General features: G+C 46.5%; 9 protein-coding genes and 3 pseudogenes across 12 annotated transcripts; 8 read left to right on the forward strand and 4 right to left on the reverse strand.

The window, feature by feature from the left end:
• The first annotated feature begins 34,071 nt into the window (after window positions 1-34,071).
• Window positions 34,072-375,308, forward strand: LOC144120691 (uncharacterized). The gene is made up of 4 exons (XM_077653338.1): window positions 34,072-34,084; window positions 34,127-34,312; window positions 371,104-371,372; window positions 375,129-375,308. Exons 1-4 carry the CDS (start codon window positions 34,072-34,074, stop codon window positions 375,168-375,170), a joined length of 510 nt encoding a protein of 169 aa, XP_077509464.1. The 3' UTR covers window positions 375,171-375,308.
• On the forward strand, window positions 166,351-220,389 carry LOC144115462 (protein argonaute-2-like). 4 transcript variants are annotated; one of them, XR_013311402.1, is made up of 6 exons: window positions 199,896-200,446; window positions 204,957-205,360; window positions 210,380-212,413; window positions 216,696-216,923; window positions 217,900-219,919; window positions 220,240-220,389. XR_013311402.1 is itself a non-coding variant. In XM_077649860.1 (6 exons), the coding sequence occupies exons 1-5, from the start codon at window positions 200,389-200,391 to the stop codon at window positions 218,212-218,214; spliced, it is 3,039 nt and encodes a 1,012-aa protein (XP_077505986.1). In that variant the 5' UTR covers window positions 199,896-200,388; the 3' UTR covers window positions 218,215-218,252; window positions 220,240-220,389. The 4 variants fall into 4 exon arrangements, 3 of the variants coding, with proteins under 3 accessions (XP_077505987.1, XP_077505986.1, XP_077505985.1); XM_077649860.1 differs by having other exon boundaries at window positions 217,900-218,252; XM_077649859.1 differs by having other exon boundaries at window positions 217,900-220,389.
• On the reverse strand, window positions 183,068-199,752 carry LOC144115463 (uncharacterized). The gene is made up of 5 exons (XM_077649862.1): window positions 199,589-199,752; window positions 195,420-195,549; window positions 189,811-189,874; window positions 189,051-189,219; window positions 183,068-183,401 (listed from the first exon to the last, which is right to left on the reverse strand). Exons 2-5 carry the CDS (start codon window positions 195,519-195,521, stop codon window positions 183,260-183,262), a joined length of 477 nt encoding a protein of 158 aa, XP_077505988.1. The 5' UTR covers window positions 195,522-195,549; window positions 199,589-199,752; the 3' UTR covers window positions 183,068-183,259.
• LOC144116818 (U2 spliceosomal RNA) lies at window positions 202,796-202,938 on the forward strand (annotated as a pseudogene).
• On the reverse strand, window positions 236,534-253,255 carry LOC144115464 (uncharacterized). The gene is made up of 5 exons (XM_077649863.1): window positions 253,054-253,255; window positions 248,885-249,014; window positions 243,270-243,333; window positions 242,510-242,678; window positions 236,534-236,860 (listed from the first exon to the last, which is right to left on the reverse strand). Exons 2-5 carry the CDS (start codon window positions 248,984-248,986, stop codon window positions 236,719-236,721), a joined length of 477 nt encoding a protein of 158 aa, XP_077505989.1. The 5' UTR covers window positions 248,987-249,014; window positions 253,054-253,255; the 3' UTR covers window positions 236,534-236,718.
• On the forward strand, window positions 253,712-265,914 carry LOC144116461 (protein argonaute-2-like). The gene is made up of 3 exons (XM_077651190.1): window positions 253,712-253,911; window positions 258,423-258,826; window positions 263,827-265,914. Exons 1-3 carry the CDS (start codon window positions 253,854-253,856, stop codon window positions 265,912-265,914), a joined length of 2,550 nt encoding a protein of 849 aa, XP_077507316.1. The 5' UTR covers window positions 253,712-253,853.
• On the forward strand, window positions 256,262-256,404 carry LOC144116819 (U2 spliceosomal RNA; annotated as a pseudogene).
• Window positions 270,155-273,840, forward strand: LOC144115465 (protein argonaute-1-like). The gene is made up of 3 exons (XM_077649864.1): window positions 270,155-270,374; window positions 271,351-271,703; window positions 273,691-273,840. The coding sequence occupies exons 1-2, from the start codon at window positions 270,177-270,179 to the stop codon at window positions 271,663-271,665; spliced, it is 513 nt and encodes a 170-aa protein (XP_077505990.1). The 5' UTR covers window positions 270,155-270,176; the 3' UTR covers window positions 271,666-271,703; window positions 273,691-273,840.
• On the reverse strand, window positions 290,130-306,712 carry LOC144115467 (uncharacterized). The gene is made up of 5 exons (XM_077649865.1): window positions 306,509-306,712; window positions 302,342-302,471; window positions 296,727-296,790; window positions 295,967-296,135; window positions 290,130-290,317 (listed from the first exon to the last, which is right to left on the reverse strand). Exons 2-5 carry the CDS (start codon window positions 302,441-302,443, stop codon window positions 290,176-290,178), a joined length of 477 nt encoding a protein of 158 aa, XP_077505991.1. The 5' UTR covers window positions 302,444-302,471; window positions 306,509-306,712; the 3' UTR covers window positions 290,130-290,175.
• Window positions 309,716-309,858, forward strand: LOC144116820 (U2 spliceosomal RNA; annotated as a pseudogene).
• Window positions 311,920-327,321, forward strand: LOC144115468 (protein argonaute-2-like). The gene is made up of 4 exons (XM_077649866.1): window positions 311,920-312,290; window positions 317,315-319,348; window positions 323,634-323,861; window positions 324,833-327,321. The coding sequence occupies exons 2-4, from the start codon at window positions 317,945-317,947 to the stop codon at window positions 325,145-325,147; spliced, it is 1,947 nt and encodes a 648-aa protein (XP_077505992.1). The 5' UTR covers window positions 311,920-312,290; window positions 317,315-317,944; the 3' UTR covers window positions 325,148-327,321.
• Window positions 338,886-350,358, reverse strand: LOC144099241 (uncharacterized). Its single transcript, XM_077632417.1, has 3 exons — window positions 350,236-350,358; window positions 349,476-349,644; window positions 338,886-343,826 (listed from the first exon to the last, which is right to left on the reverse strand). The coding sequence occupies exons 1-3, from the start codon at window positions 350,249-350,251 to the stop codon at window positions 343,685-343,687; spliced, it is 327 nt and encodes a 108-aa protein (XP_077488543.1). The 5' UTR covers window positions 350,252-350,358; the 3' UTR covers window positions 338,886-343,684.
• Window positions 375,309-533,704: the final 158,396 nt, after the last annotated feature.

Raw genomic sequence — 533,704 nt, forward strand, 5'->3', positions numbered from 1 at the left:
GTCTTCTCTTTCAGTGGGCAGCTAGTGTAATTTTTTTGCATGTTTTCTTCTGTCAAACGATGCGTTAGACATTAGAATACATGAATTACCGTGTGGTATTTTCCTACAAGCGCTAAATAATTTGATTGAATTTCTTCTCTCGTGCTGTTTCGGTTTCATTGACTGAATGACGACTGTGACGTCAAGTTGACGGTTTGTTCGCGTGATCTACTAGAAAAACTGCAATATAATCGCTGATATGTAGATTTAATTCACCATGACATTTAATCCAGCATCTTCCAAGGCATGGAATGACAAGCCTGTTAGTGATTATATTAAAGTTTTTCCAGTTGATCACGTGGCCAAAACATCAACTTGACGTCACAGTCGTCCTTCGGTCGATGAAACCGAAACACCCTGAAGAAAAAATTCAATTATAAATTATTTAGCGTTCGTACACAAATACCACAGGGTGCTTCATGTATACGAATGTCTAAGATATCGTTTGAAAGAAGAAAACACGCAAGAAAAAAATTTGGTGTCTATAGTCCTTAAAGGGGTGCAGACACAAAATTTTAAACGCAATGAACGGCATGAGAGTGAGAGAGAGAAAGACTTTATTGTGCAGAGGAATTCGGGCCTCCCGGGACCCCTGGGTCCCCGCACGACCACACCGCACTCAACCGTTCAGGCTAAAAGGTCCATGACGCTGGCCGCACAGGTGGCGACGATCTTCTGTCGTGCCTGATCTGTGGAGCGTAGTGAGGTCTCCCAGTCCTCCCATGTTTGGAGTGGCTCCGGCCTGCTGGGTGGAGGGGAAGCCGGACAGATCCCGAAGATATCAGTCAGGTTTGCCTTTTGAGCATTGCACACAGGGCAGGAAGGTGGTATGGGTCGGTAGTGGGAGAGGAGAGAGGGGTTATTTACCGTACGATTTCTTTCATGGGCGTAAGAAGTTGCCATCTTGCAAGTGTCTGGCACATTCTTTGAGGGGAACATAAGTTATTGCTGTTTTTAATGCTGTCCGATGAGCCTCTCGCTATTTCCACCTACATTGGGCTGCCTCCGCGGCTCAGTGGTTATGGCGCTTCACTGCTGACCTGAAAGACGCGAGTTCGATCCCGGTCGCGGTGGTCGAATTTCGATGGAGGTGAAATTCTAGAGGCCCGTGTACCATTCGACGTCAGTGCACATTAAAGAACCCCAGGTGGTGGAAATTTTGCGGAGCCCTTCACTACAACGTCCCTCATAGCCTGAGTCGCTTTCGGACGTTTAACCCCCATAAACGAAACTATTTCCACCCACATCGAGTGATGTCATTGTGCACTTGCTTTAATTATTGTGACGTCGCTGAACTCAGGTGTTGTTCACTTCAGCGCTGGCGCTAACTGAGGCCAAAGGCTTTGTGTACAAAATGGCTTGTAATTAATTATTCACACTGTGCACTGGTGTTTTGCTCTTATTTTCATGATTGCTAGGCCCGTAGGCCTCTTTGAAGGCAAATAAACTGACACCGAAAAACTTTGTGTCTGGACCCCTTTAAAGCATATGCCATGCAGTTACCATCTAACATAGTGCTGGGAAAAGTTGTGCATCCATGACCTCAATGCCAGCTTTGGGAAGTTGTCATACAGGGTGCTACGCCGCTAATCTCCACTTCCTGGCCATTCTGTGCTGGGTGTCGACCACTTCCACCTGCTTACTCTTGCCTCTCCTTCTTTCCATTAAACGCTGTCCATGCACTAACACCAAGCATTTTGCTGACAAATGCACATGTTTTATTCACAGTATGTCCCAAGTCTCTATCTTGCCAGAACTGTAGCAATTAAAGATTGTTTCTCATTGCATTACGAGAAAAAAAACTCCACTTGTTTGCTTCTTAGTCAAGTCCCTTAGGTATACAGCAGACATGTTCAACAAGGAAGATTGTCACCATGCTGGGATCTATGATGAAAGATCAAACGCATTTTACATAGCACCTACTTTGACACAGACGCATGAAAACTATAGCCCATGCTCATTGCATTGGCTGCGCCGCCTGTTGGCCAGGCCGCGAAGCGTGAGCGGGTCGTGTCTGCTGCTCTCCCTGTCCGTTTCAGCGCGCTGTTGTGATAAGCTTGTGTTTTGATATTACATAGTGTGGAGTATTGATTAGTCGCGAATATATTTAAATGTAAGTCTTCAGTGACGTAAAGGGTCGTACTTCTGCGTAGCTGGCTGCTCGAAAACTTTTAAAATTTTCCAGAAACATGTCCTTAGGTCCCCTCCGTGCCTTCTCTCGTCAGCGGTTTTTTCAGCAGCGCAGGGGACAAAGGACGTGACAATTGCACAGACACGGCGCTGAACTTACAACAGGTTTATTGAGGTGATTTTCACTACTTAAATACAGTGGCAACAAATCTCAAATGAAAAGACAGATACACAGAACAGATTGACGAAAATGACAATTCCTGAGCACAGGTCTACAGTGGCACAAGACCAGCTGCGCACGTTTTTCTATTCTCATCAAGGAAACGTAGTACTTTATCAGACAGAGCTATTGAGGCAACGCTTACGCATTCATCTTTGAATTTATGGATTTCATGAGCTTCAATGATTTGACGAGTGATTTTGCCTCTACAGAGAATGGCTCTTCCGGAGAGCACACAGCGGCACATCTTCAGCTCATGGTGCACTTGAATGGCGGCGGTGGACCTCAGACGGCAGACAGGACTACGGAATTCTTATGGCAGTGCGCGCTGCCGCAGCTTCGAGCCATCACTAAGAAGATGCACAGTCCGGTCCACACCTATGGTGAAGTGTCCTTGCCGGAACAAGTACAAGGCGTCCTTAGACGAGGACCAAAGTTCGCCGTGGAACCCAGGCGATCGGCACCGGAACTTCTTGCGATGGTGAGACAAGTTTCCAGCCTAGCAGCGGCTCCTGAAGTGGACCGATGTGTTTCAGATGGAGTGGACATTTTGGCAAAGTGTAAACCTACCAGGTGTAGAATTCCAATCAAATTCACCGTTTCGTTTTTAAAGAACAACTCGCTGACCCTATTACAGGCTGATAAAGAGGGAGGTTTTGCTGTGATGCCAAAAGCGCTCTACTTATCGAAGGCAGAAAATGCTATCAGTTCAACTTTCCGGCAGAGAAGCGATGTCGCTCTAAGTAAAGTGAAAGCCCGAGCACGGAAAATGTGTGCACAAATGAATTTGGAATCCCTAGCCAAGTGTATAGAGAAAAGCAAGGGGTCCTGCTTAAAGATATTCTTCACAGCCAAAACTCACAAGCTGGACTGCCCACTTCGAGCAATAGTCTCCGAGGATGGCACATGGCAAAAGTCTGTCGCGTTATTTTTTGCAAGACAAGCTGAACCTCTTAACCATTGACGACCCTTTTCAGGTGAAGAGTTCTAACCAAGTAATCGCTTTCTTGCAACAAAACACAGGGAAAGGCTTTTCGGCCTGCTCTATCGATATAAAAGATTTATATTATTCCCTTCCGCAAAAGAAACTGCTGGCAAGCGTTGAAGAATGCAATTGATTCCTTTGGTGTGGTAGCTTTCCAGAATTCTGCAGGCATCAGCAATAGCAACTTCTTGGAACTCCTTACTTTTTACCTTAACTCCACATTTTTCACCTGGAATGAATCTGTTTACCTCCAGAGCAATGGCGTCTGCATTGGTTCATGCATAGCTCCGATACTGGGCGACATTTATCTCGCGCACCATGTCAAGCTCCTTGATAGTCATCTCCACGAAAGCGTGGCTCGTGTTTTTAGGTTTGTAGATGATTTTTTAGTTTTGATGACATGTGCAGGTACTGACGCAGGGGCCTCGGTCTCGAAAGTTTTATCAATTTTTCACACCTGTCTTGACCCTCTTGTTTTGACGCATGAAACGCCTTCTGAAGGAAAGTTACGTTTTTTAGATCTTGCCATGTTCCTCAAGAATAGCCATGTGTGCTGGCGTTACGAGCCACGATGCCAGAAGCCCCTCACGCCTTTCGCTTCTGCACATTCTAAGCTTGTAAAGCGCGGCATCGCAAAGTTGCGTTTAAGAAATGCCCTAGAAAAATCATGCCATCATGCGATGCAAGACAGCTATCAAAATCAGGTGGTACGCTTACACGCAGCAGGATACCCTTCCGACCTTCTGATTGCAATATCAGAGAGCCTGCTAAGAGAAATCATTAATTCAGGCCGCAGAGATTCCACTGAAAGGCCCAAGGAAGAAAAAAGAAAGTATGTGGTTATTCCTTATCTACACCGCATTTCACATAATCTGAAAAGGGTGGGAGCGCGTGCCGTTGTAAACGTTGTTTTTTTCCGCGCCCGATAAGCTTTCCAAACTCTGCCATATTGTAAACAGCAGCAATGAAAGGATAGTTGGCTGCGATAAGAAACACCAAAAAGGTTTTGTACCATGTAGCAGCAATGTTGTGTACAGGTTTCCGCTTACATGTGGCAAGCACTACACGGGGCAAACTGGTCGTTGCCTCAACGACCGGCTGCGGGAACACAACAACAACGTGAGCGGCACCGCTTCCCGTCACCTTGGCATTCATTGCAGAAACTGCACACAGGAAAGAAAAAAGAACAAAAAACCGCCGTGTTATCCTGTTTTCACTCAGTGTCGAGTGCTGTCAGATAATAGAACAAAAATCACTCGTGAAATCATTGAAGCTCATGAAATCCATAAATTCAAAGATGAATGTGTAAGCGTTGCCTTAATAGCTGTCTGATAAAGAACTACGTTTCCTTGATGAGAATAGAAAAACGTGCGCAGCTGGTCTTGTGCCACTGTAGACCTGTGCTCAGGAATTGTCATTTTCGTCAATCTGTTTTGTGTATCTGTCTTTTCATTTGAGATTGGTTGCCACTGTACTTAAGTAGTGAAAATCACCTCAATAAACCGGATGTAAGTTCAGCGCCGTGTCTGTGCACTTGTCACGTCCTTTGTCCCCCGCGCTGCTGAAAAAACCATGTCACACCAACTTGCCCAAGCTTCTACAGTATCAGCGTCAGTGGTAGATCGTGGCTGCTCGACGAGAAAAATAAAAATTTGCGTCGTATTGAATTTGTGCGCTAGAGCGTTAAATGCTTTTCTTGTATTTCTATCTTCCCCCACATTCAGTGAACATTTCGATGCGTACTTGCTTCGTCATGGCTAGCAAGGTGCAAAACAGGCGCGCTGTTTGCAAATGTGACAGGTCGCCCACCTTTCGATGTAAGCGCTTTTAAAGGAAAAAGGGTCGATGCAAGAAGCAGAGCCGGGGGACGCGGAGGCAAGTTGTGAGTGGCTCACTGCTACTGTATGCTTCTAACAATGAGTTAGCTGTATCGAGAAGCAGGAGATGGCTGAAAAGAATGCACCACACAAGTAAGTTGTTTTTATCAAAGGCAGTGCCCGTATTGCAGTTTCCCGTTGCTGCCTTGTGTCTGTATGGATGTCGTCATACTCATGTCGGACATTTATAAGAATTGACGTTCCACTCCAAAGTGCGTATAAGCACAAAAACTGATGCATGTGCTTGTATTAAAGGAATGCAGCTGCAGGTGTCCTTTGCCTGCTGACAGCGTGAAGGTTGAGGAGCCTCAGTTGTTTATTCGTTCTCTGCGAAGACAAAACAGCATGCCTAAAGAATTATTAAGCGAATAGTTAAAGCAAGTATTGTATTCTTTAGTGAGACAGGAAAGCAGTCCATAGAAAAAGCAGCTAGATGAAAATTTGGAAGCACCCGCCATATGATTTAGTGGCTTTGGCGTTCGGCTGCTGATCTCAGGGTCGCGGGTTTGAGCCCGATCCTGCTGCAGTGGCAGTATTTCGACGGTGGCAAAACATAAAAACAATGGTGTGCTGTGCGACGTCAATGCACGTTGAAGAACCCCATACGGTCTAAATTAATCCAGAGCCGTCCACTGTGGTGTTCTTCATAGCCCATGTGTTCCTTCAGGAAGTTAAACCTGGCATATCACTTCCAAAGTTTGGAAGCCTGATAACTTGGTGATGTAGAGTCTTAATTTGCAGTGCAAGAGATGTTAGCGCTGGTTTACTATTGTGATGCATCCCAGAGCCGATGTGCTACATAGTTATGTTTTGTGAAACTCGTATGTGTTAATGAATATGAGGGCCGCTGGCAGAGTTTGCTCTGAATTTTTCATCATTATTCATGGCGTGGTGTGCACAATTCCTCCACTTTTCTGCTGAAACCGTTGGTGTCTTGTTTATGACCAGAGCTTCAACCAAAGGAAGCCATAAATCTTTATGCTCATTCTTGGTATCATTATTAACTTGTATCCAGAGAAACTCCATAGGTTAAAGCTTAGGTGGGAGCCAGAGCTTGACGTTGCCAGCCCTCGCCACAGCGACACCTACATGGTATTTGACAACACACAGTTTGGGCAGCTTCATGATTTATGGGAGCCACATTGTTGGCATCATAGCGTTCCATTAGTGTTCTCTCTGTCAGCTACTGCTGAACTGCTTCTTTGTGTAAAACTGTTGTCGGCATTGCTTCGTCCAGATGTGAATGGCACAACTGCTTGTGTTTTGCTACGATGTTTCTCTTGTCTGCCTCTGGAGCACATGAGTGCCAACATCTCAAAATGATTGCCACCCGTATCTTCATAGCAGTCTTCACCCTTTTCGTTTTTTCTGCAGGAAACATACAGGCGGCCGTTGATGGGCCTTTCTCACTGCTGATGTGCATCACAATTATGCGGTGGCCCTTCCCTGGCAGTCTGCTCCAGGCCATGTTTGTCCTGATCTTGGCACAAGCAGCACACGCTCGCCGTTCTGTCCTTCCACCAACGCTGCGCTTGCTGCCGTTGCACATATCTCATCCAGGTAAATAATTTTGGAACCTACCATCTTGTACCTTATGTAGCTTTGCTGCCTTGCGAAAGTGTCTTCTCTTTCAGTGGGCAGCTAGTGTAATTTTTTTGCATGTTTTCTTCTGTCAAACGATGCGTTAGACATTAGAATACATGAATTACCGTGTGGTATTTTCCTACAAGCGCTAAATAATTTGATTGAATTTCTTCTCTCGTGCTGTTTCGGTTTCATTGACTGAATGACGACTGTGACGTCAAGTTGACGGTTTGTTCGCGTGATCTACTAGAAAAACTGCAATATAATCGCTGATATGTAGATTTAACTCACCATGACAGTTAATCCAGCATCTTCCAAGGCATGGAATGACAAGCCTGTTAGTGATTATATTAAAGTTTTTCTAGTTGATCACGTGGCCAAAACATCAACTTGACGTCACAGTCGTCCTTCGGTCGACGAAACCGAAACAGCGTGAAGAAGAAATTCAATTGTAAACTATTTAGCGGTCGTACACAAATACCACAGGGTGCTTCATGTATACGAATGTCTACGATATCGTTTGAAAGAAGAAAACACGCAAGAAAAAATTTGGTGTCTATAGTCCTTAAAGGGGTGCAGGCACAAAATTTTAAACGCAATGAACGGCATGAGAGTGAGAGAGAGAAAGACTTTATTGTGCAGAGGAATTCGGGCCTCCCGGGACCCCTGGGTCCCCGCACGACCACACCGCACTCAACCGTTCAGGCTAAAAGGTCCATGACGCTGGCCGCACAGGTGGCGACGATCTTCTGTCGTGCCTGATCTGTGGAGCGTAGTGAGGTCTCCCAGTACTTCCATGTTTGGAGTGGCTCCGGCCTGCTGGGTGGAGGGGAAGCCGGACAGATCCCGAAGATATCAGTCAGGTTTGCCTTTTGAGCATTGCACACAGGGCAGGAAGGTGGTATGGGTCGGTAGTGGGAGAGGAGAGAGGGGTTAGTTACCGTACGATTTCTTTCATGGGCGTAAGAAGTTGCCATCTTGCAAGTGTCTGGCACATTCTTTGAGGGGAACATAAGTTATTGCTGTTTTTAATGCTGTCCGATGAGCCTCTCGCCATTTCCACCTACATTGGGCTGCCTCCGCTGCTCAGTGGTTATGGCACTTCACTGCTGACCTGAAAGACGCGAGTTCGATCCCGGTCGCGGTGGTCGAATTTCGATGGAGGTGAAATACTAGAGGCCCGTGTACCATTCGACGTCAGTGCACATTAAAGAACCCCAGGTGGTGGAAATTTTGTGGAGCCCTTCACTACAACGTCCCTCATAGCCTGAGTCGCTTTCGGACGTTTAACCCCCATAAACGAAACTATTTCCACCCACATCGAGTGATGTCATTGTGCACTTGCTTTAATTATTGTGACGTCGCTGAACTCAGGTGTTGTTCACTTCAGCGCTGGCGCTAACTGAGACCAAAGGCTTTGTGTACAAAATGGCTTGTAATTAATTATTCACACTGTGCACTGGTGTTTTGCTCTTATTTTCATGATTGCTAGGCCCGTAGGCCTCTTTGAAGGCAAATAAACTGACGCCGAAAAACTTTGTGTCTGGACCCCTTTAAAGCATATGCCATGCAGTTACCATCTAACATAGTGCTGGGAAAAGTTGTGCATCCATGACCTCAATGCCAGCTTTGGGAAGTTGTCATACAGGGTGCTACGCCGCTAATCTCCACTTCCTGGCCATTGTGTGCTGGGTGTCGACCACTTCCACCTGCTTACTCTTGCCTCTCCTTCTTTCCATTAAACGCTGTCCATGCACTAACACCAAGCATTTTGCTGACAAATGCACATGTTTTATTCACAGTATGTCCCAAGTCTCTATCTTGCCAGAACTGTAGCAATTAAAGATTGTTTCTCATTGCATTACGAGAAAAAAAACTCCACTTGTTTGCTTCTTAGTCAAGTCCCTTAGGTGTACAGCAGACATGTTCAACAAAGAAGATTGTCACCATGCTGGGATCTATGATGAAAGATCAAACGCATTTTACATAGCACCTACTTTGACACAGACGCATGAAAACTGTAGCCCATGCTCATTGCATTGGCTGCGCCGCCTGTTGGCCAGGCCGCGAAGCGTGAGCGGGTCGTGTCTGCTGCTCTCCCTGTCCGTTTCAGCGCGCTGTTGTGATAAGCTTGTGTTTTGATATTACATAGTGTGGAGTATTGATTAGTCGCGAATATATTTAAATGTAAGTCTTCAGTGACGTAAAGGGTCGTACTTCTGCGTAGCTGGCTGCTCGAAAACTTTTAAAATTTTCCAGGAACATGTCCTTGTGTCCCCTCCGTGCCTTCGCTCGTCAGCGGTTTTTTCAGCAGCGCAGGGGACAAAGGACGTGACAATTGCACAGACACGGCGCTGAACTTACAACAGGTTTATTGAGGTGATTTTCACTACTTAAATACAGTGGCAACCAATCTCAAATGAAAAGACAGATACACAAAACAGATTGACGAAAATGACAATTCCTGAGCACAGGTCTACAGTGGCACAAGACCAGCTGCGCACGTTTTTCTATTCTCATCAAGGAAACGTAGTACTTTATCAGACAGAGCTATTGAGGCAACGCTTACGCATTCATCTTTGAATTTATGGATTTCATGAGCTTCAATGATTTCACGAGTGATTTTGCCTCTACAGAGAATGGCTCTTCCGGAGAGCACACAGCGGCACATCTTCAGCTCATGGTGCACTTGAATGGCGGCGGTGGACCTCAGACGGCAGACAGGACTACGGAATTCTTATGGCAGTGCACGCTGCCGCAGCTTCGAGCCATCACTAAGAAGATGCACAGTCCGGTCCACACCTATGGTGAAGTGTCCTTGCCGGAACAAGTACAAGGCGTCCTTAGACGAGGACCAAAGTTCGCCGTGGAACCCAGGCAATCGGCATCGGAACTTCTTGCGATGGTGAGACAAGTTTCCAGCCTAGCAGTGGCTCCTGAAGTGGACCGATGTGTTTCAGATGGAGTGGACATTTTGGCAAAGTGTAGACCTACCAGGTGTAGAATTCCAATCAAATTCACCGTTTCGTTTTTAAAGAACAACTCGCTGACCCTATTACAGGCTGGTAAAGAGGGAGGTTTTGCTGTGATGCCAAAAGCGCTCTACTTATCGAAAGCAGAAAATGCTATCAGTTCGACTTTCCGGCAGAGAAGCGATGTCACTCTAAGTAAAGTGAAAGCCCGATCACGGAAAATGTGTGCACAAATGAATTTGGAATCCCTAGCCAAGTGTATAGAGAAAAGCAAGGGGTCCTGCTTAAAGATATTCTTCACAGCCAAAACTCAAAAGCTGGACTGCCCACTTCGAGCAATAGTCTCCGAGGATGGCACATGGCAAAAGTCTGTCGCGTTATTTTTTGCAAGACAAGCTGAACCTCTTAACCATTGACGACCCTTTTCAGGTGAAGAGTTCTAACCAAGTAATCGCTTTCTTGCAACAAAACCCAGCGAAAGGCTTTTCGGCCTGCTCTATCGATATAAAAGATTTATATTATTCCCTTCCGCAAAAGAAACTGCTGGCAAGCGTTGAAGAATGCATTGATTCCTTTGGTGTGGTAGCTTTCCAGAGTTCTGCAGGCATCAGCAATAGCAACTTCTTGGAACTCCTTACTTTTTGCTTTAACTCGACATTTTCCACCTGGAATGAATCTGTTTACCTCCAGAGCAATGGCGTCGGCATTGGTTCATGCATAGCTCCGATACTGGGCGACATTTATCTCGCGCACCATGACAAGCTCCTTGATAGTCATCTCCACGAAAGCGTGGCTCGTGTTTTTAGGTTTGTAGATGATTTTTTAGTTTTGATGACATGTGCAGTTACTGACGCAGGGGCCTCGGTCTCGAAAGTTTTATCAATTTTTCACACCTGTCTTGACCCTCTTGTTTTGACGCATGAAACGCCTTCTGAAGGAAAGTTACGTTTTTTAGATCTTGCCATGTTCCTCAAGAATAGCCATGTGTGCTGGCGTTACGAGCCACGATGCCAGAAGCCCCTCACGCCTTTCGCTTCTGCACATTCTAAGCTTGTAAAGCGCGGCATCGCAAAGTTGCGTTTAAGAAATGCCCTAGAAAAATCATGCCATCATGCGATGCAAGACAGCTATCAAAATCAGGTGGTACGCTTACAAGCAGCAGGATACCCTTCCGACCTTCTGATTGCAATATCACAGAGCCTGCTAAGAGAAATCATTAATTCAGGCCGCAGAGATTCCACTGAAAGGCCCAAGGAAGAAAAAAGAAAGTATGTGGTTATTCCTTATCTACACCGCATTTCACATAATCTGAAAAGGGTGGGAGCGCGTGCCGTTGTAAACGTTGTTTTTTTCCGCGCCCGATAAGCTTTCCAAACTCTGCCATATTGTAAACAGCAGCAATGAAAGGATAGTTGGCTGCGATAAGAAACACCAAAAAGGTTTTGTACCATGTAGCAGCAATGTTGTGTACAGGTTTCCGCTTACGTGTGGCAAGCACTACACGGGGCAAACTGGTCGTTGCCTCAACGACCGGCTGCGGGAACACAACAACAATGTGAGCGGCACCGCTTCCCGTCACCTTGGCATTCATTGCAGAAACTGCACACAGGAAAGAAAAAAGAACAAAAAACCGCCGTGTTATCCTGTTTTCACTCAGTGTCGAGTGCTGTCAGACAATAGAACAAAAATCACTCGTGAAATCATTGAAGCTCATGAAATCCATAAATTCAAAGATGAATGCGTAAGCGTTGCCTCATTAGCTCTGTCTGATAAAGAACTACGTTTCCTTGATGAGAATAAAAAAACGTGCGCAGCTGGTCTTGTGCCACTGTAGACCTGTGCTCAGGAATTGTCATTTTCGTCATCTGTTTTGTGTATCTGTCTTTTCATTTGAGATTGGTTGCCACTGTACTTAAGTAGTGAAAATCACCTCAATAAACCGGATGTAAGTTCAGCGCCGTGTCTGTGCACTTGTCCCGTCCTTTGTCCCCTGCGCTGCTGAAAAAACCATGTCACACCAACTTGCCCAAGCTTCTACAGTATCAGCGTCAGTGGTAGATCGTGGCTGCTCGACGAGAAAAATAAAAATTTGCGTCGTATTGAATTTGTGCGCTAGAGCGTTAAATGCGTTTCTTGTATTTCTGTCTTCCCCCACATTCAGTGAACATTTCGATGCGTACTTGCTTCGTCATGGCTAGCAAGGTGCAAAACAGGCGCGCTGTTTGCAAATGTGACAGGTCGCCCACCTTTCGATGTAAGCGCTTTTAAAGGAAAAAGGGTCGATGCAAGAAGCAGAGCTGGGGGACGCGGAGGCAAGTTGTGAGTGGCGCACTGCTACTGTATGCTTCTAACAATGAGTTAGCTGTATCGAGAAGCAGGAGATGGCTGAAAAGAATGCACCACACAAGTAAGTTGTTTTTATCAAAGGCAGTGCCCGTATTGCAGTCTCCCGTTGCTGCCTTGTGTCTATATGAATGTCGTCATACTCATGTCGGACATTTATAAGAATTGACGTTCCACTCCAAAGTGCGTATAAGCACAAAAACTGATGCATGTGCTTGTATTAAAGGAATGCAGCTGCAGGTGTCCTTTGCCTGCTGACAGCGTGAAGGTTGAGGAGCCTCAGTTGTTTATTCGTTCTCAGCGAAGACAAAACAGCATGACTAAAGAATTATTAAGCGAATAGTTAAAGCAAGTATTGTATTCTTTAGTGAGACAGGAAAGCAGTCCATAGAAAAAGCAGCCTGATGAAAATTTGGAAGCACCCGCCATATGATTTAGTGGCTTTGGCGTTCGGCTGCTGATCTCAGGGTCGCGGGTTTGAGCCCGATCCTGCTGCAGTGGCAGTATTTCGACGGTGGCAAAACATAAAAACAATGGTGTGCTGTGCGACGTCAATGCACGTTGAAGAACCCCATACGGTCTAAATTAATCCATAGCCGTCCACTGTGGTGTTCTTCATAGCCCATGTGTTCCTTCAGGAAGTTAAACCTGGCATATCACTTCCAAAGTTTGGAAGCCTGATAACTTGGTGATGTAAAGTCTTAATTTGCAGTGCAAGAGATGTTAGCGCTGGTTTACTATTGTGATGCATCCCAGAGCCGATGTGCTACATAGTTATGTTTTGTGAAACTCGTATGTGTTAATGAATATGAGGGCCGCTGGCAGAGTTTGCTCTGAATTTTTCATCATTATTCATGGCGTGGTGTGCACAATTCCTCCACTTTTCTGCTGAAACCGTTGGTGTCTTGTTTATGACCAGAGCATCAACCAAAGGAAGCCATAAATCTTTATGCTCATTCTTGGTATCATTATTAACTTGTATCCAGAGAAACTCCATAGGTTAAAGCTTAGGTGGGAGCCAGAGCTTCACGTTGCCAGCCCTCGCCACAGCGACACCTACATGGTATTTGACAACACACAGTTTGGGCAGCTTCATGATTTATGGGAGCCACATTGTTGGCATCATAGCGTTCCATTAGTGTTCTCTCTGTCAGCTACTGCTGAACTGCTTCTTTGTGTAAAACTGTTGTCGGCATTGCTTCGTCCAGATGTGAATGGCACAACTGCTTGTGTTTTGCTACGATGTTTCTCTTGTCTGCCTCTGGAGCACATGAGTGCAAACATCTCAAAATGATTGCCACCCGTATCTTCATAGCAGTCTTCACCCTTTTCGTTTTTTCTGCAGGAAACATACAGGCGGCCGTTGATGGGCCTTTCTCACTGCTGATGTGCATCACAATGATGCGGTGGCCCTTCCCTGGCAGCCTGCTCCAGGCCATGTTTGTCCTGATCTTGGCACAAGCAGCACACGCTCGCCGTTCTGTCCTTCCACCAACACTGCGCTTGCTGCCGTTGCACATATCTCATCCAGGTAAATAATTTTGGAACCTACCATCTTGTACCTTATGTAGCTTTGCTGCCTTGCGAAAGTGTCTTCTCTTTCAGTGGGCAGCTAGTGTAATTTTTTTGCATGTTTTCTTCTGTCAAACGATGCGTTAGACATTAGAATACATGAATTACCGTGTGGTATTTTCCTACAAGCGCTAAATAATTTGATTGAATTTCTTCTCTCGTGCTGTTTCGGTTTCATTGACTGAATGACGACTGTGACGTCAAGTTGACGGTTTGTTCGCGTGATCTACTAGAAAAACTGCAATATAATCGCTGATATGTAGATTTAATTCACCATGACATTTAATCCAGCATCTTCCAAGGCATGGAATGACAAGCCTGTTAGTGATTATATTAAAGTTTTTCCAGTTGATCACGTGGCCAAAACATCAACTTGACGTCACAGTCGTCCTTCGGTTGACGAAACCGAAACAGCGTGAAGAAGAAATTCAATTGTAAACTATTTAGCGGTCGTACACAAATACCACAGGGTGCTTCATGTATACGAATGTCTACGATATCGTTTGAAAGAAGAAAACACGCAAGAAAAAATTTGGTGTCTATAGTCCTTAAAGGGGTGCAGGCACAAAATTTTAAACGCAATGAACGGCATGAGAGTGAGAGAGAGAAAGACTTTATTGTGCAGAGGAATTCGGGCCTCCCGGGACCCCTGGGTCCCCGCACGACCACACCGCACTCAACCGTTCAGGCTAAAAGGTCCATGACGCTGGCCGCACAGGTGGCGACGATCTTCTGTCGTGCCTGATCTGTGGAGCGTAGTGAGGTCTCCCAGTCCTCCCATGTTTGGAGTGGCTCCGGCCTGCTGGGTGGAGGGGAAGCCGGACAGATCCCGAAGATATCAGTCAGGTTTGCCTTTTGAGCATTGCACACAGGGCAGGAAGGTGGTATGGGTCGGTAGTGGGAGAGGAGAGAGGGGTTAGTTACCGTACGATTTCTTTCATGGGCGTAAGAAGTTGCCATCTTGCAAGTGTCTGGCACATTCTTTGAGGGGAACATAAGTTATTGCTGTTTTTAATGCTGTCCGATGAGCCTCTCGCCATTTCCACCTACATTGGGCTGCCTCCGCTGCTCAGTGGTTATGGCACTTCACTGCTGACCTGAAAGACGCGAGTTCGATCCCGGTCGCGGTGGTCGAATTTCGATGGAGGTGAAATACTAGAGGCCCGTGTACCATTCGACGTCAGTGCACATTAAAGAACCCCAGGTGGTGGAAATTTTGCGGAGCCCTTCACTACAATGTCCCTCATAGCCTGAGTCGCTTTCGGACGTTTAACCCCCATAAACGAAACTATTTCCACCCACATCGAGTGATGTCATTGTGCACTTGCTTTAATTATTGTGACGTCGCTGAACTCAGGTGTTGTTCACTTCAGCGCTGGCGCTAACTGAGACCAAAGGCTTTGTGTACAAAATGGCTTGTAATTAATTATTCACACTGTGCACTGGTGTTTTGCTCTTATTTTCATGATTGCTAGGCCCGTAGGCCTCTTTGAAGGCAAATAAACTGACACCGAAAAACTTTGTGTCTGGACCCCTTTAAAGCATATGCCATGCAGTTACCATCTAACATAGTGCTGGCAAAAGTTGTGCATCCATGACCTCAATGCCAGCTTTGGGAAGTTGTCATACAGGGTGCTACGCCGCTAATCTCCACTTCCTGGCCATTCTGTGCTGGGTGTCGACCACTTCCACCTGCTTACTCTTGCCTCTCCTTCTTTCCATTAAACGCTGTCCATGCACTAACACCAAGCATTTTGCTGACAAATGCACATGTTTTATTCACAGTATGTCCCAAGTCTCTATCTTGCCAGAACTGTAGCAATTAAAGATTGTTTCTCATTGCATTACGAGAAAAAAAACTCCACTTGTTTGCTTCTTAGTCAAGTCCCTTAGGTGTACAGCAGACATGTTCAACAAGGAAGATTGTCACCATGCTGGGATCTATGATGAAAGATCAAACGCATTTTACATAGCACCTACTTTGACACAGACGCATGAAAACTATAGCCCATGCTCATTGCATTGGCTGCGCCGCCTGTTGGCCAGGCCGCGAAGCGTGAGCGGGTCGTGTCTGCTGCTCTCCCTGTCCGTTTCAGCGCGCTGTTGTGATAAGCTTGTGTTTTGATATTACATAGTGTGGAGTATTGATTAGTCGCGAATATATTTAAATGTAAGTCTTCAGTGACGTAAAGGGTCGTACTTCTGCGTAGCTGGCTGCTCGAAAACTTTTAAAATTTTCCAGGAACATGTCCTTGTGTCCCCTCCGTGCCTTCGCTCGTCAGCGGTTTTTTCAGCAGCGCAGGGGACAAAGGACGTGACAAGTGCACAGACACGGCGCTGAACTTACAACAGGTTTATTGAGGTGATTTTCACTACTTAAATACAGTGGCAACCAATCTCAAATGAAAAGACAGATACACAAAACAGATTGACGAAAATGACAATTCCTGAGCACAGGTCTACAGTGGCACAAGACCAGCTGCGCACGTTTTTCTATTCTCATCAAGGAAACGTAGTACTTTATCAGACAGAGCTATTGAGGCAACGCTTACGCATTCATCTTTGAATTTATGGATTTCATGAGCTTCAATGATTTGACGAGTGATTTTGCCTCTACAGAGAATGGCTCTACCTGAGAGCACACAGCGGCACATCTTCAGCTCATGGTGCACTTGAATGGCGGCGGTGGACCTCAGACGGCAGACAGGACTACGGAATTCTTATGGCAGTGCGCGCTGCCGCAGCTTCGAGCCATCACTAAGAGGACGCATCAGGAAAGCTTCAGTCCGGTCCACACCTATGGTGAAGTGTCCTTGCCGGAACAAGTACAAGACGTCCTTAGACGAGGACCAAAGTTCGCCGTGGAACCCAGGCGATCGGCACCGGAACTTCTTGCGATGGTGAGACAAGTTTCCAGCCTAGCAGCGGCTCCTGAAGTGGACCGATGTGTTTCAGATGGAGTGGACATTTTGGCAAAGTGTAAACCTACCAGGTGTAGAATTCCAATCAAATTCACCGTTTCGTTTTTAAAGAACAACTCGCTGACCCTATTACAGGCTGATAAAGAGGGAGGTTTTGCTGTGATGCCAAAAGCGCTCTACTTATCGAAGGCAGAAAATGCTATCAGTTCAACTTTCCGGCAGAGAAGCGATGTCGCTCTAAGTAAAGTGAAAACCCGAGCACGGAAAATGTGTGCACAAATGAATTTGGAATCCCTAGCCAAGTGTATAGAGAAAAGCAAGGGGTCCTGCTTAAAGATATTCTTCACAGCCAAAACTCACAAGCTGGACTGCCCACTTCGAGCAATAGTCTCCGAGGATGGCACATGGCAAAAGTCTGTCGCGTTATTTTTTGCAAGACAAGCTGAACCTCTTAACCATTGACGACCCTTTTCAGGTGAAGAGTTCTAACCAAGTAATCGCTTTCTTGCAACAAAACCCAGGGAAAGGCTTTTCGGCCTGCTCTATCGATATAAAAGATTTATATTATTCCCTTCCGCAAAAGAAACTGCTGGCAAGCGTTGAAGAATGCAATTGATTCCTTTGGTGTGGTAGCTTTCCAGAATTCTGCAGGCATCAGCAATAGCAACTTCTTGGAACTCCTTACTTTTTGCTTTAACTCGACATTTTCCACCTGGAATGAATGTGTTTACCTCCAGAGCAATGGCGTCTGCATTGGTTCATGCATAGCTCCGATACTGGGCGACATTTATCTCGCGCACCATGTCAAGCTCCTTGATAGTCATCTCCACGAAAGCGTGGCTCGTGTTTTTAGGTTTGTAGATGATTTTTTAGTTTTGATGACATGTGCAGTTACTGACGCAGGGGCCTCGGACTCGAAAGTTTTATCAATTTTTCACACCTGTCTTGACCCTCTTGTTTTGACGCATGAAACGCCTTCTGAAGGAAAGTTACGTTTTTTAGATCTTGCCATGTTCCTTAAGAATAGCCATGTGTGCTGGCGTTACGAGCCACGATGCCAGAAGCCCCTCACGCCTTTCGCTTCTGCACATTCTAAGCTTGTAAAGCGCGGCATCGCAAAGTTGCGTTTAAGAAATGCCCTAGAAAAATCATGCCATCATGCGATGCAAGACAGCTATCAAAATCAGGTGGTACGCTTACAAGCAGCAGGATACCCTTCCGACCTTCTGATTGCAATATCACAGAGCCTGCTAAGAGAAATCATTAATTCAGGCCGCAGAGATTCCACTGAAAGGCCCAAGGAAGAAAAAAGAAAGTATGTGGTTATTCCTTATCTACACCGCATTTCACATAATCTGAAAAGGGTGGGAGCGCGTGCCGTTGTAAACGTTGTTTTCTTCCGCGCCCGATAAGCTTTCCAAACTCTGCCATATTGTAAACAGCAGCAATGAAAGGATAGTTGGCTGCGATAAGAAACACCAAAAAGGTTTTGTACCATGTAGCAGAAATGTTGTGTACAGGTTTCCGCTTACATGTGGCAAGCACTACATGGGGCAAACTGGTCGTTGCCTCAACGACCGGCTGCGGGAACACAACAACAACGTGAGCGGCACCGCTTCCCGTCACCTTGGCATTCATTGCAGAAACTGCACACAGGAAAGAAAAAAGAACAAAAAACCTCCGTGTTATCCTGTTTTCACTCAGTGTCGAGTGCTGTCAGATAATAGAACAAAAATCACTCGTGAAATCATTGAAGCTCATGAAATCCATAAATTCAAAGATGAATGTGTAAGCGTTGCCTTAATAGCTGTCTGATAAAGAACTACGTTTCCTTGATGAGAATAAAAAAACGTGCGCAGCTGGTCTTGTGCCACTGTAGACCTGTGCTCAGGAATTGTCATTTTCGTCATCTGTTTTGTGTATCTGTCTTTTCATTTGAGATTGGTTGCCACTGTACTTAAGTAGTGAAAATCACCTCAATAAACCGGATGTAAGTTCAGCGCCGTGTCTGTGCACTTGTCCCGTCCTTTGTCCCCTGCGCTGCTGAAAAAACCATGTCACACCAACTTGCCCAAGCTTCTACAGTATCAGCGTCAGTGGTAGATCGTGGCTGCTCGACGAGAAAAATAAAAATTTGCGTCGTATTGAATTTGTGCGCTAGAGCGTTAAATGCGTTTCTTGTATTTCTATCTTCCCCCACATTCAGTGAACATTTCGATGCGTACTTGCTTCGTCATGGCTAGCAAGGTGCAAAACAGGCGCGCTGTTTGCAAATGTGACAGGTCGCCCACCTTTCGATGTAAGCGCTTTTAAAGGAAAAAGGGTCGATGCAAGAAGCAGAGCCGGGGGACGCGGAGGCAAGTTGTGAGTGGCTCACTGCTACTGTATGCTTCTAACAATGAGTTAGCTGTATCGAGAAGCAGGAGATGGCTGAAAAGAATGCACCACACAAGTAAGTTGTTTTTATCAAAGGCAGTGCCCGTATTGCAGTCTCCCGTTGCTGCCTTGTGTCTATATGAATGTCGTCATACTCATGTCGGACATTTATAAGAATTGACGTTCCACTCCAAAGTGCGTATAAGCACAAAAACTGATGCATGTGCTTGTATTAAAGGAATGCAGCTGCAGGTGTCCTTTGCCTGCTGACAGCGTGAAGGTTGAGGAGCCTCAGTTGTTTATTCGTTCTCAGCGAAGACAAAACAGCATGCCTAAAGAATTATTAAGCGAATAGTTAAAGCAAGTATTGTATTCTTTAGTGAGACAGGAAAGCAGTCCATAGAAAAAGCAGCCTGATGAAAATTTGGAAGCACCCGCCATATGATTTAGTGGCTTTGGCGTTCGGCTGCTGATCTCAGGGTCGCGGGTTTGAGCCCGATCCTGCTGCAGTGGCAGTATTTCGACGGTGGCAAAACATAAAAACAATGGTGTGCTGTGCGACGTCAATGCACGTTGAAGAACCCCATACGGTCTAAATTAATCCATAGCCGTCCACTGTGGTGTTCTTCATAGCCCATGTGTTCCTTCAGGAAGTTAAACCTGGCATATCACTTCCAAAGTTTGGAAGCCTGATAACTTGGTGATGTAGAGTCTTAATTTGCAGTGCAAGAGATGATAGCGCTGGTTTACTATTGTGATGCATCCCAGAGCCGATGTGCTACATAGTTATGTTTTGTGAAACTCGTATGTGTTAATGAATATGAGGGCCGCTGGCAGAGTTTGCTCTGAATTTTTCATCATTATTCATGGCGTGGTGTGCACAATTCCTCCACTTTTCTGCTGAAACCGTTGGTGTCTTGTTTATGACCAGAGCATCAACCAAAGGAAGCCATAAATCTTTATGCTCATTCTTGGTATCATTATTAACTTGTATCCAGAGAAACTCCATAGGTTAAAGCTAAGGTGGGAGCCAGAGCTTGACGTTGCCAGCCCTCGCCACAGCGACACCTACATGGTATTTGACAACACACAGTTTGGGCAGCTTCATGATTTATGGGAGCCACATTGTTGGCATCATAGCGTTCCATTAGTGTTCTCTCTGTCAGCTACTGCTGAACTGCTTCTTTGTGTAAAACTGTTGTCGGCATTGCTTCGTCCAGATGTGAATGGCACAACTGCTTGTGTTTTGCTACGATGTTTCTCTTGTCTGCCTCTGGAGCACATGAGTGCAAACATCTCAAAATGATTGCCACCCGTATCTTCATAGCAGTCTTCACCCTTTTCGTTTTTTCTGCAGGAAACATACAGGCGGCCGTTGATGGGCCTTTCTCACTGCTGATGTGCATCACAATGATGCGGTGGCCCTTCCCTGGCAGCCTGCTCCAGGCCATGTTTGTCCTGATCTTGGCACAAGCAGCACACGCTCGCCGTTCTGTCCTTCCACCAACACTGCGCTTGCTGCCGTTGCACATATCTCATCCAGGTAAATAATTTTGGAACCTACCATCTTGTACCTTATGTAGCTTTGCTGCCTTGCGAAAGTGTCTTCTCTTTCAGTGGGCAGCTAGTGTAATTTTTTTGCATGTTTTCTTCTGTCAAACGATGCGTTAGACATTAGAATACATGAATTACCGTGTGGTATTTTCCTACAAGCGCTAAATAATTTGATTGAATTTCTTCTCTCGTGCTGTTTCGGTTTCATTGACTGAATGACGACTGTGACGTCAAGTTGACGGTTTGTTCGCGTGATCTACTAGAAAAACTGCAATATAATCGCTGATATGTAGATTTAATTCACCATGACATTTAATCCAGCATCTTCCAAGGCATGGAATGACAAGCCTGTTAGTGATTATATTAAAGTTTTTCCAGTTGATCACGTGGCCAAAACATCAACTTGACGTCACAGTCGTCCTTCGGTTGACGAAACCGAAACAGCGTGAAGAAGAAATTCAATTGTAAACTATTTAGCGGTCGTACACAAATACCACAGGGTGCTTCATGTATACGAATGTCTACGATATCGTTTGAAAGAAGAAAACACGCAAGAAAAAATTTGGTGTCTATAGTCCTTAAAGGGGTGCAGGCACAAAATTTTAAACGCAATGAACGGCATGAGAGTGAGAGAGAGAAAGACTTTATTGTGCAGAGGAATTCGGGCCTCCCGGGACCCCTGGGTCCCCGCACGACCACACCGCACTCAACCGTTCAGGCTAAAAGGTCCATGACGCTGGCCGCACAGGTGGCGACGATCTTCTGTCGTGCCTGATCTGTGGAGCGTAGTGAGGTCTCCCAGTCCTCCCATGTTTGGAGTGGCTCCGGCCTGCTGGGTGGAGGGGAAGCCGGACAGATCCCGAAGATATCAGTCAGGTTTGCCTTTTGAGCATTGCACACAGGGCAGGAAGGTGGTATGGGTCGGTAGTGGGAGAGGAGAGAGGGGTTAGTTACCGTACGATTTCTTTCATGGGCGTAAGAAGTTGCCATCTTGCAAGTGTCTGGCACATTCTTTGAGGGGAACATAAGTTATTGCTGTTTTTAATGCTGTCCGATGAGCCTCTCGCCATTTCCACCTACATTGGGCTGCCTCCGCTGCTCAGTGGTTATGGCACTTCACTGCTGACCTGAAAGACGCGAGTTCGATCCCGGTCGCGGTGGTCGAATTTCGATGGAGGTGAAATACTAGAGGCCCGTGTACCATTCGACGTCAGTGCACATTAAAGAACCCCAGGTGGTGGAAATTTTGCGGAGCCCTTCACTACAATGTCCCTCATAGCCTGAGTCGCTTTCGGACGTTTAACCCCCATAAACGAAACTATTTCCACCCACATCGAGTGATGTCATTGTGCACTTGCTTTAATTATTGTGACGTCGCTGAACTCAGGTGTTGTTCACTTCAGCGCTGGCGCTAACTGAGACCAAAGGCTTTGTGTACAAAATGGCTTGTAATTAATTATTCACACTGTGCACTGGTGTTTTGCTCTTATTTTCATGATTGCTAGGCCCGTAGGCCTCTTTGAAGGCAAATAAACTGACACCGAAAAACTTTGTGTCTGGACCCCTTTAAAGCATATGCCATGCAGTTACCATCTAACATAGTGCTGGCAAAAGTTGTGCATCCATGACCTCAATGCCAGCTTTGGGAAGTTGTCATACAGGGTGCTACGCCGCTAATCTCCACTTCCTGGCCATTCTGTGCTGGGTGTCGACCACTTCCACCTGCTTACTCTTGCCTCTCCTTCTTTCCATTAAACGCTGTCCATGCACTAACACCAAGCATTTTGCTGACAAATGCACATGTTTTATTCACAGTATGTCCCAAGTCTCTATCTTGCCAGAACTGTAGCAATTAAAGATTGTTTCTCATTGCATTACGAGAAAAAAAACTCCACTTGTTTGCTTCTTAGTCAAGTCCCTTAGGTGTACAGCAGACATGTTCAACAAGGAAGATTGTCACCATGCTGGGATCTATGATGAAAGATCAAACGCATTTTACATAGCACCTACTTTGACACAGACGCATGAAAACTATAGCCCATGCTCATTGCATTGGCTGCGCCGCCTGTTGGCCAGGCCGCGAAGCGTGAGCGGGTCGTGTCTGCTGCTCTCCCTGTCCGTTTCAGCGCGCTGTTGTGATAAGCTTGTGTTTTGATATTACATAGTGTGGAGTATTGATTAGTCGCGAATATATTTAAATGTAAGTCTTCAGTGACGTAAAGGGTCGTACTTCTGCGTAGCTGGCTGCTCGAAAACTTTTAAAATTTTCCAGGAACATGTCCTTGTGTCCCCTCCGTGCCTTCGCTCGTCAGCGGTTTTTTCAGCAGCGCAGGGGACAAAGGACGTGACAAGTGCACAGACACGGCGCTGAACTTACAACAGGTTTATTGAGGTGATTTTCACTACTTAAATACAGTGGCAACCAATCTCAAATGAAAAGACAGATACACAAAACAGATTGACGAAAATGACAATTCCTGAGCACAGGTCTACAGTGGCACAAGACCAGCTGCGCACGTTTTTCTATTCTCATCAAGGAAACGTAGTACTTTATCAGACAGAGCTATTGAGGCAACGCTTACGCATTCATCTTTGAATTTATGGATTTCATGAGCTTCAATGATTTGACGAGTGATTTTGCCTCTACAGAGAATGGCTCTACCTGAGAGCACACAGCGGCACATCTTCAGCTCATGGTGCACTTGAATGGCGGCGGTGGACCTCAGACGGCAGACAGGACTACGGAATTCTTATGGCAGTGCGCGCTGCCGCAGCTTCGAGCCATCACTAAGAGGACGCATCAGGAAAGCTTCAGTCCGGTCCACACCTATGGTGAAGTGTCCTTGCCGGAACAAGTACAAGACGTCCTTAGACGAGGACCAAAGTTCGCCGTGGAACCCAGGCGATCGGCACCGGAACTTCTTGCGATGGTGAGACAAGTTTCCAGCCTAGCAGCGGCTCCTGAAGTGGACCGATGTGTTTCAGATGGAGTGGACATTTTGGCAAAGTGTAAACCTACCAGGTGTAGAATTCCAATCAAATTCACCGTTTCGTTTTTAAAGAACAACTCGCTGACCCTATTACAGGCTGATAAAGAGGGAGGTTTTGCTGTGATGCCAAAAGCGCTCTACTTATCGAAGGCAGAAAATGCTATCAGTTCAACTTTCCGGCAGAGAAGCGATGTCGCTCTAAGTAAAGTGAAAACCCGAGCACGGAAAATGTGTGCACAAATGAATTTGGAATCCCTAGCCAAGTGTATAGAGAAAAGCAAGGGGTCCTGCTTAAAGATATTCTTCACAGCCAAAACTCACAAGCTGGACTGCCCACTTCGAGCAATAGTCTCCGAGGATGGCACATGGCAAAAGTCTGTCGCGTTATTTTTTGCAAGACAAGCTGAACCTCTTAACCATTGACGACCCTTTTCAGGTGAAGAGTTCTAACCAAGTAATCGCTTTCTTGCAACAAAACCCAGGGAAAGGCTTTTCGGCCTGCTCTATCGATATAAAAGATTTATATTATTCCCTTCCGCAAAAGAAACTGCTGGCAAGCGTTGAAGAATGCAATTGATTCCTTTGGTGTGGTAGCTTTCCAGAATTCTGCAGGCATCAGCAATAGCAACTTCTTGGAACTCCTTACTTTTTGCTTTAACTCGACATTTTCCACCTGGAATGAATGTGTTTACCTCCAGAGCAATGGCGTCTGCATTGGTTCATGCATAGCTCCGATACTGGGCGACATTTATCTCGCGCACCATGTCAAGCTCCTTGATAGTCATCTCCACGAAAGCGTGGCTCGTGTTTTTAGGTTTGTAGATGATTTTTTAGTTTTGATGACATGTGCAGTTACTGACGCAGGGGCCTCGGACTCGAAAGTTTTATCAATTTTTCACACCTGTCTTGACCCTCTTGTTTTGACGCATGAAACGCCTTCTGAAGGAAAGTTACGTTTTTTAGATCTTGCCATGTTCCTTAAGAATAGCCATGTGTGCTGGCGTTACGAGCCACGATGCCAGAAGCCCCTCACGCCTTTCGCTTCTGCACATTCTAAGCTTGTAAAGCGCGGCATCGCAAAGTTGCGTTTAAGAAATGCCCTAGAAAAATCATGCCATCATGCGATGCAAGACAGCTATCAAAATCAGGTGGTACGCTTACAAGCAGCAGGATACCCTTCCGACCTTCTGATTGCAATATCACAGAGCCTGCTAAGAGAAATCATTAATTCAGGCCGCAGAGATTCCACTGAAAGGCCCAAGGAAGAAAAAAGAAAGTATGTGGTTATTCCTTATCTACACCGCATTTCACATAATCTGAAAAGGGTGGGAGCGCGTGCCGTTGTAAACGTTGTTTTCTTCCGCGCCCGATAAGCTTTCCAAACTCTGCCATATTGTAAACAGCAGCAATGAAAGGATAGTTGGCTGCGATAAGAAACACCAAAAAGGTTTTGTACCATGTAGCAGAAATGTTGTGTACAGGTTTCCGCTTACATGTGGCAAGCACTACATGGGGCAAACTGGTCGTTGCCTCAACGACCGGCTGCGGGAACACAACAACAACGTGAGCGGCACCGCTTCCCGTCACCTTGGCATTCATTGCAGAAACTGCACACAGGAAAGAAAAAAGAACAAAAAACCTCCGTGTTATCCTGTTTTCACTCAGTGTCGAGTGCTGTCAGATAATAGAACAAAAATCACTCGTGAAATCATTGAAGCTCATGAAATCCATAAATTCAAAGATGAATGTGTAAGCGTTGCCTTAATAGCTGTCTGATAAAGAACTACGTTTCCTTGATGAGAATAAAAAAACGTGCGCAGCTGGTCTTGTGCCACTGTAGACCTGTGCTCAGGAATTGTCATTTTCGTCATCTGTTTTGTGTATCTGTCTTTTCATTTGAGATTGGTTGCCACTGTACTTAAGTAGTGAAAATCACCTCAATAAACCGGATGTAAGTTCAGCGCCGTGTCTGTGCACTTGTCCCGTCCTTTGTCCCCTGCGCTGCTGAAAAAACCATGTCACACCAACTTGCCCAAGCTTCTACAGTATCAGCGTCAGTGGTAGATCGTGGCTGCTCGACGAGAAAAATAAAAATTTGCGTCGTATTGAATTTGTGCGCTAGAGCGTTAAATGCGTTTCTTGTATTTCTATCTTCCCCCACATTCAGTGAACATTTCGATGCGTACTTGCTTCGTCATGGCTAGCAAGGTGCAAAACAGGCGCGCTGTTTGCAAATGTGACAGGTCGCCCACCTTTCGATGTAAGCGCTTTTAAAGGAAAAAGGGTCGATGCAAGAAGCAGAGCCGGGGGACGCGGAGGCAAGTTGTGAGTGGCTCACTGCTACTGTATGCTTCTAACAATGAGTTAGCTGTATCGAGAAGCAGGAGATGGCTGAAAAGAATGCACCACACAAGTAAGTTGTTTTTATCAAAGGCAGTGCCCGTATTGCAGTTTCCCGTTGCTGCCTTGTGTCTGTATGGATGTCGTCATACTCATGTCGGACATTTATAAGAATTGACGTTCCACTCCAACCTGCGTATAAGCACAAAAACTGATGCATGTGCTTGTATTAAAGGAATGCAGCTGCAGGTGTCCTTTGCCTGCTGACAGCGTGAAGGTTGAGGAGCCTCAGTTGTTTATTCGTTCTCAGCGAAGAGAAAACAGCATGCCTAAAGAATTACTAAGCGAATAGTTAAAGCAAGTATTGTATTCTTTAGTGAGACAGGAAAGCAGTCCATAGAAAAAGCAGCTAGATGAAAATTTGGAAGCACCCGCCATATGATTTAGTGGCTTTGGCGTTCGGCTGCTGATCTCAGGGTCGCGGGTTTGAGCCCGATCCTGCTGCAGTGGCAGTATTTCGACGGTGGCAAAACATAAAAACAACGGTGTGCTGTGCGACGTCAATGCACGTTGAAGAACCCCATACGGTATAAATTAATCTGGAGCCGTCCACTGTGGTGTTCTTCATAGCCCATGTGTTCCTTCAGGAAGTTAAACCTGGCATATCACTTCCAAAGTTTGGAAGCCTGATAACTTGGTGATGTAAAGTCTTAATTTGCAGTGCAAGAGATGTTAGCGCTGGTTTACTATTGTGATGCATCCCAGAGCCGATGTGCTACATAGTTATGTTTTGTGAAACTCGTATGTGTTAATGAATATGAGGGCCGCTGGCAGAGTTTGCTCTGAATTTTTCATCATTATTCATGGCGTGGTGTGCACAATTCCTCCACTTTTCTGCTGAAACCGTTGGTGTCTTGTTTATGACCAGAGCTTCAACCAAAGGAAGCCATAAATCTTTATGCTCATTCTTGGTATCATTATTAACTTGTATCCAGAGAAACTCCATAGGTTAAAGCCTAGGTGGGAGCCAGAGCTTGACGTTGCCAGCCCTCGCCACAGCGACACCTACATGGTATTTGACAACACACAGTTTGGGCAGCTTCATGATTTATGGGAGCCACATTGTTGGCATCATAGCGTTCCATTAGTGTTCTCTCTGTCAGCTACTGCTGAACTGCTTCTTTGTGTAAAACTGTTGTCGGCATTGCTTCGTCCAGATGTGAATGGCACAACTGCTTGTGTTTTGCTACGATGTTTCTTTTCTCTGCCTCTGGAGCACATGAGTGCAAACATCTCAAAATGATTGCCACCCGTATCTTCATAGCAGTCTTCACCCTTTTCGTTTTTTCTGCAGGAAACATACAGGCGGCCGTTGATGGGCCTTTCTCACTGCTGATGTGCATCACAATGATGCGGTGGCCCTTCCCTGGCAGTCTGCTCCAGGCCATGTTTGTCCTGATCTTGGCACAAGCAGCACACGCTCGCCGTTCTGTCCTTCCACCAACACTGCGCTTGCTGCCGTTGCACATATCTCATCCAGGTAAATAATTTTGGAACCTACCATCTTGTACCTTATGTAGCTTTGCTGCCTTGCGAAAGTGTCTTCTCTTTCAGTGGGCAGCTAGTGTAATTTTTTTGCATGTTTTCTTCTGTCAAACGATGCGTTAGACATTAGAATACATGAATTACCGTGTGGTATTTTCCTACAAGCGCTAAATAATTTGATTGAATTTCTTCTCTCGTGCTGTTTCGGTTTCATTGACTGAATGACGACTGTGACGTCAAGTTGACGGTTTGTTCGCGTGATCTACTAGAAAAACTGCAATATAATCGCTGATATGTAGATTTAATTCACCATGACATTTAATCCAGCATCTTCCAAGGCATGGAATGACAAGCCTGTTAGTGATTATATTAAAGTTTTTCCAGTTGATCACGTGGCCAAAACATCAACTTGACGTCACAGTCGTCCTTCGGTCGACGAAACCGAAACAGCGTGAAGAAGAAATTCAATTGTAAACTATTTAGCGGTCGTACACAAATACCACAGGGTGCTTCATGTATACGAATGTCTACGATGTCGTTTGAAAGAAGAAAACACGCAAGAAAAAATTTGGTGTCTATAGTCCTTAAAGGGGTGCAGGCACAAAATTTTAAACGCAATGAACGGCATGAGAGTGAGAGAGAGAAAGACTTTATTGTGCAGAGGAATTCGGGCCTCCCGGGACCCCTGGGTCCCCGCACGACCACACCGCACTCAACCGTTCAGGCTAAAAGGTCCATGACGCTGGCCGCACAGGTGGCGACGATCTTCTGTCGTGCCTGATCTGTGGAGCGTAGTGAGGTCTCCCGGTACTTCCATGTTTGGAGTGGCTCCGGCCTGCTGGGTGGAGGGGAAGCCGGACAGATCCCGAAGATATCAGTCAGGTTTGCCTTTTGAGCATTGCACACAGGGCAGGAAGGTGGTATGGGTCGGTAGTGGGAGAGGAGAGAGGGGTTAGTTACCGTACGATTTCTTTCATGGGCGTAAGAAGTTGCCATCTTGCAAGTGTCTGGCACATTCTTTGAGGGGAACATAAGTTATTGCTGTTTTTAATGCTGTCCGATGAGCCTCTCGCCATTTCCACCTACATTGGGCTGCCTCCGCTGCTCAGTGGTTATGGCGCTTCACTGCTGACCTGAAAGACGCGAGTTCGATCCCAGTCGCGGTGGTCGAATTTCGATGGAGGTGAAATACTAGAGGCCCGTGTACCATTCGACGTCAGTGCACATTAAAGAACCCCAGGTGGTGGAAATTTTGTGGAGCCCTTCACTACAACGTCCCTCATAGCCTGAGTCGCTTTCGGACGTTTAACCCCCATAAACGAAACTATTTCCACCCACATCGAGTGATGTCATTGTGCACTTGCTTTAATTATTGTGACGTCGCTGAACTCAGGTGTTGTTCACTTCAGCGCTGGCGCTAACTGAGGCCAAAGGCTTTGTGTACAAAATGGCTTGTAAATAATTATTCACACTGTGCACTGGTGTTTTGCTCTTATTTTCATGATTGCTAGGCCCGTAGGCCTCTTTGAAGGCAAATAAACTGACGCCGAAAAACTTTGTGTCTGGACCCCTTTAAAGCATATGCCATGCAGTTACCATCTAACATAGTGCTGGGAAAAGTTGTGCATCCATGACCTCAATGCCAGCTTTGGGAAGTTGTCATACAGGGTGCTACGCCGCTAATCTCCACTTCCTGGCCATTCTGTGCTGGGTGTCGACCACTTCCACCTGCTTACTCTTGCCTCTCCTTCTTTCCATTAAACGCTGTCCATGCACTAACACCAAGCATTTTGCTGACAAATGCACATGTTTTATTCACAGTATGTCCCAAGTCTCTATCTTGCCAGAACTGTAGCAATTAAAGATTGTTTCTCATTGCATTACGAGAAAAAAAACTCCACTTGTTTGCTTCTTAGTCAAGTCCCTTAGGTGTACAGCAGACATGTTCAACAAGGAAGATTGTCACCATGCTGGGATCTATGATGAAAGATCAAACGCATTTTACATAGCACCTACTTTGACACAGACGCATGAAAACTATAGCCCATGCTCATTGCATTGGCTGCGCCGCCTGTTGGCCAGGCCGCGAAGCGTGAGCGGGTCGTGTCTGCTGCTCTCCCTGTCCGTTTCAGCGCGCTGTTGTGATAAGCTTGTGTTTTGATATTACATAGTGTGGAGTATTGATTAGTCGCGAATATATTTAAATGTAAGTCTTCAGTGACGTAAAGGGTCGTACTTCTGCGTAGCTGGCTGCTCGAAAACTTTTAAAATTTTCCAGGAACATGTCCTTGTGTCCCCTCCGTGCCTTCGCTCGTCAGCGGTTTTTTCAGCAGTGCAGGGGACAAAGGACGTGACAAGTGCACAGACACGGCGCTGAACTTACAACAGGTTTATTGAGGTGATTTTCACTACTTAAATACAGTGGCAACCAATCTCAAATGAAAAGACAGATACACAAAACAGATTGACGAAAATGACAATTCCTGAGCACAGGTCTACAGTGGCACAAGACCAGCTGCGCACGTTTTTCTATTCTCATCAAGGAAACGTAGTACTTTATCAGACAGAGCTATTGAGGCAACGCTTACGCATTCATCTTTGAATTTATGGATTTCATGAGCTTCAATGATTTAACGAGTGATTTTGCCTCTACAGAGAATGGCTCTTCCTGAGAGCACACAGCGGCACATCTTCAGCTCATGGTGCACTTGAATGGCGGCGGTGGACCTCAGACGGCAGACAGGACTACGGAATTCTTATGGCAGTGCGCGCTGCCGCAGCTTCGAGCCATCACTAAGAAGATGCACAGTCCGGTCCACACCTATGGTGAAGTGTCCTTGCCGGAACAAGTACAAGGCGTCCTTAGACGAGGACCAAAGTTCGCCGTGGAACCCAGGCAATCGGCATCGGAACTTCTTGCGATGGTGAGACAAGTTTCCAGCCTAGCAGCGGCTCCTGAAGTGGACCGATGTGTTTCAGATGGAGTGTACATTTTGGCAAAGTGTAGACCTACCAGGTGTAGAATTCCAATCAAATTCACCGTTTCGTTTTTAAAGAACAACTCGCTGACCCTATTACAGGCTGGTAAAGAGGGAGGTTTTGCTGTGATGCCAAAAGCGCTCTACTTATCGAAAGCAGAAAATGCTATCAGTTCGACTTTCCGGCAGAGAAGCGATGTCACTCTAAGTAAAGTGAAAGCCCGATCACGGAAAATGTGTGCACAAATGAATTTGGAATCCCTAGCCAAGTGTATAGAGAAAAGCAAGGGGTCCTGCTTAAAGATATTCTTCACAGCCAAAACTCACAAGCTGGACTGCCCACTTCGAGCAATAGTCTCCGAGGATGGCACATGGCAAAAGTCTGTCGCGTTATTTTTTGCAAGACAAGCTGAACCTCTTAACCATTGACGACCCTTTTCAGGTGAAGAGTTCTAACCAAGTAATCGCTTTCTTGCAACAAAACCCAGCGAAAGGCTTTTCGGCCTGCTCTATCGATATAAAAGATTTATATTATTCCCTTCCGCAAAAGAAACTGCTGGCAAGCGTTGAAGAATGCATTGATTCCTTTGGTGTGGTAGCTTTCCAGAGTTCTGCAGGCATCAGCAATAGCAACTTCTTGGAACTCCTTACTTTTTGCTTTAACTCGACATTTTGCACCTGGAATGAATCTGTTTACCTCCAGAGCAATGGCGTCGGCATTGGTTCATGCATAGCTCCGATACTGGGCGACATTTATCTCGCGCACCATGACAAGCTCCTTGATAGTCAACTCGACGAAAGCGTGGCTCGTGTTTTTAGGTTTGTAGATGATTTTTTAGTTTTGATGACATGTGCAGTTACTGACGCAGGGGCCTCGGTCTCGAAAGTTTTATCAATTTTTCACACCTGTCTTGACCCTGTTGTTTTGACGCATGAAACGCCTTCTGAAGGAAAGTTACGTTTTTTAGATCTTGCCATGTTCCTCAAGAATAGCCATGTGTGCTGGCGTTACGAGCCACGATGCCAGAAGCCCCTCACGCCTTTCGCTTCTGCACATTCTAAGCTTGTAAAGCGCGGCATCGCAAAGTTGCGTTTAAGAAATGCCCTAGAAAAATCATGCCATCATGCGATGCAAGACAGCTATCAAAATCAGGTGGTACGCTTACAAGCAGCAGGATACCCTTCCGACCTTCTGACTGCAATATCACAGAGCCTGCTAAGAGAAATCATTAATTCAGGCCGCAGAGATTCCACTGAAAGGCCCAAGGAAGAAAAAAGAAAGTATGTGGTTATTCCTTATCTACACCGCATTTCACATAATCTGAAAAGGGTGGGAGCGCGTGCCGTTGTAAACGTTGTTTTTTTCCGCGCCCGATAAGCTTTCCAAACTCTGCCATATTGTAAACAGCAGCAATGAAAGGATAGTTGGCTGCGATAAGAAACACCAAAAAGGTTTTGTACCATGTAGCAGCAATGTTGTGTGCAGGTTTCCGCTTACGTGTGGCAAGCACTACACGGGGCAAACTGGTCGTTGCCTCAACGACCGGCTGCGGGAACACAACAACAACGTGAGCGGCACCGCTTCCCGTCACCTTGGCATTCATTGCAGAAACTGCACACAGGAAAGAAAAAAGAACAAAAAACCGCCGTGTTATCCTGTTTTCACTCAGTGTCGAGTGCTGTCAGATAATAGAACAAAAATCACTCGTGAAATCATTGAAGCTCATGAAATCCATAAATTCAAAGATGAATGTGTAAGCGTTGCCTTAATAGCTGTCTGATAAAGAACTACGTTTCCTTGATGAGAATAGAAAAACGTGCGCAGCTGGTCTTGTGCCACTGTAGACCTGTGCTCAGGAATTGTCATTGTCGTCAATCTGTTTTGTGTATCTGTCTTTTCATTTGAGATTGGTTGCCACTGTACTTAAGTAGTGAAAATCACCCCAATAAACCGGATGTAAGTTCAGCGCCGTGTCTGTGCACTTGTCCCGTCCTTTGTCCCCTGCGCTGCTGAAAAAACCATGTCACACCAACTTGCCCAAGCTTCTACAGTATCAGCGTCAGTGGTAGATCGTGGCTGCTCGACGAGAAAAATAAAAATTTGCGTCGTATTGAATTTGTGCGCTAGAGCGTTAAATGCGTTTCTTGTATTTCTATCTTCCCCCACATTCAGTGAACATTTCGATGCGTACTTGCTTCGTCATGGCTAGCAAGGTGCAAAACAGGCGCGCTGTTTGCAAATGTGACAGGTCGCCCACCTTTCGATGTAAGCGCTTTTAAAGGAAAAAGGGTCGATGCAAAAAGCAGAGCTGGGGGACGCGGAGGCAAGTTGTGAGTGGCTCACTGCTACTGTATGCTTCTAACAATGAGTTAGCTGTATCGAGAAGCAGGAGATGGCTGAAAAGAATGCACCACACAAGTAAGTTGTTTTTATCAAAGGCAGTGCCCGTATTGCAGTTTCCCGTTGCTGCCTTGTGTCTGTATGGATGTCGTCATACTCATGTCGGACATTTATAAGAATTGACGTTCCACTCCAAAGTGCGTATAAGCACAAAAACTGATGCATGTGCTTGTATTAAAGGAATGCAGCTGCAGGTGTCCTTTGCCTGCTGACAGCGTGAAGGTTGAGGAGCCTCAGTTGTTTATTCGTTCTCAGCGAAGACAAAACAGCATGCCTAAAGAATTATTAAGCGAATAGTTAAAGCAAGTATTGTATTCTTTAGTGAGACAGGAAAGCAGTCCATAGAAAAAGCAGCTAGATGAAAATTTGGAAGCACCCGCCATATGATTTAGTGGCTTTGGCGTTCGGCTGCTGATCTCAGGGTCGCGGGTTTGAGCCCGATCCTGCTGCAGTGGCAGTATTTCGACGGTGGCAAAACATAAAAACAATGGTGTGCTGTGCGACGTCAATGCACGTTGAAGAACCCCATACGGTCTAAATTAATCCAGAGCCGTCCACTGTGGTGTTCTTCATAGCCCATGTGTTCCTTCAGGAAGTTAAACCTGGCATATCACTTCCAAAGTTTGGAAGCCTGATAACTTGGTGATGTAGAGTCTTAATTTGCAGTGCAAGAGATGTTAGCGCTGGTTTACTATTGTGATGCATCCCAGAGCCGATGTGCTACATAGTTATGTTTTGTGAAACTCGTATGTGTTAATGAATATGAGGGCCGCTGGCAGAGTTTGCTCTGAATTTTTCATCATTATTCATGGCGTGGTGTGCACAATTCCTCCACTTTTCTGCTGAAACCGTTGGTGTCTTGTTTATGACCAGAGCTTCAACCAAAGGAAGCCATAAATCTTTATGCTCATTCTTGGTATCATTATTAACTTGTATCCAGAGAAACTCCATAGGTTAAAGCTTAGGTGGGAGCCAGAGCTTGACGTTGCCAGCCCTCGCCACAGCGACACCTACATGGTATTTGACAACACACAGTTTGGGCAGCTTCATGATTTATGGGAGCCACATTGTTGGCATCATAGCGTTCCATTAGTGTTCTCTCTGTCAGCTACTGCTGAACTGCTTCTTTGTGTAAAACTGTTGTCGGCATTGCTTCGTCCAGATGTGAATGGCACAACTGCTTGTGTTTTGCTACGATGTTTCTTTTGTCTGCCTCTGGAGCACATGAGTGCAAACATCTCAAAATGATTGCCACCCGTATCTTCATAGCAGTCTTCACCCTTTTCGTTTTTTCTGCAGGAAACATACAGGCGGCCGTTGATGGGCCTTTCTCACTGCTGATGTGCATCACAATTATGCGGTGGCCCTTCCCTGGCAGCCTGCTCCAGGCCATGTTTGTCCTGATCTTGGCACAAGCAGCACACGCTCGCCGTTCTGTCCTTCCACCAACACTGCGCTTGCTGCCGTTGCACATATCTCATCCAGGTAAATAATTTTGGAACCTACCATCTTGTACCTTATGTAGCTTTGCTGCCTTGCGAAAGTGTCTTCTCTTTCAGTGGGCAGCTAGTGTAATTTTTTTGCATGTTTTCTTCTGTCAAACGATGCGTTAGACGTTAGAATACATGAATTACCGTGTGGTATTTTCCTACAAGCGCTAAATAATTTGATTGAATTTCTTCTCTCGTGCTGTTTCGGTTTCATTGACTGAATGACGACTGTGACGTCAAGTTGACGGTTTGTTCGCGTGATCTACTAGAAAAACTGCAATATAATCGCTGATATGTAGATTTAATTCACCATGACATTTAATCCAGCATCTTCCAAGGCATGGAATGACAAGCCTGTTAGTGATTATATTAAAGTTTTTCCAGTTGATCACGTGGCCAAAACATCAACTTGACGTCACAGTCGTCCTTCGGTCGACGAAACCGAAACAGCGTGAAGAAGAAATTCAATTGTAAACTATTTAGCGGTCGTACACAAATACCACAGGGTGCTTCATGTATACGAATGTCTACGATATCGTTTGAAAGAAGAAAACACGCAAGAAAAAATTTGGTGTCTATAGTCCTTAAAGGGGTGCAGGCACAAAATTTTAAACGCAATGAACGGCATGAGAGTGAGAGAGAGAAAGACTTTATTGTGCAGAGGAATTCGGGCCTCCCGGGACCCCTGGGTCCCCGCACGACCACACCGCACTCAACCGTTCAGGCTAAAAGGTCCATGACGCTGGCCGCACAGGTGGCGACGATCTTCTGTCGTGCCTGATCTGTGGAGCGTAGTGAGGTCTCCCAGTCCTCCCATGTTTGGAGTGGCTCCGGCCTGCTGGGTGGAGGGGAAGCCGGACAGATCCCGAAGATATCAGTCAGGTTTGCCTTTTGAGCATTGCACACAGGGCAGGAAGGTGGTATGGGTCGGTAGTGGGAGAGGAGAGAGGGGTTAGTTACCGTACGATTTCTTTCATGGGCGTAAGAAGTTGCCATCTTGCAAGTGTCTGGCACATTCTTTGAGGGGAACATAAGTTATTGCTGTTTTTAATGCTGTCCGATGAGCCTCTCGCCATTTCCACCTACATTGGGCTGCCTCCGCTGCTCAGTGGTTATGGCACTTCACTGCTGACCTGAAAGACGCGAGTTCGATCCCGGTCGCGGTGGTCGAATTTCGATGGAGGTGAAATACTAGAGGCCCGTGTACCATTCGACGTCAGTGCACATTAAAGAACCCCAGGTGGTGGAAATTTTGCGGAGCCCTTCACTACAATGTCCCTCATAGCCTGAGTCGCTTTCGGACGTTTAACCCCCATAAACGAAACTATTTCCACCCACATCGAGTGATGTCATTGTGCACTTGCTTTAATTATTGTGACGTCGCTGAACTCAGGTGTTGTTCACTTCAGCGCTGGCGCTAACTGAGACCAAAGGCTTTGTGTACAAAATGGCTTGTAATTAATTATTCACACTGTGCACTGGTGTTTTGCTCTTATTTTCATGATTGCTAGGCCCGTAGGCCTCTTTGAAGGCAAATAAACTGACGCCGAAAAACTTTGTGTCTGGACCCCTTTAAAGCATATGCCATGCAGTTACCATCTAACATAGTGCTGGGAAAAGTTGTGCATCCATGACCTCAATGCCAGCTTTGGGAAGTTGTCATACAGGGTGCTACGCCGCTAATCTCCACTTCCTGGCCATTGTGTGCTGGGTGTCGACCACTTCCACCTGCTTACTCTTGCCTCTCCTTCTTTCCATTAAACGCTGTCCATGCACTAACACCAAGCATTTTGCTGACAAATGCACATGTTTTATTCACAGTATGTCCCAAGTCTCTATCTTGCCAGAACTGTAGCAATTAAAGATTGTTTCTCATTGCATTACGAGAAAAAAAACTCCACTTGTTTGCTTCTTAGTCAAGTCCCTTAGGTGTACAGCAGACATGTTCAACAAAGAAGATTGTCACCATGCTGGGATCTATGATGAAAGATCAAACGCATTTTACATAGCACCTACTTTGACACAGACGCATGAAAACTGTAGCCCATGCTCATTGCATTGGCTGCGCCGCCTGTTGGCCAGGCCGCGAAGCGTGAGCGGGTCGTGTCTGCTGCTCTCCCTGTCCGTTTCAGCGCGCTGTTGTGATAAGCTTGTGTTTTGATATTACATAGTGTGGAGTATTGATTAGTCGCGAATATATTTAAATGTAAGTCTTCAGTGACGTAAAGGGTCGTACTTCTGCGTAGCTGGCTGCTCGAAAACTTTTAAAATTTTCCAGGAACATGTCCTTGTGTCCCCTCCGTGCCTTCGCTCGTCAGCGGTTTTTTCAGCAGTGCAGGGGACAAAGGACGTGACAAGTGCACAGACACGGCGCTGAACTTACAACAGGTTTATTGAGGTGATTTTCACTACTTAAATACAGTGGCAACCAATCTCAAATGAAAAGACAGATACACAAAACAGATTGACGAAAATGACAATTCCTGAGCACAGGTCTACAGTGGCACAAGACCAGCTGCGCACGTTTTTCTATTCTCATCAAGGAAACGTAGTACTTTATCAGACAGAGCTATTGAGGCAACGCTTACGCATTCATCTTTGAATTTATGGATTTCATGAGCTTCAATGATTTCACGAGTGATTTTGCCTCTACAGAGAATGGCTCTTCCTGAGAGCACACAGCGGCACATCTTCAGCTCATGGTGCACTTGAATGGCGGCGGTGGACCTCAGACGGCAGACAGGACTACGGAATTCTTATGGCACTGCGCGCTGCCGCAGCTTCGAGCCATCACTAAGAAGATGCACAGTCCGGTCCACACCTATGGTGAAGTGTCCTTGCCGGAACAAGTACAAGGCGTCCTTAGACGAGGACCAAAGTTCGCCGTGGAACCCAGGCAATCGGCATCGGAACTTCTTGCGATGGTGAGACAAGTTTCCAGCCTAGCAGTGGCTCCTGAAGTGGACCGATGTGTTTCAGATGGAGTGTACATTTTGGCAAAGTGTAGACCTACCAGGTGTAGAATTCCAATCAAATTCACCGTTTCGTTTTTAAAGAACAACTCGCTGACCCTATTACAGGCTGGCAAAGAGGGAGGTTTTGCTGTGATGCCAAAAGCGCTCTACTTATCGAAAGCAGAAAATGCTATCAGTTCGACTTTCCGGCAGAGAAGCGATGTCACTCTAAGTAAAGTGAAAGCCCGATCACGGAAAATGTGTGCACAAATGAATTTGGAATCCCTAGCCAAGTGTATAGAGAAAAGCAAGGGGTCCTGCTTAAAGGTATTCTTCACAGCCAAAACTCACAAGCTGGACTGCCCACTTCGAGCAATAGTCTCCGAGGATGGCACATGGCAAAAGTCTGTCGCGTTATTTTTTGCAAGACAAGCTGAACCTCTTAACCATTGACGACCCTTTTCAGGTGAAGAGTTCTAACCAAGTAATCGCTTTCTTGCAACAAAACCCAGCGAAAGGCTTTTCGGCCTGCTCTATCGATATAAAAGATTTATATTATTCCCTTCCGCAAAAGAAACTGCTGGCAAGCGTTGAAGAATGCATTGATTCCTTTGGTGTGGTAGCTTTCCAGAGTTCTGCAGGCATCAGCAATAGCAACTTCTTGGAACTTCTTACTTTTTGCTTTAATTCGACATTTTCCACCTGGAATGAATCTGTTTACCTCCAGAGCAATGGCGTCGGCATTGGTTCATGCATAGCTCCGATACTGGGCGACATTTATCTCGCGCACCATGACAAGCTCCTTGATAGTCAACTCGACGAAAGCGTGGCTCGTGTTTTTAGGTTTGTAGATGATTTTTTAGTTTTGATGACATGTGCAGTTACTGACGCAGGGGCCTCGGTCTCGAAAGTTTTATCAATTTTTCACACCTGTCTTGACACTCTTGTTTTGACGCATGAAACGCCTTCTGAAGGAAAGTTACGTTTTTTAGATCTTGCCATGTTCTTCAAGAATAGCCATGTGTGCTGGCGTTACGAGCCACGATGCCAGAAGCCCCTCACGCCTTTCGCTTCTGCACATTCTAAGCTTGTAAAGCGCGGCATCGCAAAGTTGCGTTTAAGAAATGCCCTAGAAAAATCATGCCATCATGCGATGCAAGACAGCTATCAAAATCAGGTGGTACGCTTACAAGCAGCAGGATACCCTTCCGACCTTCTGATTGCAATATCACAGAGCCTGCTAAGAGAAATCATTAATTCAGGCCGCAGAGATTCCACTGAAAGGCCCAAGGAAGAAAAAAGAAAGTATGTGGTTATTCCTTATCTACACCGCATTTCACATAATCTGAAAAGGGTGGGAGCGCGTGCCGTTGTAAACGTTGTTTTTTTCCGCGCCCGATAAGCTTTCCAAACTCTGCCATATTGTAAACAGCAGCAATGAAAGGATAGTTGGCTGCGATAAGAAACACCAAAAAGGTTTTGTACCATGTAGCAGAAATGTTGTGTACAGGTTTCCGCTTACATGTGGCAAGCACTACACGGGGCAAACTGGTCGTTGCCTCAACGACCGGCTGCGGGAACACAACAACAACGTGAGCGGCACCGCTTCCCGTCACCTTGGCATTCATTGCAGAAACTGCACACAGGAAAGAAAAAAGAACAAAAAACCGCCGTGTTAACCTGTTTTCACTCAGTGTCGAGTGCTGTCAGATAATAGAACAAAAATCACTCGTGAAATCATTGAAGCTCATGAAATCCATAAATTCAAAGATGAATGTGTAAGCGTTGCCTTAATAGCTGTCTGATAAAGAACTACGTTTCCTTGATGAGAATAAAAAAACGTGCGCAGCTGGTCTTGTGCCACTGTAGACCTGTGCTCAGGAATTGTCATTTTCGTCATCTGTTTTGTGTATCTGTCTTTTCATTTGAGATTGGTTGCCACTGTACTTAAGTAGTGAAAATCACCTCAATAAACCGGATGTAAGTTCAGCGCCGTGTCTGTGCACTTGTCCCGTCCTTTGTCCCCCGCGCTGCTGAAAAAACCATGTCACACCAACTTGCCCAAGCTTCTACAGTATCAGCGTCAGTGGTAGATCGTGGCTGCTCGACGAGAAAAATAAAAATTTGCGTCGTATTGAATTTGTGCGCTAGAGCGTTAAATGCGTTTCTTGTATTTCTATCTTCCCCCACATTCAGTGAACATTTCGATGCGTACTTGCTTCGTCATGGCTAGCAAGGTGCAAAACAGGCGCGCTGTTTGCAAATGTGACAGGTCGCCCACCTTTCGATGTAAGCGCTTTTAAAGGAAAAAGGGTCGATGCAAGAAGCAGAGCCGGGGGACGCGGAGGCAAGTTGTGAGTGGCTCACTGCTACTGTATGCTTCTAACAATGAGTTAGCTGTATCGAGAAGCAGGAGATGGCTGAAAAGAATGCACCACACAAGTAAGTTGTTTTTATCAAAGGCAGTGCCCGTATTGCAGTTTCCCGTTGCTGCCTTGTGTCTGTATGGATGTCGTCATACTCATGTCGGACATTTATAAGAATTGACGTTCCACTCCAACCTGCGTATAAGCACAAAAACTGATGCATGTGCTTGTATTAAAGGAATGCAGCTGCAGGTGTCCTTTGCCTGCTGACAGCGTGAAGGTTGAGGAGCCTCAGTTGTTTATTCGTTCTCAGCGAAGACAAAACAGCATGCCTAAAGAATTACTAAGCGAATAGTTAAAGCAAGTATTGTATTCTTTAGTGAGACAGGAAAGCAGTCCATAGAAAAAGCAGCTAGATGAAAATTTGGAAGCACCCGCCATATGATTTAGTGGCTTTGGCGTTCGGCTGCTGATCTCAGGGTCGCGGGTTTGAGCCCGATCCTGCTGCAGTGGCAGTATTTCGACGGTGGCAAAACATAAAAACAACGGTGTGCTGTGCGACGTCAATGCACGTTGAAGAACCCCATACGGTATAAATTAATCTGGAGCCGTCCACTGTGGTGTTCTTCATAGCCCATGTGTTCCTTCAGGAAGTTAAACCTGGCATATCACTTCCAAAGTTTGGAAGCCTGATAACTTGGTGATGTAAAGTCTTAATTTGCAGTGCAAGAGATGTTAGCGCTGGTTTACTATTGTGATGCATCCCAGAGCCGATGTGCTACATAGTTATGTTTTGTGAAACTCGTATGTGTTAATGAATATGAGGGCCGCTGGCAGAGTTTGCTCTGAATTTTTCATCATTATTCATGGCGTGGTGTGCACAATTCCTCCACTTTTCTGCTGAAACCGTTGGTGTCTTGTTTATGACCAGAGCTTCAACCAAAGGAAGCCATAAATCTTTATGCTCATTCTTGGTATCATTATTAACTTGTATCCAGAGAAACTCCATAGGTTAAAGCCTAGGTGGGAGCCAGAGCTTGACGTTGCCAGCCCTCGCCACAGCGACACCTACATGGTATTTGACAACACACAGTTTGGGCAGCTTCATGATTTATGGGAGCCACATTGTTGGCATCATAGCGTTCCATTAGTGTTCTCTCTGTCAGCTACTGCTGAACTGCTTCTTTGTGTAAAACTGTTGTCGGCATTGCTTCGTCCAGATGTGAATGGCACAACTGCTTGTGTTTTGCTACGATGTTTCTTTTGTCTGCCTCTGGAGCACATGAGTGCAAACATCTCAAAATGATTGCCACCCGTATCTTCATAGCAGTCTTCACCCTCTTCGTTTTTTCTGCAGGAAACATACAGGCGGCCGTTGATGGGCCTTTCTCACTGCTGATGTGCATCACAATGATGCGGTGGCCCTTCCCTGGCAGCCTGCTCCAGGCCATGGTTGTCCTGATCTTGGCACAAGCAGCACACGCTCGCCGTTCTGTCCTTCCACCAACACTGCGCTTGCTGCCGTTGCACATATCTCATCCAGGTAAATAATTTTGGAACCTACCATCTTGTACCTTAGGTAGCTTTGCTGCCTTGCGAAAGTGTCTTCTCTTTCAGTGGGCAGTTAGTGTAATTTTATTGCATGTTTTCTTCTGTCAAACGATGCGTTAGACATTAGAATACATGAATTACCGTGTGGTATTTTCCTACAAGCGCTAAATAATTTGATTGAATTTCTTCTCTCGTGCTGTTTCGGTTTCATTGACTGAATGACGACTGTGACGTCAAGTTGACGGTTTGTTCGCGTGATCTACTAGAAAAACTGCAATATAATCGCTGATATGTAGATTTAATTCACCATGACATTTAATCCAGCATCTTCCAAGGCATGGAATGACAAGCCTGTTAGTGATTATATTAAAGTTTTTCCAGTTGATCACGTGGCCAAAACATCAACTTGACGTCACAGTCGTCCTTCGGTCGACGAAACCGAAACAGCGTGAAGAAGAAATTCAATTGTAAACTATTTAGCGGTCGTACACAAATACCACAGGGTGCTTCATGTATACGAATGTCTACGATATCGTTTGAAAGAAGAAAACACGCAAGAAAAAATTTGGTGTCTATAGTCCTTAAAGGGGTGCAGGCACAAAATTTTAAACGCAATGAACGGCATGAGAGTGAGAGAGAGAAAGACTTTATTGTGCAGAGGAATTCGGGCCTCCCGGGACCCCTGGGTCCCCGCACGACCACACCGCACTCAACCGTTCAGGCTAAAAGGTCCATGACGCTGGCCGCACAGGTGGCGACGATCTTCTGTCGTGCCTGATCTGTGGAGCGTAGTGAGGTCTCCCAGTCCTCCCATGTTTGGAGTGGCTCCGGCCTGCTGGGTGGAGGGGAAGCCGGACAGATCCCGAAGATATCAGTCAGGTTTGCCTTTTGAGCATTGCACACAGGGCAGGAAGGTGGTATGGGTCGGTAGTGGGAGAGGAGAGAGGGGTTAGTTACCGTACGATTTCTTTCATGGGCGTAAGAAGTTGCCATCTTGCAAGTGTCTGGCACATTCTTTGAGGGGAACATAAGTTATTGCTGTTTTTAATGCTGTCCGATGAGCCTCTCGCCATTTCCACCTACATTGGGCTGCCTCCGCGGCTCAGTGGTTATGGCGCTTCACTGCTGACCTGAAAGACGCGAGTTCGATCCCGGTCGCGGTGGTCGAATTTCGATGGAGGTGAAATACTAGAGGCCCGTGTACCATTCGACGTCAGTGCACATTAAAGAACCCCAGGTGGTGGAAATTTTGCGGAGCCCTTCACTACAACGTCCCTCATAGCCTGAGTCGCTTTCGGACGTTTAACCCCCATAAACGAAACTATTTCCACCCACATCGAGTGATGTCATTGTGCACTTGCTTTAATTATTGTGACGTCGCTGAACTCAGGTGTTGTTCACTTCAGCGCTGGCGCTAACTGAGACCAAAGGCTTTGTGTACAAAATGGCTTGTAATTAATTATTCACACTGTGCACTGGTGTTTTGCTCTTATTTTCATGATTGCTAGGCCCGTAGGCCTCTTTGAAGGCAAATAAACTGACGCCGAAAAACTTTGTGTCTGGACCCCTTTAAAGCATATGCCATGCAGTTACCATCTAACATAGTGCTGGGAAAAGTTGTGCATCCATGACCTCAATGCCAGCTTTGGGAAGTTGTCATATAGGGTGCTACGCCGCTAATCTCCACTTCCTGGCCATTCTGTGCTGGGTGTCGACCACTTCCACCTGCTTACTCTTGCCTCTCCTTCTTTCCATTAAACGCTGTCCATGCACTAACACCAAGCATTTTGCTGACAAATACACATGTTTTATTCACAGTATGTCCCAAGTCTCTATCTTGCCAGAACTGTAGCAATTAAAGATTGTTTCTCATTGCATTACGAGAAAAAAAACTCCACTTGTTTGCTTCTTAGTCAAGTCCCTTAGGTGTACAGCAGACATGTTCAACAAGGAAGATTGTCACCATGCTGGGATCTATGATGAAAGATCAAACGCATTTTACATAGCACCTACTTTGACACAGACGCATGAAAACTATAGCCCATGCTCATTGCATTGGCTGCGCCGCCTGTTGGCCAGGCCGCGAAGCGTGAGCGGGTCATGTCTGCTGCTCTCCCTGTCCGTTTCAGCACGCTGTTGTGATAAGCTTGTGTTTTGATATTACATAGTGTGGAGTATTGATTAGTCGCGAATATATTTAAATGTATGTCTTCAGTGACGTAAAGGGTCGTACTTCTGCGTAGCTGGCTGCTCGAAAACTTTTAAAATTTTCCAGGAACATGTCCTTGTGTCCCCTCCGTGCCTTCGCTCGTCAGCGGTTTTTTCAGCAACGCAGGGGACAAAGGACGTGACAAGTGCACAGACACGGCGCTGAACTTACAACAGGTTTATTGAGGTGATTTTCACTACTTAAATACAGTGGCAACCAATCTCAAATGAAAAGACAGATACACAAAACAGATTGACGAAAATGACAATTCCTGAGCACAGGTCTACAGTGGCACAAGACCAGCTGCGCACGTTTTTCTATTCTCATCAAGGAAACGTAGTACTTTATCAGACAGAGCTATTGAGGCAACGCTTACGCATTCATCTTTGAATTTATGGATTTCATGAGCTTCAATGATTTCACGAGTGATTTTGCCTCTACAGAGAATGGCTCTTCCTGAGAGCACACAGCGGCACATCTTCAGCTCATGGTGCACTTGAATGGCGGCGGTGGACCTCAGACGGCAGACAGGACTACGGAATTCTTATGGCAGTGCGCGCTGCCGCAGCTTCGAGCCATCACTAAGAAGATGCACAGTCCGGTCCACACCTATGGTGAAGTGTCCTTGCCGGAACAAGTACAAGGCGTCCTTAGACGTGGACCAAAGTTCGCCGTGGAACCCAGGCAATCGGCATCGGAACTTCTTGCGATGGTGAGACAAGTTTCCAGCCTAGCAGTGGCTCCTGAAGTGGACCGATGTGTTTCAGATGGAGTGTACATTTTGGCAAAGTGTAGACCTACCAGGTGTAGAATTCCAATCAAATTCACCGTTTCGTTTTTAAAGAACAACTCGCTGACCCTATTACAGGCTGGTAAAGAGGGAGGTTTTGCTGTGATGCCAAAAGCGCTCTACTTATCGAAAGCAGAAAATGCTATCAGTTCGACTTTCCGGCAGAGAAGCGATGTCACTCTAAGTAAAGTGAAAGCCCGATCACGGAAAATGTGTGCACAAATGAATTTGGAATCCCTAGCCAAGTGTATAGAGAAAAGCAAGGGGTCCTGCTTAAAGATATTCTTCACAGCCAAAACTCACAAGCTGGACTGCCCACTTCGAGCAATAGTCTCCGAGGATGGCACATGGCAAAAGTCTGTCGCGTTATTTTTTGCAAGACAAGCTGAACCTCTTAACCATTGACGACCCTTTTCAGGTGAAGAGTTCTAACCAAGTAATCGCTTTCTTGCAACAAAACCCAGCGAAAGGCTTTTCGGCCTGCTCTATCGATATAAAAGATTTATATTATTCCCTTCCACAAAAGAAACTGCTGGCAAGCGTTGAAGAATGCATTGATTCCTTTGGTGTGGTAGCTTTCCAGAGTTCTGCAGGCATCAGCAATAGCAACTTCTTGGAACTCCTTACTTTTTGCTTTAACTCGACATTTTCCACCTGGAATGAATCTGTTTACCTCCAGAGCAATGGCGTCGGCATTGGTTCATGCATAGCTCCGATACTGGGCGACATTTATCTCGCGCACCATGACAAGCTCCTTGATAGTCAACTCGACGAAAGCGTGGCTCGTGTTTTTAGGTTTGTAGATGATTTTTTAGTTTTGATGACATGTGCAGTTACTGACGCAGGGGCCTCGGTCTCGAAAGTTTTATCAATTTTTCACACCTGTCTTGACCCTGTTGTTTTGACGCATGAAACGCCTTCTGAAGGAAAGTTACGTTTTTTAGATCTTGCCATGTTCCTCAAGAATAGCCATGTGTGCTGGCGTTACGAGCCACGATGCCAGAAGCCCCTCACGCCTTTCGCTTCTGCACATTCTAAGCTTGTAAAGCGCAGCATCGCAAAGTTGCGTTTAAGAAATGCCCTAGAAAAATCATGCCATCATGCGATGCAAGACAGCTGTCAAAATCAGGTGGTACGCTTACAAGCAGCAGGATACCCTTCCGACCTTCTGATTGCAATATCACAGAGCCTGCTAAGAGAAATCATTAATTCAGGCCGCAGAGATTCCACTGAAAGGCCCAAGGAAGAAAAAAGAAAGTATGTGGTTATTCCTTATCTACACCGCATTTCACATAATCTGAAAAGGGTGGGAGCGCGTGCCGTTGTAAACGTTGTTTTTTTCCGCGCCCGATAAGCTTTCCAAACTCTGCCATATTGTAAACAGCAGCAATGAAAGGATAGTTGGCTGCGATAAGAAACACCAAAAAGGTTTTGTACCATGTAGCAGCAATGTTGTGTACAGGTTTCCGCTTACGTGTGGCAAGCACTACACGGGGCAAACTGGTCGTTGCCTCAACGTCCGGCTGCGGGAACACAACAACAACGTGAGCGGCACCGCTTCCCGTCACCTTGGCATTCATTGCAGAGACTGCACAGAGGAAAGAAAAAAGAACAAAAAACCGCCGTGTCATCCTGTTTTCACTCAGTGTCGAGTGCTGTCAGATAATAGAACAAAAATCACTCGTGAAATCAGTGAAGCTCATGAAATCCATAAATTCAAAGATGAATGCGTAAGCGTTGCCTCATTAGCTCTGTCTGATAAAGAACTACGTTTCCTTGATGAGAATAGAAAAACGTGCGCAGCTGGTCTTGTGCCACTGTAGACCTGTACTCAGGAATTGTCATTTTCGTCAATCTGTTTTGTGTATCTGTCTTTTCATTTGAGATTGGTTGCCACTGTACTTAAGTAGTGAAAACCACCTCAATAAACCGGATGTAAGTTCAGCGCCGTGTCTGTGCACTTGTCCCGTCCTTTGTCCCCTGCGCTGCTGAAAAAACCATGTCACACCAACTTGCCCAAGCTTCTACAGTATCAGCGTCAGTGGTAGATCGTGGCTGCTCGACGAGAAAAATAAAAATTTGCGTCGTATTGAATTTGTGCGCTAGAGCGTTAAATGGTTTTCTTGTATTTCTATCTTCCCCCACATTCAGTGAACATTTCGATGCGTACTTGCTTCGTCATGGCTAGCAAGGTGCAAAACAGGCGCGCTGTTTGCAAATGTGACAGGTCGCCCACCTTTCGATGTAAGCGCTTTTAAAGGAAAAAGGGTCGATGCAAGAAGCAGAGCTGGGGGACGCGGAGGCAAGTTGTGAGTGGCTCACTGCTACTGTATGCTTCTAACAATGAGTTAGCTGTATCGAGAAGCAGGAGATGGCTGAAAAGAATGCACCACACAAGTAAGTTGTTTTTATCAAAGGCAGTGCCCGTATTGCAGTTTCCCGTTGCTGCCTTGTGTCTGTATGGATGTCGTCATACTCATGTCGGACATTTATAAGAATTGACGTTCCACTCCAACCTGCGTATAAGCACAAAAACTGATGCATGTGCTTGTATTAAAGGAATGCAGCTGCAGGTGTCCTTTGCCTGCTGACAGCGTGAAGGTTGAGGAGCCTCAGTTGTTTATTCGTTCTCAGCGAAGACAAAACAGCATGCCTAAAGAATTACTAAGCGAATAGTTAAAGCAAGTATTGTATTCTTTAGTGAGACAGGAAAGCAGTCCATAGAAAAAGCAGCTAGATGAAAATTTGGAAGCACCCGCCATATGATTTAGTGGCTTTGGCGTTCGGCTGCTGATCTAAGGGTCGCGGGTTTGAGCCCGATCCTGCTGCAGTGGCAGTATTTCGACGGTGGCGAAACATAAAAACAACGGTGTGCTGTGCGACGTCAATGCACGTTGAAGAACCCCATACGGTATAAATTAATCTGGAGCCGTCCACTGTGGTGTTCTTCATAGCCCATGTGTTCCTTCAGGAAGTTAAACCTGGCATATCACTTCCAAAGTTTGGAAGCCTGATAACTTGGTGATGTAAAGTCTTAATTTGCAGTGCAAGAGATGTTAGCGCTGGTTTACTATTGTGATGCACCCCAGAGCCGATGTGCTACATAGTTATGTTTTGTGAAACTCGTATGTGTTAATGAATATGAGGGCCGCTGGCAGAGTTTGCTCTGAATTTTTCATCATTATTCATGGCGTGGTGTGCACAATTCCTCCACTTTTCTGCTGAAACCGTTGGTGTCTTGTTTATGAGCAAAGCTTCAAGCAAAGGAAGCCATAAATCTTTATGCTCATTCTTGGTATCATTATTAACTTGTACCCAGAGAAACTCCATAGGTTAAAGCTAAGGTGGGAGCCAGAGCTTGACGTTGCCAGCCCTCGCCACAGCGACACCTACATGGTATTTGACAACACACAGTTTGGGCAGCTTCATGATTTATGGGAGCCACATTGTTGGCATCATAGCGTTCCATTAGTGTTCTCTCTGTCAGCTACTGCTGAACTGCTTCTTTGTGTAAAACTGTTGTCGGCATTGCTTCGTCCAGATGTGAATGGCACAACTGCTTGTGTTTTGCTACGATGTTTCTTTTGTCTGCCTCTGGAGCACATGAGTGCAAACATCTCAAAATGATTGCCACCCGTATCTTCATAGCAGTCTTCACCCTTTTCGTTTTTTCTGCAGGAAACATACAGGCGGCCGTTGATGGGCCTTTCTCACTGCTGATGTGCATCACAATGATGCGGTGGCCCTTCCCTGGCAGCCTGCTCCAGGCCATGGTTGTCCTGATCTTGGCACAAGCAGCACACGCTCGCTGTTCTGTCCTTCCACCAACACTGCGCTTGCTGCCGTTGCACATATCTCATCCAGGTAAATAATTTTGGAACCTACCATCTTGTACCTTATGTAGCTTTGCTGCCTTGCGAAAGTGTCTTCTCTTTCAGTGGGCAGCTAGTGTAATTTTTTTGCATGTTTTCTTCTGTCAAACGATGCGTTAGACATTAGAATACATGAATTACCGTGTGGTATTTTCCTACAAGCGCTAAATAATTTGATTGAATTTCTTCTCTCGTGCTGTTTCGGTTTCATTGACTGAATGACGACTGTGACGTCAAGTTGACGGTTTGTTCGCGTGATCTACTAGAAAAACTGCAATATAATCGCTGATATGTAGATTTAATTCACCATGACATTTAATCCAGCATCTTCCAAGGCATGGAATGACAAGCCTGTTAGTGATTATATTAAAGTTTTTCCAGTTGATCACGTGGCCAAAACATCAACTTGACGTCACAGTCGTCCTTCGGTCGATGAAACCGAAACACCCTGAAGAAAAAATTCAATTATAAATTATTTAGCGTTCGTACACAAATACCACAGGGTGCTTCATGTATACGAATGTCTAAGATATCGTTTGAAAGAAGAAAACACGCAAGAAAAAATTCGGTGTCTATAGTCCTTAAAGGGGTGCAGACACAAAATTTTAAACGCAATGAACGGCATGAGAGTGAGAGAGAGAAAGACTTTATTGTGCAGAGGAATTCGGGTCTCCCAGGACCCCTGGGTCCCCGTACGACCACACCGCACTCAAACGTTCAGGCTAAAAGGTCCATGACGCTGGCCGCACAGGTGGCGACGATCTTCTGTCGTGCCTGATCTGTGGAGCGTAGTGAGGTCTCCCAGTCCTCCCATGTTTGGAGTGGCTCCGGCCTGCTGGGTGGAGGGGAAGCCGGACAGATCCCGAAGATATCAGTCAGGTTTGCCTTTTGAGCATTGCACACAGGGCAGGAAGGTGGTATGGGTCGGTAGTGGGAGAGGAGAGAGGGGTTAGTTACCGTACGATTTCTTTCATGGGCGTAAGAAGTTGCCATCTTGCAAGTGTCTGGCACATTCTTTGAGGGGAACATAAGTTATTGCTGTTTTTAATGCTGTCCGATGAGCCTCTCGCCATTTCCACCTACATTGGGCTGCCTCCGCTGCTCGGTGGTTATGGCGCTTCACTGCTGAACTGAAAGACGCGAGTTCGATCCCGGTCGCGGTGGTCGAATTTCGATGGAGGTGAAATACTAGAGGCCCGTGTACCATTCGACGTCAGTGCACATTAAAGAACCCCAGGTGGTGGAAATTTTGCGGAGCCCTTCACTACAACGTCCCTCATAGCCTGAGTCGCTTTCGGACGTTTAACCCCCATAAACGAAACTATTTCCACCCACATTGAGTGATGTCATTGTGCACTTGCTTTAATTATTGTGACGTCGCTGAACTCAGGTGTTGTTCACTTCAGCGCTGGCGCTAACTGAGACCAAAGGCTTTGTGTACAAAATGGCTTGTAATTAATTATTCACACTGTGCACTGGTGTTTTGCTCTTATTTTCATGATTGCTAGGCCCGTAGGCCTCTTTGAAGGCAAATAAACTGACACCGAAAAACTTTGTGTCTGGACCCCTTTAAAGCATATGCCATGCAGTTACCATCTAACATAGTGCTGGGAAAAGTTGTGCATCCATGACCTCAATGCCAGCTTTGGGAAGTTGTCATACAGGGTGCTACGCCGCTAATCTCCACTTCCTGGCCATTCTGTGCTGGGTGTCGACCACTTCCACCTGCTTACTCTTGCCTCTCCTTCTTTCCATTAAACGCTGTCCATGCACTAACACCAAGCATTTTGCTGACAAATGCACATGTTTTATTCACAGTATGTCCCAAGTCTCTATCTTGCCAGAACTGTAGCAATTAAAGATTGTTTCTCATTGCATTACGAGAAAAAAAACTCCACTTGTTTGCTTCTTAGTCAAGTCCCTTAGGTGTACAGCAGACATGCTCAACAAGGAAGATTGTCACCATGCTGGGATCTATGATGAAAGATCAAACGCATTTTACATAGCACCTACTTTGACACAGACGCATGAAAACTATAGCCCATGCTCATTGTATTGGCTGCGCCGCCTGTTGGCCAGGCCGCGAAGCGTGAGCGGGTCGTGTCTGCTGCTCTCCCTGTCCGTTTCAGCGCGCTGTTGTGATAAGCTTGTGTTTTGATATTACATAGTGTGGAGTATTGATTAGTCGCGAATATATTTAAATGTAAGTCTTCAGTGACGTAAAGGGTCGTACTTCTGCGTAGCTGGCTGCTCGAAAACTTTTAAAATTTTCCAGGAACATGTCCTTGTGTCCCCTCCGTGCCTTCGCTCGTCAGCGGTTTTTTCAGCAGCGCAGGGGACAAAGGACGTGACAAGTGCACAGACACGGCGCTGAACTTACAACAGGTTTATTGAGGTGATTTTCACTACTTAAGTACAGTGGCAACCAATCTCAAATGAAAAGACAGATACACAAAACAGATTGACGAAAATGACAATTCCTGAGCACAGGTCTACAGTGGCACAAGACCAGCTGCGCACGTTTTTCTATTCTCATCAAGGAAACGTAGTACTTTATCAGACAGAGCTATTGAGGCAACGCTTACGCATTCATCTTTGAATTTATGGATTTCATGAGCTTCAATGATTTCACGAGTGATTTTGCCTCTACAGAGAATGGCTCTTCCTGAGAGCACACAGCGGCACATCTTCAGCTCATGGTGCACTTGAATGGCGGCGGTGGACCTCAGACGGCAGACAGGACTACGGAATTCTTATGGCAGTGCGCGCTGCCGCAGCTTCGAGCCATCACTAAGAAGATGCACAGTCCGGTCCACACCTATGGTGAAGTGTCCTTGCCGGAACAAGTACAAGAAGTCCTTAGACGAGGACCAAAGTTCGCCGTGGAACCCAGGCGATCGGCACCGGAACTTCTTGCGATGGTGAGACAAGTTTCCAGCCTAGCAGCGGCTCCTGAAGTGGACCGATGTGTTTCAGATGGAGTGGACATTTTGGCAAAGTGTAAACCTACCAGGTGTAGAATTCCAGTCAAATTCACCGTTTCGTTTTTAAAGAACAACTCGCTGACCCTATTACAGGCTGATAAAGAGGGAGGTTTTGCTGTGATGCCAAAAGCGCTCTACTTATCGAAGGCAGAAAATGCTATCAGTTCGACTTTCCGGCAGAGAAGCGATGTCGCTCTATGTAAAGTGAAAGCCCGAGCACGGAAAATGTGTGCACAAATGAATTTGGAATCCCTAGCCAAGTGTATAGAGAAAAGCAAGGGGTCCTGCTTAAAGATATTCTTCACAGCCAAAACTCACAAGCTGGACTGCCCACTTCGAGCAATAGTCTCCGAGGATGGCACATGGCAAAAGTCTGTCGCGTTATTTTTTGCAAGACAAGCTGAACCTCTTAACCATTGACGACCCTTTTCAGGTGAAGAGTTCTAACCAAGTAATCGCTTTCTTGCAACAAAACCCAGCGAAAGGCTTTTCGGCCTGCTCTATCGATATAAAAGATTTATATTATTCCCTTCCGCAAAAGAAACTGCTGGCAAGCGTTGAAGAATGCAATTGATTCCTTTGGTGTGGTAGCTTTCCAGAATTCTGCAGGCATCAGCAATAGCAACTTCCTCGAACTCCTTACTTTTTACCTTAACTCCACATTTTTCACCTGGAATGAATCTGTTTACCTCCAGAGCAATGGCGTCTGCATTGGTTCATGCATAGCTCCGATACTGGGCGACATTTGTCTCGCGCACCATGACAAGCTCCTTGATAGTCATCTCCACGAAAGCGTGGCTCGTGTTTTTAGGTTTGTAGATGATTTTTTAGTTTTGATGACATGTGCAGTTACTGACGCGGGGGCCTCGGTCTCGAAAGTTTTATCAATTTTTCACACCTGTCTTGACCCTCTTGTTTTGACGCATGAAACGCCTTCTGAAGGAAAGTTACGTTTTTTAGATCTTGCCATGTTCCTCAAGAATAGCCATGTGTGCTGGCGTTACGAGCCACGATGCCAGAAGCCCCTCACGCCTTTCGCTTCTGCACATTCTAAGCTTGTAAAGCGCGGCATCGCAAAGTTGCGTTTAAGAAATGCCCTAGAAAAATCATGCCATCATGCGATGCAAGACAGCTATCAAAATCAGGTGGTACGCTTACAAGCAGCAGGATACCCTTCCGACCTTCTGATTGCAATATCAGAGAGCCTGCTAAGAGAAATCATTAATTCAGGCCGCAGAGATTCCACTGAAAGGCCCAAGGAAGAAAAAAGAAAGTATGTGGTTATTCCTTATCTACACCGCATTTCACATAATCTGAAAAGGGTGGGAGCGCGTGCCGTTGTAAACGTTGTTTTTTTCCGCGCCCGATAAGCTTTCCAAACTCTGCCATATTGTAAACAGCAGCAATGAAAGGATAGTTGGCTGCGATAAGAAACACCAAAAAGGTTTTGTACCATGTAGCAGAAATGTTGTGTACAGGTTTCCGCGTACGTGTGGCAAGCACTACACGGGGCAAACTGGTCGTTGCCTCAACGACCGGCTGCGGGAACACAACAACAACGTGAGCGGCACCGCTTCCCGTCACCTTGGCATTCATTGCAGAAACTGCACACAGGAAAGAAAAAAGAACAAAAAACCGCCGTGTTATCCTGTTTTCACTCAGTGTCGAGTGCTGTCAGATAATAGAACAAAAATCACTCGTGAAATCATTGAAGCTCATGAAATCCATAAATTCAAAGATGAATGTGTAAGCGTTGCCTTAATAGCTGTCTGATAAAGAACTACGTTTCCTTGATGAGAATAGAAAAACGTGCGCAGCTGGTCTTGTGCCACTGTAGACCTGTGCTCAGGAATTGTCATTTTCGTCATCTGTTTTGTGTATCTGTCTTTTCATTTGAGATTGGTTGCCACTGTACTTAAGTAGTGAAAATCACCTCAATAAACCGGATGTAAGTTCAGCGCCGTGTCTGTGCACTTGTCCCGTCCTTTGTCCCCCGCGCTGCTGAAAAAACCATGTCACACCAACTTGCCCAAGCTTCTACAGTATCAGCGTCAGTGGTAGATCGTGGCTGCTCGACGAGAAAATAAAAATTTGCGTCGTATTGAATTTGTGCGCTAGAGCGTTAAATGCTTTTCTTGTATTTCTATCTTCCCCCACATTCAGTGAACATTTCGATGCGTACTTGCTTCGTCATGGCTAGCAAGGTGCAAAACAGGCGCGCTGTTTCCAAATGTGACAGGTCGCCCACCTTTCGATGTAAGCGCTATTAAAGGAAAAAAGGTCGATGCAAGAAGCAGAGCCGGGAGACGCAGAGGCAAGTGTTGAGTGGCTCACTGCTACTGTATGCTTCTAACAATGAGTTAGCTGTATCGAGAAGCAGGAGATGGCTGAAAAGAATGCACCACACAAGTAAGTTGTTTTTATCAAAGGCAGTGCCCGTATTGCAGTTTCCCGTTGCTGCCTTGTGTCTGTATGGATGTCGTCATACTCATGTCGGACATTTATAAGAATTGACGTTCCACTCCAACCTGCGTATAAGCACAAAAACTGATGCATGTGCTTGTATTAAAGGAATGCAGCTGCAGGTGTCCTTTGCCTGCTGACAGCGTGAAGGTTGAGGAGCCTCAGTTGTTTATTCGTTCTCAGCGAAGACAAAACAGCATGCCTAAAGAATTATTAAGCGAATAGTTAAAGCAAGTATTGTATTCTTTAGTGAGACAGGAAAGCAGTCCATAGAAAAAGCAGCTAGATGAAAATTTGGAAGCACCCGCCATATGATTTAGTGGCTTTGTTGTTCGGCTGCTGATCTCAGGGTCGCGGGTTTGAGCCCGATCCTGCTGCAGTGGCAGTATTTCGACGGTGGCAAAACATAAAAACAATGGTGTGCTGTGCGACGTCAATGCACGTTGAAGAACCCCATACGGTCAAAATAATCCAGAGCCGTCCACTGTGGTGTTCTTCATAGCCCATGTGTTCCTTCAGGAAGTTAAACCTGGCATATCACTTCCAAAGTTTGGAAGGCTGATAACTTGGTGATGTAAAGTCTTAATTTGCAGTGCAAGAGATGTTAGCGCTGGTTTACTATTGTGATGCATCCCAGAGCCGATGTGCTACATAGTTATGTTTTGTGAAACTCGTATGTGTTAATGAATATGAGGGCCGCTGGCAGAGTTTGCTCTGAATTTTTCATCATTATTCATGGCGTGGTGTGCACAATTCCTCCACTTTTCTGCTGAAACCGTTGGTGTCTTGTTTATGACCAGAGCTTCAACCAAAGGAAGCCATAAATCTTTATGCTCATTCTTGGTATCATTATTAACTTGTATCCAGAGAAACTCCATAGGTTAAAGCTAAGGTGGGAGCCAGAGCTTGACGTTGCCAGCCCTCGCCACAGCGACACCTACATGGTATTTGACAACACACAGTTTGGGCAGCTTCATGATTTATGGGAGCCACATTGTTGGCATCATAGCGTTCCATTAGTGTTCTCTCTGTCAGCTACTGCTGAACTGCTTCTTTGTGTAACACTGTTGTCGGCATTGCTTCGTCCAGATGTGAATGGCACAACTGCTTGTGTTTTGCTACGATGTTTCTCTTGTCTGCCTCTGGAGCACATGAGTGCAAACATCTCAAAATGATTGCCACCCGTATCTTCATAGCAGTCTTCACCCTTTTCGTTCTTTCTGCAGGAAACATACAGGCGGCCGTTGATGGGCCTTTCTCACTGCTGATGTGCATCACAATGATGCGGTGGCCCTTCCCTGGCAGCCTGCTCCAGGCCATGGTTGTCCTGATCTTGGCACAAGCAGCACACGCTCGCCGTTCTGTCCTTCCACCAACACTGCGCTTGCTGCCGTTGCACATATCTCATCCAGGTAAATAATTTTGGAACCTACCATCTTGTACCTTAGGTAGCTTTGCTGCCTTGCGAAAGTGTCTTCTCTTTCAGTGGGCAGTTAGTGTAATTTTATTGCATGTTTTCTTCTGTCAAACGATGCGTTAGACATTAGAATACATGAATTACCATGTGGTATTTTCCTACAAGCGCTAAATAATTTGATTGAATTTCTTCTCTCGTGCTGTTTCGGTTTCATTGACTGAATGACGACTGTGACGTCAAGTGGACGGTTTGCTCGCGTGATCTACTAGAAAAACTGTAATATAATCGCTGATATGTAGATTTAATTCACCATGACATTTAATCCAGCATCTTCCAAGGCATGGAATGACAAGCCTGTTAGTGATTATATTAAAGTTTTTCCAGTTGATCACGTGGCCAAAACATCAACTTGACGTCACAGTCGTCCTTCGGTCGACGAAACCGACACAGCGTGAAGAAGAAATTCAATTGTAAACTATTTAGCGGTCGTACACAAATACCACAGGGTGCTTCATGTATACGAATGTCTACGATATCGTTTGAAAGAAGAAAACACGCAAGAAAAAATTTGGTGTCTATAGTCCTTAAAGGGGTGCAGGCACAAAATTTTAAACGCAATGAACGGCATGAGAGTGAGAGAGAGAAAGACTTTATTGTGCAGAGGAATTCGGGCCTCCCGGGACCCCTGGGTCCCCGCACGACCACACCGCACTCAACCGTTCAGGCTAAAAGGTCCATGACGCTGGCCGCACAGGTGGCGACGATCTTCTGTCGTGCCTGATCTGTGGAGCGTAGTGAGGTCTCCCAGTCCTCCCATGTTTGGAGTGGCTCCGGCCTGCTGGGTGGAGGGGAAGCCGGACAGATCCCGAAGATATCAGTCAGGTTTGCCTTTTGAGCATTGCACACAGGGCAGGAAGGTGGTATGGGTCGGTAGTGGGAGAGGAGAGAGGGGTTATTTACCGTACGATTTCTTTCATGGGCGTAAGAAGTTGCCATCTTGCAAGTGTCTGGCACATTCTTTGAGGGGAACATAAGTTATTGCTGTTTTTAATGCTGTCCGATGAGCCTCTCGCCATTTCCACCTACATTGGGCTGCCTCCGCTGCTCGGTGGTTATGGCGCTTCACTGCTGACCTGAAAGACGCGAGTTCGATCCCGGTCGCGGTGGTCGAATTTCGATGGAGGTGAAATACTAGAGGCCCGTGTACCATTCGACGTCAGTGCACATTAAAGAACCCCAGGTGGTGGAAATTTTGCGGAGCCCTTCACTACAACGTCCCTCATAGCCTGAGTCGCTTTCGGACGTTTAACCCCCATAAACGAAACTATTTCCACCCACATCGAGTGATGTCATTGTGCACTTGCTTTAATTATTGTGACGTCGCTGAACTCAGGTGTTGTTCACTTCAGCGCTGGCGCTAACTGAGACCAAAGGCTTTGTGTACAAAATGGCTTGTAATTAATTATTCACACTGTGCACTGGTGTTTTGCTCTTATTTTCATGATTGCTAGGCCCGTAGGCCTCTTTGAAGGCAAATAAACTGACACCGAAAAACTTTGTGTCTGGACCCCTTTAAAGCATATGCCATGCAGTTACCATCTAACATAGTGCTGGGAAAAGTTGTGCATCCATGACCTCAATGCCAGCTTTGGGAAGTTGTCATACAGGGTGCTACGCCGCTAATCTCCACTTCCTGGCCATTCTGTGCTGGGTGTCGACCACTTCCACCTGCTTACTCTTGCCTCTCCTTCTTTCCATTAAACGCTGTCCATGCACTAACACCAAGCATTTTGCTGACAAATGCACATGTTTTATTCACAGAATGTCCCAAGTCTCTATCTTGCCAGAACTGTAGCAATTAAAGATTGTTTCTCATTGCATTACGAGAAAAAAAACTCCACTTGTTTGCTTCTTAGTCAAGTCCCTTAGGTGTACAGCAGACATGTTCAACAAGGAAGATTGTCACCATGCTGGGATCTATGATGAAAGATCAAACGCCATTTTACATAGCACCTACTTTGACACAGACGCATGAAAACTGTAGCCCATGCTCATTGCATTGGCTGCGCCGCCTGTTGGCCAGGCCGCGAAGCGTGAGCGGGTCGTGTCTGCTGCTCTCCCTGTCCGTTTCAGCGCGCTGTTGTGATAAGCTTGTGTTTTGATATTACATAGTGTGGAGTATTGATTAGTCGCGAATATATTTAAATGTAAGTCTTCAGTGACGTAAAGGGTCGTACTTCTGCGTAGCTGGCTGCTCGAAAACTTTTAAAATTTTCCAGAAACATGTCCTTAGGTCCCCTCCGTGCCTTCGCTCGTCAGCGGTTTTTTCAGCAGCGCAGGGGGACAAAGGACGTGACAAGTGCACAGACACGGCGCTGAACATACAACTGGTTTATTGAGGTGATTTTCACTACCTAAATACAGTGGCAACCAATCTCAAATGAAAATCCAGATACACAAAACAGATTGACGAAAATGACAATTCCTGAGCACAGGTCTACAGTGGCACAAGACCAGCTGCGCACGTTTTTCTATTCTCATCAAGGAAACGTAGTACTTTATCAGACAGAGCTATTGAGGCAACGCTTACGCATTCATCTTTGAATTTATGGATTTCATGAGCTTCAATGATTTCACGATCGATTTTGCCTCTACAGAGAATGGCTCTTCCTGAGAGCACACAGCGGCACATCTTCAGCTCATGGTGCACTTGAACGGCGGCGGTGGACCTCAGAAGGCAGACAGGACTACGGAATTCGTATGGCAGTGCGCGCTGCCGCAGCTTCGAGCCATCACTAAGAAGATGCACAGTCCGGTCCACACCTATGGTGAAGTGTCCTTGCCGGAACAAGTACAAGAAGTCCTTAGACGAGGACCAAAGTTCGCCGTGGAACCCAGGCGATCGGCACCGGAACTTCTTGCGATGGTGAGACAAGTTTCCAGCCTAGCAGCGGCTCCTGAAGTGGACCGATGTGTTTCAGATGGAGTGGACATTTTGGCAAAGTGTAAACCTACCAGGTGTAGAATTCCAATCAAATTCACCGTTTCGTTTTTAAAGAACAACTCGCTGACCCTATTACAGGCTGATAAAGAGGGAGGTTTTGCTTTGATGCCGAAAGCGCTCTACTTATCGAAGGCAGAAAATGCTATCAGTTCAACTTTCCGGCAGAGAAGCGATGTCGCTCTAAGTAAAGTGAAAGCCCGAGCACGGAAAATGTGTGCTCAAATGAATTTGGAATCCCTAGCCAAGTGTATAGAGAAAAGCAAGGGGTCCTGCTTAAAGATATTCTTCACAGCTCTTCACAGCCAAAACTCACAAGCTGGACTGCCCACTTCGAGCAATAGTCTCCGAGGATGGCACATGGCAAAAGTCTGTCGCGTTATTTTTTGCAAGACAAGCTGAACCTCTTAACCATTGACGACCCTTTTCAGGTGAAGAGTTCTAACCAAGTAATCGCTTTCTTGCAACAAAACCCACGGAAAGGCTTTTCGGCCTGCTCTATCGATATAAAAGATTTATATTATTCCCCTTCCGCAAAAGAAACTGCTGGCAAGCGTTGAAGAATGCAATTGATTCCTTTGGTGTGGTAGCTTTCCAGAATTCTGCAGGCATCAGCAATAGCAACTTCTTGGAGCTCCTTACTTTTTACCTTAACTCCACATTTTTCACCTGGAATGAATCTGTTTACCTCCAGAGCAATGGCGTCGGCATTGGTTCATGCATAGCTCCGATACTGGGCGACATTTATCTCGCGCACCATGACAAGCTCCTTGATAGTCATCTCCACGAAAGCGTGGCTCGTGTTTTTAGGTTTGTAGATGATTTTTTAGTTTTGATGACATGTGCAGTTACTTACGCAGGGGCCCCTCGGTCTCGAAAGTTTTTATCAATTTTTCACACCTGTCTTGACCCTCTTGTTTTGACGCATGAAACGCCTTCTGAAGGAAAGTTACGTTTTTTAGATCTTGCCATGTTTCTCAAGAATAGCCATGTGTGCTGGCGTTACGAGCCACGATGCCAGAAGCCCCTCACGCCTTTCGCTTCTGCACATTCTAAGCTTGTAAAGCGCGGCATCGCAAAGTTGCGTTTAAGAAATGCCCTAGAAAAATCATGCCATCATGCGATGCAAGACAGCTATCAAAATCAGGTGGTACGCTTACAAGCAGCAGGATACCCTTCTGACCTTCTGATTGCAATATCAGAGAGCCTGCTAAGAGAAATCATTAATTCAGGCCGCAGAGATTCCACTGAAAGGCCCAAGGAAGAAAAAAGAAAGTATGTGGTTATTCCTTATCTACACCGCATTTCACATAATCCTGAAAAAGGTGGGAGCGCGTGCCGTTGTAAACGTTGTTTTTTTTCGCGCCCGATAAGCTCTCCAAACTCTGCCATATTGTAAACAGCAGCAATGAAAGGATAGTTGGCTGCGATAAGAAACACCAAAAAGGTTTTGTACCATGTAGCAGCAATGTTGTGTACAGGTTTCCGCTTACATGTGGCAAGCACTACACGGGGGCAAACTGGTCGTTGCCTCAACGACCGGACTGCGGGAACACAACAACAACGTGAGCGGCACCGCTTCCCGTCACCTTGGCATTCATTGCAGAAACTGCACACAGGAAAGAAAAAAGAACAAAAACCACCCGTGTTATCCTGTTTTCACTCAGTGTCGAGTGCTGTCAGATAATAGAACAAAAATCACATCGTGAAATCATTGAAGCTCATGAAATCCATAAATTCAAAGATGAATGCGTAAGCGTTGCCTCATTAGCTCTGTCTGATAAAGAACTACGTTTCCTTGATGAGAATAGAAAAACGTGCGCAGCTGGTCTTGTGCCACTGTAGACCTGTGCTCAGGAATTGTCATTTTCGTCAATCTGTTTTGTGTATCTGTCTTTTCATTTGAGATTGGTTGCCACTGTATTTAAGTAGTGAAAACCACCTCAATAAACCAGTTGTAAGTTCAGCGCCGTGTCTGTGCACTTGTCACGTCCTTTGTCCCCCGCTGGTGCTGAAAAAACCATGTCACACCAACTTGCCCAAGCTTCTACAGTATCAGCGTCAGCGGTAGATCGTGGCTGCTCGACGAGAAAAATAAAAATTTTGCGTCGTATTGAAATTGTGCGCTACAGCGTTAAATGCTTTTCTTGTATTTCTATCTTCCCCCACATTCAGTGATCATTTCGATGCGTACTAGCTTCGTCATGGCTAGCACGGTGCAAAACAGGCGCGCTGTTTGCAAATGTGACAGGTCGCCCACCTTTCGATGTAAGCGCTTTTAATGGAAAAAGGGTCGATGCAAGAAGCAGAGCCGGGGGACGCGGAGGCAAGTTGTGAGTGGCTCACTGCTTCTGTATGCTTCTAACAATGAGTTAGCTGTATCGAGAAGCAGGAGATGGCTAAAAAGAATGCACCACACAAGTAAGTTGTTTTTATCAAAGGCAGTGCCCGTATTGCAGTTTCCCGTTGCTGCCTTGTGTCTGTATGGATGTCGTCATACTCATGTCGGACATTTATAAGAATTGACGTTCCACTCCAACCTGCGTATAACCACAAAAACCGATGCATGGGCTTGTATTAAAGGAATGCAGCTGCAGGTGTCCTTTGCCTGCTGACAGCGTGAAGGTTGAGGAGCCTCAGTTGTTTATTCGTTCTCAGCGAAGACAAAACAGCATGCCTAAAGAATTATTAAGCGAATAGTTAAAGCAAGTATTGTATTCTTTAGTGCGACAGGGAAGCAGTCCATAGAAAAAGCAGCTAGATGAAAATTTGGAAGCACCCACCATATGGCTTAGTGGCTTTGGCGTTCGGCTGCTGATCTCAGGGTCGCGGGTTCGATCCCGATCCTGCTGCAGTGGAGTATTTCGACGATGGCAAAACATAAAAACAATGGTGTGCTGTGTGACGTCAATGCGCGTTGAAGAACCCCATGCGGTCTAAATTAATCTGGAGCCGTCCACTGTGGTTTTCTTCATAGCCCATGTGTTGCTTCAAGATGTTAAACCTGGGATACCACTTCCAAAAGTTTGAATCCTGATACCTTGGTTATGTAAAGTCTTAATTTGCAGTGCAAGAAATGTTAGCGCTGGTTTACTATTGTGATGCATCCCAGAGCCGATGTGCTACATAGTTATGTTTTGTGAAACTCGTATGTGTTAATGAATATGAGGGCCGCTGGCAGAGTTTGCTCTGAATTTTTCATCATTATTCATGGCGTGGTGTGCACAATTCCTCCAGTTTTCTGCTGAAACCGTTGGTGTCTTGTTTATGACCAGAGCTTCAACCAAAGGAAGCCATAAATCTTTATGCTCATTCTTGGTATCATTATTAACTTGTACCCAGAGAAACTCCATAGGTTAAAGCTTAGGTGGGAGCCAGAGCTTGACGTTGCCAGCCCTCGCCACAGCGACACACCTACATGGTATTTGACAACACACAGTTTGGGCAGCTTCATGATTTATGGGAGCCACATTGTTGGCATCATAGCGTTCCATTAGTGTTCTCTCTGTCAGCTACTGCTGAACTGCTTCTTTGTGTAAAACTGTTGTCGGCATTGCTTTCGTCCAGATGTGAATGGCACAACTGCTTGTGTTTTGCTACGATGTTTCTCTTGTCTGCCTCTGGAGCACATGAGTGCAAACATCTCAAAATGATTGCCACCCGTATCTTCATAGCAGTCTTCACCCTTTTCGTTTTTTCTGCAGGAAACATACAGGCGGCCGTTGATGGGCCTTTCTCACTGCTGATGTGCATCACAATGATGCGGTGGCCCTTCCCTGGCAGCCTGCTCCAGGCCATGGTTGTCCTGATCTTGGCACAAGCAGCACACGCTCGCCGTTCTGTCCTTCCACCAACACTGCGCTTGCTGCCGTTGCACATATCTCATCCAAGTAAATAATTTTGGAACCTACCATCTTGTACTTTAGGTAGCTTTGCTGCCTTGCGAAAGTGTCTTCTCTTTCAGTGGGCAGCTAGTGTAATTTTATTGCATGTTTTCTTCTGTCAAACGATGCGTTAGACATTAGAATGCATGAATTACCGTGTGGTATTTTCCTACAAGCGCTAAATAATTTGATTGAATTTCTTCTCTCGTGCTGTTTCGGTTTCATTGACTGAATGACGACTGTGACGTCAAGTTGACGGTTTGCTCGCGTGATCTACTAGAAAAACTGTAATATAATCGCTGATATGTAGATTTAATTCACCATGACATTTAATCCAGCATCTTCCAAGGCATGGAATGACAAGCCTGTTAGTGATTATATTAAAGTTTTTTCCAGTTGATCACGTGGCCAAAACATCAACTTGACGTCACAGTCGTCTCTTACTCGGTCGATGAAACCGAAACACCTGTGAAGAAAAAATTCAATTATAAATTATTTAGCGTTCGTACACATATACCACAGGGTGCTTCATGTATACGAATGTCTAAGATATCGTTTGAAAGAAGAAAACACGCAAGAAAAAATTTGGTGTCTATAGTCCTTAAAGGGGTGCAGGCACAAAATTTTAAACGCAATGAACGGCATGAGAGTGAGAGAGAGAAAGACTTTATTGTGCAGAGGAATTCGGGCCTCCCAGGACCCCTGGGTCCCCGCACGACCACACCGCACTCAAACGTTCAGGCTAAAAGGTCCATGACGCTGGCCGCACAGGTGGCGACGATGTTCTGTCGTGCCTGATCTGTGGAGCGTAGTGAGGTCTCCCAGTCCTCCCATGTTTGGAGTGGCTCCCGGCCTGCTGGGTGGAGGGGAAGCCGCACAGATCCCCGAAGATATCAGTCAGGTTTGCCTTTTGAGCATTGCACACAGGGCAGGAAGGTGGTATGGGTCGGTAGTGGGAGAGGAGAGAGGGGTTAGTTACCGTACGATTTCTTTCGTGGGCGTAAGAAGTTGCCATCTTGCAAGTGTCTGGCACATTCTTTGAGGGGAACATAAGTTATTGCTGTTTTTAATGCTGTCCGATGAGCCTCTCGTCATTTCCACCTACATTGGGCTGCCTCGCGCGCTCAGTGGTTATGGCGCTTCACTGCTGACCTGAAAGAGCGCGAGTTCGATCCCGGTCGCGGTGGTCGAATTTCGATGGAGGTGAAATTCTAGAGGCCCGTGTACCATTCGACGTCAGTGCACATTAAAGAACCCCAGGTGGTGGAAATTTTGCGGAGCCCTTCACTACAAACGTCCCTCATAGCCTGAGTCGCTTTCTGACGTTTAATCCCCATAAACGAAACTATTTCCACCCACATCGAGTGATGTCATGTGTGCACTTGCTTTAATTATTGTGACGTCGCTGAATCTCAGGTGTTGTTCACTTTCAGCGCTGGCGCTGACTGAGACCAAAGGCTTTGTGTACAAAATGGCTCGTAATTAATTATTCACACTGTGCACTGGTGTTTTGCTCTTATTTTCATGATTGCTAGGCCCGTAGGCCTCTTTGAAGGCAAATAAACTGACTCCGAAAAACTTTGTGTCTGGACCCCCTTTAAAGCATATGCCATGCAGTTACCATCTAACATAGTGCTGGGAAAAGTTGTGCATCCATGACCTCAATGCCAGCTTTGGGAAGTTGTCATACAGGGTGCTACGCCGCTAATCTCCACTTCCTGGCCATTCTGTGCTGGGTGTCGACCACTTCCACCTGCTTACTCTTGCCTCTCCTTCTTTCCATTAAACGCTGTCCATGCACTAACACCAAGCATTTTGCTGACAAGTGCACATGTTTTATTCACAGAATGTCCCAAGTCTCTATCTTGCCAGAACTGTAGCAATTAAAGATTGTTTCTCATTGCATACGAGAAAAAAAAAACTCCACTTGTTTGCTTCTTAGTCAAGTCCCTTAGGTGTACAGCAGACATGTTCAACAAAGAAGATTGTCACCATGCTGGGATCTATGATGAAAGATCAAACGCATTTTACATAGCACCTACTTTGACACAGACGCATGAAAACTGTAGCCCATGCTCATTGCATTGGCTGCGCCGCCTGTTGGCCAGGCCCGCAAAGCGTGAGCGGGTCGTGTCTGCTGCTCTCCCTCTCCGTTTCAGCGCGCTGTTGTGATAAGCTTGTGTTTTGATATTACATAGTGTGGAGTATTGATTAGTCGCGAATATATTTAAATGTAAGTCTTCAGTGACGTAAAGGGTCGTACTTCTGCGTAGCTGGCTGCTCGAAAACTTTTAAAATTTTCCAGAAACATGTCCTTAGGTCCCCTCCGTGCCTTCGCTCGTCAGCGGTTTTTTCAGCAGCGCAGGGGACAAAGGACGTGACAAGTGCACAGACACGGCGCTGAACTTACAACAGGTTTATTGAGGTGATTTTCACTACTTAAATACAGTGGCAACCAATCTCAAATGAAAAGACAGATACACAAAACAGATTGACGAAAATGACAATTCCTGAGCACAGGTCTACAGTGGCACAAGACCAGCTGCGCACGTTTTTCTATTCTCATCAAGGAAACGTAGTACTTTATCAGGCAGAGCTATTGAGGCAACGCTTACGCATTCATCTTTGAATTTATGGATTTCATGAGCTTCAATGATTTCACGATCGATTTTGCCTCTACAGAGAATGGCTCTTCCTGAGAGCACACAGCGGCACATCTTCAGCTCATGGTGCACTTGAATGGCGGCGGTGGACCTCAGACGGCAGACAGGACTACGGAATTCTTATGGCAGTGCGCGCTGCCGCAGCTTCGAGCCATCACTAAGAAGATGCACAGTCCGGTCCACACCTATGGTGAAGTGTCCTTGCCGGAACAAGTACAAGGCGTCCTTAGACGAGGACCAAAGTTCGCCGTGGAACCCAGGCAATCGGCATCGGAACTTCTTGCGATGGTGAGACAAGTTTCCAGCCTAGCAGTGGCTCCTGAAGTGGACCGATGTGTTTCAGATGGAGTGTACATTTTGGGAAAGTGTAGACCTACCAGGTGTAGAATTCCAATCAAATTCACCGTTTCGTTTTTAAAGAACAACTCGCTGACCCTATTACAGGCTGATAAAGAGGGAGGTTTTGCTGTGATGCCAAAAGCGCTCTACTTATCGAAGGCAGAAAATGCTATCAGTTCGACTTTCCGGCAGAGAAGCGATGTCACTCTAAGTAAAGTGAAAGCCCGATCACGGAAAATGTGTGCACAAATGAATTTGGAATCCCTAGCCAAGTGTATAGAGAAAAGCAAGGGGTCCTGCTTAAAGATATTCTTCACAGCCAAAACTCACAAGCTGGACTGCCCACTTCGAGCAATAGTCTCCGAGGATGGCACATGGCAAAAGTCTGTCGCGTTATTTTTTGCAAGACAAGCTGAACCTCTTAACCATTGACGACCCTTTTCAGGTGAAGAGTTCTAACCAAGTAATCGCTTTCTTGCAACAAAACCCAGCGAAAGGCTTTTCGGCCTGCTCTATCGATATAAAAGATTTATATTATTCTCTTCCGCAAAAGAAACTGCTGGCAAGCGTTGAAGAATGCATTGATTCCTTTGGTGTGGTAGCTTTCCAGAGTTCTGCAGGCATCAGCAATAGCAACTTCTTGGAACTCCTTACTTTTTACTTTAACTCGACATTTTCCACCTGGAATGAATCTGTTTACCTCCAGAGCAATGGCGTCGGCATTGGTTCATGCATAGCTCCGATACTGAGCGACATTTATCTCGCGCACCATGACAAGCTCCTTGATAGTCAACTCGACGAAAGCGTGGCTCGTGTTTTTAGGTTTGTAGATGATTTTTTAGTTTTGATGACATGTGCAGTTACTGACGCAGGGGCCTCGGTCTCGAACGTTTAATCAATTTTTCACACCTGTCTTGACCCTCTTGTTTTGACGCATGAAACGCCTTCTGAAGGAAAGTTACGTTTTTTAGATCTTGCCATGTTCCTCAAGAATAGCCATGTGTGCTGGCGTTACGAGCCACGATGCCAGAAGCCCCTCACGCCTTTCGCTTCTGCACATTCTAAGCTTGTAAAGCACGGCATCGCAAAGTTGCGTTTAAGAAATGCCCTAGAAAAATCATGCCATCATGCGATGCAAGACAGCTATCAAAATCAGGTGGTACGCTTACACGCAGCAGGATACCCTTCCGACCTTCTGATTGCAATATCAGAGAGCCTGCTAAGAGAAATAATTAATTCAGGCCGCAGAGATTCCACTGAAAGGCCCAAGGAAGAAAAAAGAAAGTATGTGGTTATTCCTTATCTACACCGCATTTCACATAATCTGAAAAGGGTGGGAGCGCGTGCCGTTGTAAACGTTGTTTTTTTCCGCGCCCGATAAGCTCTCCAAACTCTGCCATATTGTAAACAGCAGCAATGAAAGGATAGTTGGCTGCGATAAGAAACACCGAAAAGGTTTTGTACCATGTAGCAGCAATGTTGTGTACAGGTTTCCGCTTACATGTGGCAAGCACTACACGGGGCAAACTGGTCGTTGCCTCAACGACCGGCTGCGGGAACACAACAACAACGTGAGCGGCACCGCTTCCCGTCACCTTGGCATTCATTGCAGAAACTGCACACAGGAAAGAAAAAAGAACAAAAAACCGCCGTGTTATCCTGTTTTCACTCAGTGTCGAGTGCTGTCAGATAATAGAACAAAAATCACTCGTGAAATCATTGAAGCTCATGAAATCCATAAATTCAAAGATGAATGCGTAAGCGTTGCCTCAATAGCTCTGTCTGAAAAAGAATTACGTTTCCTTGATGAGAATAGAAAAACGTGCGCAGCTGGTCTTGTGCCACTGTAGACCTGTGCTCAGGAATTGTCATTTTCGTAAATCTGTTTTGTGTATCTGTCTTTTCATTTTAGATTGGTTGCCACTGTACTTAAGTAGTGAAAATCACCTCAATAAACCGGATGTAAGTTCAGCGCCGTGTCTGTGCACTTGTCCCGTCCTTTGTCCTCTGCACTGCTGAAAAAACCATGTCACACCAACTTGCCCAAGCTTCTACAGTATCAGCGTCAGTGGTAGATCGTGGCTGCTCGACGAGAGAAATAAAAATTTGCGTCGTATTGAATTTGTGCGCTAGAGCGTTAAATGCGTTTCTTGTATTTCTATCTTCCCCCACATTCAGTGAACAATTCGATGCGTACTTGCTTCGTCATGGCTAGCAAGGTGCAAAACAGGCGCGCTGTTTGGAAATGTGACAGGTCGCCCACCTTTCGATGTAAGCGCTTTTAAAGGAAAAAGGGTCGATGCAAGAAGCAGAGCCGGGGGACGCGGAGGCAAGTTGTGAGTGGCTCACTGCTTCTGTATGCTTCTAACAATGAGTTAGCTGTATCGAGAAGCAGGAGATGGCTAAAAAAGAATGCACCACACAAGTAAGTTGTTTTTATCAAAGGCAGTGCCCGTATTGCAGTTTCCCGTTGCTGCCTTGTGTCTGTATGGATGTCGTCATACTCATGTCGGACATTTATAAGAATATACGTTCCACTCCAACCTGCGTATAAGCACAAAAACTGATGCATATGCTTGTATTAAAGGAATGCAGCTGCAGGTGTCCTTTGCCTGATGACAGCGTGAAGGTTGAGGAGCCTCAGTGGTTTATTCGTTCTCAGCGAAGACAAAACAGCATGCCTAAAGAATTATTAAGCGAATAGGTAAAGCAAGTATTGTATTCTTTAGTGAGACAGGAAAGCAGTGCATAGAAAAAGCAGCTAGATGATAATTTGGAAGCACCCGCCATATGATTTAGTGGCTTTGGCGTTCGGCTGCTGATCTCAGGGTCGCGTGTTTGAGCCCGATCCTGCTGCAGTGGCAGTATTTCGACGGTGGCAAAACATAAAAACAATGGTGCGCTGTGCGACGTCAATGCACGTTGAAGAACCCCATACGGTCTAAATTAATCCGGAGCCGTCCACTGTGGTGTTCTTCATAGCCCATGTGTTCCTTCAGGAAGTTAAACCTGGCATATCACTTCCAAAGTTTGGAAGCCTGATAACTTGGTGATGTAAAGTCTTAATTTGCAGTGCAAGAGATGTTAGCGCTGGTTTACTATTGTGATGCATCCCAGAGCCGATGTGCTACATAGTTATGTTTTGTGAAACTCGTATGTGTTAATGAATATGAGGGCCGCTGGCAGAGTTTGCTCTGAATTTTTCATCATTATTCATGGCGTGGTGTGCACAATTCCTCCACTTTTCTGCTGAAACTGTTGGTGTCTTGTTTATGACCAGAGCTTCAACCAAAGGAAGCCATAAATCTTTGTGCTCATTCTTGGTATCATTATTAACTTGTTCCCAGAGAAACTCCATAGGCTAAAGCTTAGGTGGGAGCCAGAGCTTGACGTTGCCAGCCCTCGCCACAGCGACACCTACATGGTATTTGACAACACACAGTTTGGGCAGCTTCATGATTTATGGGAGCCACATTGTTGGCATCATAGCGTTCCATTAGTGTTCTCTCTGTCAGCTACTGCTGAACTGCTTCTTTGTGTAAAACTGTTGTCGGCATTGCTTCGTCCAGATGTGAATGGCACAACTGCTTGTGTTTTGCTACGATGTTTCTCTTGTCTGCCTCTGGAGCACATGAGTGCAAACATCTCAAAATGATTGCCACCCGTATCTTCATAGCAGTCTTCACCCTTTTCGTTTTTTCTGCAGGAAACATACAGGCAGCCGTTGATGGGCCTTTCTCACTGCTGATGTGCATCACAATGATGCGGTGGCCCTTCCCTGGCAGCCTGCTCCAGGCCATGGTTGTCCTGATCTTGGCACAAGCAGCACACGCTCGCTGTTCTGTCCTTCCACCAACACTGCGCTTGCTGCCGTTGCACATATCTCATCCAGGTAAATAATTTTGGAACCTACCATCTTGTACCTTAGGTAGCTTTGCTGCCTTGCGAAAGTGTCTTCTCTTTCAGTGGGCAGCTAGTGTAATTTTATTGCATGTTTTCTTCTGTCAAACGATGCGTTAGACATTAGAATACATGAATTACCGTGTGGTATTTTCCTACAAGCGCTAAATAATTTGATTGAATTTCTTCTCTCGTGCTGTTTCGGTTTCATTGACTGAATGACGACTGTGACGTCAAGTTGACGGTTTGCTCGCGTGATCTACTAGAAAAACTGTAATATAATCGCTGATATGTAGATTTAATTCACCATGACATTTAATCCAGCATCTTCCAAGGCATGGAATGACAAGCCTGTTAGTGATTATATTAAAATTTTTCCAGTTGATCACGTGGCCAAAACATCAACTTGACGTCACAGTCGTCCTTCGGTCGATGAAACCGAAACACCGTGAAGAAAAAATTCAATTATAAATTATTTAGCGTTCGTACACATATACCACAGGGTGCTTCATGTATACGAATGTCTAAGATATCGTTTGAAAGAAGAAAACACGCCAGAAAAAATTTGGTGTCTATAGTCCTTAAAGGGGTGCAGACACAAAATTTTAAACGCAATGAACGGCATGAGAGTGAGAGAGAGAAAGACTTTATTGTGCAGAGGAATTCGGGCCTCCCAGGACCCCTGGGTCCCCGCACGACCACACCGCACTCAAACGTTCAGGCTAAAAGGTCCATGACGCTGGCCGCACAGGTGGCGACGATGTTCTGTCGTGCCTGATCTGTGGAGCGTAGTGAGGTCTCCCAGTCCTCCCATGTTTGGAGTGGCTCCGGCCTGCTGGGTGGAGGGGAAGCCGCACAGATCCCGAAGATATCAGTCAGGTTTGCCTTTTGAGCATTGCACACAGGGCAGGAAGGTGGTATGGGTCGGTAGTGGGAGAGGAGAGAGGGGTTAGTTACCGTACGATTTCTTTCATGGGCTTAAGAAGTTGCCATCTTGCAAGTGTCTGGCACATTCTTTGAGGGGAACATAAGTTATTGCTGTTTTTAATGCTGTCCGATGAGCCTCTCGCCATTTCCATCTACATTGGGCTGCCTCCGCGGCTCAGTGGTTATGGCGCTTCACTGCTGACCTGAAAGACGCGAGTTCGATCCCGGTCGCGGTGGTCGAATTTCGAATGAGGTGAAATTCTAGAGGCCCGTGTACCATTCGACGTCAGTGCACATTAAAGAACCCCAGGTGGTGGAAATTTTGCGGAGCCCTTCACTACAAGGTTCCTCATAGCCTGAGTCGCTTTCGGGCGTTTAACCCCCATAAACGAAACTATTTCCACCCACATCGAGTGATGTCATGGTGCACTTGCTTTAATTATTGTGACGTCGCTGAACTCAGGTGTTGTTCACTTCAGCGCTGGCGCTGACTGAGACCAAAGGCTTTGTGTACAAAATGGCTTGTAATTAATTATTCACACTGTGCACTGGTGTTTTGCTCTTATTTTCATGATTGCTAGGCCCGTAGGCCTCTTTGAAGGCAAATAAACTGACACCGAAAAACTTTGTGTCTGGACCCCTTTAAAGCATATGCCATGCAGTTACCAACTAACATAGTGCTGGGAAAAGTTGTGCATCCATGACCTCAATGCCAGCTTTGGGAAGTTGTCATACAGGGTGCTACGCCGCTAATCTCCACTTCCTGGCCATTCTGTGCTGGGTGTCGACCACTTCCACCTGCTTACTCTTGCCTCTCCTTCTTTCCATTAAACGCTGTCCATGCACTAACACCAAGCATTTTGCTGACAAATGCACATGTTTTATTCACAGTATGTCCCAAGTCTCTATCTTGCCAGAACTGTAGCAATTAAAGATTGTTTCTCATTGCATTACGAGAAAAAAAACTCCACTTGTTTGCTTCTTAGTCAAGTCCCTTAGGTGTACAGCAGACATGTTCAGCAAGGAAGATTGTCACCATGCTGGGATCTATGATGAAAGATCAAACGCATTTTACATAGCACCTACTTTGACACAGACGCATGAAAACTATAGCCCATGCTCATTGCATTGGCTGCGCCGCCTGTTGGCCAGGCCGCGAAGCGTGAGCGGGTCGTGTCTGCTGCTCTTCCTGTCCGTTTCAGCGCGCTGTTGTGATAAGCTTGTGTTTTGATATTACATAGTGTGGAGTATTGATTAGTCGCGAATATTTTTAAATGTAAGTCTTCAGTGACGTAAAGGGTCGTACTTCTGCGTAGCTGGCTGCTCGAAAACTTTTAAAATTTTCCAGGAACATGTCCTTGTGTCCCCTCCGTGCCTTCGCTCGTCAGCGTTTTTTTCAGCAGCGCAGGGGACAAAGGACGTGACAAGTGCACAGACACGGCGCTGAACTTACAACTGGTTTATTGAGGTGATTTTCACTACTTAAATACAGTGGCAACCAATTTCACATGAAAAGCCAGATACACAAAACAGATTGACGAAAATGACAATTCCTGAGCACAGGTCTACAGTGGCACAAGACCAGCTGCGCACGTTTTTCTATTCTCATCAAGGAAACGTAGTACTTTATCAGACAGAGCTATTGAGGCAACGCTTACGCATTCATCTTTGAATTTATGGATTTCATGAGCTTCAATGATTTGACGAGTGATTTTGCCTCTACAGAGAATGGCTCTTCCTGAGAGCACACAGCGGCACATCTTCAGCTCATGGTGCACTTGAATGGCGGCGGTGGACCTCAGACGGCAGACAGGACTACGGAATTCTTATGGCAGTGCGCGCTGCCGCAGCTTCGAGCCATCACTAAGAAGATGCACAGTCCGGTCCACACCTATGGTGAAGTGTCCTTGCCGGAACAAGTACAAGGCGTCCTTAGACGAGGACCAAAGTTCGCCGTGGAACCCAGGCAATCGGCATCGGAACTTCTTGCGATGGTGAGACAAGTTTCCAGCCTAGCAGTGGCTCCTGAAGTGGACCGATGTGTTTCAGATGGAGTGTACATTTTGGCAAAGTGTAGACCTACCAGGTGTAGAATTCCAATCAAATTCACCGTTTCTTTTTTAAAGAACAACTCGCTGACCCTATTGCAGGCTGGTAAAGAGGGAGGTTTTGCTGTGATGCCAAAAGCGCTCTACTTATCGAAAGCAGAAAATGCTATCAGTTCGACTTTCCGGCAGAGAAGCGATGTCCCTCTAAGTAAAGTGAAAGCCCGATCACGGAAAATGTGTGCACAAATGAATTTAGAATCCCTAGCCAAGTGTATAGAGAAAAGCAAGGGGTCCTGCTTAAAGATATTCTTCACAGCCAAAACTCACAAGCTGGACTGCCCACTTCGAGCAATAGTCTCCGAGGATGGCACATGGCAAAAGTCTGTCGCGTTATTTTTTGCAAGACAAGCTGAACCTCTTAACCATTGTCGACCCTTTTCAGGTGAAGAGTTCTAACCATGTAATCGCTTTCTTGCAACAAAACCCAGCGAAAGGCTTTTCGGCCTGCTCTATCGATATAAAAGATTTATATTATTCCCTTCCGCAAAAGAAACTGCTGGCAAGCGTTGAAGAATGCATTGATTCCTTTGGTGTGGTAGCTTTCCAGAGTTCTGCAGGCATCAGCAATAGCAACTTCTTGGAACTCCTTACTTTTTGCTTTAACTCGACATTTTCCACCTGGAATGAATCTGTTTACCTCCAGAGCAATGGCGTCTGCATTGGTTCATGCATAGCTCCGATACTGGGCGACATTTATCTCGCGCACCATGACAAGCTCCTTGATAGTCAACTCGACGAAAGCGTGGCTCGTGTTTTTAGGTTTGTAGATGATTTTTTAGTTTTGATGACATGTGCAGTTACTGACGCAGGGGCCTCGGTCTCGAAAGTTTTATCAATTTTTCACACCTGTCTTGACCCTCTTGTTTTGACGCATGAAACGCCTTCTGAAGGAAAGTTACGTTTTTTAGATTTTGCCATGTTCCTCAAGAATAGCCATGTGTGCTGGCGTTACGAGCCACGATGCCAGAAGCCCCTCACGCCTTTCGCTTCTGCACATTCTAAGCTTGTAAAGCGCGGCATCGCAAAGTTGCGTTTAAGAAATGCCCTAGAAAAATCATGCCATCATGCGATGCAAGACAGCTATCAAAATCAGGTGGTACGCTTACAAGCAGCAGGATACCCTTCCGACCTTCTGATTGCAATATCAGAGAGCCTGCTAAGAGAAATCATTAATTCAGGCCGCAGAGATTCCACTGAAAGGCCCAAGGAAGAAAAAAGAAAGTATGTGGTTATTCCTTATCTACACCGCATTTCACATAATCTGAAAAGGGTGGGAGCGCGTGCCGTTGTAAACGTTGTTTTTTTCCGCGCCCGATAAGCTTTCCAAACTCTGCCATATTGTAAACAGCAGCAATGAAAGGATAGTTGGCTGCGATAAGAAACACCAAAAAGGTTTTGTACCATGTAGCAGCAATGTTGTGTACAGGTTTCCGCTTACATGTGGCAAGCACTACACGGGGCAAACTGGTCGTTGCCTCAACGACCTGCTGCGGGAACACAACAACAACGTGAGCGGCACCGCTTCCCGTCACCTTGGCATTCATTGCAGAGACTGCACAGAGGAAAGAAAAAAGAACAAAAAACCACCGTGTTATCCTGTTTTCACTCAGTGTCGAGTGCTGTCAGATAATAGAACAAAAATCACTCGTGAAATCATTGAAGCTCATGAATTCCATAAATTCAAAGATGAATGCGTAAGCGTTGCCTCATTAGCTCGGTCTGATAAAGAACTACGTTTCCTTGATGAGAATAGAAAAACGTGCGCAGCTGGTCTTGTGCCACTGTAGACCTGTGCTCAGGAATTGTCATTTTCGTCAATCTGTTTTGTGTATCTGTCTTTTCATTTGAGATTGGTTGCCACTGTATTTAAGTAGTGAAAACCACCTCAATAAACCAGTTGTAAGTTCAGCGCCGTGTCTGTGCACTTGTCACGTCCTTTGTCCCCCGCGTTGCTGAAAAAACCATGTCACACCAACTTGCCCAAGCTTCTACAGTATCAGCGTCAGTGGTAGATCGTGGCTGCTCGACGAGAAAAATAAAAATTTGCGTCGTATTGAATTTGTGCGCTAGAGCGTTAAATGCGTTTCTTGTATTTCTGTTTTCCCCCAAATTCAGTGAACATTTCGATGTGTACTTGCTTCGTCATGGCTAGCAAGGTGCAAAACAGGCGCGCTGTTTGCAAATGTGACAGGTCGCCCACCTTTCGATGTAAGCGCTTTTAAAGGAAAAAGGGTCGATGCAAGAAGCAGAGCCGGGGGACGCGGAGGCAAGTTGTGAGTGGCTCACTGCTACTCTATGCTTCTAACAATGAGTTAGCTGTATCGAGAAGCAGGAGATGGCTGAAAAGAATGCACCACACAAGTAAGTTGTTTTTATCAAAGGCAGTGCCCGTATTGCAGTTTCCCGTTGCTGCCTTGTGTCTGTATGGATGTCGTCATACTCATGTCGGACATTTATAAGAATTGACGTTCCACTCCAACCTGCGTATAAGCACAAAAACTGATGCATGTGCTTGTATTAAAGGAATGCAGCTGCAGGTGTCCTTTGCCTGCTGACAGCGTGAAGGTTGAGGAGCCTCAGTTGTTTATTCGTTCTCAGCGAAGACAAAACAGCATGCCTAAAGAATTATTAAGCGAATAGTTAAAGCAAGTATTGTATTCTTTAGTGAGACAGGAAAGCAGTCCATAGAAAAAGCAGCTAGATGAAAATTTGGAAGCACCCGCCTTATGATTTAGTGGCTTTGGCGTTCGGCTGCTGATCTCAGGGTCGCGGGTTTGAGCCCGATCCTGCTGCAGTGGCAGTATTTCGACGGTGGCAAAACATAAAAACAATGGTGTGCTGTGCGACGTCAATGCACGTTGAAGAACCACATACGGTCTAAATTAATCCGGAGCCGTCCACTGTGGTGTTCTTCATAGCCCATGTGTTCCTTCAGGAAGTTAAACCTGGCATATCACTTCCAAAGTTTGGAAGCCTGATAACTTGGTGATGTAAAGTCTTAATTTGCAGTGCAAGAGATGTTAGCGCTGGTTTACTATTGTGATGCATCCCAGAGCCGATGTGCTACATAGTTATGTTTTGTGAAACTCGTATGTGTTAATGAATATGAGGGCCGCTGGCAGAGTTTGCTCTGAATTTTTCATCATTATTCATGGCGTGGTGTGCACAATTCCTCCACTTTTCTGCTGAAACCGTTGGTGTCTTGTTTATGAGCAAAGCTTCAACCAAAGGAAGCCATAAATCTTTATGCTCATTCTTGGTATCATTATTAACTTGTACCCAGAGAAACTCCATAGGTTAAAGCTAAGGTGGGAGCCAGAGCTTGACGTTGCCAGCCCTCGCCACAGCGACACCTACATGGTATTTGACAACACACAGTTTGGGCAGCTTCATGATTTATGGGAGCCACATTGTTGGCATCATAGCGTTCCATTAGTGTTCTCTCTGTCAGCTACTGCTGAACTGCTTCTTTGTGTAAAACTGTTGTCGGCATTGCTTCGTCCAGATGTGAATGGCACAACTGCTTGTGTTTTGCTACGATGTTTCTTTTGTCTGCCTCTGGAGCACATGAGTGCAAACATCTCAAAATGATTGCCACCCGTATCTTCATAGCAGTCTTCACCCTTTTCGTTTTTTCTGCAGGAAACATACAGGCAGCCGTTGATGGGCCTTTCTCACTGCTGATGTGCATCACAATGATGCGGTGGCCCTTCCCTGGCAGCCTGCTCCAGGCCATGGTTGTCCTGATCTTGGCACAAGCAGCACACGCTCGCTGTTCTGTCCTTCCACCAACACTGCGCTTGCTGCCGTTGCACATATCTCATCCAGGTAAATAATTTTGGAACCTACCATCTTGTACCTTAGGTAGCTTTGCTGCCTTGCGAAAGTGTCTTCTCTTTCAGTGGGCAGCTAGTGTAATTTTATTGCATGTTTTCTTCTGTCAAACGATGCGTTAGACATTAGAATACATGAATTACCGTGTGGTATTTTCCTACAAGCGCTAAATAATTTGATTGAATTTCTTCTCTCGTGCTGTTTCGGTTTCATTGACTGAATGACGACTGTGACGTCAAGTTGACGGTTTGTTCGCGTGATCTACTAGAAAAACTGTAATATAATCGCTGATATGTAGATTTAATTCACCATGACATTTAATCCAGCATCTTCCAAGGCATGGAATGACAAGCCTGTTAGTGATTATATTAAAGTTTTTCCAGTTGATCACGTGGCCAAAACATCAACTTGACGTCACAGTCGTCCTTCGGTCGACGAAACCGAAACACCGTGAAGAAGAAATTCAATTATAAACTATTTAGCGGTCGTACACAAATACCACAGGGTGCTTCATGTATACGAATGTCTACGATATCATTTGAAAGAAGAAAACACGCAAGAAAAAATTTGGTGTCTATAGTCCTTAAAGGGGTGCAGACACAAAATTTTAAACGCAATGAACGGCATGAGAGTGAGAGAGAGAAAGACTTTATTGTGCAGAGGAATTCGGGCCTCCCAGGACCCCTGGGTCCCCGCACGACCACACCGCACTCAAACGTTCAGGCTAAAAGGTCCATGACGCTGGCCGCACAGGTGGCGACGATCTTCTGTCGTGCCTGATCTGTGGAGCGTAGTGAGGTCTCCCAGTCCTCCCATGTTTGGAGTGGCTCCGGCCTGCTGGGTGGAGGGGAAGCCGGACAGATCCCGAAGATATCAGTCAGGTTTGCCTTTTGAGCATTGCACACAGGGCAGGAAGGTGGTATGGGTCGGTAGTGGGAGAGGAGAGAGGGGTTAGTTACCGTACGATTTCTTTCATGGGCGTAAGAAGTTGCCATCTTGCAAGTGTCTGGCACATTCTTTGAGGGGAACATAAGTTATTGCTGTTTTTAATGCTGTCCGATGAGCCTCTCGCCATTTCCACCTACATTGGGCTGCCTCCGCTGCTCGGTGGTTATGGCGCTTCACTGCTGACCTGAAAGACGCGAGTTCGATCCCGGTCGCGGTGGTCGAATTTCGATGGAGGTGAAATTCTAGAGGCCCGTGTACCATTCGACGTCAGTGCACATTAAAGAACCCCAGGTGGTGGAAATTTTGCGGAGCCCTTCACTACAACGTCCCTCATAGCCTGAGTCGCTTTCGGACGTTTAACCCCCATAAACGAAACTATTTCCACCCACATCGAGTGATGTCATGGTGCACTTGCTTTAATTATTGTGACGTCGCTGAACTCAGGTGTTCACTTCAGCGCTGGCGCTGACTGAGACCAAAGGCTTTGTGTACAAAATGGCTTGTAATTAATTATTCACACTGTGCACTGGTGTTTTGCTCTTATTTTCATGATTGCTAGGCCCGTAGGCCTCTTTGAAGGCAAATAAACTGACACCGAAAAAATTTGTGTCTGGACCCCTTTAAAGCATATGCCATGCAGTTACCATCTAACATAGTGCTGGGAAAAGTTGTGCATCCATGACCTCAATGCCAGCTTTGGGAAGTTGTCATACAGGGTGCTACGCCGCTAATCTCCACTTCCTGGCCATTCTGTGCTGGGTGTCGACCACTTCCACCTGCTTACTCTTGCCTCTCCTTCTTTCCATTAAACGCTGTCCATGCACTAACACCAAGCATTTTGCTGACAAATGCACATGTTTTATTCACAGTATGTCCCAAGTCTCTATCTTGCCAGAACTGTAGCAATTAAAGATTGTTTCTCATTGCATTACGAGAAAAAAAACTCCACTTGTTTGCTTCTTAGTCAAGTCCCTTAGGTGTACAGCAGACATGTTCAACAAGGAAGATTGTCACCATGCTGGGATCTATGATGAAAGATCAAACGCATTTTACATAGCACCTACTTTGACACAGACGCATGAAAACTATAGCCCATGCTCATTGCATTGGCTGCGCCGCCTGTTGGCCAGACCGCGAAGCGTGAGCGGGTCCTGTCTGCTGCTCTCCCTGTCCGTTTCAGCGCGCTGTTGTGATAAGCTTGTGTTTTGATATTACATAGTGTGGAGTATTGATTAGTCGCGAATATATTTAAATGTAAGTCTTCAGTGACGTAAAGGGTCGTACTTCTGCGTAGCTGGCTGCTCGAAAACTTTTAAAATTTTCCAGGAACATGTCCTTGTGTCCCCTCCGTGCCTTCGCTCGTCAGCGGTTTTTTCAGCAGCGCAGGGGACAAAGGACGTGACAAGTGCACAGACACGGCGCTGAACTTACAACTGGTTTATTGAGGTGATTTTCACTACTTAAATACAGTGGCAACCAATCTCAAATGAAAAGACAGATACACAAAACAGATTGACGAAAATGACAATTCCTGAGCACAGGTCTACAGTGGCACAAGACCAGCTGCGCACGTTTTTCTATTCTCATCAAGGAAACGTAGTACTTTATCAGACAGAGCTATTGAGGCAACGCTTACGCATTCATCTTTGAATTTATGGATTTCATGAGCTTCAATGATTTCACGAGTGATTCTGCCTCTACAGAGAATGGCTCTTCCTGAGAGCACACAGCGGCACATCTTCAGCTCATGGTGCACTTGAATGGCGGCGGTGGACCTCAGAGGGCAGACAGGACTACGGAATTCTTATGGCAGTGCGCGCTGCCGCAGCTTCGAGCCATCACTAAGAAGATGCACAGTCCGGTCCACACCTATGGTGAAGTGTCCTTGCCGGTACAAGTACAAGACGTCCTTAGACGAGGACCAAAGTTCACCGTGGAACTCAGGCAATCGGCATCGGAACTTCTTGCGATGGTGAGACAAGTTTCCAGCCTAGCAGTGGCTCCTGAAGTGGACCGATGTGTTTCAGATGGAGTGGACATTTTGGCAAAGTGTAAACCTACCAGGTGTAGAATTCCAATCAAATTCACCGTTTCGTTTTTAAAGAACAACTCGCTGACCCTATTACAGGCTGATAAAGAGGGAGGTTTTGCTGTGATGCCAAAAGCGCTCTACTTATCGAAGGCAGAAAATGCTATCGGTTCGACTTACCGGCAGAGAAGCGATGTCGCTCTTAGTAAAGTGAAAGCCCGAGCACGGAAAATGTGTGCACAAATGAATTTGGAATCCCTAGCCAAGTGTATAGAGAAAAGCAAGGGGTCCTGCTTAAAGATATTCTTCACAGCCAAAACTCACAAGCTGGACTGCCCACTTCGAGCAATAGTCTCCGAGGATGGCACATGGCAAAAGTCTGTCGCGTTATTTTTTGCAAGACAAGCTGAACCTCTTAACCATTGTCGACCCTTTTCAGGTGAAGAGTTCTAACCAAGTAATCGCTTTCTTGCAACAAAACCCAGCGAAAGGCTTTTCGGCCTGCTCTATCGATATAAAAGATTTATATTATTCCCTTCCGCAAAAGAAACTGCTGGCAAGCGTTGAAGAATGCATTGATTCCTTTGGTGTGGTAGCTTTCCAGAGTTCTGCAGGCATCAGCAATAGCAACTTCTTGGAACTCCTTACTTTTTGCTTTAACTCGACATTTTCCACCTGGAATGAATCTGTTTACCTCCAGAGCAATGGCGTCTGCATTGGTTCATGCATAGCTCCGATACTGGGCGACATTTATCTCGCGCACCATGACAAGCTCCTTGATAGTCAACTCAACGAAAGCGTGGCTCGTGTTTTTAGGTTTGTAGATGATTTTTTAGTTTTGATGACATGTGCAGTTACTGACGCAGGGGCCTCGGTCTCGAAAGTTTTATCAATTTTTCACACCTGTCTTGACCCTCTTGTTTTGACGCATGAAACGCCTTCTGAAGGAAAGTTACGTTTTTTAGATTTTGCCATGTTCCTCAAGAATAGCCATGTGTGCTGGCGTTACGAGCCACGATGCCAGAAGCCCCTCACGCCTTTCGCTTCTGCACATTCTAAGCTTGTAAAGCGCGGCATCGCAAAGTTGCGTTTAAGAAATGCCCTAGAAAAATCATGCCATCATGCGATGCAAGACAGCTATCAAAATCAGGTGGTACGCTTACAAGCAGCAGGATACCCTTCCGACCTTCTGATTGCAATATCAGAGAGCCTGCTAAGAGAAATCATTAATTCAGGCCGCAGAGATTCCACTGAAAGGCCCAAGGAAGAAAAAAGAAAGTATGTGGTTATTCCTTATCTACACCGCATTTCACATAATCTGAAAAGGGTGGGAGCGCGTGCCGTTGTAAACGTTGTTTTTTTCCGCGCCCGATAAGCTTTCCAAACTCTGCCATATTGTAAACAGCAGCAATGAAAGGATAGTTGGCTGCGATAAGAAACACCAAAAAGGTTTTGTACCATGTAGCAGCAATGTTGTGTACAGGTTTCCGCTTACATGTGGCAAGCACTACACGGGGCAAACTGGTCGTTGCCCCAACGACCTGCTGCGGGAACACAACAACAACGTGAGTGGCACCGCTTCCCGTCACCTTGGCATTCATTGCAGAGACTGCACAGAGGAAAGAAAAAAGAACAAAAAACCACCGTGTTATCCTGTTTTCACTCAGTGTCGAGTGCTGTCAGATAATAGAACAAAAATCACTCGTGAAATCATTGAAGCTCATGAATTCCATAAATTCAAAGATGAATGCGTAAGCGTTGCCTCATTAGCTCGGTCTGATAAAGAACTACGTTTCCTTGATGAGAATAGAAAAACGTGCGCAGCTGGTCTTGTGCCACTGTAGACCTGTGCTCAGGAATTGTCATTTTCGTCAATCTGTTTTGTGTATCTGTCTTTTCATTTGAGATTGGTTGCCACTGTATTTAAGTAGTGAAAACCACCTCAATAAACCGGATGTAAGTTCAGCGCAGTGTCTGTGCACTTGTCCCGTCCTTTGTCCCCCGCGTTGCTGAAAAAACCATGTCACACCAACTTGCCCAAGCTTCTACAGTATCAGCGTCAGTGGTAGATCGTGGCTGCTCGACGAGAAAAATAAAAATTTGCGTCGTATTGAATTTGTGCGCTAGAGCGTTAAATGCGTTTCTTGTATTTCTATCTTCCCCCAAATTCAGTGAACATTTCGATGCGTACTTGCTTCGTCGTGGCTAGCAAGGTGCAAAACAGGCGCGCTGTTTGCAAATGTGACAGGTCGCCCACCTTTCGATGTAAGCGCTTTTAAAGGAAAAAGGGTCGATGCAAGAAGCAGAGCCGGGGGACGCGGAGGCAAGTTGTGAGTGGCTCACTGCTACTGTATGCTTCTAACAATGAGTTAGCTGTATCGAGAAGCAGGAGATGGCTGAAAAGAATGCACCACACAAGTAAGTTGTTTTTATCAAAGGCAGTGCCCGTATTGCAGTTTCCCGTTGCTGCCTTGTGTCTGTATGGATGTCGTCATACTCATGTCGGACATTTATAAGAATTGACGTTCCACTCCAACCTGCGTATAAGCACAAAAACTGGTGCATGTGCTTGTATTAAAGGAATGCAGCTGCAGGTGTCCTTTGCCTGCTGACAGTGTGAAGGTTGAGGAGCCTCAGTTGTTTATTCGTTCTCAGCGAAGACAAAACAGCATGCCTAAAGAATTATTAAGCGAATAGTTAAAGCAAGTATTGTATTCTTTAGTGAGACAGGAAAGCAGTCCATAGAAAAAGCAGCTAGATGAAAATTTGGAAGCACCCGCCATATGATTTAGTGGCTTTGTTGTTCGGCTGCTGATCTCAGGGTCGCGGGTTTGAGCCCGATCCTGCTGCAGTGGCAGTATTTCGACGGTGGCAAAACATAAAAACAATGGTGTGCTGTGCGACGTCAATGCACGTTGAAGAACCCCATACGGTCTAAATTAATCCGGAGCCGTCCACTGTGGTGTTCTTCATAGCCCATGTGTTCCTTCAGGAAGTTAAACCTGGCATATCACTTCAAAAGTTTGGAAGCCTGATAACTTGGTGATGTAAAGTCTTAATTTGCAGTGCTAGAGATGTTAGCGCTGGTTTACTATTGTGATGCATCCCAGAGCCGATGTGCTACATAGTTATGTTTTGTGAAACTCGTATGTGTTAATGAATATGAGGGCCGCTGGCAGAGTTTGCTCTGAATTTTTCATCATTATTCATGGCGTGGTGTGCACAATTCCTCCACTTTTCTGCTGAAACCGTTGGTGTCTTGTTTATGAGCAAAGCTTCAACCAAAGGAAGCCATAAATCTTTATGCTCATTCTTGGTATCATTATTAACTTGTACCCAGAGAAACTCCATAGGTTAAAGCTAAGGTGGGAGCCAGAGCTTGACGTTGCCAGCCCTCGCCACAGCGACACCTACATGGTATTTGACAACACACAGTTTGGGCAGCTTCATGATTTATGGGAGCCACATTGTTGGCATCATAGCGTTCCATTAGTGTTCTCTCTGTCAGCTACTGCTGAACTGCTTCTTTGTGTAAAACTGTTGTCGGCATTGCTTCGTCCAGATGTGAATGGCACAACTGCTTGTGTTTTGCTACGATGTTTCTTTTGTCTGCCTCTGGAGCACATGAGTGCAAACATCTCAAAATGATTGCCACCCGTATCTTCATAGCAGTCTTCACCCTCTTCGTTTTTTCTGCAGGAAACATACAGGCGGCCGTTGATGGGCCTTTCTCACTGCTGATGTGCATCACAATGATGCGGTGGCCCTTCCCTGGCAGCCTGCTCCAGGCCATGGTTGTCCTGATCTTGGCACAAGCAGCACACGCTCGCCGTTCTGTCCTTCCACCAACACTGCGCTTGCTGCCGTTGCACATATCTCATCCAGGTAAATAATTTTGGAACCTACCATCTTGTACCTTAGGTAGCTTTGCTGCCTTGCGAAAGTGTCTTCTCATTCAGTGGGCAGCTAGTGTAATTTTATTGCATGTTTTCTTCTGTCAAACGATGCGTTAGACATTAGAATACATGAATTACCGTGTGGTATTTTCCTACAAGCGCTAAATAATTTGATTGAATTTCTTCTCTCGTGCTGTTTCGGTTTCATTGACTGAATGACGACTGTGACGTCATGTTGACGGTTTGTTCGCGTGATCTACTAGAAAAACTGTAATATAATCGCTGATATGTATATTCAATTGACTACGACATTTAATCCAGCATCTTCCAAAACATGGAATGACAAGCCTGTCAGTGATTATATTAAAGTTTGTCAAGGGATGATTTATTACACACGCTCACAGAGTCCCGCGTGCCGGAGTCCCCCAATAGTCATCCGCAGTTCGCGCACCTAATGCAACGCGCACCGAGCTCACACTTGAGCCCACTTCGACCACGCCACTCGGATCACTCCCGCGCTGCCCGCGCACACCTCACGCACATTCCCGCCATAGCCAACCACGCATTCCCTCTCCCTCCAGTGTTGTCAGCCGTCCCTGTGTGTCCCCTGATGGCGCCACCTGCACTGGCCCTTACAAGTTTTTCCAGTTGATCACGTGGCGAAGACATCAACTTGACGTCACAGTCGTCCTTCGGTCGACGAAACCGAAACAGCGTGAAGAAGAAATTCAATTATAAACTATTTAGCGGTCGTACACAAATACCACAGGGTGCTTCATGTATACGAATGTCTACGATATCGTTTGAAAGAAGAAAACACGCAAGAAAAAATTTGGTGTCTATAGTCCTTAAAGGGGTGCAGACACAAAATTTTAAACGCAATGAACGGCATGAGAGTGAGAGAGTGAGGAAGACTTTATTGTGCAGAGGAATTCGGGCCTCCCAGGACCCCTGGGTCCCCGCACGACCACATCGCACTCAAACGTTCAGGCTAAAAGGTCCATAACGCTGGCCGCACAGGTGGCGACGATCTTCTGTCGTGCCTGATCTGTGGAGCGTAGTGAGGTCTCCCAGTCCTCCCATGTTTGGAGTGGCTCCGGCCTGCTGGGTGGAGGGGAAGCCGGACAGATCCCGAAGATATCAGTCAGGTTTGCCTTTTGAGCATTGCATACAGGGCAGGAAGGTGGTATGGGTCGGTAGTGGGAGAGGAGAGAGGGGTTAGTTACCGTACGATTTCTTTCATGGGCGTAAGAAGTTGCCATCTTGCAAGTGTCTGGCACATTCTTTGAGGGGAACATAAGTTATTGCTGTTTTTAATGCTGTCCGATGAGCCTCTCGCCATTTCCACCTACATTGGGCTGCCTCCGCGGCTCAGTGGTTATGGCGCTTCACTGCTGACCTGAAAGACGCGAGTTCGATCCCGGTCGCGGTGGTCGAATTTCGATGGAGGTGAAATTCTAGAGGCCCGTGTACCATTCGACGTCAGTGCACATTAAAGAACCCCAGGTGGTGGAAATTTTGCGGAGCCCTTCACTACAACGTCCCTCATAGCCTGAGTCGCTTTCGGACGTTTAACCCCCATAAACGAAACTATTTCCACCCACATCAAGTGATGTCATGGTGCACTTGCTTTAATTATTGTGACGTCGCTGAACTCAGGTGTTGTTCACTTCAGCGCTGGCGCTGACTGAGACCAAAGGCTTTGTGTACAAAACGGCTTGTAATTAATTATTCACACTGTGCACTGGTGTTTTGCTCTTATTTTCATGATTGCTAGGCCCGTAGGCCTCTTTGAAGGCAAATAAACTGACACCGAAAAACTTTGTGTCTGGACCCCTTTAAAGCATATGCCATGCAGTTACCATCTAACATAGTGCTGGGAAAAGTTGTGCATCCATGACCTCAATGCCAGCTTTGGGAAGTTGTCATACAGGGTGCTACGCCGCTAATCTCCACTTCCTGGCCATTCTGTGCTGGGTGTCGACCACTTCCACCTGCTTACTCTTGCCTCTCCTTCTTTCCATTAAACGCTGTCCATGCACTAACACCAAGCATTTTGCTGACAAATGCACATGTTTTATTCACAGTATGTCCCAAGTCTCTATCTTGCCAGAACTGTAGCATATAAAGATTGTTTCTCATTGCATTACGAGAAAAAAAACTCCACTTGTTTGCTTCTTAGTCAAGTCCCTTAGGTGTACAGCAGACATGTTCAACAAGGAAGATTGTCACCATGCTGGGATCTATGATGAAAGATCAAACGCATTTTACATAGCACCTACTTTGACACAGACGCATGAAAACTATAGCCCATGCTCATTGCATTGGCTGCGCCGCCTGTTGGCCAGGCCGCGAAGCGTGAGCGGGTCGTGTCTGCTGCTCTCCCTGTCCGTTTCAGCGCGCTGTTGTGATAAGCTTGTGTTTTGATATTACATAGTGTGGAGTATTGATTAGTCGCGAATATATTTAAATGTAAGTCTTCAGTGACGTAAAGGGTCGTACTTCTGCGTAGCTGGCTGCTCGAAAACTTTTAAAATTTTCCAGGAACATGTCCTTGTGTCCCCTCCGTGCCTTCGCTCGTCAGCGGTTTTTTCAGCAGCGCAGGGGACAAAGGACGTGACAAGTGCACAGACACGGCGCTGAACTTACAACAGGTTTATTGAGGTGATTTTCACTACTTAAGTACAGTGGCAACCAATCTCAAATGAAAAGACAGATACACAGAACAGATTGACGAAAATGACAATTCCTGAGCACAGGTCTACAGTGGCACAAGACCAGCTGCGCACGTTTTTCTGTTCTCATCAAGGAAACGTAGTACTTTATCAGACAGAGCTATTGAGGCAACGCTTACGCATTCATCTTTGAATTTATGGATTTCATGAGCTTCAATGATTTGACGAGTGATTTTGCCTCTACAGAGAATGGCTCTTCCTGAGAGCACACAGCGGCACATCTTCAGCTCATGGTGCACTTGAATGGCGGCGGTGGACCTCAGACGGCAGACAGGACTACGGAATTCTTATGGCAGTGCGCGCTGCCGCAGCTTCGAGCCATCAATAAGAAGATGCACAGTCCGGTCCACACCTATGGTGAAGTGTCCTTGCCGGAACAAGTACAAGGCGTCCTTAGACGAGGACCAAAGTTCGCCGTGGAACCCAGGCAATCGGCATCGGAACTTCTTGCGATGGTGAGACAAGTTTCCAGCCTAGCAGTGGCTCCTGAAGTGGACCGATGTGTTTCAGATGGAGTGTACATTTTGGCAAAGTGTAGACCTACCAGGTGTAGAATTCCAATCAAATTCACCGTTTCTTTTTTAAAGAACAACTCGCTGACCCTATTGCAGGCTGGTAAAGAGGGAGGTTTTGCTGTGATGCCAAAAGCGCTCTACTTATCGAAAGCAGAAAATGCTATCAGTTCGACTTTCCGGCAGAGAAGCGATGTCACTCTAAGTAAAGTGAAAGCCCGATCACGGAAAATGTGTGCACAAATGAATTTAGAATCCCTAGCCAAGTGTATAGAGAAAAGCAAGGGGTCCTGCTTAAAGATATTCTTCACAGCCAAAACTCACAAGCTGGACTGCCCACTTCGAGCAATAGTCTCCGAGGATGGCACATGGCAAAAGTCTGTCGCGTTATTTTTTGCAAGACAAGCTGAACCTCTTAACCATTGTCGACCCTTTTCAGGTGAAGAGTTCTAACCAAGTAATCGCTTTCTTGCAACAAAACCCAGCGAAAGGCTTTTCGGCCTGCTCTATCGATATAAAAGATTTATATTATTCCCTTCCGCAAAAGAAACTGCTGGCAAGCGTTGAAGAATGCATTGATTCCTTTGGTGTGGTAGCTTTCCAGAGTTCTGCAGGCATCAGCAATAGCAACTTCTTGGAACTCCTTACTTTTTGCTTTAACTCGACATTTTCCACCTGGAATGAATCTGTTTACCTCCAGAGCAATGGCGTCTGCATTGGTTCATGCATAGCTCCGATACTGGGCGACATTTATCTCGCGCACCATGACAAGCTCCTTGATAGTCAACTCGACGAAAGCGTGGCTCGTGTTTTTAGGTTTGTAGATGATTTTTTAGTTTTGATGACATGTGCAGTTACTGACGCAGGGGCCTCGGTCTCGAAAGTTTTATCAATTTTTCACACCTGTCTTGACCCTCTTGTTTTGACGCATGAAACGCCTTCTGAAGGAAAGTTACGTTTTTTAGATTTTGCCATGTTCCTCAAGAATAGCCATGTGTGCTGGCGTTACGAGCCACGATGCCAGAAGCCCCTCACGCCTTTCGCTTCTGCACATTCTAAGCTTGTAAAGCGCGGCATCGCAAAGTTGCGTTTAAGAAATGCCCTAGAAAAATCATGCCATCATGCGATGCAAGACAGCTATCAAAATCAGGTGGTACGCTTACAAGCAGCAGGATACCCTTCCGACCTTCTGATTGCAATATCAGAGAGCCTGCTAAGAGAAATCATTAATTCAGGCCGCAGAGATTCCACTGAAAGGCCCAAGGAAGAAAAAAGAAAGTATGTGGTTATTCCTTATCTACACCGCATTTCACATAATCTGAAAAGGGTGGGAGCGCGTGCCGTTGTAAACGTTGTTTTTTTCCGCGCCCGATAAGCTTTCCAAACTCTGCCATATTGTAAACAGCAGCAATGTAAGGATAGTTGGCTGCGATAAGAAACACCAAAAAGGTTTTGTACCATGTAGCAGCAATGTTGTGTACAGGTTTCCGCTTACATGTGGCAAGCACTACACGGGGCAAACTGGTCGTTGCCTCAACGACCTGCTGCGGGAACACAACAACAACGTGAGCGGCACCGCTTCCCGTCACCTTGGCATTCATTGCAGAGACTGCACAGAGGAAAGAAAAAAGAACAAAAAACCACCGTGTTATCCTGTTTTCACTCAGTGTCGAGTGCTGTCAGATAATAGAACAAAAATCACTCGTGAAATCATTGAAGCTCATGAATTCCATAAATTCAAAGATGAATGCGTAAGCGTTGCCTCAATAGCTGTCTGATAAAGAACTACGTTTCCTTGATGAGAATAGAAAAACGTGCGCAGCTGGTCTTGTGCCACTGTAGACCTGTGCTCAGGAATTGTCATTTTCGTCAATCTGTTCTGTGTATCTGTCTTTTCATTTGAGATTGGTTGCCACTGTACTTAAGTAGTGAAAATCACCTCAATAAACCAGATGTAAGTTCAGCGCCGTGTCTGTGCACTTGTCCCGTCCTTTGTCCCCTGCGCTGCTGAAAAAACCATGTCACACCAACTTGCCCAAGCTTCTACAGTATCAGCGTCAGTGGTAGATCGTGGCTGCTCGACGAGAAAAATAAAAATTTGCGTCGTATTGAATTTGTGCGCTAGAGCGTTAAATGCGTTTCTTGTATTTCTATCTTCCCCCACATTCAGTGAACATTTCGATGCGTACTTGCTTCGTCGTGGCTAGCAAGGTGCAAAACAGGCGCGCTGTTTGCAAATGTGACAGGTCGCCCACCTTTCGATGTAAGCGCTTTTAAAGGAAAAAGGGTCGATGCAGGAAGCAGAGCCGGGGGACGCGGAGGCAAGTTGTGAGTGGCTCACTGCTACTGTATGCTTCTAACAATGAGTTAGCTGTATCGAGAAGCAGGAGATGGCTGAAAAGAATGCACCACACAAGTAAGTTGTTTTTATCAAAGGCAGTGCCCGTATTGCAGTTTCCCGTTGCTGCCTTGTGTCTGTATGGATGTCGTCATACTCATGTCGGACATTTATAAGAATTGACGTTCCACTCCAACCTGCGTATAAGCACAAAAACTGATGCATGTGCTTGTATTAAAGGAATGCAGCTGCAGGTGTCCTTTGCCTGCTGACAGTGTGAAGGTTGAGGAGCCTCAGTTGTTTATTCGTTCTCAGCGAAGACAAAACAGCATGCCTAAAGAATTATTAAGCGAATAGTTAAAGCAAGTATTGTATTCTTTAGTGAGACAGGAAAGCAGTCCATAGAAAAAGCAGCTAGATGAAAATTTGGAAGCACCCGCCATATGATTTAGTGGCTTTGGCGTTCGGCTGCTGATCTCAGGGTCGCGGGTTTGAGCCCGATCCTGCTGCAGTGGCAGTATTTCGACGGTGGCAAAACATAAAAACAATGGTGTGCTGTGCGACGTCAATGCACGTTGAAGAACCCCATACGGTCTAAATTAATCCGGAGCCGTCCACTGTGGTGTTCTCCATAGCCCATGTATTCCTTCAGGAAGTTAAACCTGGCATATCACTTCAAAAGTTTGGAAGCCTGATAACTTGGGGATGTAGAGTCTTAATTTGCAGTGCTAGAGATGTTAGCGCTGGTTTACTATTGTGATGCATCCCAGAGCCGATGTGCTACATAGTTATGTTTTGTGAAACTCGTATGTGTTAATGAATATGAGGGCCGCTGGCAGAGTTTGCTCTGAATTTTTCATCATTATTCATGGCGTGGTGTGCACAATTCCTCCACTTTTCTGCTGAAACCGTTGGTGTCTTGTTTATGACCAGAGCTTCAACCAAAGGAAGCCATAAATCTTTATGCTCATTCTTGGTATCATTATTAACTTGTATCCAGAGAAACTCCATAGGTTAAAGCCTAGGTGGGAGCCAGAGCTTGACGTTGCCAGCCCTCGCCACAGCGACACCTACATGGTATTTGACAACACACAGTTTGGGCAGCTTCATGATTTATGGGAGCCACATTGTTGGCATCATAGCGTTCCATTAGTGTTCTCTCTGTCAGCTACTGCTGAACTGCTTCTTTGTGTAAAACTGTTGTCGGCATTGCTTCGTCCAGATGTGAATGGCACAACTGCTTGTGTTTTGCTACGATGTTTCTTTTGTCTGCCTCTGGAGCACATGAGTGCAAACATCTCAAAATGATTGCCACCCGTATCTTCATAGCAGTCTTCACCCTTTTCGTTTTTTCTGCAGGAAACATACAGGCAGCCGTTGATGGGCCTTTCTCACTGCTGATGTGCATCACAATGATGCGGTGGCCCTTCCCTGGCAGCCTGCTCCAGGCCATGGTTGTCCTGATCTTGGCACAAGCAGCACACGCTCGCCGTTCTGTCCTTCCACCAACACTGCGCTTGCTGCCGTTGCACATATCTCATCCAGGTAAATAATTTTGGAACCTACCATCTTGTACCTTATGTAGCTTTGCTGCCTTGCGAAAGTGTCTTCTCTTTCAGTGGGCAGTTAGCGTAATTTTATTGCATGTTTTCTTCTGTCAAACGATGCGTTAGACATTAGAATACATGAATTACCGTGTGGTATTTTCCTACAAGCGCTAAATAATTTGATTGAATTTCTTCTCTCGTGCTGTTTCGGTTTCATTGACTGAATGACGACTGTGACGTCAAGTTGACGGTTTGTTCGCGTGATCTACTAGAAAAACTGTAATATAATCGCTGATATGTAGATTTAATTCACCATGACATTTAATCCAGCATCTTCCAAGGCATGGAATGACAAGCCTGTTCGTGATTATATTAAAGTTTTTCCAGTTGATCACGTGGCCAAAACATCAACTTGACGTCACAGTCGTCCTTCGGTCGACGAAACCGAAACACCGTGAAGAAGAAATTCAATTATAAACTATTTAGCGGTCGTACACAAATACCACAGGGTGCTTCATGTATATGAATGTCTACGATATCATTTGAAAGAAGAAAACACGCAAGAAAAAATTTGGTGTCTATAGTCCTTAAAGGGATGCAGACACAAAATTTTAAACGCAATGAACGGCATGAGAGTGAGAGAGAGAAAGACTTTATTGTGCAGAGGAATTCGGGCCTCCCAGGACCCCTGGGTCCCCGCACGACCACACCGCACTCAAACGTTCAGGCTAAAAGGTCCATGACGCTGGCCGCACAGGTGGCGACGATCTTCTGTCGTGCCTGATCTGTGGAGCGTAGTGAGGTCTCCCAGTCCGCCCATGTTTGGAGTGGCTCCGGCCTGCTGGGTGGAGGGGAAGCCGGACAGATCCCGAAGATATCAGTCAGGTTTGCCTTTTGAGCATTGCACACAGGGCAGGAAGGTGGTATGGGTCGGTAGTGGGAGAGGAGAGAGGGGTTAGTTACCGTACGATTTCTTTCATGGGCGTAAGAAGTTGCCATCTTGCAAGTGTCTGGCACATTCTTTGAGGGGAACATAAGTTATTGCTGTTTTTAATGCTGTCCGATGAGCCTCTCGCCATTTCCACCTACATTGGGCTGCCTCCGCGGCTCAGTGGTTATGGCGCTTCACTGCTGACCTGAAAGACGCGAGTTCGATCCCGGTCGCGGTGGTCGAATTTCGATGGAGGTGAAATTCTAGAGGCCCGTGTACCATTCGACGTCAGTGCACATTAAAGAACCCCAGGTGGTGGAAATTTTGCGGAGCCCTTCACTACAACGTCCCTCATAGCCTGAGTCGCTTTCGGACGTTTAACCCCCATAAACGAAACTATTTCCACCCACATCGAGTGATGTCATGGTGCACTTGCTTTAATTATTGTGACGTCGCTGAACTCAGGTGTTGTTCACTTCAGCGCTGGCGCTGACTGAGACCAAAGGCTTTGTGTACAAAATGGCTTGTAATTAATTATTCACACTGAGCACTGGTGTTTTGCTCTTATTTTCATGATTGCTAGGCCCGTAGGCCTCTTTGAAGGCAAATAAACTGACACCGAAAAAATTTGTGTCTGGACCCCTTTAAAGCATATGCCATGCAGTTACCATCTAACATAGTGCTGGGAAAAGTTGTGCATCCATGACCTCAATGCCAGCTTTGGGAAGTTGTCATACAGGGTGCTACGCCGCTAATCTCCACTTCCTGGCCATTCTGTGCTGGGTGTCGACCACTTCCACCTGCTTACTCTTGCCTCTCCTTCTTTCCATTAAACGCTGTCCATGCACTAACACCAAGCATTTTGCTGACAAATGCACATGTTTTATTCACAGTATGTCCCAAGTCTCTATCTTGCCAGAACTGTAGCAATTAAAGATTGTTTCTCATTGCATTACGAGAAAAAAAACTCCACTTGTTTGCTTCTTAGTCAAGTCCCTTAGGTGTACAGCAGACATGTTCAACAAGGAAGATTGTCACCATGCTGGGATCTATGATGAAAGATCAAACGCATTTTACATAGCACCTACTTTGACACAGACGCATGAAAACTATAGCCCATGCTCATTGCATTGGCTGCGCCGCCTGTTGGCCAGACCGCGAAGCGTGAGCGGGTCCTGTCTGCTGCTCTCCCTGTCCGTTTCAGCGCGCTGTTGTGATAAGCTTGTGTTTTGATATTACATAGTGTGGAGTATTGATTAGTCGCGAATATATTTAAATGTAAGTCTTCAGTGACGTAAAGGGTCGTACTTCTGCGTAGCTGGCTGCTCGAAAACTTTTAAAATTTTCCAGGAACATGTCCTTGTGTCCCCTCCGTGCCTTCGCTCGTCAGCGGTTTTTTCAGCAGCGCAGGGGACAAAGGACGTGACAAGTGCACAGACACGGCGCTGAACTTACAACTGGTTTATTGAGGTGATTTTCACTACTTAAATACAGTGGCAACCAATCTCAAATGAAAAGACAGATACACAAAACAGATTGACGAAAATGACAATTCCTGAGCACAGGTCTACAGTGGCACAAGACCAGCTGCGCTCGTTTTTCTATTCTCATCAAGGAAACGTAGTACTTTATCAGACAGAGCTATTGAGGCAACGCTTACGCATTCATCTTTGAATTTATGGATTTCATGAGCTTCAATGATTTCACGAGTGATTCTGCCTCTACAGAGAATGGCTCTTCCTGAGAGCACACAGCGGCACATCTTCAGCTCATGGTGCGCTTGAATGGCGGCGGTGGACCTCAGACGGCAGACAGGACTACGGAATTCTTATGGCAGTGCGCGCTGCCGCAGCTTCGAGCCATCACTAAGAAGATGCACAGTCCGGTCCACACCTATGGTGAAGTGTCCTTGCCGGTACAAGTACAAGACGTCCTTAGACGAGGACCAAAGTTCGCCGTGGAACCCAGGCAATCGGCATCGGAACTTCTTGCGATGGTGAGACAAGTTTCCAGCCTAGCAGTGGCTCCTGAAGTGGACCGATGTGTTTCAGATGGAGTGGACATTTTGGCAAAGTGTAAACCTACCAGGTGTAGAATTCCAATCAAATTCACCGTTTCGTTTTTAAAGAACAACTCGCTGACCCTATTACAGGCTGATAAAGAGGGAGGTTTTGCTGTGATGCCAAAAGCGCTCTACTTATCGAAGGCAGAAAATGCTATCGGTTCGACTTACCGGCAGAGAAGCGATGTCGCTCTTAGTAAAGTGAAAGCCCGAGCACGGAAAATGTGTGCACAAATGAATTTGGAATCCCTAGCCAAGTGTATAGAGAAAAGCAAGGGGTCCTGCTTAAAGATATTCTTCACAGCCAAAACTCACAAGCTGGACTGCCCACTTCGAGCAATAGTCTCCGAGGATGGCACATGGCAAAAGTCTGTCGCGTTATTTTTTGCAAGACAAGCTGAACCTCTTAACCATTGTCGACCCTTTTCAGGTGAAGAGTTCTAACCAAGTAATCGCTTTCTTGCAACAAAACCCAGCGAAAGGCTTTTCGGCCTGCTCTATCGATATAAAAGATTTATATTATTCCCTTCCGCAAAAGAAACTGCTGGCAAGCGTTGAAGAATGCATTGATTCCTTTGGTGTGGTAGCTTTCCAGAGTTCTGCAGGCATCAGCAATAGCAACTTCTTGGAACTCCTTACTTTTTGCTTTAACTCGACATTTTCCACCTGGAATGAATCTGTTTACCTCCAGAGCAATGGCGTCTGCATTGGTTCATGCATAGCTCCGATACTGGGCGACATTTATCTCGCGCACCATGACAAGCTCCTTGATAGTCAACTCGACGAAAGCGTGGCTCGTGTTTTTAGGTTTGTAGATGATTTTTTAGTTTTGATGACATGTGCAGTTACTGACGCAGGTGCCTCGGTCTCGAAAGTTTTATCAATTTTTCACACCTGTCTTGACCCTCTTGTTTTGACGCATGAAACGCCTTCTGAAGGAAAGTTACGTTTTTTAGATTTTGCCATGTTCCTCAAGAATAGCCATGTGTGCTGGCGTTACGAGCCACGATGCCAGAAGCCCCTCACGCCTTTCGCTTCTGCACATTCTAAGCTTGTAAAGCGCGGCATCGCAAAGTTGCGTTTAAGAAATGCCCTAGAAAAATCATGCCATCATGCGATGCAAGACAGCTATCAAAATCAGGTGGTACGCTTACAAGCAGCAGGATACCCTTCCGACCTTCTGATTGCAATATCAGAGAGCCTGCTAAGAGAAATCATTAATTCAGGCCGCAGAGATTCCACTGAAAGGCCCAAGGAAGAAAAAAGAAAGTATGTGGTTATTCCTTATCTACACCGCATTTCACATAATCTGAAAAGGGTGGGAGCGCGTGCCGTTGTAAACGTTGTTTTTTTCCGCGCCCGATAAGCTTTCCAAACTCTGCCATATTGTAAACAGCAGCAATGAAAGGATAGTTGGCTGCGATAAGAAACACCAAAAAGGTTTTGTACCATGTAGCAGCAATGTTGTGTACAGGTTTCCGCTTACATGTGGCAAGCACTACACGGGGCAAACTGGTCGTTGCCCCAACGACCTGCTGCGGGAACACAACAACAACGTGAGTGGCACCGCTTCCCGTCACCTTGGCATTCATTGCAGAGACTGCACAGAGGAAAGAAAAAAGAACAAAAAACCACCGTGTTATCCTGTTTTCACTCAGTGTCGAGTGCTGTCAGATAATAGAACAAAAATCACTCGTGAAATCATTGAAGCTCATGAATTCCATAAATTCAAAGATGAATGCGTAAGCGTTGCCTCATTAGCTCGGTCTGATAAAGAACTACGTTTCCTTGATGAGAATAGAAAAACGTGCGCAGCTGGTCTTGTGCCACTGTAGACCTGTGCTCAGGAATTGTCATTTTCGTCAATCTGTTTTGTGTATCTGTCTTTTCATTTGAGATTGGTTGCCACTGTATTTAAGTAGTGAAAACCACCTCAATCAACCGGATGTAAGTTCAGCGCAGTGTCTGTGCACTTGTCCCGTCCTTTGTCCCCCGCGTTGCTGAAAAAACCATGTCACACCAACTTGCCCAAGCTTCTACAGTATCAGCGTCAGTGGTAGATCGTGGCTGCTCGACGAGAAAAATAAAAATTTGCGTCGTATTGAATTTGTGCGCTAGAGCGTTAAATGCGTTTCTTGTATTTCTATCTTCCCCCAAATTCAGTGAACATTTCGATGCGTACTTGCTTCGTCGTGGCTAGCAAGGTGCAAAACAGGCGCGCTGTTTGCAAATGTGACAGGTCGCCCACCTTTCGATGTAAGCGCTTTTAAAGGAAAAAGGGTCGATGCAAGAAGCAGAGCCGGGGGACGCGGAGGCAAGTTGTGAGTGGCTCACTGCTTCTGTATGCTTCTAACAATGAGTTAGCTGTATCGAGAAGCAGGAGATGGCTGAAAAGAATGCACCACACAAGTAAGTTGTTTTTATCAAAGGCAGTGCAGTTTCCCGTTGCTGCCTTGTGTCTGTATGGATGTCGTCATACTCATGTCGGACATTTATAAGAATTGACGTTCGACTCCAACCTGCGTATAAGCACAAAAACTGGTGCATGTGCTTGTATTAAAGGAATGCAGCTGCAGGTGTCCTTTGCCTGCTGACAGTGTGAAGGTTGAGGAGCCTCAGTTGTTTATTCGTTCTCAGCGAAGACAAAACAGCATGCCTAAAGAATTATTAAGCGAATAGTTAAAGCAAGTATTGTATTCCTTAGTGAGACAGGAAAGCAGTCCATAGAAAAAGCAGCTAGATGAAAATTTGGAAGCACCCGCCATATGATTTAGTGGCTTTGTTGTTCGGCTGCTGATCTCAGGGTCGCGGGTTTGAGCCCGATCCTGCTGCAGTGGCAGTATTTCGACGGTGGCAAAACATAAAAACAATGGTGTGCTGTGCGACGTCAATGCACGTTGAAGAACCCCATACGGTCTAAATTAATCCGGAGCCGTCCACTGTGGTGTTCTTCATAGCCCATGTGTTCCTTCAGGAAGTTAAACCTGGCATATCACTTCAAAAGTTTGGAAGCCTGATAACTTGGTGATGTAAAGTCTTAATTTGCAGTGCTAGAGATGTTAGCGCTGGTTTACTATTGTGATGCATCCCAGAGCCGATGTGCTACATAGTTATGTTTTGTGAAACTCGTATGTGTTAATGAATATGAGGGCCGCTGGCAGAGTTTGCTCTGAATTTTTCATCATTATTCATGGCGTGGTGTGCACAATTCCTCCACTTTTCTGCTGAAACTGTTGGTTTTTTTGTTTATGAGCAAAGCTTCAACCAAAGGAAGCCATAAATCTTTATGCTCATTCTTGGTATCATTATTAACTTGTACCCAGAGAAACTCCATAGGTTAAAGCCTAGGTGGGAGCCAGAGCTTGACGTTGCCAGCCCTCGCCACAGCGACACCTACATGGTATTTGACAACACACAGTTTGGGCAGCTTCATGATTTATGGGAGCCACATTGTTGGCATCATAGCGTTCCATTAGTGTTCTCTCTGTCAGCTACTGCTGAACTGCTTCTTTGTGTAAAACTGTTGTCGGCATTGCTTCGTCCAGATGTGAATGGCACAACTGCTTGTGTTTTGCTACGATGTTTCTTTTGTCTGCCTCTGGAGCACATGAGTGCAAACATCTCAAAATGATTGCCACCCGTATCTTCATAGCAGTCTTCACCCTTTCCGTTTTTCTGCAGGAAACATACAGGCAGCCGTTGATGGGCCTTTCTCACTGCTGATGTGCATCACAATGATGCGGTGGCCCTTCCCTGGCAGCCTGCTCCAGGCCATGGTTGTCCTGATCTTGGCACAAGCAGCACACGCTCGCTGTTCTGTCCTTCCACCAACACTGCGCTTGCTGCCGTTGCACATATCTCATCCAGGTAAATAATTTTGGAACCTACCATCGTGTACCTTAGGTAGCTTTGCTGCCTTGCGAAAGTGTCTTCTCATTCAGTGGGCAGCTAGTGTAATTTTATTGCATGTTTTCTTCTGTCAAACGATGCGTTAGACATTAGAATACATGAATTACCGTGTGGTATTTTCCTACAAGCGCTAAATAATTTGATTGAATTTCTTCTCTCGTGCTGTTTCGGTTTCATTGACTGAATGACGACTGTGACGTCATGTTGACGGTTTGTTCGCGTGATCTACTAGAAAAACTGTAATATAATCGCTGATATGTATATTCAATTGACTACGACATTTAATCCAGCATCTTCCAAAACATGGAATGACAAGCCTGTCAGTGATTATATTAAAGTTTGTCAAGGGATGATTTATTACACACGCTCACAGAGTCCCGCGTGCCGGAGTCCCCCAATAGTCATCCGCAGTTCGGGCACCTAATGCAACGCGCACCGAGCTCACACTTGAGCCCACTTCGACCACACCACTCGGATCACTCCCGCGCACACCTCACGCACATTCCCGCCATAGCTAACCACGCATCCCCTCTCCCTCCAGTGTTGTCAGCCGTCCCTGTGTGTCCCCTGATGGCGCCACCCGCACTGGCCCTTACATCCTCCCCCCCTTAATTCGTGCAAGCAGGCCTCCACGGTGGATGGTATGGCATTAGCTGGTCTGCGTTGGCCACACCCCTATACTTTCTTGAGGCAGGGTCTTTGAGTTTAAAGTTGTTCTGACCCACACGGGCAGTGATTAGGTAGGGCCCTGAGCGGCGAGGGGCCAATTTAGCAGTGAAGCCTGTACTTGCATTACTTAGAGTGTGCTTGTCGCGGAGCACGAGGTCGCCAACTTTGTAGGTGGTTGGTTCACGATGCTTGTTGTAATGCCTGGCCTGTTCGACCTTCGCTGATTCTTGGTGTTCCCTGGCCATGGCCAATGCATCCTGCAGGTAAAGGTTTAGCTCTGCAGCGAGTGCATGGGGTGCCGATGCAGAAATTTCAGCACTAATCTGCTGCCTATCTGCCCAAGGTGTACGAAGTTCCCGACCATAGCACAAGAATGCGGGCGTAAACCCTGTGACCACACTCTCTGATGTCCGCATTGCGATGGCCACCTCAGGGAGTCGCTTGTCCCAATTGCAGTGGGAGGAGCAGTAGTTGACAATGGTCTGCTTGACTATAGCATTGTGACGTTCTACAGGCTGTCCAGCAGGTCTGTAGGGGACTGTGTGCCGCTCTTGTATTCCCCAATGTTGCAGCACTCCCTTCCATATCTTGCTGACGAATGGTTTACCGTTATCACTGGAGAGGGAAACAGGTGCACCGTGCCGGCAGAAAACTTCCACCATCCTTTCAACGATGGCTTTTGAAGTTGGTGCCCGCAGGGGAAAAAGATCGATAAACTTAGTGAATGTGTCCAGAGCTACAAGGATATACTTGTGTTGCCGTGGAGTTCTGGGCAATGGGCCTATCAGATCCACACTGAGGTGCTGCATGGGTGAGGACACCCAAGTGCTGTCCATAAGTCCCATTGGTTTCTGGCGACGGGGCTTGAAGACCTGGCACTGCTGACACCCTCGTACATAGCGAGACGTGTCGGAGCGCACCCCCAACCAAGTGAAGCGGCTCTCGATGCGCCTTAAGGTTTTGAAGAAGCCGGCATGTCCACTGAGTGGATGGTCGTGCTTCAGTTTAAGCACCAATTCACGTAGATGGAGGGGGAGCCACGGCACCGCTTTGCCTCCGCGTGTCCAAAGGCGAACCCCATCAGGTGCTATATGGCTCTCCTTGGCCAAGTCGGAGACCATTTTTGCCCTCTTGGGGTCGTCTGGTAGGATCACCGCCTCAAGGTACTGCAGCAGCTGCTGCAGCAACGGGTCTTTCTGTTGCTCGTGCTTCAGTTTTGCACAGTCGGTTAGGGGTGAGGTGTCAACAAGGTCAGCCGAGGCAACATCAGCGAAGCGAATGGTGAGCTGTGGTTCCTCGAGTTCTATCGGAAACCATTCTTCTGCCAAGCTTGAAGGCATTGGTTCTGGATGACCAGTTGGAAATCTGCTCAGAGCATCGGCTGGGATGTTAGCTCGGCCTCGGCGATGCCTAACTGTGCACCTCAGCCCTTGGAATCGCAAAACCCAGCGTCGCACCCGACCCAACGTGTGTTCAGTGTTGAGCATCCGTGCCAGCGATGCGTGATCACAATGAACTTCAAAAGACGTAAGCTCAATGTATGGCCTGAATTTTTCCACAGCCCACACGACTGCCAGACATTCCCATTCTTGCACTGTGTAGTTGCGCTCTGCTGCTGTTAGGGGTTCTGCTAATAAACGAGACTGGCCGAAGCAAGCCATCCACCTCCTGAAGTAGAACCGCCGCAATGCCTGTGCCGCTAGCATCCGTCTCAATGACGAATGGTCGGTTCAGATCCGGTAGGGTGACGGCCACCTCGCCTGCCAGTGTAGTCTTCAGCAGCTCAAATGCTGCTCGCTGCTCAGCCCCCCACAACCAGTCTGTACCTTTCCTCAACAGCAGTGTTAGAGGTTTTGCCTTGTCGGAGAATGAGGGTATAAAATTCCTGTAGTAGCCAACTAGGCCCAAGAACATTTGGAGTTGTTTGACAGTACGGGATGGGGGAAACTGAGAGACAGCTTGCGCCTTGTCTGGGTGCGGTCTGCACTCGCCAGGAGTAATTATGTGCCCAAGGAACTTGAGAGTCTGTTTGCAGAAGGAAACCTTTGCTGGGTTGACTGAGAGGCCGGCCCTGTCGATCCTACGCAACACCTCGGCAATGTGGTCCAGATGTTCTGCCAATGTGTCGGAGTAGATAAGGATATCATCCAAGAAAGCCATGCAGTAGGTATGTTTTATTCCCTCTAGCAGTTTGTCCATTAAAGACTGAAACGTTGCTGGCCCTCCAGCCACTCCAAATGGCATCCTCTTAAACTGAAACATGCCCTTGTGGCATATGAACGCAGTCTTTTGAACGTCCTCCGGTGCTACAGGCACTTGGAAAAAACCTTGTGCAAGGTCCAGACTCGAGAACCATTTGGCACGACCCAACTGTGCAAGGACCCAGTCGGTACGAGGCATTGGGTACCTTGGTACATTTGTCCTGGCATTTAATGGTGTGTAGTCAACTGCTAGGCGGTACCCACCATTCTTTTTCTGCACCAGGACTGGAGCACTGGCCCATGAGCTGGTGCATGGTTCGATAAGGTCTTGCTGCAGCCGTTCTTGTATACATTGGTCCATGACTTCCCGCTTTTTTGCGTTTACTGGGCGCAGTTTGCAACGGACTGGACAGTGGTCGCCTGTATCTATTCTATGCGTAATGAGAGATGTGCAGCCGGGGTATTTTTGGAAAACATGTCTATATTGACTGAGGATGGCTTCCAGTCGATCGCTGTCTGGAGAGGCCCTGCGGTCAGACGTCGCTTGGCTGCAGTTGGCCTCAGGTGGACCATGCTCTTCCAGAGCAAACAGCTGCTGCAAGGAGGTAGCTAGGTCCTCATCCCAGTCTTCCATGTCAGGATGCTGCTGTGCAACTTGTGTGGAGCTGTCTTGAGCAGGCCAGCAGCCGCTGTGTGGTGGCGAGAGGGTGCCTTGCTGAACCTCACCAATGGCTGGGGATCCATCCCGAGTGTCCATCCACCGAGGCCTATATGTACAGAAAAGCCCGCTGTTGCAAGGAAGTCTCGTCCCAGAACTATGTCGTGGCAAAGCTTCTCCAACAAGAGGAAGCGCTGTTTCCGGCTGCTACCCTGCCATCGGATGCGGCAACGTACAGAGGGTGTTGTCTCCGACCATCCCTCTGCAAGCCGGAGAGTCCGTCTTTCTTCTCTGGTACTGGCGCCACTGCGTTTCGCCGCCTCGAAGGCTCGCGCGTTCATCAGGCTAACGCTGGCGCCGGTGTCCAGGAGGGCGTAAAATACACTGTCGCCGATTGATACCTCGAGCAGAGGTTCTTTCCCACCGGTCGTCGCTAGAACTTGCAAGGAAGTTGCGTAGCCGTTGGCCGGCACAACTGCTACGATCGGCCATTTCCCGGACAGTTTGCTTGGAGGTGACCGACCTTATCACAGCGGAAGCAGCGCGGTCTGCTTCGTGACTTGCCTGTAGGGCATGCGCGCGCTCGATGACCTCTACCACCGCACCGGTGGCAGACAACAGCGTCAGGTGGAGGCATGGGCCATGCGATGCCCGGTGCGGAGCGCCCACTTTCGTTCATTGAAGCCGGCGACTGGTACTGTGCACGGGGATCTGGCGGCGCCCACAAAGGGGCCTCAGCTCGCAGCGTCGAGCCCGAAGGACGGACCCCGTGTCGGGACGCGAGCATCGCCGCAGGCCGAAGCGACCAGTCACGTCGTGACGAAGCATCGGTTGAGGCCGCCGCGACAGGGCAGTGACAATGTGGAGCGCCGGCGTCAACAAAGGCGAGGTCGGGCGCGGCCTGCATGCTTCGCAGTGGCGGTGGCACGTAACGCAGGCGGTGCCACGCACGCTGCATAAGGAGGCCCGCTGCCTTTGCCATGTCGCGCAGGTTCGCGAATTCCATGTTATTCGTCAGGTCCTGAAAGGTCGGATGCATTTGCCGCCTCACCCGATCAACTTTTTCCGCGTCGGTGACAGGCTCTCCAATACGGTCATAGTACTCTGCTATGATGTGTATGAACTGTTTTAGATTCTCGGCAGGGTGCTGAGTGCGCTCGGCCAGCTCTGCCTTCAATTTTTCCCTGTAGTCGACGGCCGCGAACTCGCCCTTGAAGTCCTCGGCGAAGGAAGCCCAATCTGAGTGGCCACCGATGAACCGCCACCACTGTTTCGCAGAGCCTTCCAACGCCACAGGGATATGTTGAAGGCGACGATCGTTCGGGATGCCTCCCAAATAGCAGTACTCGACGAATCGATCCAAGAATGTTTGTGGGGGTTGACTGTCTTCATATCCGATGAATTTCGGTAACGGCCTAAGTGCCTCCCTCATCTTCAAAGCCCGCGACCGCTAGGCCTAGCTTCATTGGCCTGCTCCGCTGTCGTACTGCTGGTGTCGATCGATGTCGTGAGCAGAATCTCGCGCACTTGCGCTGCCAGTTGCTCCCGCTCGAGCAGCGTACCTTTCGTCGTAGTGGCCAGGAGTTGCTGCACCAGGGTCGTTGGGACCGTGGCTGTGACGGAGCTTTCATCAGATGCGGACGTTCCGGCATTGGTCTCCATGTTGGTTCCGTCGGACGGGCCCCCACTTGTCAAGGGATGATTTATTACACACGCTCACAGAGTCCCTCGTGCCGGAGTCCCCCAATAGTCATCCGTAGTTTGCGCACCTAATGCAATGCGCACCGAGCTCACACTTGAGCCCACTTCGACCACGCCACTCGGATCACTCCCGCGCTGCCCGCGCACACCTCACGCACATTCCCGCCATAGCCAACCACGCATTCCCTCTCCCTCCAGTGTTGTCAGCCGTCCCTGTGTGTCCCCTGATGGCGCCACCTGTACTGGCCCTTACAAGTTTTTCCAGTTGATCACGTGGCGAAGACATCAACTTGACGTCACAGTCGTCCTTCGGTCGACGAAACCGAAACAGCGTGAAGAAGAAATTCAATTATAAACTATTTAGCGGTCGTACACAAATACCACAGGGTGCTTCATGTATATGAATGTCTACGATATCGTTTGAAAGAAGAAAACACGCAAGAAAAAATTTGGTGTCTATAGTCCTTAAAGGGGTGCAGACACAAAATTTTAAACGCAATGAACGGCATGAGAGTGAGAGAGTGAGAAAGACTTTATTGTGCAGAGGAATTCGGGCCTCCCAGGACCCCTGGGTCCCCGCACGACCACACCGCACTCAAACGTTCAGGCTAAAAGGTCCATAACGCTGGCCGCACAGGTGGCGACGATCTTCTGTCGTGCCTGATCTGTGGAGCGTAGTGAGGTCTCCCAGTCCTCCCATGTTTGGAGTGGCTCCGGCTTGCTGGGTGGAGGGGAAGCCGGACAGATCCCGAAGATATCAGTCAGGTTTGCCTTTTGAGCATTGCATACAGGGCAGGAAGGTGGTATGGGTCGGTAGTGGGAGAGGAGAGAGGGGTTAGTTACCGTACGATTTCTTTCATGGGCGTAAGAAGTTGCCATCTTGCAAGTGTCTGGCACATTCTTTGAGGGGAACATAAGTTATTGCTGTTTTTAATGCTGTCCGATGAGCCTCTCGCCATTTCCACCTACATTGGGCTGCCTCCGCGGCTCAGTGGTTATGGCGCTTCACTGCTGACCTGAAAGACGCGAGTTCGATCCCGGTCGCGGTGGTCGAATTTCGATGGAGGTGAAATTCTAGAGGCCCGTGTACCATTCGACGTCAGTGCACATTAAAGAACCCCAGGTGGTGGAAATTTTGCGGAGCCCTTCACTACAACGTCCCTCATAGCCTGAGTCGCTTTCGGACGTTTAACCCCCATAAACGAAACTATTTCCACCCACATCGAGTGATGTCATGGTGCACTTGCTTTAATTATTGTGACGTCGCTGAACTCAGGTGTTGTTCACTTCAGCGCTGGCGCTGACTGAGACCAAAGGCTTTGTGTACAAAATGGCTTGTAATTAATTATTCACACTGTGCACTGGTGTTTTGCTCTTATTTTCATGATTGCTAGGCCCGTAGGCCTCTTTGAAGGCAAATAAACTGACACCGAAAAACTTTGTGTCTGGACCCCTTTAAAGCATATGCCATGCAGTTACCATCTAACATAGTGCTGGGAAAAGTTGTGCATCCATGACCTCAATGCCAGCTTTGGGAAGTTGTCATACAGGGTGCTACGCCGCTAATCTCCACTTCCTGGCCATTCTGTGCTGGGTGTCGACCACTTCCACCTGCTTACTCTTGCCTCTCCTTCTTTCCATTAAACGCTGTCCATGCACTAACACCAAGCATTTTGCTGACAAATGCACATGTTTTATTCACAGTATGTCCCAAGTCTCTATCTTGCCAGAACTGTAGCAATTAAAGATTGTTTCTCATTGCATTACGAGAAAAAAAACTCCACTTGTTTGCTTCTTAGTCAAGTCCCTTAGGTGTACAGCAGACATGTTCAACAAGGAAGATTGTCACCATGCTGGGATCTATGATGAAAGATCAAACGCATTTTACATAGCACCTACTTTGACACAGACGCATGAAAACTATAGCCCATGCTCATTGCATTGGCTGCGCCGCCTGTTGGCCAGACCGCGAAGCGTGAGCGGGTCCTGTCTGCTGCTCTCCCTGTCCGTTTCAGCGCGCTGTTGTGATAAGCTTGTGTTTTGATATTACATAGTGTGGAGTATTGATTAGTCGCGAATATATTTAAATGTAAGTCTTCAGTGACGTAAAGGGTCGTACTTCTGCGTAGCTGGCTGCTCGAAAACTTTTAAAATTTTCCAGGAACATGTCCTTGTGTCCCCTCCGTGCCTTCGCTCGTCAGCGGTTTTTTCAGCAGCGCAGGGGACAAAGGACGTGACAAGTGCACAGACACGGCGCTGAACTTACAACAGGTTTATTGAGGTGATTTTCACTACTTAAATACAGTGGCAACCAATCTCAAATGAAAAGACAGATTGACGAAACAGATTGACGAAAATGACAATTCCTGAGCACAGGTCTACAGTGGCACAAGACCAGCTGCGCACGTTTTTCTATTCTCATCAAGGAAACGTAGTACTTTATCAGACAGAGCTATTGAGGCAACGCTTACGCATTCATCTTTGAATTTATGGATTTCATGAGCTTCAATGATTTCACGAGTGATTCTGCCTCTACAGAGAATGGCTCTTCCTGAGAGCACACAGCGGCACATCTTCAGCTCATGGTGCACTTGAATGGCGGCGGTGGACCTCAGACGGCAGACAGGACTACGGAATTCTTATGGCAGTGCGCGCTGCCGCAGCTTCGAGCCATCACTAAGAAGATGCACAGTCCGGTCCACACCTATGGTGAAGTGTCCTTGCCGGTACAAGTACAAGACGTCCTTAGACGAGGACCAAAGTTCGCCGTGGAACCCAGGCAATCGGCATCGGAACTTCTTGCGATGGTGAGACAAGTTTCCAGCCTAGCAGTGGCTCCTGAAGTGGACCGATGTGTTTCAGATGGAGTGGACATTTTGGCAAAGTGTAAACCTACCAGGTGTAGAATTCCAATCAAATTCACCGTTTCGTTTTTAAAGAACAACTCGCTGACCCTATTACAGGCTGATAAAGAGGGAGGTTTTGCTGTGATGCCAAAAGCGCTCTACTTATCGAAGGCAGAAAATGCTATCGGTTCGACTTACCGGCAGAGAAGCGATGTCGCTCTTAGTAAAGTGAAAGCCCGAGCACGGAAAATGTGTGCACAAATGAATTTGGAATCCCTAGCCAAGTGTATAGAGAAAAGCAAGGGGTCCTGCTTAAAGATATTCTTCACAGCCAAAACTCACAAGCTGGACTGCCCACTTCGAGCAATAGTCTCCGAGGATGGCACATGGCAAAAGTCTGTCGCGTTATTTTTTGCAAGACAAGCTGAACCTCTTAACCATTGTCGACCCTTTTCAGGTGAAGAGTTCTAACCAAGTAATCGCTTTCTTGCAACAAAACCCAGCGAAAGGCTTTTCGGCCTGATCTATCGATATAAAAGATTTATATTATTCCCTTCCGCAAAAGAAACTGCTGGCAAGCGTTGAAGAATGCATTGATTCCTTTGGTGTGGTAGCTTTCCAGAGTTCTGCAGGCATCAGCAATAGCAACTTCTTGGAACTCCTTACTTTTTGCTTTAACTCGACATTTTCCACCTGGAATGAATCTGTTTACCTCCAGAGCAATGGCGTCTGCATTGGTTCATGCATAGCTCCGATACTGGGCGACATTTATCTCGCGCACCATGACAAGCTCCTTGATAGTCAACTCGACGAAAGCGTGGCTCGTGTTTTTAGGTTTGTAGATGATTTTTTAGTTTTGATGACATGTGCAGTTACTGACGCAGGGGCCTCGGTCTCGAAAGTTTTATCAATTTTTCACACCTGTCTTGACCCTCTTGTTTTGACGCATGAAACGCCTTCTGAAGGAAAGTTACGTTTTTTAGATTTTGCCATGTTCCTCAAGAATAGCCATGTGTGCTGGCGTTACGAGCCACGATGCCAGAAGCCCCTCACGCCTTTCGCTTCTGCACATTCTAAGCTTGTAAAGCGCGGCATCGCAAAGTTGCGTTTAAGAAATGCCCTAGAAAAATCATGCCATCATGCGATGCAAGACAGCTATCAAAATCAGGTGGTACGCTTACAAGCAGCAGGATACCCTTCCGACCTTCTGATTGCAATATCAGAGAGCCTGCTAAGAGAAATCATTAATTCAGGCCGCAGAGATTCCACTGAAAGGCCCAAGGAAGAAAAAAGAAAGTATGTGGTTATTCCTTATCTACACCGCATTTCACATAATCTGAAAAGGGTGGGAGCGCGTGCCGTTGTAAACGTTGTTTTTTTCCGCGCCCGATAAGCTTTCCAAACTCTGCCATATTGTAAACAGCAGCAATGAAAGGATAGTTGGCTGCGATAAGAAACACCAAAAAGGTTTTGTACCATGTAGCAGCAATGTTGTGTACAGGTTTCCGCTTACATGTGGCAAGCACTACACGGGGCAAACTGGTCGTTGCCCCAACGACCTGCTGCGGGAACACAACAACAACGTGAGTGGCACCGCTTCCCGTCACCTTGGCATTCATTGCAGAGACTGCACAGAGGAAAGAAAAAAGAACAAAAAACCACCGTGTTATCCTGTTTTCACTCAGTGTCGAGTGCTGTCAGATAATAGAACAAAAATCACTCGTGAAATCATTGAAGCTCATGAATTCCATAAATTCAAAGATGAATGCGTAAGCGTTGCCTCATTAGCTCGGTCTGATAAAGAACTACGTTTCCTTGATGAGAATAGAAAAACGTGCGCAGCTGGTCTTGTGCCACTGTAGACCTGTGCTCAGGAATTGTCATTTTCGTCAATCTGTTTTGTGTATCTGTCTTTTCATTTGAGATTGGTTGCCACTGTATTTAAGTAGTGAAAACCACCTCAATCAACCGGATGTAAGTTCAGCGCAGTGTCTGTGCACTTGTCCCGTCCTTTGTCCCCCGCGTTGCTGAAAAAACCATGTCACACCAACTTGCCCAAGCTTCTACAGTATCAGCGTCAGTGGTAGATCGTGGCTGCTCGGCGAGAAAAATAAAAATTTGCGTCGTATTGAATTTGTGCGCTAGAGCGTTAAATGCGTTTCTTGTATTTCTATCTTCCCCCAAATTCAGTGAACATTTCGATGCGTACTTGCTTCGTCGTGGCTAGCAAGGTGCAAAACAGGCGCGCTGTTTGCAAATGTGACAGGTCGCCCACCTTTCGATGTAAGCGCTTTTAAAGGAAAAAGGGTCGATGCAAGAAGCAGAGCCGGGGGACGCGGAGGCAAGTTGTGAGTGGCTCACTGCTACTGTATGCTTCTAACAATGAGTTAGCTGTATCGAGAAGCAGGAGATGGCTGAAAAGAATGCACCACACAAGTAAGTTGTTTTTATCAAAGGCAGTGCCCGTATTGCAGTTTCCCGTTGCTGCCTTGTGTCTGTATGGATGTCGTCATACTCATGTCGGACATTTATAAGAATTGACGTTCCACTCCAACCTGCGTATAAGCACAAAAACTGATGCATGTGCTTGTATTAAAGGAATGCAGCTGCAGGTGTCCTTTGCCTGCTGACAGTGTGAAGGTTGAGGAGCCTCAGTTGTTTATTCGTTCTCAGCGAAGACAAAACAGCATGCCTAAAGTATTATTAAGCGAATAGTTAAAGCAAGTATTGTATTCTTTAGTGAGACAGGAAAGCAGTCCATAGAAAAAGCAGCTAGATGAAAATTTGGAAGCACCCGCCATATGATTTAGTGGCTTTGTTGTTCGGCTGCTGATCTCAGGGTCGCGGGTTTGAGCCCGATCCTGCTGCAGTGGCAGTATTTCGACGGTGGCAAAACATAAAAACAATGGTGTGCTGTGCGACGTCAATGCACGTTGAAGAACCCCATACGGTCTAAATTAATCCGGAGCCGTCCACTGTGGTGTTCTCCATAGCCCATGTATTCCTTCAGGAAGTTAAACCTGGCATACCACTTCAAAAGTTTGGAAGCCTGATAACTTGGTGATGTAAAGTCTTAATTTGCAGTGCTAGAGATGTTAGCGCTGGTTTACTATTGTGATGCATCCCAGAGCCGATGTGCTACATAGTTATGTTTTGTGAAACTCGTATGTGTTAATGAATATGAGGGCCGCTGGCAGAGTTTGCTCTGAATTTTTCATCATTATTCATTGCGTGGTGTGCACAATTCCTCCACTTTTCTGCTGAAACCGTTGGTGTCTTGTTTATGACCAGAGCTTCAACCAAAGGAAGCCATAAATCTTTATGCTCATTCTTGGTATCATTATTAACTTGTATCCAGAGAAACTCCATAGGTTAAAGCCTAGGTGGGAGCCAGAGCTTGACGTTGCCAGCCCTCGCCACAGCGACACCTACATGGTATTTGACAACACACAGTTTGGGCAGCTTCATGATTTATGGGAGCCACATTGTTGGCATCATAGCGTTCCATTAGTGTTCTCTCTGTCAGCTACTGCTGAACTGCTTCTTTGTGTAAAACTGTTGTCGGCATTGCTTCGTCCAGATGTGAATGGCACAACTGCTTGTGTTTTGCTACGATGTTTCTCTTGTCTGCCTCTGGAGCACATGAGTGCAAACATCTCAAAATGATTGCCACCCGTATCTTCATAGCAGTCTTCGCCCTTTTCGTTTTTTCTGCAGGAAACATACAGGCGGCCGTTGATGGGCCTTTCTCACTGCTGATGTGCATCACAATGATGCGGTGGCCCTTCCCTGGCAGCCTGCTCCAGGCCATGGTTGTCCTGATCTTGGCACAAGCAGCACACGCTCGCCGTTCTGTCCTTCCACCAACACTGCGCTTGCTGCCGTTGCACATATCTCATCCAGGTAAATAATTTTGGAACCTACCATCTTGTACCTTATGTAGCTTTGCTGCCTTGCGAAAGTGTCTTCTCTTTCAGTGGGCAGTTTGTGTAATTTTATTGCATGTTTTCTTCTGTCAAACGATGCGTTAGACATTAGAATACATGAATTACCGTGTGGTATTTTCCTACAAGCGCTAAATAATTTGATTGAATTTCTTCTCTCGTGCTGTTTCGGTTTCATTGACTGAATGACGACTGTGACGTCAAGTTGACGGTTTGTTCGCGTGATCTACTAGAAAAACTGTACAGTCAAATCTCGTTACAGCGAACCTCAGAATAACGATTTTTTCAGAATTACGAACATTTCGAAAATCCCCTTCCGAAGGCCTATGCTATCAATGTAAAAATTTTTCAGTACTACGAATTTCAAAATACCGAATAATTCAGAATAACGACTGCAATTTTCTCGCTGTCACTCAAGTTAAATACCTCATTACTACGAATTTACATCCACCGCAGAAAGAAAAGCGGCAATTTCGGAACCGATCGCGGGATGCGAGCAATACAAAGCGTGGCCTCAGGGATCCGCTCCGGCAGCGCTGCCGGAGGCAATCGCGGAGGCCGCGTCCGGGGAAACTAGCCAAATCCAAATCCAAACGTGCAAGTGGAATGCGTGACTAGGCCTGCTCTTTCTTACGCACTGAGCCTGCGGAGCGCCCGCGCCGTTCTTTGTTTCGTTGAGGACGTGTTGATATTCGGCTGCCGCGCTATCACTCTGCCGTTCGGACGACGATGAATTCTGCGGAGGCCACCAGAAAGAAGCGGAAGCAGTTTTCGCTGCAGGATAAAGTGGCAATTCTTCGGCACATTGATGCCGGGAAAAGGCAGATCGACATCAGCAAGGAGCTTGGTGTGCAAAGGCGGGAATGAAATGCAAAGGCGGGAAGAAATCGAAGGTTCGGATTTCCGTGCTGTTCGCCTGTAACGCAACTGGCACGAAGAAGCTCATGCCTCTCGTCATTGGGAAATCTTTAAAGCCCCGTTGCTTGAAAAATGTAATGTCGCTGCCGTGTGACTACCGAGCCAACAGCCGTGCTTGGATGACGCGCGATATCTTTTCTGAGTGGCTCCTCAAGGTCGACAGCGACATGGAGAAGGAAGGCAGGAAAATCCTGATGATAGTCGACAACTGCTCAGCGCATCTTGTCAACATTCGCTTGACGAATGTGCGCCTCGAGCTCCTGCCCCCGAATTGTACTTCACTTCTCCAGCCTCTGGATCAGGGGATAATCAGGAGTGTGAAGGCCGAATTTCGAAGGCGCCTAGTTCAGCGGCTGTTGATTAACCTTCGACTGAACCAGCCAACGGCAATAAACGTCAAGCAGGCCGCGGAGATGCTCACCGGGTCGTGGTGGAAGGTCAGTCCCATCACGATTCGAAACTGCTGGAGGAAGGCAGGTTTACTGAAAACGCCAGCCAATCCGCAAGATCGCGAAGGCGAAGACGACGACGACAACGCAAGCGAGTTGTGGGTGGAGGCGCAAGAAAAGCTCTCCATAGACCCCTCGGTGACATTTGACGATTACGTCGAGTGCGACGCGGCTGCGTGGACGGCGGCGGAGCTCACAACCGAGGACATCGTGAGCAGCGCTTGCGAGCCGGAGGATGGCAGTGACGACGACGACGACGTGGAGGCGGAGATCGCTGATCGTCCGGACGACTGCGTCTCGGGTTCCGATGTGTTGAGTGCCATTGCGAAGGTGCGCGCCTTCCTTGGGGCTTCTGCCAGTGTGCCCGAGGTGGTACAGAAGAAAGTCGACGACATCGAGTCGTTTGTTTTGCAACGTTTGGCCTCCACTAAGCAGAAAAAGATCACCGATTTTTTAAAATAAATGCTGTGTGTTCAACCCTGTGTATTTATTGGCCGGAAACGGTTATTTCCCAGCGTACCCGCTGCTGTACAGCTGAGGTAGGTGATCTCAAATGATTGGCGCTACTCTACGCGACTTTCACTTTAACGATATTTCAAAATAACGAATCATTTTCGGTGGTCCCTTGAAATTCGTTGTATCGAGATTTGACTGTAATATAATCGCTGATATGTAGATTTAATTCACCATGACATTTAATCCAGCATCTTCCAAGGCATGGAATGACAAGCCTGTTAGTGATTATATTAAAGTTTTTCCAGTTGATCACGTGGCCAAAACATCAACTTTACGTCACAGTCGTCCTTCGGTCGACGAAACCGAAACAGCGTGAAGAAGAAATTCAATTGTAAACTATTTAGCGGTCGTACACAAATACCACAGGGTGCTTCATGTATACGAATGTCTACGATATCGTTTGAAAGAAGAAAACACGCAAGAAAAAATTTGGTGTCTATAGTCCTTAAAGGGGTGCAGGCACAAAATTTTAAATGCAATGAACGGCTTGAGAGTGAGAGAGAGAAAGACTTTACTGTGCAGAGGAATTCGGGCCTCCCGGGACCCCTGGGTCCCCGCACGACCACACCGCACTCAACCGTTCAGGCTAAAAGGTCCATGACGCTGGCCGCACAGGTGGCGACGATCTTCTGTCGTGCCTGATCTGTGGAGCGTAGTGAGGTCTCCCAGTCCTCCCATGTTTGGAGTGGCTCCGGCCTGCTGGGTGGAGGGGAAGCCGGACAGATCCCGAAGATATCAGTCAGGTTTGCCTTTTGAGCATTGCACACAGGGCAGGAAGGTGGTATGGGTCGGTAGTGGGAGAGGAGAGAGGGGTTAGTTACCGTACGATTTCTTTCATGGGCGTAAGAAGTTGCCATCTTGCAAGTGTCTGGCACATTCTTTGAGGGGAACATAAGTTATTGCTGTTTTTAATGCTGTCCGATGAGCCTCTCGCCATTTCCACCTACATTGGGCTGCCTCCGCTGCTCAGTGGTTATGGCGCTTCACTGCTGACCTGAAAGACGCGAGTTCGATCCCGTTCGCGGTGGTCGAATTTCGATGGAGGTGAAATACTAGAGGCCCGTGTACCATTCGACGTCAGTGCACATTAAAGAACCCCAGGTGGTGGAAATTTTGCGGAGCGCTTCACTACAACGTCCCTCATAGCCTGAGTCGCTTTCGGACGTTTAACCCCCATAAACGAAACTATTTCCACCCACATCGAGTGATGTCATTGTGCACTTGCTTTAATTATTGTGACGTCGCTGAACTCAGGTGTTTTTCACTTCAGCGCTGGCGCTAACTGAGACCAAAGGCTTTGTGTACAAAATGGCTTGTAATTAATTATTCACACTGTGCACTGGTGTTTTGCTCTTATTTTCATGATTGCTAGGCCCGTAGGCCTCTTTGAAGGCAAATAAACTGACGCCGAAAAACTTTGTGTCTGGACCCCTTTAAAGCATATGCCATGCAGTTACCATCTAACATAGTGCTGGGAAAAGTTGTGCATCCATGACCTCAATGCCAGCTTTGGGAAGTTGTCATACAGGGTGCTACGCCGCTAATCTCCACTTCCTGGCCATTCTGTGCTGGGTGTCGACCACTTCCACCTGCTTACTCTTGCCTCTCCTTCTTTCCATTAAACGCTGTCCATGCACTAACACCAAGCATTTTGCTGACAAATGCACATGTTTTATTCACAGTATGTCCCAAGTCTCTATCTTGCCAGAACTGTAGCAATTAAAGATTGTTTCTCATTGCATTACGAGAAAAAAAACTCCACTTGTTTGCTTCTTAGTCAAGTCCCTTAGGTGTACAGCAGACATGTTCAACAAGGAAGATTGTCACCATGCTGGGATCTATGATGAAAGATCAAACGCATTTTACATAGCACCTACTTTGACACAGACGCATGAAAACTATAGCCCATGCTCATTGTATTGGCTGCGCCGCCTGTTGGCCAGGCCGCGAAGCGTGAGCGGGTCGTGTCTGCTGCTCTCCCTGTCCGTTTCAGCGCGCTGTTGTGATAAGCTTGTGTTTTGATATTACATAGTGTGGAGTATTGATTAGTCGCGAATATATTTAAATGTAAGTCTTCAGTGACGTAAAGGGTCGTACTTCTGCGTAGCTGGCTGCTCGAAAACTTTTAAAATTTTCCAGGAACATGTCCTTGTGTCCCCTCCGTGCCTTCGCTCGTCAGCGGTTTTTTCAGCAGCGCAGGGTACAAAGGACGTGACAATTGCACAGACACGGCGCTGAACTTACAACAGGTTTATTGAGGTGATTTTCACTACTTAAATACAGTGGCAACCAATCTCAAATGAAAAGACAGATACACAAAACAGATTGACGAAAATGACAATTCCTGAGCACAGGTCTACAGTGGCACAAGACCAGCTGCGCACGTTTTTCTATTCTCATCAAGGAAACGTAGTACTTTATCAGACAGAGCTATTGAGGCAACGCTTACGCATTCATCTTTGAATTTATGGATTTCATGAGCTTCAATGATTTCACGAGTGATTTTGCCTCTACAGAGAATGGCTCTTCCTGAGAGCACACAGCGGCACACCTTCAGCTCATGGTGCACTTGAATGGCGGCGGTGGACCTCAGACGGCAGACAGGACTACGGAATTCTTATGGCAGTGCGCGCTGCCGCAGCTTCGAGCCATCACTAAGAAGATGCACAGTCCGGTCCACACCTATGGTGAAGTGTCCTTGCCGGAACAAGTACAAGGCGTCCTTAGACGAGGACCAAAGTTCGCCGTGGAACCCAGGCAATCGGCATCGGAACTTCTTGCGATGGTGAGACAAGTTTCCAGCCTAGCAGTGGCTCCTGAAGTGGACCGATGTGTTTCAGATGGAGTGTACATTTTGGCAAAGTGTAGACCTACCAGGTGTAGAATTCCAATCAAATTCACCGTCTCGTTTTTAAAGAACAACTCGCTGACCCTATTACAGGCTGGTAAAGAGGGAGGTTTTGCTGTGATGCCAAAAGCGCTCTACTTATCGAAAGCAGAAAATGCTATCAGTTCGACTTTCCGGCAGAGAAGCGATGTCACTCTAAGTAAAGTGAAAGCCCGATCACGGAAAATGTGTGCACAAATGAATTTGGAATCCCTAGCCAAGTGTATAGAGAAAAGCAAGGGGTCCTGCTTAAAGATATTCTTCACAGCCAAAACTCACAAGCTGGACTGCCCACTTCGAGCAATAGTCTCCGAGGATGGCACATGGCAAAAGTCTGTCGCGTTATTTTTTGCAAGACAAGCTGAACCTCTTAACCATTGACGACCCTTTTCAGGTGAAGAGTTCTAACCAAGTAATCGCTTTCTTGCAACAAAACCCAGCGAAAGGCTTTTCGGCCTGCTCTATCGATATAAAAGATTTATATTATTCCCTTCCGCAAAAGAAACTGCTGGCAAGCGTTGAAGAATGCATTGATTCCTTTGGTGTGGTAGCTTTCCAGAGTTCTGCAGGCATCAGCAATAGCAACTTCTTGGAACTCCTTACTTTTTGCTTTAACTCGACATTTTGCACCTGGAATGAATCTGTTTACCTCCAGAGCAATGGCGTCGGCATTGGTTCATGCATAGCTCCGATACTGGGCGACATTTATCTCGCGCACCATGACAAGCTCCTTGATAGTCAACTCGACGAAAGCGTGGCTCGTGTTTTTAGGTTTGTAGATGATTTTTTAGTTTTGATGACATGTGCAGTTACTGACGCAGGGGCCTCGGTCTCGAAAGTTTTATCAATTTTTCACACCTGTCTTGACCCTGTTGTTTTGACGCATGAAACGCCTTCTGAAGGAAAGTTACGTTTTTTAGATCTTGCCATGTTCCTCAAGAATAGCCATGTGTGCTGGCGTTACGAGCCACGATGCCAGAAGCCCCTCACGCCTTTCGCTTCTGCACATTCTAAGCTTGTAAAGCGCGGCATCGCAAAGTTGCGTTTAAGAAATGCCCTAGAAAAATCATGCCATCATGCGATGCAAGACAGCTATCAAAATCAGGTGGTACGCTTACAAGCAGCAGGATACCCTTCCGACCTTCTGATTGCAATATCACAGAGCCTGCTAAGAGAAATCATTAATTCAGGCCGCAGAGATTCCACTGAAAGGCCCAAGGAAGAAAAAAGAAAGTATGTGGTTATTCCTTATCTACACCGCATTTCACATAATCTGAAAAGGGTGGGAGCGCGTGCCGATGCAAACGTTGTTTTTTCCGCGCCCGATAAGCTCTCCAAACTCTGCCATATTGTAAACAGCAGCAATGAAAGGACGGTTGGCTGCGATAAGAAACACCGAAAAGGTTTTGTACCATGTAGTAGCAATGTTGTGTACAGGTTTCTGCTTACGTGTGACAAGCACTACACGGGGCAAACTGGTCGTTGCCTCAACGACCGGCTGCGGGAACACAACAACAACGTGAGCGGCACCGCTTCTGTCACCTTGGCATTCATTGCAGAGACTGCACAGAGGAAAGAAAAAAGAACAAAAAACCACCGTGTTATCCTGTTTTCACTCAGTGTCGAGTGCTGTCAGATAATAGAACAAAAATCACTCGTGAAATCATTGAAGCTCATGAAATCCATAAATTCAAAGATGAATGCGTAAGCGTTGCCTCATTAGCTCTGTCTGATAAAGAACTACGTTTCCTTGATGAGAATAGAAAAACGTGCGCAGCTGGTCTTGTGCCACTGTAGACCTGTGCTCAGGCATTGTCATTTTCGTCAATCTGTTTTGTGTATCTGTCTTTTCATTTGAGATTGGTTGCCACTGTACTTAAGTAGTGAAAATCACCTCAATAAACCGGATGTAAGTTCAGCGCCGTGTCTGTGCACTTGTCACGTCCCCTGTCCCCCGCGCTGCTGAAAAAACCATGTCACACCAACTTGCCCAAGCTTCTACAGTATCAGCGTCAGCGGTAGATCGTGGCTGCTCGACGAGAAAAATAAAAATTTGCGTCGTATTGAATTTGTGCGCTAGAGCGTTAAATGCGTTTCTTGTATTTCTATCTTCCCCCACATTCAGTGAACATTTCGATGCGTACTTGCTTCGTCATGGCTAGCAAGGTGCAAAACAGGCGCGCTGTTTGCAAATGTGACAGGTCGCCCACCTTTCGATGTAAGCGCTTTTAAAGGAAAAAGGGTCGATGCAAGAAGCAGAGCCGGGGGACGCGGAGGCAAGTTGTGAGTGGCTCACTGCTACTGTATGCTTCTAACAATGAGTTAGCTGTATCGAGAAGCAGGAGATGGCTGAAAAGAATGCACCACACAAATAAGTTGTTTTTATCAAAGGCAGTGCCCGTATTGCAGTTTCCCGTTGCTGCCTTGTGTCTGTATGGATGTCGTCATACTCATGTCGGACATATATAAGAATTGACGTTCCACTCCAAAGTGCGTATAAGCACAAAAACTGATGCATGTGCTTGTATTAAAGGAATGCAGCTGCAGGTGTCCTTTGCCTGCTGACAGCGTGAAGGTTGAGGAGCCTCAGTTGTTTATTCGTTCTCAGCGAAGACAAAACAGCATGCCTAAAGAATTATTAAGCGAATAGTTAAAGCAAGTATTGTATTCTTTAGTGAGACAGGAAAGCAGTCCATAGAAAAAGCAGCTAGATGAAAATTTGGAAGCACCCGCCATATGATTTAGTGGCTTTGGCGTTCGGCTGCTGATCTCAGGGTCGCGGGTTTGAGCCCGATCCTGCTGCAGTGGCAGTATTTCGACGGTGGCAAAACATAAAAACAATGGTGTGCTGTGCGACGTCAATGCACGTTGAAGAACCCCATACGGTCTAAATTAATCCAGAGCCGTCCACTGTGGTGTTCTTCATAGCCCATGTGTTCCTTCAGGAAGTTAAACCTGGCATATCACTTCCAAAGTTTGGAAGCCTGATAACTTGGTGATGTAGAGTCTTAATTTGCAGTGCAAGAGATGTTAGCGCTGGTTTACTATTGTGATGCATCCCAGAGCCGATGTGCTACATAGTTATGTTTTGTGAAACTCGTATGTGTTAATGAATATGAGGGCCGCTGGCAGAGTTTGCTCTGAATTTTTCATCATTATTCATGGCGTGGTGTGCACAATTGCTCCACTTTTCTGCTGAAACCGTTGGTGTCTTGTTTATGACCAGAGCTTCAACCAAAGGAAGCCATAAATCTTTATGCTCATTCTTGGTATCATTATTAACTTGTATCCAGAGAAACTCCATAGGTTAAAGCTTAGGTGGGAGCCAGAGCTTGACGTTGCCAGCCCTCGCCACAGCGACACCTACATGGTATTTGACAACACACAGTTTGGGCAGCTTCATGATTTATGGGAGCCACATTGTTGGCATCATAGCGTTCCATTAGTGTTCTCTCTGTCAGCTACTGCTGAACTGCTTCTTTGTGTAAAACTGTTGTCGGCATTGCTTCGTCCAGATGTGAATGGCACAACTGCTTGTGTTTTGCTACGATGTTTCTTTTGTCTGCCTCTGGAGCACATGAGTGCAAACATCTCAAAATGATTGCCACCCGTATCTTCATAGCAGTCTTCACCCTTTTCGTTCTTTCTGCAGGAAACATACAGGCAGCCGTTGATGGGCCTTTCTCACTGCTGATGTGCATCACAATGATGCGGTGGCCCTTCCCTGGCAGCCTGCTCCAGGCCATGGTTGTCCTGATCTTGGCACAAGCAGCACACGCTCGCTGTTCTGTCCTTCCAGCAACACTGCGCTTGCTGCCGTTGCACATATCTCATCCAGGTAAATAATTTTGGAACCTACCATCTTGTACCTTAGGTAGCTTTGCTGCCTTGCGAAAGTGTCTTCTCTTTCAGTGGGCAGCTAGTGTAATTTTATTGCATGTTTTCTTCTCTCAAACGATGCGTTAGACATTAGAATACATGAATTACCGTGTGGTATTTTCCTACAAGCGCTAAATAATGTGATTGAATTTCTTCTCTCGTGCTGTTTCGGTTTCATTGACTGAATGACGACTGTGACGTCAAGTTGACGGTTTGTTCGCGTGATCTACTAGAAAAACTGTAATATAATCGCTGATATGTATATTCAATTGACTACGACATTTAATCCAGCATCTTCCAAAACATGGAATGACAAGCCGGTCAGTGATTATATTAAAGTTTGTCAAGGGATGATTTATTACACACGCTCACAGAGTCCCGCGTGCCGGAGTCCCCCAATAGTCATCCGCAGCTCGCGCACCTAATGCAACGCGCACCGAGCTCACACTTGAGCCCACTTCGACCACACCACTCGGATCACTCCCGCGCACACCTCACGCACATTCCCGCCATAGCTAACCACGCATCCCCTCTCCCTCCAGTGTTGTCAGCCGTCCCTGTGTGTCCCCTGATGGCGCCACCCGCACTGGCCCTTACATCCTCCCCCCCTTAATTCGTGCAAGCAGGCCTCCACAGTGGATGGTATGGCATTAGCTGGTCTGCGTTGGCCACACCCATATACTTTCTTGAGGCAGGGTCTTTGAGTTTAAAGTTGTTCTGACCCACACGGGCAGTGATTAGGTAGGGCCCTGAGCGGCGAGGGGCCAATTTAGCAGTGAAGCCTGTACTTGCATTACTTAGAGTGTGCTTGTCGCGGAGCACGAGGTCGCCAACTTTGTAGGTGGTTGGTTCACGATGCTTGTTGTAATGCCTGGCCTGTTCGACCTTCGCTGATTCTTGGTGTTCCCTGGCCATGGCCAATGCATCCTGCAGGTAAAGGTTTAGCTCTGCAGCGAGTGCGTGGGGTGCCGATGCAGAAATTTCAGCACTAATCTGCTGCCTATCTGCCCAAGGTGTGCGAAGTTCCCGACCATAGCACAAGAATGCGGGCGTAAACCCTGTGACCACACTCTCTGATGTCCGCATTGCAAAGGCCACCTCAGGGAGTCGCTTGTCCCAATTGCAGTGGGAGGAGCAGTAGTTGACAATGGTCTGCTTGACTGTAGCATTGTGACGTTCTACAGGCTGTCCAGCAGGTCTGTAGGGGACTGTGTGCCGCTCTTGTATTCCCCAATGTTGCAGCACTCCCTTCCATATCTTGCTGACGAATGGTTTACCGTTATCACTGGAGATGGAAAGAGGTGCACCGTGCCGGCAGAAAACTTCCACCATCCTTTCAACGATGGCTTTTGAAGTTGGTGCCCGCAGGGGTAAAAGCTCGATAAACTTAGTGAATGTGTCCGGAACTACAAGGATATACTTGTGTTGCCGTGGAGTTCTGGGCAATGGGCCTATCAGATCCACACTGAGGTGCTGCATGGGTGAGGACGCCCAAGTGCTGTCCATAAGTCCCTTTGGCTTCTGGCGACGGGGCTTGAAGACCTGGCACTGCTGACACCCTCGTACATAGCGAGAGGTGTCGGAGCGCACCCCCAACCAAGTGAAGCGGCTCTCGATGCGCCTTAAGGTTTTGAAGAAGCCGGCGTGTCCACTGAGTGGATGGTCGTGCTTCAGTTTAAGCACCAATTCCCGTAGATGGAGGGGGAGCCACGGCACCGCTTTGCCTCCGCGTGTCCAAAGCAGAACCCCATCAGGTTCTATATGGCTGTCCTTGGCCAAGTCGGAGACCGTTTTTGCCCACTTGGGGTCGTCTGGTAGGATCGCCGCCTCAAGGTACTGCAGCAGCTGCTGCAGCAACGGGTCTTTCTGTTGCTCGTGCTTCAGTTTTGCACAGTCGGTTAGGGGTGAGGTGTCAACAAGGTCAGCCGAGGCAACATCAGCGAAGCGAATGGTGAGCTGTGGTTCCTCGAGTTCTATCGGAAACCATTCTTCTGCCAAGCTTGAAGGCATTGGTTCTGGATGACCAGTTGGAAATCTGCTCAGAGCATCGGCTGGGATGTTAGCTCGGCCTCGGCGATGCCTAACCGTGCACCTCAGCCCTTGGAATCGCAAAACCCAGCGTCGCACCCGACCCAACGTGTGTTCAGTGTTGAGCATCCGTGCCAGCGATGCGTGATCACAATGAACCTCAAAAGACGTAAGCTCAATGTATGGCCTGAATTTTTCCACAGCCCACACGACTGCCAGACATTCCCATTCTTGCACTGTGTAGTTGCGCTCTGCTGCTGTTAGGGGTTCTGCTAATAAACGAGACTGGCCGAAGCAAGCCATCCACCTCCTGAAGTAGAACCGCCGCAATGCCTGTGCCGCTAGCATCCGTCTCAATGACGAATGGTCGGTTCAGATCCGGTAGGGTGACAGCCACCTCGCCTGCCAGTGTAGTCTTCAGCAGCTCAAATGCTGCTCGCTGCTCAGCCCCCCACAACCAGTCTGTACCTTTCCTCAACAGCAGTGTTAGAGGTTTTGCCTTGTCGGAGAATGAGGGTATAAAATTCCTGTAGTAGCCAACTAGGCCCAAGAACATTTGGAGTTGTTTGACAGTACGGGATGGGGGAAACTGAGAGACAGCTTGCGCCTTGTCTGGGTCCGGTCTGCACTCGCCAGGAGTAATTATGTGCCCAAGGAACTTGAGAGTCTGTTTGCAGAAGGAAACCTTTGCTGGGTTGACTGAGAGGCCGGCCCTGTCGATCCTACGCAACACCTCGGCAATGTGGTCCAGATGTTCTGCCAATGTGTCGAAGTAGATAAGGATATCATCCAAGAAAGCCATGCAGTAGGTATGTTTTATTCCGTCTGGCAGTTTGTCCATTAAAGACTGAAACGTTGCTGGCCCTCCAGCCACTCCAAATGGCATCCTCTTAAACTGAAACATGCCCTTGTGGCATATGAACGCAGTCTTTTGAACGTCCTCCGGTGCTACAGGCACTTGGAAAAAACCTTGTGCAAGGTCCAGACTCGAGAACCATTTGGCACGACCCAACTGTGCAAGGACCCAGTCGGTACGAGGCATTGGGTACCTTGGTACATTTGTCCTCGCATTTAATGGTGTGCAGTCAACTGCTAGGCGGTACCCACCATTCTTTTTCTGCACCAGGACTGGAGCACTGGCCCATGAGCTGGTGCATGGTTCGATAAGGTCTTGCTGCAGCCGTTCTTGTATACATTGGTCCATGACTTCCCGCTTTTTTGCGTTTACTGGGCGCAGTTTGCAACGGACTGGACAGTGGTCGCCTGTATCTATTCTATGCGTAATGAGAGATGTGCAGCCGGGGTATTTTTGGAAAACATGTCTATATTGACTGAGGATGGCTTCCAGTCGATCGCTGTCTGGAGAGGCCCTGCGGTCAGACGTCGCTTGGCTGCAGTTGGCCTCAGGTGGACCATGCTCTTCCAGAGCAAACAGTTGCTGCAAGGAGGTAGCTAGGTCCTCATCCCAGTCTTCCATGTCAGGATGCTGCTGTGCAACTTGTGTGGAGCTGTCTTGAGCAGGCCAGCAGCCGCTGTGTGGTGGCGAGAGGGTGCCTTGCTGAACCTCACCAATGGCTGGGGATCCATCCCGAGTGTCCATCCACTGAGGCCTATATGTACAGAAAAGCCCGCTGTGGCAAGGAAGTCTCGTCCCAGAACTATGTCGTGGCAAAGCTTCTCCAACAAGAGGAAGCGCTGTTTCCGGCTGCTACCCTGCCATCGGATGCGGCAACGTACAGAGGGTGTTGTCTCCGACCATCCCTCTGCAAGCCGGAGAGTCCGTCTTTCTTCTCTGGTGCTGGCGCCACTGCGTTTCGCCGCCTCGAAGGCTCGCGCGTTCATCAGGCTAACGCTGGCGCCGGTGTCCAGGAGGGCGTAAAATACACTGTCGCCGATTGATACCTCGAGCAGAGGTTCTTTCCCACCGGTCGTCGCTAGAACTTGCAAGGAAGTTGCGTAGCCGTTGGCCGGCACAACTGCTACGATCGGCCATTTCCCGGACAGTTTGCTTGGAGGTGACCGACCTGATCACAGCGGAAGCAGCGCGGTCTGCTTCGTGACTTGCCTGTAGGGCATGCGCGCGCTCGATGACCTCTACCACCGCACCGGTGGCAGATAACAGCGTCAGGTGCAGGCATGGGCCATGCGATGCCCGCTGCGGAGTGCCCACTTTCGTTCATTGAAGCCGGCGACTGGTACTGTGCACGGGGATCTGGCGGCGCCCACAAAGGGGCCTCAGCTCGCAGCGTCGAGCCCGAAGGACGGACCCCGTGTCGGGACGCGAGCATCGCCGCAGGCCGAAGCGACCAGTCACGTCGTGACGAAGCATCGGTTGAGGCCGCCGCGACAGGGCAGTGACAATGTGGAGCGCCGGCGTCAACAAAGGCGAGGTCGGGCGCGGCCTGCGTGCTTCGCAGTGGCGGTGGCACGTAACGCAGGCGGTGCCACGCACGCTGCATAAGGAGGCCCGCTGCCTTTGCCATGTCGCGCAGGTTCGCGAATTCCATGTTATTCGTCAGGTCCTGAAAGGTCGGATGCATTTGCCGCCTCACCCGATCAACTTTTTCCGCGTCGGTGACAGGCTCTCCAATACGGTCATAGTACTCTGCTATGATGTGTATGAACTGTTTTAGATTCTCGGCAGGGTGCTGAGTGCGCTCGGCCAGCTCTGCCTTCAATTTTTCCCTGTAGTCGACGGCCGCGAACTCGCCCTTGAAGTCCTCGGCGAAGGAAGCCCAATCTGAGTGGCCACCGATGAACCGCCACCACTGTTTCGCAGAGCCTTCCAACGCCACAGGGATATGTTGAAGGCGACGATCGTTCGGGATGCCTCCCAAATAGCAGTACTCGACGAATCGATCCAAGAATGTTTGCGGGGGTTGACTGTCTTCATATCCGATGAATTTCGGTAACGGCCTAAGTGCCTCCCTCATCGTCAAAGCCCGCGACCGCTAGGCCTAGCTTCATTGGCCTGCTCCGCTGTCGTACTGCTGGTGTCGATCGATGTCGTGAGCAGAATCTCGCGCACTTGCGCTGCCAGTTGCTCCCGTTCGAGCAGCGTACCTTTCGTCGTAGTGGCCAGGAGTTGCTGCACCAGGGTCGTTGGGACCGTGGCTGTGACGGAGCTTTCATCAGATGCGGACGTTCCGGCATTGGTCTCCATGTTGGTTCCGTCGGACGGGCCCCCACTTGTCAAGGGATGATTTATTACACACGCTCACAGAGTCCCTCGTGCCGGAGTCCCCCAATAGTCATCCGTAGTTTGCGCACCTAATGCAATGCGCACCGAGCTCACACTTGAGCCCACTTCGACCACGCCACTCGGATCACTCCCGCGCTGCCCGCGCACACCTCACGCACATTCCCGCCATAGCCAACCACGCATTCCCTCTCCCTCCAGTGTTGTCAGCCGTCCCTGTGTGTCCCCTGATGGCGCCACCTGCACTGGCCCTTACAAGTTTTTCCAGTTGATCACGTGGCGAAGACATCAACTTGACGTCACAGTCGTCCTTCGGTCGACGAAACCGAAACAGCGTGAAGAAGAAATTCAATTATAAACTATTTAGCGGTCGTACACAAATACCACAGGGTGCTTCATGTATACGAATGTCTACGATATCGTTTGAAAGAAGAAAACACGCAAGAAAAAATTTGGTGTCTATAGTCCCTAAAGGGGTGCAGACACAAAATTTTAAACGCAATGAACGGCATGAGAGTGAGAGAGTGAGAAAGACTTTATTGTGCAGAGGAATTCGGGCCTCCCAGGACCCCTGGGTCCCCGCACGACCACACCGCACTCAAACGTTCAGGCTAAAAGGTCCATAACGCTGGCCGCACAGGTGGCGACGATCTTCTGTCGTGCCTGATCTGTGGAGCGTAGTGAGGTCTCCCAGTCCTCCCATGTTTGGAGTGGCTCCGGCCTGCTGGGTGGAGGGGAAGCCGGACAGATCCCGAAGATATCAGTCAGGTTTGCCTTTTGAGCATTGCACACAGGGCAGGAAGGTGGTATGGGTCGGTAGTGGGAGAGGAGAGAGGGGTTAGTTACCGTACGATTTCTTTCATGGGCGTAAGAAGTTGCCATCTTGCAAGTGTCTGGCACATTCTTTGAGGGGAACATAAGTTATTGCTGTTTTTAATGCTGTCCGATGAGCCTCTCGCCATTTCCACCTACATTGGGCTGCCTCCGCGGCTCAGTGGTTATGGCGCTTCACTGCTGACCTGAAAGACGAGAGTTCGATCCCGGTCGCGGTGGTCGAATTTCGATGGAGGTGAAATTCTAGAGGCCCGTGTACCATTCGACGTCAGTGCACATTAAAGAACCCCAGGTGGTGGAAATTTTGCGGAGCCCTTCACTACAACGTCCCTCATAGCCTGAGTCGCTTTCGGACGTTTAACCCCCATAAACGAAACTATTTCCACCCACATCGAGTGATGTCATGGTGCACTTGCTTTAATTATTGTGACGTCGCTGAACTCAGGTGTTGTTCACTTCAGCGCTGGCGCTGACTGAGACCAAAGGCTTTGTGTACAAAATGGCTTGTAATTAATTATTCACACTGTGCACTGGTGTTTTGCTCTTATTTTCATGATTGCTAGGCCAGTAGGCCTCTTTGAAGGCAAATAAACTGACACCGAAAAACTTTGTGTCTGGACCCCTTTAAAGCATATGCCATGCAGTTACCATCTAACATAGTGCTGGGAAAAGTTGTGCATCCATGACCTCAATGCCATCTTTGGGAAGTTGTCATACAGGGTGCTACGCCGCTAATCTCCACTTCCTGGCCATTCTGTGCTGGGTGTCGACCACTTCCACCTGCTTACTCTTGCCTCTCCTTCTTTCCATTAAACGCTGTCCATGCACTAACACCAAGCATTTTGCTGACAAATGCACATGTTTTATTCACAGTATGTCCCAAGTCTCTATCTTGCCAGAACTGTAGCAATTAAAGATTGTTTCTCATTGCATTACGAGAAAAAAAACTCCACTTGTTTGCTTCTTAGTCAAGTCCCTTAGGTGTACAGCAGACATGTTCAACAAGGAAGATTGTCACCATGCTGGGATCTATGATGAAAGATCAAACGCATTTTACATAGCTCCTACTTTGACACAGACGCATGAAAACTATAGCTCATGCTCATTGCATTGGCTGCGCCGCCTGTTTGCCAGGCCGCGAAGCGTGAGCGGGTTGTGTCTGCTGCTCTCCCTGTCCGTTTCAGCGCGCTGTTGTGATAAGCTTGTGTTTTGATATTACATAGTGTGGAGTATTGATTAGTCGCGAATATATTTAAATGTAAGTCTTCAGTGACGTAAAGGGTCGTACTTCTGCGTAGCTGGCTGCTCGAAAACTTTTAAAATTTTCCAGGAACATGTCCTTGTGTCCCCTCCGTGCCTTCGCTCGTCAGCGGTTTTTTCAGCAGCGCAGGGGACAAAGGACGTGACAAGTGCACAGACACGGCGCTGAACTTACAACTGGTTTATTGAGGTGATTTTCACTACTTAAATACAGTGGCAACCAATCTCAAATGAAAAGCCAGATACACAAAACAGATTGACGAAAATGACAATTCCTGAGCACAGGTCTACAGTGGCACAAGACCAGCTGCGCACGTTTTTCTATTCTCATCAAGGAAACGTAGTACTTTATCAGACAGAGCTATTGAGGCAACGCTTACGCATTCATCTTTGAATTTATGGATTTCATGAGCTTCAATGATTTCACGAGTGATTTTGCCTCTACAGAGAATGGCTCTACCTGAGAGCACACAGCGGCACATCTTCAGCTCATGGTGCACTTGAATGGCGACGGTGGACCTCAGACGGCAGACAGGACTACGGAATTCGTATGGCAGTGCGCGCTGCCGCAGCTTCGAGCCATCACTAAGAGGACGCATCAGGAAAGCTTCAGTCCGGTCCACACCTATGGTGAAGTGTCCTTGCCGGAACAAGTACAAGACGTCCTTAGACGAGGACCAAAGTTCGCCGTGGAACCCAGGCGATCGGCACCGGAACTTCTTGCGATGGTGAGACAAGTTTCCAGCCTAGCAGCGGCTCCTGAAGTGGACCGATGTGTTTCAGATGGAGTGGACATTTTGGCAAAGTGTAAACCTACCAGGTGTAGAATTCCAATCAAATTCACCGTTTCGTTTTTAAAGAACAACTCGCTGACCCTATTACAGGCTGATAAAGAGGGAGGTTTTGCTGTGATGCCAAAAGCGCTCTACTTATCGAAGGCAGAAAATGCTATCGGTTCAACTTACCGGCAGAGAAGCGATGTCGCTCTTAGTAAAGTGAAAGCCCGAGCACGGAAAATGTGTGCACAAATGAATTTGGAATCCCTAGCCAAGTGTATAGAGAAAAGCAAGGGGTCCTGCTTAAAGATATTCTTCACAGCCAAAACTCACAAGCTGGACTGCCCACTTCGAGCAATAGTCTCCGAGGATGGCACATGGCAAAAGTCTGTCGCGTTATTTTTTGCAAGACAAGCTGAACCTCTTAACCATTGACGACCCTTTTCAGGTGAAGAGTTCTAACCAAGTAATCGCTTTCTTGCAACAAAACCCAGCGAAAGGCTTTTCGGCCTGCTCTATCGATATAAAAGATTTATATTATTCCCTTCCGCAAAAGAAACTGCTGGCAAGCGTTGAAGAATGCATTGATTCCTTTGGTGTGGTAGCTTTCCAGAGTTCTGCAGGCATCAGCAATAGCAACTTCTTGGAACTCCTTACTTTTTGCTTTAACTCGACATTTTGCACCTGGAATGAATCTGTTTACCTCCAGAGCAATGGCGTCGGCATTGGTTCATGCATAGCTCCGATACTGGGCGACATTTATCTCGCGCACCATGACAAGCTCCTTGATAGTCAACTCGACGAAAGCGTGGCTCGTGTTTTTAGGTTTGTAGATGATTTTTTAGTTTTGATGACATGTGCAGTTACTGACGCAGGGGCCTCGGTCTCGAAAGCTTTATCAATTTTTCACACCTGTCTTGACCCTGTTGTTTTGACGCATGAAACGCCTTCTGAAGGAAAGTTACGTTTTTTAGATCTTGCCATGTTCCTCAAGAATAGCCATGTGTGCTGGCGTTACGAGCCACGATGCCAGAAGCCCCTCACGCCTTTCGCTTCTGCACATTCTAAGCTTGTAAAGCGCGGCATCGCAAAGTTGCGTTTAAGAAATGCCCTAGAAAAATCATGCCATCATGCGATGCAAGACAGCTATCAAAATCAGGTGGTACGCTTACAAGCAGCAGGATACCCTTCCGACCTTCTGATTGCAATATCACAGAGCCTGCTAAGAGAAATCATTAATTCAGGCCGCAGAGATTCCACTGAAAGGCCCAAGGAAGAAAAAAGAAAGTATGTGGTTATTCCTTATCTACACTGCATTTCACATAATCTGAAAAGGGTGGGAGCGCGTGCCGATGCAAACGTTGTTTTTTCCGCGCCCGATAAGCTCTCCAAACTCTGCAATATTGTAAACAGCAGCAATGAAAGGACGGTTGGCTGCGATAAGAAACACCGAAAAGGTTTTGTACCATGTAGTAGCAATGTTGTGTACAGGTTTCTGCTTACGTGTGACAAGCACTACACGGGGCAAACTGGTCGTTGCCTCAACGACCGGCTGCGGGAACACAACAACAACGTGAGCGGCACCGCTTCTGTCACCTTGGCATTCATTGCAGAGACTGCACAGAGGAAAGAAAAAAGAACAAAAAACCACCGTGTTATCCTGTTTTCACTCAGTGTCGAGTGCTGTCAGATAATAGAACAAAAATCACTCGTGAAATCATTGAAGCTCATGAAATCCATAAATTCAAAGATGAATGCGTAAGCGTTGCCTCATTAGCTCTGTCTGATAAAGAACTACGTTTCCTTGATGAGAATAGAAAAACGTGCGCAGCTGGTCTTGTGCCACTGTAGACCTGTGCTCAGGCATTGTCATTTTCGTCAATCTGTTTTGTGTATCTGTCTTTTCATTTGAGATTGGTTGCCACTGTACTTAAGTAGTGAAAATCACCTCAATAAACCGGATGTAAGTTCAGCGCCGTGTCTGTGCACTTGTCACGTCCCCTGTCCCCCGCGCTGCTGAAAAAACCATGTCACACCAACTTGCCCAAGCTTCTACAGTATCAGCGTCAGCGGTAGATCGTGGCTGCTCGACGAGAAAAATAAAAATTTGCGTCGTATTGAATTTGTGCGCTAGAGCGTTAAATGCGTTTCTTGTATTTCTATCTTCCCCCACATTCAGTGAACATTTCGATGCGTACTTGCTTCGTCATGGCTAGCAAGGTGCAAAACAGGCGCGCTGTTTGCAAATGTGACAGGTCGCCCACCTTTCGATGTAAGCGCTTTTAAAGGAAAAAGGGTCGATGCAAGAAGCAGAGCCGGGGGACGCGGAGGCAAGTTGTGAGTGGCTCACTGCTACTGTATGCTTCTAACAATGAGTTAGCTGTATCGAGAAGCAGGAGATGGCTGAAAAGAATGCACCACACAAATAAGTTGTTTTTATCAAAGGCAGTGCCCGTATTGCAGTTTCCCGTTGCTGCCTTGTGTCTGTATGGATGTCGTCATACTCATGTCGGACAATTATAAGAATTGACGTTCCACTCCAAAGTGCGTATAAGCACAAAAACTGATGCATGTGCTTGTATTAAAGGAATGCAGCTGCAGGTGTCCTTTGCCTGCTGACAGCGTGAAGGTTGAGGAGCCTCAGTTGTTTATTCGTTCTCAGCGAAGACAAAACAGCATGCCTAAAGAATTATTAAGCGAATAGTTAAAGCAAGTATTGTATTCTTTAGTGAGACAGGAAAGCAGTCCATAGAAAAAGCAGCTAGATGAAAATTTGGAAGCACCCGCCATATGATTTAGTGGCTTTGGCGTTCGGCTGCTGATCTCAGGGTCGCGGGTTTGAGCCCGATCCTGCTGCATTGGCAGTATTTCGACGGTGGCAAAACATAAAAACAATGGTGTGCTGTGCGACGTCAATGCACGTTGAAGAACCCCATACGGTCTAAATTAATCCAGAGCCGTCCACTGTGGTGTTCTTCATAGCCCATGTGTTCCTTCAGGAAGTTAAACCTGGCATATCACTTCCAAAGTTTGGAAGCCTGATAACTTGGTGATGTAGAGTCTTAATTTGCAGTGCAAGAGATGTTAGCGCTGGTTTACTATTGTGATGCATCCCAGAGCCGATGTGCTACATAGTTATGTTTTGTGAAACTCGTATGTGTTAATGAATATGAGGGCCGCTGGCAGAGTTTGCTCTGAATTTTTCATCATTATTCATGGCGTGGTGTGCACAATTCCTCCACTTTTCTGCTGAAACCGTTGGTGTCTTGTTTATGAGCAAAGCTTCAACCAAAGGAAGCCATAAATCTTTATGCTCATTCTTGGTATCATTATTAACTTGTACCCAGAGAAACTCCATAGGTTAAAGCTTAGGTGGGAGCCAGAGCTTGACGTTGCCAGCCCTCGCCACAGCGACACCTACATGGTATTTGACAACACACAGTTTGGGCAGCTTCATGATTTATGGGAGCCACATTGTTGGCATCATAGCGTTCCATTAGTGTTCTCTCTGTCAGCTACTGCTGAACTGCTTCTTTGTGTAAAACTGTTGTCGGCATTGCTTCGTCCAGATGTGAATGGCACAACTGCTTGTGTTTTGCTACGATGTTTCTTTTGTCTGCCTCTGGAGCACATGAGTGCAAACATCTCAAAATGATTGCCACCCGTATCTTCATAGCAGTCTTCACCCTTTTCGTTCTTTCTGCAGGAAACATACAGGGAGCCGTTGATGGGCCTTTCTCACTGCTGATGTGCATCACAATGATGCGGTGGCCCTTCCCTGGCAGCCTGCTCCAGGCCATGGTTGTCCTGATCTTGGCACAAGCAGCACACGCTCGCTGTTCTGTCCTTCCAGCAACACTGCGCTTGCTGCCGTCGCACATATCTCATCCAGGTAAATAATTTTGGAACCTACCATCTTGTACCTTAGGTAGCTTTGCTGCCTTGCGAAAGTGTCTTCTCTTTCAGTGGGCAGCTAGTGTAATTTTATTGCATGTTTTCTTCTGTCAAACGATGCGTTAGACATTAGAATACATGAATTACCGTGTGGTATTTTCCTACAAGCGCTAAATAATGTGATTGAATTTCTTCTCTCGTGCTGTTTCGGTTTCATTGACTGAATGACGACTGTGACGTCAAGTTGGCGGTTTGTTCGCGTGATCTACTAGAAAAACTGTAATATAATCGCTGATATGTATATTCAATTGACTACGACATTTAATCCAGCATCTTCCAAAACATGGAATGACAAGCCGGTCAGTGATTATATTAAAGTTTGTCAAGGGATGATTTATTACACACGCTCACAGAGTCCCGCGTGCCGGAGTCCCCCAATAGTCATCCGCAGCTCGCGCACCTAATGCAACGCGCACCGAGCTCACACTTGAGCCCACTTCGACCACACCACTCGGATCACTCCCGCGCACACCTCACGCACATTCCCGCCATAGCTAACCACGCATCCCCTCTCCCTCCAGTGTTGTCAGCCGTCCCTGTGTGTCCCCTGATGGCGCCACCCGCACTGGCCCTTACATCCTCCCCCCCTTAATTCGTGCAAGCAGGCCTCCACGGTGGATGGTATGGCATTAGCTGGTCTGCGTTGGCCACACCCATATACTTTCTTGAGGCAGGGTCTTTGAGTTTAAAGTTGTTCTGACTCACACGGGCAGTGATTAGGTAGGGCCCTGAGCGGCGAGGGGCCAATTTAGCAGTGAAGCCTGTACTTGCATTACTTAGAGTGTGCTTGTCGCGGAGCACGAGGTCGCCAACTTTGTAGGTGGTTGGTTCACGATGCTTGTTGTAATGCCTGGCCTGTTCGACCTTCGCTGATTCTTGGTGTTCCCTGGCCATGGCCAATGCATCCTGCAGGTAAAGGTTTAGCTCTGCAGCGAGTGCGTGGGGTGCCGATGCAGAAATTTCAGCACTAATCTGCTGCCTATCTGCCCAAGGTGTGCGAAGTTCCCGACCATAGCACAAGAATGCGGGCGTAAACCCTGTGACCACACTCTCTGATGTCCGCATTGCGATGGCCACCTCAGGGAGTCGCTTGTCCCAATTGCAGTGGGAGGAGCAGTAGTTGACAATGGTCTGCTTGACTGTAGCATTGTGACGTTCTACAGGCTGTCCAGCAGGTCTGTAGGGGACTGTGTGCCGCTCTTGTATTCCCCAATGTTGCAGCACTCCCTTCCATATCTTGCTGACGAATGGTTTACCGTTATCACTGGAGAGGGAAACAGGTGCACCGTGCCGGCAGAAAACTTCCACCATCCTTTCAACGATGGCTTTTGAAGTTGGTGCCCGCAGGGGAAAAAGATCGATAAACTTAGTGAATGTGTCCGGAACTACAAGGATATACTTGTGTTGCCGTGGAGTTCTGGGCAATGGGCCTATCAGATCCACACTGAGGTGCTGCATGGGTGAGGACGCCCAAGTGCTGTCCATAAGTCCCTTTGGCTTCTGGCGACGGGGCTTGAAGACCTGGCACTGCTGACACCCTCGTACATAGCGAGAGGTGTCGGAGCGCACCCCCAACCAAGTGAAGCGGCTCTCGATGCGCCTTAAGGTTTTGAAGAAGCCGGCGTGTCCACTGAGTGGATGGTCGTGCTTCAGTTTAAGCACCAATTCCCGTAGATGGAGGGGGAGCCACGGCACCGCTTTGCCTCCGCGTGTCCAAAGCAGAACCCCATCAGGTTCTATATGGCTGTCCTTGGCCAAGTCGGAGACCGTTTTTGCCCACTTGGGGTCGTCTGGTAGGATCGCCGCCTCAAGGTACTGCAGCAGCTGCTGCAGCAACGGGTCTTTCTGTTGCTCGTGCTTCAGTTTTGCACAGTCGGTTAGGGGTGAGGTGTCAACAAGGTCAGCCGAGGCAACATCAGCGAAGCGAATGGTGAGCTGTGGTTCCTCGAGTTCTATCGGAAACCATTCTTCTGCCAAGCTTGAAGGCATTGGTTCTGGATGACCAGTTGGAAATCTGCTCAGAGCATCGGCTGGGATGTTAGCTCGGCCTCGGCGATGCCTAACCGTGCACCTCAGCCCTTGGAATCGCAAAACCCAGCGTCGCACCCGACCCAACGTGTGTTCAGTGTTGAGCATCCGTGCCAGCGATGCGTGATCACAATGAACCTCAAAAGACGTAAGCTCAATGTATGGCCTGAATTTTTCCACAGCCCACACGACTGCCAGACATTCCCATTCTTGCACTGTGTAGTTGCGCTCTGCTGCTGTTAGGGGTTCTGCTAATAAACGAGACTGGCCGAAGCAAGCCATCCACCTCCTGAAGTAGAACCGCCGCAATGCCTGTGCCGCTAGCATCCGTCTCAATGACGAATGGTCGGTTCAGATCCGGTAGGGTGACAGCCACCTCGCCTGCCAGTGTAGTCTTCAGCAGCTCAAATGCTGCTCGCTGCTCAGCCCCCCACAACCAGTCTGTACCTTTCCTCAACAGCAGTGTTAGAGGTTTTGCCTTGTCGGAGAATGAGGGTATAAAATTCCTGTAGTAGCCAACTAGGCCCAAGAACATTTGGAGTTGTTTGACAGTACGGGATGGGGGAAACTGAGAGACAGCTTGCGCCTTGTCTGGGTCCGGTCTGCACTCGCCAGGAGTAATTATGTGCCCAAGGAACTTGAGAGTCTGTTTGCAGAAGGAAACCTTTGCTGGGTTGACTGAGAGGCCGGCCCTGTCGATCCTACGCAACACCTCGGCAATGTGGTCCAGATGTTCTGCCAATGTGTCGAAGTAGATAAGGATATCATCCAAGAAAGCCATGCAGTAGGTATGTTTTATTCCCTCTAGCAGTTTGTCCATTAAAGACTGAAACGTTGCTGGCCCTCCAGCCACTCCAAATGGCATCCTCTTAAACTGAAACATGCCCTTGTGGCATATGAACGCAGTCTTTTGAACGTCCTCCGGTGCTACAGGCACTTGGAAAAAACCTTGTGCAAGGTCCAGACTCGAGAACCATTTGGCACGACCCAACTGTGCAAGGACCCAGTCGGTACGAGGCATTGGGTACCTTGGTACATTTGTCCTGGCATTTAATGGTGTGTAGTCAACTGCTAGGCGGTACCCACCATTCTTTTTCTGCACCAGGACTGGAGCACTGGCCCATGAGCTGGTGCATGGTTCGATAAGGTCTTGCTGCAGCCGTTCTTGTATACATTGGTCCATGACTTCCCGCTTTTTTGCGTTTACTGGGCGCAGTTTGCAACGGACTGGACAGTGGTCGCCTGTATCTATTCTATGCGTAATGAGAGATGTGCAGCCGGGGTATTTTTGGAAAACATGTTTATATTGACTGAGGATGGCTTCCAGTCGATCGCTGTCTGGAGAGGCCCTGCGGTCAGACGTCGCTTGGCTGCAGTTGGCCTCAGGTGGACCATGCTCTTCCAGAGCAAACAGTTGCTGCAAGGAGGTAGCTAGGTCCTCATCCCAGTCTTCCATGTCAGGATGCTGCTGTGCAACTTGTGTGGAGCTGTCTTGAGCAGGCCAGCAGCCGCTGTGTGGTGGCGAGAGGGTGCCTTGCTGAACCTCACCAATGGCTGGGGATCCATCCCGAGTGTCCATCCACTGAGGCCTATATGTACAGAAAAGCCCGCTGTGGCAAGGAAGTCTCGTCCCAGAACTATGTCGTGGCAAAGCTTCTCCAACAAGAGGAAGCGCTGTTTCCGGCTGCTACCCTGCCATCGGATGCGGCAACGTACAGAGGGTGTTGTCTCCGACCATCCCTCTGCAAGCCGGAGAGTCCGTCTTTCTTCTCTGGTACTGGCGCCACTGCGTTTCGCCGCCTCGAAGGCTCGCGCGTTCATCAGGCTAACGCTGGCGCCGGTGTCCAGGAGGGCGTAAAATACACTGTCGCCGATTGATACCTCGAGCAGAGGTTCTTTCCCACCGGTCGTCACTAGAACTTGCAAGGAAGTTGCGTAGCCGTTGGCCGGCACAACTGCTACGATCGGCCATTTCCCGGACAGTTTGCTTGGAGTTGACCGACCTGATCACAGCGGAAGCAGCGCGGTCTGCTTCGTGACTTGCCTGTAGGGCATGCGCGCGCTCGATGACCTCTACCACCGCACCGGTGGCAGATAACAGCGTCAGGTGCAGGCATGGGCCATGCGATGCCCGGTGCGGAGTGCCCACTTTCGTTCATTGAAGCCGGCGACTGGTACTGTGCACGGGGATCTGGCGGCGCCCACAAAGGGGCCTCAGCTCGCAGCGTCGAGCCCGAAGGACGGACCCCGTGTCGGGACGCGAGCATCGCCGCAGGCCGAAGCGACCAGTCACGTCGTGACGAAGCATCGGTTGAGGCCGCCGCGACAGGGCAGTGACAATGTGGAGCGCCGGCGTCAACAAAGGCGAGGTCGGGCGCGGCCTGCGTGCTTCGCAGTGGCGGTGGCACGTAACGCAGGCGGTGCCACGCACGCTGCATAAGGAGGCCCGCTGCCTTTGCCATGTCGCGCAGGTTCGCGAATTCCATGTTATTCGTCAGGTCCTGAAAGGTCGGATGCATTTGCCGCCTCACCCGATCAACTTTTTCCGCGTCGGTGACAGGCTCTCCAATACGGTCATAGTACTCTGCTATGATGTGTATGAACTGTTTTAGATTCTCGGCAGGGTGCTGAGTGCGCTCGGCCAGCTCTGCCTTCAATTTTTCCCTGTAGTCGACGGCCGCGAACTCGCCCTTGAAGTCCTCGGCGAAGGAAGCCCAATCTGAGTGGCCACCGATGAACCGCCACCACTGTTTCGCAGAGCCTTCCAACGCCACAGGGATATGTTGAAGGCGACGATCGTTCGGGATGCCTCCCAAATAGCAGTACTCGACGAATCGATCCAAGAATGTTTGCGGGGGTTGACTGTCTTCATATCCGATGAATTTCGGTAACGGCCTAAGTGCCTCCCTCATCGTCAAAGCCCGCGACCGCTAGGCCTAGCTTCATTGGCCTGCTCCGCTGTCGTACTGCTGGTGTCGATCGATGTCGTGAGCACAATCTCGCGCACTTGCGCTGCCAGTTGCTCCCGTTCGAGCAGCGTACCTTTCGTCGTAGTGGCCAGGAGTTGCTGCACCAGGGTCGTTGGGACCGTGGCTGTGACGGAGCTTTCATCAGATGCGGACGTTCCGGCATTGGTCTCCATGTTGGTTCCGTCGGACGGGCCCCCACTTGTCAAGGGATGATTTATTACACACGCTCACAGAGTCCCTCGTGCCGGAGTCCCCCAATAGTCATCCGTAGTTTGCGCACCTAATGCAATGCGCACCGAGCTCACACTTGAGCCCACTTCGACCACGCCACTCGGATCACTCCCGCGCTGCCCGCGCACACCTCACGCACATTCCCGCCATAGCCAACCACGCATTCCCTCTCCCTCCAGTGTTGTCAGCCGTCCCTGTGTGTCCCCTGATGGCGCCACCTGCACTGGCCCTTACAAGTTTTTCCAGTTGATCACGTGGCGAAGACATCAACTTGACGTCACAGTCGTCCTTCGGTCGACGAAACCGAAACAGCGTGAAGAAGAAATTCAATTATAAACTATTTAGCGGTCGTACACAAATACCACAGGGTGCTTCATGTATACGAATGTCTACGATATCGTTTGAAAGAAGAAAACACGCAAGAAAAAATTTGGTGTCTATAGTCCCTAAAGGGGTGCAGACACAAAATTTTAAACGCAATGAACGGCATGAGAGTGAGAGAGTGAGAAAGACTTTATTGTGCAGAGGAATTCGGGCCTCCCAGGACCCCTGGGTCCCCGCACGACCACACCGCACTCAAACGTTCAGGCTAAAAGGTCCATAACGCTGGCCGCACAGGTGGCGACGATCTTCTGTCGTGCCTGATCTGTGGAGCGTAGTGAGGTCTCCCAGTCCTCCCATGTTTGGAGTGGCTCCGGCCTGCTGGGTGGAGGGGAAGCCGGACAGATCCCGAAGATATCAGTCAGGTTTGCCTTTTGAGCATTGCATACAGGGCAGGAAGGTGGTATGGGTCGGTAGTGGGAGAGGAGAGAGGGGTTAGTTACCGTACGATTTCTTTCATGGGCGTAAGAAGTTGCCATCTTGCAAGTGTCTGGCACATTCTTTGAGGGGAACATAAGTTATTGCTGTTTTTAATGCTGTCCGATGAGCCTCTCGCCATTTCCACCTACATTGGGCTGCCTCCGCGACTCAGTGGTTATGGCGCTTCACTGCTGACCTGAAAGACGCGAGTTCGATCCCGGTCGCGGTGGTCGAATTTCGATGGAGGTGAAATTCTAGAGGCCCGTGTACCATTCGACGTCAGTGCACATTAAAGAACCCCAGGTGGTGGAAATTTTGCGGAGCCCTTCACTACAACGTCCCTCATAGCCTGAGTCGCTTTCGGACGTTTAACCCCCATAAACGAAACTATTTCCACCCACATCGAGTGATGTCATGGTGCACTTGCTTTAATTATTGTGACGTCGCTGAACTCAGGTGTTGTTCACTTCAGCGCTGGCGCTGACTGAGACCAAAGGCTTTGTGTACAAAATGGCTTGTAATTAATTATTCACACTGTGCACTGGTGTTTTGCTCTTATTTTCATGATTGCTAGGCCCGTAGGCCTCTTTGAAGGCAAATAAACTGACACCGAAAAACTTTGTGTCTGGACCCCTTTAAAGCATATGCCATGCAGTTACCATCTAACATAGTGCTGGGAAAAGTTGTGCATCCATGACCTCAATGCCAGCTTTGGGAAGATGTCATACAGGGTGCTACGCCGCTAATCTCCACTTCCTGGCCATTCTGTGCTGGGTGTCGACCACTTCCACCTGCTTACTCTTGCCTCTCCTTCTTTCCATTAAACGCTGTCCATGCACTAACACCAAGCATTTTGCTGACAAATGCACATGTTTTATTCACAGTATGTCCCAAGTCTCTATCTTGCCAGAACTGTAGCAATTAAAGATTGTTTCTCATTGCATTACGAGAAAAAAAACTCCACTTGTTTGCTTCTTAGTCAAGTCCCTTAGGTGTACAGCAGACATGTTCAACAAGGAAGATTGTCACCATGCTGGGATCTATGATGAAAGATCAAACGCATTTTACATAGCTCCTACTTTGACACAGACGCATGAAAACTATAGCTCATGCTCATTGCATTGGCTGCGCCGCCTGTTTGCCAGGCCGCGAAGCGTGAGCGGGTTGTGTCTGCTGCTCTCCCTGTCCGTTTCAGCGCGCTGTTGTGATAAGCTTGTGTTTTGATATTACATAGTGTGGAGTATTGATTAGTCGCGAATATATTTAAATGTAAGTCTTCAGTGACGTAAAGGGTCGTACTTCTGCGTAGCTGGCTGCTCGAAAACTTTTAAAATTTTCCAGGAACATGTCCTTGTGTCCCCTCCGTGCCTTCGCTCGTCAGCGGTTTTTTCAGCAGCGCAGGGGACAAAGGACGTGACAAGTGCACAGACACGGCGCTGAACTTACAACTGGTTTATTGAGGTGATTTTCACTACTTAAATACAGTGGCAACCAATCTCAAATGAAAAGCCAGATACACAAAACAGATTGACGAAAATGACAATTCCTGAGCACAGGTCTACAGTGGCACAAGACCAGCTGCGCACGTTTTTCTATTCTCATCAAGGAAACGTAGTACTTTATCAGACAGAGCTATAGAGGCAACGCTTACGCATTCATCTTTGAATTTATGGATTTCATGAGCTTCAATGATTTCACGAGTGATTTTGCCTCTACAGAGAATGGCTCTACCTGAGAGCACACAGCGGCACATCTTCAGCTCATGGTGCACTTGAATGGCGACGGTGGACCTCAGACGGCAGACAGGACTACGGAATTCGTATGGCAGTGCGCGCTGCCGCAGCTTCGAGCCATCACTAAGAGGACGCATCAGGAAAGCTTCAGTCCGGTCCACACCTATGGTGAAGTGTCCTTGCCGGAACAAGTACAAGACGTCCTTAGACGAGGACCAAAGTTCGCCGTGGAACCCAGGCGATCGGCACCGGAACTTCTTGCGATGGTGAGACAAGTTTCCAGCCTAGCAGCGGCTCCTGAAGTGGACCGATGTGTTTCAGATGGAGTGGACATTTTGGCAAAGTGTAAACCTACCAGGTGTAGAATTCCAATCAAATTCACCGTTTCGTTTTTAAAGAACAACTCGCTGACCCTATTACAGGCTGATAAAGAGGGAGGTTTTGCTGTGATGCCAAAAGCGCTCTACTTATCGAAGGCAGAAAATGCTATCGGTTCAACTTACCGGCAGAGAAGCGATGTCGCTCTTAGTAAAGTGAAAGCCCGAGCACGGAAAATGTGTGCACAAATGAATTTGGAATCCCTAGCCAAGTGTATAGAGAAAAGCAAGGGGTCCTGCTTAAAGATATTCTCCACAGCCAAAACTCACAAGCTGGACTGCCCACTTCGAGCAATAGTCTCCGAGGATGGCACATGGCAAAAGTCTGTCGCGTTATTTTTTGCAAGACAAGCTGAACCTCTTAACCATTGACGACCCTTTTCAGGTGAAGAGTTCTAACCAAGTAATCGCTTTCTTGCAACAAAACCCAGGGAAAGGCTTTTCGGCCTGCTCTATCGATATAAAAGATTTATATTATTCCCTTCCGCAAAAGAAACTGCTGGCAAGCGTTGAAGAATGCAATTGATTCCTTTGGTGTGGTAGCTTTCCAGAATTCTGCAGGCATCAGCAATAGCAACTTCTTGGAACTCCTTACTTTTTACCTTAACTCCACATTTTTCACCTGGAATGAATCTGTTTACCTCCAGAGCAATGGCGTCTGCATTGGTTCATGCATAGCTCCGATACTGGGCGACATTTATCTCGCGCACCATGACAAGCTCCTTGATAGTCAACTCAACGAAAGCGTGGCTCGTGTTTTTAGGTTTGTAGATGATTTTTTAGTTTTGATGACATGTGCAGTTACTGACGCAGGGGCCTCGGTCTCGAAAGTTTTATCAATTTTTCACACCTGTCTTGACCCTCTTGTTTTGACGCATGAAACGCCTTCTGAAGGAAAGTTACGTTTTTTAGATCTTGCCATGTTCCTCAAGAATAGCCATGTGTGCTGGCGTTACGAGCCACGATGCCAGAAGCCCCTCACGCCTTTCGCTTCTGCACATTCTAAGCTTGTAAAGCGCGGCATCGCAAAGTTGCGTTTAAGAAATGCCCTAGAAAAATCATGCCATCATGCGATGCAAGACAGCTATCAAAATCAGGTGGTACGCTTACAAGCAGCAGGATACCCTTCCGACCTTCTGATTGCAATATCAGAGAGCCTGCTAAGAGAAATCATTAATTCAGGCCGCAGAGATTCCACTGAAAGGCCCAAGGAAGAAAAAAGAAAGTATGTGGTTATTCCTTATCTACACCGCATTTCACATAATCTGAAATAGGTGGGAGCGCGTGCCGTTGTAAACGTTGTTTTTTTCCGCGCCCGATAAGCTTTCCAAACTCTGCCATATTGTAAACAGCAGCAATGAAAGGATAGTTGGCTGCGATAAGAAACACCAAAAAGGTTTTGTACCATGTAGCAGCAATGTTGTGTACAGGTTTCCGCTTACATGTGGCAAGCACTACACGGGGCAAACTGGTCGTTGCCTCAACGACCGGCTGCGGGAACACAACAACAACGTGAGCGGCACCGCTTCCCGTCACCTTGGCATTCATTGCAGAAACTGCACACAGGAAAGAAAAAAGAACAAAAAACCGCCGTGTTATCCTGTTTTCACTCAGTGTCGAGTGCCGTCAGATAATAGAACAAAAATCACTCGTGAAATCATTGAAGCTCATGAAATCCATAAATTCAAAGATGAATGCGTAAGCGTTGCCTCAATAGCTGTCTGATAAAGAACTACGTTTCCTTGATGAGAATAGAAAAACGTGCGCAGCTGGTCTTGTGCCACTGTAGACCTGTGCTCAGGAATTGTCATTTTCGTCAATCTGTTTTGTGTATCTGTCTTTTCATTTGAGATTGGTTGCCACTGTACTTAAGTAGTGAAAATCACCTCAATAAACCGGATGTAAGTTCAGCGCCGTGTCTGTGCACTTGTCCCGTCCTTTGTCCCCTGCGCTGCTGAAAAAACCATGTCACACCAACTTGCCCAAGCTTCTACAGTATCAGCGTCAGTGGTAGATCGTGGCTGCTCGACGAGAAAAATAAAAATTTGCGTCGTATTGAATTTGTGCGCTAGAGCGTTAAATGCGTTTCTTGTATTTCTATCTTCCCCCACATTCAGTGAACATTTCGATGCGTACTTGCTTCGTCGTGGCTAGCAAGGTGCAAAACAGGCGCGCTGTTTGCAAATGTGACAGGTCGCCCACCTTTCGATGTAAGCGCTTTTAAAAGAAAAAGGGTCGATGCAAGAAGCAGAGCCGGGGGACGCGGAGGCAAGTTGTGAGTGGCTCACTGCTACTGTATGCTTCTAACAATGAGTTAGCTGTATCGAGAAGCAGGAGATGGCTGAAAAGAATGCACCACACAAGTAAGTTGTTTTTATCAAAGGCAGTGCCCGTATTGCAGTTTCCCGTTGCTGCCTTGTGTCTGTATGGATGTCGTCATACTCATGTCGGACATTTATAAGAATTGACGTTCCACTCCAACCTGCATATAAGCACAAAAACTGATGCATGTGCTTGTATTAAAGGAATGCAGCTGCAGGTGTCCTTTGCCTGCTGACAGCGTGAAGGTTGAGGAGCCTCAGTTGTTTATTCGTTCTCAGCGAAGACAAAACAGCATGCCTAAAGAATTATTAAGCGAATAGTTAAAGCAAGTATTGTATTCTTTAGTGAGACAGGAAAGCAGTCCATAGAAAAAGCAGCTAGATGAAAATTTGGAAGCACCCGCCATATGATTTAGTGGCTTTGGCGTTCGGCTGCTGATCTCAGGGTCGCGGGTTTGAGCTCGATCCTGCTGCAGTGGCAGTATTTCGACGGTGGCAAAACATAAAAACAATGGTGTGCTGTGCGACGTCAATGCACGTTGAAGAACCCCATACGGTCTAAATTAATCCGGAGCCGTCCACTGTGGTGTTCTTCATAGCCCATGTGTTCCTTCAGGAAGTTAAACCTGGCATATCACTTCCAAAGTTTGGAAGCCTGATAACTTGGTGATGTAAAGTCTTAATTTGCAGTGCAAGAGATGTTAGCGCTGGTTTACTATTGTGATGCATCCCAGAGCCGATGTGCTACATAGTTATGTTTTGTGAAACGCGTATGTGTTAATGAATATGAGGGCCGCTGGCAAAGTTTGCTCTGAATTTTTCTTCATTATTCATGGCGTGGTGTGCACAATTCCTCCACTTTTCTGCTGAAACCGTTGGTGTCTTGTTTATGAGCAAAGCTTCAACCAAAGGAAGCCATAAATCTTTATGCTCATTCTTGGTATCATTATTACCTTGTACCCAGAGAAACTCCATAGGTTAAAGCTTAGGTGGGAGCCAGAGCTTGACGTTGCCAGCCCTCGCCACAGCGACACCTACATGGTATTTGACAACACACAGTTTGGGCAGCTTCATGATTTATGGGAGCCACATTGTTGGCATCATAGCGTTCCATTAGTGTTCTCTCTGTCAGCTACTGCTGAACTGCTTCTTTGTGTAAAACTGTTGTCGGCATTGCTTCGTCCAGATGTGAATGGCACAACTGCTTGTGTTTTGCTACGATGTTTCTTTTGTCTGCCTCTGGAGCACATGAGTGCAAACATCTCAAAATGATTGCCACCCGTATCTTCATAGCAGTCTTCACCCTTTTCGTTCTTTCTGCAGGAAACATACAGGGAGCCGTTGATGGGCCTTTCTCACTGCTGATGTGCATCACAATGATGCGGTGGCCCTTCCCTGGCAGCCTGCTCCAGGCCATGGTTGTCCTGATCTTGGCACAAGCAGCACACGCTCGCTGTTCTGTCCTTCCACCAACACTGCGCTTGCTGCCGTTGCACATATCTCATCCAGGTAAATAATTTTGGAACCTACCATCTTGTACCTTAGGTAGCTTTGCTGCCTTGCGAAAGTGTCTTCTCTTTCAGTGGGCAGCTAGTGTAATTTTATTGCATGTTTTCTTCTGTCAAACGATGCGTTAGACATTAGAATACATGAATTACCATGTGGTATTTTCCTACAAGCGCTAAATAATTTGATTGAATTTCTTCTCTCGTGCTGTTTCGGTTTCATTGACTGAATGACGACTGTGACGTCAAGTTGACGGTTTGTTCGCGTGATCTACTAGAAAAACTGTAATATAATCACTGATATGTAGATTTAATTCACCATGACATTTAATCCAGCATCTTCCAAGGCATGGAATGACAAGCCTGTTAGTGATTATATTAAAGTTTTTCCAGTTGATCACGTGGCCAAAACATCAACTTGACGTCACAGTCGTCCTTCGGTCGACGAAACCGAAACACCGTGAAGAAAAAATTCAATTATAAATTATTTAGCGTTCGTACACAAATACCACAGTGTGCTTCATGTATACGAATGTCTAAGATATCGTTTGAAAGAAGAAAACACGCAAGAAAAAATTTGGTGTCTATAGTCCTTAAAGGGGTGCAGACACAAAATTTTAAACGCAATGAACGGCATGAGAGTGAGAGAGAGAAAGACTTTATTGTGCAGAGGAATTCGGGCCTCCCAGGACCCCTGGGTCCCCGCACGACCACACCGCACTCAAACGTTCAGGCTAAAAGGTCCATGACGCTGGCCGCACAGGTGGCGACGATCTTCTGTCGTGCCTGATCTGTGGAGCGTAGTGAGGTCTCCCAGTCCTCCCATGTTTGGAGTGGCTCCGGCCTGCTGGGTGGAGGGGAAGCCGGACAGATCCCGAAGATATCAGTCAGGTTTGCCTTTTGAGCATTGCACACAGGGCAGGAAGGTGGTATGGGTCGGTAGTGGGAGAGGAGAGAGGGGTTAGTTACCGTACGATTTCTTTCATGGGCGTAAGAAGTTGCCATCTTGCAAGTGTCTGGCACATTCTTTGAGGGGAACATAAGTTATTGCTGTTTTTAATGCTGTCCGATGAGCCTCTCGCCATTTCCACCTACATTGGGCTGCCTCCGCGGCTCAGTGGTTATGGCGCTTCACTGCTGACCTGAAAGACGCGAGTTCGATCCCGGTCGCGGTGGTCGAATTTCGATGGAGGTGAAATTCTAGAGGCCCGTGTACCATTCGACGTCAGGGCACATTAAAGAACCCCAGGTGGTGGAAATTTTGCGGAGCCCTTCACTACAACGTCCCTCATAGCCTGAGTCGCTTTCGGACGTTTAACCCCCATAAACGAAACTATTTCCACCCACATCGAGTGATGTCATGGTGCACTTGCTTTAATTATTGTGACGTCGCTGAACTCAGGTGTTGTTCACTTCAGCGCTGGCGCTGACTGAGACCAAAGGCTTTGTGTACAAAATGGCTTGTAATGAATTATTCACACTGTGCACTGGTGTTTTGCTCTTATTTTCATGATTGCTAGGCCCGTAGGCCTCTTTGAAGGCAAATAAACTGACACCGAAAAACTTTGTGTCTGGACCCCTTTAAAGCATATGCCATGCAGTTACCATCTAACATAGTGCTCGGAAAAGTTGTGCATCCATGACCTCAATGCCAGCTTTGGGAAGTTGTCATACAGGGTGCTACGCCGCTAATCTCCACTTCCTGGCCATTCTGTGCTGGGTGTCGACCACTTCCACCTGCTTACTCTTGCCTCTCCTTCTTTCCATTAAACGCTGTCCATGCACTAACACCAAGCATTTTGCTGACAAATGCACATGTTTTATTCACAGTATGTCCCAAGTCTCTATCTTGCCAGAACTGTAGCAATTAAAGATTGTTTCTCATTGCATTACGAGAAAAAAAACTCCACTTGTTTGCTTCTTAGTCAAGTCCCTTAGGTGTACAGCAGACATGTTCAACAAGGAAGATTGTCACCATGCTGGGATCTATGATGAAAGATCAGACGCATTTTACATAGCTCCTACTTTGACACAGACGCATGAAAACTATAGCTCATGCTCATTGCATTGGCTGCGCCGCCTGTTGGCCAGGCCGCGAAGCGTGAGCGGGTCGTGTCTGCTGCTCTCCCTGTCCGTTTCAGCGCGCTGTTGTGATAAGCTTGTGTTTTGATATTACATAGTGTGGAGTATTGATTAGTCGCGAATATATTTAAATGTAAGTCTTCAGTGACGTAAAGGGTCGTACTTCTGCGTAGCTGGCTGCTCGAAAACTTTTAAAATTTTCCAGGAACATGTCCTTGTGTCCCCTCCGTGCCTTCGCTCGTCAGCGGTTTTTTCAGCAGCGCAGGGGACAAAGGACGTGACAAGTGCACAGACACGGCGCTGAACTTACAACTGGTTTATTGAGGTGATTTTCACTACTTAAATACAGTGGCAACCAATCTCAAATGAAAAGCCAGATACACAAAACAGATTGACGAAAATGACAATTCCTGAGCACAGGTCTACAGTGGCACAAGACCAGCTGCGCACGTTTTTCTGTTCTCATCAAGGAAACGTAGTACTTTATCAGACAGAGCTATTGAGGCAACGCTTACGCATTCATCTTTGAATTTATGGATTTCATGAGCTTCAACGATTTCACGAGTGATTTTGCCTCTACAGAGAATGGCTCTTCCTGAGAGCACACAGCGGCACATCTTCAGCTCATGGTGCACTTGAATGGCGACGGTGGACCTCAGACGGCAGACAGGACTACGGAATTCGTATGGCAGTGCGCGCTGCCGCAGCTTCGAGCCATCACTAAGAGGATGCATCAGGAAAGCTTCAGTCCGGTCCACACCTATGGTGAAGTGTCCTTGCCGGAACAAGTACAAGACGTCCTTAGACGAGGACCAAAGTTCGCCGTGGAACCCAGGCGATCGGCACCGGAACTTCTTGCGATGGTGAGACAAGTTTCCAGCCTAGCAGCGGCTCCTGAAGTGGACCGATGTGTTTCAGATGGAGTGGACATTTTGGCAAAGTGTAAACCTACCAGGTGTAGAATTCCAATCAAATTCACCGTTTCGTTTTTAAAGAACAACTCGCTGACCCTATTACAGGCTGATAAAGAGGGAGGTTTTGCTGTGATGCCAAAAGCGCTCTACTTATCGAAGGCAGAAAATGCTATCGGTTCAACTTACCGGCACAGAAGCGATGTCGCTCTTAGTAAAGTGAAAGCCCGAGCACGGAAAATGTGTGCACAAATGAATTTGGAATCCCTAGCCAAGTGTATAGAGAAAAGCAAGGGGTCCTGCTTAAAGATATTCTTCACAGCCAAAACTCACAAGCTGGACTGCCCACTTCGAGCAATAGTCTCCGAGGATGGCACATGGCAAAAGTCTGTCGCGTTATTTTTTGCAAGACAAGCTGAACCTCTTAACCATTGACGACCCTTTTCAGGTGAAGAGTTCTAACCAAGTAATCGCTTTCTTGCAACAAAACCCAGGGAAAGGCTTTTCGGCCTGCTCTATCGATATAAAAGATTTATATTATTCCCTTCCGCAAAAGAAACTGCTGGCAAGCATTGAAGAATGCAATTGATTCCTTTGGTGTGGTAGCTTTCCAGAATTCTGCAGGCATCAGCAATAGCAACTTCTTGGAACTCCTTACTTTTTACCTTAACTCCACATTTTTCACCTGGAATGAATCTGTTTACCTCCAGAGCAATGGCGTCTGCATTGGTTCATGCATAGCTCCGATACTGGGCGACATTTATCTCGCGCACCATGACAAGCTCCTTGATAGTCAACTCAACGAAAGCGTGGCTCGTGTTTTTAGGTTTGTAGATGATTTTTTAGTTTTGATGACATGTGCAGTTACTGACGCAGGGGCCTCGGTCTCGAAAGTTTTATCAATTTTTCACACCTGTCTTGACCCTCTTGTTTTGACGCATGAAACGCCTTCTGAAGGAAAGTTACGTTTTTTAGATTTTGCCATGTTCCTCAAGAATAGCCATGTGTGCTGGCGTTACGAGCCACGATGCCAGAAGCCCCTCACGCCTTTCGCTTCTGCACATTCTAAGCTTGTAAAGCGCGGCATCGCAAAGTTGCGTTTAAGAAATGCCCTAGAAAAATCATGCCATCATGCGATGCAAGACAGCTATCAAAATCAGGTGGTACGCTTACAAGCAGCAGGATACCCTTCCGACCTTCTGATTGCAATATCAGAGAGCCTGCTAAGAGAAATCATTAATTCAGGCCGCAGAGATTCCACTGAAAGGCCCAAGGAAGAAAAAAGAAAGTATGTGGTTATTCCTTATCTACACCGCATTTCACATAATCTGAAAAGGGTGGGAGCGCGTGCCGTTGTAAACGTTGTTTTTTTCCGCGCCCGATAAGCTTTCCAAACTCTGCCATATTGTAAACAGCAGCAATGAAAGGATAGTTGGCTGCGATAAGAAACACCAAAAAGGTTTTGTACCATGTAGCAGCAATGTTGTGTACAGGTTTCCGCTTACATGTGGCAAGCACTACACGGGGCAAACTGGTGGTTGCCTCAACGACCGGCTGCGGGAACACAACAACAACGTGAGCGGCACCGCTTCCCGTCACCTTGGCATTCATTGCAGAAACTGCACACAGGAAAGAAAAAAGAACAAAAAACCGCCGTGTTATCCTGTTTTCACTCAGTGTCGAGTGCTGTCAGATAATAGAACAAAAATCACTCGTGAAATCATTGAAGCTCATGAAATCCATAAATTCAAAGATGAATGCGTAAGCGTTGCCTCAATAGCTGTCTGATAAAGAACTACGTTTCCTTGATGAGAATAGAAAAACGTGCGCAGCTGGTCTTGTGCCACTGTAGACCTGTGCTCAGGAATTGTCATTTTCGTCAATCTGTTTTGTGTATCTGTCTTTTCATTTGAGATTGGTTGCCACTGTACTTAAGTAGTGAAAATCACCTCAATAAACCGGATGTAAGTTCAGCGCAGTGTCTGTGCACTTGTCCCGTCCTTTGTCCCCTGCGCTGCTGAAAAAACCATGTCACACCAACTTGCCCAAGCTTCTACAGTATCAGCGTCAGTGGTAGATCGTGGCTGCTTGACGAGAAAAATAAAAATTTGCGTCGTATTGAATTTGTGCGCTAGAGCGTTAAATGCGTTTCTTGTATTTCTATCTTCCCCCACATTCAGCGAACATTTCGATGCGTACTTGCTTCGTCATGGCTAGCAAGGTGCAAAACAGGCGCGCTGTTTGCAAATGTGACAGGTCGCCCACCTTTCGATGTAAGCGCTTTTAAAGGAAAAAGGGTCGATGCAAGAAGCAGAGCCGGGGGACGCGGAGGCAAGTTGTGAGTGGCTCACTGCTACTGTATGCTTCTAACAATGAGTTAGCTGTATCGAGAAGCAGGAGATGGCTGAAAAGAATGCACCACACAAGTAAGTTGTTTTTATCAAAGGCAGTGCCCGTATTGCAGTTTCCCGTTGCTGCCTTGTGTCTGTATGGATGTCGTCATACTCATGTGGGACATTTATAAGAATTGACGTTCCACTCCAACCTGCATATAAGCACAAAAACTGATGCATGTGCTTGTATTAAAGGAATGCAGCTGCAGGTGTCCTTTGCCTGCTGACAGCGTGAAGGTTGAGGAGCCTCAGTTGTTTATTCGTTCTCAGCGAAGACAAAACAGCATGCCTAAAGAATTATTAAGCGAATAGTTAAGGCAGGTATTGTCTTCTTTAGTGAGACAGGAAAGCAGTCCATAGAAAAAGCAGCTAGATGAAAATTTGGAAGCACCCGCCATATGATTTAGTGGCTTTGGCGTTCGGCTGCTGATCTCAGGGTCGCGGGTTTGAGCCCGATCCTGCTGCAGTGGCAGTATTTCGACGGTGGCAAAACATAAAAACAATGGTGTGCTGTGCGACGTCAATGCACGTTGAAGAACCCCATACGGTCTAAATTAATCCGGAGCCGTCCACTGTGGTGTTCTTCATAGCCCATGTGTTCCTTCAGGAAGTTAAATCTGGCATATTACTTCCAAAGTTTGGAAGCCTGATAACTTGGTGATGTAAAGTCTTAATTTGCAGTGCAAGAGATGTTAGCGCTGGTTTACTATTGTGATGCATCCCAGAGCCGATGTGCTACATAGTTATGTTTTGTGAAACTCGTATGTGTTAATGAATATGAGGGCCGCTGGCAGAGTTTGCTCTGAATTTTTCATCATTATTCATGGCGTGGTGTGCACAATTCCTCCACTTTTCTGCTGAAACCGTTGGTGTCTTGTTTATGAGCAAAGCTTCAACCAAAGGAAGCCATAAATCTTTATGCTCATTCTTGGTATCATTATTAACTTGTACCCAGAGAAACTCCATAGGTTAAAGCTAAGGTGGGAGCCAGAGCTTGACGTTGCCAGCCCTCGCCACAGCGACACCTACATGGTATTTGACAACACACAGTTTGGGCAGCTTCATGATTTATGGGAGCCACATTGTTGGCATCATAGCGTTCCATTAGTGTTCTCTCTGTCAGCTACTGCTGAACTGCTTCTTTGTGTAAAACTGTTGTCGGCATTGCTTCGTCCAGATGTGAATGGCACAACTGCTTGTGTTTTGCTACGATGTTTCTTTTCTCTGCCTCTGGAGCACATGAGTGCAAACATCTCAAAATGATTGCCACCCGTATCTTCATAGCAGTCTTCACCCTTTTCGTTTTTTCTGCAGGAAACATACAGGCGGCCGTTGATGGGCCTTTCTCACTGCTGATGTGCATCACAATGATGCGGTGGCCCTTCCCTGGCAGCCTGCTCCAGGCCATGGTTGTCCTGATCTTGGCACAAGCAGCACACGCTCGCTGTTCTGTCCTTCCACCAACACTGCGCTTGCTGCCGTTGCACATATCTCATCCAGGTAAATAATTTTGGAACCTACCATCTTGTACCTTAGGTAGCTTTGCTGCCTTGCGAAAGCGTCTTCTCTTTCAGTGGGCAGCTAGTGTAATTTTATTGCATGTTTTCTTCTGTCAAACGATGCGTTAGACATTAGAATACATGAATTACCGTGTGGTATTTTCCTACAAGCGCTAAATAATTTGATTGAATTTCTTCTCTCGTGCTGTTTCGGTTTCATTGACTGAATGACGACTGTGACGTCAAGTTGACGGTTTGCTCGCGTGATCTACTAGAAAAACTGTAATATAATCGCTGATATGTAGATTTAATTCACCATGACATTTAATCCAGCATCTTCCAAGGCATGGAATGACAAGCCTGTTAGTGATTATATTAAAGTTTTTCCAGTTGATCACGTGGCCAAAACATCAACTTGACGTCACAGTCGTCCTTCGGTCGATGAAACCGAAACACCGTGAAGAAAAAATTCAATTATAAATTATTTAGCGTTCGTACACATATACCACAGGGTGCTTCATGTATACGAATGTCTAAGATATCGTTTGAAAGAAGAAAACACGCCAGAAAAAAATTTGGTGTCTATACAGTCGAACACGGATATATCGAACCCACATATATCGAATTATTGTCTGTATCGAACTCGTCAATTATCCCCTTGAAAATTCTGTGTAAAAGTATAGAAATTCGTACGTTTATATCGAACGATATTTTTATCCGCCATTGGATATATAGAACGCCGCGCGATCTCGGCACTCGCTGCACCCGCGAGCTCCGCGCCTCCCTTGAAAGGCTCGGAAAATGTGAGAGCGAGGGGGAGGGAGGCTCGGACTGTACTCCCGCTGTGCACGCTCTCCGACTTGCGGAACAGCTTTTTTTTTTCTCTCTCCCAATGTCTCTCATCCTTCCCCCGCGTAACCAAAAGGCAGCCAGGAACGAAGGCGCCGGCGGCCTCCTCCTTTTGCCTTTTTTTTTTCTTGTTGCTTTTTCACGAGTTTTGCTCAGCCAACCACAGCTCGTGCCTTTCGTACGTCGCTGTCGCCTTCGCTGTCGCCATCGCGAGCGCTTTGTTGGCGGAAGCTGCGCACGTGAATTCTTGTGTTTTGTGCGCGTTCTTGTGTTTCGTGTTCAATATTGTTTTGCGTGCGTCTCACGACACGTGTGTGACTGGATCGTGGTGAGCTGACGCGGAAGCAATGGCCGCAGCAAGCACAAGCAGCGTCAAGAAGCGCAAGAACCTGGACTTTGCGACAAAGCTGAAAGCCATTCAGCGTGTTGAGGCAGGCGAGAAAAGTGCGACGGTGGCAGACGACTTCGGGATTCCTCGGAGCACCCTAAGCACCTTTTTAAAAAACAAGGCGGACATAAAGTCGAAAGCGGCGGAGCAACGAACGTCGGGAGCTTGTCGTGTGCGCGCTCCTGCCCACGAGAAAGTTGAAAAGGCTCTCTATGCGTGGTTTTTAGAGGTGCGGGCTAAGAACATTCCGGTGGATGGCCCAATGCTAATGGCTAAAGCCAAATGGTTTGCCGCTGCACTCGGTGATGACAACTTCGCCGACAACACAGGGTGGCTGCAGAGGTTTAAGAACCGCCATAAGATAGTTGGCAAAACCATTTCTGGGGAAAGCGGAGCCGTCATCAGCCAGGATATCCAGCAGTGGATTTCGAAGGAATGGCCGGAAATTTGCGCGAAGTTTTCACCCGCGCAAATCTTCAACGCCGACGAGACCGGGTTGTTTTGGCAGATGCTGCCCAGCAAGACGCTCGACGTCCGGGGCAGCACGTGTCACGGGGGCAAGATGAGCAAAGTCCGCGTGAGCGTTCTGCTCGCTGCCAACATGGATGGCTCTCAAAAGCTCCAGCCCTTTGTGATCGGCAAAGCAAGGGCACCGCGCTGCTTCAAAAACTGTAAGCAGCTCCCCGTTCGCTACGCCTTCAATAAGAAGGCGTGGATGACGCGTCAGCTGTTTACAGAATGGCTGCAAGCGTGGGACGCTGAACTGGGCAAGTCGGGGCGTCACGCTTGCCTTCTCGTCGATAATTGCTCGGCCCATCACACCACCTGCGAGCTCGAAAACATCGCGCTCAAGTTTCTGCCGGCGAACACGACAGCGAAGTTGCAGCCGCTCGACCAGGGCATCATTAAGTCGTTCAAAGTCGGCTACAGGAGGCGACTCATTGATAGGCTTTTGGTGAACCTCCGCATGGGCACCGAGCTTAAGGTTGACCTGCTGGGGGCCATTCAAATGATGACGGGCGCCTGGAGAGACGTGAAGCAGGATACCGTGGCCAACTGCTTCCGGAAGGCAGGCCTCGTGACGGCCAAACTTCCCGAAACCTGCGAAGACGGCGACGGCGACAACGAGCGCATGGACGACGCGTTTCGCGAGTTGTCGTCCCTTTTCCCGGCTGCCGTTCCAGCCGAAGTGTCTGCTGACGATTTTGTGAACGTTGACAGCAATGTTCAGGCTGTTGCGAGCCTCGCCAACGAGGACATTGTAGCTGCAGTCGCAGGGACCCAGGCCGACAGCTCGAGTGGTGACGAAGATCCTGCGGACGAGGGGGCGGCTACACGCTCGTACTCCACCGCTGAAGTGGCGGCCGCGTTCAGCTTGATTCGCCGTTGTTGCGGCGACATGGAAGGAACCGGGCTTTCGCACCTGAACAGCCTCGATAAGATCGAGGTTGGAGTCTTTAATTTCATTTGCAAGGCGAAGAAGCAGACGAACATAAGCGATTTTTTTTCACGCAAATAAAGCATTACGTTGCGTCGTGTGTGCGGAAATAGTTGTCATTCTTGAATGCTCCGATCGGTAGGTCATCGTCCGCCACAGGTAAAGTCTCTGGGCCTGTATTTTTTTATATCGAATTTTTAATATATCGAATTAATTCGCGATCCCCTTCGAGTTCGATATATCCGTGTTCGACTGTAGTCCTTAAAGGGGTGCAGACACAAAATTTTAAACGCAATGAACGGCATGAGAGTGAGAGAGAGAAAGACTTTATTGTGCAGAGGAATTCGGGCCTCCCAGGACCCCTGGGTCCCCGCACGACCACACCGCACTCAAACGTTCAGGCTAAAAGGTCCATGACGCTGGCCGCACAGGTGGCGACGATCTTCTGTCGTGCCTGATCTGTGGAGCGTAGTGAGGTCTCCCAGTCCTCCCATGTTTGGAGTGGCTCCGGCCTGCTGGGTGGAGGGGAAGCCGGACAGATCCCGAAGATATCAGTCAGGTTTGCCTTTTGAGCATTGCACACAGGGCAGGAAGGTGGTATGGGTCGGTAGTGGGAGAGGAGAGAGGGGTTAGTTACCGTACGATTTCTTTCATGGGCGTAAGAAGTTGCCATCTTGCAAGTGTCTGGCACATTCTTTGAGGGGAACCTAAGTTATTGCTGTTTTTAATACTGTCCGATGAGCCTCTCGCCATTTCCACCTACATTGGGCTGCCTCCGCGGCTCGGTGGTTATGGCGCTTCACTGCTGACCTGAAAGACGCGAGTTCGATCCCGGTCGCGGTGGTCGAATTTCGATGGAGGTGAAATTCTAGAGGCCCGTGTACCATTCGACGTCAGTGCACATTAAAGAACCCCAGGTGGTGGAAATTTTGCGGAGCCCTTCACTACAACGTCCCTCATAGCCTGAGTCGCTTTCGGACGTTTAACCCCCATAAACGAAACTATTTCCACCCACATCGAGTGATGTCATGGTGCACTTGCTTTAATTATTGTGACGTCGCTGAACTCAGGTGTTGTTCACTTCAGCGCTGGCGCTGACTGAGACCAAAGGCTTTGTGTACAAAATGGCTTGTAATTAATTATTCACACTGTGCACTGGTGTTTTGCTCTTATTTTCATGATTGCTAGGCCCGTAGGCCTCTTTGAAGGCAAATAAACTGACGCCAAAAAACTTTGTGTCTGGACCCCTTTAAAGCATATGCCATGCAGTTACCATCTAACATAGTGCTGGGAAAAGTTGTGCATCCATGACCTCAATGCCAGCTTTGGGAAGTTGTCATACAGGGTGCTTCGCCACTAATCTCCACTTCCTGGCCATTCTGTGCTGGGTGTCGACCACTTCCACCTGCTTACTCTTGCCTCTCCTTCTTTCCATTAAACGCTGTCCATGCAATAACACCAAGCATTTTGCTGACAAATGCACATGTTTTATTCACAGTATGTCCCAAGTCTCTATCTTGCCAGAACTGTAGCAATTAAAGATTGTTTCTCATTGCATTACGAGAAAAAAAACTCCACTTGTTTGCTTCTTAGTCAAGTCCCTTAGGTGTACAGCAGACATGTTCAACAAGGAAGATTGTCACCATGCTGGGATCTATGATGAAAGATCAAACGCATTTTACATAGCACCTACTTTGACACAGACGCATGAAAACTATAGCCCATGCTCATTGCATTGGCTGCGCCGCCTGTTGGCCAGGCCGCGAAGCGTGAGCGGGTCGTGTCTGCTGCTCTCCCTGTCCGTTTCAGCGCGCTGTTGTGATAAGCTTGTGTTTTGATATTACATAGTGTGGAGTATTGATTAGTCGCGAATATTTTTAAATGTAAGTCTTCAGTGACGTAAAGGGTCGTACTTCTGCATAGCTGGCTGCTCGAAAACTTTTAAAATTTTCCAGGAACATGTCCTTGTGTCCCCTCCGTGCCTTCGCTCGTCAGCGGTTTTTTCAGCAGCGCAGGGGACAAAGGACGTGACAAGTGCACAGACACGGCGCTGAACTTACAACAGGTTTATTGAGGTGATTTTCACTACTTAAATACAGTGGCAACCAATCTCACATGAAAAGCCAGATACACAAAACAGATTGACGAAAATGACAATTCCTGAGCACAGGTCTACAGTGGCACAAGACCAGCTGCGCACGTTTATCTATTCTCATCAAGGAAACGTAGTACTTTATCAGACAGAGCTATTGAGGCAACGCTTACGCATTCATCTTTGAATTTATGGATTTCATGAGCTTCAATGATTTCACGAGTGATTTTGCCTCTACAGAGAATGGCTCTTCCTGAGAGCACACAGCGGCACATCTTCAGCTCATGGTGCACTTGAATGGCGGCGGTGGACCTCAGACGGCAGACAGGACTACGGAATTCGTATGGCAGTGCGCGCTGCCGCAGCTTCGAGCCATCACTAAGAGGACGCATCAGGAAAGCTTCAGTCCGGTCCACACCTATGGTGAAGTGTCCTTGCCGGAACAAGTACAAGACGTCCTTAGACGAGGACCAAAGTTCGCCGTGGAACCCAGGCGATCGGCACCGGAACTTCTTGCGATGGTGAGACAAGTTTCCAGCCTAGCAGCGGCTCCTGAAGTGGACCGATGTGTTTCAGATGGAGTGGACATTTTGGCAAAGTGTAAACCTACCAGGTGTAGAATTCCAATCAAATTCACCATTTCGTTTTTAAAGAACAACTCGCTGATCCTATTACAGGCTGATAAAGAGGGAGGTTTTGCTGTGATGCCAAAAGCGCTCTACTTATCGAAGGCAGAAAATGCTATCGGTTCAACTTACCGGCAGAGAAGCGATGTCGCTCTTAGTAAAGTGAAAGCCCGAGCACGGAAAATGTGTGCACAAATGAATTTGGAATCCCTAGCCAAGTGTATAGAGAAAAGCAAGGGGTCCTGCTTAAAGATATTCTTCACAGCCAAAACTCACAAGCGGGTCGTGTCTGCTGCTCTCCCTGTCCGTTTCAGCGCGCTGTTGTGATAAGCTTGTGTTTTGATATTACATAGTGTGGAGTATTGATTAGTCGCGAATATATTTAAATGTAAGTCTTCAGTGACGTAAAGGGTCGTACTTCTGCGTAGCTGGCTGCTCGAAAACTTTTAAAATTTTCCAGGAACATGTCCTTGTGTCCCCTCCGTGCCTTCGCTCGTCAGCGGTTTTTTCAGCAGCGCAGGGGACAAAGGACGTGACAAGTGCACAGACACGGCGCTGAACTTACAACTGGTTTATTGAGGTGATTTTCACTACTTAAATACAGTGGCAACCAATCTCACATGAAAAGCCAGATACACAAAACAGATTGACGAAAATGACAATTCCTGAGCACAGGTCTACAGTGGCACAAGACCAGCTGCGCACGTTTTTCTATTCTCATCAAGGAAACGTAGTACTTTATCAGACAGAGCTATTGAGGCAACGCTTACGCATTCATCTTTGAATTTATGGATTTCATGAGCTTCAATGATTTCACGAGTGATTTTGCCTCTACAGAGAATGGCTCTACCTGAGAGCACACAGCGGCACATCTTCAGCTCATGGTGCACTTGAATGGCGACGGTGGACCTCAGACGGCAGACAGGACTACGGAATTCGTATGGCAGTGCGCGCTGCCGCAGCTTCGAGCCATCACTAAGAGGACGCATCAGGAAAGCTTCAGTCCGGTCCACACCTATGGTGAAGTGTCCTTGCCGGAACAAGTACAAGACGTCCTTAGACGAGGACCAAAGTTCGCCGTGGAACCCAGGCGATCGGCACCGGAACTTCTTGCGATGGTGAGACAAGTTTCCAGCCTAGCAGCGGCTCCTGAAGTGGACCGATGTGTTTCAGATGGAGTGGACATTTTGGCAAAGTGTAAACCTACCAGGTGTAGAATTCCAATCAAATTCACCGTTTCGTTTTTAAAGAACAACTCGCTGACCCTATTACAGGCTGATAAAGAGGGAGGTTTTGCTGTGATGCCAAAAGCGCTCTACTTATCGAAGGCAGAAAATGCTATCGGTTCAACTTACCGGCAGAGAAGCGATGTCGCTCTTAGTAAAGTGAAAGCCCGAGCACGGAAAATGTGTGCACAAATGAATTTGGAATCCCTAGCCAAGTGTATAGAGAAAAGCAAGGGGTCCTGCTTAAAGATATTCTTCACAGCCAAAACTCACAAGCTGGACTGCCCACTTCGAGCAATAGTCTCCGAGGATGGCACATGGCAAAAGTCTGTCGCGTTATTTTTTGCAAGACAAGCTGAACCTCTTAACCATTGACGACCCTTTTCAGGTGAAGAGTTCTAACCAAGTAATCGCTTTCTTGCAACAAAACCCAGGGAAAGGCTTTTCGGCCTGCTCTATCGATATAAAAGATTTATATTATTCCCTTCCGCAAAAGAAACTGCTGGCAAGCGTTGAAGAATGCAATTGATTCCTTTGGTGTGGTAGCTTTCCAGAATTCTGCAGGCATCAGCAATAGCAACTTCTTGGAACTCCTTACTTTTTACCTTAACTCCACATTTTTCACCTGGAATGAATCTGTTTACCTCCAGAGCAATGGCGTCTGCATTGGTTCATGCATAGCTCCGATACTGGGCGACATTTATCTCGCGCACCATGACAAGCTCCTTGATAGTCAACTCAACGAAAGCGTGGCTCGTGTTTTTAGGTTTGTAGATGATTTTTTAGTTTTGATGACATGTGCAGTTACTGACGCAGGGGCCTCGGTCTCGAAAGTTTTATCAATTTTTCACACCTGTCTTGACCCTCTTGTTTTGACGCATGAAACGCCTTCTGAAGGAAAGTTACGTTTTTTAGATCTTGCCATGTTCCTCAAGAATAGCCATGTGTGCTGGCGTTACGAGCCACGATGCCAGAAGCCCCTCACGCCTTTCGCTTCTGCACATTCTAAGCTTGTAAAGCGCGGCATCGCAAAGTTGCGTTTAAGAAATGCCCTAGAAAAATCATGCCATCATGCGATGCAAGACAGCTATCAAAATCAGGTGGTACGCTTACAAGCAGCAGGATACCCTTCCGACCTTCTGATTGCAATATCAGAGAGCCTGCTAAGAGAAATCATTAATTCAGGCCGCAGAGATTCCACTGAAAGGCCCAAGGAAGAAAAAAGAAAGTATGTGGTTATACCTTATCTACACCGCATTTCACATAATCTGAAATAGGTGGGAGCGCGTGCCGTTGTAAACGTTGTTTTTTTCCGCGCCCGATAAGCTCTCCAAACTCTGCCATATTGTAAACAGCAGCAATGAAAGGATAGTTGGCTGCGATAAGAAACACCAAAAAGGTTTTGTACCATGTAGCAGCAATGTTGTGTACAGGTTTCCGCTTACATGTGGCAAGCACTACACGGGGCAAACTGGTCGTTGCCTCAACGACCGGCTGCGGGAACACAACAACAACGTGAGCGGCACCGCTTCCCGTCACCTTGGCATTCATTGCAGAAACTGCACACAGGAAAGAAAAAAGAACAAAAAACCGCCGTGTTATCCTGTTTTCACTCAGTGTCGAGTGCTGTCAGATAATAGAACAAAAATCACTCGTGAAATCATTGAAGCTCATGAAATCCATAAATTCAAAGATGAATGCGTAAGCGTTGTCTCAATAGCTGTCTGATAAAGAACTACGTTTCCTTGATGAGAATAGAAAAACGTGCGCAGCTGGTCTTGTGCCACTGTAGACCTGTGCTCAGGAATTGTCATTTTCGTCAATCTGTTTTGTGTATCTGTCTTTTCATTTGAGATTGGTTGCCACTGTACTTAAGTAGTGAAAATCACCTCAATAAACCGGATGTAAGTTCAGCGCCGTGTCTGTGCACTTGTCACGTCCTTTGTCCCCCGCGGTGCTGAAAAAACCATGTCACACCAACTTGCCCAAGCTTCTACAGTATCAGCGTCAGTGGTAGATCGTGGCTGCTCGACGAGAAAAATAAAAATTTGCGTCGTATTGAATTTGTGCGCTAGAGCGTTAAATGCGTTTCTTGTATTTCTATCTTCCCCCACATTCAGTGAACATTTCGATGCGTACTTGCTTCGTCGTGGCTAGCAAGGTGCAAAACAGGCGCGCTGTTTGCAAATGTGACAGGTCGCCCACCTTTCGATGTAAGCGCTTTTAAAGGAAAAAGGGTCGATGCAAGAAGCAGAGCCGGGGGACGCGGAGGCAAGTTGTGAGCGGCTCGCTGCTACTGTATGCTTCTAACAATGAGTTAGCTGTATCGAGAAGCAGGAGATGGCTGAAAAGAATGCACCACACAAGTAAGTTGTTTTTATCAAAGGCAGTGCCCGTATTGCAGTTTCCCGTTGCTGCCTTGTGTCTGTATGGATGTCGTCATACTTATGTCGGACATTTATAAGAATTGACGTTCCACTCCAACCTGCGTATAAGCACAAAAACTGATGCATGTGCTTGTATTAAAGGAATGCAGCTGCAGGTGTCCTTTGCCTGCTGACAGCGTGAAGGTTGAGGAGCCTCAGTTGTTTATTCGTTCTCAGCGAAGACAAAACAGCATGCCTAAAGAATTATTAAGCGAATAGTTAAAGCAAGTATTGTATTCTTTAGTGAGACAGGAAAGCAGTCCATAGAAAAAGCAGCTAGATGAAAATTTGGAAGCACCCGCCATATGATTTAGTGGCTTTGGCGTTCAGCTGCTGATCTCAGGGTCGCGGGTTTGAGCCCGATCCTGCTGCAGTGGCAGTATTTCGACGGTGGCAAAACATAAAAACAATGGTGTGCTGTGTGACGTCAATGCACGTTGAAGAACCCCATACGGTCTAAATTAATCCGGAGCCGTCCACTGTGGTGTTCTTCATAGCCCATGTGTTCCTTCAGGAAGTTAAACCTGGCATATCACTTCCAAAGTTTGGAAGCCTGATAACTTGGTGATGTAAAGTCTTAATTTGCAGTGCAAGAGATGTTAGCGCTGGTTTACTATTGTGATGCATCCCAGAGCCGATGTGCTACATAGTTATGTTTTGTGAAACTCGTATGTGTTAATGAATATGAGGGCCGCTGGCAGAGTTTGCTCTGAATTTTTCATCATTATTCATGGCGTGGTGTGCACTATTCCTCCACTTTTCTGCTGAAACCGTTGGTGTCTTGTTTATGACCAGAGCTTCAACCAAAGGAAGCCATAAATCTTTATGCTCATTCTTGGTATCATTATTAACTTGTATCCAGAGAAACTCCATAGGTTAAAGCCTAGGTGGGAGCCAGAGCTTGACGTTGCCAGCCCTCGCCACAGCGACACCTACATGGTATTTGACAACACACAGTTTGGGCAGCTTCATGATTTATGGGAGCCACATTGTTGGCATCATAGCGTTCCATTAGTGTTCTCTCTGTCAGCTACTGCTGAACTGCTTCTTTGTGTAAAACTGTTGTCGGCATTGCTTCGTCCAGATGTGAATGGCACAACTGCTTGTGTTTTGCTACGATGTTTCTCTTGTCTGCCTCTGGAGCACATGAGTGCAAACATCTCAAAATGATTGCCACCCGTATCTTCATAGCAGTCTTCACCCTTTTCGTTTTTTCTGCAGGAAACATACAGGGAGCCGTTGATGGGCCTTTCTCACTGCTGATGTGCATCACAATGATGCGGTGGCCCTTCCCTGGCAGCCTGCTCCAGGCCATGGTTGTCCTGATCTTGGCACAAGCAGCACACGCTCGCTGTTCTGTCCTTACACCAACACTGCGCTTGCTGCCGTTGCACATATCTCATCCAGGTAAATAATTTTGGAACCTACCATCTTGTTCCTTAGGTAGCTTTGCTGCCTTGCGAAAGTGTCTTCTCTTTCAGTGGGCAGCTAGTGTAATTTTATTGCATGTTTTCTTCTGTCAAACGATGCGTTAGACATTAGAATACATGAATTACCGGGTGATATTTTCCTACAACCGCTAAATAATTTGATTGAATTTCTTCTCTCGTGCTGTTTCGGTTTCATTGACTGAATGACGACTGTGACGTCAAGTTGACGGTTTGTTCGCGTGATCTACTAGAAAAACTGTAATATAATCGCTGATATGTATATTCAATTGACTACGACATTTAATGCAGCATCTTCTAAAACATGGAATGACAAGCCGGTCAGTGATTATATTAAAGTTTGTCAAGGGATGATTTATTACACACGCTCACAGAGTCCCGCGTGCCGGAGTCCCCCAATAGTCATCCGCAGTTCGCGCACCTAATGCAACGCGCACCGAGCTCACACTTGAGCCCACTTCGACCACACCACTCGGATCACTCCCGCGCACACCTCACGCACATTCCCGCCATAGCTAACCACGCATCCCCTCTCCCTCCACTGTTGTCAGCCGTCCCCGTGTGTCCCCTGATCGCGCCACCCGCACTGGCCCTTACATCCTCCCCCCCTTAATTCGTGCAAGCAGGCCTCCACGGTGGATGGTATGGCCTTAGCTGGTCTGCGTTGGCCACACCCATATACTTTCTTGAGGCAGGGTCTTTGAGTTTAAAGTTGTTCTGACTCACACGGGCAGTGATTAGGTAGGGCCCTGAGCGGCGAGGGGCCAATTTAGCAGTGAAGCCTGTACTTGCATTACTTAGAGTGTGCTTGTCGCGGAGCACGAGGTCGCCAACTTTGTAGGTGGTTGGTTCACGATGCTTGTTGTAATGCCTGGCCTGTTCGACCTTCGCTGATTCTTGGTGTTCCCTGGCCATGGCCAATGCATCCTGCAGGTAAAGGTTTAGCTCTGCAGCGAGTGCATGGGGTGCCGATGCAGAAATTTCAGCACTAATCTTCTGCCTATCTGCCCAAGGTGTACGAAGTTCCCGACCATAGCACAAGAATGCGGGCGTAAACCCTGTGACCACACTCTCTGATGTCCGCATTGCGTGGGCCACCTCAGGGAGTCGCTTGTCCCAATTGCAGTGGGAGGAGCAGTAGTTGACAATGATCTGCTTGACTCTAGCATTGTGACGTTCTACAGGCTGTCCAGCAGGTCTGTAGGGGACTGTGTGCCGCTCTTGTATTGCCCAATGTTGCAGCACTTCCTTCCATATCTTGCTGACTTGCTGACGAATGGTTTACCGTTATCACTGGAGAGGGAAAGAGGTGCACCGTGCCGGCAGAAAACTTCCACCATCCTTTCAACGATGGCTTTTGAAGTTGGTGCCCACAGGGGAAAAAGATCGATAAACTTAGTGAATGTGTCCAGAGCTACAAGGATATACTTGTGTTGCCGTGGAGTTCTGGGCAATGGGCCTATCAGATCCACACTGAGGTGCTGCATGGGCGAGGACACCCAAGTGCTGTCCATAAGTCCCTTTGGCTTCTGGCGACGGGGCTTGAAGACCTGGCCCTGCTGACACCCTCGTACATAACGAGACGTGTCGGAGCGCAGCCCCAACCAAGGGAAGCGGCTCTCGATGCGCCTTAAGGTTTTGAAGAAGCCGGCATGTCCACTGAGTGGATGGTCGTGCTTCAGTTTAAGCACCAATTCCTGTAGATGGAGGGGGAGCCACGGTACCGCTTTGCCTCCGCGTGTCCAAAGGCAAACCCCATCAGGTGCTATATGGCTCTCCTTGGCCAAGTCGGAGACCATTTTTGCCCTCTTGGGGTCGTCTGGTAGGATTGCCGCCTCAAGGTACTGCAGCAGCTGCTGCAGCAACGGGTCTTTCTGTTGCTCGTGCTTCAGTTTTGCACAGTCGGTTAGGGGTGAGGTGTCAACAAGATCAGCCGAGGCAACATCAGCGAAGCGAATGGTGAGCTGTGGTTCCTCGAGTTCTATCGGAAACCATTCTTCTGCCAAGATTGAAGGCATTGGTTCTGGATGACCAGTTGGAAATCTGCTCAGAGCATCGGCTGGGATGTTAGCTCGGCCTCGGCGATGCCTAACCGTGCACCTCAGCCCTTGCAATCGCAAAACCCAGCGTCGCACCCGGCCCGACGTGTGTTCAGTGTTGAGAATCCGTGCCAGCGATGCGTGATCACAATGAACTTCAAAAGACGTAAGCTCAATGTATGGCCTGAATTTTTCCACAGCCCACACGACTGCCAAACATTCCCATTCTTGCACTGTGTAGTTGCGCTCTGCTGCGGTTAGGGTTCTGCTAAAAAACGAGACTGGCCGAAGCAAGCCATCCACCTCCTGAAGTAGAACTGCCACAATGCCTGTGCCACTAGCATCCGTCTCAATGACGAATGGTCGGTTCAGATCCGGTAGGGTGACGGCCACCTCGCCTGCCAGTGTAGTCTTCAGCAGCTCAAATGCTGCTCGCTGCTCAGCCCCCCACAACCAGTCTGTACCTTTCCTCAACAGCAGTGTTAGAGGTTTTGCCTTGTCGGAGAATGAGGGTATAAAATTCCTGTAGTAGCCAACTAGGCCCAAGAACATTTGGAGTTGTTTGACAGTACGGGATGGGGGAAACTGAGAGACAGTTTGCGCCTTGTCTGGGTCCGGTCTGCACTCGCCAGGAGTAATTATGTGCCCAAGGAACTTGAGAGTCTGTTTGCAGAAGGAAACCTTTGCTGGGTTGACTGAGAGGCCGGCCCTGTCGATCCTACGCAACACCTCGGCAATGTGGTCCGGATGTTCTGCCAATGTGTCGGAGTAGATAAGGATATCATCCAAGAAAGCCATGCAGTAGGTATGTTTTATTCCCTCTAGCAGTTTGTCCATGAAAGACTGAAACGTTGCTGGCCCTCCAGCCACTCCAAATGGCATCCTCTTAAACTGAAACATGCCCTTGTGGCATATGAACGCAGTCTTTTGAACGTCCTCCGGTGCTGCAGGCACTTGGAAAAAACCTTGTGCAAGGTCCAGACTCGAGAACCATTTGGCACGACCCAACTGTGCAAGGACCCAGTCGGTACGAGGCATTGGGTACCTTGGTACATTTGTCCTGGCATTTAATGGTGTGCAGTCAACTGCTAGGCGGTACCCACCATTCTTTTTCTGCACCAGGACTGGAGCACTGGCCCATGAGCTGGTGCATGGTTCGATAAGGTCTTGCTGCAGCCGTTCTTGTATACATTGGTCCATGACTTCTCGCTTTTTTGCGTTTACTGGGCGCAGTTTGCAACGGACTGGACAGTGGTCGCCTGTATCTATTCTATGCGTAATGAGAGATGTGCAGCCGGGGTATTTTTGGAAAACATGTTTATATTGACTGAGGATGGCTTCCAGTCGATCGCTGTCTGGAGAGGCCCTGCGGTCAGACGTCGCTTGGCTGCAGTTGGCCTCAGGTGGACCATGCTCTTCCAGAGCAAACAGCTGCTGCAAGGAGGTAGCTAGGTCCTCATCCCAGTCTTCCATGTCAGGATGCTGCTGTGCAACTTGTGTGGAGCTGTCTTGAGCAGGCCAGCAGCCGCTGTGTGGTGGCGAGAGGGTGCCTTGCTGAACCTCACCAATGGCTGGGGATCCATCCCGAGTGTCCATCCACCGAGGCCTATATGTACAGAAAAGCCCGCTGTTGCAAGGAAGTCTCGTCCCAGAACTATGTCGTGGCAAAGCTTCTCCAACAAGAGGAAGCGCTGTTTCCGGCTGCTACCCTGCCAACGGATGCGGCAACGTACAGAGGGTGTTGTCTCCGACCATCCCTCTGCAAGCCGGAGAGTCCGTCTTTCTTCTCTGGTGCTGGCGCCAATTCGTTTCGCCGCCTCGAAGGCTCGCGCTTTCATCAGGCTAACGCTGGCGCCGGTGTCCAGGAGGGCGTAAAATACACTGTCGCCGATTGATACCTCGAGCAGAGGTTCTTTCCCACCGGTCGTCGCTAGAACTTGCAAGGAAGTTGCGTAGCCGTTGGCCGGCACAGCTGCTACGCTCGGCCATTTCCCGGACAGTTTGCTTGGAGGTGACCGACCTGATCACAGCGGAAGCAGCGCGGTCTGCTTCGTGACTTGCCTGTAGGGCATGCGCGCGCTCGATGACCTCTACCACCGCACCGGTGGCAGACAACAGCGTCAGGTGGAGGCATGGGCCATGCGATGCCCGGTGCGGAGCGGCCGCTTTCGTTCATTGAAGCCGGCGACTGGTACTGTGCACGGGGATCTGGCGGCGCCCACAAAGGGGCCTCAGCTCGCAGCGTCGAGCCCGAAGGACGGACCCCGTGTCGGGACGCGAGCATTGCCGCAGGCCAAAGCGACCAGTCATGTCGTGACGAAGCATCGGTTGAGGCCGCCGCAACAGGGCAGTGACGATGTGGAGCGCCGGCGTCAACAAAGGCGAGGTCGGGCGCGGCCTGCGTGCTTCGCAGTGGCGGTGGCACGTAACGCAGGCGGTGCCACGCACGCTGCATAAGGAGGCCCGCTGCCTTTGCCATGTCGCGCAGGTTCGCGAATTCCATGTTATTCGTCAGGTCCTGAAAGGTCGGATGCATTTGCCGCCTCACCCGATCAACTTTTTCTGCGTCGGTGACAGGCTCTCCAATACGGTCATAGTACTCTGCTATGATGTGTATGAACTGTTTTAGATTCTCGGCAGGGTGCTGAGTGCGCTCGGCCAGCTCTGCCTTCAATTTTTTCCTGTAGTCGACGGCCGCGAACTCGCCCTTGAAGTCCTCGGCGAAGGAAGCCCAATCTGAGTGGCCACCGATGAACCGCCACCACTGTTTCGCAGAGCCTTCCAACGCCACAGGGATATGTTGAAGGCGACGATCGTTCGGGATGCCTCCCAAATAGCAGTACTCGACGAATCGATCCAAGAATGTTTGCGGGGGTTGACTGTCTTCATATCCGATGAATTTCGGTAACGGCCTAAGTGCCTCCCTCATCGTCAAAGCCCGCGACCGCTAGGCCTAGCTTCATTGGCCTGCTCCGCTGTCGTACTGCTGGTGTCGATCGATGTCGTGAGCAGAATCTCGCGCACTTGTGCTGCCAGTTGCTCCCGCTCGAGCAGCGTACCTTTCGTCGTAGTGGCCAGGAGTTGCTGCACCAGGGTCGTTGGGACCGTGGCTGTGACGGAGCTTTCATCAGATGCGGACGTTCCGGCATTGGTCTCCATGTTGGTTCCGTCGGACGGGCCCCCACTTGTCAAGGGATGATTTATTACACACGCTCACAGAGTCCCTCGTGCCGGAGTCCCCCAATAGTCATCCGTAGTTTGCGCACCTAATGCAATGCGCACCGAGCTCACACTTGAGCCCACTTCGACCACGCCACTCGGATCACTCCCGCGCTGCCCGCGCACACCTCACGCACATTCGCGCCATAGCCAACCACGCATTCCCTCTCCCTCCAGTGTTGTCAGCCGTCCCTGTGTGTCCCCTGATGGCGCCACCTGCACTGGCCCTTACAAGTTTTTCCAGTTGATCACGTGGCGAAGACATCAACTTGACGTCACAGTCGTCCTTCGGTCGACGAAACCGAAACAGCGTGAAGAAGAAATTCAATTATAAACTATTTAGCGGTCGTACACAAATACCACAGGGTGCTTCATGTATACGAATGTCTACGATATCGTTTGAAAGAAGAAAACACGCAAGAAAAAATTTGGTGTCTATAGTCCTTAAAGGGGTGCAGGCACAAAATTTTAAATGCAATGAACGGCTTGAGAGTGAGAGAGAGAAAGACTTTACTGTGCAGAGGAATTCGGGCCTCCCGGGACCCCTGGGTCCCCGCACGACCACACCGCACTCAACCGTTCAGGCTAAAAGGTCCATGACGCTGGCCGCACAGGTGGCGACGATCTTCTGTCGTGCCTGATCTGTGGAGCGTAGTGAGGTCTCCCAGTCCTCCCATGTTTGGAGTGGCTCTGGCCTGCTGGGTGGAGGGGAAGCCGGACAGATCCCGAAGATATCAGTCAGGTTTGCCTTTTGAGCATTGCACACAGGGCAGGAAGGTGGTATGGGTCGGTAGTGGGAGAGGAGAGAGGGGTTAGTTACCGTACGATTTCTTTCATGGGCGTAAGAAGTTGCCATCTTGCAAGTGTCTCGCACATTCTTTGAGGGGAACATAAGTTATTGCTGTTTTTAATGCTGTCCGATGAGCCTCTCGCCATTTCCACCTACATTGGGCTGCCTCCGCGGCTCGGTGGTTATGGCGCTTCACTGCTGACCTGAAAGACGCGAGTTCGATCCCGGTCGCGGTGGTCGAATTTCGATGGAGGTGAAATTCTAGAGGCCCGTGTACCATTCGACGTCAGTGCACATTAAAGAACCCCAGGTGGTGGAAATTTTGCGGAGCCCTTCACTACAACGTCCCTCATAGCCTGAGTCGCTTTCGGACGTTTAACCCCCATAAACGAAACTATTTCCACCCACATCGAGTGATGTCATGGTGCACTTGCTTTAATTATTGTGACGTCGCTGAACTCAGGTGTTGTTCACTTCAGCGCTGGCGCTGACTGAGACCAAAGGCTTTGTGTACAAAATGGCTTGTAATTAATTATTCACACTGTGCACTGGTGTTTTGCTCTTATTTTCATGATTGCTAGGCCCGTAGGCCTCTTTGAAGGCAAATAAACTGACACCGAAAAACTTTGTGTCTCGACCCCTTTAAGGCATATGCCATGCAGTTACCATCTAACATAGTGCTGGGAGAAGTTGTGCATCCATGACCTCAATGCCAGCTTTGGGAAGTTGTCATACAGGGTGCTACGCCGCTAATCTCCACTTCCTGGCCATTCTGTGCTGGGTGTCCACCACTTCCACCTGCTTACTCTTGCCTCTCCTTCTTTCCATTAAACGCTGTCCATGCACTAACACCAAGCATTTTGCTGAGAAATGCACATGTTTTATTCACAGTATGTCCCAAGTCTCTATCTTGCCAGAACTGTAGCAATTAAAGATTGTTTCTCATTGCATTACGAGAAAAAAAACTCCACTTGTTTGCTTCTTAGTCAAGTCCCTTAGGTGTAGAGCAGACATGTTCAACAAAGGAAGATTGTCACCATGCTGGGATCTATGATGAAAGATCAAACGCATTTTACATAGCACCTACTTTGACACAGACGCATGAAAACTATAGCCCATGCTCATTGCATTGGCTGCGCCGCCTGATGGCCAGGCCGCGAAGCGTGAGCAGGTCGTGTCTGCTGCTCTCCCTGTCCGTTTCAGCGCGCTGTTGTGATAAGCTTGTGTTTTGATATTACATAGTGTGGAGTATTGATTTGTCGCGAATATATTTAAATGTAAGTCTTCAGTGACGTAAAGGGTCGTACTTCTGCGTAGCTGGCTGCTCGAAAACTTTTAAAATTTTCCAGGAACATGTCCTTGTGTCCCCTCCGTGCCTTCGCTTGTCAGCGGTTTTTTCAGCAGCGCAGGGGACAAAGGACGTGACAAGTGCACAGACACGGCGCTGAACTTACAACAGGTTTATTGAGGTGATTTTCACTACCTAAATACAGTGGCAACCAATCTCAAATGAAAAGACAGATACACAGAACAGATTGACGAAAATGACAATTCCTGAGCACAGGTCTACAGTGGCACAAGACCAGCTGCGCACGTTTTTCTATTCTCATCAAGGAAACGTAGTACTTTATCAGACAGAGCTATTGAGGCAACGCTTACGCATTCATCTTTGAATTTATGGATTTCATGAGCTTCAATGATTTGACGAGTGATTTTGCCTCTACAGAGAATGGCTCTTCCTGAGAGCACACAGCGGCACATCTTCAGCTCATGGTGCACTTGAATGGCGGCGGTGGACCTCAGACGGCAGACAAGACTACGGAATTCTTATGGCAGTGCGCGCTGCCGCAGCTTCGAGCCATCACTAAGAAGATGCACAGTCCGGTCCACACCTATGGTGAAGTGTCCTTGCCGGAACAAGTACAAGACGTCCTTAGACGAGGACCAAAGTTCGCCGTGGAACCCAGGCAATCGGCATCGGAACTTCTTGCGATGGTGAGATAAGTTTCCAGCCTAGCAGCGGCTCCTGAAGTGGACCGATGTGTTTCAGATGGAGTGGACATTTTGGCAAAGTGTAGACCTACCAGGTGTAGAATTCCAATGAAATTCACCGTTTCGTTTTTAAAGAACATCTCGCTGACCCTATTACAGGCTGATAAAGAGGGAGGTTTTGCTGTGATGCCAAAAGCGCTCTACTTATCGAAGGCAGAAAATGCTATCAGTTCAACTTTCCGGCAGAGAAGCGATGTCGCTCTAAGTAAAGTGAAAGCCCGAGCACGGAAAATGTGTGCACAAATGAATTTGGAATCCCTAGCCAAGTGTATAGAGAAAAGCAAGGGGTCCTGCTTAAAGATATTCTTCACAGCCAAAACTCACAAGCTGGACTGCCCACTTCGAGCAATAGTCTCCGAGGATGGCACATGACAAAAGTCTGTCGCGTTATTTCTTGCAAGACAAGCTGAACCTCTTAACCATTGACGACCCTTTTCAGGTGAAGAGTTCTAACCAAGTAATCGCTTTCTTGCAACAAAACCCAGGGAAAGGCTTTTCGGCCTGCTCTATCGATATAAAAGATTTATATTATTCCCTTCCGCAAAAGAAACTGCTGGCAAGCGTTGAAGAATGCAATTGATTCCTTTGGTGTGGTAGCTTTCCAGATTTCTGCAGGCATCAGCAATAGCAACTTCTTGGAACTCCTTACTTTTTACCTTAACTCCACATTTTTCACCTGGAATTAATCTGTTTACCTCCAGAGCAATGGCGTCGGCATTGGTTCATGCATAGCTCCGATACTGGGCGACATTTATCTCGCGCACCATGAGAAGCTCCTTGATAGTCAACTCGACGAAAGCGTGGCTCGTGTTTTTAGGTTTGTAGATGATTTTTTAGTTTTGATGACATGTGCAGTTACTGACGCAGGGGCCTCGGTCTCGAAAGATTTATCAATTTTTCACACCTGTCTTGACCCTCTTGTTTTGACGCATGAAACGCCTTCTGAAGGAAAGTTACGTTTTTTAGATCTTGCCATGTTCCTCAAGAATAGCCATGTGTGCTGGCGTTACGAGCCACGATGCCAGAAGCCCCTCACGCCTTTCGCTTCTGCACATTCTAAGCTTGTAAAGCGCGGCATCGCAAAGTTGCGTTTAAGAAATGCCCTAGAAAAATCATGTCATCATGCGATGCAAGACAGCTATCAAAATCAGGTGGTACGCTTACAAGCAGCAGGATACCCTTCCGACCTTCTGATTGCAATATCAGAGAGCCTGCTAAGAGAAATCATTAATTCAGGCCGCAGAGATTCCACTGAAAGGCCCAAGGAAGAAAAAAGAAAGTATGTGGTTATTCCTTATCTCCGGCGCCAAACATGGCTCACGGGCGGTCGCGGAGACTGCTTTCTCGTCGTAGTCACGTTACTCAAATCGGCGGCCGGACGGCTCGGCGTTGTGTGCCGCTACCGCTGCCCATGCTGGCGATATATACTGATCGATCGCGGGTGCGGTCAGCGCCGTAATGGTTGCCCGCTTCCTTGTGCACATCGAATTTTCCTTTGCAAACATAATCGGCCGCAGCAGCAGCGGACTTACGAATGCCGGATACATATAAATTGAGTTTGGACCCCCCCCCCCCCGGGCACGTACCGGAGTTTCGGTTACGACTTATTATGCCACACACTGCACTTTTACTTAATGGAAAGAAATAATTATTGCTGTTCCTTCTGATAATTTCCAGAAAATTGTAGTTCTACTTTACCACTGTTTCCTCGCATGCTTATGCTTTTTCATTGCGAACTACTGAGAACTTATGGGACAGTCTTCAAAATTTAAAGTAGCAGTGCTTCACATGGCTCCACGATTCCAGGCAGGCAGCCACTTCACCGAACAGAGAATGTAGCACTGCTAGAAAAACAGTTATAAGCTGCTGTCGTACAGTCTATGACTGCTGTTAAACGCGATAAGGAGCACCAACCTAAGATCGAGTTCCGCGCGCGAGTCAGCCCGACGACGACTAGGGTCGGGGTATATTACTGTTGTAAGGCGTGTCAGTTCTGACTTTGAGCAATACGGCACGAGCACGGCGTTGCGGCGGCCGAGCCAAACATTCTTCAACAGCAAAGGGATGTCAGTTAATTCTGATTCGGGCAATGCGGCACGAGCACGGCGTTGTGCTTTTCAGCGCAACTGTCACGAATCTCGCTGCCAGCAATTCGGGTACCCCCGTAAAAGCGGAAAAGAATTGCCACCGCACATCGCTTTATTTACAGATTGCAACGCCAGCAGTAGCTCACGACTGCGCGCCAAGCAGTAGTACGTCCGGCCGCCGATTTTAATCGAGTAGTCGCGGCGGCCGGCGACAGAGCCGAGCATTCTTCGAGCGCGCGCCGCCGCCACCGCCGCTGAGGGCGCTAAGGTCGCGTCGTGTGCATACCTTTTCCAGTTCAAGATCACGACGTCGTGCGCACAGACCGAGTCGTTTGCAAATGTGACAGGTCGCCCACCTTTCGATGTAAGCGCGCTTTTAAAGTATGTCACCACATTTGAAAAGGCGTTTTTTTGTAAAAATGACATTTTTTCTTTTTTAGATTTAGAGAGACCCCAGACATTCAAAAATATTTTGCAGCAAGAATCATGTTCGTATCTTATTTAGTTCAAAAGTTATAGCTACCTTTCGAATAGGTGGTGAACAGTTCCGAAACCGAAACTGATGTGGTTTGGAAACAGTAATTGATAACTCACCGATAATCAACGGCGTATATTGAAACTTTTTTATTATGTTTTAGTCTGATATGTAAAAGATTATTAAAGGCAATTTGTAAGGCTTCGTTTTTTTTAAACTTTTCTTTAAATTTCCGCAAGGGGGATGCATGACGCGACACAAGCGTTTGTGGGTCGGTAGGCTGGAAACGCTGATAGGTCAAAAAAATGTAACGTCACGTTTGCAACGTCATGTTCACGTATTTTTAATGGCGTCATGTCCGGTTGGGGACAGACACATTTTCTTTAGGTTTTTCTCGGAATTCCCCACGTTTCTCCAACGCGCGCGGGATAAAAAAAAAGCGCATCTTGCACGTGTGCACGTGTCTCTAGTTAAGCTAACTGCGCCGCTGATTCCGCATTGAATATTCCTGCCGAAGAGGCTCCAAGGAAGTCTGCCCTGTCTGCGTTTGATTCTGTTTATTTGTTTACTCGTTTTGGCCAGCGGCACGCGAGTACACGCATCTATAATTCTTATCTGTTCCGCGAATCCGCCACCGTCTGTTTCTGTACTACCCGCCACTCTGCCTTGAGGGCGCCTATTCTCCCCTACTGCTCCTCGTTTTCCTTTCTTTTTTATTTCTCTTTTTTTCTGCCCGCTCCCCGCGGCTGCTCGGTGGACAGGGGGCGACAGCGCGTTTTCCTTTTTCTCTTTATTTCTCATTCTCCTTTGAAAAACGCCCTCCTTCGAGCAAACAAACAGATCACACAAGAGACAAACAGCGAGCGACCAGACTCCTCTCTTCGACTGAGGGAAAGGAGGAGGGTGGTCAAAGGAACAGCAAAAAAAAAAGGGGGGGGGGGAATAGAAAGCAGAGGTTAGAGACAGGGGGGTGGAAGGAGTGAATTGTCCGCAAGGAAAATGGGGGGGGGGGGGAGGGGGGGGTCGCCAAGAATTAATATGGGGGAAGCTTCGTTCGGCGGAAGCGAGAGGTTCGAACACGAGGAAAGAAAATATTATAAACAAGAAAACAGCAAGAAAAGAACAAAGGAACGGAAAACAACACTGAGCGCATATGCCTCAGAGCGCGATGCGCTCCCCGCGGGTGCGGCTGTTAACAGTTAAAATGTAAGTTACGGCGGCGGTGCGCCCGGCCAAACGCACCGCAGAAACCCGATCCCGCAGCCCGGCGCCGCAAAGCGCAAATGTCTCCGCGCTGCCTCGCGTCAGAAGGGCGCCTGCGCCCCGCGTTCCGTCGCGGAGACAAAAAGAGGGCTCCTTCCTAGAAACTGAGAGAGAGAGGAGAGTAACAGATTGAAAATGGGGAACGAAGGCGCGAAATCGCCCAAGTGTCCGTTATTGTAATGGGTTACTGTCCTATAGGGAGCATCGGCGCTCTACTATCTGCAAAATAGGAAAAAAGAAATAAAGGAAAATAAATTATATAAAAATATAAAAAGTTGAGGGGCAATAGGCAATATGCTTTGCTCTCAGAACTGTTTTCTCTGGTCATAAGCAAGAAAGATTGGCAGGGGGAGGAGAAGGGCGGCATGTGGAAGCAAGCACGCAAATTGGCATGACCTCAGGCGATGCAGTCGGGGTGCTGTGAATTTCAGTAGGGCTAGGACTATGATCTCTGAAGTGTGGAGGGAGTACCAGGGTTTTCATTTATACCGGCCTGCACAGTATTAAACTGATATATAAAGTATGATTCTCGTTGCTCACGCTCACGGGTATTTTGGAAGCCGCTGTGTAGCAGCGTAACTTTTAGTTTGTGAAACTCGTGACCTTCCTGGGAAAGTTGTTTCGACAAGGGGGAGGAGAGGAAGAGATCTGGTGTTCGCGCGGTGGTTGTTGAATCTAATTCGGAAGGAATTCTCGGTTTGGCCAATGTATTGCATCTGACAATCGCCGCACTCGAGCATACCACGTTACTACTGTTACAATTCAAGTTTTCACGGGCGGAGTGTGTGCTTTGAGCTAGTGTTGTTGTCCGCATATGCTGGCAAACTTGACATTGATGCTTCCTGCAAGGTAGGCAACCAACAGGTTTTCCTTTATAGACAGTAGAGGGAACTACATAATCATGTGTGTTTTTTTGGTAGCCTGTAGGTAACGTGTGGAACTGTTGGAAAAATTTTTGACAGTCTATCGTTTTGTTCGATTATTTTGAAATGTTTTTTTTTAGAATTTTGTTGACATTAGGTGGGTTGCTTGCGAAGGTTAAGACGAGATTAGAGCGGTGTCATTTGCGGTTGCTGATGGGGTATCCCCAAACATTTCGTTACGTCTTTTTGCTTCCGCTTTCCTAATGGCATCATCAAAAATAGAGGCCGCGGATAGCATTGATCCCTCAGAACCTCCCGCATACGGTTAGACTTTTCTTTGAAGTCTTCTGGTCGTGAGCAGATCCGTTAGAATCTGATGGCTTGGGAATATGGAATAGAACTTTTGCAGTGGCGTGGGTGGCAGCTCTTGTAATGAAGGTACTGTTGCCTATCCGTGGGCTTTCTATAGACACTGGTGATTAAGCTACCCTTCTACACTCGAACTGAGACGTCCAAGAAATTAATTTGATCGGTGGAGTAAATGTGTGTGAAACAGAGGTTTGGATGTATGTCGTTAAATGCTGAAATAAACTGGATGAATTGGTCCTCGGTTTTCGTCCATACCATGAATATGTCGTCTAGGAAGCGTTTGTAAAAAGCCGGTTTTGTTGGGTATGAGCGGATAAACTCTGATTCAATGCTATGCATATATATGTTGGCATAGTTTGACGCCATTTTCGTTCCAATAGTGGTACCACTCGTTTTTTAGGTAAAAGGAGTTGTAGAACTTTCGAAAGAGTTGAGTTTGAGGACCAGATTAGTAAGTGCAGCGATGGTACTTTGGCTAGGAGCATCAGCGCTTGTGTGTTTTCCATAGGATGCGACCAGAGCTCGGATGCCATCATCATGCGGTATGCTGGTGTACAGAGACACTACATCAAGGGTAACTAATGTGTGTGTGTGTGTGTGTGTGTGTGTGTGTGTGTGTGTGTGTGTGTGTGTGTGTGTGTGTGTGTGTGTGTGTGTGTGTGTGTGTGTGTGTGTGTGTGTGTGTGTGTGTGTGTGTGTGTGTGTGTGTGTGTGTGTGTGTGTGTGTGTGTGTGTGTGTGTGTGTGTGTGTGTGTGTGTGTGTGTGTGTGTGTGTGTGTGTGTGTGTGTGTGTGTGTGTGTGTGTGTGTGTGTGTGTGTGTGTGTGTGTGTGTGTGTGTGTGTGTGTGTGTGTGTGTGTGTGTGTGTGTGTGTGTGTGTGTGTGTGTGTGTGTGTGTGTGTGTGTGTGTGTGTGTGTGTGTGTGTGTGTGTGTGTGTGTGTGTGTGTGTGTGTGTGTGTGTGTGTGTGTGTGTGTGTGTGTGTGTGTGTGTGTGTGTGTGTGTGTGTGTGTGTGTGTGTGTGTGTGTGTGTGTGTGTGTGTGTGTGTGTGTGTGTGTGTGTGTGTGTGTGTGTGTGTGTGTGTGTGTGTGTGTGTGTGTGTGTGTGTGTGTGTGTGTGTGTGTGTGTGTGTGTGTGTGTGTGTGTGTGTGTGTGTGTGTGTGTGTGTGTGTGTGTGTGTGTGTGTGTGTGTGTGTGTGTGTTAGACAGATTTATTTTGAGCCGACGTTTCGGACAGAGCCTGTCCTTTCTCAAGACTGAAGTTACAGCGATCTTCCTCCCCTTCGTAAGGAGTTGGAATTAGCACACATGTCCGCCACATGAACAGAGCAACAAACAATCAGATGCTGAAAAGAAGATGGGCACAATAGAGAAATACTAGAAAAGGAAGAAAGAGAAATGAAGAGAGAGAGAAAAACGCGCTGTCTCCCCCTGTTCCCCGAGCAGTCGCGGGGAGCGGCAGGAATTGTCGAAGTCGCAATTCTTCGCAAGTTCGCGTAACTGAGCAATATAAACCTCTGACAGGCTCACCAGGGTTCTGTAAACATATCTTTAAACCGCGGTGGCATTCTGTCGTGGCTCAGAACAGACGGTCGCAAGTACTGAGCGCGGTTTGAAACGCATCTTCGCCTTTCGTAACTTCACTTAATTGAGGCCTCCTTCGTTTTAAAATTGCGCTCGTGGTGGAAGGCGTTCCGGAACGGCGCTGACATTCGACGCCGCGCGAATGCAGGAGCATAGCTTTGCGCCGGGATGCAGCAAACTCAGGAGCCAGACGCCTCTAAGTAAGTAGAAAACAGTGCCTTTCACTGGTTCCATAGTATTGGTGGTCGGCCCGGGGTTCCCAGGAATGTACGAGGGGGCGTAAGATCCCGTGAAACACAGTAAAGGTTTACCTTGTCGGCACGTTATTGTAATGTAAATGCAAGATCGAACGACACACCGGAGCGAATGATGTCATGCTGACGCCAAGTTTCCGCCAACCCCCCGCCCCCCTCTCTACTTTTCCTGCGTCACGTGTACGTGGTGTCAAGCAACATGCATGTGACTGAAACTGAAACTCTGAAGAAGAGAAACTGAAAGTAAGAGAACTGAAACTGAAAATAAGAGAAGAGAAACTGAAACTGCCGCACAGTTCATTACCTGATCGACACAACGGTATCACGTATTACTTAACGTCTTCATAAAACCGCTGTTTGTTCTTCTATAGGATTAGCAGCATTAGTATATGTTTGCTATTAATGACACCCAAGTAATGAACATGATTTACCAACTTAAGTAGTGTTGGTTCTGGTGTAACGCACGAATAATTTACAGGCATGCCTTTGTGTATACGTCAGAAATGAAATTGTGAAGCAAGCCTTGAAACTGCCTGTGCATTTCTCATAAAAAAAGGAAAAAAGTGTCTTGCTTTCATAGCATGCGTGTCATCTATATCAGATGTGATTGTAATCTTGAGCTATAACTTGAAATGATCCGATCACTTTTTTAATTGTTCAACAAACCTCATAACTCATTTCTGTCACGAAAGGAATGAAATGCTTCACTTCTGTCTCATTGCTTTGGTACAGTCATGGTTCATTATGCAATGTAAAATCTGATTTAGCAATATTTTTGTTACTTGTTGCACGGTCTGTTCCTGAAATTCAGCACATCCACCAGTGTAGCGTTCCCGCGTCATTTTCATTTTTGTTAATTGAGTACAGATGAATAGCCACCGGATTCTTGGCCGATCGCCCAGTGTGGGTATGTGCCATCTTTTGATAGGCTAACAATATCAACAACATTCGTCTTTCACTTTCAATCATATATGTGCTGCACTATACTTTTTCTTCTACTTTGTATTGATTCCATCTCTAATGATGTCAGAGTTTAAAGGCAAATCCTCAATGCTTGCAGATATTTACTATGTGCCCAATTTTTGTTATTGCGACAATGATGGCACAATATGTAATGAAGAAGTTAATATATATTTCACCACTTAAGTTCGCAAAAAGACTATGAGAGAGAAAGGGCAAATCACTCACAGCCAAAGTACCTTTCACATACTTCTAAGCTGTGCAGATAAAACGACTAAAAAGGTAATTTTCCCTAAAGTCATTCCATACTACGGCCGGCTTTCAGGCTAATTGTGAGAAATGTCTGTATAAGCATGGGGAAAGGGTTGAGCCGGAATGCTGTCATGATTCAAGGAAGAAAAAGACAGTAGGCATGGGAGGCACTGGGGAGAAGAAGAAGAAGAAGAGGCACTGGCCACGCTATCACCTTCCGCAAGTTAGGTTCACGCAAGCTCCGCTGCAGGTTGATCTGATCTCCTTGCAACGAGTTGCTGATACGCAGGCTGACCCCGTCTTCTATTACGGCCATATCTACCCGTCCCATGCGAAACATATGCCCGCAAATATCATAAATGGTCTTCTGTCTGAACACCTACACAATTTTTCTCATCATACTGTTCTCTCCACTGATGCCTCCGGCAGCTGTGAGAAGGCGGCGATTGGGATATATTCGCAGGATCTGGCTTGGAGCTATTGCGTTCGTATCCCTGATTATACTTCTATATTCTTCGTAGAGTTTTTGGCTATTGGTTTGGTTCTTCTCAAAATTCCCAGACATGTAGCACGGGTTCTTATTCTTGCAGACTGCCTTTCAGTTTTAGACTCTCTCCAAAACTCCGGAAAATCTTTATTAAATCGGCCCGCTTAGGCTTTTGTTCCGTGAACAGTGCGTGAGATACGCTTTTTCCGGGTACCTGCAGGCATTCGGGTGTCTATTTAAACGAGGTGGCTGATTTATTGGCAAGGTCAGCTCTCAGCGCTCCTGTAATCTATCCCGTCCCTCACCTCATTCTGTTGGAACCTTCACGTTTCCAGTGGTTCCAACATATTTCAGCCAGCTTGAGTGATCCGTTGCTCAATACCGTGGATTTTCGCCACTTAAAGTAATCATGGGATGCCCGGTAGTGTAAATCAAGGCGTTTTGAGGTGTCAATGACGCTTCTGCGATGCAGAATCCCTCACTTAAATTTGTACTTACGCAGATACGGGTTCCCTGCGATAAACCTTTGTGTCTTATGTGGGCCAGTTGAAACATTAGACCATTTTCTCCCCACTTGCCGGCGGTTGTTCAAGGAAAGCAGTATTTGCAGGTTCAACTTTCAAGGTTAGGACTCCGTCTGTCTCTTACAGTTCTTCTCTCGTTCGGTGCGAGCTCAAAGGGATTCCCGTTAAGTAGTGTTTGTGGCTACCTTCATTACATAAGTGCGACTGATTGGTTACCTTGTTAGCTGTATACAAAATTCTGTCGCATGTCCAAAATGCTTGATTCTATTCTTGGTAATTCATATTTCTTAAATTTAATTGAATTTTCCTATCTTTATCTTGATTCAGTCTTCTACGCCGCCGCCTCACGTCTATTTTTTTCCCGTGCAAATACTTCATTGGCAAATCTTCACTGTACCTTGGCCAATCACCCCGCGTGGGTATGTGCCATATTTACTGAGGTGAAGAAGAAGAAGAAGAGTGTGGACTACAAACACTATCTGTACTTGTGCTTTGTGTGTTCTGTTTTTTTTGTCTGTTTGCATTGTAAGCCATTACTAGGTGGAAAGGCATGCACGTAATGGGCATACCCTGTGCACATGAATGCGGAAAGCTGGCCATGGTTGTCCAAGCATTGCCGACAAAGCAACGGGACCTTCAAGAAACAGGATAGGGTTGTGACCACTCACATGCAATGATTTTCATACAAATTGAAAATGTGGCAAGTTACAGCGGTCCCGTGGTTATATTGTTGCAAAACAAGCCAGCTCATTTAGGTGGAAACATTTTTAGAGGCTGCCAAAAAGGAACATGTCAAAAAGTTACACATAGCATCCTGTTTCATTGATGATGTTTATATGTGTGGTAAACGATATGAACAAACATCTCTGTGTTAACTGCTCTGCAATCAACGCACTCTCATGCAGTACATACACAGTCACAGTCCAGTGATTGCAGAGCGGTCTGCAACCAGTAACTTGCAACTATACTATGCAGCAAGCTTCTTTGCACGGTATTTGTTACATTTATTGAACGATGAGATGGAATTGGTATGGCTATTTCTACACAGTGCATTTTCTAAAGACTCCTTTCTGCCGTACTGTACTTTTTACCCAAAAAGCTTCCTACAGACTCATCTAAATTGCTACGTATAAAGATGTTTGTAGCAGGTGTGTGAGCCCGAACAAAAAAAAATGCTTTAATTTTTCTTAATTCTTCAGTATTCCTGATTATCACGACATGGGCATTTATATGTTGGTACAACTTTTTTCAGGCATCACAACTGATGCACCGATGTGTTTGGTACTAATTCATCTTCAGACCTTTCATGTCTGTTGGGTCAAAAAAAAACAACGAAATAATAGCTGGCGGCATTAGTTTTCACTGAGATAACTAGCATCACACCGCATGGTCTTGAAATTCCTCTAGCTGTCTGTAATTGGCTTCATTGTATAACTTCATACTTGTTTCATTTAAACTCTGCACACTGATCTTTTCACCGCACATGGCGACATGGCACGCGGAGCCCCGTGGGAATGGGCGAGGAGGTTTCAGACGTCGGCTGCTACTTCCCTGGAATCCAAACACAGCTATAGGCACCTGCAAGTCACGGTCAATTTCGGAAAGGCAGCTTTGTCCGCTTCCTTTCGTCGTTTTGTCCATCTTGCGTCGCGTGTCGCGGCGAACCCGACAAAGGGGAGGCCAGCAACCCCCCTTCCATTCCCCCTCCCCTCCTGAAGCAGAGTAAAGATCCCGCATATAGTTTCCTAGAGACGTCCTTTTTTCCCTGGTGTCAACGAGGGGTCAAACGACAGGCCCAAGCAGTGTGAGGCAACATTCTCTGTTCATTCTAGAGAGCAAGCTTACACTGCAAAATAAAGCCTTGTCTTTCTCTTCCAAATGCAATTTCATTTCATTTTTACAGAATGCAAGTTACATCCTAGAGAGATGCAAGGGCTAAAAGCTGCTAAAAAGCAGCTTGACTGCTCCCAAGTGCCTCTGAAATGGCAGTACACAACAAACGCACTTCAAGCAAAAAAAAAAATGTTTACGTGCTCTTAAGGCAGCGCTATCCACGTTCTTTTATTGATGACGCCGTAAGCAGAGCTTCAAATCTGAACCGTAGTCAAATACTCCAGGGGCGCCGAAGAGATAATCGAAATGATTACACTACAAACCTTATTCTCACATTTAACAGTAACGCACCGAACATAAACAGAATTCTTAATAAGCACATTAATATTCTCCAGCAAAGTCAACGACTATCGAAAATATTTACATGCGCACCCCGCGTGATTTACAGGCATGCCAAAAACATTTAGAACCATCTAGTCCACTCCAAGGAACACAAAACCCCAAAATATGGATGCCAGCCCTGTGGTAAAGGTCGCTGCAAGGTTTGCAAACACATGAAGACTACGTGCTCCGCAACTAGTACGAGGTCAGTTTTCCAGCATTCAATCAACGGCAAGTTTGACTGCGACTCATTAAACATTATTTACCTCCTTTAATGCACCGTGTGTAACCAGCAATACATAGAACAGACAAACACTGCATTCCGCATTCGATTTAACAATCACTGCGCACACACCAAGTCTCTCTCAAATTTTCCCCTATCCAAGCATTTAAACTCAGAAGGACACCCATTTGACCAACTAAAAGTAACAATTATTCAAGGGGGCTTCAAAAACAAGCGAGAACGTGAACAACGTGAATTCTATTTTATCCACATGTTTAATACTATTCAAGAATGTCTTAATGAAAAGCCTGGTATCCTTTATTTTATTCACAACCTCCAAACAAAATAATACTACACCTCTCGTTAATTGGCTAACTCTGATATACCCTTTATAACTCCTAGTGTATATCCCAGGCAATCATACCCCTCCTTAGTTACACTATCCTGTCTCGTGCAGTATTGATAAGCTTTGACGTTATTTCCTTACTTTTTTTCGATAATTTCAAATCTTTGTACACAGCTAGCCCAGCCCTCCACCCCTACAAACAAGTATTCCCGACGAAGTAGGTTCAACGAGCCGCCCAGGGAGGGGGGTGCACCGTTCATTGAAACCCAGACCCCCTGAGTAAGTTCTTACACATGTGCTCGTTAACGTAGCCCACTCCTTCCTTAACGTTCTAGCCCTCGGCTCACCGGAAATTAGTGAGACCCCCAAAAGGCGCCTGGTTTGGCCTGTTCGTCGCTGCCAGTGTCATTTGCGCAGCGGCGCCTCTTTGGCCACGCATCTGCAGCGGCGCCCATCTTTGTGTTTGTGCATTTTGTTTGTGTCTTGTTTGCACGTTTTGCTTTCGTACGCCTGTGGTTGCCGCGCTGCCCATGTCCCCCGCACCGCCTTCCTCTCCGTTTCTCTCGTTTCGCCATCTCCTTTTTTTACCCCATCCTTCCTGACTATAATAGTCCCCCCCTTTTTTTTCTTTTCTTTCTATTTTTTTGCTTCCTCCCTCAATTTTGTCCCTGTCTGCTCCCTGCCCCCTATCTTTATTTTTTTTACTTTTTTGTTCAATTTTTTTTAACTGTTGTTGCTATTTGCTTGTTACACTCCTTCTGCCCTCCTCTGCAGCTCACAAACTTAAAACGTCCATTTGTTTTGGGTGGGGGGGGGGGGGGAGGGGAAAGAAAATGGCGCAGTATATGTCTCATATATCGTTGGACACCTGGACCGCGCCGTAAGGGAACGAATAAAGGAGGGACTGAAAGAAGAAAGGAATAGGTGCCGTAGTGAAGGGCTCTGGAATAATTTCGACCACCTGGGGATCTTTAACGTGCACTGACATCGTACAGCACACGGGCGCGTTAGCGTTTTTCCTCCATAAAAACGCAGCCGCCGCGGTCGGGTTCGAACCCGGGAACTCCGGATCAGTAGTCGAGCGCCCTAACCACTGAGCCACCGCGGCGGGTCCCCAACAGCCAATTTTCAATTTTCATGGATTGGATTGTAAAACATTTATTGCGTCGAAAACAGATTGCAGGTGACATACTAGATGGCCGCTAGCCCATGGCTAGCGGCGACTTCATTGGCTCGCTGGAATGTCCATACTTGAATCTTGGGATCCGACCTCACCAGCGCGGCGTCCCACCGCTCGGGAGAAGGGAGCTGTATCAACTCCGCCTGAAGCGTATCATTTGCGCAGTTTCACAGAATGTGGTCGTATTTGGCCCTTTCACCACATTTATGGCAGTTTGGGTCGTACTGGTCGGGGGTCCTTGAGGGGAAGCACTGCCGGATTCAGAAGGGAGCGTGTTTGCAGTCGGCGCCAGGTAACTTCCTGCGCTTTTGTGAACAACTTGTGGGGAGGGGCATAAGCGCGCCTCTCCAATGTAAAGTGATGGGTGATGTCATGAAATGAGATAAAGCTGTCCCTCGTAAAATTCGGGTCGGAGGGCGCGCTCACTGCCCTAATGCGAGAGCCCACCCTCTTCGATGACAATCTTGCCACCTCTCTCGGCGAAGGAATGGGACAAGCTCTTGGCAAGTTCAAGAAAACAGCGCAGCTGGCCACCATCACGCGAGCTCAAGAGGCCGCCCCCGACTGGAGGCCACACTGCCTCGCACCAGCCCCAACTAATCCAGGCTTCCATTTTGTGGCAATAAAGTTGCAACCATCACCTTATTGTAGCAGAACACTACGGCGGTACCAGCGCTCCTATTTTCGAACGGGCGCTGGTTTGAAAGCGGATTGTTCCACCGAGAAGCGAGACAATTACATCGCCGTTTCCTTTTTTCAAAACCAATTTTTCATAGCCCAGCGCTGCGGCATCAGGTCTCAGCGCTTTGCGAACTACACGACATTCGATCAGAAGCGCTCATGAAGAGTGTGGCGGCAGCACAACGCTGCAGTAACGGAGTTCCATTATCATCTAGCGTTCCTAACATCAAAAAAAGGAAGAAAACATTGTTTGGTTTGGTTTGAGGGGTTCAACGTCCCAAAACAACTCAGACAATGAGAGACACCGTAGTGAAGGGCTCCGGAAATTTCGACCACCTGGGGTTATTTAGCGTGCTCTGAGATCGCACAGTACACGGGCATCTAGAATTTCGCCTCCATTGAAATTCGACCGCCGCGGCCGGGATCAAACCCGTGTCTGTCGGGTCAGCAGCCGAGCGCCGTAACCACTGGGCCACCGCGGCGGCTAAACGTTGTCACGTGGCGCTTCCTTTCCTTGATGCTGGCGTTGCTGTGGTAGGCAGCAGTGTTCGACCCAGCATAGCCTCTTTCCCGAACACGAGGTGCCGACAAGCGTTTAAGCTAAATATTTAAACTACACTTGCCGTTCGCGCTCATCAAGCGAAACGTGGCGACTGCATTGCCATTCTACTCGGCGCTTTTGCCTGAATTTGATAGCCAGCATTAAACGCAGGTTCAAGTCAAACGTGGCCATCGTATAGGGGGGTACTGCAGTAACTTCGAACACACAGGGTTCTTTAAATAATTTCGCGTATACATCGAAACGGGGCCGTCGTTGTCAGGCTTTGTTCCCACGTCCTCTGGCTAAGGCACCTAACGCCTAATCACGAAGACACGCTCGGCACCATTCTTACATGAGCGCTGTGACGCGTGCTGTCGCTATCTTGCAAACGCCACACAACTGACTCTACAAACAGCGCCCCACCAGAACCACCGTCGCTCCGATGGTCGCAGTTGATCGAGCGCACCATTTTTCTTTCAGTAGTTCCTCTCACACCTCTGAACTGTCCTTTGTTTGCACGCGGCATTGCTTGGTTACGCATAGCTGGAGCCCGTCGGCAGGCCCGTGCACTTTCCTGTATCGTCCTGTAATCGCAACAACATGGATACCTTAGGGAATGTATAACCTCGGACATGGATGTCTGCGATTATCTTACATTACCATCAAACGCCCGCGGGAGATTGTCAGCGAGACGCGTATCAGATATTCCGGCTGAGCTAAGCCTGGCCTAGCGTCGCCGACTTGAGTTTTTTTTTTCGCCTCGCACAAAGGGAGACGTCAAAGTTTGGCGGCTCCTCTTTGCCGAGCGAGTGCTACGGTTGTGACCGGCGAACCGTGCATCGGGGGCCTCCTTCGGGAGCAATGGCCACCGCAACGACTCGACATAAACTCTGAGATTGGCGCCCGTATGCTGTGCGATGTCAGTGCACGTTAGAGATCCCCAGATGGTCCGAGTTATTCAGGAGCCCTCCACCACGGCACCCGTTTCTTCCTTCATTCTTAGTCCCTGCTTTATCCCTTCTCTTACGGTCCGGTTCAGGGTTCCGCGGATATGTGAGACAGATACTGCGCCATTTCCCTCCAAATCCAATTTTTCAGACTGTCGCCTCACAGGTGGGCAGTAAAACACACTCCTTACTCCGAGACTTAACCACGCTAGCACGTGGGAATAAAATGAATTAAACGGATGCATTAACAAATACATAGAGACATAGGTAAAAGCCATAAATGTTGACAAATCGCTACAGTTCTTTATTCGCCGCTTTCTGGTGGCTCAGTCATGCGGATCTCTGAGCTGAAACCACGGACTTGGACAAAATTGGAAATGAATGCTAGGAGCACTCGTCCCATTTTTTCACTTTGTACGGCCGTGACCCCTGTATGCGCCTCTGTATTTTGCGAACTAGACCCTCTCAGCAAATAGCCTCTAGGACAAGTTGGGTTTCGAAGCGGAGTTACCCTCCACTGTAAGAAAAAATCCCGCATAAATACAGGACATGTGGCCGCTAACCTTTTTGCCGCAACATGTGCTGCACCACTCCGTTGTGCACACACCCCGTGGTAAAGTGGTGCGGTGCATTTTGCGGCAACAAGGTTAGCACACACACGCTACGCACCCTGTTATGATGTCAAATGTTCTGTATGCCACGGTGTATGTGCTGTTATTATGTCAACATAACACCAACCATCACAACAATGTATAGCATGCGTGCTGTAACCAAGTTAACATGACAGGATCTGTGTTATATGACTACATATCACGTTCTGTTCTCATGCTCTCCACTGCAAAGATGCTAACATATGCATGTCCCGTAGCATTTATGAGCAGCCCATGTTCATCTTTGAAAGCTGACTGAGCACATGCTGTTTAATGCTTGATGGCACATGATACGCAATATTACACTCCTGTATTTTCTGATCGGAGCCAGGCCCACGTTCAGGTAAGAGGCATGCTATGCATGGTAAATGTGTCATGTTTGTAGCATGCAAACAAATTTTTCTGCACACAGATTACGTATCAAAATGAACACACTTTGAAAGTAAATAGCTTGCGTGTGGTATTTTGCACCTCCTTCAAACACAATCTAGGAAGTGATAAAATTGCATAGAAGTGAATTAGTTTGAAACAGTTTTAATTATGAACACAAAAAGGTACAAAAATAGCAAAAACAAGCTACACATCAAATGATATACATTATGCATGTACTTGAAAATCGAATCTAATTTCCAATATCTAACTTCCGATATCAGAGTTCGTAATCTGAGCTACGCAATAAATCTGAAATGAAAGTTCAAAGTTCACAAACACACTAAATCCGAGACATGCAATCTTGCCACTTTTTTTTTAATTTGTCAAGCTGCTGAAGGGCACTGTGCACTTTTGGGTGGACTGAGGTGATCCTCCGGTTCAACTGCCGGCTCCCTTCCTCTGGGTTCATGCCCACTAGTTGCCTGAAAAGAATAAGACATATTAAGAAGCTAGATCATCCGAATTAAGACGTGCAGAATTATAGGGCGTCTAAATGTAGATCTGCCTTTGCTCTTCGCGCCACTTCTGTGGAAATAAGGGTTCATGTTAACATCATTTACATGGTTATACTAGCTTTTCAAGAAAAACCACGCATCACAAAACATGGAGGAAGAGATGCTGTGATGCCAAGAAAGCAAATGCCTCCAGCATTAGGCAGGCAACAGCAATAGCAATACTGCAGTTACTCACTGCATTCTGATTTAGCATGCTTTACACAGCAAATTTCTGGTGCCAGAGATATGCCTTGTGCGTGCTGTTGCTGCACAGCAGTACAGTGCTGTTGCTGCCTCATGCCTAAGCTTCTAATTTTAAGAAAAAGTTTTGAATTCTGTGAATTCCATATGAAGAATCTGCAATATTCTCCGCGGCCTTACAGCAGCGGCTCGCATGCCATCGCTTCCTTTTGTCACTGCTTCATGGTCCATGCGGCACAGTTCTGTGCTTGTTAGCAATTTTTTTCCTTCCCTACTACTCAAGGCTCTTTCAGTGCCTTCTATTCTTTCTCAGTAGTCTGCACGGTTTCCTTTCCACGTTCCTGGCCACCAAAAAGTTGGCTTACTCTCGCAGCTCAATAGTCTGTTGGGTGAGCTCGCTATGGGTGTAAAAAAGTTAGAAAAAAAATTGCTCTGTATTCATACCTTGGATCCAATATAACGTGAAGTGATTTCTGAAGCATATGATTTTAAGAATAAACTCGTGCTGCATTTGTGCATATATGGTAGTACTGCTTTTGGCAGGTGCCCGTGCTGTAAACCTCATACAAGAATGTGAGTGAGAGCATTGCTGCCAGTGCTACAGGAATTTTCTACACTTAAAAGCGTTTATGAAATAATCACTTTAAGATGTAATGATGCAGTTGTGGTACTTGTCTACAGACCACCAGCAGGGAAAATACCCTGTTTCATTGAATATTTAGACAATTTTAATGGAATTATCCCAAACTGATGGCAAGGCTATTGTTGGAGACATCAATATTGATTTACAAGTGTCCAGCAATGCTCAGAGTGACTTTTTATCAGTGATGATTTGTCGTGGCTTCAGAAATACTATAGCTTGTCCCAAGCTCATGCAAACTTGTACTAGTTTGCATGAGCAGAACGGTAGCAAATATATCAAAACATCAGCTGAACTTTTTTCATTGCCAGGTTGTACCCTTCATGATAAGTCACGTGACAAACAATAGCATTCGTATAGTTACGTCATCGTACTGATTACTGAAGACACAATATCGTCCAAAAAAGATAATGTGGCTGCTAGCCCACCATTGCACAGAAATGCTAAAATCAGCGGGTTTTTTTTCAAAAACTAGGGATCTTACACATGACTAGCCAATGCAGTTGAGCTCTGATTTTAATACTGAGCCAAATGATTAATGTAGCTTAAGAAAGTTATTAACTGAGCCATAGTCACATAAATGCTAGCCTTCAAGATTTCAGGAAGGCCATGAAGAACTGCCCTAAAGCACGATACACAATAAGCAGACAGGTTGAGCGCACGTGTGTGCATGCCGTCTTTTAGCACAACTCTTGCTGGGTGTGGAGAATAGAAAAAAACAAGCACCTTTCCCAAGACTTACTTTGCAACTACAGCACATTAAATTACAACTCATCTCTCGAGGAGGGCCGGCTCAAGGGCGGTAAGAATATGAAAATAAATATTCTTTCCTAGCTGCCTTGCTAAACTGCAGGCTTACATAAGCCATGCCCAACATGAATTCAAGAACAGCAGATACCAAAATATTGCTTGCATGTTTTCTTTTTTCAAATCATGTATTAGGCATTAGTATATATGAATTACCTTGTAGTATTTCCCTATTGCAGCTAAATTATTTATAATCATATTTTTTCTTGATGCTATTTATACTTCATGAACCGAACAATAGCCTCGACATGTGAGGAGTGAACTGCAGTATAATCACTGATTCCTAGTTATAAATCACTGTACATGTGTTGCACCGTCATAGCAGCTCCATGTTTGAAAACAGTCACTGCGGAAACCTGAGCATTTTTAAATCCATGTGTTACCGCCTGCTCTGACCTGCACTGCAGAAGCTACGCCTTGGACTCAATCATGGCATCTGTGATGTCACATGCAACCCATGTAAGCAGGGAAGCTGGTCTTAGAAAAAAAATTTCCAATCATAGTCACAACTATGAAAATTCCATGGAACGTGTTTCTACGCGGTGATTCCAAATATGCAACTGAATTTTATAGACATCTAGTGCTTGTGCACTTATATGTTAAGTAAGATTTTGGAGAGAAACTAAGAAATTTTGCTGCAGAAAACTTGCTGAAACGCATGCTATTATTTTTGTCTTGACATCAACAAAAGGTAAAATCATCCTGCCTATCATAAAACTTGAGTTATAAGGTTCTTGTGTTGCCATTTTAAAAACAAGAATATGTACACGCTTGCCTTCCCGTTTCTGAAGTGGCAACTTCAAACACCAACAACTTAATTTCTATGATAAGCAAGATGATAATTTTACCCTTATTGCATTCCCTGACATCACTACAAATGAATGGCATGCCTTTTAACAAAATTCCTCCAGCAAAATTTCTTACAATTTCTCTCCAAAATCTTACGTATTACATAACATAATGAAATTGAATGGCATATTTTCAATTAGCATACAAAAACACAGTGGACAGGGTTTTTTACCTTCGGCTTTTTTTTGGCTTTTGGTATATTTTTTGATTTGGTATATTATTGGCCTTTGGTACCTTTGGTATTTTTTTGTCACTTTAATTATTGGAATAAGCCTGTGATACCTATGCTGGGGCACACATTCCCACACATTTACTTTTCCTTTCTTTGCCATGTTCCTTGAACATGAGACACCAACATAAGGAAATGACAGATGTTTGATTCTTACAGAAAAAATCACAACTGTGAAGCATTTCTTTCATTTACGAAAGTCCTGTTATACTTGTTTCAAAGAACAGAAAAGACATCTTGAGGATGATTACAGACAGTTAAGCATCCAGACTGACAGCGAAATGTACCTCCGAACACTTGTGATGAGCTTGAAAATCTAGCTAACGATGACGTTAATCATAAGCAGGGTGCTCAAGTGCAGTTAGGTGAGTGGCTGTTTCCTTATTCTTTTAGTTAATAGAAGAAGCATTCATCGCAAACAAGACACCTATAGAGGGTATAGATTTTTAGTACCGAAGTCAAGGCATTTGCCCATTACACCTTCCTACATAAACTTCAGTTTGTTTTACCAGTCCATTGTCTTTATGCATTTCATCCTGAAAATGGTAGCAAAAATCATGTAATCTGATAGCTAAACATAGAGATGCATATTACAAAAGTACGCACTTCAATATTATACTGAACATTTAGACATTATTATGCAGCTTCAAGAGTTGGCTATCCCGTAGCATTCACACCAGCAGAATATACGTCTCAAGTAGATGATACGAGCCTGAAATTTCATCTTAGATGTAGCACTTCGACTTACGTTATTAAATTGCAATATGGAACGTTATTTCCAATGCACCACATTACTCTTTCAACATAAATGGAAAGCAACGCGTTCTTAAATTTTATTGTGACCTCAAGCACAGCAAATGACAGCTTGGAAAATGCGAAATGAAAATCCTGCACACATTTTCTTTGCAAAAAGTTGATGTAGGGCTACAGAAAAGACTCCGAATAAGGTGCAGCCAACTTGACATTATTCTGTAATTAAACCACATTGCCTGGCAGGTCGTCTTAACACAATGGTGAAACATTGCAATGGCATGCAAACAAAGCAAAGAAAGGGCGTAGCACTCCTGTACATTAGCAAATCAGTGCGTTACATCCACTGGTCTCCACTAAGGGGCTGAATGATGCAAAAGATGCCTGAGCATGAAGTCACTGTAAGTGAATGGGCTTGTGCCAGAAGCCAGCCTTTCACAGTACACTGAATGGGACATCAGCAAAGTTCTGAGGGGTTCCGTTTCGCATCATTCATTACACATTTCGTCTTTCCGTCACTTTTGTCTTTTTTTCACAACAATGCGTGGTTGTTGCACAATCAACTATGCAAGAAGACTAGAAAAGTTTTTGAGAAAGACATTTCAGGAAGAAGGGGCCTTCAGAGTGCAACGGAACAACAAGTAGGAGAGCCGACGACATGACAGCGCTACAGGCAATCTAGAGCCTTGTCTCCTAGGCTCTGTGTTGTCCTGTTGCACTACAAAATACCCGTCTAATAATATGCACCACGAAGCCCAGCATGAAGTTTTGCTTAGTATTCAAGTTCTAATTTGCGTGATACCGCTTATTATGTTGCAGTTACCAGGTTGCAAACGCTGATTTTTATTGTCATGTAGCAAGTGGAAAACTTCCGCAGCTAGCCAACCACTTTGCCAAGTTGTATTCTTTTGAGCGAAGCCGACAGAGGATGTACCTACTACCCAATGTGACGTCAGTGGTGTCCTGGTACAAGAGGGTATCAAGTACTGCTTTGTATTGTAGCAGATAAAGTACTATGCCTGAATGGGCTTTTATTCATGGGGCTTGGTGCAGTTGGCTTAAAGCAGCGCATGTCCTCTACCACTCTCTCCTGTTGGCCATTTCTCTCGCGCTGCACATATCTAAAATGGCACATGCTGCCGTAAATATTCATCGTTCTCACAAGTCGTTCCTTTAGCTCATGACTAGCCCAAAAACTATTTTGCGTGCTTCAGGTAGGTGCCGCTAGATAAACTTGGCTGTGCTATAGGCATGTCCGGTAGTTTAATGAACGCTTAAAGCAATGAACATCTTCATCCACCATCGATGTCAGGAGACATCGGCTGTTTGCAACTTCTAGCGCTGTATATTTGAAGTATCTAAAATCGAGCGGCTGTTCAAAGGACGGGTGCCCTGGTTTCTGTCATGGTTCGCCTATTCTCTGCTATGCGAAAATTCAGTTATAAGATGACCTTAGCCTCATTGTCATTCTACTAGTACTCCATTGCACTCTGAAGAAAAGAACGCAGAGTGCTATGCAAGCACCTCTTTACCGCAGCATTTGCATGGATATTTTCCTGGATTTCCCTGAAACTGGAAGGTATGACAAGCGATGCTCATATTTCTCGTGTTCATATTTCTTATTTCTGTGATACAACAGCAGTTGCCACCAGAGAGTGGCATAAAAACTATGTACGAAAGGATGAAAGCTGTGGTTGCATTCACTGAAAAGCACAGCAGCCTTCCGTCTTCTGACACAAGCCATCCAACTTCCAGTGGCTTCACGTATGCTCAGCTCATATGAGAGAATGTGCCATCCAGCCACCTAGTGAAGATTAGTAGTTACTTTCTTTTTTTGTCCGTGTGCCACTGCACTGTTTCACCATAGTGTTAGACCAACTCGCCCATCAGTTCGTGTTATTAAGGTTGTCAAACTATGCACAAAATGCACATGCACAGTGAATCGGAACAATGTCGAGATGCTGCAGGAGGGATGCCAGGCATATGCAGTTTACATGCTATTTTTTTCCTCACGTCTTACTGAGTATATACTGCAACAGTCATAAAGAGATAGATATGATAAAAACTTGTCTATACACAAGAGAAAAATTTATGTGGTTACCTCTGAATGAATTCCAATGTGGCTTGTACTTCTTGATTGTATTTCATGTTGAGACAAAAGTACGCAGCATACAGGGTCTCCACGGCGGCCAGAAAGCTCAGTCCTTCAAAGCACTTTGCTCCGTCGAGTGTCACAATGCACGTACAATCACAGTCAAAGATGCTTGTGCCTGAAAAGAAAATTATCAACGACTGCATCAAAAACTGAGTTCGGATTAAATATTAGCAATTGTGGAGCAATTCGTTTTTTTTAATGCTACAGCTCAGAAGAATAATTTTTAGCATGATAATATGAACATGAGGCATACAAATCTTTCTCACATAGCTGGTCATGTCAGCACAGCTCACAAAAAAAATATGACGGCACCTCTATGTAGATGCAAATGCTAGACACTGAAGGTATTTATAAAGCAACGGACAAGAGCAGATGGATGAATGGCAATGCATGCGATATTCTCAAGTTAATATTATAGGCCACAAACCTGAATTTTATAGCTACACTAACAAGGTTCTAGCAGCGGGTTATGCTGCCAGGTACAATCTCAAAGAGAAGACTGTGGCATGCGGATGGTTAATTTAGCTTGCTTGGCATGCCTCATCGAATTCTTGAAGCTGCATTGAGTCTGACATACAGGGTAATTCACAACAACCTCCTTCGTTACCACGCTCTAATTCTTTGTGATCAATGAGGTTTCATACTTCCATGCTTTTTAGAAGGTTATACTCTGCTCAAAGCATTCAGAAAATTATTAAAATCTTACCAAGTACAACCACCATTGGTGTAGGAGGCAGGTCACTAATCAGTTCAGAAACACAGGGTGACGTCTGTGGAGGTAAGAAGCCATTATCATAAGCAGATGAATATAAGGAAACTGCATGTTCAACACAAGGGCACACAGGTAACAAGTGTGCTGAAGAATCACAGGAATAATGAACACCTGGCTAATTGCAGCAGCAGGACTACAAAAAGGAAAGTTCACAGCTTTTTGCACTTCGGTAAACTTTGAGGTGGTGCCCATAAAATTCTACTGGAACAATGACGCATGTTAATTGTTAATTTTTCGTTGCCACTGGCTACAATTTCTGTGAACTCAAATGATGGAGCAAGTGCTCTAGAATTTTACAGAGATATGTGAAAGTTTCATCTACGGTCATAAAGCAGAAATTATGTTAATGCTGAGAGGCTACCAAATATCCATCCCCGCAATAATCTCACCTAAAAAACACTAAATAGGAACTCTGTCTTTTCCTTGAAGAAAATGCACAGCAATGGGAACACCCCACTGAGCAGAGCTTTTGGACGGCCCATGTCCTGCCCTGTCTGTCATAAGGAGCCATTGAAGTGCCTCGTCTCCTTTCAGGCTGTGCCGCAGGAATGCATACAAGACCTCGAGGTCTGCAATTTCTTGATTGACAAATAATCCTTCTAGCTGCGTGTCCGTTAGCCTAAAAAAAAATGATGTTTAGCTGTAAAGCCTTCTTGACATTGCTGAAAACAACCATAACAGTGAGTGAAAGGTAATTTGTGTGCTTGCACAATACATTCACCCTTTTCAACCTAACGATCCAGTGCTGACCAATTTATCAACATCTACAGGGTATGCCCTCTCTTCTTTGTGTCATGCATTACCCCTTCATTTTTTGGCCCTGCCATCTTGGTGCGAAATTGATGGTCATATGCAATGTGTTTCAGGGAAGCCTGCCACTAATTTTTAAAAATCGGCTTTTTGAGTTATGAAGACTTTCTGCGGCAGAATAATACCAGTGTAAGCGGGAAATGCAAACAGGTGAATAAAGTCTGCTAGTAAGTTGGTTAAATAATTTCTGATAATTAAATTCATAACTATCGCAGTCAGGCAACTGGCAGTAATTAAAAATTGTAGCCGGTCATTAGTAAGAGCCATATCAGTGTTTGAATTTCGAAAACACGATTACTCTAGATGCTGTGGCCCAGAAAATTTTAGCTAGATCATGCCAAGATACAAGCACTTTTGAAATGCATGCAGACAAACCAATCCCTCTTGTGCACGTAACTATACATTCGAAATAGCCAAACTTTCCATGTCACAGCGCCAAAGGTAATCGTGTTTCAAAATTCTAAAAATTGACATGGCTCTCAGTAATGACCAGCTAGAAATCTCTAATTGCAACCAGGTGCTAACTGTGACAGTTTTATCAGAACTTAGTTATGCACCTAACTAGTTAACATGCGGGCTTCCCTGAAATATCTGGTATACACTTATATGCATGACCACACTAATACCTCATGCCTACTGCGACATACTATCAACAACAAGAATAAATGGACTGCAAAAATTGTTGATCTTGTACTGCAAGGTAAGGCTCTCAGAAGGCAGCACGACAGACTTACAAAGGCAACTGCACCAGGTGCAGTCATCATCATCATCAGCCTGACTACACCCACTGCAGGGCAAAGGCCTCTCCCATGTCTCTACATTTAACCTTGTCCTTTGTCAACTGTGACCACCGTACCCGGCAAACTTCTCATCCGCCCACCTAACTTTCTGCGCCCCCTGCTATGCTTGTCTTCTCTTGGAATCCACTCCGTTACCCATAGGTGCAGTCTACTCCCGACTATATTAACTACTGTTGCACCGAGTTTCAAATTAAGTAAAATTTTAACCCAATTTTTTAATTTTGTTCACTTTTCAGACATGATAATGAATGCTCACAGCCTGTAATTTATGGATTCCTTATTACTTAAACAGTTATTGCACTAATTGTTGGAAGTTATTCTTTGACATTGCATCTGGTAGTAGAAGTGCCCTAATCCAATACGTGGCTTACCCTGCACATTCGGCATCCAGCATTACTTTAACACACACTCAGCAACAGTTACTTTTCCTGAAACCTCAAACAACACTTCAATTTACTGACATGCAGCTTGCAAATACAGTTGCATACATGCCTTCTAATATGGGCCAGGAAGTGCCGTTGCGTGAACAGCAAGGGCCACTCTTTCTGTACATCACAAGCTCGCTTGCCCTTAGTGTTGATGGTCGCTCGAATTGCTGCATAAGCACGCATCAAGAGTTCTTCTTGCAGAGGAATGTTTTGCTCCTCTAGAGCTTTCAGCAAGAAGCATTTTTTTTTGCTTCCTCACAATCATTGAAGTCTATGGCAGTGACTGGTGGCTGCCATTCTGTGCAGCCATAAGTTGTCCTTGCTGTTGCCCTCTTCAGAGGCCCTCCGCACAATTCCTCAGAAAGGCGCTTACATCCGCGCCTTGCGTTTTCAATTCGGCACTTAATTTTGTAAGCAAGTCCATGAAACGTTTTACCCCCTGAAGAGGTGGACAGTGCGTCACAGAGTGCTGACGAATATTTCTGGCCGACACGATTGGCCACTGACCGGATTTGCTTTGCAGTTGGCCTTGAGGCCGCTTTGCACATTGCTGTTGCTATTAGTCTTACTACTTCTTGATATTGACTTCGGTCAAGTGGATTTGGTGCACTCAGGGCTGTTAGAGTTTCATGAGACAGGGAGTTCTATGGAATCGTCAATGACTGAAAAGCTTCCAGTGATGGCTGGGGGGACGACGTTAAAGGCTCCTCTGTAAATTCAAATGAAATCAGACTTGGCAAAGGAGTTGAGTGGCAACAATACCAGTACCTACAGCAGCCGAACAAATTGCAAGATGGAATTTATTGCACAGCATTTAGAATCATTTAAACCTCTGCCCCATATTTTTGATCAAGTCGGATAGTCCAGCGTGATGTATCATCACCATCAGTCTATGTCCACTGCAGGACAAAAACCTCTTCCATATCCCTCCAATTAACCCTGTCTTGTGCCATCTGCGGCCACTTTAACCCTCAAAACTTTCTAATTTCATCTGCCTTCCTGACTTCGTCTCCTGTTATGCTAGCCCTTGTAGCACTACCCTTTAAGGACTATAGACAACTAATTTTATTACGTGTTTTCTTTTTTCAAATGATGCATCAGACATGGAATACATGGATTACCAGATGGTACTAAACCTACAACAGCTAAATAATTTATAATTGAATTTCTTCTCCCATGCTGTTTCGGCTTCATCGACCAAACGATGACTGTGACATCAAGTTGATGTTTTGGTCACGTGATCAACTAGAAAAGCTAACATAATCAGCAGATATGTAGATTTAATTCACTACGACATTTAATCCAGCTTCTTCCAACACCTGAAATGACAAAAATGATTTCTCACTTGACGTCAGAGTCTTCGTTCGGTCAATGAAACCGAAATACATTAGAGAAAAAATTCAGTTATAAATTATTTAGCAGTTGTAGGCAAATACCACCTGTTTCATTCTGTCACCGAATGTTACAGCTATCAGTTTCTTTTCCATAGCTTACTGAATTGCCCTGAATTTAAGTTCACCGAACTTGTTAGCCTCCACACTTCTGCCCCATAGGAGAGTACAGATATGGCTGTTACTTCCCTCAGAAATGCTTGTAAACTGCCATTCATCACCTGAGAGTACCTGCCAAGTGCACTCCACCCCATTCTTATTCTCCTAGTTATTTTACTCTCATAATCCAGGTCTGCAGTCACTAACTGTCCAAAGTAGGTGCATTCCTTACAGCTCCAATCTTAACCACATTTCTGCATATTATTTTTAGATGCACTGCTCTACTTTCCCTGCCTAGGTCATTGACCATGCTTTATGAGAAATGTTGTGGTGGGGAGCTTCAGATGATTTGACCACCTAGGGAACTTTAATGTGTACTGGCATCACACAGTGTACTGGCGGTTTTCTATTTTACCCTTTTTAAATTTGGCTGCAATGGCCAGGAATCAAACCTTTGAACTCGTTGACCTTTGACCACTCACAGAGTTGTGAGTGGCACTCCGTCCCATTATCTTCTCTTGTGTGTGTTTTGGGTGCCTTTAAATAATTACAATGAGCTGCTTTAGCAAGGACATGTGGTTTGCTGTGTCTAACATAGGGGCAGCAGAAGTCAATTATATGAGCAGGATGCAGCTTTGCTTTTTGTAGCTGCCTTTGCTTAATTTACTCTGGCCTTATGTCAAGCAGGTGCAGTCATTTGAAAAAAGCTAATAACAGCAGCCACACCAAAATAATATTGTGATAGTACAAGTTTTGCTTGGCAGAAATTGCTCCAGCTCTCTTTTCAGATTATGACTACACTGGCATTTCTCATTACACTCAACCTGCTTTCCACTCATTTCTGTAGCACTTTCCTTTCTTCGAAATAGAAAAGGATACAATCAAGCTTGGGATGACAGTATGCCAAACTCTAGTGCCTTTCCTTTTTTCACCTTTAATTTTTTCTCTGAGAGACATCTTGGTCCAGAGAAAAGTATAGCAACTATAGCACTATGTTATAATTTTTCTGGTTTTCTTACACAGCTTGTTCACATGTACAGTCATACACAAAAGCCTGTGTGTTGCAGATTCGTGGCAATAAATGTATTCCTGTGTAGCCAGGCAAAGCACGGCAATGAAAAGTACACACGCATGATGACATATGCGTGCTCCATTTGCTGGAATGAATAGCCGACTTTCTAGCGAGGTAATGCTATTTTTTTTTCGGCCAATCTGCATCCTGCAAACTTTTGTCAATGACTGTACAACCATCACATCGGAGCTCTGGTGTCATAGTGCAGTAGCAGGGCTCTTAATCAAAACTCACGGATCTTCTCACTCAATATAACTAGGTGTAGTGGCTACAACAATGCAGACAACAATACAATGCATCCTTGGCATGCAGTTTGCTTGCTTCAAGATTTACCAGTCATGAGAAAAAATTTATTAAAGCAGAACTGTTTGTGCACATAGTTTGGTAAATACAGTTAAACCACTACAGTCCACCACTCTAAACAGATGCTGTTGATCACTTGACCCCATCGTTAGCCTAGAATAAACTTGATGCTCAGGCTAATGCTTGCTTCAAGTTATCACATATACTGATAGCAAATCTAAATTACTTCATAATTAACATGCCTGCCGTTTGTGTACATCAGGGTATAATAAGAATGCATATTAGTCAGGTCAGACCCATAGAGCCGCATAACTCTACTGATGCAAAAGGTGCGCATTCTGTGCGATGCCAGTGCCTGTATATTAAAGAATCCCAGATGGTTGAAATTATTTCGGAGCCCTGCACTAAGACATCCCTCTTAGCCCATGTGCAGCTTCGGGATCACAAGCCATACCAGCCTAATGAATGCAAAGCAATGTGTAACAACACACTTCAATGCACACTCGAGAAATGTTATGTTGTCAGCCTCATCTGTGAATCCTCTGAGTACCAGGGCTTGAAATTTACCTTGGCCAGAAGATAGGTGGTGCATGTGCTTATGAATAGCGACAGAGTGTTGCATGCACTGAAAGCATCATACCTGCATTGAAACGATCTGAAGTGAAAGCACTGGAGCCAAGTATGAATGTGCAGCCCAAATTGCCACCAAAGTTTTCTTGCATGTACTTAAAGCTTTCCTCATCAACTTCTGTGCTGTCTTCAAGAAATACCTAGAACAAAAAAGGAAATTTTAGAATGTGAATTTTTAAAGCAAGGATCCATACGGTCTAGCAGGCTGGTTAACGATCTCGAGGCTAAAGGGAAGATGTGGATCTTAAAAATGAAAATGTTTATTACAAGATATAACGTAAAGAAATTAGCTGTGGATATGTAATACTTCCTTCTATTTTCGAACATGTAATTAGTTTCAGAACATCTAAATCGGTTTTCATATTATGGAAAAATAACTGAAGCCTAATTACGTAATTTATTACAGGTTGTTCAGACACTTTCCCTCAACCATGCAAAGCTATGCTATTTGTATTGTTATTGAGGTACAACATCATACAGAAATGTTCAATTTTGTTAAAGCATCATAATTACGAAATATAATTAGGTGACATTAAAATTTGATATGTTCGACCGAGCTACAAAAATATAGCATAGCTCCATGGTTCAGTTCTTTCTGATCTCGACAGTGTAAGTTTAATTGAAATTGCACCACAAAAGCATAATGAAAACATCTGTAAGGGTAATCAAGTTGGCAAAAACACGAAGTGGAAAAAACTGCATTTGAGATGCGCATGCCAGGCACTCTAGAGGCCCTTGTAGAGGCCGCAGAAAATGGCAGAATGCAGATATTCCTAGAGAACTTCCCCATACTAAGTAATACTTAAATGTAGGGAAGAGCGGCAGTTTTCAAACAAGAGCAAAATGGTGGCCATTGGATATGCGGTTCTGCCGCATTTTGCCCCGAAATCACCATTTCAGTGTGTTGGTGGCATCAAATATGTCATTTTTAATTTGGTAGCTGGAGGTCAAATAATCATGACAATATAGCACAGACAAGGACGACGAAACAATACGATGGCACAAACGCTGTCTTTCAAGAAGGTTTACTGCAAACCATGTCAAATATATACATTGCGCCCCCCCCCCCAAAAAAAAACAATGAACAAGGTATGCCTTACATATTCACACTGGACGCGTTGAAAACAAAACAAAAATTGATTATGGGGCATTTAACCACACGAACTCTTTCTTAGTGAGTGTGAGTGACACAAAAGGTGCGCTACCACAATGATTGTGGTTATTTTAAAATTTTCGTAGCCTTGGTTATCTCAAACATCAACTTTTCTCTGTGTCTGTCTAGCACAATACAGCGCATGAATTCCAGCACACAGCTCTCAGGATCTGGCAAATGATCGTAATCACGACAGTGAATCATCAAATTCTCCCTCACAGCTTTGTTCACATCATAATGGCGCTTTTTTAACCTCTCATTGGCACACCTGCCAGTTTTACCATTGTAAACATAGCCACAATTCAAGGGGATCAAGTACACTATGCCCTCTGTTTCTGAGAATGATAAGAGTTAAACAAGAACAGTACTGAGAGATGCATGTTTAAAACAGTGCAATGCACATATACCTTTAACCAGAACAGCCAGCCATTCCAAACTTGTGATCAAGTTGGACTTTTTTTTTCTGAACTGCACTTTCCGGAACCCAGAGGGTCTCCTTTGTGCAGCATCTGCTCATGTGAGAAGCTGATAAGGTGTCGTGATGTGGCCTTCGTAAGGTAAGACTCTGGTCGCCCGAGGCGATCATATTCGCATTTGTGGATGCCCCCTCGAGCCACCAGATTCCGTCCTCGCACCTCGCAGAGCATGGCTTTTATAAAAACAGCACACCAAAGCATCTCCCAAGTAACAGTGCAGAACACAGACGGGTGCACGAGATGAGAAGGTGACACAACAAGCGCTGACTTGCAATGTTTGTTTTGAGAAATACAGAACTTCATATACCCTTCCATAAAGTCGCCACATGTTCCAAGGACACGTGGCTTGCACACTGTGTGGCACACGCACTCCTGCACAGTCGTGAAAATCAGTGCACGTTTGACAGCTCAAGTTCTTTTTTTGTTAGCAGTAGGGACGGTGTGCTGACGCATTGTTCTCGTAGTCTGAATAATCCTAGCTGCCCCAATAATCTCACAGACCACCTGTTCACTGTGTGTTTTCAGCACTTTGCATCGATGATTGATTGAGGAATTGATTTTGCACCGTTGCATTGAGCACTACAGCATATTTTTGTCTGGATACACAGCACAATGCACTTTTTCGCAACTTTGGAACTTTTTTCCTGAAAGTTATTCAGTTTAATTTTAGTGTAAACAATTTATCCATGTAGTACATGTTTTGGCGAGGCAATGAAAAGTTTTATATAGCTCATAAATGTCGTGTGGACTTTTTAAAAAAAGTTCCGAAATGAAGCATTTTGAGCTAAAAAACAAACTACAAAAAACAAAAACCTTGTGCAGGCATTGTCTTGACACATGATAAAAAATACAACTCATATAAGTTGTCCAAAAAAACTTTGGAGGCCAAAAAGAAAATAAACATTTTATCATGAATTTTGTACGGAGACCTACTTTTGCACTAGTCTGGAAAATTCAAAGGGCTGTCAGATGATGAGAAAAATTTTTTCTCATTCGATATTAAGAGAAATTTCTTTTGTGAGTTCAATAAAAAGACAAATTTTTGGACCAAAATCAAAGAGGGTTATGAGCAAACATTGGTGCGTTTGGCATGAAATGACCCATGTAGTCAGCTGCATAAAATTTAGATGAGCTATATTACATGCACACATCTTTTTTTTTAAACAATGTTACTGCCTCAGGGCATATAAAGGGGGTATGTTTGGGTGGTTTCGCTAGATGCTAAAATAAACTGATGACCACTTGCTTTGAACATGTATAGCAGACCTACTAAAATGACAACTTTGGTCCAATACACAAAATTCAAATGTTATGCTCATTAAATTTTTCTGGTGCTGGCGAGAACGGTGGTAGAAGCCGCGTCAGAACTTGAACATTTATTGTGCCAAACACAAAACAATTGAACACTTGGAAATTCAGAAGTGGAAATATACCAGTATTACAAAAATGGCAACCCTTATCATTCATTTTAATTAATGAAATACAACCAAATTAACCTATTCAGTTCAAATCTGCATTAGCTATTATAATTTACTCAAGTTCTCTCATGGCCCATGCAGAGGCAGTAAGAGAGGGGAGTGAGCGGTTGCAAAGTGATACATAAGAACAATGCTGAACTGCAGGTTTTTCCAGGAAAAATAAATGCACGTATATATTAAAATATTGCAACATCATTATACAGGTTTACGGGGCAAAGGAAATACACATTACACATTGCTATAAAAAATATGTCTTGTACAAAAGATATTAGGGTGAGAAACAAAACAATGCAAGCCGCAGTATCATAATTGGTTCAATATGTTTAGAAACAGGCGCAACAGCAGCAACCAACAACACCACAATGGCAAAACAATGTATAATTAGTATCAAGAACAATAAAAATAATGCTCAAACATGAAAAATCGGCTCAGTGAATTCGGCAGAATATTTCAATTTAATTGTTTCAATTTGCTTGGAGACGAGTATTGCCCTTCACTTAATTAATACATTAATTAATTACTGAAATAATGAATTCGATTCAGCTATTGCAGGCACTTAATGACATGTTCAATTCTAAGAGATTCACTTGTCACATGGTTTCACTTGTATATGGATTCACGAAATTATGCAGACAAATAAAAATGCGTACATGTTGTCCTATAGCTGCCTCATCTGTCGAAGACAGGATAAGGAGCGGATTACCTCCCAGGCGCAAAAAAAAAATGTAATAACGGTATGTATAGCATGTGCCCATCACCTTGTCACTTCAATACGGCGAATCGAAACCATGTGCGCCCGCGCTTCGCATGTATACGGTAACGAGCCACGATACTCGATCATGCTGTATTTCGAGCTGGCCAGGTTTACTGATACGCCGATGCGAGGGCCATTTTGGGGCATGCATATATGTTTTCTTTGCATTTCACGCGACAGTACGCGCTAACTCGTTCGGATGGTTTCTTTTTCTCCTCTCGTTGCAGCTGCCGATCCCTACAGTGAGTTGTTCGCCGCGACAACTGACAGTGCTGTCTTGATAATCGCAGCGCTGATAAAAGCTGAATGTATACATACCTTGAAAACGAGCAGCACTTGCTTTGTCCGGCCAAGAAATGCTGTCTTGTTTGGCACACAGCTGCAGTCGCCGTCAAACGACGTGCTGTTCACGCGCCATTAGTGGCATCAGCAGCCGCGTTTTGTGGCACTCCGCGCTGTGTGCTGCGGCTCCAGGGGTGGTATCACTCCGCAAGACAATCATGTCTCGAAGAATAAAAGACGCTATTTGCGCTTACGAACAGCCTGACAGTGCGTGACGCTTATAATAAGCGTGCAATCGCTCTGTGTAGCGCTGAGCATAATAGCACGAATGTACCAAGTCTTTCGCACTTTAGTTGCACATTTCTGAATTGCGCAGCAGTTCCCGTTTCGAAACCGAAACTACACTTTGGCGATTACGCCGACGTGCGGGACGGGAGCCGTTCAGCTTTTCCCGTAGTTTTACAGAATTTTCTAACAGTGTCCATTTGCAGTCTTCGAGTTCCACAGCGCGCGTGTTCGAGACGCGCCGTGACTGCGTTCCCATAAGGAGCAGTGGTAACGCGGTATCGTACGACGATTTCCTTTGGATCCATTGTTTTTTTTCTTTATGCGTTCTTGGAGGCAGTAGCGCCGGCACGCGCATGACGTCTCCAAGCACAGCCAATGACGACGGAACACGTGCAGCTCGTGGCGAAGCATATGAGCGAATCACGGAGCGGAAAAGGTCACTATAAAAGAGTAACAACGCAGCCTTTTTGCCTTTCTGAAGGGTCTCGGCAAACAGTCAAGACGTCCGTTCCGGTGATTGTCATTTGTGTTTGTGGCCCGCTATCTAAATGGGGAAAGGAGAGCGCAAAGACAAGAAGAAAAACGACTCAGCTGGTGGACCTCCAGGTGCGTAGCGAATTTCCTTTCGGTTCTGTGACCTCCGCCGCTGTCGTTTGGGTGCTCGATCCCTTTGTTCATCTGGCGTCACATGGTGGGCGCTGTAGGCCTAACCTCGTGGGCTAGGATGATTCTGTTCTAAAGCATTAAATTTTTGCGAGAAGGCTGAACGAAATTCACGAGCTTCGTTACCCGTTTGTTTTCGCTATCATTTTTATTTGAGCGTGAGTGACCGTGACTTGAGAGAAAAAAAAAACGCGTTTGGTTGAGCCGAAGCGACCTCGAGAGCCTTTATATCGCGTTAAGGTTGGTTCACGTGCAAGCGACTGAGCGAATACAGCGATTGAGCAGCGCGTTGCAGCGAAAAATGTCGATATTTTTAATAATAATAATAATAATTGGTTTTTTGGGGAAAGGAAATGGCGCAGTATCTGTCTCATATATCGTTGGACCCCTGAACCGCGCCGTAATGGAAGGGATAAGAGAGGGAGTGAAAGAAGAAAGGAAGAATTAGGTGCCGTAGTGGAGGGCTCCGGAGTAATTTCGACCACCTGGGGATCTTTAACGTGCACTGACATCGCACAGCACACGGGCGCCTTAGCGTTTTTCCTCCATAAAAACGCAGCCGCCGCGGTCGGGTTCGAACCCGGGAACTCCGGATCAGTAGTCGAGCGCCCTAACCACTGAGCTACCGCGGCGGGTCAACGATATTTTTGGAACCTCTTCACTCTGGCCGCTTCCCCCGCCGCGATGGCTCGAAACGGCTTTGTGCGCCGCGGCGGCATGCGCTTCTGCACGCGTCGCCCGTGCGCCTGCATGGTCCGGCCATGCTGCTGACCTGACACGGAGCAGGTGCTGTGGAACGCTCTTCCGCTTGATGAGTGCCTTTATCTACGGCATGTTTCCGAGCGCTGCCGTCTCGTTTTAGTCCGTTCTTGATGCATAGCAACACCTCCGCAGCTCCGCACCCTAATCCCCTAAGCGCATTTACGATTTCTTTATGGTTTATTTGGGTTTAACGTCCCAAAGTGACTTAGGCTATGAGAGCCGCCGTAGTGGAGGGCTCCGGAAATTTCGACTACCTTGAGGTTCTTTAACATGCCCTGACAACGCACATAACACGGGCCTCTTCAATTTCGCCTCCATCGAAATTCGACCGCCGCGGCCGGAATCGAACCCGCGCCTTTCGGGTATCGCTTTTGAGCTTCCTTAATCTCTTTGCGCTGCATTTTTTGCTTGGCCTATCCGGATTACCCGCAGCGGTGGCTCAGTGATTAGGGCGCTCGGCTGCTGATCCGGGGTACCCGGGTTCGAACCCGACCGCGGCGGCCTCGTTTCGATGGAGGCGAAACGCAAAGGTTCCCGTGTGCTGTACGATATCGGTGCACGTTAAAGATGCCCAGAAGGCCGAAATTATTCCGGAGCCCTCCACTACGGCACCTCTTTTTTTCCTTTCTGCACCCAGTCCTTCTATCCCTTCCCTTACGGCGTGCTTCAGGTGTGCGCCGCGATATGCGAGACGGTTACTGCGTCTTTTTTTCCTCAAAAACCAATTTTCAATTTTCAGCAAAGGTCTCTCTTTCCCCGGATTGTGGTCGCTGTTTATCGCGACTGCGTCTCTCTTGTTTCTAGGTATGAGTGCGCACTCTATGGGGCTGCCGGATGAAATCAAGCCGGCTTAACAGCTTGGCGTCCCGCTGTGTGGTGCGATGTGTGGCAGAGTTTTGTTGTCGTTGTTGAGACTTAGGGAAGAATGAAAAGTTCACGGACCCGCCCACCGGCTCAAGCTGATCCACAGTAGCTACCACGTGCAGGTAATCACTGACACGTGAAGATAATCGCTGCTACGGGCAGACATTTGGAGAGTTAAACGAGATTTGAGAGAAAAGATTGGCAGAAAGGACTCGCAACAGCCGCCTCATCTGAAGCGACGACGACGGTTTAGCAACAGGTACTTCCGGTGACAAGCAGCCCTCGCCACATGTGCGGCAGCCCCTACATCGCAGCTCAATAGGGCCGGGCAGCCATCTAATCGTCCCCTTCCTGTGAAGGGAATGCTTTACTACTACCTTGCGTAGCTGCTTCGCCGTGTAGGAGAGTTTTACCTTGAACCGAGGAGAAGCCACGTGACAGCTATGACGTCATTCAGCCGCCACCGCCGCGTTCATTGTGATCATTGGCATTGGCGTTGACGATGTTCTGGACTCCGTCGATTTTGAGGAAAGGCAGGGATTTGGGGAAACGTTTCTCACAACCAGCATGTGTTGACATTCTCCGTGACAGCAAGCGTTGTCAGCGGTACGAAAGGTGCATTCTTTACGCCCGATATATAAATTTAAAAAAAATTGACGCCCCATTATAGTTGTCCGGACCCGTGGAGTATCTCTTACGGGTCCAAGTTGGACTTATTTTTGGAAATGTGGCGGGGAGTTTGAAGGATGCTTCTTTCCCGCCACCGGTTGGCCCAGTATTGCACTACCTCCGGGATCGGCCTTGTCTTTAGCGCGTCTTTACTATCCTGTCTTTCTGTCCCATCTTTCAACTCTCCTACTATCTGCACGTGGTAGCGATTGTGGCTCGGCTTGAGCCAGTGAGCAGGCCTGTGCACTTTCCTTTCTTTCTTCCAGGCAGTAACAGACAGACAGACGACCCATTATGACAGACGGTAATTCGGAATTTGAGCGCAGCTCTTCGCAAGCCGCTTGCTACCGCTTGGCAGGTTCCTGTTGCGTTGCTAGCGACCCTCCGGCATCGTCCCGTAGCAGCCGCCTTCCGGCTGTCCATTCCTCTCGTGTGTCAGGTGGCGCTTCGCTCTGGTGCTACCTGCCAACACGTCACCTGTCACACTCCGTAACACGTCACCTGTCAGGTAGCATGTTACAGCGACTACGACGCGGAACGCAGCAACGGGCGAACTGGGCTCTAAAAGGAATGAAACTAAAGAAGTCACGGCAGTTGAACACGAAGCGAAAAGCTTCACCACGTTGGTAAAGAAGTCGCATAGGCCGGAGAATAGCCTTCAATGACTTTCAGCCCAACCATGTTAGCCATGTATGACCGTACGTGGTACAGTTATGGCGTGGAACTCTTGACCTCTGCCCTTGACCCATGACCTTTAGTTGACCTCTGATCTTTGACCTTTGACATTAGGTGACATTTGGGTTCACCTTTGACCCTGAACACATTTGATGGGGGTGTAAGACCATGAGATACGTCTAAGCCACGTGGTCGTGTGTGTATATACTGTAGAACGGCTGTCCATGCAGGCGCTGCCGTGGACGAGCCACAGGTGCTTAGCAAGCGTCCTTGTTTTCGCTGAATTCCAGGATTAGCGAAGTTAAATTTAAAATTGTTTTTTTTTTGTTCTCAAGTATACAACTAGAAGGAAAGCGTGCGCGTGTGTCGCAAATATATTGAATGCGCGGCGGGACATTTGTTGCTTCTTCGTTGCTGTGGGGGAGGGCTGATCGCATTTGTGTGAAAATTAAGACCCTGTGCGACAGCTAGGGCCTCACACTCAGTTCTTCCGTGCAAAGGGTATACGACGCTGTTTGGGGGCGCTGCGTGTTTAGTCGTGTGTAGTTACAGAGCATGCCATTGTCGGCTTGCACAGCTGTCTTAGTTGGGACGGCCATTGCGACGTATGCTCTCGACCACAGTATACTGAATTTTCGGTCACTGACCATGTCAGATATGTTAGCTGAAGTCAGCTGACCATATTCACATGGTCAGTAAACCGAAGATTCATTCTGCTGACCTGACCAGACGGCATTCCGTCAAACCCTCGACTAGGTACTCTATACCATCTGTCTTTTACCGTTGAGCAGACAAGGGAAGGGACAAGTGGTGCTCGTTATGACATACATGATGGAGGCCAACAGTGACCGAACCATGAAGCATAAGGGATGTTTTTTTTAATAATATGTGGTGTTCATCCGTGGGGTCTTAATACGGCAAAAACTTGTTAAAGAGTCTGGGTCCTTGGAGTACGCCTTCATCGCAGAGGACAGCTTTGAAGGCACCTTTAAAGTTCTTGAAGGACTCAGGACTGAGTGCAAGATTGTGAACAATCAGTGTGTGCCCTGTGTACCCTGCAAGTAACGGCCGACGGACACGTGGAAAAGTGATCATATCCCTTTGTTCTCTCCCTTTTCTATCTCTCCCTTCGTTCTACTTCCCACGTGTAGGGTAGCATACCGGGTGTTGCCTAGTTAACCTCCCTGCCTTTCCGTCTTTCTCTGTCTCTCTCTTTGCGACGTTAAACCCCCATGAAGAAAAAACGAAACTTTTTAAATATAATTGATTATAAAGCAGAAGGAAAACAACCACATGCCACCGTTGGTATCCGAAACCCACTACCTCTGAATTTAGCGTCCGGTGCTCTACCAACGGAGCTCCGGCGACGGCTGTCCAGTCTTCAGCTTTCGGCGGTGTATATATGCGTGTCGTAGCGATCGCTATGATCGCAAACGCAGCAGATGTATGAACGCTACGTTAAACGGGCATTTTCGGCTCGCAGCGGTGCCTTCGGCCAGCGGTGGCAATCAAGCCACCGCTCCTGCTCCGTCGCCCGCCGGTACGCCGCGGGATTTGTTCGCGCAAGTACTGCAGCAGGGCGCCGCGCCCAGTCCGCAGCCGCGCGCCGTCAGCCGCGGCCCGGCCCCTGCCGCGGTGCCCAGAGCTCAGCCCACCGCTCAGCCCAGCGCCTCCCGTCCCAGCTACGGGGCCCCCGCCGCCGCAGGTGACGCCAACGTAGCGGCCAGCAGCCCGCGGCCTGCATCCGCAGCAGCCGCCGTGAGTCGCAGTCAGCCGGCAGCAGCTGCCCTACCACCGTCGCCACCATGTACGTCGCCCGTTGCAGTAACAGAGCAGACCCCCGAAGCTGGAGACCAGGCCACTCCAGGCGGCGATGTCAGTATCAAGGTGCGTACTGTTTTCCGAAAAGGGCTTCACCTTGGGCTATGGCATGTAGCTCGCTTAACCTCGTTATAACAAAGTAGAAAGTGTGTTCGCGGCTGTTACTTCGTTATATGCAGTGTTGACCGAGCTTCCACGGGGAATCGTAATTCCTTCGTTATATCCATTATTTCGTTATAAACCATGCTGTGCAGCTTGTTATGCCAGGGGTCCATATAAAGTTGCACCTATTAAAGCGGTTGAACCTCTTTACCACGAAGTTGAAAGTTTCCGGCGATAACTTCTTTGTAAGGGTAGCTTCGTTATAGCTCCTGTTGGCTGAGCTTCCACGTGCAATCATAATTTCTTCGTTATATCAGTTGATTTGTTATAAACCGCTTCGTTACAAAGGGTTTTAACTGTTAGTTTCAAGGCAAGAGGAAACATCACATTTCCAAAATATCGACTTGCACAGACGGTACGAGAACCAAACCCCGGTATAATACAACTCAATAATAATAATAAAATTAATAATTGGTTTTTGGGGAAAGGAAATGGCGCAGTATCTGTCTCATATATCGTTGGACACCTGAACCGCGCCGTAAGGGAAGGGATAAAGGAGGGAGTGAAAGAAGAAAGGAAGAATAGGTACCGTAGTGGAGGGCTCCGGAATAATTTCGACCACCTGGGGATCTTTAACGTGCACTGACATCGCACAGCACACGGGCGCCTTAGCGTTTTTCCTCCATAAAAACGCAGCCGCCGCGGTCGGGTTCGAACCCGGGAACTCCTCCGGATCAGTAGTCGAGCGCCCTAACCACTGAGCCACCGCGGCGGGGCATACAACTCAAGAACGAAACAGCATGTTCCTCTCGAAAGAGGCCCTCCAGCCAAAGGCGTCGACTGGTTCTCATGACTTCATGGTTAGTCAATCCTCTTGGACCTGCGTGACATCTCAGGGAGTGGCATATGAAAGGAGATGAACCACCGTTTAATCAGATTGAGAGCGGCGTCCGGAGAATTGGCCGACGCCGTTGGCTGCAAGGCTTCCTTGGTAGGGCATCCGTCGCTTCTTTCTCGAATTGCAGCCGACTATGCAGGGCTTAGTTTTTACTAACAAAAAGTTCTGTGGGTAGCAAGCATCGTGGTAGTGATTGACGTATAGGGCGCTCTGGAAGTGAAACATCAGATTTAACCGCTGAGAAAGTCAAGATAGAGAACAACGTTTGGGAACCGCAATGAGTTCCTTGGTCAACAATGATATAGACAAGTCGAGTGGGCGAAATTTAAAAGGAAAGTTTGTATTTCGATGAGTGGTTTGAACCCGACCGCGGCGGCTGCGTTTCGATGGAAGCGAAGCGCTGAGGCGCCCGCGTGCTGTGCGATGTCAGTGTATGTTAAAGATCCCCAGGTGGTCTAAATTATTCCGGAGCCCTCCACTACGGCATTTCTTTCTTCCTTTCCTCTTTCACTCTCGCCTTTTGCCTTCCCTTACGGCGCTTCTCAGGTGTCCGCCGATATGTGAGAAAGGTACAGTGCCATTTCCTATCCCCGATAACCAATTTTCAATTCTCACAGTTTCTTCTGTGAGGTTCAGGGCCTCAGTCGTCGCCTGGATAAAGGGTGGCTCGAGGAATTATTGCGTCGTCAGGTTTAGCCTTTGGGTTCACTACTTACGCACCAGCGGCTGAGTGTTGTGTTGCCAGCGTGTGAAATTCTTTTTAAAGCGGAAGCTTTACTGACCGCAGGTTGAGCAGTTTCGCGTGATTCCTGGAGAGCCGTGCTGCGCATGCACGAGGAGCAGTGACGACACATGGCGCATTTCTCTCTCTCTCTCTCGATCCCTACTCACTACTGCGCATGCGCCACTAGTAGCACCGAGCCACAGATGTTCAGCCGCTGCGCACCGCCGCACATTTCCTCAAAATCCAACTTTAAATTTAGTTTCCTCTTTCCCTCCCTCCTTTATCCCTTCCTTAATTCACGGCGCGGTTCGGGTGTCCACCGAGATGTGAGACGGTTACTGTGCCATTTCCTTTCCTCAAAAAACCAAACAAAACAAGTGAGCCGACGGCGTTCATAGAGTTCATTGGCGTGGACAACTTTGCAAAGACCGTTCATTTTCACGAAACGAAAAGCGCACAATCGGCTCCGTGGTTCAGTGGAGACCTCAATCTCGGTTTCGCTTTGTATATCCTGGATTAGCGGGGCTAATCCAACCCGCCGCGGTGGCTAAGTGGTAAGGGCGCTCGGCTACTGATCCGGAGTTCCCGGGTTCGAACCCGTCCGCGGCGGCAGCGTTTTTATGGAGAAAAAACACTAAGTAATAATAATAATTTTGGGGGAAAGGGAATGCGCAGTATCAGTCTCATATATCGTTGGAAACCTGAACCGCGCAATAAGGGAAGGGATATAGGAGGGAGTGAAAGAAGAAAGGAAGAGAGAATTGCCGTAGCGGTGGGCTCCGGAATAATTTCGGCCACCTGGGGATCTTTAACATGCACCGACGTCGCACAGCACACGGGCGCCTTCGCGTTTTTCCTCCATAAAAACGCAGCCGCCGCGGTCGGGTTCGAGCCCGGGAACTCTGGATCAGTAGCCGAGCGCCCTAACCACTGAGCCACTGCGGCGGGTAAACGCTAAGGCGCCGGTGTGCTGTGCGACGTCAGTGCACGCTAAAGATCCCCAAGTTGTCGAAATTATTCCGGAGCCCTCCACTACGGCACTTCTTTCTTCCTTCTTTCACTCCCTCCTTTTCCCCTTCCCTTACGGCGCGGTCAAGGTGCCCAACGGTATATGAGACAGATACGGCGCCATTTCTTTTCCCCCAAAACCGATTATTATTATTATTATTATTATTATTATTATTATTATTATTATTATTATTATTATTATTATTATTATTATTGGGCTACCTTTCTCTCATATCGGCAGACACCCGTACCGCGCGCCGTAAGAGAAAGGACAAAAAGGCGAGGGAGTGAAAGAAGAAAGAAAGAAGCGCCGTATTGGAGGGCCTCGGAATGATTTCGACCACCTGGGGATCTTTAACGTACACTGACATCGAACAGCACACGGGCGCCTTAGCGTTTCGGTTCCATCAAAACGCAGCCGCAGCGGTCGGGTTCGATCCTGGGAACGCCGGATCAGTGATCGAGCACTCTAACCACCGAGCCACCGCGGTGAGTGTATTGTCTTTTTTTAGTCACTCGTTAAATGCTCTTTAACTCGAAGCGAAATGGTGCACCGTCGAGCCCGAACATTCACTCTGGCAAACTGATGTTTCCTTGGACTGCAGCTGTTGATGCTTATAAATTACGCGTCTGCACATTCTCAATTCGCAGAAAAATTCATGTGAATGTTGTTCATCTTTCGCTGTTAATGGGCAGCTGCGACGTCTTCTTTTGGCCTCCACGAATGCCGAAATTTCCAAGGTAGTTCCTTGTGCCGAGCTTCGCCGCCGGGCGTCGGTTTGTTTCAGCACGAATAATTAAATGTTTCCAATTTTGTCGCCCCAATCGGGACGATTTCTGTGGGAGACCTTGCACGTGTGACGTCACCAGCTGCATGCCCTTCCATATTTGCTTGGAGTTTGCGCAAGAAGAAGAAAATGAAGACCTTTGTTTTTGGTCATTTCACACAAACGGTGGTCTGTCGCTTACAGTCTCCAGTTTAGTCAGTCAACGCGCCGAAAGTTTTTGTGACAGTATGCATGACGACAAGCTTCTATCTTGACGTCATTCTTTGGGAGAAACCCAGTTTTAGTTTCGGTGTTCTTTGCTTTTGCTGGTTTAAAGGGCTTCTACTCAGGATTTTGAAAAACGCTTTTAAAGGCACAGAGAATTGACTCCCAAGAAATGTTATGCGAATAGGAACACAATACTACGTCTAAAACATTCAAACTCGCCCACAGTTGCCCTTTGAGTGGTTCTGAAACCTTGGAAGAAATACTTCAGCACTGGCGCTATCATGGGCTGGGTTCCCTGAATAAATAAATTAAGGCACAGAAAGAACTAGTACTGACTGTCTCGCTTTTGATGTACACCACGACCACGCAGTGCGGTTCCTTGATTTTGCAGTCGACCCGATCGCCCCTGTCATATGTGCTCAAGATAGAACAAGGCTTTGAAATACCTTCCGAGGAAAGTACAGGGTAGGTCAAAAGTTCCCAGGCCATAGGGTCTGCTTTTGAGCTGTATAATCAGGCAGACATGACACACCCAAAGACTCAAAATATCCGTAGAGGGCGGAAGAGGTATCGTTCTATACTCTGCGAACCTTGATAGCTTTAATCGCACCTTAAATGCCACGATATACCGATGAAAGAAGCAAGCCCTGTGGCCCCGGAACTTTTGACCAACCGTGTACATAACCTCGCTCAAGTACTACGAGCTTGCGTCATAAACACCTGAACCATATATTCCTACATTGAGCACAGAACCCACAATCCCGAGCGAAGGTTGGCGAGCTCTTTCCAGCGATTTTTTCACGCCCGCGCATTTCTCCGTCTCGTGCTCCTGCGTATTTTTGTTCTGATGTGGCTGTCGGTTAGATTCAGAAGTATGGCAGCTACTGTGGCCGCTGCCAATAATAAGTGTCGTTTCGGCGGTTCAGGAAGCCCTCCTCACCCCCCCCCCCCCCCACCATTACCGGGAAAATTCCCGAACGCGTCTGCAGCCGGCGGTGTGGCCGAGTGGGTAGGGCTGGCTGAAGAGCGCCGACCTGTGAGCATGAAAAGAGTGATGAAAGGAGATAGAAAGGCTAGAAGACGCTGTAATTTAGATATTGACTGCAGATAACTTCGCTTGCACAAAACATTTAAGACATTCTCAGGGGAGCTATATTAATGTTCAAGCGCCGTCCTTTAATAGGCTCGCTACAACACACGGGGTGCAGGAGGCTTTCCCCGTTAAGACTCACCGGTCCTGCACTGTAGTGTAGATCGAAGACCATTCGGCCAAACTTGTGTGACGCTCAACACACGAAACAGTGCGTGCATACTTACTTCTTCATGCCCTGCTCTAATTACCACCAATCACGGCGCAGGAGCTCGAGCGAACCCTGCCCTCCCACTTCCCGCGGAGGCCCGCCCACGGCCAGCTGGGCCGGACCATACAACTTCTTGCCAACCACTTCAGCATTGAGATACCGACCGGCAGCGTCTACCACTACGACGTCGACATCTCCTCGGAGACTGCCAAGGAGACCAAGGTTCCTGAGCAGAAAAACTACCGATGCCTCAGTACAAAGATCAACAGGATAGTCATCGAGCTCCTAGTAAAGAAGTACCGGCAAGACCTAGCCAACTGCATCCCGGCTTTCGATGGCCGCAAGAACCTGTACACGCGCCGCCAGCTCAACTTCCGCGAGCGGACATTCACAGTCGACATCGAGGAAGACCAGAGAAGCCAGAAGTTTATCATCAAGATCCAGTATGCCGCCACCGTGAACCTGGATGCCCTGCATGGCGTCTTCCAAAAGCGCGTACAAACTGTGCCCCAGGAAGTCCTCCAGGCCATCGACATCGTCTTGAGGCACAGCCCCTCGATCAACCTTGCGCCGGTTGGACGCTCGTTCTTCAGACCGCCGGGACCCAACGAGCACAATGACCTCGGAGGAGGCCGGGAGGTGTGGTTTGGCTACTACGCGAGTGTTCGACCCGCCCAATGGAAGCCCATGCTTAACGTCGACATGTCAGCAACAGCATTCTACGAGTCGCTTCCACTGGTAGACTTCATGTGCAGGTTCTTCAGCGACAGCCGGCGTGTGTTGACACCCGCGGACTTACGGTCATTGCGCGACAACCAGTACGCGCGGCTGAATAGGGAGCTCAAAGGACTCCGCGTAAAAGTGACGCACCTTCCGTACCCGCGCAAGTACAAAGTGGTCAAGATCACGAGGGAAGCTGCGAAGGACATCTATTTTGAATCAGAAGGTAGTCAGATCTCCGTCGCCGACTACTTCCAGAGCCGCTACAGGCGCTTGTCGTACCCGAACTTCCCTTGCGTGCAGAGTGGCAGCCCGACGCATCCGGTCTACATTCCTCTGGAGGTGTGCGAGCTGGCCGAAGGCCAGCACTGTCGGAAGAAACTCGAGGAGAGTCAGACCGCCGAGATGATGAAGCGCACGGCCAAGCCGCCAGCCAAGCGCTTCCTGGAGATTCGTCAGTCTGTGCGCGACATGGTCAGCACCTCGGACAAGTACCTGCGAGAGTTCGGCGTCAAGATCAACCCCGAACCCACTCAGGTTGTTGGCAGAATTCTCGACCCGCCGTCTTTGGTTTTTGAGAACAACAGCATGTGCAAGCCGCGCGACGGTACGTGGGATCTCCGAGGGCAGCGCTTCTACAAGGCGATGTCGATGACACAGTGGATTGTTCTCAACGTGAGCCGCTTCGCGCAGAAGGACTGCCTGGACAACTTCATCAAGATGCTGATCCGCATCGGCCAAGAACTGGGCATGCGCATTGCGCAGCCGCTTGCGGTCATCACGTTCGACACAAACCGCAAGCCCATGCGGACCGTTCTCACGGAGCAGCGCAAGCAGCGCCCGCAGTTGGAGATGGTTGTGGCTGTGATCACAAAAGCCACGAACTACGCTGAGATCAAGCAGGTGGCAGAGACTGAGCTCTCCCTGCGCACACAATGCATCTTGGACAACAACGTGGTCCAAAAGTGTAACGCAGCGCTCATCCAAAACCTGTGCCAAAAGATCAACGCCAAGATGGGCGGCATCAACAATAGTCTCCTGATCCAGGAGAAGCCGAAGCTATTACATAGGCCCGTGATCGTCATCGGAGCAGACGTGTCGCACCCATCGCCTGGGGACAAGATCAGGCCATCCATCGCCGCGTGCGTCGGAAGCCTAGACTCTGTACCGTCCAAGTTTCACGCCACCATTCGGGTACAGATTGAAGACTCCAAGGCTAAGGCGCGTGTGGAAATTATCAAGGACCTGAAGGACATGATCAAGGAATTGCTACTGGTTTTCTACCGCACCACCGGGCACAAGCCCCTGCGGATCGTCTTCTACAGGGACGGAGTGAGCGAGGGGCAGTTCTTGGAAGTCCGTAACCATGAGGTAAGCAACTGCGCCTACTACAATACTGTGTCCACTAAACTCTCATCTTGTTAAGACAGCTATACCGCATTCAATGCCGCTAGCGTCATTGGATAACCTTTTGTCTTATGACAAGCGGACTTCCTGTGCATATACGTAACGGCACCGAATAGATCTCCACAGCGCTACAATTTCAGGACATTCGGGACATTCATTTCTGGAGACGTCTTCTCGGTGTTAGTTGACGTCAGCTTGATCGTTTCTCTTCAAAAGGTGGTAAACATCCAAGACTGAGGCTTGTGGTTGGGTTTTGTGCGTGCCCGCTCCGTGTCTCACCCCTTTTACGCACGGGCGATATTAACGGCTGTGCAGTTTACCGTCCGTTGAACTGAACGACAGTTAGAGGTGCTATACCAGTTTCACAAGGTCATGTTTAATGTCATTAATTACTTAGTGATCAAGTTTTAACGCCATCGGAACAGTGTCACGTGCTCGTATTTAATGGCATTAGACAGACTAACTGCTGTTTGCGACCTACTGAGTTCACCAGAACTCATTCGCCACAGCAGTGCATACTCTTGTCCCCATTCCGCATGCAGAAAGATATGCAACTTTTTTTGTGAAAAGTCACTATCCTGTGGATAATGGTTTATTCATAAAGAGCAGCATTTTTACCAGCAATTCTGAAGCACTGTTAGCCTGTGAGCTGGCACGCCAGTTCGACTTTTACGACTAGTCAAGCAAGAACAGTGGCATTTTCTACAAATTTATTTTTATATTATATTTGAATGACATTGCTGAGGTTCTGACTCATTGAAACTGTTTATATTCAGGTGATTTTTTTAGCCCCTTGAAGGCGTTATCATCACCGTGACTTTTTAAAATTTCGTTTTCTTTCTTTCTTTTTTTTTATTTTTTTATGTATTTAAATACACCTCACAGGTCTCCGCAAAGGCATTGTGTAAAAATAAAAAGGGGGGGGGGGTCAAATACAGAACATTGCACAAAATATGTTACAAATAAAAAATAGTAAAAGTGCAGCAAAACACACAAAAAAACAGGTGAGTTCAGATAAGATATCGCAATTCACAAAAAGAGATAAAAGTAAAAACAACTGTGTCATGGAACAAAAACAGGGGAAATGCACGAAGTCGAGTTATACAAAAGCCAAAGAAAACATATCAGGCATAAATGAGCAAAGTTGCACATCCACGGAACCAAAGAGGCAATAGGTCTCAAGCTGCTGAAAACGAAGTTGTACGAATCCGGAGTATATAAATGACGTGCTAACCGTTATCAGCGAAGTGTTTGGGTAGATGTTCGCAAAAGGTGTCATGATTAGCCTGCAGGGCGATGCAGTCCGGAAGATTCTTCCAGAGACAGATGGCACGCGGGAGTGACCAGAAGTTGAAAGCATGTGTGTTGCCATAAATGCGGCATAGCTGTAGTTATTATGTAATCTATGTTATAAGTAGGAAGGACGTTGCAGATGTGCTGGCGGTGAATCAGTGGCATGGACGTATTTGTGAAAGATAGATATAAGGGCAGTCTTGCGACGAATTTGCAACGGATGCATAGAGCGAAAGTTTGATCTTTAGTTGGGTTAGACTAGACTGATAACTGCAATTTTGCGAAATGAGACGACAAGCCCCATTGTGGACAGCTTCCAACTTCTCTCTCAGATATTTCTGATGAGGTGACCAGATGGATGAAGCGTACTCTAGCTGCGGTGTGACAGAAGTAATGTAGGCTTGTTCACACACGTGAGGGGTAGTGCATTGCAGGTTACGGTGAATGAAAACTAGTTACCGGGAAGCATTAGCGAAAGTGATGGTTATGTGTTCAGCCCAAGAAAAGTTTGGTGAAATATGGACGCCTAGATGCTTATACTGCGTAGTCCGAGCCAATGTATCGTTATTATTGTGGTATGGAAAATTCGAAGTGACTGATTTTCGGCTAAAAGTAATTATCTTACACTTAGAAATGTTTAAAGTCATTAGACACGTTTTACACCAGTAGTTTATGCAATCGAGGTCACTTTGAAGTTGAAGGTGGCCATTAGTAAATTTTATTGGTGAATAAATAATGCAGTCGTCAGCAAATATGCGCATATAAGATAAGATTGTTGCTGGCAGGTTATTAATGTAAATTAAGAATAGTAATGGACCGAGGAGGCTTCCTAGTGCCGCGCCCGATGTAACATCGGAAACAGGAAATTAATAATTGTTAACAGCGGTGAACTGCTGGCGATTAGAAAGAAGACTACGGACCCATGACAGAGTTAAAGAATTTAATTTGAGAGCACAAAGCTTAGATATTTGTCGGCAATGTTCTACCCGATAAAATGCTTTGGCAAAGTCCAAAAAGGTGCAAGTCATCAATTTCCGTGCGAGTGTTTGTTAGTACTTCTGAAAACCGGTACAACCTTTCCTATTTTCCAACCGGTGGAAACCTCACCTGTAGATTTTGACTGCTTAAAGATATGACGGAAGATGATGCTGGAGACAGAAATGGCATTTCTTTAGTATTTTCAGTTAATTTCATCAACCCCAGAAGAAGAGGGTGCTAGGCTATTTATCAGGTGTACTAAGCCATAAAGTGTAATGTCAACCGGTGCCATGTACGGGTAACCAAAATCTGGTACTTACGGGATGTTAGGATTATCTTCTTGGTGAAAATATATGCGAAAAACGAATTAAAAGCTTTAGGACATTCAGCATCGAAGTAGGGGGCGCTGTGAATATCATGTATTGATATATCATTACTGACACTGTTCTGATGTATTGCTTTGAAGGGCTTGCTCTTATTGTTCCTAAGTAGCGCCGGAAGGGCTTTTGAAAAAAATATTTATTTTTTTCGACACAAAGGCCATAACAACACAGCTTTAGGTAGGTTTTATATTTACCCCGCGTGCAGGGCGAACATTCGTGCTATGCATTTTTGTACAACCGTTTTTTCTTATTTCTCATTTGTCGATGCTTTTTTCTAAAGCAAAGCTTAGATTTATGATTTGATAGCGTGACAAGCGGGACACGTTTGGCTACATGTTAGGCGAGCTTGTCTCTAAATTGAACCCGCGGTTATCTAATACGACCTATATTGTAAAGAGGGCGTCAGAATATTATCAGAAAACATTTGAATTTCGATCGTCATTGATTGGATTGTAATCTCCTCTGTTATAGTTGCGAATCTGTAATATCAATAAATCTGCCAATAAATTGTAATGTCGTTAAATCTGGACGTGTAGCGCCAGCTCCGAAAATAATGGCATAGGCAAACTTAAGGCTACAAACATCTGCGGTTATTTCTAGTGCGCATGTGGCACGGGTAATAAAAGGCAGCGCCACCTGCAGTTGAGGTCTCAGCTCAGTAGGGGGTCGCAGTTAGACCAGTCTACTGACCCGCTGCATCGGCCGAGTGCTATCCTGGCTCATATAAGTCTCACTCTACAACTTCCATTAAAGTCGGATACAACTCAAGAACCAAGCGTCTTTTCCCCCTGAAAGGACTCTCTTGCAGCCAATGGCGTAGACCATTTCTCATGAGCCTCCTAAGGTAACCATGTAGGAAGTCGCAAAAGGAAGGGGTTAGTCTCCCCCCTCACAGGAGAGACTATTGTCATTGTCACCGCGCTCGCTGCATTGTCCACCTTGCAGGTTCGTGAAAACCAGCCGACGCCATTTACTGGATGGGGGTCCTTTTACGGGGAAAAGCGGCTTCATTATTGAGTTGTATCATTGGAATTAGTTTAGCCACAAAAAAAAATGCCACGAAGTGGCACCAGGAAAACAACGGCTGAGCGGTGAAGCCGGGCGTTCCTCTACTGAATTTTCTTGGCTTTGTGTGGTTGTTCACTGACGGCATACTCAAACGCCACGCTTGCACAGAAACTTTAGTTGAGTGAAGTCAAATAGTAAGTCAATGCCTAGAGTTATGTATATAAACCGATCATGTGATCCAGAATGTGGACCGCGTGAACTCAATTTAGCGGAGTGTGCGAGTAACTGCAGCTGACTGCTGTTCATTTCGGCGTTGGTTGGAAAAGCTGCACTTCCGTTGAGTTGAACATTTGCTGAAACTGCTCGTTTAACCAGATCACAACCGATAATAGCGTTGCTAAAAAAACGCTGCTCTTCGCCATAGAGTTTTTTCCCAAACGACAATTATATAAGATAGGACAGCAGAGTTCGTGTAGGTCCAAAGCGTTTTGTTTACATTCTGTACCAAGTATATATCGTGATTCGTCGAATGGCCTTTAAACCCTGACCAAGTTTTTCTTTGTTTCCGCTCTCGAATCTCTCAGGTGAGCGCCATCCGGCTGGCGTGTGCGGAAATGTGTCCCACCGAGACCTACGAGCCACCGCTGACGTTCATCGTGGTCCAGAAGCGACACCATACGAGGTTCATGCCTGCCAACGACCGCGACGGCGTGGGCAAGTTCCGCAACGTCCCACCAGGCACGACCGTAGACTCGGTGGTCACGCACCCGCTGGACTTCGACTTCTTCCTCTGCAGCCACTTCGGCATCCAGGTAGGCGACCTCTTCTCCGCCCTTGTTGCTATTGTCAGCGGGAAGAAATGGTCCGCGGTGTTTTCGTTTATCAATTTGCGGAGGAAATAGTCCGGGCGCCGGCGTCGCCACAGTCGCGTCGCGTCTTTAGTGCGCTACAAATACCAGGAGCGCCTGCGGTGGAGGCCTTCCGCAGCTTGAGGAAAGGGAAGCATGGCCTCCGAGATCACCTGCAAGCGGTACCGTGGCGGAAGCATTCCGCTTCACATCGAGGCCACCAGGAGCGCTATGAGTGACTGTAACGTCATCGTTCGACCTTGAGGAAGCGGTATCGGAAGTTGCGCACGGGGGGCCTTATGTCCAGTGCGGATTGATGCTGTCATACGGATGTGGTCATTAGTTTTTCTTTTCAGGATGGCGTCTGCTCAGACAATGAATGCATGGGGTTGGGTGAAAAGAGAAGCGCTTGATGCTCGCCTGGGCCTGCTTGCTCGTACGTTAAAGCGGGACGCGGCTTTGCAGTCTCAAGAAACGGCCAAAAAACTGATTTTTTAAATAGTCGTGTCGGCTTGTATGCCTCGTTTTTTTATGCTGTACCGAAGTCGGGACAGCGACATAGATGACGATGACTGACCAATGCGCTGATGACAGCCAGGCAGGAAATAATAGTTATTCACGGTATATAACGGCGCGAGGGCATCTAAGGTCAAATAAAGAGAGAAACATGTTGTGCACGCAGCATTAAGAGCAAGGCGAGCACGTGCTGTGCTCATAGGCACTGCCAGTTTTTTGTATATTGCGTTTAAACACTCTCCTTCCCACGTAATGTGTGCTAATAAAATAAGTGTATTCAAACCGCACACACCATCCCACATCACATCGCACCACAAGCAGGACCACACCGCACCACCACATACCACGATGCGAAGCGACCCAGCCCGACATGGCACTCGGAATCTGGGCATGTGAATAACTTTACTCCTTTGCGCTCCCGCAGGGCACCAGCCGGCCGGCCCACTACTATATCGTGTGGGATGACTCCAACTTCAGCGCGGACGACCTGCAGAAGCTCAGCTTCTACCTGTGCCACACATACTCCCGGTGTGCAAGGAGCGTGAGCATCCCGGCCCCTGTGTACTACGCGCACCTGGCCGCCTTCCGCGCAAAACACCACATCGCCAGCAAGCTGGAGACGTCAGGCGCGGTCAGCCAGTCGTCTGAGGGCGGCGGGGACGCAGTGTTGACCACTGCCCAATACGTGGAGGCCGTCAAGGTGCTGCAGGAACTGCAGGCCTCCATGTACTTCGTGTAATGGAGGAGGTTCTCCGCTGCCCCTGCATTCCGGTTACGGTGAGCCTGGAGGAGTACCACTGACGTCATACCCAACAGTTCTGGATTCTGGAGAAAAACATTTTTGAACGGGAAAGCGTTTAAAGGCCTTTGCAGGGAGGGTGTTACATAGGGTATAGGGAGGGTATTATGAGCTCAGTGTTCCTCATATTTTGTAAGATTCTACTACAACGATCAATATATCCCCAACCTCCCGCCTGCAGGCTTGCATTTTTTGCTATTAACGTTTTTGCTACAGTCCAAAGCGTTCCTCATTGGTTTTCTATTACAGTCATAACTGCTCGATGCGAGCGATGGAAACAGTATAAAAGGAAGGTTCTTCCAGATATTGGAAGAATTGACCTTGAATATTTCAATACCAGAATCTTAGTTTCCCAAATTTCATTTTTTTTTTGTCCAAGAATGTTGGACATGTGCGCAACACGTAGAGGACAAGATATACGTGACACGAAGTGGACATTTTCTCCAGTTCCTCTTGGCGCATAGCAACAATTTTTAATGCGTTTTGTCGGAGTGAGAGACGACTTAACTGTGAAGTGCTGCTCCGCTCACATTCAGGACTGCTGCTTCGAATTCCTCCACGAAGAAAAAAATTAGTCGGTTGTAAATTCTTTTTGTGTTACCTAAACAAGACGTTTACCACCAGACGAAATTAAAAACGTGAGAATTTTGATCCAAATTCTATGATCGAAATTTAAAGTTTTTCAGTTTGGTTCATTGTAAGCTACACGTACATCACAGAGGCGCAACTGAACAGGGACATGAACACACAGCGCCTGCCCTGTGTTGTGTGGCTTTCACGTGTTTGTTTAATTGCGCTTAGTTCATCTGTGAATCTTTTATGAGCGCACAACTAAAATTTTGCGTAAAATGTAAATGCGCCTACTATGCTTTTTTTTTTGTCTTGTTCTAACAAAATGTTATTGACCACTGTCCGGCGATATTTTCTCTCTTCCTCGCTGCCTGCGTCCCGACTTGCTATACTCATATATGCTGTATGTATTGCAGGCAGAGAAGAACCTGAACTAAATTTAACCGGATTTCTGCTGCTTGAGAGCATTTCGTAGCTGCACAAAAATGCGATCCAACTTTAAAAACCGCAGCCTTCGCGACGTTCAACTGCATAGCCGTCAGCTAGTTGTCAAGCCCCGCGGGTGTCACTTTGCGATAGATAGAGGGAGAAGCCCTATAATTTAAACAAGAGATTTTATCTCGCATGCTACACTCTAAACACAAATATACGCCCGTATGGGAGTAAATAAGAGAGTAAGCTGTCTTCTAGCGCATAGGAAAGCTTACTCCCCTTTCTTACTCCCTTTTTACTCCTTTCTGTTTAGAGCATACTCTGCGTGGGGCAAGAAAGTCTCGAGGAGAGAAGCGCAGAAAATGTCTTTAAAGAAGTAAAAGAATAAAATAGAATAAATATGATCAAGGCATAAATGGGCAGTTAATTTGGACTCAGGTGCACGGACAAGTAACGCTACAAGATATTAAATGGTGATGCGCAGTATCTCCCACGAAGGGGCTGACAGTGTTCACTGCATGAATAGTGCATAATGGTGAGAGTTCAATTCATAGCGGTGATTTGTTTGCTATTTGCCTATTTAGATGACATTGGCCTTTTCGAGCGGAAGCATGGATCTCGGAGTCCGTTCTGTGAGATTGCTGTATGTGCCACTTGTCACTGTTTTGCAGCATTCTCTATAGACACCAATGTGATGAACATAGAGATCAAAAACCGTTCTTTGCGATCAGAAACAATGGCAAACAATCGGAGACGATGAAAAAAGGTGTTTATTTTCTTGGAAGAAATGCATGATCAGTATATTTCAGTTGTAGTTCCTCGAGCCTGGTGTGAGCAACTACTAATCGGTGGTTTTCTTTGTTAGAGGTTCGGGCTTGCTTTGATTCAAATTCGACGGAACAATTTCGATGTTAGCGTGAGTCAGCCACGCCGCCACTAATTGCACCTTTTATTTTCTTGCAGGCTCGCAAGGCGAAGGATTTCCTTGGTTTTGTTGTTTCATGGGCTGTCCGAAGAGTGCGGGTGCCAACATTCTTGTTTGTTGTTTCTGTGCCTTGAAATTTATAATTTGCAATAAAAAAAAATTGGACAATAAAGTTGGCCGTTACATGAGGTTTCCTTGCTTTGCAGTCACTGGCGCTTGCATTGGCCATGCGTTGGCCGAAGCCAGTCTGTTCTGCTACAACACATGCTAAAAAAGTGATCGGGTTTCGAGACGTAGCTAAACCGAGTAGACGTGTGAAAGCATGTGTTTAGCTTGGTTGGCTCATGGTTTTGCTCTCCTGGATGGGTTGGTTTTTGGCCTCGGACGCCGAGGCGTGCGGACGTGTATTGCGTGGTTTTTCGATGTTCCTGGCGGATTTATGCTTGTGCTCAAGCCAACTTCGATTGGAATCATCAGCGGAAGTCGCCAGGATCACCTGGATTCCGAAATTGCGGCAAGTGGATCTAATTTGCGGCTATTTTCGATTTCGACGCGTCGTCCCAGCGGCTGCGTTCGACCTAGCGTCGACTCCGACCACTGCCCGCCGGCCAAGCGTCGGTGCGCCTCGCCGCCGACCCCTGGGGCTTAGCATGGCCGGATATTTTCGGCGAAAATGCAGGTTGTTGTTCAAGGGGAGGATATTTCTCCCGAAGAATTTTCCGAAAAGGTCGGTTGGTTCACGATCAACACAAACCAGCAACGCGGCAGCCAAGATGGCGGCCGCGAGGGAGAAGGCCAAGGTGTCGGCTCGGACCGAGGAAGGAGACAAGATGGCGGCCACGTGAGCACCAAATCAATCAAGATGGCAGGGAGGAAGTTGGCGCTGCGCTCTTATGGAGGAAAAACGCTAAGGCGCCCGTGTGCTGTGCGATGTCAGTGCACGTTAAAGATCCCCAGGTGGTCGAAATTATTCCGGAGCTCTCCACTACGGCACCTATTCCTTTCTTCTTTCACTCCCTCCTTTATTCCTTCCCTTACGGCGCGGTTCAGGTGTCCAACGATAAATGAGACAGATACTGCGCCGTTTCCTTTCCCCTAAAAAACAATTATTATTATTACTCCGTGGCGTCACAGCAACCACGCCTACCTACTGGCCTGCATAAGGTGATAATCAGACCGAGCGGAGGATTGAAAGCTCTATCTTTGGGTGGAGACGTGAAGCTTATGAGATTGTGCGAGCCGCTGCGGGCGTGAATCTGAAGGAGGCTAAGGAAGACTTTATTCAACTTAACACCAAGCAAAACACCATTTTGTTGGGCACCATGAGTGAAGAAAGAATGCATCTGTACCTGAAGATAAAAACACTTCAGGTTGATCAGAAAAAGTACGACGTAAACGCCTACCTGTCATCCCCCGAGGGTATTGGCAAAGGAGTTATTCATGGGATTCCGGTGGAACAAACGCAAGCACAAATTCTGGACACCTGGATTGTTCAAGGAACCCCAAAATCAGAGGGATCAGAAGAATAGGGAAGACATCGACCTCAGTTCTGTTACTCTTCGTCGATGAGAATGTGCCGTTTTGGATTTATTATAGAGGCGGGCTCCTCAAGTGCTTCCTCCACAAAAAGAAGTTTGAAGTGTGCAACGCATGCGGATCGACACCTTGGGCACCGCTCTGATGTGTGTCCGGACCCGGACAACGTCAAGTGTCGTGGCTGCGGTACGGTGAAGCCACCGGATGGACACTTGTTCGATCCCAAATGTGCTGTTTGTGGAAATAGACATGAACTGGGAAACAAGAAGTGTCGCGAGATCTACCGAACTCCGTACGTCGTCAAGAAACGCCAGCGGGAGCGGAAGCTCCAGGAAGAGGAGGCGAAGAAAACACCCCCGCCTGGGCGGAAACTCAAGGAGCCGGGAGGGCTTCCGGAGCCGATCCGACTCCTTCCCTCGCCTCGATCTCCCGGGCCGTTCCAGCTCCAAGGGCTGCTCCAGCTCCGGGGTCGCTCTGTCTCCAGAGGCCACTCCGGCTCCAGGGCAAGATCATCGTCAAGGCCGAGGACTGAAGCCAACAGGCAAAGGGAGGTGAGCTGGGTAGATAAGGTCTCCCCAAAAAATACGGAGTCCGAGGAACTAGCCAAGTTGAGAATCATGGTAGAGAAACTCACTAAAAGAGTAGATGACCTCGAAAAGGAAAACGCTATGCTAAAAAGGGAGAAGAAAGTAGCTAACGCAGTCAAAACAGCTAACACGATTAAAACCCACTCAACCGATGAAAGCACTGTGGAGATGCAGGTAGATGATACCCGCTCCCCACCTCTGAAAAGGAAACTAGGCGCGAACGCGTCGCAAGAGCCCACAATGGCAGATCCATGCAAGAAAATGGACGACTTCCAGGCGAGCTGGGAAGCAGAGCTCGCAGCAGTCTTCCAAGCCATCCAGGCGCTATCGGAAGAAAGCCAGAAACACAGGGCCGAGTTGCTGAGCAATAATAATTGGCAGAGGGAAACAGAGCAGAAGGTACATGGTGGATCACAGACGGCTGCGACCCTAATACCATCGGGTGACAATCCACAATCCAATCATGGCCAGTCACAATAAACACTCGATTTGGCAGTGGAATTTCCGCGGGCACCGTCGCAAAAGGGCGGTCCTGCAGCAGCTCCTTCTTGGCAAAGACAATCCAGACGTAATCGCTTTACAAGAAACTGCGGGGATGGCAAAATTATCGGGCTACATATCATTTAGTACAGATGATGGAAGATCCGGGGTAACCACCCTGGTCAGGAGAAACTTAGCAGTCGTTAAGCATGACACGGAGGTTATCAACGTAGACCATGTCCTTGTTGAACTTATTCCAGCAAAAAAGAAAGAAGGCAGCCTTTTTGTTCTTAATATCTATAGCAGCCCGAAACAGAGGAAGGCCCGATTTGGACCTCTTCTCCAAAAAACTCTGCGTATTGCCAAAAGGCAAGCTTTGGTAGTGGTGGGTGACTAACGCCCAACACGCTGCCTGGGGTACACAAAGAAAGAGTTAAGGGAAGGGAACTCTGGCTGGATGCACAGCAAGAGGGGCTCACCTTAATGACCGACCCCCGAACCCCCACTAGAACGGAGAACAGTGTCAGCGTAGACACCTCACCCGACCTCACCTTCGTCAAAACAAGCGTTTGTGGGTCGGTAGGCTGGAAACGCTGATAGGTCAAAAAAATGTTACGTCACGTTTGTAACGTCATGTTCACGTATTTTTAATGGCGTCATGTCCGGTTGGGGACAGACACATTTTCTTTAGGTTTTTCTCGGAATTCCCCACGTTTCTCCAACGCGCGCGGGATAAAAAAAAAGCGCATCTTGCACGTGTGCACGTGTCTCTAGTTAAGCTAACTGCGCCGCTGATTCCGCATTGAATATTCCTGCCGAAGAGGCTCCAAGGAAGTCTGCCCTGTCTGCGTTTGATTCTGTTTATTTGTTTACTCGTTTTGGCCAGCGGCACGCGAGTACACGCATCTATAATTCTTATCTGTTCCGCGAATCCGCCACCGTCTGTTTCTGTACTACCCGCCGCTCTGCCTTGAGGGCGCCTATTCTCCCCTACTGCTCCTCGTTTTCCTTTCTTTTTTATTTCTCTTTTTTTCTGCCCGCTCCCCGCGGCTGCTCGGTGGACAGGGGGCGACAGCGCGTTTCCCTTTTTCTCTTTATTTCTCATTCTCCTTTGAAAAACGCCCTCCTTCGAGCAAACAAACAGATCACACAAGAGACAAACAGCGAGCGACCAGACTCCTCTCTTCGACTGAGGGAAAGGAGGAGGGTGGTCAAAGGAACAGCGAAAAAAAAAAGGGGGGGGGGAATAGAAAGCAGAGGTTAGAGACAGGGGGGGCGGAAGGGGTGAATTGTCCGCAAGGAAAATGGGGGGGGGGGTCGCCAAGAATTAATATGGGGGAAGCTTCCTTCGGCGGAAGCGAGAGGTTCGAACACGAGGAAAGAAAATATTATAAACAAGAAAACAGCAAGAAAAGAACAAAGGAACGGAAAACAACACTGAGCGCATATGCCTCAGAGCGCGATGCGCTCCCCGCGGGTGCGGCTGTTAACAGTTAAAATGTAAGTTACGGCGGCGGTGCGCCCGGCCAAACGCACCGCAGAAACCCGATCCCGCAGCCCGGCGCCGCAAAGCGCAAATGTCTCCGCGCTGCCTCGCGTCAGAAGGGCGCCTCCGCCCCGCGTTCCGTCGCGGAGACAAAAAGAGGGCTCCTTCCTAGAAACTGAGAGAGAGAGGAGAGTAACAGATTGAAAATGGGGAACGAAGGCGCGAAATCGCCCAAGTGTCCGTTATTGTAATGGGTTACTGTCCTATATGGAGCATCGGCGCTCTACTATCTGCAAAATAGGAAAAAAGAAATAAAGGAAAATAAAATATATCAAAATATAAAAAGTTGAGGGGCAATAGGCAATATGCTTTGCTCTCAGAACTGTTTTCTCTGGTCATAAGCAAGAAAGATTGGCAGGGGGAGGAGAAGGGCGGCATGTGGAAGCAAGCACGCAAATTGGCATGACCTCAGGCGATGCAGTCGGGGTGCTGTGAATTTCAGTAGGGCTAGGACTATGATCTCTGAAGTGTGGAGGGAGTACCAGGGTTTTCATTTAAATCGGCCTGCACAGTATTAAACTGATATATAAAGTATGATTCTCGTTGCTCACGCTCACGGGTATTTTGGAAGTCGCTGTGTAGCAGCGTAACTTTTAGTTTGTGAAACTCGTGACCTTCCTGGGAAAGTTGTTTCGACAAGGGGGAGGAGAGGAAGAGATCTGGTGTTCGCGCGGTGGTTGTTGAATCTAATTCGGAAGGAATTCTCGGTTTGGCCAATGTATTGCATCTGACAATCGCCGCACTCGGGCATACCACGTTACTACTGTTACAATTCAAGTTTTCACGGGCGGAGTGTGTGCTTTGAGCTAGTGTTGTTGTCCGCATATGCTGGCAAACTTGACATTGATGCTTCCTGCAAGGTAGGCAACCAACAGGTTTTCCTTTATAGACAGTAGAGTGAACTACATAATCATGTGTGTTTTTTTTGGTAGCCTGTAGGTAACGTGTGGAACTGTTGGAAAAATTTTTGACAGTCTATCGTTTTGTTCGATTATTTTGAAATGTTTTTTTTTAGAATTTTGTTGACATTAGGTGGGTTGCTTGCGAAGGTTAAGACGAGATTAGAGCGGTGTCATTTGCGGTTGCTGATGGGGTATCCCCAAACATTTCGTTACGTCTTTTTGCTTTCGCTTTCCTAATGGCATCATCAAAAATAGAGGCCGCGGATAGCATTGATCCCTCAGAACCTCCAGCATACGGTTAGAATTTTCGTTGAAGTCTTCTGGTCGTGAGCAGGTCCTTTTGAATCTGATGGCCTGGGAATATGGAATAGAACTTTTGCAGTGGCGTGGGTGGCAGCTCTTGTAATGAAGGTACTGTTGCCTATCCGTGGGCTTTCTATAGACACTGGTGATTAAGCTACCCTTCTACACTCGAACTGAGACGTCCAAGAAATTAATTTGATTGGTGGAGTAAATGTGTGTGAAACAGAGGTTTGGATGTATGTCGTTAAATGCTGAAATAAACTGGATGAATTGGTCCTCGGTTTTCGTCCATACCATGAATATGTCGTCTAGGAAGCGTTTGTAAAAAGCCGGTTTTGTTGGGTATGAGCGGATAAACTCTGATTCAATGCTATGCATATATATGTTGGCATAGTTTGACGCCATTTTCGTTCCAATAGTGGTACCACTCGTTTTGTAGGTAAAAGGAGTTGTAGAACTTTCGAAAGAGTTGAGTTTGAGGACCAGATTAGTAAGTGCAGCGATGGTACTTTGGCTAGGAGCATCAGCGCTTGTGTGTTTTCCATAGGATGCGACCAGAGCTCCGATGCCATCATCATGCGGTATGCTGGTGTACAGAGACACTACATCAAGGCTAACTAATGTGTGTGTGTGTGTGTGTGTGTGTGTGTGTGTGTGTGTGTGTGTGTGTGTGTGTGTGTGTGTGTGTGTGTGTGTGTGTGTGTGTGTGTGTGTGTGTGTGTGTGTGTGTGTGTGTGTGTGTGTGTGTGTGTGTGTGTGTGTGTGTGTGTGTGTGTGTGTGTGTGTGTGTGTGTGTGTGTGTGTTAGACAGATTTATTTTGAGCCGACGTTTCGGACAGAGCCTGTCCTTTCTCAAGACTGAAGTTACAGCGATCTTCCTCCCCTTCATAAGGAGTTGGAATTAGCACACATGTCCGCCACATGAACAGAGCAACAAACAATCAGATGCTGAAAAGAAGATGGGCACAATAGAGAAATACTAGAAAAGGAAGAAAGAGAAATGAAGAGAGAGAGAAAAACGCGCTGTCTCCCCCTGTTCCCCGAGCAGTCGCGGGGAGCGGCAGGAATTGTCGAAGTCGCAATTCTTCGCAAGTTCGCGTAACTGAGCAATATAAACCTCTGACAGGCTCACCAGGGTTCTGTAAACATATCTTGAACCGCGGTGGCGTTCTGTCGTGGCTCAGAACAGACGGTCGCAAGTACTGAGCGCGGTTTGAAACGCATCTTCGCCTTTCGTAACTTCACTTAATTGAGGCCTCCTTCGTTTTAAAATTGCGCTCGTGGTGGAAGGCGTTCCGGAACGGCGCTGACATTCGACGCCGCGCGAATGCAGGAGCATAGCTTTGCGCCGGGATGCAGCAAACTCAGGAGCCAGACGCCTCTAAGTAAGTAGAAAACAGTGCCTTTCACTGGTTCCATAGTATTGGTGGTCGGCCCGGGGTTCCCAGGAATGTACGAGGGGGCGTAAGATCCCGTGAAACACAGTAAAGGTTTACCTTGTCGGCACGTTATTGTAATGTAAATGCAAGATCGAACGACACACCGGAGCGAATGATGTCATGCTGACGCCAAGTTTCCGCCAACCCCCCGCCCCCCCTCTCTACTTTTCCTGCGTCACGTGTACGTGTTGTCAAGCAACATGCATGTGACTGAAACTGAAACTCTGAAGAGAAACTGAAAGTAAGAGAACTGAAACTGAAAATAAGAGAAGAGAAACTGAAACTGCCGCACAGTTCATTACCTGATCGACACAACGGTATCACGTATTACTTAACGTCTTCATAAAACCGCTGTTTGTTCTTCTATAGGATTAGCAGCATTAGTATATGTTTGCTATTAATGACACCCAAGTAATGAATATGATTTACCAACTTAAGTAGTGTTGGTTCTGGTGTAACGCACGAATAATTTACAGGCATGCCTTTGTGTATACGTCAGAAATGAAATTGTGAAGCAAGCCTTGAAACTGCCTGTGCATTTCTCATAAAAAAAGGAAAAAAGTGTCTTGCTTTCATAGCATGCGTGTCATCTATATCAGATGTGATTGTAATCTTGAGCTATAACTTGAAATGATCCGTGCTAGCTGCCATCAAAAATCACTTTTTTAATTGTTCAACAAACCTCATAACTCATTTCTGTCACGAAAGGAATGAAATGCTTCACTTCTGTCTCATTGCTTTGGTACAGTCATGGTTCATTATGCAATGTAAAATCTGATTTAGCAATATTTTTGTTACTTGTTGCACGGTCTGTTCCTGAAATTCAGCACATCCACCAGTGTAGCGTTCCCGCGTCATTTTCATTTTTGTTAATTGAGTACAGATGAATAGCCACCGGATTCTTGGCCGATCGCCCAGTGTGGGTATGTGCCATCTTTTGATAGGCTAACAATATCAACAACATTCGTCTTTCACTTTCAATCATATATGTGCTGCACTATACTTTTTCTTCTACTTTGTATTGATTCCATCTCTAATGATGTCAGAGTTTAAAGGCAAATCCTCAATGCTTGCAGATATTTACTATGTGCCCAATTTTTGTTATTGCGACAATGATGGCACAATATGTAATGAAGAAGTTAATATATATTTCACCACTTAAGTTCGCAAAAAGACTATGAGAGAGAAAGGGCAAATCACTCACAGCCAAAGTACCTTTCACATACTTCTAAGCTGTGCAGATAAAACGACTAAAAAGGTAATTTTCCCTAAAGTCATTCCATACTACGGCCGGCTTTCAGGCTAATTGTGAGAAATGTCTGTATAAGCATGGGGAAAGGGTTGAGCCGGAATGCTGTCATGATTCAAGGAAGAAAAAGACAGTAGGCATGGGAGGCACTGGGGAGAAGAAGAAGAAGAAGAGGCACTGGTCACGCTATCACCTTCCGCAAGTTAGGTTCACGCAAGCTCCGCTGCAGGTTGATCTGATCTCCTTGCAACGAGTTGCTGATACGCAGGCTGACCCCGTCTTCTATTACGGCCATATCTACCCGTCCCATGCGAAACATATGCCCGCAAATATCATAAATGGTCTTCTGTCTGAACACCTACACAATTTTTCTCATCATACTGTTCTCTCCACTGATGCCTCCGGCAGCTGTGAGAAGGCGGCGATTGGGATATATTCGCAGGATCTGGCTTGGAGCTATTGCGTTCGTATCCCTGATTATACTTCTATATTCTTCGTAGAGTTTTTGGCTATTGGTTTGGTTCTTCTCAAAATTCCCAGACATGTAGCACGGGTTCTTATTCTTGCAGACTGCCTTTCAGTTTTAGACTCTCTCCAAAACTCCGGAAAATCTTTATTAAATCGGCCGCTTAGGCTTTTGTTCCGTGAACAGTGCGTGAGATACGCTTTTTCCGGGTACCTGCAGGCATTCGGGTGTCTATTTAAACGAGGTGGCTGATTTATTGGCAAGGTCAGCTCTCAGCGCTCCTGTAATCTATCCCGTCCCTCACCTCATTCTGTTGGAACCTTCACGTTTCCAGTGGTTCCAACATATTTCAGCCAGCTTGAGTGATCCGTTGCTCAATACCGTGGATTTTCGCCACTTAAAGTATTCATGGGATGCCCGGTAGTGTAAATCAAGGCGTTTTGAGGTGTCAATGACGCTTCTGCGATGCAGAATCCCTCACTTAAATTTGTACTTACGCAGATACGGGTTCCCTGCGATAAACCTTTGTGTCTTATGTGGGCCAGTTGAAACATTAGACCATTTTCTCCCCACTTGCCGGCGGTTGTTCAAGGAAAGCAGTATTTGCAGGTTCAACTTTCAAGGTTAGGACTCCCTCTGTCTCTTACAGTTCTTCTCTCGTTCGGTGCGAGCTCAAAGGGATTCCCGTTAAGTAGTGTTTGTGGCTACCTTCATTACATAAGTGCGACTGATTGGTTACCTTGTTAGCTGTATACAAAATTCTGTCGCATGTCCAAAATGCTTGATTCTATTCTTGGTAATTCATATTTCTTAAATTTAATTGAATTTTCCTATCTTTATCTTGATTCAGTCTTCTACGCCGCCGCCTCACGTCTATTTTTTTCCCGTGCAAATACTTCATTGGCAAATCTTCACTGTACCTTGGCCAATCACCCCGCGTGGGTATGTGCCATATTTACTGAGGTGAAGAAGAAGAAGAAGAGTGTGGACTACAAACACTATCTGTACTTGTGCTTTGTGTGTTCTGTTTTTTTTGTCTGTTTGCATTGTAAGCCATTACTAGGTGGAAAGGCATGCACGTAATGGGCATACCCTGTGCACATGAATGCGGAAAGCTGGCCATGGTTGTCCAAGCATTGCCGACAAAGCAACGGGACCTTCAAGAAACAGGATAGGGTTGTGACCACTCACATGCAATGATTTTCATACAAATTGAAAATGTGGCAAGTTACAGCGGTCCCGTGGTTATATTGTTGCAAAACAAGCCAGCTCATTTAGGTGGAAACATTTTTAGAGGCTGCCAAAAAGGAACATGTCAAAAAGTTACACATAGCATCCTGTTTCATTGATGATGTTTATATGTGTGGTAAACGATATGAACAAACATCTCTGTGTTAACTGCTCTGCAATCAACGCACTCTCATGCAGTACATACACAGTCACAGTCCAGTGATTGCAGAGCGGTCTGCAACCAGTAACTTGCAACTATACTATGCAGCAAGCTTCTTTGCACGGTATTTGTTACATTTATTGAACGATGAGATGGAATTGGTATGGCTATTTCTACACAGTGCATTTTCTAAAGACTCCTTTCTGCCGTACTGTACTTTTTACCCAAAAAGCTTCCTACAGACTCATCTAAATTGCTACGTATAAAGATGTTTGTAGCAGGTGTGTGAGCCCGAACAAAAAAAAATGCTTTAATTTTTCTTAATTCTTCAGTATTCCTGATTATCACGACATGGGCATTTATATGTTGGTACAACTTTTTTCAGGCATCACAACTGATGCACCGATGTGTTTGGTACTAATTCATCTTCAGACCTTTCATGTCTGTTGGGTCAAAAAAAAAACAACGAAATAATAGCTGGCGGCATTAGTTTTCACTGAGATAACTAGCATCACACCGCATGGTCTTGAAATTCCTCTAGCTGTCTGTAATTGGCTTCATTGTATAACTTCATACTTGTTTCATTTAAACTCTGCACACTGATCTTTTCACCGCACATGGCGACATGGCACGCGGAGCCCCGTGGGAATGGGCGAGGAGGTTTCAGACGTCGGCTGCTACTTCCCTGGAATCCAAACACAGCTATAGGCACCTGCAAGTCACGGTCAATTTCGGAAAGGCAGCTTTGTCCGCTTCCTTTCGTCGTTTTGTCCATCTTGCGTCGCGTGTCGCGGCGAACCCGACAAAGGGGAGGCCAGCAACCCCCCTTCCATTCCCCCTCCCCTCCTGAAGCAGAGTAAAGATCCCGCATATAGTTTCCTAGAGACGTCCTTTTTTCCCTGGTGTCAACGAGGGGTCAAACGACAGGCCCAAGCAGTGTGAGGCAACGTTCTCTGTTCATTCTAGAGAGCAAGCTTACACTGCAAAATAAAGCCTTGTCTTTCTCTTCCAAATGCAATTTCATTTCATTTTTACAGAATGCAAGTTACATCCTAGAGAGATGCAAGGGCTAAAAGCTGCTAAAAAGCAGCTTGACTGCTCCCAAGTGCCTCTGAAATGGCAGTACACAACAAACGCACTTCAAGCAAAAAAAAAATGTTTACGTGCTCTTAAGGCAGCGCTATCCACGTTCTTTTATTGATGACGCCGTAAGCAGAGCTTCAAATCTGAACCGTAGTCAAATACTCCAGGGGCGCCGAAGAGATAATCGAAATGATTACACTACAAACCTTATTCTCACATTTAACAGTAACGCACCGAACATAAACAGAATTCTTAATAAGCACATTAATATTCTCCAGCAAAGTCAACGACTATCGAAAATATTTACATGCGCACCCCGCGTGATTTACAGGCATGCCAAAAACATTTAGAACCATCTAGTCCACTCCAAGGAACACAAAACCCCAAAATATGGATGCCAGCCCTGTGGTAAAGGTCGCTGCAAGGTTTGCAAACACATGAAGACTACGTGCTCCGCAACTAGTACGAGGTCAGTTTTCCAGCATTCAATCAACGGCAAGTTTGACTGCGACTCATTAAACATTATTTACCTCCTTTAATGCACCGTGTGTAACCAGCAATACATAGAACAGACAAACACTGCATTCCGCATTCGATTTAACAATCACTGCGCACACACCAAGTCTCTCTCAAATTTTCCCCTATCCAAGCATTTAAACTCAGAAGGACACCCATTTGACCAACTAAAAGTAACAATTATTCAAGGGGGCTTCAAAAACAAGCGAGAACGTGAACAACGTGAATTCTATTTTATCCACATGTTTAATACTATTCAAGAATGTCTTAATGAAAAGCCTGGTATCCTTTATTTTATTCACAACCTCCAAACAAAATAATACTACACCTCTCGTTAATTGGCTAACTCTGATATACCCTTTATAACTCCTAGTGTATATTCCAGGCAATCATACCCCTCCTTAGTTACACTATCCTGTCTCGTGCAGTATTGATAAGCTTTGACGTTATTTCCTTACTTTTTTTCGATAATTTCAAATCTTTGTACACAGCTAGCCCAGCCCTCCACCCCTACAAACAAGTATTCCCGACGAAGTAGGTTCAACGAGCCGCCCAGGGAGGGGGGTGCACCGTTCATTGAAACCCAGACCCCCTGAGTAAGTTCTTACACATGTGCTCGTTAACGTAGCCCACTCCTTCCTTAACGTTCTAGCCCTCGGCTCACCGGAAATTAGTGAGACCCCCAAAAGGCGCCTGGTTTGGCCTGTTCGTCGCTGCCAGTGTCATTTGCGCAGCGGCGCCTCTTTGGCCACGCATCTGCAGCGGCGCCCATCTTTGTGTTTGTGCATTTTGTTTGTGTCTTGTTTGCACGTTTTGCTTTCGTACGCCTGTGGTTGCCGCGCTGCCCATGTCCCCCGCACCGCCTTCCTCTCCGTTTCTCTCGTTTCGCCATCTCCTTTTTTTACCCCATCCTTCCTGACTATAATAGTCCCCCCCTTTTTTTCTTTTCTTTCTATTTTTTTGCTTCCTCCCTCAATTTTGTCCCTGTCTGCTCCCTGCCCCCTATCTTTATTTTTTTTACTTTTTTTTCAATTTTTTTTAACTGTTGTTGCTATTTGCTTGTTACACTCCTTCTGCCCTCCTCTGCAGCTCACAAACTTAAAACGTCCATTTGTTTTGGGTGGGGGGGGGGAGGGGAAAGAAAATGGCGCAGTATATGTCTCATATATCGTTGGACACCTGGACCGCGCCGTAAGGGAACGAATAAAGGAGGGACTGAAAGAAGAAAGGAATAGGTGCCGTAGTGAAGGGCTCTGGAATAATTTCGACCACCTGGGGATCTTTAACGTGCACTGACATCGTACAGCACACGGGCGCGTTAGCGTTTTTCCTCCATAAAAACGCAGCCGCCGCGGTCGGGTTCGAACCCGGGAACTCCGGATCAGTAGTCGAGCGCCCTAACCACTGAGCCACCGCGGCGGGTCCCCAACAGCCAATTTTCAATTTTCATGGATTGGATTGTAAAACATTTATTGCGTCGAAAACAGATTGCAGGAGACATACTAGATGGCCGCTAGCCCATGGCTAGCGGCGACTTCATTGGCTCGCTGGAATGTCCATACTTGAATCTTGGGATCCGACCTCACCAGCGCGGCGTCCCACCGCTCGGGAGAAGGGAGCTGTATCAACTCCGCCTGAAGCGTATCATTTGCGCAGTTTCACAGAATGTGGTCGTATTTGGCCCTTTCACCACATTTATGGCAGTTTGGGTCGTACTGGTCGGGGGTCCTTGAGGGGAAGCACTGCCGGATTCAGAAGGGAGCGTGTTTGCAGTCGGCGCCAGGTAACTTCCTGCGCTTTTGTGAACAACTTGTGGGGAGGGGCATAAGCGCGCCTCTCCAGTGTAAAGTGATGGGTGATGTCATGAAATGAGATAAAGCTGTCCCTCGTAAAATTCGGGTCGGAGGGCGCGCTCACTGCCCTAATGCGAGAGCCCACCCTCTTCGATGACAATCTTGCCACCTCTCTTGGCGAAGGAATGGGACAAGCTCTTGGCAAGTTCAAGAAAACAGCGCAGCTGGCCACCATCACGCGAGCTCAAGAGGCCGCCCCCGACTGGAGGCCACACTGCCTCGCACCAGCCCCAACTAATCCAGGCTTCCATTTTGTGGCAATAAAGTTGCAACCATCACCTTATTGTAGCAGAACACTACGGCGGTACCAGCGCTCCTATTTTCGAACGGGCGCTGGTTTGAAAGCGGATTGTTCCACCGAGAAGCGAGACAATTACATCGCCGTTTCCTTTCTTCAAAACCAATTTTTCATAGCCCAGCGCTGCGGCATCAGGTCTCAGCGCTTTGCGAACTACACGACATTCGATCAGAAGCGCTCATGAAGAGTGTGGCGGCAGCACAACGCTGCAGTAACGGAGTTCCATTATCATCTAGCGTTCCTAACATCAAAAAAAGGAAGAAAACATTGTTTGGTTTGGTTTGAGGGGTTCAACGTCCCAAAACAACTCAGACAATGAGAGACACCGTAGTGAAGGGCTCCGGAAATTTCGACCACCTGGGGTTATTTAGCGTGCTCTGAGATCGCACAGTACACGGGCATCTAGAATTTCGCCTCCATTGAAATTCGACCGCCGCGGCCGGGATCGAACCCGTGTCTGTCGGGTCAGCAGCCGAGCGCCGTAACCACTGGGCCACCGCGGCGGCTAAACGTTGTCACGTGGCGCTTCCTTTCCTTGATGCTGGCGTTGCTGTGGTAGGCAGCAGTGTTCGACCCAGCATAGCCTCTTTCCCGAACACGAGGTGCCGACAAGCGTTTAAGCTAAATATTTAAACTACACTTGCCGTTCGCGCTCATCAAGCGAAACGTGGCGACTGCATTGCCATTCTACTCGGCGCTTTGCCTGAATTTGATAGCCAGCATTAAACGCAGGTTCAAGTCAAACGTGGCCATCGTATAGGGGGGTACTGCAGTAACTTCGAACACACAGGGTTCTTTAAATAATTTCGCGTATACATCGAAACGGGGCCGTCGTTGTCAGGCTTTGTTCCCACGTCCTCTGGCTAAGGCACCTAACGCCTAATCACGAAGACACGCTCGGCACCATTCTTACATGAGCGCTGTGACGCGTGCTGTCGCTATCTTGCAAACGCCACACAACTGACTCTACAAACAGCGCCCCACCAGAACCACCGTCGCTCCGATGGTCGCAGTTGATCGAGCGCACCATTTTTCTTTCAGTAGTTCCTCTCACACCTCTGAACTGTCCTTTGTTTGCACGCGGCATTGCTTGGTTACGCATAGCTGGAGCCCGTCGGCAGGCCCGTGCACTTTCCTGTATCGTCCTGTAATCGCAACAACATGGATACCTTAGGAAATGTATAACCTCGGACATGGATGTCTGCGATTATCTTACATTACCATCAAACGCCCGCGGGAGATTGTCAGCGAGACGCGTATCAGATATTCCGGCTGAGCTAAGCCTGGCCTAGCGTCGCCGACTTGAGTTTTTTTTTCGCCTCGCACAAAGGGAGACGTCAAAGTTTGGCGGCTCCTCTTTGCCGAGCGAGTGCTATGGTTGTGACCGGCGAACCGTGCATCGGGGGCCTCCTTCGGGAGCAATGGCCACCGCAACGACTCGACATAAACTCTGAGATTGGCGCCCGTATGCTGTGCGATGTCAGTGCACGTTAGAGATCCCCAGATGGTCCGAGTTATTCAGGAGCCCTCCACCACGGCACCCGTTTCTTCCTTCATTCTTAGTCCCTGCTTTATCCCTTCTCTTACGGTCCGGTTCAGGGTTCCGCGGATATGTGAGACAGATACTGCGCCATTTCCCTCCAAATCCAATTTTTCAGACTGTCGCCTCACAGGTGGGCAGTAAAACACACTCCTTACTCCGAGACTTAACCACGCTAGCACGTGGGAATAAAATGAATTAAACGGATGCATTAACAAATACATAGAGACATAGGTAAAAGCCATAAATGTTGACAAATCGCTACAGTTCTTTATTCGCCGCTTTCTGGTGGCTCAGTCATGCGGATCTCTGAGCTGAAACCACGGACTTGGACAAAATTGGAAATGAATGCTAGGAGCACTCGTCCCATTTTTTCACTTTGTACGGCCGTGACCCCTGTATGCGCCTCTGTATTTTGCGAACTAGACCCTCTCAGCAAATAGCCTCTAGGACAAGTTGGGTTTCGAAGCGGAGTTACCCTCCACTGTAAGAAAAAATCCCGCATAAATACAGGACATGTGGCCGCTAACCTTTTTGCCGCAACATGTGCTGCACCACTCCGTTGTGCACACACCCCGTGGTAAAGTGGTGCGGTGCATTTTGCGGCAACAAGGTTAGCACACACACGCTACGCACCCTGTTATGATGTCAAATGTTCTGTATGCCACGGTGTATGTGCTGTTATTATGTCAACATAACACCAACCATCACAACAATGTATAGCATGCGTGCTGTAACCAAGTTAACATGACAGGATCTGTGTTATATGACTACATATCACGTTCTGTTCTCATGCTCTCCACTGCAAAGATGCTAACATATGCATGTCCCGTAGCATTTATGAGCAGCCCATGTTCATCTTTGAAAGCTGACTGAGCACATGCTGTTTAATGCTTGATGGCACATGATACGCAATATTACACTCCTGTATTTTCTGATCGGAGCCAGGCCCACGTTCAGGTAAGAGGCATGCTATGCATGGTAAATGTGTCATGTTTGTAGCATGCAAACAAATTTTTCTGCACACAGATTACGTATCAAAATGAACACACTTTGAAAGTAAATAGCTTGCGTGTGGTATTTTGCACCTCCTTCAAACACAATCTAGGAAGTGATAAAATTGCATAGAAGTGAATTAGTTTGAAACAGTTTTAATTATGAACACAAAAAGGTACAAAAAAAGCAAAAACAAGCTACACATCAAATGATATACATTATGCATGTACTTGAAAATCGAATCTAATTTCCAATATCTAACTTCCGATATCAGAGTTCGTAATCTGAGCTACGCAATAAATCTGAAATGAAAGTTCAAAGTTCACAAACACACTAAATCCGAGACATGCAATCTTGCCACTTTTTTTTTAATTTGTCAAGCTGCTGAAGGGCACTGTGCACTTTTGGGTGGACTGAGGTGATCCTCCGGTTCAACTGCCGGCTCCCTTCCTCTGGGTTCATGCCCACTAGTTGCCTGAAAAGAATAAGACATATTAAGAAGCTAGATCATCCGAATTAAGACGTGCAGAATTATAGGGCGTCTAAATGTAGATCTGCCTTTGCTCTTCGCGCCACTTCTGTGGAAATAAGGGTTCATGTTAACATCATTTACATGGTTATACTAGCTTTTCAAGAAAAACCACGCATCACAAAACATGGAGGAAGAGATGCTGTGATGCCAAGAAAGCAAATGCCTCCAGCATTAGGCAGGCAACAGCAATAGCAATACTGCAGTTACTCACTGCATTCTGATTTAGCATGCTTTACACAGCAAATTTCTGGTGCCAGAGATATGCCTTGTGCGTGCTGTTGCTGCACAGCAGTACAGTGCTGTTGCTGCCTCATGCCTAAGCTTCTAATTTTAAGAAAAAGTTTTGAATTCTGTGAATTCCATATGAAGAATCTGCAATATTCTCCGCGGCCTTACAGCAGCGGCTCGCATGCCATCGCTTCCTTTTGTCACTGCTTCATGGTCCATGCGGCACAGTTCTGTGCTTGTTAGCAATTTTTTTCCTTCCCTACTACTCAAGGCTCTTTCAGTGCCTTCTATTCTTTCTCAGTAGTCTGCACGGTTTCCTTTCCACGTTCCTGGCCACCAAAAAGTTGGCTTACTCTCGCAGCTCAATAGTCTGTTGGGTGAGCTCGCTATGGGTGTAAAAAAGTTAGAAAAAAAATTGCTCTGTATTCATACCTTGGATCCAATATAACGTGAAGTGATTTCTGAAGCATATGATTTTAAGAATAAACTCGCGCTGCATTTGTGCATATATGGTAGTACTGCTTTTGGCAGGTGCCCGTGCTGTAAACCTCATACAAGAATGTGAGTGAGAGCATTGCTGCCAGTGCTACAGGAATTTTCTACACTTAAAAGCGTTTATGAAATAATCACTTTAAGATGTAATGATGCAGTTGTGGTACTTGTCTACAGACCACCAGCAGGGAAAATACCCTGTTTCATTGAATATTTAGACAATTTTAATGGAATTATCCCAAACTGATGGCAAGGCTATTGTTGGAGACATCAATATTGATTTACAAGTGTCCAGCAATGCTCAGAGTGACTTTTTATCAGTGATGATTTGTCGTGGCTTCAGAAATACTATAGCTTGTCCCAAGCTCATGCAAACTTGTACTAGTTTGCATGAGCAGAACGGTAGCAAATATATCAAAACATCAGCTGAACTTTTTTCATTGCCAGGTTGTACCCTTCATGATAAGTCACGTGACAAACAATAGCATTCGTATAGTTACGTCATCGTACTGATTACTGAAGACACAATATCGTCCAAAAAAGATAATGTGGCTGCTAGCCCACCATTGCACAGAAATGCTAAAATCAGCGGGTTTTTTTTCAAAAACTAGGGATCTTACACATGACTAGCCAATGCAGTTGAGCTCTGATTTTAATACTGAGCCAAATGATTAATGTAGCTTAAGAAAGTTATTAACTGAGCCATAGTCACATAAATGCTAGCCTTCAAGATTTCAGGAAGGCCATGAAGAACTGCCCTAAAGCACGATACACAATAAGCAGACAGGTTGAGCGCACGTGTGTGCATGCCGTCTTTTAGCACAACTCTTGCTGGGTGTGGAGAATAGAAAAAAACAAGCACCTTTCCCAAGACTTACTTTGCAACTACAGCACATTAAATTACAACTCATCTCTCGAGGAGGGCCGGCTCAAGGGCGGTAAGAATATGAAAATAAATATTCTTTCCTAGCTGCCTTGCTAAACTGCAGGCTTACATAAGCCATGCCCAACATGAATTCAAGAACAGCAGATACCAAAATATTGCTTGCATGTTTTCTTTTTTCAAATCATGTATTAGGCATTAGTATATATGAATTACCTTGTAGTATTTCCCTATTGCAGCTAAATTATTTATAATCATATTTTTTCTTGATGCTATTTATACTTCATGAACCGAACAATAGCCTCGACATGTGAGGAGTGAACTGCAGTATAATCACTGATTCCTAGTTATAAATCACTGTACATGTGTTGCACCGTCATAGCAGCTCCATGTTTGAAAACAGTCACTGCGGAAACCTGAGCATTTTTAAATCCACGTGTTACCGCCTGCTCTGACCTGCACTGCAGAAGCTACGCCTTGGACTCAATCATGGCATCTGTGATGTCACATGCGACCCATGTAAGCAGGGAAGCTGGTCTTAGAAAAAAAATTTCCAATCATAGTCACAACTATGAAAATTCCATGGAACGTGTTTCTACGCGGTGATTCCAAATATGCAACTGAATTTTATAGACATCTAGTGCTTGTGCACTTATATGTTAAGTAAGATTTTGGAGAGAAACTAAGAAATTTTGCTGCAGAAAACTTGCTGAAACGCATGCTATTATTTTTGTCTTGACATCAACAAAAGGTAAAATCATCCTGCCTATCATAAAACTTGAGTTATAAGGTTCTTGTGTTGCCATTTTAAAAACAAGAATATGTACACGCTTGCCTTCCCGTTTCTGAAGTGGCAACTTCAAACACCAACAACTTAATTTCTATGATAAGCAAGATGATAATTTTACCCTTATTGCATTCCCTGACATCACTACAAATGAATGGCATGCCTTTTAACAAAATTCCTCCAGCAAAATTTCTTACAATTTCTCTCCAAAATCTTACGTATTACATAACATAATGAAATTGAATGGCATATTTTCAATTAGCATACAAAAACACAGTGGACAGGGTTTTTTACCTTCGGCTTTTTTTTGGCTTTTGGTATATTTTTTGATTTGGTATATTATTGGCCTTTGGTACCTTTGGTATTTTTTTGTCACTTTAATTATTGGAATAAGCCTGTGATACCTATGCTGGGGCACACATTCCCACACATTTACTTTTCCTTTCTTTGCCATGTTCCTTGAACATGAGACACCAACATAAGGAAATGACAGATGTTTGATTCTTACAGAAAAAATCACAACTGTGAAGCATTTCTTTCATTTACGAAAGTCCTGTTATACTTGTTTCAAAGAACAGAAAAGACATCTTGAGGATGATTACAGACAGTTAAGCATCCAGACTGACAGCGAAATGTACCTCCGAACACTTGTGATGAGCTTGAAAATCTAGCTAACGATGACGTTAATCATAAGCAGGGTGCTCAAGTGCAGTTAGGTGAGTGGCTGTTTCCTTATTCTTTTAGTTAATAGAAGAAGCATTCATCGCAAACAAGACACCTATAGAGGGTATAGATTTTTAGTACCGAAGTCAAGGCATTTGCCCATTACACCTTCCTACATAAACTTCAGTTTGTTTTACCAGTCCATTGTCTTTATGCATTTCATCCTGAAAATGGTAGCAAAAATCATGTAATCTGATAGCTAAACATAGAGATGCATATTACAAAAGTACGCACTTCAATATTATACTGAACATTTAGACATTATTATGCAGCTTCAAGAGTTGGCTATCCCGTAGCATTCACACCAGCAGAATATACGTCTCAAGTAGATGATACGAGCCTGAAATTTCATCTTAGATGTAGCACTTCGACTTACGTTATTAAATTGCAATATGGAACGTTATTTCCAATGCACCACATTACTCTTTCAACATAAATGGAAAGCAACGCGTTCTTAAATTTTATTGTGACCTCAAGCACAGCAAATGACAGCTTGGAAAATGCGAAATGAAAATCCTGCACACATTTTCTTTGCAAAAAGTTGATGTAGGGCTACAGAAAAGACTCCGAATAAGGTGCAGCCAACTTGACATTATTCTGTAATTAAACCACATTGCCCGGCAGGTCGTCTTAACACAATGGTGAAACATTGCAATGGCATGCAAACAAAGCAAAGAAAGGGCGTAGCACTCCTGTACATTAGCAAATCAGTGCGTTACATCCACTGGTCTCCACTAAGGGGCTGAATGATGCAAAAGATGCCTGAGCATGAAGTCACTGTAAGTGAATGGGCTTGTGCCAGAAGCCAGCCTTTCACAGTACACTGAATGGGACATCAGCAAAGTTCTGAGGGGTTCCGTTTCGCATCATTCATTACACATTTCGTCTTTCCGTCACTTTTGTCTTTTTTTCACAACAATGCGTGGTTGTTGCACAATCAACTATGCAAGAAGACTAGAAAAGTTTTTGAGAAAGACATTTCAGGAAGAAGGGGCCTTCAGAGTGCAACGGAACAACAAGTAGGAGAGCCGACGACATGACAGCGCTACAGGCAATCTAGAGCCTTGTCTCCTAGGCTCTGTGTTGTCCTGTTGCACTACAAAATACCCGTCTAATAATATGCACCACGAAGCCCAGCATGAAGTTTTGCTTAGTATTCAAGTTCTAATTTGCGTGATACCGCTTATTATGTTGCAGTTACCAGGTTGCAAACGCTGATTTTTATTGTCATGTAGCAAGTGGAAAACTTCCGCAGCTAGCCAACCACTTTGCCAAGTTGTATTCTTTTGAGCGAAGCCGACAGAGGATGTACCTACTACCCAATGTGACGTCAGTGGTGTCCTGGTACAAGAGGGTATCAAGTACTGCTTTGTATTGTAGCAGATAAAGTACTATGCCTGAATGGGCTTTTATTCATGGGGCTTGGTGCAGTTGGCTTAAAGCAGCGCATGTCCTCTACCACTCTCTCCTGTTGGCCATTTCTCTCGCGCTGCACATATCTAAAATGGCACATGCTGCCGTAAATATTCATCGTTCTCACAAGTCGTTCCTTTAGCTCATGACTAGCCCAAAAACTATTTTGCGTGCTTCAGGTAGGTGCCGCTAGATAAACTTGGCTGTGCTATAGGCATGTCCGGTAGTTTAATGAACGCTTAAAGCAATGAACATCTTCATCCACCATCGATGTCAGGAGACATCGGCTGTTTGCAACTTCTAGCGCTGTATATTTGAAGTATTTAAAATCGAGCGGCTGTTCAAAGGACGGGTGCCCTGGTTTCTGTCATGGTTCGCCTATTCTCTGCTATGCGAAAATTCAGTTATAAGATGACCTTAGCCTCATTGTCATTCTACTAGTACTCCATTGCACTCTGAAGAAAAGAACGCAGAGTGCTATGCAAGCACCTCTTTACCGCAGCATTTGCATGGATATTTTCCTGGATTTCCCTGAAACTGGAAGGTATGACAAGCGATGCTCATATTTCTCGTGTTCATATTTCTTATTTCTGTGATACAACAGCAGTTGCCACCAGAGAGTGGCATAAAAACTATGTACGAAAGGATGAAAGCTGTGGTTGCATTCACTGAAAAGCACAGCAGCCTTCCGTCTTCTGACACAAGCCATCCAACTTCCAGTGGCTTCACGTATGCTCAGCTCATATGAGAGAATGTGCCATCCAGCCACCTAGTGAAGATTAGTAGTTACTTTCTTTTTTTGTCCGTGTGCCACTGCACTGTTTCACCATAGTGTTAGACCAACTCGCCCATCAGTTCGTGTTATTAAGGTTGTCAAACTATGCACAAAATGCACGTGCACAGTGAATCGGAACAATGTCGAGATGCTGCAGGAGGGATGCCAGGCATATGCAGTTTACATGCTATTTTTTTCCTCACGTCTTACTGAGTATATACTGCAACAGTCATAAAGAGATAGATATGATAAAAACTTGTCTATACACAAGAGAAAAATTTATGTGGTTACCTCTGAATGAATTCCAATGTGGCTTGTACTTCTTGATTGTATTTCATGTTGAGACAAAAGTACGCAGCATACAGGGTCTCCACGGCGGCCAGAAAGCTCAGTCCTTCAAAGCACTTTGCTCCGTCGAGTGTCACAATGCACGTACAATCACAGTCAAAGATGCTTGTGCCTGAAAAGAAAATTATCAACGACTGCATCAAAAACTGAGTTCGGATTAAATATTAGCAATTGTGGAGCAATTCGTTTTTTTTAATGCTACAGCTCAGAAGAATAATTTTTAGCATGATAATATGAACATGAGGCATACAAATCTTTCTCACATAGCTGGTCATGTCAGCACAGCTCACAAAAAAAATATGACGGCACCTCTATGTAGATGCAAATGCTAGACACTGAAGGTATTTATAAAGCAACGGACAAGAGCAGATGGATGAATGGCAATGCATGCGATATTCTCAAGTTAATATTATAGGCCACAAACCTGAATTTTATAGCTACACTAACAAGGTTCTAGCAGCGGGTTATGCTGCCAGGTACAATCTCAAAGAGAAGACTGTGGCATGCGGATGGTTAATTTAGCTTGCTTGGCATGCCTCATCGAATTCTTGAAGCTGCATTGAGTCTGACATACAGGGTAATTCACAACAACCTCCTTCGTTACCACGCTCTAATTCTTTGTGATCAATGAGGTTTCATACTTCCATGCTTTTTAGAAGGTTATACTCTGCTCAAAGCATTCAGAAAATTATTAAAATCTTACCAAGTACAACCACCATTGGTGTAGGAGGCAGGTCACTAATCAGTTCAGAAACACAGGGTGACGTCTGTGGAGGTAAGAAGCCATTATCATAAGCAGATGAATATAAGGAAACTGCATGTTCAACACAAGGGCACACAGGTAACAAGTGTGCTGAAGAATCACAGGAATAATGAACACCTGGCTAATTGCAGCAGCAGGACTACAAAAAGGAAAGTTCACAGCTTTTTGCACTTCGGTAAACTTTGAGGTGGTGCCCATAAAATTCTACTGGAACAATGACGCATGTTAATTGTTAATTTTTCGTTGCCACTGGCTACAATTTCTGTGAACTCAAATGATGGAGCAAGTGCTCTAGAATTTTACAGAGATATGTGAAAGTTTCATCTACGGTCATAAAGCAGAAATTATGTTAATGCTGAGAGGCTACCAAATATCCATCCCCGCAATAATCTCACCTAAAAAACACTAAATAGGAACTCTGTCTTTTCCTTGAAGAAAATGCACAGCAATGGGAACACCCCACTGAGCAGAGCTTTTGGACGGCCCATGTCCTGCCCTGTCTGTCATAAGGAGCCATTGAAGTGCCTCGTCTCCCTTCAGGCTGTGCCGCAGGAATGCATACAAGACCTCGAGGTCTGCAATTTCTTGATTGACAAATAATCCTTCTAGCTGCGTGTCCGTTAGCCTAAAAAAAAATGATGTTTAGCTGTAAAGCCTTCTTGACATTGCTGAAAACAACCATAACAGTGAGTGAAAGGTAATTTGTGTGCTTGCACAATACATTCACCCTTTTCAACCTAACGATCCAGTGCTGACCAATTTATCAACATCTACAGGGTATGCCCTCTCTTCTTTGTGTCATGCATTACCCCTTCATTTTTTGGCCCTGCCATCTTGGTGCGAAATTGATGGTCATATGCAATGTGTTTCAGGGAAGCCTGCCACTAATTTTTAAAAATCGGCTTTTTGAGTTATGAAGACTTTCTGCGGCAGAATAATACCAGTGTAAGCGGGAAATGCAAACAGGTGAATAAAGTCTGCTAGTAAGTTGGTTAAATAATTTCTGATAATTAAATTCATAACTATCGCAGTCAGGCAACTGGCAGTAATTAAAAATTGTAGCCGGTCATTAGTAAGAGCCATATCAGTGTTTGAATTTCGAAAACACGATTACTCTAGATGCTGTGGCCCAGAAAATTTTAGCTAGATCATGCCAAGATACAAGCACTTTTGAAATGCATGCAGACAAACCAATCCCTCTTGTGCACGTAACTATACATTCGAAATAGCCAAACTTTCCATGTCACAGCGCCAAAGGTAATCGTGTTTCAAAATTCTAAAAATTGACATGGCTCTCAGTAATGACCAGCTAGAAATCTCTAATTGCAACCAGGTGCTAACTGTGACAGTTTTATCAGAACTTAGTTATGCACCTAACTAGTTAACATGCGGGCTTCCCTGAAATATCTGGTATACACTTATATGCATGACCACACTAATACCTCATGCCTACTGCGACATACTATCAACAACAAGAATAAATGGACTGCAAAAATTGTTGATCTTGTACTGCAAGGTAAGGCTCTCAGAAGGCAGCACGACAGACTTACAAAGGCAACTGCACCAGGTGCAGTCATCATCATCATCAGCCTGACTACACCCACTGCAGGGCAAAGGCCTCTCCCATGTCTCTACATTTAACCTTGTCCTTTGTCAACTGTGACCACCGTACCCGGCAAACTTCTCATCCGCCCACCTAACTTTCTGCGCCCCCTGCTATGCTTGTCTTCTCTTGGAATCCACTCCGTTACCCATAGGTGCAGTCTACTCCCGACTATATTAACTACTGTTGCACCGAGTTTCAAATTAAGTAAAATTTTAACCCAATTTTTTAATTTTGTTCACTTTTCAGACATGATAATGAATGCTCACAGCCTGTAATTTATGGATTCCTTATTACTTAAACAGTTATTGCACTAATTGTTGGAAGTTATTCTTTGACATTGCATCTGGTAGTAGAAGTGCCCTAATCCAATACGTGGCTTACCCTGCACATTCGGCATCCAGCATTACTTTAACACACACTCAGCAACAGTTACTTTTCCTGAAACCTCAAACAACACTTCAATTTACTGACATGCAGCTTGCAAATACAGTTGCATACATGCCTTCTAATATGGGCCAGGAAGTGCCGTTGCGTGAACAGCAAGGGCCACTCTTTCTGTACATCACAAGCTCGCTTGCCCTTAGTGTTGATGGTCGCTCGAATTGCTGCATAAGCATGCATCAAGAGTTCTTCTTGCAGAGGAATGTTTTGCTCCTCTAGAGCTTTCAGCAAGAAGCATTTTTTTTTGCTTCCTCACAATCATTGAAGTCTATGGCAGTGACTGGTGGCTGCCATTCTGTGCAGCCATAAGTTGTCCTTGCTGTTGCCCTCTTCAGAGGCCCTCCGCACAATTCCTCAGAAAGGCGCTTACATCCGCGCCTTGCGTTTTCAATTCGGCACTTAATTTTGTAAGCAAGTCCATGAAACGTTTTACCCCCTGAAGAGGTGGACAGTGCGTCACAGAGTGCTGACGAATATTTCTGGCCGACACGATTGGCCACTGACCGGATTTGCTTTGCAGTTGGCCTTGAGGCCGCTTTGCACATTGCTGTTGCTATTAGTCTTACTACTTCTTGATATTGACTTCGGTCAAGTGGATTTGGTGCACTCAGGGCTGTTAGAGTTTCATGAGACAGGGAGTTCTATGGAATCGTCAATGACTGAAAAGCTTCCAGTGATGGCTGGGGGGACGACGTTAAAGGCTCCTCTGTAAATTCAAATGAAATCAGACTTGGCAAAGGAGTTGAGTGGCAACAATACCAGTACCTACAGCAGCCGAACAAATTGCAAGATGGAATTTATTGCACAGCATTTAGAATCATTTAAACCTCTGCCCCATATTTTTGATCAAGTCAGATAGTCCAGCGTGATGTATCATCATCATCACCATCAGTCTATGTCCACTGCAGGACAAAAACCTCTTCCATATCCCTCCAATTAACCCTGTCTTGTGCCATCTGCGGCCACTTTAACCCTCAAAACTTTCTAATTTCATCTGCCTTCCTGACTTCGTCTCCTGTTATGCTAGCCCTTGTAGCACTACCCTTTAAGGACTATAGACAACTAATTTTATTACGTGTTTTCTTTTTTCAAATGATGCATCAGACATGGAATACATGGATTACCAGATGGTACTAAACCTACAACAGCTAAATAATTTATAATTGAATTTCTTCTCCCATGCTGTTTCGGCTTCATCGACCAAACGATGACTGTGACATCAAGTTGATGTTTTGGTCACGTGATCAACTAGAAAAGCTAACATAATCAGCAGATATGTAGATTTAATTCACTACGACATTTAATCCAGCTTCTTCCAACACCTGAAATGACAAAAATGATTTCTCACTTGACGTCAGAGTCTTCGTTCGGTCAATGAAACCGAAATACATTAGAGAAAAAATTCAGTTATAAATTATTTAGCAGTTGTAGGCAAATACCACCTGTTTCATTCTGTCACCGAATGTTACAGCTATCAGTTTCTTTTCCATAGCTTACTGAATTGCCCTGAATTTAAGTTCACCGAACTTGTTAGCCTCCACACTTCTGCCCCATAGGAGAGTACAGATATGGCTGTTACTTCCCTCAGAAATGCTTGTAAACTGCCATTCATCACCTGAGAGTACCTGCCAAGTGCACTCCACCCCATTCTTATTCTCCTAGTTATTTTACTCTCATAATCCAGGTCTGCAGTCACTAACTGTCCAAAGTAGGTGCATTCCTTACAGCTCCAATCTTAACCACATTTCTGCATATTATTTTTAGATGCACTGCTCTACTTTGCCTGCCTAGGTCATTGACCATGCTTTATGAGAAATGTTGTGGTGGGGAGCTTCAGATGATTTGACCACCTAGGGAACTTTAATGTGTACTGGCATCACACAGTGTACTGGCGGTTTTCTATTTTACCCTTTTTAAATTTGGCTGCAATGGCCAGGAATCAAACCTTTGAACTCGTTGACCTTTGACCACTCACAGAGTTGTGAGTGGCACTCCGTCCCGTTATCTTCTCTTGTGTGTGTTTTGGGCGCCTTTAAATAATTACAATGAGCTGCTTTAGCAAGGACATGTGGTTTGCTGTGTCTAACATAGGGGCAGCAGAAGTCAATTATATGAGCAGGATGCAGCTTTGCTTTTTGTAGCTGCCTTTGCTTAATTTACTCTGGCCTTATGTCAAGCAGGTGCAGTCATTTGAAAAAAGCTAATAACAGCAGCCACACCAAAATATTATTGTGATAGTACAAGTTTTGCTTGGCAGAAATTGCTCCAGCTCTCTTTTCAGATTATGACTACACTGGCATTTCTCATTACACTCAACCTGCTTTCCACTCATTTCTGTAGCACTTTCCTTTCTTCGAAATAGAAAAGGATACAATCAAGCTTGGGATGACAGTATGCCAAACTCTAGTGCCTTTCCTTTTTTCACCTTTAATTTTTTCTCTGAGAGACATCTTGGTCCAGAGAAAAGTATAGCAACTATAGCACTATGTTATAATTTTTCTGGTTTTCTTACACAGCTTGTTCACATGTACAGTCATACACAAAAGCCTGTGTGTTGCAGATTCGTGGCAATAAATGTATTCCTGTGTAGCCAGGCAAAGCACGGCAATGAAAAGTACACACGCATGATGACATATGCGTGCTCCATTTGCTGGAATGAATAGCCGACTTTCTAGCGAGGTAATGCTATTTTTTTTTCGGCCAATCTGCATCCTGCAAACTTTTGTCAATGACTGTACAACCATCACATCGGAGCTCTGGTGTCATAGTGCAGTAGCAGGGCTCTTAATCAAAACTCACGGATCTTCTCACTCAATATAACTAGGTGTAGTGGCTACAACAATGCAGACAACAATACAATGCATCCTTGGCATGCAGTTTGCTTGCTTCAAGATTTACCAGTCATGAGAAAAAATTTATTAAAGCAGAACTGTTTGTGCACATAGTTTGGTAAATACAGTTAAACCACTACAGTCCACCACTCTAAACAGATGCTGTTGATCACTTGACCCCATCGTTAGCCTAGAATAAACTTGATGCTCAGGCTAATGCTTGCTTCAAGTTATCACATATACTGATAGCAAATCTAAATTACTTCATAATTAACATGCCTGCCGTTTGTGTACATCAGGGTATAATAAGAATGCATATTAGTCAGGTCAGACCCATAGAGCCGCATAACTCTACTGATGCAAAAGGTGCGCATTCTGTGCGATGCCAGTGCCTGTATATTAAAGAATCCCAGATGGTTGAAATTATTTCGGAGCCCTGCACTAAGACATCCCTCTTAGCCCATGTGCAGCTTCGGGATCACAAGCCATACCAGCCTAATGAATGCAAAGCAATGTGTAACAACACACTTCAATGCACACTCGAGAAATGTTATGTTGTCAGCCTCATCTGTGAATCCTCTGAGTACCAGGGCTTGAAATTTACCTTGGCCAGAAGATAGGTGGTGCATGTGCTTATGAATAGCGACAGAGTGTTGCATGCACTGAAAGCATCATACCTGCATTGAAACGATCTGAAGTGAAAGCACTGGAGCCAAGTATGAATGTGCAGCCCAAATTGCCACCAAAGTTTTCTTGCATGTACTTAAAGCTTTCCTCATCAACTTCTGTGCTGTCTTCAAGAAATACCTAGAACAAAAAAGGAAATTTTAGAATGTGAATTTTTAAAGCAAGGGTCCATACGGTCTAGCAGGCTGGTTAACGATCTCGAGGCTAAAGGGAAGATGTGGATCTTAAAAATGAAAATGTTTATTACAAGATATAACGTAAAGAAATTAGCTGTGGATATGTAATACTTCCTTCTATTTTCGAACATGTAATTAGTTTCAGAACATCTAAATCGGTTTTCATATTATGGAAAAATAACTGAAGCCTAATTACGTAATTTATTACAGGTTGTTCAGACACTTTCCCTCAACCATGCAAAGCTATGCTATTTGTATTGTTATTGAGGTACAACATCATACAGAAATGTTCAATTTTGTTAAAGCATCATAATTACGAAATATAATTAGGTGACATTAAAATTTGATATGTTCGACCGAGCTACAAAAATATAGAATAGCTCCATGGTTCAGTTCTTTCTGATCTCGACAGTGTAAGTTTAATTGAAATTGCACCACAAAAGCATAATGAAAACATCTGTAAGGGTAATCAAGTTGGCAAAAACACGAAGTGGAAAAAACTGCATTTGAGATGCGCATGCCAAGCACTCTAGAGGCCCTTGTAGAGGCCGCAGAAAATGGCAGAATGCAGATATTCCTAGAGAACTTCCCCATACTAAGTAATACTTAAATGTAGGGAAGAGCGGCAGTTTTCAAACAAGAGCAAAATGGTGGCCATTGGATATGCGGTTCTGCCGCATTTTGCCCCGAAATCACCATTTCAGTGTGTTGGTGGCATCAAATATGTCATTTTTAATTTGGTAGCTGGAGGTCAAATAATCATGACAATATAGCACAGACAAGGACGACGAAACAATACGATGGCACAAACGCTGTCTTTCAAGAAGGTTTACTGCAAACCATGTCAAATATATACATTGCGCCCCCCCCCCCAAAAAAAAACAATGAACAAGGTATGCCTTACATATTCACACTGGACGCGTTGAAAACAAAACAAAAATTGATTATGGGGCATTTAACCACACGAACTCTTTCTTAGTGAGTGTGAGTGACACAAAAGGTGCGCTACCACAATGATTGTGGTTATTTTAAAATTTTCGTAGCCTTGGTTATCTCAAACATCAACTTTTCTCTGTGTCTGTCTAGCACAATACAGCGCATGAATTCCAGCACACAGCTCTCAGGATCTGGCAAATGATCGTAATCACGACAGTGAATCATCAAATTCTCCCTCACAGCTTTGTTCACATCATAATGGCGCTTTTTTAACCTCTCATTGGCACACCTGCCAGTTTTACCATTGTAAACATAGCCACAATTCAAGGGGATCAAGTACACTATGCCCTCTGTTTCTGAGAATGATAAGAGTTAAACAAGAACAGTACTGAGAGATGCATGTTTAAAACAGTGCAATGCACATATACCTTTAACCAGAACAGCCAGCCATTCCAAACTTGTGATCAAGTTGGACTTTTTTTTTCTGAACTGCACTTTCCGGAACCCAGAGGGTGTCCTTTGTGCAGCATCTGCTCATGTGAGAAGCTGATAAGGTGTCGTGATGTGGCCTTCGTAAGGTAAGACTCTGGTCGCCCGAGGCGATCATATTCGCATTTGTGGATGCCCCCTCGAGCCACCAGATTCCGTCCTCGCACCTCGCAGAGCATGGCTTTTATAAAAACAGCACACCAAAGCATCTCCCAAGTAACAGTGCAGAACACAGACGGGTGCACGAGATGAGAAGGTGACACAACAAGCGCTGACTTGCAATGTTTGTTTTGAGAAATACAGAACTTCATATACCCTTCCATAAAGTCGCCACATGTTCCAAGGACACGTGGCTTGCACACTGTGTGGCACACGCACTCCTGCACAGTCGTGAAAATCAGTGCACGTTTGACAGCTCAAGTTCTTTTTTTGTTAGCAGTAGGGACGGTGTGCTGACGCATTGTTCTCGTAGTCTGAATAATCCTAGCTGCCCCAATAATCTCACAGACCACCTGTTCACTGTGTGTTTTCAGCACTTTGCATCGATGATTGATTGAGGAATTGATTTTGCACCGTTGCATTGAGCACTACAGCATATTTTTGTCTGGATACACAGCACAATGCACTTTTTCGCAACTTTGGAACTTTTTTCCTGAAAGTTATTCAGTTTAATTTTAGTGTAAACAATTTATCCATGTAGTACATGTTTTGGCGAGGCAATGAAAAGTTTTATATAGCTCATAAATGTCGTGTGGACTTTTTAAAAAAAGTTCCGAAATGAAGCATTTTGAGCTAAAAAACAAACTACAAAAAACAAAAACCTTGTGCAGGCATTGTCTTGACACATGATAAAAAATACAACTCATATAAGTTGTCCAAAAAAACTTTGGAGGCCAAAAAGAAAATAAACATTTTATCATGAATTTTGTACGGAGACCTACTTTTGCACTAGTCTGGAAAATTCAAAGGGCTGTCAGATGATGAGAAAAATTTTTTCTCATTCGATATTAAGAGAAATTTCTTTTGTGAGTTCAATAAAAAGACAAATTTTTGGACCAAAATCAAAGAGGGTTATGAGCAAACATTGGTGCGTTTGGCATGAAATGACCCATGTAGTCAGCTGCATAAAATTTAGATGAGCTATATTACATGCACACATCTTTTTTTTTAAACAATGTTACTGCCTCAGGGCATATAAAGGGGGTATGTTTGGGTGGTTTCGCTAGATGCTAAAATAAACTGATGACCACTTGCTTTGAACATGTATAGCAGACCTACTAAAATGACAACTTTGGTCCAATACACAAAATTCAAATGTTATGCTCATTAAATTTTTCTGGTGCTGGCGAGAACGGTGGTAGAAGCCGCGTCAGAACTTGAACATTTATTGTGCCAAACACAAAACAATTGAACACTTGGAAATTCAGAAGTGGAAATATACCAGTATTACAAAAATGGCAACCCTTATCATTCATTTTAATTAATGAAATACAACCAAATTAACCTATTCAGTTCAAATCTGCATTAGCTATTATAATTTACTCAAGTTCTCTCATGGCCCATGCAGAGGCAGTAAGAGAGGGGAGTGAGCGGTTGCAAAGTGATACATAAGAACAATGCTGAACTGCAGGTTTTTCCAGGAAAAATAAATGCACGTATATATTAAAATATTGCAACATCATTATACAGGTTTACGGGGCAAAGGAAATACACATTACACATTGCTATAAAAAATATGTCTTGTACAAAAGATATTAGGGTGAGAAACAAAACAATGCAAGCCGCAGTATCATAATTGGTTCAATATGTTTAGAAACAGGCGCAACAGCAGCAACCAACAACACCACAATGGCAAAACAATGTATAATTAGTATCAAGAACAATAAAAATAATGCTCAAACATGAAAAATCGGCTCAGTGAATTCGGCAGAATATTTCAATTTAATTGTTTCAATTTGCTTGGAGACGAGTATTGCCCTTCACTTAATTAATACATTAATTAATTACTGAAATAATGAATTCGATTCAGCTATTGCAGGCACTTAATGACATGTTCAATTCTAAGAGATTCACTTGTCACATGGTTTCACTTGTATATGGATTCACGAAATTATGCAGACAAATAAAAATGCGTACATGTTGTCCTATAGCTGCCTCATCTGTCGAAGACAGGATAAGGAGCGGATTACCTCCCAGGCGCAAAAAAAAAATGTAATAACGGTATGTATAGCATGTGCCCATCACCTTGTCACTTCAATACGGCGAATCGAAACCATGTGCGCCCGCGCTTCGCATGTATACGGTAACGAGCCACGATACTCGATCATGCTGTATTTCGAGCTGGCCAGGTTTACTGATACGCCGATGCGAGGGCCATTTTGGGGCATGCATATATGTTTTCTTTGCATTTCACGCGACAGTACGCGCTAACTCGTTCGGATGGTTTCTTTTTCTCCTCTCGTTGCAGCTGCCGATCCCTACAGTGAGTTGTTCGCCGCGACAACTGACAGTGCTGTCTTGATAATCGCAGCGCTGATAAAAGCTGAATGTATACATACCTTGAAAACGAGCAGCACTTGCTTTGTCCGGCCAAGAAATGCTGTCTTGTTTGGCACACAGCTGCAGTCGCCGTCAAACGACGTGCTGTTCACGCGCCATTAGTGGCATCAGCAGCCGCGTTTTGTGGCACTCCGCGCTGTGTGCTGCGGCTCCAGGGGTGGTATCACTCCGCAAGACAATCATGTTTCGAAGAATAAAAGACGCTATTTGCGCTTACGAACAGCCTGACAGTGCGTGACGCTTATAATAAGCGTGCAATCGCTCTGTGTAGCGCTGAGCATAATAGCACGAATGTACCAAGTCTTTCGCACTTTAGTTGCACATTTCTGAATTGCGCAGCAGTTCCCGTTTCGAAACCGAAACTACACTTTGGCGATTACGCCGACGTGCGGGACGGGAGCCGTTCAGCTTTTCCCGTAGTTTTACAGAATTTTCTAACAGTGTCCATTTGCAGTCTTCGAGTTCCACAGCGCGCGTGTTCGAGACGCGCCGTGACTGCGTTCCCATAAGGAGCAGTGGTAACGCGGTATCGTACGACGATTTCCTTTGGATCCATTGTTTTTTTTCTTTATGCGTTCTTGGAGGCAGTAGCGCCGGCACGCGCATGACGTCTCCAAGCACAGCCAATGACGACGGAACACGTGCAGCTCGTGGCGAAGCATATGAGCGAATCACGGAGCGGAAAAGGTCACTATAAAAGAGTAACAACGCAGCCTTTTTGCCTTTCTGAAGGGTCTCGGCAAACAGTCAAGACGTCCGTTCCGGTGATTGTCATTTGTGTTTGTGGCCCGCTATCTAAATGGGGAAAGGAGAGCGCAAAGACAAGAAGAAAAACGACTCAGCTGGTGGACCTCCAGGTGCGTAGCGAATTTCCTTTCGGTTCTGTGGCCTCCGCCGCTGTCGTTTGGGTGCTCGATCCCTTTGTTCATCTGGCGTCACATGGTGGGCGCTGTAGGCCTAACCTCGTGGGCTAGGATGATTCTGTTCTAAAGCATTAAATTTTTGCGAGAAGGCTGAACGAAATTCACGAGCTTCGTTACCCGTTTGTTTTCGCTATCATTTTTATTTGAGCGTGAGTGACCGTGACTTGAGAGAAAAAAAAAACCGCGTTTGGTTGAGCCGAAGCGACCTCGAGAGCCTTTATATCGCGTTAAGGTTGGTTCACGTGCAAGCGACTGAGCGAATACAGCGATTGAGCAGCGCGTTGCAGCGAAAAATGTCGATATTTTTAATAATAATAATAATAATTGGTTTTTTGGGGAAAGGAAATGGCGCAGTATCTGTCTCATATATCGTTGGACCCCTGAACCGCGCCGTAATGGAAGGGATAAGAGAGGGAGTGAAAGAAGAAAGGAAGAATTAGGTGCCGTAGTGGAGGGCTCCGGAGTAATTTCGACCACCTGGGGATCTTTAACGTGCACTGACATCGCACAGCACACGGGCGCCTTAGCGTTTTTCCTCCATAAAAACGCAGCCGCCGCGGTCGGGTTCGAACCCGGGAACTCCGGATCAGTAGTCGAGCGCCCTAACCACTGAGCTACCGCGGCGGGTCAACGATATTTTTGGAACCTCTTCACTCTGGCCGCTTCCCCCGCCGCGATGGCTCGAAACGGCTTTGTGCGCCGCGGCGGCATGCGCTTCTGCACGCGTCGCCCGTGCGCCTGCATGGTCCGGCCATGCTGCTGACCTGACACGGAGCAGGTGCTGTGGAACGCTCTTCCGCTTGATGAGTGCCTTTATCTACGGCATGTTTCCGAGCGCTGCCGTCTCGTTTTAGTCCGTTCTTGATGCATAGCAACACCTCCGCAGCTCCGCACCCTAATCCCCTAAGCGCATTTACGATTTCTTTATGGTTTATTTGGGTTTAACGTCCCAAAGTGACTTAGGCTATGAGAGCCGCCGTAGTGGAGGGCTCCGGAAATTTCGACTACCTTGAGGTTCTTTAACATGCCCTGACAACGCACATAACACGGGCCTCTTCAATTTCGCCTCCATCGAAATTCGACCGCCGCGGCCGGAATCGAACCCGCGCCTTTCGGGTATCGCTTTTGAGCTTCCTTAATCTCTTTGCGCTGCATTTTTTGCTTGGCCTATCCGGATTACCCGCAGCGGTGGCTCAGTGATTAGGGCACTCGGCTGCTGATCCGGGGTACCCGGGTTCGAACCCGACCGCGGCGGCCTCGTTTCGATGGAGGCGAAACGCAAAGGTTCCCGTGTGCTGTACGATATCGGTGCACGTTAAAGATGCCCAGAAGGCCGAAATTATTCCGGAGCCCTCCACTACGGCACCTCTTTTTTTCCTTTCTGCACCCAGTCCTTCTATCCCTTCCCTTACGGCGTGCTTCAGGTGTGCGCCGCGATATGCGAGACGGTTACTGCGTCTTTTTTTCCTCAAAAACCAATTTTCAATTTTCAGCAAAGGTCTCTCTTTCCCCGGATTGTGGTCGCTGTTTATCGCGACTGCGTCTCTCTTGTTTCTAGGTATGAGTGCGCACTCTATGGGGCTGCCGGATGAAATCAAGCCGGCTTAACAGCTTGGCGTCCCGCTGTGTGGTGCGATGTGTGGCAGAGTTTTGTTGTCGTTGTTGAGACTTAGGGAAGAATGAAAAGTTCACGGACCCGCCCACCGGCTCAAGCTGATCCACAGTAGCTACCACGTGCAGGTAATCACTGACACGTGAAGATAATCGCTGCTACGGGCAGACATTTGGAGAGTTAAACGAGATTTGAGAGAAAAGATTGGCAGAAAGGACTCGCAACAGCCGCCTCATCTGAAGCGACGACGACGGTTTAGCAACAGGTACTTCCGGTGACAAGCAGCCCTCGCCACATGTGCGGCAGCCCCTACATCGCAGCTCAATAGGGCCGGGCAGCCATCTAATCGTCCCCTTCCTGTGAAGGGAATGCTTTACTACTACCTTGCGCAGCTGCTTCGCCGTGTAGGAGAGTTTTACCTTGAACCGAGGAGAAGCCACGTGACAGCTATGACGTCATTCAGCCGCCACCGCCGCGTTCATTGTGATCATTGGCATTGGCGTTGACGATGTTCTGGACTCCGTCGATTTTGAGGAAAGGCAGGGATTTGGGGAAACGTTTCTCACAACCAGCATGTGTTGACATTCTCCGTGACAGCAAGCGTTGTCAGCGGTACGAAAGGTGCATTCTTTACGCCCGATATATAAATTAAAAAAAAATTGACGCCCCATTATAGTTGTCCGGACCCGTGGAGTATCTCTTACGGGTCCAAGTTGGACTTATTTTTGGAAATGTGGCGGGGAGTTTGAAGGATGCTTCTTTCCCGCCACCGGTTGGCCCAGTATTGCACTACCTCCGGGATCGGCCTTGTCTTTAGCGCGTCTTTACTATCCTGTCTTTCTGTCCCATCTTTCAACTCTCCTACTATCTGCACGTGGTAGCGATTGTGGCTCGGCTTGAGCCAGTGAGCAGGCCTGTGCACTTTCCTTTCTTTCTTCCAGGCAGTAACAGACAGACAGACGACCCATTATGACAGACGGTAATTCGGAATTTGAGCGCAGCTCTTCGCAAGCCGCTTGCTACCGCTTGGCAGGTTCCTGTTGCGTTGCTAGCGACCCTCCGGCATCGTCCCGTAGCAGCCGCCTTCCGGCTGTCCATTCCTCTCGTGTGTCAGGTGGCGCTTCGCTCTGGTGCTACCTGCCAACACGTCACCTGTCACACTCCGTAACACGTCACCTGTCAGGTAGCATGTTACAGCGACTACGACGCGGAACGCAGCAACGGGCGAACTGGGCTCTAAAAGGAATGAAACTAAAGAAGTCACGGCAGTTGAACACGAAGCGAAAAGCTTCACCACGTTGGTAAAGAAGTCGCATAGGCCGGAGAATAGCCTTCAATGACTTTCAGCCCAACCATGTTAGCCATGTATGACCGTACGTGGTACAGTTATGGCGTGGAACTCTTGACCTCTGCCCTTGACCCATGACCTTTAGTTGACCTCTGATCTTTGACCTTTGACATTAGGTGACATTTGGGTTCACCTTTGACCCTGAACACATTTGATGGGGGTGTAAGACCATGAGATACGTCTAAGCCACGTGGTCGTGTGTGTATATACTATAGAACGGCTGTCCATGCAGGCGCTGCCGTGGACGAGCCACAGGTGCTTAGCAAGCGTCCTTGTTTTCGCTGAATTCCAGGGTTAGCGAAGTTAAATTTAAAATTGTTTTTTTTTTGTTCTCAAGTATACAACTAGAAGGAAAGCGTGCGCGTGTGTCGCAAATATATTGAATGCGCGGCGGGACATTTGTTGCTTCTTCGTTGCTGTGGGGGAGGGCTGATCGCATTTGTGTGAAAATTAAGACCCTGTGCGACAGCTAGGGCCTCACACTCAGTTCTTCCGTGTAAAGGGCATACGACGCTGTTTGGGGGCGCTGCGTGTTTAGTCGTGTGTAGTTACAGAGCATGCCATTGTCGGCTTGCACAGCTGTCTTAGTTGGGACGGCCATTGCGACGTATGCTCTCGACCACAGTATACTGAATTTTCGGTCACTGACCATGTCAGATATGTTAGCTGAAGTCAGCTGACCATATTCACATGGTCAGTAAACCGAAGATTCATTCTGCTGACCTGACCAGACGGCATTCCGTCAAACCCTCGACTAGGTACTCTATACCATCTGTCTTTTACCGTTGAGCAGACAAGGGAAGGGACAAGTGGTGCTCGTTATGACATACATGATGGAGGCCAACAGTGACCGAACCAAGAAGCATAAGGGATGTTTTTTTTAATAATATGTGGTGTTCATCCGTGGGGTCTTAATACGGCAAAAACTTGTTAAAGAGTCTGGGTCCTTGGAGTACGCCTTCATCGCAGAGGACAGCTTTGAAGGCACCTTTAAAGTTCTTGAAGGACTCAGGACTGAGTGCATGATTGTGAACAATCAGTGTGTGCCCTGTGTACCCTGCAAGTAACGGCCGACGGACACGTGGAAAAGTGATCATATCCCTTTGTTCTCTCCCTTTTCTATCTCTCCCTTCGTTCTACTTCCCACGTGTAGGGTAGCATACCGGGTGTTGCCTAGTTAACCTCCCTGCCTTTCCGTCTTTCTCTGTCTCTCTCTTTGCGACGTTAAACCCCCATGAAGAAAAAACGAAACTTTTTAAAGATAATTGATTATAAAGCAGAAGGAAAACAACCACATGCCACCGTTGGTATCCGAAACCCACTACCTCTGAATTTAGCGTCCGGTGCTCTACCAACGGAGCTCCGGCGACGGCTGTCCAGTCTTCAGCTTTCGGCGGTGTATATATGCGTGTCGTAGCGATCGCTATGATCGCAAACGCAGCAGATGTATGAACGCTACGTTAAACGGGCATTTTCGGCTCGCAGCGGTGCCTTCGGCCAGCGGTGGCAATCAAGCCACCGCTCCTGCTCCGTCGCCCGCCGGTACGCCGCGGGATTTGTTCGCGCAAGTACTGCAGCAGGGCGCCGCGCCCAGTCCGCAGCCGCGCGCCGTCAGCCGCGGCCCGGCCCCTGCCGCGGTGCCCAGAGCTCAGCCCACCGCTCAGCCCAGCGCCTCCCGTCCCAGCTACGGGGCCCCCGCCGCCGCAGGTGACGCCAACGTAGCGGCCAGCAGCCCGCGGCCTGCATCCGCAGCAGCCGCCGTGAGTCGCAGTCAGCCGGCAGCAGCTGCCCTACCACCGTCGCCACCATGTACGTCGCCCGTTGCAGTAACAGAGCAGACCCCCGAAGCTGGAGACCAGGCCACTCCAGGCGGCGATGTCAGTATCAAGGTGCGTACTGTTTTCCGAAAAGGGCTTCACCTTGGGCTATGGCATGTAGCTCGCTTAACCTCGTTATAACAAAGTAGAAAGTGTGTTCGCGGCTGTTACTTCGTTATATGCAGTGTTGACCGAGCTTCCACGGGGAATCGTAATTCCTTCGTTATATCCATTATTTCGTTATAAACCATGCTGTGCAGCTTGTTATGCCAGGGGTCCATATAAAGTTGCACCTATTAAAGCGGTTGAACCTCTTTACCACGAAGTTGAAAGTTTCCGGCGATAACTTCTTTGTAAGGGTAGCTTCGTTATAGCTCCTGTTGGCTGAGCTTCCACGTGCAATCATAATTTCTTCGTTATATCAGTTGATTTGTTATAAACCGCTTCGTTACAAAGGGTTTTAACTGTTAGTTTCAAGGCAAGAGGAAACATCACATTTCCAAAATATCGACTTGCACAGACGGTACGAGAACCAAACCCCGGTATAATACAACTCAATAATAATAATAAAATTATAATTGGTTTTTGGGGAAAGGAAATGGCGCAGTATCTGTCTCATATATCGTTGGACACCTGAACCGCGCCGTAAGGGAAGGGATAAAGGAGGGAGTGAAAGAAGAAAGGAAGAATAGGTACCGTAGTGGAGGGCTCCGGAATAATTTCGACCACCTGGGGATCTTTAACGTGCACTGACATCGCACAGCACACGGGCGCCTTAGCGTTTTTCCTCCATAAAAACGCAGCCGCCGCGGTCGGGTTCGAACCCGGGAACTCCTCCGGATCAGTAGTCGAGCGCCCTAACCACTGAGCCACCGCGGCGGGGCATACAACTCAAGAACGAAACAGCATGTTCCTCTCGAAAGAGGCCCTCCAGCCAAAGGCGTCGACTGGTTCTCATGACTTCATGGTTAGTCAATCCTCTTGGACCTGCGTGACATCTCAGGGAGTGGCATATGAAAGGAGATGAACCACCGTTTAATCAGATTGAGAGCGGCGTCCGGAGAATTGGCCGACGCCGTTGGCTGCAAGGCTTCCTTGGTAGGGCATCCGTCGCTTCTTTCTCGAATTGCAGCCGACTATGCAGGGCTTAGTTTTTACTAACAAAAAGTTCTGTGGGTAGCAAGCATCGTGGTAGTGATTGACGTATAGGGCGCTCTGGAAGTGAAACATCAGATTTAACCGCTGAGAAAGTCAAGATAGAGAACAACGTTTGGGAACCGCAATGAGTTCCTTGGTCAACAATGATATAGACAAGTCGAGTGGGCGAAATTTAAAAGGAAAGTTTGTATTTCGATGAGTGGTTTGAACCCGACCGCGGCGGCTGCGTTTCGATGGAAGCGAAGCGCTGAGGCGCCCGCGTGCTGTGCGATGTCAGTGTATGTTAAAGATCCCCAGGTGGTCTAAATTATTCCGGAGCCCTCCACTACGGCATTTCTTTCTTCCTTTCCTCTTTCACTCTCGCCTTTTGCCTTCCCTTACGGCGCGTCTCAGGTGTCCGCCGATATGTGAGAAAGGTACAGTGCCATTTCCTATCCCCGATAACCAATTTTCAATTCTCACAGTTTCTTCTGTGATGTTCAGGGCCTCAGTCGTCGCCTGGATAAAGGGTGGCTCGAGGAATTATTGCGTCGTCAGGTTTAGCCTTTGGGTTCACTACTTACGCACCAGCGGCTGAGTGTTGTGTTGCCAGCGTGTGAAATTCTTTTTAAAGCGGAAGCTTTACTGACCGCAGGTTGAGCAGTTTCGCGTGATTCCTGGAGAGCCGTGCTGCGCATGCACGAGGAGCAGTGACGACACATGGCGCATTTCTCTCTCTCTCTCTCGATCCCTACTCACTACTGCGCATGCGCCACTAGTAGCACCGAGCCACAGATGTTCAGCCGCTGCGCACCGCCGCACATTTCCTCAAAATCCAACTTTAAATTTAGTTTCCTCTTTCCCTCCCTCCTTTATCCCTTCCTTAATTCACGGCGCGGTTCGGGTGTCCACCGAGATGTGAGACGGTTACTGTGCCATTTCCTTTCCTCAAAAAACCAAACAAAACAAGTGAGCCGACGGCGTTCATAGAGTTCATTGGCGTGGACAACTTTGCAAAGACCGTTCATTTTCACGAAACGAAAAGCGCACAATCGGCTCCGTGGTTCAGTGGAGACCTCAATCTCGGTTTCGCTTTGTATATCCTGGATTAGCGGGGCTAATCCAACCCGCCGCGGTGGCTAAGTGGTAAGGGCGCTCGGCTACTGATCCGGAGTTCCCGGGTTCGAACCCGTCCGCGGCGGCAGCGTTTTTATGGAGGAAAAACACTAAGTAATAATAATAATTTTTGGGGAAAGGGAATGCGCAGTATCAGTCTCATATATCGTTGGAAACCTGAACCGCGCAATAAGGGAAGGGATATAGGAGGGAGTGAAAGAAGAAAGGAAGAGAGAATTGCCGTAGCGGTGGGCTCCGGAATAATTTCGGCCACCTGGGGATCTTTAACATGCACCGACGTCGCACAGCACACGGGCGCCTTCGCGTTTTTCCTCCATAAAAACGCAGCCGCCGCGGTCGGGTTCGAGCCCGGGAACTCTGGATCAGTAGCCGAGCGCCCTAACCACTGAGCCACTGCGGCGGGTAAACGCTAAGGCGCCGGTGTGCTGTGCGACGTCAGTGCACGTTAAAGATCCCCAAGTTGTCGAAATTATTCCGGAGCCCTCCACTACGGCACTTCTTTCTTCCTTCTTTCACTCCCTCCTTTTCCCCTTCCCTTACGGCGCGGTCAAGGTGCCCAACGGTATATGAGACAGATACGGCGCCATTTCTTTTCCCCCAAAACCGATTATTATTATTATTATTATTATTATTATTATTATTATTATTATTATTATTATTATTGGGCTACCTTTCTCTCATATCGGCAGACACCCGTACCGCGCGCCGTAAGAGAAAGGACAAAAAGGCGAGAGAGTGAAAGAAGAAAGAAAGAAGCGCCGTATTGGAGGCCTCGGAATGATTTCGACCACCTGGGGATCTTTAACGTACACTGACATCGAACAGCACACGGGCGCCTTAGCGTTTCGGTTCCATCAAAACGCAGCCGCAGCGGTCGGGTTCGATCCTGGGAACGCCGGATCAGTGATCGAGCACTCTAACCACCGAGCCACCGCGGTGAGTGTATTGTCTTTTTTTAGTCACTCGTTAAATGCTCTTTAACTCGAAGCGAAATGGTGCACCGTCGAGCCCGAACATTCACTCTGGCAAACTGATGTTTCCTTGGACTGCAGCTGTTGATGCTTATAAATTACGCGTCTGCACATTCTCAATTCGCAGAAAAATTCATGTGAATGTTGTTCATCTTTCGCTGTTAATGGGCAGCTGCGACGTCTTCTTTTGGCCTCCACGAATGCCGAAATTTCCAAGGTAGTTCCTTGTGCCGAGCTTCGCCGCCGGGCGTCGGTTTGTTTCAGCACGAATAATTAAATGTTTCCAATTTTGTCGCCCCAATCGGGACGATTTCTGTGGGAGACCTTGCACGTGTGACGTCACCAGCTGCATGCCCTTCCATATTTGCTTGGAGTTTGCGCAAGAAGAAGAAAATGAAGACCTTTGTTTTTGGTCATTTCACACAAACGGTGGTCTGTCGCTTACAGTCTCCAGTTTAGTCAGTCAACGCGCCGAAAGTTTTTGTGACAGTATGCATGACGACAAGCTTCTATCTTGACGTCATTCTTTGGGAGAAACCCAGTTTTAGTTTCGGTGTTCTTTGCTTTTGCTGGTTTAAAGGGCTTCTACTCAGGATTTTGAAAAACGCTTTTAAAGGCACAGAGAATTGACTCCCAAGAAATGTTATGCGAATAGGAACACAATACTACGTCTAAAACATTCAAACTCGCCCACAGTTGCCCTTTGAGTGGTTCTGAAACCTTGGAAGAAATACTTCAGCACTGGCGCTATCATGGGCTGGGTTCCCTGAATAAATAAATTAAGGCACAGAAAGAACTAGTACTGACTGTCTCGCTTTTGATGTACACCACGACCACGCAGTGCGGTTCCTTGATTTTGCAGTCGACCCGATCGCCCCTGTCATATGTGCTCAAGATAGAACAAGGCTTTGAAATACCTTCCGAGGAAAGTACAGGGTAGGTCAAAAGTTCCCAGGCCATAGGGTCTGCTTTTGAGCTGTATAATCAGGCAGACATGACACACCCAAAGACTCAAAATATCCGTAGAGGGCGGAAGAGGTATCGTTCTATACTCTGCGAACCTTGATAGCTTTAATCGCACCTTAAATGCCACGATATACCGATGAAAGAAGCAAGCCCTGTGGCCCCGGAACTTTTGACCAACCGTGTACATAACCTCGCTCAAGTACTACGAGCTTGCGTCATAAACACCTGAACCATATATTCCTACATTGAGCACAGAACCCACAATCCCGAGCGAAGGTTGGCGAGCTCTTTCCAGCGATTTTTTCACGCCCGCGCATTTCTCCGTCTCGTGCTCCTGCGTATTTTTGTTCTGATGTGGCTGTCGGTTAGATTCAGAAGTATGGCAGCTACTGTGGCCGCTGCCAATAATAAGTGTCGTTTCGGCGGTTCAGGAAGCCCTCCTCACCCCCCCCCCCCCACCATTACCGGGAAAATTCCCGAACGCGTCTGCAGCCGGCGGTGTGGCCGAGTGGGTAGGGCTGGCTGAAGAGCGCCGACCTGTGAGCATGAAAAGAGTGATGAAAGGAGATAGAAAGGCTAGAAGACGCTGTAATTTAGATATTGACTGCAGATAACTTCGCTTGCACAAAACATTTAAGACATTCTCAGGGGAGCTATATTAATGTTCAAGCGCCGTCCTTTAATAGGCTCGCTACAACACACGGGGTGCAGGAGGCTTTCCCCGTTAAGACTCACCGGTCCTGCACAGTAGTGTAGATCGAAGACCATTCGGCCAAACTTGTGTGACGCTCAACACACGAAACAGTGCGTGCATACTTACTTCTTCATGCCCTGCTCTAATTACCACCAATCACGGCGCAGGAGCTCGAGCGAACCCTGCCCTCCCACTTCCCGCGGAGGCCCGCCCACGGCCAGCTGGGCCGGACCATACAACTTCTTGCCAACCACTTCAGCATTGAGATACCGACCGGCAGCGTCTACCACTACGACGTCGACATCTCCTCGGAGACTGCCAAGGAGACCAAGGTTCCTGAGCAGAAAAACTACCGATGCCTCAGTACAAAGATCAACAGGATAGTCATCGAGCTCCTAGTAAAGAAGTACCGGCAAGACCTAGCCAACTGCATCCCGGCTTTCGATGGCCGCAAGAACCTGTACACGCGCCGCCAGCTCAACTTCCGCGAGCGGACATTCACATTCGACATCGAGGAAGACCAGAGAAGCCAGAAGTTTATCATCAAGATCCAGTATGCCGCCACCGTGAACCTGGATGCCCTGCATGGCGTCTTCCAAAAGCGCGTACAAACTGTGCCCCAGGAAGTCCTCCAGGCCATCGACATCGTCTTGAGGCACAGCCCCTCGATCAACCTTGCGCCGGTTGGACGCTCGTTCTTCAGACCGCCGGGACCCAACGAGCACAATGACCTCGGAGGAGGCCGGGAGGTGTGGTTTGGCTACTACGCGAGTGTTCGACCCGCCCAATGGAAGCCCATGCTTAACGTCGACATGTCAGCAACAGCATTCTACGAGTCGCTTCCACTGGTAGACTTCATGTGCAGGTTCTTCAGCGACAGCCGGCGTGTGTTGACACCCGCGGACTTACGGTCATTGCGCGACAACCAGTACGCGCGGCTGAATAGGGAGCTCAAAGGACTCCGCGTAAAAGTGACGCACCTTCCGTACCCGCGCAAGTACAAAGTGGTCAAGATCACGAGGGAAGCTGCGAAGGACATCTATTTTGAATCAGAAGGTAGTCAGATCTCCGTCGCCGACTACTTCCAGAGCCGCTACAGGCGCTTGTCGTACCCGAACTTCCCTTGCGTGCAGAGTGGCAGCCCGACGCATCCGGTCTACATTCCTCTGGAGGTGTGCGAGCTGGCCGAAGGCCAGCACTGTCGGAAGAAACTCGAGGAGAGTCAGACCGCCGAGATGATGAAGCGCACGGCCAAGCCGCCAGCCAAGCGCTTCCTGGAGATTCGTCAGTCTGTGCGCGACATGGTCAGCACCTCGGACAAGTACCTGCGAGAGTTCGGCGTCAAGATCAACCCCGAACCCACTCAGGTTGTTGGCAGAATTCTCGACCCGCCGTCTTTGGTTTTTGAGAACAACAGCATGTGCAAGCCGCGCGACGGTACGTGGGATCTCCGAGGGCAGCGCTTCTACAAGGCGATGTCGATGACACAGTGGATTGTTCTCAACGTGAGCCGCTTCGCGCAGAAGGACTGCCTGGACAACTTCATCAAGATGCTGATCCGCATCGGCCAAGAACTGGGCATGCGCATTGCGCAGCCGCTTGCGGTCATCACGTTCGACACAAACCGCAAGCCCATGCGGACCGTTCTCACGGAGCAGCGCAAGCAGCGCCCGCAGTTGGAGATGGTTGTGGCTGTGATCACAAAAGCCACGAACTACGCTGAGATCAAGCAGGTGGCAGAGACTGAGCTCTCCCTGCGCACACAATGCATCTTGGACAACAACGTGGTCCAAAAGTGTAACGCAGCGCTCATCCAAAACCTGTGCCAAAAGATCAACGCCAAGATGGGCGGCATCAACAATAGTCTCCTGATCCAGGAGAAGCCGAAGCTATTACATAGGCCCGTGATCGTCATCGGAGCAGACGTGTCGCACCCATCGCCTGGGGACAAGATCAGGCCATCCATCGCTGCGTGCGTCGGAAGCCTAGACTCTGTACCGTCCAAGTTTCACGCCACCATTCGGGTACAGATTGAAGACTCCAAGGCTAAGGCGCGTGTGGAAATTATCAAGGACCTGAAGGACATGATCAAGGAATTGCTACTGGTTTTCTACCGCACCACCGGGCACAAGCCCCTGCGGATCGTCTTCTACAGGGACGGAGTGAGCGAGGGGCAGTTCTTGGAAGTCCGTAACCATGAGGTAAGCAACTGCGCCTACTACAATACTGTGTCCACTAAACTCTCATCTTGTTAAGACAGCTATACCGCATTCAATGCCGCTAGCGTCATTGGATAACCTTTTGTCTTATGACAAGCGGACTTCCTGTGCATATACGTAACGGCACCGAATAGATCTCCACAGCGCTACAATTTCAGGACATTCGGGACATTCATTTCTGGAGACGTCTTCTCGGTGTTAGTTGACGTCAGCTTGATCGTTTCTCTTCAAAAGGTGGTAAACATCCAAGACTGAGGCTTGTGGTTGGGTTTTGTGCGTGCCCGCTCCGTGTCTCACCCCTTTTACGCACGGGCGATATTAACGGCTGTGCAGTTTACCGTCCGTTGAACTGAACGACAGTTAGAGGTGCTATACCAGTTTCACAAGGTCATGTTTAATGTCATTAATTACTTAGTGATCAAGTTTTAACGCCATCGGAACAGTGTCACGTGCTCGTATTTAATGGCATTAGACAGACTAACTGCTGTTTGCGACCTACTGAGTTCGCCAGAACTCATTCGCCACAGCAGTGCATACTCTTGTCCCCATTCCGCATGCAGAAAGATATGCAACTTTTTTTGTGAAAAGTCACTATCCTGTGGATAATGGTTTATTCATAAAGAGCAGCATTTTTACCAGCAATTCTGAAGCACTGTTAGCCTGTGAGCTGGCACGCCAGTTCGACTTTTACGACTAGTCAAGCAAGAACAGTGGCATTTGCTACAAATTTATTTTTATATTATATTTGAATGACATTGCTGAGGTTCTGACTCATTGAAACTGTTTATATTCAGGTGATTTTTTTAGCCCCTTGAAGGCGTTATCATCACCGTGACTTTTTAAAATTTCGTTTTCTTTCTTTCTTTCTTTTTTTTTTATTTTTTTATGTATTTAAATACACCTCACAGGTCTCCGCAAAGGCATTGTGTAAAAATAAAAAGGGGGGGGGGTCAAATACAGAACATTGCGCAAAATATGTTACAAGTAAAAAATAGTAAAAGTGCAGCAAAACACACAAAAAAACAGGTGAGTTCAGATAAGATATCGCAATTCACAAAAAGAGATAAAAGTAAAAACAACTGTGTCATGGAACAAAAACAGGGGAAATGCACGAAGTCGAGTTATACAAAAGCCAAAGAAAACATATCAGGCATAAATGAGCAAAGTTGCACATCCACGGAACCAAAGAGGCAATAGGTCTCAAGCTGCTGAAAACGAAGTTGTACGAATCCGGAGTATATAAATGACGTGCTAACCGTTATCAGCGAAGTGTTTGGGTAGATGTTCGCAAAAGGTGTCATGATTAGCCTGCAGGGCGATGCAGTCCGGAAGATTCTTCCAGAGACAGATGGCACGCGGGAGTGACCAGAAGTTGAAAGCATGTGTGTTGCCATAAATGCGGCATAGCTGTAGTTATTATGTAATCTATGTTATAAGTAGGAAGGACGTTGCAGATGTGCTGGCGGTGAATCAGTGGCATGGACGTATTTGTGAAAGATAGATATAAGGGCAGTCTTGCGACGAATTTGCAACGGATGCATAGAGCGAAAGTTTGATCTTTAGTTGGGTTAGACTAGACTGATAACTGCAATTTTGCGAAATGAGACGACAAGCCCCATTGTGGACAGCTTCCAACTTCTCTCTCAGATATTTCTGATGAGGTGACCAGATGGATGAAGCGTACTCTAGCTGCGGTGTGACAGAAGTAATGTAGGCTTGTTCACACACGTGAGGGGTAGTGCATTGCAGGTTACGGTGAATGAAAACTAGTTACCGGGAAGCATTAGCGAAAGTGATGGTTATGTGTTCAGCCCAAGAAAAGTTTGGTGAAATATGGACGCCTAGATGCTTATACTGCGTAGTCCGAGCCAATGTATCGTTATTATTGTGGTATGGAAAATTCGAAGTGACTGATTTTCGGCTAAAAGTAATTATCTTACACTTAGAAATGTTTAAAGTCATTAGACACGTTTTACACCAGTAGTTTATGCAATCGAGGTCACTTTGAAGTTGAAGGTGGCCATTAGTAAATTTTATTGGTGAATAAATAATGCAGTCGTCAGCAAATATGCGCATATAAGATAAGATTGTTGCTGGCAGGTTATTAATGTAAATTAAGAATAGTAATGGACCGAGGAGGCTTCCTAGTGCCGCGCCCGATGTAACATCGGAAACAGGAAATTAATAATTGTTAACAGCGGTGAACTGCTGGCGATTAGAAAGAAGACTACGGACCCATGACAGAGTTAAAGAATTTAATTTGAGAGCACAAAGCTTAGATATTTGTCGGCAATGTTCTACCCGATAAAATGCTTTGGCAAAGTCCAAAAAGGTGCAAGTCATCAATTTCCGTGCGAGTGTTTGTTAGTACTTCTGAAAACCGGTACAACCTTTCCTATTTTCCAACCGGTGGAAACCTCACCTGTAGATTTTGACTGCTTAAAGATATGACGGAAGATGATGCTGGAGACAGAAATGGCATTTCTTTAGTATTTTCAGTTAATTTCATCAACCCCAGAAGAAGAGGGTGCTAGGCTATTTATCAGGTGTACTAAGCCATAAAGTGTAATGTCAACCGGTGCCATGTACGGGTAACCAAAATCTGGTACTTACGGGATGTTAGGATTATCTTCTTGGTGAAAATATATGCGAAAAACGAATTAAAAGCTTTAGGACATTCAGCATCGAAGTAGGGGGCGCTGTGAATATCATGTATTGATATATCATTACTGACACTGTTCTGACGTATTGCTTTGAAGGGCTTGCTCTTATTGTTCCTAAGTAGCGCCGGAAGGGCTTTTGAAAAAAATATTTATTTTTTTCGACACAAAGGCCATAACAACACAGCTTTAGGTAGGTTTTATATTTACCCCGCGTGCAGGGCGAACATTCGTGCTATGCATTTTTGTACAACCGTTTTTTCTTATTTCTCATTTGTCGATGCTTTTTTCTAAAGCAAAGCTTAGATTTATGATTTGATAGCGTGACAAGCGGGACACGTTTGGCTACATGTTAGGCGAGCTTGTCTCTAAATTGAACCCGCGGTTATCTAATACGACCTATATTGTAAAGAGGGCGTCAGAATATTATCAGAAAACATTTGAATTTCGATCGTCATTGATTGGATTGTAATCTCCTCTGTTATAGTTGCGAATCTGTAATATCAATAAATCTGCCAATAAATTGTAATGTCGTTAAATCTGGACGTGTAGCGCCAGCTCCGAAAATAATGGCATAGGCAAACTTAAGGCTACAAACATCTGCGGTTATTTCTAGTGCGCATGTGGCACGGGTAATAAAAGGCAGCGCCACCTGCAGTTGAGGTCTCAGCTCAGTAGGGGGTCGCAGTTAGACCAGTCTACTGACCCGCTGCATCGGCCGAGTGCTATCCTGGCTCATATAAGTCTCACTCTACAACTTCCATTAAAGTCGGATACAACTCAAGAACCAAGCGTCTTTTCCCCCTGAAAGGACTCTCTTGCAGCCAATGGCGTAGACCATTTCTCATGAGCCTCCTAAGGTAACCATGTAGGAAGTCGCAAAAGGAAGGGGTTAGTCTCCCCCCTCACAGGAGAGACTATTGTCATTGTCACCGCGCTCGCTGCATTGTCCACCTTGCAGGTTCGTGAAAACCAGCCGACGCCATTTACTGGATGGGGGTCCTTTTACGGGGAAAAGCGGCTTCATTATTGAGTTGTATCATTGGAATTAGTTTAGCCACAAAAAAAAATGCCACGAAGTGGCACCAGGAAAACAACGGCTGAGCGGTGAAGCCGGGCGTTCCTCTACTGAATTTTCTTGGCTTTGTGTGGTTGTTCACTGACGGCATACTCAAACGCCACGCTTGCACAGAAACTTTAGTTGAGTGAAGTCAAATAGTAAGTCAATGCCTAGAGTTATGTATATAAACCGATCATGTGATCCAGAATGTGGACCGCGTGAACTCAATTTAGCGGAGTGTGCGAGTAACTGCAGCTGACTGCTGTTCATTTCGGCGTTGGTTGGAAAAGCTGCACTTCCGTTGAGTTGAACAGTTGCTGAAACTGCTCGTTTAACCAGATCACAACCGATAATAGCGTTGCTAAAAAAACGCTGCTCTTCGCCATAGAGTTTTTTCCCAAACGACAATTATATAAGATAGGACAGCAGAGTTCGTGTAGGTCCAAAGCGTTTTGTTTACATTCTGTACCAAGTATATATCGTGATTCGTCGAATGGCCTTTAAACCCTGACCAAGTTTTTCTTTGTTTCCGCTCTCGAATCTCTCAGGAGAGCGCCATCCGGCTGGCGTGTGCGGAAATGTGTCCCACCGAGACCTACGAGCCACCGCTGACGTTCATCGTGGTCCAGAAGCGACACCATACGAGGTTCATGCCTGCCAACGACCGCGACGGCGTGGGCAAGTTCCGCAACGTCCCACCAGGCACGACCGTAGACTCGGTGGTCACGCACCCGCTGGACTTCGACTTCTTCCTCTGCAGCCACTTCGGCATCCAGGTAGGCGACCTCTTCTCCGCCCTTGTTGCTATTGTCAGCGGGAAGAAATGGTCCGCGGTGTTTTCGTTTATCAATTTGCGGAGGAAATAGTCCGGGCGCCGGCGTCGCCACAGTCGCGTCGCGTCTTTAGTGCGCTACAAATACCAGGAGCGCCTGCGGTGGAGGCCTTCCGTAGCTTGAGGAAAGGGAAGCATGGCCTCCGAGATCACCTGCAAGCGGTACCGTGGCGGAAGCATTCCGCTTCACATCGAGGCCACCAGGAGCGCTATGAGTGACTGTAACGTCATCGTTCGACCTTGAGGAAGCGGTATCGGAAGTTGCGCACGGGGGGCCTTATGTCCAGTGCGGATTGATGCTGTCATACGGATGTGGTCATTAGTTTTTCTTTTCAGGATGGCGTCTGCTCAGACAATGAATGCATGGGGTTGGGTGAAAAGAGAAGCGCTTGATGCTCGCCTGGGCCTGCTTGCTCGTACGTTAAAGCGGGACGCGGCTTTGCAGTCTCAAGAAACGGCAAAAAAACTGATTTTTTAAATAGTCGTGTCGGCTTGTATGCCTCGTTTTTTTATGCTGTACCGAAGTCGGGACAGCGACATAGATGACGATGACCGACCAATGCGCTGATGACAGCCAGGCAGGAAATAATAGTTATTCACGGTATATAACGGCGCGAGGGCATCTAAGGTCAAATAAAGAGAGAAACATGTTGTGCACGCAGCATTAAGAGCAAGGCGAGCACGTGCTGTGCTCATAGGCACTGCCAGTTTTTTGTATATTGCGTTTAAACACTCTCCTTCCCACGTAATGTGTGCTAATAAAATAAGTGTATTCAAACCGCACACACCATCCCACATCACATCGCACCACAAGCAGGACCACACCGCACCACCACATACCACGATGCGAAGCGACCCAGCCCGACATGGCACTCGGAATCTGGGCATGTGAATAACTTTACTCCTTTGCGCTCCCGCAGGGCACCAGCCGGCCGGCCCACTACTATATCGTGTGGGATGACTCCAACTTCAGCGCGGACGACCTGCAGAAGCTCAGCTTCTACCTGTGCCACACATACTCCCGGTGTGCAAGGAGCGTGAGCATCCCGGCCCCTGTGTACTACGCGCACCTGGCCGCCTTCCGCGCAAAACACCACATCGCCAGCAAGCTGGAGACGTCAGGCGCGGTCAGCCAGTCGTCTGAGGGCGGCGGGGACGCAGTGTTGACCACTGCCCAATACGTGGAGGCCGTCAAGGTGCTGCAGGAACTGCAGGCCTCCATGTACTTCGTGTAATGGAGGAGGTTCTCCGCTGCCCCTGCATTCCGGTTACGGTGAGCCTGGAGGAGTACCACTGACGTCATACCCAACAGTTCTGGATTCTGGAGAAAAACATTTTTGAACGGGAAAGCGTTTAAAGGCCTTTGCAGGGAGGGTGTTACATAGGGTATAGGGAGGGTATTATGAGCTCAGTGTTCCTCATATTTTGTAAGATTCTACTACAACGATCAATATATCCCCAACCTCCCGCCTGCAGGCTTGCATTTTTTGCTATTAACGTTTTTGCTACAGTCCAAAGCGTTCCTCATTGGTTTTCTATTACAGTCATAACTGCTCGATGCGAGCGATGGAAACAGTATAAAAGGAAGGTTCTTCCAGATATTGGAAGAATTGACCTTGACTATTTCAATACCAGAATCTTAGTTTCCCAAATTTCATTTTTTTTTGTCCAAGAATGTTGGACATGTGCGCAACACGTAGAGGACAAGATATACGTGACACGAAGTGGACATTTTCTCCAGTTCCTCTTGGCGCATAGCAACAATTTTTAATGCGTTTTGTCGGAGTGAGAGACGACTTAACTGTGAAGTGCTGCTCCGCTCACATTCAGGACTGCTGCTTCGAATTCCTCCACGAAGAAAAAAATTAGTCGGTTGTAAATTCTTTTTGTGTTACCTAAACAAGACGTTTACCACCAGACGAAATTAAAAACGTGAGAATTTTGATCCAAATTCTATGATCGAAATTTAAAGTTTTTCAGTTTGGTTCATTGTAAGCTACACGTACATCACAGAGGCGCAACTGAACAGGGACATGAACACACAGCGCCTGCCCTGTGTTGTGTGGCTTTCACGTGTTTGTTTATTTGCGCTTAGTTCATCTGTGAATCTTTTATGAGCGCACAACTAAAATTTTGCGTAAAATGTAAATGCGCCTACTATGCTTTTTTTTTTTGTCTTGTTCTAACAAAATGTTATTGACCACTGTCCGGCGATATTTTCTCTCTTCCTCGCTGCCTGCGTCCCGACTTGCTATACTCATATATGCTGTATGTATTGCAGGCAGAGAAGAACCTGAACTAAATTTAACCGGATTTCTGCTGCTTGAGAGCATTTCGTAGCTGCACAAAAATGCGATCCAACTTTAAAAACCGCAGCCTTCGCGACGTTCAACTGCATAGCCGTCAGCTAGTTGTCAAGCCCCGCGGGTGTCACTTTGCGATAGATAGAGGGAGAAGCCCTATAATTTAAACAAGAGATTTTATCTCGCATGCTACACTCTAAACACAAATATACGCCCGTATGGGAGTAAATAAGAGAGTAAGCTGTCTTCTAGCGCATAGGAAAGCTTACTCCCCTTTCTTACTCCCTTTTTACTCCTTTCTGTTTAGAGCATACTCTGCGTGGGGCAAGAAAGTCTCGAGGAGAGAAGCGCAGAAAATGTCTTTAAAGAAGTAAAAGAATAAAATAGAATAAATATGATCAAGGCATAAATGGGCAGTTAATTTGGACTCAGGTGCACGGACAAGTAACGCTACAAGATATTAAATGGTGATGCGCAGTATCTCCCACGAAGGGGCTGACAGTGTTCACTGCATGAATAGTGCATAATGGTGAGAGTTCAATTCATAGCGGTGATTTGTTTGCTATTTGCCTATTTAGATGACATTGGCCTTTTCGAGCGGAAGCATGGATCTCGGAGTCCGTTCTGTGAGATTGCTGTATGTGCCACTTGTCACTGTTTTGCAGCATTCTCTATAGACACCAATGTGATGAACATAGAGATCAAAAACCGTTCTTTGCGATCAGAAACAATGGCAAACAATCGGAGACGATGAAAAAAGGTGTTTATTTTCTTGGAAGAAATGCATGATCAGTATATTTCAGTTGTAGTTCCTCGAGCCTGGTGTGAGCAACTACTAATCGGTGGTTTTCTTTGTTAGAGGTTCGGGCTTGCTTTGATTCAAATTCGACGGAACAATTTCGATGTTAGCGTGAGTCAGCCACGCCGCCACTAATTGCACCTTTTATTTTCTTGCAGGCTCGCAAGGCGAAGGATTTCCTTGGTTTTGTTGTTTCATGGGCTGTCCGAAGAGTGCGGGTGCCAACATTCTTGTTTGTTGTTTCTGTGCCTTGAAATTTATAATTTGCAATAAAAAAAAATTGGACAATAAAGTTGGCCGTTACATGAGGTTTCCTTGCTTTGCAGTCACTGGCGCTTGCATTGGCCATGCGTTGGCCGAAGCCAGTCTGTTCTGCTACAACACATGCTAAAAAAGTGATCGGGTTTCGAGACGTAGCTAAACCGAGTAGACGTGTGAAAGCATGTGTTTAGCTTGGTTGGCTCATGGTTTTGCTCTCCTGGATGGGTTGGTTTTTGGCCTCGGACGCCGAGGCGTGCGGACGTGTATTGCGTGGTTTTTCGATGTTCCTGGCGGATTTATGCTTGTGCTCAAGCCAACTTCGATTGGAATCATCAGCGGAAGTCGCCAGGATCACCTGGATTCCGAAATTGCGGCAAGTGGATCTAATTTGCGGCTATTTTCGATTTCGACGCGTCGTCCCAGCGGCTGCGTTCGACCTAGCGTCGACTCCGACCACTGCCCGCCGGCCAAGCGTCGGTGCGCCTCGCCGCCGACCCCTGGGGCTTAGCATGGCCGGATATTTTCGGCGAAAATGCAGGTTGTTGTTCAAGGGGAGGATATTTCTCCCGAAGAATTTTCCGAAAAGGTCGGTTGGTTCACGATCAACACAAACCAGCAACGCGGCAGCCAAGATGGCGGCCGCGAGGGAGAAGGCCAAGGTGTCGGCTCGGACCGAGGAAGGAGACAAGATGGCGGCCACGTGAGCACCAAATCAATCAAGATGGCAGGGAGGAAGTTGGCGCTGCGCTCTTATGGAGGAAAAACGCTAAGGCGCCCGTGTGCTGTGCGATGTCAGTGCACGTTAAAGATCCCCAGGTGGTCGAAATTATTCCGGAGCTCTCCACTACGGCACCTATTCCTTTCTTCTTTCACTCCCTCCTTTATTCCTTCCCTTACGGCGCGGTTCAGGTGTCCAACGATAAATGAGACAGATACTGCGCCGTTTCCTTTCCCCTAAAAAACAATTATTATTATTACTCCGTGGCGTCACAGCAACCACGCCTACCTACTGGCCTGCATAAGGTGATAATCAGACCGAGCGGAGGATTGAAAGCTCTATCTTTGGGTGGAGACGTGAAGCTTATGAGATTGTGCGAGCCGCTGCGGGCGTGAATCTGAAGGAGGCTAAGGAAGACTTTATTCAACTTAACACCAAGCAAAACACCATTTTGTTGGGCACCATGAGTGAAGAAAGAATGCATCTGTACCTGAAGATAAAAACACTTCAGGTTGATCAGAAAAAGTACGACGTAAACGCCTACCTGTCATCCCCCGAGGGTATTGGCAAAGGAGTTATTCATGGGATTCCGGTGGAACAAACGCAAGCACAAATTCTGGACACCTGGATTGTTCAAGGAACCCCAAAATCAGAGGGATCAGAAGAATAGGGAAGACATCGACCTCAGTTCTGTTACTCTTCGTCGATGAGAATGTGCCGTTTTGGATTTATTATAGAGGCGGGCTCCTCAAGTGCTTCCTCCACAAAAAGAAGTTTGAAGTGTGCAACGCATGCGGATCGACACCTTGGGCACCGCTCTGATGTGTGTCCGGACCCGGACAACGTCAAGTGTCGTGGCTGCGGTACGGTGAAGCCACCGGATGGACACTTGTTCGATCCCAAATGTGCTGTTTGTGGAAATAGACATGAACTGGGAAACAAGAAGTGTCGCGAGATCTACCGAACTCCGTACGTCGTCAAGAAACGCCAGCGGGAGCGGAAGCTCCAGGAAGAGGAGGCGAAGAAAACACCCCCGCCTGGGCGGAAACTCAAGGAGCCGGGAGGGCTTCCGGAGCCGATCCGACTCCTTCCCTCGCCTCGATCTCCCGGGCCGTTCCAGCTCCAAGGGCTGCTCCAGCTCCGGGGTCGCTCTGTCTCCAGAGGCCACTCCGGCTCCAGGGCAAGATCATCGTCAAGGCCGAGGACTGAAGCCAACAGGCAAAGGGAGGTGAGCTGGGTAGATAAGGTCTCCCCAAAAAATACGGAGTCCGAGGAACTAGCCAAGTTGAGAATCATGGTAGAGAAACTCACTAAAAGAGTAGATGACCTCGAAAAGGAAAACGCTATGCTAAAAAGGGAGAAGAAAGTAGCTAACGCAGTCAAAACAGCTAACACGATTAAAACCCACTCAACCGATGAAAGCACTGTGGAGATGCAGGTAGATGATACCCGCTCCCCACCTCTGAAAAGGAAACTAGGCGCGAACGCGTCGCAAGAGCCCACAATGGCAGATCCATGCAAGAAAATGGACGACTTCCAGGCGAGCTGGGAAGCAGAGCTCGCAGCAGTCTTCCAAGCCATCCAGGCGCTATCGGAAGAAAGCCAGAAACACAGGGCCGAGTTGCTGAGCAATAATAATTGGCAGAGGGAAACAGAGCAGAAGGTACATGGTGGATCACAGACGGCTGCGACCCTAATACCATCGGGTGACAATCCACAATCCAATCATGGCCAGTCACAATAAACACTCGATTTGGCAGTGGAATTTCCGCGGGCACCGTCGCAAAAGGGCGGTCCTGCAGCAGCTCCTTCTTGGCAAAGACAATCCAGACGTAATCGCTTTACAAGAAACTGCGGGGATGGCAAAATTATCGGGCTACATATCATTTAGTACAGATGATGGAAGATCCGGGGTAACCACCCTGGTCAGGAGAAACTTAGCAGTCGTTAAGCATGACACGGAGGTTATCAACGTAGACCATGTCCTTGTTGAACTTATTCCAGCAAAAAAGAAAGAAGGCAGCCTTTTTGTTCTTAATATCTATAGCAGCCCGAAACAGAGGAAGGCCCGATTTGGACCTCTTCTCCAAAAAACTCTGCGTATTGCCAAAAGGCAAGCTTTGGTAGTGGTGGGTGACTAACGCCCAACACGCTGCCTGGGGTACACAAAGAAAGAGTTAAGGGAAGGGAACTCTGGCTGGATGCACAGCAAGAGGGGCTCACCTTAATGACCGACCCCCGAACCCCCACTAGAACGGAGAACAGTGTCAGCGTAGACACCTCACCCGACCTCACCTTCGTCAAAACAAGCGTTTGTGGGTCGGTAGGCTGGAAACGCTGATAGGTCAAAAAAATGTTACGTCACGTTTGTAACGTCATGTTCACGTATTTTTAATGGCGTCATGTCCGGTTGGGGACAGACACATTTTCTTTAGGTTTTTCTCGGAATTCCCCACGTTTCTCCAACGCGCGCGGGATAAAAAAAAAGCGCATCTTGCACGTGTGCACGTGTCTCTAGTTAAGCTAACTGCGCCGCTGATTCCGCATTGAATATTCCTGCCGAAGAGGCTCCAAGGAAGTCTGCCCTGTCTGCGTTTGATTCTGTTTATTTGTTTACTCGTTTTGGCCAGCGGCACGCGAGTACACGCATCTATAATTCTTATCTGTTCCGCGAATCCGCCACCGTCTGTTTCTGTACTACCCGCCGCTCTGCCTTGAGGGCGCCTATTCTCCCCTCCTGCTCCTCGTTTTCCTTTCTTTTTTATTTCTCTTTTTTTCTCCCGCTCCCCGCGGCTGCTCGGTGGACAGGGGGCGACAGCGCGTTTCCCTTTTTCTCTTTATTTCTCATTCTCCTTTGAAAAACGCCCTCCTTCGAGCAAACAAACAGATCACACAAGAGACAAACAGCGAGCGACCAGACTCCTCTCTTCGACTGAGGGAAAGGAGGAGGGTGGTCAAAGGAACAGCGAAAAAAAAAGGGGGGGGGGAATAGAAAGCAGAGGTTAGAGACAGGGGGGGCGGAAGGGGTGAATTGTCCGCAAGGAAAATGGGGGGGGGGGGGGGTCGCCAAGAATTAATATGGGGGAAGCTTCCTTCGGCGGAAGCGAGAGGTTCGAACACGAGGAAAGAAAATATTATAAACAAGAAAACAGCAAGAAAAGAACAAAGGAACGGAAAACAACACTGAGCGCATATGCCTCAGAGCGCGATGCGCTCCCCGCGGGTGCGGCTGTTAACAGTTAAAATGTAAGTTACGGCGGCGGTGCGCCCGGCCAAACGCACCGCAGAAACCCGATCCCGCAGCCCGGCGCCGCAAAGCGCAAATGTCTCCGCGCTGCCTCGCGTCAGAAGGGCGCCTCCGCCCCGCGTTCCGTCGCGGAGACAAAAAGAGGGCTCCTTCCTAGAAACTGAGAGAGAGAGGAGAGTAACAGATTGAAAATGGGGAACGAAGGCGCGAAATCGCCCAAGTGTCCGTTATTGTAATGGGTTACTGTCCTATATGGAGCATCGGCGCTCTACTATCTGCAAAATAGGAAAAAAGAAATAAAGGAAAATAAAATATATCAAAATATAAAAAGTTGAGGGGCAATAGGCAATATGCTTTGCTCTCAGAACTGTTTTCTCTGGTCATAAGCAAGAAAGATTGGCAGGGGGAGGAGAAGGGCGGCATGTGGAAGCAAGCACGCAAATTGGCATGACCGCAGGCGATGCAGTCGGGGTGCTGTGAATTTCAGTAGGGCTAGGACTATGATCTCTGAAGTGTGGAGGGAGTACCAGGGTTTTCATTTAAATCGGCCTGCACAGTATTAAACTGATATATAAAGTATGATTCTCGTTGCTCACGCTCACGGGTATTTTGGAAGTCGCTGTGTAGCAGCGTAACTTTTAGTTTGTGAAACTCGTGACCTTCCTGGGAAAGTTGTTTCGACAAGGGGGAGGAGAGGAAGAGATCTGGTGTTCGCGCGGTGGTTGTTGAATCTAATTCGGAAGGAATTCTCGGTTTGGAAAAATGTATTGCATCTGACAATCGCCGCACTCGGGCATACCACGTTACTACTGTTACAATTCAAGTTTTCACGGGCGGAGTGTGTGCTTTGAGCTAGTGTTGTTGTCCGCATATGCTGGCAAACTTGACATTGATGCTTCCTGCAAGGTAGGCAACCAACAGGTTTTCCTTTATAGACAGTAGAGTGAACTACATAATCATGTGTGTTTTTTTTGGTAGCCTGTAGGTAACGTGTGGAACTGTTGGAAAAATTTTTGACAGTCTATCGTTTTGTTCGATTATTTTGAAATGTTTTTTTTTAGAATTTTGTTGACATTAGGTGGGTTGCTTGCGAAGGTTAAGACGAGATTAGAGCGGTGTCATTTGCGGTTGCTGATGGGGTATCCCCAAACATTTCGTTACGTCTTTTTGCTTTCGCTTTCCTAATGGCATCATCAAAAATAGAGGCCGCGGATAGCATTGATCCCTCAGAACCTCCAGCATACGGTTAGAATTTTCTTTGAAGTCTTCTGGTCGTGAGCAGGTCCTTTTGAATCTGATGGCCTGGGAATATGGAATAGAACTTTTGCAGTGGCGTGGGTGGCAGCTCTTGTAATGAAGGTACTGTTGCCTATCCGTGGGCTTTCTATAGACACTGGTGATTAAGCTACCCTTCTACACTCGAACTGAGACGTCCAAGAAATTAATTTGATTGGTGGAGTAAATGTGTGTGAAACAGAGGTTTGGATGTATGTCGTTAAATGCTGAAATAAACTGGATGAATTGGTCCTCGGTTTTCGTCCATACCATGAATATGTCGTCTAGGAAGCGTTTGTAAAAAGCCGGTTTTGTTGGGTATGAGCGGATAAACTCTGATTCAATGCTATGCATATATATGTTGGCATAGTTTGACGCCATTTTCGTTCCAATAGTGGTACCACTCGTTTTGTAGGTAAAAGGAGTTGTAGAACTTTCGAAAGAGTTGAGTTTGAGGACCAGATTAGTAAGTGCAGCGATGGTACTTTGGCTAGGAGCATCAGCGCTTGTGTGTTTTCCATAGGATGCGACCAGAGCTCCGATGCCATCATCATGCGGTATGCTGGTGTACAGAGACACTACATCAAGGCTAACTAATGTGTGTGTGTGTGTGTGTGTGTGTGTGTGTGTGTGTGTGTGTGTGTGTGTGTGTGTGTGTGTGTGTGTGTGTGTGTGTGTGTGTGTGTGTGTGTGTGTGTGTGTGTGTGTGTGTGTGTGTGTGTGTGTGTGTGTGTGTGTGTGTGTGTGTGTGTGTGTGTGTGTGTGTGTGTGTGTGTGTGTGTGTTAGACAGATTTATTTTGAGCCGACGTTTCGGACAGAGCCTGTCCTTTCTCAAGACTGAAGTTACAGCGATCTTCCTCCCCTTCATAAGGAGTTGGAATTAGCACACATGTCCGCCACATGAACAGAGCAACAAACAATCAGATGCTGAAAAGAAGATGGGCACAATAGAGAAATACTAGAAAAGGAAGAAAGAGAAATGAAGAGAGAGAGAAAAACGCGCTGTCTCCCCCTGTTCCCCGAGCAGTCGCGGGGAGCGGCAGGAATTGTCGAAGTCGCAATTCTTCGCAAGTTCGCGTAACTGAGCAATATAAACCTCTGACAGGCTCACCAGGGTTCTGTAAACATATCTTGAACCGCGGTGGCGTTCTGTCGTGGCTCAGAACAGACGGTCGCAAGTACTGAGCGCGGTTTGAAACGCATCTTCGCCTTTCGTAACTTCACTTAATTGAGGCCTCCTTCGTTTTAAAATTGCGCTCGTGGTGGAAGGCGTTCCGGAACGGCGCTGACATTCGACGCCGCGCGAATGCAGGAGCATAGCTTTGCGCCGGGATGCAGCAAACTCAGGAGCCAGACGCCTCTAAGTAAGTAGAAAACAGTGCCTTTCACTGGTTCCATAGTATTGGTGGTCGGCCCGGGGTTCCCAGGAATGTACGAGGGGGCGTAAGATCCCGTGAAACACAGTAAAGGTTTACCTTGTCGGCACGTTATTGTAATGTAAATGCAAGATCGAACGACACACCGGAGCGAATGATGTCATGCTGACGCCAAGTTTCCGCCAACCCCCCGCCCCCCCTCTCTACTTTTCCTGCGTCACGTGTACGTGGTGTCAAGCAACATGCATGTGACTGAAACTGAAACTCTGAAGAAGAGAAACTGAAAGTAAGAGAACTGAAAGAAAATAAGAGAAGAGAAACTGAAACTGCCGCACAGTTCATTACCTGATCGACACAACGGTATCACGTATTACTTAACGTCTTCATAAAACCGCTGTTTGTTCTTCTATAGGATTAGCAGCATTAGTATATGTTTGCTATTAATGACACCCAAGTAATGAACATGATTTACCAACTTAAGTAGTGTTGGTTCTGGTGTAACGCACGAATAATTTACAGGCATGCCTTTGTGTATACGTCAGAAATGAAATTGTGAAGCAAGCCTTGAAACTGCCTGTGCATTTCTCATAAAAAAAGGAAAAAAGTGTCTTGCTTTCATAGCATGCGTGTCATCTATATCAGATGTGATTGTAATCTTGAGCTATAACTTGAAATGATCCGTGCTAGCTGCCATCAAAAATCACTTTTTTAATTGTTCAACAAACCTCATAACTCATTTCTGTCACGAAAGGAATGAAATGCTTCACTTCTGTCTCATTGCTTTGGTACAGTCATGGTTCATTATGCAATGTAAAATCTGATTTAGCAATATTTTTGTTACTTGTTGCACGGTCTGTTCCTGAAATTCAGCACATCCACCAGTGTAGCGTTCCCGCGTCATTTTCATTTTTGTTAATTGAGTACAGATGAATAGCCACCGGATTCTTGGCCGATCGCCCAGTGTGGGTATGTGCCATCTTTTGATAGGCTAACAATATCAACAACATTCGTCTTTCACTTTCAATCATATATGTGCTGCACTATACTTTTTCTTCTACTTTGTATTGATTCCATCTCTAATGATGTCAGAGTTTAAAGGCAAATCCTCAATGCTTGCAGATATTTACTATGTGCCCAATTTTTGTTATTGCGACAATGATGGCACAATATGTAATGAAGAAGTTAATATATATTTCACCACTTAAGTTCGCAAAAAGACTATGAGAGAGAAAGGGCAAATCACTCACAGCCAAAGTACCTTTCACATACTTCTAAGCTGTGCAGATAAAACGACTAAAAAGGTAATTTTCCCTAAAGTCATTCCATACTACGGCCGGCTTTCAGGCTAATTGTGAGAAATGTCTGTATAAGCATGGGGAAAGGGTTGAGCCGGAATGCTGTCATGATTCAAGGAAGAAAAAGACAGTAGGCATGGGAGGCACTGGGGAGAAGAAGAAGAAGAAGAGGCACTGGTCACGCTATCACCTTCCGCAAGTTAGGTTCACGCAAGCTCCGCTGCAGGTTGATCTGATCTCCTTGCAACGAGTTGCTGATACGCAGGCTGACCCCGTCTTCTATTACGGCCATATCTACCCGTCCCATGCGAAACATATGCCCGCAAATATCATAAATGGTCTTCTGTCTGAACACCTACACAATTTTTCTCATCATACTGTTCTCTCCACTGATGCCTCCGGCAGCTGTGAGAAGGCGGCGATTGGGATATATTCGCAGGATCTGGCTTGGAGCTATTGCGTTCGTATCCCTGATTATACTTCTATATTCTTCGTAGAGTTTTTGGCTATTGGTTTGGTTCTTCTCAAAATTCCCAGACATGTAGCACGGGTTCTTATTCTTGCAGACTGCCTTTCAGTTTTAGACTCTCTCCAAAACTCCGGAAAATCTTTATTAAATCGGCCGCTTAGGCTTTTGTTCCGTGAACAGTGCGTGAGATACGCTTTTTCCGGGTACCTGCAGGCATTCGGGTGTCTATTTAAACGAGGTGGCTGATTTATTGGCAAGGTCAGCTCTCAGCGCTCCTGTAATCTATCCCGTCCCTCACCTCATTCTGTTGGAACCTTCACGTTTCCAGTGGTTCCAACATATTTCAGCCAGCTTGAGTGATCCGTTGCTCAATACCGTGGATTTTCGCCACTTAAAGTAATCATGGGATGCCCGGTAGTGTAAATCAAGGCGTTTTGAGGTGTCAATGACGCTTCTGCGATGCAGAATCCCTCACTTAAATTTGTACTTACGCAGATACGGGTTCCCTGCGATAAACCTTTGTGTCTTATGTGGGCCAGTTGAAACATTAGACCATTTTCTCCCCACTTGCCGGCGGTTGTTCAAGGAAAGCAGTATTTGCAGGTTCAACTTTCAAGGTTAGGACTCCCTCTGTCTCTTACAGTTCTTCTCTCGTTCGGTGCGAGCTCAAAGGGATTCCCGTTAAGTAGTGTTTGTGGCTACCTTCATTACATAAGTGCGACTGATTGGTTACCTTGTTAGCTGTATACAAAATTCTGTCGCATGTCCAAAATGCTTGATTCTATTCTTGGTAATTCATATTTCTTAAATTTAATTGAATTTTCCTATCTTTATCTTGATTCAGTCTTCTACGCCGCCGCCTCACGTCTATTTTTTTCCCGTGCAAATACTTCATTGGCAAATCTTCACTGTACCTTGGCCAATCACCCCGCGTGGGTATGTGCCATATTTACTGAGGTGAAGAAGAAGAAGAGTGTGGACTACAAACACTATCTGTACTTGTGCTTTGTGTGTTCTGTTTTTTTTGTCTGTTTGCATTGTAAGCCATTACTAGGTGGAAAGGCATGCACGTAATGGGCATACCCTGTGCACATGAATGCGGAAAGCTGGCCATGGTTGTCCAAGCATTGCCGACAAAGCAACGGGACCTTCAAGAAACAGGATAGGGTTGTGACCACTCACATGCAATGATTTTCATACAAATTGAAAATGTGGCAAGTTACAGCGGTCCCGTGGTTATATTGTTGCAAAACAAGCCAGCTCATTTAGGTGGAAACATTTTTAGAGGCTGCCAAAAAGGAACATGTCAAAAAGTTACACATAGCATCCTGTTTCATTGATGATGTTTATATGTGTGGTAAACGATATGAACAAACATCTCTGTGTTAACTGCTCTGCAATCAACGCACTCTCATGCAGTACATACACAGTCACAGTCCAGTGATTGCAGAGCGGTCTGCAACCAGTAACTTGCAACTATACTATGCAGCAAGCTTCTTTGCACGGTATTTGTTACATTTATTGAACGATGAGATGGAATTGGTATGGCTATTTCTACACAGTGCATTTTCTAAAGACTCCTTTCTGCCGTACTGTACTTTTTACCCAAAAAGCTTCCTACAGACTCATCTAAATTGCTACGTATAAAGATGTTTGTAGCAGGTGTGTGAGCCCGAACAAAAAAAAATGCTTTAATTTTTCTTAATTCTTCAGTATTCCTGATTATCACGACATGGGCATTTATATGTTGGTACAACTTTTTTCAGGCATCACAACTGATGCACCGATGTGTTTGGTACTAATTCATCTTCAGACCTTTCATGTCTGTTGGGTCAAAAAAAAAACAACGAAATAATAGCTGGCGGCATTAGTTTTCACTGAGATAACTAGCATCACACCGCATGGTCTTGAAATTCCTCTAGCTGTCTGTAATTGGCTTCATTGTATAACTTCATACTTGTTTCATTTAAACTCTGCACACTGATCTTTTCACCGCACATGGCGACATGGCACGCGGAGCCCCGTGGGAATGGGCGAGGAGGTTTCAGACGTCGGCTGCTACTTCCCTGGAATCCAAACACAGCTATAGGCACCTGCAAGTCACGGTCAATTTCGGAAAGGCAGCTTTGTCCGCTTCCTTTCGTCGTTTTGTCCATCTTGCGTCGCGTGTCGCGGCGAACCCGACAAAGGGGAGGCCAGCAACCCCCCTTCCATTCCCCCTCCCCTCCTGAAGCAGAGTAAAGATCCCGCATATAGTTTCCTAGAGACGTCCTTTTTTCCCTGGTGTCAACGAGGGGTCAAACGACAGGCCCAAGCAGTGTGAGGCAACGTTCTCTGTTCATTCTAGAGAGCAAGCTTACACTGCAAAATAAAGCCTTGTCTTTCTCTTCCAAATGCAATTTCATTTCATTTTTACAGAATGCAAGTTACATCCTAGAGAGATGCAAGGGCTAAAAGCTGCTAAAAAGCAGCTTGACTGCTCCCAAGTGCCTCTGAAATGGCAGTACACAACAAACGCACTTCAAGCAAAAAAAAAATGTTTACGTGCTCTTAAGGCAGCGCTATCCACGTTCTTTTATTGATGACGCCGTAAGCAGAGCTTCAAATCTGAACCGTAGTCAAATACTCCAGGGGCGCCGAAGAGATAATCGAAATGATTACACTACAAACCTTATTCTCACATTTAACAGTAACGCACCGAACATAAACAGAATTCTTAATAAGCACATTAATATTCTCCAGCAAAGTTAACGACTATCGAAAATATTTACATGCGCACCCCGCGTGATTTACAGGCATGCCAAAAACATTTAGAACCATCTAGTCAACTCCAAGGAACACAAAACCCCAAAATATGGATGCCAGCCCTGTGGTAAAGGTCGCTGCAAGGTTTGCAAACACATGAAGACTACGTGCTCCGCAACTAGTACGAGGTCAGTTTTCCAGCATTCAATCAACGGCAAGTTTGACTGCGACTCATTAAACATTATTTACCTCCTTTAATGCACCGTGTGTAACCAGCAATACATAGAACAGACAAACACTGCATTCCGCATTCGATTTAACAATTACTGCGCACACACCAAGTCTCTCTCAAATTTTCCCCTATCCAAGCATTTAAACTCAGAAGGACACCCATTTGACCAACTAAAAGTAACAATTATTCAAGGGGGCTTCAAAAACAAGCGAGAACGTGAACAACGTGAATTCTATTTTATCCACATGTTTAATACTATTCAAGAATGTCTTAATGAAAAGCCTGGTATCCTTTATTTTATTCACAACCTCCAAACAAAATAATACTACACCTCTCGTTAATTGGCTAACTCTGATATACCCTTTATAACTCCTAGTGTATATCCCAGGCAATCATACCCCTCCTTAGTTACACTATCCTGTCTCGTGCAGTATTGATAAGCTTTGACGTTATTTCCTTACTTTTTTTCGATAATTTCAAATCTTTGTACACAGCTAGCCCAGCCCTCCACCCCTACAAACAAGTATTCCCGACGAAGTAGGTTCAACGAGCCGCCCAGGGAGGGGGGTGCACCGTTCATTGAAACCCAGACCCCCTGAGTAAGTTCTTACACATGTGCTCGTTACCGTAGCCCACTCCTTCCTTAACGTTCTAGCCCTCGGCTCACCGGAAATTAGTGAGACCCCCAAAAGGCGCCTGGTTTGGCCTGTTCGTCGCTGCCAGTGTCATTTGCGCAGCGGCGCCTCTTTGGCCACGCATCTGCAGCGGCGCCCATCTTTGTGTTTGTGCATTTTGTTTGTGTCTTGTTTGCACGTTTTGCTTTCGTACGCCTGTGGTTGCCGCGCTGCCCATGTCCCCCGCACCGCCTTCCTCTCCGTTTCTCTCGTTTCGCCATCTCCTTTTTTTACCCCATCCTTCCTGACTATAATAGTCCCCCCCTTTTTTTTCTTTTCTTTCTATTTTTTTGCTTCCTCCCTCAATTTTGTCCCTGTCTGCTCCCTGCCCCCTATCTTTATTTTTTTTACTTTTTTGTTCAATTTTTTTAACTGTTGTTGCTATTTGCTTGTTACACTCCTTCTGCCCTCCTCTGCAGCTCACAAACTTAAAACGTCCATTTGTTTTGGGTGGGGGGGGGGAGGGGAAAGAAAATGGCGCAGTATATGTCTCATATATCGTTGGACACCTGGACCGCGCCGTAAGGGAACGAATAAAGGAGGGACTGAAAGAAGAAAGGAATAGGTGCCGTAGTGAAGGGCTCTGGAATAATTTCGACCACCTGGGGATCTTTAACGTGCACTGACATCGTACAGCACACGGGCGCGTTAGCGTTTTTCCTCCATAAAAACGCAGCCGCCGCGGTCGGGTTCGAACCCGGGAACTCCGGATCAGTAGTCGAGCGCCCTAACCACTGAGCCACCGCGGCGGGTCCCCAACAGCCAATTTTCAATTTTCATGGATTGGATTGTAAAACATTTATTGCGTCGAAAACAGATTGCAGGAGACATACTAGATGGCCGCTAGCCCATGGCTAGCGGCGACTTCATTGGCTCGCTGGAATGTCCATACTTGAATCTTGGGATCCGACCTCACCAGCGCGGCGTCCCACCGCTCGGGAGAAGGGAGCTGTATCAACTCCGCCTGAAGCGTATCATTTGCGCAGTTTCACAGAATGTGGTCGTATTTGGCCCTTTGACCACATTTATGGCAGTTTGGGTCGTACTGGTCGGGGGTCCTTGAGGGGAAGCACTGCCGGATTCAGAAGGGAGCGTGTTTGCAGTCGGCGCCAGGTAACTTCCTGCGCTTTTGTGAACAACTTGTGGGGAGGGGCATAAGCGCGCCTCTCCAGTGTAAAGTGATGGGTGATGTCATGAAATGAGATAAAGCTGTCCCTCGTAAAATTCGGGTCGGAGGGCGCGCTCACTGCCCTAATGCGAGAGCCCACCCTCTTCGATGACAATCTTGCCACCTCTCTTGGCGAAGGAATGGGACAAGCTCTTGGCAAGTTCAAGAAAACAGCGCAGCTGGCCACCATCACGCGAGCTCAAGAGGCCGCCCCCGACTGGAGGCCACACTGCCTCGCACCAGCCCCAACTAATCCAGGCTTCCATTTTGTGGCAATAAAGTTGCAACCATCACCTTATTGTAGCAGAACACTACGGCGGTACCAGCGCTCCTATTTTCGAACGGGCGCTGGTTTGAAAGCGGATTGCTCCACCGAGAAGCGAGACAATTACATCGCCGTTTCCTTTCTTCAAAACCAATTTTTCATAGCCCAGCGCTGCGGCATCAGGTCTCAGCGCTTTGCGAACTACACGACATTCGATCAGAAGCGCTCATGAAGAGTGTGGCGGCAGCACAACGCTGCAGTAACGGAGTTCCATTATCATCTAGCGTTCCTAACATCAAAAAAAGGAAGAAAACATTGTTTGGTTTGGTTTGAGGGGTTCAACGTCCCAAAACAACTCAGACAATGAGAGACACCGTAGTGAAGGGCTCCGGAAATTTCGACCACCTGGGGTTATTTAGCGTGCTCTGAGATCGCACAGTACACGGGCATCTAGAATTTCGCCTCCATTGAAATTCGACCGCCGCGGCCGGGATCGAACCCGTGTCTGTCGGGTCAGCAGCCGAGCGCCGTAACCACTGGGCCACCGCGGCGGCTAAACGTTGTCACGTGGCGCTTCCTTTCCTTGATGCTGGCGTTGCTGTGGTAGGCAGCAGTGTTCGACCCAGCATAGCCTCTTTCCCGAACACGAGGTGCCGACAAGCGTTTAAGCTAAATATTTAAACTACACTTGCCGTTCGCGCTCATCAAGCGAAACGTGGCGACTGCATTGCCATTCTACTCGGCGCTTTGCCTGAATTTGATAGCCAGCATTAAACGCAGGTTCAAGTCAAACGTGGCCATCGTATAGGGGGGTACTGCAGTAACTTCGAACACACAGGGTTCTTTAAATAATTTCGCGTATACATCGAAACGGGGCCGTCGTTGTCAGGCTTTGTTCCCACGTCCTCTGGCTAAGGCACCTAACGCCTAATCACGAAGACACGCTCGGCACCATTCTTACATGAGCGCTGTGACGCGTGCTGTCGCTATCTTGCAAACGCCACACAACTGACTCTACAAACAGCGCCCCACCAGAACCACCGTCGCTCCGATGGTCGCAGTTGATCGAGCGCACCATTTTTCTTTCAGTAGTTCCTCTCACACCTCTGAACTGTCCTTTGTTTGCACGCGGCATTGCTTGGTTACGCATAGCTGGAGCCCGTCGGCAGGCCCGTGCACTTTCCTGTATCGTCCTGTAATCGCAACAACATGGATACCTTAGGGAATGTATAACCTCGGACATGGATGTCTGCGATTATCTTACATTACCATCAAACGCCCGCGGGAGATTGTCAGCGAGACGCGTATCAGATATTCCGGCTGAGCTAAGCCTGGCCTAGCGTCGCCGACTTGAGTTTTTTTTTCGCCTCGCACAAAGGGAGACGTCAAAGTTTGGCGGCTCCTCTTTGCCGAGCGAGTGCTACGGTTGTGACCGGCGAACCGTGCATCGGGGGCCTCCTTCGGGAGCAATGGCCACCGCAACGACTCGACATAAACTCTGAGATTGGCGCCCGTATGCTGTGCGATGTCAGTGCACGTTAGAGATCCCCAGATGGTCCGAGTTATTCAGGAGCCCTCCACCACGGCACCCGTTTCTTCCTTCATTCTTAGTCCCTGCTTTATCCCTTCTCTTACGGTCCGGTTCAGGGTTCCGCGGATATGTGAGACAGATACTGCGCCATTTCCCTCCAAATCCAATTTTTCAGACTGTCGCCTCACAGGTGGGCAGTAAAACACACTCCTTACTCCGAGACTTAACCACGCTAGCACGTGGGAATAAAATGAATTAAACGGATGCATTAACAAATACATAGAGACATAGGTAAAAGCCATAAATGTTGACAAATCGCTACAGTTCTTTATTCGCCGCTTTCTGGTGGCTCAGTCATGCGGATCTCTGAGCTGAAACCACGGACTTGGACAAAATTGGAAATGAATGCTAGGAGCACTCGTCCCATTTTTTCACTTTGTACGGCCGTGACCCCTGTATGCGCCTCTGTATTTTGCGAACTAGACCCTCTCAGCAAATAGCCTCTAGGACAAGTTGGGTTTCGAAGCGGAGTTACCCTCCACTGTAAGAAAAAATCCCGCATAAATACAGGACATGTGGCCGCTAACCTTTTTGCCGCAACATGTGCTGCACCACTCCGTTGTGCACACACCCCGTGGTAAAGTGGTGCGGTGCATTTTGCGGCAACAAGGTTAGCACACACACGCTACGCACCCTGTTATGATGTCAAATGTTCTGTATGCCACGGTGTATGTGCTGTTATTATGTCAACATAACACCAACCATCACAACAATGTATAGCATGCGTGCTGTAACCAAGTTAACATGACAGGATCTGTGTTATATGACTACATATCACGTTCTGTTCTCATGCTCTCCACTGCAAAGATGCTAACATATGCATGTCCCGTAGCATTTATGAGCAGCCCATGTTCATCTTTGAAAGCTGACTGAGCACATGCTGTTTAATGCTTGATGGCACATGATACGCAATATTACACTCCTGTATTTTCTGATCGGAGCCAGGCCCACGTTCAGGTAAGAGGCATGCTATGCATGGTAAATGTGTCATGTTTGTAGCATGCAAACAAATTTTTCTGCACACAGATTACGTATCAAAATGAACACACTTTGAAAGTAAATAGCTTGCGTGTGGTATTTTGCACCTCCTTCAAACACAATCTAGGAAGTGATAAAATTGCATAGAAGTGAATTAGTTTGAAACAGTTTTAATTATGAACACAAAAAGGTACAAAAATAGCAAAAACAAGCTACACATCAAATGATATACATTATGCATGTACTTGAAAATCGAATCTAATTTCCAATATCTAACTTCTGATATCAGAGTTCGTAATCTGAGCTACGCAATAAATCTGAAATGAAAGTTCAAAGTTCACAAACACACTAAATCCGAGACATGCAATCTTGCCACTTTTTTTTTAATTTGTCAAGCTGCTGAAGGGCACTGTGCACTTTTGGGTGGACTGAGGTGATCCTCCGGTTCAACTGCCGGCTCCCTTCCTCTGGGTTCATGCCCACTAGTTGCCTGAAAAGAATAAGACATATTAAGAAGCTAGATCATCCGAATTAAGACGTGCAGAATTATAGGGCGTCTAAATGTAGATCTGCCTTTGCTCTTCGCGCCACTTCTGTGGAAATAAGGGTTCATGTTAACATCATTTACATGGTTATACTAGCTTTTCAAGAAAAACCACGCATCACAAAACATGGAGGAAGAGATGCTGTGATGCCAAGAAAGCAAATGCCTCCAGCATTAGGCAGGCAACAGCAATAGCAATACTGCAGTTACTCACTGCATTCTGATTTAGCATGCTTTACACAGCAAATTTCTGGTGCCAGAGATATGCCTTGTGCGTGCTGTTGCTGCACAGCAGTACAGTGCTGTTGCTGCCTCATGCCTAAGCTTCTAATTTTAAGAAAAAGTTTTGAATTCTGTGAATTCCATATGAAGAATCTGCAATATTCTCCGCGGCCTTACAGCAGCGGCTCGCATGCCATCGCTTCCTTTTGTCACTGCTTCATGGTCCATGCGGCACAGTTCTGTGCTTGTTAGCAATTTTTTTCCTTCCCTACTACTCAAGGCTCTTTCAGTGCCTTCTATTCTTTCTCAGTAGTCTGCACGGTTTCCTTTCCACGTTCCTGGCCACCAAAAAGTTGGCTTACTCTCGCAGCTCAATAGTCTGTTGGGTGAGCTCGCTATGGGTGTAAAAAAGTTAGAAAAAAAATTGCTCTGTATTCATACCTTGGATCCAATATAACGTGAAGTGATTTCTGAAGCATATGATTTTAAGAATAAACTCGTGCTGCATTTGTGCATATATGGTAGTACTGCTTTTGGCAGGTGCCCGTGCTGTAAACCTCATACAAGAATGTGAGTGAGAGCATTGCTGCCAGTGCTACAGGAATTTTCTACACTTAAAAGCGTTTATGAAATAATCACTTTAAGATGTAATGATGCAGTTGTGGTACTTGTCTACAGACCACCAGCAGGGAAAATACCCTGTTTCATTGAATATTTAGACAATTTTAATGGAATTATCCCAAACTGATGGCAAGGCTATTGTTGGAGACATCAATATTGATTTACAAGTGTCCAGCAATGCTCAGAGTGACTTTTTATCAGTGATGATTTGTCGTGGCTTCAGAAATACTATAGCTTGTCCCAAGCTCATGCAAACTTGTACTAGTTTGCATGAGCAGAACGGTAGCAAATATATCAAAACATCAGCTGAACTTTTTTCATTGCCAGGTTGTACCCTTCATGATAAGTCACGTGACAAACAATAGCATTCGTATAGTTACGTCATCGTACTGATTACTGAAGACACAATATCGTCCAAAAAAGATAATGTGGCTGCTAGCCCACCATTGCACAGAAATGCTAAAATCAGCGGGTTTTTTTTCAAAAACTAGGGATCTTACACATGACTAGCCAATGCAGTTGAGCTCTGATTTTAATACTGAGCCAAATGATTAATGTAGCTTAAGAAAGTTATTAACTGAGCCATAGTCACATAAATGCTAGCCTTCAAGATTTCAGGAAGGCCATGAAGAACTGCCCTAAAGCACGATACACAATAAGCAGACAGGTTGAGCGCACGTGTGTGCATGCCGTCTTTTAGCACAACTCTTGCTGGGTGTGGAGAATAGAAAAAAACAAGCACCTTTCCCAAGACTTACTTTGCAACTACAGCACATTAAATTACAACTCATCTCTCGAGGAGGGCCGGCTCAAGGGCGGTAAGAATATGAAAATAAATATTCTTTCCTAGCTGCCTTGCTAAACTGCAGGCTTACATAAGCCATGCCCAACATGAATTCAAGAACAGCAGATACCAAAATATTGCTTGCATGTTTTCTTTTTTCAAATCATGTATTAGGCATTAGTATATATGAATTACCTTGTAGTATTTCCCTATTGCAGCTAAATTATTTATAATCATATTTTTTCTTGATGCTATTTATACTTCATGAACCGAACAATAGCCTCGACATGTGAGGAGTGAACTGCAGTATAATCACTGATTCCTAGTTATAAATCACTGTACATGTGTTGCACCGTCATAGCAGCTCCATGTTTGAAAACAGTCACTGCGGAAACCTGAGCATTTTTAAATCCACGTGTTACCGCCTGCTCTGACCTGCACTGCAGAAGCTACGCCTTGGACTCAATCATGGCATCTGTGATGTCACATGCGACCCATGTAAGCAGGGAAGCTGGTCTTAGAAAAAAAATTTCCAATCATAGTCACAACTATGAAAATTCCATGGAACGTGTTTCTACGCGGTGATTCCAAATATGCAACTGAATTTTATAGACATCTAGTGCTTGTGCACTTATATGTTAAGTAAGATTTTGGAGAGAAACTAAGAAATTTTGCTGCAGAAAACTTGCTGAAACGCATGCTATTATTTTTGTCTTGACATCAACAAAAGGTAAAATCATCCTGCCTATCATAAAACTTGAGTTATAAGGTTCTTGTGTTGCCATTTTAAAAACAAGAATATGTACACGCTTGCCTTCCCGTTTCTGAAGTGGCAACTTCAAACACCAACAACTTAATTTCTATGATAAGCAAGATGATAATTTTACCCTTATTGCATTCCCTGACATCACTACAAATGAATGGCATGCCTTTTAACAAAATTCCTCCAGCAAAATTTCTTACAATTTCTCTCCAAAATCTTACGTATTACATAACATAATGAAATTGAATGGCATATTTTCAATTAGCATACAAAAACACAGTGGACAGGGTTTTTTACCTTCGGCTTTTTTTTGGCTTTTGGTATATTTTTTGATTTGGTATATTATTGGCCTTTGGTACCTTTGGTATTTTTTTGTCACTTTAATTATTGGAATAAGCCTGTGATACCTATGCTGGGGCACACATTCCCACACATTTACTTTTCCTTTCTTTGCCATGTTCCTTGAACATGAGACACCAACATAAGGAAATGACAGATGTTTGATTCTTACAGAAAAAATCACAACTGTGAAGCATTTCTTTCATTTACGAAAGTCCTGTTATACTTGTTTCAAAGAACAGAAAAGACATCTTGAGGATGATTACAGACAGTTAAGCATCCAGACTGACAGCGAAATGTACCTCCGAACACTTGTGATGAGCTTGAAAATCTAGCTAACGATGACGTTAATCATAAGCAGGGTGCTCAAGTGCAGTTAGGTGAGTGGCTGTTTCCTTATTCTTTTAGTTAATAGAAGAAGCATTCATCGCAAACAAGACACCTATAGAGGGTATAGATTTTTAGTACCGAAGTCAAGGCATTTGCCCATTACACCTTCCTACATAAACTTCAGTTTGTTTTACCAGTCCATTGTCTTTATGCATTTCATCCTGAAAATGGTAGCAAAAATCATGTAATCTGATAGCTAAACATAGAGATGCATATTACAAAAGTACGCACTTCAATATTATACTGAACATTTAGACATTATTATGCAGCTTCAAGAGTTGGCTATCCCGTAGCATTCACACCAGCAGAATATACGTCTCAAGTAGATGATACGAGCCTGAAATTTCATCTTAGATGTAGCACTTCGACTTACGTTATTAAATTGCAAAATGGAACGTTATTTCCAATGCACCACATTACTCTTTCAACATAAATGGAAAGCAACGCGTTCTTAAATTTTATTGTGACCTCAAGCACAGCAAATGACAGCTTGGAAAATGCGAAATGAAAATCCTGCACACATTTTCTTTGCAAAAAGTTGATGTAGGGCTACAGAAAAGACTCCGAATAAGGTGCAGCCAACTTGACATTATTCTGTAATTAAACCACATTGCCTGGCAGGTCGTCTTAACACAATGGTGAAACATTGCAATGGCATGCAAACAAAGCAAAGAAAGGGCGTAGCACTCCTGTACATTAGCAAATCAGTGCGTTACATCCACTGGTCTCCACTAAGGGGCTGAATGATGCAAAAGATGCCTGAGCATGAAGTCACTGTAAGTGAATGGGCTTGTGCCAGAAGCCAGCCTTTCACAGTACACTGAATGGGACATCAGCAAAGTTCTGAGGGGTTCCGTTTCGCATCATTCATTACACATTTCGGCTTTCCGTCACTTTTGTCTTTTTTTCACAACAATGCGTGGTTGTTGCACAATCAACTATGCAAGAAGGCTAGAAAAGTTTTTGAGAAAGACATTTCAGGAAGAAGGGGCCTTCAGAGTGCAACGGAACAACAAGTAGGAGAGCCGACGACATGACAGCGCTACAGGCAATCTAGAGCCTTGTCTCCTAGGCTCTGTGTTGTCCTGTTGCACTACAAAATACCCGTCTAATAATATGCACCACGAAGCCCAGCATGAAGTTTTGCTTAGTATTCAAGTTCTAATTTGCGTGATACCGCTTATTATGTTGCAGTTACCAGGTTGCAAACGCTGATTTTTATTGTCATGTAGCAAGTGGAAAACTTCCGCAGCTAGCCAACCACTTTGCCAAGTTGTATTCTTTTGAGCGAAGCCGACAGAGGATGTACCTACTACCCAATGTGACGTCAGTGGTGTCCTGGTACAAGAGGGTATCAAGTACTGCTTTGTATTGTAGCAGATAAAGTACTATGCCTGAATGGGCTTTTATTCATGGGGCTTGGTGCAGTTGGCTTAAAGCAGCGCATGTCCTCTACCACTCTCTCCTGTTGGCCATTTCTCTCGCGCTGCACATATCTAAAATGGCACATGCTGCCGTAAATATTCATCGTTCTCACAAGTCGTTCCTTTAGCTCATGACTAGCCCAAAAACTATTTTGCGTGCTTCAGGTAGGTGCCGCTAGATAAACTTGGCTGTGCTATAGGCATGTCCGGTAGTTTAATGAACGCTTAAAGCAATGAACATCTTCATCCACCATCGATGTCAGGAGACATCGGCTGTTTGCAACTTCTAGCGCTGTATATTTGAAGTATTTAAAATCGAGCGGCTGTTCAAAGGACGGGTGCCCTGGTTTCTGTCATGGTTCGCCTATTCTCTGCTATGCGAAAATTCAGTTATAAGATGACCTTAGCCTCATTGTCATTCTACTAGTACTCCATTGCACTCTGAAGAAAAGAACGCAGAGTGCTATGCAAGCACCTCTTTACCGCAGCATTTGCATGGATATTTTCCTGGATTTCCCTGAAACTGGAAGGTATGACAAGCGATGCTCATATTTCTCGTGTTCATATTTCTTATTTCTGTGATACAACAGCAGTTGCCACCAGAGAGTGGCATAAAAACTATGTACGAAAGGATGAAAGCTGTGGTTGCATTCACTGAAAAGCACAGCAGCCTTCCGTCTTCTGACACAAGCCATCCAACTTCCAGTGGCTTCACGTATGCTCAGCTCATATGAGAGAATGTGCCATCCAGCCACCTAGTGAAGATTAGTAGTTACTTTCTTTTTTTGTCCGTGTGCCACTGCACTGTTTCACCATAGTGTTAGACCAACTCGCCCATCAGTTCGTGTTATTAAGGTTGTCAAACTATGCACAAAATGCACGTGCACAGTGAATCGGAACAATGTCGAGATGCTGCAGGAGGGATGCCAGGCATATGCAGTTTACATGCTATTTTTTTCCTCACGTCTTACTGAGTATATACTGCAACAGTCATAAAGAGATAGATATGATAAAAACTTGTCTATACACAAGAGAAAAATTTATGTGGTTACCTCTGAATGAATTCCAATGTGGCTTGTACTTCTTGATTGTATTTCATGTTGAGACAAAAGTACGCAGCATACAGGGTCTCCACGGCGGCCAGAAAGCTCAGTCCTTCAAAGCACTTTGCTCCGTCGAGTGTCACAATGCACGTACAATCACAGTCAAAGATGCTTGTGCCTGAAAAGAAAATTATCAACGACTGCATCAAAAACTGAGTTCGGATTAAATATTAGCAATTGTGGAGCAATTCGTTTTTTTTAATGCTACAGCTCAGAAGAATAATTTTTAGCATGATAATATGAACATGAGGCATACAAATCTTTCTCACATAGCTGGTCATGTCAGCACAGCTCACAAAAAAAATATGACGGCACCTCTATGTAGATGCAAATGCTAGACACTGAAGGTATTTATAAAGCAACGGACAAGAGCAGATGGATGAATGGCAATGCATGCGATATTCTCAAGTTAATATTATAGGCCACAAACCTGAATTTTATAGCTACACTAACAAGGTTCTAGCAGCGGGTTATGCTGCCAGGTACAATCTCAAAGAGAAGACTGTGGCATGCGGATGGTTAATTTAGCTTGCTTGGCATGCCTCATCGAATTCTTGAAGCTGCATTGAGTCTGACATACAGGGTAATTCACAACAACCTCCTTCGTTACCACGCTCCAGTTCTTTGTGATCAATGAGGTTTCATACTTCCATGCTTTTTAGAAGGTTATACTCTGCTCAAAGCATTCAGAAAATTATTAAAATCTTACCAAGTACAACCACCATTGGTGTAGGAGGCAGGTCACTAATCAGTTCAGAAACACAGGGTGACGTCTGTGGAGGTAAGAAGCCATTATCATAAGCAGATGAATATAAGGAAACTGCATGTTCAACACAAGGGCACACAGGTAACAAGTGTGCTGAAGAATCACAGGAATAATGAACACCTGGCTAATTGCAGCAGCAGGACTACAAAAAGGAAAGTTCACAGCTTTTTGCACTTCGGTAAACTTTGAGGTGGTGCCCATAAAATTCTACTGGAACAATGACGCATGTTAATTGTTAATTTTTCGTTGCCACTGGCTACAATTTCTGTGAACTCAAATGATGGAGCAAGTGCTCTAGAATTTTACAGAGATATGTGAAAGTTTCATCTACGGTCATAAAGCAGAAATTATGTTAATGCTGAGAGGCTACCAAATATCCATCCCCGCAATAATCTCACCTAAAAAACACTAAATAGGAACTCTGTCTTTTCCTTGAAGAAAATGCACAGCAATGGGAACACCCCACTGAGCAGAGCTTTTGGACGGCCCATGTCCTGCCCTGTCTGTCATAAGGAGCCATTGAAGTGCCTCGTCTCCCTTCAGGCTGTGCCGCAGGAATGCATACAAGACCTCGAGGTCTGCAATTTCTTGATTGACAAATAATCCTTCTAGCTGCGTGTCCGTTAGCCTAAAAAAAAATGATGTTTAGCTGTAAAGCCTTCTTGACATTGCTGAAAACAACCATAACAGTGAGTGAAAGGTAATTTGTGTGCTTGCACAATACATTCACCCTTTTCAACCTAACGATCCAGTGCTGACCAATTTATCAACATCTACAGGGTATGCCCTCTCTTCTTTGTGTCATGCATTACCCCTTCATTTTTTGGCCCTGCCATCTTGGTGCGAAATTGATGGTCATATGCAATGTGTTTCAGGGAAGCCTGCCACTAATTTTTAAAAATCGGCTTTTTGAGTTATGAAGACTTTCTGCGGCAGAATAATACCAGTGTAAGCGGGAAATGCAAACAGGTGAATAAAGTCTGCTAGTAAGTTGGTTAAATAATTTCTGATAATTAAATTCATAACTATCGCAGTCAGGCAACTGGCAGTAATTAAAAATTGTAGCCGGTCATTAGTAAGAGCCATATCAGTGTTTGAATTTCGAAAACACGATTACTCTAGATGCTGTGGCCCAGAAAATTTTAGCTAGATCATGCCAAGATACAAGCACTTTTGAAATGCATGCAGACAAACCAATCCCTCTTGTGCACGTAACTATACATTCGAAATAGCCAAACTTTCCATGTCACAGCGCCAAAGGTAATCGTGTTTCAAAATTCTAAAAATTGACATGGCTCTCAGTAATGACCAGCTAGAAATCTCTAATTGCAACCAGGTGCTAACTGTGACAGTTTTATCAGAACTTAGTTATGCACCTAACTAGTTAACATGCGGGCTTCCCTGAAATATCTGGTATACACTTATATGCATGACCACACTAATACTTCATGCCTACTGCGACATACTATCAACAACAAGAATAAATGGACTGCAAAAATTGTTGATCTTGTACTGCAAGGTAAGGCTCTCAGAAGGCAGCACGACAGACTTACAAAGGCAACTGCACCAGGTGCAGTCATCATCATCATCAGCCTGACTACACCCACTGCAGGGCAAAGGCCTCTCCCATGTCTCTACATTTAACCTTGTCCTTTGTCAACTGTGACCACCGTACCCGGCAAACTTCTCATCCGCCCACCTAACTTTCTGCGCCCCCTGCTATGCTTGTCTTCTCTTGGAATCCACTCCGTTACCCATAGGTGCAGTCTACTCCCGACTATATTAACTACTGTTGCACCGAGTTTCAAATTAAGTAAAATTTTAACCCAATTTTTTAATTTTGTTCACTTTTCAGACATGATAATGAATGCTCACAGCCTGTAATTTATGGATTCCTTATTACTTAAACAGTTATTGCACTAATTGTTGGAAGTTATTCTTTGACATTGCATCTGGTAGTAGAAGTGCCCTAATCCAATACGTGGCTTACCCTGCACATTCGGCATCCAGCATTACTTTAACACACACTCAGCAACAGTTACTTTTCCTGAAACCTCAAACAACACTTCAATTTACTGACATGCAGCTTGCAAATACAGTTGCATACATGCCTTCTAATATGGGCCAGGAAGTGCCGTTGCGTGAACAGCAAGGGCCACTCTTTCTGTACATCACAAGCTCGCTTGCCCTTAGTGTTGATGGTCGCTCGAATTGCTGCATAAGCACGCATCAAGAGTTCTTCTTGCAGAGGAATGTTTTGCTCCTCTAGAGCTTTCAGCAAGAAGCATTTTTTTTTGCTTCCTCACAATCATTGAAGTCTATGGCAGTGACTGGTGGCTGCCATTCTGTGCAGCCATAAGTTGTCCTTGCTGTTGCCCTCTTCAGAGGCCCTCCGCACAATTCCTCAGAAAGGCGCTTACATCCGCGCCTTGCGTTTTCAATTCGGCACTTAATTTTGTAAGCAAGTCCATGAAACGTTTTACCCCCTGAAGAGGTGGACAGTGCGTCACAGAGTGCTGACGAATATTTCTGGCCGACACGATTGGCCACTGACCGGATTTGCTTTGCAGTTGGCCTTGAGGCCGCTTTGCACATTGCTGTTGCTATTAGTCTTACTACTTCTTGATATTGACTTCGGTCAAGTGGATTTGGTGCACTCAGGGCTGTTAGAGTTTCATGAGACAGGGAGTTCTATGGAATCGTCAATGACTGAAAAGCTTCCAGTGATGGCTGGGGGGACGACGTTAAAGGCTCCTCTGTAAATTCAAATGAAATCAGACTTGGCAAAGGAGTTGAGTGGCAACAATACCAGTACCTACAGCAGCCGAACAAATTGCAAGATGGAATTTATTGCACAGCATTTAGAATCATTTAAACCTCTGCCGCATATTTTTGATCAAGTCGGATAGTCCAGCGTGATGTATCATCATCATCACCATCAGTCTATGTCCACTGCAGGACAAAAACCTCTTCCATATCCCTCCAATTAACCCTGTCTTGTGCCATCTGCGGCCACTTTAACCCTCAAAACTTTCTAATTTCATCTGCCTTCCTGACTTCGTCTCCTGTTATGCTAGCCCTTGTAGCACTACCCTTTAAGGACTATAGACAACTAATTTTATTACGTGTTTTCTTTTTTCAAATGATGCATCAGACATGGAATACATGGATTACCAGATGGTACTAAACCTACAACAGCTAAATAATTTATAATTGAATTTCTTCTCCCATGCTGTTTCGGCTTCATCGACCAAACGATGACTGTGACATCAAGTTGATGTTTTGGTCACGTGATCAACTAGAAAAGCTAACATAATCAGCAGATATGTAGATTTAATTCACTACGACATTTAATCCAGCTTCTTCCAACACCTGAAATGACAAAAATGATTTCTCACTTGACGTCAGAGTCTTCGTTCGGTCAATGAAACCGAAATACATTAGAGAAAAAATTCAGTTATAAATTATTTAGCAGTTGTAGGCAAATACCACCTGTTTCATTCTGTCACCGAATGTTACAGCTATCAGTTTCTTTTCCATAGCTTACTGAATTGCCCTGAATTTAAGTTCACCGAACTTGTTAGCCTCCACACTTCTGCCCCATAGGAGAGTACAGATATGGCTGTTACTTCCCTCAGAAATGCTTGTAAACTGCCATTCATCACCTGAGAGTACCTGCCAAGTGCACTCCACCCCATTCTTATTCTCCTAGTTATTTTACTCTCATAATCCAGGTCTGCAGTCACTAACTGTCCAAAGTAGGTGCATTCCTTACAGCTCCAATCTTAACCACATTTCTGCATATTATTTTTAGATGCACTGCTCTACTTTGCCTGCCTAGGTCATTGACCATGCTTTATGAGAAATGTTGTGGTGGGGAGCTTCAGATGATTTGACCACCTAGGGAACTTTAATGTGTACTGGCATCACACAGTGTACTGGCGGTTTTCTATTTTACCCTTTTTAAATTTGGCTGCAATGGCCAGGAATCAAACCTTTGAACTCGTTGACCTTTGACCACTCACAGAGTTGTGAGTGGCACTCCGTCCCATTATCTTCTCTTGTGTGTGTTTTGGGCGCCTTTAAATAATTACAATGAGCTGCTTTAGCAAGGACATGTGGTTTGCTGTGTCCAACATAGGGGCAGCAGAAGTCAATTATATGAGCAGGATGCAGCTTTGCTTTTTGTAGCTGCCTTTGCTTAATTTACTCTGGCCTTATGTCAAGCAGGTGCAGTCATTTGAAAAAAGCTAATAACAGCAGCCACACCAAAATAATATTGTGATAGTACAAGTTTTGCTTGGCAGAAATTGCTCCAGCTCTCTTTTCAGATTATGACTACACTGGCATTTCTCATTACACTCAACCTGCTTTCCACTCATTTCTGTAGCACTTTCCTTTCTTCGAAATAGAAAAGGATACAATCAAGCTTGGGATGACAGTATGCCAAACTCTAGTGCCTTTCCTTTTTTCACCTTTAATTTTTTCTCTGAGAGACGTCTTGGTCCAGAGAAAAGTATAGCAACTATAGCACTATGTTATAATTTTTCTGGTTTTCTTACACAGCTTGTTCACATGTACAGTCATACACAAAAGCCTGTGTGTTGCAGATTCGTGGCAATAAATGTATTCCTGTGTAGCCAGGCAAAGCACGGCAATGAAAAGTACACACGCATGATGACATATGCGTGCTCCATTTGCTGGAATGAATAGCCGACTTTCTAGCGAGGTAATGCTATTTTTTTTTCGGCCAATCTGCATCCTGCAAACTTTTGTCAATGACTGTACAACCATCACATCGGAGCTCTGGTGTCATAGTGCAGTAGCAGGGCTCTTAATCAAAACTCACGGATCTTCTCACTCAATATAACTAGGTGTAGTGGCTACAACAATGCAGACAACAATACAATGCATCCTTGGCATGCAGTTTGCTTGCTTCAAGATTTACCAGTCATGAGAAAAAATTTATTAAAGCAGAACTGTTTGTGCACATAGTTTGGTAAATACAGTTAAACCACTACAGTCCACCACTCTAAACAGATGCTGTTGATCACTTGACCCCATCGTTAGCCTAGAATAAACTTGATGCTCAGGCTAATGCTTGCTTCAAGTTATCACATATACTGATAGCAAATCTAAATTACTTCATAATTAACATGCCTGCCGTTTGTGTACATCAGGGTATAATAAGAATGCATATTAGTCAGGTCAGACCCATAGAGCCGCATAACTCTACTGATGCAAAAGGTGCGCATTCTGTGCGATGCCAGTGCCTGTATATTAAAGAATCCCAGATGGTTGAAATTATTTCGGAGCCCTGCACTAAGACATCTCTCTTAGCCCATGTGCAGCTTCGGGATCACAAGCCATACCAGCCTAATGAATGCAAAGCAATGTGTAACAACACACTTCAATGCACACTCGAGAAATGTTATGTTGTCAGCCTCATCTGTGAATCCTCTGAGTACCAGGGCTTGAAATTTACCTTGGCCAGAAGATAGGTGGTGCATGTGCTTATGAATAGCGACAGAGTGTTGCATGCACTGAAAGCATCATACCTGCATTGAAACGATCTGAAGTGAAAGCACTGGAGCCAAGTATGAATGTGCAGCCCAAATTGCCACCAAAGTTTTCTTGCATGTACTTAAAGCTTTCCTCATCAACTTCTGTGCTGTCTTCAAGAAATACCTAGAACAAAAAAGGAAATTTTAGAATGTGAATTTTTAAAGCAAGGATCCATACGGTCTAGCAGGCTGGTTAACGATCTCGAGGCTAAAGGGAAGATGTGGATCTTAAAAATGAAAATGTTTATTACAAGATATAACGTAAAGAAATTAGCTGTGGATATGTAATACTTCCTTCTATTTTCGAACATGTAATTAGTTTCAGAACATCTAAATCGGTTTTCATATTATGGAAAAATAACTGAAGCCTAATTACGTAATTTATTACAGGTTGTTCAGACACTTTCCCTCAACCATGCAAAGCTATGCTATTTGTATTGTTATTGAGGTACAACATCATACAGAAATGTTCAATTTTGTTAAAGCATCATAATTACGAAATATAATTAGGTGACATTAAAATTTGATATGTTCGACCGAGCTACAAAAATATAGCATAGCTCCATGGTTCAGTTCTTTCTGATCTCGACAGTGTAAGTTTAATTGAAATTGCACCACAAAAGCATAATGAAAACATCTGTAAGGGTAATCAAGTTGGCAAAAACACGAAGTGGAAAAAACTGCATTTGAGATGCGCATGCCAGGCACTCTAGAGGCCCTTGTAGAGGCCGCAGAAAATGGCAGAATGCAGATATTCCTAGAGAACTTCCCCATACTAAGTAATACTTAAATGTAGGGAAGAGCGGCAGTTTTCAAACAAGAGCAAAATGGTGGCCATTGGATATGCGGTTCTGCCGCATTTTGCCCCGAAATCACCATTTCAGTGTGTTGGTGGCATCAAATATGTCATTTTTAATTTGGTAGCTGGAGGTCAAATAATCATGACAATATAGCACAGACAAGGACGACGAAACAATACGATGGCACAAACGCTGTCTTTCAAGAAGGTTTACTGCAAACCATGTCAAATATATACATTGCGCCCCCCCCCCAAAAAAAAACAATGAACAAGGTATGCCTTACATATTCACACTGGACGCGTTGAAAACAAAACAAAAATTGATTATGGGGCATTTAACCACACGAACTCTTTCTTAGTGAGTGTGAGTGACACAAAAGGTGCGCTACCACAATGATTGTGGTTATTTTAAAATTCTCGTAGCCTTGGTTATCTCAAACATCAACTTTTCTCTGTGTCTGTCTAGCACAATACAGCGCATGAATTCCAGCACACAGCTCTCAGGATCTGGCAAATGATCGTAATCACGACAGTGAATCATCAAATTCTCCCTCACAGCTTTGTTCACATCATAATGGCGCTTTTTTAACCTCTCATTGGCACACCTGCCAGTTTTACCATTGTAAACATAGCCACAATTCAAGGGGATCAAGTACACTATGCCCTCTGTTTCTGAGAATGATAAGAGTTAAACAAGAACAGTACTGAGAGATGCATGTTTAAAACAGTGCAATGCACATATACCTTTAACCAGAACAGCCAGCCATTCCAAACTTGTGATCAAGTTGGACTTTTTTTTTCTGAACTGCACTTTCCGGAACCCAGAGGGTCTCCTTTGTGCAGCATCTGCTCATGTGAGAAGCTGATAAGGTGTCGTGATGTGGCCTTCGTAAGGTAAGACTCTGGTCGCCCGAGGCGATCATATTCGCATTTGTGGATGCCCCCTCGAGCCACCAGATTCCGTCCTCGCACCTCGCAGAGCATGGCTTTTATAAAAACAGCACACCAAAGCATCTCCCAAGTAACAGTGCAGAACACAGACGGGTGCACGAGATGAGAAGGTGACACAACAAGCGCTGACTTGCAATGTTTGTTTTGAGAAATACAGAACTTCATATACCCTTCCATAAAGTCGCCACATGTTCCAAGGACACGTGGCTTGCACACTGTGTGGTACACGCACTCCTGCACAGTCGTGAAAATCAGTGCACGTTTGACAGCTCAAGTTCTTTTTTTGTTAGCAGTAGGGACGGTGTGCTGACGCATTGTTCTCGTAGTCTGAATAATCCTAGCTGCCCCAATAATCTCACAGACCACCTGTTCACTGTGTGTTTTCAGCACTTTGCATCGATGATTGATTGAGGAATTGATTTTGCACCGTTGCATTGAGCACTACAGCATATTTTTGTCTGGATACACAGCACAATGCACTTTTTCGCAACTTTGGAACTTTTTTCCTGAAAGTTATTCAGTTTAATTTTAGTGTAAACAATTTATCCATGTAGTACATGTTTTGGCGAGGCAATGAAAAGTTTTATATAGCTCATAAATGTCGTGTGGACTTTTTAAAAAAAGTTCCGAAATGAAGCATTTTGAGCTAAAAAACAAACTACAAAAAACAAAAACCTTGTGCAGGCATTGTCTTGACACATGATAAAAAATACAACTCATATAAGTTGTCCAAAAAAACTTTGGAGGCCAAAAAGAAAATAAACATTTTATCATGAATTTTGTACGGAGACCTACTTTTGCACTAGTCTGGAAAATTCAAAGGGCTGTCAGATGATGAGAAAAATTTTTTCTCATTCGATATTAAGAGAAATTTCTTTTGTGAGTTCAATAAAAAGACAAATTTTTGGACCAAAATCAAAGAGGGTTATGAGCAAACATTGGTGCGTTTGGCATGAAATGACCCATGTAGTCAGCTGCATAAAATTTAGATGAGCTATATTACATGCACACATCTTTTTTTTTAAACAATGTTACTGCCTCAGGGCATATAAAGGGGGTATGTTTGGGTGGTTTCGCTAGATGCTAAAATAAACTGATGACCACTTGCTTTGAACATGTATAGCAGACCTACTAAAATGACAACTTTGGTCCAATACACAAAATTCAAATGTTATGCTCATTAAATTTTTCTGGTGCTGGCGAGAACGGTGGTAGAAGCCGCGTCAGAACTTGAACATTTATTGTGCCAAACACAAAACAATTGAACACTTGGAAATTCAGAAGTGGAAATATACCAGTATTACAAAAATGGCAACCCTTATCATTCATTTTATTTAATGAAATACAACCAAATTAACCTATTCAGTTCAAATCTGCATTAGCTATTATAATTTACTCAAGTTCTCTCATGGCCCATGCAGAGGCAGTAAGAGAGGGGAGTGAGCGGTTGCAAAGTGATACATAAGAACAATGCTGAACTGCAGGTTTTTCCAGGAAAAATAAATGCACGTATATATTAAAATATTGCAACATCATTATACAGGTTTACGGGGAAAAGGAAATACACATTACACATTGCTATAAAAAATATGTCTTGTACAAAAGATATTAGGGTGAGAAACAAAACAATGCAAGCCGCAGTATCATAATTGGTTCAATATGTTTAGAAACAGGCGCAACAGCAGCAACCAACAACACCACAATGGCAAACAATGTATAATTAGTATCAAGAACAATAAAAATAATGCTCAAACATGAAAAATCGGCTCAGTGAATTCGGCAGAATATTTCAATTTAATTGTTTCAATTTGCTTGGAGACGAGTATTGCCCTTCACTTAATTAATACATTAATTAATTACTGAAATAATGAATTCGATTCAGCTATTGCAGGCACTTAATGACATGTTCAATTCTAAGAGATTCACTTGTCACATGGTTTCACTTGTATATGGATTCACGAAATTATGCAGACAAATAAAAATGCGTACATGTTGTCCTATAGCTGCCTCATCTGTCGAAGACAGGATAAGGAGCGGATTACCTCCCAGGCGCAAAAAAAAAATGTAATAACGGTATGTATAGCATGTGCCCATCACCTTGTCACTTCAATACGGCGAATCGAAACCATGTGCGCCCGCGCTTCGCATGTATACGGTAACGAGCCACGATACTCGATCATGCTGTATTTCGAGCTGGCCAGGTTTACTGATACGCCGATGCGAGGGCCATTTTGGGGCATGCATATATGTTTTCTTTGCATTTCACGCGACAGTACGCGCTAACTCGTTCGGATGGTTTCTTTTTCTCCTCTCGTTGCAGCTGCCGATCCCTACAGTGAGTTGTTCGCCGCGACAACTGACAGTGCTGTCTTGATAATCGCAGCGCTGATAAAAGCTGAATGTATACATACCTTGAAAACGAGCAGCACTTGCTTTGTCCGGCCAAGAAATGCTGTCTTGTTTGGCACACAGCTGCAGTCGCCGTCAAACGACGTGCTGTTCACGCGCCATTAGTGGCATCAGCAGCCGCGTTTTGTGGCACTCCGCGCTGTGTGCTGCGGCTCCAGGGGTGGTATCACTCCGCAAGACAATCATGTTTCGAAGAATAAAAGACGCTATTTGCGCTTACGAACAGCCTGACAGTGCGTGACGCTTATAATAAGCGTGCAATCGCTCTGTGTAGCGCTGAGCATAATAGCACGAATGTACCAAGTCTTTCGCACTTTAGTTGCACATTTCTGAATTGCGCAGCAGTTCCCGTTTCGAAACCGAAACTACACTTTGGCGATTACGCCGACGTGCGGGACGGGAGCCGTTCAGCTTTTCCCGTAGTTTTACAGAATTTTCTAACAGTGTCCATTTGCAGTCTTCGAGTTCCACAGCGCGCGTGTTCGAGACGCGCCGTGACTGCGTTCCCATAAGGAGCAGTGGTAACGCGGTATCGTACGACGATTTCCTTTGGATCCATTGTTTTTTTTCTTTATGCGTTCTTGGAGGCAGTAGCGCCGGCACGCGCATGACGTCTCCAAGCACAGCCAATGACGACGGAACACGTGCAGCTCGTGGCGAAGCATATGAGCGAATCACGGAGCGGAAAAGGTCACTATAAAAGAGTAACAACGCAGCCTTTTTGCCTTTCTGAAGGGTCTCGGCAAACAGTCAAGACGTCCGTTCCGGTGATTGTCATTTGTGTTTGTGGCCCGCTATCTAAATGGGGAAAGGAGAGCGCAAAGACAAGAAGAAAAACGACTCAGCTGGTGGACCTCCAGGTGCGTAGCGAATTTCCTTTCGGTTCTGTGGCCTCCGCCGCTGTCGTTTGGGTGCTCGATCCCTTTGTTCATCTGGCGTCACATGGTGGGCGCTGTAGGCCTAACCTCGTGGGCTAGGATGATTCTGTTCTAAAGCATTAAATTTTTGCGAGAAGGCTGAACGAAATTCACGAGCTTCGTTACCCGTTTGTTTTCGCTATCATTTTTATTTGAGCGTGAGTGACCGTGACTTGAGAGAAAAAAAAACCGCGTTTGGTTGAGCCGAAGCGACCTCGAGAGCCTTTATATCGCGTTAAGGTTGGTTCACGTGCAAGCGACTGAGCGAATACAGCGATTGAGCAGCGCGTTGCAGCGAAAAATGTCGATATTTTTAATAATAATAATAATAATTGGTTTTTTGGGGAAAGGAAATGGCGCAGTATCTGTCTCATATATCGTTGGACCCCTGAACCGCGCCGTAATGGAAGGGATAAGAGAGGGAGTGAAAGAAGAAAGGAAGAATTAGGTGCCGTAGTGGAGGGCTCCGGAGTAATTTCGACCACCTGGGGATCTTTAACGTGCACTGACATCGCACAGCACACGGGCGCCTTAGCGTTTTTCCTCCATAAAAACGCAGCCGCCGCGGTCGGGTTCGAACCCGGGAACTCCGGATCAGTAGTCGAGCGCCCTAACCACTGAGCTACCGCGGCGGGTCAACGATATTTTTGGAACCTCTTCACTCTGGCCGCTTCCCCCGCCGCGATGGCTCGAAACGGCTTTGTGCGCCGCGGCGGCATGCGCTTCTGCACGCGTCGCCCGTGCGCCTGCATGGTCCGGCCATGCTGCTGACCTGACACGGAGCAGGTGCTGTGGAACGCTCTTCCGCTTGATGAGTGCCTTTATCTACGGCATGTTTCCGAGCGCTGCCGTCTCGTTTTAGTCCGTTCTTGGTGCATAGCAACACCTCCGCAGCTCCGCACCCTAATCCCCTAAGCGCATTTACGATTTCTTTATGGTTTATTTGGGTTTAACGTCCCAAAGTGACTTAGGCTATGAGAGCCGCCGTAGTGGAGGGCTCCGGAAATTTCGACTACCTTGAGGTTCTTTAACATGCCCTGACAACGCACATAACACGGGCCTCTTCAATTTCGCCTCCATCGAAATTCGACCGCCGCGGCCGGAATCGAACCCGCGCCTTTCGGGTATCGCTTTTGAGCTTCCTTAATCTCTTTGCGCTGCATTTTTTGCTTGGCCTATCCGGATTACCCGCAGCGGTGGCTCAGTGATTAGGGCGCTCGGCTGCTGATCCGGGGTACCCGGGTTCGAACCCGACCGCGGCGGCCTCGTTTCGATGGAGGCGAAACGCAAAGGTTCCCGTGTGCTGTACGATATCGGTGCACGTTAAAGATGCCCAGAAGGCCGAAATTATTCCGGAGCCCTCCACTACGGCACCTCTTTTTTTCCTTTCTGCACCCAGTCCTTCTATCCCTTCCCTTACGGCGTGCTTCAGGTGTGCGCCGCGATATGCGAGACGGTTACTGCGTCTTTTTTTCCTCAAAAACCAATTTTCAATTTTCAGCAAAGGTCTCTCTTTCCCCGGATTGTGGTCGCTGTTTATCGCGACTGCGTCTCTCTTGTTTCTAGGTATGAGTGCGCACTCTATGGGGCTGCCGGATGAAATCAAGCCGGCTTAACAGCTTGGCGTCCCGCTGTGTGGTGCGATGTGTGGCAGAGTTTTGTTGTCGTTGTTGAGACTTAGGGAAGAATGAAAAGTTCACGGACCCGCCCACCGGCTCAAGCTGATCCACAGTAGCTACCACGTGCAGGTAATCACTGACACGTGAAGATAATCGCTGCTACGGGCAGACATTTGGAGAGTTAAACGAGATTTGAGAGAAAAGATTGGCAGAAAGGACTCGCAACAGCCGCCTCATCTGAAGCGACGACGACGGTTTAGCAACAGGTACTTCCGGTGACAAGCAGCCCTCGCCACATGTGCGGCAGCCCCTACATCGCAGCTCAATAGGGCCGGGCAGCCATCTAATCGTCCCCTTCCTGTGAAGGGAATGCTTTACTACTACCTTGCGTAGCTGCTTCGCCGTGTAGGAGAGTTTTACCTTGAACCGAGGAGAAGCCACGTGACAGCTATGACGTCATTCAGCCGCCACCGCCGCGTTCATTGTGATCATTGGCATTGGCGTTGACGATGTTCTGGACTCCGTCGATTTTGAGGAAAGGCAGGGATTTGGGGAAACGTTTCTCACAACCAGCATGTGTTGACATTCTCCGTGACAGCAAGCGTTGTCAGCGGTACGAAAGGTGCATTCTTTACGCCCGATATATAAATTAAAAAAAAATTGACGCCCCATTATAGTTGTCCGGACCCGTGGAGTATCTCTTACGGGTCCAAGTTGGACTTATTTTTGGAAATGTGGCGGGGAGTTTGAAGGATGCTTCTTTCCCGCCACCGGTTGGCCCAGTATTGCACTACCTCCGGGATCGGCCTTGTCTTTAGCGCGTCTTTACTATCCTGTCTTTCTGTCCCATCTTTCAACTCTCCTACTATCTGCACGTGGTAGCGATTGTGGCTCGGCTTGAGCCAGTGAGCAGGCCTGTGCACTTTCCTTTCTTTCTTCCAGGCAGTAACAGACAGACAGACGACCCATTATGACAGACGGTAATTCGGAATTTGAGCGCAGCTCTTCGCAAGCCGCTTGCTACCGCTTGGCAGGTTCCTGTTGCGTTGCTAGCGACCCTCCGGCATCGTCCCGTAGCAGCCGCCTTCCGGCTGTCCATTCCTCTCGTGTGTCAGGTGGCGCTTCGCTCTGGTGCTACCTGCCAACACGTCACCTGTCACACTCCGTAACACGTCACCTGTCAGGTAGCATGTTACAGCGACTACGACGCGGAACGCAGCAACGGGCGAACTGGGCTCTAAAAGGAATGAAACTAAAGAAGTCACGGCAGTTGAACACGAAGCGAAAAGCTTCACCACGTTGGTAAAGAAGTCGCATAGGCCGGAGAATAGCCTTCAATGACTTTCAGCCCAACCATGTTAGCCATGTATGACCGTACGTGGTACAGTTATGGCGTGGAACTCTTGACCTCTGCCCTTGACCCATGACCTTTAGTTGACCTCTGATCTTTGACCTTTGACATTAGGTGACATTTGGGTTCACCTTTGACCCTGAACACATTTGATGGGGGTGTAAGACCATGAGATACGTCTAAGCCACGTGGTCGTGTGTGTATATACTATAGAACGGCTGTCCATGCAGGCGCTGCCGTGGACGAGCCACAGGTGCTTAGCAAGCGTCCTTGTTTTCGCTGAATTCCAGGGTTAGCGAAGTTAAATTTAAAATTGTTTTTTTTTTGTTCTCAAGTATACAACTAGAAGGAAAGCGTGCGCGTGTGTCGCAAATATATTGAATGCGCGGCGGGACATTTGTTGCTTCTTCGTTGCTGTGGGGGAGGGCTGATCGCATTTGTGTGAAAATTAAGACCCTGTGCGACAGCTAGGGCCTCACACTCAGTTCTTCCGTGCAAAGGGTATACGACGCTGTTTGGGGGCGCTGCGTGTTTAGTCGTGTGTAGTTACAGAGCATGCCATTGTCGGCTTGCACAGCTGTCTTAGTTGGGACGGCCATTGCGACGTATGCTCTCGACCACAGTATACTGAATTTTCGGTCACTGACCATGTCAGATATGTTAGCTGAAGTCAGCTGACCATATTCACATGGTCAGTAAACCGAAGATTCATTCTGCTGACCTGACCAGACGGCATTCCGTCAAACCCTCGACTAGGTACTCTATACCATCTGTCTTTTACCGTTGAGCAGACAAGGGAAGGGACAAGTGGTGCTCGTTATGACATACATGATGGAGGCCAACAGTGACCGAACCAAGAAGCATAAGGGATGTTTTTTTTAATAATATGTGGTGTTCATCCGTGGGGTCTTAATACGGCAAAAACTTGTTAAAGAGTCTGGGTCCTTGGAGTACGCCTTCATCGCAGAGGACAGCTTTGAAGGCACCTTTAAAGTTCTTGAAGGACTCAGGACTGAGTGCAAGATTGTGAACAATCAGTGTGTGCCCTGTGTACCCTGCAAGTAACGGCCGACGGACACGTGGAAAAGTGATCATATCCCTTTGTTCTCTCCCTTTTCTATCTCTCCCTTCGTTCTACTTCCCACGTGTAGGGTAGCATACCGGGTGTTGCCTAGTTAACCTCCCTGCCTTTCCGTCTTTCTCTGTCTCTCTTTGCGACGTTAAACCCCCATGAAGAAAAAACGAAACTTTTTAAATATAATTGATTATAAAGCAGAAGGAAAACAACCACATGCCACCGTTGGTATCCGAAACCCACTACCTCTGAATTTAGCGTCCGGTGCTCTACCAACGGAGCTCCGGCGACGGCTGTCCAGTCTTCAGCTTTCGGCGGTGTATATATGCGTGTCGTAGCGATCGCTATGATCGCAAACGCAGCAGATGTATGAACGCTACGTTAAACGGGCATTTTCGGCTCGCAGCGGTGCCTTCGGCCAGCGGTGGCAATCAAGCCTACGCTCCTGCTCCGTCGCCCGCCGGTACGCCGCGGGATTTGTTCGCGCAAGTACTGCAGCAGGGCGCCGCGCCCAGTCCGCAGCCGCGCGCCGTCAGCCGCGGCCCGGCCCCTGCCGCGGTGCCCAGAGCTCAGCCCACCGCGCAGCCCACCGCTCAGCCCAGCGCCTCCCGTCCCAGCTACGGGGCCCCCGCCGCCGCAGGTGACGCCAACGTAGCGGCCAGCAGCCCGCGGCCTGCATCCGCAGCAGCCGCCGTGAGTCGCAGTCAGCCGGCAGCAGCTGCCCTACCACCGTCGCCACCATGTACGTCGCCCGTTGCAGTAACAGAGCAGACCCCCGAAGCTGGAGACCAGGCCACTCCAGGCGGCGATGTCAGTATCAAGGTGCGTACTGTTTTCCGAAAAGGGCTTCACCTTGGGCTATGGCATGTAGCTCGCTTAACCTCGTTATAACAAAGTAGAAAGTGTGTTCGCGGCTGTTACTTCGTTATATGCAGTGTTGACCGAGCTTCCACGGGGAATCGTAATTCCTTCGTTATATCCATTATTTCGTTATAAACCATGCTGTGCAGCTTGTTATGCCAGGGGTCCATATAAAGTTGCACCTATTAAAGCGGTTGAACCTCTTTACCACGAAGTTGAAAGTTTCCGGCGATAACTTCTTTGTAAGGGTAGCTTCGTTATAGCTCCTGTTGGCTGAGCTTCCACGTGCAATCATAATTTCTTCGTTATATCAGTTGATTTGTTATAAACCGCTTCGTTACAAAGGGCTTTAACTGTTAGTTTCAAGGCAAGAGGAAACATCACATTTCCAAAATATCGACTTGCACAGACGGTACGAGAACCAAACCCCGGTATAATACAACTCAATAATAATAATAAAATTAATAATTGGTTTTTGGGGAAAGGAAATGGCGCAGTATCTGTCTCATATATCGTTGGACACCTGAACCGCGCCGTAAGGGAAGGGATAAAGGAGGGAGTGAAAGAAGAAAGGAAGAATAGGTACCGTAGTGGAGGGCTCCGGAATAATTTCGACCACCTGGGGATCTTTAACGTGCACTGACATCGCACAGCACACGGGCGCCTTAGCGTTTTTCCTCCATAAAAACGCAGCCGCCGCGGTCGGGTTCGAACCCGGGAACTCCTCCGGATCAGTAGTCGAGCGCCCTAACCACTGAGCCACCGCGGCGGGGCATACAACTCAAGAACGAAACAGCATGTTCCTCTCGAAAGAGGCCCTCCAGCCAAAGGCGTCGACTGGTTCTCATGACTTCATGGTTAGTCAATCCTCTTGGACCTGCGTGACATCTCAGGGAGTGGCATATGAAAGGAGATGAACCACCGTTTAATCAGATTGAGAGCGGCGTCCGGAGAATTGGCCGACGCCGTTGGCTGCAAGGCTTCCTTGGTAGGGCATCCGCCGCTTCTTTCTCGAATTGCAGCCGACTATGCAGGGCTTAGTTTTTACTAACAAAAAGTTCTGTGGGTAGCAAGCATCGTGGTAGTGATTGACGTATAGGGCGCTCTGGAAGTGAAACATCAGATTTAACCGCTGAGAAAGTCAAGATAGAGAACAACGTTTGGGAACCGCAATGAGTTCCTTGGTCAACAATGATATAGACAAGTCGAGTGGGCGAAATTTAAAAGGAAAGTTTGTATTTCGATGAGTGGTTTGAACCCGACCGCGGCGGCTGCGTTTCGATGGAAGCGAAGCGCTGAGGCGCCCGCGTGCTGTGCGATGTCAGTGTATGTTAAAGATCTCCAGGTGGTCTAAATTATTCCGGAGCCCTCCACTACGGCATTTCTTTCTTCCTTTCCTCTTTCACTCTCGCCTTTTGCCTTCCCTTACGGCGCGTCTCAGGTGTCCGCCGATATGTGAGAAAGGTACAGTGCCATTTCCTATCCCCGATAACCAATTTTCAATTCTCACAGTTTCTTCTGTGAGGTTCAGGGCCTCAGTCGTCGCCTGGATAAAGGGTGGCTCGAGGAATTATTGCGTCGTCAGGTTTAGCCTTTGGGTTCACTACTTACGCACCAGCGGCTGAGTGTTGTGTTGCCAGCGTGTGAAATTCTTTTTAAAGCGGAAGCTTTACTGACCGCAGGTTGAGCAGTTTCGCGTGATTCCTGGAGAGCCGTGCTGCGCATGCACGAGGAGCAGTGACGACACATGGCGCATTTCTCTCTCTCTCTCTCGATCCCTACTCACTACTGCGCATGCGCCACTAGTAGCACCGAGCCACAGATGTTCAGCCGCTGCGCACCGCCGCACATTTCCTCAAAATCCAACTTTAAATTTAGTTTCCTCTTTCCCTCCCTCCTTTATCCCTTCCTTAATTCACGGCGCGGTTCGGGTGTCCACCGAGATGTGAGACGGTTACTGTGCCATTTCCTTTCCTCAAAAAACCAAACAAAACAAGTGAGCCGACGGCGTTCATAGAGTTCATTGGCGTGGACAACTTTGCAAAGACCGTTCATTTTCACGAAACGAAAAGCGCACAATCGGCTCCGTGGTTCAGTGGAGACCTCAATCTCGGTTTCGCTTTGTATATCCTGGATTAGCGGGGCTAATCCAACCCGCCGCGGTGGCTAAGTGGTAAGGGCGCTCGGCTACTGATCCGGAGTTCCCGGGTTCGAACCCGTCCGCGGCGGCAGCGTTTTTATGGAGGAAAAACACTAAGTAATAATAATAATTTTGGGGGAAAGGGAATGCGCAGTATCAGTCTCATATATCGTTGGAAACCTGAACCGCGCAATAAGGGAAGGGATATAGGAGGGAGTGAAAGAAGAAAGGAAGAGAGAATTGCCGTAGCGGTGGGCTCCGGAATAATTTCGGCCACCTGGGGATCTTTAACATGCACCGACGTCGCACAGCACACGGGCGCCTTCGCGTTTTTCCTCCATAAAAACGCAGCCGCCGCGGTCGGGTTCGAGCCCGGGAACTCTGGATCAGTAGCCGAGCGCCCTAACCACTGAGCCACTGCGGCGGGTAAACGCTAAGGCGCCGGTGTGCTGTGCGACGTCAGTGCACGTTAAAGATCCCCAAGTTGTCGAAATTATTCCGGAGCCCTCCACTACGGCACTTCTTTCTTCCTTCTTTCACTCCCTCCTTTTCCCCTTCCCTTACGGCGCGGTCAAGGTGCCCAACGGTATATGAGACAGATACGGCGCCATTTCTTTTCCCCCAAAACCGATTATTATTATTATTATTATTATTATTATTATTATTATTATTATTATTATTATTATTATTATTATTATTATTATTGGGCTACCTTTCTCTCATATCGGCAGACACCCGTACCGCGCGCCGTAAGAGAAAGGACAAAAAGGCGAGGGAGTGAAAGAAGAAAGAAAGAAGCGCCGTATTGGAGGGCCTCGGAATGATTTCGACCACCTGGGGATCTTTAACGTACACTGACATCGAACAGCACACGGGCGCCTTAGCGTTTCGGTTCCATCGAAACGCAGCCGCAGCGGTCGGGTTCGATCCTGGGAACGCCGGATCAGTGATCGAGCACTCTAACCACCGAGCCACCGCGGTGAGTGTATTGTCTTTTTTTAGTCACTCGTTAAATGCTCTTTAACTCGAAGCGAAATGGTGCACCGTCGAGCCCGAACATTCACTCTGGCAAACTGATGTTTCCTTGGACTGCAGCTGTTGATGCTTATAAATTACGCGTCTGCACATTCTCAATTCGCAGAAAAATTCATGTGAATGTTGTTCATCTTTCGCTGTTAATGGGCAGCTGCGACGTCTTCTTTTGGCCTCCACGAATGCCGAAATTTCCAAGGTAGTTCCTTGTGCCGAGCTTCGCCGCCGGGCGTCGGTTTGTTTCAGCACGAATAATTAAATGTTTCCAATTTTGTCGCCCCAATCGGGACGATTTCTGTGGGAGACCTTGCACGTGTGACGTCACCAGCTGCATGCCCTTCCATATTTGCTTGGAGTTTGCGCAAGAAGAAGAAAATGAAGACCTTTGTTTTTGGTCATTTCACACAAACGGTGGTCTGTCGCTTACAGTCTCCAGTTTAGTCAGTCAACGCGCCGAAAGTTTTTGTGACAGTATGCATGACGACAAGCTTCTATCTTGACGTCATTCTTTGGGAGAAACCCAGTTTTAGTTTCGGTGTTCTTTGCTTTTGCTGGTTTAAAGGGCTTCTACTCAGGATTTTGAAAAACGCTTTTAAAGGCACAGAGAATTGACTCCCAAGAAATGTTATGCGAATAGGAACACAATACTACGTCTAAAACATTCAAACTCGCCCACAGTTGCCCTTTGAGTGGTTCTGAAACCTTGGAAGAAATACTTCAGCACTGGCGCTATCATGGGCTGGGTTCCCTGAATAAATAAATTAAGGCACAGAAAGAACTAGTACTGACTGTCTCGCTTTTGATGTACACCACGACCACGCAGTGCGGTTCCTTGATTTTGCAGTCGACCCGATCGCCCCTGTCATATGTGCTCAAGATAGAACAAGGCTTTGAAATACCTTCCGAGGAAAGTACAGGGTAGGTCAAAAGTTCCCAGGCCATAGGGTCTGCTTTTGAGCTGTATAATCAGGCAGACATGACACACCCAAAGACTCAAAATATCCGTAGAGGGCGGAAGAGGTATCGTTCTATACTCTGCGAACCTTGATAGCTTTAATCGCACCTTAAATGCCACGATATACCGATGAAAGAAGCAAGCCCTGTGGCCCCGGAACTTTTGACCAACCGTGTACATAACCTCGCTCAAGTACTACGAGCTTGCGTCATAAACACCTGAACCATATATTCCTACATTGAGCACAGAACCCACAATCCCGAGCGAAGGTTGGCGAGCTCTTTCCAGCGATTTTTTCACGCCCGCGCATTTCTCCGTCTCGTGCTCCTGCGTATTTTTGTTCTGATGTGGCTGTCGGTTAGATTCAGAAGTATGGCAGCTACTGTGGCCGCTGCCAATAATAAGTGTCGTTTCGGCGGTTCAGGAAGCCCTCCTCACCCCCCCCCCCACCATTACCGGGAAAATTCCCGAACGCGTCTGCAGCCGGCGGTGTGGCCGAGTGGGTAGGGCTGGCCGAAGAGCGCCGACCTGTGAGCATGAAAAGAGTGATGAAAGGAGATAGAAAGGCTAGAAGACGCTGTAATTTAGATATTGACTGCAGATAACTTCGCTTGCACAAAACATTTAAGACATTCTCAGGGGAGCTATATTAATGTTCAAGCGCCGTCCTTTAATAGGCTCGCTACAACACACGGGGTGCAGGAGGCTTTCCCCGTTAAGACTCACCGGAACCGGTCCTGCACTGTAGTGTAGATCGAAGACCATTCGGCCAAACTTGTGTGACGCTCAACACACGAAACAGTGCGTGCATACTTACTTCTTCATGCCCTGCTCTAATTACCACCAATCACGGCGCAGGAGCTCGAGCGAACCCTGCCCTCCCACTTCCCGCGGAGGCCCGCCCACGGCCAGCTGGGCCGGACCATACAACTTCTTGCCAACCACTTCAGCATTGAGATACCGACCGGCAGCGTCTACCACTACGACGTCGACATCTCCTCGGAGACTGCCAAGGAGACCAAGGTTCCTGAGCAGAAAAACTACCGATGCCTCAGTACAAAGATCAACAGGATAGTCATCGAGCTCCTAGTAAAGAAGTACCGGCAAGACCTAGCCAACTGCATCCCGGCTTTCGATGGCCGCAAGAACCTGTACACGCGCCGCCAGCTCAACTTCCGCGAGCGGACATTCACAGTCGACATCGAGGAAGACCAGAGAAGCCAGAAGTTTATCATCAAGATCCAGTATGCCGCCACCGTGAACCTGGATGCCCTGCATGGCGTCTTCCAAAAGCGCGTACAAACTGTGCCCCAGGAAGTCCTCCAGGCCATCGACATCGTCTTGAGGCACAGCCCCTCGATCAACCTTGCGCCGGTTGGACGCTCGTTCTTCAGACCGCCGGGACCCAACGAGCACAATGACCTCGGAGGAGGCCGGGAGGTGTGGTTTGGCTACTACGCGAGTGTTCGACCCGCCCAATGGAAGCCCATGCTTAACGTCGACATGTCAGCAACAGCATTCTACGAGTCGCTTCCACTGGTAGACTTCATGTGCAGGTTCTTCAGCGACAGCCGGCGTGTGTTGACACCCGCGGACTTACGGTCATTGCGCGACAACCAGTACGCGCGGCTGAATAGGGAGCTCAAAGGACTCCGCGTAAAAGTGACGCACCTTCCGTACCCGCGCAAGTACAAAGTGGTCAAGATCACGAGGGAAGCTGCGAAGGACATCTATTTTGAATCAGAAGGTAGTCAGATCTCCGTCGCCGACTACTTCCAGAGCCGCTACAGGCGCTTGTCGTACCCGAACTTCCCTTGCGTGCAGAGTGGCAGCCCGACGCATCCGGTCTACATTCCTCTGGAGGTGTGCGAGCTGGCCGAAGGCCAGCACTGTCGGAAGAAACTCGAGGAGAGTCAGACCGCCGAGATGATGAAGCGCACGGCCAAGCCGCCAGCCAAGCGCTTCCTGGAGATTCGTCAGTCTGTGCGCGACATGGTCAGCACCTCGGACAAGTACCTGCGAGAGTTCGGCGTCAAGATCAACCCCGAACCCACTCAGGTTGTTGGCAGAATTCTCGACCCGCCGTCTTTGGTTTTTGAGAACAACAGCATGTGCAAGCCGCGCGACGGTACGTGGGATCTCCGAGGGCAGCGCTTCTACAAGGCGATGTCGATGACACAGTGGATTGTTCTCAACGTGAGCCGCTTCGCGCAGAAGGACTGCCTGGACAACTTCATCAAGATGCTGATCCGCATCGGCCAAGAACTGGGCATGCGCATTGCGCAGCCGCTTGCGGTCATCACGTTCGACACAAACCGCAAGCCCATGCGGACCGTTCTCACGGAGCAGTGCAAGCAGCGCCCGCAGTTGGAGATGGTTGTGGCTGTGATCACAAAAGCCACGAACTACGCTGAGATCAAGCAGGTGGCAGAGACTGAGCTCTCCCTGCGCACACAATGCATCTTGGACAACAACGTGGTCCAAAAGTGTAACGCAGCGCTCATCCAAAACCTGTGCCAAAAGATCAACGCCAAGATGGGCGGCATCAACAATAGTCTCCTGATCCAGGAGAAGCCGAAGCTATTACATAGGCCCGTGATCGTCATCGGAGCAGACGTGTCGCACCCATCGCCTGGGGACAAGATCAGGCCATCCATCGCCGCGTGCGTCGGAAGCCTAGACTCTGTACCGTCCAAGTTTCACGCCACCATTCGGGTACAGATTGAAGACTCCAAGGCTAAGGCGCGTGTGGAAATTATCAAGGACCTGAAGGACATGATCAAGGAATTGCTACTGGTTTTCTACCGCACCACCGGGCACAAGCCCCTGCGGATCGTCTTCTACAGGGACGGAGTGAGCGAGGGGCAGTTCTTGGAAGTCCGTAACCATGAGGTAAGCAACTGCGCCTACTACAATACTGTGTCCACTAAACTCTCATCTTGTTAAGACAGCTATACCGCATTCAATGCCGCTAGCGTCATTGGATAACCTTTTGTCTTATGACAAGCGGACTTCCTGTGCATATACGTAACGGCACCGAATAGATCTCCACAGCGCTATAATTTCAGGACATTCGGGACATTCATTTCTGGAGACGTCTTCTCGGTGTTAGTTGACGTCAGCTTGATCGTTTCTCTTCAAAAGGTGGTAAACATCCAAGACTGAGGCTTGTGGTTTGGTTTTGTGCTTGCCCGCTCCGTGTCTCACCCCTTTTACGCACGGGCGATATTAACGGCTGTGCAGTTTACCGTCCGTTGAACTGAACGACAGTTAGAGGTGCTATACCAGTTTCACAAGGTCATGTTTAATGTCATTAATTACTTAGTGATCAAGTTTTAACGCCATCGGAACAGTGTCACGTGCTCGTATTTAATGGCATTAGACAGACTAACTGCTGTTTGCGACCTACTGAGTTCGCCAGAACTCATTCGCCACAGCAGTGCATACTCTTGTCCCCATTCCGCATGCAGAAAGATATGCAACTTTTTTTGTGAAAAGTCACTATCCTGTGGATAATGGCTTATTCATAAAGAGCAGCATTTTTACCAGCAATTCTGAAGCACTGTTAGCCTGTGAGCTGGCACGCCAGTTCGACTTTTACGACTAGTCAAGCAAGAACAGTGGCATTTTCTACAAATTTATTTTTATATTATATTTGAATGACATTGCTGAGGTTCTGACTCATTGAAACTGTTTATATTCAGGTGATTTTTTTAGCCCCTTGAAGGCGTTATCATCACCGTGACTTTTTAAAATTTCGTTTTCTTTCTTTCTTTCTTTTTTTTTATTTTTTTATGTATTTAAATACACCTCACAGGTCTCCGCAAAGGCATTGTGTAAAAATAAAAAGGGGGGGGGGGTCAAATACAGAACATTGCGCAAAATATGTTACAAATAAAAAATAGTAAAAGTGCAGCAAAACACACAAAAAACAGGTGAGTTCAGATAAGATATCGCAATTCACAAAAAGAGATAAAAGTAAAAACAACTGTGTCATGGAACAAAAACAGGGGAAATGCACGAAGTCGAGTTATACAAAAGCCAAAGAAAACATATCAGGCATAAATGAGCAAAGTTGCACATCCACGGAACCAAAGAGGCAATAGGTCTCAAGCTGCTGAAAACGAAGTTGTACGAATCCGGAGTATATAAATGACGTGCTAACCGTTATCAGCGAAGTGTTTGGGTAGATGTTCGCAAAAGGTGTCATGATTAGCCTGCAGGGCGATGCAGTCCGGAAGATTCTTCCAGAGACAGATGGCACGCGGGAGTGACCAGAAGTTGAAAGCATGTGTGTTGCCATAAATGCGGCATAGCTGTAGTTATTATGTAATCTATGTTATAAGTAGGAAGGACGTTGCAGATGTGCTGGCGGTGAATCAGTGGCATGGACGTATTTGTGAAAGATAGATATAAGGGCAGTCTTGCGACGAATTTGCAACGGATGCATAGAGCGAAAGTTTGATCTTTAGTTGGGTTAGACTAGACTGATAACTGCAATTTTGCGAAATGAGACGACAAGCCCCATTGTGGACAGCTTCCAACTTCTCTCTCAGATATTTCTGATGAGGTGACCAGATGGATGAAGCGTACTCTAGCTGCGGTGTGACAGAAGTAATGTAGGCTTGTTCACACACGTGAGGGGTAGTGCATTGCAGGTTACGGTGAATGAAAACTAGTTACCGGGAAGCATTAGCGAAAGTGATGGTTATGTGTTCAGCCCAAGAAAAGTTTGGTGAAATATGGACGCCTAGATGCTTATACTGCGTAGTCCGAGCCAATGTATCGTTATTATTGTGGTATGGAAAATTCGAAGTGACTGATTTTCGGCTAAAAGTAATTATCTTACACTTAGAAATGTTTAAAGTCATTAGACACGTTTTACACCAGTCGTTTATGCAATCGAGGTCACTTTGAAGTTCAAGGTGGCCATTAGTAAATTTTATTGGTGAATAAATAATGCAGTCGTCAGCAAATATGCGCATATAAGATAAGATTGTTGCTGGCAGGTTATTAATGTAAATTAAGAATAGTAATGGACCGAGGAGGCTTCCTAGTGCCGCGCCCGATGTAACATCGGAAACAGGAAATTAATAATTGTTAACAGCGGTGAACTGCTGGCGATTAGAAAGAAGACTACGGACCCATGACAGAGTTAAAGAATTTAATTTGAGAGCACAAAGCTTAGATATTTGTCGGCAATGTTCTACCCGATAAAATGCTTTGGCAAAGTCCAAAAAGGTGCAAGTCATCAATTTCCGTGCGAGTGTTTGTTAGTACTTCTGAAAACCGGTACAACCTTTCCTATTTTCCAACCGGTGGAAACCTCACCTGTAGATTTTGACTGCTTAAAGATATGACGGAAGATGATGCTGGAGACAGAAATGGCATTTCTTTAGTATTTTCAGTTAATTTCATCAACCCCAGAAGAAGAGGGTGCTAGGCTATTTATCAGGTGTACTAAGCCATAAAGTGTAATGTCAACCGGTGCCATGTACGGGTAACCAAAATCTGGTACTTACGGGATGTTAGGATTATCTTCTTGGTGAAAATATATGCGAAAAACGAATTAAAAGCTTTAGGACATTCAGCATCGAAGTAGGGGGCGCTGTGAATATCATGTATTGATATATCATTACTGACACTGTTCTGACGTATTGCTTTGAAGGGCTTGCTCTTATTGTTCCTAAGTAGCGCCGGAAGGGCTTTTGAAAAAAATATTTATTTTTTTCGACACAAAGGCCATAACAACACAGCTTTAGGTAGGTTTTATATTTACCCCGCGTGCAGGGCGAACATTCGTGCTATGCATTTTTGTACAACCGTTTTTTCTTATTTCTCATTTGTCGATGCTTTCTTCTAAAGCAAAGCTTAGATTTATGATTTGATAGCGTGACAAGCGGGACACGTTTGGCTACATGTTAGGCGAGCTTGTCTCTAAATTGAACCCGCGTGTATCTAATACGACCTATATTGTAAAGAGGGCGTCAGAATATTATCAGAAAACATTTGAATTTCGATCGTCATTGATTGGATTGTAATCTCCTCTGTTATAGTTGCGAATCTGTAATATCAATAAATCTGCCAATAAATTGTAATGTCGTTAAATCTGGACGTGTAGCGCCAGCTCCGAAAATAATGGCATAGGCAAACTTAAGGCTACAAACATCTGCGGTTATTTCTAGTGCGCATGTGGCACGGGTAATAAAAGGCAGCGCCACCTGCAGTTGAGGTCTCAGCTCAGTAGGGGGTCGCAGTTAGACCAGTCTACTGACCCGCTGCATCGGCCGAGTGCTATCCTGGCTCATATAAGTCTCACTCTACAACTTCCATTAAAGTCGGATACAACTCAAGAACCAAGCGTCTTTTCCCCCTGAAAGGACTCTCTTGCAGCCAATGGCGTAGACCATTTCTCATGAGCCTCCTAAGGTAACCATGTAGGAAGTCGCAAAAGGAAGGGGTTAGTCTCCCCCCTCACAGGAGAGACTATTGTCATTGTCACCGCGCTCGCTGCATTGTCCACCTTGCAGGTTCGTGAAAACCAGCCGACGCCATTTACTGGATGGGGGTCCTTTTACGGGGAAAAGCGGCTTCATTATTGAGTTGTATCATTGGAATTAGTTTAGCCACAAAAAAAAATGCCACGAAGTGGCACCAGGAAAACAACGGCTGAGCGGTGAAGCCGGGCGTTCCTCTACTGAATTTTCTTGGCTTTGTGTGGTTGTTCACTGACGGCATACTCAAACGCCACGCTTGCACAGAAACTTTAGTTGAGTGAAGTCAAATAGTAAGTCAATGCCTAGAGTTATGTATATAAACCGATCATGTGATCCAGAATGTGGACCGCGTGAACTCAATTTAGCGGAGTGTGCGAGTAACTGCAGCTGACTGCTGTTCATTTCGGCGTTGGTTGGAAAAGCTGCACTTCCGTTGAGTTGAACAGTTGCTGAAACTGCTCGTTTAACCAGATCACAACCGATAATAGCGTTGCTAAAAAAACGCTGCTCTTCGCCATAGAGTTTTTTCCCAAACGACAATTATATAAGATAGGACAGCAGAGTTCGTGTAGGTCCAAAGCGTTTTGTTTACATTCTGTACCAAGTATATATCGTGATTCGTCGAATGGCCTTTAAACCCTGACCAAGTTTTTCTTTGTTTCCGCTCTCGAATCTCTCAGGTGAGCGCCATCCGGCTGGCGTGTGCGGAAATGTGTCCCACCGAGACCTACGAGCCACCGCTGACGTTCATCGTGGTCCAGAAGCGACACCATACGAGGTTCATGCCTGCCAACGACCGCGACGGCGTGGGCAAGTTCCGCAACGTCCCACCAGGCACGACCGTAGACTCGGTGGTCACGCACCCGCTGGACTTCGACTTCTTCCTCTGCAGCCACTTCGGCATCCAGGTAGGCGACCTCTTCTCCGCCCTTGTTGCTATTGTCAGCGGGAAGAAATGGTCCGCGGTGTTTTCGTTTATCAATTTGCGGAGGAAATAGTCCGGGCGCCGGCGTCGCCACAGTCGCGTCTTTAGTGCGCTACAAATACCAGGAGCGCCTGCGGTGGAGGCCTTCCGCAGCTTGAGGAAAGGGAAGCATGGCCTCCGAGATCACCTGCAAGCGGTACCGTGGCGGAAGCATTCCGCTTCACATCGAGGCCACCAGGAGCGCTATGAGTGACTGTAACGTCATCGTTCGACCTTGAGGAAGCGGTATCGGAAGTTGCGCACGGGGGGCCTTATGTCCAGTGCGGATTGATGCTGTCATACGGATGTGGTCATTAGTTTTTCTTTTCAGGATGGCGTCTGCTCAGACAATGAATGCATGGGGTTGGGTGAAAAGAGAAGCGCTTGATGCTCGCCTGGGCCTGCTTGCTCGTACGTTAAAGCGGGACGCGGCTTTGCAGTCTCAAGAAACGGCCAAAAAACTGATTTTTTAAATAGTCGTGTCGGCTTGTATGCCTCGTTTTTTTATGCTGTACCGAAGTCGGGACAGCGATATAGATGACGATGACCGACCAATGCGCTGATGACAGCCAGGCAGGAAATAATAGTTATTCACGGTATTTAACGGCGCGAGGGCATCTAAGGTCAAATAAAGAGAGAAACATGTTGTGCACGCAGCATTAAGAGCAAGGCGAGCACGTGCTGTGCTCATAGGCACTGCCAGTTTTTTGTATATTGCGTTTAAACACTCTCCTTCCCACGTAATGTGTGCTAATAAAATAAGTGTATTCAAACCGCACACACCATCCCACATCAAATCGCACCACAAGCAGGACCACACCGCACCACCACATACCACGATGCGAAGCGACCCAGCCCGACATGGCACTCGGAATCTGGGCATGTGAATAACTTTACTCCTTTGCGCTCCCGCAGGGCACCAGCCGGCCGGCCCACTACTATATCGTGTGGGATGACTCCAACTTCAGCGCGGACGACCTGCAGAAGCTCAGCTTCTACCTGTGCCACACATACTCCCGGTGTGCAAGGAGCGTGAGCATCCCGGCCCCTGTGTACTACGCGCACCTGGCCGCCTTCCGCGCAAAACACCACATCGCCAGCAAGCTGGAGACGTCAGGCGCGGTCAGCCAGTCGTCTGAGGGCGGCGGGGACGCAGTGTTGACCACTGCCCAATACGTGGAGGCCGTCAAGGTGCTGCAGGAACTGCAGGCCTCCATGTACTTCGTGTAATGGAGGAGGTTCTCCGCTGCCCCTGCATTCCGGTTACGGTGAGCCTGGAGGAGTACCACTGACGTCATACCCAACAGTTCTGGATTCTGGAGAAAAACATTTTTGAACGGGAAAGCGTTTAAAGGCCTTTGCAGGGAGGGTGTTACATAGGGTATAGGGAGGGTATTATGAGCTCAGTGTTCCTCATATTTTGTAAGATTCTACTACAACGATCAATATATCCCCAACCTCCCGCCTGCAGGCTTGCATTTTTTGCTATTAACGTTTTTGCTACAGTCCAAAGCGTTCCTCATTGGTTTTCTATTACAGTCATAACTGCTCGATGCGAGCGATGGAAACAGTATAAAAGGAAGGTTCTTCCAGATATTGGAAGAATTGACCTTGAATATTTCAATACCAGAATCTTAGTTTCCCAAATTTCATTTTTTTTTGTCCAAGAATGTTGGACATGTGCGCAACACGTAGAGGACAAGATATACGTGACACGAAGTGGACATTTTCTCCAGTTCCTCTTGGCGCATAGCAACAATTTTTAATGCGTTTTGTCGGAGTGAGAGACGACTTAACTGTGAAGTGCTGCTCCGCTCACATTCAGGACTGCTGCTTCGAATTCCTCCACGAAGAAAAAAATTAGTCGGTTGTAAATTCTTTTTGTGTTACCTAAACAAGACGTTTACCACCAGACGAAATTAAAAACGTGAGAATTTTGATCCAAATTCTATGATCGAAATTTAAAGTTTTTCAGTTTGGTTCATTGTAAGCTACACGTACATCACAGAGGCGCAACTGAACAGGGACATGAACACACAGCGCCTGCCCTGTGTTGTGTGGCTTTCACGTGTTTGTTTAATTGCGCTTAGTTCATCTGTGAATCTTTTATGAGCGCACAACTAAAATTTTGCGTAAAATGTAAATGCGCCTACTATGCTTTTTTTTTTGTCTTGTTCTAACAAAATGTTATTGACCACTGTCCGGCGATATTTTCTCTCTTCCTCGCTGCCTGCGTCCCGACTTGCTATACTCATATATGCTGTATGTATTGCAGGCAGAGAAGAACCTGAACTAAATTTAACCGGATTTCTGCTGCTTGAGAGCATTTCGTAGCTGCACAAAAATGCGATCCAACTTTAAAAACCGCAGCCTTCGCGACGTTCAACTGCATAGCCGTCAGCTAGTTGTCAAGCCCCGCGGGTGTCACTTTGCGATAGATAGAGGGAGAAGCCCTATAATTTAAACAAGAGATTTTATCTCGCATGCTACACTCTAAACACAAATATACGCCCGTATGGGAGTAAATAAGAGAGTAAGCTGTCTTCTAGCGCATAGGAAAGCTTACTCCCCTTTCTTACTCCCTTTTTACTCCTTTCTGTTTAGAGCATACTCTGCGTGGGGCAAGAAAGTCTCGAGGAGAGAAGCGCAGAAAATGTCTTTAAAGAAGTAAAAGAATAAAATAGAATAAATATGATCAAGGCATAAATGGGCAGTTAATTTGGACTCAGGTGCACGGACAAGTAACGCTACAAGATATTAAATGGTGATGCGCAGTATCTCCCACGAAGGGGCTGACAGTGTTCACTGCATGAATAGTGCATAATGGTGAGAGTTCAATTCATAGCGGTGATTTGTTTGCTATTTGCCTATTTAGATGACATTGGCCTTTTCGAGCGGAAGCATGGATCTCGGAGTCCGTTCTGTGAGATTGCTGTATGTGCCACTTGTCACTGTTTTGCAGCATTCTCTATAGACACCAATGTGATGAACATAGAGATCAAAAACCGTTCTTTGCGATCAGAAACAATGGCAAACAATCGGAGACGATGAAAAAAGGTGTTTATTTTCTTGGAAGAAATGCATGATCAGTATATTTCAGTTGTAGTTCCTCGAGCCTGGTGTGAGCAACTACTAATCGGTGGTTTTCTTTGTTAGAGGTTCGGGCTTGCTTTGATTCAAATTCGACGGAACAATTTCGATGTTAGCGTGAGTCAGCCACGCCGCCACTAATTGCACCTTTTATTTTCTTGCAGGCTCGCAAGGCGAAGGATTTCCTTGGTTTTGTTGTTTCATGGGCTGTCCGAAGAGTGCGGGTGCCAACATTCTTGTTTGTTGTTTCTGTGCCTTGAAATTTATAATTTGCAATAAAAAAAAATTGGACAATAAAGTTGGCCGTTACATGAGGTTTCCTTGCTTTGCAGTCACTGGCGCTTGCATTGGCCATGCGTTGGCCGAAGCCAGTCTGTTCTGCTACAACACATGCTAAAAAAGTGATCGGGTTTCGAGACGTAGCTAAACCGAGTAGACGTGTGAAAGCATGTGTTTAGCTTGGTTGGCTCATGGTTTTGCTCTCCTGGATGGGTTGGTTTTTGGCCTCGGACGCCGAGGCGTGCGGACGTGTATTGCGTGGTTTTTCGATGTTCCTGGCGGATTTATGCTTGTGCTCAAGCCAACTTCGATTGGAATCATCAGCGGAAGTCGCCAGGATCACCTGGATTCCGAAATTGCGGCAAGTGGATCTAATTTGCGGCTATTTTCGATTTCGACGCGTCGTCCCAGCGGCTGCGTTCGACCTAGCGTCGACTCCGACCACTGCCCGCCGGCCAAGCGTCGGTGCGCCTCGCCGCCGACCCCTGGGGCTTAGCATGGCCGGATATTTTCGGCGAAAATGCAGGTTGTTGTTCAAGGGGAGGATATTTCTCCCGAAGAATTTTCCGAAAAGGTCGGTTGGTTCACGATCAACACAAACCAGCAACGCGGCAGCCAAGATGGCGGCCGCGAGGGAGAAGGCCAAGGTGTCGGCTCGGACCGAGGAAGGAGACAAGATGGCGGCCACGTGAGCACCAAATCAATCAAGATGGCAGGGAGGAAGTTGGCGCTGCGCTCTTATGGAGGAAAAACGCTAAGGCGCCCGTGTGCTGTGCGATGTCAGTGCACGTTAAAGATCCCCAGGTGGTCGAAATTATTCCGGAGCTCTCCACTACGGCACCTATTCCTTTCTTCTTTCACTCCCTCCTTTATTCCTTCCCTTACGGCGCGGTTCAGGTGTCCAACGATAAATGAGACAGATACTGCGCCGTTTCCTTTCCCCTAAAAAACAATTATTATTATTACTCCGTGGCGTCACAGCAACCACGCCTACCTACTGGCCTGCATAAGGTGATAATCAGACCGAGCGGAGGATTGAAAGCTCTATCTTTGGGTGGAGACGTGAAGCTTATGAGATTGTGCGAGCCGCTGCGGGCGTGAATCTGAAGGAGGCTAAGGAAGACTTTATTCAACTTAACACCAAGCAAAACACCATTTTGTTGGGCACCATGAGTGAAGAAAGAATGCATCTGTACCTGAAGATAAAAACACTTCAGGTTGATCAGAAAAAGTACGACGTAAACGCCTACCTGTCATCCCCCGAGGGTATTGGCAAAGGAGTTATTCATGGGATTCCGGTGGAACAAACGCAAGCACAAATTCTGGACACCTGGATTGTTCAAGGAACCCCAAAATCAGAGGGATCAGAAGAATAGGGAAGACATCGACCTCAGTTCTGTTACTCTTCGTCGATGAGAATGTGCCGTTTTGGATTTATTATAGAGGCGGGCTCCTCAAGTGCTTCCTCCACAAAAAGAAGTTTGAAGTGTGCAACGCATGCGGATCGACACCTTGGGCACCGCTCTGATGTGTGTCCGGACCCGGACAACGTCAAGTGTCGTGGCTGCGGTACGGTGAAGCCACCGGATGGACACTTGTTCGATCCCAAATGTGCTGTTTGTGGAAATAGACATGAACTGGGAAACAAGAAGTGTCGCGAGATCTACCGAACTCCGTACGTCGTCAAGAAACGCCAGCGGGAGCGGAAGCTCCAGGAAGAGGAGGCGAAGAAAACACCCCCGCCTGGGCGGAAACTCAAGGAGCCGGGAGGGCTTCCGGAGCCGATCCGACTCCTTCCCTCGCCTCGATCTCCCGGGCCGTTCCAGCTCCAAGGGCTGCTCCAGCTCCGGGGTCGCTCTGTCTCCAGAGGCCACTCCGGCTCCAGGGCAAGATCATCGTCAAGGCCGAGGACTGAAGCCAACAGGCAAAGGGAGGTGAGCTGGGTAGATAAGGTCTCCCCAAAAAATACGGAGTCCGAGGAACTAGCCAAGTTGAGAATCATGGTAGAGAAACTCACTAAAAGAGTAGATGACCTCGAAAAGGAAAACGCTATGCTAAAAAGGGAGAAGAAAGTAGCTAACGCAGTCAAAACAGCTAACACGATTAAAACCCACTCAACCGATGAAAGCACTGTGGAGATGCAGGTAGATGATACCCGCTCCCCACCTCTGAAAAGGAAACTAGGCGCGAACGCGTCGCAAGAGCCCACAATGGCAGATCCATGCAAGAAAATGGACGACTTCCAGGCGAGCTGGGAAGCAGAGCTCGCAGCAGTCTTCCAAGCCATCCAGGCGCTATCGGAAGAAAGCCAGAAACACAGGGCCGAGTTGCTGAGCAATAATAATTGGCAGAGGGAAACAGAGCAGAAGGTACATGGTGGATCACAGACGGCTGCGACCCTAATACCATCGGGTGACAATCCACAATCCAATCATGGCCAGTCACAATAAACACTCGATTTGGCAGTGGAATTTCCGCGGGCACCGTCGCAAAAGGGCGGTCCTGCAGCAGCTCCTTCTTGGCAAAGACAATCCAGACGTAATCGCTTTACAAGAAACTGCGGGGATGGCAAAATTATCGGGCTACATATCATTTAGTACAGATGATGGAAGATCCGGGGTAACCACCCTGGTCAGGAGAAACTTAGCAGTCGTTAAGCATGACACGGAGGTTATCAACGTAGACCATGTCCTTGTTGAACTTATTCCAGCAAAAAAGAAAGAAGGCAGCCTTTTTGTTCTTAATATCTATAGCAGCCCGAAACAGAGGAAGGCCCGATTTGGACCTCTTCTCCAAAAAACTCTGCGTATTGCCAAAAGGCAAGCTTTGGTAGTGGTGGGTGACTAACGCCCAACACGCTGCCTGGGGTACACAAAGAAAGAGTTAAGGGAAGGGAACTCTGGCTGGATGCACAGCAAGAGGGGCTCACCTTAATGACCGACCCCCGAACCCCCACTAGAACGGAGAACAGTGTCAGCGTAGACACCTCACCCGACCTCACCTTCGTCAAAACAAGCGTTTGTGGGTCGGTAGGCTGGAAACGCTGATAGGTCAAAAAAATGTTACGTCACGTTTGTAACGTCATGTTCACGTATTTTTAATGGCGTCATGTCCGGTTGGGGACAGACACATTTTCTTTAGGTTTTTCTCGGAATTCCCCACGTTTCTCCAACGCGCGCGGGATAAAAAAAAAGCGCATCTTGCACGTGTGCACGTGTCTCTAGTTAAGCTAACTGCGCCGCTGATTCCGCATTGAATATTCCTGCCGAAGAGGCTCCAAGGAAGTCTGCCCTGTCTGCGTTTGATTCTGTTTATTTGTTTACTCGTTTTGGCCAGCGGCACGCGAGTACACGCATCTATAATTCTTATCTGTTCCGCGAATCCGCCACCGTCTGTTTCTGTACTACCCGCCGCTCTGCCTTGAGGGCGCCTATTCTCCCCTACTGCTCCTCGTTTTCCTTTCTTTTTTATTTCTCTTTTTTTCTGCCCGCTCCCCGCGGCTGCTCGGTGGACAGGGGGCGACAGCGCGTTTCCCTTTTTCTCTTTATTTCTCATTCTCCTTTGAAAAACGCCCTCCTTCGAGCAAACAAACAGATCACACAAGAGACAAACAGCGAGCGACCAGACTCCTCTCTTCGACTGAGGGAAAGGAGGAGGGTGGTCAAAGGAACAGCGAAAAAAAAAGGGGGGGGGGGAATAGAAAGCAGAGGTTAGAGACAGGGGGGGCGGAAGGGGTGAATTGTCCGCAAGGAAAATGGGGGGGGGGTCGCCAAGAATTAATATGGGGGAAGCTTCCTTCGGCGGAAGCGAGAGGTTCGAACACGAGGAAAGAAAATATTATAAACAAGAAAACAGCAAGAAAAGAACAAAGGAACGGAAAACAACACTGAGCGCATATGCCTCAGAGCGCGATGCGCTCCCCGCGGGTGCGGCTGTTAACAGTTAAAATGTAAGTTACGGCGGCGGTGCGCCCGGCCAAACGCACCGCAGAAACCCGATCCCGCAGCCCGGCGCCGCAAAGCGCAAATGTCTCCGCGCTGCCTCGCGTCAGAAGGGCGCCTCCGCCCCGCGTTCCGTCGCGGAGACAAAAAGAGGGCTCCTTCCTAGAAACTGAGAGAGAGAGGAGAGTAACAGATTGAAAATGGGGAACGAAGGCGCGAAATCGCCCAAGTGTCCGTTATTGTAATGGGTTACTGTCCTATATGGAGCATCGGCGCTCTACTATCTGCAAAATAGGAAAAAAGAAATAAAGGAAAATAAAATATATCAAAATATAAAAAGTTGAGGGGCAATAGGCAATATGCTTTGCTCTCAGAACTGTTTTCTCTGGTCATAAGCAAGAAAGATTGGCAGGGGGAGGAGAAGGGCGGCATGTGGAAGCAAGCACGCAAATTGGCATGACCGCAGGCGATGCAGTCGGGGTGCTGTGAATTTCAGTAGGGCTAGGACTATGATCTCTGAAGTGTGGAGGGAGTACCAGGGTTTTCATTTAAATCGGCCTGCACAGTATTAAACTGATATATAAAGTATGATTCTCGTTGCTCACGCTCACGGGTATTTTGGAAGTCGCTGTGTAGCAGCGTAACTTTTAGTTTGTGAAACTCGTGACCTTCCTGGGAAAGTTGTTTCGACAAGGGGGAGGAGAGGAAGAGATCTGGTGTTCGCGCGGTGGTTGTTGAATCTAATTCGGAAGGAATTCTCGGTTTGGAAAAATGTATTGCATCTGACAATCGCCGCACTCGGGCATACCACGTTACTACTGTTACAATTGAAGTTTTCACGGGCGGAGTGTGTGCTTTGAGCTAGTGTTGTTGTCCGCATATGCTGGCAAACTTGACATTGATGCTTCCTGCAAGGTAGGCAACCAACAGGTTTTCCTTTATAGACAGTAGAGTGAACTACATAATCATGTGTGTTTTTTTTGGTAGCCTGTAGGTAACGTGTGGAACTGTTGGAAAAATTTTTGACAGTCTATCGTTTTGTTCGATTATTTTGAAATGTTTTTTTTTAGAATTTTGTTGACATTAGGTGGGTTGCTTGCGAAGGTTAAGACGAGATTAGAGCGGTGTCATTTGCGGTTGCTGATGGGGTATCCCCAAACATTTCGTTACGTCTTTTTGCTTTCGCTTTCCTAATGGCATCATCAAAAATAGAGGCCGCGGATAGCATTGATCCCTCAGAACCTCCAGCATACGGTTAGAATTTTCTTTGAAGTCTTCTGGTCGTGAGCAGGTCCTTTTGAATCTGATGGCCTGGGAATATGGAATAGAACTTTTGCAGTGGCGTGGGTGGCAGCTCTTGTAATGAAGGTACTGTTGCCTATCCGTGGGCTTTCTATAGACACTGGTGATTAAGCTACCCTTCTACACTCGAACTGAGACGTCCAAGAAATTAATTTGATTGGTGGAGTAAATGTGTGTGAAACAGAGGTTTGGATGTATGTCGTTAAATGCTGAAATAAACTGGATGAATTGGTCCTCGGTTTTCGTCCATACCATGAATATGTCGTCTAGGAAGCGTTTGTAAAAAGCCGGTTTTGTTGGGTATGAGCGGATAAACTCTGATTCAATGCTATGCATATATATGTTGGCATAGTTTGACGCCATTTTCGTTCCAATAGTGGTACCACTCGTTTTGTAGGTAAAAGGAGTTGTAGAACTTTCGAAAGAGTTGAGTTTGAGGACCAGATTAGTAAGTGCAGCGATGGTACTTTGGCTAGGAGCATCAGCGCTTGTGTGTTTTCCATAGGATGCGACCAGAGCTCCGATGCCATCATCATGCGGTATGCTGGTGTACAGAGACACTACATCAAGGCTAACTAATGTGTGTGTGTGTGTGTGTGTGTGTGTGTGTGTGTGTGTGTGTGTGTGTGTGTGTGTGTGTGTGTGTGTGTGTGTGTGTGTGTGTGTGTGTGTGTGTGTGTGTGTGTGTGTGTGTGTGTGTGTGTGTGTGTGTGTGTGTGTGTGTGTGTGTGTGTGTGTGTGTGTGTGTGTGTGTGTGTGTGTGTGTGTGTGTGTGTGTGTGTTAGACAGATTTATTTTGAGCCGACGTTTCGGACAGAGCCTGTCCTTTCTCAAGACTGAAGTTACAGCGATCTTCCTCCCCTTCATAAGGAGTTGGAATTAGCACACATGTCCGCCACATGAACAGAGCAACAAACAATCAGATGCTGAAAAGAAGATGGGCACAATAGAGAAATACTAGAAAAGGAAGAAAGAGAAATGAAGAGAGAGAGAAAAACGCGCTGTCTCCCACTGTTCCCCGAGCAGTCGCGGGGAGCGGCAGGAATTGTCGAAGTCGCAATTCTTCGCAAGTTCGCGTAACTGAGCAATATAAACCTCTGACAGGCTCACCAGGGTTCTGTAAACATATCTTGAACCGCGGTGGCGTTCTGTCGTGGCTCAGAACAGACGGTCGCAAGTACTGAGCGCGGTTTGAAACGCATCTTCGCCTTTCGTAACTTCACCTAATTGAGGCCTCCTTCGTTTTAAAATTGCGCTCGTGGTGGAAGGCGTTCCGGAACGGCGCTGACATTCGACGCCGCGCGAATGCAGGAGCATAGCTTTGCGCCGGGATGCAGCAAACTCAGGAGCCAGACGCCTCTAAGTAAGTAGAAAACAGTGCCTTTCACTGGTTCCATAGTATTGGTGGTCGGCCCGGGGTTCCCAGGAATGTACGAGGGGGCGTAAGATCCCGTGAAACACAGTAAAGGTTTACCTTGTCGGCACGTTATTGTAATGTAAATGCAAGATCGAACGACACACCGGAGCGAATGATGTCATGCTGACGCCAAGTTTCCGCCAACCCCCCGCCCCCCCTCTCTACTTTTCCTGCGTCACGTGTACGTGGTGTCAAGCAACATGCATGTGACTGAAACTGAAACTCTGAAGAAGAGAAACTGAAAGTAAGAGAACTGAAACTGAAAATAAGAGAAGAGAAACTGAAACTGCCGCACAGTTCATTACCTGATCGACACAACGGTATCACGTATTACTTAACGTCTTCATAAAACCGCTGTTTGTTCTTCTATAGGATTAGCAGCATTAGTATATGTTTGCTATTAATGACACCCAAGTAATGAACATGATTTACCAACTTAAGTAGTGTTGGTTCTGGTGTAACGCACGAATAATTTACAGGCATGCCTTTGTGTATACGTCAGAAATGAAATTGTGAAGCAAGCCTTGAAACTGCCTGTGCATTTCTCATAAAAAAAGGAAAAAAGTGTCTTGCTTTCATAGCATGCGTGTCATCTATATCAGATGTGATTGTAATCTTGAGCTATAACTTGAAATGATCCGTGCTAGCTGCCATCAAAAATCACTTTTTTAATTGTTCAACAAACCTCATAACTCATTTCTGTCACGAAAGGAATGAAATGCTTCACTTCTGTCTCATTGCTTTGGTACAGTCATGGTTCATTATGCAATGTAAAATCTGATTTAGCAATATTTTTGTTACTTGTTGCACGGTCTGTTCCTGAAATTCAGCACATCCACCAGTGTAGCGTTCCCGCGTCATTTTCATTTTTGTTAATTGAGTACAGATGAATAGCCACCGGATTCTTGGCCGATCGCCCAGTGTGGGTATGTGCCATCTTTTGATAGGCTAACAATATCAACAACATTCGTCTTTCACTTTCAATCATATATGTGCTGCACTATACTTTTTCTTCTACTTTGTATTGATTCCATCTCTAATGATGTCAGAGTTTAAAGGCAAATCCTCAATGCTTGCAGATATTTACTATGTGCCCAATTTTTGTTATTGCGACAATGATGGCACAATATGTAATGAAGAAGTTAATATATATTTCACCACTTAAGTTCGCAAAAAGACTATGAGAGAGAAAGGGCAAATCACTCACAGCCAAAGTACCTTTCACATACTTCTAAGCTGTGCAGATAAAACGACTAAAAAGGTAATTTTCCCTAAAGTCATTCCATACTACGGCCGGCTTTCAGGCTAATTGTGAGAAATGTCTGTATAAGCATGGGGAAAGGGTTGAGCCGGAATGCTGTCATGATTCAAGGAAGAAAAAGACAGTAGGCATGGGAGGCACTGGGGAGAAGAAGAAGAAGAAGAGGCACTGGCCACGCTATCACCTTCCGCAAGTTAGGTTCACGCAAGCTCCGCTGCAGGTTGATCTGATCTCCTTGCAACGAGTTGCTGATACGCAGGCTGACCCCGTCTTCTATTACGGCCATATCTACCCGTCCCATGCGAAACATATGCCCGCAAATATCATAAATGGTCTTCTGTCTGAACACCTACACAATTTTTCTCATCATACTGTTCTCTCCACTGATGCCTCCGGCAGCTGTGAGAAGGCGGCGATTGGGATATATTCGCAGGATCTGGCTTGGAGCTATTGCGTTCGTATCCCTGATTATACTTCTATATTCTTCGTAGAGTTTTTGGCTATTGGTTTGGTTCTTCTCAAAAATTCCCAGACATGTAGCACGGGTTCTTATTCTTGCAGACTGCCTTTCAGTTTTAGACTCTCTCCAAAACTCCGGAAAATCTTTATTAAATCGGCCGCTTAGGCTTTTGTTCCGTGAACAGTGCGTGAGATACGCTTTTTCCGGGTACCTGCAGGCATTCGGGTGTCTATTTAAACGAGGTGGCTGATTTATTGGCAAGGTCAGCTCTCAGCGCTCCTGTAATCTATCCCGTCCCTCACCTCATTCTGTTGGAACCTTCACGTTTCCAGTGGTTCCAACATATTTCAGCCAGCTTGAGTGATCCGTTGCTCAATACCGTGGATTTTCGCCACTTAAAGTAATCATGGGATGCCCGGTAGTGTAAATCAAGGCGTTTTGAGGTGTCAATGACGCTTCTGCGATGCAGAATCCCTCACTTAAATTTGTACTTACGCAGATACGGGTTCCCTGCGATAAACCTTTGTGTCTTATGTGGGCCAGTTGAAACATTAGACCATTTTCTCCCCACTTGCCGGCGGTTGTTCAAGGAAAGCAGTATTTGCAGGTTCAACTTTCAAGGTTAGGACTCCCTCTGTCTCTTACAGTTCTTCTCTCGTTCGGTGCGAGCTCAAAGGGATTCCCGTTAAGTAGTGTTTGTGGCTACCTTCATTACATAAGTGCGACTGATTGGTTACCTTGTTAGCTGTATACAAAATTCTGTCGCATGTCCAAAATGCTTGATTCTATTCTTGGTAATTCATATTTTTTAAATTTAATTGAATTTTCCTATCTTTATCTTGATTCAGTCTTCTACGCCGCCGCCTCACGTCTATTTTTTTCCCGTGCAAATACTTCATTGGCAAATCTTCACTGTACCTTGGCCAATCACCCCGCGTGGGTATGTGCCATATTTACTGAGGTGAAGAAGAAGAAGAAGAGTGTGGACTACAAACACTATCTGTACTTGTGCTTTGTGTGTTCTGTTTTTTTTGTCTGTTTGCATTGTAAGCCATTACTAGGTGGAAAGGCATGCACGTAATGGGCATACCCTGTGCACATGAATGCGGAAAGCTGGCCATGGTTGTCCAAGCATTGCCGACAAAGCAACGGGACCTTCAAGAAACAGGATAGGGTTGTGACCACTCACATGCAATGATTTTCATACAAATTGAAAATGTGGCAAGTTACAGCGGTCCCGTGGTTATATTGTTGCAAAACAAGCCAGCTCATTTAGGTGGAAACATTTTTAGAGGCTGCCAAAAAGGAACATGTCAAAAAGTTACACATAGCATCCTGTTTCATTGATGATGTTTATATGTGTGGTAAACGATATGAACAAACATCTCTGTGTTAACTGCTCTGCAATCAACGCACTCTCATGCAGTACATACACAGTCACAGTCCAGTGATTGCAGAGCGGTCTGCAACCAGTAACTTGCAACTATACTATGCAGCAAGCTTCTTTGCACGGTATTTGTTACATTTATTGAACGATGAGATGGAATTGGTATGGCTATTTCTACACAGTGCATTTTCTAAAGACTCCTTTCTGCCGTACTGTACTTTTTACCCAAAAAGCTTCCTACAGACTCATCTAAATTGCTACGTATAAAGATGTTTGTAGCAGGTGTGTGAGCCCGAACAAAAAAAAATGCTTTAATTTTTCTTAATTCTTCAGTATTCCTGATTATCACGACATGGGCATTTATATGTTGGTACAACTTTTTTCAGGCATCACAACTGATGCACCGATGTGTTTGGTACTAATTCATCTTCAGACCTTTCATGTCTGTTGGGTCAAAAAAAAAAAAACAACGAAATAATAGCTGGCGGCATTAGTTTTCACTGAGATAACTAGCATCACACCGCATGGTCTTGAAATTCCTCTAGCTGTCTGTAATTGGCTTCATTGTATAACTTCATACTTGTTTCATTTAAACTCTGCACACTGATCTTTTCACCGCACATGGCGACATGGCACGCGGAGCCCCGTGGGAATGGGCGAGGAGGTTTCAGACGTCGGCTGCTACTTCCCTGGAATCCAAACACAGCTATAGGCACCTGCAAGTCACGGTCAATTTCGGAAAGGCAGCTTTGTCCGCTTCCTTTCGTCGTTTTGTCCATCTTGCGTCGCGTGTCGCGGCGAACCCGACAAAGGGGAGGCCAGCAACCCCCCTTCCATTCCCCCTCCCCTCCTGAAGCAGAGTAAAGATCCCGCATATAGTTTCCTAGAGACGTCCTTTTTTCCCTGGTGTCAACGAGGGGTCAAACGACAGGCCCAAGCAGTGTGAGGCAACGTTCTCTGTTCATTCTAGAGAGCAAGCTTACACTGCAAAATAAAGCCTTGTCTTTCTCTTCCAAATGCAATTTCATTTCATTTTTACAGAATGCAAGTTACATCCTAGAGAGATGCAAGGGCTAAAAGCTGCTAAAAAGCAGCTTGACTGCTCCCAAGTGCCTCTGAAATGGCAGTACACAACAAACGCACTTCAAGCAAAAAAAAAAAAATGTTTACGTGCTCTTAAGGCAGCGCTATCCACGTTCTTTTATTGATGACGCCGTAAGCAGAGCTTCAAATCTGAACCGTAGTCAAATACTCCAGGGGCGCCGAAGAGATAATCGAAATGATTACACTACAAACCTTATTCTCACATTTAACAGTAACGCACCGAACATAAACAGAATTCTTAATAAGCACATTAATATTCTCCAGCAAAGTCAACGACTATCGAAAATATTTACATGCGCACCCCGCGTGATTTACAGGCATGCCAAAAACATTTAGAACCATCTAGTCCACTCCAAGGAACACAAAACCCCAAAATATGGATGCCAGCCCTGTGGTAAAGGTCGCTGCAAGGTTTGCAAACACATGAAGACTACGTGCTCCGCAACTAGTACGAGGTCAGTTTTCCAGCATTCAATCAACGGCAAGTTTGACTGCGACTCATTAAACATTATTTACCTCCTTTAATGCACCGTGTGTAACCAGCAATACATAGAACAGACAAACACTGCATTCCGCATTCGATTTAACAATCACTGCGCACACACCAAGTCTCTCAAATTTTCCCCTATCCAAGCATTTAAACTCAGAAGGACACCCATTTGACCAACTAAAAGTAACAATTATTCAAGGGGGCTTCAAAAACAAGCGAGAACGTGAACAACGTGAATTCTATTTTATCCACATGTTTAATACTATTCAAGAATGTCTTAATGAAAAGCCTGGTATCCTTTATTTTATTCACAACCTCCAAACAAAATAATACTACACCTCTCGTTAATTGGCTAACTCTGATATACCCTTTATAACTCCTAGTGTATATCCCAGGCAATCATACCCCTCCTTAGTTACACTATCCTGTCTCGTGCAGTATTGATAAGCTTTGACGTTATTTCCTTACTTTTTTTCGATAATTTCAAATCTTTGTACACAGCTAGCCCAGCCCTCCACCCCTACAAACAAGTATTCCCGACGAAGTAGGTTCAACGAGCCGCCCAGGGAGGGGGGTGCACCGTTCATTGAAACCCAGACCCCCTGAGTAAGTTCTTACACATGTGCTCGTTAACGTAGCCCACTCCTTCCTTAACGTTCTAGCCCTCGGCTCACCGGAAATTAGTGAGGACCCCCAAAAGGCGCCTGGTTTGGCCTGTTCGTCGCTGCCAGTGTCATTTGCGCAGCGGCGCCTCTTTGGCCACGCATCTGCAGCGGCGCCCATCTTTGTGTTTGTGCATTTTGTTTGTGTCTTGTTTGCACGTTTTGCTTTCGTACGCCTGTGGTTGCCGCGCTGCCCATGTCCCCCGCACCGCCTTCCTCTCCGTTTCTCTCGTTTCGCCATCTCCTTTTTTTACCCCATCCTTCCTGACTATAATAGTCCCCCCCTTTTTTTTCTTTTCTTTCTATTTTTTTGCTTCCTCCCTCAATTTTGTCCCTGTCTGCTCCCTGCCCCCTATCTTTATTTTTTTTACTTTTTTGTTCAATTTTTTTAACTGTTGTTGCTATTTGCTTGTTACACTCCTTCTGCCCTCCTCTGCAGCTCACAAACTTAAAACGTCCATTTGTTTTGGGTGGGGGGGGGGGGGGAGGGGAAAGAAAATGGCGCAGTATATGTCTCATATATCGTTGGACACCTGGACCGCGCCGTAAGGGAACGAATAAAGGAGGGACTGAAAGAAGAAAGGAATAGGTGCCGTAGTGAAGGGCTCTGGAATAATTTCGACCACCTGGGGATCTTTAACGTGCACTGACATCGTACAGCACACGGGCGCGTTAGCGTTTTTCCTCCATAAAAACGCAGCCGCCGCGGTCGGGTTCGAACCCGGGAACTCCGGATCAGTAGTCGAGCGCCCTAACCACTGAGCCACCGCGGCGGGTCCCCAACAGCCAATTTTCAATTTTCATGGATTGGATTGTAAAACATTTATTGCGTCGAAAACAGATTGCAGGAGACATACTAGATGGCCGCTAGCCCATGGCTAGCGGCGACTTCATTGGCTCGCTGGAATGTCCATACTTGAATCTTGGGATCCGACCTCACCAGCGCGGCGTCCCACCGCTCGGGAGAAGGGAGCTGTATCAACTCCGCCTGAAGCGTATCATTTGCGCAGTTTCACAGAATGTGGTCGTATTTGGCCCTTTCACCACATTTATGGCAGTTTGGGTCGTACTGGTCGGGGGTCCTTGAGGGGAAGCACTGCCGGATTCAGAAGGGAGCGTGTTTGCAGTCGGCGCCAGGTAACTTCCTGCGCTTTTGTGAACAACTTGTGGGGAGGGGCATAAGCGCGCCTCTCCAGTGTAAAGTGATGGGTGATGTCATGAAATGAGATAAAGCTGTCCCTCGTAAAATTCGGGTCGGAGGGCGCGCTCACTGCCCTAATGCGAGAGCCCACCCTCTTCGATGACAATCTTGCCACCTCTCTCGGCGAAGGAATGGGACAAGCTCTTGGCAAGTTCAAGAAAACAGCGCAGCTGGCCACCATCACGCGAGCTCAAGAGGCCGCCCCCGACTGGAGGCCACACTGCCTCGCACCAGCCCCAACTAATCCAGGCTTCCATTTTGTGGCAATAAAGTTGCAACCATCACCTTATTGTAGCAGAACACTACGGCGGTACCAGCGCTCCTATTTTCGAACGGGCGCTGGTTTGAAAGCGGATTGTTCCACCGAGAAGCGAGACAATTACATCGCCGTTTCCTTTCTTCAAAACCAATTTTTCATAGCCCAGCGCTGCGGCATCAGGTCTCAGCGCTTTGCGAACTACACGACATTCGATCAGAAGCGCTCATGAAGAGTGTGGCGGCAGCACAACGCTGCAGTAACGGAGTTCCATTATCATCTAGCGTTCCTAACATCAAAAAAAGGAAGAAAACATTGTTTGGTTTGGTTTGAGGGGTTCAACGTCCCAAAACAACTCAGACAATGAGAGACACCGTAGTGAAGGGCTCCGGAAATTTCGACCACCTGGGGTTATTTAGCGTGCTCTGAGATCGCACAGTACACGGGCATCTAGAATTTCGCCTCCATTGAAATTCGACCGCCGCGGCCGGGATCGAACCCGTGTCTGTCGGGTCAGCAGCCGAGCGCCGTAACCACTGGGCCACCGCGGCGGCTAAACGTTGTCACGTGGCGCTTCCTTTCCTTGATGCTGGCGTTGCTGTGGTAGGCAGCAGTGTTCGACCCAGCATAGCCTCTTTCCCGAACACGAGGTGCCGACAAGCGTTTAAGCTAAATATTTAAACTACACTTGCCGTTCGCGCTCATCAAGTGAAACGTGGCGACTGCATTGCCATTCTACTCGGCGCTTTGCCTGAATTTGATAGCCAGCATTAAACGCAGGTTCAAGTCAAACGTGGCCATCGTATAGGGGGGTACTGCAGTAACTTCGAACACACAGGGTTCTTTAAATAATTTCGCGTATACATCGAAACGGGGCCGTCGTTGTCAGGCTTTGTTCCCACGTCCTCTGGCTAAGGCACCTAACGCCTAATCACGAAGACACGCTCGGCACCATTCTTACATGAGCGCTGTGACGCGTGCTGTCGCTATCTTGCAAACGCCACACAACTGACTCTACAAACAGCGCCCCACCAGAACCACCGTCGCTCCGATGGTCGCAGTTGATCGAGCGCACCATTTTTCTTTCAGTAGTTCCTCTCACACCTCTGAACTGTCCTTTGTTTGCACGCGGCATTGCTTGGTTACGCATAGCTGGAGCCCGTCGGCAGGCCCGTGCACTTTCCTGTATCGTCCTGTAATCGCAACAACATGGATACCTTAGGGAATGTATAACCTCGGACATGGATGTCTGCGATTATCTTACATTACCATCAAACGCCCGCGGGAGATTGTCAGCGAGACGCGTATCAGATATTCCGGCTGAGCTAAGCCTGGCCTAGCGTCGCCGACTTGAGTTTTTTTTTCGCCTCGCACAAAGGGAGACGTCAAAGTTTGGCGGCTCCTCTTTGCCGAGCGAGTGCTACGGTTGTGACCGGCGAACCGTGCATCGGGGGCCTCCTTCGGGAGCAATGGCCACCGCAACGACTCGACATAAACTCTGAGATTGGCGCCCGTATGCTGTGCGATGTCAGTGCACGTTAGAGATCCCCAGATGGTCCGAGTTATTCAGGAGCCCTCCACCACGGCACCCGTTTCTTCCTTCATTCTTAGTCCCTGCTTTATCCCTTCTCTTACGGTCCGGTTCAGGGTTCCGCGGATATGTGAGACAGATACTGCGCCATTTCCCTCCAAATCCAATTTTTCAGACTGTCGCCTCACAGGTGGGCAGTAAAACACACTCCTTACTCCGAGACTTAACCACGCTAGCACGTGGGAATAAAATGAATTAAACGGATGCATTAACAAATACATAGAGACATAGGTAAAAGCCATAAATGTTGACAAATCGCTACAGTTCTTTATTCGCCGCTTTCTGGTGGCTCAGTCATGCGGATCTCTGAGCTGAAACCACGGACTTGGACAAAATTGGAAATGAATGCTAGGAGCACTCGTCCCATTTTTTCACTTTGTACGGCCGTGACCCCTGTATGCGCCTCTGTATTTTGCGAACTAGACCCTCTCAGCAAATAGCCTCTAGGACAAGTTGGGTTTCGAAGCGGAGTTACCCTCCACTGTAAGAAAAAATCCCGCATAAATACAGGACATGTGGCCGCTAACCTTTTTGCCGCAACATGTGCTGCACCACTCCGTTGTGCACACACCCCGTGGTAAAGTGGTGCGGTGCATTTTGCGGCAACAAGGTTAGCACACACACGCTACGCACCCTGTTATGATGTCAAATGTTCTGTATGCCACGGTGTATGTGCTGTTATTATGTCAACATAACACCAACCATCACAACAATGTATAGCATGCGTGCTGTAACCAAGTTAACATGACAGGATCTGTGTTATATGACTACATATCACGTTCTGTTCTCATGCTCTCCACTGCAAAGATGCTAACATATGCATGTCCCGTAGCATTTATGAGCAGCCCATGTTCATATTTGAAAGCTGACTGAGCACATGCTGTTTAATGCTTGATGGCACATGATACGCAATATTACACTCCTGTATTTTCTGATCGGAGCCAGGCCCACGTTCAGGTAAGAGGCATGCTATGCATGGTAAATGTGTCATGTTTGTAGCATGCAAACAAATTTTTCTGCACACAGATTACGTATCAAAATGAACACACTTTGAAAGTAAATAGCTTGCGTGTGGTATTTTGCACCTCCTTCAAACACAATCTAGGAAGTGATAAAATTGCATAGAAGTGAATTAGTTTGAAACAGTTTTAATTATGAACACAAAAAGGTACAAAAATAGCAAAAACAAGCTACACATCAAATGATATACATTATGCATGTACTTGAAAATCGAATCTAATTTCCAATATCTAACTTCCGATATCAGAGTTCGTAATCTGAGCTACGCAATAAATCTGAAATGAAAGTTCAAAGTTCACAAACACACTAAATCCGAGACATGCAATCTTGCCACTTTTTTTTTAATTTGTCAAGCTGCTGAAGGGCACTGTGCACTTTTGGGTGGACTGAGGTGATCCTCCGGTTCAACTGCCGGCTCCCTTCCTCTGGGTTCATGCCCACTAGTTGCCTGAAAAGAATAAGACATATTAAGAAGCTAGATCATCCGAATTAAGACGTGCAGAATTATAGGGCGTCTAAATGTAGATCTGCCTTTGCTCTTCGCGCCACTTCTGTGGAAATAAGGGTTCATGTTAACATCATTTACATGGTTATACTAGCTTTTCAAGAAAAACCACGCATCACAAAACATGGAGGAAGAGATGCTGTGATGCCAAGAAAGCAAATGCCTCCAGCATTAGGCAGGCAACAGCAATAGCAATACTGCAGTTACTCACTGCATTCTGATTTAGCATGCTTTACACAGCAAATTTCTGGTGCCAGAGATATGCCTTGTGCGTGCTGTTGCTGCACAGCAGTACAGTGCTGTTGCTGCCTCATGCCTAAGCTTCTAATTTTAAGAAAAAGTTTTGAATTCTGTGAATTCCATATGAAGAATCTGCAATATTCTCCGCGGCCTTACAGCAGCGGCTCGCATGCCATCGCTTCCTTTTGTCACTGCTTCATGGTCCATGCGGCACAGTTCTGTGCTTGTTAGCAATTTTTTTCCTTCCCTACTACTCAAGGCTCTTTCAGTGCCTTCTATTCTTTCTCAGTAGTCTGCACGGTTTCCTTTCCACGTTCCTGGCCACCAAAAAGTTGGCTTACTCTCGCAGCTCAATAGTCTGTTGGGTGAGCTCGCTATGGGTGTAAAAAAGTTAGAAAAAAAATTGCTCTGTATTCATACCTTGGATCCAATATAACGTGAAGTGATTTCTGAAGCATATGATTTTAAGAATAAACTCGTGCTGCATTTGTGCATATATGGTAGTACTGCTTTTGGCAGGTGCCCGTGCTGTAAACCTCATACAAGAATGTGAGTGAGAGCATTGCTGCCAGTGCTACAGGAATTTTCTACACTTAAAAGCGTTTATGAAATAATCACTTTAAGATGTAATGATGCAGTTGTGGTACTTGTCTACAGACCACCAGCAGGGAAAATACCCTGTTTCATTGAATATTTAGACAATTTTAATGGAATTATCCCAAACTGATGGCAAGGCTATTGTTGGAGACATCAATATTGATTTACAAGTGTCCAGCAATGCTCAGAGTGACTTTTTATCAGTGATGATTTGTCGTGGCTTCAGAAATACTATAGCTTGTCCCAAGCTCATGCAAACTTGTACTAGTTTGCATGAGCAGAACGGTAGCAAATATATCAAAACATCAGCTGAACTTTTTTCATTGCCAGGTTGTACCCTTCATGATAAGTCACGTGACAAACAATAGCATTCGTATAGTTACGTCATCGTACTGATTACTGAAGACACAATATCGTCCAAAAAAGATAATGTGGCTGCTAGCCCACCATTGCACAGAAATGCTAAAATCAGCGGGTTTTTTTTCAAAAACTAGGGATCTTACACATGACTAGCCAATGCAGTTGAGCTCTGATTTTAATACTGAGCCAAATGATTAATGTAGCTTAAGAAAGTTATTAACTGAGCCATAGTCACATAAATGCTAGCCTTCAAGATTTCAGGAAGGCCATGAAGAACTGCCCTAAAGCACGATACACAATAAGCAGACAGGTTGAGCGCACGTGTGTGCATGCCGTCTTTTAGCACAACTCTTGCTGGGTGTGGAGAATAGAAAAAAACAAGCACCTTTCCCAAGACTTACTTTGCAACTACAGCACATTAAATTACAACTCATCTCTCGAGGAGGGCCGGCTCAAGGGCGGTAAGAATATGAAAATAAATATTCTTTCCTAGCTGCCTTGCTAAACTGCAGGCTTACATAAGCCATGCCCAACATGAATTCAAGAACAGCAGATACCAAAATATTGCTTGCATGTTTTCTTTTTTCAAATCATGTATTAGGCATTAGTATATATGAATTACCTTGTAGTATTTCCCTATTGCAGCTAAATTATTTATAATCATATTTTTTCTTGATGCTATTTATACTTCATGAACCGAACAATAGCCTCGACATGTGAGGAGTGAACTGCAGTATAATCACTGATTCCTAGTTATAAATCACTGTACATGTGTTGCACCGTCATAGCAGCTCCATGTTTGAAAACAGTCACTGCGGAAACCTGAGCATTTTTAAATCCACGTGTTACCGCCTGCTCTGACCTGCACTGCAGAAGCTACGCCTTGGACTCAATCATGGCATCTGTGATGTCACATGCGACCCATGTAAGCAGGGAAGCTGGTCTTAGAAAAAAAATTTCCAATCATAGTCACAACTATGAAAATTCCATGGAACGTGTTTCTACGCGGTGATTCCAAATATGCAACTGAATTTTATAGACATCTAGTGCTTGTGCACTTATATGTTAAGTAAGATTTTGGAGAGAAACTAAGAAATTTTGCTGCAGAAAACTTGCTGAAACGCATGCTATTATTTTTGTCTTGACATCAACAAAAGGTAAAATCATCCTGCCTATCATAAAACTTGAGTTATAAGGTTCTTGTGTTGCCATTTTAAAAACAAGAATATGTACACGCTTGCCTTCCCGTTTCTGAAGTGGCAACTTCAAACACCAACAACTTAATTTCTATGATAAGCAAGATGATAATTTTACCCTTATTGCATTCCCTGACATCACTACAAATGAATGGCATGCCTTTTAACAAAATTCCTCCAGCAAAATTTCTTACAATTTCTCTCCAAAATCTTACGTATTACATAACATAATGAAATTGAATGGCATATTTTCAATTAGCATACAAAAACACAGTGGACAGGGTTTTTTACCTTCGGCTTTTTTTTGGCTTTTGGTATATTTTTTGATTTGGTATATTATTGGCCTTTGGTACCTTTGGTATTTTTTTGTCACTTTAATTATTGGAATAAGCCTGTGATACCTATGCTGGGGCACACATTCCCACACATTTACTTTTCCTTTCTTTGCCATGTTCCTTGAACATGAGACACCAACATAAGGAAATGACAGATGTTTGATTCTTACAGAAAAAATCACAACTGTGAAGCATTTCTTTCATTTACGAAAGTCCTGTTATACTTGTTTCAAAGAACAGAAAAGACATCTTGAGGATGATTACAGACAGTTAAGCATCCAGACTGACAGCGAAATGTACCTCCGAACACTTGTGATGAGCTTGAAAATCTAGCTAACGATGACGTTAATCATAAGCAGGGTGCTCAAGTGCAGTTAGGTGAGTGGCTGTTTCCTTATTCTTTTAGTTAATAGAAGAAGCATTCATCGCAAACAAGACACCTATAGAGGGTATAGATTTTTAGTACCGAAGTCAAGGCATTTGCCCATTACACCTTCCTACATAAACTTCAGTTTGTTTTACCAGTCCATTGTCTTTATGCATTTCATCCTGAAAATGGTAGCAAAAATTATGTAATCTGATAGCTAAACATAGAGATGCATATTACAAAAGTACGCACTTCAATATTATACTGAACATTTAGACATTATTATGCAGCTTCAAGAGTTGGCTATCCCGTAGCATTCACACCAGCAGAATATACGTCTCAAGTAGATGATACGAGCCTGAAATTTCATCTTAGATGTAGCACTTCGACTTACGTTATTAAATTGCAATATGGAACGTTATTTCCAATGCACCACATTACTCTTTCAACATAAATGGAAAGCAACGCGTTCTTAAATTTTATTGTGACCTCAAGCACAGCAAATGACAGCTTGGAAAATGCGAAATGAAAATCCTGCACACATTTTCTTTGCAAAAAGTTGATGTAGGGCTACAGAAAAGACTCCGAATAAGGTGCAGCCAACTTGACATTATTCTGTAATTAAACCACATTGCCTGGCAGGTCGTCTTAACACAATGGTGAAACATTGCAATGGCATGCAAACAAAGCAAAGAAAGGGCGTAGCACTCCTGTACATTAGCAAATCAGTGCGTTACATCCACTGGTCTCCACTAAGGGGCTGAATGATGCAAAAGATGCCTGAGCATGAAGTCACTGTAAGTGAATGGGCTTGTGCCAGAAGCCAGCCTTTCACAGTACACTGAATGGGACATCAGCAAAGTTCTGAGGGGTTCCGTTTCGCATCATTCATTACACATTTCGGCTTTCCGTCACTTTTGTCTTTTTTTCACAACAATGCGTGGTTGTTGCACAATCAACTATGCAAGAAGGCTAGAAAAGTTTTTGAGAAAGACATTTCAGGAAGAAGGGGCCTTCAGAGTGCAACGGAACAACAAGTAGGAGAGCCGACGACATGACAGCGCTACAGGCAATCTAGAGCCTTGTCTCCTAGGCTCTGTGTTGTCCTGTTGCACTACAAAATACCCGTCTAATAATATGCACCACGAAGCCCAGCATGAAGTTTTGCTTAGTATTCAAGTTCTAATTTGCGTGATACCGCTTATTATGTTGCAGTTACCAGGTTGCAAACGCTGATTTTTATTGTCATGTAGCAAGTGGAAAACTTCCGCAGCTAGCCAACCACTTTGCCAAGTTGTATTCTTTTGAGCGAAGCCGACAGAGGATGTACCTACTACCCAATGTGACGTCAGTGGTGTCCTGGTACAAGAGGGTATCAAGTACTGCTTTGTATTGTAGCAGATAAAGTACTATGCCTGAATGGGCTTTTATTCATGGGGCTTGGTGCAGTTGGCTTAAAGCAGCGCATGTCCTCTACCACTCTCTCCTGTTGGCCATTTCTCTCGCGCTGCACATATCTAAAATGGCACATGCTGCCGTAAATATTCATCGTTCTCACAAGTCGTTCCTTTAGCTCATGACTAGCCCAAAAACTATTTTGCGTGCTTCAGGTAGGTGCCGCTAGATAAACTTGGCTGTGCTATAGGCATGTCCGGTAGTTTAATGAACGCTTAAAGCAATGAACATCTTCATCCACCATCGATGTCAGGAGACATCGGCTGTTTGCAACTTCTAGCGCTGTATATTTGAAGTATCTAAAATCGAGCGGCTGTTCAAAGGACGGGTGCCCTGGTTTCTGTCATGGTTCGCCTATTCTCTGCTATGCGAAAATTCAGTTATAAGATGACCTTAGCCTCATTGTCATTCTACTAGTACTCCATTGCACTCTGAAGAAAAGAACGCAGAGTGCTATGCAAGCACCTCTTTACCGCAGCATTTGCATGGATATTTTCCTGGATTTCCCTGAAACTGGAAGGTATGACAAGCGATGCTCATATTTCTCGTGTTCATATTTCTTATTTCTGTGATACAACAGCAGTTGCCACCAGAGAGTGGCATAAAAACTATGTACGAAAGGATGAAAGCTGTGGTTGCATTCACTGAAAAGCACAGCAGCCTTCCGTCTTCTGACACAAGCCATCCAACTTCCAGTGGCTTCACGTATGCTCAGCTCATATGAGAGAATGTGCCATCCAGCCACCTAGTGAAGATTAGTAGTTACTTTCTTTTTTTGTCCGTGTGCCACTGCACTGTTTCACCATAGTGTTAGACCAACTCGCCCATCAGTTCGTGTTATTAAGGTTGTCAAACTATGCACAAAATGCACGTGCACAGTGAATCGGAACAATGTCGAGATGCTGCAGGAGGGATGCCAGGCATATGCAGTTTACATGCTATTTTTTTCCTCACGTCTTACTGAGTATATACTGCAACAGTCATAAAGAGATAGATATGATAAAAACTTGTCTATACACAAGAGAAAAATTTATGTGGTTACCTCTGAATGAATTCCAATGTGGCTTGTACTTCTTGATTGTATTTCATGTTGAGACAAAAGTACGCAGCATACAGGGTCTCCACGGCGGCCAGAAAGCTCAGTCCTTCAAAGCACTTTGCTCCGTCGAGTGTCACAATGCACGTACAATCACAGTCAAAGATGCTTGTGCCTGAAAAGAAAATTATCAACGACTGCATAAAAAACTGAGTTCGGATTAAATATTAGCAATTGTGGAGCAATTCGTTTTTTTTAATGCTACAGCTCAGAAGAATAATTTTTAGCATGATAATATGAACATGAGGCATACAAATCTTTCTCACATAGCTGGTCATGTCAGCACAGCTCACAAAAAAAATATGACGGCACCTCTATGTAGATGCAAATGCTAGACACTGAAGGTATTTATAAAGCAACGGACAAGAGCAGATGGATGAATGGCAATGCATGCGATATTCTCAAGTTAATATTATAGGCCACAAACCTGAATTTTATAGCTACACTAACAAGGTTCTAGCAGCGGGTTATGCTGCCAGGTACAATCTCAAAGAGAAGACTGTGGCATGCGGATGGTTAATTTAGCTTGCTTGGCATGCCTCATCGAATTCTTGAAGCTGCATTGAGTCTGACATACAGGGTAATTCACAACAACCTCCTTCGTTACCACGCTCCAGTTCTTTGTGATCAATGAGGTTTCATACTTCCATGCTTTTTAGAAGGTTATACTCTGCTCAAAGCATTCAGAAAATTATTAAAATCTTACCAAGTACAACCACCATTGGTGTAGGAGGCAGGTCACTAATCAGTTCAGAAACACAGGGTGACGTCTGTGGAGGTAAGAAGCCATTATCATAAGCAGATGAATATAAGGAAACTGCATGTTCAACACAAGGGCACACAGGTAACAAGTGTGCTGAAGAATCACAGGAATAATGAACACCTGGCTAATTGCGGCAGCAGGACTACAAAAAGGAAAGTTCACAGCTTTTTGCACTTCGGTAAACTTTGAGGTGGTGCCCATAAAATTCTACTGGAACAATGACGCATGTTAATTGTTAATTTTTCGTTGCCACTGGCTACAATTTCTGTGAACTCAAATGATGGAGCAAGTGCTCTAGAATTTTACAGAGATATGTGAAAGTTTCATCTACGGTCATAAAGCAGAAATTATGTTAATGCTGAGAGGCTACCAAATATCCATCCCCGCAATAATCTCACCTAAAAAACACTAAATAGGAACTCTGTCTTTTCCTTGAAGAAAATGCACAGCAATGGGAACACCCCACTGAGCAGAGCTTTTGGACGGCCCATGTCCTGCCCTGTCTGTCATAAGGAGCCATTGAAGTGCCTCGTCTCCCTTCAGGCTGTGCCGCAGGAATGCATACAAGACCTCGAGGTCTGCAATTTCTTGATTGACAAATAATCCTTCTAGCTGCGTGTCCGTTAGCCTAAAAAAAAATGATGTTTAGCTGTAAAGCCTTCTTGACATTGCTGAAAACAACCATAACAGTGAGTGAAAGGTAATTTGTGTGCTTGCACAATACATTCACCCTTTTCAACCTAACGATCCAGTGCTGACCAATTTATCAACATCTACAGGGTATGCCCTCTCTTCTTTGTGTCATGCATTACCCCTTCATTTTTTGGCCCTGCCATCTTGGTGCGAAATTGATGGTCATATGCAATGTGTTTCAGGGAAGCCTGCCACTAATTTTTAAAAATCGGCTTTTTGAGTTATGAAGACTTTCTGCGGCAGAATAATACCAGTGTAAGCGGGAAATGCAAACAGGTGAATAAAGTCTGCTAGTAAGTTGGTTAAATAATTTCTGATAATTAAATTCATAACTATCGCAGTCAGGCAACTGGCAGTAATTAAAAATTGTAGCCGGTCATTAGTAAGAGCCATATCAGTGTTTGAATTTCGAAAACACGATTACTCTAGATGCTGTGGCCCAGAAAATTTTAGCTAGATCATGCCAAGATACAAGCACTTTTGAAATGCATGCAGACAAACCAATCCCTCTTGTGCACGTAACTATACATTCGAAATAGCCAAACTTTCCATGTCACAGCGCCAAAGGTAATCGTGTTTCAAAATTCTAAAAATTGACATGGCTCTCAGTAATGACCAGCTAGAAATCTCTAATTGCAACCAGGTGCTAACTGTGACAGTTTTATCAGAACTTAGTTATGCACCTAACTAGTTAACATGCGGGCTTCCCTGAAATATCTGGTATACACTTATATGCATGACCACACTAATACCTCATGCCTACTGCGACATACTATCAACAACAAGAATAAATGGACTGCAAAAATTGTTGATCTTGTACTGCAAGGTAAGGCTCTCAGAAACGTTGTAAACGTTGTTTTTTTCCGCGCCCGATAAGCTTTCCAAACTCTGCCATATTGTAAACAGCAGCAATGAAAGGATAGTTGGCTGCGATAAGAAACACCAAAAAGGTTTTGTACCATGTAGCAGCAATGTTGTGTACAGGTTTCCGCTTACGTGTGGCAAGCACTACACGGGGCAAACTGGTCGTTGCCTCAACGACCGGCTGCGGGAACACAACAACAACGTGAGCGGCACCGCTTCCCGTCACCTTGGCATTCATTGCAGAAACTGCACACAGGAAAGAAAAAAGAACAAAAAACCGCCGTGTTATCCTGTTTTCACTCAGTGTCGAGTGCTGTCAGATAATAGAACAAAAATCACTCGTGAAATCATTGAAGCTCATGAAATCCATAAATTCAAAGATGAATGCGTAAGCGTTGCCTCATTAGCTCTGTCTGATAAAGAACTACGTTTCCTTGATGAGAATAGAAAAACGTGCGCAGCTGGTCTTGTGCCACTGTAGACCTGTGCTCAGGAATTGTCATTTTCGTCAATCTGTTTTGTGTATCTGTCTTTTCATTTGAGATTGGTTGCCACTGTATTTAAGTAGTGAAAACCACCTCAATAAACCGGATGTAAGTTCAGCGCCGTGTCTGTGCACTTGTCCCGTCCTTTGTCCCCCGCGCTGCTGAAAAAACCATGTCACACCAACTTGCCCAAGCTTCTACAGTATCAGCGTCAGTGGTAGATCGTGGCTGCTCGACGAGAAAAATAAAAATTTGCGTCGTATTGAATTTGTGCGCTAGAGCGTTAAATGCTTTTCTTGTATTTCTATCTTCCCCCACATTCAGTGAACATTTCGATGCGTACTTGCTTCGTCATGGCTAGCAAGGTGCAAAACAGGCGCGCTGTTTGCAAATGTGACAGGTCGCCCACCTTTCGATGTAAGCGCTTTTAAAGGAAAAAGGGTCGATGCAAGAAGCAGAGCCGGGGGACGCGGAGGCAAGTTGTGAGTGGCTCACTGCTACTGTATGCTTCTAACAATGAGTTAGCTGTATCGAGAAGCAGGAGATGGCTGAAAAGAATGCACCACACAAGTAAGTTGTTTTTATCAAAGGCAGTGCCCGTATTGCAGTTTCCCGTTGCTGCCTTGTGTCTGTATGGATGTCGTCATACTCATGTCGGACATTTATAAGAATTGACGTTCCACTCCAACCTGCGTATAAGCACAAAAACTGATGCATGTGCTTGTATTAAAGGAATGCAGCTGCAGGTGTCCTTTGCCTGCTGAGAGCGTGAAGGTTGAGGAGCCTCAGTTGTTTATTCGTTCTCAGCGAAGACAAAACAGCATGCCTAAAGAATTACTAAGCGAATAGTTAAAGCAAGTATTGTATTCTTTAGTGAGACAGGAAAGCAGTCCATAGAAAAAGCAGCTAGATGAAAATTTGGAAGCACCCGCCATACGATTTAGTGGCTTTGGCGTTCTGCTGCTGATCTCAGGGTCGCGGGTTTGAGCCCGATCCTGCTGCAGTGGCAGTATTTCGACGGTGGCAAAACATAAAAACAACGGTGTGCTGTGCGACGTCAATGCACGTTGAAGAACCCCATACGGTATAAATTAATCTGGAGCCGTCCACTGTGGTGTTCTTCATAGCCCATGTGTTCCTTCAGGAAGTTGAACCTGGCATATCACTTCCAAAGTTTGGAAGCCTGATAACTTGGTGATGTAGAGTCTTAATTTGCAGTGCAAGAGATGTTAGCGCTGGTTTACTATTGTGATGCATCCCAGAGCCGATGTGCTACATGGTTATGTTTTGTGAAACTCGTATGTGTTAATGAATATGAGGGCCGCTGGCAGAGTTTGCTCTGAATTTTTCATCATTATTCATGGCGTGGTGTGCACAATTGCTCCACTTTTCTGCTGAAACCGTTGGTGTCTTGTTTATGACCAGAGCTTCAACCAAAGGAAGCCATAAATCTTTATGCTCATTCTTGGTATCATTATTAACTTGTACCCAGAGAAACTCCATAGGTTAAAGCTAAGGTGGGAGCCAGAGCTTGACGTTGCCAGCCCTCGCCACAGCGACACCTACATGGTATTTGACAACACACAGTTTGGGCAGCTTCATGATTTATGGGAGCCCCATTGTTGGCATCATAGCGTTCCATTAGTGTTCTCTCTGTCAGCTACTGCTGAACTGCTTCTTTGTGTAAAACTGTTGTCGGCATTGCTTCGTCCAGATGTGAATGGCACAACTGCTTGTGTTTTGCTACGATGTTTCTTTTGTCTGCCTCTGGAGCACATGAGTGCAAACATCTCAAAATGATTGCCACCCGTATCTTCATAGCAGTCTTCACCCTTTTCGTTTTTTCTGCAGGAAACATACAGGCGGCCGTTGATGGGCCTTTCTCACTGCTGATGTGCATCACAATGATGCGGTGGCCCTTCCCTGGCAGTCTGCTCCAGGCCATGTTTGTCCTGATCTTGGCACAAGCAGCACACGCTCGCCGTTCTGTCCTTCCACCAACACTGCGCTTGCTGCCGTTGCACATATCCCATCCAAGTTAATAATTTTGGAACCTACCATCTTGTACCTTATGTAGCTTTGCTGCCTTGCGAAAGTGTCTTCTCTTTCAGTGGGCAGCTAGTGTAATTTTTTTGCATGTTTTCTTCTGTCAAACGATGCGTTAGACATTAGAATACATGAATTACCGTGTGGTATTTTCCTACAAGCGCTAAATAATTTGATTGAATTTCTTCTCTCGTGCTGTTTCGGTTTCATTGACTGAATGACGACTGTGACGTCAAGTTGACGGCTTGTTCGCGTGATCTACTAGAAAAACTGCAATATAATCGCTGATATGTAGATTTAATTCACCATGACATTTAATCCAGCATCTTCCAAGGCATGGAATGACAAGCCTGTTAGTGATTATATTAAAGTTTTTCCAGTTGATCACGTGGCCAAAACATCAACTTGACGTCACAGTCGTCCTTCGGTCGACGAAACCGAAACAGCGTGAAGAAGAAATTCAATTGTAAACTATTTAGCGGTCGTACACAAATACCACAGGGTGCTTCATGTATACGAATGTCTACGATATCGTTTGAAAGAAGAAAACACGCAAGAAAAAATTTGGTGTCTATAGTCCTTAAAGGGGTGCAGGCACAAAATTTTAAACGCAATGAACGGCATGAGAGTGAAAGAGAGAAAGACTTTATTGTGCAGAGGAATTCGGGCCTCCCGGGACCCCTGGGTCCCCGCACGACCACACCGCACTCAACCGTTCAAGCTAAAAGGTCCATGACGCTGGCCGCACAGGTGGCGACGATCTTCTGTCGTGCCTGATCTGTGGAGCGTAGTGAGGTCTCCCGGTACTTCCATGTTTGGAGTGGCTCCGGCCTGCTGGGTGGAGGGGAAGCCGGACAGATCCCGAAGATATCAGTCAGGTTTGCCTTTTGAGCATTGCACACAGGGCAGGAAGGTGGTATGGGTCGGTAGTGGGAGAGGAGAGAGGGGTTAGTTACCGTACGATTTCTTTCATGGGCGTAAGAAGTTGCCATCTTGCAAGTGTCTGGCACATTCTTTGAGGGGAACATAAGTTATTGCTGTTTTTAATGCTGTCCGATGAGCCTCTCGCCATTTCCACCTACATTGGGCTGCCTCCGCTGCTCAGTGGTTATGGCGCTTCACTGCTGACCTGAAAGACGCGAGTTCGATCCCAGTCGCGGTGGTCGAATTTCGATGGAGGTGAAATACTAGAGGCCCGTGTACCATTCGACGTCAGTGCACATTAAAGAACCCCAGGTGGTGGAAATTTTGTGGAGCCCTTCACTACAACGTCCCTCATAGCCTGAGTCGCTTTCGGACGTTTAACCCCCATAAACGAAACTATTTCCACCCACATCGAGTGATGTCATTGTGCACTTGCTTTAATTATTGTGACGTCGCTGAACTCAGGTGTTGATCACTTCAGCGCTGGCGCTAACTGAGACCAAAGGCTTTGTGTACAAAATGGCTTGTAATTAATTATTCACACTGTGCACTGGTGTTTTGCTCTTATTTTCATGATTGCTAGGCCCGTAGGCCTCTTTGAAGGCAAATAAACTGACGCCGAAAAACTTTGTGTCTGGACCCCTTTAAAGCATATGCCATGCAGTTACCATCTAACATAGTGCTGGGAAAAGTTGTGCATCCATGACCTCAATGCCAGCTTTGGGAAGTTGTCATACAGGGTGCTACGCCGCTAATCTCCACTTCCTGGCCATTCTGTGCTGGGTGTCGACCACTTCCACCTGCTTACTCTTGCCTCTCCTTCTTTCCATTAAACGCTGTCCATGCACTAACACCAAGCATTTTGCTGACAAATGCACATGTTTTATTCACAGTATGTCCCAAGTCTCTATCTTGCCAGAACTGTAGCAATTAAAGATTGTTTCTCATTGCATTACGAGAAAAAATACTCCACTTGTTTGCTTCTTAGTCAAGTCCCTTAGGTGTACAGCAGACATGTTCAACAAGGAAGATTGTCACCATGCTGGGATCTATGATGAAAGATCAAACGCATTTTACATAGCACCTACTTTGACACAGACGCATGAAAACTATAGCCCATGCTCATTGCATTGGCTGCGCCGCCTGTTGGCCAGGCCGCGAAGCGTGAGCGGGTCGTGTCTGCTGCTCTCCCTGTCCGTTTCAGCGCGCTGTTGTGATAAGCTTGTGTTTTGATATTACATAGTGTGGAGTATTGATTAGTCGCGAATATATTTAAATGTAAGTCTTCAGTGACGTAAAGGGTCGTACTTCTGCGTAGCTGGCTGCTCGAAAACTTTTAAAATTTTCCAGAAACATGTCCTTAGGTCCCCTCCGTGCCTTCGCTCGTCAGCGGTTTTTTCAGCAGCGCAGGGGACAAAGGACGTGACAATTGCACAGACACGGCGCTGAACTTACAACAGGTTTATTGAGGTGATTTTCACTACTTAAATACAGTGGCAACCAATCTCAAATGAAAAGACAGATACACAAAACAGATTGACGAAAATGACAATTCCTGAGCACAGGTCTACAGTGGCACAAGACCAGCTGCGCACGTTTTTCTATTCTCATCAAGGAAACGTAGTACTTTATCAGACAGAGCTATTGAGGCAACGCTTACGCATTCATCTTTGAATTTATGGATTTCACGAGCTTCAATGATTTCACGAGTGATTTTGCCTCTACAGAGAATGGCTCTTCCTGAGAGCACACAGCGGCACATCTTCAGCTCATGGTGCACTTGAATGGCGGCGGTGGACCTCAGACGGCAGACAGGACTACGGAATTCTTATGGCAGTGCGCGCTGCCGCAGCTTCGAGCCATCACTAAGAAGATGCACAGTCCGGTCCACACCTATGGTGAAGTGTCCTTGCCGGAACAAGTACAAGGCGTCCTTAGACGAGGACCAAAGTTCGCCGTGGAACCCAGGCAATCGGCATCGGAACTTCTTGCGATGGTGAGACAAGTTTCCAGCCTAGCAGTGGCTCCTGAAGTGGACCGATGTGTTTCAGATGGAGTGTACATTTTGGCAAAGTGTAGACCTACCAGGTGTAGAATTCCAATCAAATTCACCGTTTCGTTTTTAAAGAACAACTCGCTGACCCTATTACAGGCTGGTAAAGAGGGAGGTTTTGCTGTGATGCCAAAAGTGCTCTACTTATCGAAAGCAGAAAATGCTATCAGTTCGACTTTCCGGCAGAGAAGCGATGTCACTCTAAGTAAAGTGAAAGCCCGATCACGGAAAATGTGTGCACAAATGAATTTGGAATCCCTAGCCAAGTGTATAGAGAAAAGCAAGGGGTCCTGCTTAAAGATATTCTTCACAGCCAAAACTCACAAGCTGGACGGCCCACTTCGAGCAATAGTCTCCGAGGATGGCACATGGCAAAAGTCTGTCGCGTTATTTTTTGCAAGACAAGCTGAACCTCTTAACCATTGACGACCCTTTTCAGGTGAAGAGTTCTAACCAAGTAATCGCTTTCTTGCAACAAAACCCAGCGAAAGGCTTTTCGGCCTGCTCTATCGATATAAAAGATTTATATTATTCCCTTCCGCAAAAGAAACTGCTGGCAAGCGTTGAAGAATGCATTGATTCCTTTGGTGTGGTAGCTTTCCAGAGTTCTGCAGGCATCAGCAATAGCAACTTCTTGGAACTCCTTACTTTTTGCTTTAACTCGACATTTTCCACCTGGAATGAATCTGTTTACCTCCAGAGCAATGGCGTCGGCATTGGTTCATGCATAGCTCCGATACTGGGCGACATTTATCTCGCGCACCATGACAAGCTCCTTGATAGTCAACTCGACGAAAGCGTGGCTCGTGTTTTTAGGTTTGTAGATGATTTTTTAGTTTTGATGACATGTGCAGTTACTGACGCAGGGGCCTCGGTCTCGAAATCAAGGCGGAAAGCTGGGCTAGTTGGTGTTTCATCATGAATTAAGACTAGCGCATATAACAGAGACACAGACAAAGAAGTAGACAGCACGAGCGCTCGTGCTGTCTACTTCTTTGTCTGTGTCTCTGTTATATGCGCTAGTCTTAATTCATGATCGGTCTCGAAAGTTTTATCAATTTTTCACACCTGTCTTGACCCTCTTGTTTTGACGCATGAAACGCCTTCTGAAGGAAAGTTACGTTTTTTAGATCTTGCCATGTTCCTCAAGAATAGCCATGTGTGCTGGCGTTACGAGCCACGATGCCAGAAGCCCCTCACGCCTTTCGCTTCTGCACATTCTAAGCTTGTAAAGCGCGGCATCGCAAAGTTGCGTTTAAGAAATGCCCTAGAAAAATCATGCCATCATGCGATGCAAGACAGCTATCAAAATCAGGTGGTACGCTTACAAGCAGCAGGATACCCTTCCGACCTTCTGATTGCAATATCACAGAGCCTGCTAAGAGAAATCATTAATTCAGGCCGCAGAGATTCCACTGAAAGGCCCAAGGAAGAAAAAAGAAAGTATGTGGTTATTCCTTATATACACCGCATTTCACATAATCTGAAAAGGGTGGGAGCGCGTGCCGTTGTAAACGTTGTTTTTTTCCGCGCCCGATAAGCTTTCCAAACTCTGCCATATTGTAAACAGCAGCAATGAAAGGATAGTTGGCTGCGATAAGAAACACCAAAAAGGTTTTGTACCATGTAGCAGCAATGTTGTGTACAGGTTTCCGCTTACATGTGGCAAGCACTACACGGGGCAAACTGGTCGTTGCCTCAACGTCCGGCTGCGGGAACACAACAACAACGTGAGCGGCAACGCTTACCGTCACCTTGGCATTCATTGCAGAGACTGCACAGAGGAAAGAAAAAAGAACAAAAAACCACCGTGTTATCCTGTTTTCACTCAGTGTCGAGTGCTGTCAGATAATAGAATAAAAATCACTCGTGAAATCATTGAAGCTTATGAAATCCATAAATTCAAAGATGAATGCGTAAGCGTTGCCTCAATAGCTCTGTCTGATAAAGAACTACGTTTCCTTGATGAGAATAGAAAAACGTGCGCAGCTGGTCTTGTGCCACTGTAGACCTGTGCTCAGGAATTGTCATTTTCGTCAATCTGTTTTGTGTATCTGTCTTTTCATTTGAGATTGGTTGCCACTGTACTTAAGTAGTGAAAACCACCTCAATAAACCGGATGTAAGTTCAGCGCCGTGTCTGTGCACTTGTCCCGTCCTTTGTCCCCCGCGCTGCTGAAAAAACCATGTCACACCAACTTGCCCAAGCTTCTACAGTATCAGCGTCAGTGGTAGATCGTGGCTGCTCGACGAGAAAAATAAAAATTTGCGTCGTATTGAATTTGTGCGCTAGAGCGTTAAATGCTTTTCTTGTATTTCTATCTTCCCCCACATTCAGTGAACATTTCGATGCGTACTTGCTTCGTCATGGCTAGCAAGGTGCAAAACAGGCGCGCTGTTTGCAAATGTGACAGGTCGCCCACCTTTCGATGTAAGCGCTTTTAAAGGAAAAAGGGTCGATGCAAGAAGCAGAGCCGGGGGACGCGGAGGCAAGTTGTGAGTGGCTCACTGCTACTGTATGCTTCTAACAATGAGTTAGCTGTATCGAGAAGCAGGAGATGGCTGAAAAGAATGCACCACACAAGTAAGTTGTTTTTATCAAAGGCAGTTGCCGTATTGCAGTTTCCCGTTGCTGCCTTGTGTCTGTATGGATGTCGTCATACTCATGTCGGACATTTATAAGAATTGACGTTCCACTCCAACCTGCGTATAAGCACAAAAACTGATGCATGTGCTTGTATTAAAGGAATGCAGCTGCAGGTGTCCTTTGCCTGCTGACAGCGTGAAGGTTGAGGAGTCTCAGTTGTTTATTCGTTCTCAGCGAAGACAAAACAGCATGCCTAAAGAATTACTAAGCGAATAGTTAAAGCAAGTATTGTATTCTTTAGTGAGACAGGAAAGCAGTCCATAGAAAAAGCAGCTAGATGAAAATTTGGAAGCACCCGCCATATGATTTAGTGGCTTTGGCGTTCGGCTGCTGATCTCAGGGTCGCGGGTTTGAGCCCGATCCTGCTGCAGTGGCAGTATTTCGACGGTGGCAAAACATAAAAACAACGGTGTGCTGTGCGACGTCAATGCACGTTGAAGAACCCCATACGGTATAAATTAATCTGGAGCCGTCCACTGTGGTGTTCTTCATAGCCCATGTGTTCCTTCAGGAAGTTGAACCTGGCATATCACTTCCAAAGTTTGGAAGCCTGATAACTTGGTGATGTAAAGTCTTAATTTGCAGTGCAAGAGATGTTAGCGCTGGTTTACTATTGTGATGCACCCCAGAGCCGATGTGCTACATGGTTATGTTTTGTGAAACTCGTATGTGTTAATGAATATGAGGGCCGCTGGCAGAGTTTGCTCTGAATTTTTCATCATTATTCATGGCGTGGTGTGCACAATTGCTCCACTTTTCTGCTGAAACCGTTGGTGTCTTGTTTATGACCAGAGCTTCAACCAAAGGAAGCCATAAATCTTTATGCTCATTCTTGGTATCATTATTAACTTGTACCCAGAGAAACTCCATAGGTTAAAGCTAAGGTGGGAGCCAGAGCTTGACGTTGCCAGCCCTCGCCACAGCGACACCTACATGGTATTTGACAACACACAGTTTGGGCAGCTTCATGATTTATGGGAGCCACATTGTTGGCATCATAGCGTTCCATTAGTGTTCTCTCTGTCAGCTACTGCTGAACTGCTTCTTTGTGTAACACTGTTGTCGGCATTGCTTCGTCCAGATGTGAATGGCACAACTGCTTGTGTTTTGCTACGATGTTTCTCTTGTCTGCCTCTGGAGCACATGAGTGCAAACATCTCAAAATGATTGCCACCCGTATCTTCATAGCAGTCTTCGCCCTTTTCGTTTTTTCTGCAGGAAACATACAGGCAGCCGTTGATGGGCCTTTCTCACTGCTGATGTGCATCACAATGATGCGGTGGCCCTTCCCTGGCAGCCTGCTCCAGGCCATGGTTGTCCTGATCTTGGCACAAGCAGCACACGCTCGCCGTTCTGTCCTTCCACCAACACTGCGCTTGCTGCCGTTGCACATATCTCATCCAGGTAAATAATTTTGGAACCTACCATCTTGTACCTTAGGTAGCTTTGCTGCCTTGCGAAAGTGTCTTCTCTTTCAGTGGGCAGTTAGTGTAATTTTATTGCATGTTTTCTTCTGTCAAACGATGGGTTAGACATTAGAATACATGAATTACCGTGTGGTATTTTCCTACAAGCGCTAAATAATTTGATTGAATTTCTTCTCTCGTGCTGTTTCGGTTTCATTGACTGAATGACGACTGTGACGTCAAGTTGACGGTTTGTTCGCGTGATCTACTAGAAAAACTGCAATATAATCGCTGATATGTAGATTTAATTCACCATGACATTTAATCCAGCATCTTCCAAGGCATGGAATGACAAGCCTGTTAGTGATTATATTAAAGTTTTTCCAGTTGATCACGTGGCCAAAACATCAACTTGACGTCACAGTCGTCCTTCGGTCGACGAAACCGAAACAGCGTGAAGAAGAAATTCAATTGTAAACTATTTAGCGGTCGTACACAAATACCACAGGGTGCTTCATGTATACGAATGTCTACGATATCGTTTGAAAGAAGAAAACACGCAAGAAAAAATTTGGTGTCTATAGTCCTTAAAGGGGTGCAGGCACAAAATTTTAAACGCAATGAACGGCATGAGAGTGAGAGAGAGAAAGACTTTATTGTGCAGAGGAATTCGGGCCTCCCGGGACCCCTGGGTCCCCGCACGACCACACCGCACTCAACCGTTCAGGCTAAAAGGTCCATGACGCTGGCCGCACAGGTGGCGACGATCTTCTGTCGTGCCTGATCTGTGGAGCGTAGTGAGGTCTCCCAGTCCTCCCATGTTTGGAGTGGCTCCGGCCTGCTGGGTGGAGGGGAAGCCGGACAGATCCCGAAGATATCAGTCAGGTTTGCCTTTTGAGCATTGCACACAGGGCAGGAAGGTGGTATGGGTCGGTAGTGGGAGAGGAGAGAGGGGTTAGTTACCGTACGATTTCTTTCATGGGCGTAAGAAGTTGCCATCTTGCAAGTGTCTGGCACATTCTTTGAGGGGAACATAAGTTATTGCTGTTTTTAATGCTGTCCGATGAGCCTCTCGCCATTTCCACCTACATTGGGCTGCCTCCGCTGCTCAGTGGTTATGGCGCTTCACTGCTGACCTGAAAGACGCGAGTTCGATCCCAGTCGCGGTGGTCGAATATCGATGGAGGTGAAATACTAGAGGCCCGTGTACCATTCGACGTCAGTGCACATTAAAGAACCCCAGGTGGTGGAAATTTTGTGGAGCCCTTCACTACAACGTCCCTCATAGCCTGAGTCGCTTTCGGACGTTTAACCCCCATAAACGAAACTATTTCCACCCACATCGAGTGATGTCATTGTGCACTTGCTTTAATTATTGTGACGTCGCTGAACTCAGGTGTTGATCACTTCAGCGCTGGCGCTAACTGAGACCAAAGGCTTTGTGTACAAAATGGCTTGTAATTAATTATTCACACTGTGCACTGGTGTTTTGCTCTTATTTTCATGATTGCTAGGCCCGTAGGCCTCTTTGAAGGCAAATAAACTGACGCCGAAAAACTTTGTGTCTGGACCCCTTTAATGCATATGCCATGCAGTTACCATCTAACATAGTGCTGGGAAAAGTTGTGCATCCATGACCTCAATGCCAGCTTTGGGAAGTTGTCATACAGGGTGCTACGCCGCTAATCTCCACTTCCTGGCCATTCTGTGCTGGGTGTCGACCACTTCCACCTGCTTACTCTTGCCTCTCCTTCTTTCCATTAAACGCTGTCCATGCACTAACACCAAGCATTTTGCTGACAAATGCACATGTTTTATTCACAGTATGTCCCAAGTCTCTATCTTGCCAGAACTGTAGCAATTAAAGATTGTTTCTCATTGCATTACGAGAAAAAAAACTCCACTTGTTTGCTTCTTAGTCAAGTCCCTTAGGTGTACAGCAGACATGTTCAACAAGGAAGATTGTCACCATGCTGGGATCTATGATGAAAGATCAAACGCATTTTACATAGCACCTACTTTGACACAGACGCATGAAAACTATAGCCCATGCTCATTGCATTGGCTGCGCCGCCTGTTGGCCAGGCCGCGAAGCGTGAGCGGGTCGTGTCTGCTGCTCTCCCTGTCCGTTTCAGCGCGCTGTTGTGATAAGCTTGTGTTTTGATATTACATAGTGTGGAGTATTGATTAGTCGCGAATATATTTAAATGTAAGTCTTCAGTGACGTAAAGGGTCGTACTTCTGCGTAGCTGGCTGCTCGAAAACTTTTAAAATTTTCCAGAAACATGTCCTTAGGTCCCCTCCGTGCCTTCGCTCGTCAGCGGTTTTTTCAGCAGCGCAGGGGACAAAGGACGTGACAATTGCACAGACACGGCGCTGAACTTACAACAGGTTTATTGAGGTGATTTTCACTACTTAAATACAGTGGCAACCAATCTCAAATGAAAAGACAGATACACAAAACAGATTGACGAAAATGACAATTCCTGAGCACAGGTCTACAGTGGCACAAGACCAGCTGCGCACGTTTTTCTATTCTCATCAAGGAAACGTAGTACTTTATCAGACAGAGCTATTGAGGCAACGCTTACGCATTCATCTTTGAATTTATGGATTTCACGAGCTTCAATGATTTCACGAGTGATTTTGCCTCTACAGAGAATGGCTCTTCCTGAGAGCACACAGCGGCACATCTTCAGCTCATGGTGCACTTGAATGGCGGCGGTGGACCTCAGACGGCAGACAGGACTACGGAATTCTTATGGCAGTGCGCGCTGCCGCAGCTTCGAGCCATCACTAAGAAGATGCACAGTCCGGTCCACACCTATGGTGAAGTGTCCTTGCCGGAACAAGTACAAGGCGTCCTTAGACGAGGACCAAAGTTCGCCGTGGAACCCAGGCAATCGGCATCGGAACTTCTTGCGATGGTGAGACAAGTTTCCAGCCTAGCAGTGGCTCCTGAAGTGGACCGATGTGTTTCAGATGGAGTGTACATTTTGGCAAAGTGTAGACCTACCAGGTGTAGAATTCCAATCAAATTCACCGTTTCGTTTTTAAAGAACAACTCGCTGACCCTATTACAGGCTGGTAAAGAGGGAGGTTTTGCTGTGATGCCAAAAGTGCTCTACTTATCGAAAGCAGAAAATGCTATCAGTTCGACTTTCCGGCAGAGAAGCGATGTCACTCTAAGTAAAGTGAAAGCCCGATCACGGAAAATGTGTGCACAAATGAATTTGGAATCCCTAGCCAAGTGTATAGAGAAAAGCAAGGGGTCCTGCTTAAAGATATTCTTCACAGCCAAAACTCACAAGCTGGACGGCCCACTTCGAGCAATAGTCTCCGAGGATGGCACATGGCAAAAGTCTGTCGCGTTATTTTTTGCAAGACAAGCTGAACCTCTTAACCATTGACGACCCTTTTCAGGTGAAGAGTTCTAACCAAGTAATCGCTTTCTTGCAACAAAACCCAGCGAAAGGCTTTTCGGCCTGCTCTATCGATATAAAAGATTTATATTATTCCCTTCCGCAAAAGAAACTGCTGGCAAGCGTTGAAGAATGCATTGATTCCTTTGGTGTGGTAGCTTTCCAGAGTTCTGCAGGCATCAGCAATAGCAACTTCTTGGAACTCCTTACTTTTTGCTTTAACTCGACATTTTCCACCTGGAATGAATCTGTTTACCTCCAGAGCAATGGCGTCGGCATTGGTTCATGCATAGCTCCGATACTGGGCGACATTTATCTCGCGCACCATGACAAGCTCCTTGATAGTCAACTCGACGAAAGCGTGGCTCGTGTTTTTAGGTTTGTAGATGATTTTTTAGTTTTGACGACATGTGCAGTTACTGACGCAGGGGCCTCGGTCTCGAAATCAAGGCGGAAAGCTGGGCTAGTTGGTGTTTCATCATGAATTAAGACTAGCGCATATAACAGAGACACAGACAAAGAAGTAGACAGCACGAGCGCTCGTGCTGTCTACTTCTTTGTCTGTGTCTCTGTTATATGCGCTAGTCTTAATTCATGATCGGTCTCGAAAGTTTTATCAATTTTTCACACCTGTCTTGACCCTCTTGTTTTGACGCATGAAACGCCTTCTGAAGGAAAGTTACGTTTTTTAGATCTTGCCATGTTCCTCAAGAATAGCCATGTGTGCTGGCGTTACGAGCCACGATGCCAGAAGCCCCTCACGCCTTTCGCTTCTGCACATTCTAAGCTTGTAAAGCGCGGCATCGCAAAGTTGCGTTTAAGAAATGCCCTAGAAAAATCATGCCATCATGCGATGCAAGACAGCTATCAAAATCAGGTGGTACGCTTACAAGCAGCAGGATACCCTTCCGACCTTCTGATTGCAATATCACAGAGCCTGCTAAGAGAAATCATTAATTCAGGCCGCAGAGATTCCACTGAAAGGCCCAAGGAAGAAAAAAGAAAGTATGTGGTTATTCCTTATATACACCGCATTTCACATAATCTGAAAAGGGTGGGAGCGCGTGCCGTTGTAAACGTTGTTTTTTTCCGCGCCCGATAAGCTTTCCAAACTCTGCCATATTGTAAACAGCAGCAATGAAAGGATAGTTGGCTGCGATAAGAAACACCAAAAAGGTTTTGTACCATGTAGCAGCAATGTTGTGTACAGGTTTCCGCTTACATGTGGCAAGCACTACACGGGGCAAACTGGTCGTTGCCTCAACGTCCGGCTGCGGGAACACAACAACAACGTGAGCGGCAACGCTTACCGTCACCTTGGCATTCATTGCAGAGACTGCACAGAGGAAAGAAAAAAGAACAAAAAACCACCGTGTTATCCTGTTTTCACTCAGTGTCGAGTGCTGTCAGATAATAGAACAAAAATCACTCGTGAAATCATTGAAGCTCATGAAATCCATAAATTCAAAGATGAATGCGTAAGCGTTGCCTCATTAGCTCTGTCTGATAAAGAACTACGTTTCCTTGATGAGAATAGAAAAACGTGCGCAGCTGGTCTTGTGCCACTGTAGACCTGTGCTCAGGAATTGTCATTTTCGTCAATCTGTTTTGTGTATCTGTCTTTTCATTTGAGATTGGTTGCCACTGTACTTAAGTAGTGAAAACCACCTCAATAAACCGGATGTAAGTTCAGCGCCGTGTCTGTGCACTTGTCCCGTCCTTTGTCCCCCGCGCTGCTGAAAAAACCATGTCACACCAACTTGCCCAAGCTTCTACAGTATCAGCGTCAGTGGTAGATCGTGGCTGCTCGACGAGAAAAATAAAAATTTGCGTCGTATTGAATTTGTGCGCTAGAGCGTTAAATGCTTTTCTTGTATTTCTATCTTCCCCCACATTTAGTGAACATTTCGATGCGTACTTGCTTCGTCATGGCTAGCAAGGTGCAAAACAGGCGCGCTGTTTGCAAATGTGACAGGTCGCCCACCTTTCGATGTAAGCGCTTTTAAAGGAAAAAGGGTCGATGCAAGAAGCAGAGCCGGGGGACGCGGAGGCAAGTTGTGAGTGGCTCACTGCTACTGTATGCTTCTAACAATGAGTTAGCTGTATCGAGAAGCAGGAGATGGCTGAAAAGAATGCACCACACAAGTAAGTTGTTTTTATCAAAGGCAGTGCCCGTATTGCAGTTTCCCGTTGCTGCCTTGTGTCTGTATGGATGTCGTCATACTCATGTCGGACATTTATAAGAATTGACGTTCCACTCCAACCTGCGTATAAGCACAAAAACTGATGCATGTGCTTGTATTAAAGGAATGCAGCTGCACTTGTCCTTTGCCTGCTGACAGCGTGAAGGTTGAGGAGCCTCAGTTGTTTATTCGTTCTCAGCGAAGACAAAACAGCATGCCTAAAGAATTACTAAGCGAATAGTTAAAGCAAGTATTGTATTCTTTAGTGAGACAGGAAAGCAGTCCATAGAAAAAGCAGCTAGATGAAAATTTGGAAGCACCCGCCATATGATTTAGTGGCTTTGGCGTTCGGCTGCTGATCTCAGGGTCGCGGGTTTGAGCCCGATCCTGCTGCAGTGGCAGTATTTCGACGGTGGCAAAACATAAAAACAACGGCGTGCTGTGCGACGTCAATGCACGTTGAAGAACCCCATACGGTATAAATTAATCTGGAGCCGTCCACTGTGGTGTTCTTCATAGCCCATGTGTTCCTTCAGGAAGTTGAACCTGGCATATCACTTCCAAAGTTTGGAAGCCTGATAACTTGGTGATGTAAAGTCTTAATTTGCAGTGCAAGAGATGTTAGCGCTGGTTTACTATTGTGATGCACCCCAGAGCCGATGTGCTACATGGTTATGTTTTGTGAAACTCGTATGTGTTAATGAATATGAGGGCCGCTGGCAGAGTTTGCTCTGAATTTTTCATCATTATTCATGGCGTGGTGTGCACAATTGCTCCACTTTTCTGCTGAAACCGTTGGTGTCTTGTTTATGACCAGAGCTTCAACCAAAGGAAGCCATAAATCTTTATGCTCATTCTTGGTATCATTATTAACTTGTACCCAGAGAAACTCCATAGGTTAAAGCTAAGGTGGGAGCCAGAGCTTGACGTTGCCAGCCCTCGCCACAGCGACACCTACATGGTATTTGACAACACACAGTTTGGGCAGCTTCATGATTTATGGGAGCCACATTGTTGGCATCATAGCGTTCCATTAGTGTTCTCTCTGTCAGCTACTGCTGAACTGCTTCTTTGTGTAAAACTGTTGTCGGCATTGCTTCGTCCAGATGTGAATGGCACAACTGCTTGTGTTTTGCTACGATGTTTCTTTTGTCTGCCTCTGGAGCACATGAGTGCAAACATCTCAAAATGATTGCCACCCGTATCTTCATAGCAGTCTTCACCCTTTTCGTTTTTTCTGCAGGAAACATACAGGCAGCCGTTGATGGGCCTTTCTCACTGCTGATGTGCATCACAATGATGCGGTGGCCCTTCCCTGGCAGTCTGCTCCAGGCCATGTTTGTCCTGATCTTGGCACAAGCAGCACACGCTCGCCGTTCTGTCCTTCCACCAACACTGCGCTTGCTGCCGTTGCACATATCTCATCCAAGTAAATAATTTTGGAACCTACCATCTTGTACCTTATGTAGCTTTGCTGCCTTGCGAAAGTGTCTTCTCTTTCAGTGGGCAGCTAGTGTAATTTTTTTGCATGTTTTCTTCTGTCAAACGATGCGTTAGACATTAGAATACATGAATTACCGTGTGGTATTTTCCTACAAGCGCTAAATAATTTGATTGAATTTCTTCTCTCGTGCTGTTTCGGTTTCATTGACTGAATGACGACTGTGACGTCAAGTTGACGGTTTGTTCGCGTGATCTACTAGAAAAACTGCAATATAATCGCTGATATGTAGATTTAATTCACCATGACATTTAATCCAGCATCTTCCAAGGCATGGAATGACAAGCCTGTTAGTGATTATATTAAAGTTTTTCCAGTTGATCACGTGGCCAAAACATCAACTTGACGTCACAGTCGTCCTTCGGTCGACGAAACCGAAACAGCGTGAAGAAGAAATTCAATTGTAAACTATTTAGCGGTCGTACACAAATACCACAGGGTGCTTCATGTATACGAATGTCTACGATATCGTTTGAAAGAAGAAAACACGCAAGAAAAAATTTGGTGTCTATAGTCCTTAAAGGGGTGCAGGCACAAAATTTTAAACGCAATCAACGGCATGAGAGTGAGAGAGAGAAAGACTTTATTGTGCAGAGGAATTCGGGCCTCCCGGGACCCCTGGGTCCCCGCACGACCACACCGCACTCAACCGTTCAGGCTAAAAGGTCCATGACGCTGGCCGCACAGGTGGCGACGATCTTCTGTCATGCCTGATCTGTGGAGCGTAGTGAGGTCTCCCGGTACTTCCATGTTTGGAGTGGCTCCGGCCTGCTGGGTGGAGGGGAAGCCGGACAGATCCCGAAGATATCAGTCAGGTTTGCCTTTTGAGCATTGCACACAGGGCAGGAAGGTGGTATGGGTCGGTAGTGGGAGAGGAGAGAGGGGTTAGTTACCGTACGATTTCTTTCATGGGCGTAAGAAGTTGCCATCTTGCAAGTGTCTGGCACATTCTTTGAGGGGAACATAAGTTATTGCTGTTTTTAATGCTGTCCGATGAGCCTCTCGCCATTTCCACCTACATTGGGCTGCCTCCGCTGCTCAGTGGTTATGGCGCTTCACTGCTGACCTGAAAGACGCGAGTTCGATCCCGGTCGCGGTGGTCGAATTTCGATGGAGGTGAAATACTAGAGGCCCGTGTACCATTCGACGTCAGTGCACATTAAAGAACCCCAGGTGGTGGAAATTTTGTGGAGCCCTTCACTACAACGTCCCTCATAGCCTGAGTCGCTTTCGGACGTTTAACCCCCATAAACGAAACTATTTCCACCCACATCGAGTGATGTCATTGTGCACTTGCTTTAATTATTGTGACGTCGCTGAACTCAGGTGTTGTTCACTTCAGCGCTGGCGCTAACTGAGACCAAAGGCTTTGTGTACAAAATGGCTTGTATTTAATTATTCACACTGTGCACTGGTGTTTTGCTCTTATTTTCATGATTGCTAGGCCCGTAGGCCTCTTTGAAGGCAAATAAACTGACGCCGAAAAACTTTGTGTCTGGACCCCTTTAAAGCATATGCCATGCAGTTACCATCTAACATAGTGCTGGGAAAAGTTGTGCATCCATGACCTCAATGCCAGCTTTGGGAAGTTGTCATACAGGGTGCTACGCCGCTAATCTCCACTTCCTGGCCATTCTGTGCTGGGTGTCGACCACTTCCACCTGCTTACTCTTGCCTCTCCTTCTTTCCATTAAACGCTGTCCATGCACTAACACCAAGCATTTTGCTGACAAATGCACATGTTTTATTCACAGTATGTCCCAAGTCTCTATCTTGCCAGAACTGTAGCAATTAAAGATTGTTTCTCATTGCATTACGAGAAAAAAAACTCCACTTGTTTGCTTCTTAGTCAAGTCCCTTAGGTGTACAGCAGACATGTTCAACAAAGAAGATTGTCACCATGCTGGGATCTATGATGAAAGATCAAACGCATTTTACATAGCACCTACTTTGACACAGACGCATGAAAACTGTAGCCCATGCTCATTGCATTGGCTGCGCCGCCTGTTGGCCAGGCCGCGAAGCGTGAGCGGGTCGTGTCTGCTGCTCTCCCTGTCCGTTTCAGCGCGCTGTTGTGATAAGCTTGTGTTTTGATATTACATAGTGTGGAGTATTGATTAGTCGCGAATATATTTAAATGTAAGTCTTCAGTGACGTAAAGGGTCGTACTTCTGCGTAGCTGGCTGCTCGAAAACTTTTAAAATTTTCCAGGAACATGTCCTTGTGTCCCCTCCGTGCCTTCTCTCGTCAGCGGTTTTTTCAGCAGCGCAGGGCACAAAGGACGTGACAAGTGCACAGACACGGCGCTGAACTTACAACAGGTTTATTGAGGTGATTTTCACTACTTAAATACAGTGGCAACCAATCTCAAATGAAAAGACAGATACACAAAACAGATTGACGAAAATGACAATTCCTGAGCACAGGTCTACAGTGGCACAAGACCAGCTGCGCACGTTTTTCTATTCTCATCAAGGAAACGTAGTACTTTATCAGACAGAGCTATTGAGGCAACGCTTACGCATTCATCTTTGAATTTATGGATTTCATGAGCTTCAATGATTTCACGAGTGATTTTGCCTCTACAGAGAATGGCTCTTCCGGAGAGCACACAGCGGCACATCTTCAGCTCATGGTGCACTTGAATGGCGGCGGTGGACCTCAGACGGCAGACAGGACTACGGAATTCTTATGGCAGTGCGCGCTGCCGCAGCTTCGAGCCATCACTAAGAAGATGCACAGTCCGGTCCACACCTATGGTGAAGTGTCCTTGCCGGAACAAGTACAAGGCGTCCTTAGACGAGGACCAAAGTTCGCCGTGGAACCCAGGCAATCGGCATCGGAACTTCTTGCGATGGTGAGACAAGTTTCCAGCCTAGCAGTGGCTCCTGAAGTGGACCGATGTGTTTCAGATGGAGTGTACATTTTGGCAAAGTGTAGACCTACCAGGTGTAGAATTCCAATCAAATTCACCGTTTCGTTTTTAAAGAACAACTCGCTGACCCTATTACAGGCTGGTAAAGAGGGAGGTTTTGCTGTGATGCCAAAAGCGCTCTACTTATCGAAAGCAGAAAATGCTATCAGTTCGACTTTCCGGCAGAGAAGCGATGTCACTCTAAGTAAAGTGAAAGCCCGATCACGGAAAATGTGTGCACAAATGAATTTGGAATCCCTAGCCAAGTGTATAGAGAAAAGCAAGGGGTCCTGCTTAAAGATATTCTTCACAGCCAAAACTCACAAGCTGGACTGCCCACTTCGAGCAATAGTCTCCGAGGATGGCACATGGCAAAAGTCTGTCGCGTTATTTTTTGCAAGACAAGCTGAACCTCTTAACCATTGACGACCCTTTTCAGGTGAAGAGTTCTAACCAAGTAATCGCTTTCTTGCAACAAAACCCAGCGAAAGGCTTTTCGGCCTGCTCTATCGATATAAAAGATTTATATTATTCCCTTCCGCAAAAGAAACTGCTGGCAAGCGTTGAAGAATGCATTGATTCCTTTGGTGTGGTAGCTTTCCAGAGTTCTGCAGGCATCAGCAATAGCAACTTCTTGGAACTCCTTACTTTTTGCTTTAACTCGACATTTTCCACCTGGAATGAATCTGTTTACCTCCAGAGCAATGGCGTCGGCATTGGTTCATGCATAGCTCCGATACTGGGCGACATTTATCTCGCGCACCATGACAAGCTCCTTGATAGTCAACTCGACGAAAGCGTGGCTCGTGTTTTTAGGTTTGTAGATGATTTTTTAGTTTTGATGACATGTGCAGTTACTGACGCAGGGGCCTCGGTCTCGAAAGTTTTATCAATTTTTCACACCTGTCTTGACCCTCTTGTTTTGACGCATGAAACGCCTTCTGAAGGAAAGTTACGTTTTTTAGATCTTGCCATGTTCCTCAAGAATAGCCATGTGTGCTGGCGTTACGAGCCACGATGCCAGAAGCCCCTCACGCCTTTCGCTTCTGCACATTCTAAGCTTGTAAAGCGCGGCATCGCAAAGTTGCGTTTAAGAAATGCCCTAGAAAAATCATGCCATCATGCGATGCAAGACAGCTATCAAAATCAGGTGGTACGCTTACAAGCAGCAGGATACCCTTCCGACCTTCTGATTGCAATATCACAGAGCCTGCTAAGAGAAATCATTAATTCAGGCCGCAGAGATTCCACTGAAAGGCCCAAGGAAGAAAAAAGAAAGTATGTGGTTATTCCTTATCTACACCGCATTTCACATAATCTGAAAAGGGTGGGAGCGCGTGCCGTTGTAAACGTTGTTTTTTTCCGCGCCCGATAAGCTTTCCAAACTCTGCCATATTGTAAACAGCAGCAATGAAAGGATAGTTGGCTGCGATAAGAAACACCAAAAAGGTTTTGTACCATGTAGCAGCAATATTGTGTACAGGTTTCCGCTTACATGTGGCAAGCACTACACGGGGCAAACTGGTCGTTGCCTCAACGACCGGCTGCGGGAACACAACAACAACGTGAGCGGCACCGCTTCCCGTCACCTTGGCATTCATTGCAGAGACTGCACAGAGGAAAGAAAAAAGAACAAAAAACCACCGTGTTATCCTGTTTTCACTCAGTGTCGAGTGCTGTCAGATAATAGAACAAAAATCACTCGTGAAATCATTGAAGCTCATGAAATCCATAAATTCAAAGATGAATGCGTAAGCGTTGCCTCATTAGCTCTGTCTGATAAAGAACTACGTTTCCTTGATGAGAATAGAAAAACGTGCGCAGCTGGTCTTGTGCCACTGTAGACCTGTGCTCAGGAATTGTCATTTTCGTCAATCTGTTTTGTGTATCTGTCTTTTCATTTGAGATTGGTTGCCACTGTACTTAAGTAGTGAAAACCACCTCAATAAACCGGATGTAAGTTCAGCGCCGTGTCTGTGCACTTGTCCCGTCCTTTGTCCCCCGCGCTGCTGAAAAAACCATGTCACACCAACTTGCCCAAGCTTCTACAGTATCAGCGTCAGTGGTAGATCGTGGCTGCTCGACGAGAAAAATAAAAATTTGCGTCGTATTGAATTTGTGCGCTAGAGCGTTAAATGCGTTTCTTGTATTTCTATCTTCCCCCACATTCAGTGAACATTTCGATGCGTACTTGCTTCGTCATGGCTAGCAAGGTGCAAAACAGGCGCGCTGTTTGCAAATGTGACAGGTCGCCCACCTTTCGATGTAAGCGCTTTTAAAGGAAAAAGGGTCGATGCAAGAAGCAGAGCCGGGGGACGCGGAGGCAAGTTGTGAGTGGCTCACTGCTACTGTATGCTTCTAACAATGAGTTAGCTGTATCGAGAAGCAGGAGATGGCTGAAAAGAATGCACCACACAAGTAAGTTGTTTTTATCAAAGGCAGTGCCCGTATTGCAGTTTCCCGTTGCTGCCTTGTGTCTGTATGGATGTCGTCATACTCATGTCGGACATTTATAAGAATTGACGTTCCACTCCAACCTGCGTATAAGCACAAAAACTGATGCATGTGCTTGTATTAAAGGAATGCAGCTGCAGGTGTCCTTTGCCTGCTGACAGCGTGAAGGTTGAGGAGCCTCAGTTGTTTATTCGTTCTCAGCGAAGACAAAACAGCATGCCTAAAGAATTACTAAGCGAATAGTTAAAGCAAGTATTGTATTCTTTAGTGAGACAGGAAAGCAGTCCATAGAAAAAGCAGCTAGATGAAAATTTGGAAGCACCCGCCATATGATTTAGTGGCTTTGGCGTTCAGCTGCTGATCTCAGGTTCGCGGGTTTGAGCCCGATCCTGCTCCAGTGGCAGTATTTCGACGGTGGCAAAACATAAAAACAACGGTGTGCTGTGCGACGTCAATGCACGTTGAAGAACCCCATACGGTATAAATTAATCTGGAGCCGTCCACTGTGGTGTTCTTCATAGCCCATGTGTTCCTTCAGGAAGTTAAACCTGGCATATCACTTCCAAAGTTTGGAAGCCTGATAACTTGGTGATGTAAAGTCTTAATTTGCAGTGCAAGAGATGTTAGCGCTGGTTTACTATTGTGATGCATCCCAGAGCCGATGTGCTACATAGTTATGTTTTGTGAAACTCGTATGTGTTAATGAATATGAGGGCCGCTGGCAGAGTTTGCTCTGAATTTTTCATCATTATTCATGGCGTGGTGTGCACAATTCCTCCACTTTTCTGCTGAAACCGTTGGTGTCTTGTTTATGACCAGAGCTTCAACCAAAGGAAGCCATAAATCTTTATGCTCATTCTTGGTATCATTATTAACTTGTACCCAGAGAAACTCCATAGGTTAAAGCCTAGGTGGGAGCCAGAGCTTGACGTTGCCAGCCCTCGCCACAGCGACACCTACATGGTATTTGACAACACACAGTTTGGGCAGCTTCATGATTTATGGGAGCCACATTGTTGGCATCATAGCGTTCCATTAGTGTTCTCTCTGTCAGCTACTGCTGAACTGCTTCTTTGTGTAACACTGTTGTCGGCATTGCTTCGTCCAGATGTGAATGGCACAACTGCTTGTGTTTTGCTACGATGTTTCTCTTGTCTGCCTCTGGAGCACATGAGTGCAAACATCTCAAAATGATTGCCACCCGTATCTTCATAGCAGTCTTCACCCTTTTCGTTTTTTCTGCAGGAAACATACAGGCGGCCGTTGATGGGCTTTTCTCACTGCTGATGTGCATCACAATGATGCGGTGGCCCTTCCCTGGCAGCCTGCTCCAGGCCATGGTTGTCCTGATCTTGGCACAAGCAGCACACGCTCGCCGTTCTGTCCTTCCACCAACACTGCGCTTGCTGCCGTTGCACATATCTCATCCAGGTAAATAATTTTGGAACCTACCATCTTGTACCTTATGTAGCTTTGCTGCCTTGCGAAAGTGTCTTCTCTTTCAGTGGGCAGCTAGTGTAATTTTTTTGCATGTTTTCTTCTGTCAAACGATGCGTTAGACATTAGAATACATGAATTACCGTGTGGTATTTTCCTACAAGCGCTAAATAATTTGATTGAATTTCTTCTCTCGTGCTGTTTCGGTTTCATTGACTGAATGACGACTGTGACGTCAAGTTGACGGTTTGTTCGCGTGATCTACTAGAAAAACTGCAATATAATCGCTGATATGTAGATTTAATTCACCATGACATTTAATCCAGCATCTTCCAAGGCATGGAATGACAAGCCTGTTAGTGATTATATTAAAGTTTTTCCAGTTGATCACGTGGCCAAAACATCAACTTGACGTCACAGTCGTCCTTCGGTCGACGAAACCGAAACAGCGTGAAGAAGAAATTCAATTGTAAACTATTTAGCGGTCGTACACAAATACCACAGGGTGCTTCATGTGTACGAATGTCTACGATATCGTTTGAAAGAAGAAAACACGCAAGAAAAAATTTGGTGTCTATAGTCCTTAAAGGGGTGCAGGCACAAAATTTTAAACGCAATGAACGGCATGAGAGTGAGAGAGAGAAAGACTTTATTGTGCAGAGGAATTCGGGCCTCCCGGGACCCCTGGGTCCCCGCACGACCACACCGCACTCAACCGTTCAGGCTAAAAGGTCCATGACGCTGGCCGCACAGGTGGCGACGATCTTCTGTCGTGCCTGATCTGTGGAGCGTAGTGAGGTCTCCCAGTCCTCCCATGTTTGGAGTGGCTCCGGCCTGCTGGGTGGAGGGGAAGCCGGACAGATCCCGAAGATATCAGTCAGGTTTGCCTTTTGAGCATTGCACACAGGGCAGGAAGGTGGTATGGGTCGGTAGTGGGAGAGGAGAGAGGGGATAGTTACCGTACGATTTCTTTCATGGGCGTAAGAAGTTGCCATCTTGCAAGTGTCTGGCACATTCTTTGAGGGGAACATAAGTTATTGCTGTTTTTAATGCTGTCCGATGAGCCTCTCGCCATTTCCACGTACATTGGGCTGCCTCCGCTGCTCAGTGGTTATGGCACTTCACTGCTGACCTGAAAGACGCGAGTTCGATCCCGGTCGTGGTGGTCGAATTTCGATGGAGGTGAAATACTAGAGGCCCGTGTACCATTCGACGTCAGTGCACATTAAAGAACCCCAGGTGGTGGAAATTTTGCGGAGCCCTTCACTACAACGTCCCTCATAGCCTGAGTCGCTTTCGGACGTTTATCCCCCATAAACGAAACTATTTCCACCCACATCGAGTGATGTCATTGTGCACTTGCTTTAATTATTGTGACGTCGCTGAACTACGGTGTTGTTCACTTCAGCGCTGGCGCTAACTGAGACCAAAGGCTTTGTGTACAAAATGGCTTGTAAATAATTATTCACACTGTGCACTGGTGTTTTGCTCTTATTTTCATGATTGCTAGGCCCGTAGGCCTCTTTGAAGGCAAATAAACTGACGCCGAAAAACTTTGTGTCTGGACCCCTTTAAAGCATATGCCATGCAGTTACCATCTAACATAGTGCTGGGAAAAGTTGTGCATCCATGACCTCAATGCCAGCTTTGGGAAGTTGTCATACAGGGTGCTACGCCGCTAATCTCCACTTCCTGGCCATTCTGTGCTGGGTGTCGACCACTTCCACCTGCTTACTCTTGCCTCTCCTTCTTTCCATTAAACGCTGTCCATGCACTAACACCAAGCATTTTGCTGACAAATGCACATGTTTTATTCACAGTATGTCCCAAGTCTCTATCTTGCCAGAACTGTAGCAATTAAAGATTGTTTCTCATTGCATTACGAGAAAAAAAACTCCACTTGTTTGCTTCTTAGTCAAGTCCCTGAGGTGTACAGCAGACATGTTCAACAAAGAAGATTGTCACCATGCTGGGATCTATGATGAAAGATCAAACGCATTTTACATAGCACCTACTTTGACACAGACGCATGAAAACTATAGCCCATGCTCATTGCATTGGCTGCGCCGCCTGTTGGCCAGGCCGCGAAGCGTGAGCGGGTCGTGTCTGCTGCTCTCCCTGTCCGTTTCAGCGCGCTGTTGTGATAAGCTTGTGTTTTGATATTACATAGTGTGGAGTATTGATTAGTCGCGAATATATTTAAATGTAAGTCTTCAGTGACGTAAAGGGTCGTACTTCTGCGTAGCTGGCTGCTCGAAAACTTTTAAAATTTTCCAGGAACATGTCCTTGTGTCCCCTCCGTGCCTTCGCTCGTCAGCGGTTTTTTCAGCAGTGCAGGGGACAAAGGACGTGACAAGTGCACAGACACGGCGCTGAACTTACAACAGGTTTATTGAGGTGATTTTCACTACTTAAATACAGTGGCAACCAATCTCAAATGAAAAGACAGATACACAAAACAGATTGACGAAAATGACAATTCCTGAGCACAGGTCTACAGTGGCACAAGACCAGCTGCGCACGTTTTTCTATTCTCATCAAGGAAACGTAGTACTTTATCAGACAGAGCTATTGAGGCAATGCTTACGCATTCATCTTTGAATTTATGGATTTCATGAGCTTCAATGATTTCACGAGTGATTTTGCCTCTACAGAGAATGGCTCTTCCTGAGAGCACACAGCGGCACATCTTCAGCTCATGGTGCACTTGAATGGCGGCGGTGGACCTCAGACGGCAGACAGGACTACGGAATTCTTATGGCAGTGCGCGCTGCCGCAGCTTCGAGCCATCACTAAGAAGATGCACAGTCCGGTCCACACCTATGGTGAAGTGTCCTTGCCGGAACAAGTACAAGGCGTCCTTAGACGAGGACCAAAGTTCGCCGTGGAACCCAGGCAATCGGCATCGGAACTTCTTGCGATGGTGAGACAAGTTTCCAGCCTAGCAGTGGCTCCTGAAGTGGACCGATGTGTTTCAGATGGAGTGTACATTTTGGCAAAGTGTAGACCTACCAGGTGTAGAATTCCAATCAAATTCACCGTTTCGTTTTTAAAGAACAACTCGCTGACCCTATTACAGGCTGGTAAAGAGGGAGGTTTTGCTGTGATGCCAAAAGCGCTCTACTTATCGAAAGCAGAAAATGCTATCAGTTCGACTTTCCGGCAGAGAAGCGATGTCACTCTAAGTAAAGTGAAAGCCCGATCACGGAAAATGTGTGCACAAATGAATTTGGAATCCCTAGCCAAGTGTATAGAGAAAAGCAAGGGGTCCTGCTTAAAGATATTCTTCACAGCCAAAACTCACAAGCTGGACTGCCCACTTCGAGCAATAGTCTCCGAGGATGGCACATGGCAAAAGTCTGTCGCGTTATTTTTTGCAAGACAAGCTGAACCTCTTAACCATTGACGACCCTTTTCAGGTGAAGAGTTCTAACCAAGTAATCGCTTTCTTGCAACAAAACCCAGCGAAAGGCTTTTCGGCCTGCTCTATCGATATAAAAGATTTATATTATTCCCTTCCGCAAAAGAAACTGCTGGCAAGCGTTGAAGAATGCATTGATTCCTTTGGTGTGGTAGCTTTCCAGAGTTCTGCAGGCATCAGCAATAGCAACTTCTTGGAACTCCTTACTTTTTGCTTTAACTCGACATTTTCCACCTGGAATGAATCTGTTTACCTCCAGAGCAATGGCGTCGGCATTGGTTCATGCATAGCTCCGATACTGGGCGACATTTATCTCGCGCACCATGACAAGCTCCTTGATAGTCAACTCGACGAAAGCGTGGCTCGTGTTTTTAGGTTTGTAGATGATTTTTTAGTTTTGATGACATGTGCAGTTACTGACGCAGGGGCCTCGGTCTCGAAAGTTTTATCAATTTTTCACACCTGTCTTGACCCTCTTGTTTTGACGCATGAAACGCCTTCTGAAGGAAAGTTACGTTTTTTAGATCTTGCCATGTTCCTCAAGAATAGCCATGTGTGCTGGCGTTACGAGCCACGATGCCAGAAGCCCCTCACGCCTTTCGCTTCTGCACATTCTAAGCTTGTAAAGCGCGGCATCGCAAAGTTGCGTTTAAGAAATGCCCTAGAAAAATCATGCCATCATGCGATGCAAGACAGCTATCAAAATCAGGTGGTACGCTTACAAGCAGCAGGATACCCTTCCGACCTTCTGATTGCAATATCACAGAGCCTGCTAAGAGAAATCATTAATTCAGGCCGCAGAGATTCCACTGAAAGGCCCAAGGAAGAAAAAAGAAAGTATGTGGTTATTCCTTATCTACACCGCATTTCACATAATCTGAAAAGGGTGGGAGCGCGTGCCGTTGTAAACGTTGTTTTTTTCCGCGCCCGATAAGCTTTCCAAACTCTGCCATATTGTAAACAGCAGCAATGAAAGGATAGTTGGCTGCGATAAGAAACACCAAAAAGGTTTTGTACCATGTAGCAGCAATATTGTGTACAGGTTTCCGCTTACATGTGGCAAGCACTACACGGGGCAAACTGGTCGTTGCCTCAACGACCGGCTGCGGGAACACAACAACAACGTGAGCGGCACCGCTTCCCGTCACCTTGGCATTCATTGCAGAGACTGCACAGAGGAAAGAAAAAAGAACAAAAAACCACCGTGTTATCCTGTTTTCACTCAGTGTCGAGTGCTGTCAGATAATAGAACAAAAATCACTCGTGAAATCATTGAAGCTCATGAAATCCATAAATTCAAAGATGAATGCGTAAGCGTTGCCTCATTAGCTCTGTCTGATAAAGAACTACGTTTCCTTGATGAGAATAGAAAAACGTGCGCAGCTGGTCTTGTGCCACTGTAGACCTGTGCTCAGGAATTGTCATTTTCGTCAATCTGTTTTGTGTATCTGTCTTTTCATTTGAGATTGGTTGCCACTGTACTTAAGTAGTGAAAATCACCTCAATAAACCGGATGTAAGTTCAGCGCCGTGTCTGTGCACTTGTCCCGTCCTTTGTCCCCCGCGCTGCTGAAAAAACCATGTCACATCAACTTGCCCAAGCTTCTACAGTATCAGCGTCAGTGGTAGATCGTGGCTGCTCGACGAGAAAAATAAAAATTTGCGTCGTATTGAATTTGTGCGCTAGAGCGTTAAATGCTTTTCTTGTATTTCTATCTTCCCCCACATTCAGTGAACATTTCGATGCGTACTTGCTTCGTCATGGCTAGCAAGGTGCAAAACAGGCGCGCTGTTTGCAAATGTGACAGGTCGCCCACCTTTCGATGTAAGCGCTTTTAAAGGAAAAAGGGTCGATGCAAGAAGCAGAGCCGGGGGACGCGGAGGCAAGTTGTGAGTGGCTCACTGCTACTGTATGCTTCTAACAATGAGTTAGCTGTATCGAGAAGCAGGAGATGGCTGAAAAGAATGCACCACACAAGTAAGTTGTTTTTATCAAAGGCAGTGCCCGTATTGCAGTTTCCCGTTGCTGCCTTGTGTCTGTATGGATGTCGTCATACTCATGTCGGACATTTATAAGAATTGACGTTCCACTCCAACCTGCGTATAAGCACAAAAACTGATGCATGTGCTTGTATTAAAGGAATGCAGCTGCAGGTGTCCTTTGCCTGCTGACAGCGTGAAGGTTGAGGAGCCTCAGTTGTTTATTCGTTCTCAGCGAAGACAAAACAGCATGCCTAAAGAATTATTAAGCGAATAGTTAAAGCAAGTATTGTATTCTTTAGTGAGACAGGAAAGCAGTCCATAGAAAAAGCAGCTAGATGAAAATTTGGAAGCACCCGCCATATGATTTAGTTGGCTTTGGCGTTCGGCTGCTGATCTCAGGGTCGCGGGTTTGAGCCCGATCCTGCTGCAGTGGCAGTATTTCGACGGTGGCAAAACATAAAAACAACGGTGTGCTGTGCGATGTCAATGCACGTTGAAGAACCCCATACGGTATAAATTAATCTGGAGCCGTCCACTGTGGTGTTCTTCATAGCCCATGTGTTCCTTCAGGAAGTTGAACCTGGCATATCACTTCCAAAGTTTGGAAGCCTGATAACTTGGTGATGTAAAGTCTTAATTTGCAGTGCAAGAGATGTTAGCGCTGGTTTACTATTGTGATGCACCCCAGAGCCGATGTGCTACATGGTTATGTTTTGTGAAACTCGTATGTGTTAATGAATATGAGGGCCGCTGGCAGAGTTTGCTCTGAATTTTTCATCATTATTCATGGCGTGGTGTGCACAATTCCTCCACTTTTCTGCTGAAACCGTTGGTGTCTTGTTTATGACCAGAGCTTCAACCAAAGGAAGCCATTAATCTTTATGCTCATTCTTGGTATCATTATTAACTTGTATCCAGAGAAACTCCATAGGTTAAAGCTTAGGTGGGAGCCAGAGCTTGACGTTGCCAGCCCTCGCCACAGCGACACCTACATGGTATATGACAACACACAGTTTGGGCAGCTTCATGATTTATGGGAGCCACATTGTTGGCATCATAGCGTTCCATTAGTGTTCTCTCTGTCAGCTACTGCTGAACTGCTTCTTTGTGTAAAACTGTTGTCGGCATTGCTTCGTCCAGATGTGAATGGCACAACTGCTTGTGTTTTGCTACGATGTTTCTCTTGTCTGCCTCTGGAGCACATGAGTGCAAACATCTCAAAATGATTGCCACCCGTATCTTCATAGCAGTCTTCACCCTTTTCGTTTTTTCTGCAGGAAACATACAGGCGGCCGTTGATGGGCCTTTCTCACTGCTGATGTGCATCACAATGATGCGGTGGCCCTTCCCTGGCAGCCTGCTCCAGGCCATGTTTGTCCTGATCTTGGCACAAGCAGCACACGCTCGCCGTTCTGTCCTTCCACCAACACTGCGCTTGCTGCCGTTGCACATATCTCATCCAGGTAAATAATTTTGGAACCTACCATCTTGTACCTTATGTAGCTTTGCTGCCTTGCGAAAGTGTCTTCTCTTTCAGTGGGCAGCTAGTGTAATTTTTTTGCATGTTTTCTTCTGTCAAACGATGCGTTAGACATTAGAATACATGAATTACCGTGTGGTATTTTCCTACAAGCGCTAAATAATTTGATTGAATTTCTTCTCTCGTGCTGTTTCGGTTTCATTGACTGAATGACGACTGTGACGTCAAGTTGACGGTTTGTTCGCGTGATCTACTAGAAAAACTGCAATATAATCGCTGATATGTAGATTTAATTCACCATGACATTTAATCCAGCATCTTCCAAGGCATGGAATGACAAGCCTGTTAGTGATTATATTAAAGTTTTTCCAGTTGATCACGTGGCCAAAACATCAACTTGACGTCACAGTCGTCCTTCGGTCGACGAAACCGAAACAGCGTGAAGAAGAAATTCAATTGTAAACTATTTAGCGGTCGTACACAAATACCACAGGGTGCTTCATGTATACGAATGTCTACGATATCGTTTGAAAGAAGAAAACACGCAAGAAAAAATTTGGTGTCTATAGTCCTTAAAGGGGTGCAGGCACAAAATTTTAAACGCAATGAACGGCATAAGAGTGAGAGAGAGAAAGACTTTATTGTGCAGAGGAATTCGGGCCTCCCGGGACCCCTGGGTCCCCGCACGACCACACCGCACTCAACCGTTCAGGCTAAAAGGTCCATGACGCTGGCCGCACAGGTGGCGACGATCTTCTGTCGTGCCTGATCTGTGGAGCGTAGTGAGGTCTCCCAGTCCTCCCATGTTTGGAGTGGCTCCGGCCTGCTGGGTGGAGGGGAAGCCGGACAGATCCCGAAGATATCAGTCAGGTTTGCCTTTTGAGCATTGCACACAGGGCAGGAAGGTGGTATGGGTCGGTAGTGGGAGAGGAGAGAGGGGTTAGTTACCGTACGATTTCTTTCATGGGCGTAAGAAGTTGCCATCTTGCAAGTGTCTGGCACATTCTTTGAGGGGAACATAAGTTATTGCTGTTTTTAATGCTGTCCGATGAGCCTCTCGCCATTTCCACCTACATTGGGCTGCCTCCGCTGCTCAGTGGTTATGGCACTTCACTGCTGACCTGAAAGACGCGAGTTCGATCCCGGTCGCGGTGGTCGAATTTCGATGGAGGTGAAATACTAGAGGCCCGTGTACCATTCGACGTCAGTGCACATTAAAGAACCCCAGGTGGTGGAAATTTTGCGGAGCCCTTCACTACAATGTCCCTCATAGCCTGAGTCGCTTTCGGACGTTTAACCCCCATAAACGAAACTATTTCCACCCACATCGAGTGATGTCATTGTGCACTTGCTTTAATTATTGTGACGTCGCTGAACTCAGGTGTTGTTCACTTCAGCGCTGGCGCTAACTGAGACCAAAGGCTTTGTGTACAAAATGGCTTGTAATTAATTATTCACACTGTGCACTGGTGTTTTGCTCTTATTTTCATGATTGCTAGGCCCGTAGGCCTCTTTGAAGGCAAATAAACTGACACCGAAAAACTTTGTGTCTGGACCCCTTTAAAGCATATGCCATGCAGTTACCATCTAACATAGTGCTGGGAAAAGTTGTGCATCCATGACCTCAATGCCAGCTTTGGGAAGTTGTCATACTGGACATCGACTGGCGCCTCTCCTTCCGCCCCGCGGCGACCAAGGCCTGTTTGCAGATGAAGAGGATCACCGCCGCCGTACACAAGCTCACCGCTCGAGGCCATGGCATCAGCCAGCAAGCCGCGCTGCGACTATACAACGCCGCAGCATTGGGGGCGGCACTCTACGCGTTGCCGCTCGTCTCGGTGCGCAAACCGTGCTGGAGGAAGCTTGAACTCCAGCACCGCAAGTCCCTGCGCGTGTGCCTCGGCCTGCCGAAGGACTCGCAGTGCGCCGCAACACTGGCCGAGGCAGGAGCATGGCCGCTTCAGCTCCAAGCGGCGCGCAGGGCACTGCACCACATTGACCGTTTGCATCGCGCACCGGACGGCGGCCCGCTATTGCAACGAATGCGCACGCACCCACGCTCGCAAATGGGTGCGGCGCTTTTGGACTACGAGCGCCTGACAGAAGCCGCCCCCCCCTACGGCCCCTGCCAGCCATGGCCTGCTGCCTCGGAGATACAACGCGAGATAGTCGGCATCGCGGGAAAGCGGAGCACGCCCCTCTGCGCTGTGCAGCAGCTGACCAGAGCCGTCATACACGAGGATCTTCAGGGCCATGTCCTCGTGTACACAGACGGCTCAGTGGTACGCGACAGCCGCTCCATCGCAGCGGCGGCTACCATCCCAGCCCTGCGACTGCACAGCCAGACCCACGCCAACTTCCTGGGATCCTCTACCACGGCGGAGCTGATGGGGATAAACCTGGGCCTGGACCTGCTGCTCTCCATCGCACCTCCGCCACCCAGGAGTGCTCTGCTCTGCGACTCCCGCACCGCCCTCACCCGCCTACAGTGCATCGGCCGCGGTACCCCCCTAGTGCGCGGCATTCGCGCAAACATCGAGTGCCTTGCACAGCAAGGATGTGTTGTGCGCGTGCAGTGGGTGCCCGGTCACTGCGGCATCGCGGGAAACGAGGAGGCCGACGAACTCGCGACCGCCGCACATCAACTACCTCCGAGCGATCCCCCGCTAGCGCTGGAGGACGTGCGAGCGGTCACTCATGATCATCTCCGACAGCAGCACCCAGACCCACGCATCGCGGGAGGTGAGCGCATTCCAAGCATCAACGGCTGCCGCGCCCTCTCGCGGGCGCAACGCGCAATGATCCTCCGCGCGCGCATCGGCTGCGTGTGGCCTGGGGACCGACGGGTGCGCCACGGACTAGCGACGAGCGAAGTGTGTGTTAGATGCGGTGCAGTGGAGACACTGGAACATCTGCTACTTCGCTGCACCGCGTTCGCCGACGCTCGTCGTGATATGCTCGCGGCCTACAGGGCGCTGGGCATCCTACCAGACTCGCTCAAGACGCTGTTGTGGCCGCAGGGCAGTGCGCGTACCCGTGAGCGAACAATGGTGAGCTTGTGTGCTTTTCTCGAACAGACGGGCCTGACGTCCCGTCTGTTCTGCGCCAGGTAGTGTTAGGCAGTGACGGAACGCTCCGCTTGTGCTACCTCGGACGCTTAAAACAGCTGGCCGCTCCACACCAGCTGTTGTGAACAAGTGCTGTGCGCGTGTGTCGCGGTGGTTTCGGTTTGTTGGCGCACGCGCGCAGCCATCTGCATTCCAGGCGGCGCCTGGCGGCGACGTCACGGGCACCTCCCCCCTTGGAGACGACGCGGCGACCCAACGCAGCCGGCCGCCTCCTGCCCAACGCAGCAGGCCGCCTCCTCATCGGCGACACCCCCCTCTCCCACCCGGCGGCCGCGGCGGCTGAACGCGCGCGGCCGGAACATTTTACTTGTAAATAGTGTATATATGCCCTCACCCCTATCTCTTTCCTGCTATCCCCTCACCTCTTTTGTTTCACTTCTTCAAACTGCCTGCTATCCTATATTTCCGCTACCCCAGCTCAGGTGCCGCCGTTTAGTGATGGCAGATGCCGGGGTGAGCAAACATCTTTTACCTTCCTTTTTGTTATTTTAAATAAATAATCACTATATATATATATATATATATATATATATATATATATATATATATATATATTGTCATACAGGGTGCTACGCCGCTAATCTCCACTTCCTGGCCATTCTGTGCTGGGTGTCGACCACTTCCACCTGCTTACTCTTGCCTCTCCTTCTTTCCATTAAACGCTGTCCATGCACTAACACCAAGCATTTTGCTGACAAATGCACATGTTTTATTCACAGTATGTCCCAAGTCTCTATCTTGCCAGAACTGTAGCAATTAAAGATTGTTTCTCATTGCATTACGAGAAAAAAAACTCCACTTGTTTGCTTCTTAGTCAAGTCCCTTAGGTGTACAGCAGACATGTTCAACAAGGAAGATTGTCACCATGCTGGGATCTATGATGAAAGATCAAACGCATTTTACATAGCACCTACTTTGACACAGACGCATGAAAACTATAGCCCATGCTCATTGCATTGGCTGCGCCGCCTGTTGGCCAGGCCGCGAAGCGTGAGCGGGTCGTGTCTGCTGCTCTCCCTGTCCGTTTCAGCGCGCTGTTGTGATAAGCTTGTGTTTTGATATTACATAGTGTGGAGTATTGATTAGTCGCGAATATATTTAAATGTAAGTCTTCAGTGACGTAAAGGGTCGTACTTCTCCGTAGCTGGCTGCTCGAAAACTTTTAAAATTTTCCAGGAACATGTCCTTGTGTCCCCTCCGTGCCTTCGCTCGTCAGCGGTTTTTTCAGCAGCGCAGGGGACAAAGGACGTGACAAGTGCACAGACACGGCGCTGAACTTACAACAGGTTTATTGAGGTGATTTTCACTACTTAAATACAGTGGCAACCAATCTCAAATGAAAAGACAGATACACAAAACAGATTGACGAAAATGACAATTCCTGAGCACAGGTCTACAGTGGCACAAGACCAGCTGCGCACGTTTTTCTATTCTCATCAAGGAAACGTAGTACTTTATCAGACAGAGCTATTGAGGCAACGCTTACGCATTCATCTTTGAATTTATGGATTTCATGAGCTTCAATGATTTGACGAGTGATTTTGCCTCTACAGAGAATGGCTCTTCCTGAGAGCACACAGCGGCACATCTTCAGCTCATGGTGCACTTGAATGGCGGCGGTGGACCTCAGACGGCAGACAGGACTACGGAATTCTTATGGCAGTGCGCGCTGCCGCAGCTTCGAGCCATCACTAAGAGGACGCATCAGGAAAGCTTCAGTCCGGTCCACACCTATGGTGAAGTGTCCTTGCCGGAACAAGTACAAGACGTCCTTAGACGAGGACCAAAGTTCGCCGTGGAACCCAGGCGATCGGCACCGGAACTTCTTGCGATGGTGAGACAAGTTTCCAGCCTAGCAGCGGCTCCTGAAGTGGACCGATGTGTTTCAGATGGAGTGGACATTTTGGCAAAGTGTAAACCCACCAGGTGTAGAATTCCAATCAAATTCACCGTTTCGTTTTTAAAGAACAACTCGCTGACCCTATTACAGGCTGATAAAGAGGGAGGTTTTGCTGTGATGCCAAAAGCGCTCTACTTATCGAAGGCAGAAAATGCTATCAGTTCAACTTTCCGGCAGAGAAGCGATGTCGCTCTAAGTAAAGTGAAAGCCCGAGCACGGAAAATGTGTGCACAAATGAATTTGGAATCCCTAGCCAAGTGTATAGAGAAAAGCAAGGGGTCCTGCTTAAAGATATTCTTCACAGCCAAAACTCACAAGCTGGACTGCCCACTTCGAGCAATAGTCTCCGAGGATGGCACATGGCAAAAGTCTGTCGCGTTATTTTTTGCAAGACAAGCTGAACCTCTTAACCATTGACGACCCTTTTCAGGTGAAGAGTTCTAACCAAGTAATCGCTTTCTTGCAACAAAACCCAGGGAAAGGCTTTTCGGCCTGCTCTATCGATATAAAAGATTAATATAATTCCCTTCCGCAAAAGAAACTGCTGGCAAGCGTTGAAGAATGCAATTGATTCCTTTGGTGTGGTAGCTTTCCAGAATTCTGCAGGCATCAGCAATAGCAACTTCTTGGAACTCCTTACTTTTTACCTTAACTCCACATTTTTCACCTGGAATGAATCTGTTTACCTCCAGAGCAATGGCGTCTGCATTGGTTCATGCATAGCTCCGATACTGGGCGACATTTATCTCGCGCACCATGTCAAGCTCCTTGATAGTCATCTCCACGAAAGCGTGGCTCGTGTTTTTAGGTTTGTAGATGATTTTTTAGTTTTGATGACATGTGCAGGTACTGACGCAGGGGCCTCGGTCTCGAAAGTTTTATCAATTTTTCACACCTGTCTTGACCCTCTTGTTTTGACGCATGAAACGCCTTCTGAAGGAAAGTTACGTTTTTTAGATCTTGCCATGTTCCTCAAGAATAGCCATGTGTGCTGGCGTTACGAGCCACGATGCCAGAAGCCCCTCACGCCTTTCGCTTCTGCACATTCTAAGCTTGTAAAGCGCGGCATCGCAAAGTTGCGTTTAAGAAATGCCCTAGAAAAATCATGCCATCATGCGATGCAAGACAGCTATCAAAATCAGGTGGTACGCTTACACGCAGCAGGATACCCTTCCGACCTTCTGATTGCAATATCACAGAGCCTGCTAAGAGAATTCATTAATTCAGGCCGCAGAGATTCCACTGAAAGGCCCAAGGAAGAAAAAAGAAAGTATGTGGTTATTCCTTATCTACACCGCATTTCACATAATCTGAAAAGGGTGGGAGCGCGTGCCGTTGTAAACGTTGTTTTTTTCCGCGCCCGATAAGCTTTCCAAACTCTGCCATATTGTAAACAGCAGCAATGAAAGGATAGTTGGCTGCGATAAGAAACACCAAAAAGGTTTTGTACCATGTAGCAGCAATGTTGTGTACAGGTTTCCGCTTACATGTGGCAAGCACTACACGGGGCAAACTGGTCGTTGCCTCAACGACCGGCTGCGGGAACACAACAACAACGTGAGCGGCACCGCTTCCCGTCACCTTGGCATTCATTGCAGAAACTGCACACAGGAAAGAAAAAAGAACAAAAAACCGCCGTGTTGTCCTGTTTTCACTCAGTGTCGAGTGCTGTCAGATAATAGAACAAAAATCACTCGTGAAATCATTGAAGCTCATGAAATCCATAAATTCAAAGATGAATGTGTAAGCGTTGCCTTAATAGCTGTCTGATAAAGAACTACGTTTCCTTGATGAGAATAGAAAAACGTGCGCAGCTGGTCTTGTGCCACTGTAGACCTGTGCTCAGGAATTGTCATTGTCGTCAATCTGTTTTGTGTATCTGTCTTTTCATTTGAGATTGGTTGCCACTGTACTTAAGTAGTGAAAACCACCTCAATAAACCGGATGTAAGTTCAGCGCCGTGTCTGTGCACTTGTCCCGTCCTTTGTCCCCCGCGCTGCTGAAAAAACCATGTCACACCAACTTGCCCAAGCTTCTACAGTATCAGCGTCAGTGGTAGATCGTGGCTGCTCGACGAGAAAAATAAAAATTTGCGTCGTATTGAATTTGTGCGCTAGAGCGTTAAATGCGTTTCTTGTATTTCTATCTTCCCCCACATTCAGTGAACATTTCGATGCGTACTTGCTTCGTCATGGCTAGCAAGGTGCAAAACAGGCGCGCTGTTTGCAAATGTGACAGGTCGCCCACCTTTCGATGTAAGCGCTTTTAAAGGAAAAAGGGTCGATGCAAGAAGCAGAGCCGGGGGACGCGGAGGCAAGTTGTGAGTGGCGCACTGCTACTGTATGCTTCTAACAATGAGTTAGCTGTATCGAGAAGCAGGAGATGGCTGAAAAGAATGCACCACACAAGTAAGTTGTTTTTATCAAAGGCAGTGCCCGTATTGCAGTTTCCCGTTGCTGCCTTGTGTCTGTATGGATGTCGTCATACTCATGTCGGACATTTATAAGAATTGACGTTCCACTCCAACCTGCGTATAAGCACAAAAACTGATGCATGTGCTTGTATTAAAGGAATGCAGCTGCAGGTGTCCTTTGCCTGCTGACAGCGTGAAGGTTGAGGAGCCTCAGTTGTTTATTCGTTCTCAGCGAAGACAAAACAGCATGCCTAAAGAATTACTAAGCGAATAGTTAAAGCAAGTATTGTATTCTTTAGTGAGACAGGAAAGCAGTCCATAGAAAAAGCAGCTAGATGAAAATTTGGAAGCACCCGCCATATGATTTAGTGGCTTTGGCGTTCGGCTGCTGATCTCAGGGTCGCGGGTTTGAGCCCGATCCTGCTGCAGTGGCAGTATTTCGACGGTGGCAAAACATAAAAACAACGGTGTGCTGTGCGACGTCAATGCACGTTGAAGAACCCCATACGGTATAAATTAATCTGGAGCCGTCCACTGTGGTGTTCTTCATAGCCCATGTGTTCCTTCAGGAAGTTAAACCTGGCATATCACTTCCAAAGTTTGGAAGCCTGATAACTTGGTGATGTAAAGTCTTAATTTGCAGTGCAAGAGATGTTAGCGCTGGTTTACTATTGTGATGCATCCCAGAGCCGATGTGCTACATAGTTATGTTTTGTGAAACTCGTATGTGTTAATGAATATGAGGGCCGCTGGCAGAGTTTGCTCTGAATTTTTCATCATTATTCATTGCGTGGTGTGCACAATTCCTCCACTTTTCTGCTGAAACCGTTGGTGTCTTGTTTATGACCAGAGCTTCAACCAAAGGAAGCCATAAATCTTTATGCTCATTCTTGGTATCATTATTAACTTGTACCCAGAGAAACTCCATAGGTTAAAGCCTAGGTGGGAGCCAGAGCTTGACGTTGCCAGCCCTCGCCACAGCGACACCTACATGGTATTTGACAACACACAGTTTGGGCAGCTTCATGATTTATGGGAGCCACATTGTTGGCATCATAGCGTTCCATTAGTGTTCTCTCTGTCAGCTACTGCTGAACTGCTTCTTTGTGTAAAACTGTTGTCGGCATTGCTTCGTCCAGATGTGAATGGCACAACTGCTTGTGTTTTGCTACGATGTTTCTCTTGTCTGCCTCTGGAGCACATGAGTGCAAACATCTCAAAATGATTGCCACCCGTATCTTCATAGCAGTCTTCACCCTTTTCGTTTTTTCTGCAGGAAACATACAGGCGGCCGTTGATGGGCCTTTCTCACTGCTGATGTGCATCACAATGATGCGGTGGCCCTTCCCTGGCAGCCTGCTCCAGGCCATGGTTGTCCTGATCTTGGCACAAGCAGCACACGCTCGCCGTTCTGTCCTTCCACCAACACTGCGCTTGCTGCCGTTGCACATATCTCATCCAGGTAAATAATTTTGGAACCTACCATCTTGTACCTTAGGTAGCTTTGCTGCCTTGCGAAAGTGTCTTCTCTTTCAGTGGGCAGTTAGTGTAATTTTATTGCATGTTTTCTTCTGTCAAACGATGAGTTAGACATTAGAATACATGAATTACCGTGTGATATTTTCCTACAAGCGCTAAATAATTTGATTGAATTTCTTCTCTCGTGCTGTTTCGGTTTCATTGACTGAATGACGACTGTGACGTCAAGTTGACGGTTTGTTCGCGTGATCTACTAGAAAAACTGCAATATAATCGCTGATATGTAGATTTAATTCACCATGACATTTAATCCAGCATCTTCCAAGGCATGGAATGACAAGCCTGTTAGCGATTATATTAAAGTTTTTCCAGTTGATCACGTGGCCAAAACATCAACTTGACGTCACAGTCGTCCTTCGGTCGACGAAACCGAAACAGCGTGAAGAAGAAATTCAATTGTAAACTATTTAGCGGTCGTACACAAATACCACAGGGTGCTTCATGTATACGAATGTCTACGATATCGTTTGAAAGAAGAAAACACGCAAGAAAAAATTTGGTGTCTATAGTCCTTAAAGGGGTGCAGGCACAAAATTTTAAACGCAATGAACGGCATGAGAGTGAGAGAGAGAAAGACTTTATTGTGCAGAGGAATTCGGGCCTCCCGGGACCCCTGGGTCCCCGCACGACCACACCGCACTCAACCGTTCAGGCTAAAAGGTCCATGACGCTGGCCGCACAGGTGGCGACGATCTTCTGTCGTGCCTGATCTGTGGAGCGTAGTGAGGTCTCCCAGTCCTCCCATGTTTGGAGTGGCTCCGGCCTGCTGGGTGGAGGGGAAGCCGGACAGATCCCGAAGATATCAGTCAGGTTTGCCTTTTGAGCATTGCACACAGGGCAGGAAGGTGGTATGGGTCGGTAGTGGGAGAGGAGAGAGGGGTTAGTTACCGTACGATTTCTTTCATGGGCGTAAGAAGTTGCCATCTTGCAAGTGTCTGGCACATTCTTTGAGGGGAACATAAGTTATTGCTGTTTTTAATGCTGTCCGATGAGCCTCTCGCCATTTCCACCTACATTGGGCTGCCTCCGCTGCTCGGTGGTTATGGCGCTTCACTGCTGACCTGAAAGACGCGAGTTCGATCCCGGTCGCGGTGGTCGAATTTCGATGGAGATGAAATACTAGAGGCCCGTGTACCATTCGACGTCAGTGCACATTAAAGAACCCCAGGTGGTGGAAATTTTGCGGAGCCCTTCACTACAACGTCCCTCATAGCCTGAGTCGCTTTCGGACGTTTAACCCCCATAAACGAAACTATTTCCACCCACATCGAGTGATGTCATTGTGCACTTGCTTTAATTATTGTGACGTCGCTGAACTCAGGTGTTGTTCACTTCAGGGCTGGCGCTAACTGAGACCAAAGGCTTTGTGTACAAAATGGCTTGTAATTAATTATTCACACTGTGCACTGGTGTTTTGCTCTTATTTTCATGATTGCTAGGCCCGTAGGCCTCTTTGAAGGCAAATAAACTGACGCCGAAAAACTTTGTGTCTGGACCCCTTTAAAGCATATGCCATGCAGTTACCATCTAACATAGTGCTGGGAAAAGTTGTGCATCCATGACCTCAATGCCAGCTTTGGGAAGTTGTCATATAGGGTGCTACGCCGCTAATCTCCACTTCCTGGCCATTCTGTGCTGGGTGTCGACCACTTCCACCTGCTTACTCTTGCCTCTCCTTCTTTCCATTAAACGCTGTCCATGCACTAACACCAAGCATTTTGCTGACAAATACACATGTTTTATTCACAGTATGTCCCAAGTCTCTATCTTGCCAGAACTGTAGCAATTAAAGATTGTTTCTCATTGCATTACGAGAAAAAAAACTCCACTTGTTTGCTTCTTAGTCAAGTCCCTTAGGTGTACAGCAGACATGTTCAACAAGGAAGATTGTCACCATGCTGGGATCTATGATGAAAGATCAAACGCATTTTACATAGCACCTACTTTGACACAGACGCATGAAAACTATAGCCCATGCTCATTGCATTGGCTGCGCCGCCTGTTGGCCAGGCCGCGAAGCGTGAGCGGGTCATGTCTGCTGCTCTCCCTGTCCGTTTCATCACGCTGTTGTGATAAGCTTGTGTTTTGATATTACATAGTGTGGAGTATTGATTAGTCGCGAATATATTTAAATGTAAGTCTTCAGTGACGTAAAGGGTCGTACTTCTGCGTAGCTGGCTGCTCGAAAACTTTTAAAATTTTCCAGGAACATGTCCTTGTGTCCCCTCCGTGCCTTCGCTCGTCAGCGGTTTTTTCAGCAACGCAGGGGACAAAGGACGTGACAAGTGCACAGACACGGCGCTGAACTTACAACAGGTTTATTGAGGTGATTTTCACTACTTAAATACAGTGGCAACAAATCTCAAATGAAAAGACAGATACACAAAACAGATTGACGAAAATGACAATTCCTGAGCACAGGTCTACAGTGGCACAAGACCAGCTGCGCACGTTTTTCTATTCTCATCAAGGAAACGTAGTTCTTTATCAAACAGCTATTAAGGCAACGCTTACGCATTCATCTTTGAATTTATGGATTTCATGAGCTTCAATGATTTCACGAGTGATTTTGCCTCTACAGAGAATGGCTCTTCCTGAGAGCACACAGCGGCACATCTTCAGCTCATGGTGCACTTGAATGGCGGCGGTGGACCTCAGACGGCAGACAGGACTACGGAATTCTTATGGCAGTGCGCGCTGCCGCAGCTTCGAGCCATCACTAAGAAGATGCACAGTCCGGTCCACACCTATGGTGAAGTGTCCTTGCCGGAACAAGTACAAGGCGTCCTTAGACGAGGACCAAAGTTCGCCGTGGAACCCAGGCAATCGGCATCGGAACTTCTTGCGATGGTGAGACAAGTTTCCAGCCTAGCAGTGGCTCCTGAAGTGGACCGATGTGTTTCAGATGGAGTGTACATTTTGGCAAAGTGTAGACCTACCATTTTTAAAGAACAACTCGCTGACCCTATTACAGGCTGGTAAAGAGGGAGGTTTTGCTGTGATGCCAAAAGCGCTCTACTTATCGAAAGCAGAAAATGCTATCAGTTCGACTTTCCGGCAGAGAAGCGATGTCACTCTAAGTAAAGTGAAAGCCCGATCACGGAAAATGTGTGCACAAATGAATTTGGAATCCCTAGCCAAGTGTATAGAGAAAAGCAAGGGGTCCTGCTTAAAGATATTCTTCACAGCCAAAACTCACAAGCTGGACTGCCCACTTCGAGCAATAGTCTCCGAGGATGGCACATGGCAAAAGTCTGTCGCGTTATTTTTTGCAAGACAAGCTGAACCTCTTAACCATTGACGACCCTTTTCAGGTGAAGAGTTCTAACCAAGTAATTGCTTTCTTGCAACAAAACCCAGCGAAAGGCTTTTCGGCCTGCTCTATCGATATAAAAGATTTATATTATTCCCTTCCGCAAAAGAAACTGCTGGCAAGCGTTGAAGAATGCATTGATTCCTTTGGTGTGGTAGCTTTCCAGAGTTCTGCAGGCATCAGCAATAGCAACTTCTTGGAACTTCTTACTTTTTGCTTTAACTCGACATTTTCCACCTGGAATGAATCTGTTTACCTCCAGAGCAATGGCGTCGGCATTGGTTCATGCATAGCTCCGATACTGGGCGACATTTATCTCGCGCACCATGACAAGCTCCTTGATAGTCAACTCGACGAAAGCGTGGCTCGTGTTTTTAGGTTTGTAGATGATTTTTTAGTTTTGATGACATGTGCAGTTACTGACGCAGGGGCCTCGGTCTCGAAAGTTTTATCAATTTTTCACACCTGTCTTGACCCTCTTGTTTTGACGCATGAAACGCCTTCTGAAGGAAAGTTACGTTTTTTAGATCTTGCCATGTTCCTCAAGAATAGCCATGTGTGCTGGCGTTACGAGCCACGATGCCAGAAGCCCCTCACGCCTTTCGCTTCTGCACATTCTAAGCTTGTAAAGCGCGGCATCGCAAAGTTGCGTTTAAGAAATGCCCTAGAAAAATCATGCCATCATGCGATGCAAGACAGCTATCAAAATCAGGTGGTACGCTTACAAGCAGCAGGATACCCTTCCGACCTTCTGATTGCAATATCACAGAGCCTGCTAAGAGAAATCATTAATTCAGGCCGCAGAGATTCCACTGAAAGGCCCAAGGAAGAAAAAAGAAAGTATGTGGTTATTCCTTATCTACACCGCATTTCACATAATCTGAAAAGGGTGGGAGCGCGTGCCGTTGTAAACGTTGTTTTTTTCCGCGCCCGATAAGCTTTCCAAACTCTGCCATATTGTAAACAGCAGCAATGAAAGGATAGTTGGCTGCGATAAGAAACACCAAAAAGGTTTTGTACCATGTAGCAGCAATGTTGTGTACAGGTTTCCGCTTACGTGTGGCAAGCACTACACGGGGCAAACTGGTCGTTGCCTCAACGTCCGGCTGCGGGAACACAACAACAACGTGAGCGGCACCGCTTCCCGTCACCTTGGCATTCATTGCAGAGACTGCACAGAGGAAAGAAAAAAGAACAAAAAACCGCCGTGTTATCCTGTTTTCACTCAGTGTCGAGTGCTGTCAGATAATAGAACAAAAATCACTCGTGAAATCATTGAAGCTCATGAAATCCATAAATTCAAAGATGAATGCGTAAGCGTTGCCTCATTAGCTCTGTCTGATAAAGAACTACGTTTCCTTGATGAGAATAGAAAAACGTGCGCAGCTGGTCTTGTGCCACTGTAGACCTGTGCTCAGGAATTGTCATTTTCGTCAATCTGTTTTGTGTATCTGTCTTTTCATTTGAGATTGGTTGCCACTGTACTTAAGTAGTGAAAACCACCTCAATAAACCGGATGTAAGTTCAGCGCCGTGTCTGTGCACTTGTCCCGTCCTTTGTCCCCCGCGCTGCTGAAAAAACCATGTCACACCAACTTGCCCAAGCTTCTACAGTATCAGCGTCAGTGGTAGATCGTGGCTGCTCGACGAGAAAAATAAAAATTTGCGTCGTATTGAATTTGTGCGCTAGAGCGTTAAATGGTTTTCTTATATTTCTATCTTCCCCCACATTCAGTGAACATTTCGATGCGTACTTGCTTCGTCATGGCTAGCAAGGTGCAAAACAGGCGCGCTGTTTGCAAATGTGACAGGTCGCCCACCTTTCGATGTAAGCGCTTTTAAAGGAAAAAGGGTCGATGCAAGAAGCAGAGCCGGGGGACGCGGAGGCAAGTTGTGAGTGGCTCACTGCTACTGTATGCTTCTAACAATGAGTTAGCTGTATCGAGAAGCAGGAGATGGCTGAAAAGAATGCACCACACAAGTAAGTTGTTTTTATCAAAGGCAGTGCCCGTATTGCAGTTTCCCGTTGCTGCCTTGTGTCTGTATGGATGTCGTCATACTCATGTCGGACATTTATAAGAATTGACGTTCCACTCCAAAGTGCGTATAAGCACAAAAACTGATGCATGTGCTTGTATTAAAGGAATGCAGCTGCAGGTGTCCTTTGCCTGCTGACAGCGTGAAGGTTGAGGAGCCTCAGTTGTTTATTCGTTCTCAGCGAAGACAAAACAGCATGCCTAAAGAATTATTAAGCGAATAGTTAAAGCAAGTATTGTATTCTTTAGTGAGACAGGAAAGCAGTCCATAGAAAAAGCAGCTAGATGAAAATTTGGAAGCACCCGCCATATGATTTAGTGGCTTTGGCGTTCGGCTGCTGATCTCAGGGTCGCGGGTTTGAGCCCGATCCTGCTGCAGTGGCAGTATTTCGACGGTGGCAAAACATAAAAACAACGGTGTGCTGTGCGACGTCAATGCACGTTGAAGAACCCCATACGGTATAAATTAATCTGGAGCCGTCCACTGTGGTGTTCTTCATAGCCCATGTGTTCCTTCAGGAAGTTAAACCTGGCATATCACTTCCAAAGTTTGGAAGCCTGATAACTTGGTGATGTAAAGTCTTAATTTGCAGTGCAAGAGATGTTAGCGCTGGTTTACTATTGTGATGCACCCCAGAGCCGATGTGCTACATAGTTATGTTTTGTGAAACTCGTATGTGTTAATGAATATGAGGGCCGCTGGCAGAGTTTGCTCTGAATTTTTCATCATTATTCATGGCGTGGTGTGTACAATTGCTCCACTTTTCTGCTGAAACCGTTGGTGTCTTGTTTATGAGCAAAGCTTCAAGCAAAGGAAGCCATAAATCTTTATGCTCATTCTTGGTATCATTATTAACTTGTACCCAGAGAAACTCCATAGGTTATAGCTAAGGTGGGAGCCAGAGCTTGACGTTGCCAGCCCTCGCCACAGCGACACCTACATGGTATTTGACAACACACAGTTTGGGCAGCTTCATGATTTATGGGAGCCACATTGTTGGCATCATAGCGTTCCATTAGTGTTCTCTCTGTCAGCTACTGCTGAACTGCTTCTTTGTGTAAAACTGTTGTCGGCATTGCTTCGTCCAGATGTGAATGGCACAACTGCTTGTGTTTTGCTACGATGTTTCTTTTGCCTGCCTCTGGAGCACATGAGTGCAAACATCTCAAAATGATTGCCACCCGTATCTTCATAGCAGTCTTCACCCTTTTCGTTTTTTCTGCAGGAAACATACAGGCGGCCGTTGATGGGCCTTTCTCACTGCTGATGTGCATCACAATGATGCGGTGGCCCTTCCCTGGCAGCCTGCTCCAGGCCATGGTTGTCCTGATCTTGGCACAAGCAGCACACGCTCGCTGTTCTGTCCTTCCACCAACACTGCGCTTGCTGCCGTTGCACATATCTCATCCAGGTAAATAATTTTGGAACCTACCATCTTGTACCTTATGTAGCTTTGCTGCCTTGCGAAAGTGTCTTCTCTTTCTGTGGCAGCTAGTGTAATTTTTTTGCATGTTTTCTTCTGTCAAACGATGCGTTAGACATTAGAATACATGAATTACCGTGTGGTATTTTCCTACAAGCGCTAAATAATTTGATTGAATTTCTTCTCTCGTGCTGTTTCGGTTTCATTGACTGAATGACGACTGTGACGTCAAGTTGACGGTTTGTTCGCGTGATCTACTAGAAAAACTGCAATATAATCGCTGATATGTAGATTTAATTCACCATGACATTTAATCCAGCATCTTCCAAGGCATGGAATGACAAGCCTGTTAGTGATTATATTAAAGTTTTTCCAGTTGATCACGTGGCCAAAACATCAACTTGACGTCACAGTCGTCCTTCGGTCGATGAAACCGAAACACCCTGAAGAAAAAATTCAATTATAAATTATTTAGCGTTCGTACACAAATACCACAGGGTGCTTCATGTATACGAATGTCTAAGATATCGTTTGAAAGAAGAAAACACGCAAGAAAAAATTCGGTGTCTATAGTCCTTAAAGGGGTGCAGACACAAAATTTTAAACGCAATGAACGGCATGAGAGTGAGAGAGAGAAAGACTTTATTGTGCAGAGGAATTCGGGTCTCCCAGGACCCCTGGGTCCCCGTACGACCACACCGCACTCAAACGTTCAGGCTAAAAGGTCCATGACGCTGGCCGCACAGGTGGCGACGATCTTCTGTCGTGCCTGATCTGTGGAGCGTAGTGAGGTCTCCCAGTCCTCCCATGTTTGGAGTGGCTCCGGCCTGCTGGGTGGAGGGGAAGCCGGACAGATACCGAAGATATCAGTCAGGTTTGCCTTTTGAGCATTGCACACAGGGCAGGAAGGTGGTATGGGTCGGTAGTGGGAGAGGAGAGAGGGGTTATTTACCGTACGATTTCTTTCATGGGCGTAAGAAGTTGCCATCTTGCAAGTGTCTGGCACATTCTTTGAGGGGAACATAAGTTATTGCTGTTTTTAATGCTGTCCGATGAGCCTCTCGCCATTTCCACCTACATTGGGCTGCCTCCGCGGCTCAGTGGTTATGGCGCTTCACTGCTGACCTGAAAGACGCGAGTTCGATCCCGGTCGCGGTGGTCGAATTTCGATGGAGGTGAAATTCTAGAGGCGCGTGTACCATTCGACGTCAGTGCACATTAAAGAACCCCAGGTGGTGGAAATTTTGCGGAGCCCTTCACTACAACGTCCCTCATAGCCTGAGTCGCTTTCGGACGTTTAACCCCCATAAACGAAACTATTTCCACCCACATCGAGTGATGTCATTGTGCACTTGCTTTAATTATTGTGACGTCGCTGAACTCAGGTGTTGTTCACTTCAGCGCTGGCGCTAACTGAGACCAAAGGCTTTGTGTACAAAATGGCTTGTAATTAATTATTCACACTGTGCACTGGTGTTTTGCTCTTATTTTCATGATTGCTAGGCCCGTAGGCCTCTTTGAAGGCAAATAAACTGACACCGAAAAACTTTGTGTCTGGACCCCTTTAAAGCATATGCCATGCAGTTACCATCTAACATAGTGCTGGGAAAAGTTGTGCATCCATGACCTCAATGCCAGCTTTGGGAAGTTGTCATACAGGGTGCTACGCCGCTAATCTCCACTTCCTGGCCATTCTGTGCTGGGTGTCGACCACTTCCACCTGCTTACTCTTGCCTCTCCTTCTTTCCATTAAACGCTGTCCATGCACTAACACCAAGCATTTTGCTGACAAATGCACATGTTTTATTCACAGTATGTCCCAAGTCTCTATCTTGCCAGAACTGTAGCAATTAAAGATTGTTTCTCATTGCATTACGAGAAAAAAAACTCCACTTGTTTGCTTCTTAGTCAAGTCCCTTAGGTGTACAGCAGACATGTTCAACAAGGAAGATTGTCACCATGCTGGGATCTATGATGAAAGATCAAACGCATTTTACATAGCACCTACTTTGACACAGACGCATGAAAACTATAGCCCATGCTCATTGCATTGGCTGCGCCGCCTGTTGGCCAGGCCGCGAAGCGTGAGCGGGTCGTGTCTGCTGCTCTCCCTGTCCGTTTCAGCGCGCTGTTGTGATAAGCTTGTGTTTTGATATTACATAGTGTGGAGTATTGATTAGTCGCGAATATATTTAAATGTAAGTCTTCAGTGACGTAAAGGGTCGTACTTCTGCGTAGCTGGCTGCTCGAAAACTTTTAAAATTTTCCAGAAACATGTCCTTAGGTCCCCTCCGTGCCTTCTCTCGTCAGCGGTTTTTTCAGCAGCGCAGGGGACAAAGGACGTGACAATTGCACAGACACGGCGCTGAACTTACAACAGGTTTATTGAGGTGATTTTCACTACTTAAATACAGTGGCAACCAAACTCAAATGAAAAGACAGATACACAAAACAGATTGACGAAAATGACAATTCCTGAGCACAGGTCTACAGTGGCACAAGACCAGCTGCGCACGTTTTTCTATTCTCATCAAGGAAACGTAGTACTTTATCAGACAGAGCTATTGAGGCAACGCTTACGCATTCATCTTTGAATTTATGGATTTCATGAGCTTCAATGATTTCACGAGTGATTTTGCCTCTACAGAGAATGGCTCTTCCTGAGAGCACACAGCGGCACATCTTCAGCTCATGGTGCACTTGAATGGCGGCGGTGGACCTCAGACGGCAGAGAGGACTACGGAATTCTTATGGCACTGCGCGCTGCCGCAGCTTCGAGCCATCACTAAGAAGATGCACAGTCCGGTCCACACCTATGGTGAAGTGTCCTTGCCGGAACAAGTACAAGGCGTCCTTAGACGAGGACCAAAGTTCGCCGTGGAACCCAGGCAATCGGCATCGGAACTTCTTGCGATGGTGAGACAAGTTTCCAGCCTAGCAGTGGCTCCTGAAGTGGACCGATGTGTTTCAGATGGAGTGTACATTTTGGCAAAGTGTAGACCTACCAGGTGTAGAATTCCAATCAAATTCACCGTTTCGTTTTTAAAGAACAACTCGCTGACCCTATTACAGGCTGGTAAAGAGGGAGGTTTTGCTGTGATGCCAAAAGCGCTCTACTTATCGAAAGCAGAAAATGCTATCAGTTCGACTTTCCGGCAGAGAAGGGATGTCACTCTAAGTAAAGTGAAAGCCCGATCACGGAAAATGTGTGCACAAATGAATTTGGAATCCCTAGCCAAGTGTATAGAGAAAAGCAAGGGGTCCTGCTTAAAGATATTCTTCACAGCCAAAACTCACAAGCTGGACTGCCCACTTCGAGCAATAGTCTCCGAGGATGGCACATGGCAAAAGTCTGTCGCGTTATTTTTTGCAAGACAAGCTGAACCTCTTAACCATTGACGACCCTTTTCAGGTGAAGAGTTCTAACCAAGTAATCGCTTTCTTGCAACAAAACCCAGCGAAAGGCTTTTCGGCCTGCTCTATCGATATAAAAGATTTATATTATTCCCTTCCGCAAAAGAAACTGCTGGCAAGCGTTGAAGAATGCATTGATTCCTTTGGTGTGGTAGCTTTCCAGAGTTCTGCAGGCATCAGCAATAGCAACTTCTTGGAACTCCTTACTTTTTGCTTTAACTCGACATTTTCCACCTGGAATGAATCTGTTTACCTCCAGAGCAATGGCGTCGGCATTGGTTCATGCATAGCTCCGATACTGGGCGACATTTATCTCGCGCACCATGACAAGCTCCTTGATAGTCAACTCGACGAAAGCGTGGCTCGTGTTTTTAGGTTTGTAGATGATTTTTTAGTTTTGATGACATGTGCAGTTACTGACGCAGGGGCCTCGGTCTCGAAAGTTTTATCAATTTTTCACACCTGTCTTGACCCTGTTGTTTTGACGCATGAAACGCCTTCTGAAGGAAAGTTACGTTTTTTAGATCTTGCCATGTTCCTCAAGAATTGCCATGTGTGCTGGCGTTACGAGCCACGATGCCAGAAGCCCCTCACGCCTTTCGCTTCTGCACATTCTAAGCTTGTAAAGCGCGGCATCGCAAAGTTGCGTTTAGGAAATGCCCTAGAAAAATCATGCCATCATGCGATGCAAGACAGCTATCAAAATCAGGTGGTACGCTTACAAGCAGCAGGATACCCTTCCGACCTTCTGATTGCAATATCACAGAGCCTGCTAAGAGAAATCATTAATTCAGGCCGCAGAGATTCCACTGAAAGGCCCAAGGAAGAAAAAAGAAAGTATGTGGTTATTCCTTATATAGACCGCATTTCACATAATCTGAAAAGGGTGGGAGCGCGTGCCGTTGTAAACGTTGTTTTTTTCCGCGCCCGATAAGCTTTCCAAACTCTGCCATATTGTAAACAGCAGCAATGAAAGGATAGTTGGCTGCGATAAGAAACACCAAAAAGGTTTTGTACCATGTAGCAGCAATGTTGTGTACAGGTTTCCGCTTACATGTGGCAAGCACTACACGGGGCAAACTGGTCGTTGCCTCAACGTCCGGCTGCGGGAACACAACAACGTGAGCGGCACCGCTTCCCGTCACCTTGGCATTCATTGCAGAGACTGCACAGAGGAAAGAAAAAAGAACAAAAAACCACCGTGTTATCCTGTTTTCACTCAGTGTCGAGTGCTGTCAGATAATAGAACAAAAATCACTCGTGAAATCATTGAAGCTCATGAAATCCATAAATTCAAAGATGAATGCGTAAGCGTTGCCTCATTAGCTCTGTCTGATAAAGAACTACGTTTCCTTGATGAGAATAGAAAAACGTGCGCAGCTGGTCTTGTGCCACTGTAGACCTGTGCTCAGGAATTGTCATTTTCGTCAATCTGTTTTGTGTATCTGTCTTTTCATTTGAGATTGGTTGCCACTGTACTTAAGTAGTGAAAACCACCTCAATAAACCGGATGTAAGTTCAGCGCCGTGTCTGTGCACTTGTCCCGTCCTTTGTCCCCTGCGCTGCTGAAAAAACCATGTCACACCAACTTGCCCAAGCTTCTACAGTATCAGCGTCAGTGAAAGATCGTGGCTGCTCGACGAGAAAAATAAAAATTTGCGTCGTATTGAATTTGTGCGCTAGAGCGTTTAATGGTTTTCTTGTATTTCTATCTTCCCCCACATTCAGTGAACATTTCGATGCGTACTTGCTTCGTCATGGCTAGCAAGGTGCAAAACAGGCGCGCTGTTTGCAAATGTGACAGGTCGCCCACCTTTCGATGTAAGCGCTTTTAAAGGAAAAAGGGTCGATGCAAGAAGCAGAGCCGGGGGACGCGGAGGCAAGTTGTGAGTGGCTCACTGCTACTGTATGCTTCTAACAATGAGTTAGCTGTATCGAGAAGCAGGAGATGGCTGAAAAGAATGCACCACACAAGTAAGTTGTTTTTATCAAAGGCAGTGCCCGTATTGCAGTTTCCCGTTGCTGCCTTGTGTCTGTATGGATGTCGTCATACTCATGTCGGACATTTATAAGAATTGACGTTCCACTCCAACCTGCGTATAAGCACAAAAACTGATGCATGTGCTTGTATTAAAGGAATGCAGCTGCAGGTGTCCTTTGCCTGCTGACAGCGTGAAGGTTGAGGAGCCTCAGTTGTTTATTCGTTCTCAGCGAAGACAAAACAGCATGCCTAAAGAATTACTAAGCGAATAGTTAAAGCAAGTATTGTATTCTTTAGTGAGACAGGAAAGCAGTCCATAGAAAAAGCAGCTAGATGAGAATTTGGAAGCACCCGCCATATGATTTAGTGGCTTTGGCGTTCGGCTGCTGATCTCAGGGTCGCGGGTTTGAGCCCGATCCTGCTGCAGTGGCAGTATTTCGACGGTGGCAAAACATAAAAACAACGGTGTGCTGTGCGACGTCAATGCACGTTGAAGAACCCCATACGGTATAAATTAATCTGGAGCCGTCCACTGTGGTGTTCTTCATAGCCCATGTGTTCCTTCAGGAAGTTAAACCTGGCATATCACTTCCAAAGTTTGGAAGCCTGATAACTTGGTGATGAAAAGTCTTAATTTGCAGTGCAAGAGATGTTAGCGCTGGTTTACTATTGTGATGCACCCCAGAGCCGATGTGCTACATAGTTATGTTTTGTGAAACTCGTATGTGTTAATGAATATGAGGGCCGCTGGCAGAGTTTGCTCTGAATTTTTCATCATTATTCATGGCGTGGTGTGCACAATTCCTCCACTTTTCTGCTGAAACCGTTGGTGTCTTGTTTATGACCAGAGCTTCAACCAAAGGAAGCCATAAATCTTTATGCTCATTCTTGGTATCATTATTAACTTGTATCCAGAGAAACTCCATAGGTTAAAGCTAAGGTGGGAGCCAGAGCTTGACGTTGCCAGCCCTCGCCACAGCGACACCTACATGGTATTTGACAACACACAGTTTGGGCAGCTTCATGATTTATGGGAGCCACATTGTTGGCATCATAGCGTTCCATTAGTGTTCTCTCTGTCAGCTACTGCTGAACTGCTTCTTTGTGTAAAACTGTTGTCGGCATTGCTTCGTCCAGATGTGAATGGCACAACTGCTTGTGTTTTGCTACGATGTTTCTTTTGCCTGCCTCTGGAGCACATGAGTGCAAACATCTCAATATGATTGCCACCCGTATCTTCATAGCAGTCTTCACCCTTTTCGTTTTTTCTGCAGGAAACATACAGGCGGCCGTTGATGGGCCTTTCTCACTGCTGATGTGCATCACAATGATGCGGTGTCCCTTCCCTGGCAGCCTGCTCCAGGCCATGGTTGTCCTGATCTTGGCACAAGCAGCACACGCTCGCCGTTCTGTCCTTCCACCAACACTGCGCTTGCTGCCGTTGCACATATCTCATCCAGGTAAATAATTTTGGAACCTACCATCTTGTACATTAGGTAGCTTTGCTGCCTTGCGAAAGTGTCTTCTCTTTCAGTGGGCAGTTAGTGTAATTTTATTGCATGTTTTCTTCTGTCAAACGATGCGTTAGACATTAGAATACATGAATTACCGTGTGGTATTTTCCTACAAGCGCTAAATAATTTGATTGAATTTCTTCTCTCGTGCTGTTTCGGTTTCATTGACTGAATGACGACTGTGACGTCAAGTTGACGGTTTGTTCGCGTGATCTACTAGAAAAACTGTAATATAATCGCTGATATGTAGATTTAATTCACCATGACATTTAATCCAGCATCTTCCAAGGCATGGAATGACAAGCCTGTTAGTGATTATATTAAAGTTTTTCCAGTTGATCACGTGGCCAAAACATCAACTTGACGTCACAGTCGTCCTTCGGTCGACGAAACCGAAACAGCGTGAAGAAGAAATTCAATTGTAAACTATTTAGCGGTCGTACACAAATACCACAGGGTGCTTCATGTATACGAATGTCTACGATATCGTTTGAAAGAAGAAAACACGCAAGAAAAAATTTGGTGTCTATAGTCCTTAAAGGGGTGCAGGCACAAAATTTCAAACGCAATGAACGGCATGAGAGTGAGAGAGAGAAAGACTTTATTGTGCAGAGGAATTCGGGCCTCCCGGGACCCCTGGGTCCCCGCACGACCACACCGCACTCAACCGTTCAGGCTAAAAGGTCCATGACGCTGGCCGCACAGGTGGCGACGATCTTCTGTCGTGCCTGATCTGTGGAGCGTAGTGAGGTCTCCCAGTCCTCCCATGTTTGGAGTGGCTCCGGCCTGCTGGGTGGAGGGGAAGCCGGACAGATCCCGAAGATATCAGTCAGGTTTGCCTTTTGAGCATTGCACACAGGGCAGGAAGGTGGTATGGGTCGGTAGTGGGAGAGGAGAGAGGGGTTATTTACCGTACGATTTCTTTCATGGGCGTAAGAAGTTGCCATCTTGCAAGTGTCTGGCACATTCTTTGAGGGGAACATAAGTTATTGCTGTTTTTAATGCTGTCCGATGAGCCTCTCGCCATTTCCACCTACATTGGGCTGCCTCCGCGGCTCAGTGGTTATGGCGCTTCACTGCTGACCTGAAAGACGCGAGTTCGATCCCGGTCGCGGTGGTCGAATTTCGATGGAGGTGAAATTCTAGAGGCCCGTGTACCATTCGACGTCAGTGCACATTAAAGAACCCCAGGTGGTGGAAATTTTGCGGAGCCCTTCACTACAACGTCCCTCATAGCCTGAGTCGCTTTCGGACGTTTAACCCCCATAAACGAAACTATTTCCACCCACATCGAGTGATGTCATTGTGCACTTGCTTTAATTATTGTGACGTCGCTGAACTCAGGTGTTGTTCACTTCAGCGCTGGCGCTAACTGAGACCAAAGGCTTTGTGTACAAAATGGCTTGTAATTAATTATTCACACTGTGCACTGGTGTTTTGCTCTTATTTTCATGATTGCTAGGCCCGTAGGCCTCTTTGAAGGCAAATAAACTGACACCGAAAAACTTTGTGTCTGGACCCCTTTAAAGCATATGCCATGCAGTTACCATCTAACATAGTGCTGGGAAAAGTTGTGCATCCATGACCTCAATGCCAGCTTTGGGAAGTTGTCATACAGGGTGCTACGCCGCTAATCTCCACTTCCTGGCCATTCTGTGCAGGGTGACGACCACTTCCACCTGCTTACTCTTGCCTCTCCTTCTTTCCATTAAACGCTGTCCATGCACTAACACCAAGCATTTTGCTGACAAATGCACATGTTTTATTCACAGTATGTCCCAAGTCTCTATCTTGCCAGAACTGTAGCAATTAAAGATTGTTTCTCATTGCATTACGAGAAAAAAAACTCCACTTGTTTGCTTCTTAGTCAAGTCCCTTAGGTGTACAGCAGACATGTTCAACAAGGAAGATTGTCACCATGCTGGGATCTATGATGAAAGATCAAACGCATTTTACATAGCACCTACTTTGACACAGACGCATGAAAACTATAGCCCATGCTCATTGCATTGGCTGCGCCGCCTGTTGGCCAGGCCGCGAAGCGTGAGCGGGTCGTGTCTGCTGCTCTCCCTGTCCGTTTCAGCGCGCTGTTGTGATAAGCTTGTGTTTTGATATTACATAGTGTGGAGTATTGATTAGTCGCGAATATATTTAAATGTAAGTCTTCAGTGACGTAAAGGGTCGTACTTCTGCGTAGCTGGCTGCTCGAAAACTTTTAAAATTTTCCAGAAACATGTCCTTAGGTCCCCTCCGTGCCTTCTCTCGTCAGCGGTTTTTTCAGCAGCGCAGGGGACAAAGGACGTGACAATTGCACAGACACGGCGCTGAACTTACAACAGGTTTATTGAGGTGATTTTCACTACTTAAATACAGTGGCAACCAATATCAAATGAAAAGACAGATACACAAAACAGATTGACGAAAATGACAATTCCTGAGCACAGGTCTACAGTGGCACAAGACCAGCTGCGCACGTTTTTCTATTCTCATCAAGGAAACGTAGTACTTTATCAGACAGAGCTATTGAGGCAACGCTTACGCATTCATGTTTGAATTTATGGATTTCATGAGCTTCAATGATTTCACGAGTGATTTTGCCTCTACAGAGAATGGCTCTTCCTGAGAGCACACAGCGGCACATCTTCAGCTCATGGTGCACTTGAATGGCGGCGGTGGACCTCAGACGGCAGACAGGACTACGGAATTCTTATGGCAGTGCGCGCTGCCGCAGCTTCGAGCCATCACTTAGAGGACGCATCAGGAAAGCTTCAGTCCGGTCCACACCTATGGTGAAGTGTCCTTGCCGGAACAAGTACAAGACGTCCTTAGACGAGGACCAAAGTTCGCCGTGGAACCCAGGCGATCGGCACCGGAACTTCTTGCGATGGTGAGACAAGTTTCCAGCCTAGCAGCGGCTCCTGAAGTGGACCGATGTGTTTCAGATGGAGTGGACATTTTGGCAAAGTGTAAACCTACCAGGTGTAGAATTCCAGTCAAATTCACCGTTTCGTTTTTAAAGAACAACTCGCTGACCCTATTACAGGCTGATAAAGAGGGAGGTTTTGCTGTGATGCCAAAAGCGCTCTACTTATCGAAGGCAGAAAATGCTATCAGTTCAACTTTCCGGCAGAGAAGCGATGTCGCTCTATGTAAAGTGAAAGCCCGAGCACGGAAAATGTGTGCACAAATGAATTTGGAATCCCTAGCCAAGTGTATAGAGAAAAGCAAGGGGTCCTGCTTAAAGATATTCTTCACAGCCAAAACTCACAAGCTGGACTGCCCACTTCGAGCAATAGTCTCCGAGGATGGCACATGGCAAAAGTCTGTCGCGTTATTTTTTGCAAGACAAGCTGAACCTCTTAACCATTGACGACCCTTTTCAGGTGAAGAGTTCTAACCAAGTAATCGCTTTCTTGCAACAAAACCCAGCGAAAGGCTTTTCGGCCTGCTCTATCGATATAAAAGATTTATATTATTCCCTTCCGCAAAAGAAACTGCTGGCAAGCGTGTAAGAATGCAATTGATTCCTTTGGTGTGGTAGCTTTCCAGAATTCTGCAGGCATCAGCAATAGCAACTTCCTCGAACTCCTTACTTTTTACCTTAACTCCACATTTTTCACCTGGAATGAATCTGTTTACCTCCAGAGCAATGGCGTCTGCATTGGTTCATGCATAGCTCCGATACTGGGCGACATTTATCTCGCGCACCATGACAAGCTCCTTGATAGTCATCTCCACGAAAGCGTGGCTCGTGTTTTTAGGTTTGTAGATGATTTTTTAGTTTTGATGACATGTGCAGTTACTGACGCAGGGGCCTCGGTCTCGAAAGTTTTATCAATTTTTCACACCTGTCTTGACCCTCTTGTTTTGACGCATGAAACGCCTTCTGAAGGAAAGTTACGTTTTTTAGATCTTGCCATGTTCCTCAAGAATAGCCATGTGTGCTGGCGTTACGAGCCACGATGCCAGAAGCCCCTCACGCCTTTCGCTTCTGCACATTCTAAGCTTGTAAAGCGCGGCATCGCAAAGTTGCGTTTAAGAAATGCCCTAGAAAAATCATGCCATCATGCGATGCAAGACAGCTATCAAAATCAGGTGGTACGCTTACAAGCAGCAGGATACCCTTCCGACCTTCTGATTGCAATATCAGAGAGCCTGCTAAGAGAAATCATTAATTCAGGCCGCAGAGATTCCACTGAAAGGCCCAAGGAAGAAAAAAGAAAGTATGTGGTTATTCCTTATCTACACCGCATTTCACATAATCTGAAAAGGGTGGGAGCGCGTGCCGTTGTAAACGTTGTTTTTTTCCGCGCCCGTTAAGCTTTCCAAACTCTGCCATATTGTAAACAGCAGCAATGAAAGGATAGTTGGCTGCGATAAGAAACACCAAAAAGGTTTTGTACCATGTAGCAGAAATGTTGTATACAGGTTTCCGCTTACATGTGGCAAGCACTACACGGGGCAAACTGGTCGTTGCCTCAACGACCGGCTGCGGGAACACAACAACAACGTGAGCGGCACCGCTTCTCGTCACCTTGGCATTCATTGCAGAAACTGCACACAGGAAAGAAAAAAGAACAAAAAACCGCCGTGTTATCCTGTTTTCACTCAGTGTCGAGTGCTGTCAGATAATAGAACAAAAATCACTCGTGAAATCATTGAAGCTCATGAAATCCATAAATTCAAAGATGAATGTGTAAGCGTTGCCTTAATAGCTGTCTGATAAAGAACTACGTTTCCTTGATGAGAATAGAAAAACGTGCGCAGCTGGTCTTGTGCCACTGTAGACCTGTGCTCAGGAATTGTCATTTTCGTCAATCTGTTTTGTGTATCTGTCTTTTCGTTTGAGATTGGTTGCCACTGTACTTAAGTAGTGAAAATCACCTCAATAAACCCGATGTAAGTTCAGCGCCGTGTCTGTGCACTTGTCCCGTCCTTTGTCCCCTGCGCTGCTGAAAAAACCATGTCACACCAACTTGCCCAAGCTTCTACAGTATCAGCGTCAGTGGTAGATCGTGGCTGCTCGACGAGAAAAATAAAAATTTGCGTCGTATTGAATTTGTGCGCTAGAGCGTTAAATGCTTTTCTTGTATTTCTATCTTACCCCACATTCAGTGAACATTTCGATGCGTACTTGCTTCGTCATGGCTAGCAAGGTGCAAAACAGGCGCGCTGTTTCCAAATGTGACAGGTCGCCCACCTTTCGATGTAAGCGCTTTTAAAGGAAAAAGGGTCGATGCAAGAAGCAGAGCTGGGGGACGCGGAGGCAAGTTGTGAGTGGCTCACTGCTACTGTATGCTTCTAACAATGAGTTAGCTGTATCGAGAAGCAGGAGATGGCTGAAAAGAATGCACCACACAAGTAAGTTGTTTTTATCAAAGGCAGTGCCCGTATTGCAGTTTCCCGTTGCTGCCTTGTGTCTGTATGGATGTCGTCATACTCATGTCGGACATTTATAAGAATTGACGTTCCACTCCAACCTGCGTATAAGCACAAAAACTGATGCATGTGCTTGTATTAAAGGAATGCAGCTGCAGGTGTCCTTTGCCTGCTGACAGCGTGAAGGTTGAGGAGCCTCAGTTGTTTATTCGTTCTCAGCGAAGACAAAACAGCATGCCTAAAGAATTACTAAGCGAATAGTTAAAGCAAGTATTGTATTCTTTAGTGAGACAGGAAAGCAGTCCATAGAAAAAGCAGCTAGATGAAAATTTGGAAGCACCCGCCATATGATTTAGTGGCTTTGGCGTTCTGCTGCTGATCTCAGGGTCGCGGGTTTGAGCCCGATCCTGCTGCAGTGGCAGTATTTCGACGGTGGCAAAACATAAAAACAATGGTGTGCTGTGCGACGTCAATGCACGTTGAAGAACCCCATACGGTCTAAATTAATCCGGAGCCGTCCACTGTGGTGTTCTTCATAGCCCATGTGTTCCTTCAGGAAGTTAAACCTGGCATATCACTTCCAAAGTTTGGAAGCCTGATAACTTGGTGATGAAAAGTCTTAATTTGCAGTGCAAGAGATGTTAGCGCTGGTTTACTATTGTGATGCATCCCAGAGCCGATGTGCTACATAGTTATGTTTTGTGAAACTCGTATGTGTTAATGAATATGAGGGCCGCTGGCAGAGTTTGCTCTGAATTTTTCATCATTATTCATGGCGTGGTGTGCACAATTCCTCCACTTTTCTGCTGAAACCGTTGGTGTCTTGTTTATGACCAGAGCTTCAACCAAAGGAAGCCATAAATCTTTATGCTCATTCTTGGTATCATTATTAACTTGTATCCAGAGAAACTCCATAGGTTAAAGCTAAGGTGGGAGCCAGAGCTTGACGTTGCCAGCCCTCGCCACAGCGACACCTACATGGTATTTGACAACACACAGTTTGGGCAGCTTCATGATTTATGGGAGCCACATTGTTGGCATCATAGCGTTCCATTAGTGTTCTCTCTGTCAGCTACTGCTGAACTGCTTCTTTGTGTAAAACTGTTGTCGGCATTGCTTCGTCCAGATGTGAATGGCACAACTGCTTGTGTTTTGCTACGATGTTTCTTTTGTCTGCCTCTGGAGCACATGAGTGCAAACATCTCAATATGATTGCCACCCGTATCTTCATAGCAGTCTTCACCCTTTTCGTTTTTTCTGCAGGAAACATACAGGCGGCCGTTGATGGGCCTTTCTCACTGCTGATGTGCATCACAATGATGCGGTGTCCCTTCCCTGGCAGCCTGCTCCAGGCCATGGTTGTCCTGATCTTGGCACAAGCAGCACACGCTCGCCGTTCTGTCCTTCCACCAACACTGCGCTTGCTGCCGTTGCACATATCTCATCCAGGTAAATAATTTTGGAACCTACCATCTTGTACATTAGGTAGCTTTGCTGCCTTGCGAAAGTGTCTTCTCTTTCAGTGGGCAGTTAGTGTAATTTTATTGCATGTTTTCTTCTGTCAAACGATGCGTTAGACATTAGAATACATGAATTACCGTGTGGTATTTTCCTACAAGCGCTAAATAATTTGATTGAATTTCTTCTCTCGTGCTGTTTCGGTTTCATTGACTGAATGACGACTGTGACGTCAAGTTGACGGTTTGTTCGCGTGATCTACTAGAAAAACTGTAATATAATCGCTGATATGTAGATTTAATTCACCATGACATTTAATCCAGCATCTTCCAAGGCATGGAATGACAAGCCTGTTAGTGATTATATTAAAGTTTTTCCAGTTGATCACGTGGCCAAAACATCAACTTGACGTCACAGTCGTCCTTCGGTCGACGAAACCGAAACAGCGTGAAGAAGAAATTCAATTGTAAACTATTTAGCGGTCGTACACAAATACCACAGGGTGCTTCATGTATACGAATGTCTACGATATCGTTTGAAAGAAGAAAACACGCAAGAAAAAATTTGGTGTCTATAGTCCTTAAAGGGGTGCAGGCACAAAATTTCAAACGCAATGAACGGCATGAGAGTGAGAGAGAGAAAGACTTTATTGTGCAGAGGAATTCGGGCCTCCCGGGACCCCTGGGTCCCCGCACGACCACACCGCACTCAACCGTTCAGGCTAAAAGGTCCATGACGCTGGCCGCACAGGTGGCGACGATCTTCTGTCGTGCCTGATCTGTGGAGCGTAGTGAGGTCTCCCAGTCCTCCCATGTTTGGAGTGGCTCCGGCCTGCTGGGTGGAGGGGAAGCCGGACAGATCCCGAAGATATCAGTCAGGTTTGCCTTTTGAGCATTGCACACAGGGCAGGAAGGTGGTATGGGTCGGTAGTGGGAGAGGAGAGAGGGGTTATTTACCGTACGATTTCTTTCATGGGCGTAAGAAGTTGCCATCTTGCAAGTGTCTGGCACATTCTTTGAGGGGAACATAAGTTATTGCTGTTTTTAATGCTGTCCGATGAGCCTCTCGCCATTTCCACCTACATTGGGCTGCCTCCGCGGCTCAGTGGTTATGGCGCTTCACTGCTGACCTGAAAGACGCGAGTTCGATCCCGGTCGCGGTGGTCGAATTTCGATGGAGGTGAAATTCTAGAGGCCCGTGTACCATTCGACGTCAGTGCACATTAAAGAACCCCAGGTGGTGGAAATTTTGCGGAGCCCTTCACTACAACGTCCCTCATAGCCTGAGTCGCTTTCGGACGTTTAACCCCCATAAACGAAACTATTTCCACCCACATCGAGTGATGTCATTGTGCACTTGCTTTAATTATTGTGACGTCGCTGAACTCAGGTGTTGTTCACTTCAGCGCTGGCGCTAACTGAGACCAAAGGCTTTGTGTACAAAATGGCTTGTAATTAATTATTCACACTGTGCACTGGTGTTTTGCTCTTATTTTCATGATTGCTAGGCCCGTAGGCCTCTTTGAAGGCAAATAAACTGACACCGAAAAACTTTGTGTCTGGACCCCTTTAAAGCATATGCCATGCAGTTACCATCTAACATAGTGCTGGGAAAAGTTGTGCATCCATGACCTCAATGCCAGCTTTGGGAAGTTGTCATACAGGGTGCTACGCCGCTAATCTCCACTTCCTGGCCATTCTGTGCAGGGTGACGACCACTTCCACCTGCTTACTCTTGCCTCTCCTTCTTTCCATTAAACGCTGTCCATGCACTAACACCAAGCATTTTGCTGACAAATGCACATGTTTTATTCACAGTATGTCCCAAGTCTCTATCTTGCCAGAACTGTAGCAATTAAAGATTGTTTCTCATTGCATTACGAGAAAAAAAACTCCACTTGTTTGCTTCTTAGTCAAGTCCCTTAGGTGTACAGCAGACATGTTCAACAAGGAAGATTGTCACCATGCTGGGATCTATGATGAAAGATCAAACGCATTTTACATAGCACCTACTTTGACACAGACGCATGAAAACTATAGCCCATGCTCATTGCATTGGCTGCGCCGCCTGTTGGCCAGGCCGCGAAGCGTGAGCGGGTCGTGTCTGCTGCTCTCCCTGTCCGTTTCAGCGCGCTGTTGTGATAAGCTTGTGTTTTGATATTACATAGTGTGGAGTATTGATTAGTCGCGAATATATTTAAATGTAAGTCTTCAGTGACGTAAAGGGTCGTACTTCTGCGTAGCTGGCTGCTCGAAAACTTTTAAAATTTTCCAGAAACATGTCCTTAGGTCCCCTCCGTGCCTTCTCTCGTCAGCGGTTTTTTCAGCAGCGCAGGGGACAAAGGACGTGACAATTGCACAGACACGGCGCTGAACTTACAACAGGTTTATTGAGGTGATTTTCACTACTTAAATACAGTGGCAACCAATCTCAAATGAAAAGACAGATACACAAAACAGATTGACGAAAATGACAATTCCTGAGCACAGGTCTACAGTGGCACAAGACCAGCTGCGCACGTTTTTCTATTCTCATCAAGGAAACGTAGTACTTTATCAGACAGAGCTATTGAGGCAACGCTTACGCATTCATGTTTGAATTTATGGATTTCATGAGCTTCAATGATTTCACGAGTGATTTTGCCTCTACAGAGAATGGCTCTTCCTGAGAGCACACAGCGGCACATCTTCAGCTCATGGTGCACTTGAATGGCGGCGGTGGACCTCAGACGGCAGACAGGACTACGGAATTCTTATGGCAGTGCGCGCTGCCGCAGCTTCGAGCCATCACTTAGAGGACGCATCAGGAAAGCTTCAGTCCGGTCCACACCTATGGTGAAGTGTCCTTGCCGGAACAAGTACAAGACGTCCTTAGACGAGGACCAAAGTTCGCCGTGGAACCCAGGCGATCGGCACCGGAACTTCTTGCGATGGTGAGACAAGTTTCCAGCCTAGCAGCGGCTCCTGAAGTGGACCGATGTGTTTCAGATGGAGTGGACATTTTGGCAAAGTGTAAACCTACCAGGTGTAGAATTCCAGTCAAATTCACCGTTTCGTTTTTAAAGAACAACTCGCTGACCCTATTACAGGCTGATAAAGAGGGAGGTTTTGCTGTGATGCCAAAAGCGCTCTACTTATCGAAGGCAGAAAATGCTATCAGTTCAACTTTCCGGCAGAGAAGCGATGTCGCTCTATGTAAAGTGAAAGCCCGAGCACGGAAAATGTGTGCACAAATGAATTTGGAATCCCTAGCCAAGTGTATAGAGAAAAGCAAGGGGTCCTGCTTAAAGATATTCTTCACAGCCAAAACTCACAAGCTGGACTGCCCACTTCGAGCAATAGTCTCCGAGGATGGCACATGGCAAAAGTCTGTCGCGTTATTTTTTGCAAGACAAGCTGAACCTCTTAACCATTGACGACCCTTTTCAGGTGAAGAGTTCTAACCAAGTAATCGCTTTCTTGCAACAAAACCCAGCGAAAGGCTTTTCGGCCTGCTCTATCGATATAAAAGATTTATATTATTCCCTTCCGCAAAAGAAACTGCTGGCAAGCGTGTAAGAATGCAATTGATTCCTTTGGTGTGGTAGCTTTCCAGAATTCTGCAGGCATCAGCAATAGCAACTTCCTCGAACTCCTTACTTTTTACCTTAACTCCACATTTTTCACCTGGAATGAATCTGTTTACCTCCAGAGCAATGGCGTCTGCATTGGTTCATGCATAGCTCCGATACTGGGCGACATTTATCTCGCGCACCATGACAAGCTCCTTGATAGTCATCTCCACGAAAGCGTGGCTCGTGTTTTTAGGTTTGTAGATGATTTTTTAGTTTTGATGACATGTGCAGTTACTGACGCAGGGGCCTCGGTCTCGAAAGTTTTATCAATTTTTCACACCTGTCTTGACCCTCTTGTTTTGACGCATGAAACGCCTTCTGAAGGAAAGTTACGTTTTTTAGATCTTGCCATGTTCCTCAAGAATAGCCATGTGTGCTGGCGTTACGAGCCACGATGCCAGAAGCCCCTCACGCCTTTCGCTTCTGCACATTCTAAGCTTGTAAAGCGCGGCATCGCAAAGTTGCGTTTAAGAAATGCCCTAGAAAAATCATGCCATCATGCGATGCAAGACAGCTATCAAAATCAGGTGGTACGCTTACAAGCAGCAGGATACCCTTCCGACCTTCTGATTGCAATATCAGAGAGCCTGCTAAGAGAAATCATTAATTCAGGCCGCAGAGATTCCACTGAAAGGCCCAAGGAAGAAAAAAGAAAGTATGTGGTTATTCCTTATCTACACCGCATTTCACATAATCTGAAAAGGGTGGGAGCGCGTGCCGTTGTAAACGTTGTTTTTTTCCGCGCCCGTTAAGCTTTCCAAACTCTGCCATATTGTAAACAGCAGCAATGAAAGGATAGTTGGCTGCGATAAGAAACACCAAAAAGGTTTTGTACCATGTAGCAGAAATGTTGTATACAGGTTTCCGCTTACATGTGGCAAGCACTACACGGGGCAAACTGGTCGTTGCCTCAACGACCGGCTGCGGGAACACAACAACAACGTGAGCGGCACCGCTTCTCGTCACCTTGGCATTCATTGCAGAAACTGCACACAGGAAAGAAAAAAGAACAAAAAACCGCCGTGTTATCCTGTTTTCACTCAGTGTCGAGTGCTGTCAGATAATAGAACAAAAATCACTCGTGAAATCATTGAAGCTCATGAAATCCATAAATTCAAAGATGAATGTGTAAGCGTTGCCTTAATAGCTGTCTGATAAAGAACTACGTTTCCTTGATGAGAATAGAAAAACGTGCGCAGCTGGTCTTGTGCCACTGTAGACCTGTGCTCAGGAATTGTCATTTTCGTCAATCTGTTTTGTGTATCTGTCTTTTCGTTTGAGATTGGTTGCCACTGTACTTAAGTAGTGAAAATCACCTCAATAAACCCGATGTAAGTTCAGCGCCGTGTCTGTGCACTTGTCCCGTCCTTTGTCCCCTGCGCTGCTGAAAAAACCATGTCACACCAACTTGCCCAAGCTTCTACAGTATCAGCGTCAGTGGTAGATCGTGGCTGCTCGACGAGAAAAATAAAAATTTGCGTCGTATTGAATTTGTGCGCTAGAGCGTTAAATGCTTTTCTTGTATTTCTATCTTACCCCACATTCAGTGAACATTTCGATGCGTACTTGCTTCGTCATGGCTAGCAAGGTGCAAAACAGGCGCGCTGTTTCCAAATGTGACAGGTCGCCCACCTTTCGATGTAAGCGCTTTTAAAGGAAAAAGGGTCGATGCAAGAAGCAGAGCTGGGGGACGCGGAGGCAAGTTGTGAGTGGCTCACTGCTACTGTATGCTTCTAACAATGAGTTAGCTGTATCGAGAAGCAGGAGATGGCTGAAAAGAATGCACCACACAAGTAAGTTGTTTTTATCAAAGGCAGTGCCCGTATTGCAGTTTCCCGTTGCTGCCTTGTGTCTGTATGGATGTCGTCATACTCATGTCGGACATTTATAAGAATTGACGTTCCACTCCAACCTGCGTATAAGCACAAAAACTGATGCATGTGCTTGTATTAAAGGAATGCAGCTGCAGGTGTCCTTTGCCTGCTGACAGCGTGAAGGTTGAGGAGCCTCAGTTGTTTATTCGTTCTCAGCGAAGACAAAACAGCATGCCTAAAGAATTACTAAGCGAATAGTTAAAGCAAGTATTGTATTCTTTAGTGAGACAGGAAAGCAGTCCATAGAAAAAGCAGCTAGATGAAAATTTGGAAGCACCCGCCATATGATTTAGTGGCTTTGGCGTTCTGCTGCTGATCTCAGGGTCGCGGGTTTGAGCCCGATCCTGCTGCAGTGGCAGTATTTCGACGGTGGCAAAACATAAAAACAATGGTGTGCTGTGCGACGTCAATGCACGTTGAAGAACCCCATACGGTCTAAATTAATCCGGAGCCGTCCACTGTGGTGTTCTTCATAGCCCATGTGTTCCTTCAGGAAGTTAAACCTGGCATATCACTTCCAAAGTTTGGAAGCCTGATAACTTGGTGATGTAAAGTCTTAATTTGCAGTGCTAGAGATGTTAGCGCTGGTTTACTATTGTGATGCATCCCAGAGCCGATGTGCTACATAGTTATGTTTTGTGAAACTCGTATGTGTTAATGAATATGAGGGCCGCTGGCAGAGTTTGCTCTGAATTTTTCATCATTATTCATGGCGTGGTGTGCACAATTCCTCCACTTTTCTGCTGAAACCGTTGGTGTCTTGTTTATGAGCAAAGCTTCAACCAAAGGAAGCCATAAATCTTTATGCTCATTCTTGGTATCATTATTAACTTGTACCCAGAGAAACTCCATAGGTTAAAGCTAAGGTGGGAGCCAGAGCTTGACGTTGCCAGCCCTCGCCACAGCGACACCTACATGGTATTTGACAACACACAGTTTGGGCAGCTTCATGATTTATGGGAGCCACATTGTTGGCATCATAGCGTTCCATTAGTGTTCTCTCTGTCAGCTACTGCTGAACTGCTTCTTTGTGTAAAACTGTTGTCGGCATTGCTTCGTCCAGATGTGAATGGCACAACTGCTTGTGTTTTGCTACGATGTTTCTTTTGTCTGCCTCTGGAGCACATGAGTGCAAACATCTCAAAATGATTGCCACCCGTATCTTCATAGCAGTCTTCACCCTTTTCGTTTTTTCTGCAGGAAACATACAGGCGGCCGTTGATGGGCCTTTCTCACTGCTGATGTGCATCACAATGATGCGGTGGCCCTTCCCTGGCAGCCTGCTCCAGGCCATGGTTGTCCTGATCTTGGCACAAGCAGCACACGCTCGCCGTTCTGTCCTTCCACCAACACTGCGCTTGCTGCCGTTGCACATATCTCATCCAGGTAAATAATTTTGGAACCTACCATCTTGTACCTTAGGTAGCTTTGCTGCCTTGCGAAAGTGTCTTCTCTTTCAGTGGGCAGTTAGTGTAATTTTATTGCATGTTTTCTTCTGTCAAACGATGCGTTAGACATTAGAATACATGAATTACCGTGTGGTATTTTCCTACAAGCGCTAAATAATTTGATTGAATTTCTTCTCTCGTGCTGTTTCGGTTTCATTGACTGAATGACGACTGTGACGTCAAGTTAACGGTTTGTTCGCGTGATCTACTAGAAAAACTGTAATATAATCGCTGATATGTAGATTTAATTCACCATGACATTTAATCCAGCATCTTCCAAGGCATGGAATGACAAGCCTGTTAGTGATTATATTAAAGTTTTTCCAGTTGATCACGTGGCCAAAACATCAACTTGACGTCACAGTCGTCCTTCGGTCGACGAAACCGAAACAGCGTGAAGAAGAAATTCAATTGTAAACTATTTAGCGGTCGTACACAAATACCACAGGGTGCTTCATGTATACGAATGTCTACGATATCGTTTGAAAGAAGAAAACACGCAAGAAAAAATTTGGTGTCTATAGTCCTTAAAGGGGTGCAGGCACAAAATTTTAAACGCAATGAACGGCATGAGAGTGAGAGAGAGAAAGACTTTATTGTGCAGAGGAATTCGGGCCTCCCGGGACCCCTGGGTCCCCGCACGACCACACCGCACTCAACCGTTCAGGCTAAAAGGTCCATGACGCTGGCCGCACTGGTGGCGACGATCTTCTGTCGTGCCTGATCTGTGGAGCGTAGTGAGGTCTCCCAGTCCTCCCATGTTTGGAGTGGCTCCGGCCTGCTGGGTGGAGGGGAAGCCGGACAGATCCCGAAGATATCAGTCAGGTTTGCCTTTTGAGCATTGCACACAGGGCAGGAAGGTGGTATGGGTCGGTAGTGGGAGAGGAGAGAGGGGTTAGTTGCCGTACGATTTCTTTCATGGGCGTAAGAAGTTGCCATCTTGCAAGTGTCTGGCACATTCTTTGAGGGGAACATAAGTTATTGCTGTTTTTAATGCTGTCCGATGAGCCTCTCGCCATTTCCACCTACATTGGGCTGCCTCCGCTGCTCAGTGGTTATGGCGCTTCACTGCTGACCTGAAAGACGCGAGTTCGATCCCGGTCGCGGTGGTCGAATTTCGATGGAGGTGAAATACTAGAGGCCCGTGTACCATTCGACGTCAGTGCACATTAAAGAACCCCAGGTGGTGGAAATTTTGCGGAGCCCTTCACTACAACGTCCCTCATATCCTGAGTCGCTTTCGGACGATTAACCCCCATAAACGAAACTATTTCCACCCACATCGAGTGATGTCATTGTGCACTTGCTTTAATTATTGTGACGTCGCTGAACTCAAGTGTTGTTCACTTCAGCGCTGGCGCTAACTGAGACCAAAGGCTTTGTGTACAAAATGGCTTGTAATTAATTATTCACACTGTGCACTGGTGTTTTGCTCTTATTTTCATGATTGCTAGGCCCGTAGGCCTCTTTGAAGGCAAATAAACTGACGCCGAAAAACTTTGTGTCTGGACCCCTTTAAAGCATATGCCATGCAGTTACCATCTAACATAGTGCTGGGAAAAGTTGTGCATCCATGACCTCAATGCCAGCTTTGGGAAGTTGTCATACAGGGTGCTACGCCGCTAATCTCCACTTCCTGGCCATTCTGTGCTGGGTGTCGACCACTTCCACCTGCTTACTCTTGCCTCTCCTTCTTTCCATTAAACGCTGTCCATGCACTAACACCAAGCATTTTGCTGACAAATGCACATGTTTTATTCACAGTATGTCCCAAGTCTCTATCTTGCCAGAACTGTAGCAATTAAAGATTGTTTCTCATTGCATTACGAGAAAAAAAACTCCACTTGTTTGCTTCTTAGTCAAGTCCCTTAGGTGTACAGCAGACATGTTCAACAAGGAAGATTGTCACCATGCTGGGATCTATGATGAAAGATCAAACGCATTTTACATAGCACCTACTTTGACACAGACGCATGAAAACTATAGCCCATGCTCATTGTATTGGCTGCGCCGCCTGTTGGCCAGGCCGCGAAGCGTGAGCGGGTCGTGTCTGCTGCTCTCCCTGTCCGTTTCAGCGCGCTGTTGTGATAAGCTTGTGTTTTGATATTACATAGTGTGGAGTATTGATTAGTCGCGAATATATTTAAATGTAAGTCTTCAGTGACGTAAAGGGTCGTACTTCTGCGTAGCTGGCTGCTCGAAAACTTTTAAAATTTTCCAGGAACATGTCCTTGTGTCCCCTCCGTGCCTTCGCTCGTCAGCGGTTTTTTCAGCAGCGCAGGGGACAAAGGACGTGACAAGTGCACAGACACGGCGCTGAACTTACAACAGGTTTATTGAGGTGATTTTCACTACTTAAGTACAGTGGCAACCAATCTCAAATGAAAAGACAGATACACAAAACAGATTGACGAAAATGACAATTCCTGAGCACAGGTCTACAGTGGCACAAGACCAGCTGCGCACGTTTTTCTATTCTCATCAAGGAAACGTAGTACTTTATCAGACAGAGCTATTGAGGCAACGCTTAAGCATTCAGCTTTGAATTTATGGATTTCATGAGCTTCAATGATTTCACGAGTGATTTTGCCTCTACAGAGAATGGCTCTTCCTGAGAGCACACAGCGGCACATCTTCAGCTCATGGTGCACTTGAATGGCGGCGGTGGACCTCAGACGGCAGACAGGACTACGGAATTCTTATGGCAGTGCGCGCTGCCGCAGCTTCGAGCCATCACTAAGAAGATGCACAGTCCGGTCCACACCTATGGTGAAGTGTCCTTGTCGGAACAAGTACAAGGCGTCCTTAGACGAGGACCAAAGTTCGCCGTGGAACCCAGGCAATCGGCATCGGAACTTCTTGCGATGGTGAGACAAGTTTCCAGCCTAGCAGTGGCTCCTGAAGTGGACCGATGTGTTTCAGATGGAGTGTACATTTTGGCAAAGTGTAGACCTACCAGGTGTAGAATTCCAATCAAATTCACCGTTTCGTTTTTAAAGAACAACTCGCTGACCCTATTACAGGCTGGTAAAGAGGGAGGTTTTGCTGTGATGCCAAAAGCGCTCTACTTATCGAAAGCAGAAAATGCTATCAGTTCGACTTTCCGGCAGAGAAGCGATGTCACTCTAAGTAAAGTGAAAGCCCGATCACGGAAAATGTGTGCACAAATGAATTTGGAATCCCTAGCCAAGTGTATAGAGAAAAGCAAGGGGTCCTGCTTAAAGATATTCTTCACAGCCAAAACTCACAAGCTAGACTGCCCACTTCGAGCAGTAGTCTCCGAGGATGGCAAATGGCAAAAGTCTGTCGCGTTATTTTTTGCAAGACAAGCTGAACCTCTTAACCATTGACGACCCTTTTCAGGTGAAGAGTTCTAACCAAGTAATCGCTTTCTTGCAACAAAACCCAGCGAAAGGCTTTTTGGCCTGCTCTATCGATATAAAAGATTTATATTATTCCCTTCCGCAAAAGAAACTGCTGGCAAGCGTTGAAGAATGCATTGATTCCTTTGGTGTGGTAGCTTTCCAGAGTTCTGCAGGCATCAGCAATAGCAACTTCTTGGAACTCCTTACTTTTTGCTTTAACTCGACATTTTCCACCTGGAATGAATCTGTTTACCTCCAGAGCAATGGAGTCGGCATTGGTTCATGCATAGCTCCGATACTGAGCGACATTTATCTCGCGCACCATGACAAGCTCCTTGATAGTCAACTCGACGAAAGCGTGGCTCGTGTTTTTAGGTTTGTAGATGATTTTTTAGTTTTGATGACATGTGCAGTTACTGACGCAGGGGCCTCGGTCTCGAAAGTTTTATCAATTTTTCACACCTGTCTTGACCCTCTTGTTTTGACGCGTGAAACGCCTTCTGAAGGAAAGTTACGTTTTTTAGATCTTGCCATGTTCCTCAAGAATAGCCATGTGTGCTGGCGTTACGAGCCACGATGCCAGAAGCCCCTAACGCCTTTCGCTTCTGCACATTCTAAGCTTGTAAAGCGCGGCATCGCAAAGTTGCGTTTAAGAAATGCCCTAGAAAAATCATGCCATCATGCGATGCAAGACAGCTATCAAAATCAGGTGGTACGCTTACAAGCAGCAGGATACCCTTCCGACCTTCTGATTGCAATATCACAGAGCCTGCTAAGAGAAATCATTAATTCAGGCCGCAGAGATTCCACTGAAAGGCCCAAGGAAGAAAAAAGAAAGTATGTGGTTATTCCTTATATACACCGCATTTCACATAATCTGAAAAGGGTGGGAGCGCGTGCCGTTGTAAACGTTGTTTTTTTCCGCGCCCGATAAGCTTTCCCAACTCTGCCATATTGTAAACAGCAGCAATGAAAGGATAGTTGGCTGCGATAAGAAACACCAAAAAGGATTTGTACCATGTAGCAGCAATGTTGTGTACAGGTTTCCGCTTACATGTGGCAAGCACTACACGGGGCAAAATGGTCGTTGCCTCAACGACCGGCTGCGGGAACACAACAACAATGTGAGCGGCACCGCTTCCCGTCACCTTGGCATTCATTGCAGAGACTGCACAGAGGAAAGAAAAAAGAACAAAAAACCGCCGTGTTATCCTGTTTTCACTCAGTGTCGAGTGCTGTCAGATAATAGAACAAAAATCACTCGTGAAATCATTGAAGCTCATGAAATCCATAAATTCAAAGATGAATGCGTAAGCGTTGCCTCAGTAGCTGTCTGATAAAGAACTACGTTTCCTTGATGAGAATAGAAAAACGTGCGCAGCTGGTCTTGTGCCACTGTAGACCTGTGCTCAGGAATTGTCATTTTCGTCAATCTGTTTTGTGTATCTGTCTTTTCATTTGAGATTGGTTGCCAAGTAGTGAAAATCACCTCAATAAACCGGATGTAAGTTCAGCGCCGTGTCTGTGCACTTGTCCCGTCCTTTGTCCCCTGCGCTGCTGAAAAAACCATGTCACACCAACTTGCCCAAGCTTCTACAGTATCAGCGTCAGTGGTAGATCGTGGCTGCTCGACGAGAAAAATAAACATTTGCGTCGTATTGAATTTGTGCGCTAGAGCGTTAAATGCTTTTCTTGTATTTCTATCTTCCCCCACATTCAGTGAACATTTCGATGCGTACTTGCTTCGTCATGGCTAGCAAGGTGCAAAACAGGCGCGCTGTTTGCAAATGTGACAGGTCGCCCACCTTTCGATGTAAGCGCTTTTAAAGGAAAAAGGGTCGATGCAAGAAGCAGAGCCGGGGGACGCGGAGGCAAGTTGTGAGTGGCTCACTGCTACTGTATGCTTCTAACAATGAGTTAGCTGTATCGAGAAGCAGGAGATGGCTGAAAAGAATGCACCACACAAGTAAGTTGTTTTTATCAAAGGCAGTGCCCGTATTGCAGTTTCCCGTTTCTGCCTTGTGTCTGTATGGATGTCGTCATACTCATGTCGGACATTTATAAGAATTGACGTTCCACTCCAAAGTGCGTATAAGCACAAAAACTGATGCATGTGCTTGTATTAAAGGAATGCAGCTGCAGGTGTCCTTTGCCTGCTGACAGCGTGAAGGTTGAGGAGCCTCAGTTGTTTATTCGTTCTCAGCGAAGACAAAACAGCATGCCTAAAGAATTATTAAGCGAATAGTTAAAGCAAGTATTGTATTCTTTAGTGAGACAGGAAAGCAGTCCATAGAAAAAGCAGCTAGATGAAAATTTGGAAGCACCCGCCATATGATTTAGTGGCTTTGGCGTTCGGCTGCTGATCTCAGGGTCGCGGATTTGAGCCCGATCCTGCTGCAGTGGCAGTATTTCGACGGTGGCAAAACATAAAAACAATGGTGTGCTGTGCGACGTCAATGCACGTTGAAGAACCCCATACGGTCTAAATTAATCCAGAGCCGTCCACTGTGGTGTTCTTCATAGCCCATGTGTTCCTTCAGGAAGTTAAACCTGGCATATCACTTCCAAAGTTTGGAAGCCTGATAACTTGGTGATGTAGAGTCTTAATTTGCAGTGCAAGAGATGTTAGCGCTGGTTTACTATTGTGATGCATCCCAGAGCCGATGTGCTACATAGTTATGTTTTGTGAAACTCGTATGTGTTAATGAATATGAGGGCCGCTGGCAGAGTTTGCTCTGAATTTTTCATCATTATTCATGGCGTGGTGTGCACAATTCCTCCACTTTTCTGCTGAAACCGTTGGTGTCTTGTTTATGACCAGAGCTTCAACCAAAGGAAGCCATAAATCTTTATGCTCATTCTTGGTATCATTATTAACTTGTATCCAGAGAAACTCCATAGGTTAAAGCCTAGGTGGGAGCCAGAGCTTGACGTTGCCAGCCCTCGCCACAGCGACACCTACATGGTATTTGACAACACACAGTTTGGGCAGCTTCATGATTTATGGGAGCCGCATTGTTGGCATCATAGCGTTCCATTAGTGTTCTCTCTGTCAGCTACTGCTGAACTGCTTCTTTGTGTAAAACTGTTGTCGGCATTGCTTCGTCCAGATGTGAATGGCACAACTGCTTGTGTTTTGCTACGATGTTTCTTTTGTCTGCCTCTGGAGCACATGAGTGCAAACATCTCAAAATGATTGCCACCCGTATCTTCATAGCAGTCTTCACCCTTTTCGTTTTTTCTGCAGGAAACATACAGGCAGCCGTTGATGGGCCTTTCTCACTGCTGATGTGCATCACAATGATGCGGTGGCCCTTCCCTGGCAGCCTGCTCCAGGCCATGGTTGTCCTGATCTTGGCACAAGCAGCACACGCTCGCCGTTCTGTCCTTCCACCAACACTGCGCTTGCTGCCGTTGCACATATCTCATCCAGGTAAATAATTTTGGAACCTACCATCTTGTACCTTAGGTAGCTTTGCTGCCTTGCGAAAGTGTCTTCTCTTTCAGTGGGCAGTTAGTGTAATTTTATTGCATGTTTTCTTCTGTCAAACGATGCGTTAGACATTAGAATACATGAATTACCGTGTGGTATTTTCCTACAAGCGCTAAATAATTTGATTGAATTTCTTCTCTCGTGCTGTTTCGGTTTCATTGACTGAATGACGACTGTGACGTCAAGTTGACGGTTTGTTCGCGTGATCTACTAGAAAAACTGTAATATAATCGCTGATATGTAGATTTAATTCACCATGACATTTAATCCAGCATCTTCCAAGGCATGGAATGACAAGCCTGTTAGTGATTATATTAAAGTTTTTCCAGGTGATCACGTGGCCAAAACATCAACTTGACGTCACAGTCGTCCTTCGGTCGACGAAACCGAAACAGCGTGAAGAAGAAATTCAATTGTAAACTATTTAGCGGTCGTACACAAATACCACAGGGTGCTTCATGTATACGAATGTCTACGATATCGTTTGAAAGAAGAAAACACGCAAGAAAAAATTTGGTGTCTATAGTCCTTAAAGGGGTGCAGGCACAAAATTTTAAACGCAATGAACGGCATGAGAGTGATAGAGAGAAAGACTTTATTGTGCAGAGGAATTCGGGCCTCCCGGGACCCCTGGGTCCCCGCACGACCACACCGCACTCAACCGTTCAGGCTAAAAGGTCCATGACGCTGGCCGCACTGGTGGCGACGATCTTCTGTCGTGCCTGATCTGTGGAGCGTAGTGAGGTCTCCCAGTCCTCCCATGTTTGGAGTGGCTCCGGCCTGCTGGGTGGAGGGGAAGCCGGACAGATCCCGAAGATATCAGTCAGGTTTGCCTTTTGAGCATTGCACACAGGGCAGGAAGGTGGTATGGGTCGGTAGTGGGAGAGGAGAGAGGGGTTAGTTACCGTACGATTTCTTTCATGGGCGTAAGAAGTTGCCATCTTGCAAGTGTCTGGCACATTCTTTGAGGGGAACATAAGTTATTGCTGTTTTTAATGCTGTCCGATGAGCCTCTCGCCATTTCCACCTACATTGGGCTGCCTCCGCTGCTCAGTGGTTATGGCGCTTCACTGCTGACCTGAAATACGCGAGTTCGATCCCGGTCGCGGTGGTCGAATTTCGATGGAGGTGAAATACTAGAGGCCCGTGTACCATTCGACGTCAGTGCACATTAAAGAACCCCAGGTGGTGGAAATTTTGCGGAGCCCTTCACTACAACGTCCCTCATAGCCTGAGTCGCTTTCGGACGTTTAACCCCCATAAACGAAACTATTTCCACCCACATCGAGTGATGTCATTGTGCACTTGCTTTAATTATTGTGACGTCGCTGAACTCAGGTGTTGTTCACTTCAGCGCTGGCGCTAACTGAGACCAAAGGCTTTGTGTACAAAATGGCTTGTAATTAATTATTCACACTGTGCACTGGTGTTTTGCTCTTATTTTCATGATTGCTAGGCCCGTAGGCCTCTTTGAAGGCAAATAAACTGACGCCGAAAAACTTTGTGTCTGGACCCCTTTAAAGCATATGCCATGCAGTTACCATCTAACATAGTGCTGGGAAAAGTTGTGCATCCATGACCTCAATGCCAGCTTTGGGAAGTTGTCATACAGGGTGCTACGCCGCTAATCTCCACTTCCTGGCCATTCTGTGCTGGGTGTCGACCACTTCCACCTCCTTACTCTTGCCTCTCCTTCTTTCCATTAAACGCTGTCCATGCACTAACACCAAGCATTTTGCTGACAAATGCACATGTTTTATTCACAGTATGTCCCAAGTCTCTATCTTCCCAGAACTGTAGCAAATAAAGATTGTTTCTCATTGCATTACGAGAAAAAAAACTCCACTTGTTTGCTTCTTATTCAAGTCCCTTAGGTGTACAGCAGACATGTTCAACAAGGAAGATTGTCACCATGCTGGGATCTATGATGAAAGATCAAACGCATTTTACATAGCACCTACTTCGACACAGACGCATGAAAACTATAGCCCATGCTCATTGCATTGGCTGCGCCGCCTGTTGGCCAGGCCGCGAAGCGTGAGCGGGTCGTGTCTGCTGCTCTCCCTGTCCGTTTCAGCGCGCTGTTGTGATAAGCTTGTGTTTTGATATTACATAGTGTGGAGTATTGATTAGTCGCGAATATATTTAAATGTAAGTCTTCAGTGACGTAAAGGGTCGTACTTCTGCGTAGCTGGCTGCTCGAAAACTTTTAAAATTTTCCAGAAACATGTCCTTAGGTCCCCTCCGTGCCTTCGCTCGTCAGCGGTTTTTTCAGCAGCGCAGGGGACAAAGGACGTGACAATTGCACAGACACGGCGCTGAACTTACAACAGGTTTATTGAGGTGATTTTCACTACTTAAATACAGTGGCAACCAATCTCAAATGAAAAGACAGATACACAAAACAGATTGACGAAAATGACAATTCCTGAGCACAGGTCTACAGTGGCACAAGACCAGCTGCGCACGTTTTTCTATTCTCATCAAGGAAACGTAGTACTTTATCAGACAGAGCTATTGAGGCAACGCTTACGCATTCATCTTTGAATTTATGGATTTCATGAGCTTCAATGATTTGACGAGTGATTTTGCCTCTACAGAGAATGGCTCTTCCTGAGAGCACACAGCGGCACATCTTCAGCTCATGGTGCACTTGAATGGCGGCGGTGGACCTCAGACGGCAGACAGGACTACGGAATTCTTATGGCAGTGCGCGCTGCCGCAGCTTCGAGCCATCACTAAGAGGACGCATCAGGAAAGCTTCAGTCCGGTCCACACCTATGGTGAAGTGTCCTTGCCGGAACAAGTACAAGAAGTCCTTAGACGAGGACCAGAGTTCGCCGTGGAACCCAGGCGATCGGCACCGGAACTTCTTGCGATGGGGAGACAAGTTTCCAGCCTAGCAGCGGCTCCTGAAGTGGACCGATGTGTTTCAGATGGAGTGGACATTTTGGCAAAGTGTAAACCTACCAGGTGTAGAATTCCAATCAAATTCACCGTTTCGTTTTTAAAGAACAACTCGCTGACCCTATTACAGGCTGATAAAGAGGGAGGTATTGCTGTGATGCCAAAAGCGCTCTACTTATCGAAGGCAGAAAATGCTATCAGTTCAACTTTCCGGCAGAGAAGCGATGTCGCTCTAAGTAAAGTGAAAGCCCGAGCACGGAAAATGTGTGCACAAATGAATTTGGAATCCCTAGCCAAGTGTATAGAGAAAAGCAAGGGGTCCTGCTTAAAGATATTCTTCACAGCCAAAACTCACAAGCTGGACTGCCCACTTCGAGCAATAGTCTCCGAGGATGGCACATGGCAAAAGTCTGTCGCGTTATTTTTTGCAAGACAAGCTGAACCTCTTAACCATTGACGACCCTTTTCAGGTGAAGAGTTCTAACCAAGTAATCGCTTTCTTGCAACAAAACCCAGGGAAAGGCTTTTCGGCCTGCTCTATCGATATAAAAGATTTATATTATTCCCTTCCGCAAAAGAAACTGCTGGCAAGCGTTGAAGAATGCAATTGATTCCTTTGGTGTGGTAGCTTTCCAGAATTCTGCAGGCATCAGCAATAGCAACTTCTTGGAACTCCTTACTTTTTACCTTAACTCCACATTTTTCACCTGGAATGAATCTGTTTACCTCCAGAGCAATGGCGTCTGCATTGGTTCATGCATAGCTCCGATACTGGGCGACATTTATCTCGCGCACCATGACAAGCTCCTTGATAGTCATCTCCACGAAAGCGTGGCTCGTGTTTTTAGGTTTGTAGATGATTGTTTAGTTTTGATGACATGTGCAGTTACTGACGCAGGGGCCTCGGTCTCGAAAGTTTTATCAATTTTTCACACCTGTCTTGACCCTCTTGTTTTGACGCATGAAACGCCTTCTGAAGGAAAGTTACGTTTTTTAGATCTTGCCATGTTCCTCAAGAATAGCCATGTGTGCTGGCGTTACGAGCCACGATGCCAGAAGCCCCTCACGCCTTTCGCTTCTGCACATTCTAAGCTTGTAAAGCGCGGCATCGCAAAGTTGCGTTTAAGAAATGCCCTAGAAAAATCATGCCATCATGCGATGCAAGACAGCTATCAAAATCAGGTGGTACGCTTACAAGCAGCAGGATACCCTTCCGACCTTCTGATTGCAATATCAGAGAGCCTGCTAAGAGAAATCATTAATTCAGGCCGCAGAGATTCCACTGAAAGGCCCAAGGAAGAAAAAAGAAAGTATGGGGTTATTCCTTATCTACACCGCATTTCACATAATCTGAAAAGGGTGGGAGCGCGTGCCGTTGTAAACGTTGTTTTTTTCCGCGCCCGATAAGCTTTCCAAACTCTGCCATATTGTAAACAGCAGCAATGAAAGGATAGTTGGCTGCGATAAGAAACAGCAAAAAGGTTTTGTACCATGTAGCAGCAATGTTGTGTACAGGTTTCCGCTTACGTGTGGCAAGCACTACACGGGGCAAACTGGTCGTTGCCTCAACGACCGGCTGCGGGAACACAACAACAATGTGAGCGGCACCGCTTCCCGTCACCTTGGCATTCATTGCAGAGACTGCACAGAGGAAAGAAAAAAGAACAAAAAACCGCCGTGTTATCCTGTTTTCACTCAGTGTCGAGTGCTGTGAGATAATAGAACAAAAATCACTCGTGAAATCATTGAAGCTCATGAAATCCATAAATTCAAAGATGAATGTGTAAGCGTTGCCTTAATAGCTGTCTGATAAAGAACTACGTTTCCTTGATGAGAATAGAAAAACGTGCGCAGCTGGTCTTGTGCCACTGTAGACCTGTGCTCAGGAATTGTCATTTTCGTCAATCTGTTTTGTGTATCTGTCTTTTCATTTGAGATTGGTTGCCAAGTAGTGAAAATCACCTCAATAAACCGGATGTAAGTTCAGCGCCGTGTCTGTGCACTTGTCACGTCCTTTGTCCCCTGCGCTGCTGAAAAAACCATGTCACACCAACTTGTCCAAGCTTCTACAGTATCAGCGTCAGTGGTAGATCGTGGCTGCTCGACGAGAATAATAAACATTTGCGTCGTATTGAATTTGTGCGCTAGAGGGTAAATGCTTTTCTTGTATTTCTATCTTCCCCCACATTCAGTGAACATTTCGATGCGTACTTGCTTCGTCATGGCTAGCAAGGTGCAAAACAGGCGCGCTGTTTGCAAATGTGACAGGTCGCCCACCTTTCGATGTAAGCGCTTTTAAAGGAAAAAGGGTCGATGCAAGAAGCAGAGCCGGGGGACGCGGAGGCAAGTTGTGAGTGGCTCACTGCTACTGTATGCTTCTAACAATGAGTTAGCTGTATCGAGAAGCAGGAGATGGCTGAAAAGAATGCACCACACAAGTAAGTTGTTTTTATCAAAGGCAGTGCCCGTATTGCAGTTTCCCGTTGCTGCCTTGTGTCTGTATGGATGTCGTCATACTCATGTCGGACATTTATAAGAATTGACGTTCCACTCCAACCTGCGTATAAGCACAAAAACTGATGCATGTGCTTGTATTAAAGGAATGCAGCTGCAGGTGTCCTTTGCCTGCTGACAGCGTGAAGGTTGAGGAGCCTCAGTTGTTTATTCGTTCTCAGCGAAGACAAAACAGCATGCCTAAAGAATTATTAAGCGAATAGTTAAAGCAAGTATTGTATTCTTTAGTGAGACAGGAAAGCAGTCCATAGAAAAAGCAGCTAGATGAAAATTTGGAAGCACCCGCCATATGATTTAGTGGCTTTGGCGTTCGGCTGCTGATCTCAGGGTCGCGGGTTTGAGCCCGATCCTGCTGCAGTGGCAGTATTTCGACGGTGGCAAAACATAAAAACAATGGTGTGCTGTGCGACGTCAATGCACGTTGAAGAACCCCATACGGTCTAAATTAATCCAGAGCCGTCCACTGTGGTGTTCTTCATAGCCCATGTGTTCCTTCAGGAAGTTAAACCCGGCATATCACTTCCAAAGTTTGGAAGCCTGATAACTTGGTGATGTAGAGTCTTAATTTGCAGTGCAAGAGATGTTAGCGCTGGTTTACTATTGTGATGCATCCCAGAGCCGATGTGCTACATAGTTATGTTTTGTGAAACTCGTATGTGTTAATGAATATGAGGGCCGCTGGCAGAGTTTGCTCTGAATTTTTCATCATTATTCATGGCGTGGTGTGCACAATTCCTCCACTTTTCTGCTGAAACCGTTGGTGTCTTGTTTATGACCAGAGCTTCAACCAAAGGAAGCCATAAATCTTTATGCTCATTCTTGGTATCATTATTAACTTGTATCCAGAGAAACTCCATAGGTTAAAGCCTAGGTGGGAGCCAGAGCTTGACGTTGCCAGCCCTCGCCACAGCGACACCTACATGGTATTTGACAACACACAGTTTGGGCAGCTTCATGATTTATGGGAGCCACATTGTTGGCATCATAGCGTTCCATTAGTGTTCTCTCTGTCAGCTACTGCTGAACTGCTTCTTTGTGTAAAACTGTTGTCGGCATTGCTTCGTCCAGATGTGAATGGCACAACTGCTTGTGTTTTGCTACGATGTTTCTTTTGTCTGCCTCTGGAGCACATGAGTGCAAACATCTCAAAATGGTTGCCACCCGTATCTTCATAGCAGTCTTCACCCTTTTCGTTTTTCTGCAGGAAACATACAGGCAGCCGTTGATGGGCCTTTCTCACTGCTGATGTGCATCACAATGATGCGGTGGCCCTTCCCTGGCAGCCTGCTCCAGGCCATGGTTGTCCTGATCTTGGCACAAGCAGCACACGCTCGCTGTTCTCTCCTTCCACCAACACTGCGCTTGCTGCCGTTGCACATATCTCATCCAGGTAAATAATTTTGGAACCTACCATCTTGTACCTTAGGTAGCTTTGCTGCCTTGCGAAAGTGTCTTCTCTTTCAGTGGGCAGTTAGTGTAATTTTATTGCATGTTTTCTTCTGTCAAACGATGCGTTAGACATTAGAATACATGAATTACCGTGTGGTATTTTCCTACAAGCGCTAAATAATTTGATTGAATTTCTTCTCTCGTGCTGTTTCGGTTTCATTGACTGAATGACGACTGTGACGTCAAGTTGACGGTTTGTTCGCGTGATCTACTAGAAAAACTGTAATATAATCGCTGATATGTAGATTTAATTCACCATGACATTTAATCCAGCATCTTCCAAGGCATGGAATGACAAGCCTGTTAGTGATTATATTAAAGTTTTTCCAGTTGATCACGTGGCCAAAACATAAACTTGACGTCACAGTCGTCCTTCGGTCGACGAAACCGAAACAGCGTGAAGAAGAAATTCAATTGTAAACTATTTAGCGGTCGTACACAAATACCACAGGGTGCTTCATGTATACGAATGTCTACGATATCGTTTGAAAGAAGAAAACACGCAAGAAAAAATTTGGTGTCTATAGTCCTTAAAGGGGTGCAGGCACAAAATTTTAAACGCAATGAACGGCATGAGAGTGAGAGAGAGAAAGACTTTATTGTGCAGAGGAATTCGGGCCTCCCGGGACCCCTGGGTCCCCGCACGACCACACCGCACTCAACCGTTCAGGCTAAAAGGTCCATGACGCTGGCCGCACAGGTGGCGACGATCTTCTGTCGTGCCTGATCTGTGGAGCGTAGTGAGGTCTCCCAGTCCTCCCATGTTTGGAGTGGCTCCGGCCTGCTGGGTGGAGGGGAAGCCGGACAGATCCCGAAGATATCAGTCAGGTTTGCCTTTTGAGCATTGCACACAGGGCAGGAAGGTGGTATGGGTCGGTAGTGGGAGAGGAGAGAGGGGTTAGTTACCGTACGATTTCTTTCATGGGCGTAAGAAGTTGCCATCTTGCAAGTGTCTGGCACATTCTTTGAGGGGAACATAAGTTATTGCTGTTTTTAATGCTGTCCGATGAGCCTCTCGCCATTTCCACCTACATTGGGCTGCCTCCGCTGCTCAGTGGTTATGGCGCTTCACTGCTGACCTGAAATACGCGAGTTCGATCCCGGTCGCGGTGGTCGAATTTCGATGGAGGTGAAATACTAGAGGCCCGTGTACCATTCGACGTCAGTGCACATTAAAGAACCCCAGGTGGTGGAAATTTTGCGGAGCCCTTCACTACAACGTCCCTCATAGCCTGAGTCGCTTTCGGACGTTTAACCCCCATAAACGAAACTATTTCCACCCACATCGAGTGATGTCATTGTGCACTTGCTTTAATTATTGTGACGTCGCTGAACTCAGGTGTTGTTCACTTCAGCGCTGGCGCTAACTGAGACCAAAGGCTTTGTGTACAAAATGGCTTGTAATTAATTATTCACACTGTGCACTGGTGTTTTGCTCTTATTTTCATGATTGCTAGGCCCGTAGGCCTCTTTGAAGGCAAATAAACTGACGCCGAAAAACTTTGTGTCTGGACCCCTTTAAAGCATATGCCATGCAGTTACCATCTAACATAGTGCTGGGAAAAGTTGTGCATCCATGACCTCAATGCCAGCTTTGGGAAGTTGTCATACAGGGTGCTACGCCGCTAATCTCCACTTCCTGGCCATTCTGTGCTGGGTGTCGACCACTTCCACCTGCTTACTCTTGCCTCTCCTTCTTTCCATTAAACGCTGTCCATGCACTAACACCAAGCATTTTGCTGACAAATGCACATGTTTTATTCACAGTATGTCCCAAGTCTCTATCTTGCCAGAACTGTAGCAAATAAAGATTGTTTCTCATTGCATTACGAGAAAAAAAACTCCACTTGTTTGCTTCTTATTCAAGTCCCTTAGGTGTACAGCAGACATGTTCAACAAGGAAGATTGTCACCATGCTGGGATCTATGATGAAAGATCAAACGCATTTTACATAGCACCTACTTCGACACAGACGCATGAAAACTATAGCCCATGCTCATTGCATTGGCTGCGCCGCCTGTTGGCCAGGCCGCGAAGCGTGAGCGGGTCGTGTCTGCTGCTCTCCCTGTCCGTTTCAGCGCGCTGTTGTGATAAGCTTGTGTTTTGATATTACATAGTGTGGAGTATTGATTAGTCGCGAATATATTTAAATGTAAGTCTTCAGTGACGTAAAGGGTCGTACTTCTGCGTAGCTGGCTGCTCGAAAACTTTTAAAATTTTCCAGAAACATGTCCTTAGGTCCCCTCCGTGCCTTCGCTCGTCAGCGGTTTTTTCAGCAGCGCAGGGGACAAAGGACGTGACAATTGCACAGACACGGCGCTGAACTTACAACAGGTTTATTGAGGTGATTTTCACTACTTAAATACAGTGGCAACCAATCTCAAATGAAAAGACAGATACACAAAACAGATTGACGAAAATGACAATTCCTGAGCACAGGTCTACAGTGGCACAAGACCAGCTGCGCACGTTTTTCTATTCTCATCAAGGAAACGTAGTACTTTATCAGACAGAGCTATTGAGGCAACGCTTACGCATTCATCTTTGAATTTATGGATTTCATGAGCTTCAATGATTTGACGAGTGATTTTGCCTCTACAGAGAATGGCTCTTCCTGAGAGCACACAGCGGCACATCTTCAGCTCATGGTGCACTTGAATGGCGGCGGTGGACCTCAGACGGCAGACAGGACTACGGAATTCTTATGGCAGTGCGCGCTGCCGCAGCTTCGAGCCATCACTAAGAGGACGCATCAGGAAAGCTTCAGTCCGGTCCACACCTATGGTGAAGTGTCCTTGCCGGAACAAGTACAAGAAGTCCTTAGACGAGGACCAAAGTTCGCCGTGGAACCCAGGCGATCGGCACCGGAACTTCTTGCGATGGGGAGACAAGTTTCCAGCCTAGCAGCGGCTCCTGAAGTGGACCGATGTGTTTCAGATGGAGTGGACATTTTGGCAAAGTGTAAACCTACCAGGTGTAGAATTCCAATCAAATTCACCGTTTCGTTTTTAAAGAACAACTCGCTGACCCTATTACAGGCTGATAAAGAGGGAGGTATTGCTGTGATGCCAAAAGCGCTCTACTTATCGAAGGCAGAAAATGCTATCAGTTCAACTTTCCGGCAGAGAAGCGATGTCGCTCTAAGTAAAGTGAAAGCCCGAGCACGGAAAATGTGTGCACAAATGAAGTTGGAATCCCTAGCCAAGTGTATAGAGAAAAGCAAGGGGTCCTGCTTAAAGATATTCTTCACAGCCAAAACTCACAAGCTGGACTGCCCACTTCGAGCAATAGTCTCCGAGGATGGCACATGGCAAAAGTCTGTCGCGTTATTTTTTGCAAGACAAGCTGAACCTCTTAACCATTGACGACCCTTTTCAGGTGAAGAGTTCTAACCAAGTAATCGCTTTCTTGCAACAAAACCCAGGGAAAGGCTTTTCGGCCTGCTCTATCGATATAAAAGATTTATATTATTCCCTTCCGCAAAAGAAACTGCTGGCAAGCGTTGAAGAGTGCAATTGATTCCTTTGGTGTGGTAGCTTTCCAGAATTCTGCAGGCATCAGCAATAGCAACTTCTTGGAACTCCTTACTTTTTACCTTAACTCCACATTTTTCACCTGGAATGAATCTGTTTACCTCCAGAGCAATGGCGTCTGCATTGGTTCATGCATAGCTCCGATACTGGGCGACATTTATCTCGCGCACCATGACAAGCTCCTTGATAGTCATCTCCACGAAAGCGTGGCTCGTATTTTTAGGTTTGTAGATGATTGTTTAGTTTTGATGACATGTGCAGTTACTGACGCAGGGGCCTCGGTCTCGAAAGTTTTATCAATTTTTCACACCTGTCTTGACCCTCTTGTTTTGACGCATGAAACGCCTTCTGAAGGAAAGTTACGTTTTTTAGATCTTGCCATGTTCCTCAAGAATAGCCATGTGTGCTGGCGTTACGAGCCACGATGCCAGAAGCCCCTCACGCCTTTCGCTTCTGCACATTCTAAGCTTGTAAAGCGCGGCATCGCAAAGTTGCGTTTAAGAAATGCCCTAGAAAAATCATGCCATCATGCGATGCAAGACAGCTATCAAAATCAGGTGGTACGCTTACAAGCAGCAGGATACCCTTCCGACCTTCTGATTGCAATATCAGAGAGCCTGCTAAGAGAAATCATTAATTCAGGCCGCAGAGATTCCACTGAAAGGCCCAAGGAAGAAAAAAGAAAGTATGGGGTTATTCCTTATCTACACCGCATTTCACATAATCTGAAAAGGGTGGGAGCGCGTGCCGTTGTAAACGTTGTTTTTTTCCGCGCCCGATAAGCTTTCCAAACTCTGCCATATTGTAAACAGCAGCAATGAAAGGATAGTTGGCTGCGATAAGAAACAGCAAAAAGGTTTTGTACCATGTAGCAGCAATGTTGTGTACAGGTTTCCGCTTACGTGTGGCAAGCACTACACGGGGCAAACTGGTCGTTGCCTCAACGACCGGCTGCGGGAACACAACAACAATGTGAGCGGCACCGCTTCCCGTCACCTTGGCATTCATTGCAGAGACTGCACAGAGGAAAGAAAAAAGAACAAAAAACCGCCGTGTTATCCTGTTTTCACTCAGTGTCGAGTGCTGTGAGATAATAGAACAAAAATCACTCGTGAAATCATTGAAGCTCATGAAATCCATAAATTCAAAGATGAATGTGTAAGCGTTGCCTTAATAGCTGTCTGATAAAGAACTACGTTTCCTTGATGAGAATAGAAAAACGTGCGCAGCTGGTCTTGTGCCACTGTAGACCTGTGCTCAGGAATTGTCATTTTCGTCAATCTGTTTTGTGTATCTGTCTTTTCATTTGAGATTGGTTGCCAAGTAGTGAAAATCACCTCAATAAACCGGATGTAAGTTCAGCGCCGTGTCTGTGCACTTGTCACGTCCTTTGTCCCCTGCGCTGCTGAAAAAACCATGTCACACCAACTTGTCCAAGCTTCTACAGTATCAGCGTCAGTGGTAGATCGTGGCTGCTCGACGAGAATAATAAACATTTGCGTCGTATTGAATTTGTGCGCTAGAGGGTAAATGCTTTTCTTGTATTTCTATCTTCCCCCACATTCAGTGAACATTTCGATGCGTACTTGCTTCGTCATGGCTAGCAAGGTGCAAAACAGGCGCGCTGTTTGCAAATGTGACAGGTCGCCCACCTTTCGATGTAAGCGCTTTTAAAGGAAAAAGGGTCGATGCAAGAAGCAGAGCCGGGGGACGCGGAGGCAAGTTGTGAGTGGCTCACTGCTACTGTATGCTTCTAACAATGAGTTAGCTGTATCGAGAAGCAGGAGATGGCTGAAAAGAATGCACCACACAAGTAAGTTGTTTTTATCAAAGGCAGTGCCCGTATTGCAGTTTCCCGTTGCTGCCTTGTGTCTGTATGGATGTCGTCATACTCATGTCGGACATTTATAAGAATTGACGTTCCACTCCAACCTGCGTATAAGCACAAAAACTGATGCATGTGCTTGTATTAAAGGAATGCAGCTGCAGGTGTCCTTTGCCTGCTGACAGCGTGAAGGTTGAGGAGCCTCAGTTGTTTATTCGTTCTCAGCGAAGACAAAACAGCATGCCTAAAGAATTATTAAGCGAATAGTTAAAGCAAGTATTGTATTCTTTAGTGAGACAGGAAAGCAGTCCATAGAAAAAGCAGCTAGATGAAAATTTGGAAGCACCCGCCATATGATTTAGTGGCTTTGGCGTTCGGCTGCTGATCTCAGGGTCGCGGGTTTGAGCCCGATCCTGCTGCAGTGGCAGTATTTCGACGGTGGCAAAACATAAAAACAATGGTGTGCTGTGCGACGTCAATGCACGTTGAAGAACCCCATACGGTCTAAATTAATCCAGAGCCGTCCACTGTGGTGTTCTTCATAGCCCATGTGTTCCTTCAGGAAGTTAAACCCGGCATATCACTTCCAAAGTTTGGAAGCCTGATAACTTGGTGATGTAGAGTCTTAATTTGCAGTGCAAGAGATGTTAGCGCTGGTTTACTATTGTGATGCATCCCAGAGCCGATGTGCTACATAGTTATGTTTTGTGAAACTCGTATGTGTTAATGAATATGAGGGCCGCTGGCAGAGTTTGCTCTGAATTTTTCATCATTATTCATGGCGTGGTGTGCACAATTCCTCCACTTTTCTGCTGAAACCGTTGGTGTCTTGTTTATGACCAGAGCTTCAACCAAAGGAAGCCATAAATCTTTATGCTCATTCTTGGTATCATTATTAACTTGTATCCAGAGAAACTCCATAGGTTAAAGCCTAGGTGGGAGCCAGAGCTTGACGTTGCCAGCCCTCGCCACAGCGACACCTACATGGTATTTGACAACACACAGTTTGGGCAGCTTCATGATTTATGGGAGCCACATTGTTGGCATCATAGCGTTCCATTAGTGTTCTCTCTGTCAGCTACTGCTGAACTGCTTCTTTGTGTAAAACTGTTGTCGGCATTGCTTCGTCCAGATGTGAATGGCACAACTGCTTGTGTTTTGCTACGATGTTTCTTTTGTCTGCCTCTGGAGCACATGAGTGCAAACATCTCAAAATGGTTGCCACCCGTATCTTCATAGCAGTCTTCACCCTTTTCGTTTTTCTGCAGGAAACATACAGGCAGCCGTTGATGGGCCTTTCTCACTGCTGATGTGCATCACAATGATGCGGTGGCCCTTCCCTGGCAGCCTGCTCCAGGCCATGGTTGTCCTGATCTTGGCACAAGCAGCACACGCTCGCTGTTCTGTCCTTCCACCAACACTGCGCTTGCTGCCGTTGCACATATCTCATCCAGGTAAATAATTTTGGAACCTACCATCTTGTACCTTAGGTAGCTTTGCTGCCTTGCGAAAGTGTCTTCTCTTTCAGTGGGCAGTTAGTGTAATTTTATTGCATGTTTTCTTCTGTCAAACGATGCGTTAGACATTAGAATACATGAATTACCGTGTGGTATTTTCCTACAAGCGCTAAATAATTTGATTGAATTTCTTCTCTCGTGCTGTTTCGGTTTCATTGACTGAATGACGACTGTGACGTCAAGTTGACGGTTTGTTCGCGTGATCTACTAGAAAAACTGTAATATAATCGCTGATATGTAGATTTATTTCACCATGACATTTAATCCAGCATCTTCCAAGGCATGGAATGACAAGCCTGTTAGTGATTATATTAAAGTTTTTCCAGTTGATCACGTGGCCAAAACATAAACTTGACGTCACAGTCGTCCTTCGGTCGACGAAACCGAAACAGCGTGAAGAAGAAATTCAATTGTAAACTATTTAGCGGTCGTACACAAATACCACAGGGTGCTTCATGTATACGAATGTCTACGATATCGTTTGAAAGAAGAAAACACGCAAGAAAAAATTTGGTGTCTATAGTCCTTAAAGGGGTGCAGGCACAAAATTTTAAACGCAATGAACGGCATGAGAGTGAGAGAGAGAAAGACTTTATTGTGCAGAGGAATTCGGGCCTCCCGGGACCCCTGGGTCCCCGCACGACCACACCGCACTCAACCGTTCAGGCTAAAAGGTCCATGACGCTGGCCGCACAGGTGGCGACGATCTTCTGTCGTGCCTGATCTGTGGAGCGTAGTGAGGTCTCCCAGTCCTCCCATGTTTGGAGTGGCTCCGGCCTGCTGGGTGGAGGGGAAGCCGGACAGATCCCGAAGATATCAGTCAGGTTTGCATTTTGTGCATTGCACACAGGGCAGGAAGGTGGTATGGGTCGGTAGTGGGAGAGGAGAGAGGGGTTAGTTACCGTACGATTTCTTTCATGGGCGTAAGAAGTTGCCATCTTGCAAGTGTCTGGCACATTCTTTGAGGGGAACATAAGTTATTGCTGTTTTTAATGCTGTCCGATGAGCCTCTCGCCATTTCCACCTACATTGGGCTGCCTCCGCTGCTCAGTGGTTATGGCGCTTCACTGCTGACCTGAAATACGCGAGTTCGATCCCGGTCGCGGTGGTCGAATTTCGATGGAGGTGAAATACTAGAGGCCCGTGTACCATTCGACGTCAGTGCACATTAAAGAACCCCAGGTGGTGGAAATTTTGCGGAGCCCTTCACTACAACGTCCCTCATAGCCTGAGTCGCTTTCGGACGTTTAACCCCCATAAACGAAACTATTTCCACCCACATCGAGTGATGTCATTGTGCACTTGCTTTAATTATTGTGACGTCGCTGAACTCAGGTGTTGTTCACTTCAGCGCTGGCGCTAACTGAGACCAAAGGCTTTGTGTACAAAATGGCTTGTAATTAATTATTCACACTGTGCACTGGTGTTTTGCTCTTATTTTCATGATTGCTAGGCCCGTAGGCCTCTTTGAAGGCAAATAAACTGACGCCGAAAAACTTTGTGTCTGGACCCCTTTAAAGCATATGCCATGCAGTTACCATCTAACATAGTGCTGGGAAAAGTTGTGCATCCATGACCTCAATGCCAGCTTTGGGAAGTTGTCATACAGGGTGCTACGCCGCTAATCTCCACTTCCTGGCCATTCTGTGCTGGGTGTCGACCACTTCCACCTGCTTACTCTTGCCTCTCCTTCTTTCCATTAAACGCTGTCCATGCACTAACACCAAGCATTTTGCTGACAAATGCACATGTTTTATTCACAGTATGTCCCAAGTCTCTATCTTGCCAGAACTGTAGCAATTAAAGATTGTTTCTCATTGCATTACGAGAAAAAAAACTCCACTTGTTTGCTTCTTATTCAAGTCCCTTAGGTGTACAGCAGACATGTTCAACAAGGAAGATTGTCACCATGCTGGGATCTATGATGAAAGATCAAACGCATTTTACATAGCACCTACTTTGACACAGACGCATGAAAACTATAGCCCATGCTCATTGCATTGGCTGCGCCGCCTGTTGGCCAGGCCGCGAAGCGTGAGCGGGTCGTGTCTGCTGCTCTCCCTGTCCGTTTCAGCGCGCTGTTGTGATAAGCTTGTGTTTTGATATTACATAGTGTGGAGTATTGATTAGTCGCGAATATATTTAAATGTAAGTCTTCAGTGACGTAAAGGGTCGTACTTCTGCGTAGCTGGCTGCTCGAAAACTTTTAAAATTTTCCAGAAACATGTCCTTAGGTCCCCTCCGTGCCTTCGCTCGTCAGCGGTTTTTTCAGCAGCGCAGGGGACAAAGGACGTGACAATTGCACAGACACGGCGCTGAACTTACAACAGGTTTATTGAGGTGATTTTCACTACTTAAGTACAGTGGCAACCAATCTCAAATGAAAAGACAGATACACAAAACAGATTGACGAAAATGACAATTCCTGAGCACAGGTCTACAGTGGCACAAGACCAGCTGCGCACGTTTTTCTATTCTCATCAAGGAAACGTAGTACTTTATCAGACAGAGCTATTGAGGCAACGCTTACGCATTCATCTTTGAATTTATGGATTTCATGAGCTTCAATGATTTGACGAGTGATTTTGCCTCTACAGAGAATGGCTCTTCCTGAGAGCACACAGCGGCACATCTTCAGCTCATGGTGCACTTGAATGGCGGCGGTGGACCTCAGACGGCAGACAGGACTACGGAATTCTTATGGCAGTGCGCGCTGCCGCAGCTTCGAGCCATCACTAAGAGGACGCATCAGGAAAGCTTCAGTCCGGTCCACACCTATGGTGAAGTGTCCTTGCCGGAACAAGTATAAGAAGTCCTTAGACGAGGACCAAAGTTCGCCGTGGAACCCAGGCGATCGGCACCGGAACTTCTTGCGATGGTGAGACAAGTTTCCAGCCTAGCAGCGGCTCCTGAAGTGGACCGATGTGTTTCAGATGGAGTGGACATTTTGGCAAAGTGTAAACCTACCAGGTGTAGAATTCCAATCAAATTCACCGTTTCGTTTTTAAAGAACAACTCGCTGACCCTATTACAGGCTGATAAAGAGGGAGGTATTGCTGTGATGCCAAAAGCGCTCTACGTATCGAAGGCAGAAAATGCTATCAGTTCAACTTTCCGGCAGAGAAGCGATGTCGCTCTAAGTAAAGTGAAAGCCCGAGCACGGAAAATGTGTGCACAAATGAATTTGGAATCCCTAGCCAAGTGTATAGAGAAAAGCAAGGGGTCCTGCTTAAAGATATTCTTCACAGCCAAAACTCACAAGCTGGACTGCCCACTTCGAGCAATAGTCTCCGAGGATGGCACATGGCAAAAGTCTGTCGCGTTATTTTTTGCAAGACAAGCTGAACCTCTTAACCATTGACGACCCTTTTCAGGTGAAGAGTTCTAACCAAGTAATCGCTTTCTTGCAACAAAACCCAGGGAAAGGCTTTTCGGCCTGCTCTATCGATATAAAAGATTTATATTATCCCCTTCCGCAAAAGAAACTGCTGGCAAGCGTTGAAGAATGCAATTGATTCCTTTGGTGTGGTAGCTTTCCAGAATTCTGCAGGCATCAGCAATAGCAACTTCTTGGAACTCCTTACTTTTTACCTTAACTCCACATTTTTCACCTGGAATGAATCTGTTTACCTCCAGAGCAATGGCGTCGGCATTGGTTCATGCATAGCTCCGATACTGGGCGACATTTATCTCGCGCACCATGACAAGCTCCTTGATAGTCATCTCCACGAAAGCGTGGCTCGTGTTTTTAGGTTTGTAGATGATTGTTTAGTTTTGATGACATGTGCAGTTACTGACGCAGGGGCCTCGGTCTCGAAAGTTTTATCAATTTTTCACGCCTGTCTTGACCCTCTTGTTTTGACGCATGAAACGCCTTCTGAAGGAAAGTTACGTTTTTTAGATCTTGCCATGTTCCTCAAGAATAGCCATGTGTGCTGGCGTTACGAGCCACGATGCCAGAAGCCCCTCACGCCTTTCGCTTCTGCACATTCTAAGCTTGTAAAGCGCGGCATCGCAAAGTTGCGTTTAAGAAATGCCCTAGAAAAATCATGCCATCATGCGATGCAAGACAGCTATCAAAATCAGGTGGTACGCTTACAAGCAGCAGGATACCCTTCCGACCTTCTGATTGCAATATCAGAGAGCCTGCTAAGAGAAATCATTAATTCAGGCCGCAGAGATTCCACTGAAAGGCCCAAGGAAGAAAAAAGAAAGTATGTGGTTATTCCTTATCTACACCGCATTTCACATAATCTGAAAAGGGTGGGAGCGCGTGCCGTTGTAAACGTTGTTTTTTTCCGCGCCCGATAAGCTTTCCAAACTCTGCCATATTGTAAACAGCAGCAATGAAAGGATAGTTGGCTGCGATAAGAAACACCAAAAAGGTTTTGTACCATGTAGCAGAAATGTTGTGTACAGGTTTCCGCTTACATGTGGCAAGCACTACACGGGGCAAACTGGTCGTTGCCTCAACGACCGGCTGCGGGAACACAACAACAACGTGAGCGGCACCGCTTCCCGTCACCTTGGCATTCATTGCAGAGACTGCACAGAGGAAAGAAAAAAGAACAAAAAACCGCCGTGTTATCCTGTTTTCACTCAGTGTCGAGTGCTGTCAGATAATAGAACAAAAATCACTCGTGAATTAAATCATTGAAGCTCATGAAATCCATAAATTCAAAGATGAATGCGTAAGCGTTGCCTCATTAGCTCTGTCTGATAAAGAACTACGTTTCCTTGATGAGAATAGAAAAACGTGCGCAGCTGGTCTTGTGCCACTGTAGACCTGTGCTCAGGAATTGTCATTTTCGTCAATCTGTTTTGTGTATCTGTCTTTTCATTTGAGATTGGTTGCCACTGTACTTAAGTAGTGAAAATCACCTCAATAAACCGGATGTAAGTTCAGCGCCGTGTCTGTGCACTTGTCCCGTCCTTTGTCCCCCGCGCTGCTGAAAAAACCATGTCACACCAACTTGCCCAAGCTTCTACAGTATCAGCGTCAGTGGTAGATCGTGGCTGCTCGACGAGAAAAATAAAAATTTGCGTCGTATTGAATTTGTGCGCTAGAGCGTTAAATGCGTTTCTTGTATTTCTATCTTCCCCCACTTTCAGTGAACATTTCGATGCGTACTTGCTTCGTCATGGCTAGCAAGGTGCAAAACAGGCGCGCTGTTTGCAAATGTGACAGGTCGCCCACCTTTCGATGTAAGCGCTTTTAAAGGAAAAAGGGTCGATGCAAGAAGCAGAGCTGGGGGACGCGGAGGCAAGTTGTGAGTGGCTCACTGCTACTGTATGCTTCTAACAATGAGTTAGCTGTATCGAGAAGCAGGAGATGGCTGAAAAGAATGCACCACACAAGTAAGTTGTTTTTATCAAAGGCAGTGCCCGTATTGCAGTTTCCCGTTGCTGCCTTGTGTCTGTATGGATGTCGTCATACTCATGTCGGACATTTATAAGAATTGACGTTCCACTCCAAAGTGCGTATAAGCACAAAAACTGATGCATGTGCTTGTATTAAAGGAATGCAGCTGCAGGTGTCCTTTGCCTGCTGACAGCGTGAAGGTTGAGGAGCCTCAGTTGTTTATTCGTTCTCAGCGAAGACAAAACAGCATGCCTAAAGAATTATTAAGCGAATAGTTAAAGCAAGTATTGTATTCTCTAGTGAGACAGGAAAGCAGTCCATAGAAAAAGCAGCTAGATGAAAATTTGGAAGCATCCGCCATATGATTTAGTGGCTTTGGCGTTCGGCTGCTGATCTCAGGGTCGCGGGTTTGAGCCCGATCCTGCTGCAGTGGCAGTATTTCGACGGTGGCAAAACATAAAAACAACGGTGTGCTGTGCGACGTCAATGCACGTTGAAGAACCCCATACGGTCTAAATTAATCCAGAGCCGTCCACTGTGGTGTTCTTCATAGCCCATGTGTTCCTTCAGGAAGTTAAACCTGGCATATCACTTCCAAAGTTTGGAAGCCTGATAACTTGGTGATGTAGAGTCTTAATTTGCAGTGCAAGAGATGTTAGCGCTGGTTTACTATTGTGATGCATCCCAGAGCCGATGTGCTACATAGTTATGTTTTGTGAAACTCGTATGTGTTAATGAATATGAGGGCCGCTGGCAGAGTTTGCTCTGAATTTTTCATCATTATTCATGGCGTGGTGTGCACAATTCCTCCACTTTTCTGCTGAAACCGTTGGTGTCTTGTTTATGACCAGAGCTTCAACCAAAGGAAGCCATAAATCTTTATGCTCATTCTTGGTATCATTATTAACTTGTATCCAGAGAAACTCCATAGGTTAAAGCCTAGGTGGGAGCCAGAGCTTGACGTTGCCAGCCCTCGCCACAGCGACACCTACATGGTATTTGACAACACACAGTTTGGGCAGCTTCATGATTTATGGGAGCCACATTGTTGGCATCATAGCGTTCCATTAGTGTTCTCTCTGTCAGCTACTGCTGAACTGCTTCTTTGTGTAAAACTGTTGTCGGCATTGCTTCGTCCAGATGTGAATGGCACAACTGCTTGTGTTTTGCTACGATGTTTCTCTTGTCTGCCTCTGGAGCACATGAGTGCAAACATCTCAAAATGATTGCCACCCGTATCTTCATAGCAGTCTTCACCCTTTTCGTTTTTTCTGCAGGAAACATACAGGCGGCCGTTGATGGGCCTTTCTCACTGCTGATGTGCATCACAATGATGCGGTGGCCCTTCCCTGGCAGCCTGCTCCAGGCCATGGTTGTCCTGATCTTGGCACAAGCAGCACACGCTCGCCGTTCTGTCCTTCCACCAACACTGCGCTTGCTGCCGTTGCACATATCTCATCCAGGTAAATAATTTTGGAACCTACCATCTTGTACCTTAGGTAGCTTTGCTGCCTTGCGAAAGTGTCTTCTCTTTCAGTGGGCAGTTAGTGTAATTTTATTGCATGTTTTCTTCTGTCAAACGATGCGTTAGACATTAGAATACATGAATTACCGTGTGGTATTTTCCTACAAGCGCTAAATAATTTGATTGAATTTCTTCTCTCGTGCTGTTTCGGTTTCATTGACTGAATGACGACTGTGACGTCAAGTTGACGGTTTGTTCGCGTGATCTACTAGAAAAACTGTAATATAATCGCTGATATGTAGATTTAATTCACCATGACATTTAATCCAGCATCTTCCAAGGCATGGAATGACAAGCCTGTTAGTGATTATATTAAAGTTTTTCCAGTTGATCACGTGGCCAAAACATCAACTTGACGTCACAGTCGTCCTTCGGTCGACGAAACCGAAACAGCGTGAAGAAGAAATTCAATTGTAAACTATTTAGCGGTCGTACACAAATACCACAGGGTGCTTCATGTATACGAACGTCTACGATATCGTTTGAAAGAAGAAAACACGCAAGAAAAAATTTGGTGTCTATAGTCCTTAAAGGGGTGCAGGCACAAAATTTTAAACGCAATGAACGGCATGAGAGTGAGAGAGAGAAAGACTTTATTGTGCAGAGGAATTCGGGCCTCCCGGGACCCCTGGGTCCCCGCACGACCACACCGCACTCAACCGTTCAGGCTAAAAGGTCCATGACGCTGGCCGCACAGGTGGCGACGATCTTCTGTCGTGCCTGATCTGTGGAGCGTAGTGAGGTCTCCCAGTCCTCCCATGTTTGGAGTGGCTCCGGCCTGCTGGGTGGAGGGGAAGCCGGACAGATCCCGAAGATATCAGTCAGGTTTGCCTTTTGAGCATTGCACACAGGGCAGGAAGGTGGTATGGGTCGGTAGTGGGAGAGGAGAGAGGGGTTAGTTACCGTACGATTTCTTTCATGGGCGTAAGAAGTTGCCATCTTGCAAGTGTCTGGCACATTCTTTGAGGGGAACATAAGTTATTGCTGTTTTTAATGCTGTCCGATGAGCCTCTCGCCATTTCCACCTACATTGGGCTGCCTCCGCTGCTCAGTGGTTATGGCGCTTCACTGCTGACCTGAAAGACGCGAGTTCGATCCCGGTCGCGGTGGTCGAATTTCGATGGAGGTGAAATACTAGAGGCCCGTGTACCATTCGACGTCAGTGCACATTAAAGAACCCCAGGTGGTGGAAATTTTGCGGAGCCCTTCACTACAACGTCCCTCATAGCCTGAGTCGCTTTCGGACGTTTAACCCCCATAAACGAAACTATTTCCACCCACATTGAGTGATGTCATTGTGCACTTGCTTTAATTATTGTGACGTCGCTGAACTCAGGTGTTGTTCACTTCAGTGCTGGCGCTAACTGAGACCAAAGGCTTTGTGTACAAAATGGCTTGTAATTAATTATTCACACTGTGCACTGGTGTTTTGCTCTTATTTTCATGATTGCTAGGCCCGTAGGCCTCTTTGAAGGCAAATAAACTGACGCCGAAAAACTTTGTGTCTGGACCCCTTTAAAGCATATGCCATGCAGTTACCATCTAACATAGTGCTGGGAAAAGTTGTGCATCCATGACCTCAATGCCAGCTTTGGGAAGTTGTCATACAGGGTGCTACGCCGCTAATCTCCACTTCCTGGCCATTCTGTGCTGGGTGTCGACCACTTCCACCTGCTTACTCTTGCCTCTCCTTCTTTCCATTAAACGCTGTCCATGCACTAACACCAAGCATTTTGCTGACAAATGCACATGTTTTATTCACAGTATGTCCCAAGTCTCTATCTTGCCAGAACTGTAGCAATTAAAGATTGTTTCTCATTGCATTACGAGAAAAAAAACTCCACTTGTTTGCTTCTTAGTCAAGTCCCTTAGGTGTACAGCAGACATGTTCAACAAGGAAGATTGTCACCATGCTGGGATCTATGATGAAAGATCAAACGCATTTTACATAGCACCTACTTTGACACAGACGCATGAAAACTATAGCCCATGCTCATTGCATTGGCTGCGCCGCCTGTTGGCCAGGCCGCGAAGCGTGAGCGGGTCGTGTCTGCTGCTCTCCCTGTCCGTTTCAGCGCGCCGTTGTGATAAGCTTGTGTTTTGATATTACATAGTGTGGAGTATTGATTAGTCGCGAATATATTTAAATGTAAGTCTTCAGTGACGTAAAGGGTCGTAATTCTGCGTAGCTGGCTGCTCGAAAACTTTTAAAATTTTCCAGGAACATGTCCTTGTGTCCCCTCCGTGCCTTCGCTCGTCAGCGGTTTTTTCAGCAGCGCAGGGGACAAAGGACGTGACAAGTGCACAGACACGGCGCTGAACTTACAACAGGTTTATTGAGGTGATTTTCACTACTTAAGTACAGTGGCAACCAATCTCAAATGAAAAGACAGATACACAAAACAGATTGACGAAAATGACAATTCCTGAGCACAGGTCTACAGTGGCACAAGACCAGCTGCGCACGTTTTTCTATTCTCATCAAGGAAACGTAGTACTTTATCAGACAGAGCTATTGAGGCAACGCTTACGCATTCATCTTTGAATTTATGGATTTCATGAGCTTCAATGATTTCACGAGTGATTTTGCCTCTACAGAGAATGGCTCTTCCTGAGAGCACACAGCGGCACATCTTCAGCTCATGGTGCACTTGAATGGCGGCGGTGGACCTCAGACGGCAGACAGGACTACGGAATTCTTATGGCAGTGCGCGCTGCCGCAGCTTCGAGCCATCACTAAGAAGATGCACAGTCCGGTCCACACCTATGGTGAAGTGTCCTTGCCGGAACAAGTACAAGGCGTCCTTAGACGAGGACCAAAGTTCGCCGTGGAACCCAGGCGATCGGCACCGGAACTTCTTGCGATGGTGAGACAAGTTTCCAGCCTAGCAGCGGCTCCTGAAGTGGACCGATGTGTTTCAGATGGAGTGGACATTTTGGCAAAGTGTAGACCTACCAGGTGTAGAATTCCAATCAAATTCACCGTTTCGTTTTTAAAGAACAACTCGCTGACCCTATTACAGGCTGATAAAGAGGGAGGTTTTGCTGTGATGCCAAAAGCGCTCTACTTATCGAAGGCAGAAAATGCTATCAGTTCGACTTTCCGGCAGAGAAGCGATGTCGCTCTAAGTAAAGTGAAAGCCCGAGCACGGAAAATGTGTGCACAAATGAATTTGGAATCCCTAGCCAAGTGTATAGAGAAAAGCAAGGGGTCCTGCTTAAAGAAATTCTTCACAGCCAAAACTCACAAGCTGGACTGCCCACTTCGAGCAATAGTCTTCGAGGATGGCACATGGCAAAAGTCTGTCGCGTTATTTTTTGCAAGACAAGCTGAACCTCTTAACCATTGTCGACCCTTTTCAGGTGAAGAGTTCTAACCAAGTAATCGCTTTCTTGCAACAAAACCCAGCGAAAGGCTTTTTGGCCTGCTCTATCGATATAAAAGATTTATATTATTCCCTTCCGCAAAAGAAACTGCTGGCAAGCGTTGAAGAATGCAATTGATTCCTTTGGTGTGGTAGCTTTCCAGAATTCTGCAGGCATCAGCAATAGCAACTTCTTGGAACTCCTTACTTTTTGCTTTAACTCCACATTTTTCACCTGGAATGAATCTGTTTACCTCCAGAGCAATGGCGTCTGCATTGGTTCATGCATAGCTCCGATACTGGGCGACATTTATCTCGCGCACCATGACAAGCTCCTTGATAGTCATCTCCACGAAAGCGTGGCTCGTGTTTTTAGGTTTGTAGATGATTGTTTAGTTTTGATGACATGTGCAGTTACTGACGCAGGGACCTCGGTCTCGAAAGTTTTATCAATTTTTCACACCTGTCTTGACCCTCTTGTTTTGACGCATGAAACGCCTTCTGAAGGAAAGTTACGTTTTTTAGATCTTGCCATGTTCCTCAAGAATAGCCATGTGTGCTGGCGTTACGAGCCACGATGCCAGAAGCCCCTCACGCCTTTCGCTTCTGCACATTCTAAGCTTGTAAAGCGCGGCATCGCAAAGTTGCGTTTAAGAAATGCCCTAGAAAAATCATGCCATCATGCGATGCAAGACAGCTATCAAAATCAGGTGGTACGCTTACAAGAAGCAGGATACCCTTCCGACCTTCTGATTGCAATATCAGAGAGCCTGCTAAGAGAAATCATTAATTCAGGCCGCAGAGATTCCACTGAAAGGCCCAAGGAAGAAAAAAGAAAGTATGTGGTTATTCCTTATCTACACCGCATTTCACATAATCTGAAAAGGGTGGGAGCGCGTGCCGTTGTAAACGTTGTTTTTTTCCGCGCCCGATAAGCTTTCCAAACTCTGCCATATTGTAAACAGCAGCAATGAAAGGATAGTTGGCTGCGATAAGAAACACCAAAAAGGTTTTGTACCATTTAGCAGAAATGTTGTGTACAGGTTTCCGCTTACATGTGGCAAGCACTACACGGGGCAAACTGGTCGTTGCATCAACGACCGGCTGCGGGAACACAACAACAACGTGAGCGGCACCGCTTCCCGTCACCTTGGCATTCATTGCAGAGACTGCACACAGGAAAGAAAAAAGAACAAAAAACCGCCGTGTTATCATGTTTTCACTCAGTGTCGAGTGCTGTCAGATAATAGAACAAAAATCACTCGTGAAATCATTGAAGCTCATGAAATCCATAAATTCAAAGATGAATGCGTAAGCGTTGCCTCATTAGCTCTGTCTGATAAAGAACTACGTTTCCTTGATGAGAATAGAAAAACGTGCGCAGCTGGTCTTGTGCCACTGTAGACCTGTGCTCAGGAATTGTCATTTTCGTCAATCTGTTTTGTGTATCTGTCTTTTCATTTGAGATTGGTTGCCACTGTACTTAAGTAGTGAAAATCACCTCAATAAACCGGATGTAAGTTCAGCGCCGTGTCTGTGCACTTGTCCCGTCCTTTGTCCCCTGCGCTGCTGAAAAAACCATGTCACACCAACTTGCCCAAGCTTCTACAGTATCAGCGTCAGTGGTAGATCGTGGCTGCTCGACGAGAAAAATTAAAATTTGCGTCGTATTGAATTTGTGCGCTAGAGCGTTAAATGCGTTTCTTGTATTTCTATCTTCCCCCACATTCAGTGAACATTTCGATGCGTACTTGCTTCGTCATGGCTAGCAAGGTGCAAAACAGGCGCGCTGTTTGCAAATGTGACAGGTCGCCCACCTTTCGATGTAAGCGCTTTTAAATGAAAAAGGGTCGATGCAAGAAGCAGAGCCGGGGTACGCGGAGGCAAGTTGTGAGTGGCTCACTGCTACTGTATGCTTCTAACAATGAGTTAGCTGTATCGAGAAGCAGGAGATGGCTGAAAAGAATGCACCACACAAGTAAGTTGTTTTTATCAAAGGCAGTGCCCGTATTGCAGTTTCCCGTTGCTGCCTTGTGTCTGTATGGATGTAGTCATACTCATGTCGGACATTTATAAGAATTGACGTTCCACTCCAACCTGCGTATAAGCAGAAAAAATGATGCATGTGCTTGTATTAAAGGAATGCAGCTGCAGGTGTCCTTTGCCTGCTGACAGCGTGAAGGTTGAGGAGTCTCAGTTGTTTATTCGTTCTCAGCGAAGACAAAACAGCATGCCTAAAGAATTACTAAGCGAATAGTTAAAGCAAGTATTGTATTCTTCAGTGAGACAGGAAAGCAGTCCATAGAAAAAGCAGCTAGATGAAAATTTGGAAGCACCCGCCATATGATTTAGTGGCTTTGGCGTTCGGCTGCTGATCTCAGGGTCGCGGGTTTGAGCCCGATCCTGCTGCAGTGGCAGTATTTCGACGGTGGCAAAACATAAAAACAACGGTGTGCTGTGCGACGTCAATGCACGTTGAAGAACCCCATACGGTATAAATTAATCTGGAGCCGTCCACTGTGGTGTTCTTCATAGCCCATGTGTTCCTTCAGGAAGTTAAACCTGGCATATCACTTCCAAAGTTTGGAAGCCTGATAACTTGGTGATGTAAAGTCTTAATTTGCAGTGCAAGAGATGTTAGCGCTGGTTTACTATTGTGATGCATCCCAGAGCCGATGTGCTACATAGTTATGTTTTGTGAAACTCGTATGTGTTAATGAATATGAGGGCCGCTGGCAGAGTTTGCTCTGAATTTTTCATCATTATTCATTGCGTGGTGTGCACAATTCCTCCACTTTTCTGCTGAAACCGTTGGTGTCTTGTTTATGACCAGAGCTTCAACCAAAGGAAGCCATAAATCTTTATGCTCATTCTTGGTATCATTATTAACTTGTACCCAGAGAAACTCCATAGGTTAAAGCCTAGGTGGGAGCCAGAGCTTGACGTTGCCAGCCCTCGCCACAGCGACACCTACATGGTATTTGACAACACACAGTTTGGGCAGCTTCATGATTTATGGGAGCCACATTGTTGGCATCATAGCGTTCCATTAGTGTTCTCTCTGTCAGCTACTGCTGAACTGCTTCTTTGTGTAAAACTGTTGTCGGCATTGCTTCGTCCAGATGTGAATGGCACAACTGCTTGTGTTTTGCTACGATGTTTCTCTTGTCTGCCTCTGGAGCACATGAGTGCAAACATCTCAAAATGATTGCCACCCGTATCTTCATAGCAGTCTTCACCCTTTTCGTTTTTTCTGCAGGAAACATACAGGCGGCCGTTGATGGGCCTTTCTCACCGCTGATGTGCATCACAATGATGCGGTGGCCCTTCCCTGGCAGCCTGCTCCAGGCCATGGTTGTCCTGATCTTGGCACAAGCAGCACACGCTCGCCGTTCTGTCCTTCCACCAACACTGCGCTTGCTGCCGTTGCACATATCTCATCCAGGTAAATAATTTTGGAACCTACCATCTTGTACCTTAGGTAGCTTTGCTGCCTTGCGAAAGTGTCTTCTCTTTCAGTGGGCAGTTAGTGTAATTTTATTGCATGTTTTCTTCTGTCAAACGATGCGTTAGACATTAGAATACATGAATTACCGTGTGGTATTTTCGTACAAGCGCTAAATAATTTGATTGAATTTCTTCTCTCGTGCTGTTTCGGTTTCATTGACTGAATGACGACTGTGACGTCAAGTTGACGGTTTGTTCGCGTGATCTACTAGAAAAACTGTAATATAATCGCTGATATGTAGATTTAATTCACCATGACATTTAATCCAGCATCTTCCAAGGCATGGAATGACAAGCCTGTTAGTGATTATATTAAAGTTTTTCCAGTTGATCACGTGGCCAAAACATCAACTTGACGTCACAGTCGTCCTTCGGTCGACGAAACCGAAACAGCGTGAAGAAGAAATTCAATTGTAAACTATTAAGCGGTCGTACACAAATACCACAGGGTGCTTTATGTATACGAACGTCTACGATATCGTTTGAAAGAAGAAAACACGCAAGAAAAAATTTGGTGTCTATAGTCCTTAAAGGGGGTGCAGGCACAAAATTTTAAACGCAATGAACGGCATGAGAGTGAGAGAGAGAAAGACTTTATTGTGCAGAGGAATTCGGGCCTCCCGGGACCCCTGGGTCCCCGCACGACCACACCGCACTCAACCGTTCAGGCTAAAAGGTCCATGACGCTGGCCGCACAGGTGGCGACGATCTTCTGTCGTGCCTGATCTGTGGAGCGTAGTGAGGTCTCCCAGTCCTCCCATGTTTGGAGTGGCTCCGGCCTGCTGGGTGGAGGGGAAGCCGGACAGATCCCGAAGATATCAGTCAGGTTTGCCTTTTGAGCATTGCACACAGGGCAGGAAGGTGGTATGGGTCGGTAGTGGGAGAGGAGAGAGGGGTTAGTTACCGTACGATTTCTTTCATGGGCGTAAGAAGTTGCCATCTTGCAAGTGTCTGGCACATTCTTTGAGGGGAACATAACTTATTGCTGTTTTTAATGCTGTCCGATGAGCCTCTCGCCATTTCCACCTACATTGGGCTGCCTCCGCTGCTCAGTGGTTATGGCGCTTCACTGCTGACCTGAAAGACGCGAGTTCGATCCCGGTCGCGGTGGTCGAATTTCGATGGAGGTGAAATACTAGAGGCCCGTGTACCATTCGACGTCAGTGCACATTAAAGAACCCCAGGTGGTGGAAATTTTGCGGAGCCCTTCACTACAACGTCCCTCATAGCCTGAGTCGCTTTCGGACGTTTAACCCCCATAAACGAAACTATTTCCACCCACATCGAGTGATGTCATTGTGCACTTGCTTTAATTATTGTGACGTCGCTGAACTCAAGTGTTGTTCACTTCAGCGCTGGCGCTAACTGAGACCAAAGGCTTTGTGTACAAAATGGCTTGTAATTAATTATTCACACTGTGCACTGGTGTTTTGCTCTTATTTTCATGATTGCTAGGCCCGTAGGCCTCTTTGAAGGCAAATAAACTGACGCCGAAAAACTTTGTGTCTGGACCCCTTTAAAGCATATGCCATGCAGTTACCATCTAACATAGTGCTGGGAAAAGTTGTGCATCCATGACCTCAATGCCAGCTTTGGGAAGTTGTCATACAGGGTGCTACGCCGCTAATCTCCACTTCCTGGCCATTCTGTGCTGGGTGTCGACCACTTCCACCTGCTTACTCTTGCCTCTCCTTCTTTCCATTAAACGCTGTCCATGCACTAACACCAAGCATTTTGCTGACAAATGCACATGTTTTATTCACAGTATGTCCCAAGTCTCTATCTTGCCAGAACTGTAGGAATTAAAGATTGTTTCTCATTGCATTACGAGAAAAAAAACTCCACTTGTTTGCTTCTTAGTCAAGTCCCTTAGGTGTACAGCAGACATGTTCAACAAGGAAGATTGTCACCATGCTGGGATCTATGATGAAAGATCAAACGCATTTTACATAGCACCTACTTTGACACAGACGCATGAAAACTATAGCCCATGCTCATTGCATTGGCTGCGCCGCCTGTTGGCCAGGCCGCGAAGCGTGAGCGGGTCGTGTCTGCTGCACTCCCTGTCCGTTTCAGCGCGCTGTTGTGATAAGCTTGTGTTTTGATATTACATAGTGTGGAGTATTGATTAGTCGCGAATATATTTAAATGTAAGTCTTCAGTGACGTAAAGGGTCGTACTTCTGCGTAGCTGGCTGCTCGAAAACTTTTAAAATTTTCCAGGAACATGTCCTTGTGTCCCCTCCGTGCCTTCGCTCGTCAGCGGTTTTTTCAGCAGCGCAGGGGACAAAGGACGTGACAAGTGCACAGACACGGCGCTGAACTTACAACAGGTTTATTGAGGTGATTTTCACTACTTAAGTACAGTGGCAACCAATCTCAAATGAAAAGACAGATACACAAAACAGATTGACGAAAATGACAATTCCTGAGCACAGGTCTACAGTGGCACAAGACCAGCTGCGCACGTTTTCTATTCTCATCAAGGAAACGTAGTACTTTATCAGACAGAGCTATTGAGGCAACGCTTACGCATTCATCTTTGAATTTATGGATTTCATGAGCTTCAATGATTTCACGAGTGATTTTGCCTCTACAGAGAATGGCTCTTCCTGAGAGCACACAGCGGCACATCTTCAGCTCATGGTGCACTTGAATGGCGGCGGTGGAGCTCAGACGGCAGACAGGACTACGGAATTCTTATGGCAGTGCGCGCTGCCGCAGCTTCGAGCCATCACTAAGAAGATGCACAGTCCGGTCCACACCTATGGTGAAGTGTCCTTGCCGGAACAAATACAAGGCGTCCTTAGACGAGGACCAAAGTTCGCCGTGGAACCCAGGCAATCGGCATCGGAACTTCTTGCGATGGTGAGACAAGTTTCCAGCCTAGCAGTGGCTCCTGAAGTGGACCGATGTGTTTCAGATGGAGTGTACATTTTGGCAAAGTGTAGACCTACCAGGTGTAGAATTCCAATCAAATTCACCGTTTCGTTTTTAAAGAAGAACTCGCTGACCCTATTACAGGCTGGTAAAGAGGGAGGTTTTGCTGTGATGCCAAAAGCGCTCTACTTATCGAAAGCAGAAAATGCTATCAGTTCGACTTTCCGGCAGAGAAGCGATGTCACTCTAAGTAAAGTGAAAGCCCGATCACGGAAAATGTGTGCACAAATGAATTTGGAATCCCTAGCCAAGTGTATAGAGAAAAGCAAGGGGTCCTGCTTAAAGATATTCTTCACAGCCAAAACTCACAAGCTAGACTGCCCACTTCGAGCAGTAGTCTCCGAGGATGGCAAATGGCAAAAGTCTGTCGCGTTATTTTTTGCAAGACAAGCTGAACCTCTTAACCATTGACGACCCTTTTCAGGTGAAGAGTTCTAACCAAGTAATCGCTTTCTTGCAACAAAACCCAGCGAAAGGCTTTTCGGCCTGCTCTATCGATATAAAAGATTTATATTATTCCCTTCCGCAAAAGAAACTGCTGGCAAGCGTTGAAGAATGCATTGATTCCTTTGGTGTGGTAGCTTTCCAGAGTTCTGCAGGCATCAGCAATAGCAACTTCTTGGAACTCCTTACTTTTTGCTTTAACTCGACATTTTCCACCTGGAATGAATCTGTTTACCTCCAGAGCAATGGCGTCGGCATTGGTTCATGCATAGCTCCGATACTGAGCGACATTTATCTCGCGCACCATGACAAGCTCCTTGATAGTCAACTCGACGAAAGCGTGGCTCGTGTTTTTAGGTTTGTAGATGATTTTTTAGTTTTGATGACATGTGCAGTTACTGACGCAGGGGCCTCGGTCTCAAAAGTTTTATCAATTTTTCACACCTGTCTTGACCCTCTTGTTTTGACGCATGAAACGCCTTCTGAAGGAAAGTTACGTTTTTTAGATCTTGCCATGTTCCTCAAGAATAGCCATGTGTGCTGGCGTTACGAGCCACGATGCCAGAAGCCCCTCACGCCTTTCACTTCTGCACATTCTAAGCTTGTAAAGCGTGGCATCGCAAAGTTGCGTTTAAGAAATGCCCTAGAAAAATCATGCCATCATGCGATGCAAGACAGCTATCAAAATCAGGTGGTACGCTTACAAGCAGCAGGATACCCTTCCGACCTTCTGATTGCAATATCACAGAGCCTGCTAAGAGAAATCATTAATTCAGGCCGCAGAGATTCCACTGAAAGGCCCAAGGAAGAAAAAAGAAAGTATGTGGTTATTCCTTATATACACCGCATTTCACATAATCTGAAAAGGGTGGGAGCGCGTGCCGTTGTAAACGTTGTTTTTTTCCGCGCCCGATAAGCTTTCCCAACTCTGCCATATTGTAAACAGCAGCAATGAAAGGATAGTTGGCTGCGATAAGAAACACCAAAAAAGATTTGTACCATGTAGCAGCAATGTTGTGTACAGGTTTCCGCTTACATGTGGCAAGCACTACACGGGGCAAACTGGTCGTTGCCTCAACGACCGGCTGCGGGAACACAACAACAACGTGAGCGGCACCGCTTCCCGTCACCTTGGCATTCATTGCAGAGACTGCACAGAGGAAAGAAAAAAGAACAAAAAACCACCGTGTTATCCTGTTTTCACTCAGTGTCGAGTGCTGTCAGATAATAGAACAAAAATCACTCGTGAAATCATTGAAGCTCATGAAATCCATAAATTCAAAGATGAATGCGTAAGCGTTGCCTCATTAGCTCTGTCTGATAAAGAACTACGTTTCCTTGATGAGAATAGAAAAACGTGCGCAGCTGGTCTTGTGCCACTGTAGACCTGTGCTCAGGAATTGTCATTTTCGTCAATCTGTTTTGTGTATCTGTCTTTTCATTTGAGATTGGTTGCCACTGTACTTAAGTAGTGAAAATCACCTCAATAAACCGGATGTAAGTTCAGCGCCGTGTCTGTGCACTTGTCCCGTCCTTTGTCCCCCGCGCTGCTGAAAAAACCATGTCACACCAACTTGCCCAAGCTTCTACAGTATCAGCGTCAGTGGTAGATCGTGGCTGCTCGACGAGAAAAATAAAAATTTGCGTCGTATTGAATTTGTGCGCTAGTGCGTTAAATGCGTTTCTTGTATTTCTATCTTCCCCCACATTCAGTGAACATTTCGATGCGTACTTGCTTCGTCATGGCTAGCAAGGTGCAAAACAGGCGCGATGTTTGCAAATGTGACAGGTCGCCCACCTTTCGATGTAAGCGCTTTTAAAGGAAAAAGGGTCGATGCAAGAAGCAGAGCCGGGGGACGCGGAGGCAAGTTGTGAGTGGCTCACTGCTACTGTATGCTTCTAACAATGAGTTAGCTGTATCGAGAAGCAGGAGATGGCTGAAAAGAATGCACCGCACAAGTAAGTTGTTTTTATCAAAGGCAGTGCCCGTATTGCAGTTTCCCGTTGCTGCCTTGTGTCTGTATGGATGTAGTCATACTCATGTCGGACATTTATAAGAATTGACGTTCCACTCCAACCTGCGTATAAGCACAAAAACTGATGCATGTGCTTGTATTAAAGGAATGCAGCTGCAGGTGTCCTTTGCCTGCTGACAGCGTGAAGGTTGAGGAGTCTCAGTTGTTTATTCGTTCTCAGCGAAGACAAAACAGCATGCCTAAAGAATTACTAAGCGAATAGTTAAAGCAAGTATTGTATTCTTCAGTGAGACAGGAAAGCAGTCCATAGAAAAAGCAGCTAGATGAAAATTTGGAAGCACCCGCCATATGATTTAGTGGCTTTGGCGTTCGGCTGCTGATCTCAGGGTCGCGGGTTTGAGCCCGATCCTGCTGCAGTGGCAGTATTTCGACGGTGGCAAAACATAAAAACAACGGTGTGCTGTGCGACGTCAATGCACGTTGAAGAACCCCATACGGTATAAATTAATCTGGAGCCGTCCACTGTGGTGTTCTTCATAGCCCATGTGTTCCTTCAGGAAGTTAAACCTGGCATATCACTTCCAAAGTTTGGAAGCCTGATAACTTGGTGATGTAAAGTCTTAATTTGCAGTGCAAGAGATGTTAGCGCTGGTTTACTATTGTGATGCATCCCAGAGCCGATGTGCTACATAGTTATGTTTTGTGAAACTCGTATGTGTTAATGAATATGAGGGCCGCTGGCAGAGTTTGCTCTGAATTTTTCATCATTATTCATTGCGTGGTGTGCACAATTCCTCCACTTTTCTGCTGAAACCGTTGGTGTCTTGTTTATGACCAGAGCTTCAACCAAAGGAAGCCATAAATCTTTATGCTCATTCTTGGTATCATTATTAACTTGTACCCAGAGAAACTCCATAGGTTAAAGCCTAGGTGGGAGGCAGAGCTTGACGTTGCCAGCCCTCGCCACAGCGACACCTACATGGTATTTGACAACACACAGTTTGGGCAGCTTCATGATTTATGGGAGCCACATTGTTGGCATCATAGCGTTCCATTAGTGTTCTCTCTGTCAGCTACTGCTGAACTGCTTCTTTGTGTAAAACTGTTGTCGGCATTGCTTCGTCCAGATGTGAATGGCACAACTGCTTGTGTTTTGCTACGATGTTTCTTTTGTCTGCCTCTGGAGCACATGAGTGCAAACATCTCAAAATGATTGCCACCCGTATCTTCATAGCAGTCTTCACCCTTTTCGTTCTTTCTGCAGGAAACATACAGGGAGCCGTTGATGGGCCTTTCTCACTGCTGATGTGCATCACAATGATGCGGTGGCCCTTCCCTGGCAGCCTGCTCCAGGCCATGGTTGTCCTGATCTTGGCACAAGCAGCACACGCTCGCCGTTCTGTCCTTCCACCAACACTGCGCTTGCTGCCGTTGCACATATCTCATCCAGGTAAATAATTTTGGAACCTACCATCTTGTACCTTAGGTAGCTTTGCTGCCTTGCGAAAGTGTCTTCTCTTTCAGTGGGCAGTTAGTGTAATTTTATTGCATGTTTTCTTCTGTCAAACGATGCGTTAGACATTATAATACATGAATTACTGTGTGGTATTTTCCTACAAGCGCTAAATAATTTGATTGAATTTCTTCTCTCGTGCTGTTTCGGTTTCATTGACTGAATGACGACTGTGACGTCAAGTTGACGGTTTGTTCGCGTGATCTACTAGAAAAACTGTAATATAATCGCTGATATGTAGATTTAATTCACCATGACATTTAATCCAGCATCTTCCAAGGCATGGAATGACAAGCCTGTTAGTGATTATATTAAAGTTTTTCCAGTTGATCACGTGGCCAAAACATCAACTTGACGTCACAGTCGTCCTTCGGTCGACGAAACCGAAACAGCGTGAAGAAGAAATTCAATTGTAAACTATTTAGCGGTCGTACACAAATACCACAGGGTGCTTCATGTATACGAACGTCTACGATATCGTTTGAAAGAAGAAAACACGCAAGAAAAAATTTGGTGTCTATAGTCCTTAAAGGGGTGCAGGCACAAAATTTTAAACGCAATGAACGGCATGAGAGTGAGAGAGAGAAAGACTTTATTGTGCAGAGGAATTCGGGCCTCCCGGGACCCCTGGGTCCCCGCACGACCACACCGCACTCAACCGTTCAGGCTAAAAGGTCCATGACGCTGGCCGCACAGGTGGCGACGATCTTCTGTCGTGCCTGATCTGTGGAGCGTAGTGAGGTCTCCCAGTCCTCCCATGTTTGGAGTGGCTCCGGCCTGCTGGGTGGAGGGGAAGCCGGACAGATCCCGAAGATATCAGTCAGGTTTGCCTTTTGAGCATTGCACACAGGGCAGGAAGGTGGTATGGGTCGGTAGTGGGAGAGGAGAGAGGGGTTAGTTACCGTACGATTTCTTTCATGGGCGTAAGAAGTTGCCATCTTGCAAGTGTCTGGCACATTCTTTGAGGGGAACATAAGTTATTGATTATTTTAATGCTGTCCAATGAGCCTCTCGCCATTTCCACCTACATTGGGCTGCCTCCGCTGCTCAGTGGTTATGGCGCTTCACTGCTGACCTGAAAGACGCGAGTTCGATCCCGGTCGCGGTGGTCGAATTTCGATGGAGGTGAAATACTAGAGGCCCGTGTACCATTCGACGTCAGTGCACATTAAAGAACCCCAGGTGGTGGAAATTTTGCGGAGCCCTTCACTACAACGTCCCTCATAGCCTGAGTCGCTTTCGGACGTTTAACCCCCATAAACGAAACTATTTCCACCCACATCGAGTGATGTCATTGTGCACTTGCTTTAATTATTGTGACGTCGCTGAACTCAAGTGTTGTTCACTTCAGCGCTGGCGCTAACTGAGACCAAAGGCTTTGTGTACAAAATGGCTTGTAATTAATTATTCACACTGTGCACTGGTGTTTTGCTCTTATTTTCATGATTGCTAGGCCCGTAGGCCTCTTTGAAGGCAAATAAACTGACGCCGAAAAACTTTGTGTCTGGACCCCTTTAAAGCATATGCCATGCAGTTACCATCTAACATAGTGCTGGGAAAAGTTGTGCTTCCATGACCTCAATGCCAGCTTTGGGAAGTTGTCATACAGGGTGCTACGCCGCTAATCTCCACTTCCTGGCCATTCTGTGCTGGGTGTCGACCACTTCCACCTGCTTACTCTTGCCTCTCCTTCTTTCCATTAAACGCTGTCCATGCACTAACACCAAGCATTTTGCTGACAAATGCACATGTTTTATTCACAGTATGTCCCAAGTCTCTATCTTGCCAGAACTGTAGGAATTAAAGATTGTTTCTCATTGCATTACGAGAAAAAAAACTCCACTTGTTTGCTTCTTAGTCAAGTCCCTTAGGTGTACAGCAGACATGTTCAACAAGGAAGATTGTCACCATGCTGGGATCTATGATGAAAGATCAAACGCATTTTACATAGCACCTACTTTGACACAGACGCATGAAAACTATAGCCCATGCTCATTGCATTGGCTGCGCCGCCTGTTGGCCAGGCCGCGAAGCGTGAGCGGGTCGTGTCTGCTGCTCTCCCTGTCCGTTTCAGCGCGCTGTTGTGATAAGCTTGTGTTTTGATATTACATAGTGTGGAGTATTGATTAGTCGCGAATATATTTAAATGTAAGTCTTCAGTGACGTAAAGGGTCGTACTTCTGCGTAGCTGGCTGCTCGAAAACTTTTAAAATTTTCCAGAAACATGTCCTTAGGTCCCCTCCGTGCCTTCGCTCGTCAGCGGTTTTTTCAGCAGCGCAGGGGACAAAGGACGTGACAAGTGCACAGACACGGCGCTGAACTTACAACAGGTTTATTGAGGTGATTTTCACTACTTAAATACAGTGGCAACCAATCTCAAATGAAAAGACAGATACACAAAACAGATTGACGAAAATGACAATTCCTGAGCACAGGTCTACAGTGGCACAAGACCAGCTGCGCACGTTTTTCTATTCTCATCAAGGAAACGTAGTACTTTATCAGACAGAGCTATTGAGGCAATGCTTACGCATTCATCTTTGAATTTATGGATTTCATGAGCTTCAATGATTTCACGAGTGATTTTGCCTCTACAGAGAATGGCTCTTCCTGAGAGCACACAGCGGCACATCTTCAGCTCATGGTGCACTTGAATGGCGGCGGTGGACCTCAGACGGCAGACAGGACTACGGAATTCTTATGGCAGTGCGCGCTGCCGCAGCTTCGAGCCATCACTAAGAGGACGCATCAGGAAAGCTTCAGTCCGGTCCACACCTATGGTGAAGTGTCCTTGCCGGAACAAGTACAAGACGTCCTTAGACGAGGACCAAAGTTCGCCGTGGAACCCAGGCGATCGGCACCGGAACTTCTTGCGATGGTGAGACAAGTTTCCAGCCTAGCAGCGGCTCCTGAAGTGGACCGATGTGTTTCAGATGGAGTGGACATTTTGGCAAAGTGTAAACCTACCAGGTGTAGAATTCCAATCAAATTCACCGTTTCGTTTTTAAAGAACAACTCGCTGACCCTATTACAGGCTGATAAAGAGGGAGGTTTTGCTGTGATGCCAAAAGCGCTCTACTTATCGAAGGCAGAAAATGCTATCAGTTCAACTTTCCGGCAGAGAAGCGATGTCGCTCTAAGTAAAGTGAAAGCCCGAGCACGGAAAATGTGTGCACAAATGAATTTGGAATCCCTAGCCAAGTGTATAGAGAAAAGCAAGGGGTCCTGCTTAAAGAAATTCTTCACAGCCAAAACTCACAAGCTGGACTGCCCACTTCGAGCAATAGTCTCCGAGGATGGCACATGGCAAAAGTCTGTCGCGTTATTTTTTGCAAGACAAGCTGAACCTCTTAACCATTGTCGACCCTTTTCAGGTGAAGAGTTCTAACCAAGTAATCGCTTTCTTGCAACAAAACCCAGCGAAAGGCTTTTTGGCCTGCTCTATCGATATAAAAGATTTATATTATTCCCTTCCGCAAAAGAAACTGCTGGCAAGCGTTGAAGAATGCAATTGATTCCTTTGGTGTGGTAGCTTTCCAGAATTCTGCAGGCATCAGCAATAGCAACTTCTTGGAACTCCTTACTTTTTACCTTAACTCCACATTTTTCACCTGGAATGAATCTGTTTACCTCCAGAGCAATGGCGTCTGCATTGGTTCATGCATAGCTCCGATACTGGGCGACATTTATCTCGCGCACCATGACAAGCTCCTTGATAGTCATCTCCACGAAAGCGTGGCTCGTGTTTTTAGGTTTGTAGATGATTGTTTAGTTTTGATGACATGTGCAGTTACTGACGCAGGGGCCTCGGTCTCGAAAGTTTTATCAATTTTTCACACCTGTCTTGACCCTCTTGTTTTGACGCATGAAACGCCTTCTGAAGGAAAGTTACGTTTTTTAGATCTTGCCATGTTCCTCAAGAATAGCCATGTGTGCTGGCGTTACGAGCCACGATGCCAGAAGCCCCTCACGCCTTTCGCTTCTGCACATTCTAAGCTTGTAAAGCGCGGCATCGCAAAGTTGCGTTTAAGAAATGCCCTAGAAAAATCATGCCATCATGCGATGCAAGACAGCTATCAAAATCAGGTGGTACGCTTACAAGAAGCAGGATACCCTTCCGACCTTCTGATTGCAATATCAGAGAGCCTGCTAAGAGAAATCATTAATTCAGGCCGCAGAGATTCCACTGAAAGGCCCAAGGAAGAAAAAAGAAAGTATGTGGTTATTCCTTATCTACACCGCATTTCACATAATCTGAAAAGGGTGGGAGCGCGTGCCGTTGTAAACGTTGTTTTTTTCCGCGCCCGATAAGCTTTCCAAACTCTGCCATATTGTAAACAGCAGCAATGAAAGGATAGTTGGCTGCGATAAGAAACACCAAAAAGGTTTTGTACCATGTAGCAGAAATGTTGTGTACAGGTTTCCGCTTACATGTGGCAAGCACTACACGGGGCAAACTGGTCGTTGCCTCAACGACCGGCTGCGGGAACACAACAACGTGAGCGGCACCGCTTCCCGTCACCTTGGCATTCATTGCAGAAACTGCACACAGGAAAGAAAAAAGAACAAAAAACCGCCGTGTTATCCTGTTTTCACTCAGTGTCGAGTGCTGTCAGATAATAGAACAAAAATCACTCGTGAAATCATTGAAGCTCATGAAATCCATAAATTCAAAGATGAATGCGTAAGCGTTGCCTCATTAGCTCTGTCTGATAAAGAACTACGTTTCCTTGATGAGAATAGAAAAACGTGCGCAGCTGGTCTTGTGCCACTGTAGACCTGTGCTCAGGAATTGTCATTTTCGTCAATCTGTTTTGTGTATCTGTCTTTTCATTTGAGATTGGTTGCCACTGTACTTAAGTAGTGAAAATCACCTCAATAAACCGGATGTAAGTTCAGCGCCGTGTCTGTGCACTTGTCCCGTCCTTTGTCCCTCTGCGCTGCTGAAAAAACCATGTCACATCAACTTGCCCAAGCTTCTACAGTATCAGCGTCAGTGGTAGATCGTGGCTGCTCGACGAGAAAAATTAAAATTTGCGTCGTATTGAATTTGTGCGCTAGAGCGTTAAATGCGTTTCTTGTATTTCTATCTTCCCCCACATTCAGTGAACATTTCGATGCGTACTTGATTCGTCATGGCTAGCAAGGTGCAAAACAGGCGCGCTGTTTGCAAATGTGACAGGTCGCCCACCTTTCGATGTAAGCGCTTTTAAAGGAAAAAGGGTCGATGCAAGAAGCAGAGCCGGGGGACGCGGAGGCAAGTTGTGAGTGGCTCACTGCTACTGTATGCTTCTAACAATGAGTTAGCTGTATCGAGAAGCAGGAGATGGCTGAAAAGAATGCACCACACAAGTAAGTTGTTTTTATCAAAGGCAGTGCCCGTATTGCAGTTTCCCGTTGCTGTCTTGTGTCTGTATGGATGTCGTCATACTCATGTCGGACATTTATAAGAATTGACGTTCCACTCCAACCTGCGTATAAGCACAAAAACTGATGCATGTGCTTGTATTAAAGGAATGCAGCTGCAGGTGTCCTTTGCCTGCTGACAGCGTGAAGGTTGAGGAGTCTCAGTTGTTTATTCGTTCTCAGCGAAGACAAAACAGCATGCCTAAAGAATTACTAAGCGAATAGTTAAAGCAAGTATTGTATTCTTCAGTGAGACAGGAAAGCAGTCCATAGAAAAAGCAGCTAGATGAAAATTTGGAAGCACCCGCCATATGATTTAGTGGCTTTGGCGTTCGGCTGCTGATCTCAGGGTCGCGGGTTTGAGCCCGATCCTGCTGCAGTGGCAGTATTTCGACGGTGGCAAAACATAAAAACAACGGTGTGCTGTGCGACGTCAATGCACGTTGAAGAACCCCATACGGTATAAATTAATCTGGAGCCGTCCACTGTGGTGTTCTTCATAGCCCATGTGTTCCTTCAGGAAGTTAAACCTGGCATATCACTTCCAAAGTTTGGAAGCCTGATAACTTGGTGATGTAAAGTCTTAATTTGCAGTGCAAGAGATGTTAGCGCTGGTTTACTATTGTGATGCATCCCAGAGCCGATGTGCTACATAGTTATGTTTTGTGAAACTCGTATGTGTTAATGAATATGAGGGCCGCTGGCAGAGTTTGCTCTGAATTTTTCATCATTATTCATTGCGTGGTGTGCACAATTCCTCCACTTTTCTGCTGAAACCGTTGGTGTCTTGTTTATGACCAGAGCTTCAACCAAAGGAAGCCATAAATCTTTATGCTCATTCTTGGTATCATTATTAACTTGTACCCAGAGAAACTCCATAGGTTAAAGCCTAGGTGGGAGGCAGAGCTTGACGTTGCCAGCCCTCGCCACAGCGACACCTACATGGTATTTGACAACACACAGTTTGGGCAGCTTCATGATTTATGGGAGCCACATTGTTGGCATCATAGCGTTCCATTAGTGTTCTCTCTGTCAGCTACTGCTGAACTGCTTCTTTGTGTAAAACTGTTGTCGGCATTGCTTCGTCCAGATGTGAATGGCACAACTGCTTGTGTTTTGCTACGATGTTTCTCTTGTCTGCCTCTGGAGCACATGAGTGCAAACATCTCAAAATGATTGCCACCCGTATCTTCATAGCAGTCTTCACCCTTTTCGTTCTTTCTGCAGGAAACATACAGGGAGCCGTTGATGGGCCTTTCTCACTGCTGATGTGCATCACAATGATGCGGTGGCCCTTCCCTGGCAGCCTGCTCCAGGCCATGGTTGTCCTGATCTTGGCACAAGCAGCACACGCTCGCCGTTCTGTCCTTCCACCAACACTGCGCTTGCTGCCGTTGCACATATCTCATCCAGGTAAATAATTTTGGAACCTACCATCTTGTACCTTAGGTAGCTTTGCTGCCTTGCGAAAGTGTCTTCTCTTTCAGTGGGCAGTTAGTGTAATTTTATTGCTTGTTTTCTTCTGTCAAACGATGCGTTAGACATTAGAATACATGAATTACTGTGTGGTATTTTCCTACAAGCGCTAAATAATTTGATTGAATTTCTTCTCTCGTGCTGTTTCGGTTTCATTGACTGAATGACGACTGTGACGTCATGTTGACGGTTTGTTCGCGTGATCTACTAGAAAAACTGTAATATAATCGCTGATATGTAGATTTAATTCACCATGACATTTAATCCAGCATCTTCCAAGGCATGGAATGACAAGCCTGTTAGTGATTATATTAAAGTTTTTCCAGTTGATCACGTGGCCAAAACATCAACTTGACGTCACAGTCGTCCTTCGGTCGACGAAACCGAAACAGCGTGAAGAAGAAATTCAATTGTAAACTATTTAGCGGTCGTACACAAATACCACAGGGTGCTTCATGTATACGAACGTCTACGATATCGTTTGAAAGAAGAAAACACGCAAGAAAAAATTTGGTGTCTATAGTCCTTAAAGGGGTGCAGGCACAAAATTTTAAACGCAATGAACGGCATGAGAGTGAGAGAGAGAAAGACTTTATTGTGCAGAGGAATTCGGGCCTCCCGGGACCCCTGGGTCCCCGCACGACCACACCGCACTCAACCGTTCAGGCTAAAAGGTCCATGACGCTGGCCGCACAGGTGGCGACGATCTTCTGTCGTGCCTGATCTGTGGAGCGTAGTGAGGTCTCCCAGTCCTCCCATGTTTGGAGTGGCTCCGGCCTGCTGGGTGGAGGGGAAGCCGGACAGATCCCGAAGATATCAGTCAGGTTTGCCTTTTGAGCATTGCACACAGGGCAGGAAGGTGGTATGGGTCGGTAGTGGGAGAGGAGAGAGGGGTTAGTTACCGTACGATTTCTTTCATGGGCGTAAGAAGTTGCCATCTTGCAAGTGTCTGGCACATTCTTTGAGGGGAACATAAGTTATTGCTGTTTTTAATGCTGTCCGATGAGCCTCTCGCCATTTCCACCTACATTGGGCTGCCTCCGCTGCTCAGTGGTTATGGCGCTTCACTGCTGACCTGAAAGACGCGAGTTCGATCCCGGTCGCGGTGGTCGAATTTCGATGGAGGTGAAATACTAGAGGCCCGTGTACCATTCGACGTCAGTGCACATTAAAGAACCCCAGGTGGTGGAAATTTTGCGGAGCCCTTCACTACAACGTCCCTCATAGCCTGAGTCGCTTTCGGACGTTTAACCCCCATAAACGAAACTATTTCCACCCACATCGAGTGATGTCATTGTGCACTTGCTTTAATTATTGTGACGTCGCTGAACTCAAGTGTTGTTCACTTCAGCGCTGGCGCTAACTGAGACCAAAGGCTTTGTGTACAAAATGGCTTGTAATTAATTATTCACACTGTGCACTGGTGTTTTGCTCTTATTTTCATGATTGCTAGGCCCGTAGGCCTCTTTGAAGGCAAATAAACTGACGCCGAAAAACTTTGTGTCTGGACCCCTTTAAAGCATATGCCATGCAGTTACCATCTAACATAGTGCTGGGAAAAGTTGTGCATCCATGACCTCAATGCCAGCTTTGGGAAGTTGTCATACAGGGTGCTACGCCGCTAATCTCCACTTCCTGGCCATTCTGTGCTGGGTGTCGACCACTTCCACCTGCTTACTCTTGCCTCTCCTTCTTTCCATTAAACGCTGTCCATGCACTAACACCAAGCATTTTGCTGACAAATGCACATGTTTTATTCACAGTATGTCCCAAGTCTCTATCTTGCCAGAACTGTAGGAATTAAAGATTGTTTCTCATTGCATTACGAGAAAAAAAACTCCACTTGTTTGCTTCTTAGTCAAGTCCCTTAGGTGTACAGCAGACATGTTCAACAAGGAAGATTGTCACCATGCTGGGATCTATGATGAAAGATCAAACGCATTTTACATAGCACCTACTTTGACACAGACGCATGAAAACTATAGCCCATGCTCATTGCATTGGCTGCGCCGCCTGTTGGCCAGGCCGCGAAGCGTGAGCGGGTCGTGTCTGCTGCTCTCCCTGTCCGTTTCAGCGCGCTGTTGTGATAAGCTTGTGTTTTGATATTACATAGTGTGGAGTATTGATTAGTCGCGAATATATTTAAATGTAAGTCTTCAGTGACGTAAGGGGTCGTACTTCTGCGTAGCTGGCTGCTCGAAAACTTTTAAAATTTTCCAGGAACATGTCCTTGTGTCCCCTCCGTGCCTTCGCTCGTCAGCGGTTTTTTCAGCAGCGCAGGGGACAAAGGACGTGACAAGTGCACAGACACGGCGCTGAACTTACAACAGGTTTATTGAGGTGATTTTCACTACTTAAGTACAGTGGCAACCAATCTCAAATGAAAAGACAGATACACAAAACAGATTGACGAAAATGACAATTCCTGAGCACAGGTCTACAGTGGCACAAGACCAGCTGCGCACGTTTTTCTATTCTCATCAAGGAAACGTAGTACTTTATCAGACAGAGCTATTGAGGCAACGCTTACGCATTCATCTTTGAATTTATGGATTTCATGAGCTTCAATGATTTCACGAGTGATTTTGCCTCTACAGAGAATGGCTCTTCCTGAGAGCACACAGCGGCACATTTTCAGCTCATGGTGCACTTGAATGGCGGCGGTGGACCTCAGACGGCAGACAGGACTACGGAATTCTTATGGCAGTGCGCGCTGCCGCAGCTTCGAGCCATCACTAAGAAGATGCACAGTCCGGTCCACACCTATGGTGAAGTGTCCTTGCCGGAACAAGTACAAGGCGTCCTTAGACGAGGACCAAAGTTCGCGTGGAACCCAGGCAATCGGCATCGGAACTTCTTGCGATGGTGAGACAAGTTTCCAGCCTAGCAGTGGCTCCTGAAGTGGACCGATGTGTTTCAGATGGAGTGTACATTTTGGCAAAGTGTAGACCTACCAGGTGTAGAATTCCAATCAAATTCACCGTTTCGTTTTTAAAGAAGAACTCGCTGACCCTATTACAGGCTGGTAAAGAGGGAGGTTTTGCTGTGATGCCAAAAGCGCTCTACTTATCGAAAGCAGAAAATGCTATCAGTTCGACTTTCCGGCAGAGAAGCGATGTCACTCTAAGTAAAGTGAAAGCCCGATCACGGAAAATGTGTGCACAAATGAATTTGGAATCCCTAGCCAAGTGTATAGAGAAAAGCAAGGGGTCCTGCTTAAAGATATTCTTCACAGCCAAAACTCACAAGCTAGACTGCCCACTTCGAGCAGTAGTCTCCGAGGATGGCAAACGGCAAAAGTCTGTCGCGTTATTTTTTGCAAGACAAGCTGAACCTCTTAACCATTGACGACCCTTTTCAGGTGAAGAGTTCTAACCAAGTAATCGCTTTCTTGCAACAAAACCCAGCGAAAGGCTTTTCGGCCTGCTCTATCGATATAAAAGATTTATATTATTCCCTTCCGCAAAAGAAACTGCTGGCAAGCGTTGAAGAATGCATTGATTCCTTTGGTGTGGTAGCTTTCCAGAGTTCTGCAGGCATCAGCAATAGCAACTTCTTGGAACTCCTTACTTTTTGCTTTAACTCGACATTTTCCACCTGGAATGAATCTGTTTACCTCCAGAGCAATGGCGTCGGCATTGGTTCATGCATAGCTCCGATACTGAGCGACATTTATCTCGCGCACCATGACAAGCTCCTTGATAGTCAACTCGACGAAAGCGTGGCTCGTGTTTTTAGGTTTGTAGATGATTTTTTAGTTTTGATGACATGTGCAGTTACTGACGCAGGGGCCTCGGTCTCAAAAGTTTTATCAATTTTTCACACCTGTCTTGACCCTCTTGTTTTGACGCATGAAACGCCTTCTGAAGGAAAGTTACGTTTTTTAGATCTTGCCATGTTCCTCAAGAATAGCCATGTGTGCTGGCGTTACGAGCCACGATGCCAGAAGCCCCTCACGCCTTTCGCTTCTGCACATTCTAAGCTTGTAAAGCGTGGCATCGCAAAGTTGCGTTTAAGAAATGCCCTAGAAAAATCATGCCATCATGCGATGCAAGACAGCTATCAAAATCAGGTGGTACGCTTACAAGCAGCAGGATACCCTTCCGACCTTCTGATTGCAATATCACAGAGCCTGCTAAGAGAAATCATTAATTCAGGCCGCAGAGATTCCACTGAAAGGCCCAAGGAAGAAAAAAGAAAGTATGTGGTTATTCCTTATATACACCGCATTTCACATAATCTGAAAAGGGTGGGAGCGCGTGCCGTTGTAAACGTTGTTTTTTTCCGCGCCCGATAAGCTTTCCCAACTCTGCCATATTGTAAACAGCAGCAATGAAAGGATAGTTGGCTGCGATAAGAAACACCAAAAAGGATTTGTACCATGTAGCAGCAATGTTGTGTACAGGTTTCCGCTTACATGTGGCAAGCACTACACGGGGCAAACTGGTCGTTGCCTCAACGACCGGCTGCGGGAACACAACAACAACGTGAGCGGCACCGCTTCCCGTCACCTTGGCATTCATTGCAGAGACTGCACAGAGGAAAGAAAAAAGAACAAAAAACCACCGTGTTATCCTGTTTTCACTCAGTGTCGAGTGCTGTCAGATAATAGAACAAAAATCACTCGTGAAATCATTGAAGCTCATGAAATCCATAAATTCAAAGATGAATGCGTAAGCGTTGCCTCATTAGCTCTGTCTGATAAAGAACTACGTTTCCTTGATGAGAATAGAAAAACGTGCGCAGCTGGTCTTGTGCCACTGTAGACCTGTGCTCAGGAATTGTCATTTTCGTCAATCTGTTTTGTGTATCTGTCTTTTCATTTGAGATTGGTTGCCACTGTATTTAAGTAGTGAAAACCACCTCAATAAACCGGATGTAAGTTCAGCGCCGTGTCTGTGCACTTGTCCCGTCCTTTGTCCCCTGCGCTGCTGAAAAAACCATGTCACACCAACTTGCCCAAGCTTCTACAGTATCAGCGTCAGTGGTAGATCGTGGCTGCTCGACGAGAAAAATAAAAATTTGCGTCGTATTGAATTTGTGCGCTAGAGCGTTAAATGCTTTTCTTGTATTTCTATCTTCCCCCACATTCAGTGAACATTTCGATGCGTACTTGCTTCGTCATGGCTAGCAAGGTGCAAAACAGGCGCGCTGTTTGCAAATGTGACAGGTCGCCCACCTTTCGATGTAAGCGCTTTTAAAGGAAAAAGGGTCGATGCAAGAAGCAGAGCTGGGGGACGCGGAGGCAAGTTGTGAGTGGCTCACTGCTACTGTATGCTTCTAACAATGAGTTAGCTGTATCGAGAAGCAGGAGATGGCTGAAAAGAATGCACCACACAAGTAAGTTGTTTTTATCAAAGGCAGTGCCCGTATTGCAGTTTCCCGTTGCTGCCTTGTGTCTGTATGGATGTCGTCATACTCATGTCGGACATTTATAAGAATTGACGTTCCACTCCAACCTGCGTATAAGCACAAAAACTGATGCATGTGCTTGTATTAAAGGAATGCAGCTGCAGGTGTCCTTTGCCTGCTGACAGCATAAAGGTTGAGGAGCCTCAGTTGTTTATTCGTTCTCAGCGAAGACAAAACAGCATGCCTAAAGAATTACTAAGCGAATAGTTAAAGCAAGTATTGTATTCTTTAGTGAGACAGGAAAGCAGTCCATAGAAAAAGCAGCTAGATGAAAATTTGGAAGCACCCGCCATATGATTTAGTGGCTTTGGCGTTCGGCTGCTGATCTCAGGGTCGCGGGTTTGAGCCCGATCCTGCTGCAGTGGCAGTATTTCGACGGTGGCAAAACATAAAAACAACGGTGTGCTGTGCGACGTCAATGCACGTTGAAGAACCCCATACGGTATAAATTAATCTGGAGCCGTCCACTGTGGTGTTCTTCATAGCCCATGTGTTGCTTCAGGATGTTAAACCTGGGATACCACTTCCAAAGTTTGGAAGCCTGATAACTTGGTGATGTAAAGTCTTAATTTGCAGTGCAAGAGATGTTAGCGCTGGTTTACTATTGTGATGCATCCCAGAGCCGATGTGCTACATAGTTATGTTTTGTGAAACTCGTATGTGTTAATGAATATGAGGGCCGCCGGCAGAGTTTGCTCTGAATTTTTCATCATTATTCATGGCGTGGTGTGCACAATTCCTCCACTTTTCTGCTGAAACCGTTGGTGTCTTGTTTATGACCAGAGCTTCAACCAAAGGAAGCCATAAATCTTTATGCTCATTCTTGGTATCATTATTAACTTGTACCCAGAGAAACTCCATAGGTTAAAGCCTAGGTGGGAGCCAGAGCTTGACGTTGCCAGCCCTCGCCACAGCGACACCTACATGGTATTTGACAACACACAGTTTGGGCAGCTTCATGATTTATGGGAGCCACATTGTTGGCATCATAGCGTTCCATTAGTGTTCTCTCTGTCAGCTACTGCTGAACTGCTTCTTTGTGTAAAACTGTTGTCGGCATTGCTTCGTCCAGATGTGAATGGCACAACTGCTTGTGTTTTGCTACGAAGTTTCTTTTCTCTGCCTCTGGAGCACATGAGTGCAAACATCTCAAAATGATTGCCACCCGTATCTTCATAGCAGTCTTCACCCTTTTCGTTCTTTCTGCAGGAAACATACAGGGAGCCGTTGATGGGCCTTTCTCACTGCTGATGTGCATCACAATGATGCGGTGGCCCTTCCCTGGCAGCCTGCTCCAGGCCATGGTTGTCCTGATCTTGGCACAAGCAGCACACGCTCGCTGTTCTGTCCTTCCACCAACACTGCGCTTGCTGCCGTTGCACATATCTCATCCAGGTAAATAATTTTGGAACCTACCATATTGTACCTTAGGTAGCTTTGCTGCCTTGCGAAAGTGTCTTCTCTTTCAGTGGGCAGTTAGTGTAATTTTATTGCATGTTTTCTTCTGTCAAACGATGCGTTAGACATTAGAATACATGAATTACCGTGTGGTATTTTCCTACAAGCGCTAAATAATTTGATTGAATTTATTCTCTCGTGCTGTTTCGGTTTCATTGACTGAATGACGACTGTGACGTCAAGTTGACGGTTTGTTCGCGTGATCTACTACAAAAACTGTAATATAATCGCTGATATGTAGATTTAATTCACCATGACATTTAATCCAGCATCTTCCAAGGCATGGAATGACAAGCCTGTTAGTGATTATATTAAAGTTTTTCCAGTTGATCACGTGGCCAAAACATCAACTTGACGTCACAGTCGTCCTTCGGTCGACGAAACCGATACAACGTGAAGAAGAAATTCAATTGTAAACTATTTAGCGGTCGTACACAAATACCACAGGGTGCTTCATGTATACGAATGTCTACGATATCGTTTGAAAGAAGAAAACACGCAAGAAAAAATTTGGTGTCTATAGTCCTTAAAGGGGTGCAGGCACAAAATTTTAAACGCAATGAACGGCATGAGAGTGAGAGAGAGAAAGACTTTATTGTGCAGAGGAATTCGGGCCTCCCGGGACCCCTGGGTCCCCGCACGACCACACCGCACTCAACCGTTCAGGCTAAAAGGTCCATGACGCTGGCCGCACAGGTGGCGACGATCTTCTGTCGTGCCTGATCTGTGGAGCGTAGTGAGGTCTCCCAGTCCTCCCATGTTTGGAGTGGCTCCGGCCTGCTGGGTGGAGGGGAAGCCGGACAGATCCCGAAGATATCAGTCAGGTTTGCCTTTTGAGCATTGCACACAGGGCAGGAAGGTGGTATGGGTCGGTAGTGGGAGAGGAGAGAGGGGTTAGTTACCGTACGATTTCTTTCATGGGCGTAAGAAGTTGCCATCTTGCAAGTGTCTGGCACATTCTTTGAGGGGAACATAAGTTATTGCTGTTTTTATTGCTGTCCGATGAGCCTCTCGCCATTTCCACCTACATTGGGCTGCCTCCGCTGCTCAGTGGTTATGGCGCTTCACTGCTGACCTGAAAGACGCGAGTTCGATCCCGGTCGCGGTGGTCGAATTTCGATGGAGGTGAAATACTAGAGGCCCGTGTACCATTCGACGTCAGTGCACATTAAAGAACCCCAGGTGGTGGAAATTTTGCGGAGCCCTTCACTACAACGTCCCTCATAGCCTGAGTCGCTTTCGGACGTTTAACCCCCATAAACGAAACTATTTCCACCCACATCGAGTGATGTCATTGTGCACTTGCTTTAATTATTGTGACGTCGCTGAACTCAGGTGTTGTTCACTTCAGTGCTGGCGCTAACTGAGACCAAAGGCTTTGTGTACAAAATGGCTTGTAATTAATTATTCACACTGTGCACTGGTGTTTTGCTCTTATTTTCATGATTGCTAGGCCCGTAGGCCTCTTTGAAGGCAAATAAACTGACGCCGAAAAACTTTGTGTCTGGACCCCTTTAAAGCATATGCCATGCAGTTACCATCTAACATAGTGCTGGGAAAAGTTGTGCATCCATGACCTCAATGCCAGCTTTGGGAAGTTGTCATACAGGGTGCTACGCCGCTAATCTCCACTTCCTGGCCATTCTGTGCTGGGTGTCGACCACTTCCACCTGCTTACTCTTGCCTCTCCTTCTTTCCATTAAACGCTGTCCATGCACTAACACCAAGCATTTTGCTGACAAATGCACATGTTTTATTCACAGTATGTCCCAAGTCTCTATCTTGCCAGAACTGTAGCAATTAAAGATTGTTTCTCATTGCATTACGAGAAAAAAAACTCCACTTGTTTGCTTCTTAGTCAAGTCCCTTAGGTGTACAGCAGACATGTTCAATAAGGAAGATTGTCACCATGCTGGGATCTATGATGAAAGATCAAACGCATTTTACATAGCACCTACTTTGACACAGACGCATGAAAACTATAGCCCATGCTCATTGCATTGGCTGCGCCGCCTGTTGGCCAGGCCGCGAAGCGTGAGCGGGTCGTGTCTGCTGCTCTCCCTGTCCGTTTCAGCGCGCTGTTGTGATAAGCTTTTGTTTTGATATTACATAGTGTGGAGTATTGATTAGTCGCGAATATATTTAAATGTAAGTCTTCAGTGACGTAAAGGGTCGTACTTCTGCGTAGCTGGCTGCTCGAAAACTTTTAAAATTTTCCAGAAACATGTCCTTAGGTCCCCTCCGTGCCTTCGCTCGTCAGCGGTTTTTTCAGCAGCGCAGGGGACAAAGGACGTGACAATTGCACAGACACGGCGCTGAACTTACAACAGGTTTATTGAGGTGATTTTCACTACTTAAGTACAGTGGCAACCAATCTCAAATGAAAAGACAGATACACAAAACAGATTGACGAAAATGACAATTCCTGAGCACAGGTCTACAGTGGCACAAGACCAGCTGCGCACGTTTTTCTATTCTCATCAAGGAAACGTAGTACATTATCAGACAGAGCTATTGAGGCAACGCTTACGCATTCATCTTTGAATTTATGGATTTCATGAGCTTCAATGATTTGACGAGTGATTTTGCCTCTACAGAGAATGGCTCTTCCTGAGAGCACACAGCGGCACATCTTCAGCTCATGGTGCACTTGAATGGCGGCGGTGGACCTCAGACGGCAGACAGGACTACGGAATTCTTATGGCAGTGCGCGCTGCCGCAGCTTCGGCAGAGAAGCGATGTCACTCTAAGTAAAGTGAAAGCCCGATCACGGAAAATGTGTGCACAAATGAATTTGGAATCCCTAGCCAAGTGTATAGAGAAAAGCAAGGGGTCCTGCTTAAAGATATTCTTCACAGCCAAAACTCACAAGCTGGACTGCCCACTTCGAGCAATAGTCTCCGAGGATGGCACATGGCAAAAGTCTGTCGCGTTATTTTTTGCAAGACAAGCTGAACCTCTTAACCATTGACGACCCTTTTCAGGTGAAGAGTTCTAACCAAGTAATCGCTTTCTTGCAACAAAACCCAGGGAAAGGCTTTTCGGCCTGCTCTATCGATATAAAAGATTTATATTATTCCCTTCCGCAAAAGAAACTGCTGGCAAGCGTTGAAGAATGCATTGATTCCTTTGGTGTGGTAGCTTTCCAGAGTTCTGCAGGCATCAGCAATAGCAACTTCTTGGAACTCCTTACTTTTTGCTTTAACTCGACATTTTCCACCTGGAATGAATCTGTTTACCTCCAGAGCAATGGCGTCGGCATTGGTTCATGCATAGCTCCGATACTGAGCGACATTTATCTCGCGCACCATGACAAGCTCCTTGATAGTCAACTCGACGAAAGCGTGGCTCGTGTTTTTAGGTTTGTAGATGATTTTTTAGTTTTGATGACATGTGCAGTTACTGACGCAGGGGCCTCGGTCTCGAAAGTTTTATCAATTTTTCACACCTGTCTTGACCCTGTTGTTTTGACGCATGAAACGCCTTCTGAAGGAAAGTTACGTTTTTTAGATCTTGCCATGTTCCTCAAGAATAGCCATGTGTGCTGGCGTTACGAGCCACGATGCCAGAAGCCCCTCACGCCTTTCGCTTCTGCACATTCTAAGCTTGTAAAGCGCGGCATCGCAAAGTTGCGTTTAAGAAATGCCCTAGAAAAATCATGCCATCATGCGATGCAAGACAGCTATCAAAATCAGGTGGTACGCTTACAAGCAGCAGGATACCCTTCCGACCTTCTGATTGCAATATCACAGAGCCTGCTAAGAGAAATCATTAATTCAGGCCGCAGAGATTCCACTGAAAGGCCCAAGGAAGAAAAAAGAAAGTATGTGGTTATTCCTTATATACACCGCATTTCACATAATCTGAAAAGGGTGGGAGCGCGTGCCGTTGTAAACGTTGTTTTTTTCCGCGCCCGATAAGCTTTCCAAACTCTGCCATATTGTAAACAGCAGCAATGAAAGGATAGTTGGCTGCGATAAGAAACACCAAAAAGGTTTTGTACCATGTAGCAGCAATGTTGTGTACAGGTTTCCGCTTACATGTGGCAAGCACTACACGGGGCAAACTGGTCGTTGCCTCAACGTCCGGCTGCGGGAACACAACAACAACGTGAGCGGCACCGCTTCCCGTCACCTTGGCATTCATTGCAGAGACTGCACAGAGGAAAGAAAAAAGAACAAAAAACCACCGTGTTATCCTGTTTTCACTCAGTGTCGAGTGCTGTGAGATAATAGAACAAAAATCACTCGTGAAATCATTGAAGCTCATGAAATCCATAAATTCAAAGATGAATGCGTAAGCGTTGCCTCATTAGCTCTGTCTGATAAAGAACTACGTTTCCTTGATGAGAATAGAAAAACGTGCGCAGCTGGTCTTGTGCCACTGTAGACCTGTGCTCAGGAATTGTCATTTTCGTCAATCTGTTTTGTGTATATGTCTTTTCATTTGAGATTGGTTGCCACTGTATTTAAGTAGTGAAAACCACCTCAATAAACCGGATGTAAGTTCAGCGCCGTGTCTGTGCACTTGTCCCGTCCTTTGTCCCCCGCGCTGCTGAAAAAACCATGTCACACCAACTTGCCCAAGCTTCTACAGTATCAGCGTCAGTGGTAGATCGTGGCTGCTCGACGAGAAAAATAAAAATTTGCGTCGTATTGAATTTGTGCGCTAGAGCGTTAAATGCTTTTCTTGTATTTCTATCTTCCCCCACATTCAGTGAACATTTCGATGCGTACTTGCTTCGTCATGGCTAGCAAGGTGCAAAACAGGCGCGCTGTTTGCTAATGTGACAGGTCGCCCACCTTTCGATGTAAGCGCTTTTAAAGGAAAAAGGGTCGATGCAAGAAGCAGAGCCGGGGGACGCGGAGGCAAGTTGTGAGTGGCTCACTGCTACTGTATGCTTCTAACAATGAGTTAGCTGTATCGAGAAGCAGGAGATGGCTGAAAAGAATGCACCACACAAGTAAGTTGTTTTTATCAAAGGCAGTGCCCGTATTGCAGTTTCCCGTTGCTGTCTTGTGTCTGTATGGATGTCGTCATACTCATGTCGGACATTTATAAGAATTGACGTTCCACTCCAACCTGCGTATAAGCACAAAAACTGATGCATGTGCTTGTATTAAAGGAATGCAGCTGCAGGTGTCCTTTGCCTGCTGACAGCGTGAAGGTTGAGGAGCCTCAGTTGTTTATTCGTTCTCAGCGAAGACAAAACAGCATGCCTAAAGAATTACTAAGCGAATAGTTAAAGCAAGTATTGTATTCTTTAGTGAGACAGGAAAGCAGTCCATAGAAAAAGCAGCTAGATGAAAATTTGGAAGCACCCGCCATATGATTTAGTGGCTTTGGCGTTCGGCTGCTGATCTCAGGGTCGCGGGTTTGAGCCCGATCTTGCTGCAGTGGCAGTATTTCGACGGTGGCAAAACATAAAAACAACGGTGTGCTGTGCGACGTCAATGCACGTTGAAGAACCCCATACGGTCTAAATTAATCCAGAGCCGTCCACTGTGGTGTTCTTCATAGCCCATGTGTTCCTTCAGGAAGTTAAACCTGGCATATCACTTCCAAAGTTTGGAAGCCTGATAACTTGGTGATGTAAAATCTTAATTTGCAGTGCAAGAGATGTTAGCGCTGGTTTACTATTGTGATGCATCCCAGAGCCGATGTGCTACATGGTTATGTTTTGTGAAACTCGTATGTGTTAATGAATATGAGGGCCGCTGGCAGAGTTTGCTCTGAATTTTTCATCATTATTCATGGCGTGGTGTGCACAATTGCTCCACTTTTCTGCTGAAACCGTTGGTGTCTTGTTTATGACCAGAGCTTCAACCAAAGGAAGCCATAAATCTTTATGCTCATTCTTGGTATCATTATTAACTTGTACCCATAGAAACTCCATAGGTTAAAGCTAAGGTGGGAGCCAGAGCTTGACGTTGCCAGCCCTCGCCACAGCGACACCTACATGGTATTTGACAACACACAGTTTGGGCAGCTTCATGATTTATGGGAGCCACATTGTTGGCATCATAGCGTTCCATTAGTGTTCTCTCTGTCAGCTACTGCTGAACTGCTTCTTTGTGTAAAACTGTTGTCGGCATTGCTTCGTCCAGATGTGAATGGCACAACTGCTTGTGTTTTGCTACGATGTTTCTTTTCTCTGCCTCTGGAGCACATGAGTGCAAACATCTCAAAATGATTGCCACCCGTATCTTCATAGCAGTCTTCACCCTTTTCGTTTTTTCTGCAGGAAACATACAGGCGGCCGTTGATGGGCCTTTCTCACTGCTGATGTGCATCACAATGATGCGGTGGCCCTTCCCTGGCAGCCTGCTCCAGGCCATGGTTGTCCTGATCTTGGCACAAGCAGCACACGCTCGCTGTTCTGTCCTTCCACCAACACTGCGCTTGCTGCCGTTGCACATATCTCATCCAGGTAAATAATTTTGGAACCTACCATCTTGTACCTTATGTAGCTTTGCTGCCTTGCGAAAGTGTCTTCTCTTTCAGTGGGCAGCTAGTGTAATTTTTTTGCATGTTTTCTTCTGTCAAACGATGCGTTAGACATTAGAATACATGAATTACCGTGTGGTATTTTCCTACAAGCGCTAAATAATTTGATTGAATTTCTTCTCTCGTGCTGTTTCGGTTTCATTGACTGAATGACGACTGTGACGTCAAGTTGACGGTTTGTTCGCGTGATCTACTAGAAAAACTGTAATATAATCGCTGATATGTATATTCAATTGACTACGACATTTAATCCAGCATCTTCCAAAACATGGAATGACAAGCCGGTCAGTGATTATATTAAAGTTTGTCAAGGGATGATTTATTACACACGCTCACAGAGTCCCGCGTGCCGGAGTCCCCCAATAGTCATCCGCAGCTCGCGCACCTAATGCAACGCGCACCGAGCTCACACTTGAGCCCACTTCGACCACACCACTCGGATCACTCCCGCGCACACCTCACGCACATTCCCGCCATAGCTAACCACGCATCCCCTCTCCCTCCAGTGTTGTCAGCCGTCCCTGTGTGTCCCCTGATGGCGCCACCCGCACTGGCCCTTACATCCTCCCCCCCTTAATTCGTGCAAGCAGGCCTCCACGGTGGATGGTATGGCATTAGCTGGTCTGCGTTGGCCACACCCATATACTTTCTTGAGGCAGGGTCTTTGAGTTTAAAGTTGTTCTGACCCACACGGGCAGTGATTAGGTAGGGCCCTGAGCGGCGAGGGGCCAATTTAGCAGTGAAGCCTGTACTTGCATTACTTAGAGTGTGCTTGTCGCGGAGCACGAGGTCGCCAACTTTGTAGGTGGTTGGTTCACGATGCTTGTTGTAATGCCTGGCCTGTTCGACCTTCGCTGATTCTTGGTGTTCCCTGGCCATGGCCAATGCATCCTGCAGGTAAAGGTTTAGCTCTGCAGCGAGTGCGTGGGGTGCCGATGCAGAAATTTCAGCACTAATCTGCTGCCTATCTGCCCAAGGTGTGCGAAGTTCCCGACCATAGCACAAGAATGCGGGCGTAAACCCTGTGACCACACTCTCTGATGTCCGCATTGCAAAGGCCACCTCAGGGAGTCGCTTGTCCCAATTGCAGTGGGAGGAGCAGTAGTTGACAATGGTCTGCTTGACTGTAGCATTGTGACGTTCTACAGGCTGTCCAGCAGGTCTGTAGGGGACTGTGTGCCGCTCTTGTATTCCCCAATGTTGCAGCACTCCCTTCCATATCTTGCTGACGAATGGTTTACCGTTATCACTGGAGATGGAAAGAGGTGCACCGTGCCGGCAGAAAACTTCCACCATCCTTTCAACGATGGCTTTTGAAGTTGGTGCCCGCAGGGGTAAAAGCTCGATAAACTTAGTGAATGTGTCCGGAACTACAAGGATATACTTGTGTTGCCGTGGAGTTCTGGGCAATGGGCCTATCAGATCCACACTGAGGTGCTGCATGGGTGAGGACGCCCAAGTGCTGTCCATAAGTCCCTTTGGCTTCTGGCGACGGGGCTTGAAGACCTGGCACTGCTGACACCCTCGTACATAGCGAGAGGTGTCGGAGCGCACCCCCAACCAAGTGAAGCGGCTCTCGATGCGCCTTAAGGTTTTGAAGAAGCCGGCGTGTCCACTGAGTGGATGGTCGTGCTTCAGTTTAAGCACCAATTCCCGTAGATGGAGGGGGAGCCACGGCACCGCTTTGCCTCCGCGTGTCCAAAGCAGAACCCCATCAGGTTCTATATGGCTGTCCTTGGCCAAGTCGGAGACCGTTTTTGCCCACTTGGGGTCGTCTGGTAGGATCGCCGCCTCAAGGTACTGCAGCAGCTGCTGCAGCAACGGGTCTTTCTGTTGCTCGTGCTTCAGTTTTGCACAGTCGGTTAGGGGTGAGGTGTCAACAAGGTCAGCCGAGGCAACATCAGCGAAGCGAATGGTGAGCTGTGGTTCCTCGAGTTCTATCGGAAACCATTCTTCTGCCAAGCTTGAAGGCATTGGTTCTGGATGACCAGTTGGAAATCTGCTCAGAGCATCGGCTGGGATGTTAGCTCGGCCTCGGCGATGCCTAACCGTGCACCTCAGCCCTTGGAATCGCAAAACCCAGCGTCGCACCCGACCCAACGTGTGTTCAGTGTTGAGCATCCGTGCCAGCGATGCGTGATCACAATGAACCTCAAAAGACGTAAGCTCAATGTATGGCCTGAATTTTTCCACAGCCCACACGACTGCCAGACATTCCCATTCTTGCACTGTGTAGTTGCGCTCTGCTGCTGTTAGGGGTTCTGCTAATAAACGAGACTGGCCGAAGCAAGCCATCCACCTCCTGAAGTAGAACCGCCGCAATGCCTGTGCCGCTAGCATCCGTCTCAATGACGAATGGTCGGTTCAGATCCGGTAGGGTGACAGCCACCTCGCCTGCCAGTGTAGTCTTCAGCAGCTCAAATGCTGCTCGCTGCTCAGCCCCCCACAACCAGTCTGTACCTTTCCTCAACAGCAGTGTTAGAGGTTTTGCCTTGTCGGAGAATGAGGGTATAAAATTCCTGTAGTAGCCAACTAGGCCCAAGAACATTTGGAGTTGTTTGACAGTACGGGATGGGGGAAACTGAGAGACAGCTTGCGCCTTGTCTGGGTCCGGTCTGCACTCGCCAGGAGTAATTATGTGCCCAAGGAACTTGAGAGTCTGTTTGCAGAAGGAAACCTTTGCTGGGTTGACTGAGAGGCCGGCCCTGTCGATCCTACGCAACACCTCGGCAATGTGGTCCAGATGTTCTGCCAATGTGTCGAAGTAGATAAGGATATCATCCAAGAAAGCCATGCAGTAGGTATGTTTTATTCCCTCTAGCAGTTTGTCCATTAAAGACTGAAACGTTGCTGGCCCTCCAGCCACTCCAAATGGCATCCTCTTAAACTGAAACATGCCCTTGTGGCATATGAACGCAGTCTTTTGAACGTCCTCCGGTGCTACAGGCACTTGGAAAAAACCTTGTGCAAGGTCCAGACTCGAGAACCATTTGGCACGACCCAACTGTGCAAGGACCCAGTCGGTACGAGGCATTGGGTACCTTGGTACATTTGTCCTCGCATTTAATTTTGTGCAGTCAACTGCTAGGCGGTACCCACCATTCTTTTTCTGCACCAGGACTGGAGCACTGGCCCATGAGCTGGTGCATGGTTCGATAAGGTCTTGCTGCAGCAGTTCTTGTATACATTGGTCCATGACTTCTCGCTTTTTTGCGTTTACTGGGCGCAGTTTGCAACGGACTGGACAGTGGTCGCCTGTATCTATTCTATGCGTAATGAGAGATGTGCAGCCGGGGTATTTTTGGAAAACATGTTTATATTGACTGAGGATGGCTTCCAGTCGATCGCTGTCTGGAGAGGCCCTGCGGTCAGACGTCGCTTGGCTGCAGTTGGCCTCAGGTGGACCATGCTCTTCCAGAGCAAACAGTTGCTGTAAGGAGGTAGCTAGGTCCTCATCCCAGTCTTCCATGTCAGGATGCTGCTGTGCAACTTGTGTGGAGCTGTCTTGAGCAGGCCAGCAGCCGCTGTGTGGTGGCGAGAGGGTGCCTTGCTGAACCTCACCAATGGCTGGGGATCCATCCCGAGTGTCCATCCACTGAGGCCTATATGTACAGAAAAGCCCGCTGTGGCAAGGAAGTCTCGTCCCAGAACTATGTCGTGGCAAAGCTTCTCCAACAAGAGGAAGCGCTGTTTCCGGCTGCTACCCTGCCATCGGATGCGGCAACGTACAGAGGGTGTTGTCTCCGACCATCCCTCTGCAAGCCGGAGAGTCCGTCTTTCTTCTCTGGTGCTGGCGCCACTGCGTTTCGCCGCCTCGAAGGCTCGCGCGTTCATCAGGCTAACGCTGGCGCCGGTGTCCAGGAGGGCGTAAAATACACTGTCGCCGATTGATACCTCGAGCAGAGGTTCTTTCCCACCGGTCGTCGCTAGAACTTGCAAGGAAGTTGCGTAGCCGTTGGCCGGCACAACTGCTACGATCGGCCATTTCCCGGACAGTTTGCTTGGAGGTGACCGACCTGATCACAGCGGAAGCAGCGCGGTCTGCTTCGTGACTTGCCTGTAGGGCATGCGCGCGCTCGATGACCTCTACCACCGCACCGGTGGCAGATAACAGCGTCAGGTGCAGGCATGGGCCATGCGATGCCCGCTGCGGAGTGCCCACTTTCGTTCATTGAAGCCGGCGACTGGTACTGTGCACGGGGATCTGGCGGCGCCCACAAAGGGGCCTCAGCTCGCAGCGTCGAGCCCGAAGGACGGACCCCGTGTCGGGACGCGAGCATCGCCGCAGGCCGAAGCGACCAGTCACGTCGTGACGAAGCATCGGTTGAGGCCGCCGCGACAGGGCAGTGACAATGTGGAGCGCCGGCGTCAACAAAGGCGAGGTCGGGCGCGGCCTGCGTGCTTCGCAGTGGCGGTGGCACGTAACGCAGGCGGTGCCACGCACGCTGCATAAGGAGGCCCGCTGCCTTTGCCATGTCGCGCAGGTTCGCGAATTCCATGTTATTCGTCAGGTCCTGAAAGGTCGGATGCATTTGCCGCCTCACCCGATCAACTTTTTCCGCGTCGGTGACAGGCTCTCCAATACGGTCATAGTACTCTGCTATGATGTGTATGAACTGTTTTAGATTCTCGGCAGGGTGCTGAGTGCGCTCGGCCAGCTCTGCCTTCAATTTTTCCCTGTAGTCGACGGCCGCGAACTCGCCCTTGAAGTCCTCGGCGAAGGAAGCCCAATCTGAGTGGCCACCGATGAACCGCCACCACTGTTTCGCAGAGCCTTCCAACGCCACAGGGATATGTTGAAGGCGACGATCGTTCGGGATGCCTCCCAAATAGCAGTACTCGACGAATCGATCCAAGAATGTTTGCGGGGGTTGACTGTCTTCATATCCGATGAATTTCGGTAACGGCCTAAGTGCCTCCCTCATCGTCAAAGCCCGCGACCGCTAGGCCTAGCTTCATTGGCCTGCTCCGCTGTCGTACTGCTGGTGTCGATCGATGTCGTGAGCAGAATCTCGCGCACTTGCGCTGCCAGTTGCTCCCGTTCGAGCAGCGTACCTTTCGTCGTAGTGGCCAGGAGTTGCTGCACCAGGGTCGTTGGGACCGTGGCTGTGACGGAGCTTTCATCAGATGCGGACGTTCCGGCATTGGTCTCCATGTTGGTTCCGTCGGACGGGCCCCCACTTGTCAAGGGATGATTTATTACACACGCTCACAGAGTCCCTCGTGCCGGAGTCCCCCAATAGTCATCCGTAGTTTGCGCACCTAATGCAATGCGCACCGAGCTCACACTTGAGCCCACTTCGACCACGCCACTCGGATCACTCCCGCGCTGCCCGCGCACACCTCACGCACATTCCCGCCATAGCCAACCACGCATTCCCTCTCCCTCCAGTGTTGTCAGCCGTCCCTGTGTGTCCCCTGATGGCGCCACCTGCACTGGCCCTTACAAGTTTTTCCAGTTGATCACGTGGCGAAGACATCAACTTGACGTCACAGTCGTCCTTCGGTCGACGAAACCGAAACAGCGTGAAGAAGAAATTCAATTATAAACTATTTAGCGGTCGTACACAAATACCACAGGGTGCTTCATGTATACGAATGTCTGCGATATCGTTTGAAAGAAGAAAACACGCAAGAAAAAATTTGGTGTCTATAGTCCCTAAAGGGGTGCAGACACAAAATTTTAAACGCAATGAACGGCATGAGAGTGAGAGAGTGAGAAAGACTTTATTGTGCAGAGGAATTCGGGCCTCCCAGGACCCCTGGGTCCCCGCACGACCACACCGCACTCAAACGTTCAGGCTAAAAGGTCCATAACGCTGGCCGCACAGGTGGCGACGATCTTCTGTCGTGCCTGATCTGTGGAGCGTAGTGAGGTCTCCCAGTCCTCCCATGTTTGGAGTGGCTCCGGCCTGCTGGGTGGAGGGGAAGCCGGACAGATCCCGAAGATATCAGTCAGGTTTGCCTTTTGAGCATTGCATACAGGGCAGGAAGGTGGTATGGGTCGGTAGTGGGAGAGGAGAGAGGGGTTAGTTACCGTACGATTTCTTTCATGGGCGTTAGAAGTTGCCATCTTGCAAGTGTCTGGCACATTCTTTGAGGGGAACATAAGTTATTGCTGTTTTTAATGCTGTCCGATGAGCCTCTCGCCATTTCCACCTACATTGGGCTGCCTCCGCGGCTCCGTGGTTATGGCGCTTCACTGCTGACCTGAAAGACGCGAGTTCGATCCCGGTCGCGGTGGTCGAATTTCGATGGAGGTGAAATTCTAGAGGCCCGTGTACCATTCGACGTCAGTGCACATTAAAGAACCCCAGGTGGTGGAAATTTTGCGGAGCCCTTCACTACAACGTCCCTCATAGCCTGAGTCGCTTTCGGACGTTTAACCCCCATAAACGAAACTATTTCCACCCACATCGAGTGATGTCATGGTGCACTTGCTTTAATTATTGTGACGTCGCTGAACTCAGGTGTTGTTCACTTCAGCGCTGGCGCTGACTGAGACCAAAGGCTTTGTGTACAAAATGGCTTGTAATTAATTATTCACACTGTGCACTGGTGTTTTGCTCTTATTTTCATGATTGCTAGGCCCGTAGGCCTCTTTGAAGGCAAATAAACTGACACCGAAAAACTTTGTGTCTGGACCCCTTTAAAGCATATGCCATGCAGTTACCATCTAACATAGTGCTGGGAAAAGTTGTGCATCCATGACCTCAATGCCAGCTTTGGGAAGTTGTCATACAGGGTGCTACGCCGCTAATCTCCACTTCCTGGCCATTCTGTGCTGGGTGTCGACCACTTCCACCTGCTTACTCTTGCCTCTCCTTCTTTCCATTAAACGCTGTCCATGCACTAACACCAAGCATTTTGCTGACAAATGCACATGTTTTATTCACAGTATGTCCCAAGTCTCTATCTTGCCAGAACTGTAGCAATTAAAGATTGTTTCTCATTGCATTACGAGAAAAAAAACTCCACTTGTTTGCTTCTTAGTCAAGTCCCTTAGGTGTACAGCAGACATGTTCAACAAGGAAGATTGTCACCATGCTGGGATCTATGATGAAAGATCAAACGCATTTTACATAGCTCCTACTTTGACACAGACGCATGAAAACTATAGCTCATGCTCATTGCATTGGCTGCGCCGCCTGTTTGCCAGGCCGCGAAGCGTGAGCGGGTTGTGTCTGCTGCTCTCCCTGTCCGTTTCAGCGCGCTGTTGTGATAAGCTTGTGTTTTGATATTACATAGTGTGGAGTATTGATTAGTCGCGAATATATTTAAATGTAAGTCTTCAGTGACGTAAAGGGTCGTACTTCTGCGTAGCTGGCTGCTCGAAAACTTTTAAAATTTTCCAGGAACATGTCCTTGTGTCCCCTCCGTGCCTTCGCTCGTCAGCGGTTTTTTCAGCAGCGCAGGGGACAAAGGACGTGACAAGTGCACAGACACGGCGCTGAACTTACAACTGGTTTATTGAGGTGATTTTCACTACTTAAATACAGTGGCAACCAATCTCAAATGAAAAGCCAGATACACAAAACAGATTGACGAAAATGACAATTCCTGAGCACAGGTCTACAGTGGCACAAGACCAGCTGCGCACGTTTTTCTATTCTCATCAAGGAAACGTAGTACTTTATCAGACAGAGCTATTGAGGCAACGCTTACGCATTCATCTTTGAATTTATGGATTTCATGAGCTTCAATGATTTCACGATTGATTTTGCCTCTACAGAGAATGGCTCTACCTGAGAGCACACAGCGGCACATCTTCAGCTCATGGTGCACTTGAATGGCGACGGTGGACCTCAGACGGCAGACAGGACTACGGAATTCGTATGGCAGTGCGCGCTGCCGCAGCTTCGAGCCATCACTAAGAGGACGCATCAGGAAAGCTTCAGTCCGGTCCACACCTATGGTGAAGTGTCCTTGCCGGAACAAGTACAAGACGTCCTTAGACGAGGACCAAAGTTCGCCGTGGAACCCAGGCGATCGGCACCGGAACTTCTTGCGATGGTGAGACAAGTTTCCAGCCTAGCAGCGGCTCCTGAAGTGGACCGATGTGTTTCAGATGGAGTGGACATTTTGGCAAAGTGTAAACCTACCAGGTGTAGAATTCCAATCAAATTCACCGTTTCGTTTTTAAAGAACAACTCGCTGACCCTATTACAGGCTGATAAAGAGGGAGGTTTTGCTGTGATGCCAAAAGCGCTCTACTTATCGAAGGCAGAAAATGCTATCGGTTCAACTTACCGGCAGAGAAGCGATGTCGCTCTTAGTAAAGTGAAAGCCCGAGCACGGAAAATGTGTGCACAAATGAATTTGGAATCCCTAGCCAAGTGTATAGAGAAAAGCAAGGGGTCCTGCTTAAAGATATTCTCCACAGCCAAAACTCACAAGCTGGACTGCCCACTTCGAGCAATAGTCTCCGAGGATGGCACATGGCAAAAGTCTGTCGCGTTATTTTTTGCAAGACAAGCTGAACCTCTTAACCATTGACGACCCTTTTCAGGTGAAGAGTTCTAACCAAGTAATCGCTTTCTTGCAACAAAACCCAGGGAAAGGCTTTTCGGCCTGCTCTATCGATATAAAAGATTTATATTATTCCCTTCCGCAAAAGAAACTGCTGGCAAGCGTTGAAGAATGCAATTGATTCCTTTGGTGTGGTAGCTTTCCAGAATTCTGCAGGCATCAGCAATAGCAACTTCTTGGAACTCCTTACTTTTTACCTTAACTCCACATTTTTCACCTGGAATGAATCTGTTTACCTCCAGAGCAATGGCGTCTGCATTGGTTCATGCATAGCTCCGATACTGGGCGACATTTATCTCGCGCACCATGACAAGCTCCTTGATAGTCAACTCGACGAAAGCGTGGCTCGTGTTTTTAGGTTTGTAGATGATTTTTTAGTTTTGATGACATGTGCAGTTACTGACGCAGGGGCCTCGGTCTCGAAAGTTTTATCAATTTTTCACACCTGTCTTGACCCTCTTGTTTTGACGCATGAAACGCCTTCTGAAGGAAAGTTACGTTTTTTAGATCTTGCCATGTTCCTCAAGAATAGCCATGTGTGCTGGCGTTACGAGCCACGATGCCAGAAGCCCCTCACGCCTTTCGCTTCTGCACATTCTAAGCTTGTAAAGCGCGGCATCGCAAAGTTGCGTTTAAGAAATGCCCTAGAAAAATCATGCCATCATGCGATGCAAGACAGCTATCAAAATCAGGTGGTACGCTTACAAGCAGCAGGATACCCTTCCGACCTTCTGATTGCAATATCAGAGAGCCTGCTAAGAGAAATCATTAATTCAGGCCGCAGAGATTCCACTGAAAGGCCCAAGGAAGAAAAAAGAAAGTATGTGGTTATTCCTTATCTACACCGCATTTCACATAATCTGAAATAGGTGGGAGCGCGTGCCGTTGTAAACGTTGTTTTTTTCCGCGCCCGATAAGCTTTCCAAACTCTGCCATATTGTAAACAGCAGCAATGAAAGGATAGTTGGCTGCGATAAGAAACACCAAAAAGGTTTTGTACCATGTAGCAGCAATGTTGTGTACAGGTTTCCGCTTACATGTGGCAAGCACTACACGGGGCAAACTGGTCGTTGCCTCAACGACCGGCTGCGGGAACACAACAACAACGTGAGCGGCACCGCTTCCCGTCACCTTGGCATTCATTGCAGAAACTGCACACAGGAAAGAAAAAAGAACAAAAAACCGCCGTGTTATCCTGTTTTCACTCAGTGTCGAGTGCCGTCAGATAATAGAACAAAAATCACTCGTGAAATCATTGAAGCTCATGAAATCCATAAATTCAAAGATGAATGCGTAAGCGTTGCCTCAATAGCTGTCTGATAAAGAACTACGTTTCCTTGATGAGAATAGAAAAACGTGCGCAGCTGGTCTTGTGCCACTGTAGACCTGTGCTCAGGAATTGTCATTTTCGTCAATCTGTTTTGTGTATCTGTCTTTTCATTTGAGATTGGTTGCCACTGTACTTAAGTAGTGAAAATCACCTCAATAAACCGGATGTAAGTTCAGCGCCGTGTCTGTGCACTTGTCACGTCCTTTGTCCCCCGCGGTGCTGAAAAAACCATGTCACACCAACTTGCCCAAGCTTCTACAGTATCAGCGTCAGTGGTAGATCGTGGCTGCTCGACGAGAAAAATAAAAATTTGCGTCGTATTGAATTTGTGCGCTAGAGCGTTAAATGCGTTTCTTGTATTTCTATCTTCCCCCACATTCAGTGAACATTTCGATGCGTACTTGCTTCGTCGTGGCTAGCAAGGTGCAAAACAGGCGCGCTGTTTGCAAATGTGACAGGTCGCCCACCTTTCGATGTAAGCGCTTTTAAAGGAAAAAGGGTCGATGCAAGAAGCAGAGCCGGGGGACGCGGAGGCAAGTTGTGAGTGGCTCACTGCTACTGTATGCTTCTAACAATGAGTTAGCTGTATCGAGAAGCAGGAGATGGCTGAAAAGAATGCACCACACAAGTAAGTTGTTTTTATCAAAGGCAGTGCCCGTATTGCAGTTTCCCGTTGCTGCCTTGTGTCTGTATGGATGTCGTCATACTCATGTCGGACATTTATAAGAATTGACGTTCCACTCCAACCTGCATATAAGCACAAAAACTGATGCATGTGCTTGTATTAAAGGAATGCAGCTGCAGGTGTCCTTTGCCTGCTGACAGCGTGAAGGTTGAGGAGCCTCAGTTGTTTATTCGTTCTCAGCGAAGACAAAACAGCATGCCTAAAGAATTATTAAGCGAATAGTTAAAGCAAGTATTGTATTCTTTAGTGAGACAGGAAAGCAGTCCATAGAAAAAGCAGCTAGATGAAAATTTGGAAGCACCCGCCATATGATTTAGTGGCTTTGGCGTTCGGCTGCTGATCTCAGGGTCGCGGGTTTGAGCTCGATCCTGCTGCAGTGGCAGTATTTCGACGGTGGCAAAACATAAAAACAATGGTGTGCTGTGCGACGTCAATGCACGTTGAAGAACCCCATACGGTCTAAATTAATCCGGAGCCGTCCACTGTGGTGTTCTTCATAGCCCATGTGTTCCTTCAGGAAGTTAAACCTGGCATATCACTTCCAAAGTTTGGAAGCCTGATAACTTGGTGATGTAAAGTCTTAATTTGCAGTGCAAGAGATGTTAGCGCTGGTTTACTATTGTGATGCATCCCAGAGCCGATGTGCTACATAGTTATGTTTTGTGAAACGCGTATGTGTTAATGAATATGAGGGCCGCTGGCAAAGTTTGCTCTGAATTTTTCTTCATTATTCATGGCGTGGTGTGCACAATTCCTCCACTTTTCTGCTGAAACCGTTGGTGTCTTGTTTATGAGCAAAGCTTCAACCAAAGGAAGCCATAAATCTTTATGCTCATTCTTGGTATCATTATTACCTTGTACCCAGAGAAACTCCATAGGTTAAAGCTTAGGTGGGAGCCAGAGCTTGACGTTGCCAGCCCTCGCCACAGCGACACCTACATGGTATTTGACAACACACAGTTTGGGCAGCTTCATGATTTATAGGAGCCACATTGTTGGCATCATAGCGTTCCATTAGTGTTCTCTCTGTCAGCTACTGCTGAACTGCTTCTTTGTGTAAAACTGTTGTCGGCATTGCTTCGTCCAGATGTGAATGGCACAACTGCTTGTGTTTTGCTACGATGTTTCTTTTGTCTGCCTCTGGAGCACATGAGTGCAAACATCTCAAAATGATTGCCACCCGTATCTTCATAGCAGTCTTCACCCTTTTCGTTCTTTCTGCAGGAAACATACAGGGAGCCGTTGATGGGCCTTTCTCACTGCTGATGTGCATCACAATGATGCGGTGGCCCTTCCCTGGCAGCCTGCTCCAGGCCATGGTTGTCCTGATCTTGGCACAAGCAGCACACGCTCGCTGTTCTGTCCTTCCACCAACACTGCGCTTGCTGCCGTTGCACATATCTCATCCAGGTAAATAATTTTGGAACCTACCATCTTGTACCTTAGGTAGCTTTGCTGCCTTGCGAAAGTGTCTTCTCTTTCAGTGGGCAGCTAGTGTAATTTTATTGCATGTTTTCTTCTGTCAAACGATGCGTTAGACATTAGAATACATGAATTACCATGTGGTATTTTCCTACAAGCGCTAAATAATTTGATTGAATTTCTTCTCTCGTGCTGTTTCGGTTTCATTGACTGAATGACGACTGTGACGTCAAGTTGACGGTTTGTTCGCGTGATCTACTAGAAAAACTGTAATATAATCACTGATATGTAGATTTAATTCACCATGACATTTAATCCAGCATCTTCCAAGGCATGGAATGACAAGCCTGTTAGTGATTATATTAAAGTTTTTCCAGTTGATCACGTGGCCAAAACATCAACTTGACGTCACAGTCGTCCTTCGGTCGATGAAACCGAAACACCGTGAAGAAAAAATTCAATTATAAATTATTTAGCGTTCGTACACAAATACCACAGTGTGCTTCATGTATACGAATGTCTAAGATATCGTTTGAAAGAAGAAAACACGCAAGAAAAAATTTGGTGTCTATAGTCCTTAAAGGGGTGCAGACACAAAATTTTAAACGCAATGAACGGCATGAGAGTGAGAGAGAGAAAGACTTTATTGTGCAGAGGAATTCGGGCCTCCCAGGACCCCTGGGTCCCCGCACGACCACACCGCACTCAAACGTTCAGGCTAAAAGGTCCATGACGCTGGCCGCACAGGTGGCGACGATCTTCTGTCGTGCCTGATCTGTGGAGCGTAGTGAGGTCTCCCAGTCCTCCCATGTTTGGAGTGGCTCCGGCCTGCTGGGTGGAGGGGAAGCCGGACAGATCCCGAAGATATCAGTCAGGTTTGCCTTTTGAGCATTGCACACAGGGCAGGAGGGTGGTATGGGTCGGTAGTGGGAGAGGAGAGAGGGGTTAGTTACCGTACGATTTCTTTCATGGGCGTAAGAAGTTGCCATCTTGCAAGTGTCTGGCACATTCTTTGATGGGAACATAAGTTATTGCTGTTTTTAATGCTGTCCGATGAGCCTCTCGCCATTTCCACCTACATTGGGCTGCCTCCGCGGCTCAGTGGTTATGGCGCTTCACTGCTGACCTGAAAGACGCGAGTTCGATCCCGGTCGCGGTGGTCGAATTTCGATGGAGGTGAAATTCTAGAGGCCCGTGTACCATTCGACGTCAGTGCACATTAAAGAACCCCAGGTGGTGGAAATTTTGCGGAGCCCTTCACTACAACGTCCCTCATAGCCTGAGTCGCTTTCGGACGTTTAACCCCCATAAACGAAACTATTTCCACCCACATCGAGTGATGTCATGGTGCACTTGCTTTAATTATTGTGACGTCGCTGAACTCAGGTGTTGTTCACTTCAGCGCTGGCGCTGACTGAGACCAAAGGCTTTGTGTACAAAATGGCTTGTAATGAATTATTCACACTGTGCACTGGTGTTTTGCTCTTATTTTCATGATTGCTAGGCCCGTAGGCCTCTTTGAAGGCAAATAAACTGACACCGAAAAACTTTGTGTCTGGACCCCTTTAAAGCATATGCCATGCAGTTACCATCTAACATAGTGCTCGGAAAAGTTGTGCATCCATGACCTCAATGCCAGCTTTGGGAAGTTGTCATACAGGGTGCTACGCCGCTAATCTCCACTTCCTGGCCATTCTGTGCTGGGTGTCGACCACTTCCACCTGCTTACTCTTGCCTCTCCTTCTTTCCATTAAACGCTGTCCATGCACTAACACCAAGCATTTTGCTGACAAATGCACATGTTTTATTCACAGTATGTCCCAAGTCTCTATCTTGCCAGAACTGTAGCAATTAAAGATTGTTTCTCATTGCATTACGAGAAAAAAAACTCCACTTGTTTGCTTCTTAGTCAAGTCCCTTAGGTGTACAGCAGACATGTTCAACAAGGAAGATTGTCACCATGCTGGGATCTATGATGAAAGATCAGACGCATTTTACATAGCTCCTACTTTGACACAGACGCATGAAAACTATAGCTCATGCTCATTGCATTGGCTGCGCCGCCTGTTGGCCAGGCCGCGAAGCGTGAGCGGGTCGTGTCTGCTGCTCTCCCTGTCCGTTTCAGCGCGCTGTTGTGATAAGCTTGTGTTTTGATATTACATAGTGTGGAGTATTGATTAGTCGCGAATATATTTAGTGTAAGTCTTCAGTGACGTAAAGGGTCGTACTTCTGCGTAGCTGGCTGCTCGAAAACTTTTAAAATTTTCCAGGAACATGTCCTTGTGTCCCCTCCGTGCCTTCGCTCGTCAGCGGTTTTTTCAGCAGCGCAGGGGACAAAGGACGTGACAAGTGCACAGACACGGCGCTGAACTTACAACTGGTTTATTGAGGTGATTTTCACTACTTAAATACAGTGGCAACCAATCTCAAATGAAAAGCCAGATACACAAAACAGATTGACGAAAATGACAATTCCTGAGCACAGGTCTACAGTGGCACAAGACCAGCTGCGCACGTTTTTCTATTCTCATCAAGGAAACGTAGTACTTTATCAGACAGAGCTATTGAGGCAACGCTTACGCATTCATCTTTGAATTTATGGATTTCATGAGCTTCAACGATTTCACGAGTGATTTTGCCTCTACAGAGAATGGCTCTTCCTGAGAGCACACAGCGGCACATCTTCAGCTCATGGTGCACTTGAATGGCGACGGTGGACCTCAGACGGCAGACAGGACTACGGAATTCGTATGGCAGTGCGCGCTGCCGCAGCTTCGAGCCATCACTAAGAGGATGCATCAGGAAAGCTTCAGTCCGGTCCACACCTATGGTGAAGTGTCCTTGCCGGAACAAGTACAAGACGTCCTTAGACGAGGACCAAAGTTCGCCGTGGAACCCAGGCGATCGGCACCGGAACTTCTTGCGATGGTGAGACAAGTTTCCAGCCTAGCAGCGGCTCCTGAAGTGGACCGATGTGTTTCAGATGGAGTGGACATTTTGGCAAAGTGTAAACCTACCAGGTGTAGAATTCCAATCAAATTCACCGTTTCGTTTTTAAAGAACAACTCGCTGACCCTATTACAGGCTGATAAAGAGGGAGGTTTTGCTGTGATGCCAAAAGCGCTCTACTTATCGAAGGCAGAAAATGCTATCGGTTCAACTTACCGGCAGAGAAGCGATGTCGCTCTTAGTAAAGTGAAAGCCCGAGCACGGAAAATGTGTGTACAAATGAATTTGGAATCCCTAGCCAAGTGTATAGAGAAAAGCAAGGGGTCCTGCTTAAAGATATTCTTCACAGCCAAAACTCACAAGCTGGACTGCCCACTTCGAGCAATAGTCTCCGAGGATGGCACATGGCAAAAGTCTGTCGCGTTATTTTTTGCAAGACAAGCTGAACCTCTTAACCATTGACGACCCTTTTCAGGTGAAGAGTTCTAACCAAGTAATCGCTTTCTTGCAACAAAACCCAGGGAAAGGCTTTTCGGCCTGCTCTATCGATATAAAAGATTTATATTATTCCCTTCCGCAAAAGAAACTGCTGGCAAGCGTTGAAGAATGCAATTGATTCCTTTGGTGTGGTAGCTTTCCAGAATTCTGCAGGCATCAGCAATAGCAACTTCTTGGAACTCCTTACTTTTTACCTTAACTCCACATTTTTCACCTGGAATGAATCTGTTTACCTCCAGAGCAATGGCGTCTGCATTGGTTCATGCATAGCTCCGATACTGGGCGACATTTATCTCGCGCACCATGACAAGCTCCTTGATAGTCAACTCAACGAAAGCGTGGCTCGTGTTTTTAGGTTTGTAGATGATTTTTTAGTTTTGATGACATGTGCAGTTACTGACGCAGGGGCCTCGGTCTCGAAAGTTTTATCAATTTTTCACACCTGTCTTGACCCTCTTGTTTTGACGCATGAAACGCCTTCTGAAGGAAAGTTACGTTTTTTAGATTTTGCCATGTTCCTCAAGAATAGCCATGTGTGCTGGCGTTACGAGCCACGATGCCAGAAGCCCCTCACGCCTTTCGCTTCTGCACATTCTAAGCTTGTAAAGCGCGGCATCGCAAAGTTGCGTTTAAGAAATGCCCTAGAAAAATCATGCCATCATGCGATGCAAGACAGCTATCAAAATCAGGTGGTACGCTTACAAGCAGCAGGATACCCTTCCGACCTTCTGATTGCAATATCAGAGAGCCTGCTAAGAGAAATCATTAATTCAGGCCGCAGAGATTCCACTGAAAGGCCCAAGGAAGAAAAAAGAAAGTATGTGGTTATTCCTTATCTACACCGCATTTCACATAATCTGAAAAGGGTGGGAGCGCGTGCCGTTGTAAACGTTGTTTTTTTCCGCGCCCGATAAGCTTTCCAAACTCTGCCATATTGTAAACAGCAGCAATGAAAGGATAGTTGGCTGCGATAAGAAACACCAAAAAGGTTTTGTACCATGTAGCAGCAATGTTGTGTACAGGTTTCCGCTTACATGTGGCAAGCACTACACGGGGCAAACTGGTGGTTGCCTCAACGACCGGCTGCGGGAACACAACAACAACGTGAGCGGCACCGCTTCCCGTCACCTTGGCATTCATTGCAGAAACTGCACACAGGAAAGAAAAAAGAACAAAAAACCGCCGTGTTATCCTGTTTTCACTCAGTGTCGAGTGCTGTCAGATAATAGAACAAAAATCACTCGTGAAATCATTGAAGCTCATGAAATCCATAAATTCAAAGATGAATGCGTAAGCGTTGCCTCAATAGCTGTCTGATAAAGAACTACGTTTCCTTGATGAGAATAGAAAAACGTGCGCAGCTGGTCTTGTGCCACTGTAGACCTGTGCTCAGGAATTGTCATTTTCGTCAATCTGTTTTGTGTATCTGTCTTTTCATTTGAGATTGGTTGCCACTGTACTTAAGTAGTGAAAATCACCTCAATAAACCGGATGTAAGTTCAGCGCAGTGTCTGTGCACTTGTCCCGTCCTTTGTCCCCTGCGCTGCTGAAAAAACCATGTCACACCAACTTGCCCAAGCTTCTACAGTATCAGCGTCAGTGGTAGATCGTGGCTGCTTGACGAGAAAAATAAAAATTTGCGTCGTATTGAATTTGTGCGCTAGAGCGTTAAATGCGTTTCTTGTATTTCTATCTTCCCCCACATTCAGTGAACATTTCGATGCGTACTTGCTTCGTCATGGCTAGCAAGGTGCAAAACAGGCGCGCTGTTTGCAAATGTGACAGGTCGCCCACCTTTCGATGTAAGCGCTTTTAAAGGAAAAAGGGTCGATGCAAGAAGCAGAGCCGGGGGACGCGGAGGCAAGTTGTGAGTGGCTCACTGCTACTGTATGCTTCTAACAATGAGTTAGCTGTATCGAGAAGCAGGAGATGGCTGAAAAGAATGCACCACACAAGTAAGTTGTTTTTATCAAAGGCAGTGCCCGTATTGCAGTTTCCCGTTGCTGCCTTGTGTCTGTATGGATGTCGTCATACTCATGTGGGACATTTATAAGAATTGACGTTCCACTCCAACCTGCATATAAGCACAAAAACTGATGCATGTGCTTGTATTAAAGGAATGCAGCTGCAGGTGTCCTTTGCCTGCTGACAGCGTGAAGGTTGAGGAGCCTCAGTTGTTTATTCGTTCTCAGCGAAGACAAAACAGCATGCCTAAAGAATTATTAAGCGAATAGTTAAGGCAGGTATTGTCTTCTTTAGTGAGACAGGAAAGCAGTCCATAGAAAAAGCAGCTAGATGAAAATTTGGAAGCACCCGCCATATGATTTAGTGGCTTTGGCGTTCGGCTGCTGATCTCAGGGTCGCGGGTTTGAGCCCGATCCTGCTGCAGTGGCAGTATTTCGACGGTGGCAAAACATAAAAACAATGGTGTGCTGTGCGACGTCAATGCACGTTGAAGAACCCCATACGGTCTAAATTAATCCGGAGCCGTCCACTGTGGTGTTCTTCATAGCCCATGTGTTCCTTCAGGAAGTTAAATCTGGCATATCACTTCCAAAGTTTGGAAGCCTGATAACTTAGTGATGTAAAGTCTTAATTTGCAGTGCAAGAGATGTTAGCGCTGGTTTACTATTGTGATGCATCCCAGAGCCGATGTGCTACATAGTTATGTTTTGTGAAACTCGTATGTGTTAATGAATATGAGGGCCGCTGGCAGAGTTTGCTCTGAATTTTTCATCATTATTCATGGCGTGGTGTGCACAATTCCTCCACTTTTCTGCTGAAACCGTTGGTGTCTTGTTTATGAGCAAAGCTTCAACCAAAGGAAGCCATAAATCTTTATGCTCATTCTTGGTATCATTATTAACTTGTACCCAGAGAAACTCCATAGGTTAAAGCTAAGGTGGGAGCCAGAGCTTGACGTTGCCAGCCCTCGCCACAGCGACACCTACATGGTATTTGACAACACACAGTTTGGGCAGCTTCATGATTTATGGGAGCCACATTGTTGGCATCATAGCGTTCCATTAGTGTTCTCTCTGTCAGCTACTGCTGAACTGCTTCTTTGTGTAAAACTGTTGTCGGCATTGCTTCGTCCAGATGTGAATGGCACAACTGCTTGTGTTTTGCTACGATGTTTCTCTTGTCTGCCTCTGGAGCACATGAGTGCAAACATCTCAAAATGATTGCCACCCGTATCTTCATAGCAGTCTTCACCCTTTTCGTTTTTTCTGCAGGAAACATACAGGCGGCCGTTGATGGGCCTTTCTCACTGCTGATGTGCATCACAATGATGCGGTGGCCCTTCCCTGGCAGCCTGCTCCAGGCCATGGTTGTCCTGATCTTGGCACAAGCAGCACACGCTCGCTGTTCTGTCCTTCCACCAACACTGCGCTTGCTGCCGTTGCACATATCTCATCCAGGTAAATAATTTTGGAACCTACCATCTTGTACCTTAGGTAGCTTTGCTGCCTTGCGAAAGTGTCTTCTCTTTCAGTGGGCAGCTAGTGTAATTTTATTGCATGTTTTCTTCTGTCAAACGATGCGTTAGACATTAGAATACATGAATTACCGTGTGGTATTTTCCTACAAGCGCTAAATAATTTGATTGAATTTCTTCTCTCGTGCTGTTTCGGTTTCATTGACTGAATGACGACTGTGACGTCAAGTTGACGGTTTGCTCGCGTGATCTACTAGAAAAACTGTAATATAATCGCTGATATGTAGATTTAATTCACCATGACATTTAATCCAGCATCTTCCAAGGCATGGAATGACAAGCCTGTTAGTGATTATATTAAAGTTTTTCCAGTTGATCACGTGGCCAAAACATCAACTTGACGTCACAGTCGTCCTTCGGTCGATGAAACCGAAACACCGTGAAGAAAAAATTCAATTATAAATTATTTAGCGTTCGTACACATATACCACAGGGTGCTTCATGTATACGAATGTCTAAGATATCGTTTGAAAGAAGAAAACACGCCAGAAAAAAATTTGGTGTCTATAGTAGTCCTTAAAGGGGTGCAGACACAAAATTTTAAACGCAATGAACGGCATGAGAGTGAGAGAGAGAAAGACTTTATTGTGCAGAGGAATTCGGGCCTCCCAGGACCCCTGGGTCCCCGCACGACCACACCGCACTCAAACGTTCAGGCTAAAAGGTCCATGTCGCTGGCCGCACAGGTGGCGACGATCTTCTGTCGTGCCTGATCTGTGGAGCGTAGTGAGGTCTCCCAGTCCTCCCATGTTTGGAGTGGCTCCGGCCTGCTGGGTGGAGGGGAAGCCGGACAGATCCCGAAGATATCCGTCAGGTTTGCCTTTTGAGCATTGCACACAGGGCAGGAAGGTGGTATGGGTCGGTAGTGGGAGAGGAGAGAGGGGTTAGTTACCGTACGATTTCTTTCATGGGCGTAAGAAGTTGCCATCTTGCAAGTGTCTGGCACATTCTTTGAGGGGAACCTAAGTTATTGCTGTTTTTAATACTGTCCGATGAGCCTCTCGCCATTTCCACCTACATTGGGCTGCCTCCGCGGCTCGGTGGTTATGGCGCTTCACTGCTGACCTGAAAGACGCGAGTTCGATCCCGGTCGCGGTGGTCGAATTTCGATGGAGGTGAAATTCTAGAGGCCCGTGTACCATTCGACGTCAGTGCACATTAAAGAACCCCAGGTGGTGGAAATTTTGCGGAGCCCTTCACTACAACGTCCCTCATAGCCTGAGTCGCTTTCGGACGTTTAACCCCCATAAACGAAACTATTTCCACCCACATCGAGTGATGTCATGGTGCACTTGCTTTAATTATTGTGACGTCGCTGAACTCAGGTGTTTTTCACTTCAGCGCTGGCGCTAACTGAGACCAAAGGCTTTGTGTACAAAATGGCTTGTAATTAATTATTCACACTGTGCACTGGTGTTTTGCTCTTATTTTCATGATTGCTAGGCCCGTAGGCCTCCTTGAAGGCAAATAAACTGACGCCAAAAAACTTTGTGTCTGGACCCCTTTAAAGCATATGCCATGCAGTTACCATCTAACATAGTGCTGGGAAAAGTTGTGCATCCATGACCTCAATGCCAGCTTTGGGAAGTTGTCATACAGGGTGCTTCGCCACTAATCTCCACTTCCTGGCCATTCTGTGCTGGGTGTCGACCACTTCCACCTGCTTACTCTTGCCTCTCCTTCTTTCCATTAAACGCTGTCCATGCAATAACACCAAGCATTTTGCTGACAAATGCACATGTTTTATTCACAGTATGTCCCAAGTCTCTATCTTGCCAGAACTGTAGCAATTAAAGATTGTTTCTCATTGCATTACGAGAAAAAAAACTCCACTTGTTTGCTTCTTAGTCAAGTCCCTTAGGTGTACAGCAGACATGTTCAACAAGGAAGATTGTCACCATGCTGGGATCTATGATGAAAGATCAAACGCATTTTACATAGCACCTACTTTGACACAGACGCATGAAAACTATAGCCCATGCTCATTGCATTGGCTGCGCCGCCTGTTGGCCAGGCCGCGAAGCGTGAGCGGGTCGTGTCTGCTGCTCTCCCTGTCCGTTTCAGCGCGCTGTTGTGATAAGCTTGTGTTTTGATATTACATAGTGTGGAGTATTGATTAGTCGCGAATATTTTTAAATGTAAGTCTTCAGTGACGTAAAGGGTCGTACTTCTGCATAGCTGGCTGCTCGAAAACTTTTAAAATTTTCCAGGAACATGTCCTTGTGTCCCCTCCGTGCCTTCGCTCGTCAGCGGTTTTTTCAGCAGCGCAGGGGACAAAGGACGTGACAAGTGCACAGACACGGCGCTGAACTTACAACAGGTTTATTGAGGTGATTTTCACTACTTAAATACAGTGGCAACCAATCTCACATGAAAAGCCAGATACACAAAACAGATTGACGAAAATGACAATTCCTGAGCACAGGTCTACAGTGGCACAAGACCAGCTGCGCACGTTTATCTATTCTCATCAAGGAAACGTAGTACTTTATCAGACAGAGCTATTGAGGCAACGCTTACGCATTCATCTTTGAATTTATGGATTTCATGAGCTTCAATGATTTCACGAGTGATTTTGCCTCTACAGAGAATGGCTCTTCCTGAGAGCACACAGCGGCACATCTTCAGCTCATGGTGCACTTGAATGGCGGCGGTGGACCTCAGACGGCAGACAGGACTACGGAATTCGTATGGCAGTGCGCGCTGCCGCAGCTTCGAGCCATCACTAAGAGGACGCATCAGGAAAGCTTCAGTCCGGTCCACACCTATGGTGAAGTGTCCTTGCCGGAACAAGTACAAGACGTCCTTAGACGAGGACCAAAGTTCGCCGTGGAACCCAGGCGATCGGCACCGGAACTTCTTGCGATGGTGAGACAAGTTTCCAGCCTAGCAGCGGCTCCTGAAGTGGACCGATGTGTTTCAGATGGAGTGGACATTTTGGCAGAGTGTAAACCTACCAGGTGTAGAATTCCAATCAAATTCACCGTTTCGTTTTTAAAGAACAACTCGCTGACCCTATTACAGGCTGATAAAGAGGGAGGTTTTGCTGTGATGCCAAAAGCGCTCTACTTATCGAAGGCAGAAAATGCTATCGGTTCAACTTACCGGCAGAGAAGCGATGTCGCTCTTAGTAAAGTGAAAGCCCGAGCACGGAAAATGTGTGCACAAATGAATTTGGAATCCCTAGCCAAGTGTATAGAGAAAAGCAAGGGGTCCTGCTTAAAGATATTCTTCACAGCCAAAACTCACAAGCGGGTCGTGTCTGCTGCTCTCCCTGTCCGTTTCAGCGCGCTGTTGTGATAAGCTTGTGTTTTGATATTACATAGTGTGGAGTATTGATTAGTCGCGAATATATTTAAATGTAAGTCTTCAGTGACGTAAAGGGTCGTACTTCTGCGTAGCTGGCTGCTCGAAAACTTTTAAAATTTTCCAGGAACATGTCCTTGTGTCCCCTCCGTGCCTTCGCTCGTCAGCGGTTTTTTCAGCAGCGCAGGGGACAAAGGACGTGACAAGTGCACAGACACGGCGCTGAACTTACAACTGGTTTATTGAGGTGATTTTCACTACTTAAATACAGTGGCAACCAATCTCACATGAAAAGCCAGATACACAAAACAGATTGACGAAAATGACAATTCCTGAGCACAGGTCTACAGTGGCACAAGACCAGCTGCGCACGTTTTTCTATTCTCATCAAGGAAACGTAGTACTTTATCAGACAGAGCTATTGAGGCAACGCTTACGCATTCATCTTTGAATTTATGGATTTCATGAGCTTCAATGATTTCACGAGTGATTTTGCCTCTACAGAGAATGGCTCTACCTGAGAGCACACAGCGGCACATCTTCAGCTCATGGTGCACTTGAATGGCGACGGTGGACCTCAGACGGCAGACAGGACTACGGAATTCGTATGGCAGTGCGCGCTGCCGCAGCTTCGAGCCATCACTAAGAGGACGCATCAGGAAAGCTTCAGTCCGGTCCACACCTATGGTGAAGTGTCCTTGCCGGAACAAGTACAAGACGTCCTTAGACGAGGACCAAAGTTCGCCGTGGAACCCAGGCGAGACAAGTTTCCAGCCTAGCAGCGGCTCCTGAAGTGGACCGATGTGTTTCAGATGGAGTGGACATTTTGGCAAAGTGTAAACCTACCAGGTGTAGAATTCCAATCAAATTCACCGTTTCGTTTTTAAAGAACAACTCGCTGACCCTATTACAGGCTGATAAAGAGGGAGGTTTTGCTGTGATGCCAAAAGCGCTCTACTTATCGAAGGCAGAAAATGCTATCGGTTCAACTTACCGGCAGAGAAGCGATGTCGCTCTTAGTAAAGTGAAAGCCCGAGCACGGAAAATGTGTGCACAAATGAATTTGGAATCCCTAGCCAAGTGTATAGAGAAAAGCAAGGGGTCCTGCTTAAAGATATTCTTCACAGCCAAAACTCACAAGCTGGACTGCCCACTTCGAGCAATAGTCTCCGAGGATGGCACATGGCAAAAGTCTGTCGCGTTATTTTTTGCAAGACAAGCTGAACCTCTTAACCATTGACGACCCTTTTCAGGTGAAGAGTTCTAACCAAGTAATCGCTTTCTTGCAACAAAACCCAGGGAAAGGCTTTTCGGCCTGCTCTATCGATATAAAAGATTTATATTATTCCCTTCCGCAAAAGAAACTGCTGGCAAGCGTTGAAGAATGCAATTGATTCCTTTGGTGTGGTAGCTTTCCAGAATTCTGCAGGCATCAGCAATAGCAACTTCTTGGAACTCCTTACTTTTTACCTTAACTCCACATTTTTCACCTGGAATGAATCTGTTTACCTCCAGAGCAATGGCGTCTGCATTGGTTCATGCATAGCTCCGATACTGGGCGACATTTATCTCGCGCACCATGACAAGCTCCTTGATAGTCAACTCAACGAAAGCGTGGCTCGTGTTTTTAGGTTTGTAGATGATTTTTTAGTTTTGATGACATGTGCAGTTACTGACGCAGGGGCCTCGGTCTCGAAAGTTTTATCAATTTTTCACACCTGTCTTGACCCTCTTGTTTTGACGCATGAAACGCCTTCTGAAGGAAAGTTACGTTTTTTAGATCTTGCCATGTTCCTCAAGAATAGCCATGTGTGCTGGCGTTACGAGCCACGATGCCAGAAGCCCCTCACGCCTTTCGCTTCTGCACATTCTAAGCTTGTAAAGCGCGGCATCGCAAAGTTGCGTTTAAGAAATGCCCTAGAAAAATCATGCCATCATGCGATGCAAGACAGCTATCAAAATCAGGTGGTACGCTTACAAGCAGCAGGATACCCTTCCGACCTTCTGATTGCAATATCAGAGAGCCTGCTAAGAGAAATCATTAATTCAGGCCGCAGAGATTCCACTGAAAGGCCCAAGGAAGAAAAAAGAAAGTATGTGGTTATACCTTATCTACACCGCATTTCACATAATCTGAAATAGGTGGGAGCGCGTGCCGTTGTAAACGTTGTTTTTTTCCGCGCCCGATAAGCTTTCCAAACTCTGCCATATTGTAAACAGCAGCAATGAAAGGATAGTTGGCTGCGATAAGAAACACCAAAAAGGTTTTGTACCATGTAGCAGCAATGTTGTCTACAGGTTTCCGCTTACATGTGGCAAGCACTACACGGGGCAAACTGGTCGTTGCCTCAACGACCGGCTGCGGGAACACAACAACAACGTGAGCGGCACCGCTTCCCGTCACCTTGGCATTCATTGCAGAAACTGCACACAGGAAAGAAAAAAGAACAAAAAACCGCCGTGTTATCCTGTTTTCACTCAGTGTCGAGTGCTGTCAGATAATAGAACAAAAATCACTCGTGAAATCATTGAAGCTCATGAAATCCATAAATTCAAAGATGAATGCGTAAGCGTTGCCTCAATAGCTGTCTGATAAAGAACTACGTTTCCTTGATGAGAATAGAAAAACGTGCGCAGCTGGTCTTGTGCCACTGTAGACCTGTGCTCAGGAATTGTCATTTTCGTCAATCTGTTTTGTGTATCTGTCTTTTCATTTGAGATTGGTTGCCACTGTACTTAAGTAGTGAAAATCACCTCAATAAACCGGATGTAAGTTCAGCGCCGTGTCTGTGCACTTGTCACGTCCTTTGTCCCCCGCGGTGCTGAAAAAACCATGTCACACCAACTTGCCCAAGCTTCTACAGTATCAGCGTCAGTGGTAGATCGTGGCTGCTCGACGAGAAAAATAAAAATTTGCGTCGTATTGAATTTGTGCGCTAGAGCGTTAAATGCGTTTCTTGTATTTCTATCTTCCCCCACATTCAGTGAACATTTCGATGCGTACTTGCTTCGTCGTGGCTAGCAAGGTGCAAAACAGGCGCGCTGTTTGCAAATGTGACAGGTCGCCCACCTTTCGATGTAAGCGCTTTTAAAGGAAAAAGGGTCGATGCAAGAAGCAGAGCCGGGGGACGCGGAGGCAAGTTGTGAGTGGCTCACTGCTACTGTATGCTTCTAACAATGAGTTAGCTGTATCGAGAAGCAGGAGATGGCTGAAAAGAATGCACCACACAAGTAAGTTGTTTTTATCAAAGGCAGTGCCCGTATTGCAGTTTCCCGTTGCTGCCTTGTGTCTGTATGGATGTCGTCATACTCATGTCGGACATTTATAAGAATTGACGTTCCACTCCAACCTGCGTATAAGCACAAAAACTGATGCATGTGCTTGTATTAAAGGAATGCAGCTGCAGGTGTCCTTTGCCTGCTGACAGCGTGAAGGTTGAGGAGCCTCAGTTGTTTATTCGTTCTCAGCGAAGACAAAACAGCATGCCTAAAGAATTATTAAGCGAATAGTTAAGGCAGGTATTGTATTCTTTAGTGAGACAGGAAAGCAGTCCATAGAAAAAGCAGCTAGATGAAAATTTGGAAGCACCCGCCATATGATTTAGTGGCTTTGGCGTTCGGCTGCTGATCTCAGGGTCGCGGGTTTGAGCCCGATCCTGCTGCAGTGGCAGTATTTCGACGGTGGCAAAACATAAAAACAATGGTGTGCTGTGCGACGTCAATGCACGTTGAAGAACCCCATACGGTCTAAATTAATCCGGAGCCGTCCACTGTGGTGTTCTTCATAGCCCATGTGTTCCTTCAGGAAGTTAAATCTGGCATATCACTTCCAAAGTTTGGAAGCCTGATAACTTGGTGATGTAAAGTCTTAATTTGCAGTGCAAGAGATGTTAGCGCTGGTTTACTATTGTGATGCATCCCAGAGCCGATGTGCTACATAGTTATGTTTTGTGAAACTCGTATGTGTTAATGAATATGAGGGCCGCTGGCAGAGTTTGCTCTGAATTTTTCATCATTATTCATGGCGTGGTGTGCACAATTCCTCCACTTTTCTGCTGAAACCGTTGGTGTCTTGTTTATGACCAGAGCTTCAACCAAAGGAAGCCATAAATCTTTATGCTCATTCTTGGTATCATTATTAACTTGTACCCAGAGAAACTCCATAGGTTAAAGCTAAGGTGAGAGCCAGAGCTTGACGTTGCCAGCCCTCGCCACAGCGACACCTACATGGTATTTGACAACACACAGTTTGGGCAGCTTCATGATTTATGGGAGCCACATTGTTGGCATCATAGCGTTCCATTAGTGTTCTCTCTGTCAGCTACTGCTGAACTGCTTCTTTGTGTAAAACTGTTGTCGGCATTGCTTCGTCCAGATGTGAATGGCACAACTGCTTGTGTTTTGCTACGATGTTTCTTTTGTCTGCCTCTGGAGCACATGAGTGCAAACATCTCAAAATGATTGCCACCCGTATCTTCATAGCAGTCTTCACCCTTTTCGTTTTTTCTGCAGGAAACATACAGGCAGCCGTTGATGGGCCTTTCTCACTGCTGATGTGCATCACAATGATGCGGTGGCCCTTCCCTGGCAGCCTGCTCCAGGCCATGGTTGTCCTGATCTTGGCACAAGCAGCACACGCTCGCTGTTCTGTCCTTCCACCAACACTGCGCTTGCTGCCGTTGCACATATCTCATCCAGGTAAATAATTTTGGAACCTACCATCTTGTACCTTAGGTAGCTTTGCTGCCTTGCGAAAGTGTCTTCTCTTTCAGTGGGCAGCTAGTGTAATTTTTTTGCATGTTTTCTTCTGTCAAACGATGCGGTAAACATTAGAATACATGAATTACCGTGTGGTATTTTCCTACAAGCGCTAAATAATTTGATTGAATTTCTTCTCTCGTGCTGTTTCGGTTTCATTCACTGAATGACGACTGTGACGTCAAGTTGACGGCTTGTTCGCGTGATCTACTAGAAAAACTGTAATATAATCGCTGATATGTATATTCAATTGACTACGACATTTAATGCAGCATCTTCTAAAACATGGAATGACAAGCCTGTTAGTGATTATATTAAAGTTTTTCCAGTTGATCACGTGGCCAAAACATCAACTTGACGTCACAGTCGTCCTTCGGTCGATGAAATCGAAACACCGTGAAGAAAAAATTCAATTATAAATTATTTAGCGTTCGTACACAAATACCACAGGGTGCTTCATGTATACGAATGTCTAAGATATCATTTGAAAGAAGAAAACACGCAAGAAAAAATTTGGTGTCTATAGTCCTTAAAGGGGTGCAGACACAAAATTTTAAACGCAATGAACGGCATGAGAGTGAGAGAGAGAAAGACTTTATTGTGCAGAGGAATTCGGGCCTCCCAGGACCCCTGGGTCCCCGCACGACCACACCGCACTCAAACGTTCAGGCTAAAAGGTCCATGACGCTGGCCGCACAGGTGGCGACGATCTTCTGTCGTGCCTGATCTGTGGAGCGTAGTGAGGTCTCCCAGTCCTCCCATGTTTGGAGTGGCTCCGGCCTGCTGGGTGGAGGGGAAGCCGGACAGATCCCGAAGATATCAGTCAGGTTTGCCTTTTGAGCATTGCACACAGGGCAGGAAGGTGGTATGGGTCGGTAGTGGGAGAGGAGAGAGGGGTTAGTTACCGTACGATTTCTTTCATGGGCGTAAGAAGTTGCCATCTTGCAAGTGTCTGGCACATTCTTTGAGGGGAACATAAGTTATTGCTGTTTTTAATGCTGTCCGATGAGCCTCTCGCCATTTCCACCTACATTGGGCTGCCTCCGCGGCTCTGTGGTTATGGCGCTTCACTGCTGACCTGAAAGATGCGAATTCGATCCCGGTCGCGGTGGTCGAATTTCGATGGAGGTGAAATTCTAGAGGCCCGTGTACCATTCGACGTCAGTGCACATTAAAGAACCCCAGGTGGTGGAAATTTTGTGGAGTCCTTCACTACAACGTCCCTCATAGCCTGAGTCGCTTTCGGACGTTTAACCCCCATAAACGAAACTATTTCCACCCACATCGAGTGATGTCATGGTGCACTTGCTTTAATTATTGTGACGTCGCTGAACTCAGGTGTTGTTCACTTCAGCGCTGGCGCTGACTGAGACCAAAGGCTTTGTGTACAAAATGGCTTGTAATTAATTATTCACACTGTGCACTGGTGTTTTGCTCTTATTTTCATGATTGCTAGGCCCGTAGGCCTCTTTGAAGGCAAATAAACTGACACCGAAAAACTTTGTGTCTGGACCCCTTTAAAGCATATGCCATGCAGTTACCATCTAACATAGTGCTGGGAAAAGTTGTGCATCCATGACCTCAATGCCAGCTTTGGGAAGTTGTCATACAGGGTGCTACGCCGCTAATCTCCACTTCCTGGCCATTCTGTGCTGGGTGTCGACCACTTCCACCTGCTTACTCTTGCCTCTCCTTCTTTCCATTAAACGCTGTCCATGCACTAACACCAAGCATTTTGCTGACAAATGCACATGTTTTATTCACAGTATGTCCCAAGTCTCTATCTTGCCAGAACTGTAGCAATTAAAGATTGTTTCTCATTGCATTACGAGAAAAAAAACTCCACTTGTTTGCTTCTTAGTCAAGTCCCTTAGGTGTACAGCAGACATGTTCAACAAGGAAAATTGTCACCATGCTGGGATCTATGATGAAAGATCAAACGCATTTTACATAGCTCCTACTTTGACACAGACGCATGAAAACTATAGCCCATGCTCATTGCATTGGCTGTGCCGCCTGTTGGCCAGGCCGCGAAGCGTGAGCGGGTCGTGTCTGCTGCTCTCCCTGTCCGTTTCAGCGCGCTGTTGTGATAAGCTTGTGTTTTGATATTACATAGTGTGGAGTATTGATTAGTCGCGAATATATTTAAATGTAAGTCTTCAGTGACGTAAAGGGTCGTACTTCTGCGTAGCTGGCTGCTCGAAAACTTTTAAAATTTTCCAGGAACATGTCCTTGTGTCCCCTCCGTGCCTTCGCTCGTCAGCGGTTTTTTCAGCAGCGCAGGGGACAAAGGACGTGACAAGTGCACAGACACGGCGCTGAACTTACAACTGGTTTATTGAGGTGATTTTCACTACTTAAATACAGTGGCAACCAATCTCACATGAAAAGCCAGATACACAAAACAGATTGACGAAAATGACAATTCCTGAGCACAGGTCTACAGTGGCACAAGACCAGCTGCGCACGTTTTTCTATTCTCATCAAGGAAACGTAGTACTTTATCAGACAGAGCTATTGAGGCAACGCTTACGCATTCATCTTTGAATTTATGGATTTCATGAGCTTCAATGATTTCACGAGTGATTTTGCCTCTACAGAGAATGGCTCTACCTGAGAGCACACAGCGGCACATCTTCAGCTCATGGTGCACTTGAATGGCGACGGTGGACCTCAGACGGCAGACAGGACTACGGAATTCGTATGGCAGTGCGCGCTGCCGCAGCTTCGAGCCATCACTAAGAGGACGCATCAGGAAAGCTTCAGTCCGGTCCACACCTATGGTGAAGTGTCCTTGCCGGAACAAGTACAAGACGTCCTTAGACGAGGACCAAAGTTCGCCGTGGAACCCAGGCGATCGGCACCGGAACTTCTTGCGATGGTGAGACAAGTTTCCAGCCTAGCAGCGGCTCCTGAAGTGGACCGATGTGTTTCAGATGGAGTGGACATTTTGGCAAAGTGTAAACCTACCAGGTGTAGAATTCCAATCAAATTCACCGTTTCGTTTTTAAAGAACAACTCGCTGACCCTATTACAGGCTGATAAAGAGGGAGGTTTTGCTGTGATGCCAAAAGCGCTCTACTTATCGAAGGCAGAAAATGCTATCGGTTCAACTTACCGGCAGAGAAGCGATGTCGCTCTTAGTAAAGTGAAAGCCCGAGCACAGAAAATGTGTGCACAAATGAATTTGGAATCCCTAGCCAAGTGTATAGAGAAAAGCAAGGGGTCCTGCTTAAAGATATTCTTCACAGCCAAAACTCACAAGCTGGACTGCCCACTTCGAGCAATAGTCTCCGAGGATGGCACATGGCAAAAGTCTGTCGCGTTATTTTTTGCAAGACAAGCTGAACCTCTTAACCATTGACGACCCTTTTCAGGTGAAGAGTTCTAACCAAGTAATCGCTTTCTTGCAACAAAACCCAGGGAAAGGCTTTTCGGCCTGCTCTATCGATATAAAAGATTTATATTATTCCCTTCCGCAAAAGAAACTGCTGGCAAGCGTTGAAGAATGCAATTGATTCCTTTGGTGTGGTTGCTTTCCAGAATTCTGCAGGCATCAGCAATAGCAACTTCTTGGAACTCCTTACTTTTTACCTTAACTCCACATTTTTCACCTGGAATGAATCTGTTTACCTCCAGAGCAATGGCGTCTGCATTGGTTCATGCATAGCTCCGATACTGGGCGACATTTATCTCGCGCACCATGACAAGCTCCTTGATAGTCAACTCAACGAAAGCGTGGCTCGTGTTTTTAGGTTTGTAGATGATTTTTTAGTTTTGATGACATGTGCAGTTACTGACGCAGGGGCCTCGGTCTCGAAAGTTTTATCAATTTTTCACACCTGTCTTGACCCTCTTGTTTTGACGCATGAAACGCCTTCTGAAGGAAAGTTACGTTTTTTAGATCTTGCCATGTTCCTCAAGAATAGCCATGTGTGCTGGCGTTACGAGCCACGATGCCAGAAGCCCCTCACGCCTTTCGCTTCTGCACATTCTAAGCTTGTAAAGCGCGGCATCGCAAAGTTGCGTTTAAGAAATGCCCTAGAAAAATCATGCCATCATGCGATGCAAGACAGCTATCAAAATCAGGTGGTACGCTTACAAGCAGCAGGATACCCTTCCGACCTTCTGATTGCAATATCAGAGAGCCTGCTAAGAGAAATCATTAATTCAGGCCGCAGAGATTCCACTGAAAGGCCCAAGGAAGAAAAAAGAAAGTATGTGGTTATACCTTATCTACACCGCATTTCACATAATCTGAAATAGGTGGGAGCGCGTGCCGTTGTAAACGTTGTTTTTTTCCGCGCCCGATAAGCTTTCCAAACTCTGCCATATTGTAAACAGCAGCAATGAAAGGATAGTTGGCTGCGATAAGAAACACCAAAAAGGTTTTGTACCATGTAGCAGCAATGTTGTGTACAGGTTTCCGCTTACATGTGGCAAGCACTACACGGGGCAAACTGGTCGTTGCCTCAACGACCGGCTGCGGGAACACAACAACAACGTGAGCGGCACCGCTTCCCGTCACCTTGGCATTCATTGCAGAAACTGCACACAGGAAAGAAAAAAGAACAAAAAACCGCCGTGTTATCCTGTTTTCACTCAGTGTCGAGTGCTGTCAGATAATAGAACAAAAATCACTCGTGAAATCATTGAAGCTCATGAAATCCATAAATTCAAAGATGAATGCGTAAGCGTTGCCTCAATAGCTGTCTGATAAAGAACTACGTTTCCTTGATGAGAATAGAAAAACGTGCGCAGCTGGTCTTGTGCCACTGTAGACCTGTGCTCAGGAATTGTCATTTTCGTCAATCTGTTTTGTGTATCTGTCTTTTCATTTGAGATTGGTTGCCACTGTACTTAAGTAGTGAAAATCACCTCAATAAACCGGATGTAAGTTCAGCGCCGTGTCTGTGCACTTGTCACGTCCTTTGTCCCCCGCGGTGCTGAAAAAACCATGTCACACCAACTTGCCCAAGCTTCTACAGTATCAGCGTCAGTGGTAGATCGTGGCTGCTCGACGAGAAAAATAAAAATTTGCGTCGTATTGAATTTGTGCGCTAGAGCGTTAAATGCGTTTCTTGTATTTCTATCTTCCCCCACATTCAGTGAACATTTCGATGCGTACTTGCTTCGTCGTGGCTAGCAAGGTGCAAAACGGGCGCGCTGTTTGCAAATGTGACAGGTCGCCCACCTTTCGATGTAAGCGCTTTTAAAGGAAAAAGGGTCGATGCAAGAAGCAGAGCTGGGGGACGCGGAGGCAAGTTGTGAGTGGCTCACTGCTACTGTATGCTTCTAACAATGAGTTAGCTGTATCGAGAAGCAGGAGATGGCTGAAAAGAATGCACCACACAAGTATGTTGTTCTTATCAAAGGCAGTGCCCGTATTGCAGTTTCCCGTTGCTGCCTTGTGTCTGTATGGATGTCGTCATACTCATGTCGGACATTTATAAGAATTGACGTTCCACTCCAACCTGCGTATAAGCACAAAAACTGATGCATGTGCTTGTATTAAAGGAATGCAGCTGCAGGTGTCCTTTGCCTGCTGACAGCGTGAAGGTTGAGGAGCCTCAGTTGTTTATTCGTTCTCAGCGAAGAAAAAACAGCATGCCTAAAGAATTATTAAGCGAATAGTTAAGGCAGGTATTGTATTCTTTAGTGAGACAGGAAAGCAGTCCATAGAAAAAGCAGCTAGATGAAAATTTGGAAGCACCCGCCATATGATTTAGTGGCTTTGGCGTTCGGCTGCTGATCTCAGGGTCGCGGGTTTGAGCCCGATCCTGCTGCAGTGGCAGTATTTCGACGGTGGCAAAACATAAAAACAATGGTGTGCTGTGCGACGTCAATGCACGTTGAAGAACCCCATACGGTCTAAATTAATCCGGAGCCGTCCACTGTGGTGTTCTTCATAGCCCATGTGTTCCTTCAGGAAGTTAAATCTGGCATATCACTTCCAAAGTTTGGAAGCCTGATAACTTGGTGATGTAAAGTCTTAATTTGCAGTGCAAGAGATGTTAGCGCTGGTTTACTATTGTGATGCATCCCAGAGCCGATGTGCTACATAGTTATGTTTTGTGAAACTCGTATGTGTTAATGAATATGAGGGCCGCTGGCAGAGTTTGCTCTGAATTTTTCATCATTATTCATGGCGTGGTGTGCACAATTCCTCCACTTTTCTGCTGAAACCGTTGGTGTCTTGTTTATGACCAGAGCTTCAACCAAAGGAAGCCATAAATCTTTATGCTCATTCTTGGTATCATTATTAACTTGTACCCAGAGAAACTCCATAGGTTAAAGCTAAGGTGAGAGTCAGAGCTTGACGTTGCCAGCCCTCGCCACAGCGACACCTACATGGTATTTGACAACACACAGTTTGGGCAGCTTCATGATTTATGGGAGCCACATTGTTGGCATCATAGCGTTCCATTAGTGTTCTCTCTGTCAGCTACTGCTGAACTGCTTCTTTTTGTAAAACTGTTGTCGGCATTGCTTCGTCCAGATGTGAATGGCACAACTGCTTGTGTTTTGCTACGATGTTTCTTTTGTCTGCCTCTGGAGCACATGAGTGCAAACATCTCAAAATGATTGCCACCCGTATCTTCATAGCAGTCTTCACCCTTTTCGTTCTTTCTGCAGGAAACATACAGGGAGCCGTTGATGGGCCTTTCTCACTGCTGATGTGCATCACAATGATGCGGTGGCCCTTCCCTGGCAGCCTGCTCCAGGCCATGGTTGTCCTGATCTTGGCACAAGCAGCACACGCTCGCTGTTCTGTCCTTCCACCAACACTGCGCTTGCTGCCGTTGCACATATCTCATCCAGGTAAATAATTTTGGAACCTACCATCTTGTACCTTAGGTAGCTTTGCTGCCTTGCGAAAGTGTCTTCTCTTTCAGTGGGCAGCTAGTGTAATTTTTTTGCATGTTTTCTTCTGTCAAACGATGCGGTAAACATTAGAATACATGAATTACCGTGTGGTATTTTCCTACAAGCGCTAAATAATTTGATTGAATTTCTTCTCTCGTGCTGTTTCGGTTTCATTCACTGAATGACGACTGTGACGTCAAGTTGACGGCTTGTTCGCGTGATCTACTAGAAAAACTGTAATATAATCGCTGATATGTATATTCAATTGACTACGACATTTAATGCAGCATCTTCTAAAACATGGAATGACAAGCCTGTTAGTGATTATATTAAAGTTTTTCCAGTTGATCACGTGGCCAAAACATCAACTTGACGTCACAGTCGTCCTTCGGTCGATGAAACCGAAACACCGTGAAGAAAAAATTCAATTATAAATTATTTAGCGTTCGTACACAAATACCACAGGGTGCTTCATGTATACGAATGTCTAAGATATCATTTGAAAGAAGAAAACACGCAAGAAAAAATTTGGTGTCTATAGTCCTTAAAGGGGTGCAGACACAAAATTTTAAACGCAATGAACGGCATGAGAGTGAGAGAGAGAAAGACTTTATTGTGCAGAGGAATTCGGGCCTCCCAGGACCCCTGGGTCCCCGCACGACCACACCGCACTCAAACGTTCAGGCTAAAAGGTCCATGACGCTGGCCGCACAGGTGGCGACGATCTTCTGTCGTGCCTGATCTGTGGAGCGTAGTGAGGCTCCCAGTCCTCCCATGTTTGGAGTGGCTCCGGCCTGCTGGGTGGAGGGGAAGCCGGACCGATCCCGAAGATATCAGTCAGGTTTGCCTTTTGAGCATTGCACACAGGGCAGGAAGGTGGTATGGGTCGGTAGTGGGAGAGGAGAGAGGGGTTAGTTACCGTACGATTTCTTTCATGGGCGTAAGAAGTTGCCATCTTGCAAGTGTCTGGCACATTCTTTGAGGGGAACATAAGTTATTGCTGTTTTTAATGCTGTCCGATGAGCCTCTCGCCATTTCCACCTACATTGGGCTGCCTCCGCGGCTCTGTGGTTATGGCGCTTCACTGCTGACCTGAAAGATGCGAATTCGATCCCGGTCGCGGTGGTCGAATTTCGATGGAGGTGAAATTCTAGAGGCCCGTGTACCATTCGACGTCAGTGCACATTAAAGAACCCCAGGTGGTGGAAATTTTGTGGAGCCCTTCACTACAACGTCCCTCATAGCCTGAGTCGCTTTCGGACGTTTAACCCCCATAAACGAAACTATTTCCACCCACATCGAGTGATGTCATGGTGCACTTGCTTTAATTATTGTGACGTCGCTGAACTCAGGTGTTGTTCACTTCAGCGCTGGCGCTGACTGAGACCAAAGGCTTTGTGTACAAAATGGCTTGTAATTAATTATTCACACTGTGCACTGGTGTTTTGCTCTTATTTTCATGATTGCTAGGCCCGTAGGCCTCTTTGAAGGCAAATAAACTGACACCGAAAAACTTTGTGTCTGGACCCCTTTAAAGCATATGCCATGCAGTTACCATCTAACATAGTGCTGGGAAAAGTTGTGCATCCATGACCTCAATGCCAGCTTTGGGAAGTTGTCATACAGGGTGCTACGCCGCTAATCTCCACTTCCTGGCCATTCTGTGCTGGGTGTCGACCACTTCCACCTGCTTACTCTTGCCTCTCCTTCTTTCCATTAAACGCTGTCCATGCACTAACACCAAGCATTTTGCTGACAAATGCACATGTTTTATTCACAGTATGTCCCAAGTCTCTATCTTGCCAGAACTGTAGCAATTAAAGATTGTTTCTCATTGCATTACGAGAAAAAAAACTCCACTTGTTTGCTTCTTAGTCAAGTCCCTTAGGTGTACAGCAGACATGTTCAACAAGGAAAATTGTCACCATGCTGGGATCTATGATGAAAGATCAAACGCATTTTACATAGCTCCTACTTTGACACAGACGCATGAAAACTATAGCCCATGCTCATTGCATTGGCTGTGCCGCCTGTTGGCCAGGCCGCGAAGCGTGAGCGGGTCGTGTCTGCTGCTCTCCCTGTCCGTTTCAGCGCGCTGTTGTGATAAGCTTGTGTTTTGATATTACATAGTGTGGAGTATTGATTAGTCGCGAATATATTTAAATGTAAGTCTTTAGTGACGTAAAGGGTCGTACTTCTGCGTAGCTGGCTGCTCGAAAACTTTTAAAATTTTCCAGGAACATGTCCTTGTGTCCCCTCCGTGCCTTCGCTCGTCAGCGGTTTTTTCAGCAGCGCAGGGGACAAAGGACGTGACAAGTGCACAGACACGGCGCTGAACTTACAACTGGTTTATTGAGGTGATTTTCACTACTTAAATACAGTGGCAACCAATCTCACATGAAAAGCCAGATACACAAAACAGATTGACGAAAATGACAATTCCTGAGCACAGGTCTACAGTGGCACAAGACCAGCTGCGCACGTTTTTCTATTCTCATCAAGGAAACGTAGTACTTTATCAGACAGAGCTATTGAGGCAACGCTTACGCATTCATCTTTGAATTTATGGATTTCATGAGCTTCAATGATTTCACGAGTGATTTTGCCTCTACAGAGAATGGCTCTACCTGAGAGCACACAGCGGCACATCTTCAGCTCATGGTGCACTTGAATGGCGACGGTGGACCTCAGACGGCAGACAGGACTACGGAATTCGTATGGCAGTGCGCGCTGCCGCAGCTTCGAGCCATCACTAAGAGGACGCATCAGGAAAGCTTCAGTCCGGTCCACACCTATGGTGAAGTGTCCTTGCCGGAACAAGTACAAGACGTCCTTAGACGAGGACCAAAGTTCGCCGTGGAACCCAGGCGATCGGCACCGGAACTTCTTGCGATGGTGAGACAAGTTTCCAGCCTAGCAGCGGCTCCTGAAGTGGACCGATGTGTTTCAGATGGAGTGGACATTTTGGCAAAGTGTAAACCTACCAGGTGTAGAATTCCAATCAAATTCACCGTTTCGTTTTTAAAGAACAACTCGCTGACCCTATTACAGGCTGATAAAGAGGGAGGTTTTGCTGTGATGCCAAAAGCGCTCTACTTATCGAAGGCAGAAAATGCTATCGGTTCAACTTACCGGCAGAGAAGCGATGTCGCTCTTAGTAAAGTGAAAGCCCGAGCACGGAAAATGTGTGCACAAATGAATTTGGAATCCCTAGCCAAGTGTATAGAGAAAAGCAAGGGGTCCTGCTTAAAGATATTCTTCACAGCCAAAACTCACAAGCTGGACTGCCCACTTCGAGCAATAGTCTCCGAGGATGGCACATGGCAAAAGTCTGTCGCGTTATTTTTTGCAAGACAAGCTGAACCTCTTAACCATTGACGACCCTTTTCAGGTGAAGAGTTCTAACCAAGTAATCGCTTTCTTGCAACAAAACCCAGGGAAAGGCTTTTCGGCCTGCTCTATCGATATAAAAGATTTATATTATTCCCTTCCGCAAAAGAAACTGCTGGCAAGCGTTGAAGAATGCAATTGATTCCTTTGGTGTGGTAGCTTTCCAGAATTCTGCAGGCATCAGCAATAGCAACTTCTTGGAACTCCTTACTTTTTACCTTAACTCCACATTTTTCACCTGGAATGAATCTGTTTACCTCCAGAGCAATGGCGTCTGCATTGGTTCATGCATAGCTCCGATACTGGGCGACATTTATCTCGCGCACCATGACAAGCTCCTTGATAGTCAACTCAACGAAAGCGTGGCTCGTGTTTTTAGGTTTGTAGATGATTTTTTAGTTTTGATGACATGTGCAGTTACTGACGCAGGGGCCTCGGTCTCGAAAGTTTTATCAATTTTTCACACCTGTCTTGACCCTCTTGTTTTGACGCATGAAACGCCTTCTGAAGGAAAGTTACGTTTTTTAGATCTTGCCATGTTCCTCAAGAATAGCCATGTGTGCTGGCGTTACGAGCCACGATGCCAGAAGCCCCTCACGCCTTTCGCTTCTGCACATTCTAAGCTTGTAAAGCGCGGCATCGCAAAGTTGCGTTTAAGAAATGCCCTAGAAAAATCATGCCATCATGCGATGCAAGACAGCTATCAAAATCAGGTGGTACGCTTACAAGCAGCAGGATACCCTTCCGACCTTCTGATTGCAATATCAGAGAGCCTGCTAAGAGAAATCATTAATTCAGGCCGCAGAGATTCCACTGAAAGGCCCAAGGAAGAAAAAAGAAAGTATGTGGTGATACCTTATCTACACCGCATTTCACATAATCTGAAATAGGTGGGAGCGCGTGCCGTTGTAAACGTTGTTTTTTTCCGCGCCCGATAAGCTTTCCAAACTCTGCCATATTGTAAACAGCAGCAATGAAAGGATAGTTGGCTGCGATAAGAAACACCAAAAAGGTTTTGTACCATGTAGCAGCAATGTTGTGTACAGGTTTCCGCTTACATGTGGCAAGCACTACACGGGGCAAACTGGTCGTTGCCTCAACGACCGGCTGCGGGAACACAACAACAACGTGAGCGGCACCGCTTCCCGTCACCTTGGCATTCATTGCAGAAACTGCACACAGGAAAGAAAAAAGAACAAAAAACCGCCGTGTTATCCTGTTTTCACTCAGTGTCGAGTGCTGTCAGATAATAGAACAAAAATCACTCGTGAAATCATTGAAGCTCATGAAATCCATAAATTCAAAGATGAATGCGTAAGCGTTGCCTCAATAGCTGTCTGATAAAGAACTACGTTTCCTTGATGAGAATAGAAAAACGTGCGCAGCTGGTCTTGTGCCACTGTAGACCTGTGCTCAGGAATTGTCATTTTCGTCAATCTGTTTTGTGTATCTGTCTTTTCATTTGAGATTGGTTGCCACTGTACTTAAGTAGTGAAAATCACCTCAATAAACCGGATGTAAGTTCAGCGCCGTGTCTGTGCACTTGTCACGTCCTTTGTCCCCCGCGGTGCTGAAAAAACCATGTCACACCAACTTGCCCAAGCTTCTACAGTATCAGCGTCAGTGGTAGATCGTGGCTGCTCGACGAGAAAAATAAAAATTTGCGTCGTATTGAATTTGTGCGCTAGAGCGTTAAATGCGTTTCTTGTATTTCTATCTTCCCCCACATTCAGTGAACATTTCGATGCGTACTTGCTTCGTCGTGGCTAGCAAGGTGCAAAACAGGCGCGCTGTTTGCAAATGTGACAGGTCGCCCACCTTTCGATGTAAGCGCTTTTAAAGGAAAAAGGGTCGATGCAAGAAGCAGAGCCGGGGGACGCGGAGGCAAGTTGTGAGTGGCTCACTGCTACTGTATGCTTCTAACAATGAGTTAGCTGTATCGAGGAGCAGGAGATGGCTGAAAAGAATGCACCACACAAGTAAGTTGTTTTTATCAAAGGCAGTGCCCGTATTGCAGTTTCCCGTTGCTGCCTTGTGTCTGTATGGATGTCGTCATACTCATGTCGGACATTTATAAGAATTGACGTTCCACTCCAACCTGCGTATAAGCACAAAAACTGATGCATGTGCTTGTATTAAAGGAATGCAGCTGCAGGTGTCCTTTGCCTGCTGACAGCGTGAAGGTTGAGGAGCCTCAGTTGTTTATTCGTTCTCAGCGAAGACAAAACAGCATGCCTAAAGAATTATTAAGCGAATAGTTAAGGCAGGTATTGTATTCTTTAGTGAGACAGGAAAGCAGTCCATAGAAAAAGCAGCTAGATGAAAATTTGGAAGCACCCGCCATATGATTTAGTGGCTTTGGCGTTCGGCTGCTGATCTCAGGGTCGCGGGTTTGAGCCCGATCCTGCTGCAGTGGCAGTATTTCGACGGTGGCAAAACATAAAAACAATGGTGTGCTGTGCGACGTCAATGCACGTTGAAGAACCCCATACGGTCTAAATTAATCCGGAGCCGTCCACTGTGGTGTTCTTCATAGCCCATGTGTTCCTTCAGGAAGTTAAATCTGGCATATCACTTCCAAAGTTTGGAAGCCTGATAACTTGGTGATGTAAAGTCTAAATTTGCAGTGCAAGAGATGTTAGCGCTGGTTTACTATTGTGATGCATCCCAGAGCCGATGTGCTACATAGTTATGTTTTGTGAAACTCGTATGTGTTAATGAATATGAGGGCCGCTGGCAGAGTTTGCTCTGAATTTTTCATCATTATTCATGGCGTGGTGTGCACAATTCCTCCACTTTTCTGCTGAAACCGTTGGTGTCTTGTTTATGACCAGAGCTTCAACCAAAGGAAGCCATAAATCTTTATGCTCATTCTTGGTATCATTATTAACTTGTACCCAGAGAAACTCCATAGGTTAAAGCTAAGGTGAGAGCCAGAGCTTGACGTTGCCAGCCCTCGCCACAGCGACACCTACATGGTATTTGACAACACACAGTTTGGGCAGCTTCATGATTTATGGGAGCCACATTGTTGGCATCATAGCGTTCCATTAGTGTTCTCTCTGTCAGCTACTGCTGAACTGCTTCTTTGTGTAAAACTGTTGTCGGCATTGCTTCGTCCAGATGTGAATGGCACAACTGCTTGTGTTTTGCTACGATGTTTCTTTTGTCTGCCTCTGGAGCACATGAGTGCAAACATCTCAAAATGATTGCCACCCGTATCTTCATAGCAGTCTTCACCCTTTTCGTTCTTTCTGCAGGAAACATACAGGGAGCCGTTGATGGGCCTTTCTCACTGCTGATGTGCATCACAATGATGCGGTGGCCCTTCCCTGGCAGCCTGCTCCAGGCCATGGTTGTCCTGATCTTGGCACAAGCAGCACACGCTCGCTGTTCTGTCCTTCCACCAACACTGCGCTTGCTGCCGTTGCACATATCTCATCCAGGTAAATAATTTTGGAACCTACCATCTTGTACCTTAGGTAGCTTTGCTGCCTTGCGAAAGTGTCTTCTCTTTCAGTGGGCAGCTAGTGTAATTTTTTTGCATGTTTTCTTCTGTCAAACGATGCGGTAAACATTAGAATACATGAATTACCGTGTGGTATTTTCCTACAAGCGCTAAATAATTTGATTGAATTTCTTCTCTCGTGCTGTTTCGGTTTCATTCACTGAATGACGACTGTGACGTCAAGTTGACGGCTTGTTCGCGTGATCTACTAGAAAAACTGTAATATAATCGCTGATATGTATATTCAATTGACTACGACATTTAATGCAGCATCTTCTAAAACATGGAATGACAAGCCTGTTAGTGATTATATTAAAGTTTTTCCAGTTGATCACGTGGCCAAAACATCAACTTGACGTCACAGTCGTCCTTCGGTCGATGAAACCGAAACACCGTGAAGAAAAAATTCAATTATAAATTATTTAGCGTTCGTACACAAATACCACAGGGTGCTTCATGTATACGAATGTCTAAGATATCATTTGAAAGAAGAAAACACGCAAGAAAAAATTTGGTGTCTATAGTCCTTAAAGGGGTGCAGACACAAAATTTTAAACGCAATGAACGGCATGAGAGTGAGAGAGAGAAAGACTTTATTGTGCAGAGGAATTCGGGCCTCCCAGGACCCCTGGGTCCCCGCACGACCACACCGCACTCAAACGTTCAGGCTAAAAGGTCCATGACGCTGGCCGCACAGGTGGCGACGATCTTCTGTCGTGCCTGATCTGTGGAGCGTAGTGAGGCTCCCAGTCCTCCCATGTTTGGAGTGGCTCCGGCCTGCTGGGTGGAGGGGAAGCCGGACAGATCCCGAAGATATCAGTCAGGTTTGCCTTTTGAGCATTGCACACAGGGCAGGAAGGTGGTATGGGTCGGTAGTGGGAGAGGAGAGAGGGGTTAGTTACCGTACGATTTCTTTCATGGGCGTAAGAAGTTGCCATCTTGCAAGTGTCTGGCACATTCTTTGAGGGGAACATAAGTTATTGCTGTTTTTAATGCTGTCCGATGAGCCTCTCGCCATTTCCACCTACATTGGGCTGCCTCCGCGGCTCAGTGGTTATGGCGCTTCACTGCTGACCTGAAATATGCGAATTCGATCCCGGTCGCGGTGGTCGAATTTCGATGGAGGTGAAATTCTAGAGGCCCGTGTACCATTCGACGTCAGTGCACATTAAAGAACCCCAGGTGGTGGAAATTTTGTGGAGCCCTTCACTACAACGTCCCTCATAGCCTGAGTCGCTTTCGGACGTTTAACCCCCATAAACGAAACTATTTCCACCCACATCGAGTGATGTCATGGTGCACTTGCTTTAATTATTGTGACGTCGCTGAACTCAGGTGTTGTTCACTTCAGCGCTGGCGCTGACTGAGACCAAAGGCTTTGTGTACAAAATGGCTTGTAATTAATTATTCACACTGTGCACTGGTGTTTTGCTCTTATTTTCATGATTGCTAGGCCCGTAGGCCTCTTTGAAGGCAAATAAACTGACACCGAAAAACTTTGTGTCTGGACCCCTTTAAAGCATATGCCATGCAGTTACCATCTAACATAGTGCTGGGAAAAGTTGTGCATCCATGACCTCAATGCCAGCTTTGGGAAGTTGTCATACAGGGTGCTACGCCGCTAATCTCCACTTCCTGGCCATTCTGTGCTGGGTGTCGACCACTTCCACCTGCTTACTCTTGCCTCTCCTTCTTTCCATTAAACGCTGTCCATGCACTAACACCAAGCATTTTGCTGACAAATGCACATGTTTTATTCACAGTATGTCCCAAGTCTCTATCTTGCCAGAACTGTAGCAATTAAAGATTGTTTCTCATTGCATTACGAGAAAAAAAAACTCCACTTGTTTGCTTCTTAGTCAAGTCCCTTAGGTGTACAGCAGACATGTTCAACAAGGAAAATTGTCACCATGCTGGGATCTATGATGAAAGATCAAACGCATTTTACATAGCTCCTACTTTGACACAGACGCATGAAAACTATAGCCCATGCTCATTGCATTGGCTGTGCCGCCTGTTGGCCAGGCCGCGAAGCGTGAGCGGGTCGTGTCTGCTGCTCTCCCTGTCCGTTTCAGCGCGCTGTTGTGATAAGCTTGTGTTTTGATATTACATAGTGTGGAGTATTGATTAGTCGCGAATATATTTAAATGTAAGTCTTCAGTGACGTAAAGGGTCGTACTTCTGCGTAGCTGGCTGCTCGAAAACTTTTTAAATTTTCCAGGAACATGTCCTTGTGTCCCCTCCGTGCCTTCGCTCGTCAGCGGTTTTTTCAGCAGCGCAGGGGACAAAGGACGTGACAAGTGCACAGACACGGCGCTGAACTTACAACAGGTTTATTGAGGTGATTTTCACTACTTAAGTACAGTGGCAACCAATCTCACATGAAAAGCCAGATACACAAAACAGATTGACGAAAATGACAATTCCTGAGCACAGGTCTACAGTGGCACAAGACCAGCTGCGCACGTTTTTCTATTCTCATCAAGGAAACGTAGTACTTTATCAGACAGAGCTATTGAGGCAACGCTTACGCATTCATCTTTGAATTTATGGATTTCATGAGCTTCAATGATTTCACGAGTGATTTTGCCTCTACAGAGAATGGCTCTACCTGAGAGCACACAGCGGCACATCTTCAGCTCATGGTGCACTTGAATGGCGACGGTGGACCTCAGACGGCAGACAGGACTACGGAATTCGTATGGCAGTGCGCGCTGCCGCAGCTTCGAGCCATCACTAAGAAGACGCATCAGGAAAGCTTCAGTCCGGTCCACACCTATGGTGAAGTGTCCTTTTCGGAACAAGTACAAGACGTCCTTAGACGAGGACCAAAGTTCGCTGTGGAACCCAGGCGATCGGCACCGGAACTTCTTGCGATGGTGAGACAAGTTTCCAGCCTAGCAGCGGCTCCTGAAGTGGACCGATGTGTTTCAGATGGAGTGGACATTTTGGCAAAGTGTAAACCTACCAGGTGTAGAATTCCAATCAAATTCACCGTTTCGTTTTTAAAGAACAACTCGCTGACCCTATTACAGGCTGATAAAGAGGGAGGTTTTGCTGTGATGCCAAAAGCGCTCTACTTATCGAAGGCAGAAAATGCTATCGGTTCAACTTTCCGGCAGAGAAGCGATGTCGCTCTAAGTAAAGTGAAAGCCCGAGCACAGAAAATGTGTGCACAAATGAATTTGGAATCCCTAGCCAAGTGTATAGAGAAAAGCAAGGGGTCCTGCTTAAAGATATTCTCCACAGCCAAAACTCACAAGCTGGACTGCCCACTTCCAGCAATAGTCTCCGAGGATGGCACATGGCAAAAGTCTGTCGCGTTATTTTTTGCAAGACAAGCTGAACCTCTTAACCAATGACGACCCTTTTCAGGTGAAGAGTTCTAACCAAGTAATCGCTTTCTTGCAACAAAACCCAGGGAAAGGCTTTTTGGCCTGCTCTATCGATATAAAAGATTTATATTATTCCCTTCCGCAAAAGAAACTGCTGGCAAGCGTTGAAGAATGCAATTGATTCTTTTGGTGTGGTAGCTTTCCAGAATTCTGCAGGCATCAGCAATAGCAACTTCTTGGAACTCCTTACTTTTTACCTTAACTCCACATTTTTCACCTGGAATGAATCTGTTTACCTCCAGAGCAATGGCGTCGGCATTGGTTCATGCATAGCTCCGATACTCGGCGACATTTATCTCGCGCACCATGACAAGCTCCTTGATAGTCAACTCAACGAAAGCGTGGCTCGTGTTTTTAGGTTTGTAGATGATTTTTTAGTTTTGATGACATGTGCAGTTACTGACGCAGTGGCCTCGGTCTCGAAAGTTTTATCAATTTTTCACACCTGTCTTGACCCTCTTGTTTTGACGCATGAAACGCCTTCTGAAGGAAAGTTACGTTTTTTAGATCTTGCCATGTTCCTCAAGAATAGCCATGTGTGCTGGCGTTACGAGCCACGATGCCAGAAGCCCCTCACGCCTTTCGCTTCTGCACATTCTAAGCTTGTAAAGCGCGGCATCGCAAAGTTGCGTTTAAGAAATGCCCTAGAAAAATCATGCCATCATGCGATGCAAGACAGCTATCAAAATCAGGTGGTACGCTTACAAGCAGCAGGATACCCTTCCGACCTTCTGATTGCAATATCAGAGAGCCTGCTAAGAGAAATCATTAATTCAGGCCGCAGAGATTCCACTGAAAGGCCCAAGGAAGAAAAAAGAAAGTATGTGGTTATTCCTTATCTACACCGCATTTCACATAATCTGAAAAGGGTGGGAGCGCGTGCCGTTGTAAACATTGTTTTTTCCGCGCCCGATAAGCTCTCCAAACTCTGCCATATTGTAAACAGCAGCAATGAAAGGATAGTTGGCTGCGATAAGAAACACCAAAAAGGTTTTGTACCATGTAGCAGCAATGTTGTGTACAGGTTTCCGCTTACATGTGGCAAGCACTACACGGGGCAAACTGGTCGTTGCCTCAACGACCGGCTGCGGGAACACAACAACAACGTGAGCGGCACCGCTTCCCGTCACCTTGGCATTCATTGCAGAAACTGCACACAGGAAAGAAAAAAGAACAAAAAACCGCCGTGTTATCCTGTTCTCACTCAGTGTCGAGTGCTGTCAGATAATAGAACAAAAATCACTCGTGAAATCATTGAAGCTCATGAAATCCATAAATTCAAAGATGAATGCGTAAGCGTTGCCTCAATAGCTGTCTGATAAAGAAATACGTTTCCTTGATGAGAATAGAAAAACGTGCGCAGCTGGTCTTGTGCCACTGTAGACCTGTGCTCAGGAATTGTCATTTTCGTCAATCTGTTTTGTGTATCTGTCTTTTCATTTGAGATTGGTTGCCACTGTACTTAAGTAGTGAAAATCACCTCAATAAACCGGATGTAAGTTCAGCGCCGTGTCTGTGCACTTGTCCCATCCTTTGTCCCCTGCGCTGCTGAAAAAACCATGTCACACCAACTTGCCCAAGCTTCTACAGTATCAGCGTCAGTGGTAGATCGTGGCTGCTCGACGAGAAAAATAAAAATTTGCGTCGTATTGAATTTGTGCGCTAGAGCGTTAAATGCGTTTCTTGTATTTCTATCTTCCCCCACATTCAGTGAACATTTCGATGCGTACTTGCTTCGTCGTGGCTAGCAAGGTGCAAAACAGGCGCGCTGTTTGCAAATGTGACAGGTCGCCCACCTTTCGATGTAAGCGCTTTTAAAGGAAAAAGGGTCGATGCAAGAAGCAGAGCTGGGGGACGCGGAGGCAAGTTGTGAGTGGCTCACTGCTACTGTATGCTTCTAACAATGAGTTAGCTGTATCGAGAAGCAGGAGATGGCTGAAAAGAATGCACCACACAAGTAAGTTGTTTTTATCAAAGGCAGTGCCCGTATTGCAGTTTCCCGTTGCTGCCTTGTGTCTGTATGGATGTCGTCATACTTATGTCGGACATTTATAAGAATTGACGTTCCACTCCAACCTGCGTATAAGCACAAAAACTGATGCATGTGCTTGTATTAAAGGAATGCAGCTGCAGGTGTCCTTTGCCTGCTGACAGCGTGAAGGTTGAGGAGCCTCAGTTGTTTATTCGTTCTCAGCGAAGACAAAACAGCATGCCTAAAGAATTATTAAGCGAATAGTTAAAGCAAGTATTGTATTCTTTAGTGAGACAGGAAAGCAGTCCATAGAAAAAGCAGCTAGATGAAAATTTGGAAGCACCCGCCATATGATTTAGTGGCTTTGGCGTTCAGCTGCTGATCTCAGGGTCGCGGGTTTGAGCCCGATCCTGCTGCAGTGGCAGTATTTCGACGGTGGCAAAACATAAAAACAATGGTGTGCTGTGTGACGTCAATGCACGTTGAAGAACCCCATACGGTCTAAATTAATCCGGAGCCGTCCACTGTGGTGTTCTTCATAGCCCATGTGTTCCTTCAGGAAGTTAAACCTGGCATATCACTTCCAAAGTTTGGAAGCCTGATAACTTGGTGATGTAGAGTCTTAATTTGCAGTGCAAGAGATGTTAGCGCTGGTTTACTATTGTGATGCATCCCAGAGCCGATGTGCTACATGGTTATGTTTTGTGAAACTCGTATGTGTTAATGAATATGAGGGCCGCTGGCAGAGTTTGCTCTGAATTTTTCATCATTATTCATGGCGTGGTGTGCACAATTGCTCCACTTTTCTGCTGAAACCGTTGGTGTCTTGTTTATGACCAGAGCTTCAACCAAAGGAAGCCATAAATCTTTATGCTCATTCTTGGTATCATTATTAACTTGTACCCAGAGAAACTCCATAGGTTAAAGCTAAGGTGGGAGCCAGAGCTTGACGTTGCCAGCCCTCGCCACAGCGACACCTACATGGTATTTGACAACACACAGTTTGGGCAGCTTCATGATTTATGGGAGCCACATTGTTGGCATCATAGCGTTCCATTAGTGTTCTCTCTGTCAGCTACTGCTGAACTGCTTCTTTGTGTAAAACTGTTGTCGGCATTGCTTCGTCCAGATGTGAATGGCACAACTGCTTGTGTTTTGCTACGATGTTTCTCTTGTCTGCCTCTGGAGCACATGAGTGCAAACATCTCAAAATGATTGCCACCCGTATCTTCATAGCAGTCTTCACCCTTTTCGTTTTTTCTGCAGGAAACATACAGGCGGCCGTTGATGGGCCTTTCTCACTGCTGATGTGCATCACAATGATGCGGTGGCCCTTCCCTGGCAGCCTGCTCCAGGCCATGGTTGTCCTGATCTTGGCACAAGCAGCACACGCTCGCTGTTCTGTCCTTACACCAACACTGCGCTTGCTGCCGTTGCACATATCTCATCCAGGTAAATAATTTTGGAACCTACCATCTTGTTCCTTAGGTAGCTTTGCTGCCTTGCGAAAGTGTCTTCTCTTTCAGTGGGCAGCTAGTGTAATTTTATTGCATGTTTTCTTCTGTCAAACGATGCGTTAGACATTAGAATACATGAATTACCGGGTGATATTTTCCTACAACCGCTAAATAATTTGATTGAATTTCTTCTCTCGTGCTGTTTCGGTTTCATTGACTGAATGACGACTGTGACGTCAAGTTGACGGTTTGTTCGCGTGATCTACTAGAAAAACTGTAATATAATCGCTGATATGTATATTCAATTGACTACGACATTTAATGCAGCATCTTCTAAAACATGGAATGACAAGCCGGTCAGTGATTATATTAAAGTTTGTCAAGGGATGATTTATTACACACGCTCACAGAGTCCCGCGTGCCGGAGTCCCCCAATAGTCATCCGCAGTTCGCGCACCTAATGCAACGCGCACCGAGCTCACACTTGAGCCCACTTCGACCACACCACTCGGATCACTCCCGCGCACACCTCACGCACATTCCCGCCATAGCTAACCACGCATCCCCTCTCCCTCCACTGTTGTCAGCCGTCCCCGTGTGTCCCCTGATCGCGCCACCCGCACTGGCCCTTACATCCTTCCCCCCTTAATTCGTGCAAGCAGGCCTCCACGGTGGATGGTATGGCCTTAGCTGGTCTGCGTTGGCCACACCCATATACTTTCTTGAGGCAGGGTCTTTGAGTTTAAAGTTGTTCTGACCCACACAGGCAGTGATTAGGTAGGGCCCTGAGCGGCGAGGGGCCAATTTAGCAGTGAAGCCTGTACTTGCATTACTTAGAGTGTGCTTGTCGCGGAGCACGAGGTCGCCAACTTTGTAGGTGGTTGGTTCACGATGCTTGTTGTAATGCCTGGCCTGTTCGACCTTCGCTGATTCTTGGTGTTCCCTGGCCATGGCCAATGCATCCTGCAGGTAAAGGTTTAGCTCTGCAGCGAGTGCATGGGGTGCCGATGCAGAAATTTCAGCACTAATCTGCTGCCTATCTGCCCAAGGTGTACGAAGTTCCCGACCATAGCACAAGAATGCGGGCGTAAACCCTGTGACCACACTCTCTGATGTCCGCATTGCGTGGGCCACCTCAGGGAGTCGCTTGTCCCAATTGCAGTGGGAGGAGCAGTAGTTGACAATGATCTGCTTGACTCTAGCATTGTGACGTTCTACAGGCTGTCCAGCAGGTCTGTAGGGGACTGTGTGCCGCTCTTGTATTGCCCAATGTTGCAGCACTTCCTTCCATATCTTGCTGACTTGCTGACGAATGGTTTACCGTTATCACTGGAGAGGGAAAGAGGTGCACCGTGCCGGCAGAAAACTTCCACCATCCTTTCAACGATGGCTTTTGAAGTTGGTGCCCACAGGGGAAAAAGATCGATAAACTTAGTGAATGTGTCCAGAGCTACAAGGATATACTTGTGTTGCCGTGGAGTTCTGGGCAATGGGCCTATCAGATCCACACTGAGGTGCTGCTTGGGCGAGGACACCCAAGTGCTGTCCATAAGTCCCTTTGGCTTCTGGCGACGGGGCTTGAAGACCTGGCCCTGCTGACACCCTCGTACATAACGAGACGTGTCGGAGCGCAGCCCCAACCAAGGGAAGCGGCTCTCGATGCGCCTTAAGGTTTTGAAGAAGCCGGCATGTCCACTGAGTGGATGGTCGTGCTTCAGTTTAAGCACCAATTCCCGTAGATGGAGGGGGAGCCACGGTACCGCTTTGCCTCCGCGTGTCCAAAGGCAAACCCCATCAGGTGCTATATGGCTCTCCTTGGCCAAGTCGGAGACCATTTTTGCCCTCTTGGGGTCGTCTGGTAGGATTGCCGCCTCAAGGTACTGCAGCAGCTGCTGCAGCAACGGGTCTTTCTGTTGCTCGTGCTTCAGTTTTGCACAGTCGGTTAGGGGTGAGGTGTCAACAAGATCAGCCGAGGCAACATCAGCGAAGCGAATGGTGAGCTGTGGTTCCTCGAGTTCTATCGGAAACCATTCTTCTGCCAAGCTTGAAGGCATTGGTTCTGGATGACCAGTTGGAAATCTGCTCAGAGCATCGGCTGGGATGTTAGCTCGGCCTCGGCGATGCCTAACCGTGCACCTCAGCCCTTGCAATCGCAAAACCCAGCGTCGCACCCGGCCCGACGTGTGTTCAGTGTTGAGCATCCGTGCCAGCGATGCGTGATCACAATGAACTTCAAAAGACGTAAGCTCAATGTATGGCCTGAATTTTTCCACAGCCCACACGACTGCCAGACATTCCCATTCTTGCACTGTGTAGTTGCGCTCTGCTGCGGTTAGGGTTCTGCTAAAAAACGAGACTGGCCGAAGCAAGCCATCCACCTCCTGAAGTAGAACTGCCACAATGCCTGTGCCACTAGCATCCGTCTCAATGACGAATGGTCGGTTCAGATCCGGTAGGGTGACGGCCACCTCGCCTGCCAGTGTAGTCTTCAGCAGCTCAAATGCTGCTCGCTGCTCAGCCCCCCACAACCAGTCTGTACCTTTCCTCAACAGCAGTGTTAGAGGTTTTGCCTTGTCGGAGAATGAGGGTATAAAATTCCTGTAGTAGCCAACTAGGCCCAAGAACATTTGGAGTTGTTTGACAGTACGGGATGGGGGAAACTGAGAGACAGCTTGCGCCTTGTCTGGGACCGGTCTGCACTCGCCAGGAGTAATTATGTGCCCAAGGAACTTGAGAGTCTGTTTGCAGAAGGAAACCTTTGCTGGGTTGACTGAGAGGCCGGCCCTGTCGATCCTACGCAACACCTCGGCAATGTGGTCCGGATGTTCTGCCAATGTGTCGTAGTAGATAAGGATATCATCCAAGAAAGCCATGCAGTAGGTATGTTTTATTCCCTCTAGCAGTTTGTCCATGAAAGACTGAAACGTTGCTGGCCCTCCAGCCACTCCAAATGGCATCCTCTTAAACTGAAACATGCCCTTGTGGCATATGAACGCAGTCTTTTGAACGTCCTCCGGTGCTGCAGGCACTTGGAAAAAACCTTGTGCAAGGTCCAGACTCGAGAACCATTTGGCACGACCCAACTGTGCAAGGACCCAGTCGGTACGAGGCATTGGGTACCTTGGTACATTTGTCCTGGCATTTAATGGTGTGCAGTCAACTGCTAGGCGGTACCCACCATTCTTTTTCTGCACCAGGACTGGAGCACTGGCCCATGAGCTGGTGCATGGTTCGATAAGGTCTTGCTGCAGCCGTTCTTGTATACATTGGTCCATGACTTCTCGCTTTTTTGCGTTTACTGGGCGCAGTTTGCAACGGACTGGACAGTGGTCGCCTGTATCTATTCTATGCGTAATGAGAGATGTGCAGCCGGGGTATTTTTGGAAAACATGTTTATATTGACTGAGGATGGCTTCCAGTCGATCGCTGTCTGGAGAGGCCCTGCGGTCAGACGTCGCTTGGCTGCAGTTGGCCTCAGGTGGACCATGCTCTTCCAGAGCAAACAGCTGCTGCAAGGAGGTAGCTAGGTCCTCATCCCAGTCTTCCATGTCAGGATGCTGCTGTGCAACTTGTGTGGAGCTGTCTTGAGCAGGCCAGCAGCCGCTGTGTGGTGGCGAGAGGGTGCCTTGCTGAACCTCACCAATGGCTGGGGATCCATCCCGAGTGTCCATCCACCGAGGCCTATATGTACAGAAAAGCCCGCTGTTGCAAGGAAGTCTCGTCCCAGAACTATGTCGTGGCAAAGCTTCTCCAACAAGAGGAAGCGCTGTTTCCGGCTGCTACCCTGCCAACGGATGCGGCAACGTACAGAGGGTGTTGTCTCCGACCATCCCTCTGCAAGCCGGAGAGTCCGTCTTTCTTCTCTGGTGCTGGCGCCAATTCGTTTCGCCGCCTCGAAGGCTCGCGCTTTCATCAGGCTAACGCTGGCGCCGGTGTCCAGGAGGGCGTAAAATACACTGTCGCCGATTGATACCTCGAGCAGAGGTTCTTTCCCACCGGTCGTCGCTAGAACTTGCAAGGAAGTTGCGTAGCCGTTGGCCGGCACAGCTGCTACGCTCGGCCATTTCCCGGACAGTTTGCTTGGAGGTGACCGACCTGATCACAGCGGAAGCAGCGCGGTCTGCTTCGTGACTTGCCTGTAGGGCATGCGCGCGCTCGATGACCTCTACCACCGCACCGGTGGCAGACAACAGCGTCAGGTGGAGGCATGGGCCATGCGATGCCCGGTGCGGAGCGGCCGCTTTCGTTCATTGAAGCCGGCGACTGGTACTGTGCACGGGGATCTGGCGGCGCCCACAAAGGGGCCTCAGCTCGCAGCGTCGAGCCCGAAGGACGGACCCCGTGTCGGGACGCGAGCATTGCCGCAGGCCGAAGCGACCAGTCATGTCGTGACGAAGCATCGGTTGAGGCCGCCGCAACAGGGCAGTGACGATGTGGAGCGCCGGCGTCAACAAAGGCGAGGTCGGGCGCGGCCTGCGTGCTTCGCAGTGGCGGTGGCACGTAACGCAGGCGGTGCCACGCACGCTGCATAAGGAGGCCCGCTGCCTTTGCCATGTCGCGCAGGTTCGCGAATTCCATGTTATTCGTCAGGTCCTGAAAGGTCGGATGCATTTGCCGCCTCACCCGATCAACTTTTTCCGCGTCGGTGACAGGCTCTCCAATACGGTCATAGTACTCTGCTATGATGTGTATGAACTGTTTTAGATTCTCGGCAGGGTGCTGAGTGCGCTCGGCCAGCTCTGCCTTCAATTTTTCCCTGTAGTCGACGGCCGCGAACTCGCCCTTGAAGTCCTCGGCGAAGGAAGCCCAATCTGAGTGGCCACCGATGAACCGCCACCACTGTTTCGCAGAGCCTTCCAACGCCACAGGGATATGTTGAAGGCGACGATCGTTCGGGATGCCTCCCAAATAGCAGCACTCGACGAATCGATCCAAGAATGTTTGCGGGGGTTGACTGTCTTCATATCCGATGAATTTCGGTAACGGCCTAAGTGCCTCCCTCATCGTCAAAGCCCGCGACCGCTAGGCCTAGCTTCATTGGCCTGCTCCGCTGTCGTACTGCTGGTGTCGATCGATGTCGTGAGCAGAATCTCGCGCTCTTGCGCTGCCAGTTGCTCCCGCTCGAGCAGCGTACCTTTCGTCGTAGTGGCCAGGAGTTGCTGCACCAGGGTCGTTGGGACCGTGGCTGTGACAGCTTTCATCAGATGCGGACGTTCCGGCATTGGTCTCCATGTTGGTTCCGTCGGACGGGCCCCCACTTGTCAAGGGATGATTTATTACACACGCTCACAGAGTCCCTCGTGCCGGAGTCCCCCAATAGTCATCCGTAGTTTGCGCACCTAATGCAATGCGCACCGAGCTCACACTTGAGCCCACTTCGACCACGCCACTCGGATCACTCCCGCGCTGCCCGCGCACACCTCACGCACATTCGCGCCATAGCCAACCACGCATTCCCTCTCCCTCCAGTGTTGTCAGCCGTCCCTGTGTGTCCCCTGATGGCGCCACCTGCACTGGCCCTTACAAGTTTTTCCAGTTGATCACGTGGCGAAGACATCAACTTGACGTCACAGTCGTCCTTCGGTCGACGAAACCGAAACAGCGTGAAGAAGAAATTCAATTATAAACTATTTATCGGTCGTACACAAATACCACAGGGTGCTTCATGTATACGAATGTCTACGATATCGTTTGAAAGAAGAAAACACACAAGAAAAAATTTGGTGTCTATAGTCCTTAAAAGGGTGCAGACACAAAATTTTAAACGCAATGAACGGCATGAGAGTGAGAGAGAGAAAGACTTTATTGTGCAGAGGAATTCGGGCCTCCCAGGACCCCTGGGTCCCCGCACGACCACACCGCACTCAAACGTTCAGGCTAAAAGGTCCATGACGCTGGCCGCACAGGTGGCGACGATCTTCTGTCGTGCCTGATCTGTGGAGCGTAGTGAGGTCTCCCAGTCCTCCCATGTTTGGAGTGGCTCCGGCCTGCTGGGTGGAGGGGAAGCCGG

Source organism: Amblyomma americanum, chromosome 1 (assembly GCF_052857255.1).
Source record: "Amblyomma americanum isolate KBUSLIRL-KWMA chromosome 1, ASM5285725v1, whole genome shotgun sequence".
NCBI lineage: Eukaryota > Metazoa > Arthropoda > Arachnida > Ixodida > Ixodidae > Amblyomma > Amblyomma americanum.

What these genes read in the sequence shown, in the direction of transcription:
- LOC144120691 (XM_077653338.1), top strand. An exon ending in GTTGCACATATCTCATCCAG is followed by an intron (nt 34,313 to 371,103) that starts GTAAATAATTTT and finishes TTGCCTCTACAG; the next exon opens with AGAATGGCTCTTCCGGAGAG. An exon ending in CATCGGAACTTCTTGCGATG is followed by an intron (nt 371,373 to 375,128) that starts GTGAGACAAGTT and finishes TTTTTTCTGCAG; the next exon opens with GAAACATACAGGCGGCCGTT.
- LOC144115463 (XM_077649862.1), bottom strand. Translation starts at nt 195,521, where the DNA reads ATGAGGAAAGCTTTAAGTACATGCAAGAAAACTTTGGTGGCAATTTGG. An exon ending in TTCAGATCGTTTCAATGCAG is followed by an intron (nt 189,875 to 195,419) that starts GTATGATGCTTT and finishes TTACCTCCACAG; the next exon opens with ACGTCACCCTGTGTTTCTGA. An exon ending in ACATTGGAATTCATTCAGAG is followed by an intron (nt 183,402 to 189,050) that starts GTAACCACATAA and finishes TATTCTTTTCAG; the next exon opens with GCAACTAGTGGGCATGAACC.
- LOC144115462 (XM_077649859.1), top strand. Translation starts at nt 200,389, where the DNA reads ATGGGGAAAGGAGAGCGCAAAGACAAGAAGAAAAACGACTCAGCTGGT. An exon ending in CTCAGCTGGTGGACCTCCAG is followed by an intron (nt 200,447 to 204,956) that starts GTGCGTAGCGAA and finishes TTCGGCTCGCAG; the next exon opens with CGGTGCCTTCGGCCAGCGGT. An exon ending in GCGGCGATGTCAGTATCAAG is followed by an intron (nt 205,361 to 210,379) that starts GTGCGTACTGTT and finishes ATCACGGCGCAG; the next exon opens with GAGCTCGAGCGAACCCTGCC.
- LOC144115464 (XM_077649863.1), bottom strand. Translation starts at nt 248,986, where the DNA reads ATGAGGAAAGCTTTAAGTACATGCAAGAAAACTTTGGTGGCAATTTGG. An exon ending in ACCAATGGTGGTTGTACTTG is followed by an intron (nt 242,679 to 243,269) that starts GTAAGATTTTAA and finishes TTTTCTTTTCAG; the next exon opens with GCACAAGCATCTTTGACTGT. An exon ending in ACATTGGAATTCATTCAGAG is followed by an intron (nt 236,861 to 242,509) that starts GTAACCACATAA and finishes TATTCTTTTCAG; the next exon opens with GCAACTAGTGGGCATGAACC.
- LOC144116461 (XM_077651190.1), top strand. Translation starts at nt 253,854, where the DNA reads ATGGGGAAAGGAGAGCGCAAAGACAAGAAGAAAAACGACTCAGCTGGT. An exon ending in CTCAGCTGGTGGACCTCCAG is followed by an intron (nt 253,912 to 258,422) that starts GTGCGTAGCGAA and finishes TTCGGCTCGCAG; the next exon opens with CGGTGCCTTCGGCCAGCGGT. An exon ending in GCGGCGATGTCAGTATCAAG is followed by an intron (nt 258,827 to 263,826) that starts GTGCGTACTGTT and finishes ATCACGGCGCAG; the next exon opens with GAGCTCGAGCGAACCCTGCC.
- LOC144115465 (XM_077649864.1), top strand. Translation starts at nt 270,177, where the DNA reads ATGTGTCCCACCGAGACCTACGAGCCACCGCTGACGTTCATCGTGGTC. An exon ending in GCAGCCACTTCGGCATCCAG is followed by an intron (nt 270,375 to 271,350) that starts GTAGGCGACCTC and finishes GCGCTCCCGCAG; the next exon opens with GGCACCAGCCGGCCGGCCCA.
- LOC144115467 (XM_077649865.1), bottom strand. Translation starts at nt 302,443, where the DNA reads ATGAGGAAAGCTTTAAGTACATGCAAGAAAACTTTGGTGGCAATTTGG. An exon ending in TTCAGATCGTTTCAATGCAG is followed by an intron (nt 296,791 to 302,341) that starts GTATGATGCTTT and finishes TTACCTCCACAG; the next exon opens with ACGTCACCCTGTGTTTCTGA. An exon ending in ACCAATGGTGGTTGTACTTG is followed by an intron (nt 296,136 to 296,726) that starts GTAAGATTTTAA and finishes TTTTCTTTTCAG; the next exon opens with GCACAAGCATCTTTGACTGT.
- LOC144115468 (XM_077649866.1), top strand. Translation starts at nt 317,945, where the DNA reads ATGCTTAACGTCGACATGTCAGCAACAGCATTCTACGAGTCGCTTCCA. An exon ending in TGGAAGTCCGTAACCATGAG is followed by an intron (nt 319,349 to 323,633) that starts GTAAGCAACTGC and finishes CGAATCTCTCAG; the next exon opens with GTGAGCGCCATCCGGCTGGC. An exon ending in GCAGCCACTTCGGCATCCAG is followed by an intron (nt 323,862 to 324,832) that starts GTAGGCGACCTC and finishes GCGCTCCCGCAG; the next exon opens with GGCACCAGCCGGCCGGCCCA.
- LOC144099241 (XM_077632417.1), bottom strand. An exon ending in ACATTGGAATTCATTCAGAG is followed by an intron (nt 343,827 to 349,475) that starts GTAACCACATAA and finishes TATTCTTTTCAG; the next exon opens with GCAACTAGTGGGCATGAACC.